The sequence below is a fragment of the Strix aluco genome, chromosome W (genome assembly GCF_031877795.1).
Source record: "Strix aluco isolate bStrAlu1 chromosome W, bStrAlu1.hap1, whole genome shotgun sequence".
NCBI lineage: Eukaryota > Metazoa > Chordata > Aves > Strigiformes > Strigidae > Strix > Strix aluco.
In genome coordinates this window covers 23,928,275-24,477,386 of record NC_133970.1, presented here as the reverse complement: position 1 = coordinate 24,477,386, position 549,112 = coordinate 23,928,275, and the positions used below count along the sequence as shown (strand labels likewise).

The window sequence follows — 549,112 nt, the reverse complement described above, 5'->3', positions numbered from 1 at the left end:
TATAATTTCCTATCACACCAGCCTGAGGAACACTGCTGTGCAGAGGCTCAACATATGCTTCCTTTTAAGCCAGTTTTAGAGCTCACTTGACTTAAGAGGGAGACGAATCAAGCCGTGGATTTTGAATGGGTACATCTACACTATCATCTGCTTAATTTTGGGGGTGGCTGGAAGCTGAGAGTTCCTGCAAGGTGGTGTTGGCCACCATACAGCCTACATTCAGCCTGGGCACAGGCTGCTTGAAACCCATCTGCCCTTGCAGCACACCCTGTCAGTGGCCCCACTGGAAGACCATCAGCTGTCTTGTATGTCAGGTGTTAGTCTTGTAACTCACTGCAAGCACAAAGGAGAAAAATATCAATGAGCTTTTGGTCACATGCTACTGTATCCTAGCTACTTGGGTGGCAAAAGCACATGGAGGTGCTCTAGAGCAAAGGGTGTTTTTCTGGTTTTCCTCCCAGGCTGAATCATCTAAAGCTGCTTCTGGGGACCCAACAGCAAGTAGATATTTTACACAATATTCTCATCTAGCTTTAAGACCTGCCTTAAAATATTTTACAGATGTTGCCTAGCTCTGCTAGTTCTGTAGGATTTAAAACTAATTATTTTACAAGGGTCTGTTCTCATGTTGTCTTGAGCACACTACAATAGAAATGCCATATTGCTACTGCATAGAGAATAGGAAGAAAGAAATCCAGGCAAGCATTATTTCATAGAGTGCACTGACAGGTTTGTGAACATGGAAACCGGGGAACTGCTGGATCTGCCTACTGCACAGGTCCAGAAGATCATGGTCCTGCAGTGGGAACATCCCAGTTCTTCAAGGCCACAGCAATTTTATGTAATCTGTAGCTGCAACCAGGGTAGTGCGTTATTCTGCACCCTTGCCCAGGACTTTTTATGCATGCAGACTACATTCCTGCAGGGATCTTGATGTGGCCTTTCATTCTAGTTCTCTTTCAGCAACTCTGGATTTCACCTAAAGATGTGCAGTAAGTTACAATGAAATACGGCATGTTCCTATGAGAATAATTTGTGACTCTGATATCGCCTAAACAGGTTTTAGTAATTCTACAAATGTACCCTTTAGTCTTACTACCACAATAATCCAGTTTTAATCATTTCAACTACAAAAAAACCTTGTACTTTTTCCATAGAGCTTGATACACTTACAGAAAAAAGAGGAGAAATGGTTAATTTCCTTTTACATGTCTCAAAGCAAAACACCAGAGTTGTTCATTCAGACCACCTACAAGACTGACCATCTGCTTCCTTTCCATCTTCTTGCACTTTCTATTGTGGCTTAATAGCAACATGACTATCAGTACAATTTTGTAGCATCATTTTGGCTTGGTTTTGGTTTCCCTTTGGTTTCTGTCTGTCTATTCCATGCATTCCTATAGGCTTATACAAAGTAAAGATTATTTAAGGATGTTTTTCCTCTGCTCTTTCTACTTTATCTGTTCTTTAATTTAATAAGTCATTCCTAGTCATCATTATTTTGCAGTAGGTTGGGATTTGCTGACTAAAGGTCACATTGTAGAATTTAGTCAATGGCCTGACTAGAAGGCATGCAGCAGGGCTGCCCAGAGAGAGCAGCAAGCATAGCATTTTTCTCAGGGGTCCCTATTTTGGGAGTGGGCAGAGACCACCACTGTGCATTCTGATATGCAGGGGGTCACAGTCACTGTTTGCCTTGCACCCATGGTAGTCTTCGCTGGTCCATGTCAGTGCCCCAGGAGCCCTTGTGGAGCTGGAACCATGCCAGGAGATGGGCAAGGGTCCTCCACAATTTCTCCCTAAGAATTGTCCTGATTTTTGTCAGGTATCCCATTTGCCAGATGTTATATGAGAACTTCTTTGGGTAATGTCAGAGTGCTACTGTCATATTTCTGAAATATGGAAAGTTTTGTTCTTCATTATTTGCAAATGCAGTAGAGTGACAATGTTAGAGCCATTGCTGAAAAGTATGATTTCCAATACAAAAATATAGCTCCACAAATGCAGAAAAGGAACATAATTTTAATGTTCTTGACAGTTTTACCCAAGATAGCTTGAACTTTTTGTTTGGGTTTTTTTTTTTTCCAACTTCTGTTTATGCTCATTACAACAAGTTCTTAAATTACACATTTAAAAGGTCATAGTTTAGTCTTCAAAACTCAAGGAAGGCAAGATTTATATTGGCCAGATCTGATGTATTTTACTGCAGTCACCCTATATACACTTTTGAGATACCAGCTATTATATTGTTATTATGTGTCACAATAATATGTATTTGTAATTATGATGTGCATGATATATGTAAAGCCTCTTTCTCCTCCCAGTAATTCTGCAACTATAACTTTCTACATACAGGAATAATTTTGTCCAGCACTGAAATGCTGCTATTTCTGGGATAAAACACAGTATGCTGCAGTTGCACTCAGTTTTGTGAAAAGACATGAAGAAATATATCCTTTCCAAGCAAAATCATAGAATTACATTGCACAAGCAGAATGTAACACCCATTTTTGGGTAATACAAAGGCTCTGGATTTTAGCAACATGTGGTCAGAGCTGTGTTTTCACATATCACTGAGAAAATCCTAGTTCTGCTGTCGTGGTTTGAGCCCAGAGAGCAACTGAGCACCACACAGCTGTTCACTCACCCCTTTCCCCCCAGGGCTGGGAAGGAGAAAAATGAATCAAAAGACTCAGGAATCGAGATAAGGACAGGGAGGGGTAGCTCACCCATTATGGTCACAGTCAAAAGACAGTCTCATTAGGGGAAGAAAAAACGACATCACTTTAATTCAAAACACTAAGGACAACACTTAACATACAGAATGGGACAGTGAGAAGCGTTACCATATCTTAAAAACACCTCCTCCCACCCCTCTCTTCTTCCAGGGCTCAGTTTTGTTCCTGATATTTCTACCTCCTCCCCCAGAGGCACAGGGGCAGGGGATGGGGGGGGAAGTCCGTCCTGCCACTTCTTCCTCCAAGGTAGGGGAAGCACTCTTCTGCATTCTTCTCCCTGCTCCATGTGGTGTCCCTCTCACAGGAGACAGTCCTCCACAAACTTTCTCCGTCGTGAGTCCTTCCCACGGGATGCATTCTTCTAGAGATGCTCTGGAGTGTGTCACCTCCACGTGTTGCAGTCCTCCCAGTGCCAAACTACAACAGTGGGGGCTTCTTCTTCCCACAGTGTCCCAGGGGTCCTTCACAGGCCACAGGTAAATCTCTGCTCCTTCAGTGACCTCCATGGGTGGCAGGGAGGGCGGCCCTGCCATCTCACCACGGGATACAGGGAGGCTCTGCTCTGGCGCACCTCCCCCCCTTCCTTTCACTGACCTCAGTGTTTGCATAGGTGTCCTTCTCGTAATACCTCCTCACAAGTCCCCCCCAACCCCCTCTCAGGTTCCCCTTCTTAAATACGTTATCACAGAGGCGCAGCCACCATCGCTAATTGGCCCGGCCTTGGCCAGAGGTGGGTCTGACTTGGAGCTGGGGGAGCTTTTGATACAGAGAAATGGTTACTTGTTTTGAGACTTATTTACTTATAGCAAACTGCTTAGCAACTTATTTACTTGCTTATAGCAAGTTATAGTATTACTTATAGTATTTTTGAATATTGCTAAGAATCCTGCTTGCCCAGACTGTTCTGTGGAATTTTACCAAGGACTACTGTGTCCATCAAAACAAAGCAGTTTACTGTGAAAATCTACCAAGAACTGCAGTGTTCAGCAAAATATCATGGTTTTGTCCTTGAGGAACAGATGTGCTCTAACTAGCTGGGCCTTGGTAATGAGTAAAGATAGCCATATACAGACAGTAGAAGTTCCATTGGTTCTCTTAGATAAGATAGAATGAGTAAACCGGCTGAAAACACTCTTGTTATTCAAGAAATTGGCTAAGAGAATCTGCACATGCTCCGGGGAAAAGTACAAGGTGAGAAAGACTACGAGCCTTCCTCCCAAAGCCCCCTGAAGACGCCCCCCAGGAGGCAATGCACAGGTGCAAAGAGAACATAAACTGCTGACACCAGCCTCTAGAACTAACCCAGCCTCACTCATGCATATGTATGTTTGTGTTATGTAATCCAATGAATATGTATATCCACACTCGATAAGTTTTTAGTAAAATGTGCGGTGGGTGTGCAAGCTTTGTGGAGAAATCCCATTGCACCCTGGCACCGGAGTAAACATACCTGCTTTATAACTCTCTCTGAGTTGTAGAGTCTGTTTTCCACAAGTCACTTTCAAGAAGCTTCTCACAGGAGGCCACCACTGTAGCCCCCTCCTTTGCTACCAAAAAACCCTGCCACACAAACCCAGCACATCTGCAAACCATAATATGTCAACTCTCTAATAGGAAATAGGATTACTAATAAATTAAAGGAACAGTGTTATTTATTTGGACTTCCTTACCACAAGCACTGCATGTTTTCTTTAGAGGATTTGCACTAGGTAAATTCAGTCACAGTAGCTTTTGTCATCATTGAGAAAAAGCACCCGAACAATGATGACCCATCCTTCTTATGACCCATGGGCCATGAAATAGTTCATTTTTATATTCCTGCATTCAGATGTTCTGTTTTTAACAGCATTAAAATAATTTTAGATAATTCATTCAATGAAAAGTTTCGCTTATCTCCAGAGGAGTCTCTGATTACCTTTACATTTTACAACATCTCTAAACTCTAGGTTCAGGCATCCAGTTTCACCACATCATTTTCCTTGGGCTCAATTAGTATCTCAATATCATTTGATATTAACAAACTCAGTGGAGAGTATTAATCAGCTGCCCATGGCCACTTTTATGAAAAACTAAATTAAGACCATGGTAGAAGAACCAGTAAAACTATATCTAGAAGAAAACTGCTAAAACCAGCTTACAGTTCAAAGTACTGAGAAGAGTCATGAATAGAAGAAAAGATTGGGAGATGAAATACAAAGGACACTGGTAAAGTTATAACAAAATGGACAAAGAGCTATTTTCTCCCTCAGAAAATTTCTCTGAAGTCTGGGTTTTAGTTTTATGATCCAAGCATGATCAGGGTTGATAAGCTTTTTTGCTATTGTCTTTTCAGAAGATCAAGTTAGGTGGCTAGCATGCTGGTCTGGCTCTGAAAGGCATTGCTGACTGGCAAAGCCCATGTTCTGTCAGCACAGAAAAGGGGTAAACACCAAGTATTGTGAAATATTAAGAGGAAAAGTTTTTGACTAAGAACAACATGAAATCAAGAAAGAGCCATGTTTAGCTTGGCTGATAAAGATGCCTAGATAGTGTGCATCTTTCTGTGATAATAGCTATTAGTATCTGCTCTCAGGCTGTGGGCACTGGGGGAAAAGTAAAGTAAGAGGTGAATAGCAAGAGGGCCATGGCATTGTGAATGGAATTTGGAAAGTAATTGCATAAATAAAGTATGGGAAGCTGTAGAAAGACATCTGGACAGATGTAGTAGGAATCTAAACAAACATTAAAGCTGATCACTTCTCTTCCTATGCTCTCTCCTGAGGAGGATCAGTGTCCCAGATGCGGGATGGGAATTCATCATTTGGGGAAAAAAAGGGGAAAGTGTTGATTCTGGCACAATTCCCCTTCTGTCTCAACCCTGCAAAATCCAAGGGACTGCACGAAAGATAACTCAAGGTGATCACTGGCCAAAATAGTCACTTCATCCCCTCAGAAAAGCAGAATGATTTCTTGCAGCAGTGGTCATCTGCTTTCCCCATGGAGCAGAGCACCAGCCATGCAGTCAGCACCTCTGTGAGCTCCTGACTCTCAGGATCCCTGCAACAGCTCTCATTTTCCCCTCTGGGCACTTATGAAAGGTGACCAGTATGGACTGCACTCATTAGCTGCCTCCAGGATTTTAAGACTGATCAAACATTTCCTTATGATTTTAATGCAATTTCAGCTTTTATCAAATGTATGGACTGTCCTGTGGAGATACAGATTACCACACTGAGAATTTAAACCTACTGATGACAGACTAGATTTTCTGAGTTGCCTTCCATGGCCCCTGAGAGGGCACCTACAGATTTCCATGGACCTACAGACCACACTAAAGAAATCTGCTGTAATCAGCAGACTGTTTGTCCAAAGCAGGAGCACAGCATCAAATCACAAGATTGCTATACAGTGTGCTGCTTATAATGTTAAAATTTTATATTGTGTATGGAAAGTGACTGAGTTAACAGTTTTGAATCAAAGCTAAAGTAGTTTTGGGTGCTCAGCTGATGACAAAGCAAAAAGGGCATTGATTCTTAGAAGATACTGAATATCCACCACTGTTGGTGTGTAAAGGTGGAGTATGAAGCCCTGCTGAAGTGAATGAACGCTTTGTCACTTGTTCAGTGGACTCATTGCTGAGTTTCATCTAAGCTTCAGCCCAAATAAAATGGTAGCTAAAGAAATGACTGGAGATGAGCCTCTTGATTCTGCTTCTTGAAATATTCATTGACCAGCAGGCTGCCCAGAGGGAAAAAACTTTGATGTATACTTTAGATGAAAGAAAGCTCATTTACTTTGCCTTTTTCCCTCTGCCTTCATATCATATTGCTAGATGCTGACCCATAACCTTATCCTATAATATTGATTTGAGCTTGTTCTCACTGAACATCACCTGGTTCTCTAGCAACACAAGCAGGTCACAGACATTTTCTGATACAGGTCTTCTATAAAAGGGTTTTCCTCTATCAAATCATGATATCATGACATGATATTAAATCATGGCTGATGTTATTGCGGGACCTCATGCTGTTATTTTTCAATGGTCTTGGGAGTCTGGAGAGGTCCCAGTTGACTGGAAGCTGTCAAATGTCCCAGTTTTCAAGAAGGGTAAGAAGGAAGACCCTGGTAATTACAGGCCTGTCAGTCTCACTTCAATGCCTGGTAAAATTATGGAGAAGGTTATTCTGGGAGTTACTGAAAAACACTTGAGAGACAATGCAGTCATTAGTCATAGTCAGCACAGGTTCACGAGGGGAAAGTCCTGCTTAACCAACTTAATTCCCTTTTATGACAAGGTCACCCATCTAGTTGACCAAGGGAAGCTAGTAGATGTGGGATTTTTTTGGATTTTAGCAAAGCTTTTGATACTGTCCCTCACAGTATCCTTCTGGACAAGATGTCCAGCACACAGCTAGACAAGTTCATAATACGATGGGTGAGCAATTGGCTGACAGGTCGGGCTCAAAGAGTTTTAGTAAATGGGGTTACATCAGGCTGTTGGCCAGTCACCAGTGGGGTTCCCCAGGGCTCAATTTTAGGGCCAGTGCTCTTTAATGTTTTTATAAATGATCTGGATGCTGGAATTGAATGTACATTAAGTAAGTTTGCTGATGATACTAAACTAGGAGGAGCTGTGGCCTCCCTCGAGGGTAGAGAGGCCTTACAGAGAGATCTGGATAGACTAGAGAGCTGGGCAATCACCAATCATATGAAATTTAACAAGAGCAAGTGCTGGATTCTGCACCTGGGATGGTGTAATCCTGGGTATACGTAGAAATTGGGGGATGAGAGGCTGGAGAGCAACCCTGCGGAAAGAGCTCTGGGGGTTTGGGTTGATGGCAAGTTGAATATGAGTCAACAGTGTACCCTGGCAGCCAAAAGGGCCAGCCGTGTCCTGGGCTGCATTAAGCACAGCATAGCCAGCCAGTCAAGGGAGGCGATTGTCCCACTCCACACTGCACTGTGTGCAGTTTTGGCCATCACAATATAAGAAGGACATCAAACTATTAGAGTGTGCCCAGAGGAGGGCGACCAAGATGGTGAAAGGTCTCGAGGGCAAGACTTATGAGGAGTGGCTGAGGTCACTTGGCTTGTTCAGCTTGGAGAAGAGAAGGCTGAGGGGTGCCCTCATCGAAGTCTACAACTTCCTTAAGGGGGGCGGCAGAGGGGAGACGTACAAAGTTTAACTCATATCCACTCTCAGGCTAATAGGGTTGTATTCAGCCACAAACACCCAAGCAGTATGGGTGTATTTCCTGGGAATATTTCACCTGCTTTTTGTAAAGTTTTGGGTTCCAGGCACAGTGTTTTCAGTTCTCTTCAGCCCTGGGACCACAGTGCGAGATGGGGCCAGCCTTGCTGATCAGCCTGGTGACCCACGGATCTGTGCACACTCTCCTCGACGAGGTGGGATCCAGCAGCTCTGTGAAGAGATGGCTCTTGTCTGTGACCTCAGCTTGTCATCTGCTCCTGTGCTCTGAGCCTCATGCACTTGAGGGAGAAAATGGTGAGTGTTTGCAAATGCAAGTATGTATGTGGACACCTGCGGACATGTGTGTTCTGAGAGGTTTTACTGTGCTTTTATGTCAGTAAAAAGGATCATGTTTTCTGAAAATACTGCTATAAACTGATGCAACTCAGATCTGTGTCAAACTCTGGAAGCATGAGAGCAGAGATTTTGAAAGATGAGCTCCTAAGGCTAGAGATCCATATCTGTATTTAAAGCACAATCTAATCTTGTTACTCACAAATCAAGAAAACCTGCTTTGTAATATCTCGGTTAGTGATAGCTTGGCTGCAGTGATCACAGTATTGTGGAGTTTGGGATTCTGCTGAGCTCGCTGAAGGTTCGTGCTAAGACAAAGGTTTTAGATTTTAGCAGAGCAAACTTCAGCTCGCTCAGAGCTCAGTTGAAAGGGATTCTGTGGGAAGCTTTCATGGAGGATAAAGGAACTAGCGAGAGCTGGGAGTTTTTCAAGAACACTCTTCTGGAAGTACAAAAACAGTTCATCCCCTTTAAAGGTAAGGGAAGTAGGCAGAGCAAAAGACCCCCTTGGCTTAACTGTGAGCTTCTGAGTCTGCTCAAAACCAAAAGATAAGCGTACCAGAGATGGAAAAGAGGACAAATACCCATTGAGAACTACAAGGGCGTTGCCAGGGCATGCAGAGATGCAGTTAAAAAAGCAAAAGCTCAGCTCAAATTTAAATTGGCCAGAGATGTCAAAAACTGCAAGAAAGGGTTCTTCAGGTATGTAAACAACAAGCAGAAACAGAAGGAAAACATTGGCCCGCTGTTAAACAGGAGAGGTGAATTAGTCACCAACAATGCTGAAAAGGCAGAGACTTTCAACACTTTCTTCACCTCTGTCTTTACCAGCACTGTTGGGCCCCAGGCCTTGGGAACAAAAATCCAGGTCGATGCAAACACAGACCCACTGTCAGTGAAGGAAGAGCTGGTAGGCAAACTATTACAGAAGCTTGACCCCTACAAATCAATGGGCCCTGACGTTATCCACCCGAGGGTGTTAAAAGAGCTGGCTGATGTCATTAAGAGGCCGCTCTCCATAATCTTTGAGAAGTCGTGGAGATTGAGGGACATTCCAGAAGACTGGGAGAAGGCTAATGTCACCCCCATCTACAAGAAGGGCTTGAAGGAGGATCCAGGAAATTATAGGCCCATCAGTCTTACTTCAGTCCCTGGGAAAGTTATGGAACGAATTCTCCTGGGGGCTACCACAAGTCAAATGAAGCACGTGACTCACCAAGGGCAAATCGTGCCTGACAAACCTGATTGCCTTCTATGACAAAGTAACCTGCTCGGTTGATGTGGGGCAAGCAGTGAACATTGTCTACCTGGATTTGTACAAGGGTTTTGATATGGTTCCCCACAGCCTCCTCCTAGAGAAACTGATGCGTTACGGTCTAGACAAGTGGTCTGTGCGGTGGGTGGGGAACTGGCTGACAGACTGCACCCAGAGGATGGTGGTAAATAACTCCTTTTCAAACTGGCAACCTGTCACACATGGGGTCCCCCAGGGGCTGATATTGGGCCCACTGCTGTTTAATATCTTCATAAGTGATCTGGATGATGGGATCAAGTGTACCCTGATGAAGTTTGCTGACAATATCAAACTGAGCGGGGAAGTAGACACTTTAGAAGGGAGAGCCACCCTGCAGGGAGACCTGGATGGGCTGGAAGAGTGGGTGTGGTAGTTTAGTCCCTGCAGGGGTCCGAGACCTCGCAGCCGCTGCCCCTCCCCCACAAAGGGTGTGAAATACAAAGCCCTGGGGCTGAGATAAGGAGAGGTTTAATACAACAGTGCAGCAGCAACAAAACAAACAACAACAATAACAACAATAACAATAACGGTAATAACAATGAACAGAGCAAGCTATCTACTGATACAGCAGCGAGAGCAGAGAGATCGCATAACACCCGCGCCTTCACCAACTCTCCCGCACTCCCGCGCTTGGGTGCCAGGAGGTGACGTCAGCATGGTATTGAATAACCCAGCTAGAGCTTCCCCCCCACTGCTGGGGAAACTTAACCCTATCCTAGCTAAACCAGGACAGTGGGCTAATAAGAACCTTATGAAGTTCATCAAGGACAAGTGTAACGTCTTGCACCTGGGAAAACATAATCCAGGAGTGCAGCACAGTCTGGGATCTACTGAAGTGCTAAGGCTTGGACAACAGGCCCAGTCCAGAGTTGATCTATACATGAATCTTGTATTCTTTATAACTGATAACCATTGTGCTAGTAGGTATTGTACTAGGTTATAACAAACCACCTATGCTGATGTAAAAAGTGCTGAAGTGTTGAAGTATTGAAGCCTGAACAACAGGCCCTGAGCCAAAGCTGCTTACTTAGTATGTAGTCATTAGCGAAATATGTATGCTCATTATGAAAGATGTAGCTTAGATATCATGTACTCATTACTGATGATGAATGTAATGAAAACATGTCTATTCTGAATATATCTTTATCCTTTGTGTGTGGGCAAGTTAACAAGGCCATGAAGCCAGTTGTCTGGCCTTGTGACCAGATGTGTGACCTTGCTCATAAATAAATTAGATAAGCAGGGAATCTCCTTTAGCTTCTTCCTTGAGCCCTGGCCAGGCTCTGGGGGAATCTAACTGGAAAGTGAAACCAAATGTTTCCACTCAAAACAAAGGTGCCAGTTATTCTGGCTTGCTTATTTTTAGTATATAAGTGGGCTGGACCCACTTGCAGTGACTTTGGAAGCCTCACCTATGGGTGGACGCACCGCGCAGGATTTCCCACTTGCCAGGACAGGCTCTCCAAATCCTCGCTGTAACCGGGGCTGCCCAGCGACTGCGGATCTGGATGATGGTAACGTATGCAAGTGGTGATGGATCTTTCTTAATCACTATTCTCTCGTAGTAATGATTTGATGCATTACCCTGTATTTTCTTATTTCTTTGCTTTAAGTGCACTATTCTGTCTTTTCTTACTGTATGTTTTCTGTATTACTCTGTTATATTATTTAGTTATCCCCAGTAAAATACTCCTGCTCTTTTCACTCTGGTGTCCAAGTTTAATTAGTATCCTTAATCAGCAAAACATCTACCTGTCTGGGGAGCAGCTCTATGGAAAGGGACCTGGTGGACAAGTTCAATATGAGTGTTCAATATGTGCTGCAGCAACAAAGAAAGCCAACAGGATGCTGGGTTGCATCAACAAGGGCATCACCAGCAGAGAGAAAGAAGTCATCATCCCACTCTACTCAGTGCTTGTCAGGCCACACCTGGAATACTGTGTTCAGTTTTGGTCCTTGATACACAAAAAAGATGTGGACAGGCTGGAGAGGGCCCAGAGGAGGGCCAGAAAGAAGACCAAGGAACTGGGAAGCCTGCCATGTGAGGAAAGGCTGAGAGAACTGGGTTTGTTCAGCCTTGAGAAAAGAAGGCTTAGGGGAGACCTTATCACCATGTTCCAGTATTTAAAGGGTGGCTACAAAGAAGATGGAGACTCCCTTTTTACAAGGAGTCACATGGAAAAGATGAGGAGTAATGGGTACAAGTTACTCCTGGGGACATTCCGATTGGACACAAGAGGAAAATTTTTCTCAGTGAGAACAATCAGCCACTGGAATAATCTCCCCAGGGAAGTGGTGGATTCCCCAACATTGGACACTTTTAAGATTCATCTGGACAGGGTGCTGGGCCATCTTGTCTAGACTATGTTTTTGCCAAGAAAGGTTGGACCAGATGATCCTTGAGGTCCCTTCCAACCTGGTATTCTATGATACTATGATTTTAAGTGAAGTTTCCCCACTGGCTTCCTATAGGCAAAGGAATATTACTGGAGACACCTATTAAAAATAAAATCTCAGCTGTACATATGCAAACATGTATTTCAGTTACAGACACTGAAAGCAGAAAAGCCCATAGATCTAATATATCCCACTGCTGACACAGTTGTCTCCCTGCATAATCTTTTTTGTCCTTGGAGTCTTGTAAATCTGTTATTCAGGTTTAAATGAACACAGCACTAAGTAATTGATCAATAATAGGTATGCCATAGATCCACAGAGGAATGTATAGTAAATCAAGTTAATTCCCAAATAAAATGTAGAGAAATCCCCACTCATTACACAATTCAATGCAACTGAAATGCAGAACAACATTTGAACCTTCCCAGCACTTGCTGGGCCACATATTCAACCCAAGCATTGGAGCATTTTTGCAATTGTCCTCCATTTGGTATACACCCTCCCTGATGTTTAACCCATAATATAACATCATACCAAAGTACTTGGTTGCTGACTGAAGCCCTGGTATTCTAACATATTGTCTATGTACTTAACTGTCTGTGTGATCAGTGAGGCTCAAGGGGGAAAACCCAACATGCAGTATGGACAATCACTAACAAACCTCTGCAGGACCATGACCATGAAGGAAGCTGTATTGCATTTTTGTGGCAAGGTTTCTGGTAGTGAGGGGAGGGGGGCTGCAGGGGTGGCTTCTGTGAGAAGATGATGGAAGCTGTCCCCATGTTGGACAGAGTCAGTTCCAGCCGGCTCCAAGACACACCTGCTGCTGGCCAAAGCTGAGCCCATCCGCAATGGTGGTAGTGCCTCTGGGATAACATATTTAAGAAGGGGTAAAACTGCTGTGCAACAGCAGCTGGGAGGGAGTGAGAATATGTGAGAGAAACAACTCTGCAGACACCAAGGTCAGGGAAGGAGGGGGAGGAGGTGCTCCAGGCACTGGAGCAGAGATTCCCCTGCAGCCCGTGGTGAAGACCATGGTGAGGCAGGCTGTCCCCCTGCGGCCCATGGAGGTCCATGGTAGAGCAGATATCCACCTGCAGCTTGTGGAGGACCCCACACCGGAGCAGGTGGATGTGCCCTGAAAGAGGCTCTGACACCATGGAGAGCCCATGCTGGAGCAGATTTGATGGCAGGACTTGTGACCCTGTGGGGCACCAACGCTGGAGCAGTCTGTTCCTGAAGGACTGCAGCCCATAGGAAGGACCCATGCTGGAGCAGTTCATGAAGGACTGTCTCCCGTGAGTGGGACCCCACACTGGATCAGGTGTGAGGAGGAAGAAGCAGCAGAGACAACGTGTGATGAACTGACAGCAACCCCCATTCCCTATCCCCCTGTGCTGCTCGAGGTGAGGAGGTAGAGAATTTGGGAGTGAAGTTGAACCCAGGAAGAAGGGAGGGGTGGGGGGTAGGTGTTTTTAGATTTGTTCTTATTTCTCATGAACATGCTCTGTTTAATTGGCAATAAATTAAATTAATGTTCCCCAAGTCGAGTCTGTTTTGCCTGTGATGGTAATTGCTGAGTGTTCTCCCTGTCCTTATCTCAACCCACGAGCTTTTCATAATATTTTCTTCCCCTGTCCAGTTGAGGAGGAGGAGTGAGAGAGCAGCTTGGTGGGCACCCGGTGGCCAGCCATGGTCAATCCACCACAGAAGCATCAGTGAACAGTGAGGGAACAGTTTTGTGTCCATGGGTTTTGTGCACCTGCAGTGTTTTGGGAATCTGACTCACCCATCTTCAAGATATTAATAAGAACTTCACACTTCAACTGTACTGTCAGCAAAGATAATGAATAGTATACTTGGTTCCTGCTGATAGCAATGCTTTTCCTACAATTTTATTCTTTAGTTTGATGTGGTTTTCTAAATCTGAATTGCATGATAAATTTTGTGCTTCTAGTAAAACAATTTTAAGTAGCAAAATGCAGAGGAAATACCACTGGAAAATGAATGTTATAAAGGAAACTCCTATTTTTCACTGCTTTAAACTTATATGTACTTTCCTTTTATCAGTGACGGCTTTCTAAGTGTACATAAAAATTATAAACAAGGTATACCCTTTTCAGCACCTTCAGTCTTCAGCTAACACACTGTGAAAGCTGGAAAGTTTTTTAAAATTTGTAGCTTAAAAGCAGCTCACATGCAAGCAAAATACTGTTTCCAAACATGAAGTTAACTGAACCTTAAATATAGTAAAATATTGTTTCTATTTTTAGATCCAAAATTGCTAATTTTTTAGTTCATTATTACATCTACATACAGTATTTGTTAACCATATGCATTATCCTGGTATTTTATGTATAAAGTTTATTGACTTGCTTTCCTACCAACTCATTAAACTGATTTATTTTTTGTTTTTTAGAAGCACATTGTCTGAAAAACAAGCTCACTACTTCCTGTAAATTTTTCTTCTCATATGATCAGCTCCTTGGATATGAATTATTCTACTCATAGAGCAGCACACAGGATAGCGGATTTCAGCTCAAAGAAGTAAATGGACAAACAGTCTGACTGCAGATGCATTACCATATGTCTTGGTTTCAACCAGGACAGAATTAACTTTCCTTCGGCTGAGAGGGAGCACAGCTAGAGGGCTGGGCCTGGATCAGTTATTGGAGTATTCCATATCATGTGACATCATGCTCAGTATATATGCTCTCTCACGGCCTGTTTCGGTTTCCTGGGAGCAGTGGGATTTCTGGTATGGTCGGGATCGCTGCTGAGGGGTGGACTGCATACCGGTCGCCAGTCAGAAAGCCACTGCTGTATTTTACCTGTTTGGACTTACTATTGTTACTCTTGTTTTGTTACTATTCATATTTTTTTTTTATTCAACCTACGAATTTCTTTTTTTTTGTCCCTCCCCTATTTCACCGTGGAGGAGCAGGGGGGAAGTAAATCACTGGCCATGTGGTGATTGGCTACGGGCCGAGTTCAAACCATGACAGCCTTTTGGCACCCAACGTGGGGCCTGAGGTTTGAGATAACGACAGAACAGGTAATAATGTTGATTGCTTGGCTCCTTAAGATTTTATCACCTCATTTGCAATATGTATTTCCCATGCTGTTGCTCACGATCTGTGAGAGTTGGGTTAAGATTTTGGTTTTGCTGTACTATATAATGCTGATCTATGACACAATGCAGTCGTTGGTCCTGGGGCTATTTACAATTGTGTTTGAGAATTTTGGGAATTTCAAATATCCTTGGAATGTTGACATAAACATGGTCGTCTTACTGCTAGGAGCTAGTGTGTTCCTGCATGTGGTTCAGGTTTTGTTCAGGGTTAAGCAACTATTTAAGAGTATCACCTGGAGATCTACCCCAAGGATGGAGAATTATGAGTGCCTGGGGGTGTGGAGGAGCATGGTCAAGTACCTAGAACAGTGGGCACCTCCGGTGTATTGGAACTTCACTCCTGCACAGGTGCAGAATCCTGAAGAACTAGTAAAATATTTGGAAAAAGTATGTTGTCACCCTGGTAATTCCAGAGAGGCACAGCTCACTGCAACATGCTGGGGCCTAGTCCATGCCTACCAAGTGCTATTAAACACTGTTCAGTACCCTTAAAAGGAAGAGAAGGGCTCTGGATCTGGATACAAAGTAACAGAAACTGCAGCCACTACAACCCCGACCACAGGCGCTGCAGCTGAACCAGAGGACCAACCCATGACTGTGTCAGTTGCTCCCATACATAAGAAGCAATATACAAGAAAATCCCCTTGCAGTGTACAGGGTGACGATGAACCAGGACCATCACGAGAACAGGAGGAGGCAGAGCCAGTGATAGTCACCTGATCTTTATCTCTGAGTGAGTTGCGAGACATGCGAAAAGATTTCAGCCGCCATCCGGGTGAGCAACTCATTACCTGGCTGCTCCAGTGCTGGGATAGCGGGGCCAGTAGTGTGGAATTAGAGGGTAGGGAGGCCAGACAGCTGGGATCCCCATCTAGGGAAGGGGGCATTGACAAAGCCATTGGAAAGAAGACACAAAATCTCAGTCTCTGGAGTTGATTCCTGTCAAGTGTGAGGGAGAGGTATCCCTTCAAGGAAGATGTTATATGTCATCCAAGTAAGTGGACCGCTATGGAGAGAGGCATTCAATACTTGAGGGAGCTAGCTGTACAGGAGATGGTTTACTATGACCCAGATAATGCGCGGCTACCCACAGATCCAGATGAAGTCCAATGCACCCGGCCCACGTGGCGGAAGTTTGCATGGAGCACACCCTCATCATATGTCAGTTCATTAGCAGTGATGGACTGGAGAGACGAAGAGGGACCAACAGTGGATGAATTGGCTCGCCGACTACGACAATATGAATAAAGTCTCTCTTCCTCCCTTGTTGTGGCTGTGGAGAAATTATCTCAAGAATTCCAGCAATTTAAAGAGGACATGTCCTACTCCCCACCTGCACAGACTAGAATCTCGGCTATTAGGAGCAGTCGTTTCTCTACTCGAGAGAACCGGTATACACCACAGGGGAAGCTGTGGCATCGCCTGCGTGACTATGGAGAAGACATGAAGAAATGGGATGGCAAACCTACCTACCTCCTAGAAGAGCAGGTATGTGAGTTGTAAGGAAGAACAACTACAAAATGGGGTTCTTTTAGGAGAAATGCTGCTCTGGTTTCCAGTAATCAAGTGTCCAAACAGATCAGAAAGGTTGACTTCTGATTTGTATCCACAAGAAGTGAGTGACCAAGATGAGACTGAAACCTGTGCACACCACACTAACCCATTTGTCAATAGTGGATACTATGACCAACATTAGAGGGGCCCTGCCTCCAGCCAGGGAGAGGACAGGGACAACAGTGTTTATTGGCCCGTGTGGATTCGATGGCCTGGCACATCTGACCCCCAGCAGTATAAGGCTCTAGTGGACACTGGTGCTCAATGCACCCTAATGCCGTCAAATTTAAGGGGGCAGAACCCATTTGTATTTCAGGAGTGACAGGGGGGTCTCAGCAGTTGACTGTATTGGAGGCCGAGGTGAGCCTAAGTGGAAAAAAGTGGGAAAAACACCCCATTGTGACTGGCCCAGAAGCTCCATGCATTCTTGGTATAGATTATCTCAGGAGAGGGTATTTTAAGGACACAAAAGGTTATTGGTGGGCTTTTGGTATAGCTGCCTTGGAAACAGAAGGAATTAAACAGCTGTCTGTGTTACCTGGTCTCTCAGAGGATCCTTCTGCTGCGGGATTGCTGAGGGTCAAAGAACAACGGGTGCCAAGTGCCGCACCAATTGAGACTCTGTAATCCCTATCCATAAACTGATTCGTCAGCTAGAGAGCCAAGGAGTCATCAGCAAGATGCTCACCCCCTTTAACAGCCCCATATGGCCAGTGTGAAAGTCTAATGGAGAGTGGAGATTGACAGTAGTCTATTGTGGCCTGAATGAAGTCACGCCACCGCTGAGTGCTGCCGTGCCAGACATGTTGGAACTTCAGTATGAACTAGAGTCGAAGGCAGCCAAGTGGTATGCCACGACTGATATTGCCAACGCATTTTTCTCCATCCCTCTGGCAGCAGAATGCAGGCCACAGTTTGCTTTTACCTGAAGGGGTGTCCAATACACCTGGAATCGACTGCCCCAGGGGTGGAAAAACAGCCCCACCATTTGCCATGGACTGATCCAGACTGCACTGGAACAGGGTGAAGCCCTGGACCACCTACAGTACATTGATGACATCATCATATGGGGTAATACAGCAGAAGAAGTTTTTGAGAAAGTGGAGAAAATAATCCAAATCCTTCTGAGAGCTGTTTTTGCCATAAAGCACAGTAAGGTCAAGGGACCTACACAAGAGATTCAGTTTTTAGGAGTAAAATGGCAAGATGGACGTTGTCAGATTCTGATGGATGTGCTTAATAAAATAACAGCTATGTCCCCACCAACTAACAGAAAGGAAACGCAAGCTTTCTTAGGTGTTGTGGGTTTCTGGAGAGTGCATATTCCAAACTACGGTCAGATTGTAAGCCCTCTCTATCAAGTGACTCAGAAAAAGAATGATTTTATATGGCCCCGGAGCAACGACAAGCTTTTGAACAAATTAAACAGGAAATAGTTTATGCAGTAGCCCTTGGGCCAGTTCAGACAGGACAAGATGTTAAAAATGTGCTCTACACCATGGCCGGGAAGAATGGCCCTACCTGGAGCCTCTGGGAGAGAGCACCAGGGGAGACTCGGGGTTGACCCCTGGAGTTTTGGAGTCAGGGATACAGAGGATCCGAGGCCCGCTATACTCCAACCAAAAAGGAGATATTGGCAGCATATGAAGGGGTTCAAGCTGCTTCAGAGGTGATTGATTGGGACTGAAGCACAGCTCCTCCTGGCACCCTGACTGCCAGTGCTGGGCTGGATGTTCAAAGGGAGGGTCCCCTCTACACACCATGCAACTGATGCCATGTGGAGTAAATGGGTTGCATTAATCACACAACGGGCTCAAATAGGGAGCCCCAGCCGCCCAGGAATAATGGAAGTGATCACAAATTGGCCAGAAGGCAAAGATTTTGGAATGGCACCAGAGGAAGAGGTAGCACGTGCTGAAGAGGTCCCACCATATAATAAACTTCCAGATAATGAGAAGTGATATGCCCTGTTTACCGACGGGTCCTGTCACATTGTGGGGAAACATCGAAGGTGGAAAGCAGCTGTGTGGAGCCCCACACGACGGGTCGCAGAAGCTGCTGAAGGAGAAGGTGAATTGAGTCAGTTTGCAGAGGTGAAAGCCATCCAGCTGGCCTTGGATATCGCTGAGCGAGAAAAGTGGCCAGTGCTCTACCTCTGTACTGATTCATGGATGGTGACAAATACGCTGTGGGGGTGGTTACAGCAGTGGAAACGGAGCAACTGGCAGCGCAGAGGCAAACCCGTCTGGGCTGCTGAATTATGGCAAGATATTGCTGCTCGAGTAGAGAATCTGGTTGTGAAAGTACGTCATGTAGATGGTCATGTACCCAAGAGCCGGGCCACTGAAGACCATCAGAACAACCAACAGGCGGATCAGGCTGCCAAGATTAAGGTGGATCAAGCAGATCTGGACTGGCAACATAAGGGTGAACAATTTATGTCTCGCTGGGCCCATGAGTCCTCAAGCCATCAGGAAAGAGATGCAACATATAGATGGGCTTGTGACCGAGGGTTGGACTTAACCATGGCTGCTATTGCACAGGTAATCCATGAATGTGAGACATGTGCTACGATCAAGCAAGCCAAACGGTTAAAGCCCATTTGGTATGAAGGACGATGGTTAAAATATAAATATGGGGAGGCCTGGCAGATTGATTATATCACGCTCCCACAAACTCGGCATGGCAAACACTGTGTGCTTACAGTGGTGGAAGCAGCCATCGGATGGTTGGAAACTTATGCCATGTCCCATGCCACTGCCCGGAACACCATTTTAGGCCTTGAGGAGAAAGTCTTATTGCAGCATAGCACGCCAGAAAGGGTTGAGTCAGATAATGGGACACATTTCTGAAACAACCTCATAGACACCTGGGCCACAGAACATGGCATTGAGTGGATATATCACATTCCCTACCATGCACCAGCCTCTGGGAAAACTGAGCAGTACAATGGATTGCTGAAAACTACACTGAGAGCAATGGGTGGTGGAACTTTCAAACACTGGGACGTGCATTTAGCAAAAGCCACCTGGTTAGTCAATACCAGAGGATCTGCCAAGCAAGCTGGTCCTGCTCAATCAAACCTCCTACATACTGTAGATGGGGATAAAGCCCTCGTAGTGTACATTAAAAATATGCTGGGGAAGGCCGTCTGGGTTACTCCTGCATTGGGTAAAGGTAAACCCATGCGTGGGATTACTTTTGCCCAAGGACCTGGGTGCACTTGGTGGGTAATGCAGGAGGACAGAGAAGTCCGATGCATGCCTCAAGGAGATTTGATTTTAGGTGAAAATAGCCAATGAATCAAACTGTCACATAACCCTGCTATTCCAATTGGTGCCTCGCAACATCTTCCTGCCACATCCAAAGCCTCCTGCTCCACCGACTGAGCCGACTCCACCTCGTTCCTCCAGCCTTAAAGACTGTCATGACAGATGGAACCCAAAGTTATGGACTAAACGAACTCAGTAGACATTTTGGATGGATGGCCCATAGACTGAGAGAATGATATCTGTGAGACCCGGGAAAAGGGATGGTGATTCCTTAGAATGTATTTGGAACCTGAGCATAATGTCAATGGTATGGAATAAGGGGTGGAGACTGTCCTGGTTTTGGCCAGGATAGAGTTAACTTTCCTTGGGCTGAGAGGGAGCACAGCTAGAGGGCCGGGCCCGGATCGGTCATTGGAGTAGTCATGCTCAGTATATAGACAGACGTGTGCTCTCTCATGGCCCATTTTGGTTTCGGTTTCCCGGTCGGTGTGGTGGGATTTCTGGTACGGTCGGGATCGCTGTTGGGGGTGGGCTGCGTACTGGTCGTCAGTTGGTAAGCCACTGCTGTATTTTACCTGTTTGGACTTACTATTGTTACTCTTGTTTTGTTACTATTACTAAATATTTTTTTTTATTCAACCTACGAATTTCTTATTTTTGGTCCTTCCCCTATTTCACTGGGGAGGAGCAGGGGGGAAGTAAACATCTGGCCACATGGTGATTGGCTACCGGCCGAGTTCAAACCACAACACCATACTCAGGAGAGCATTAGATAAAGATCTTGTCTTATGAAGGTAAAACAAGTGTATTTACCACATTTAGGAATAAGTTCTGTCCTCTCACCCCAGATCATGAGATTTTTTTCAATATTTTGATATCTTAAAAAAGAAAATGTTAAAGGTTTTCTTTTTTTAATTTGCCTTTTGGAATTAATAAGTCTTGTTTCCAAAAATCATGCAAGCTAGAAGCTGTTGTTAAACGAAAGCAGAGAGTCTCATATGCACAGGATTCCAAGAGCAAGCACTTTTCTTTAAAAAAATGCTAAATATTCTAAGAAAAATTATTTCAGTCCCTATTGGCATCTTTTGCCTTCTTCATTTCAATCCTGCTACAATAACCCCAGCTTTCCCTCCCTATGTTTTCTGCAGTGCTGCCACCTGAGTGTACCTACTGAGTCTAGCCACGTGTTATACATACAGCAGGATCCAACTGTGGACTAGCCACAGATTACTGCCAAACAGTGTATAAGAACCACATTTTACTGACTTTGAAACAGGGGGTGCTGTTTTGGCTCTCTCTACCGTACCACTAGTGTTCATAATATATGCAAGAACTTAAATGTATTTGTGACATCTTCCACTCTGTCAAACTTGGTTGAAACCTGTCCATAAGTCACAAGGAGGAGGAAGGAGAGAAGCCAGCAGACAGACAGCTTGATTACACCAGACCCACACCCTTCAAAACCCAGCTGGAAACATAGCTCGAATTCCACGAGTCTCTGCAATTTACTGTAAAACAGAAGGGAATCTGTAACATGTAATGGTAATTTTGGTTGCCTGGCTCAGCGACAGACCAGTTTAGGTGGCCATCTAATGACTTGTTCCTGCACATGCCTTAGTCAGGTGGAATACAGCGGAGGGACCAGCTGGGTACAGAAGATGCCATTTGATTTCTCACCTGTGACTATCTGGTCTCTTGGTTTGCTTGTATTTTACTTGATGTAGTATTTAGTAAAAAAAAATACATGGCAGAACAAATCAGCATAATACTGATCAATAATTGGGCTGTAGTAAAAATAGATAAGTGCTGCAGGCAGAGAGTTGTGAGCCCATATACAGGTTAACCTGTCATTTAAATCAATCTCATGAAAGGAAAAAATTCAAGCAGAGCTCACATTCTGCTTTGAGAAATCAGGAACCTGAAAAATTTATATGTAAAGATTAATAAGGAGAGCATCTGAATGTATATTTATATGTCATATAAACCCTCCATCTTAGAGAAAACATTTAGCAGAAATCTTTTGGCAGAATTTATTCATGCAAGTTGCTGACTGCAGTAAAACTGTGAGTGGCATAGGGCATTGTCTCTATAGTAACACTGTCACCAGAGGCTTGTGAACCGTTTCCAAGAGCCCAGCTAAACAAGGTAAGTGGAGTTATCACAGCTTTCCTTTTACCAGCTTTGGCCCTGCCCTGAACAGTTATGCTGCCTTTTGCTTTCCTAGCAGCTTAGAAGAAACATGGCCTGTGACTATACTGCTGCCAGCCCAACATTGATTCTGCTTCTTGTTATCAAAATGTTCAGCATGCAGTGTAACACTGGAGAGCACAGACAAACACAGCAAACTGCTTTAAATTTTAATTTGCTATTGTAAGCCCAATGGAAAATGCTATCCATGGAGTTTTCCATAAAGTATAAAGGGGGAAAGGAGTGAAAAAAAGAAGACAAATGAAGATTTTCCCACTGTGCTACTCTCCTTTGTGGCATCATGGGCTCAAAAGCTGGTTTAAAACCAGAGCTCTACAGGTGGCTGCAGAAGACAAGCACAGCCTGTACCACCAGGCTCTGAAGAAATTTTCAGTTTGATTGCTCAGAAGCAAGGTGCCCTGAAAGGTGCTATACCATCAGCAATTGCTGCCAAATGTGCTCCTTCTCTGGAAGTTTCAGGCTTTTAGCTCTAGGATCCCATCCAACAGCAGTGATGATAAAGCAAAGGTTACGATTAGCTAAGCTACATGGAGAGTAATCTCTTCAATGTAGGCAAGGAAGGTTGCTTGTCTCAAACAGTAGCACTTAAGATTTCCTTTGTATTGTTTGCTTTTCTCACATTTTATCTGGACCAGCAAAATGGGGAACTCAAGGCTTCTCACATGTATCTTGCTATGAAAATAGGTTAGTATCTAATTCCAGCATCAAATCTTATACAAAACAAGGGGTTATATATTACAATATTTTCATAATTCACCTCAGAAAAACATTAACATATTTTCATTAGTCCTAACTCGTATCTGAAGGCAATGCTGGAGGATGGCTGAACTCCCTCTCACAGCACAGGGAGTTGTGCCAGAACAGATTGCAAGGAGAGTGATGCAGCACAACTCAGTTACCTCCTTCTCTCCTTAAGATAGAAACTGTGCTTTGGTAAAAGCAAGCCTCCTGGTTTGTTGATTAGGGATATCAATTAAACTCAGACACCAGAGTGAAAAGAGCAGGCGTATTTTACTAGAAATAACTAAATAATATAACAGAATAATACAGAAAACATACAGTAAGAAAAGACAGAACAGTGCACTTAAACAAATAGGAAAATACAGGGTAATGCATCAAATCATTACTACCTGAGAGAGAGAATAGTGATTAAGAAAGATCCATCACCACTTGCATACGTTACCATCATCCAGACCCGCAGTCGCTGGGGAGCCCCGGTTACAGCGAGGATTTGGAGAGCCTGTCCCGGCAAGTGGGAAATCCTACGCGGTGCGTCCACCCGTAGGTGAGGCTTCCAAAGTCGCTGTGAGCGGGTCCAGCCTTATATACCTAAAAATCAGCAAGCCAGAATAGCTGGCACCTTTGTTTTAAGCAGAAATATCTGGTTTCAATCTCACATTAGATTCCCCCAGAGCCTGGCCAGGGCTCAAGGGAGAAGCTAAGGGAGTTCTTCTGCTTATCTAATTGGATTAGGCGCAAGGTCTCACATCAGGCCACAGTGCCAAACAATGGTCTTCATGACCCTGTTATTTTATCCACACACAAAGAGAGATAAAGATACATTCAAGATAGCTACATCTTCCACACATATTTCACTAATGATTACATACTGAGTTAGCAGCTTCGGCTCAGGGCCTGTTGCTCAGGCTTTAATACTTCCACCTTTTACATCAGAATAGGTGATTTGCTATAACTTAGTATAATACCTATTAGCACAATGGTTATCAGTGATAAAATATACAGGATTCCTCTATAGGTCAACTCTGGCTTGGGCCTGTTGTCCAAGCCTTAGCACTTCACCTCCCCACTAGGCATGTTCAGAAACCACCTACCATCTACTAATTACTGTCAGCATCCATTTATGGCCTGAAAGGTGAAACAAGAAGTCAAGCTTCAGACTTTCTCCAGGGTACAATAGAGTGAATCACTGTTTTTGTAGTCTTGAAAAATATATTTGATCAACTACAGATTACATTGTCTCCTAGCCCCTTTATCTGCACTATATTTATCATGCAGGAACCAACCTAAAATCCACCTACATACAAAAATCACATATCTGCTCCTGTGAAATGAACTGTTAAGGTAAATGCATTTAGGTGAATCCTAGATGATAATTGAATTCCCAATATCCTGTACTTTGATTGAAAAAAAGACTTTGACACCACTTATAGATTTTCTCCTGCAAGAGTCAATTTCTTCAGCACTTTCTCTTTGCTTTTTCAGATGTCATAATTTTCAGTGCTGTTAGTTTAATTCACTATTGGTAAAAAACTCTGAGAAGTGCTACAACAGTGGTAAATTTTATCACTTCCACCAAACTGTTGAAGAGATCTGAGAGTGGACAAGTAGCCCCCCAGTTACTCCTGAATGTAGCAGATTGTCAAGTTGACAAAATAGAGGCAAAGGTAGCTTTACAGGTAAGGTCACCAATAAGTGTGAGAACAGAAATACCACATTCCTAGCAATGCAGAAATCTTAAAAGCCAATTAGCTGAAATTTTGAGGAAAGATTAAAGATTACCAGATTAAAATAAATTTTTAAAATCTTCCTTTTTTTTTTTTTAATCTTCACAGCTCACACATGCTTTTAGTCTGAAAGGCTTGATTTAGATTACTGCAGCTAGCACAGAAAGAAAGAATCATTATAACATCTCCTTGATTAAGCACACAGCCTGTACAACTCACATAGCAATATCATTGCTTTTGAACTACTTCACACAGAACACCCCCAGGATGGGATGTGAACCGCACTTTATACCTAAGGAGGCACTGCACAGCTTTGAAATTGCATAGCTTCATACGCTACTAAACAGCAATAAAGAATATTGCAGATGAAGTAATGTATTACAGGCAATCCCCCAACAGGCTAAACAGTATCAAATCTATGCACCTCCAAAATAAATAAGTACATAAAACCCCAAACCCATCACTTAAGCATATCCTATTCATTTTGGGACCAAATACTGTCTTTGGTAATGCCCCTGTAGCCTCTTGAATTTAATGGATAACCAAGGGCCACATTCTGCCAAAATGAACATGAGAATGAGAAGAGACACAAAGTAAGAGCCATACAGACTCTTCTTTCTATTGTCATGGGCACTTTCATTCCCAAAAAAGCATGAATAATATCTTTAACTGATCTCTGATCCTGGATTGTTTCAGTTACTGGGTCTTATTTTCTCCTAATCAAAACATAACAACCACTTTGATGAATCAACTTTTGTTGCAGGAGGATATCGGACCTGCACAACTCTATGAGTTATATCCAGCAAAGCCGTTTATTTTTCCAATAGTACATACTTATGCTCTCGCCAAAGCTCTTACTTCATAGTTAGCAAATCAGCAATTAGACAGCTATCAACCTTTTCTCCTATCAGCATAAGACCACTCTAACACGCGCTGTGCAGACCAATCAACTTCTTGTTCACGCGCTGTTCACGCGGCGGTAACTTCTCACAGCTCAGTACTTTCCCACAGTTCAGTGTTGCAGCTGTCCGTTGTTTTTCCCTGCCACCTTGGCACAACTCAGCAGTTTCTTATCTTTCTCCCAAGGCCTGTTTCTCATCAAAGCCTGGCTGTTTCTCAGAGGCTGTGCAAGGCTGACAGGCCGATGCCTCCCACAAACTTTTGGCTAAGAATCAACTTTAGTCAAATAACAGCTTTGAGTTCTTGCAGGCTTAGGTAAGTACAATTATAGACAAGGACTGGACCTATCTTTAGATCCATTAGTGAAAATAAGAGCAATGTCATGGTGATCAATGGAATTATTTTGCTTCAGATGAAAATGATTTGTCAGGGACATTACAAAAACTGAAATGTTTCTTATGAGATAAATGATCAGAATGGTTTCTATATTGTTTTAAATGCATGCTTGTTCACTTCTATTTTCCAGTGTGATACCCAAAATATACCTTTCTAATCACTTGCCCAAGCATAGTATTTGGTAATCAGGACACATGATACACAAAACAGTGATTCAGTAGTCTACCTCTCACTGCTGGCACCTAAAACTGGAAAATACAGTAGCAATATAAATATAGAAAAATATTCTATTCCTTCTTCTGCCAAAATTGCATTTACCAAACAAGAGGCATATGCTATGGGTATCATTTTGCCTTCACTTACACCTATCTTATTAATTTTTCCCTCTCTTCCACTGATCCAAACAAAATAATAGTGGGATATGCCAAAGACAGCTGAGCTAAAATATGGTTTAAGGCTGTCTGCATGCTTGATGTGTGTACAACAGAATTCAACATTTGAAAAAAATAAAGTGACATAAAGTCTGCTTTGTATAAATATAGACCTTTAACACAAAACAATGGTCTAAGATTCCATAAGACTTTTTTTGACAGCTCCCCTTTAATTTGCAACCTGGGTGATGCTTGGGCTGTTGGATGCATATCATCAGTATAACCCTGAAAATTACTATTCAGTCCATTTTGATCTTGTCCTCAATCAATTTAATAATATCCCAGGAGGCTGATGATGGGATTTCTTATGACTGTAGCATGTCACTCCTTGCAATTTTGATGTTTATACCCTGCAGTCATAAGCTTATGATCTAAGGTCCTGTAAAGGAACACTTCCATACTCCTGCCTTTATAAGTCCCTTTTTTTCTTTCCTTTTACGATAGAATCATGGCCTTTGCATTGTCATTTCACTTGCATTTTTGTGTGTCAGCAGTTTTTTGCATATGTATACTGGAATTGATATATGTGTGTTGTGGTTTAACCCCAGCCAACAACTAAGCACAATGTAGCTGCTTGCTCACTCCTCCCTGCTCCCAGTAGGATGGGGAGAAGAATCAGAAAAAAAGTAAAACTCGTGGGTTGAGATAAGAATAGTTTAATAATTTAAATAAAATAAAATATTATCATAACAATAACAATAATAATAATTGTAATGAAAAGGGAGATAACAAAAAGAGAGAGAAATAAAACCCAAGAAAGACAAGTGATGCACAAAGCAATTGCTCACCACCTGCTGACTGATGCCCAGTCAAGTCCCTGAGCAGCGATCAGCACCTCCCAGCCAACTGCCCCCAATTCATATGCTGAGCATGATGTCCTATAGTATGGAATATCCTTTTGGCTAGTTCAGGTCAGCTGTCCGGCCATGCTCCCTCACAGCTTCTTGTGCACCTGCTTGCTGGCAGAGCACAAGAAACTGAAAAATCCTTAACTTAGGATAAGCACTACTTAGCAACAACTAAAACATCAGTGTGTTATCGACATTATTCTCACACTAAATCCAAAACACAGCACTGTAGCAGCTACTAGGAAGAAAATTAACTCTATCCCAGCCAAAACCAGGACAATGTGTTTCTTGTCAATTCACACAACAAATAATTCACAAATGTGGTGAAGGCTCACTATTTGTTAATTTTTAATGATAACTTTGAACCATGATGAGACCTTATTATTTGTGCTTTGTCCTTATTTCTTTAATCATTACCTTATGGACTTTGTTTTCCTTCACTCAGAAGTTGCCCATTAACATGGTTTCTTCAGTGGCATGATTCCCTGTTCAGTACCAATGTAGCAAAGTCTTTCACTTGATTTGCCAAAACCCAGACATCTTCATTTCACTGGGGTTCACATTCCTGCCTCAGCTGGAGAAGCTGGAAATGCAATAATAAAAAAAAAGTTAGATGCATACAGAGATCTTCCTACAAATAAGAGATATCCTTTGGCTGTCAATATGGAAAATCATATTGTGTTTTACTGATAAATGGTATTTACATTTCATATTTAATGGGAGGTAAAAAATAAGGGTTTTTTTTTAATGCTATAACTTGCAAAAGGAAAAAAACTGCAAAGGAATGGTGCTGTCTTTCAAAGCAGACATATGCTTTGTATCACAATAGTGACACAATGATTCACAGCAACTACAGATTCTGTGCCACACTTCTGGATTAAAGTAATAGAAAAGAAATGAAAACATGGGGTTCCAAATTATTGGCCAGAGCTTTTATTTATTAATTTATGTACAAAAAACTTGCTTTTCAGTAAATGCAGGAGGAGACTGGTGGGCATTTGGATGCACTGGAATGAAACACCAGGAACAGAATTACAGAGCAGTCTTTCTTCTGTCAGAAAAAACATTGCCAATGTCTTATTGTCCAGAGCCAATCGCATCAGTGTGAGACTGGGTACTGCTTTCAAAAGACATTGTCTGAGCTATACTAATTGATTAATCCCATGTCTTGAGCAGGCATTATTTAATTGCGCACACAGGCAAAGATCACTAGTAGTCAGGTCAGAAAATTCATGGGGGAATCATAATGGCTAGATTTGATCCTAATATTTACATTGCTTGTCAAATTCTTATTCAAGAAATAAGAAATGGTGCTGAGATGCCACTTTGTGATGCTGTTCCGAGATTACACTGAGCTGCCAGAACTGGTTCAGCAAGGTTTAGGATACAGGGCAGAGAAAACCCATCTGCCAGGATTTTTAAAAAGGGGTCCCAAGTGCTCTGAAGTGACTTATAAATTTATGAAGTGCTGACTGATCCCTATTCTTCAGGATTTAAGGGTTTCAGGCAATCATAGAAACATAGAATCATAGAATCAGTTAGGTTGGAAAAGACCCTTAAGTCCAACCATGAACCTAACACTGACAAGTCCCTAAGTGCCACATCTACACATCTTTTAAATACCTCCAGGGATGGTGACTAAACCACTACCCTGGGCAGCCTGTTCCAGTGCTTGACAACCCTTTCAGCGAAGAAATTTTTCCTAATAGTAAATCTAATGTAAATCCAGCCTTCACCCCCCCACTCACCATCGGAGGGCGAAGGAACTTCCCACTAAGTCTCGAGAAGCATTTGTCCCTGATGATTCAATCCATGATGGTGCACTGGGAGTAATATTCATCTGCAAACAAGCTGCCTTCTGCACACTCTCCACCAATTGATCAACAGTCCCAGTAATTGCAAGGGGATCCCCCCCTTTCCAGGGGTTCAGCCCTCTGGCCCAACATGCGGCCCTCTGAGTTAATGACCATGGGGCCCGGTGATTACCAGTAGTTAGAAACACACCCAGACCCCAATATCCTTCTGCTTCCTTCTCTGACAACAAAATTCCATCCCCCCCTGACAGAGACACTCTCCATAAATATTCTGTCTCCGATTCCTTCGGAGTCCTTGCAAAGTCTTTTCTCAACTTTGCTAATTCAGTTGCTGTAAATGGGACTTCTTTGGTGACAACCTGAGGATGGTCGTTATCACTCTCATACAAATATTCCATTTTAACCAGCAGAAACATGGGGGGGGGGGGGGGGGGGGGGGCTTTCTACACTTTCCTTTGCCTTCTGCAAATCTCCTTGAGGATAGATTTGCCGTATCCCCATCTCTGAAAGCTTCACTTCTACCTCTGCCTGTGTATCCACCTCCCTCAAAAGTTGATTCCTCAATTCCTCCTTTAATATTACGTTTTGGTTTCTTTCATCCTCCATCAACTGTTTATTTTCTTTCAACTGTTCCTGCAGGGTCTTTATTACCATCTGCAGGGAGTCTATTACAGTATCAGCTTGACAAAGCCTCTACTTTCTATCCTCCACCACCGCTGCCACACTCACACCCAACACTGCACAAATTATAGCTTTTCCTTTCCCCGATCCAACCTTAGCTTCCTTCTACAACACCCTTATCCTATCCACTACACTCTGCGGTTGAAACCAGTGGGTTTTTGCCCAGTCTTGTCCCTGGAGTAAGGGACGAGATTGATGTGCCTTCAAAAAGTCATATAATTTATCTATCCCTTCAACCGGCCAGGGTGAAACAAAGAGCTTCACTCAACAGTCAGAATTGAGTATAACTGTTAAGCAGGTATTCTTTATTCGCAGCGCTGGGCAGCACTGGGGATCGCTCCACCACGAGTGCCGCACTTACTAACAAAACTCTCTGGCTAATATACACAAAAAGCATACATATGCATCAGATTTCTTAGAAAAGGCAGTCTTATGCTAATGGGTTCTCAGAATTCATTTACATAGTCTGAGCATGCATAGTAAAAATAGAGTGAGGGTCCTCTCCCCTCCTTAGGGGTCCACACAGCCTTTCTCACACTGTCCGTTAGTGAACTTTAGGTTTCCTGTGTCCATATATGGTCATAGAGTGACCTCATCCGTCCTTCACTACTGTTTGTTCCAAGGAGGTTAGTTCAGACCAGCTTCCAGTCACTTATCTTGACACTGGCGTCTTCTTAGACACTGTTTTTTTTAGATTCCTGCTATTAGGGATGTACTCAGGGAGTTTTTCAGACTGTCCAAGGTCTGTCTTATCTTCACTAGGCAAGGAGTTAAAGGTTTCAAAACATCTTACAAGTGGGTAATGACTACAGAGGATAGTTAGAAAAAAAAGTATAAATGAAATTACATACATTGCAGTAAAATATGGGAAAAATAAAAGCTAGGTTACCATTAAAACTAAATGTCCTACTTTACAGGTCCCTGTACATTGGCAATTTCAAGTATACTTGTAGCAACTTCCCTTCAAGGGGACATAATCACAAGCATTGGCTGCCTTCTAGGTCGCCATTCTTTTTTTCCGTTCTAACACAAAGGGGCTATAGTCCTGAGAGGGTCACACCTTAATATCCAATTTTCCCCTTTTCTTTCTCAGGAGGCCACACCTTTTAGAGGTTTCTGTCCCCCGAGAACCCTGTTCATGTATAAAGCAGGGAAGCAGTCGTCTCAGGGAGGCAGCACGTAAGTTCCAAACACAACACAGACCCTCCCTCTTATGTTCCTGAAAGGTCTCACTTAACACAGCAAGGCAATACATCACTCTCGTCTCTAGGGATCCTGTCCATGATGCCAATATAATGTCCCGATCCAATGTCGGGGGAGGTTTTGATATGATCCCAAGAGCGAGATTAAGACACAACCGAGGTCAAATGCCGTACAGCCAAAGCAGGTTTTTATTATTAAAAAGTGAAGAGGAGTAGCGATAGGACAGAATGGAAGGAAAAGACAGAAATCAAGCAAGCATGCAGAATAGAGTCGCAAGAATAGTCACCACCATGGATCCAGCAGCGTCCCATTGGTCCTCAGTCTTCAGTTCTTCGGTGGTGGGTGCACACGGAGCAGTTTTCTGTTGCCTTTTTAAGTTCATCGTATTTGCCGATTAGAATATCTACTACCCACTTCAGTTTTTTTTTCCTCTAGTCCCACAGGTTTTTGCTGCATCCGGCTTCTGGGGCAGAAATGCTCACCTCTTATCAGTTCATTAGCAATGCATGCATGGTGTCTGGCGTACACAATAGAGCCACAAATGGCTACACGATGGAGCCAGTGATAAACATTTGGTTTCTACTCAGTCCATGTCTGCCCCTTTGAGGCTTGTCTAAGGAGTTTGAAAATGCAACTGCAAGCCAGTGGGGGGTGCATCCTTCAATACACTCCTGCTTCCTTGGGTGACATTCCTTAGACTAATCCAAAGGCTGCAGCAGCTTGTCCTTGAGGTTTGCACAGACACAAGCTAGTTTTGAGACAGTCATTTGACATTTCAGTCTCTCATATCCCCTCATCCAGATCACTGATAAAGATATTGAACAGAACCAGCCCCAATATTGACCCCTGGGGAACACCACTTGTGACCGGCTGCCAACTGGATTTAACTCCATTCACCACAACTCTTTTGACCCAGCCATCCAGCCAGTTTTTTTACCCAGCCAAGAGTACGCCCATCCAAGCCATGAGCAGCCAGCTTCTCCAGGAGAATGCTGTGGGAAACAGTGTCAAAGGCCTTACTAAAGTCCAGGTAGACAACATCCACAGCCTTTTCCTCATCCACTAAGCGGGTCTCCTTGTCATAGAAGGAGATCAGGTTAGTCCAGCAGGACGTGTCTTTCATAAACCCATGCTGACGGGGCCTGATCACCTGGTTGTCCTGTGCGTGCTGCATGATGGCACTCAGGATGAGCTGCTCCATAACCTTCCCCGGCACCGGGGTCAGACTGACAGGCCTGTAGTTCCCTGGATCCTCTTTCCGTCCCTTCTTGTAGATGGGCGTCACATGTGCTAACCTCCAGTCAACTGGGACCTCCCCGGTTAGCCAAGACTGCTGATAAATGATGGAAAGTGGCTTGGTGAGCGCTTCTGCCAGCTCCCTTAGTACCCTTGGGTGGATCCCATCCGGCCCCATAGACTTGTGTGTGTCTGAGTGGTGTAGCAGGTCACTAACCATTTTCCCTTGGATTATGGGGGCTTCATTCTGCTCCCCATCCCTGTCTTCCAGCTCAGGGGGCTGGGTGCCCCGAGAACATCTGGTCTTACTATTAAAGACTGAGGCAAAGAAGGGCATTAAGTACCTCAGCGTTTTCCTCATCCTTTGTGACTGTTTCCCCCTTCATCCAATAAAGGATGGAGATTCTCCTTAGCCCTCCTTTTGTTGCTGATGTATTTAGAGAAACATTTTTTATTGTCTTTTATGTCAGTAGCCAAGAAGGCTACTGAACAAGAAGGGCTTTTTGAACCATCAAGCAAGATAACATGCATTTAGCTGTCTGCTATGTTAAAATCTCTTCTTGGGTAAGGAGCCTTTTTTTGCTCAGTGACATCTCACCTGCATGCACCACCCCCCAAAAAAGAACCCCAACAGTTTGAAGGGTACATAGCTTTTGGTCTTATGCTAGTTGTATCACCCACAGCAGGCAGAGCCAATGGGCCTGATATGGGTAGAGCAACTCAGCCTGATATGCTACGCAGAGACAGCTCTCGCTGAGAAGCTCACAGGGTGGTTCTATGTAGGCAGAGGTTAGGTCAGAGGTACTGCTGCACAGACGTGACATTGCACATGTGCAAAACCTGAGCCCAAGGCCATAGGATTGACTAGGATGCTCCTGTTGCTCTTAATGTTAAACAATATTTTAGCAGCATGCGATCAACAGTTAATAGGTGACAGCTGGTAAATAAATGAGTACACTGCTCTGTCAAATTCTCATTGCCATGTGTTGACATCAAAGATACTGGAGTTATTCTGAATTCATACCAGTAGAAATGAGATGAGCATCCTGCCTTCTGTATGTGAAGCTGCAGCAAATAGAGAATAGAATAGCATATTAAAATGAAATGTGTTCCAGCCTTTTATATACAGTTTGATTATGAAGGGGAAATTCAAATTGCAACTGCTCAGCCAGTGGTAGTGTGACTGGCAGGATCCTACTGCCATAAGTGGTTCTACAAGGAGTCTGCAAAGATGCATCATGAGCTGATGCCTTATATCCACTTGCACCAGCACCAATCCCATGAGCGGTTGCATGGGGCACCTCAGCCCAGCCAGTGGGCCATCCCCCGGCCCAGCTCTGCTGCCCAAAAGTGACCCCTGAGCTTGGGCCCCTGAGCGCTCCCATTCCAGGATGGCTACAAGACAATGCTTTGGCTCTTCCTTATTTCATCACCAAGGGAAACTTCACTCTTTTGCAGGGAGTCCTGCTGTCTCTGGCATCCCTGCTTCCAGCCAGTTTACCCCCTTCTGCAGTTGGGCCTTCTTGCACTTCGTGCCAGATCATTCCTCGGTCACAAACTACCACTGGCTGAGCAGTTGCAATTTGAATTTCCCCTTCAAGGGGGAGGCTTTGTTTTCATCCAAAATATGAACAGTAAGTGATGTTACTGAAATTGGGCAATCATTTAAGCACCCAGAGACTGAAGCTATTTCAGATTTATTTTAGATGAAAGCACAAAGTGTCACTAATCCCAACTGAAACACAGCAGACACAATTACCATTCATTTGGAGAGATAAAATTGAAAATTTATTCATATTTTTCTGCAAACCAAGGCCAGCTAATAATTCTACACTGAACTTTTGCAACTGAGTCCAAATACTCACATCATAGTGCCTAACCCTTGATAGGGAGCAAAGAACTTCTAGAACAAACTTTGAATAAACTCTAAACTTGGCAAGTGAGCATCCCCAATCAAAATTGGGGCTGTTAACCAGGATCTCCACCAGGGGCTTTCAGCTGTCATCTGTGGGTTGCTCCTGGGAAAGCTGAATAAGAAAAGCAAGGCCATAGTCAGACACACACACGCACACACACATACATACATGTGACATTTCCCCAGGGAAATGATCCTCCAGCACAAAGCAGCAACAAATGAAAGCTGGTCTGGCTCTGCACAGTGGCCTGCAAGCCCATTTCCAGCTCACTACCTATTACCCCCACATCATTTCACCCTTACTTTCACAAAGGTCCTTGCTACACCTTCCCTTCTGATTTGCCTCACCGTTCAAGATGTCCATGGAAAAAAAATACGTGTGTGATGCCTTTCACTGTCCCTGGCAGCACGGAGGTGAAAGATGCCCTTTCTCAGTAAGAACCCCTGCTGCTGCAACTTCAAACCAGTGGGGCAAAACAGAGGCTGACAAGTTTAAAACTCTTTCCCATAGTTCCAGTTCTTCTTTCAGAGTTGTGCTAACTGAAATGCTGCTTTTCTAGCTTTGTTACTGGGCTTTCATCCAATGTTTACATTGCATTACCAGTATCTGCTCTATATTGTTTCTGTCACAGAGTTTCAGATAGTATAGGATTTCATTTTATAGGTCTCCTGCTTCCTTTTAACTTATGACCTTTATTGAAAATGAATGCATTTATCTGCAGACTGTCAGGCAAAAGGGTTGAATCACAGGGGCTTGGCATCTGTCAAATGCTTTGCAATCCACTGCAGCTGTATCAGGAAAGCAGTGATGGAAAACCATAAACTGCCTGAAATTAGAAGTCTATTCTGGAGGACCCCAACTTTCCTTTGGAAGGCCAAGCACATTTCAAACCCTCACCAAAATAAAAACAAAGGCCTGTTGGGAATGGACATTTTGATGCTCCCCTAATGCATTTCATTATTGACTTTTCAGTCTTTTAAAATCATTTCTGTCCCTTTCATACCTTTACTGCTCATGTAACTCACAGTCGTCCTTAGTGGATCCTAGGTGCTTGCACAAAGCGTTTCAGAAGCCAAAAGAGGACTGGGTGAATTCCAGAACTCAGCAGTGTTTGGCAGCAGGGACCCGACAGCAGTGCCAGGACATCGCATGTTACAAAACAGAGGCAAAAAGCCATTTTGCTTTTATTTCAACAATTCACTAAAACCTAACCACTCACATTCTTACGACGTCTGCATTGTTTCCCAGCAACTTAAAGGGTGCTCTCAGTTTAAGAAATGCATATTCAGCATTCATCTTGTGTTCAGAGCCGAGCAGGGTGAGCTCTGCTCCAGTGCCCCTGACAAGGGGAAGGGTTTAGCATGCTTGCCAGGAGGAGGATGGGATAGGTATGAGACTGCTTGTGTATGTATGCTGTTGCTGCAGATATGCCCCTAACAAAAGTCTCTTCACACCCAGACTTGGAACTAAGCAAGCCCTACCTGAGAGTGCCTTTTAGGAGACTGTGGAGTTTCCCAGGGTTTTAGGTGGAAGCCGACACTGGATTAAGTAATTTGTGAAGGGCAACCACAGGTAAAGCCAATCTTCTGCCTGCTGTCCCCCACCCCACTGGTAATGCTCTGGTAGTGTGCAGTGGCAAGGCCATGTGCAGTTGCTTGCATCGCGGGCCACTGCTGGATATCTTCACTCCTCTGGGTGCAGCAGAACGGAAACCCCGTGACAGCTTCCCCTAAATGGGCACAGCCTTCAGAGTGGCAAAGGGCTGAAACACGAAAAAAGGGCAATGAGGTCAGCGGAACAGGCCTTTGCTTATTTACCTGGCTACTGAGCTGGTGCTTACGTTCTCCTGCTAGCTATTGACAACTCATACAAGTTCTAATGGCCTTGGCACCAGTCAAGAAAACAACAGCATCTTTACTGAACCTGAAGGCTTGGAGTTGGAGGGCTTTGAGATTCTGGGATAGGTATGTTTGGAACATGTTTCTGAAAAAATAAAAAATGATTAAAAAAAAATAATCAACAACCACAGTGACGAAATTGACAGTGGCATTTATGTGTGGTCCATACAACTGAGTAAAATGTGCAATTCATGCTTACCAGTGTTGATTGGAGGCTCGAAGCAACACCATTTCATCAAGGTTAAGCTGGGGTGGGGAGAGGGAGGAGCGGGGGAAGGGGGTATGTGTCACTTGATTCCACGCCCTTGATAAGAGACATACAAAATGTGGATGCCCATCATTAGGGCTATGAAAAGAAGAGGAAAAAACTGAAAATTAAAAGAGAACACTGCTCAACCATTTGTTGATCGCACACCATTGTTCAGGCAACTCCATCTGGCATGAGATACCATGGAGGGCTACCATATGTAATCACGATTCCTATAATGGAGTATTCCCCTATTGCAGTGCATTTATTTTTATGGCTTCAGTATGGCACCATGTTGAAACAAAAGAATTGAACTCAACATTTCTGTTGAATTGGACAGAACTGAACTCAAAAAGCTGTTTATGTGAGTTCTCATTTGCCTCAGAAGGTTATCTCAGACAATAGTCTGATCTAAAACAAATACCACCAAAAAAAAAGCCCCACTAAAGCCTCATAATAGACAATTATGATCTACTCTGCCTTAAAGGGACATGTATTCTTATCTCTCAGATCCTGAGATGCAGCCTCGAGGAAGAAGGGCAGTCTGGTAGAGAGCTAGGCAAGTCACCTAGACTGGCCCATTGGCAAAGAAGGATTGAGATCTCAGAAGCAGACAGGATTTCTGAAATGTGTAAACTGCATGTTTATGTGGAAAATTCATCCTCAGACCTCAGCTGTGCTATTAGGGCCAAAGCTAGTCTTCCATTAGAAAACTGTGCAGGTTGGTTGAATTTCCCCTTCAATCTTCAGAGAGAAGGTATTGTCCCTTCTCCCTTTCTGCCAGAATCATCACATCACACTACATCATCTGCTTCCTCTGCAGATAGGTTATTCTGAATTTAATTTGTGTGGGAATGGCATTGATGGGGAGCGAGTGAGCGCTGGTGTCCATCCGGAGTGGTGGGAAGGGCTGATGGGAACCCCTCTGTTGAGTAGCTTGTTGCCTACAGCATACATCCCCATGGGCTGGTATTGCACAAGCATACCCACTAAGGAGAAGTGTGTCAGTAGTGATCCTTGGTTAAGCAAGACTTGAAGCAGGGCTTGCTTGCTTTCCCTTGCTATTCATTTACATTTTGGTTTTGCACAAAATTAACTGCAACATAATCACCATAAAAAGTGGCCCCCATGATCATGCTGCTTGATCAGCCTGAAAAGATCAACTGTGTAAGTTAGAAACCTGTGCAGTCACTTCTCTAGAAAATGTTACTGATACCATCCCGATCTCAATAATTCTACCATAGATGTCATCAATATTTGGCTAAGTAGGTGGGCAATGGGATTCTATGGCTGTGGGAACTAGGATGATGGAAGTCACCCTTTAAGCAACTGTCACATGGTGTTTACTTCTTTCTATTGGACTGATACTGAATCAAGCATCTGCCAAAACTCTTTATTCATATCTGGTTTTAATTTGAAGCTTTACTCAATAAAATTGAGGATGAGCAGATACCTAGATTTCTTCCAAACAGGATAAATATTTATTTCCAGAAATCTTTAGATAAGATTTTGACCTACTTTCCAGAAACTAGAAGTGGGCAAAATCTAGCTACCCAACCACTTCTGTGCAACCTGGAAGTTTCTTCCTTTCTTCCTTTGACACATCACAAAAATGTTCTGTCCAATGTGTAGATATATGCTGTAAAAATCTGGTAGAGTTAATTTAAAGCAACCCCAGATCTTCTATGCAAGTCTCAGATTCTCCCACTTCATCTGTAGTTTAATAAGTTGCAGTCTCTTGCCAGTTTGTGAAATGCTGTTGCTGCTTTCTGTTCCCACACCGTAATACTTCATTTCTGTTTGATAAAACTCTTCCCATGAGACACTTTCCTTCATTCCAGCTGAGCATCTGAGTATCAACCTGAGCAGTAAGCCTGTGTTGCTCTTACAAAATTGTCAACAGTTTTAATAAATGAGGATTTTTTGTTTGTTTGTTTCTCAAGCAGTTGACATAGGACCATGTTACTGATACCAGCAAATAGAGACCTTTCTGACGTTTTACATGGGATGGGAACCCTCGTAGTGACTCACACCCTACCAGTGCTGGGTCCCCCACCCTGTAAGATAAGCAGTAACACTTGTTGATGCCAAGGAGTCAAAGAGGGAGGCAGTCACACATGCAGCTCTAAACAGGCACATGTACATGGTGCAGACTGCTACACTTGCCTCTGGAAGTCAATCTCAATTGCATGAAACCATGCAACTGCTGGAGCTGGGTGTCTGGCCCACGGGAGTATAGGAGGTAAGTAACCACCATCGGTGCTGGTCAGAGAGAGTTGCAACTCCACAGGTCAAATCCCTCCCAGCTACAGATATACGACTTGGAGCAGCTTCAGTAAAGTCCAATGTCAGTGCTTTGAGTCAGGTGGACACCGCATCTTTGTCTAACTTCACATGTGGATAATTGGATTTCTTTTCTATCTATGTTTAATGCGTTAATATCTAATCATATATGAGGCTTAGTCTGGCCTGAAGCAAAGTGTGTGTTCTGTGTTACCAACTATTAAGCAAGAAATTTCTGTGACAACTGAAGGGTTTCCTTCCCAGTGCTAAAGACTAGATTCAATAAACTCTGACTAATGTCTTCATTTGAAGTAAACCGGCAGAATAACTGGGAAATTATAAAAGAATTGATAGCCTTACAGATAGATTGGTCAGGGTGAAATAACTGATTCAAGTGTCTGAACTCTACTTTTTTTGCTTCAGAGTAGGATTTTAATCAAGTTGTCAAAACTGCTTGTCAAATTGATTGACAAATTGATTGTCAAATCCTGGCTGGGATCCTAATAAAGATGAGGATCAACAGGCTTTAAGACAATACCAAAAGCGGATTTTGTTTGGCATTAAACATGTGGTTCCTAAGGCAGTGAATTGGTCTAAGCTTTATGAAATTAAACAAGATGTTAATGAGTCACCATCCAGTTTTGCTGAGAGATTAAAGGAGGCAAAACGTAAATTTACTACTCTTGACCCAGATTCAGAGGAAGGGAAGAGAGATACAGCGCATCTGATAGTATCAGAAGGTACAGAAGGTATAAGGAGAAAGGTGCAAAAGCTGAAAGGGAGCGATCAATATGATTTAGGTAAAATATTGGATGAGGCTTGGGAGGCTTATCGAAATTGAACCACCATTGCTTTAGTTCAAACTCCCCAGAGGGGATTGCACAGAGGTAACAAAGGCAGAGGACGTGCCAAGGGAGGAAATAGGAGGACAGGGCTGAGTGTAGAGCAGTGTGCATATTGTAAGCAGACAGGACACTGGAAAAAGAATTGCCCCCAACTGAGAGCGAAGAACTTTTCTCAAACTCCTCTAACGAATATAGAAACAGCATAAAGGGGACCGGAGATCTCTACCCCAGCAGAGCCTCTGGTTACAGCCCAGCTGGGGAAAAAGGAGGTGGAATTTTTAGCTGAAATTGGGGCATCCTATTCTGTGTTAAACACTTTAGAAGGACACATCATCAAGAAACAATAACAGTTATTGGTGCCACAGGGGCTAGGGAAGATTACCCATTCTTCAAACCAATTAAGTTTAAATTAGGAAAACAAAGGGTAACACAGCAATTTTTGTATCTGCCAAATTCGCCTAGGGCATTGCTAGGAAGGGATTTATTGGAAAAGCTAGAAGCAGAAATCAAGTTTGAAAAAGGGAAAATATCTATTAATGTAACCCCATCGAAACTAGAGGAAGCCATGCTTTACTTTATTGATAATATAGTACCTAGTATTCCAAGTGAAGTAGAGGACACTGATTCCTATTGTGTGGGCGAACGGAATATCTGGATAGTCAAAAGCAGAAGAACCAGTAAAGATTCAACTGAAACAGGGAGCCAGGCCGGTAAGATTGAAACTATATCCAAGTAAAACAGAAGCTAAAATAGGGCTTGAACCTCTAGTAAATCAATTTTGCATGTTTGGATTACTAAGACAATGCAAATCAAAATATAACACTCCAATATTGCCTGTAAAGAAAATTAAGGGGAAAGATAACTGGTTGGTATAGCATTTAAGAGCAATTAATAAAATAGTAGAAGATATACACCCTGTAGCAGCAAACCCATATACTTTGTTAACAACACTACATGAAAAATTGAGATGGTTTACAGTGATGGTTTTCTGTGTTGACATAGTTGTGGTGGTTTAGTCCCTGCCGGGGTCTGAGACCACGCGGACGCTGCCCCTCCCCCACAAAGGGAGTGAAATACAAAGCCCCAGGCTGAGATAAGGAAAGGTTTAATACAACAGTGCGACAGCAACACAACAAACAGCAACAACAATAAGAATAGCAGTGATAACAATGAACAGAGCAAAATATCTACCAATACAGCAGTGAGAACAGAGCAAATACCACAGTACACACGGTAACCGACTGTCCCGCTTCGGCGCCAGGATGTGACGTCCGCATGGTATCTGATGTGTGCTGAAGGAGCTGGCTGGGGTGCTCGCCAAGCCGCTTTCCATCATCTACCAGCAGTCCTGGCTGACCGGGGAGGTCCCGACAGATTGGAAATTGGCCAATGTGACGCCCATCTATAAGAAGGGTCGGAGGGATGATCCAGGAAATTACAGGCCTGTCAGCTTGACTTCGGTACCCGGGAAGCTGATGGAGCAGCTCATCCTGAGTACCATCACACAACACATGCAGGACAACCAGGGGATCAGGCCCAGTCAGCATGGGTTTATGAAAGGCAGGTCCTGCTTGACAAACCTGATCTCTTTCTACGACAGAGTGACCTGCTTATTGGATGAGGGAAAGGCTGTGGATGTAGTTTACCTTGACTTTAGTAAGGCCTTTGACAGTGTTTCCCACAGCATTCTCCTGGCGAAACTGGCTGCTCGTGGCTTGGATGGGCACACGCTTTGCTGGGTAAAAAACTGGCTGGATGGCCGGGCCCAAAGAGTTGTGGTGAACGGAGTTAAATCCAGTTGGCGGCCGGTCACGAGTGGTGTCCCCCAGGGCTCGGTTTTGGGGCCACTCCTGTTTAACATCTTTATTGATGATCTAGACAAAGGGATCGAGTGCACCCTCAGTAAGTTTGCAGATGACACCAAGTTGGGTGGGAGTGTTGATCTGCTCGAGGGTAGGGAGGCTCTGCAGAGAGATCTGGACAGGCTGGAGCGATGGGCTAAGGCCAACTGTATGAGTTTCAATAAGGCCAAATGCCGGGTGCTGCACTTGGGCCACAACAACCCCCAGCAGCGCTACAGGCTTGGGGAGGAGTGGCTGGAGAGCTGCCAGTCAGAGAGGGACCTGGGGGTGTTGATTGACAGCTGGCTGACCATGAGCCAGCAGTGTGCCCAGGTGGCCAAGAAGGCCAATGGCATCCTGACCTGTATCAGAAATAGCGTGGCCAGCAGGGACGGGGAAGTGATCTTACCCCTGTACTCGGCACTGGTGAGGCTGCACCTCGATTCCTGTGTTCAGTTTTGGGCCCCTCACTACAAAAAGGACATTGAATTACTCGTGCGTGTCCAAAGAAGGGCAACGAAGCTGGTGAAGGGTCTGGAGCACATGTCGTACGAGGAGTGGCTGAGGGAACTGGGGTTGTTTAGTCTGGAGAAGAGGAGGCTGAGGGGAGACCTCATCGCCCTCTATAGCTACCTGAAAAGAGGTTGCAGAGAGCTGGGGATGAGTCTCTTTAATGAAGTAACAAGCAATAGGACAAGAGGGAATGGCCTCAAGTTGCGCCAGGGAGGGTTTAGACTAGATGTCAGGAAGTATTTCTTTACAGAACGGGTTATTAGGCAGTGGAATGGATTGCCCAGGGAGGTGGTAGAGTCCCCATCCCTGGAGATGTTTAAGAGTAGGGTCGACATAGCGCTGAGAGATATGGTGTAGATGGGAACTGGCAGTGTTAAGTTAATGGTTGGACTAGATGATCTTCAAGGTCCTTTCCAACCTAGTTGATTCTGTGATTCTGTGAATAACCCGCCTAGAGATCCCCCCCTACTGCTGGGGAAACTTAACCCTATCCTGGCTAAACCAGGACATAATCCACCCCTTTAGTCTATACCATGTGCGTCACATCCAGCTGCCATTTAGCAATTAGCATTAACAAAGAAAAATTAACAAAAGCACAGTATAATTCACGGTGTGTTTTCACCCAAAATCAAGTCCCCTTGTGGCACGCATCGGACCTCTCCATCCTTCTGCATCACCCACCAGGTGCACCCAGGTCCTTGAGCAAAAACAATCCCGTGGATGGGTTTGCCTTTGCCCGGCGCAGGACTAACCCAGACCATTTTTCCCAGCAGATCCCTCATGCGCACCACAGGGACTCTATCCCCGTCTACAACACGTGGAAGTTTTGACTGAGCCGGGCCAGCTTGATTGGCAGATCCTCTTGTGTTGACTAACCAAGTGGCCTTTGTCAGATGTGTGTCCCAGTGTTTGAAGGTTCCACCCCCCATTGCTCTCAATGTAGTTTTTAACAGTCCATTGTAGCGCTCGATCTTCCCAGAGGCTGGTGCGTGGTAGGGGATGTGGTAGACCCACTTGATGCCGTGTTCTTCTGCCCAGGCATCTATGAGGTTATTTCAGAAGTGAGTCCCATTGTCCGACTCAATCTTCTCTGGGGTGCCGTGTCGCCACAGGACTCGGTCTTCAAGGCCCAGGATGGTATTTCGGGCGGTGGCGTGGGACACTGGATAAGTTTCGAGCCACCCAGTGGTTGCTTCCACCATTGTGAGCACGTGGCGCTTGCCTCGGCGGGTCTGTGGCAGTGTGATGTAGTCGATCTGCCAGGCCTCTCCATACTTATATTTTATCCATCGATCTTCATTCCGCTGGGGCTTCACCCGTTTGGCTTGTTTGATCGCAGCACACGTCTCACATCCGTGGATGATCTCTGCGATGGTGTCAATGGTGAGGTCCACCCCTCGATCGCGAGCCCACCTGTATGTTGCATCTCTGCCTTGGTGGCCCGAGGTCTCATGGGCCCACCGGGCTATGAACAGTTCACCTTTACGCTGCCAGTCCAAGTCCACCTGAGCCACTTCGATCTTAGCAGCCTGGTCCGCCTGCTGGTTATGTTGATGTTCATCAGTGGCCCGACTCTTGGGTATATGGGCGTCCACATGGCGCACCTTCACAACGAGGTTCTCCACCCGGGCTGCAATGTCCTGCCATACTTCAGCGGCCCAGATGGGTCTGCCCCTGCGTTGCCAGTTGTTCTGTTTCCATTGCTGCAACCACATCCACAGGGCACTTACCACCACCCACAAGTCAGTGTAGATATAGAGCCTCGGCCACTTTTCTTGCTCAGCAATCTCCAAAGCCAATTGGGTGGCTTTCACCTCTGCGAACTTTCTCGATTCACCTTGTCCCTCAAGAGCTTCAGAGGTTTGTTGTGTGGGATACCACACCGCAGCCTTCCATCATCAATGTTTTCCCACAATGCGGCAAGACCCCTCAGTGAACAGGGCATATCATTTTTCTTCCTCTGGCAGCTCGTTATATGGTGGGGCCTCCTCAGCACGTTTCACCTCCTGTTCTGGTGACATCCCAGCATCTTTGCTCTCTGGCCAGTTTATGATCACTTCCACCAATCCGGGGTGGTCGAGGTTCCCTATTCGAGCCCGTTGTGTTATCAACGCAACCCATTTACTCCACGTGGCATCTGTTGCATGATGTGTGGAGGGAGCCTTTCCATTGAACATCCATCCCAGCACCGGCAGTCGAGGTGCCAGGAGGAGCTGTGTCTCAGTGCCGACCACTTCTGAGGCAGCTCGAACTCCTTTGTACGCTGCCAGTATCTCCTTCTCAGTCAGGGTATAGTTAGCTTCAGAGCCTTTGCATCCCCGGCTCCAAAAGCCTAGAGGTCGGCCTCGGGATTCCCCAGGTGCTTTCTGCCAAAGGCTCCAGGAAGGTCCATTCTCCCCGGCTGCGGTGTAGAGCACGTTCTTAATCTCCTGCCCTGTCCGGACTGGCCCGAGGGCCACTGCCTGGGTAATCTCCTGCTTAATTTGTTCAAAGGCTTGTTGTTGCTCTGGGCCCCATTTAAAATCGTTCTTCTTGCAGGTTACGTGGTAGAGAGGGCTCACAATCAGGCTGTAGTTTAAGATGTGCATCCTCCAGAACCCCACAGCGCCCAGGAAAGACTGAGTCTCCTTTTTAGTGGTTGGTGGGGCCATGGCTGTTATCTTGTTTATCACCTCCATTGGGATGTGGTGACGCCCATCTTGCCATTTTATTCCTAGGAACTGAACCTCCCTTCCAGGCCCCTTAACTTTCTGTCGCTTGATGGCAAAACCAGCCTTCAGGAGGATTTCAATTATCTTCTTTCCTTTCTCAAAGACTTCCTCAGCTGTGTCCCCCCCATACAATGATATCATCAATGAACTGCAGGTGTTCCGGAGCCCCACCTTTCTCCAGTGCAGTATGGACCAGTCTATGGCAAATGGTGGAGCTGTGTTTCCACCCCTGGGGCAATCGATTCCAGGTGTACTGGATACCCCTCCAAGTGAATGCAAACTGTGGCCTGCGCTCTGGTGCTATTGGGATGGAGAAGAACGCGTTAGCGATGTCAATCGTGGCGTACCACTTGGCTGCCTTCGACTCCAGCTCATACTGGAGCTCTAGCATGTCCGGCACTGCAGCAATCATTGCTGGCGTGACTTCATTCAGGCCACGGTAGTCCACGGTTAGTCTCCATTCGCCATTAGGTTTTCTCACTGGCCATATAGGGCTGTTGAAGGGTGAATGAGTCTTGCTGATCACCTTCTGGCTTTCTAGTCGACGGATCAGCTGATGGATGGGGACCAGGGAATCTCAGTTAGTGCAGTACTGCCGCCGGTGCACCATCTTGGTGGCAATTGGCACTCGCTGCTCTTCAACCTTAAGCAACCCCACCACCGAGGGATCCTCTGAGAGGCCGGGTAAGGTGGACAATTGCTCAACCTCCTCCAGGGCAGCTATACCAAAGGCCCACCGGTACCCTTTTGGGTCTTTAAAGTACCCTCTCCTGAGGTAATCTATACCTAGGATGCACGGGGCATCTGGGCCAGTCACAATGGGGTGCTTATGCCAGTCCTTCCCAGTTAAGCTTGCTTCAGCTTCTAATAGGGTCAGCTGTTGGGATCCCTCTGTCACTCCAGAGATGCAGATGGGTTCAACCCCACTGTGGCTTGATGGCATCAGGGTGCACTGAGCGCCAGTGTCTACCAAGGCCTTATATTCTTGTGGTTTTGATGTGCCAGGCCATCGGATCCACACCTTCCAGTAAATCCGATTATCCCTTTCCTACACCTGGATGGAGGCAGGGCCGCTCTAATCCTGCTCAGCATCACTCACTTGTTGTAAGAGTGACTCCTGCAAGAATGACTTCCTGGTCCCCTCAAGAGTGTCAATCATAATGATGGCCATTCTATTCTGTCTGGGGGATTTCCGACTGGACACTGGAGCTGCATCTCTCTTGGAAGACTCCCCTTTCATGGTGGTCTTCCCTTTCAGCTGCTGTACTTGTGCAGCTAGGGCAGAAGTGGGCTGTCCATGCCACCTTCTCATGTTTTCCCCATGGTCGCGGAGGAAGAACCACAGGGTGCCCCGTGGTGTGTGCCTTCCACTGCCCTTCTCTTGGGTGGGGAAGCGTCTGCTTCTAATAGCTGAAACATCGGCCCATGCAGGTGGAACGTAGGACATGTCCTCTTCCACTTTCTGGAGCCTCTGAGACAGTTCCTCTACAGCTGAAACCAAAGCATGTTGGGAGGAAGGGAGATTTCCCTCATATTGCCAGAGCTGGATAATCACTTCGTCCACTGTCTGAGTCTGGGTGTCTCGCCACCAGGACACTACTGCTAATGCTTTGGAATGTGCCTCTGGTCCACTTTGCAGGAACTTCTGCCACATCAGCTGTGTGCAAGGAGCCTGATCTGGATCCATTGGTGACTGCTCATCATTCAGATCACCATAGACCATGTCAAACACAGCCATTTCCCTGAGGTTTTGAATGCCTTTCTCCATGTCAGTCCACTTGCCTAACCGACATAGAGCATCATCCTTGTAGGGGTACCTCTCCCTTACACTGAGCAGGAGTCGCCTCCAAAGGCTGAGGGTTTGAGCCTGTTTCCCTATTGCCTTGTCAATACCAGCCTGCTTGGCTAAAGGCCCCAGCTGCTTGGCCTCTCTCCCCTCCAATTCAAAACCAGCAGCTCCACTATCCCAGCATTGGAGCAGCCACATGCAAATTTGCTCACCTGGAAGATGGCCAAAATCCTTCCGCATATCTCGCAACTCACTGAGGGATAGAGAACGGATGGTTACTTCTGGCTCTTCCTCCTGCTCTCGTGATGGGCCTGGTTCATTATCACCCTGTACATTGCGAGGGGATTTTTTTGGTATATTTGGTTTTCCATATCGGGGCAACTGATATTGGTACTGCTTGTCCCTCTGGCTCAGCTGCTGTGCTGGTGGAGGGGACTGGTACTGGCACTGCCTGTCCCCCTGGCCCAGCTGCTGTACCAGCAGGTTCACTTTCAGACCCTGCAGCCCTTTCTTCCCCTTGAGGGCAGTGAACAGTGTTAAAGATGACACGGTAGGCATGGGCAAGCCCCCAGCACATCGCAAGGATTTGTGTTTCCCGGGGTTTGTCAGATTGGCAGCACACCTTTTCCAAACACTCCACCAGTTTATCAGGACTCTGCACTTGTTCAGGAGTGAAATCCCAAAGCATTGGGGGTGACCACTGACTCAGGCACTTGCCCATCTTTTCCCACACACCTTGCCATTTATAACTATCTGCCCTCAGGGCAGGTTTCCAGGTGGTGCTATTGTTGGAGAAATACTGCATGGCCCAAAACAAGATTTGGCAGGCATTTAGAAAGCACAGTGCCGCAAGCACACTGGCCTGGGTGCTCCAGGGATACCTGAAACTCTCAAAAACTGAGAAAATCTCTTCCCCTGGCTCACCCATAGAGGGGGTGAGACCCCAAACAAAAGCCCAGGCAGCAAACAGGTACCGGTTCACCCCCACAAGCAGCGATACGAGCCCATTATAAGCAGACAGTAACCAGTAGAGCAGAACAAGACCCTTGACACATTTTCCACCGAGAACAAACACCAGCACTGGGAACACACAGGGGATATAAGGATTAATCCAGCCGCACCACGCAAGCAAGTTGGTCAGCATTGCAAACGTTTCTTATCAAACAAATACAAATAAAAACAGAAAAAAAAAATACACCTAACAGATGGCTCTAACACACCTTCTCCTTTTGTCCTTATCTCAGCCTTCTCGTGCCCCACGTTGAGCGCCAAAAGTTGTGGTGGTTTAGTCCCTGCCGGGGTCTGAGACCACGCGGCCGCTGCCCCTCCCCCACAAAAGGAGTGAAATACAAAGCCCCGGGCTGAGATAAGGAGAGGTTTAATACAACAGTGCAACAGCAACACAACAAACAGCAACAATAACAATAAGAATAACAGTAATAACAATGAACAGAGCAAAATATCTACCAATACAGCAGTGAGAACAGAGCAAATCCCACAGTACATGTGGTAACCGACTGTCCCGCTTCAGCGCCAGGATGTGACGTCTTCATGGTATCTGAATAACCCGGCTAGAGCTCCCCCGCTACTGCTGGGGAAACTTAACCCTATCCTGGCTAAACTAGGACAATAGTACTTAGGGATATGGTGTAGTTGGGAACTGTCAGTGTTAGGTTAATGGTTGGACTGGATGATCTACAAGGTCTTTTCCAACCTTGATGATTCTGTGTGATTGATTTAAAAGACGTTTTCTTTTGTATTCCCTTGAGTCAGAAGAGCAAATTGTTTGCCTTTGAATGGAAAAGCCTTGAGACCATCTGCAAAACACAACTGACTTGGACAGTGCTCCCACAGGGTTTTAAGAACAGCCCTACCATTTTTGGAAATCAATTAGCAAAAGAATTGGCACAGTGGAAAAAGACTAATCCGAAAGGGACATTGTTGCAGTATGCTGATGATATATTAATAGCAACAGAAACTCGAGAAGAATGTGTCCAGATGACGATTGACCTGATGAATTTTCTTGGACTGAGTGTCTATCGAGTCTCAAAGAAAAAGGCACAGATAGCTAAAGAGACCGTTTTATACCTAGGATTTGAAACTGACCAAGGACACCAAAGGTTGAAGCAAGAAAGAAAGGAAGCTATCTCTAAGCTCCCTGAAACTGGAACTCCACATGAGCTTTCAGGGAATGGTCGGTTGGTGTCGCGATTGGATTACTAATTATGGGCTATTAGTAAAACCGCTGTATCAACTGCTGAAAACTGCAGAGAAGAATGTTCTACAATGGGATGATGCGAGTCGGGCCGCATTCAAGAGACTCAAGGAATCTTTGATGAGAGCTCCAGCTTCGGGTTTACCTGATGTCACGTCCCTCTCAGACGAGGGAGACAAGTGACTTAGATCTATAAATCCCCAATGGTGAGACAAGCCTCAAAGTCCAGACATTTGTTAACACAATCTAATAATTGGATACACAATAATTGGCTAAGTATATGTTTTGCTGATCAGGGATATCAATTAAACTCAGACACCAGAGTGAAAAGAGCAGGCATATTTTACTAGAAATAACTAAATAATATAACAGAATAATACAGAAAACATACAGTAAGAAAAGACAGAATAGTGCACTCAAACAAATAGGAAAATACAGGGTAATGCATCAAATCATTACTACGAGAGAGAGAGGATAGTGATTAAGAAAGATCCATCACCACTTGCATACGTTACCATCATCCAGATCCGCAGTCGCTGGGCAGCCCCGGTTACAGCGAGGATTTGGAGACCCTTTCCCAGCAAGTGGGAAATCCTACGCGGTGCGTCCACCCGTAGGTGAGGCTTCCAAAGTCGCTGTGAGCGGGTCCAGCCTTATATACCTGAAATCAGTAAGCCAGAATAGCTGGCACCTTTGTTTTAACCGGAAATATCTGGAGTCAGTCTCACGCTAGATTTTCCCAGAGCCTGGCCGGGGCTCAGGGAAAAAACTAAGGGAGTTTTCCCAGCTTATCTAGGTGATTTGTGAGCAAGGTCACACACCAGGTCACAGGGCCAGACAATTGTCTCTGTGGCCCTGTTATTGTGGCCTTGTTATCTTGTTTACACACACAAAGAAGGATACATGTTTTATGATGTTTAAGTTACATTTTCTATACATATCTCACTAATGACTACATACGGAGTTAGAAATTTCAGTTCAAGACCTATTGTTCAGGTTTCAATATTCCCACCTTTTACATCAGGACAGGTGGTTTGTTATAATTTTAGTACAATACCTATTGATACAATTCTTGTCAGTTATAAAACATACAGGATTCATCTATAGTTCAACTCTGGCTTGGGCTTATTGTCCAAGCCTTAGCACGTCAGTAGATAACGAGTTGTGGCAAGAAATACAGTATAACTTGCATTACTTAATGGTAGTGAAGGAAGAGGGGAAAAAAGAAACGAGGGAGATGGAGAGAATAGAGAAATAGAGATCACCGCTCTGGGTTCCTGCGTCGATCCCGCCAGCGAGGGTTCCAGGAGGCATCCGCCTTCTTCGCTTCACTCTCCAAACCCCCACCTCCTTGCCCCCCTCGATTTATACACACTTTCCTTGGGTCCGTCCCCTAGGTCGACCCACATACCTACGTATCCCATGTATGGGGAGGGGTAAGGTGCTTCATGGGATGATCTTGTTAGTCTTCATTAGCATATTCAGGGGGGTTAACTTTAATATGCATTTCGTGGATAATGAAACAAAGGTCATTCACCGGACAGATGGCCCTTGAAACTTGACCAGGTGCACCAAAGTAGAACCGTCCTGTCTCCACAGAGCTCCCCCCTCCAGCTGCATCCTGTGTTATTCGGGCAGCCTTATCAGCTTTGACCTCCACACTATCCATCCCATGACTATAGTTTCGTTACTTGCGAGTGTTTGAGACATTCCTTATCTTGGAGGCCCTCCACTCCCCCCGCTATTCTTTATCTCTTTTCTCATGCTGTTTTTCTCAGTCTTTGTTTCTCACAGGCCTGTTTCTTTCAGGACTTATTTTTACAAGTTGTCACTCACATCCCACCCTGTTGCTCAAACACTCCAAGTTCTTCTTTGACCATTGTGATCCGTACACAGTGAATAAGTAGAGGGGAAAAAGAAGACGGAAGGTGAGAGGCAAGGCATACCATTAAAAGCAAGAATCCGCATAATATTGTAAGATCGATATTTACAAGCCATCTTCCCCACCCTGTGAGTCCTGAGGATCCCAGTGATGTGACCCATGACCCAGGGTTCCACCCATCAAACCAATCCGTCAGTCGCATTGCTTGAAAAAGTTGTCCGGTCCTGTTGGTGATCTCCTTCATCTTGGCACAGGCCTCCTGTATAGAGGTGGTGGCATTGTGGATGGTGGTGCAGCATTCTCCCTCAGTTAGACTCGGCATACCACACACTCCGTGTTCCTTCAGCAATGCTAGCTGATTCTGCAACGCCGTCTTAGATGCTTGTTGGGTCTGCACCTTTAATTCCCTAAAGGCATACCTTGTTCAGTTACTTAGTACATACAATTGCTAAGTTAAATTTTCCAAAACTATTTGAGGTTATACAATCACATGTAACATGCAGGTAGCATGGCAGCTTCTAAGCCCAGGGCCAACCGTTGTTCCCAGGTATAGAAATCTGGATGTCATACCCCACTGATTATGTGCCTGGCATCGCTAGGGCCGTTAAACCCTATCCATTTTCGATGTGGGGTAATGGTGTAATTAAATAAACTCTTGAAGGGCATCTTGTTGGAAAACTGATAGAACATCTTAGTCCAGCCATAAAGATCTAAGTGAGAATACAATTTAATATTCAGGTACAATTCATTAATGCTTGATTTATGGAATCAGACCCCTCCAGCCAGTCTTTGATTACTTCATCTTGCTGTTGGTAGGTGTGGTGTTGTAAGGACCATATCCAGCTATATGAGCTAACACTGTAAATGGTTAGATCCCCAAACCTGTCTGGTATTTGCAAACACCAGTGTGCAGTCCATGCAGTATTATATGGGTGACTCACAGGCTTTTTTAATTTTGGAGGTGATTCCCAATAAGGTAACTTAAGGCACAACTCTGGGTTAGCCTTCCAATAAGCGGACTCATTAAAAGTACCTGTAAAATTTCCTGTATATGGATACCATTGTTGACTGTAATTGATTGGCAATGATTTATTCCACACCCAGCAGGTATGATTCCACAATTTCTCCCATATGACATTTGATGGAGCCTGATAGAAGGTGTTCGGGCCTTGCCATATTCCTTTGACAGTGTTAATTTCTGTAGCCTCATCGATTCCCAAGACGTTTTGGAACACCTGGGTTAAATTTGCAGAACCAGTGCAGTGAGATTGACTGGGCTCATGGTGAATTTAAAGCCATCTCTGGCAGAGGTCGGTAATGTTATACATACGCCCTGATAAGTTCAGTTCCAAAAGTGCATGAATCCTCGTATTAGGTCCCAGCCTAGATTGGGGGAGTCCCCCCATGGTCCCTCCACTGCAAGGACAAATATTCAACACCAGGTCTCCCAAAGCATCTCTCCCATATAGTAGTGTAAGCAAATTACAAATAATAACTAGCCGATAATGCATATAACCATTGAAAGCGCTAAGAGTAACATAGGTCCCCTGTCGTCTAGGATCAATGCCCTGTAAAACAAATATATATATAACAAAACAATGATGGTTAGAAAGAAGGGACAATCCAACTGGTGTTGATACGGTATTCTTTCCCATAGGCATCAGTAGCCACCCACGAACAAATATTAATGGGAGTTTTTAGGTTTAGGGGTACTTGCCCCACGGTGGGCAAGCCTACTAGAACAGGTTGTCCAGGATAATGGAGCAGGTTTGCAGGGTCTTTAGTCTCCTTTTTCCTGGCGAGTATGGACGGAGGCTTAAGACAGAACGCGGTAAGTCGTGGGCATCCATTAATTCCCCACCGCCTGTTTACCCTCATTACTGCGTCTGGCACCCGTTGTGAGCATCCTGGTTCGTGGGGTTTTAGGGCCCGCTTTAGAAGCCCGCTGGTGCGTTCCACAGTCCCATTTGCTTGGGGATAGTATGGGATATGGAAAATCCACTGGATTCCTTCATCTCGAGCCCACTCCTGAACCACCCTGGCAGTAAAGTGACTACCATTGTCTGATTGGATCGATTTGGGCTTAGGCAAGCAGCTAAACCAACGTTTTAACCCCTTCACCATATTTTCTGCAGTTGCTCGAGATACAGCTTCTGCTTGGGTTAGGCCGGACACTATTTCCACCCCCACCAATACATAGCGTTTTCCCTTGGAGAGCCGGAAAGGACCAATATCATCCACCTGCCAGGCGTCCCATAGTCCCTTGTTGTCCCTTAGGTGTAGGGCTTGGTCCTTAAGAGGGTTGTGCTCTCCCAGCCGAGTACAACATAGACTACACACTGAAATAATGGTATTGCACAATTTTTTGGTTACAGACCATCCCCTGCTTATTGCCTCTTTAAACAAATCTTTGCTTCCTGAATGACCCCGCTTTACATGCAGCCATTCCAGTAAGTGTTCCCATTTTTCCTCCTCACCTTCTGTAGCCATTCTCATCAAACGGGTCATTGAATCCACCTGGTTGTTTAGTAGGTGGGCGGGGTGATTTTCTGACTGGTGTGCAGCGACCCATCCTACTTATTTTGCAATGTTTAAGATTTCCTCCCACTTCTCACGCTGCCACACCGGTACCCGATTTACTTCCCAGTGGTTTTGTTCCCAAAATGTGAGCCATTCGGTACACGCTTTGAATATGGCATAGGAGTCTGTGTAAATAAATCCTGGTTCTGTAGTCTCAGCTTCTTTAACAATCACGCTCCATACCGCTGTTAACTCTCCCACCTGAGCACTTCCCTCACCCTCTGATATGATTCGGTCCCCCGAGTCAACATGCAGTGCTACTGCTCGGTATTTCCATACCTTTCCCTCTCTTCTAGAAGATGCATCGGTGAACCATACATTCTTTAGATGGGTTTCAAATGGGGGAGCAGGTTTTATGTATGAGGGAGGGGGTTCAGGGTGATCGGAGGATGGATCTTATATTTTGAGCACTTTGGGTGCCCCCTCCTCTATCTGATGCGTGTGGCAGTAATGATCTAATTGTGCATACCACTTCCTCACTGTGTCTTGCTGTGCAACCCCCACAGGAAGGGGGGTTCTGACCAGCACCCGTTTCAAGACCTTAAATGGTCCTCATAGAATGACTGGTTGCTGCCATATGATTCTTTCAGCTTCCTGCAAAGCTAGGCTAACCACGAAAAGACCCTGCTCCCAGATCAAGTAACGCTTTTCTGCGTCTTTGAAACTGTGCAAATGAAACCCTATAGGGCGGGTTGTACCCTCCGGACCACATTGCCATGTATGTATGGATAGTCCATGAATTGCAAAACCCCACTCAATTTGGAGTGGATCTGTCGGGTGTATTGGCCCTAAGGCCTGATATACTCCCACCTCAAAGATTAACAGCTTTAAGGCTTCTTCATGGACAGCAGTCCAGGCCCAAATAGCCCTTTTGCGTGTTAAATCATATAAGGGGCGAGCTATGATGGAAAAATCAGGGATATGTTTCCTCCAAAATACCAGCAAGCCTAGGGCATGTTGCAGCTCCTTCTTATTTCCAGGCCTCTTTACCTCTTCCAGGGTAGTTAAAGTTTCAGGGGGAATGCACACTGTTCCTCCCCACCACCAAATACCCAGAAACTTTACCTCGGAGGATGGGAGTTGTACCTTTTCAGCTGGAATTTGGAGCCCTAAATTTTCTAGGTGGGTGATTATCTCTGTCTGGGTCTGTCCCACTGCGGCAGCATCAGAGCCACCGATCAGTACATCGTCAATATATTGATATACCCTGACCCCTTCCCTAGGAGGGATTTGAGCAAGCTCCTGTGCTAGTGCATAATGAGCGATGGTCGGCGAATGACAATATCCCTGGGGGAGACGTGTAAAAGTAAATTGCACGCCTTCCCATGTAAAGGCAAAGCAATCTCTGCCTCCTGTATGGGGACCATAAAGAACATATCTTTCACATCAATAGTTGCTAAGATCTGGTGGGCTTCTTCCTGTATGGTTGCAATCAGTTCAGCTATGTTAGGTACGGCAGCTGTTAGAGGACCTGTATTGGCATTTAATCGCCGATATTCAATCGTCAGTCGCCACTTACCGTTAGGTTTACGGACTGGCCACACCGGGGAATTATAGGGTGAGTGAGTTGGAATAATTATCCCTTGCTCCCGCAGCTCTGCTATTACCGGAGTGATCCCCTCCCTGGCCCATAATGGTAAGGCACAGGGTTTTACATTAACAATTTTAGAAGGAGGAAGTGCAGGCGCTTGCTGTAAAAGTCTTATAGAGGCAGTTGGGAACCCAAATTTCCATTCCCTTCCTTTCGAATCCACCCAGGCTTGTCCCTTCAATAGGTCAAGTCCCAGGATATTTGTGGGGAAATTTCCCAGGATCATCATAGCCTCTGTTGCAGTTTCATTCCCAGGTAACCAGCATTTCACCCGAGCAGTCAGCTGTGGCTTAGAGTCCCCAAAAACATCTGTAACCCAAATCTGCTTTTTGTCGGCAATTATGCCATTGCGCTTGGTGACATCAGCTTGGAGCGCTGAGATCTGAGCACCCGTATCTACTAGAAATGTAACTGGAGTTTTAAGGGGGCCAAGGGGAAAGGTAATCAACAAGTCTCCCTTACTATTTTCTGTGAGCCTCCTTAAGTGGACCCACCCACCATCCCCCAGCTCACTTACTGGTGATGGCGTGTCCGGTTTCCCGACCCGAAATCAATCAGGTCCTCTTCAGGGGCAGTTGGTGTTTGAGAGGCAATTACCACCATCTCGTTAGGTTTCAGTTCTGCCCCTCCCCTCTCCCAAAAGGTCTGCTCGGTTGGGGGGGGGCACCTTCCTTTTGTCTTTCCAGGCTCGAATGAGCTTTTCTAAAACTATAGTCGGCATACCATCCATTAACTCTCAGGGAATCCCCTGTCCGATTCCCTCAGCCCACAAGAGGTTTCTCTTTGCCCTTAAGACTCGCGGAGGGGGAGGAGATCAATTTTCCTGCTGTTCCACTCTACGTACTGAGGGCTTAGGTTTACCCGTTCCCCCGCTAAGGCCCATTCTCCGGCTGTAATTTATTAAGTCTTGATCTACGTCTCCCCAAGTTATGGGTCCTCCCGCTGCCTGTCTCCCCCGTTGTGGGGCTACTGCATCCCGCAAACAATCTTGTAGTTGTACTGCATATAATTTCAAAGAGTCAGGCAAGTCCCAAATCAGGGGAGTCATTTGATCGGGGTTAGCAACTAATAGCATTGGGGAAGGCTGCTGCGGAACTAAACGCCTGTCATGCATTAATTGGAGACAAGCAGCCTTCTGCAGACTTTAGGTCAAATGATTTACGGTTGGGGTCTCAATACATACTGGATCCCCCCTTTCCAAGGGGTCCAGACCCCCAGCCCTATAGGCAGCTCATTGACTTAACACAGAATCACAGAATCATTCAGGTTGGAAAAGACCCTTGGGATCATCGAGTCCAACCATCAGCCCTACTCTACAAAGTTCTCCCCTACACCGTATCCCCCAACACCACATCTAAACGACCCTTAAACACATCCAGGGATGGTGACTCCACCACCTCCCTGGGCAGCCTATTCCACTGTCTGATCACTCTTTCTGTGAAAAATTTTTTCCTAATGTCCAGTCTGAACCTCCCCTGTTGCAGTTTAAAGCCATTCCCTCTTGTTCTGTCACTAATTACCTGTGAGAAGACACCAGCACCAACCTCTCTACAATGTCCTTTCAGGTAGCTGTAGAGAGTGATGAGGTCTCCCCTTATCCTTCTCCTCCTCAGACTAAACTGTCCCAGCTCCTTCAATCACTCCTCATAGGATCTGTTCTCCAGGCCCTTCACCAGCTTCGTTGCCCTCCTCTGCACTCGCTCCAGCACCTCGATATCTCTCTCGTATTGAGGTGCCCAAAACTGGACACAATACTCCAGGTGTGGCCTCACCAGTGCAGAGTACAGGGGGACTATCACCTCCCTACTTCTGCTGGTCACACTATTTCTGATACAAGCCAGGATGCCATTGACTTTCTTGGCCACCTGGGCACACTGCTGGCTCATGTTCAGCTGCTTGTCAATTAGAACCCCCAGATCCTTCTCTTCCAGACTGCTCTCCAGCCACACCTCCCCAAGCCTGTAGCCATGCATGGGGTTGTTGTGGCCCAAGTGCAGGACCTGGCACTTGGCCTTGTTGAAGCTCATCCCGTTAATGTTGGCCCACTGATCCAACCTATCCAAGTCTCTCTGTAGTGCCTCCCTATCCTCATGCAGACCAACACTCCCGCTTAACTTGGTGTCATCTGCGAACTTACTGATGATACACTCTATGTCCTTATCAAGATCATCAATAAAGATGTTAAACAGAAATGGTCCCAACACTGAGCCCTGAGGAACACCACTTGTGACCGGCCGCCAGCTGGATTTAACTCCATTAACCACCACTCTCTGGGACCGTCCATCCAGCTAGTGCTTGATCCAGCAGACCGTTCTCACGGATGAAAGTTTTGACACGGTAATGATTCAGCAAGAAATCTAGGTTTATTAATAACTAACAACAATTTATTACTACAAAATGATTCAGAAATACTGAAAGAAAGAAAAGCGACTTATTCACAGATTCTAAAATGACAAGATTCACACTAACTTACTTAACGGTACCTTTATATATACATGCGCATACACAAAACGGACAAACACACAGAAACAAAGGTGTTTGGATTCAGTAGAATGAACACAGAACGGACATACACACACAGAAACAAGGGTACGTACCCCCCCACACACACACCCACACACCCCAATAAACAGAGAAAGAACGGGTGAAAGAGAAGCTAGCTCAAAGAAAATTTCCCTCTCGAGTTTAGAGCAAATACTCCCAATGCCTTGGCATTCCTCAACGGGCGATAATTGAGACTCGAGCGGGGAACTTCGCCCTGGCCTTCCGTCTGGACCAGACGACACCTTAAGGGTTTGGTACCCGAGAGGCGTCCCAGCTCAGGGGAGATTGCTGGTCACAGGCCCGCTGCGATCCAGGAGAGCTCAAAGGGTCTCCCTGGTGGTCGCAGTTTATAGGGTCCAAGATAATTGACTTTTGTCAGATACCATCTGGTGCCTTCCAGCAGTTGCACAAAAACTTCATGAATGTGCAACTCTGTTATTGTTCCCATTTGACCACATCCCAGGCACAGGTGTGCCAGGCCTTTAGGAGATGATGGGCCATTATAGCCGTTTCCGAGCAATCGGCAGGGGGCAGGAGCCAGGCTCGTTAACGTTATCAGTCCTTATCTCCACAGACCGGTGTAAAGCTCGGGGATGTGGGTGGAATTGCACGTAGCACCAAGCAGCTAAACAAAGGGGGGGGGGGGGGGGGGTAAGGATTGCACCACCACAATCCACCCCGTGACTAAAGTCAATTTATCTTGTCCATAGAGTGGCAGTGTGGTTGCCTCTTGCCTCTATGCCTATAAACAGAGGATGCCATGATCCAATTACAATTGAAGGAAATTTTGTGTTTGATTAGCTTCAAATAAAAAAAACCCCAACATTATTTTGGGATGGTGTACACACGGGGATACTTCTGCAACTGAGTAATCTGTTTAACCATCCTCCAAACCTTAGTATACAATACAATTATGAGCAGTAAACATATTAAAATTAGAATTAAGAAAATCATGACCGGGTGGAACATGGAATTAAACAGCCCTGGAAGTAAACAGTCCTGTTGCGGTTGGTGAACATCCAAATAAGCTTTCCCACCATCGATGCTCTCCATCCCTTTTGAATCTTGTTAACACTTGATATATTTCTTCTATATCATGCTGGACTGTGATAAGAGTCTTTTGTCCAGTTTTTAAAGGGTAGGCACAATTCTGCAGAGACTCTCATATTAAAGACGAGGATTGTTTTCACAGTGCTACTGGTGGGCTTGCTGGATGCAGTGTTTGTTTCCATGATGTCGTTGATGGAGTTGGTTATTTCTGAACAGGAAAGAAAAAAGAACGGTCTTGGGGGGCTGGGGGGGGCGGGGAGGGGGGGAGGCTGAACAGGTTACCCCTTAGGATACTGGATAAATCCATCTAGTACTGATTTTATGTTTTATTCCATCATTATCAATAGCATCCCATGCTAAAAATCCTCATGGCTTGACGAGGGTTACTGGTATTGCTCCTACAGATGGTATTTTTGCCATCACAGGCTGTCCTGCTTTCATTGAGGACCAGGTGAGCTCATTGTTGAGGGTTTTTCCTGAAGAAGGTGTTAAGAAGGCTCGAGTAATTGGACTTCCATAGGGATCACACTGATTATTTAACTGCTGTAAAATTTCAGAAAGACATCTGTCCCATTGTCCTTCATGTGGTTTAAGATATTTTTTCAGCAGTCCATTGGCTCGTTCAACTATACCATTAGATTGTGGGTAATAAGGTGTGTGAAATACCCACTTTATTTCTTTTTGCTTTGCCCATTCCTGTACTTCTTTACTAGTAAAGTGTGAGCCATTGTCACTCTGGATAGAAGCAGGGACAGGTAAAATTGAGAACCATGAGGAAAGGCCTCGGATAGTATTCTGTGCATTAGCCTTTTGGCACTTGGTAGCTGTAAGGAGTCCAGATATTATCTCTACACCTGTTAAAATATATTTGTACCCAGCAGAGGATTTTAAAGGACCAATGTAATCAATTTGCCAAGTAGACCACAAAGTTTTCCCCTCTTTAATGTGTAAAGGTGGTGCTTTGGCAGGATGGTCCATCTGCAATTTTAATTTACACTGGGGGCACTCAGTGAGGATGGTTTCACATGTTTTCCTACTGAGGGGCCATCCCTGGCTTCGAGCTGAAAAGTAAAGTGCTTCTCGACCCGTGTGGCCTAATTTTTGATGTAACCATTCTCCTAATTGATACCATGTGGGGTTTGAGGAATCTTCAATGTCTATTTTCCTAATTTTTGTCAATTCATCCACCCTTTGGTTCCAATTTGTAGCTGGTTTATTGTCATTAGCATGAGCTTTTACCCATCCTATTTGGAATGGTGGTTTTCTGGCCATGGTTAATAGTAATTGCCAGTCTTCAGTTCTCCAGATTGGTGATTTATTTATCTCCCAGTTTAGGGCTTCCCATTGACAAAGCCACTGTGTGGCACCTGCCCAGACAGCATAAGAGTCTACATAAATGGCTTTTGCTTCATTTTGTGCTGCCAAAACAACTGCTCCTAACTCTCCTACTTGAGCACTGCCTTCACCCTCTTCAATAACTTGTTTGCCTGTTTTGATTTCTAATGCAACAGCTTTACATTGCCATTTACCATCCACTCTTTTTGCCGAGGCATCAGAAAACCAGACACCCTCGGTTGGTGAATCTTCAGTGAAGGGAGGTGCATCTAAAATTGGTGAAGGTTTGAATGGTTGTTGTAATGCCAGGGGGTCAGTATTAATAGGCATTTGCAATTTAGAAACTTTTGTGTGTCCTTCAGTTAATTGCATTTCATCCGCCACACCCACTAGATAGGCATACCATTTCCTAATTGTAGGGTTTTGTGCAATTCCCTCTGGGGGAGCAGTCCCTTTTAGGATTGTGTCTAATAAATTGAAGGGACCTCTGGTCTGAACAGTTTTTTCTTGACGTATTTTCTCAACTTGTTTAACTGCACGGACTAGAGACAAAAGACCCTTTTCCCACTCTGAATATCTTTGTTCCGTCTCTTTAAATGCAGTTGAGCTAAACAGTAAAGGTCTCTTTGGCCCATCAGGGCCGATTTGAAATAAGTTACAATAAGTACCATGTTCTGCAAAACCCCATTCTGCTATAATAGGGTCACGAGGATGAACAGGTCCTAGGGATTGATAGGTTTTTAATTCCAGTATTAGAGTTTTAATGGCTTCTTCATGTTCTGAATCCCATCTCCACGATTTTCCTTTTCGTAAAAGTGAATACAGTGGGCGGGCAATGATGGAGAATCCAGGTACATGTTTTCTCCAATATCCTAAAGTGCCCATTAGCTCTTGTAATTCTTTTCTAGATTGGGGCATTTCTGATTGTTCTATTTTATTTAGAGTATCTGGTGGGATTGCTGCACTTCCAGCAATCCACCAAGCGCCCAGGAATTTCACTTCTTTACTTGGTCCCTGACATTTTTCAGGTGGAATTTCGATTTTTGCCTCATGCAATGTTTGCCAAACTGTTGCTGCCACTTCTCCCACCTTGTTAGGAGAGGGTCCTCCAATTAGAATATTGTCTATATACTGATATAGTTTTACCTCTGCAGGGAGTGAAACTGTCTGTAAAAGTTCAGCAAGTGCAGCATGAGCAATTGTGGGTGAGTGTTTATATCCCTGTGGGAGTCTGTTAAAGGTATATTGGATACCCTCCCATGTAAACGCGAATTTTTCTTTATCTTTTTCCCTTAAAGGGACCATGAAAAACATGTCTTTTACATCTAGCACTGCCATCCAAGGATGTACGGCGCCTTGCAGTGTAGCCATTAAAGCTGCAATGTTGGGGACTGCCGCTGTCAATGGGGCTGTATTGGCATTTAAACGCCGATAATCGACTGTTAAACGCCACCTCCCGTCTGGTTTACGGACTGGCCAGACAGGAGAATTGTATGGGGAGTGAGTTCGGGAAATAGTCTGTCGTTTTTCTAAGTTTGCAATTACTTTAGAAATTCCAGTTCGTGCTGTAGCAGAAATTGGATACTGTGGGACATTAGCAATTTTTGATTCGGGAAGTGCTGGAGCTGCACGGAGTACATGCACTGTGGCAGTTTGTTGATTTTTATTATGGCTGGGGTTGGCAATTGAACCAAAAGACCACAGACTGCTGTCTGGCAAACGCCAGGTCCGGCCATTCAATGCGTCAAAACCCAGGATATTTTCATAATGCTCCTTGATCGCAAAGCGAAGAGATGTTACATGTTTTTCGCCAGGGAGCTGTAAATTAACTTTTGCTGTCTGGCACACAGTGCTAGTTCCTGTAACTTCGGTAATTTTAACCTTTCGCCGGCCAGGTCGTATGCCTAGCTTAGCGGCATCTCGCTGGGTAATTATTGAAATTTGTGCACCAGTATCAATTAAAAATTTTATTAATTGTTGTTGAGGACCAACTGGAATTAAAATGTAACGGCCGTTCTCATTTATCCACTGATAAGCTTTTACTTGCTGGACCGGCAGGCCCAATTGCCGTCCGGACCTTATCAGTTTTTTGATCCTGTGCTTTGCAACTGATCCTCTTGAGGGAGGAAAGGGTTATCTTTTTTTTTTCTCTGGGAGCTGCCGACGGGGGAGTTGGAGCATTTCAAGCGATACCTTTTTGAAATGCCTGAATCAGACTCAGAATGACGCCGGTAGGCTGTCTCTGAATCGCGGCTCTAGGAATTCCTAGTGACAATGCTTGCTTCCACAGTTCATTTCTCCACTCCCGACCCCTAGATTGTCGGTCAGAGGGTTTTTGTTCCTGAGAATTATTTTGATGCGATTGTTTAATTTGCCTAACAGTGCGACCTATATTTTTTGTTTCATTGGGGATTTCATTCCATCCCATTTCTCAGGCATGATTTATAGTTTCATGCACTAAAGTTGCCCAAGTGGGTAATACTCTTGGTTCTAATTCTTCTTCCCCACTATTTCCAATAGTTTGTGTTAAATTTACCAATTTGTTATAATTTAAGTCTTTCTGGATCTCATCCCGTTTTGCAATGAGAAAAGGTTTGAGCATGGCAGGGGCTCCTTTTATCAGTACTTTAAGTATAGCAGGAGCTACAGGTGCCGAAAGAGGAACATCAGTAGGCTTACGCTGATGCACGGCTTGAATACAGGCAGCTTTTGTAAAAGCTGCGGAGAGGTCATTTAGAGATTTGATAGGTATTAACAGAGGTTCTCCTCTCTCTAAGGCATCAATGCCACCAGCCCAATATGCCACTCTGCTTGTTAGTGAGTGGGGGTCACTCAGGGGGTTGGGACCAGCATCCAAAAAGACACCAGGACCCCAATATCCACTGGCTTCATCGCCATCTAGTAAAATTCTATCTCCCCCGTTTAGAGACACTCTCCATAGGTATTCAGTTTCAGTCTCTCCAGGCTTATGGCTGTAACGATCTTGTAAATTGGCTATTTGAGTTGGATCAAAAGGGGTTGTTTTGCTGATGCGACTTCTCACACCACCCTGAGGTCCTGTTGTTTCTTCTGTTTTAATACTTGGTCTGACTGCAAGAGGGGGAGACTCAGGAGGCTGCAAATAATTATTTTCGTCTGAGTCGTCATTATGTGTATCACTCCAAATGTTACCATCCCAGTCTTCAGGGGACACAATTAATTTTCTGATTTGAACAATATCAGGGGGGTTCGGAGACTGCATTAGCATCATTTCAACACGTTCCCCCAGTTTTTGTTGTTTCATTTGGGATTCCTTTTAATGGCACTCAAGATGACCTGCTCCATGACCTTCCCTGGTTCCGAGGTCAGACTGACAGGTCTATAGTTTCTTGGATCCTCCTTTCTGCCTCTCTTGTAGATGGGTGTTACATTTGCCACCCTCCAGTCCAATGGGACCTCCCCAGTTAGCCATGACTTCAGGTAAATCATGGAAAGCGGCTTGTCGAGCACATCTGCCAACTCTTTCAGCACCCTTGGGTGTAACCCATCCGGTCCCACAGACTTGTGTGCATCCAAGTGGTGTAGCAGGTCTCTGACCACTTCCTCTTTAATTGTGATGACCTCATTCTGCTTCCCCTCCCCATCTCCTAGCTCATGAGGCTGGGTGTCCAGGGAACAGCCAGTTCCACTGCTAAAGACTGAGGCAAAGTAGGCGCTGAGCACCTCAGCCTTTTCCTCATCCTTTGTTACCATGTTTCCCTCTGCATCCAATAAAGGAGGGAGATTTTCCCTAATCCTCCTTTTGTTCTTAATGAATTTATAGAAACATTTTTTATTATCCTTAACAGCTGTAGCCAGGTTGAGCTCTAGCTGCACTTTGGCTCTCCTAATGTTCTCCCTGCATAGCTTCACTACATCTTTATAGTCTTCATGAGAGACCTGGCCCCTCTTCCACAGGTCATAGATTCTCCTTTTGTTCTTGAGATCCAGCCAAAGGTCCCTGTTTAGCCAGGCCGGTCTCCTTCCCCGCCTGCTTGTTTTTCGGCACGCGGGAACAGCCTGCTCCTGTGCCTTTATGACTTCGCTCTTGAAGTATGTCCAGCCTTCCTGGACTCCCATATCCTTCAAGGCAGCCTCCCAAGGGATTTTGTTAATCAGTCTTTTGAACAGGTCAAAGTTTGCCCTGCGGAAGTCTAAGGTGGCTGTTTTACTAACCCCTCTCTTTGTTTCTCCAAGGAATGAAAATTCAATCATCTCATGATCACTGCACCCTAGATGGCCTCCAACCTTTACTTCCCCCACAAGCTCTTCCCTGTTCACAAGAAGCAGGTCCAGGAGGGCACCTTCCCTGGTTGGCTCACTCACCAGCTGTGTGAGGAAGCTATCCTCCACACATTTCAGGAACCTCCTGGATTGTTCCCTCTCTGCTGTGCTGTGATCCCAGCAGATACCTGGGTGTGGGAGTGTCAGCTCTGTGCACCTGTGGGAGATTCAATATGTTAAGAGCCAAATTATGTGTTACTGGTAAATGATTAAGAGGCATGTCGGCCTTGGCCTGTCAGTCCTGCACAGCTGTGGGAGATTCAATACTTAAGAGCCAAATAGACACCGTCAAAGAGCTCTGTTTGGGGAGTTTTGTGAAGGTGGAGAGCTATTCCCAGAAGAACTCTGCTTGGTGAGCCAGGCAGGAGCTTTGTTCTGCATTGGCTTGGAGAAGTGCCAGCTCTACTCTGTGCTGGCCTGGAGAAGCAGTGAGGTTTGGAGGAGGAACAGGCCTTTGAAGAGAGATACCAGGCTGTGCTAGCATGGTGAAGAAAATGGCAGCACTGAGGCTGCCTGTGTGGTATGGAACTGTTTGTGGGATAAGAGTGTTGATGACTGTTTAGCTGCTGATTTGCTTATCAGGAACTAAGAGCTAAGGTAGTGAGAGCATAAGTATGTACCACTTTAATAATAAAGGATTTTCTTTCTGCACTTCAAGGGAGAGTCTGTGCCTCAGTTGCCACACCCGGTAGGTTAAAGTCCCCCACAAGAACAATGGCAAGTGACTGCAAGTTTTCTTCCAACTGTTTGTAGAAAGCATCATCCACCTCACTGCTTTGGTTGGGAGGTCTATAGCAGACTCCCACAGCAAGATCTGCTTTGTTGGCCCTTAACCTAATCCAAACACTCTCAACCCTGTTATCACTATACTTGATTTCTGAGCTCTCATACAGGGCCACTCCACCGCCTCTCCTTCTCTGTCTATCCCTCCTGAAGAGCTTGTAGCCATTGATAGCGGCACTCCAGTCGTGTGAGGCATCCCACCACGTTTCTGTGATAGATACTATGTCATAGTTCTTGTGCTGCATCATGGCTTCAAACTCCCCCTGTTTGTTGCCCATACTCTGTGCATTGGTATAGATGCACTTGAGATGAGCTAATGAATCCAACACCCTCTTGTGAGCATGGGCCCCATTCCCTACCAGACCCTTCTCAGGTGCTTCCACGGTTCCTAGACATCTTTCCCTTCTCTCAAATGAAGTGGCAGAGGGAGAGCCCTCACCAGTCCACCATCCTTCAAGCTTTGGCATGTTTCCCTTGAGCTTATTCCTAACAGGCCCAGTTATCTTCCCCCTCCCCCCTCATATCTAGTTTAAAGCCCTGTCAATAAGCCCTGCTAACTCCTGCCCCAGAATCCTTTTCCCCCTCAAAGACAGCTGCATCCCACCTGTCTCATCTGTCACCAGCAGACCAGGTGCCTTACAAACTGTGCCATGATCAAAGAACCCAAAATTCTGACGGTGGCACCAGTCTCTGAGCCACGTGTTAATCAGATGTGTTTTCCACCCTCTTTCAGTGTTTTTCCCTTCCACTTGAGGGATTGATGAAAACACGACCTGAGCTCCCAAGCCTTCAACTAGCCACCCCAGTGCCCTGAAGTCTTTTTTGAGTGACTTTAGCCTTCTCTCTACCACCTCATCATTACCTGCCTGGATAACCAGCAAAGGGTAGTAATCAGAGGGCTGCACCAGACTAGTGATTTTCCTTTTAATATCTCTAACCCGAGCCCCAGGGAGGCAGCAGACCTCTCTATGATATGGGTCTGGTCGACATATGGGTCCCTCGGTACCCCTCAGAACAGAGTCACCCACTACCATTACCCTCCTTTCGTTCTTACTTCAAGAAGTCACAAGTCATGGGGCTGAGGGACAAGCTGTGGGTGACTCACCGGATGGATCCTCATTTCCATCTTCATTTGGCTGGCCGTCTAGTTCCAAAGCCTCATCCCTGTTTGTACTGGGTCTGGCTGAGCCGGAATTGGTTTTCCCCTATAGCAGCCCTCATGGTGCTGTGTTTTATGTTGGGAGCTGGAAGGATGTTGATAGCACACTGGTGTTGTGGCTACTGCTGAGTAGTGCTTACACAGCACCAAGGCTTTTTCCAACATTTCCCCCCCCACAGTGGGACGGGGTGGGCAAGATCTTGGGAGGGGACACAACCAGGACAGTTGACCTGAACTGACCAAAGGGATATTCTATACCATATGACATCTGCTCGAGTATAAAGCTGGGAAAAAGGAGGAAGGGGGCGGGGTCACCCTTGGTCCTCCAAGGCAACCACTACACGTATCGAAGCCCTGCTTCCTGAGAAGGCCCGACATCGCCTGTTCATGGGAAGTAGAGAATAAATATGTTTTCTTTTTTTTGCTTCCGCATGCGGACCTTTGCTTCGCTTTGCTTATATTAAAACTGCTTTTGTTTTACCCACAAGGGTTGGTTTGTTTTGTTTTTTTTTTTTCCTATCTTATTTTCTTTCCTCTCTTTGCCCTGTTGAGAAAAAAAGGGGGAAGGGGGGAAAGTGATAGAGCGACTTGGTGGGTACCTGGCATTTAGCCAAGGTCAAACCACCACAGTCTTTTTTGGCGCCCAGTGTAGGGCAAGACAACGGCAGTTTTATATTAATTGTGCTATAGCTATAGCAGTTATTAAGCAACAAGCTCTTGTGCTGGTCACGGGTTTGTTGATTGCGCTGCTTATCTTTATTTTGCTAAGCTCGGGAACATGCTGGAAGAAATTGGGAACATCATGGGTGGTTTTATTCTGCAGGCTCCCGAGGTACTTATTCACCCTTATGTTAGCTCTTTGATACTGTTCATTAATGCTGTTTGCCTATTGTGGGCTGTGTGGAACTCAGTATGTTTTTGGTGTAAGAGAAGGCACATTTTGGGTGAGCCAATACCAAAGTGTGCCCTGAGGTGGCCTGTCCCTGGGTGGCAGGGGGAGTGGAAGGATTTGGGCAGATTCCTAGGACAGTTATCACCTCCCGTAGCCTGGGATCTTACCCCTGAACAGGCAAGCAACCCCACAGAATTGACACAACACCTGATAGAAGGGTGCCTTGTCTATCCCAGTGAAAATATGCAACTCCTAGCACTGTATTGGGCCTGGCCTGTGCTTATCGAGCTGCAGTTCAGTGGTCTCAAAGGACTGTGGTGGAGATGGTGTCCTGATCCAATATTGGGGGAGGTTTCAATATGATCCCAAGAGCAAGATTAAGACACAAACAAGGTCAAATGCCATATACCCAAAACAGGTTTTTATTATTAAAAAAGTGAAGAGGGGTAGCGATAGGACAGAATGGAAGGAAAAGACAGAAATAAAGTAAGGATGCAGGATAGGGCTGCAAGAATAGTCACCACCATGGATCCAGCAACGTCCCGTTGGTCCTCAGTCTTCAGTTCTTCGGTGGTGGGTGCACATGGATCTAGCTTCGATGGTAGATGCACACTGAGCAAAATTTTCTGCTGCCTTTTAAAGTTCATCGTATCTGCTGATTAGCATATGTGCTCACCTTTAGTTTTTTTTTTTCTCTGGTCCCACAGGTTTTGTTGCATCTGGCTTCAGGGCAGGAAGGTTTGCCTCTTGTCAGTTCATTAACAATGCATGCATGGGGTCTGGCCTCCACAATAGAGCCACAAATGGCTACAGGATGGGGCCAACTCAGTACACCTCTGCCCCTTTGAGGCTCGTCTAAAGAGTCGGGACAATGCAACAGGAAGGAACTGGGGGGGTGCATCCTTCAATACACTCCCCCTTCTCTGGGAGACACTCCCCAGACCAATTCACAGGTTGCAGCAGCTACTCTTGGAGGTTTGCACAGACACAAGCAAGCTTTGAGACAGTCATATGATATTTCAGTCTCTCACAGATGGGAACTCAAACAATAACAACAACAGCAGAGATTGCCCCAGTAGTAAAAAAGAAACAGTGGACAAGGTGAACAACAGGCCCATACCTTCGATTAATAAGGGAGGAGAAAGAAGAGGAAAACCTTGATCAAGAAGCGGGTCCTTCAGCAAAGGGACTGGAAGAGGGAGTAACAGAACTCAAACAGGAGGCAGAAACTACCCAGTCCCTGAAGTCATTAGAACTGCAAGATCTGCGGAAAGACTATAGCCGCCAGCCGGGTGAGCGGATTGCTGCCTGGCTGCCTTGATGCTGGGATAATGGGGCTGATGCTCAGCAGCTGGAAGGTAAGGAAGCCCAACAGCTGGGTTCCCTTGCTAGAAATCGAGGACTTGAAAGGGGAATTGGAAAAGAGACAGCAATTTGCAGTCTGTGGAGACGGCTCCTTTCAAGTGTTAAAGCAAGATATCCTTTCAAGGAAGATCTTACGGACAACTCCCCAGGGAAGTGGACTACTGCAGATGAAGGTGTCCAGTACCTGAGAGAATTAGCAGTGCTGGAAGTCATCTATGGTGATCCAGATAATGATGAAGCCCCTAAAAATCCAGAGGATGTCCTGTGCACACGGGCCATGTGGAGGAAGGTGATTAAAGGTGCACCATCCTCGTATTCTGCCGGCTTGGCTGCGATGTACTACCCAGAAATGGATGTGGGAGAAGGAGTAAGATGTACACCAACTGTGGAGGCAGTCTCTTCCTGGCTTCAGACCTTTGAAGAGAGTCTTGGTACCTCCTCACCTCTACGGGCGAGCGCCCTGGATGTCAGGAGCACCCCAAGAAATCAGTTCTCTTCCACCCCAGTCAGAAGGAAAGGGAAACCCAGGTGCATGACACGTGGCGAACTTTGGTTCTTCCTGCGTGACCAGGGGGAGGACATGAGGAAGTGGGATGGTCAACCCACCTTCAAGTTGGAAGCTCGTGTACATGAACTGTGAGGAAAGACCCCTGCCAAGAAGAAGACATCCAAGAAGGTTGTTAATGTAGCTGGTGTAAAACCACAAGAAAGTAATCGGCGATCTCCCAGATACAGGAAAACTGAGATCACCTCCCTTGGCCCTGATGAAGGAATCTCCAGCCTGGCACAGCAAGGGTCAGACAGTGAATACTCTGACCAAGAACAGGAATAGAGGGCCCCTGCCTCCAGCCAGGAGGAGGAAAGGGATGATCGGGTGTATTGGACAGTGTGGATTCGATGGCCTGGCACATCAAATCCACAGAAGTACCAGGCTTTAATTGACACCGGGGCACAGTGTACATTAATGCCATCAAGTTATAGAGGGGCAGAACCTATCTGGATCTCAGGAGTGACAGGCGGATGTCAAGAACTGTCAGTACTGGAGGCCGAGGTTAGCTTGACCGGGGACAAGTGGGAAAAACATCCCATTGTAACTGGCCCAGAAGCCCCTTGTATCTTGGTCATTGACTACCTCAAGAGGGGGTATTTCAAAGACCCAAAAGGATACCGATGGGCTTTTGGTGTGGCCAGTGTGAACACAGAGAAGGTCAAACAGTTGTCTAATCTGCCTGGCCTCTCGGAAGATCCTTTTGTTGTAGGACTGTTGCGAGTTGAAGAACAACAGGTGCCAATTGCTACGAGGACCGTGCACCGACGGCAGTATCGCACAAACCGAGACTCTCTGGCTCCCATCCAAGAACTGATTCATCAACTGGAGACCCAAGGTGTCATCAGTAAGACACATTCGCCTTTCAATAGCCCAATATGGCCAGTGCGAAAGTCTGACGGAGGGTGGAGGTTAACAGTAGACTATCGTGGCCTGAACGAAGTGACGCCACCACTGAGTGCTGCTGTACCAGATGTGTTAGAGCTCCAATATGAACTGGAGTCAAAGGCAGCCAAGTGGTACGCCACAATCAACATTGCCAATGCATTCTTTTCAATTCCTTTGGCAGAAGAGTGCAGGCCACAGTTTGCTTTCACGTGGAAGGGTGTCCAGTATACTTGGAATCGACTGTCCCAGGGGTGGAAGCACAGCCCCACTATTTGTCATGGACTAATTCAAACTGCACTGGAAAAGGGTGATGCCCCTGAACATCTACAGTACATCGATGACATCATTGTGTGGGGCAACGAGGCAGAAGAAGTGTTCAAGAAAGGACAAAGAGTAATTGAGATTCTTCTGAGAGCTGGGTTTGCCATAAAGAAAAGCAAGGTCAAGGGACCAGCACAAGAGATTCAGTTCTTGGGAATAAAATGGCAAGATGGATGCCGTCATGGGCCTATGGATGTTGTCAACAAGATAGCCGCTATGTCTCCACCGACCAACAAGAAGGAAACACAAGCTTTCTTAGGACTTGTGGGATTTTGGAGGATGCATATTCCAGGTTACAGTCAGCTGGTGAGCCCTCTCTATCAAGTAACCCGAAAGAAGAACCATTTTGAGTGGGGTCTTGAGCAACAACAAGCCTTTGAGCACATCAAACAGGAGATAGCTCGGGCGGTAGCTCTTGGGCCTGTTCGGACAGGACCAGCTGTGCAAAATGTACTTTACACAGCAACTGGGGAGCATGGCCTCACATGGAGCCTCTGGCAGAAGATACCAGGTGAAACTCGAGGTCAACCATTAGGATTTTAGAGCCAGGGATATCGAGGATCAGAAGCCCACTACACTCCGACTGAAAAGGAGATACTAGCAGCATATGAGGGGATTTGAGCCGCTTCAGAAGTTGTTGGTACAGAAGCACAGCTCCTCTTGGCACCGCGATTGCCTGTATTACATTGGATGTTCAAAGGAAACATCCCTTCTACGCACCATGCAACCAGTGCTACCTGGAGTAAATGGGTAGCGTTAATCACGCAACGAGCTCCACTGGGAAAACCCAACCGTCCAGGGATCCTGGAAGAGATCATGGACTGGCCGGAAGGTAGAGATGTTGGAGCACTGCCTGAGGAGGTGGGTCGTGCCCAATAAGCACCGCCATATAACGAGTTACCAGAAGATGAAAGGCGTTATGCTCTGTTTACTGATGGATCCTGTCGTGTGGTAGGAAAACATCAGAAGTGGAAAGCTGCTGTGTGGAGTCCCACAAGACAAGTCACTGAGGCCACTGAAGGAGAGGGTGAGTCAAGTCAGTTTGCAGAAGTAAAAGCGATCCAACTAGCCCTAAAGATTGCTGAACGAGAAAAGTGGCCAGTACACTGACTCCTGGATGGTGGCTAACGCCCTGTGGGGGTGGCTACAGGAATGGAAGAAGACCAATTGGCAGCGCAGAGGTAAACCCATCTGGGCTGCTGCATTGTGGCAGGACATCGCTGCCCGAGTGGAAAACGTGGCTCTAAAGGTACGTCATGTAGATGCCCACGTGCCCAAAAGCCGTGCCACCAAAGAACATCAAAACAATGAGCAAGTAGACAAGGCTGCCAAAATTGAAGTGGCTCGGCTGGACCTGGACTGGGAGCGCAAGGGTGAGCTATTTGTAGCTCGATGGGCCCATGAAACATCCGGGCATCTCGGGAGAGATGCAACATACAGATGGGCTCATGATCGAGGGGTGGACCTGACCATGGAGGCCATCTCACAGGTCACTCATGAATGTGAAACATGTGCTGCCATCAAGCAAGCCACACGAGTAAAGTTTCCCTGGAACAGAGGGCGATGGCTGAGTTTTCGATATGGTGAGGCCTGGCAAATTGTCTATATTGGACCATTGCCACGAACATGCCAAGGCAAGCGCTACATACTCACCATGGTGGAAGCAACTACTGGTTGGCTTGAAACGTACCCTGTAAATCATGCCACTACCCGAAATACCATCTTAGGTCTTGAAAGGCAAATTTTATGGCGACATGGTACTCCTGAAAGAATCGAATCAGACAATGGGACCCATTTTTGAAATAATCTTATAAACTCCTGGGCAAAGAAACACGGCATTGAGTGGGTGTATCACATCCCTTATTACCCACAAGCATCTGGAAAGATTGAAAGATACAATGGACTGTTGAAGACTATGTTGAGAGCATTGGACAATGGGGGATGGAAGCACTGGGATATAAATTTAGCAGAAGCCACTGGGCTAATTAACGCCAGAGGATCTGTTAACCGTCCTGGTCCTGCCCAAACAAAACCCCTTCATACTGTGGGAGGAGATAAGGTCCCTGTAGTACACACAGGGAAATGGCTGGGGAAGGCAGTGTGGATTGCTCCTCCCTTGGGAAAAGGCAAGCCCACTCGTGGGATTGTTTTTGCTCAGGGACCTGGATGTACTTGGTGGGTAATGTGGGAGGATGGGGCTACTCAGTGTGTGCCTCAAGGAGATTTAACCTTGGGGGGGAAATAATCTGTGGGGTGAGTTGTATGTTGCAGGAAGTGATGGAGGAAGTAGGAACGACGAAGAGTGAACCAGATACGTGCGATGATGACCCAAACCTAGCCGGTGCTGGAGTCCAACAGTCAAACATACTGCTCCTGTCCTGAACATCCATCTTGACAGATGGCAGCCAAGTCACTGAACATCTGGAGGAGTGAAGAAAGCTTCTGGAATGGATAAATGAGTATTATGTGGGACCTGGGCATGACGTAAATGGTATGGAATAAGGGGTGGAGACTGTACTGGGTCTGGCTGAGCTGGAATTGGTTTTCCCCTATAGCAGCCCTCATGGTGCTGTGTTTTATGTTGGGAGCTGGCAGGGTGTCGATAGCACACTGGTGTTGTGGCTACTGCTGAGTAGTGCTTACACAGCACCAAGGCTTTTTCCAACATTTCCCCCCCCACAGTGGGACGGGGTGGGCAAGATCTTGGGAGGGGACACAACCAGGACAGCTGACCCGAACTGACCAAAGGGATATTCCAGACCATATGACATCTGCTCGAGTATAAAGCTGGGAGAAAGGAGGAAGGGGGTGGGGTCACCCTTGGTCCTCCGAGGCAACCACTACGCGTATTGGAGCCCTGCTTCCTGAGAAGGCCCGACATCGCCTGTTCATGGGAAGTAGAGAATAAATCTGTTTTCTTTTTTTTGCTTCCGCGCGCGGACCTTTGCTTTGCTTTGCTTATATTAAAACTGCTTTTGTTTTACCCACAAGGGTTGGGGCTTTTTTCGTATCTTATTTTCTTTCCCCTCTTTGCCCTGTTGAGAAAAAGGGGGAAAGGGGGGGGAAGTGATAGAGCGACTTGGTGGGTACCTGGCATTTAGCCAAGGTCAAACCACCACACTGTTGTACAATGACAGATGGGAAGGTGAGGGGGGCTGAGAAGGTTTTCACTTGCCTTTCCGAGGAAGGACCTCTCTCCATTCCCCCCTGTCCCCCACATCCCCTCCTTCTGCCTGGTGAGAGGAGGGGAGGTTTTCGTGCATTTCTTGTAGAGCCTCTGCCTGCTGCCTTTGCCTCAGAATGTGGCTCCACCAGTCAATCTCACTTTCATACTCTCTGATTGTTCTCAGTCTTTCTACCTCCTCCCTCTGTTCAACCACCTGCCTGAGCAGATAGTTTACTTGATCACACACATATTGGCCCCCTTCAAGTATCTCAGCGAAAGTGTTACGTATTAGTCGGAGTGGAAGTGATCTCCGGAATCACTATGGCCACTGCAGTGAAAGCTGCAACAGGTACAAGTACCATGCAGTGCCTAAAAGATTGGTTTAGCACACTACCAATCCCTGAAGAAATACAAAGTGATAATGGTTCCCACTTTACTGCTGGGGTGATACAAGATTTGTCAAAGGAAGAAGGAATTTGTTGGACATTCCACACCCCCTACTGTCCCCAGGCAAATGGAATAGTGGAGCGAACTAATGGACTGGTTAAAAGGTTTTCTAAAATCAACCAAGCTGATTGGGTGAGCCGACTCCCCTCTGCTGTCTATATCATCAACAATGGATGGACAGCAGGAGGAAGTCCCAAAATGAAAGCCTTTATATCATCAACTCATACCATTGTGCCTGTAAAAGGAGCAAGCTTTAGAAAACTTTTCTCTTAGGATATTATTAATAGCAGGAATAATTAATAAATCGATATTGTTTTATAGGTTTGATTAATAGAGCACAAGTGCACTAGAAACAATACTGACAGCTCAATGCAGTATGCACAGGTGCTCTAAGAATAATACTGATAGTTCAATGCACATGCTGCTTATTTGTCCCCTGTACAGCCCTCATCATGGCTGGCTTAAAACCCAGTCAAGCCAAATCATTAAAAATTAATCTTAGGTATTAAGTTTTAGACATGAAAAAAGATAAGAAATAAGTGATTAACTTGGGGTAAGCAATTTAGAAAAACTAGGTAATAGGAAAGCTAGACATAGATTGAGTATATGTTAAATAGAATATTTTGAGTCTTTTCACAGAAGTTTAAAAATTAATTGGGATGAAGATTGATTAGAAGATAAACAATCATGATGACCGAAGACTGCATCAGTGAGCAGCGATGTCAAGAGGAATTGGAACGGAACGAGAAGATCTAGTCGAAACTGTGGAATATAATGGACTTTTGAAACTGATGATGAATTGAGAACCATAAGTTCCTGGAAAATCACCAAAGACTTTTTATATTGTGTTGCATGTTATGAAGAATCATATATATAGAAGGCGCTTTTTGTTAGCTGTTGCCACTCACAGAGGTGATGGCCCAACTCTGAGTTGTTAATAAAGCAAGCCTTGAGGTACCCGCAGTGTGGTGAAATTCTTTAACAGTGCCTAAACTATCCATAACTCCAGGCCAACATCCAGTGCCATTCCACCCGGGACAATGAGTATTGGTTGAACTTCCCCATGTGGGATGAGTACCAATGGCATTAGTCTTCCCAAAGAACAAATATGCTTGGGAGGCAAAAGATTACTCAGGAAAGGTTCATCGAATACTCACTCGATGGATTTTCCCCTCTTTCTAACCTGACAGAGCCAGCAGAAATATTAAATAGACCAAGCAATGTTTTTTTTTCCTTTTCACAGGATAAACTTTGGGAAATGCATAATTGCTCATGGGATCAACTGCTTGCCTGGTGTGAGCTGGAGTGCACTCTGGGACAGTTATTATTTGTTCTTGTAGTAATAAGTGTATTAATTCTCATAGCCATGTGGAAACCTAAGTTATGACCATGGGATCGTATGTGATATACCCTTGTAAATTTGTAGGTCTTGTGTTTGTGGTATGGTTATCTTTTTATTTAATAAGATTAACAATTATATCAAAAGAAGGGCTGACCATAGGTCGGTCTAGGCGAGTGATGAGTAAGCTTGATTTGCCCATTAACAATTTAGCTTTTGATATGATTTTAGGATTTTATAGAATGATTAATATGACCCAGGGAGGGGTATGTATAGACCTTCCTGGTAGTGCAGGAGCTGGAATACATTTTGAGGTGTTTGGAATAGACCTTGTAGTCATTTATGGCAGTAATGCAATACCGCCAAATCAAACTATTGAAATTTGGACACTGACTATATTGGGGAAGCAGCCAGCGGAGTAGGGCGCAGCGTAACCACTAGGGTTATCTACAGTTTTACTGTCGCAAATCGTTCTGGCAACCTTTCTTGTCAGTGAACAGATATAAGAATTGTTTCCCTATTTGGGAACCCCCTATTCAATACTTCGCAAATCTGTGCTTTTCCCTGTGGGGTGTTGAATTGGTGGCCCATCAGTACCTGGGGAAATCCTTTATCCCATCCTTATAATATCCTCATGGATTTAACATGGTGTTTCCATTTTCCCCAAATGCTGGCCTCTAATTCCCATGGCCAGGAATGACCCATAGGTATAATTATAATGTTAGCACAAATTGTGTTTCATCTACATATTTTTGGACCAACTTACGAGAAAAACAGGGACACCACCCATGGGATCCCCTCGACGCAAAGATACTCCGAGAAAAGCCCCCTAAATCTACCCTATGGAAGTGTTCCCTGGTGTTAAATTGTTCTAATTTTGATAAATATTTACCATATATATGGTGCATGGAAGCTTTGGTAACTGCTTTTAGGCAAGCTTGCTTATGTTATAATTATACTATTCCTTTACCGCCTGTTTTAGAAGGAATGTGTTTATGTAATGTAATGTTAGGTCCGAAAGGGGTCAATGATGTTAATTATTGGGAAAACTTGACTTTATGGTGTAAACTCCCCAGATGGCATGCTGTAAACTCCCCAGATGGCATTACATATAGGCAAAATACGGGAGATGACCCTGCCACCTGTACTACTGCTTAGTTTGTCAGTCGGTAACATGTACTCACATATACAACCCCAAACCCATGCAGGATTGCAATGTGGGATAGGTTTTCCCACAATGTGCCCTAGCAAAATTGCACCACCCTATTCCCGTAAAAAGCAGGATGCCGGAGCACATTCTATGGCAGGATCTGGCTATATTGATTCATGGAGGATACCTAATTATTATTCATTTGGAGAAGCAGTAGTTTTGGGTTTGAGGTCAATATTTATACCTGGATCCTTGATTAGATCCCATGAATATGCAATTGAAAAATTAACCTGGCAGGCAGACTTATTGTCTAACTGGTCTAGGACTGCTTTTGGTGCTATGAATTTACAAATTTACAGTTTTCATATATGGCATTGCAAAATAGGCTAGCGTTGGATATGATTTTACTTAAAGAAAGAGGAGTGTGTGGATTATTGAACAACTCATTTCCAGGAGAAGAATGTTGTATTGTTATCCCTAATGCATCTGCTACAGTTGAACAAGCTCGGGAGGAGTTAAAGAAAGTGTCTGCAGTCACCCAGGATCCGTTTCATCAAATTTGACCCAGTATAAAAGGACCCTTTGAATGGATAGCAAGCGTCTTTCAAGGGTTAGGGTTAACCTTTAATAAGTGGATAATCACATTGGTACAATATGTTGTGTTGATACTAATTGTTATAATCATTGTGGCCATTGGGTTAAGCTGTCTAAAACGAATGCTTGTAACAGCTTTTGTAAAAAGGGTTTCAGCGATGAGTATAACACGGGATGATTATGCCTCATTGACCTCAACACCAGTCTATATCTATGATGTGTTGCGATCGGATGTAATGGGATTGCAGAGCGGAGAATGTGAATCTCGTTCCTGAAAGCACAGAAGCCCAGAGGTTAAAGCGAGGCAGAGATCGCATGGCTTTAAAATTACTGTTATTGGCTATTGTATTGGCAGGTAACCTCCTCTGTGCTTCTTGAAAGTATTTTAATTGTAATGCCCTGTAGCAGCCAAAATAATGAGTCAGAGTGTTCTTTTTTGTTTCTGCAGGGCAGGGGCCATCTTCTTTCTTTATTCTTTTTTTTTTTTTTTTCTTTCAATAGTACATACTTATGCTCTGGTTAAAGCTCTTACTTCATAATTAGCAAATCAGCAATTAGACAGCTATCTACCTTTTCTCCTATCAGCACAAGACCACTCTAACACGCGCTGTGCAGACCAATCAACTTCTTGTTCACGTGCTATTCATGCAGCGGTAACTTCTCACAGTTCAGTACTTTTCCACAGTTCAGTGTTGCAGCTGTCCATTGTTTTTCCCTGCCACCTTGGCACAACTCGGCAGTTTCTTATCTTTCTTCCAAGGCCTGTTTCTCATCAAAGCCTTGCTGCTTCTCAGGAGCTGCGCAGGGCTGACAGGCCAATGCCGACTTGCCTCTCTCCCACAATGCCCTTGGCCTCCAGAGATCACAATCTCCTAGTATACACACTAGCTAATGCTCAGGAGTGACAGTCAAGGGGTGGATAATGTGGGAGATGACCCCAGACCCACAGCCGCTGAAGACGGGCAAATATTTTTTTGCTAGACTGTAGGACAAAGCTGGGTGGCGGCCTGATGGTCAGTCTATGGTTGATAGTGATAACACCCCAGCAGTGCGGAAGAAATGCCTCTGTCGCTCCACTCGCCTTATCTACCAGAAAGCACTCACAGCCTAGCACTCATATCAAGAGCCTGAGCAGCCATCAGAAGTACCCATAAAGGGGAAGTTAAAACAACCAGAGAATGAAGTAAACCAAATGCTAGCAAGTAAGATATACAAAAAAGGTACCAGAAAGGGCCCCAGTATGTACAGGGGCAGTTTTTTTGTAAAGTCACGATTGTTGGCTTGAGACCAGTTGAGACCAACCCTCCCCGCTTATCACAAAATACTACGCATAAAATGAGTATATAGTTGGGAAAATTGAAGGGCCTCCTCCGAGCTTCCTCTCAGCTGGCCTGAGACCCTACCACTCAGCTGGACATCTCCCCCGACATGTCATAACAGAAACCCGTGGAGAAGAAGAAATGTCGACAGGTCGTATCGCCTTCCCTATGCATGCATTAGTTATTATCTGTGTAATAGTTAAAACAAGCTTGTGTACAGGATTTTGCCTATTTAATAAACTGTCACAGATAAACATCCACCTGGGTCTTACTCCAGTGCAGTGGTTGTAACCAGTGCATGACAGGGTGTGAGGGTGGAAAGTCCCTGATATAGGTGCAATGGGGGAACCTGGTTGTTCCTCGTGCTTTGCAGAAGTCCATTGGCCCATGAAGCCAATCTGGCCCCACACAAATCAGTGGTGGGAAGCAAGGACACCCTGCAGCCGGTGATTTTCAATATGCTTCCTGTTGTGGCTTAATCCCAGTGGGCAGCTAAGCCCCACACAGCCACTCACTCCCCCTCCAGTGGGATGGAGGAGAGAATTGGAAGGGTAAAAGTGAGAAAACTTGTGGGTAGAGATAAAGACAGTTAATAAGTAAAGCAAAAGCTATGCGCTCAAGCAAAGCAAAACAAGGAATTTATTCACCACTTCCCATTGGCAGGCAGGTGTTCAGCCATCTCCAGGTTAGCAGGGCTCCCATCACACGTAATGGTGACTTGGGAAGACAAACACCATAGCTTCGAACATCCCTCCCTTCCTTATTCTTCCCCCAGATTTATATGCTGAGCATGTGTGAGAGATGACTTGTAAAAACAGGTCCTGAAAGAAACAGGCCTGCGAGAAACAAAGACTGAGGAAAAACAGCCTGAGAAAGAGATAACAGTTAGCAGGGGGAGTGGAGGCCCTCTTTGCTAAGGAATGTCTCAAACACTATGTTTTGCTGATCAGGGATACCAATTAAACTCAGACACCAGAGTGAAAAGAGCAGGCGTATTTTACTAGAAATAACTAAATAATATAACAGAATAATACAGAAAACATACAGTAAGAAAAGACAGAACAGTGCACTTAAATAGGAAAATACAGGGTAATGCATCAAATCATTACTACCTGAGAGAGAGAGAATAGTGATTAAGAAAGATCCATCACCACTTGCATACGTTACCATCATCCAGATCCGCAGTCGCTGGGGAGCCCCGGTTACAGCGAGGATTTGGAGAGCCTGTCCCGGCAAGTGGGAAATCCTACGCGGTGCGTCCACCCGTAGGTGAGGCTTCCAAAGTCGCTGTGAGTGGGTCCAGCCTTATATACCCAAAAATCAGCAAGCCAGAATAGCTGGCACCTTTGTTTTAAGCAGAAATATCTGGTTTCAATCTCACATTAGATTCCCCCAGAGCCTGGCCAGGGCTCAAGGGAGAAGCTAAGGGAGTTCTTCTGCTTATCTAATTGGATTAGGCGCAAGGTCTCACATCAGGCCACAGTGCCAAACAATGGTCTTCATGACCCTGTTATTTTATCCACACACAAAGAGAGATAAAGATACATTCAAGATAGCTACATCTTCCATGCATATTTCACTAATGATTACATACTGAGTTAGCAGCTTCGGCTCAGGGCCTGCTGTTCAGGCTTTAATACTTCCACCTTCTACATCAGAATAGGTGGTTTGTTATAACTTAGTATAATACCTATTAGCACAATGGTTATCAGTGATAAAATATACAGGATTCATCTATAGGTCAAACTTGGCTTGAGCTGGTTGTCCAAGCCTTGGTACTTCACACTCGCAAGTAACAATTATAGTCATGGGGTCGATAGTGTGGAGGTCGAAGCTGATAAGGCTGCCCGAATAACACAGGATGCAGCTGGAGGGGGGAGCCCTGTGGAGACAGGACACCTCTGCTCTGGTGCACCTGGACAAATTTCAAGGGGCATCTGTCCGGTGAATGACCTTTGCTTCATTATCCACAAAATGCTTAGTAAAGTTAACCCCCCTGGATATGCTAATGAAGACTAACAAGATCATGCTAATTACATCATCCCATGAAGCACCTTACCCTTCCCCATACATGGGATACGTAGGCATGTGGGTCGACCTAGGGGACGGGCCCAAAGAAAGTGTGTATAAATCGAGGGGGGGCAAGGAGAGGGGGGCGGTTCGGAGAGTGAAGTGAAGCAAAGAAGACGGATGCCTCCTGGAACCCTCACTGGCAGGATCGACGTGGGAACCCAGATCGGTGATCTCTATTCCTCTATTCTCTCCATCTCCCTCCTTTCCTTTTTCCCCTTTTCCTTCACTACCATTAAGCAATGCAAGGCATATTGTATTTCTTGCCACAACTCAATATATACTTATCCAATTATCGTGTACCAATTAGTACATTGTGTTAATAAATGTTTGGACTCTGAGACTTGTCTCACAATTGTCCACTCTGTTGGGGATTTACAAATCTAAGTCATTTGTCTCTCTCATCTAAGCGGGACGTGATATCAAAATTAGCGTACTTGGCAGGATCCCCTTCGGTGTTTTAAAGTCCTAAGAGGTACCGATTCTGTATCCGATAGACTTGGACAGGGAGAACCGGGAAGTGACCTCTCAGCTATAAGCCAGGAGAGGTTCGAGCAGTGGCAAGCCATGACTGGCCGGGAAATATTGGTGCTTGACTGCTCCCCTATTTTTGAGAAACTGAAGGAGTGTAAGGCTTGTCCTACTCCTCCAGTAATGGTCTGGACCCACGATAATTGAAATAATCCAGAAGCAGTGGCAAGCCGTATCACTGTCCTTGTGAAGGTGCAAGGGTTGTGGCCAGAAAAAGGAAAAGCCATAGTGTGCGCTGTATTAGGGGCAGCACTAACTGCAGCCCAAAAAGATACACACTTGAACAGAGAAGTAGAAGGGGAGATGATCAAATCCTTGCAAGATCTGGTAAAAACTCTCAAGGATCAATTGGCCGAGGAATGTCGGGGGAGGCAGCGGGTCTGCCTCTAGTCTAACTGAAGAAGAATTTAACCTTGACGAGATTACAGTGTATCCATGAGAGACCAGAAAGTCCCGAGAAGTGCCATGGAAACAAGATTAGAGAACTAAGATAAGAAGAACTGTCCTGACGATTCAGGCGAGAAACTATCACCCAATCGTGAACTGTTAGTTACTAAAGTAAACCAATCCTGTATGAACACCTACTTTAAAGAAGGTTATAAAAAGGCTTGTTAGAACAATAAAGGGGCTTTTGCAGCCATTTTGGTCATTTCACACAATCTGATATTTGTCATGTCTGTCTCTACTGCGACAAATGGTGACCCCGACGTGATTGATTAGAGCGACGTGATTGATTAGAGCGACGTGATTAGAGCGAAGTGGTCATTTAAAGGAGAAGTATAACGGCGGCGGGAAGAGCCGCGGAGACGGAGCCCAGTGTAGCTGAGAGCAGAGGGAATCTGCTTGGTCCGGACCTGAACTTCGACACCTAAAAAGGTGAGCCACCGGGAACAGGACTGTAATTATGGGGCAGTCATTAACAAAGGAAGAGGAGACAATTTTGTCTACCTGGAAAGCCCTATTAAAAAGAAAGGGGGTTAAGACCTCAGAACAAAGCCTGAAAAAGATTTTGCTATGGAGTAAGATGCAAGGCTTTGAAGCCACAACAGTTACTGCATTCAGTGTGAGTGCATGGCAAGCAGTAGGATTGAAAATATTGGATGAGGTCTCTAAAGGACAAAAAGAGGCATGTGAGTTGGCAACCACATGGCGCTTATTGAGTGAAACCTTAAAGGAATGGAAGATAGAGCGTGAGGCCTCTAATGGGAAACTAACAGACATTCGACCTGAAGACAATGACGGGGAGGACTGTGGCAAAGGGACAAAGGCAGTGGATACCTCAGCCTCAGGAATAGCAGGCAGGAAACCCCTCACGGGCAAAAGCAGATCGCGCCCTCGCCCACCTCCTCCTCCTCCACCATTAAATATTTTGCGGGGCAATGAGGAGCCCCCCCCACCTAGTGGTGCAGCGGCAGCCCCTAGCGGCGCAGCAGCAGAAGGGCTGATTCCATCAGCCCCCCCCCCGAGGAGGAAAATACGGCGAATAACACAGAGCTGGAGAGCGAGAGCGAAAATGAAAGTGAGGGAGAAGAAGCTTTAACCACGGCTTTACGAACTCTGCATATTACAGATAAACCCATATTGAAAAAAGCCCAGCCATGGACTCTTCCTCCATCCACAATAACTGTAGTTCCAAGATCCCCTGATCGATTTTGGGAGGGAGTTAGAAAGTATGCTGCCGAAGCTGGCAACTGGGATCTGGTCGAACGCCTCAGCCCATACTCTCCAACCCCAGCCTGTCCACAGTCTGTAGATATAGCAGCAGAGGCCCCTGGTGCATTCCCTGTTTATAAAGTTGTTGCAGGCACAAATGAGCATGATGAGCACAATCCAATCAGCTGGAAGGTGGTGCAGGATTTGCAGAATAAAGCACAGAAATTTGGAATCCATTCTCCTGAGGTGATGCAACTTATTCGAATAATCAGCACAGATTTGCTGTGTTCATATGACGTTACACATCTCGCACAAGTGCTGTTTCAGCCGGTACAATTACAAGTGTTTCAATCTACTTGGAGGCAGATGGCACGTGCAACCACGCAGAATAATTTACGACTACCACAGGATGACCCGAGACTAGACATTAGAGAGGATACTTTGCTTAGTGAAGGGCCATTTAGTAATACTCAACTGCAGACCACTTGGCCCCCTATTATATTGGAGCAATCTCAACAGGTGGGACTCACCACATTGAGAAAGACAATGGAATTACGAGGTCTAAGTGCCCTTTTGGTTGGAAGATCTAGTAGCACTTTGAATGGATTAATTGTGCATGTAGGAAGTATTGATGCTGATTTTACTGAACAAATTTGTGCTATGATTTCTACTCCTTATCCACCTGTAACGATTCCAAAAGGCACTCTCATTGCTCAACTTGTACCTTTTTTGAGTTGTGTTCCAAAAGCAGAGCAGCGCCTCCGTGAGGATAGCAACTTTGGATCGACTGGGGCGCCGATGACTTTTTGGTCACAACCCATTGAGCCACATCATCCGTCCATGAAGTGCATCATCTACAATCGAGACAGTTCTCCTCCTTCTACTACAGTCTGTGGACTCCTGGACACTGGAGCGGACGTAACTATTATCTATCATATTAATTGGCCAATTAATTGGCCCACAGTGGTGGCAGACACAGGGGTAGTGGGGCTGGGAGGATCCGCACAAGCAAGAACAGCAGCTATGGCAATTCTGATCACCAATCCTGAGGGCCAACAAGCAGTCGTTAAACCATATGTGACAGCAGCTCCCCTCAATTTATGGGGGAGAGATTGCTTGTCACAGTGGGGGGTGAAGATTACTACAGATTTTTAACGGGGGCCACTGTGCTGCAGGGTGTTAGGCAACCCACGCTTGTGTTAACCTGGTTAACGAATAGCCCTGTGTGAGTGGATCAGTGGCCCTTACCAACGGAGAAATTAAAGGCCCTGCAGGAATTGGTGGCAGAACAGCTAGCTGCTGGACACATTGGACCCTCTCAGAGCCCCTGGAATACTCCAGTGTTTGTGATAAAAAAGAAATCAAGAAAATGGCGATTTTTGCATGACCTGCGGCAGATCAATGCTGTCATGGCCACGATGGGGGCTCTACAACCCGGCATGCCTTCACCGGCCATGATCCCTAAAGATTGGGAAATCATTGTCATGGATCTCAAGGATTGTTTTTTTACAATACCATTAGCCTTTCAAGACAGAGAAAAATTTGCATTCTCTGTGCCTTCTGTCAATCATGCAGAACCTGCAAAAAGATATCAATGGAAAGTTCTGCCGCAGGGCATGAAAAATTCACCAACAATTTGTCAATGGTTTGTGGCACGAGCTTTGTCACCTGTAAGGGAAAGATTCCCTACCAGTTATTGTTACCATTAAATGGATGACATCCTGTTAGCATCAAACAACAAGGAGCAGTTGAATGACATGGAGAATGTGACTAGAAATTCATTACAACACTATGGATTAGTTATCGCCCCTGAAAAGGTGCAGAAAGTAGAACCCTGGAAGTATTTAGGACTAACAGTCACAGCTAGGCAGGTAATGCCTCAACCTGTGAAACTTAACCTTGAAGTTAAAACCCTTAATGATGTACAGAAGTTAATGGGATCTCTGAATTGGATTAGACCCTATCTCGGACTGACCAATTCACAACTGCAACCTTTATTGGAATTATTAAAAAATTCCAATGATCCAACAGAACCCAGAGTATTAACTGAGGAAGCATTAAAGGTAATTCACATGGTGGAACGATCTATACACGAGAAATTTGTTTCTCGAATAGATCTGTCTCAATTGGTGCAACTCTTTGTACTAATTGACAAAACTGTACCATTTGGTGCTTTGGTGCAGTGGAATTCTGAGTGGGATGACCCACTGCACATTCTAGAATGGATGTTTCTGTCATTCCGACCACGAAAAACTGCTCCTGGACTGTTTGAGCTTATTGCTGATGTAATCATAAAAGCCAGAAAACGATGTACAGAACTAACAGGGCATGACCCAACTACGATTGTTTTACCTGTTCAAAACTGGTATTTTGAATGGTGCTTGGCAAATAATTATGAACTACAGGCAGCCATGGCAGGCTTTCAGGGACAGGTGTCATATCACCTGCCGTCACACCCGCTACTGAAATTTGCTCGAGAAATACCATTTGGTCAAAAAAATTTAAGCCGTCCAGAACCAGTGAACGGCCCTACTGTTTTTACAGATGGCTCAGGAAAAACAGGTAAAGCAGCAGTAGTATGGTATGAAAACGACAACTGGAACAACAAAGTAGTATATCAAAATGGTTCTCCACAAGTAGTAGAGCTACGTGCAATGGCTGTTGTTTTTTCTATTTTTTCCACTCCTGTAAATATTGTAACTGACTCAGCGTATGTAGCTAACTTAGTTTCCCGACTAGACAAAGTGGTTTTGACCATGTCAGACAATCAATTATTATTTGATGTACTTTTAGAACTCTGGAAAAGTATCCAACTATGAACAGAACCTTATTTTATCATGCACATCCGTAGTCATACCACTTTACCAGGATTTTATACAGAAGGTAATGCCAGAGCGGGTGCTCTTGTTTCTGCTATGACTCTGAGTACTGTTCCTAACATAAAGCAACAAGCTGTATTATCACATCAATTTTTTCACCAAGGATATCGAGCTTTACGACGGCAGTTCGGCTTGTCTCATGCGGAAGCTCGGTCTATTGTAGCCGCCTGCCCTGACTGCCAAGGAACTCACACACCAGTGTATTTTGGTACTAATCCCAGAGGTATGCAGGCTTTACAGATTTGGCAAACTGATGTTACTCACATAAATGAATTTGGCCAACAGAAGTATGTTCATGTTTCCATTGATACTTATTCTCATGCCTTAGTAGCAACAGCACATAATGGGGAGACAGGAAAAGATGTAGTTCGACACTTCCAAAAGGCTTTCTCTATGCTTGGGGTACCACGTCAAATAAAAACGGACAATGGCCCAGCATATGTTTCACAGAAGGTTCAAACATTTTTTAATTTGTGGGGTGTTACTCATGTTACAGGAATTCCCCATTCCCCGACAGGACAAGCAATTGTTGAGCGTGCACGTGGCACGTTGAAGCGGCAGCTTCAAAAACAAAAAGGGGGAATGATTGGGGAACCACCACAGGCATGTTTAGATAAAGCAGTTTATGTTCTTAACTTTCTCCATTATGGGGATAATTCTTCTCTACCTCCTCTTTTTCAGCATTTCTCTTCTCTTTTTTCAAAACAGGATTTGCAAAAAGATATCAAAGTGCATGTTAGAGATCTAATTACTGGTCAGTGGAGTGGACCATGTGAATTATTAACCTGGGGCAGGGGTTATGCTTGTGTCTCTACAGATGCCAGCCCTCGCTGGGTTCCTGCTCGGTGTGTTCGGCCTGTGCTGGAACCTGCATCAGGGTGAAGGATGGGTAGTTCCACAACCCAAGCAGAATGTCTGGGTAACTGCATTGAAAAAACTAACAAAGTTAGGGTGTTGGCTTAGCAAACAAACTAATGCTACCTCATTAGCCCTTAGTGGTCTTTTAACTGATGTTGATAGTGTTAGGCATGCTACCTTACAGACTAGAGCTGCAATTGACTTTTTGCTTTTAACGCAAGGACATGGATGTGAAGATTTTGAAGGAATGTGTTGCATGAATTTGTCTGACCACTCAGAATCTATTTTCAAAAGCATACAGCAGCTAAAGGATGGTGTCAAACATTTAACAGAAGAAGATGGATTAAATTGGTTAACAAGGATGTTTAAAGGTTGGGGACTTTCTGGATGGTTGATATCTCTGGTCAAAACTGTGGGGGTCATGATCTTGGTAATTGTGACTGTGCTTTTGATGTTGCCATGTCTTGTCAGTCTTCTGCAAAGGGCCCTGCAGAAGACTGCTTCTGCAATATTTCTAGCACAAATACAAAAAGGGGGAATTGTCGGGGGAGGCAGCGGGTCTGCCTCTAGTCTAACTGAAGAAGAATTTAACCTTGACGAGATTACAGTGTATCCATGAGAGGCCGGAAAGTCCCGAGAAGTGCCATGGAAACAAGATTAGAGAACTAAGATAAGAAGAACTGTCCTGACGATTCAGGCGAGAAACTATCACCCAATCGTGAACTGTTACTAAAGTAAACCAATCCTGTATGAACACCTACTTTAAAGAAGGTTATAAAAAGGCTTGTTAGAACAATAAAGGTGCTTTTGCAGCCATTTTGGTCATTTTCACACAATCTGATGTTTGTCGTGTCCATCTCTACTGCGACAGAGGAACATAATGTTACTGAAAATAAAGCTAAATTCTTGCAGGAGCAAATTGAAATTTTGCAAAGCCAATTAGCCGCTGAGCGTAACACCACTCAGCGATTCCACACGGCTCTGTTGGATGCCCTGGACCAAGGAAAAATCTTATGGTCCGAATTAGAGGAGAATGAACAAGAAACCCACAACCGGACAGATCTCGGTTCTGTTCTGGATAGTGAACCGGAATTAAAGAGTCTGGCAAAATTGGAGGATAGACCCTTGTATCCAACAAAGGAGTTAGAGATGAGCCAAGAAATTTTTTACCCCAAAAATGAGGGAGCAAATTTAAGACCGTTAATTAAAACAGAGACCAATGATGGTCAGGCTGGAGGAGCTCCGCAGGTCACCATTCGAACAACACCGTATCCAGAGAGTGAACTTGCAAAAATTCAGGAGAAATATAGCAAACGAACTCAGGAAACCGAGACTGAATATGTGTGGAGGGTATCCTTGACTGGTTGAGACTGAATCTTTTTATCAGAAGATGAGGCCCAGGGGTACTAGGGGCCAGGAGTTTTCTTAATTACTGACTACCAAAGACAGATGTAGTTGTGTAGCTGGTGAGTAGGCCAACCAGGGGAGGTGCCCTCCTGGACCTGCTTCTTGTGAACAGGGAAGAGCTTGTGGGGGAAGTAAAGGTTGGAGGCCATCTAGGGTGCAGTGATCATGAGATGATTGAATTTTCATTCCTTGGAGAAACAAAGAGAGGGGTTAGTAAAACAGCCACCTTAGACTTCCGCAGGGCAAACTTTGACCTGTTCAAAAGACTGATTAACAAAATCCCTTGGGAGGCTGCCTTGAAGGATATGGGAGTCCAGGAAGGCTGGACATACTTCAAGAGCGAAGTCATAAAGGCACAGGAGCAGGCTGTTCCCGCGTGCCGAAAAACAAGCAGGCGGGGAAGGAGACCGGCCTGGCTAAACAGGGACCTTTGGCTGGATCTCAAGAACAAAAGGAGAATCTATGACCTGTGGAAGAGGGGCCAGGTCTCTCATGAAGACTATAAAGATGTAGTGAAGCTATGCAGGGAGAACATTAGGAGAGCCAAAGTGCAGCTAGAGCTCAACCTGGCTACAGCTGTTAAGGATAATAAAAAATGTTTCTATAAATTCATTAAGAACAAAAGGAGGATTAGGGAAAATCTCCCTCCTTTATTGGATGCAGAGGGAAACATGGTAACAAAGGATGAGGAAAAGGCTGAGGTGCTCAGCGCCTACTTTGCCTCAGTCTTTAGCAGTGGAACTGGCTGTTCCCTGGACACCCAGCCTCATGAGCTAGGAGATGGGGAGGGGAAGCAGAATGAGGTCATCACAATTAAAGAGGAAGTGGTCAGAGACCTGCTACACCACTTGGATGCACACAAGTCTGTGGGACCGGATGGGTTACACCCAAGGGTGCTGAAAGAGTTGGCAGATGTGCTCGACAAGCCGCTTTCCATGATTTACCTGAAGTCATGGCTAACTGGGGAGGTCCCATTGGACTGGAGGGTGGCAAATGTAACACCCATCTACAAGAGAGGCAGAAAGGAGGATCCAAGAAACTATAGACCTGTCAGTCTGACCTCGGAACCAGGGAAGGTCATGGAGCAGGTCATCTTGAGTGCCATTAAAAGGAATCCCAAATGAAACAACAAAAACTGGGGGAACGTGTTGAAATGATGCTAATGCAGTCTCCGAACCCCCCTGATATTGTTCAAATCAGAAAATTAATTGTGTCCCCTGAAGACTGGGATGGTAACATTTGGAGTGATACACATAATGACGACTCAGACGAAAATAATTATTTGCAGCCTCCTGAGTCTCCCCCTCTTGCAGTCAGACCAAGTATTAAAACAGAAGAAACAACAGGACCTCAGGGTGGTGTGAGAAGTCGCATCAGCAAAACAACCCCTTTTGATCCAACTCAAATAGCCAATTTACAAGATCGTTACAGCCATAAGCCTGGAGAGACTGAAACTGAATACCTATGGAGAGTGTCTCTAAACGGGGGAGATAGAATTTTACTAGATGGCGATGAAGCCAGTGGTTATTGGGGCCCTGGTGTCTTTTTGGATGCTGGTCCCAACCCCCTGAGTGACCCCCACTCACTAACAAGCAGAGTGGCATATTGGGCTGGTGGCATTGATGCCTTAGAGAGAGGAGAACCTCTGTTAATACCTATCAAATCTCTAAATGACCTCTCCGCAGCTTTTACAAAAGCTGCCTGTATTCAAGCCGTGCATCAGCGTAAGCCTACTGATGTTCCTCTTTCGGCACCTGTAGCTCCTGCTATACTTAAAGTACTGATAAAAGGAGCCCCTGCCATGCTCAAACCTTTTCTCATTGCAAAACGGGATGAGATCCAGAAAGACTTAAATTATAACAAATTGGTAAATTTAACACAAACTATTGGAAATAGTGGGGAAGAAGAATTAGAACCAAGAGTATTACCCACTTGGGCAACTTTAGTGCATGAAACTATAAATCATGCCTGAGAAATGGGATGGAATGAAATCCCCAATGAAACAAAAAATATAGGTCGCACTGTTAGGCAAATTAAACAATCGCATCAAAATAATTCTCAGGAACAAAAACCCTCTGACCGACAATCTAGGGGTCGGGAGTGGAGAAATGAACTGTGGAAGCAAGCATTGTCACTAGGAATTCCTAGAGCCGCGATTCAGAGACAGCCTACCGGCGTCATTCTGAGTCTGATTCAGGCATTTCAAAAAGGTATCGCTTGAAATGCTCCAACTCCCCCGTCGGCAGCTCCCAGAGAAAAAAAAAAGATAACCCTTTCCTCCCTCAAGAGGATCAGTTGCAAAGCACAGGATCAAAAAACTGATAAGGTCCGGACGGCAATTGGGCCTGCCGGTCCAGCAAGTAAAAGCTTATCAGTGGATAAATGAGAACGGCCGTTACATTTTAATTCCAGTTGGTCCTCAACAACAATTAATAAAATTTTTAATTGATACTGGTGCACAAATTTCAATAATTACCCAGCGAGATGCCGCTAAGCTAGGCATACGACCTGGCCGGCGAAAGGTTAAAATTACCGAAGTTACAGGAACTAGCACTGTGTGCCAGACAGCAAAAGTTAATTTACAGCTCCCTGGCGAAAAACATGTAACATCTCTTCGCTTTGCGATCAAGGAGCATTATGAAAATATCCTGGGTTTTGACGCATTGAATGGCCGGACCTGGCGTTTGCCAGACAGCAGTCTGTGGTCTTTTGGTTCAATTGCCAACCCCAGCCATAATAAAAATCAACAAACTGCCACAGTGCATGTACTCCGTGCAGCTCCAGCACTTCCCGAATCAAAAATTGCTAATGTCCCACAGTATCCAATTTCTGCTACAGCACGAACTGGAATTTCTAAAGTAATTGCAAACTTAGAAAAACGACAGACTATTTCCCGAACTCACTCCCCATACAATTCTCCTGTCTGGCCAGTCCGTAAACCAGACGGGAGGTGGCGTTTAACAGTCGATTATCGGCGTTTAAATGCCAATACAGCCCCATTGACAGCGGCAGTCCCCAACATTGCAGCTTTAATGGCTACACTGCAAGGCGCCGTACATCCTTGGATGGCAGTGCTAGATGTAAAAGACATGTTTTTCATGGTCCCTTTAAGGGAAAAAGATAAAGAAAAATTCGCGTTTACATGGGAGGGTATCCAATATACCTTTAACAGACTCCCACAGGGATATAAACACTCACCCACAATTGCTCATGCTGCACTTGCTGAACTTTTACAGACAGTTTCACTCCCTGCAGAGGTAAAACTATATCAGTATATAGACAATATTCTAATTGGAGGACCCTCTCCTAACAAGGTGGGAGAAGTGGCAGCAACAGTTTGGCAAACATTGCATGAGGCAAAAATCGAAATTCCACCTGAAAAATGTCAGGGACCAAGTAAAGAAGTGAAATTCCTGGGCGCTTGGTGGATTGCTGGAAGTGCAGCAATCCCACCAGATACTCTAAATAAAATAGAACAATCAGAAATGCCCCAATCTAGAAAAGAATTACAAGAGCTAATGGGCACTTTAGGATATTGGAGAAAACATGTACCTGGATTCTCCATCATTGCCCGCCCACTGTATTCACTTTTACGAAAAGGAAAATCGTGGAGATGGGATTCAGAACATGAAGAAGCCATTAAAACTCTAATACTGGAATTAAAAACCTATCAATCCCTAGGACCTGTTCATCCTCGTGACCCTATTATAGCAGAATGGGGTTTTGCAGAACATGGTACTTATTGTAACTTATTTCAAATCGGCCCTGATGGGCCAAAGAGACCTTTACTGTTTAGCTCAACTGCATTTAAAGAGACGGAACAAAGATATTCAGAGTGGGAAAAGGGTCTTTTGTCTCTAGTCCGTGCAGTTAAACAAGTTGAGAAAATACGTCAAGAAAAAACTGTTCAGACCAGAGGTCCCTTCAATTTATTAGACACAATCCTAAAAGGGACTGCTCCCCCAGAGGGAATTGCACAAAACCCTACAATTAGGAAATGGTATGCCTATCTAGTGGGTGTGGCGGATGAAATGCAATTAACTGAAGGACACACAAAAGTTTCTAAATTGCAAATGCCTATTAATACTGACCCCCTGGCATTACAACAACCATTCAAACCTTCACCAATTTTAGATGCACCTCCCTTCACTGAAGATTCACCAACCGAGGGTGTCTGGTTTTCTGATGCCTCGGCAAAAAGAGTGGATGGTAAATGGCAATGTAAAGCTGTTGCATTAGAAATCAAAACAGGCAAACAAGTTATTGAAGAGGGTGAAGGCAGTGCTCAAGTAGGAGAGTTAGGAGCAGTTGTTTTGGCAGCACAAAATGAAGCAAAAGCCATTTATGTAGACTCTTATGCTGTCTGGGCAGGTGCCACACAGTGGCTTTGTCAATGGGAAGCCCTAAACTGGGAGATAAATAAATCACCAATCTGGAGAACTGAAGACTGGCAATTACTATTAACCATGGCCAGAAAACCACCATTCCAAATAGGATGGGTAAAAGCTCATGCTAATGACAATAAACCAGCTACAAATTGGAACCAAAGGGTGGATGAATTGACAAAAATTAGGAAAATAGACATTGAAGATTCCTCAAACCCCACATGGTATCAATTAGGAGAATGGTTACATCAAAAATTAGGCCACACGGGTCGAGAAGCACTTTACTTTTCAGCTCGAAGCCAGGGATGGCCCCTCAGTAGGAAAACATGTGAAACCATCCTCACTGAGTGCCCCCAGTGTAAATTAAAATTGCAGATGGACCATCCTGCCAAAGCACCACCTTTACACATTAAAGAGGGGAAAACTTTGTGGTCTACTTGGCAAATTGATTACATTGGTCCTTTAAAATCCTCTGCTGGGTACAAATATATTTTAACAGGTGTAGAGATAATATCTGGACTCCTTACAGCTACCAAGTGCCAAAAGGCTAATGCACAGAATACTATCCGAGGCCTTTCCTCATGGTTCTCAATTTTACCTGTCCCTGCTTCTATCCAGAGTGACAATGGCTCACACTTTACTAGTAAAGAAGTACAGGAATGGGCAAAGCAAAAAGAAATAAAGTGGGTATTTCACACACCTTATTACCCACAATCTAATGGTATAGTTGAACGAGCCAATGGACTGCTGAAAAAATATCTTAAACCACATGAAGGACAATGGGACAGATGTCTTTCTGAAATTTTACAGCAGTTAAATAATCAGTGTGATCCCTATGGAAGTCCAATTACTCGAGCCTTCTTAACACCTTCTTCAGGAAAAACCCTCAACAATGAGCTCACCTGGTCCTCAATGAAAGCAGGACAGCCTGTGATGGCAAAAATACCATCTGTAGGAGCAATACCAGTAACCCTCGTCAAGCCATGAGGATTTTTAGCATGGGATGCTATTGATAATGATGGAATAAAACATAAAATCAGTACTAGATGGATTTATCCAGTATCCTAAGGGGTAACCTGTTCAGCCTCCCCCCCTCCCCGCCCCCCCCAGCCCCCCAAGACCGTTCTTTTTTCTTTCCTGTTCAGAAATAACCAACTCCATCAACGACATCATGGAAACAAACACTGCATCCAGCAAGCCCACCAGTAGCACTGTGAAAACAATCCTCGTCTTTAATATGAGAGTCTCTGCAGAATTGTGCCTACCCTTTAAAAACTGGACAAAAGACTCTTATCACAGTCCAGCATGATATAGAAGAAATATATCAAGTGTTAACAAGATTCAAAAGGGATGGAGAGCATCGATGGTGGGAAAGCTTATTTGGATGTTCACCAACCGCAACAGGACTGTTTACTTCCAGGGCTGTTTAATTCCATGTTCCACCCGGTCATGATTTTCTTAATTCTAATTTTAATATGTTTACTGCTCATAATTGTATTGTATACTAAGGTTTGGAGGATGGTTAAACAGATTACTCAGTTGCAGAAGTATCCCCGTGTGTACACCATCCCAAAATAATGTTGGGGTTTTTTTTATTTGAAGCTAATCAAACACAAAATTTCCTTCAATTGTAATTGGATCATGGCATCCTCTGTTTATAGGCATAGAGGCAAGAGGCAACCACACTGCCACTCTATGGACAAGATAAATTGACTTTAGTCACGGGGTGGATTGTGGTGGTGCAATCCTTACCCCCCCCCCCCCCCCCCCCTTTGTTTAGCTGCTTGGTGCTACGTGCAATTCCACCCACATCCCCGAGCTTTACACCGGTCTGTGGAGATAAGGACTGATAACGTTAACGAGCCTGGCTCCTGCCCCCTGCCGATTGCTCGGAAACGGCTATAATGGCCCATCATCTCCTAAAGGCCTGGCACACCTGTGCCTGGGATGTGGTCAAATGGGAACAATAACAGAGTTGCACATTCATGAAGTTTTTGTGCAACTGCTGGAAGGCACCAGATGGTATCTGACAAAAGTCAATTATCTTGGACCCTATAAACTGCGACCACCAGGGAGACCCTTTGAGCTCTCCTGGATCGCAGCGGGCCTGTGACCAGCAATCTCCCCTGAGCTGGGACGCCTCTCGGGTACCAAACCCTTAAGGTGTCGTCTGGTCCAGACGGAAGGCCAGGGCGAAGTTCCCCGCTCGAGTCTCAATTATCGCCCGTTGAGGAATGCCAAGGCATTGGGAGTATTTGCTCTAAACTCGAGAGGGAAATTTTCTTTGAGCTAGCTTCTCTTTCACCCGTTCTTTCTCTGTTTATTGGGGTGTGTGGGTGTGTGTGTGGGGGGGTACGTACCCTTGTTTCTGTGTGTGTATGTCCGTTCTGTGTTCATTCTACTGAATCCAAACACCTTTGTTTCTGTGTGTTTGTCCGTTTTGTGTATGCGCATGTATATATAAAGGTACCGTTAAGTAAGTTAGTGTGAATCTTGTCATTTTAGAATCTGTGAATAAGTCGCTTTTCTTTCTTTCAGTATTTCTGAATCATTTTGTAGTAATAAATTGTTGTTAGTTATTAATAAACCTAGATTTCTTGCTGAATCATTACCGTGTCAAAACTTTCATCCGTGAGAACGGTCTGCTGGATCAAGCACTAGCTGGATGGACGGTCCCAGAGAGTGGTGGTTAATGGAGTTAAATCCAGCTGGCGGCCGGTCACAAGTGGTGTTCCTCAGGGCTCAGTGTTGGGACCATTTCTGTTTAACACCTTTATTGATGATCTTGATAAGGACATAGAGTGTATCATCAGTAAGTTCGCAGATGACACCAAGTTAAGCGGGAGTGTTGGTCTGCATGAGGATAGGGAGGCACTACAGAGAGACTTGGATAGGTTGGATCAGTGGGCCAACATTAACGGGATGAGCTTCAACAAGGCCAAGTGCCAGGTCCTGCACTTGGGCCACAACAACCCCATGCATGGCTACAGGCTTGGGGAGGTGTGGCTGGAGAGCAGTCTGGAAGAGAAGGATCTGGGGGTTCTAATTGACAAGCAGCTGAACATGAGCCAGCAGTGTGCCCAGGTGGCCAAGAAAGTCAATGGCATCCTGGCTTGTATCAGAAATAGTGTGACCAGCAGAAGTAGGGAGGTGATAGTCCCCCTGTACTCTGCACTGGTGAGGCCACACCTGGAGTATTGTGTCCAGTTTTGGGCACCTCAATACGAGAGAGATATCGAGGTGCTGGAGCGAGTGCAGAGGAGGGCAACGAAGCTGGTGAAGGGCCTGGAGAACAGATCCTATGAGGAGTGATTGAAGGAGCTGGGACAGTTTAGTCTGAGGAGGAGAAGGATAAGGGGAGACCTCATCACTCTCTACAGCTACCTGAAAGGACATTGTAGAGAGGTTGGTGCTGGTGTCTTCTCACAGGTAATTAGTGACAGAACAAGAGGGAATGGCTTTAAACTGCAACAGGGGAGGTTCAGACTGGACATTAGGAAAAAATTTTTCACAGAAAGAGTGATCAGACAGTGGAATAGGCTGCCCAGGGAGGTGGTGGAGTCACCATCCCTGGATGTGTTTAAGGGTCGTTTAGATGTGGTGTTGGGGGATACGGTGTAGGGGAGAACTTTGTAGAGTAGGGCTGATGGTTGGACTCGATGATCCCAAGGGTCTTTTCCAACCTGAATGATTCTGTGATTCTGTGTTAAGTCAATGAGCTGCCTATAGGGCTGGGGGTCTGGACCCCTTGGAAAGGGGGGATCCAGTATGTATTGAGACCCCAACCGTAAATCATTTGACCTAAAGTCTGCAGAAGGCTGCTTGTCTCCAATTAATGCATGACAGGCGTTTAGTTCCGCAGCAGCCTTCCCCAATGCTATTAGTTGCTAACCCCGATCAAATGACTCCCCTGATTTGGGACTTGCCTGACTCTTTGAAATTATATGCAGTACAACTACAAGATTGTTTGCGGGATGCAGTAGCCCCACAACGGGGGAGACAGGCAGCGGGAGGACCCATAACTTGGGGAGACGTAGATCAAGACTTAATAAATTACAGCCGGAGAATGGGCCTTAGCGGGGGAACGGGTAAACCTAAGCCCTCAGTACGTAGAGTGGAACAGCAGGAAAATTGATCTCCTCCCCCTCCGCGAGTCTTAAGGGCAAAGAGAAACCTCTTGTGGGCTGAGGGAATCGGACAGGGGATTCCCTGAGAGTTAATGGATGGTATGCCGACTATAGTTTTAGAAAAGCTCATTCGAGCCTGGAAAGACAAAAGGAAGGTGCCCCCCCCCAACCGAGCAGACCTTTTGGGAGAGGGGAGGGGCAGAACTGAAACCTAACGAGATGGTGGTAATTGCCTCTCAAACACCAACTGCCCCTGAAGAGGACCTGATTGATTTCGGGTCGGGAAACCGGACACGCCATCACCAGTAAGTGAGCTGGGGGATGGTGGGTGGGTCCACTTAAGGAGGCTCACAGAAAATAGTAAGGGAGACTTGTTGATTACCTTTCCCCTTGGCCCCCTTAAAACTCCAGTTACATTTCTAGTAGATACGGGTGCTCAGATCTCAGCGCTCCAAGCTGATGTCACCAAGCGCAATGGCATAATTGCCGACAAAAAGCAGATTTGGGTTACAGATGTTTTTGGGGACTCTAAGCCACAGCTGACTGCTCGGGTGAAATGCTGGTTACCTGGGAATGAAACTGCAACAGAGGCTATGATGATCCTGGGAAATTTCCCCACAAATATCCTGGGACTTGACCTATTGAAGGGACAAGCCTGGGTGGATTCGAAAGGAAGGGAATGGAAATTTGGGTTCCCAACTGCCTCTATAAGACTTTTACAGCAAGCGCCTGCACTTCCTCCTTCTAAAATTGTTAATGTAAAACCCTGTGCCTTACCATTATGGGCCAGGGAGGGGATCACTCCGGTAATAGCAGAGCTGCGGGAGCAAGGGATAATTATTCCAACTCACTCACCCTATAATTCCCCGGTGTGGCCAGTCCGTAAACCTAACGGTAAGTGGCGACTGACGATTGAATATCGGCGATTAAATGCCAATACAGGTCCTCTAACAGCTGCCGTACCTAACATAGCTGAACTGATTGCAACCATACAGGAAGAAGCCCACCAGATCTTAGCAACTATTGATGTGAAAGATATGTTCTTTATGGTCCCCATACAGGAGGCAGACAGAGATTGCTTTGCCTTTACATGGGAAGGCGTGCAATTTACTTTTACACGTCTCCCCCAGGGATATTGTCATTCGCCGACCATCGCTCATTATGCACTAGCACAGGAGCTTGCTCAAATCCCTCCTAGGGAAGGGGTCAGGGTATATCAATATATTGACGATGTACTGATCGGTGGCTCTGATGCTGCCGCAGTGGGACAGACCCAGACAGAGATAATCACCCACCTAGAAAATTTAGGGCTCCAAATTCCAGCTGAAAAGGTACAACTCCCATCCTCCGAGGTAAAGTTTCTGGGTATTTGGTGGTGGGGAGGAACAGTGTGCATTCCCCCTGAAACTTTAACTACCCTGGAAGAGGTAAAGAGGCCTGGAAATAAGAAGGAGCTGCAACATGCCCTAGGCTTGCTGGTATTTTGGAGGAAACATATCCCTGATTTTTCCATCATAGCTCGCCCCTTATATGATTTAACACGCAAAAGGGCTATTTGGGCCTGGACTGCTGTCCATGAAGAAGCCTTAAAGCTGTTAATCTTTGAGGTGGGAGTATATCAGGCCTTAGGGCCAATACACCCGACAGATCCACTCCAAATTGAGTGGGGTTTTGCAATTCATGGACTATCCATACATACATGGCAATGTGGTCCGGAGGGTACAACCCGCCCTATAGGGTTTCATTTGCACAGTTTCAAAGACGCAGAAAAGCGTTACTTGATCTGGGAGCAGGGTCTTTTCGTGGTTAGCCTAGCTTTGCAGGAAGCTGAAAGAATCATATGGCAGCAACCAGTCATTCTATGAGGACCATTTAAGGTCTTGAAACGGGTGCTGGTCAGAACCCCCCTTCCTGTGGGGGTTGCACAGCAAGACACAGTGAGGAAGTGGTATGCACAATTAGATCATTACTGCCACACGCATCAGATAGAGGAGGGGGCACCCAAAGTGCTCAAAATATAAGATCCATCCTCCGATCACCCTGAACCCCCTCCCTCATACATAAAACCTGCTCCCCCATTTGAAACCCATCTAAAGAATGTATGGTTCACCGATGCATCTTCTAGAAGAGAGGGAAAGGTATGGAAATACCGAGCAGTAGCACTGCATGTTGACTCGGGGGACCGAATCATATCAGAGGGTGAGGGAAGTGCTCAGGTGGGAGAGTTAACAGCGGTATGGAGCGTGATTGTTAAAGAAGCTGAGACTACAGAACCAGGATTTATTTACACAGACTCCTATGCCATATTCAAAGCGTGTACCGAATGGCTCACATTTTGGGAACAAAACCACTGGGAAGTAAATCGGGTACCGGTGTGGCAGCGTGAGAAGTGGGAGGAAATCTTAAACATTGCAAAATAAGTAGGATGGGTCGCTGCACACCAGTCAGAAAATCACCCCGCCCACCTACTAAACAACCAGGTGGATTCAATGACCCGTTTGATGAGAATGGCTACAGAAGGTGAGGAGGAAAAATGGGAACACTTACTGGAATGGCTGCATGTAAAGCGGGGTCATTCAGGAAGCAAAGATTTGTTTAAAGAGGCAATAAGCAGGGGATGGTCTGTAACCAAAAAATTGTGCAATACCATTATTTCAGTGTGTAGTCTATGTTGTACTCGGCTGGGAGAGCACAACCCTCTTAAGGACCAAGCCCTACACCTAAGGGACAACAAGGGACTATGGGACGCCTGGCAGGTGGATGATATTGGTCCTTTCCGGCTCTCCAAGGGAAAACGCTATGTATTGGTGGGGGTGGAAATAGTGTCCGGCCTAACCCAAGCAGAAGCTGTATCTCGAGCAACTGCAGAAAATATGGTGAAGGGGTTAAAACGTTGGTTTAGCTGCTTGCCTAAGCCCAAATCGATCCAATCAGACAATGGTAGTCACTTTACTGCCAGGGTGGTTCAGGAGTGGGCTCGAGATGAAGGAATCCAGTGGATTTTCCATATCCCATACTATCCCCAAGCAAATGGGACTGTGGAACGCACCAGCGGGCTTCTAAAGCGGGCCCTAAAACCCCACGAACCAGGATGCTCACAACGGGTGCCAGACGCAGTAATGAGGGTAAACAGGCGGTGGGGAATTAATGGATGCCCACGACTTACCGCGTTCTGTCTTAAGCCTCCGTCCATACTCGCCAGGAAAAAGGAGACTAAAGACCCTGCAAACCTGCTCCATTATCCTGGACAACCTGTTCTAGTAGGCTTGCCCACCGTGGGGCAAGTACCCCTAAACCTAAAAACTCCCATTAATATTTGTTCGTGGGTGGCTACTGATGCCTATGGGAAAGAATACCGTATCAACACCAGTTGGATTGTCCCTTCTTTCTAACCATCATTGTTTTGTTATATATATATTTGTTTTACAGGGCATTGATCCTAGACGACAGGGGACCTATGTTACTCTTAGCGCTTTCAATGGTTATATGCATTATCGGCTAGTTATTATTTGTAATTTGCTTACACTACTATATGGGAGAGATGCTTTGGGAGACCTGGTGTTGAATATTTGTCCTTGCAGTGGAGGGACCATGGGGGGACTCCCCCAATCTAGGCTGGGACCTAATACGAGGATTCATGCACTTTTGGAACTGAACTTATCAGGGCGTATGTATAACATTACCGACCTCTGCCAGAGATGGCTTTAAATTCACCATGAGCCCAGTCAATCTCACTGCACTGGTTCTGCAAATTTAACCCAGGTGTTCCAAAACGTCTTGGGAATCGATGAGGCTACAGAAATTAACACTGTCAAAGGAATATGGCAAGGCCCGAACACCTTCTATCAGGCTCCATCAAATGTCATATGGGAGAAATTGTGGAATCATACCTGCTGGGTGTGGAATAAATCATTGCCAATCAATTACAGTCAACAATGGTATCCATATACAGGAAATTTTACAGGTACTTTTAATGAGTCCGCTTATTGGAAGGCTAACCCAGAGTTGTGCCTTAAGTTACCTTATTGGGAATCACCTCCAAAATTAAAAAAGCCTGTGAGTCACCCATATAATACTGCATGGACTGCACACTGGTGTTTGCAAATACCAGACAGGTTTGGGGATCTAACCATTTACAGTGTTAGCTCATATAGCTGGATATGGTCCTTACAACACCACACCTACCAACAGCAAGATGAAGTAATCAAAGACTGGCTGGAGGGGTCTGATTCCATAAATCAAGCATTAATGAATTGTACCTGAATATTAAATTGTATTCTCACTTAGATCTTTATGGCTGGACTAAGATGTTCTATCAGTTTTCCAACAAGATGCCCTTCAAGAGTTTATTTAATTACACCATTACCCCACATCGAAAATGGATAGGGTTTAACGGCCCTAGCGATGCCAGGCACATAATCAGTGGGGTATGACATCCAGATTTCTATACCTGGGAACAACGGTTGGCCCTGGGCTTAGAAGCTGCCATGCTACCTGCATGTTACATGTGATTGTATAACCTCAAATAGTTTTGGAAAATTTAACTTAGCAATTGTATGTACTAAGTAACTGAACAAGGTATGCCTTTAGGGAATTAAAGGTGCAGACCCAACAAGCATCTAAGACGGCGTTGCAGAATCAGCTAGCATTGCTGAAGGAACACGGAGTGTGTGGTATGCCGAGTCTAACTGAGGGAGAATGCTGCACCACCATCCACAATGCCACCACCTCTATACAGGAGGCCTGTGCCAAGATGAAGGAGATCACCAACAGGACCGGACAACTTTTTCAAGCAATGCGACTGACGGATTGGTTTGATGGGTGGAACCCTGGGTCATGGGTCACATCACTGGGATCCTCAGGACTCACAGGGTGGGGAAGATGGCTTGTAAATATCGATCTTACAATATTATGCGGATTCTTGCTTTTAATGGTATGCCTTGCCTCTCACCTTCCGTCTTCTTTTTCCCCTCTACTTATTCACTGTGTACGGATCACAATGGTCAAAGAAGAACTTGGAGTGTTTGAGCAACAGGGTGGGATGTGAGTGACAACTTGTAAAAATAAGTCCTGAAAGAAACAGGCCTGTGAGAAACAAAGACTGAGAAAAACAGCATGAGAAAAGAGATAAAGAATAGCGGGGGGAGTGGAGGGCCTCCAAGATAAGGAATGTCTCAAACACTCGCAAGTAACGAAACTATAGTCATGGGATGGATAGTGTGGAGGTCAAAGCTGATAAGGCTGCCCGAATAACACAGGATGCAGCTGGAGGGGGGAGCTCTGTGGAGACAGGACGGTTCTACTTTGGTGCACCTGGTCAAGTTTCAAGGGCCATCTGTCCGGTGAATGACCTTTGTTTCATTATCCACGAAATGCATATTAAAGTTAACCCCCCTGAATATGCTAATGAAGACTAACAAGATCATCCCATGAAGCACCTTACCCCTCCCCATACATGGGATACGTAGGTATGTGGGTCGACCTAGGGGACGGACCCAAGGAAAGTGTGTATAAATCGAGGGGGGCAAGGAGGTGGGGGTTTGGAGAGTGAAGCGAAGAAGGCGGATGCCTCCTGGAACCCTCGCTGGCGGGATCGACGCAGGAACCCAGAGCGGTGATCTCTATTTCTCTATTCTCTCCATCTCCCTCGTTTCTTTTTTCCCCTCTTCCTTCACTACCATTAAGTAATGCAAGTTATACTGTATTTCTTGCCACAACTCGTTATATACTTAGCCAATTATTGTGTATCCAGTTAGTACATTGTGTTAACAAATGTCTGGACTTTGAGACTTGTCTCACCATTGTCCACTCTGTTGGGGATTTATAGATCTAAGTCACTTGTCTCCCTCGTCTGAGCGGGATGTCTTCAGCATCTGTGGGTCTGGGGTTGTCTCCCACACACCCCTCAATAATTAGTTGTACTTTTCCTTGCAAAGGCATTACAGGACCCTCCCCTTTCCTGCAGGGGGGTGCCTGGCTGGTCACTCCTTGTCACAACCCAGACTGGAAGCCCAGACAATCACAATGGTTCTGTGATCCCATCGGGTTAAATTAAGGTGAAACGACACCAAACAACCAGTTAAAATGTTTTACTTGTGGTAGAAAACAATTTAAACTTGGAAAAGGATAATAAGCAATGTGGTCTCTTATAAATCTATAAGAAAGAAAAGAAAGGAAAGAAAAGAAAAGAAAAAGAAAGGAGAGAAAGAGATTCAAAAAATCCAGATCAGCACCCCCGAATCCAGCGTTGTCTCAGGACCAGTAATCTTGGGTGGTGGGTGCACACACAGCAAAATTTTCTGTCTCCTTTTAAGTTCATTTTATCAGTTGATTAGCATACTAGACGAGGAGGGGCAGGTATTCCATGAACTCATTTCCATGAGAGACGAGGAAAAAGGTGGAGCATGGGTTCCAGTTGAGTCTGTGGTTGTACTCGCCCTGCCCAGCTTTGGTTTTTCCTCTGTTCCCAGAGATTTTTGCTGACTTCATGCTTCTTATCGGTCATCCCAGAGGTGATCACCTCTTATCAGTTCCTGTTACCACTTCAATGGCGAAGGGGCGAAGTCATTAACAAGGCAAGCATGGTGTCTGGCTTGCACAACAGAGCCACAGAGTATTGGGCTTAGCAGTACTTGTGCTTGAGGGGAAACACCTGGTTTCGCTCAGTCCAGTTTCCCCCCTTTGAGGCTTATCTAAGGAGTTTGTCAATGCAACTGCAAGGGAGGTGGGGGTGCATCCTTCAATACACTCCTGCTTCCTTGAGTGACATTCCTTAGACTAATACAAAGGCCAAAGCTTGTCCTTGAGGTTTTCTGTGTCCATGAATGTTTGAGGCATTACTTCTTTCAGTTCCTTATACTCCTGCACTTACTGGGAAGCCCCAGTCTGTGCTGGGGCCCATAACCACGTGTACCAGAGCTTCCCTTGCTCTTGTTCCAGAGCATGCCTCTAGGTACTGCTTTTGTGTCACATCATATGTTTTTCCACCCCCCATATCACAGAATCACAGAATCATCTAGGTTGGAAAAGACCTTGAAGATCATCCAGTCCAACCATTAACCTAACACTGACTGATCCCAACTACACCATATCCCTAAGTGCTATGTCAACCCTACTCTTAAACACCTCCAGGGATGGGGACTCCACCACTGCCCTGGGCAGCCCATTCCAATGCCTAAGAACACATTCTGTAAAGAAATACTTCCTAATATCTAGTCTAAACCTTCCCTGGCGCAACTTGAGGCCATTCCCTCTTGTCTTATCACTCACTACTTGGTTAAAGAGACTCATCCCCAGCTCTCTGCAGCCTCCTTTCAGGTAGTTGTAGAGGGCGATGAGGTCTCCCCTCAGCCTCCTCTTCTCCAGACTAAACAACCCCAGTTCCCGCAGCCATTCCTCATAAGACCTGTCCTCCAGACCCTTCACCAGCTTCGTTGCCCTTCTTTGGACACGCTCGAGTAATTCAATGTCCTTTTTGTAGTGAGGGGCCCAAAACTGAACACAGTAATCGAGGTGCGGCCTCACCAGTCCTGCTGGCTATGCTATTTCTGATGCAAGCCAGGATACCATTGGCCTTCTTGGCCACCTGGGCACACTGCTGGCTCATGTTCAGCCGGCTGTCAATCAACACCCCCAGGTCCCTCTCTGACTGGCAGCTCTCCAGCCACTCCTCCCCAAGCCTGTAGTGCTGCTGGGGGTTGTTGTGGCCCAAGTGCAGCACCCGGCATTTGGCCTTATTGAAACTCCTACAGTTGGCCTTAGCCCATCGTTCCAGCCTGTCCAGGTCTCTCTGCAGAGCCTCCCTACCCTCGAGCAGATCAACACTCCCACTCAACTTAGTGTCATCTGCAAACTTACTGAGGGTGCACTCGATCCCCTCGTCTAGATCATCAATAAAGATGTTAAAAAGCAATGGCCCCAAAACCAAGCCCTGCAGGACACCACTCATGATCAGCCACCAACCGGATTTAACTCCATTCACCACAGCTCTTTGTGCCCGGCCATCCAGCCAGTTTTTCACCCAGCAAAGCGTGTGCCCATCCAAGCCACGAGCAGCCAGTTTCACCAAGAGAATGCTGTGGGAAACAGTGTCAAAGGCCTTGCTAAAGTCAAGGTAGACAACATCCACAGCCTTTCCCTCATCCAATAAGCAGGGTCAACAAAGACACACAGGGGGTATTGCCTTTGTATAGTCTTTCTTGCGCATGTGCAGTAGGTTGTTCCACAAGGTTCTCATTTTCTCTGCCTGGTACCTGCGCAGTTAGGCAAGTTTTGTCTCTGGGCAACAACAGGAGGGAGGGGGAGAGAAACGGTCCACCGGTCCACCTCCGTATAGTTTGCTCTGCTTCCCCCCTCACAGGGCATCCCACTCAAGTTGTTTGAGACATCCTCTTTATGAACAGTTTCTTGTTTATGAACAGATCCCCACATGTGGGTGGTGTGATGGTCACTGCCTTGCCAAAGCACCTGGCCCCCTTTGGAAAGCAAGCAAAAATAGTTGTTCTTGGTCAATTTGTTCACTGCTGCTTGTGTCCAGGTCCAGAGGCAGGATCTGAGCCAGTAGAGGAGCAGGTAACAGACAGATGGAGTGGTAGCTGCTCCCTATGCTTGCCCGTGCCAGCAGCTTGCAGCTAAGCAACTCCTGATTGTGGTATCAAGATCTTTTCCTTCTCTTAGGTTTATGTCTTCCTCTAGGCCATTGCAGGACAAACCTCACACTCTCCCTTATCTTCCTCCACCAGCTCCTATGGGGGCCAAGGAACATGGGGCAGGAGCGGGGGTGTACCACTGTCTGCCCCCAATGCCAAAGTGTCCTCTCTATCCTAGTTGTCTGACAGAGGGCTGTAGTGACATGCTGTGACCTGACATGATCCACCCCAGGTTTACATGCAGGACACGCAGACAGAGCAAAGCATGGGGCACGTGTGGGGGGAGCTGGTGGCAAGACAGGGTTGTGAACTCTGGGGCTGGATCCTGCTCATGTGGACTGATGTACAGCAGGAGAGGCTGCAAGTGCTTGTCCTAAGGGCTTGCACTGGCTCCCAGGATGGGTAGGTGAGAGTTGACATGGGCTTTTCGTGCTCCCTGCCCCTTGGGGGCACCAAGAAAAGACAGATCTAAAGGAGGACTGTTTGTGGCAAAGAGAGGAAGTGGATGCTTGCAGTTGTCCTCAGGACACTCGATCAACTAAACTGCAGCATCCTCTGTGGTGTCTGCCTGTGCGTGATGTTGTGGTATTTGCATCTTTGTGATCTCCATCAAGGCAGCGCACTCCTTTGGAAGCAGACATAGCATAAAGCATCGCCTTTCAGGACCCACCTGGGGCTGGCTGGGGATAGAACCATATCCTGTTACATGCCTCCTGCAGCTGGGACAAGGTGAAGTACATAAAGACTTAAGGCAGCTTCTTGCTGCAAGGGAAAAAAGGAAAATATTTTCAAAGCAGATAACTTCTATGTATTAGCCTAGCTGTATGAACAAATGTCTACTGACTTTTCATTTGTCTTAACAGCATAAAAAATCTGTCATGCACTCCTTCCTAGGGCGGTGGCTTTCTCACAGAAAAACCTCTCTGACTAGGAAGGTATGGTGCTAAATCACTGTTCCTTGTCAAAATATAGCCACAAATCAAGCGGAGAAGCAGCTATCTGGCTCCTCTGTCTATTTCATGCCACAGCGGTGAGCATCTGTGGCTTTGGCTGAGAGCAGCACTGAGTGTGGCCATTGTTGGCAGCCAAGGCTGGCACAAGGAAGGGCTCTCCTGGCCCTGCTGCCACTGCAGGGGCACAGTACAATGCCAGTGACATGCTCAACGCATGTCCCACTTGTCCCTGCACAGCAGCGGGGCCAGGCAGGGCAAGTCATGAGGGACCTCCTTGCCCTGATGCTACTCCCTGGACAGGTGCTCCCAGCTGCTAGGGGTGGTGTTTCTCTTACCAAGTAACCACTACACATGATGAAGCCCTGCTTTCCTGGAAATGGCTTAACATCTGCCTGCAGATAGGAAGTAGTGAATTAATTCCTTGTTTTGCTTTGCTTGTATGCACCTGAACTTTAGTAAAGCCTTTGACACTGTTTCCCACAGCATTCTCCTGGACAAACTGGCTGCTCATGGCTTGGATGGGTGTACTCTTGGCTGGGTAAAAAAACTGGCTGGATGGCCGGGCCCAAAGAGTGGTGGTGAATGGAGTTAAATCCAGTTGGCAGCCAGTCACAAGTGGTGTTCCCCAGGGCTCAGTACTGGGGCTGGTTCTGTTTAATATCTTTATCAGTGATCTGGACGAGGGGATCGAGTGCACCCTCAGTAAGTTTGCAGATGACAACAAGTTGGGTGGGAGTGTTGATCTGCTTGAGGGTAGGAAGGCTCTGCAGAGGGATCTGGACAGGCTGGATCAATGGGATAAGGCCAATTTTATGAGATTCAACAAGGCTCAGTGTCGGGTCCTGCACTTGGGCCACAACAACCCCATGCAATGCTACAGGCTTGAGTAAGAATGGGTAAAAAGCTGCCTGGCAGAAAAGGACCTGGGGGCATTGGTCAATAGCCAGCTGAATATGAGCCGGCAGTGTGCCCAGGTGGCCAAGAAGGCCAATGGTATCCTGGCTTGCATCAGAAACAGTGTAGCCAGCAGGACTAGGGAAGTGATTGTCCCCCTGTCCTCAGCACTGGTGAGGCCACACCTTGATTACTGTGTTCAGTTTTGGGCCCCTCACTACAAGAAAGACATTGAGGTGCTGGAGTGTGTCCAAAGAAGGGCAAAGAAGCTGGCGAGGGGCCTAGAGAACAAGTCTTATGAGGAGCAGCTGAGGGATCTGGGGTTGTTTAGCCTGGAGAAAATGAGGCTGAGGGGACACCTTATTGCTCTTTGCAACTACCTGAAAGGAGGTTGTAGCGAGGCAGGTGTCAGTCTGTTTTCCCAAGTAACAAGTGATAGGACAAGAGGAAATGGCCTCAAGTTGCACCAGGGGAGGTTTAGATTGGATATTAGGAAAAATTTCTTCACCGAAAGGGTTGTCAAGCATTGGAACAGGCTGCCCAGGGAAGTGGTTGAGTCACCATCCCTGGAGGTATTTAAAAGATGTGTAGATGTGGCACTTCAGGACATGGTTTAGTAGTGGACTTGGCAGTGTTAGGGTTACGGTTGTACTTGATGATCTTAAGGGTCTTTTCCAACCAAAATGATTCTATTCTGTTCTAAACTGTCTTTATCTCAACCCATGAGTTTTCTCACTTTTACCCTTCCAGTTGTCTCCCCCATTCTACTATGAAGGGACTGAGCAAATGGCTGTGAGGGGCCTGGCTGCCTACAGGGGTTAAACCACAACAACAGGAAATGGAGAGGGCTTTTTGCTGATTGGCTATCTATTTTCGATGACACAGTCTTTCAGAATTCTATGCCAGATGCCACACTGGGAAACCAGCTATATTTTAAATGTGTATTGGCAAAGTCAAAACATCTGAGCTGTCCAGTATCACCGGCAATAATATTTCAGGATATTATTACTGCTTTACCTGTGGCAGGTGCACCTTCCCGAAAAATAGGGCTTCTTGGCTGCTGAAGTGTAGCAGCTATTGAGTGCCCTTGTTCTCAGGGCTTCACGTTAGTTGGGGCCTTTGGCCACTGGGAGCCGCTATTGACTACAGATCAGATTCGGCCTGGGTATAAATGGAGTCCCCTGGGGGAGCCATTTTGAGCTAGTCCTCCCCTTGGAGCAGTGTCCTGCGGTGTATGACTCTCCCCCTGGGTCAGGACGCCGCCCAAGGAAACTCTTTGAAGTTACTTGGGTTGGGATGCTGCCCTGAGAAGTTCCTCTAGGTTGAGAGTCCTTATTGTTAGGTGAGTGATAAAGAGTTTTGGGTTGTCATTAAACCCTAGGAAGCTGTGCTTAGTTCTGTGTTTGGGGTTGTCGTTAAACCCTAGGAAGTTGTTCTGTTCTCCTCTCACGGGCATTTGAACCTGTAGTTGAATGGTTGCAGAGGGCTAGTTAATTGTGTGGATAATAAATTTTTAATTTTTGGTGGTTGTTTGTTTATTTTGAGAGCCTCTGTAACACCTTTTTCCATGCCCTTGTTTTCATGGCTTTACGGTACTTGGGGCCCTCGGCCAATGGGAGCCAATATTGACCACAGATCAGATTCAGCTTGGGTATAAATGGAGTCCCCTGGTGGAGCCATTTTGAGCTAGTCCCCACCCTGGAGCAGTGCACTGTGGTTGAGGACTCTCCCCTTGAGTTGGGATGCTGCCCTGAGAAGTTCCTCAAGGTTGAGAGCCCTCATTTTTTTAGGTGAGCGACAGAGCGTTTTGGGCTGTCATTAAACCCTGGGGAGTTTGTGGGATAGTTTTGTTCTCCTCTTATGGACATTCAAATCTGCCATTGTATGTTTGCAGAGTGCTAGTTGGTTGTGTTGGAAATAATTTTTTTTTAATTTTTTGGTTGTTGTTTGCTTATTTGAGAGCCTCTACAATATTTTAATTGGCGTAGTCAGCAGGATATTGATAGAGGAGTTATTACAGAAGCATAGTTGTGGCCCTTCTTTCCCCAGATGTACAATGGGTGAAGAAGAAATGCTTTGATCTGGTGCCATTTGTGAGAAAGTTGGAACAGAGCCACAGAAGTTTTTGGGATGGTGGAATAAAGGAAAAATGCGCCATCTTAGGTGCCTGTTTGATTCTGTTTAAGGGCAGAATTGTTATGAGAAAGAGAGAAAAGGCAGCTATTGGAAAAAAAAAATGAAATTATGCTGGCATGAGCAAAAAAGCCTCCTAGCATTGTTCAGATTTGAAAGTTAATTAAGAGTGTAGACCTTGAGGAGTGGGATGGGGACATCTGGGGAGAGTCCGATGAAAGTAGTTTGGAGGAAATAGAGGTATTGGAGGAAAGAAATGTGAGACCTCTCATTAAAACAGGAAGGCATATGGGTCCACAAAGTGGGAACCCCTGAACCACTGTCCACACAACCCTCTGGACAGGACCCGAGCATAGTGAACTTCAGGCTGAGTTTTCACGTAAGCCGAGTGAAACTGAAACCGAGTATTTGTGGAGGGTTTCTCTAACGGGGAAACTCTCACTGTTGAGTGATGATGAGATGGAAGTGTTTTTAAGTGACTGACCAGCGCGTAACCAGTCAATAACATCTCGAGTGGCTTACTGGGCTGGGGGTGTGGATCCTAAGGAGAAGGGGGAGCCTGTTACCATCAATGTGAATGGATTGTCAGAATTGGCGGAGGGAGTACAGAAGGCGGCTTGCATTCAGGAGATGTATGAGAGGGGGCAGTATGGAATACCGCTTGCCATGCCAGTGGACCCCAGCCACATTAGACCTCTTATTAGAGGACTCCCGGATGCCTTAAAGATACATGTCCAGTCCCTCAGAGAAAGGGTGCAAAGGGCTATTAAATGCAACCAGCGAAACCCTCCGACCCCTCTTGTGCATGTGTTAATGTGGACGGAAGTGTTGCATGACCTGGTTGCTTGTGGGCATGAGATGGGATGGACTGACCTGGGTGGTGGCATGGACGGAAATCGGAAGGTTCGGCAATTTAGTTGGAAACCACCCTGAGCAGCCTCCTTGTAAGAGTTTGAACTGCCCTGGGATAGGTTGAGTTGACCTTATGACTCAGGAAGGAATGATCTCTGGCAGAAGGCATTGGCACTGGGGGTACCCTGAGCAGTGTTACATGGGCAATCCACTGACATCTGAAAGTTGGTGGAATTGTTGGAGGGGAAAACCCGAGGGTAACCCTTTGCAGGCAACCATACTCCCTCAGGAAGGGAAATTTAACCCTTTTGTGACACCAAGAGGGGAATTGAGAGAATCAAAAGACTAGAAGCTGCGGTTTGGGGGTCGGGCCACCCACTCCGCATGGTGAATTCCTACCAATGGTCCGTTGACAAGGAGCCTTATATACATATCCCTGTGGGTCCCAGACGGATAAGTTTAGAATTTTTAATTGATACAGGGGCCCAAATTAGTGTCTTAAACAGACAACAAACCACTGAGTTAGGACTTAAATCATCAAGGAAGATTATAAATATAGTAGGTGTGACGGGGGTGGTAGAAAAATGTCCCATAGTGTGAATGCAGTTTTGGTTACCAAGGAAAAAGAGGATGACAGCCGTGGAGGCAGCTTTATGTTCTTATAAAGGAAATATATTTGGGTTTGATGTTTTGGCAGGTAAACAATGGTGTTTACTGGATGGCAGAGTGTGGAGTTTTGGAGGTAGAGGGACAGGGGTGACTCATGTAAGAATTTTGCAGGTTGCTCCTTTATTACCACAATCTAAAGTAACCCGTGTCTCTCAATATCCATTGCCAACTGCTGCCAAATGGGGTATTTTAGAGGTAATTAACGACCTTGAGAAAAGAGAGATTATAAGTTGTACACATTCCCTTATAATTCTCCAGTTTGGCCGGTCTGCAAACCAGGTGGGTGGTGGTGGCTAACAATTAACTACTGGAGACTGAATAGCAACACCCCACCTTTAACATTGCTGTCCCAAATATATCATCAATAGTAACAGCAATATAGGCAGCTGCTCATCCATGGATGGCTGCTTTAGATGTTAAAGATATGTTTTTTATGATTCCCTTAAGGGACAAGGATAAGCCTCAGTTTGATTTGGGAAGGGACACAATACACCTTTAATTGACTCCCGCAAGTGTATAAAGATTTCCCCATTATTGCTCATAATGCTTTGGCCAAACTTCTTGATATGGTGGAAGTGCTGTCGAGTGTCCATATATATCAGTATATAGATGATATTTTGGTTGGTGGAGATACTAAAGAACAGGTAGGGTAAGTGGCTGAAACCATCTAGGACCTCTTAACTAAGAATGGGCTAGATATTCTGCCCTCTAAATGTCAAGGTCCTGGGCAAGAAATTAAATTTTTAGGAGCTTGGTGGGTGGCTGGAGCAGTTGTGGTACCTGATGATACTCTATCAGTTATTGAAGAGGGGCAAATTCCAGGTAATAAGGCAAAATCACAGCAGCTGCTAGGTATGTTGGGTTACTGGAGAAAGCATATACCAGGGTTTTTGGTGATTGCTCATCCTTTATATGATCTGCTTCAAAAAAATAGAGAGTGGGATTGGACTTTACAGCATACAGAGGCCCTGAATATTTTAAAGGATGAATTTAAGACCTATCAGAGGTTGGGGCCCTTACACCCACAGGATCCGTGAGGGTGGAGTGGGGATTTGCAGAACATGCCTCCTATTGTGGTATGTTTCAGAAGGGACTGCAGGGATGGGCTAGATCTTTGCTATTTTCTTCTGCTTCATTTAAGGAAACTGAATGGAGGTATTCAGAGTGAGAGAAGGGGCTCCTCTCATTTACTAGGGCAGTTAAGGAAGCAGAAAGGTTACGTACCACGCAGGATATTGTAGTACAAGGCCCTTTTCTTCTTTTAAATTCTGTTCTTAAGGAATCACCTCCCCCTGAAGGGGTAGCCCAGAAGGCCACAGTACGTAAGTGGTATGCTTATTTAGAGGGAGTTAGTCAGTTACTGCAATTAAGAGAGGGTCCAGTTAAAATCTTCAAGCTCCAACAGCCTATAAATCCAGATTTGGTTTTGTTAGGCCAACCATATAAACCTTCCCCAATCAAGGAGGAACCCAAATTGACTACAGATTCAGATACACAAGGAGTGTGGTTTACTGATGCATCCGCTTGCTGAGTGGGATTAAAATGGCAATATAAAGTAGTAGCTTTGGAAATTGGTACTGGTAAAACAATTATAGAGGAGGGAGAAGGTAGTGCACAGATGGGAGAGTTGTGTGCTCTTTTGCTGGCAGCAGAGAATGGTGCCACTGTGATTTATACTGACTCCTATGCAACTTATAAGGGTGCTTGTTTTGCTGATCAAGGATGCCAATTAAACTCAGACACCAGAGTGAAAAGAGTAGGTTTATTTTACTGTTAATAATTAAAGGATATAACCAAGTAATACAGAAAATAAGCAATAAGGAAAATACAGAATAGTACACTTAATTATTACTACATACAGTTAATTATAGAAAATAAGAATAAGCAAGGTAATACACCTAAGTCGTTACTACATGATGGGGAGAATAGTGATTAAGAAAGATACATCACCACTTGCATATGTTACCAACATCCAGATCCGCAGATGCTGGGGAGCCCCGGTTGCAGGGAGGATTTGGAGTACCTTTCCCTGCAAGTGGGAAGTCCTATGCGATGCGTCCATCCGTAGGTGAGGCTTCCAAAGTCGTGGCAAGAGGGTCCAGCCTTATATACCTAAAATCAGCAAGTCAGAATGACTTGCACTTTTCTTTGAGAGGAAACATCTGGTTTCATTCTCCTGTTGGATTCCACCCAAAGCCTGGCCAGGGCTCAGCGGGGAGAACCAAGGGAGTTTCCAACAAGGCCAAACACTTGGGTTCTCAGCCTTGAACACTGCTAAACAAGGGAAGTTGGATACATTCTCACAGCATTTCATCCTCACTACTGATTATATTTTGTCTAAGCTATGTGGGGATTCTAAAAGATTTCCTGCTAGGAAATCGGCATGTGAGCAATCCTGCATAGGAGCAAGGCTGGTAAAGCCTCAGCGTCGGCAAGGATGTGACGAGGGACTGACCCTGGAAGAATAAGGAAGAACCCAGGAAGGTAAACAACTTCAGGGTGTTGGTCTGGGCAGAGAAGAAGTTTGTACAATGTCGATGTGGCAGTTCTCATCCAATCAGAAGAGAGCTTAAGGAGCATGTGCAAAGCTAACTGTCCAATCAGAAAGAATTGTACCATGTGATTGTATCTTGTGATTTTCACCAGCAGTATAAAAGGCTTGTCCACCATAATAAAGTAGGCATTGCTTAATCACTGTGTGATCATTTGCATGTGTCAATCTCTCACACCTGGTGCCCAAACAGGGCCATAAATCAGATTAGCACAAGTCCGAAGAGGACTCGGTGAGGTGATATCACGGGAAGGCCGGTCGAAATTAAGCCAGACGCTGCCCCGGTGTCTGAAGGTGAGAATCAGCACGCTGTACTCTTAAGGAGCTGCGATGCGCTAACGATCCGCGAGAGGCAGCGGCCGGGGAGGAATGGGGTCTACACTTACTAGAGACGAGCAAGCAGCAGTAAAACTCCTCCAACTGATCCTCTCTGTGAGAGGGATAAAATATGACAAGTCCGCGTTAGAAGGCTTATTAAAGTGGAGCCGAGAGAAGGGACTTATCCCCAGTGCAGGGCGTGTATTTGAAGCCGCTACCTGGGAAGCCACAGGGAAACAGCTATGGGACTCGGTCAGTGATGGAGGAAAGTCGGCAAGAGAAGTGAGCAGTTACACTGCGCTATGGAAATTAATCCGAGAGGCGTTACAGGGGATGAGTAGTGAGCGTACGGCTGCGGCGTATGCCGCTGCAGCTCTCGGACCAGCCCCTAATCTTGATATATCAGCCACGGCGCTGCTGCCGCCGCTACCGCCCTGCCCCGACCACGGCCAGAAGGACGGTCCGGCCCCTTCCTCCCCCTCAGCCCCCTCGCCCCGGAGCGACGAGAGACGGGGGTGCTCTACGCCGCTTGCGGCGCCCGCCGCGCTGGGTGAGCCGAAAAATCCGTTTGGCTTAACGATTGTGCCGCCGGGGCCGCGGCGAGTAGCGGGAGCTAAACCCAAAACTACGTCATCAGGGGCGGGAGGCACCGGAAGTGTGTCTGATGCCAACCGGAAAGGGACTGAAGAGAAACCGAAAGAGACCAAAGACGCCAGTAGTGGGCGGGACCCAGGCGAGGGCGGGGGTACAGAGGAGGACTTGTGCCCGCCCCTCCCGCCCTCACAGGACACCACCTCGGGAGAAGAGAGCCCCGCCTCACAAGCCGGCTCTGCAGACATTGAAACTTTACTCCTGCACATTGTAGCCAAGCTTGACAACTTAACTGTATCACAGGCAGAGAAGAGGGAGCAGAAACCATATACCTTTTCGTCAAACACGGGACCACAGCCATCTGCTCCTCCATAGATCATGACCCCTAAAGGTGGGGTGGGTAAAGGACCATGCAAGAAATGGGAGCCCTGCTGTGAGATGGAATCAACAGGTAGATCATTTGGCCCAAATTAGGGTAGTTGACAGTGATAAAGAAGATTGGGATCAGTTGGCTGAGCGACTACATATTAAGTGAGGTCACTCAGGGAAAACAAATCTTTATTATGAGTGTCGGTCCTGGGGATGGCCTGTGTTGATGAAAATATGTGAAGCAGTTCTTATGGCTTGTCCACAATGTTGAATGAGGCTTAAGGCTAATCTATCCAAATCAAGCCACAGCCCAGCATATTAAACAAGGTAAGGCACTCTGGAGCACCTGGCAAGTTGATTATATTGGTCCTTTGAAGCCATCTCATGGAAGGAGATATATCTTGCTGGGAGTAGAGATGGTGTCAGGATTAACTATGACTACAGCTGTTAGCACAGCTACCGGAGACCAAACAGTCTGAGTTTTGCAAGGATGGTTTAGTATCTTGCCCATCCCTGAATGTGTTTGAAGTGCTAAGGCTTGGTGAAGTGCTAAGGCTTGGACAATAAGCCCAAGCCAGACTTGACCTATAGATGAATCCTGTATGTTTTATAACTGACAAGCATTGTATCAATAGGTATTGTACTAGAATTATAACAAACCACCTGTCCTGATGTAAAAGGTGGGAATATTGAAACCTGAACAATAAGTCTTGAACTGAAATTGCTAACTCCGTATGTAGTCATTAGTGAGATATGTATAGAAAATGTAACTTAAACATCATAAAACATGTATCCTTCTTTGTGTGTGTAAACAAGGTAACAAGGCCACAATAACAGGGCCACAGAGACAATTGTCTGGCCCTGTGACCTGGTGTGTGACCTTGCTCACAAATCACCTAGATAAGCTGGGAAAACTCCCTTAGTTTTTTCCCTGAGCCCCGGCCAGGCTCTGGGAAAATCTAACGTGAGACTGACTTCAGATATTTCCGCTTAAAACAAAAGGTGCCAGCTATTCTGGCTTACTGATTTCAGGTATATAAGGCTGGGCCCGCTCACAGCGACTTTGGAAGCCTCACCTACGGGTGGACGCACCGCGTAGGATTTCCCACTTGCCGGGACAGGCTCTCCAAATCCTCGCTGTAACCGGGGCTCCCCAGCGACTGCGGGTCTGGATGATGGTAACGTATGCAAGTGGTGATGTATTTTTCTTAATCACTATTCTCCCTCTCTCAGGTAGTAATGATTTGATGCATTACCCTGTATTTTCCTATTTGTTTAAGTGCGCTACTTTGTCTTTTTCTTACTGTATGTTTTCTGTATTATTCTGTTATATTATTTAGTTATTTCTAGTAAATACGCCTGTTCTTTTCACTCCGGTGTCTGAGTTTAATTGATATCCCTGATCAGCAAAACAGTGTTCAAAGTGACAACAGATCACATTTCACAGACACAGTGGTGCAAGACTGGGCACAAGGAGAAGGTATCAAGTGGGTGTTTCATACATTGTATTATCCTCAGGCTAATGGCATAGTTGAGCAGATTAATGGTTTGATTAAGAGGCATGCCAATGTCTCATGACATAACTGGGACATAAGGTTGTCACAAGTGGTTTTTATTGTTAATAACCCCTGGGAAATTATGGTAACCCAAAGATACGAGCATTTTGCCCTATGGGGCTATTGATTGGTGATACCCCTATATTTAACAATCACAAGAGCCAGTTCCCACTGAAAATATATTTGCGTCAACCTGTTATGGTAAAGTTACTTTTGATTGACATTGTGCCTATGACCTTAGTAAAACCTAGAGGTTTACATGCTTGGGAGGCCTTAGGTGGAGGAACTCACAGTATTTAGTGCCCGATGGATAATTCCTGACTTTTAACTTGATGCCGGGGTTTTAATCCGAGGCCTAGTTCTGGGTTTTCTTAGGATCTTGGAGAAACAGATGGTTTCAGCATCCCTATTGGCAATGGTGATGGTGATCCATATGGACAATCAAGACTGGGATGACAAAGTGGTGGTGAATGAATCTTGTGAATTTGGCATCCTTTATAGAATGTGATTGAACTTGATGACATTAAGGGAGAAAAGTGTATTTATGTTTGGATTGTGTTAATGCCACTTTAGGTCAACAAATGAAGAAAGTGGCAAGAGACTTGAAGGCAATTATTGCTGTATTAAGCATTAATTGGTTGATTGGATATGTTTGAATTTTCCTTGTCAAAATGGTTAATTAGTTTCCTTCAATTTTGATTATAATAGATTGTAGTAGTGTATAAGCAGTGAAGTACGTGTTAGGGTATGTTTTTTTAAGATGTGTTTGTATAATTATCTAGGAATGATAATCCACAACGAGTGGTGAAACTCACCGGGACTGTGCTCCCTTTTAACCTTGGAGACAGGAGGTGACTGCACCAACACTTCAAGGAAACCAGCTGAATCATGACTGTGGTCATGGGGTGGTGCACCCACCCAGTGAAAATAGGGCTTCTTGACTGCTGAAGTGTAGTGGCTATTGATTTCCTTTTTCTGTGACCTTGTTCTCAGGGCTTTACGGTACTTGGGGCCCTCGGCCAATGGGAACCGATATTGACCACAGATCAGATTTGGCTTGGGTATAAATGGAGTCCCTTGGGGGAGCCATTTTGAGCTAGTCGTCGTCGTCGTCGTCCCCCCCCCCAGAGCGGTGCACTGTGGTTGAGGACTCTCCCCTTGGGTTGGGACGCTGCCTAAGGAAACTCCCTGAGGTACCTATGGATCGGGACACTGCCCTGAGAAGTTCCTCTAGGTTGAGAGCCCTCATTTTTTTAGGTGAGTGTCAGAGCGTTTTGGGTTGTCGTTAAACCCTGGGAAGTTTGTGGTGATAGTTTTGTTCTCCTCTTATGGACATTCGAATCTGCTATTGTATGTTTGTGGAGTGCTAGTTGGTTGTGTTGGAATTTTTTTTTTTTAATTTTTTGGTTGTTGTTTGCTTATTTGAGAGCCTCCACAACATTACCCTTGACCTTGCACAATTTTGGCATTTTCTTGTTTTTGCTAGAGTGAATGAATGTTTTGCTGTTGCCTCTGGTTGGAGCAGAAATAGAACAGCAAGATGCAAATACTCTCATGGACTTCAGTGGATGGAGGCTGTCACAGACTTCAGAGTGCTGGTAGCGATAGCTTCACTGATACAATATTTGACAGCTTTTTTTTTTTTTTCCATGGGCACACATTTTATCCAGTTGTGTTGTTAAAGAAATATTCTTAGTGTGTTTTTGCAAAATAATACAGGTGAGTAAGCTCAGGGTTACAAAGTTTCATTGTTAACAACTGAGGCTCTAACATATAGATAGCATCTGTGTTTTGCAGACCCTGTTTAAAATGCATGGTTGTTTAATCATGACTTGAGTAGCAGCAAGCAGTGTAGTATCTTGTTTAAATATCTTGCTGGGGAGGTAATAGATGTACAATATTTACAGTTTTGTGGCCTGCTGGGAATTTTGATATGGATTTTAATTTGAGTAGGATAGAGCTGTTATGAACTGGCACCAGAAGAACTTTAATTTTGGATCATGTCAAAGAGACTGTTTACAAGTGACTGAGTTTGGGGACTTGTGAATTTGGTATTTGCTCAGTTTTTGACATAGTGCACCTTCATGATTTAATTGCCTTCAGAGCTGTACTAAGAAAAGTATTAGTTTATATTTGTTTAGAAATGGACTTCAGAAAAAATAAATATAATAAATATTGGCAATAAATAAAATTTACTCTAGCTCTTCAGTGATGTAAGCATAAACACTTCAAACATCCTCATTTGGCAATTGAACTAACTTGAATAACATAAATAATGATAAGACTTAGTCCTTAAAATATCATCATTCTTAAAACAAGAAGATAGTTCCTTGACAAAAGGTCATTTTCCACTTGAATATTAAAAAAGAAACAAGTTCTATTTTCTCTAAAATGTTGATTTCATACTAAAAATAAGTATGAAGAATCTCACTTAGTCTATAGATCTGACATAGCCCATTTATCCAGAATTTATACTTTGTTCTAGAAGAAAAATTACACAAAATAATACACACCAAGCATTGATGTTACAGTGAATTAATTCCATGGCTTTGGGCATAATTTAACTCTTCAGTCCTCTCTCTTTAGTATAACTTTTTTCAGTTTTGTGTGAATCGTAGAATCATTATAGAATGGTTTGAGTTGGAAGGGACCTTTAAACATCATCTAATCCAACCCCCCTGCCATAGGCAGGGACATCTCAAAGCCCCGTCCAACCTGACCTTGAACACTTCCAGTGATGGGGCATCCACAACTTCTCTGAGCAACTGGTTCCAGTGTTTCACCACCCTCATCGTAAAATTGTTTTTTCTTATGTCTGATCTAAATCTACCCTCTTTCAGTTTTAAGCCATTGTCCTTTGTCCTGTCACTACAGGCCTTGGTAAAAAGTCTCTCTCCATCTTTCTTATAAGCCCCCTTTAAATATTGGAAGGCTGCAGTAAGGTCTCCCCAGAGCCTTCTCTTCTCCAGGCTAAACAACCCCAACTCTCTCAACCTTTCTTCATAGGAGAGACGTTCCAGACTTTTGATCATTTTCGTGGCCTCCTCTTGGACCTACTCCAACAGGTCCATGTCTTCCTTGTGCTGAGGACTCCAGAGCTGGATGCAGTACTCCAGGTGGGGTCTCACCAGAGTGGAATAGAGGGGGAGAATCACCTCCCTTGACCTGCTGGCCACACTTCTTCTTATGCATCCCAGGATACAGTTGGATTTCTGGGCTCCAAGCACACATTGCTGGCTCATGTCCAGTTTTTCATCCACCAGTATCGCCAAGTCCTCAGCAGGGCTGCTCTCAATCCATCCATCCCCCAGCCTATACTGATCTTGGGGATTTCCCCGACCCATGTGCAGGACCTTGCACTTGGCCTTGCTGGATGGCATCCCTTCCTTCAGGCGTGTCAACTGCACCACCCAACTTGGTGTCATCTGCAAACTTGCTGAGGGTGCACTCAATCCCACTGTTTATGTCATTGATGAAGATATTAAATAGTATTGGTCTCAGTACAGACCCTTGAGGGACACCACTCGTTACTGGCTTCTACTTTGACATTGAGCTGTTGACTGTAACTCTTTGGACACAGCCATCCAGCCAATTCCTTATCCATCTAACAGTTGATCAATCAAATCCATATCTCTCCAGTTTAAAGAGAAGGATGTTGTGTGGGACTGTGTTAAAGACCTCAAAGAAGTCGAGGTAGATGAAATCAGTAGCTCTTCACTTGTGAACTGATGCAGTCACTCTTTTGTAGAAGGCCACTAGATTAGTCGGGCATGATTTGCATGTGGTGAATCAATGTTGGCTGTCTCTAATCACCTCCCTGTCTTGTATATGGTTTGACATGTCTTCCAGGAGGATCTATTCCATGATCTTACCGGGCATGGAGGCGAGGCTGAGTGGTCAGTAGTTCCCAGGGTCCTCCTATTTAGCCTTTTTTAAAAATGGGTCTGATGTTTTCTTTTCTCCAGTCACTGGAGACATCACCTGACTGCCATGACTTTTCAAATATGGTGGAGAGTGGCTTGGCAACTACATCAGCCAATTCCCTCAGGACCCTGGGATGCATCTTGTCGGGTCCCATGGACTTGTGCATGTTCAGGTACCTCAAATGGTCTCAAATCTTGGCTTCTCTTATGATGAGAGGGACTTCATTCCCCCAGTCCCTGCATTGAGATTCAGGGACTTGAGAGATATGGGAACAGTGATTGCCAGTGAAAATGGAGACAAAAAAAATTGTTGAGTACCTCAGCCTTCTCCATTTTGGTTGTTCTCTAGTTCTTTTGTCTTATTTATTGTGGGGGGTACATCTTCTTTAATCTTCCTTTTCTGACCAACGTACCTGTAGAAGCCCTTCTTATGATTCTTGCCATTTCTTGCCAAATTCAGCTCCAGCTGTGCCTTAGCTTTCTTGAGCCCATCCCTACACATCCAGGCAGTGTCCCTATATTCTTCCCAGGATACCTGTCCCTGGTTCCACTGCCTGTGCACTTCCTTCTTACACTTTAGTTTGACCAGGAGGTCCTTATTCAGCCATTCTGGTCTCCTGCCTTCCTTGCCTGATTTCTTACATGTGGAAATCGAGAGCTCTTGCTCTCTAAGAAAGATGTCCTTAAAGAGCTACCAGCTCTGTTCTGCTCCTTTATCCCTGAGGGCAGTTTCCCTGGGGTTTCCACCCACTAATTCCTTAAACAACTGAAAGTTTGCTATCCTAAAATTCAGGGTCCTGACTCTACTCTTCACCTGGCCCTTACTCCTCAAGATTGTGAATTCCACCAGGGCATGATCACTGCAGTCAAGGATGTCACCAATCTTGACGTCTCTAATTAGTTCCTCTGTGTTGGTAAGCAACAGGTCCAGTAATGCTTCTCCTCTGGTTGGGCTGTCTATCACCTGGATTAAGAAATTATCCTTGATTATCCAAGAGACTCCTGGACTGTTTACAGCTTGCTGTGCTGCCTTTCCAGCAGATGTCAGGGTGATTGAAGTCCCCCAGCAGGATCAGAGCCTGTGAGCATGAGCTTCCTGTAGTTGAAGAACGCTTCGTCTACAGGCTCCCACTGGTCAGATGACCTGTATTAAACACCAACCACGAGGTTACATTTGTTGGCGTGGCCTCTAATTTTTACTCATAAGGTCTCAACCTGTTCATCACTGTTTTTCAGAGACAGCTCTGTGCAGTCAATCCTTTTTTTCTTTTACACAGAGGGCAACCCCCCTGCATCCCCTTCCTTGCTTGTCCCTTCTGACTTCTTGAAAAACTACCTGCTGTAAACTGTATACATTAATTTCCTTTAATTATTATTGTTTGATTATTTTTTTCTAGATTAAGAGATGATGGAATTATTAATCTGGTTGACATAAAACTGATTCTGGGCCTCAATCTCAGCACAGGGCTAAACACACCTATTAAGAAGGCAGAATTTGGAGTGCTCAGGATGTAATCTAAATGTTTACTACACATCAGAACTAACTGCATATTTTAATTAGGGCTACAGAACAAATTAACTACAATGTTGAGGTGTTTTAAACTGATTTAAGAAAAAATATATGTATACAATGCTGTTTTGACGAAAATGTCTTAATTTATTTTCACTGAATAATCATCACATCATGCTTTAGTGTTTTATTACTGATTTTAGGTCAGTCACTGATAATGTTCATTTAACACTGCATTGTTCATTTGGTGAATAACTTGCTACTTCTGGCATTAAGTTAAATGTTTGTAAAGAAATCGTTGATACTATCTCTTAAATAATCAAATAAATTCTACAAAATAAAATGTATATTTGGTGCTTATCAGCTCCTTTATTTCTTTTAATTCTACTTTTTATGTTTTCTGTAAATGCTAAATGTCCTTGCAATCCAACAAAAAATAATCCACATTCACTAGTAAATATTTTTTTAAGAAAGAGAAGTGCAGTAAGAGCAGCCAGGAAGTTCAACACAGCATGAAATTATAGATTTCATGCACTTGTATCATTTTGGCCTTTCTCTGGCTTTCATGCCACAAATATTACTCTTCTGTATGATTCCCTGAAGTCAAAACAACAGAGAATCTGATGGATGCTTTTTTCCTGGAAGAACTGGAGATGGTGTGCTGATATCTGTGGGATCTGCAGGTTGCTGAGCACTTCTGAAGACTGGAGTTGGGGTTGGTGTTTTAATACCTTGCTCTAGTGATGTGATCCTACTGGCAATTTTAGTTTAGTAATTTGTCCCAGTGTAATTATTTTAGTGGATTCAATATCTGTCCCTTTTTTAACTCGTCATGCGTCATGATTTAATCCCAGCAGGCAACTAAGCCCCACACAGCCACTCACTCACTCCCCCACAGGTGGGATGAGATGGGGGGAAGAATCAGAAGGGTAAAAGTGAGAAAACTCATGGGTTGAGATAGACAGTTTAATAAGTAAAGCAAAAGCCGTGCACGCAAGCAAAGCAAACAAAGGAATTCATTCACCACTTTCCATTGGCAGGCAGGTGTTCAGGCATCTCCAGGAAAGCAGGGCTCCATCATGTGTAACAGTGACTTGGGAAGACAAATGCCATCACTCCAAACGTCCCCCCATTCCTTCTGGGGCTAGCACCCAACTCCCACCAGCAGCACCTTCCCCACAGCTTGGGAAGGTGCTGGAACATGCCAGGCAGTTCTAATCCAGGCCAAGTTGGGCCAGGCCCTACTGAGTCAAAACATTCCAGGCAGTTCCATGCCATGACAGGTAGGTCTGTGCCAGGCTATGCCAAGGCAGGCCATGCCAAGCCAAGTTGAGCTGAGGTCACAGCCTGACAGTGGGGGTTGCTGACACATACTGGTGTGGACATGGTGCCAGGCAGTGCCTGCGATTCCCCATAAAGGCAGCATGTCGGTGCAGTGACACCATGGAGAACTTGTACCTGATGACTCTGCATGCTGCTGCTGGGCACCTGTGGGCAGGGGCTGGCCGAGCTTCCACACTGTGCCTCCTGCAAGAAGGAGTTGGTGAGGCCGGGGGGGGGGCAGGGAAGACAGGGGTTAAACTCACAGGCCCCAGGTGCATGCCCTAACAGGGATCTCAGCATCTTTTGACAGATCAAGGTGCTGCAGGAAGTGCTGGAGAAGCTGAAGAACAAGTGGATCCCTGTATTGGGTTTGCATGGCAAAGTTTTGGTAGCAGGGGGGCTACAGGAGTGGCTTCTGTGAGAAGCTGCTAGAAACTTCCCTTTTATCTGATAGAGCCAATGCCAGCTGGCTCCAGGATGGACCCACTGCTGGCCAAGGCCGAGCCAATCAGCAACAGTGGTAGCACCTCTGTGATAAAATATTTAAGAAGGGGAAAAAACCTGCTGCGCAACAGCATCTGGAAGACAGGAGTGAGAATATGTGACAGAAACAACTCTGCAGACACCAAGGTCAGTGAAGGAGGAGGAGAAGGTGCTCCAGGTGTGGGAGCAGAGATTCCTCTGCAGCCCATGGTGAAGACCATGGTGAGGCAGGCTGTCCCCCTGCAGCCCGTGGAGGTCCACAGTGGAGCAGATATACACCTGCAGCCCGTGGAGAACCCCACACTGGAGTAGGTGGACACCCAAAGGAGGCTGTGACCCTGTGGAGGACCCACACTGGAGCAGTCTGTTCCTGAAGAGCTGCAGCCTGTGAGAAGGACCGACGTTGGAGAAGTTTGTGGAGGACTGTCTCCTGTGGGAGGGACCCCATGCTGGAGCAGGAGAAGAGCATGAGGAGGGAGGAGCAGCAGAGACAACATGTGATGAACTGACCGCAACCCCCATTCCTTGTCCCCCTGAGCTGCTTGGGGGGAGGAGGTAGAGAATTTGGAAGTGAAGCTTAGTCCAGGAAGAAGGGAGGGGTCGAGGGAAGGTGTTTTAAGATTTGGCTTTATTTCTCGTTACCCTAATCTGATTTGATTGGCAATAAATCAAATTAATTTCCCTGAGTGAAGTCTGTTTTGCCCATGATGGTAACTGGGTAGTGATCTCCCTGTCCTTATCTCGACCCATGAGCCTTTCGTCGTATTTTTCTCTCCCTGTCCAGCTGAGCAGGGGGAGTAATAGAGTGTCTTAGTGGGCACCTGACATCCATCCATGGTCAACCCATCACAATCCCACATTAAGAGAAGTTTGGGCAAGTCTCCACCATGCATGCCTTGCCGTGGCCCATGGGGCAGCTCTGCCCAGTGCAGGCCCCATCGGGACCATCATGGTCTCTGGTCCTGGCCCCGAGGTGGTCTCACTGTCTCTTGTTCCCCATAGTGTGACACTGGGGAGCAGTTTGCCATGAGTGTGACCGGTACCCCCTGCTCCCAACCCCTGGTAATTGTAACTATGACTTAGTGCTGTCATCATTCTGCCAAGGATCCCTAAAAGAACCTTTCTGTCCCCTTAATGTTGGAAACATCTACAGACAACGTGAAGGCTGGTGGAATAGGATGGGATCCTGGACACACAGGCCTGGGGGATGTTGTGCATGGCCAGGGTAGTACCTCACACTGCCTGGGCTGACTGGAGGTCTCTGTGACTGGGGCTGTTCCTGTGCCTGGCTTGGTGCACTGGAGGGATGCAGGTGCCCCCTGTGCAGCCCTCTGGCACTGCCAGCTGTGGCACCGCTGCTCCAGCATCACCCCTGCCACATGCCCCAACAGCCTGATGCCGTGGCAGCATGCAGCACTGTGCAGAGGCTGCATGTGCTATGTGCCAAGGCTGGGCAGCCTGGGGACAGACCAGGAGATGGGGCAAGACCCCAAAATGGGAGCAGGGACCCTTGGGTTGGAGGGGTCAAAGGGACAGGGAAAAGGACAGGTGTGATTAGGGGACCCAATGGGTTTTGAGGACTAGCAGGAGGTCAGGAGAGTGATCCAGGGGGCTGTGCACACTGTGCATGTTGCAGGATGGGGGGTGTTAAAGTAGGACAGGAGCCAGGGTGCAAATGGCGGGAACTCAGTTTGGGGAGGATTTTACAAAGAGAAAGGGCTAGGAAGTGAACAGGCAGGGACAGAGCTGTAGGATTTTTCAGGCAGAGGTGGGGGTTAGCTGCCAGTAGTATAGGTACCACTGATATACAAGATAAGAAGCCTGTCAGAGTTCAAGGAGCATCTGGATGATGCTCTTAGTCATATGATTTAGTTTTAGGTAGTCCTGTAAGGAGCAGGGAGTTGAAATTGATGATACTTATGGGTCCCTTTCAACTTGAGATATTCTATGATTCTAAGAAGTGACAGGTGCCCTGCCCCCAAGCTTCTGGTGGAAACCCCGCTCCCTCCCAGCAGCCTCAGGGACCATTTGCCCCTCTTCAGGTCCTCTAAATAGCCAGTTCTTTCTGAAAAAATCACAGATAATCCATGTGTGCCTCATTTTTTTCCCTCTCTCTGAGGAGGGTACAGACATATACTCATTCTCACAAAATGCTTTTGTGAAATCTGTCAGGGGAAAATATATTGTGCTGGACCCAACAGCCTGAGAGACGCAAGGCTGCTACCTTTCCATGTCCTCAGGTCCAACCAGTAGCAAGGCTGAAGATGTATTCCCAGCAGACGCACACACACACAAATACACAGTACACATATGTAGCAGCCAAAATAAATAGTCAGTGTTCTTTTTTCTTTCTGCATGCAGGGCGTTTATTCTTACAATAGTACATACTTATGCTCCGGTTAAAGCTCTTACTTCATAATTATCAAATCAGCAATTAGACAGCTATCTACCTTTTCTCCTATCAGCATAAGACCACTCTAACACGCGCTGTGCAGACCAATCACCTTCTTGTTCACGCGCTGTTCACGCGGCGGTAACTTCTCACAGCTCAGTACTTTCCCACAGTTCAGTGTTGCAGCTGTCCGTTGTTTTCCTCTGCCACCATGGCACAACTCAGCAGTTTCTTATCTTTCTCCCAAGGCCTGTTTCTCATCAAAGCCTTTCTGCTTCTCAGGGGCTGCGCAGAGCTGACAGGCCAATGTCGACTTGCCTCTCTCCCACATCTCCCCCTTCTTTGTTTTACAGCTGCATCTGCAAGACTTGTTCCAAAGCTTTATCAATTAAGGTTTAGACAAACTTCAAAAAACACAATATACATAAAATAATTCTACAAAAGGCTAAAAACAATACAGCAGTTACAGTTACTAGTTGAAAAGAGTGGGCTGGTTTCACTGCTAATAATTAAAGCATATGACTAAGTATAACAAAATAATAAACAATAAAGAAAATACAGAATAGCACACTTACTTAATGGGGTACTAATATTCAGATCCGCAATTGCTGGAGAACCCTGGTTGCAGCGACGATTTGGAGTACCTTTCCTTGCAAGTTGGAAGTCCTATGCGATGTGTCCACCCGTAGGTGAGGCATCCAAAGTTGCTGCAAGCAGGTCCAGCCTCATATATCCAAATCAACAGGCCAAAATAACTGGCACTTTTCTTTGAGCGGAAACATCTGATTTCATCCTCCTGTTGGGTTCCACCCAGAGCCTGGCCACCACTCAAGGGGGAAAACCAAGGGAGTTTCTAATAAGGCCAAACACTTGGGTTCTTAATTATTAATATTGCTAAACAAAGGATGTTGAATACACACATTCTTACAGCATTTCATCCTTATTAATAACTACATTTTGTCTAAGCTACATCTTTTACTAGTGACTAGTAAGCCTATATATTTTGTTAATGATCAAATACTAATAATGCTAATAGTAATACAGATTTTACTAATTCAGACTTCTCTAAGTGATAGTTGCAGTTGCCGAGTTCCTAGGGGAATGTAGCCTGCGTGTCAATTCCTGCATCATCAGTTGAGGGGTCTGTGGCATCGGGTTGGAGGGTTGCTCCTTCCAGCTCATGATATGGCTTCACTTTCCTTGCTGGTATCCACCGAGGACCTGTGGGCAATAAAACACAAGCGTACCCCCTCCCCCATACCAGCAGATCCACTCTCCAGGTCAGGCCTCCTTCGGGATCCTTATACAAGACCCGTAGTTTAATTGCAGAGTCTGTTGTGGTGCTAAAATGACATTCTGCTGCTGTCAAAGCAAAATGATATCTGTTTAAGAAATTAAGAGTATATAAAGCCATTGCCAGCTGATTATGTGGTGTGTCCAGAGAATTCCCCCTTCTTTGTTTTAAAATCAAGGCCTTTAGTGTACTGACCATCAGAAAGATTTAAAGTTAGTCCTTTTAGAATGTCTATACCTATTATATATTCAGGGACGGGGGAAAACATGACTGAATACAATTGTCCGGGGAGGTTTCGTATTTTCATTTCTATTTGTGTTTGCACAGCTTTTCCTGGGGTTCCCATATGTTAAGGAAGCCTCTGCTCCAGTATCAATCAGGGCATTTACAGTTTGTGCAGACCATAATATTGATTCACCTCCCTTGCTTCCTGCAAAAGGTACAAGGTAGACCCAGACATTTGGTTTTGGTTGTGCTAGCACCCAGACTGCGGAGGTGATACTTCTGAGGAGGCCAATAAAAATGGTCGCACATTTCGTGCAGGTATCCATTGCGGACCATGATCTGTAGAGACACAAGAATGCCCACGTCCCCAAGTAACAAGGTCCCACGGGCCTTCCCACTTGCGGGAGATAAGATCCCGCACTAGGACTATGGCACGAGGAACAGATACTTCGCTTGAGCTCTGTAACAACAAAAAATGTGTTAATATCACAGGGTTATTGGAATATTGTGGGATGGTAAGATGATTCAAAGTATATATTGCTTTAGCAAGACGGCTGTGTGGCATCTCTCCTTGCATTCCCCCTCTTTGTTTTTCAAGCAGTCGCTTGAGAGTAGCATGGGTACGTTCGACAATGGCTTGTCCTGTGAGGGAATGAGGAATGCCAGTTACATAAGATACACCCCACTGATGTAAAAACGCGCGGGTGCGGGCTGCCGTATATCCTGGACTGTTGTCTGTTTTAATGCGGTGAGGAATGCCTAAAGCTGCAAAGGCAGATCTCCAGTGCGAGGTAACATCTCGACTTTTCTCTCCTGAATGGGCGGTGGCCCATACTGCTGTGGAAAAGGTGTCAACAGAAACATGTACATATTTCAAGCGCCCAAATTCGGGTATATGAGTAACATCTGTTTGCCACAACTGAAGGCTCTGTAGACCTCTAGGGTTAACTCCTAGCTGAGGTGCAGATATGTGTTGTTGGCAGTCTGGTCACAAAGCTAAAATGTCTCTCCTGGTATATAATACTCTCTCCTGTTTTTCAGGTAGGTAGTGATGACATTACTAGGAGAAGTCCTAAAGCAATGAAGAGAGATTTCAGGTCCTTGGGGAAACTGATTAAGGGGTCAGGGGCAAAAATTGTGTTCTCCTTCATCCCTTCAGTTGGGGGGATGGATGAAGAAGAATACCGGAGAACTCAACAGATGAACTTGTAGATCCAAGACTGGTGTTACCATCAGGGCTTTGGTTTTTTCAATCATGGGTTGGTATACAGGGCACCAGACCTTTTGGCATTAGATGGAATGCACCTGTCCCAGAGGGGGAAGAGGATCTTGGGGCAGGAGTTAGCTGGGCTCATTGACAGAGCTTTAAACTAGATTTGAAGGAGGAAGGGGGAAAAACATCAGCCCATCTGAAGTGCATGTATACCAATAGACACAGCACGGGTAACAAACAGGAGGAGCTTAAAGCTGTGGTGGTTTAGTCCCTGCCGGGGTCTGAGACCACACGGACGCTGCCCCTCCCCCACAAAGGGAGTGAAATACAAAGCCCCGGGGCTGAGATAAGGAGAGGTTTAATACAACAGTGCAAAAGCAACACAACAAACAACAACAATAACAGTAATAACAATGAACAGAGCAAGATATGTACCAATACAGCAGTAAGGAGAGCGATGGCACAAAAAAACACACGTTCCCCGAATCTCCCGCGCTCCCACGCTTGGGCACCAGGATGTGGCGTCAGCATGGTATTGAATAACCTGGCTAGAGCTTCCCCCCACTGCTGGGGAAACTTAACCCTATCCTAGCTAAACCAGGAGATAATCCACCCCTTTATTCTATACCATCTGCATCACGTCCAGCTGCCATTTAGCAATTAGCAATAACAAAGAAAAATTAACAAAAGCACAGTATAATTCACGGTGTGTTTTCACCCAAAATCAAGTCCCCTTGTGGTACGCATCGGACCTCTCCATCCTTCTGCATCACCCACCAGGTGCACCCAGGTCCTTGAGCAAAAACAATCCCGTGGATGGGTCTGCCTTTGCCCAGCGCAGGACTAACCCAGACCATTTTTCCCAGCAGATCCCTCATGCGCACCACAGGGACTTTATCCCCATCTACAACACGTGGAAGTTTTGACTGAGCCGGGCCAGCTCGATTGGCAGATCCTCTTGTGTTCACTAACCAAGTGGCCTTTGTCAGATGTGTGTCCCAATGTTTGAAGGTTCCACCCCCCATTGCTCTCAATGTAGTTTTTAACAGTCCATTGTAGCACTCGATCTTCCCAGAGGCTGGTGCGTGGTAGGGGATGTGGTAGACCCACTTGATGCCGTGTTCTTCTGCCCAGGCATCTATGAGGTTATTTCGGAAGTGAGTCCCATTGTCCGACTCAATCCTCTCTGGGGTGCCATGTTGCCACAGGACTTGGTCTTCAAGGCCCAGGATGGTATTCCGGGCGGTGGCGTGGGACACTGGATAAGTTTCGAGCCATCCAGTGGTTGCTTCCACCATTGTGAGCACCTGGTGCTTGCCTCGGCGGGTCTGTGGCAGTGTGATGTAGTCGATCTGCCAGGCCTCTCCATATTTATATTTTATCCATCGATCTTCATTCTGCTGGGGCTTCACCCGTTTGGCTTGTTTGATTGTAGCACACGTCTCACATCCATGGATGATCTCTGCGATGGTGTCAATGGTGAGGTCCACCCCTCGATCTCGAGCCCACCTATATGTTGCATCTCTGCCTTGGTGGCCCGAGGTCTCATGGGCCCACCGGGCTATGAACAGTTCACCTTTACGCTGCCAGTCCAAGTCTACCTGAGCCACTTCGATCTTAGCAGCCTGGTGTGCCTGCTGGTTATGTTGATGTTCATCAGTGGCCCGACTCTTGGGTATATGGATGTCCACATGGCGCACCTTCACAACGAGGTTCTCCACCCGGGCTGCAATGTCCTGCCATACTTCAGCGGCCCAGATGGGTCTGCCCTTGTGTTGCCAGTTGTTCTGTTTCCATTGCTGCAACCACATCCACAGGGCACTTGCCATCACCCACAAGTCAGTGTAGAGACAGACCCTCAGCCACTTTTCTCGCTCAGCAATCTCCAAAGCCAATTGGGTGGCTTTCACCTCTGCAAACTGGCTCGATTCACCTTGCCCCTCAAGAGCTTCAGAGGTTTGTCGTGTGGGATACCACACCGCAGCCTTCCATCGTCGATGTTTTCCCACAATGCGACAAGACCCATCAGTGAACAGGGCATATCATTTTTCTTCCTCTGGCAGCTCGTTATATGGTGGGGCCTCCTCAGCACGTTTCACCTCCTGTTCTGGTGACATCCCAGAATCTTTGCTCCCTGGCCAGTTTGTGATCACTTCCACCAATCCTGGGGGGTCGAGGTTCCCTATTCGAGCCCGTTGTGTTATCAACGCAACCCATTTACTCCACGTGGCATCTGTTGCATGATGTGTGGAGGGAGCCTTTCCTTTGAACATCCATCCCAGCACCGGCAGTCGGGGTGCCAGGAGGAGCTGTGTCTCAGTGCCGACCACTTCTGAGGCAGCTCGAACTCCTTCGTACGCTGCCAGTATCTCCTTCTCAGTCAGGGTATAGTATCCCCGGCTCCAAAAGCCTAGAGGTCGGCCTCGGGATTCCCCAGGTGCTCTCTGCCAAAGGCTCCAGGAAGGGCCATTCTCCCCGGCTGCGATGTAGAGCACGTTCTTAATCTCCTGCCCTGTCTGGACTGGCCCGAGGGCCACTGCCTGGGTAATCTCCTGCTTAATTTGTTCAAAGGCTTGTTGTTGCTCTGGGCCCCATTCAAAATCGTTCTTCTTGCGGGTTATGTGGTAGAGAGGGCTCACAATCAGGCTGTAGTTTGGGATGTGCATCCTCCAGAACCCTACAACGCCCAGGAAGGACTGAGTCTCCTTTTTGGTGGTTGGTGGGGCCATGGCTGTTATCTTGTTTATCACCTCCATTGGGATGTGGCGACACCCATCTTGCCATTTTATTCCTAGGAACTGAATCTCCCTTCCAGGCCCCTTAACTTTCTGTTGCTTGATGGCAAAACCAGCCTTCAGGAGGATTTCAATTATCTTCTTTCCTTTCTCAAAGACTTCCTCAGCTGTGTCCCCCCCATACAATGATATCATCAATGAACTGCAGGTGTTCCGGAGCCCCACCTTTCTCCAGTGCAGTATGGACCAGTCTATGGCAAATGGTGGAGCTGTGTTTCCACCCCTGGGGCAATCGATTCCAGGTGTACTGGATACCCCTCCAAGTGAATGCAAACTGTGGCCTGCACTCTGGTGCTATTGGGATGGAGAAGAACGCGTTAGCGATGTCAATCGTGGCATACCACTTGGCTGCCTTCGACTCCAGCTCATACTGGAGCTCTAGCATGTCCGGCACTGCAGCACTCATCGCTGGCGTAACTTCATTCAGGCCACGGTAGTCCACGGTTAGTCTCCATTCGCCATTAGGTTTTCTCACTGGCCATATAGGGCTGTTGAAAGGTGAATGAGTCTTGCTGATCACCTTCTGGCTTTCTAGTCGATGGATCAGCTGATGGATGGGGACCAGGGAATCTCGGTTAGTGCGGTACTGCCGCCGGTGCACCGTCTTGGTAGCAATTGGCACTCGCTGCTCTTCAACCTTAAGCAACCCCACCACCGAGGGGTCCTCTGAGAGGCCAGGTAAGGTGGACAATTGCTCAACCTCCTCCAGGGCAGCTATACCAAAGGCCCACTGGTACCCTTTTGGGTCTTTAAAGTACCCTCTCCTGAGGTAGTCTATACCTAGGATGCACGGGGCATCTGGGCCAGTCACAATGGGGTGCTTATGCCAGTCCTTCCCAGTTAAGCTTACTTCAGCCTCTAATAGGGTCAGCTGTTGGGATCCCCCTGTCACCCCGGAGATAAAGATGGGTTCAATCCCACTGTGGCTTGATGGCATCAGGGTGCACTGTGCGCCAGTATCTACCAAGGCCTTATATTCTTGTGGGTCTGATGTGCCAGGCCATCGGATCCACACCTTCCAGTAAATCCGATTATCCCTTTCCTCCACCTGGCTGGAGGCAGGGCCCCTCTAATCCTGCTCACCATCACTCACTTGATCTAAGAGTGACTCCTGCAAGAATGACTTCCTGGTCCCCTCAAGAGGGTCAAGCATACTGTTGGCCATTCTATTCGGTCTGGGGGATTTCTGACTAGACACTGGAGCTGCATCTCTCTTGGAAGACTCCCCTTTCATGGTGGTCTTCCCTTTCAGCTGCTGTACTTGTGCAGCTAGGGCAGAAGTGGGCTGTCCATGCCACCTTCTCATGTTTTCCCTATGGTCGCGGAGGAAGGACCACAGGGTGCCTCGTGGTGTGTACCTTCCACTGCCCTTCTCTTGGGTGGGGAAACGCCTGCTTCTAATGACTGAGACATCGGCCCATGCAGGTGGAACGTAGGACATGTCCTCTTCCATTTTCTGGAGCCTCTGAGACAGTTCCTCTACAGCTGAAACCAAAGCATGTTGGTGAAGTGCTAAGGCTTGGACAACAGGCCCAAGCCTGAGTTGACCTATAGAGGAATCCTGTATATTTTATAACTGATAACCATTGTGCTAGTAGGTATTGTACTAAGTTATAACAACCCACTTATGCTGGTGTAAAAAGTGCTAAAGTATTGAAATACTGCAGCCTGAACAACAGGCCCCAAGCTGAAGCTCCTAACTTGGCATGCAGTCATTAGTAAAATATGTAAACTCGCTAGTGAAAGACAAAATATAATCAGTAGAGAGGAGAGAATGTATCCGACTTTCCTTTCACAGCCTTCTTCAAGGCTGAGAACCTAAGTGTTTGGCCTTGTTAGAAACTCCCTTGGTCTCCCCCCCGAGCCCTGGACAAGCTTTGGGTGGAATCCAACAGAAGAATGAAACCAGAAACTTTCCGCTCAAAACAAAGGTGCCAGCTATTCTGGCTTGTCGATCTCTGGTATATAAGGCTGGGCCCGTTCACAGCGACTTTGGATGCCTCACCTATGGGTGGACGCACCGCGTAGGATTTCCCACTTGCCGGGACAGGCTCTCCAAATCCTCGCTGTAACCGGGGCTCCCCAGCGTCTGCGAATCTGGATGATGATGATTATATATGCAAGTGGTGATGTATTTCTCTTAATTACTATTCTCTCTCTCTCTCTCGTGTAGTAATGATTTGATGCATTACTCTGTTTGTTGCTTTAAGTGCACTATTCTGCTTCTTCTTACTGCATGTTCTCTGTATTACGCTGTTACATTACTTGGTTATCACTAGTAAAGTACGCCTACTCTTTTCACTCTGGTGTCCGAGTTTAATTGGTATCCTTAATCAGCAAAACAGTTGGGAGGAAGGGAGACTTCCCTCATATTGCCGGAGCTGGATAATCACTTCGTCCACTGTCTGAGTCTGGGTGTCTCGCCACCAGGACACTACTGCTAATGCTTTGGAATGTGCCTCTGGTCCACTTTGCAGGAACTTCTGCCACATCATCTGTGTGCAAGGAGCCTGATCTGGATCCATTGGTGACCGCTCATCATTCAGATCACCATAGACCATGTCAAACACAGCCATTTCCCTGAGGTTTTGAATGCCTTTCTCCATGTCGGTCCACTTGCCTAACTGACATAGAACATCATCCTTGTAGGGGTACCTCTCCCTCACACTGAGCAGGAGTCGCCTCCAAACGCTGAGGGTTTGAGCCTGTTTCCCTATTGCCTTGTCAATACCAGCCTGCTTGGCTAAAGGTCCCAGCTGCTTGGCCTCTCTCCCCTCCAATTCCAAACCAGCAGCTCCACTATCCCAGCACCGGAGCAGCCACATGCAAATTTGCTCGCCTGGAAGGCGGCTGAAATCCTTCCGCATATCTCGCAACTCAGTCATGGATAGAGATCGGATGATTACCTCCGGCTCTTCCTCCTGCTCTCGTGATGGGCCTGGTTCATCATCACCCTGTACACTGCGAGGGGATTTCTTGGTATATTTGGTTTTCCGTATCGGGGCGACTGATATTGGTACTGCTTGTCCCTCTGGCTCAGCTGCTGTGCTGGTGGAGGGGACTGATACTGGCACTGCCTGTCCCCCTGGCCCAGCTGCTGTACCAACAGGTTCACTTTCAGATCCTGCAGCCCCTTCTCCCCCTTGAGGGTAGTGAACAGTGTTAAAGATGACACGGTAGGCATGGGCAAGCCGCCAGTACATCGCAACGATTGTGTCTCCCTGGGTTTGTCAGATTGGCAACACACATTTTCCAAATACTGCACCAGTTTATCAGGACTGTGCATTTGTTCAGGGGTGAAATCCCAAAACATTGGGGGTGACCACTGACTCAGGTACTTGCCCATCTTTTCCCACACACCTTGCCATTTACAACTATCTGCCCTCAGGGCATGTTTCCGGGTGGTGCTATTGTTGGAGAAATACCCCATGGCCCAAAACAAGATCTGGCAGACATTTAGAAAGCACAGAGCCGCAAGCACACTGGCCTGGATGCTCCAGGGATAGCTGAAACTCTCAAAAACCGAGAGGATCTCTTCCCCTGGCTCACCCATAGAGGGGGTGAGACCCCAAACAAAAGACCAGGCAGCAAACAGATACTGATTCACCCCCACAAGCAGTGACACAAACCCATTATAAGCAGACAGTAGCCAGTACAGCAAAATAAAAGCCTTGACACATTTTCCACCGACAACAAACACCAGCACTAGGAGCACAGAGTGGATATAAGGATTAATCCAGCCCCACCACGCAAGCAAATTGGCCAGCATTGCAAACGTTCCTTATCAAACAATGCAAATAAAAACAGAAAAATTGCACCTAACAGATTGCTCTAACACACCTTCTCCTTTTGTCCTTATCTCAGCCCTCTTGTGCCCCACGTTGGGCACCAAAAGTTTTGGTGGTTTAGGCCCTGCCGGGGTCTGAGACCATGCAGCCGCTGCCCCTCCCTCACAAAGGGAGTGAAATACAAAGCCCTGGGGCTGAGATAAGGAAAGGTTTAATACAACAGTGCAACAGCAACACAACAAACAGCAACAATAACAATAACAATAACAGTAATAACAATGAACAGAGCAAGGTATGTACCGATACAGCAGTAAGGAGAGCGATAGCACAAAAAACCACGCGTTCCTGACATCCTGGACTTCAAAAGGGCTGACTTTGTCTTGTTTAGGCACCTGCTTGAAAGGATCACTTGGGAGACGGTCCTGAAGGGTATAGGGGTCCAGGAATGCTGGGCACTCTTTAAGAAGGAAGTCTTAATGGCTCAGGAGCAGGCAGTCCCCAGGTGCTGTAAGAGAAGCCGGCGATAGAGAAGACCACCCTGGCTGAACAGGGAGCTTTGGCTGCAACTCAGGGAGAAAAGGAGAGTTTACAGCCTTTGGAAGAAGGGGCTAGCCACTCACAGTGATTACAAAGAGGCTGTGAGGCTATGCAGGGCAGAAATCAGGAGGTCTAAAGCCCAGCTGGAAATTACTCTGGCTTCAGCAATCAAGGGCAACAAGAAATGTTTCTATAAGTATGTCAGTAGCAAAAGAAAGACCAGGGAGAGCCTCCACCTCCTGCTAGATGCAGGAGGAAACATGGTAACAAGTGATGAGGAGAAGGCTGAGGTGCTTAATGCCTTCTTTGCCTCAGTCTTTGATAACAAGACTAGTTGTATTGAGGAAATCCAGCCTCCTCAGCCAGAAGACAGAGACTGGGAGAACGACAGCCCTGCATTCCAGGAGGAGACAGTCAGTGACCTATTGCATCACATAGACACACACAAGTCTATGGGACTGGATGGGATACACCCGAGGGTGCTGAAGGAGCTGGCTGGGGTGCTTGCCAAGCCACTTTCCATCATTTACCAGCAGTCCTAGCTGACCGGGGAGGTCCCAACAGATTGGAGATCAGCCAACGTGACGCCCATATATAAGAAGAGTCGGAAGGATGATCCGGGAAATTACAAGCTTGTCAGCTTGACGTCGGTGCCCGGGAAGCTGATGGAGCAGCTCATCCTGAGTACCATCATACAACACATGCGGGACAACCAGATGATCAGGCCCAGTCAGCATGGGTTTATGAAAGGCAGGTCCTGCTTGACAAACCTGATCTCCTTCTACAACAGGGCGACCTGCTTATTAAATGAGGGAAAGGCTGTGGATGTTGTCTACCTTGACTTTATTAAGGCCTTTGACACCGTTTCCCACAGCATTCTCCTGGCGAAACTGGCTGCTCGAGGCTTAGATGATCGCACGCTTTGCTGGGTAAAAAACTGGCTGGATGGCCGAGCCCAAAGAGTGGTGGTGAATGGAGTTAAATCTGGTTAGCAGCCGATCACGAGTGGTGTCCCCCAGGGATCAGTTTTGGGGCCACTCCTGTTTAACATCTTTATTGATGATCTAGACGAGGGGATCGAGTGCACCCTCAGTAAGTTTGCAGATGACACCAAGTTGGGTGGGAGTGTTGATTTGCTCAAGGGTAGGGAGGCTCTGCAGAGAGACCTGGACAGGCTGGAGCGATGGGCTAAGGCCAGCTGTATGAGGTTCAATAAGGCCAAATACCGGGTGCTGCACTTGGGCCACAACAACCCCCAGCAGCGCTACAGGCTTGGGGAGGAGTGGCTGGAGAGCTGCCAGTCAGAGAGGGACCTGGGGGTGTTGATTGACAGCCGGCTGAACATGAGCCAGCAGTGTGCCCAGGTGGCCAAGAAGGCCAATGGCATCCTGGCTTGCATCAGAAATAGCATGGCCAGCAGGGACAGGGAAGTGATCTTGGCCCTGTACTCAGCACTGGTGAGGCTGCACCTCGATTCCTGTGTTGAGTTTTGGGCCCCTCACTACAAAAAGGACATTGAATTACTCGAGCATGTCCAGAGAAGGGCAACGAAGCTGGTGAAGGGTCTGGAGCACATGTCGTACGAGGAGCGGCTGAGGGAACTGGGGTTGTTTAGTCTGGAGAAGAGGAGGCTGAGGGGAGACCTCATTGCCCTATACAACTACCTGAAAGGAGGTTGCAGAGAGCTGGGGATGAGTCTCTTTAACCAAGTAATAAGCAATAGGATAAGAAGTAATGGCCTCAAGTTGTGCCAGGGAAGGTTTAGACTGGATATTAGGAAGTATTTCTTTACAGAACGGGTTGTTAGGCGTTGGAATGGGCTGCCCAGGGAGGTGCTGGAGTCCCCATCCCTGGAGGTGTTTAAGAGTAGGGTCGACATAGCGCTTAGGGATATGGTGTAGTTGGGAACTGTCAGTGCTAGGTTAACAGTTGGACTAGATGATCTTCAAGGTCCTTTCCAACCTAGATGATTCTGTGATTCTGTGATTCTGTCTTTGGCAGCAGCAGGAGTCAATTCAAACTGTCGTTGTAATGCTCTGGCACCTTGGTGGAAAAAGGCACAAGAAGTCACAGCTTGTCAAAATTTGTCCGGAAGAGGAGCAGCCCAAGCTGGGGCTGCAAGAGCATCAGCTTGTGCATTGCCTTCATTAATAAACCCTGGCAGTCCAGTATGGCTTTGGACATGTAGCACATGAAAGGGTTGCAACCGAGATTGCAACTCATGCCACAAAGTCTTTAAAAGAAAAAACAGGTTCTTATTTGTTACGAAGGCTCTCAAATAAACCACCAACCACCAAAAATAAAAAATTAATTATTAGCACAATTAACTAGCTCTCTGTAAATTACAGGTTTGAATGTCTCTGAGAGGAGAACAGAATGATTTCCTAGGGTTTAACGGCAACCCAAAACGCATAACAAAGAACTCTATGGGGTTTAACGGCAACCCAAAACGCTTTATCACTCACCTGACAAGCGAGGACTCTCAACCTTGAGGACCTGCTCAGGGCAGCGTCCCGACCCAAGGCCCCTCGAGGAGTTTCCTTGGGCAGTGTTCTGAACCAAGGGGAGAGTCCTCTACCCCAGTGTGCTGCTCCAGGGGATGAGCTCGAAATGGCTCCCCCAGGGGACTCCATTTATACCCAGGCTGAATCTGACCTGTAGTCAATAGCGGCTCCCATTGGCCAAAGGCCCCAATTACCATGAAGCCCTGAGAACAAAGGCAGTCAGGAGCTGCTACACTTCAGCAGCCAAGAAGCTCTGTTTTCATTGGGCGGATGCACCTGCCATATTATTGTTCACTTCTTTTAAAAGAGATCTATCTAATCTCTTAACAACATCAGCTACATAGGCGGAATCTCTAACTATATTTAGTGGAACATGAGGAAATCATTGAAAGGCCATTGCAACAGCTCGGAGTTCCACTAGCTGAGGAGACCCTTATTCTCATCCAGTAAGGTCTTGCCATTCACCATCCTGTTTCCATGTAACAACTGCTTTTCCAGTCCTTCCGGACCCATCAGTAAAGACAGTAAGGCCAGAAAGTGGCACCGGAGAGACCAAAGGACGTTGCACTATTTGCAATTCCAAATGCATTTGCAGAGTTTATGTGATGGTATCACTTCCTGCAAATGCATTTTTGTTGGTGCAGCTGTTAAGATGTCATCCATATAATGATAACAATATACATTAGGGAACTGCTTCCTAACTGTTGAGATAGCTAAGGCAACATACCACTGGCAAAGGGTCAGACTGTTTTTCATGCCCTGGGGCAAGACCGTCCAATGATATCTTTTACAGGGTTCTTGATTGTTTACTGTTGGAACTGTAAAGGCAAATTTCGGGGCATCATCAGGATGCAATGGGATCGTAAAAAAAAAATCTTTCAGGTCGATTACATATATGTCCCATTCTCTTGGTATCGTTGGTGAGGGCATCCCGGGTTGTAAGGCGCCCATACTTTCCATCACTGCATTGACTTGCCTGAGGTCATGCAGCAGCCTCCATTTGCCGGATTTCTTTGTGATTACAAAAACAGGTGTGTTCCAAGGACTATTAGAAGGTTCAATGTGGCCTTGGTCTAATTGCTCTTGTACTAAGGACTGCAGGGCACATAGCTTTTCTCGGGACAGGGGCCAATGATCAACCCAATCAGGGGTAGTCATCAACCATTTTAAGGGAATGGTTGGTCTCTTTGTGCCCTCTGTGACAGTGCCCCCTATGAAAAACCCACTGGCTGTGAACTGATAGTCGTGCCCCACATTCCCAGTACGTCTCATCCCCATAGATTTAGAGGAACTGCCACTACATAGGGCCGTACTGTGGCCACTTGTCCTTCTGGGTTAACAATTTGAACTGGCATAATACTCTGACGAGTGGTTGTGGCTCCTCCTATTCCGGCTAATGCTGCCCCAATATTTATTGTTGGCCAATTTTTGGGCCAATCTCAGGATGAAATAATAGTGATGTCAGCTCCTGTATCTATCATCCCCTTGAGCCGCACATCTTTTGGAGTACCTTTGGATGACAAAACGATACGTGTCATAATGGGACGTGAAGATCCGATGTTCTGCGCCCAATAGATCTGCAGAGTACCTGTGGAGCCAAAACCTCCAGTTCCCCTGGTCCGTTGTTCCGCGCCCGGGGCCTGTGAAACAAATGGTACAAGTTGAGCAATACGACAATTAGCAGGGACAGTTACTGGTGGAGATGGCGTCCACATCATGGCACAAATTTGACCCTCATAATCTGCATCAATTATTCCTGGGAGAACAAACAATCCTTGTAAAGTAGTACTAGAACGTCCTAACAACAAGGCACTTAATCCATTCCCTAAAGGGCCATATGCCAAGAGAGGCACTTTGTGAACTCTCTCATCAGAAATAGTCGCTGACGTGGCTGTGGCAACATCCGCTCCGGCACTTCCTGAGGTTTTTGCTGTGAGTCCGCCGCATAGGCCTGAAATGGATTCTGAGGAGTTATTTGTGTCGCAGCGCGGCCCCCCCTTCGCGCTCCACCTTCCGTTTCCCTGATTATGGCGGAGTATCGGGGGCTGTCCCTGCGCATTAAATTTCAAGTGACACTCCTTAGCATAGTGCCCTGGTTTTTTACACCTTGCACAGAGTATATTTGCAGCAGGCGTATTGTCAACATGCTCTTTTCTTGGACAGTTCTTTTTAAAATGTCCTGTTTGGCCACAGCCATAGCAAGGTCGGTCCACACTTACCGCGGCAGCAACTGTTTTTGCTAATGTCTCCATTTGATATGTTGCTGTTCCAACCTTACTACAGGCATCTATCATTTCTACCAATGAGGGATTAGCACTGGGTAATGCTGCAATCACACGTCTGCAATCCTCATTAGCATTGTCTCATTCAAGCTGTAGAATTAGAGCCTCTTTTGGTGATTTATTATAAACTTGCTTCTCTAATGCATCCCATAGCCTATCTAGAAATGACATATATGATTCATCTGGCTTTTGTTTGATCGTAGTCCAGGACGCTTTCAGAGCCCTGACATCTGGTAGTTGAACTAAAGCCTGAAAAGCCAGCTCTTTGGCTTGTTGTAAAATCAATGTATGTAATTGGGCTTGCAGTTGTGGGACATTAAGAGGGTGGTCTCCTAGCAATTGTGGAAGTCCCGCCCCAAAACGAGGATCGTCTTGTGGCAATTCCAGGTTAGCTAAAGCTTGCTCCTGCGCAAGCTGCCTCCATTTTGCTTCAAACATCATTTGCTGCACAGGAGTTAAACAGACCTGAGCCAAGCTCTGACAATCATGAGGTGTTAATTCAATAGTATAGATTCCTCGCAAAAGCGATTGAGCATAAGGAGAGTCTAATCCATGTTACATACAAGTGGCTCTCAATTCCTTCACTACACTCCAGTGGAACGGTTCCCACTCGTTATGACTGCCATCCAGGTTAACAAGTACCGGGTATGCATGTTTTTTCCCGGAACCCAAAGCTTGAGCAAGTTCTAAATCTCCTTCTTGTAGAGCATGCTCCCTTATTTTTAGCCAAAATTTGTAGGGGTTGGGAGCTCCTATAGTCACTGTTACTGGTTGTATTGTAAGCAAATCATCTCCTCTGGGCCCCTTAATCGGGATTGGAGGGGCAGCAGGCGGCGGTCAACCAACAGGTCCCCCCTCTGAGTCATCAGATAAATCTATTAGTAAACGTCTCGATGCTTTGGGGCGTGCCGGCGACTTGGGCACGTCTGCCGTCCCCATCAGAGTCCTCATCAGCAGATAGTGGACATGTGGAAGGGGCTCGCGGCTTTTCTGGGGGTGTCTCAGCCACAACTATAGGATCCGTCCGAGAATCAGATCCACTAGGTGACGTGGCATCAGCTGCAGCTGCTGCAGCAGTCCGATCACTTTTTAACTGTTTCAGGGATTCATGTACCAGTTGCCATGTAGTTAAAGATGATGCAGCGATGGTATCCCCTCTTGTGGCCGCCTCGAATAAGGCGTTCCCTGCCTCTTTCCATGTTTTGAGATTAAAAGCAGAGAGCGCATCAGCAGGGACCCCATTCCTTTTGCACCAAAGAAGCAAAGTGCATATCGCCTTTTCCTCATATTTGATTCCCATCTTCTCCAGAATTCTTATCAAAATATGTAAAATAGACCTTTCCTCTGCAGAAATTTGCACCCCCATGTTAGTCCCCAGCTGCTCATCTTCTTTCCAGGTGCCTTCAGTTATCGTCTGGACTAGTCAGCTCAATCTCCGCCGATCGTAAAGTTCAGCTGGGCTCCGCTACCACCGCTCATCTTCCGCAGTCCTCGCTCTGTCCCAAATCATGTCGGGATTCACACGTCGGGGTCATCAGTTGTAGCAGCCAAAATAACGAGTCAGAGTGTTCTTTTTTCTTTCTGCAGGCAGAGCGTTTATTTTTCCAATAGTACACACTTATGCTCTCGCCAAAGCTCTTACTTCATAAATAGCAAATCAGCAATTAGACAGCTATCTACCTTTTCTCCTATCAGCACAAGACCACTCTAACACGCGCTGTGCAGACCAATCACCTTCTTGTTCACACGCTGTTCACGCGGTGGTGACTTCTCGCAGTTCAGTACTTTTCCACAGTTCAGTGTTGCAGCTGTCCGTTGTTTTTCCCTGCCACCTTGGCACAACTCAGCAGTTTCTTATCTTTCTCCCAAGGCCTGTTTTTCATCAAAGCCTTTCTGCTTCTCAGGGGCTGCACAGAGCTGACAGGCCGATGTCAACTTGCCTCTCTCCCACACACATATAGAGCACATATTAACACACAAACTGAATGCATCCTGCCAACACATATTTCAGTCCAATTTTGTGTAAATATGTCTTGAATAAAAATGTTACACATTGAGAAAATCTGCCCTGGACTTGGTTCATTGAAATGGATTTGGCACCACATACCAACATGACTTTAGGATTGTGACTTTTTATCAAGGTCCTGTGTAACCTTATTTATTTCAGTTCTGTAAATTGGATTTACATTTTTATCTTTGATATAACATTTAAAAATCACGATTCCTGCATTATGATTAGAGTCTTTAGTAAAAACATAGTTCATTAAAACTTCTTCTGAACAAATCATTCAGCACAACAGCCATGTGACTGTCTCCTTTGACAATACACTCACTTCCACAAAAATGCTTAGACCAATTTAATCTGTATATATAAAACTGAAGTACAACTTGTCTGTGACTCCAAGGGAAGACCAGTTCATAAATTAGCCAAGCATATAAACTTCTTACAGTTCTTAAATGTCTTTTCTCCTAAATATTTTTGTTCCAACTAAACAGTACTTTTTATCACAAGAACTAGCTAATCACTAGAACTGCTCCACTCTAGTTGTTGAAAAGAAAATAACTGGAGAAGCTAAACTATGTCAGACTTGCTAAAGAGATTGAGTGTATTGTGGGAGTCTTCAGCCTTATATTCGTCTGGAGGCAATGGATTTCAGGATTCTTTGGAAGAGGAAAAAATGGCTGAAGATCTGAAGTCTAACTGAGATGCCTCCAAAAGGGTATCAAGGTAACAAATGCAGTTGCCTTGGAAATCATAGCAAAACCAATGTCTACTAAGTAAGGAAGAGTCAGATGGAATACTGTACCATTTACCAGTGCATCCGCTTCATGTTGCAAGGAAGTGAAACAAAGAGCTTCACTCAACAGTCAGAATTGAGTATAACTGTTAAGCAGGTATTCTTTATTGCAGCGCTGGGCAGCACTGGGGATCGCTCCACCACAAGTGCCACACTTACTAACAAAACTCTCTGGCTAATATACACAAAAAGCATACATATGCATCAGATTTGTTAGAAAAGGCAGTCTTATGCTAATGGGTTCTCAGAATTCATTTACATAGTCTGAGCATGCGTAGTAAAAATAGAGTGAGGGTCCTCTCCCCTCCTTAGGGGTCCACATAGCCTTTCTCACACTGTCCGTTAGTGAACTTTAGGTTTCCTGTGTCCATATATGGTCACAGAGTTACTTCATCCATCCTTCAGTTCCTGTTTGTTCCAGCTTTCAGCACTTATCTTGACACTGGCGTCTTCTTAGGCACTTGTTTTCTTTAGGTTCCTGCTATTAGGGATGTACTCAGGGAGTTTTTCAGACTGTCCAAGGTCTGTCTTATCTTTACTAGGCAAGGAGTTACAGGTTTCAAAACATCTTACAAGTGGGTAATGACTACAGAGGGTAGTTAGGAAAAAGTATAAATGAAATTATATACATTACAGTAAAATACAGGAAAAAATAAAAGCTAGTAAAGTACAAGTGATGTCTAATGTTAAAACTATATGTCTTATATTACAGGTACATTAGCAATTTCAAGTATACTTGTAGCAGCTTCCCTTCAGAAGCATTAGCTTCCACTTTCTCCCTCTAGGCTAGAAGATTCAACCAAGCATAACTTCTCACAGAGAATAAATAAAATTGGCTCCAACCTAGCTCTGCCTCTCAATTACAGGTATAGATAAGAATGAAAAACAAATAATTTTGATTTCCACTTTACATTAATGAGTGTGACAGTCAAATATGTCAAAATAATATGGTGGTGAAATACTTCCATAGCAGTATTTAAATGAAACAAGTTAGCTAAACCTTTACTCTGATTGGGGTTCCAATAGCTATTTCTAAGCCTAATGTTCTAAGACAATGTTTCTCTTCATGTGGAATATCCTGACAACTTCCTTCACTTCCTTTCATCCAGCCCATATAAAGTAATGAGCACCAAGCTATGGACTATACCCAGGAGCAGGCTCTTGGAATTAAGATAAACAATTTAATGAAAGCACTAACTCATTGCTCAGTAGTAGTCAAAAAAAGCAAAATAAGTGTTAGGAAAAATTGGGAAAGGAACAGAAAAGAGAATGGTGAATATCATTATGGATCTAAATTAATGATTAGTTGACATACTGAATACTACAGGAAATTCTGGCTCCTTGATCTCAAAAAAAGATATCTTAGACCTGGAAAAGGTTTAGAGAAGGTAAACAAGGATGACCAAAGGTATTTAACACCTTCTGTACGAGTAACAGCTATCTAGAATGCTTCAGTTTGCAAAGGGGAATAAGAGGCAAGTATATGAGAGGGCTACACAATCATATGAAAAAGCTGGGAGTTGACTGACTAGAAAGCAGCTTTGTAGAAAGGACCTGGTTGACATCACCAGGAAATTTTCTACTCTGCTCATTCTGAACTTGTAAATAGAACAGTGAAAGGGTCAGTTACTGATTTAAGACTGTTACAGTCAAAAGAAGGAATCAGGAGATAAGGGAGTGAGTTACTCCAGATTTGCATAAACAATTCATGTGTTGCTAACGACTTCACCATTGAAGAGGAGATAAGAGATTGATAAGAGTTGAACATCCTGCCCCAGAAGGTGCCAGAGGCTGGATGATTACCCAAGAAGCATGACATCAGCAAAAATCCGTGGAAACTGGGGGAGAAGTAAAGGCAGCAGGGGGACATTGTGACCATGGACTCAATTCAAGACCGAAAAAGACTTCCCCCCCTCCCCCATTCAAGGAGCATGCATGCTAATTTACACAGCAAGCGAGGCTAATTTAAATATACCTAACCAATAGCAAGTGGAATGGTAATTACGGGCCAATGAGTATAAACTTAGCTAGGTTTTTACTAATCATGTAACAAGATAAACAGACTGTAGTTCCTTTGTGTAGTGTGCTAGCTTTGTGGAATTACTACCTAGCACCCATCTTTGTGCAACTATGAAATAAACTGATACCTCGGCTCTGTGTATAAGACTGACTTTTGCACACCGGGTAACGAACCTTGTTTGAGGGACAATAGTAGGGCTGGATAGTCCTGCCTGCCAATTACAGGGAGCACATGGGCATGATGATGTCAAGAAATGGCTGTCAGCTAATCACAGAGCAGTATGAAAACACATGAGTTATGACATTTAACAAAATGTCAGCTCTCTGCCATAAAATGTTGGCTGAAACAAAATGACGGCCATATGTACATGTAGGGGGAAAGGCCTTCCTGGTCTGATGTACTTCTAGGTAAACTGGAAGGCGTGGCTGGTCCTGTCAGCCTGTCACAACAGACCATGTGACTGGAAAAGGGGAGTGACTTACAGGTCAAATGGAACATGTGGCTCCCTGCAGGGAGAGTAGACATCCATCAGAAGCTGGGGGTGGGGTACCTGTCACTTCTTATCTTGGATAAAAGTTGTCCCTATACTACTGTAATACCATAGTGTTGATACAAAGCCTTGAAGAACAGAACTTTCTTGACCTCTCTTTCTCCAGAAATAGTTCTCAGACATGGGGAACGATCTGAGCTCCTCTCTCTTTGCTACTTCCCCTGTGTATCCAATAGTTGATAGTGTTGGTTACAGACTGACTGCAGGTACAAAGCTGTTGGTTTAAACTCTTATCTGGAATAGTTTTCTTTATTTTTAAATGGATTTTTTTTATATTAATCCTGAACTGCAGAATGTGGCATGTGGCAAGTTCTGTGTGCATTTAATCAGAATACAGGGAGTTCTGCCATTTAGATGAAAATGTCAGTCTATTTTGAGCCAATTTATTGACAGAACAGACATGAGCTTGAAGTGAGGAGTTGAAGTGGACAAAGAAACTTCATCTGTGGCTGTTATTTTCAATATACTTCTTGAAGCCTTGACTATACTCCATTTTCACCTCTATACTGGAATAAGGAAGAGGTTGGAGAAGGAATAAGCATTTCTGTTGTATGCAGTTTCTTTTTCAGAAAGTCTGGTTCCTATAAAATACAGTCAAAACATTTTTTTCATATCCAAGTGCAGTCACATTAAAGGGAAGATGTGTTAAACGACAGAACTTATTGCAGATGGAGTAACATTAATTTTGATCTCAGCGGAATGGACAAAGAACAGTGAAAATCTCCATCATTCAGACACCATCTGCTGGAGTGTATGATAGAGCAGTGGAAAGAAAAACACTGACTTAAAAAAGAGGAAAACACCTCAAAAGGTTTTTAATCGCCTTAGTTTTCATTTCAGCAAGGTGAATGACTCTTGGAGACTTACTGAGCAGAGTATGTTGATTTTTTTCTGTTATGTAATCTTTGTTTGCACCCCATTTTGTTTATTTATTCATTTATTTTGAGTGGTTATCCTGGAGTGTAAATATTCAGGAGAAAGGACTACATTATTTTGATGTTTTAAATAACTTCTATGGCAAAGGATTGTTATGCTCCGTTGAGGGCTCTGATGTTGCTGTTGTAATACTGTCAACCTCCTTTTAGACAAATGTATTAAGTATTCATTTAGCTCTTGGGCTAAAGCTCAGATGATACCCAGGGTTAGGCGTTGGGGAGAAATAAAGCATAGTGCTGCAAGAGAAGAGGGATGGGAAAGGGGATCCTGTAAGGAAGGGGGAGATATTGTGGACTCGGATCTTGGCTGGGCCACGGGCGGCTTTGACCTTGACGAGACCCAGCTCTGCCTTGAGAGAAAAATGTAAACAACTGAGAGGAACTATCTTGAAAAAAAAGGGGAAATAAGGAAGCAGAAGAAGAAGATGTCAGTGACTCAATCGGTGCACGTGGACAAAAGAAAATAGCAAATCAGTGTATTAGCTTAGGCACGTGAACAAGACACTAGAGCCAAAAGAAAAGCTGTAACCGGCGCGTGCATGATAAGAAAACACATAAAATAGCTGAAAGGATAGCAATAAAGGTCTCTCTGTCTGCCTGCATTAAAAAAAAAAAAAAAAAAAGAACTCTCTGACTCGTTATTCTGGCTGCTACAAGATATTGCAAAAAGAATTCTCCACTGAGAACCTTTCCTTATGAATCATCTGACAGAACACAAGTCAACATTATTACAACAGCAATGTCAGAGTCCCCAACTCAGTATAACAGTCCATTGTCCCAGAAGCTGAAATAAAGCAGTCCTTTCCCTTGGTAATTTGCATTTCAGAACAAACTGGCAAAATACAAACAGTGGAATGAATGAATAGGCAATAGGGGGTGTGTGGTGGATTGACCTTGGCTAAATGCCAGGTACCCACCAAGTCGCTCTATCACTTCCCCCCCTTTCCCCTTTTTTTCTCAACAGGGCAAAGAGGGGAAAGAAAATAAGATAGGAAAACAAAACAACCCTTGTGGGTAAAACAACAGCAGTTTTAATATAAGCAAAGTGAAACAAAGGTCTGCGCGCGGAAGCAAAAAAAAGAAAACAGATTTATTCTCTACTTCCCATGAACAGGCGATGTCGGGCCTTCTCAGGAAGCAGGGCTCCAATACGCGTAGTGGTTGCCTCGGAGGACCAAGGGTGACCCCACCCCCTTCCTCCTTTCTCCCAGCTTTATACTGAGCAGACGTCATATGGTCTGGAATATCCCTTTGGTCAGTTCGGGTCAGCTGTCCTGGTTGTGTCCCCTCCCAAGATCTTGCCCACCCCGTCCCACTGTGGGGGGGGAAATGTCAGAAAGAGCCTTGGTGCTGTGTAAGCACTACTCAGCAGTAGCCACAACACCAGTGTGCTATCAACACCCTGCCAACTCCCAACATAAAACACAGCACCATGAGGGCTGCTACAGGGGAAAAACCAATTCTGGCTCAGCCAGACCCGGTACAGGGTGGAAGCAAAGATCAGATAATACTTTATGTGGGGGGAAGAAACAATTTGATACAGACTTATACCTTGCTGTGAATTACAATTTCATATTCATAATAGGTATACAGTTGCTAAAAATTGTCATGGTAACTAATCTGAGGATAGGATGTGTAGTGAGTGTTTTGTGATTAAATCATTAATGGCCAAATGACCATCCTACAAAACATTAGCTGATGCTGTCTTCAGTACTTACTGTAATAGCACAATATCTATTCCTTTGGAGAAACAGTCTTATTTAATGGAAGTCACTTCAAAGCAAGATAAAGCAGAGTTGTGGTTACTTAATTTTCAGTTGCCTGAACCTTTTCTTTTACTTATGTGACCGGTACCCCCTGCTCCCAACCCCTCGTAACGTGGTTAACATAACTAACGCCATTTTATGAGGCAAGCAGCCTTTCTCTGTGACTGAGTGGGTCATGTATTCATTCCCTTTCCCCTCATTCTCATGCCCTGAAGGTCCTGTGAGCCAAGTAGACAAACCAAACAGATTTCTTTGTTCCCTTCCTACAGGCCTCAAAATTCCTTGGTGCCAGGCCAATTACTCCCTTCCTTGCTGGCCTTGAAGGTCCCAGGCACCCAGCCAACCAGGTGGTCGTGGTGACCCCATCACAGAACAGGGAAGCATAACAGCACACAGAGCACTGTCTATAAAATCAAGCACTTACAAGTCCTAAGTGGGGAACTTGGACTGGAAGTGCTGATGGACAGTGAGACCCATGACCAGGGACGCCTCGACTGTCGTCTGCTTCCTCTGAGGATTGACTTGTATTCTTTTATATGATTTTTGAGTCTAGATTATGATTGTTATATTGATATATCAAACCACATATTAAGATTTGATGCAATCTGCAGAGGATCCAAGTAATTAGAAACAATAACTTAAGTTAGGATCCAGGTGATTAGAAATTATAAGTTAAATTGTATTATAAATTCTGTATTATGCTACTTATAAATTGTGCTACATTGATTCTGCTTGTAGAAATTCTGTGCTATTCTAATCATAAATTCTATGCTATACAAATCATAATATCCTGTTAAGAAAATAAATCTTTAATAGTAACTATGATTTAGTGCTGTCATCATTCTGCCAAGGATCCCCAAAAGAACCTGTCTGTCCCCTTAGTGTCAGGTGACACCTACTAATTTGCTGGCACTAAAGGGAGTAAAAATTCTGCTCATTAGTCCATATTAACTGTAAAAGTATAATGGTAGTGGGTACCTGTAAAATATCAAAAAATAGACAGCAAACATATAGGCCTTAGATACTTAGAAGAAGTAGATGACAATAATTTGATTATGAGACTGACTGAATAAGAGGTTTTTCAAGACCAGAAATTTGGGAAGCTTTTCTCCATATAACTTCTTTTAAAGAGACAAGGCATAGTAACTAGATATTGCTTTACCCATGTGTATGGTTATGTGTACTGTCATGTTTTAATTAAATTATCACAATGGAGGCAATTTATATTTGATCTAGACTTATTCCACCTTCATCCAACTTGTAATTATCTTGAATTATGGTAACTTTTCTGTGAACCTTACTGAAGTACAACGGGGTGGGAGTAGAACTTCAGCTAATGATGCGCGGATACAGACTCTACAACTCAGAGAGTTATAAAGCAGGTATGTTTATTCTGGCGCCGGGGTGCAAGGGGATTTCTCCACAAAGCTTGCACACCAACAATACATTTTACCAGAAATTTATAGAGTGTGGATATACATATTTGTAGAGTCACACAATACAAAGGTGGAGTTAGTTCAACAACTGGAAGGTAAGGAAGCCCAACAGCTGGGTTCCCTTGCTAGAGATCAAGGAATTGAAAGGGGAATTGGAAAAGGAACCGGAATTTGCAGTCTGTGGAGACGGCTCCTTTCAAGTGTTAGAGCAAGATATCCTTTCAAGGAAGATCTTACGGACAACTCCCCAGGGAAGTGGACTACTGCAGATGAAGGTGTCCAGTACCTGAGAGAATTAGCAGTGCTGGAAGTCATCTGTAGTGATCCAGATAATGATGAAGCCCCTAAAAATCCAGAGGATGTCCTGTGCACACGGGCCATGTGGAGGAAGGTGATTAAAGGTGCACCATCCTCGTATTCTGCTAGCTTGGCCGCGATGTACTATCCAGAAATGGATGTGGGAGAAGGACTAAGATGTACACCAACTGTGGAGGCAGTCTCTTCCTGGCTTCAGAACTTTGAAGAGAGTCTTGGTACCTCCTCATCTCTATGGGCGAGTGCCTTAGATGTCAGGAGCACCCCAAGAAATCAGTTCTCTTCCACCCCAGTCAGAGGGAAAGGGAAACCTAGGTGCATGACACGTGGCGAACATTGGTTCTTCCTGCGTGACCAGGGGGAGGACATGAGGAAGTGGGATGGTCAACCCACCTTCAAGTTGGAAGCTCGTGTACATGAACTGCGAGGAAAGACCCCTGCCAAGAAGAAGACATCCAAGAAGGTTGTTAATGTAGCTGGTGTGAAACCGCAAGAAAGTAGTCAGCGATCTCCCAGATACAGGAAGACTGAGATCACCTCCCTTGACCCTGATGAAGGAGTCTCTGGCCTGGCACGGCAAGGGTCAGACAGTGAATACTCTGACCAAGAACAGGAATAGAGGGCCCCTGCCTCCAGCCAGGAGGAGGAAAGGGATGATCGGGTGTATTGGACAGTGTGGATTCGATGGCCTGGCACATCAAATCCACAGAAGTACCAGGCTTTAATCGACACCGGGGCACAGTGTACATTAATGCCATCAAGTTATAGAGGGGCAGAACCTATCTGGATCTCAGGAGTGACAGGCGGATGTCAAGAACTGTCAGTACTGGAGGCCGAGGTTAGCTTGACCGGGGACAAGTGGGAAAAACATCCCATTGTAACTGGTCCAGAAGCCCCTTGTATCTTGGGCATTGACTACCTCAAGAGGGGGTATTTCAAAGACCCAAAAGGATACCGATGGGCTTTTGGTGTGGCCAGTGTGAACACAGAGAAGGTCAAACAGTTGTCTAATCTGCCTGGCCTCTCAGAAGATCCTTTTGTTGTAGGACTGTTGCGAGTTGAAGAACAACAGGTGCCAATTGCTACGAGGACCGTGCACCGACGGCAGTATCGCACAAACCGAGACTCTCTGGCTCCCATCCAAGAACTGATTCATCAACTGGAGACCCAAGGTGTCATCAGTAAGACACATTCGCCTTTCAATAGCCCAATATGGCCAGTGCGAAAGTCTGACGGAGGGTGGAGGTTGACAGTAGACTATCGTGGCCTGAACGAAGTGACGCCACCACTGAGTGCTGCTGTACCGGATGTGTTAGAGCTCCAATATGAACTGGAGTCAAAGGCAGCCAAGTGGTACGCCACAATCGACATTGCCAATGCATTCTTTTCAATTCCTTTGGCAGAAGAGTGCAGGCCACAGTTTGCTTTCACGTGGAGGGGTGTCCAGTATACCTGGAATCGACTGCCCCAGGGGTGGAAGCACAGCCCCACTATTTGTCATGGACTAATTCTAACTGCACTGGAAAAGGGTGATGCCCCTGAACATCTACAGTACATCGATGACATCATTGTGTGGGGCAACAAGGCAGAAGAAGTGTTCAAGAAAGGACAAAAAGTAATTGAGATTCTTCTGAGAGCTGGGTTTGCCATAAAGAAAAGCAAGGTCAAGGGACCAGCACAGGAGATTCAGTTCTTGGGAATAAAATGGCAAGATGGATGCCGTCATGTGCCTATGGATGTTGTCAACAAGATAGCCGCTATGTCTCCACCGACCAACAAGAAGGAAACACAAGCTTTCTTAGGACTTGTGGGATTTTGGAGGATGCATATTCCAGGTTACAGTCAGCTGGTGAGCCCTCTCTATCAAGTAACCCGAAAGAAGAACCATTTTGAGTGGGGTCTTGAGCAACAACAAGCCTTTGAGCACATCAAACAGGAGATAGCTCGGGCGGTAGCTCTTGGGCCTGTTCGGACAGGACCAGCTGTGCAAAATGTACTTTACACAGCAACTGGGGAGCATGGCCTCACATGGAGCCTCTGGCAGAAGATACCAGGTGAAACTCGAGGTCGACCATTAGGATTTTCGAGCCGGGGATATCGAGGATCAGAAGCCCACTACACTCCGACTGAAAAGGAGATACTAGCAGCATATGAGGGGATTCGAGCCGCTTCCGAAGTTGTTGGTACAGAAGCACAGCTCCTCTTGGCACCGCGATTGCCTGTATTACATTGGATGTTCAAAGGAAACATCCCTTCTACACACCATGCAACCAGTGCTACCTGGAGTAAATGGGTAGCGTTAATCACACAACGAGCTCCACTGGGAAAACCCAACCGTCCAGGGATCCTGGCAGAGATCATGGACTGGCCGGAAGGTAGAGATGTTGGAGCACTGCCTGAGGAGGTGGGTCGTGCCCAAGAAGCACCGCCATATAACGAGTTACCAGAAGATGGAAGGCGTTATGCTCTGTTTACTGATGGATCCTGTCGTGTGGTAGGAAACCATCGAAAGTGGAAAGCTGCTGTGTGGAGTCCCACAAGACAAGTCATTGAGGCCACTGAAGGAGAGGGCGAATCAAGTCAGTTTGCAGAAGGAAAAGCGATCCAACTAGCCTTAGAGATTGCTGAACGAGAAAAGTGGCCAGTACACTGACTCCTGGATGGTGGCTAACGCCCTGTGGGGGTGGCTACAGGAGTGGAAGAAGACCAATTGGCAGCGCAGAGGTAAACCCATCTGGGCTGCTGCACTGTGACAGGACATCGCTGCCCGAGTGGAAAACATGGCTCTAAAGGTACGTCATGTAGATGCTCATGTGCCCAAATGCCGTGCCACCAAAGAACATCAAAACAATGAGCAAGTAGACAAGGCTGCCAAAATTGAAGTGGCTCAGCTGGACCTGGACTGGGAGCGCAAGGGTGAGCTATTTGTAGCTCGATGGGCCCATGAAACATCCGGGCATCTCGGGAGAGATGCAACATACAGATGGGCTCGTGATCGAGGGGTGGACCTGACCATGGAGGCCATCTCACAGGTCACTCATGAATGTGAAACATGTGCTGCCATCAAGCGAGCCACATGAGTAAAGTTTCCCTGGAACAGAGGGCGATGGCTGAGTTTTCGATATGGTGAGGCCTGGCAAATTGACTATATTGGACCATTGCCACGAACACGCCAAGGCAAGCGCTACATACTCACCATGGTGGAAGCAACTACTGGTTGGCTTGAAACGTACCCTGTAAATCATGCCACTACCCGAAATACCATCTTAGGTCTTGAAAGGCAAATTTTATGCCGACATGGTACTCCTGAAAGAATCGAATCAGACAATGGGACCCATTTTTGAAATAATCTTATAAATTCCTGGGCAAAGAAACACGGCATTGAGTGGGTGTATCACATCCCTTATTACCCACAAGCGTCTGGAAAGATTGAAAGATACAATGGACTGTTGAAGACTATGTTGAGAGCATTGGACAATGGGGGATGGAAGCACTGGGATATAAATTTAGCAGAAGCCACTGGGCTAATTAACGCCAGAGGATCTGTTAACCGTCCTGGTCCTGCCCAAACAAAACCCCTTCATACTGTGGGAGGAGATAAGGTCCCTGTAGTACACACAGGGAAATGGCTGGGGAAGGCAGTGTGGATTGCTCCTCCCTTGGGAAAAGGCAAGCCCACTCGTGGGATTGTTTTTGCTCAGGGACCTGGATGTACTTGGTGGGTAATGCGGGAGGATGGGGCTACTCAGTGTGTGCCTCAAGGAGATTTAACCTTGGGGGGGAAATAATCTGTGGGGTGAGTTGTATGTTGCAGGAAGTGATGGAGGAAGTAGGAACGACGAAGAGTGAACCAGATACGTGCGATGATGACCCAAACCTAGCCGGTGCTGGAGTCCAACAGTCAAACATACTGCTCCTGTCCTGAACATCCATCTTGACAGATGGGAGCCAAGTCACTGAACATCTGGAGGAGTGAAGAAAGCTTTCGGAATGGATAAATGAGTGTTATGTGGGACCTGGGCATGACATAAATGGTATGGAATAAGGGGTGGAGACTGTACTGGTTCTGGCTGAGCCGGAATTGGTTTTCCCCTGTAGCAGCCCTCATGGTGCTGTGTTTTATGTTGGGAGCTGGCAGGGTGTCGATAGCACACTGGTGTTGTGGCTACTGCTGAGTAGTGCTTACACAGCACCAAGGCTTTTTCCAACATTTTCCCCCGACAGTGGGACGGGGTGGGCAAGACCTTGGGAGGGGACACAACCAGGACAGCTGACCCGAACTGACCAAAGGGATATTCCAGACCATATGACGTCTGCTCAGTATAAAGCTGGGAGAAAGGAGGAAGGGGGTGGGGTCACCCTTGGTCCTCCGAGGCAACCACTACACGTATTGGAGCCCTGCTTCCTGAGAAGGCCCGACATCGCCTGTTCATGGGAAGTAGAGAATAAATCTGTTTTCTTTTTTTTGCTTCCGCGCGCGGACCTTTGTTTCACTTTGCTTATATTAAAACTGCTTTTGTTTTACCCTCAAGGGTTGGTTATTTTCTTTCCCCTCTTTGCCCTGTTGAGAAAAAAAGGGGAAAGGGGGGGAAGTGATAGAGCGACTTGGTGGGTACCTGGCATTTAGCCAAGGTCAAACCACCACATATGCCTATACATATGCATGACCTATCCCCGCTTCGTATTATGATGAGCCTGAAAGTCTTTTTCATATGTTCCGCTCCGGTCTCCTCCTAGTCGCGTCTGCGCAGTATGTCCCGGTGGTTGTGGGCTGGGGTCGCAGAGATGAAGTAGCTCCTCTTCCTCACTGTTGAACTTTTTACCTCCGTTCCTTGCGCAGTCTCTGTAGCCTACTGGACTCGGGCCAGACCATAGGGTTGGTTTTGACCAGTTTTTAGGGCTGTCTTCCTATTCCATCAGGAAGCGTTCCCTCACAGCTTCCATTAATCAAGGTTTCCATATTGTTCTGCTCTCTGGCCCATCGACTATGATCTATTATCCTATTCAATCTTAGTTATCTTTTAACTAATGGGCCTTTAGCCCCTAGCCTGATCTCTAAGTCTTCCATCTTTATCTCTAAACTAAGTTATACCTTCATTTCTTGAGTGCCTAATTTCTATATCCTATTTTAATTTCCTAGCTCCTCATCTCAAATAAAACCGCTGTATCTACTGCTGAAAACTGCAGAGAAGAATGTTCTATAATGGGATGATGCAAGTAAGGCTGCATTCAAGAGACTCAAGGCATCTTTAATGAGAGCTCCAGCTTTGGGTTTACCTGTCCCAACTAAGGCTTTTGAACTGTTCACACATGAGTGGCAAGGAGTAGCCCTTGGAGTTCTGACCCAATTTTTAGGGCCTAAATGGAGAGCTGTTGTTTATTTTTCCAAACAACTAGACACTGCTAACCAAGGATGGCCAGGGTGTCTGGGAGCAGTAGCTGCAACTGTGATATTGATTACCGAGGCCCGGAAATTGACTTTGGGTCAGAAACTGACTGTATGTGCTCCCCATTCGGTACTGGCAGTACTGGAACCAAAGGGGGGGGACATTGGCTATCTCCGAGCTGAATGCTGAAGTATCAGGTTGCCTTATTAGAACAGGATGATGTGAACTTGAAAACAACTGCCATTGTTAATCCAGCTATATTTTTATCCTCTTCAACTCCAGAAGGCGTTCCTGAACATGATTGTCTGCAAACCATCGATGAAGTCTGTTCCAGCAGGAAGGATTTAAAAGAACAACCACTTTTGTATGCAGACTGGAACTTATATACTGGTGGAAGCAGTTTTGTACAGAACGGAATGAGGAAAACAGGATACACTGTGGTTACAACAGATGCCATTATAGAGGCACAGGCGTTGCCCTCAAATGTCTCTACACAGAAGGCTGAGTTTATAGCCTTGACCAGAGCATTGGAATTAAGTCAAGGAAGGAAAGCAAATTTGTGGACAGACTCAAAGTATGCTTTTAGCGTGATACATGCTCATGGGGCTATTTGGAAAGAAAGAGGACTTTTCACCTCCCAAGAAAGCGAAACAAAACATGCAAGCCAAATTCTGAAGCTACTGGAAGCCATCCAGCTACCCATAAAAGTGGCAGTTATGCATTGTAAAGCTCATCAGAAAGGAGATAATGATGCTGCCATGCGAGGAAATAAATTGGCTGACAAAGCAGCAAAAGATGCGGCCAAAGCAAAAATTCTAGCCTTGATTCCTGAAAAAGTACCAAGGATATTGGACCAAACCCTGCATTATGAAGAAAATGATAGAAAATGTATTAGCGATTTGGGAGCTGTGGTGGTGCAATTCTTACCGCCCCCCCCCCTCCCCGCCCCTCTTTGTTGGGCTGCTTGGTGCTAGGTGTAATTCCACCCACATCCCCAAGCTTTACACCAGTCTGTGGAGATAAGGACTGATAACATTAACGAGCCTGGCTCCTGCCCCCTGCCGATTGCTCGGAAACGGCTATAATGGCCCATCATCTCCTAAAGGCCTGGCACACCTGTGCCTGGGATGTGGTCAAATGGGAACAATAACAGAGTTGCACATTCATGAATTTTTTGTGCAACTGCTGGAAGGCACCAGATGGTATCTCACAAAAGTCAATTATCTTGGACCCTATAAACTGCGACCACCAGGGAGACCCTTTGAGCTCTCCTGGATCGCAGCGGGCCTGTGACCAGACCAGCAATCTCCCCTGAGCTGGGACGCCTCTCAGGTACCAAACCCTTAAGGTGTCGTCTGCTGCCAGAGCTTACGGAAGGCCAGGGCGAAGTCCCCCGCTCGAGTCTCAATTATCGCCCGTTGAGGAATGCCAAGGCATTGGGAGTATTTGCTCTAAACTCGAGAGGGAAATTTTCTTTGAGCTAGCTTCTCTTTCACCCGTTCTTTCTCTGTTTATTGGTGTGTGTCTGTGTGTGTGTGTGTGGGTACGTACCCTTGTTTCTGTGTGTGTATGTCCGTTCTATGTTTATTCTACTGAATCCAAACACCTTTGTTTCTGTGTGTTTGTCCGTTTTGTGTATGCGCATGTATATATAAAGGTACCGTTAAGTAAGTTAGTGTGAATCTTGTCATTTTAGAATCTGTGAATAAGTCGCTTCTCTTTCTTTCAGTATTTCTGAATCATTTTGTAGTAATAAATTGTTGTTAGTTATTAATAAACCTAGATTTCTTACTAAATCATTACCGTGTCAAAACTTTCATCTGCGACAGGAGCAAAGGAACAAAAAAATGGCTGGGCAATAACCCCTCAAAGGCAAATCATACTCACCCCTAGTCTAATGAGAGAGGTGGCTGCAAAAGACCACGAAGCCACTCACTGGGGAACAGAAACACTGATTAAACATTTAAGGAAAACCTTACTTAGTAGATATATGGCAGAGACTGTAAAATCAGTAGTTGAAAAATGTGAGATCTGTAAAACAAATAATCCTAACACAGGTAAGAGAGTAATTTTAGGGATAACAAAACCAGGAATAACCCCAGGGGAATATTGGCAAACAGACTTCACTGAATTACCAAGGACAGGAGGTTATAAATATCTCCTAGTCTTGGTGGACACGTTTAGTGGATGGCCAGAGGCCTACCTCTGTCGCACCAATATGACATGTGAGGTAGTGAAACAAATGCTAAATCAAATATTACCCCGGTTTGGTGTACCAGCAGGTATGTCTTCAGATAGGGGTCCCCATTTTATTGCAGAAGTGGTTAAAAAGGTGGGAGAATATCTGGGAGTTAAGTGAGATCTGCATATCCCTTACAGACCTCAAGCTAGTAGAAAGGTAGAACGCATGAATCAGACCTCAAATTGCAATTGAGGAAGATATGTCAAGAAACTTAACTTGGTTACAAGCTTTACCAATAGCTTTGTTAAGAATACGAATACAGCCAGGAAGAAACTGTGTGAGTCCTAATGAATTAATGTATGGGCAACTTTACCAATTGACTTTTGTTCCTGGAGATTTATTTTTACAGGGAAGGCAGGATCTCAGACAACACCTGCTGGCTTTGGGCAAGACTCTCCAGAAGCTCCATAACCAAGTGGTCCTACACCCACCAAGTGGACTAGACATCCCAGCGCATCCATTTCAGCCAGGAGACTGGGTTTATATCAAGACATGGAAGGACAAACCACTAAGAGCTAAGTGGCAAGGACCCTTCCAGGTCTTGTTGACTACCTACACTGCCCTGAAGGTGGCTGAAAAAGGACCTTGAGTACACTATTCAAGAGTGAGAGAGCTACAGCCCCATGGACAGTAGAACAGAAGTCACCCTTTACTCTGAAATTTACTAGACACTCCTGAGTGGAAAATCATAATTAATTTTTGTGTCCTAACCATAATCCTATGGAGTGTCATCCCAACTATCCAGGCTGACGCTGGCATGAAGGTCCCAGAGACTCCCTGGATCCGTGGGAAACATGGCAGAGCGTCCCTGTTCGGGTGCCAAAATGTTACCATAAAAGCCAGCAGAGGAACTCTCTAAGACTCGTTTTGGAGTTTTAGAAAGCAGGCATTCTTTATTGCAGCACAGGGCGCACACGTGAATAGCTTCGCAAAAAGTGAGTGTGCCCAAGATCTATAAATGGCAGCTAATATACAGTGAGATCATACATATTCATAATTTTTCTGAGAAATGAGTTACATATGCATTAGATTTCCTGGACCTAATTACAATATCTGCATCCTAATTACGCATGCGCTTTCTTGCTGGGTGGTGGTCTCGAGGGGTCCCTGGTGGTCGTTGGTAGTCTTCCTCACCATATCTGCTGGTTGACCTCATTGTTCATGCATGCTCACAAAGGTCTTTTGGGGGGAGGGTGTGCAGCTGTGTTGTGTCTTGAGCTGGTTTGTTCTAGTTTGTCCTGTCCTTGTTCCTCTAATCTTTAAGAACAGGCCCCAACTGTCTTATTTATTACTTTCTTCTCTTCAAACCCCTTTCTTCTTTACAAAAGCACCAACCTTCAGCTGTGTCTGCACATTCCAAAAGTTACATCGACCTATGTGGGAGAGAGGCAAGTCGACATCGGCCTGTCAGCTCTGCACAGCCCCTGAGAAGCAAGAAGGCTTTGATGAGAAACAGGCCTTGGAAGAAAGACAAGAAACTGCCAAGTTGTGCCAAGGTGTCAGGGAAAAACAACAGACAGCTGCAACACTGAACTGTGGAAAAGTACTGAGCTGTGACAAGTTACTGCCGCGTGAACAAGAAGTTCATTGGTCTGTACAGCGCATGTTAGAGTGGTCTTATGCTGATAGGAGAAAAGGTTGAGAGCTGTCTAATTGCTGATTTGCTAATTATGAAGAGCTTTAACGAGAGCATAAGTATGTACTATTGTAAGAAGAAAAAAAAAGAATAAAAAAAGAAGATGGCCTCTGACCTGCAGAAAGAAAGAACACTCTGACTCGTTATTTTGGCCGCTACAACTGATGACCCTGACATGCAAATCCCAACTCGATTTGGGACAGAGCGAGGACTGCGGAAGATGAGCGGTGGTAGCGGAGCCCAGCTGAACTTTACGATCGGCGGAGGTTGAGCTGACTAGTCCGGACGATAACTGAAGGCACCTGGAGAGAAGGTGAGCAGCTGGGGACTAAGATGGGGGCAAAAATTTCTGCAGAGAAAAACTCTATTTTATATATTTTGATAAGAATTCTGGAGAAGATGGGAATCAAATATGAGGAAAAGGCGATACGTACTTTCCTTATTTGGTGCAAAAGGAATGGGGTCCCTGCTGCATCATCTTTAACTACATGGCAACTGGTACATGAATCCCTGAAACAGTTAAAAAGTGATCGGACTGCCGCGGCAGCTGCAGCCAATGCCACGTCACCTAGTGGATCCGATTCTCGGAAGGATCCTACAGTTGTGGTTGAGACACCCCCAGAAAAGCTGCGAGCCCCTTCCACATGTCCACTACCTGCCGATGAGGACTCTGATGGGGACTCTCCCGAGTCGCCGGCACACCCCAAAGCATTGAGACGTTTACTAATAGATTTATCTGAGGACACAGAGGGTGAGGACACATGTTCTGAACCCCTGCGGCAAACTTTATATGCTGGGTCTTTTGACTGTGATAATCCTTTAGGCCCTGACCCTGTAAATCCTAAAAGAGAACCTGGCCTGTGTCCTCCCTTACTTGGGGATGATCTGTGGGTAAAAGTGAGGCAAGAAGCCTTGGCGCAAGGGGATATGGACATGGCGAGAAAGATTGTTGCTCCTGTAATCTATGAGCCAGGACGTCAGCCACGTTGGGAAGGACTGCATTTTTCTGTTATTAAAGAACTACAGAAAAGCATTAATGAGGATGGACTTAAAAACTCACTTACAACAGGTATACTGGAAGCAATTACTCATGGCTGTACTCAGCATTCGCACTCCCCCACCTGCAAGGGCGGAGTTGGCGGCGGCGGCCCCGGGCCTCCCCAAGCCCCCCCCGCCGTGGAGTGACCGCCTGCGGCCAAGTCCGGCACCGCACCCCCGGCGCGTGTTCATCCGTCCCGCCTCCTCTGAACACCAAAAGCAGCAGTTTTTACAGCAGGTGCTGACACTGTGATGCGGCGTCCCTTGTCCATTCTAAAAGGACTAACTTTAAATCTTTCTGATGGTCAGTACACTAAAGGCCTTGATTTTAAAACAAAGAAGGGGGAATTCTCTGGATACACCACATAATCAACTGACAAAGGCTTTATATACTCTTAATGGTGTTTTGATGTTTGTAGTATTTGTCATTTTATGTTGTGTAACAAGTGTAAGGGGCCCCTTTGTGTGGTTGTGTGATTGTTTTGCGGGTGTGAGACGCAGCCCAGCTGCAGCTGTGGAGTGTGGAGTTCTCTATAATTTAGTTGATATTGATCAGGTGTGGATCTGTGATAATTTAGTCAATATCAATCAGGTGTGGATCTGTGGTAAATGATGAATGGCAAATGGCTTATGGTATAGGATTTATGCTTTTGGCTTTAATGACTTTTATGATATGCTTTATGGCAATGATGAGAGTGCTTGTGTGAAGAAGACGTGTGCTGAATCTGATTTTGTGTGGTCAGTGTGTGCCTAACAGATGGCAGTGTGATGGAGGTGCAATGCAGCTCAGGTGAATGTATCCACAAAAAGTGGTGCTGTGATGGAGATCCTGACTGCAAGGATGGAAGTGATGAAGTCAACTGCCCTTCTCAGACTTACAGGCCAGACCAGTTCAGATGTGAAGATGGGAACTGCATCCATGGGAGTAGGCAGTGCAATGGTGTGAGAGATTATCTGGATGGCTCTGATGAAGCAAGTTGTAACAGTGTTATTCAGTGCTCTGGACCTGGCAAATTTAAGTGCAGAAGTGGAGAATGTATAGATGTCAATAAAGTGTATAACCAGCAGAGAGACTGCAAGGACTGGAGTGATGAGCCCCTCAAGGAGTTATTTTCCTTATTTTGTAATACTTAGTCATATTCTTTAATTATTAGCAGTGAAGCCAGCTTACCCTTTTCAACTAGTAACTCTAACTGCTGTATTATTCTTAGCCTTTTGTAGAATTATTTTATGTATACTGTGGTTTTTTGATGTTTGTCTAAATTTTAATTGATAAAGCTTTGAAACAAGTCTTGCAGGTGCAGCTGCAAAACAAAGAAAGGTGAGGTGTGGGAGAGAGGCAAGTTGACATCGACCTGTCAGCTCTGTGCAGCCCCTGAGAAGCAAGAAGGCTTTGATGAGAAACAGGCCTTGGAAGAAAGACAAGAAACTGCCAAGTTGTGCCAAGGTGGCAGGGAAAAACAACAGACAGCTGCAACACTGAACTGTGGAAAAGTACTGAACTGTGAGAAGTTACCGCTGCGTGAACAGCGCGTGAACAAGAAGGTGATTGGTCTGCACAGTGCATGTTAGAGTGGTCTTATGCTGATAGGAGAAAAGGTAGATAGCTGTCTAATTGCTGATTTGCTAATTATGAAGTAAGAGCTTTAACGGGAGCATAAGTATGTACTATTGTAAGAAGAAAAAAAAGAATAAAAAAAGAAGATGGCCCCTGACCTGCAGAAAGAAAGAACAACACTGACTCATTATTTTGGCCTCTACAGACCTACTCTATTCTCAGTAAAAAAATGTTAGCAAGACATCTTGGCTTACACAACTGGGATGCCAGGCGAGGCATTGACAGGGAAGCGTGACCTGAAGACAGTCATGGGCATCCTCTTGTTCATCTCTGCTCCCCTGTTTCCTAAGCTCTCTGCTGATGGACAGCCTTCTCCCATGGGGAGTTGGTCTCTTGGGCTGCCTTCTGTGGTGGGGTGGCAGTGGGGCTGGGAGGGCTGTGCAGGGTCCCGGCAGCTATGGGGCAGGAGGCTGTGAGGGGGGTGTCTGCTGTTTCCAAGCATCTCTCAAAATTTGGGAGGGGTGGGATGCTGCTTGCTAGGGCTGTGCAGGAGCGCAGCTGTGTCAGGGGAACCACTACTGGGCAGAGGGAGATATCACTGTGGGTCTGTGGCATTCAGGCAGCCTCTGGAGAATATTGTAAGCCAATAACAATATATGTAACAATATGAAGTGCCATAAAAGCAGGTTTTCTTCTGAAACACTATAAGCTACTTGCGTGTCTCTTTCACTCTAGGCTAATAGCTTTGTGTTGGTCTTCTGCTTGTGGTTAGTTCTGTTTTAGAGGTAATAACTACCTTTTCTCTTACCTGATCTAACTGATGTATATCTTGATTGAGGAAAAGTCCTCTGATTTAAGGACAACCAAAATATAAAGGAGAAAGAATGTGGACAGAACTCTTATAGACTGTAGAAAGTGTTTTAATAAAACTTTAATTTGTATTTATTTTAGAGACATACAGATTTTATTTTTTTCCCATAATGCCTCTTTTATCACTGTATTCAAAACATAGACCACATTTACTTCAATTGCATTAAATGTAAATTAAAGCATAGGTCTGAAGTTGGGCACCAAGAAAATGAGGAACTCTGACAATCTAGGAATAGCTGAATTTAAGCACTTGGCAAAATACCCTGTTGAATTTCTATGACAGTTCAAAATACAGTTCTTCAGAGTAGCATTTGTTTAAGTCATAAGACTGACTTCTTGAAGTCTGTTTACATTTGCTGTGCAAAAATGTTGCTAATCCTGTGTGTTAGCAGAGGGTTTGGTGTGGAGGGTGGAATCTTAGAACAACATAATTAAAGTCAGCGTTATGATGCACATGCATTGGGAGGATGAATGAAGGCTGCATTGACTATCTTAACAGATAATGAGTGCTATGCAGTTATAACTAGCAATAGCTTAACTTTTTGCTACTTGCCTAAAAGAAACCCCAGACCTTCCTCATGGACCTGTTGTGGGTTGTTGTCTTCAACCACTTGGACTTTAAGAGAAACTAATAAAAATTCTCTCATCTGCATTACTTATGAGGCCAAATAACTTCTCATCTCAGTTTTAGCTAGGTGTTTGCATTTAGTGGGGTACCCTTCTCCTTCCTTGCTCAAACAAAATAGATTTATTTGCTCAGCAGCTTCATCTCCTTTCCCATTTACACTACCTGCCCCTTAGCTTGTCTCCACATCTTGTATCCTGTGCATTAGGACTAAGATGCTTCCTCTGTTGTCAGTCCCAGTGTCACCAAGTCTTAAGAGGATAATACCAATTGCAAAGGATTGTACTAGGCAGTTGAAGCCCTAAGGTGGATTGTAGCTGATTGCATTTTCTCTTCTCCAGTTACATTCTTAACATCTTTACTGAGCATGTGTTTTCAGTGAAGATAAATTACCTGTGACACTAATGCAGAAGCACCTGAAATGCTTTCTTTTTTGGGCTCATCTTACACTGATTACTACTTTACAGTGACTTTTCCCACTTAAAGGAGTTCTCTTGTAATAATTTAATTTCTTTCTTTGTTACTGCTGTGGTTTTTTTTCTTAATCCACTGTGTTACTTCTAATTATCCTCAAGAAAACAGAAGACTTAGTGCTGTATTCATTTACTTAACTCTGGCAAAAAGTCAAAGGCTTCTGTCAGACCAGGGTTTCAAAAATATTTTTGCAGAGGCTTAATATTGACTCTAGAGCCTGCATATAGCTAAAAGTAGTAAGACTTGGAAAACTTTCAACACCACCACCCTCCCACCCCCCCCAAAAGAACATAAGGGGAAAGAAAGTAAAGCACCAGCTGTTTATGGGAACTCTTGTAGAGAACAGCTTTACTAGAGACAGTTTGTTGAATGGGATTGCACAGGTGTATTCCAAACTAAAGAGTTGCTTTATTTTCCCCAACTCTGTTTAAAAATAGTCAGGATATATATCCTGTATGACTAGAAGACCATATTATATTATTTTAAAGCAGCCTCCAGCAAGCTCTTTTAATACTTTGCTGAAGGGAGCTAGTCATAAGATGACAACTAACATTTTGTATGACAGAGGGTGGGGGAGTCTAGCTGACCAACGTAGTTCCTGAGCCAACATAGTAAGTAGCTTGGGAAGAACTAGCCCTGCCTTAGACTGTTGCCTGTGAGGCAAAAAAGGCAGTCTGGACTTTGACAAACTGATATGCTTGTTATGTAGAGTTTTGGTGCGCAGCACACAGCATACTTAGTGACTGCTGTGAGATCAATGGGCCAAGAATGGCTGGTATGGGACTAGATGGTTTCAACCACCACCTGAATTCTAGGGGGAGATTGCAGTGGTCTTATTCAGTGATAATATTAAGGTGGTATCGTGGTTTGAACTCGGCCGGCAGCCAAACATCACATAGCCAGTCGCTCACCCTTCCCCCAGTCAGTGAATGGGGGAGGAGACTGGAGGAACACAAGGACAACTCATGGGTTGAAATTAAAAAAAAAAAAAAAAAGTTTAGTGATTGTAATAAAACAAAACAATAACAGAAAGTACAAATGGGTAACGCACAATGCAATTGCTCACCACTCGCTGACCGATACCCAGTCCACTCCCAGTCATCAATCCCAACACAATGAAGATCCCCCCATCACAGACTAGAAGCGAGAATGAACCTGCCTCCTTTATATACTGAGCATAATGTCACATGATATGTAATACTCCAATAGCCAATTTGTGCCTGGCCCTCTGTCTGTGCCCCCTCCCAGCTCAAGAAAAGTTAACTCTATCCCAGATGAAACCAGGGCAGGTAGTAAAGCAAATCAGACCCAATCCTGGGGTTCAGTCCCTGTTCCTACTGCCGTTTAATGTAAAGCAGTTATGGGATTAAAAAAAAAAGTAGGAGTGAACTTGAGAATAGATGGTGAAACCTGGAATTCTTTTCATCATCCCAGATAAGCATTTTGATGTAAAAAGTTATGACTTGTCCTTGTTGCTCCTCTTGGTTATGTAAATATTGCTTTTTTTTGCTGAAGGTTCATAGACATCCATGAGAGATGGAAGATATGGGCAATATTCTAATTTTTAGTTATTTTGTGGAGACCTGGCCATGTGTAATTAGACCTGCTCACAGCAGGAAATTTGAAGTGCTGCTCTGTTTAATATCTGGATCTGAGAGAGTGTTGGTAGGGGCTAAGTACTTAGCTTAATGTAGACATTTCTGACCATGTGCAGAAGGCTAACTTTTGTAGACATCTAAGGAATGCTTGAAGCATGTCAGACAATTTTAGATAGTGTTGAATAGTTGAAAACATGAAAAGGCATGGATCATAGTTCTGCATCTTCTATGCCTGAATCTACTTCTATCTATTCTTATCCCAACTGTATTCCTGTAATCATTTTAAACTACTGGTATAGTCTATTATTTTCCATTCCAGACTAAACTATTCCATCATAGATTTAGACTCTATAGGACTACATGTAAAGTTGCGTTATTTGGTGTCCCAATCCAATGTCAGGTGAGGTTTTGATACGATCCCAAGAGCGAGATTAAGACACAACTGAGGTCAAATGCTGTACACCCAAGCCTGTTTTTATTATTAAAAGTGAAGAGGGGTAGCGATAGGACAGAATGGAAGGAAAAGACAGAAATCAAGCAAGCATCTGGAATAGAGTCACAAGAACAGTCACCACCATGGATCCAGCAGCATCCCATTGGTCCTCAGTCTTCAGTTCTTTGGTGGTGGGTGCACACACAGCAAAGTTCTCTGTTGCCCTTTAAGCTCATCTTATCAGCTGATTTGCATACTAGACAAAGAGAGGCAGGTATTCCATGAACTCATTTCCCTGAACAATTGAATCCGTGGTCCTGCTCACCCTGCCCACCTTTGGTTTTGCCTCAGTTCCCACAGATCTACTGACTTCATGCTTCTTGATCAATCATCTGGCTTCTGGAGCAAAAATGATCACCTATTATCAGTTCTTATCACTGGTGAAGTCACAAAGTCATTTGCAAGGTATGCATGGCATCTGGTGTACACAATAGAGCCACAAAGTATCAGGCTTACACAATGGAGCCAGTGATCAGTGGTCCTTGTGCTTGATGAGAAACACCTGGTTTCACTCAGTCCATGTTTCCCCCCTCTTTGAGGTTTAAGAGGTTTGTCAATACAACTGCAAGGGAGTGGGAGGGTGCATCCTTCAATACACTCCTGCTTCCTTGGGTGACATTCCTTAGATTAATTACAAAGGCCACAGCTGGTCCTTGATGAATGTTGAGGCATTACTGACACTACACCGTGACTCAAAGCACACACACAAGCAAGTTTTGAGACAATCATTTGACATTTCAGTCTCTCACATTTGGCCATCTGTTACAGGATTCTAGCAAAAGAAGCTTTTTTTCCTGTGGTTCAAGGACAGCCTTGTACATATTCAAAGGTTCTACCCATGCTATTTCTCACATATTATTTGCCCATTTTATATAGCTTTTTGTCCTAATAGTTTTATAAGTCACTTTAACAGTATCACACCAATTAATTTGTAAGTTAGTTTTGTCTTAACAGAAAGCTGAGTAGATTTCTGTCTTGTGTCGCTGCTGTTAGTGCTACAGTAATAGCAAAAAGTAGTTGTTTAAGCAAAAGTCATTAGGCAAAAGTAGGGGTTCATTCTATTTTATAAAGATGAATGATTAGTAGCTAAATAGTGTCTTCATTCCACTTTTATTAAAACATCTGACTTTCTTCAATGGAAAGAAATTTTTAAAAGTGTGGTAAGCTGATTTTTTTAAAGAGTATATTTCATCTTCTAGTTGTGATATGCTTTTCATCCTTGTAGAGAAGTTGTCTTGTACAGGAATTGATACATTTGTTAACATGTGGTGGATTGACCCTGGCCAGCAGCCAAACACCCACCCTACCCTCTCACTCAGTCCCCTCTACTGTGGAATGGGGAGAAAATAGAAGGAAGGCAAAAAGACTAATGGATGGAGATAATGACATTTCAACAGGGAAAGCAAAAGCTGTGCACAAGCAAAGTAAAAAGAGAAATTCATTAACTATTTACCATCATCAGGCAGATGTCTAGCCAGTTCCTGGAAAGCAGGCCCTCAGCATGCATAACGGTTGCTTGGGAAAACAAATGCCATAACTACAAATGCCCTCCCTCTTTCCTTGAACTTTTGTTGCTGAGCATGGTGCATATGGTCTGGAATATCCCTTTAGTCAATTCAGGTCTGCTGTCCTGTCTGTGTCTCCTCCCAGCCTCTTGCCCATCCCCAGCCTACTGGCCTTTATGGAGTGGGGAAGGGAAGCTTTGATGCTGTGCAAGCACTGTTCAGCAACAGCCAAAACACCGGTGTGTTATCAACACTGTTTTAGCCACAAATGCAAAGCGCAGCACCATATAGGCTGCTATGGAGAAAGCTAAATCAATCCCAGCCAGACCTAGTACAGTTAACTTTGGCAGTTAACATGGCAGTTTTCTCTGCAAGTACGGGAATTTTCTGCATGACTGGAGACTGGCTGGAGTCAAGCTGTATATTTATGCTTGGTTCCAGTAAACAGATTTCCTATATATTTCAGGAAGATATAAGAGCGATATTTTATTTTGGTAGCTGAGACTACTGAGTCACTTTCATATAGTGTTACAAGGTCAGTAAAAGCCAGTGGGGGGGGTTGATATTTTTATCCCTTTCAGCTATTAGGACAGTACAATAATATGAAGTCAGTGTTATTTTTTCAACCTATCCTAGGGCTGTGCCCCAAAGAACAGAGAAGAGTTTGATTTCAGATGATATTTTGCTAAATGGTGAAGTTGCAGATGGAACAAAACTTTCATCTGGAGCAAAGAGTCCATCACAGGGCTGAAGTCCAGTAAACTCTGACTTGACAAAGATGCATATGGCATGAATTAAGAAGTGTGTGTAGGTGTGTGAATTATCTCTTGAAATAACTTTGCTTGCTATTTATAGGACTGTTGCTGTTGAGATGGACACGACAAACACCGAATTGTGCAAAATGGCTACTTTATTCTTCTAACAAGCCTTTTTATAACTTTATTAAGAGTATGTGTCCATATATGATTGGTTTAATTAGAGACTAACAGTTCATGATTGGATGACCTCTTCTCTGTTGCAACCTCGATAACCTTCCTTTCCTTGCGGTCAGGCAGTTCCGGTCTGGTAGTTCCTTACTCTTGTTTACTCAGCTCTTCTCGGGACTTTCAAGCCTCTTAAGGGTACACGGTTATCTGCTCAAGGTCAATATCAAACTTACATTCTGATCCCTCGGACCAGCCGAGGTCTCCCATAATTCCCCCTTTTTGTATTTGTGCTACAAAAATGGCCTGTGCCGTCCGCTGCAGGGCCCTTTGCAACAGAGACACAAGACATGGCAACATTAATAACACAACTACAATGACGAACAAAAGCAACAACCCAGTTTATATCAAAGATAACAACCACTCTGATAGTCCCCATCCTTTAAACAAGTTATTCAACCAATCCCATCCATCATTAGCCTGTAACTTCTTCACTCCTTTCAGAAGCTGGATACTTGATTCCGAGTGATCTGACAAATTCATACAACAGATTCCGTCAAAGTCTTCACAACAATGTCCTTGGGCTAACAAGGAAAAATCTATTGTGGCTCTATTTTGTAATGTAGCATGCCTAACACTATCAACATCAGTCAACAAACCACTCAATGCATTTGATGTAGCATTGGTTTGCTTACTTAACCAACATCCCAAGTTCGTCAGCTTTTTCAAAGCCGCTGTAGCAGCGACCCCAGGTGCCAATGCTGAGGCAGCTATAATTTCTCCAGGTCCCCAAAAGGTGACTGTGTCCTTACAGTCCTCCTTAAATTGATGGATGTATCTTTTAGTTCGTTTTTTATTGTGAATCATAGTAAGGCTGGGTGTTAGTAATATAAGCCGCCCAAGGCTACATGGCCCACCATTAAGTTTCGATGGAAGATGGAATCCCCCCCCCCCCATGCTCTATCCCCACAAATTAAAAACATCCCTACGGGCAAGGCAACTGGAACAGAAAAGGAACGTGATATATTGGGGGAAGTGTAATTACACCAGGCTGTGGCATTTCTATATATAGGCAAAGTAGCATTTACATTCTGACCGTTTTGAGTAGTGTTGTAGGTATAGTTAAACATCGCACAGGCATCCATTCTAACTGACCCTAGCAACTCTAACTCTTGAGGCTCTTGCGTTATCTGAGGCAAGTGTGCATATACAGGGTCCCAACTATCAACACAGGATTGTGAGTTTTTGCAAAGATTAAAATTAGGGAATGGATTTGGCCAAGTGTCTAGAGGCAACCTGACCAAACAGGTAGAAAAAGGATTTTCAGGGTTAGCGAAAGAAAGACATAAAGTTTCTTAATGTGTCACATTCGCCAAAATCACCCATACGTTCTGCTTCGGTTGGCGGACTATCCATTCTTCACTTGCGTGAACCATCCATAACAGGCCGAATACAACGGGCAGGGTACCAATGCGGCCCATGTTCTGTGGAAACACAAGCATAACCCCTGCCCCAGGTGATTAGGTTACAAGGCTGAGACCATTGCCCCGTCTGTAAATCCTTAACACGCACCAAGGCAGTTCCCCGTACCTCCTGAGTTGAAGAAAAAGAGGCAAAATGTCTCCCAATGGGAGGGACCAACCCTTACTCGGGCATGGTTAAAAAGTTTAGTACATAAATGGCCTTTGCCAACCGGGCCTCTGGGGGCTCCCCTTCCATTCCCCCTTTTTGTTTTTGAAGCAGGCGTTTTACGGTACCATGGGCACGTTCAACAATTGCCTGTCCTGTAGGGGAATGTGGGATGCCAGTAATATGTTGATTCCCCCATCCATGTAGAAATTCCCAAACCGGTCTGGAAACACATGCAGAGCCGTTGTCAGTTTTTACTGTTTCAGGGACACCCAAAACAGAAAACACCTTTTGCCAGTGTCGAATGGCATCTCTGGCTTTTTCCCCTGCATGTGCGGAGGCAAAGATTGCATGTGAAAAAGTATCAATGGAAACATGTACATACTTCAACCTTCCAAATTCTGCAATGTGTGTAATGTCTGTTTGCCAGATTTTCAACGCCTGTAAGCCCCTGGGGTTCACCCCATAAGAATATGGCACTTGCTGTCCCCGACAATCAGGACATGATGCTACAATGACTCTTGCCTCTGTAGCTGTAAGATGAAACTGTCTGTAATGCTCTGGAACCTTGATGAAAAAATTGATGTGATGATTGGGCTTGTTGCAGAGTATTTGGCACCACGGCTACAGACACAAGCCTGTCAGCCCGTGCATTGCCTTCTGCTAAAAATCCTGGTAGGGTACTGTGACTACGAATGTGCAACACATAATAGGGGTTCTCATGTTTTTGGATCAGTTCCCACAAGAATCGTAACAAGTTAAACAATTTTTCATTGTCCACCTGTTTGATGATTGCTTTTTCTAACTGCTGAACCAATCCTGCAACATAAGCAGAATCTGTAACCAAATTAAAAGGTTCTGTAAACCTGTGGAAGGACTCGGTTACCGCTCTAAGTTCCACAATCTGCGGCGACCCTTGCTGTTCTTTGACGATATTATGCCACTCAACATTCACAAACCACCTTACAGATGCTTTTCCTGTTTTTCCTGATCCATCTGTAAACACAGTTAACCCCTCCACTGGCTTCATGGAATGTAGCCATTTGTTCCCAATCGAAATTTCGCACACCAGTTTCAACACTGGGTGGCTGGGGAGGTGATATTTTATTTGTCCTTGAAAGTCTGCCAATGCGGATTGCAGTACCATGTTATTTGCTAGGAGCCACTCAAAATATTCAGCTTGAATTGGAATAACAATGGTTGCTGGATCCCGTCCCACAAGTTCAAGGCAACGGGTCCGTGTTTTAATTATCAAGTGAGCCACCAATTCAAAAATACCAGGTGCTGTCTTTTTGAATCGATAGGGTAAAAACGTCCTTTCCAGCACATATAAAGGATCCGCCCAGGTTTCATTCCATTGACAAAGTAATGCATACGGAATCGTGTGATCTGTTAAAACAAAAACTTGCACAACTTCTGTTAGTTCCAGGCGATAAACATATTTGTTCTGTATTGCTTTTTCTACCTCATCGAGTACCTGATGTGCTTCCTTGGTTAACCGTCTCGGGGCACAAATATCAGAATCCCCTTTCAATAATTCCGTTAGGGGGCTCAATCGAGAAGATGTCAATCCTAAATAGGGCCTAACCCAATTAATTGCTCCCAATAGCTTTTGGATGTCATTGAGATTTTTTACTTCCCTATTCAGTGTTACTGACTGTGGAACCACAGTCTGATCCAATATTTTTGTATCTAGGTATAACCAAGGACTTGTATGTTGAACCTTTTCTGGAGCCACAACCAACCCATATTGTTTAAGATGACATAATGCTGATCGTTCCATGTCATCCAACTGGGTCGGGTCAGATACTGCAAAAAGAATATCATCCATATAGTGATAACAATAAGAGTCAGGGTATCGTTCTCGCAGGCCTGAGAGCGCTTGAGCTACAAACCATTGACAAATTGTGGGAGAATTTTTCATGCCTTGTGGTAACACTTTCCACTGATAGCGTTTCATGGGCTCTGCGTGGTTGATGACAGGAACTGAAAAGGCAAATTTGTTTTTGTCTTGTTCTGCTAATGGAATGGTAAAAAAACAGTCTTTCAGATCCACAATTAAGATATTCCACCCTGCTGGGATCATAGCAGGTGACGGCAGTCCTTGTTGCAATGTGCCCATACTAGCCATAATGGCATTGATTTGTCGTAAATCATGTAACAATCGCCATTTTCCTGATTTCTTTTTTATTACAAACACAGGTGTATTCCAGGGACTGTGAGAGGGTTCAATATGACCAGCCTGTAGTTGTTCTTTTACCAAGTCCTGGAGGGCGTTTAACTTCTCTGGGTTGAGGGGCCACTGATTTACCCAAATAGGTGTATCAGTCAGCCATGTTAAAGTCAGGGTAGGTTGTTGTACGCCCTCAAGCACAGTGGCCCCTCTTAAAAATCCGTTGTAATCCTCACACCCCATGCTCCCAGGACATCTCTTCCCCATAAATTCAGAGGAGCAGCAGTAACATATGGTCGCACTGTGGCAACCTGTCCTTCAGGATTCCAAATTGTTACAGGTTTAGCTGCTATTAAGCTTTGGGTCACGCCTCCCAGCCCCAATACCCCGGTGTCCATCGTAACAACGGGCCAACTCTGAGGCCAATGGAGTTGGGAGACTATGGTAACATCAGCCCCTGTGTCTAATAGCACAGATACCTTCACCTGTGAGGAGGTGGCGCCATCCATCGCAAGGATGCAAGTCATTTGAGGCCGTTTGTCTGAGATGTTTTGTGTCCACATGACTTGAGGGACGCCAGTAGATCCAAATCCACCATCTCCACGCTCTGTTGGATGTGACCTGGGAACACAACTCTTAAAAGGGACAAGTTGAGCAATACGAGTACCTTTTGGAATTGTCAAGGGTGGTGTTGGAGTAGAAACCATGGCACTTATTTGTCCAGTATAATCAGGATCAATAACACCAACATGTACATTGATACCTTGTGAGGTAGCACTTGAACATCCTATTAACAATGCACTCAGACCTCTGCCAATTGGTCCATGCGCCGCAAGGGGCACCTTTTGCACAGAATGCGATGATATAGTTACTTGCTTGGCGGTGGATACATCCATTCCTGCTGCCCCACTGGTTTGTCCTGTGAGTCGTTCACAGAGGATAGGTTTGATGGAAATTTCTGGGGCATTGAAGGGAATACTTGTGTCGGCGCGCGTCCCTTCGTGCTCAACTTCCCGTTTCCCGACAATAGTTGTCCATTAATATGGTATTTAGATTTACACTCTTTCACAAAATGTCCCACTTTTCCGCATCGGTGACAAGGTATTACTACGGGACTAGGTGCTTTTATCCCTTTCTTCTCAGGACAATTGGCTTTAAAATGTCCTGTGTGACCGCAGTGATAACATTTTTGTTCTTTTACTTGGACAGCTGCCATAGCACTGGCTAAGGCTGCCATCTTATGTTCCATTGACCCAAACTTAGCACAAGCAGTAACCATGGCTTCCAGGGTTGGATCCCCTGGCAATGCATCAATTATCTTTCTACAGTCTTCATTAGCATTATCCCTAGCTGTGTTGTTAATGTCATTCTTAAGTTGGAATCATAGACCTGTTTCTCTACAGCTGCTTGTAATTTCTCCACAAATGGCAGAAATGGTTCTTTTGGCCCTTGTTGTATAGATGTATACCTTGGCCTAAGTTCTGCTAATTCAACTGTTCGCATCAGCGCTTGAAGGCCGATCTGCTTGGCCTGTTCCAATACCAGCAGATGTAGTCTAGCTTGTAACTGTGGATTAGCAAATGCTCCGGTTCCCGTTAACACATCCGCCCCTTGTCCAAATTGGGGATCATCTTGTGAGCGCTGCAGATTGCTCAATCCCACTTGACTAGCTTTCTGGCTCTAAATATCATTAAATACTGACAATTGAACTGGTTGAAACATTATTTGAGCCAATTGTTGTACATCAAATGGTATAATCTCTTCCATGGTAATGAGACGCAACAATTGCATTGTAGCAGGCGCATTTGGGCCATACTGGGCAATCGTATGTTGCAAGTCCTGTATAACTTTCCAAGCATATGGCCAATGTTCGTCTGGAAAGCCCGCAGCTGCGTCACCACGAATAACAGGAAAGGCCATTGCACTTGCTACAGGACTCGACATGCCAGTACCCACCGGTGCAGAAATAGCTTCTGATAAGTCCCAGTCACCATTCATCACTGCTTGCTCTTTCAGTCTTTGCCAAAAACCTATTGCATCTATCGGCTTTACTGTCAGGTGAGCAGGAGGGAATTCCCAAGCACTCGGGATTGGCAGTCGACATATTTGCCCCCCTTCTGAATTCCCGATATGCTCCTCCCTGTTCTGTCTTTTCAGTTTCTCTAGCTCCTCAGAAGCAGCCTCACTCAAAGCATCTTCCTTGTCTCTGGGCAGTGGGGGGTACAAAGGGGGTTTGGTAGATGCCACAGGAGTTTTTTCTGTTTCCTCATTAGCAGAAGGTGGCGTGTTCTGACTGAGGGGTGGAGCAGAGGGTTCCACGACAGGAGGCAAGGGGGGGGGGGCTGCCTGAGGGGCTTTCATCCTTTGTAGAGGAGTCAACTCATCTTGTTCTTCCTCATCAGAGTCCTCATACAATCCCCTCGCCCTCAACCGCGGTCTACATTTAGGACGGGCTCCCCCCGCTAGGTCCACATCCTGACCTCCTGCTGCCGAAACCTGGACCGTGGTCACCCCTGGATTATAGGGAGTTTCCCCTGAGCTTTCTTTCCCCACCTTAAAGTCCTTTAAAGTCTCTTTTTAACAACCTCCAGGTTGTAAGGAGGTCCGTCGCAGTCTTATTACCCTGAGAAGCACTCTCAAACAATTTCTGTCCCAATTCTTCCCATTTACTCACACTAAATGCAGTGGCAGTGCTAGCTTCATATCCTTGTTTTTTGCTCCACAGCAACATTTTTCGGAGCACTACATCATCCAATTTGACTCCCCTGCTCTGAAGCATAAACCTCCACATTGTTATAATCATACCCTCCTCCTTAGTGAGGCTAGCACCCATCGTTTTGTTCCCAGCTGCTCACCTGCATGGTGTCAAATTTCAAAAGGTTGTCTGGACTATGCAGCTCTCCCCGCCGCTACGCTTGACTGGGCTCCATCTCCGCGGCTCTTCCCGCCACAATTATTTATTTCCTTGGTGTTGGGATCACGTCGGGGTCACCATTTGTCGCTGTTGAGACGGACACGACAAACACCGAATTGTGCAAAATGGTCAATATCAAACTTACATTCTGATCCCTCGGACCAGCCGAGGTCTCCCATATGGGACCTTAGTGACTTTTGCTTGAAAGCTGTTGGAACATGAACCAAAACCTGATTTTTATTTTTTGGTGTGTGTGGGGGGGTATCTATGAGGTCCTTGGATTACATCTTGTGTTGACCATACTTTAAAGGAAACCATATTTCATTTGGGGTGTATGTGAATTTTTAAAATGGTATTGCATAGAAGTTTTTTTCTGCACAGCCTTTGAGTAACTGCTTCTGTAAAGGTATCCTCATCATTATTAATGTGTTTATAGTAGAAGCTTTTTTTTTTTCTCCCCACTGGCTTGCTATAGTTTGCCTATTGGATTAAACTAGGTTGCTCCTACAAGAAGTTATTTACTGCACTAGAGGGCTACATTATAGGGTGCAGCAAAACCCACTTATTGCTTCTAACAGGTGCAAATATTAAGCTGTGTGGGTAGCTTTTTATAAAAGATCATACTCATGGTGTTGAATTATAGCTGTACTTGGCAGGAAAAGTGAAGTTCAAAGAAGGGCTAGAACAGCAAACTGTTAGAAGGGTTTGGAGACATTCCTGGGCTGGAGTATTTGTTTGTAAATGCAGCTCTGAAGCACTGTCTCAAGTTCTAACAAAGTTCAAGAGTTTTAATAGCAAATTAGTAAAGCTAACAGACAAGACCAGATTATAGTTATTCACATAAGAAAAATCTGAAGTTACTCATGTGTGACATTTAAATTGGCCTTAATTCTTGAAGAATGGATGCTATTAAGTGTGAGTTCATTTGAACAAGTACTCCAATAAGTTTTGCAGATGTATTTGACTTTTGTAAATGTTCTTTTCTTTTGTAGGAACTTTAATAGAGTCAGTAGACCTGAGGTTCAGTTGAGATTAATGGGAAGAAAATGTTAAGATTTATACTGGAGAAAATCATGCCTCACACATTTATTATTCTATAAAGGAGTCAGCAATGGTAGGGATAATGCTGATGTTGTTAATGAATCCGTATTTCCAGAAAAGCTTATCAAGGACTCTTCAAAAAAGAAATTAGGCAGTCATAAGATAAATGAAAAGGTCCCCTTGCAAAATCATAAAGATAGAACTCAGTAGCCAACTTCCCTGTTAAAGGGATGAAGATTTGAGTCCCACAGTTGTCTATTCTGTAAGTCCGCCATTGCAGATGATCAAAATGGTAAAATTGTTTGAAAAGTGAAGGCAAATGAATTCCAGATATTAATGAAATGTATTGGGTTTATGTGGTATGATTTTGGTAATGGGGGGGCTGCAGGGGTGGCCTCTGTGAGAAGACACCAGGAGCTGCCCCCATATTGGACAGAGCCAGGTCCAGCTGGCTCCAAAATGGACCCAGCACTGGCCAAAGCTGAGCCCATCAGCAATGCTGGTGGCACCTCTGAAAACATATTTACGGAAGGGCAAAAAACCACTGTGCAGCAGTTGTGAGAAAGAGGAGTGAGAAAAAATGTGGGAGAAAGCAACCCTGTAGACACCAAAATCAGAAAAGGAGAAGGTTCTCCAGGCACCAGAGCAGAGATTCCCCTGCAGCCTGTGGAGAGGACCATGGTGATGAAGGTTGTCCCCCTGCAGCCCATAGAGGACCACGTCAGAGCAGATATCCACACTTCAGTCCTTGGAAGACCCCATGCTGCAGCAGGTGGATGTGCCCTGAAGGAAGCTGGAGCCCTCACTGGAGCAGGTTCTTGGCAGGAACTGAAGCCCATGGAGAGGAGCCCATGCAGGAGCAGATTTTCTGGCAGGACCTGTGGCCCATGGAGGACCCTCATGGGAGCAGTCTGTTCCTGAAGGACTGTATCCTGTGGAAAAGAACCCTTGTTGGAACAGTTTGTGAAGGACTGTATCCTGTGGGAGGGATGCCATGCTGGACCAGGGGAAGAGTATGAGGAAGGAGCAGCAGAGAAAAAGTGTTATGAACTGACCACAGCCCACTTTCCCCCTGTGCTGTGCGGAGGGAAGGAGGAGGCAGAAGAGTTGGGAATGAAGGAGTGAAGTTGAGTGTGGGGACGATGTTTTAGTGCTCCACATAAGAGCACTATGTGGTGTTGAAAACTGTTAGTAAAGAGATCAGTATTGTTCCTGATGGTGATAAACTGCCACTGCTTTGGCTTGCAGCAGGTAAAAAAGCAAAAGGTAAAATTGTTAGTATTGCATCACCTGATGCAATATTTCTAAACATTAACATCTGTGTATATAATGTGTATTTTAATGCAATTTTAACTTGTCATCTGTGCTGCACATTGGATTGTTTAATAACTGTATATTAATTATTGAAAAGCTTAATATCTATGTTAGAAAAATGATACTTAAATGGAATTTAGTAGTGCTTGTGCTTGTTGTTACTGTTACAGTACTAGTATATGGATGAGGAGACAGCATAAGGAATTTATCACTAATTAGCAAATGAATGGTAACCCTACTTTACACTTTTTTTACAAGTTACTGGTTTATTTTTATATGATCTTTCAGTCTTGGGGTAAGCTGTTAATTTGTTGATCTGTAGCTATTGTAATTTTGAGAATACTTACCACCCTCTTAAGACAGAAAGGTGGGACAGTCTTTCATATGCTATGATCTGTAATTTTGTTTTAGGTAGTTGGATGACATGCTGAACTAAATCATGTGTTATTTTCTTTAGATACTCCAGTGGAAGAACATCCATCTTGCCAGCAGGTCACCTTGCGTTATGCAGAAGAAGGTCCTAATCCATTAACTTTTATTCTAAATGAAAACTTCCCTGTAAATGTCAAGTTAATATGTTGTAGTGCCCTTCCTTTTCCACTAAATCGGTCTTTCTTGTGATTGTAAAACAGTAACGCTGTGGTTTCTTATCTCTAATTAAAGATTCTTCAGAAAAGCGCTAGTACTTCTCAACAAATGGACTACATAGTTTGGGTCAGGCAAAAATTATCATTCCACTGCTGTGTTTGCCAGATGAAGACACTTTTATTAATGAAATAATACTCCAATTATTTATTGGCATCTATAAGGATGCAACAAAAGGTACATAATTTTAATGTCTAACTTTATAATATCTCTTGATGATCTGTAAACCTGGAAGTTTATGTAATTTTTATTGCATTATTTGTAGATTTCTAATGTATTTTTGAAAATGCTTGCAGTATTAACTTCAGGTTCTAACTAAACAACAGGAGGAATAGAATTTAGCAAGTTTTTGTCATTCATATACTTGGTAAACCCTGTTTGCAACACTACTTTTAGTGAAAACTTTCTCAGTAACAAAGAGCATGGAGGATTCCTGTTTGTTTCACCAACCTTTCAGAAAGTTAATGGTCTCCTTTTACCAGATAACCCTTTTCTTTCTGGTGTTTTCATCCATAAGCTACAAGTACCCCGGGCAAAAGTTTTTTCCAAACAATTCAATGTTGAGATTGGGAGCAGAATATGAGATAAGTTTCAACACTTAAAATATCTGTCTAAATATAAAATTCCCTTTGAAAAACATAGGATTTGTATGCAAACAAAATGTTCAGAAACCATCTTCGTGGTAGTTTATATTCTGCTTTTGTAAGACTGAGGCTTCATACAAGTATCTCAACAAGTGGCTCCCCATGGGAATCTATTTTCTGTGCTGCTAGACTCTTCATTTTTTTCCCCTCGCAATTTAGTTGAAGATAGATTATAACTGTCAGGTTTAGTTTCTAGGCCCAACTATCAAAATGTGTGGCTTTTGTTGTCACAGGAGAAACTTTTGAAGGGAAGCTCACTAGCCCAATTTACAGCTTTGACAAATGTTTTTTCCTGATTAATATCATAGAATCATAGAATGGTTTGGGTTGGAAAGGACCTTAAAGATCATCTAGTTCCAACCCCCCTGCCATGGGCAGGGATTTCTTCCACTAGACCAGGTTGCTCAAAACCCTATCCAACCTGGCCTTGAACTCTTCCATGGAGGGGGCATCCACAACTTCTCTGGGCAACCTGTTCCAATGTCTCACCACCCTCACAGGAAAGAATTTCTTCCTTGCACCTAATCTAAATCTACCCTCTTTCAGTTTAAAACTGTTACCCATCATCCTATCACTGCACTCCCTGATAAAAATTCCTTCCTCATCTTTCCTGTAGGCCCCCTTTAAGTACTGGAAGGCTGCTATAAGGTCTCCCCAGAGCCTTCTGTTCTCTAGGCTGAACAACCCAAATTCTCTCAACCTGTACTCATAAGGGAGGTGTTCCAGCCCCCTGATCATCTTCGTGGCCTCCTCTGGACCTGCTCGAGCAGGTCCATGTCCTTCTTATGTTGGGGACCCCAAAGCTGGACACAGTACTCCAGGTGGGATCTCACGAGAGCAGAGTAGAGGGGGAGACTCCTCTCCCTCGACCTGCTGGCCACACTTCTCTTGATGCAGCTCAGGATATGGTTGGCTTTCTGGTCTGCGAGTGCACATTGTTGGCTCATATTCAGTTTTTCATCCACTGCTACTCCCAAGTCCTTCTCCGCAGAGCTGCTCTCAATCCACTCATTGCCCAGTCTGTATTTGTGCTTGGGATTGCCCCGACCTATGTGCAGGACCTTGCACTTGACCTTGTTGAACTTCATGAGGTTTGCATGGCCCTGCCTCTCAAGCCTGTCCAGGTCCCTCTGGATGGTATCCCTTCCCTCCAGCGTGTCAATTGCACCACTCAGCTTGGTGTCATCTGCAAATTTGCTGAGGGTGCACTCGATCCCACTCTCTATGTCATTGATGAAGATATGAAACAATTCTGCAGTACTGGTCCCAATACGGACACCTGAGGGACACCACTCATCACTGATCTCCATCCAGACATTGAGCTGTTGACCACTGCTCTCTGCATGTGACCATCCAGCCAATTCCTTATCCAAGAGATAGGATGCACAATTACTTGTTGTGAGCAAATATTTTGTTCTCTTCCCTTTGTATTGTAATTTAGGTGTTGTGGGTTGACCTTGGCAGGCCCACCTATCTTCTCTCTCACTCCCCCTAGCTGCTCTCTCATTCCCCCTCCTCAACAGGACAAGGGGAGAAAATAGGGTGAAAAGCTTGTAGGTTGAGATAAAGATAGGGAGGATCACAAAACAGACTCAACTTGGGGAAAATTAATTTCTTGGCAATTAAAAAGGAATTGGATGATGAGAAACAGAAAAAATAAAACACCTTCCCTCTACCTTCTCCTCCATCCCCAGCAGTGCAGGAGGGATGGGGAATGGGGAGGGTTGCAGTCAGTTCATAGCAGTTGCTCTCTGCTGCTCCTTCCTCTGTGGGGATTCTAAAGGATTTCCTGCTAGGAAATCAGCATGTGAGCAATCCTGCATATGAGCAAGACTGGCAAAGCCTCAGCTTCAGTGAGGATGTGATGAGGAGATGACCCTGAAAGAATGACAAAGTACCCAGGAAGATAAACAACTTCAGGGTGTTGGTCTGGGCAGAGAAGTTTGTACAATGTCAATGTGGCAGTTCTCATCCAATCAGAAGAGAGCTTAAGGAGCATGTGCAAAGCTAACTGTCCAATCAGAAAGAATTATGCCATGTGATTGTATCTTGTGATTCTCACCTGCATTATAAAAGGCTTGTCCACCATATTAAAGTAGGCATTGCTTAATTGCTGTGTGATCATCTGCATGTGTATATCTCCCGCATTCCTCCTTGCACTTTTCTCCTGCTCTGGCATGGATCCTTTCCATGGGCTGTGGGTCCTGTCAGGAGAATCTATTCCTGTGTGGACTTTCCACACTCTGCAGTTCTTTCAGGGAATATCCACCTGCTCCAGAGTAGTCTCTTCCATGGGTTGCAGTGTGGATACCTGCTCCTCCCCCCTCCTTCTTTGACCTTATTGTTTGTAGGATTGTTTCTTGTACTTTTTTCCCCTCACTCTCCACACTGCTGTACTGGTACTGTGTTTTTCCCTTTCTTAAATATGTTTTCACAGTGGTGCCACCTAGCTTTGCTTATTTGCTCAGCTGTGGTCTGCAGTGGATCCATTGCAGAGCTGGCTGGAACCAGCAGTGTTTGGCATGGGGCAGCCCCTGAACTCTTCTCACAGAGGCCACCCCTCTATAAGAAATATTCTCACAACTCTTTCTTTAAAGCTGAATTAGTTTTGGCAAAGATAAAAGGGCAAATTTTCTTGTTCCTCATACTTGAAGCCTTCCTACCAAAGAATATTGAATGTGAATTAGGAAAGTTATACTTTCAACACTGTATTGATTTTGGCATGTCTTCTGGTAGTAGGAAATACCTTGAAGTGAATCAGAAAAATGTTATATTTTAATGTTGGTTATAATTGTTGTTCTATTTTTCTCTCCTGAGCATCGTTGTGGTGCAGGAATTCAAAACTTAACCTTACCACTCTTAACCAGTCTGTCCTGTGTCTTACTGGAAGAGCTCTGATTTTTGGCAAAATCATTGGATTAAGTCAAGTCTAGAATTTATACTACTCCCTGAGGAAGCATTTCCTCAGTCACCTGGTTAACTTGATTTAAACTTCAAGGAAATCTGTATTTCAGACCAGCAACCTTCCTCTTCTAACATTTCTGTAGAACTTATCCTTAATGTTGATGACTAAGTGATGAAAATGCTGGAAGGTTATGAAGAGAATTGCACATACTATTTAAGTAAATGATCACTAAATCTCCCCTAAGAGGTATACATGTGTGTGGTTCCCATTACAGCTGAGATGAAACTGCAGTCTTTGGCCCCTCTTCCCTTTTTGCCACCATTGACATTTATGTCATTCTGCAGGGAATCAATCCAAGGAGTTGGACATCTGAAAGTTAGTGATTTTTTTCACAACAGAGGAATTTTAAATTTTGCTCCATGAGCCAGCTCATTGCTTGATGCAAAAGTGCTAGTACCAATGCGAAGGCAGAGGAAGGACCTGAGGGTGGAAGGGATGGAGGATGTGATGGAGATATACTTAATTGTTTTAAGCTGCATCCACTTGCTCAGGAAGTGCCTAAGCCACAGACTGCTGAAGGCTGGAAGAGTGAATAGCCTGGGAAAGACAGACAAGCATAAAAGGAACAGTATAAAATCATCAGCATATATTTTTTATTACTGTTATTGTCCTGGTTTCAACCAGGATGGAGTTAATTTTCATTGGAGTATTTCATACCATGTGATGTCATGCCCAGGGATTTAGGTGGGCAGGCTCTCTACCCGTTTTCTTTTTGGACTCACTATTGTTACTGTTGTTCTCTTGCTATATTTAGTAAATTCTTTCTTTTTATTCAACCTATGAATTCTCTTCTTTTTGTCCCTCCCCTATTTCACCAGAGGGGGGAGGGGGAGGTGAACGGCCGGCCATGTGGCATCTGGATGCCGGCTGAGTTCAAAACCTCCAGTTATAAAGAGGGTATTGAGCTGGATTTGGCTTCAGTCAGATGTGATATACATTTTTCTTGCTGTGGAATTGCACCTTTAGACTTAATTGAATCTAATGTGCTTCTGGCAAAGGGTGCTTCTATAGAGTTCATTTTTCAGATGGATTACAGAATTGCTCAGTTTCTCCTTTGTAGCTGAGTTTGGTAGTGTCAGCACAAAAGACAGTGGGAATATGTGCTTCCTGGCAGGACTACCCCTTTTCATAGAATCATAGAATCATTTAGGTTGGAAAAGACCCTTAAGATCATCGAGTCCAGCTGTTAACCTAACACTGCCAAGTTGTCATGTCTCACTCAGACGAGGGAGACAAGTGACTTAGATTTGTAAATCCCCAACGGAGAGGACAACGGTGAGACAAGTGTCCCACAATGTACTAATTGGATATGCAATAATTGGCTAAGTATATAACAAGTTATGGCAAGTGATATAGTATGCCTTGCATTACTTAATGGTAGTGAGGGAAAAGAGGAAAAAGAAAAGAAGAGAGAGAGAGAGAGAATAGAGAAATAGAGATCACCGGTCCAGGTTCCTGCATTGGTCCCATCCAAGTTCGTCAGGGATGCATCTGTCTTCTTCACTTCTTCATGTCTTCTTTTTTCTTTTTATATCTCACTCCTTGCCCCCCCCCCCCCCCCCCCCAATTTATACACACTTTCCTTGGGTCCCTCCCCTAGGACAACATACCTATCTATGTATCACATGTATGGGGAGGAGTAAGGTGTTTCATGGGATGATGTAATTAGCATGATCTTGTTAATCTTTATTAGCATATTCAGGGGTGTTAACTTTAATATGCATTTCGTGGATAATGAAGCAAAGGTCATTCAACGGACAGACGGCCCTTGAAATTTGACCAGGTGCACCAGAGCAGAACCATCCTGTCTCCACAGGGCTCCCTCCTCCAGCCCATCCTGTGCTATCCAGGCAGCCTTATCAGCTCCAAACTCCACACTATCCACCCTGTGACTATAGTTTCGTTACTTGTGAGTGTTTGAGACATTCCTCAGCTCGGAGGGCCTCTGCTCCCCCCCATACCTGATCTCTCAGTCTGTTTTTCTCACAGGCCTGTTTCTCTCAGGCCCTGTTTTGGGGAGTTACAAGTCATCTCTCATAAAAGTGCACCACTAGACCATGTCCCTAAGCACATCTACATGTCTTTTAAATACCCCCAGGGATGGTGACTCAACCACTGCTCTGGGCAGTCTGTTCCAGTGCTTGACAACCCTTTCAGTGAAGAAATTTATCCTAATATGCAGTCTAAACCCCCCTGGCGCAACTTGAGGCTGTTTCCTCTTGTCCTATCACTTGTTATGTGAGAGAACAGACCAACAACCCACCTCCCTACAATCTCCTTTCAAGTAGTTGTAGAGAGCAATAAGGTCTCCCCTCAGACTCCTTTTCTCCAGACTAAACAATCCCAAATCCCTCTGTAGAGCCTTTCTACCCGTAAGCAGATCAACACTCCCACCCAACTTGGTGTCATCTGCAAACTTAATGAGGGGGCACTTGATCCTCTTGTCCAGATCACTGATAAAGATATTAAATAGAACTGGCCCCAATACTGAGCCCTGGGGAACACCACTTGTGACTGGCCACCAACTGGATTTAACTCCATTCACCACCACTCTTTGGGCCCGGCCATCCAGACAGTTTCTTACCCAGCCAAGAGTACACCTATCCAAGCCATGAGCAGCCAGTTTCTCCAGGAGAATGCTGTGGGAAATGGTGTCAAAGTCTTTACTGAAGTCCAGGTAGACAACATCCACAGCTTTTGCCTCATCCACTAAGCAGGTTATCTTGTCATAGGAGATGAGGTTAGTCAAGTAGGACCTGCCTTTCATAAACCCATGCTGACTGGGCCTGATTGCCTGGTTGTCTTGTACATGCAGTGCAATAGCACTCAGGATGAGCTGCTCCATAACCTTCCCCAGCACCGAGGTCAGACTGACAGGCCTGTAGTTCCCTGGATCCTCTTTCCGTCCCTTCTTGTAGATGGGTGTCACATGTGCTAACCTCCAGACAACTGGGACCTCCCCGGTTAGCCAGGACTGCTGATAAATGATGGAAAGTGGCTTGGTGAGCTCCCACAGTACCCTTGGATGGATCCCATCCAGCCCCATAGACTTGTGTATGTCTAAGTGGTGTAGCAGGTCACTAACCATTTCCCCTTGGATTATGGGGGCTTCATTCTGCTCCCCATCCCTGTCTTCCAGCTCAGGGGGCTGGGTACCTCTAGAACATCTGGTCCTACTATTAAAGACTGAGGCAAAAAAGGCATTAAGTACCTCAGCGTTTTCCTCATCCTTTGTGACTGTTTCCCCCTGCATCCTATAAAGGATGGAGATTCTCCTTAGCCCTCCTTTTGTTGTGAATGTATTTATAGAAATATTTTTTATTGTCCTTTATGGCAGTAGCCAGATTAAGTTCTAGTTGGGCTTTGGCCCTTCTAGTTTTCTCCCTGCATAACCTCATGACATCCTTGTAGTCCTCATGAGTTGCCTGCCCCTTCTTCCAAAGGTCATGAACTCTCCTTTTTTTCTCTGAGTTCCAGCCAAAGCTCTCTGTTCAGCCAGGCTGGTCTTCTTCCCCACCAGCTCATCTTTTGGCACATGGGGATGGTCTGCTCCTGCACCTTTAAGATTTCCAGGGCCCTAAACTGGCCAAAGCCTGCCCTCCAGAAGTCCAAGGTGGCAGTTCTGCTGACCCCCCTCCTTACTGCTCCGAAAATCCAAGTCTCTATTATTTCATGATCAATGTGCCCAAGATGGCCTCCAGCCATCACAGCACGCACAAGTCCTTTTCTGTTTGCAAACAACTGGTCCAGTGTGGCACCTTCCCTAGTTGGCTCACTCACTGACTGTGTCAGGAAGTTCTCTTCCACACACTCTAGGAACCTCCTAGGCTGTTTCCTCTCCACTGTATTGTATTTTCAGCAGACATCTGGTAAGTTGAAGTCCTCCATGAGAACAAGGGCTAGCAATCGTGTGACTTCTCCCAGCTGCTTACAGAATATGTCATCTGCCTCTTCATCCGGATTGGGTGGTCTAACAGACTCCCACTATGATATCTGTTCTGTTGGCTCTTCCCCTGATTCTTGCCCATAAACACTTGACCCTTTCCTCAAGCTCTAGACAGTCAAAATACTCACTAATTGTTATCCTCGTGGTGGCGCGAAGGATAGAGATATAAAGAGAGAGAGAAAGAAAGGACAGAAATAGTGCACAACATGATAACTAACGATATTTCTGGCTAACATATAACTAATAACAACTTTAAGAGATATATAAATTTTCCATTAATAAACACGTAACTAACAGTATCTTTAACAAATATGAATATCTTCAGTTAACAAGCATATAGCTAACAACATCTCTAACAAACATGTCATGCTTAAAATTAACTAACTCTACAAAACCAAAACATTCTACAAACCGATTTTAAGGTTGTGAGGAATCAGTAGAAGAACATGACGGCAGTTTACATGGTGGACATTTACAAGGACAAAAAAGACATATTAGAAGAGCAATTAAGATAATAGTTAACAAAGTTAAGGCTATAAAGTGAATTGGAATCACCACTAACATGTGATCCATTATTTTTCTGCGGTTCTGGCAATGTACCACTGAGTGTTTGCGGCCCTGGCAGTCCATGTGGTCTGTTGCCCTGGTCTGCCGAAGTTGGGGTCAGCATACGTAGCAGGAAAATCGCTTTCCACGCCCCCTTACCCTAAACCGTATGCGTCGTCTGGGCCTAGAAACTTCTATCCCAGATTTAAACAAAGGTAAATGAGCAATAACACTACAAATAACAAATAAACCAATATTAACACTGACAATGGTTAACAACATCCTAACCAAACATATAATAAAGGTAACAGTAACAATAACAATGTCAATTAACAATATTTTAACCAAACATATTTAACCAAAATGTGTCCCAGGCCGGGCCTAAGGATGTGCTGCCAGTCCTTGGGGATTGGGGGGAGAAGGTGGTTGTCTACATGAACAAGTACAATTACAAGATGGTTTACATGGACACTTAAAAAGACCAACACATACATATCACAAGGGAAAATATTCTGGGTTTTGTTGTCAATTGTGGAGCTGAAGATGGTGGTCTGGCTCGCTGGAGTTGGGAGTCTGCCTGCACAGAAGGAAAATGGATTTCCACGCCCCCAGCCCAGAGTGCATGTGTGGTTTAGGCCTTGATACCTCCATCTCGCCTTCATGGGCCCAGTAATGACCTTTTAAAGCCCAGGCCCCATTAGCAAAGGGACCTTCCCCTGATTTGGTGTCTATTGTTTGCTCATAATACTGGCAACAGAATGACCTAAAACCACAAATTCATTTTCCTCCCATTCTTGGTTAACACTTAGAAAGCTGGAGCTTCCCCCAGAACCAAGGGAGAGGGGAACAGTCACCCAAAGCAATTTTTGCAATGATAGACAATACAGCCTAGAAATATTAATAAGACAATGAACATAAAAACTATACAAAAATTTAAATTTACATAAGGTTCCCCCGTTGTGACTCAGGATATCTTTCTCCGGGGGGTTTTACCTGCAAGAAAAAGGAAAGAAAAGCTTCTCGGTTCATTTTGAGAACCGGAAGTGGGTTATAATTAGAAAGATGGGATAATCCACCTTGTATTAATTTTGTGCTCCTTTCCATGAGCATCTTTGGCTTTCCAGGTATACTTGTTTATTGGGGTATCCAATACCAATGGTTCTGCTCCCACCATGGGGAGTTCGACTAAGACAGGTTGTCCTGGAAAATAAGATGGATTTCTGGGGTGGTCAGGGCCATGTGGAGCTGGCTTGATGCCCGCAATGCCACTGAATTCCCAGAAACTTCACTGTCTCAGACGGTCCTTGGATTTTTGCAGAGTTAATTTCCCAACCCTTCTGTTTCATATGATCTACCACTAATTCAAGAACTTGTTGTATTTCTTCCTCATCATTTCCTTGAATCAAAATATCATCTCTATAGTGGCTTAATTGTGTGTGAGGAGGCAGCTGTATTACATTTAAGTGTTCAGCTACAATTCTATGACAGATAGTGGGGCTGTGCAACCACCCTTGTGAAAGCCAATTGGTCCCAATGCTCTTCTGCAATTGGGATAGTAAAAAATGCACTAGCTAAATCTATTACAGCCTACCGAGTTCCTGGATGTTTCTGAATTTCTTCTATTAAAGTGACAGTGTCTGGCACAGCTCCTGCAAGCGGTGCAGTATGTTTGTTTACTTCTCTAAAATCCACTGTCATTCTCTAGGAGCCATCACGTTTCTTGACAGGCCACACCGGACTGCCACCTCAAAACTTCTACATCTAATAAATCTCTAATTGTCTGTGATATCTCTTCATGTCCTCCCAGAATTCTATATTGCCTCATTGTAACTAACTTAGTTGCAGCCAGGATCTGCTCAGGAGGCATTTTTACTTTGCCAATGGTAACAGGTCTGGCACTAATACAGGGTTTAACTCCAAATTGATACTGACCATCAGAAAGATTTAAAGTTAGTCTTTTTAGAATGTCTATACCTTTTATATATTCAGGAATGGGGACAATCATGACTGAATATAATCGTTTTGGGAGGTTTCCTATTTTCATTTCTATTTGTGTTTGTACAGCATTAATTTATTTTCCTCCCAAACGTGTAATAATTACAGGTTGTCCTTTAAATTTCCTGGGGTTCCCATATATTAAGGAGGCCTCTGCTCCAGTGTCAATGAGGGCATTTACAGTTTGTGGGGACCGGTTGTTCTAAAACAAAACCAACCAACCAACCAAAAAAAATTAAAGCTCTGCATGGGGCCATCGGTCCTTCTGCACCCACTGCCCTGGAGCTTGGCCATTAATTCATATGTGCTGATTATAATATTGATTCACCTCACTTGCCTCCCACAAAGGGTACAAGTCAGAGGACGGTGCCCAAACCTCTTTCATTCACTGTATACAATCTCGCAAAGTATACCACCGACAGTCAGATGCCAGCCAATCATTCTCTGTAGGATATTTGGTATTACATCCCAGAGCAGCCAGTGCTAGCAAATTAATATCCTCAGTGTTGTTTTGAAATGCATCCTGCACAAAAGAATCTGAACTTAAAATCAAAAATCTTTTAAAATCTCCTCCGTCTAGGGTTACCCCTGCCACTCCCTGATCCTGCAAACACACCATGCAAGAGAGCAAGGATTCCCCCGGTCTCTGCTTAAATCCTTCAATTATATCATTTACTTCATACTGTGTATAATCCTCTATCATATCCTTCCTCACAGCTTGCCCACTATTAGGATCTTTACCGGGATCCCACTGCACACCCGCTTCTGCAATCACCGCATGCACTTTCTTACAATTCACTCGCCCTCTCCTTCTTCTATACTTATATTGTGCTACTCGCACCGCAGCTTTCTCCACCACTGTCTGATAAGTATCCAGCTTATCAGCAAGCAACTTATTCTGGCATTGCAACATCGCTATTTGACTCTGCAAATCTCATATCTGTCGCTCCATCTGGGAGCGCTCTAACAACAGCCTCTCTTTACTCTGATGCTGCTTTCTATATGCAGTTAACAAAATCCATCCTTGTTTACTGGATTTTGTAGTTTCTTTTCCTTTTTCAATAGGTACCTTTTCATACAATTTAAACCATCCAATGGTTACTTTAAATAATGGCATTTTTGTCAGATCGCACTTCTGACACCAATTTATGTTTTGCTGATTAGGGATATCAATTAAACTCAGACACCAGAGTGAAAAGAGCAGGCGTATTTTACTAGAAATAACTAAATAATATAACAGAATAATACAGAAAACATACAGTAAGAAAAGACAGAACAGTGCACTTAAACAAATAGGAAAATACAGGGTAATGCATCAAATCATTACTACCTGAGAGAGAGAATAGTGATTAAGAAAGATCCATCACCACTTGCATACGTTACCATCATCCAGACCCGCAGTGGCTGGGGAGCCCCGGTTACAGCGAGGATTTGGAGAGCCTGTCCCGGCAAGTGGGAAATCCTACGCGGTGCGTCCACCCGTAGGTGAGGCTTCCAAAGTCGCTGTGAGCGGGTCCAGCCTTATATACCAAAAATCAGTAAGCCAGAATAGCTGGCACCTTTGTTTTAAGCGGAAATATCTGGTTTCAATCTCACATTAGGTTCCCCCAGAGCCTGGCCAGGGTTCAAGGGAGAAGCTAAGGGAGTTTCCCTGCTTATCTAATTGGATTATGCACAAGGTCACACATTAGGTCACAAGGCCAGACAACTGTCTCTGTGGCCCTGTTATCTTGCCCCCACACAAAGAAAGATAAGGACACATTCAAGATAGACATGTTTTATGATGTTTAAGCTACATCTTCTATGTATATTTCACTAATGACTACATACTGGGTTAGCAGTTTTGGTTCAGGGCCTGTTGCTCAGGCTTCAGTATTCCCACCTTTTACATCAGAATAGTTGGTTTGCTGTAACTTAGTATAATACCTATTAGCACAATGGTTATCAGTTATAAAATGTACAGGATTCATCTATAGGTCAACTCTGGCTTGGGCCAGTTGTCCAAGCCTCAGCACTTCACTAATATACAGGGCTAACCCACAGCCCCTCCTTCCTTGCCTATCCCTTCAGAAGAGTTTACAGCCATCCATTGCAGCACTCCAGTTGTGTGAGTCATCCCACCATGTTTTCGTGATTGCAACTATATCGTAAGTTTTCCAGCTGCACAATGGCTTTGATTTGCGGAAAAACAGACTCTACAACTCGAATAGAGTTATAAAGCAGGTATGTTTACTCCGGTGCCGGGGTGCAAGGGGATTTCTCCACAAAGCTTGCACACCCACCGCACATCTTACCAAAAACTTATAGAGTGTGGATATACATATTCATTGGATTACATAACACAAACATACATATGCATGAGTAAGGCTGGGTTAGTTCAAAAGGCTGATGTCAACAGTTTATGTTCTCTTTGCACCTGCGCATTGCCTCCTGGTGGGCATCTTCGGGGATCTTCGGGAGGAAGGCTCGTAGTCTTTCTCACCTTGTTTTTCCCTTGGAGCATGTGCAGATTCTCTTAGCCAATTTCTTGAACAACAAAAAATATTTTTCAGCCGGTTTACTCATCCTATCTTATTTAAGAGAACCAATGAAACTTCTGCAATCCATATATGGCTATCTTTACTCATTACCAAGACCCAACTAGTTAGAGCACATCTGTTCCTCAAGGACAAAAACACGATATTTCGCTGAACACTGCAGTTCTTGGTAGATTTTCACAGTAAACTGCTTTGTTTTGATGGACACAGTAGTCCTTGATAAAATTCCACAGAACAGTCTGGGCAAACAGGATTCTTAGCAATATTCAAAAATACTTTAAGTAATACTATAACTTGCTATAAGTAAGGAAATAAGTTGCTAAGCAGTTTTCTATAAGTAAATAAGTAAATAAGTCTTAAAACAAGTAATCATTTCTCTGTATCAGCTTCCAGCTGTTTTTTGCCCATGCTGTGTGCATTGGTGTAGATGCACTTCAGCTGGGCTATTAGTCCTGCCACCTTTTTTTGGGAGAAGCCCTAATTCCTACATGACCATTCTTAGGTCTTTCTGTGGTTTCTACCACATCAATAACCTTTGCATCTTTGCTGCCATATGGATCTCCATGATGATCTTTTGATGCAGTAGGAGTGTTAATCATTCTAAGATGACTGCAAAATGTTCTCTTGATGTTGCATTTTGACTACATGCGGTGCAAGTTCTCAAATATGGTAAAATGCAGTACCACACAAGTGACTGAGACAGTGATAACTAATGAAGGCAAAGGAAGTCTGTGGTGCATATCATTAATATTGCTAAAACAATGCCAGTTCAATGGAAACTTGTAATACAAGATCTGTCTGTAAATTTCTTTCTTCAGCCAGCACAGCTGTAACAAGAAGATACTGAATTCCTGGCTCAGCTGCTGATAGGAGTCTTGTCTAACCTGTCTCTCTTCAACTGAGCTATTAAAGGCAAATGAAACCATTTTACACCTTAGTTCTTCACAAAATCTCTGTATTGTTTCATTCCAGAAATGGGTGATATAATGGATGATAACATCCGTCAGAGAAAGGTATAATAAACAATGCAATACTTGAGTGTGTCAAGGAGGTTATAGCTATAGGAGAAAGGGTATGAACATGTAAATAAACTCATCTGGACAGAAGCTTCCACACTTTGCTTTTTTACCAGAGAGGGAGGTTGTTGAAGTCCTTTGTCATCAAAAGATGTAAAACCACCTGCTAAACTAAGGACTTGTCCTGGTTTAGCCAGGATAGGGTCAAGTTTCCCCAGCAGTGGGGGGAAGCTCTAGCCGGGTTATTCATATACCATGCTGACGTCACATCCTGGCGCCATAGCACGGGAAGAATTGGTGAGCGCGTGGGGTTGTACAGCCGGGCCTCTCACTGCTGTATCGGTACATACCTTGCTCTGTTCATTGTTATTACTGTTATTATTATTGTTATTGTTGTTGTTTGTTTTGTTGCTGTCGCACTGTTGTATTAAACCTCTCCTTATCTCAGCCCCAGGGCTTTGTATTTCACTCTCTTTGTGGGGGAGGGACAGCGGCCGCGTGGTCTCAGACCCCGGCAGGGACTAAACCACCACAGGACTTTATTACAGGACTGTAGAAACTATGAATATACTTTTCATACTGTAACCTCTTTCTTCATGTGGAAAAGGATAGAAGCTGTATTAAAATACCTCTAAGGAAATATAATGAGATGAGTAAAATTATCTTGATTATTAGCTTTCTAATCCAAATTAATACTTACTTTTCATGTAATACCAGTGACATCGTTCATATGAGCTCTTCTTTTTTTTTTTTTTAAAAAAAGGGGGGGAAGGGTAACTTGACTAGAGGCTGAAAAGCTTTTGTGTTCTGTAATCAGTTTCCAGGCTGTTCTTTGAGTAATTTTTCTGCTTGATTGCAGCTCCCTAGATTACTTTGCTGTTTACTATGTAGTAGACTCTCTGAAATTTAAACTGGTGTAGTCAGGTATGTCTGTGGGGTGTAATTATCAGAACACATTCTTTCTGGGTATGTTGGAAGGTGGATACCAAGCAAAAAGTTGAGCTATAGGATAGCTGTTAAATGGTGAAAAATATCAGCAGGTTCTCTGAAATCTTTTAGTACATATTTTCAGGGGTGATCTCCTAAAGGTGGTGCTTTGCTTACACTCTAAAAAAAATTTTTTTTTGCCACAGTGTAGTTTTTATTACATTTTGCCATCTTGAACCTTAACAAAATTACTTAATAGTAAACTCCATTAAGCTTAATGCATATTTTAACCTTCCAAGACAAAAAAAACCAACCCACCACTGAGAGTCTACTTTGTCCAGAGGTATTCAGAGTTACTCATTGTGAGGGTCTGATGAAACCATAGTTAATGTCTCAACCATCCAGTAAAGAACTTTGTCAAAGGAAATGGTTTCTATGGAAACGCCAGGGCTGTGCAGGTAATGACAGGGAGGCACCGCAAGAGGAGGGGGTCCTGCAGAGGTGGGACCACACTTCTCGGAGGCTGAACTTCCCTATCTTGAGTGACTCTGTGAAGAACCAATAGAGAAGCCATTTTCACGACACATGTGCAAAAAGGAAAGGTCAAACAATAGTCACACCTGCAGGGAGGGGGGAGTAACTCCCAAAAGACTCTCAAACCCACCAACTCATTTCCAGAAGAATCTGAAGGTACAAACTTCACATGTACCAAAAGCAAGAAGATTTCTAGAAACATAATCTGTGCATGATTCCTAATTAGCCTAACGAGTCCAAGTGCCCACCTGGAGGAGGGGCAAGGAATTATAAAAGAACACAAGTCAAAGCCCCGCATGGCTGCGCTCCTCCAGAACTGGACCCCTAGCCTGGCTGGACTAATGATGGAACCAGGACTGGTGAAATCTTCCTTTTTGTCTTTCTCTCTCTCTCTTTTCTCTCCCATTCTTATTCTGTATGCCCGCGTATAAGGCAAGGCTTGTCGGGTGGGGCATGTTTAAGGCTTATTGGGGCATGTTATAAGATCTGCCACTAGTCGGTGTAAGTTTAATGCCTGTTGCAGAGGTTATAAAGATTACTGACAAAGTTTCGTGTCAATTATCTGTTGTGAGCGAATAAAAAATCAGTTTTGTGAATTGAAGAATACTTGGTGTCATTTCACCTTAATCTTGACCTGGGAATCGGCGAATCTGAGTCATCGTCCCGAGAAATTGGGATGGGACACTCATTCCTCTCAATTGAATTAGTATTTTGATAATGCATAGAAGTTTTTCTCTAGCTAATCATGTGAAAGGGACTGTGTTATCTTTCTCAAACATTGCTGTCGCACCACCACCATTTCCTGGCCTCGGCATCCTGTCGCCATGGAGGAGTACGCTCTGAAGGAGACAAATTGTTCCCAACAGGACCAAAATATCTGCCTGAAGTTAAATCGGGGTGAGGAAGACGTGCAGGCTGGCACGGGACCACGGGGCGGCACGTATTACAATGAGCTCTGTGGAAATGGGTGGATTCTTCGGAGAGATTGTGGCAACTGGGACAATAAAAGGACTGTGTACTCCTCTTTCGTGAGCGCTATTCGCTCTTGTCATCTCATCCTTCCTTGGAGCTGAGACTTTGGCGGAGCATGGAGCTTGGAGCACCATCACCTGCACCGAGACCGAGCCAACAGGACATCGCTGGATTCGTGGTGGTGGTAATTAGTCTCGCTGCATCTCTATCGTTTGCTTGCTTAGGGATTCTGACTTTTTTTTCCTTTCTTTTCTCTCTGTCCTATTGCTATTACCAGTTGTGTGTACAATAAAGTTTACAAAGTTGTACGGCATCTGACCTCGTTTGTGTCTTAAACTCGCTCTTGGGATCGTTTAAGAACCCTCCCCGATATCGGATCAGGACATCATGGCAAATTCTGTTGTAAAAACTTGTGGGAGGCATTGGCCTGAGAGCCTTGCACAGCCTCTGAGAAACAGCCAGGCTTTGATGAAAAACAGGCCTTGGGAGAAAGATAAGAAACTGCTGAGTAGTGCCAAGGTGGCAGAGGAAAACAAAGGACAGCTGCAACACTGAACTGTGAAAAGTACTGAACTGTGAGAAGTTACTGCCGCGTGAGCAGCACGTGAACAAGAAGTTGATTGGTCTGCACAGCGCGTGTTAGAGTGGTCTTATGCTGATAGGAGAAAAGGCTGATAGCTGTCTAATTGCTGATTTGCTATTTATGAAGTAAGAGCTTTGGCGAGAGCATAAGTGTGTACTATTGGAAAAATAAATGGCTTTGCTTGATATAACTCTCATAGAGTTGTGCAGGTCCAATATCCTCCCGCAACAAAATCTCTTTCGAATTGATTTAAAAGGGAATAATTCTTGCTCTGAGCTGTTTTTTTAACATAGGATCTTCTTTGAAAAATGTCTGGTTTAACACAAGTTCTGAAAAATAGATTTGTCTGTTTCATGACAAATTTTGTATTGACAGGTAATGAAGGTGATAAATTCTTCTAATGAACATGTAATTTGTACAGGAGCCAGTTTTAATACTGAAGCAGATACTCAGTGTTTGTACAGAATAAGGATGGTGTCTATCACATACAAACAAGTTGTCATCCTAGGAAAGGTAAGCAGTCTAGTTTGGCTTGTGGGCAACAATCTCATTTCTTGAGCAAAAATGAAAGATTAGTGTTCAGGTTGTAAGGAAAATATGTATTTCCAGTAGTTTGGTCAAAAGTTCAGTATTCTCGCATCTTAGTAATATAAATGCAGAATAAAATTTTGGTAACTTTTATCAACACTTAGATGCCTTTTATAAAAGTTACATTAAATGGAGATTAATACTTTTATCTTTGTTTCCAAATGCTTATGTTTTCAGACGTAATCAGTTTTTTAGCTCTTTTCAAACTTAAATTAATATTTATTGGGCAATATATTTATAGATGTAGACAAATAATCTTGGTAACTGAATATATAATATGTAACAGTGAGCATCTCCATAAAACACCTAGCAAACTGATACAACCACATGTACAGTACAGAGCTGTGCAGAGGTGCCTTTGAGGTTTTGAAAGGCATACAACTGTGTCACATGGCAGTGCATCTGGATTGATTAGACATGCTTCTCAACAGGGCCTCTTAGTTGAGGAGGAATTCCAGATGGATATGACTGTACTCTTACCAGCCCTGGTATGAATTTCAAACTCCGTTCTATGCTTCAAACAAAAGCATGCTCAATAAGGCCAAATGCCGGGTTCTGCACTTCGGCCACAACAAACCCCAGCAGCGCTACAGGCTTGGGGAGGAGTGGCTGGAGAGCTGCCAGTCAGAGAGGGACCTGGGGGTGTTGACTGACAGCCGGCTGACCATGAGCCAGCAGTGTGCTCAGCTGACCAAGAAGGCCAATGGCATCCTGGCTTGTATCAGAAATAGCGTGGCCAGCAGGGACAGGGAAGGGATCTTACCCCTGTACTTGGCACTGTTAAGGCTGCACCTCGATTATTGTGTTCAGTTTTGGGTCCCTCACTACAAAAAGGACATTGAATTACTCAAGCGTGTCCAGATGTACTGGGTCTGGCTGAGCCGGAATTGGTTTTCCCCTATAGCAGCCCTCATGGTGCTGTGTTTTACATTGGGTGTTGATAGCACACTGGTGTTGTGGCTGCTGGCTGAGTAGTGCTTACACAGCACATTTTCCCCCCCAGTGGGACGGGGTGGGCAAGACCTTGGGAGGGGACACAACCAGGACAGCTGACCCGAACTGACCAAAGGGATATTCCAGACCATATGACGTCTGCTCAAGTATAAAGCTGGGAAAAAGGAGGAAGGGGGTGGGGTCACCCTTGGTCCTCCGAGGCAACCACTACGCGTATTGGAGCTCTGCTTCCTGAGAAGGCCCGACATCGCCTGTTCATGGGAAGTAGAGAATAAATCTGTTTTCTTTTTTTTACTTCCGTGCACGGACCTTTGCTTTGCTTTGCTTATATTAAAACTGCTTTTGTTTTACCCACAAGGGTTGGTTTTTTTCCTATCTTATTTTCTTTCCCCTATTTGCCCTGTGGAAAAAACAAAAAAGGGAAGTGGGGGGAAGTGATAGAGTGACTTGGTGGGTACCTGGCATTTAGCCAAGGTCAAACCACCACAGTCTTTTTCGGCGCCCAATGTGGGGCAAGACAACGGCAGTTTTATATTAATTGTGCTATAGCTATAGCAGTTATTAAGCAACAAGCTCTTGTGCTGGTCACGGGTTTGTTGATTGCGCTGCTTATCTTTATTTTGCTAAGCTCGGGAACATGCTGGAAGAAATTGGGAACATCATGAGTGGTTTTATTCTGCAGGCTCCCGAGGTACTTATTCACCCTTATGTTAGCTCTTTGATACTGTTCATTAATGCTATTCGCCTATTGTGGGCTGTGTGGAGCTCGGTAGGTTTTTGGGGTAAGAGAAGGAAAATTTTGGGTGAGTCAATACTAAAATGTGCCCTGAGGCGGCCTGTCCCTGGGTAGCAGGGGGAGTGGAAGGATTTGGGCAGATTCCTAGGACGGTTATCACCTCCTGTAGCCTGGGATCTTACCCCTGAACAGGCAAGCAACCCCGCAAAATTGACACAACACCTGATAGAAGGGTGCCTTGCCTATCCCAGTGAAAATCAGGAACTCCTAGCGCTGTACTGGGGCCTGGCCTATGCTTATTGAGCTGCAGTTCAGTGCTCTCAAAGGACTGTGGTGGAGATGGGGACTCAAACAACAACAACAACATCAGAGATTGCCCCAGCAGTAAAAAAGAAACAGTGGACAAGGTGAACAACAGGCCAATACCCTCGATTAATAAGGGAGGAGAAAGAAGAGGAAGAAGCGGGGCTTTCAGCAAAGTGATTGGAAGAGGGAATAACAGAACTCAAACAGGAGGCGGAAACTACCCGGTCCCTGACGTCATCAGAACTGCGAGATCTGCGGAAAGACTATAGCCGCCAGCCAGGTGAGCGGATTGCTGCCTGGCTGCCTCGTTGCTGGGATAATGGGGCTGATGCTCAGCAGCTGGAAGGTAAGGAAGCCCAACAGCTGGGTTCCCTTGCTAGAGATCGAGGAATTGAAAGGGGAATTGGAAAAGAAACAGGAATTTGCAGTCTGTGGAGACGGCTCCTTTCAAGTGTTAGAGCAAGATATCCTTTCAAGGAAGATCTTACGGACAACTCCCCAGGGAAGTGGGCTACTGCGGATGAAGGTGTCCAGTACCTGAGAGAATTAGCAGTGCTGGAAGTCATCTGTAGTGATCCAGATAATGATGAAGCCCCTAAAAATCCAGAGGATGTCCTGTGCACACGGGCCATGTGGAGGAAGGTGATTAAAGGTGCACCATCCTCGTATTCTGCCAGCTTGGCCGCGATGTACTATCCAGAAATGGATGTGGGAGAAGGACTAAGATGTACGCCAACTGTGGAGGCAGTCTCTTCCTGGCTTCAGACCTTTGAAGAGAGTCTTGGTACCTCCTCATCTCTACGGGCGAGCGCCCTGGATGTCAGGAGCACCCCAAGAAATCAGTTCTCTTCCACCCCAGTCAGAGGGAAAGGGAACCCCAGGCGCATGATACGTGGCGAATTTTGGTTCTTCCTGCATGACCAGGGGGAGGACATGAGGAAGTGGGATGGTCAACCCACCTTCAAGTTGGAAGCTCGTGTACATGAACTGCGAGGAAAGACCCCTGCCAAGAAGAAGACATCCAAGAAGGTTGTTAATGTAGCTGGTGTAAAACCACAAGAAAGTAATCAGCGATCTCCCAGATACAGGAAGACTGAGATCACCTCCCTTGGCCCTGATGAAGGAATCTCCGGCCTGGCACGGCAAGGGTCAGACAGTGAATACTCTGACCAAGAATGGGAATACAGGGCCCCTGCCTCCAGCCAGGAGGAGGAAAGGGATGATCGGGTGTATTGGACAGTGTGGATTCGATGGCCTGGCACATCAAATCCACAGAAGTACCAGGCTTTAATCGACACCGGGGCACAGTGTACATTAATGCCATCAAGTTATAGAGGGGCAGAACCTATCTGGATCTCAGGAGTGACAGGCGGATGTCAAGAACTGTCAGTACTGGAGGCCGAGGTTAGCTTGACCGGGGACAAGTGGGAAAAACATCCCATTGTAACTGGCCCAGAAGCCCCTTGTATCTTGGTCATTGACTACCTCAAGAGGGGGTATTTCAAAGACCCAAAAGGATACCGATGGGCTTTTGGTGTGGCCAGTGTGAACACAGAGAAGGTCAAACAGTTGTCTAATCTGCCTGGCCTCTCAGAAGATCCTTTTGTTGTAGGACTGTTGCGAGTTGAAAAACAACAGGTGCCAATTGCTACGAGGACCGTGCACCGACGGCAGTATCGCACAAACCGAGACTCTCTGGCTCCCATCCATGAACTGATCCGTCAACTGGAGACCCAAGGTGTCATCAGTAAGACACATTCGCCTTTCAATAGGCCAATATGGCTGGTGCGAAAGTCTGACGGAAGGTGGAGGTTAACAGTAGACTATCGTGGCCTGAACGAAGTGACGCCACCACTGAGTGCTGCTGTACCAGATATGTTAGAGCTCCAATATGAACGGGAGTCAAAGGCAGCCAAGTGGTACGCCACAATCGACATTGCCAATGCATTCTTTTCAATTCCTTTGGCAGAAGAGTGCAGGCCACAGTTTGCTTTCACGTGGAGGAGTGTCCAGTATACCTGGAATCGACTGCCCCAGGGGTGGAAGCACAGCCCCACTATTTGTCATGGACTAATTCAAACTGCACTGGAAAAGGGTGATGCCCCTGAACATCTACAGTACATCGATGACATCATTGTGTGGGGCAACGAGGCAGAAGAAGTGTTCAAGAAAGGACAAAGAGTAATTGAGATTCTTCTGAGAGCTGGGTTTGCCATAAAAAAAAGCAAGGTCAAGGGACCAGCACAAGAGATTCAGTTCTTGGGAATAAAATGGCAAGATTGACGCCGTCATGGGCCTGTGGATGTTGTCAGCAAGATAGCAGCTATGTCTCCACCGACCAACAAGAAGGAAACACAAGCTTTCTTAGGACTTGTGGGATTTTGGAGGATGCATATTCCAGGTTACAGTCAGATGGTGAGCCCTCTCTATCATTAACCCGAAACAAGAACCATTTTGAGTGGGGTCTTGAGCAACAACAAGCCTTTGAGCACATCAAACAGGAGATAGCTCGGGCGGTAGCTCTTGGGCCTGTTCGGACAGGACCAGCTGTGCAAAATGTACTCTACACAGCAACTGGGGAGCATGGCCTCACATGGAGCCTCTGGCAGAAGATACCAGGTGAAACTTGGGGTCGACCATTAGGATTTTGGACCCAGGAATATCAAGGATCAGAAGCCCACTACACTCCGACTGAAAAGGAGATACTAGCAGCATATGAGGGGATTCGAGCCGCTTCCGAAGTTGTTGGTACAGAAGCACAGCTCCTCTTGGCACCGCGATTGCCTGTATTACATTGGATGTTCAAAGGAAACATCCCTTCTACGCACCATGCAACCAGTGCTACCTGGAGTAAATGGGTAGCGTTAATCACGCAACGAGCTCCACTGGGAAAACCCAACCGTCCAGGGATCCTGGCAGAGATCATGGACTGGACAGAAGATAGAGATTTTGGAGCATTCCCTGAGGAGGTGGGTCGTGCCCAAGAGGCACCGCCATATAACGAGTTACCAGAAGATGGAAGGCGTTATGCTCTGTTTACTGATGGATCCTGTCATGTGGTAGGAAACCATCGGTAGTGGAAAGCTGCTGTGTGGAGTCCCACAAGACAAGTCATTGAGGCCACTGAAGGAGAGGGCGAGTTAAGTCAGTTTGCAGAAGGAAAAGCGATCCAACTAGCCCTAAAGATTGCTGAACGAGAAAAGTGGCCAGTACTGTATCTCTACACTGACTCCTGGATGGTGGCTAACGCCCTGTGCGGGTGGCTACAGGAATGGAAGAAGACCAATTGGCAGCGCAGAGGTAAACCCATCTGGGCTGCTGCATTGTGGCAGGACATCGCTGCCCGAGTGGAAAATGTGGCTCTAAAGGTACGTCATGTAGATGCCCACGTGCCCAAAAGCTGTGCCACTGAAGAACATCGAAACAATGAGCGAGTAGTCAAGGCTGCCAAAATTGAAGTGGCTCGGCTGGACCTGGACTGGGAGCGCAAGGGTGAGCTATTTGTAGCTCGATGGGCCCATGAAACATCCGGGCATCTCGGGAGAGATGCAACGTACAGATGGGCTCGTGATCTAGGGGTGGACCTGACCATGGAGGCCATCTCACAGGTCACTCATGAATGTGAAACATGTGCTGCCATCAAGCGAGCCACACGAGTAAAGTCCCCCTGGAACAGAGGGCGATGGCTGAGTTTTCGATATGGTGAGGCCTGGCAAACTGACTATATTGGACCATTGCCACGAACACGCCAAGGCAAGCGCTACATACTCACCATGGTGGAAGCAACTACTGGTTGGATCGAAACGTACCCTGTAAATCATGCCACTGCCCGAAATACCATCTTAGGTCTTGAAAGGCAAATTTTATGGCAACATGGTACTCCTGAAAGAATTGAATCAGATAATGGGACCCATTTTTGAAATAATCTTATAAACTCCTGGGCAAAGAAACATGGCATTGAGTGGGTGTATCACATCCCTTATTACCCACAAGCATCTGGAAAGATTGAAAGATACAATGGACTGTTGAAGACTATGTTGAGAGCATTGGACAATGGGGGATGGAAACACTGGGATATAAATTTAGCAGAAGCCACTTGGCTAATTAACACCAGAGGATCTGTTAACCGTCCTGGTCCTGCCCAAACAAAACCCCTTCATACTGTGGGAGGAGATAAGGTCCCTGTAGTACACACAGGGAAATGGCTGGGGAAGGCAGTGTGGATTGCTCCTCCCTTGGGAAAAGGCAAGCCCACTCGTGGGATTGTTTTTGCTCAGGGACCTGGATGTACTTGGTGGGTAATGCGGGAGGATGGGGCTACTCAGTGTGTGCCTCAAGGAGATTTAACCTTGGGGGGGAAATAATCTGTGGGGTGAGTTGTATGTTGCAGGAAGTGATGGAGGAAGTAGGAACGACGAAGAGTGAACCAGATACGTGCAATGATGACCCAAACCTAGCCGGTGCTGGAGTCCAACAGTCAAACATACTGCTCCTGTCCTGAACATCCATCTTGACAGATGGGAGCCAAGTCACTGAACATCTGGAGGAGTGAAGAAAGCTTACGGAATATCTTATTTTCTTTCCCCTCTTTGCCCTGTTGAGAAAAAAAGGGGAAGGGGGGGGGGAAGTGATAGAGTGACTTGGTGGGTACGTGGCATTTAGCCAAGGTCAAGCCGCCACAGTGATCTACCAAAAAAACTGGAAGGCTATCAGATGATAGACAGAATTTTTTTATGCATCTGAAAAGTAGTCAGTAAGTTGCTAGCACAGTAATTTTTCCCCATTGCAACAGTTTCACCTTTGTCCCAGAATTCACTGAGAACCCAGAAATAGTAACAGGAAATTCATAACCTTTTTCATGCAAGGATGATGCTAGGATAATTCCTAAACATAATATATTGGTTAAGTTCAGCACTTAAAACACTGAACAGTAGAGCAGGGATTGTACTCGCATATCATAAAAAACATTTCTCATTTTTTTTTATTAATAGTTACAAAAGATGCATATCATTTTCAACACTGAATGATTCACAACTCAGAAAATAAAGCAAACATATCAATATTTCTGCTATTAGACTCACAAAAGAAAATTACACCTACTTTTTGTGAGAAAGTAATATAGTAACTTTGGAAGCAGCCACCTTGTCTCAGGACCAGCCAAGAGAATGTGGACACTTCAAGAAGGTGAAAAGGTATAAGTTACAACATTCATATTTTTCAACCTCAGCTGTTCCTCAGCTCGCAACAAGAACTGGTACAATCATTGTTATGATTTTGTACCAAAAGTTAACGAAGAAAAATAGCAAGTCAAACTAGAACAAGGTAGGTGTATGGTGCAAACCTGAGGTGGAACCGGCTATAAATGGGCTTTGATAATCCAGACAATAATGCTGTCTACAAAGAACTGGTCTATCTAAAACTAGGCACTTTCCTCATCTCCAAACCAGGATGTGAAATCAGATATATATATTTACAAGAAGCTTACAAAAACCATAAACTAACATTACTGCCTTCATTCTCACAATCCTAAATTGTGAGCTTCTATATTTATTATTTAAAGCTCTTAGAAAAGGTATATTTACCCACCCCTAGAAAGAATATACAGTAATATATTTCATTTAAAAGAAGCATATGCTATTGCTGGTGTTGATTCCTCTATGCAATGGTTTCTTCATGTGTTGCTTTAAGTGAATGAACCTGTGCAGTCAAAGACTGATCATTTAACAAATAAAGGTCAGAATTTCAAGGCAGGGGTAAACTCTCAAGAAATGTTCAAACAAGTCAATTGAATTTGCACCTGTTTATGAAAAAAAGGAAGTAAAGGAGGAGAGAACAGCAAACTATGGGGGCAGGAATTTCATGTTTGAGATTGAAGGATTCAGAAAATTATCTGGAAGTCACACAGATTCAAATTCTTAATAATTGCATTATTCTTGTCCATTTGAGCCCATATGAGGATCAAATAAATAGACTTTTGTATACAGGAATATGAGGCTAAACATAAACCCTTGAATTCATTCCACCTAATTTTAGGCCCTTAAAAGCATTCAGGATTCATCAACGGAGAGGGCAATTGATACCATAATGCAGTCTTCTGGAGGCATTTCTTTTTCTGTCCTTCCAGTGACTTACTGAGGAAACCTAGGCAGCTAATTTTTAGACAGCTAAAGTTAGGGTAGGTTCAATCAGGACACAGTTTGGAATACAAACAAATATGATCTAGTGGTATAATACTACCATTACAAAAGAGTCTGTGATAGCATTAAAGTCTGAGGCTCCAAAATGTGGTTAATGTCCTATATGATTCATGTCTTTGCAACTCCTCAGTCTTGCCAGGAATGTTTTAAAGATAAACCAATGAAGCTTGATTTTATGACCTTATTTCCCTTGTTTGGTCCTTAGACAAGGAGGTTTCTTTGAACACCAGAGATTCCCAAGAGTTGTGCTATACTGGACTTCAGAAGCACTTTCTGCAGGGATGCTCTGTGAATATACAAATGCAACATCAGAATTGCATTTTAGTACAACAAAACTCTCAGTGCTTTAATAGCTGTGAAAAATAGCTGTACATTTCAAAAAGAATGATTAGAAAAGGGAAGCCTTCACTGGAAGGTCTATTTTCTGACACAAAGGGCTTCAAATAAAGATGGTACAATTCCTTCCAGGGATTGCAGGTGGCATAGTGTTGATAAGTCATTTGGAATATGATCATTGTCAAGCAGCTTGTTGGCTCTCTCATCAACACAGACTACTGCGCTTCTGAAATGTTTTAAGAGTCTGTTTTTAAAAGTTACAAACATGGTCTGGAGAAGTTTGCAGTTGGAATGATTACTCATCATAACACAAGACACCCATGTTGGCATATTTATGATGTTGTGGGAATTTTGTATTGCCATACTTTTGAACTCTTTTGGTATGGCATGGATTGGCTCTTTGCTGTACCTGTCAATAATGAAGCACTCACTGAGGTAACAACTGTTCTGAAATACACAAAGTTTGTGAGACTCCCTCAATATTATCAATATTATTGCTTAAGGTCAGAGGCAGCATCAAAATTTCTATATATTTTTATACATTAATATTTATATTGACAAATTTAATTCCTGCTGATTTGGAATATTACTGAGGTTTTATTTATTTTAAAGACTGGATTTGTACATTAGTTTCACTTACGATGGTGAAAGTCATTCTTTGTCTAAAATACACCTACGTAATTGTTTAAACGTGACCTGCAAATACTTCTCTTTATTTGGGATTATCACAGAATCATAGAACCACAGAATGGTTTGGGTTAGAAGGGACCTTAGAGATCATCTAGTTCCAACCTTCCTGCCATGGGCAGAGACACCTTCCACTAGACCAGGTTGCTCAAAGCCCCGTCCAACCTGGCCTTGAACACTGCCAGGGAGGGGGCAGCCACAACTGCTGTGGGCAACCTGGTCCAGTGTCTCACCACCCTGTTGGTCTCCCTGTTTGCCCCATTGTTCTCCATAAAGGACTCAAGTAATCTGTAAGAACATTTTTTTTGACATTAGCAATACAAGGAATTTACCTACAGTTTGTCTTGGAGGTGTGAGGAATATTTATTGTAAGTTACCAAAGTTTTATGTGAAAGGGTGAAGGTGCAAAGTCACTAACAAAGACTGTCTTTATTCAAAAGGTTAACCTAATCATTTATCAACAAAAACAAATAAAACATAGAACTTCAAATGATCCAAGTAAGAATCCCTTTTAACTTTCACAGGTTGTGTTGTTAGCTTTTTCACTCTTTTCCAGTCATCATTTAGTCTTTCAGTCTAGATGGGATTTGAATTTCTGATGTCAGAAACAAGCAAAGAACTTGTATATATTTTCAGGTCTTTGTTGTATATCATAAAATAGCAGTATAAATGAATTCATAGTTGGAGTTCTTTTCTTTCTGAGTAAACAGATAAATAATGTATTTCTCATTAAGACTGACTCACATAAAGTCTGTGGTAGCTGGAGACAAGGGCACAATATGGAGAAATTGCTTCCTTACCTCCTACATACCCCAGAGTTTCTGTTCTGGCACCAACATAGAAGTGCAAAAAAGAGATGACAGAGGAAAAGCTAGTATGTCTATGCTTACTTAGTGCAAGGAAGCCTGTAGGTTGCAAAATTTCTCTGAGACAGTCTGCTGAAGTTCTGTAGTTTGCCTTGGGCAGGAGACAGTAGGAAGAAAGACTTTCCTTGTTGTGTAGTACCCTGCATAGCCTGATTACTCAGGCTTTCCATAGGCAGCTGAAGCTTGAAAGCATACACTGCACACATTGCACTGAATCATGAAATGTGCTAAACTGCAGCTGCCTATTGTCTGCTAAAATCTAATCCCAAGTTCTCAAAAAGGATATGAACTGGGTTGAATTTTCTTATGTTACATTTGATTTAATATTCCTGTAAATGGCTTATATATTTGCTGTTTGAAATAAATTATGAAACCACTAAGTGTGCTTATCAAGGCTTTAACTATATGTGAACAGCAAGTTTTGAGGACAGAACAAGTACTATTGTAGTATATAATACAATTAAGCCTCTTGATTCAAAACAAGAATTTACAGTATTTACAGCAATGGTGACAAGGTTTCTTACACAAAACCTACAAGAATTTCTAAAATATGCATGGATCACAGGTTATAATGCCAGCAGTAAAGTAAAAAGTAAATCTCTACATATAGTATCTTGTGTAGTGTGAACAAAGTTGAAAATAGTTTACCGATGCTTTAAGTAATTCAGATAAACATGGTAACCCACCATCTATCAAATCTTTCTCTCCCCACCAGAAATGAGTGTTTGACAAACGCATGCATGGCAATCCATAAAAAGCTGTTTTGGTTTTGTGGTTTTAGACAAACATGCACAAAACAGATGCATTGCAATATTTTTGTGGAGATACTTGCCACAAAAAATCCCTCAAATTTGGTCTTTAAACATATACAGCATATTGATTTATACTTCTCAAATAGCCACTGCAAGGCTAAGAAAGTTTCTTGTAAGTATTCTTTTTGTCCTGAAAATAAAATGTTACTTGATTCTCAAATAATAGAAAGCTCCATCTTCCACTTTGCTCATGCCACTCTTCAAGACTGTATTTCAGGCCTTGTTTAGGAATTTGTATTACTCTTCTTTAACAGTGTAAATTGTAAATCAAATAAAAACTAGGAGTTAATTAGAAAAATGAGAATACATTTGGGAACAGCTTACAACCACTTTTGAATTTAATTTTTCTAGACAACAATTTAACAAACTCTGCTTTTTCTTTTTGCTGAACTTTTCAACATTCTATGTGTTCTTGTTAGAGATGACTTTGACATCTGCTGAAAGGTACTGCTTGTACTTTGCTCATCTGTAACAAAAGGTGTGGTCTGTGGATACTGCATCCCCTTGTCCATAAACTTCTGTCAAGATCAAGAAACCTAACCCTCATGCAGTCTCTCAGCTGGGATTCACACTGCAGGCTGCACCTCCACATTAAAAAATAGAGGAACTACTGAATCATAGCTCTCAGTTTTGTTGCTGTCTGCTGCTAGCAAGCTTATATTTGATAAAATATTTTTCAAATTCTCCTGGTAAATTCTATCTTTAGTAAATTTCTAATTCAATTAAATACGCTTTATGTGGATTTTATTTTCTTCCATTCTGCATGGCAAATATCAGCTCTTGTTTCAAGTCATTTTATGTCATTGTTAGAAATCATCTTGACTAATGCATAAGCCTGTGTGATACTAACTTTCCTAATATCTAACCCTGAGGGCTTCCAGGATCTTGCACAGCCACTCCTTATTTGCCGTTATGCACAATGTCTCTAATGAAATAAACTATCGGCAGTAGGACTCTATTTACAGATGTGAAGAACTTTCCATACGTTTGTCCTGGTGTAATTAATGGGAAAATCCAAATGAGAGAGAAGAAAACATGAAGATTAAACAACAGAAATAAAGCCTGCAAATATTTAGTTCATCCAGTTGATAATTTGGCTCCTCACTGATTGGAGCAGGATTCCATAGCAATAATTCTTCATATCAAAAGTGATTACCGATGATTTCACTCTATAGGGACAAACATAGTTTTGGTCATGGTTATTGTTATAATTCTCTCCTATTCTGAGGAACTGTATATATCTCTGTAACAGACCAAATGTTTAAATTGTATGGTCTATTTTCAGGTTGTGGTGGATTGACCCTGGCTAGCAGCTAAGCACCCACACAGCCCCTTGCTGACTCTCCCCAAACCCACCAGTAGGATGGGGGAGAGAATAGGAAGAACAAAAGGGAGAAAACTCATGAGCTGAGATAAAGACAGTTTAATAAATAAAGGAAAGAGGAAAAAAACAAGTGATGCAAAGGCAATCACTCATCACCTTCCACAAACAGACCAATACCCAGCCAGTCTCTGAGCAACGGCCACCTTGGAAGACAAAAAAACAACCCTCCCTTCTTCCTCTATCTTCATGTTTTATTGCTGATCATGACATTACATGGCATGGAATATCCCTTTGGCCAATTCATATCAGTTGTCCTGGCTGTGTCACCTCCCAACTTCTTTGCCTGCTCCCAGACTACTCACTGGGGGGCAGAGTCGGAAGAAGAGAAAGCCTTGATGCTGTGCAAGGACTGTTCAGCAATAGCCAAAACATTGCTGTGTTATCAACACTGTTTTAGTCACAAACCCATACCAGCACCATATGGGCTGCTATGAAGAAAGTTAACTCCATCCCTGCCAGACCCAGTACAGTAGTACACATTGAGAAAATGTGCAGCCTTTCAAAAAGCACAGTTTCAGATGATTCCCTATGAAAACTAGTGCTAAACTACCAGAATTTTCTGTTAGTAAAATTAAGCCTCTTGTTTTGTCATTGTAAAACCTTATGGGTCTCCCTAGACCTAATTGCAATATTGTAGAGGTTCTTAAGAGAATAATGAGATAGTGTAAGAATACCTTGTTACTGAATGAACAGTTGGGTACACTTCGCAGATATATTATCCAGTACTTAATTATCAGGCTCTGTGAACAAACTTGCTTGACAACTCAATTACTTTTCTGAGAGATACAAACACAGAAACTTACACAGCTGAGGGGCATGCTGAATCATCCATTAGATACAATGAAAACACAGAGTACACAAATGAAACTTGACTTTTTGTGAATTGAGCTCTTATGAAGTCATACATATCAGATGTTAGGAAATCCAATTTTGGGGATGTGGAAGGAGCTTTCAACATAAAGTCCACTTTTATTATTCATAGAAGATATGTAGTAAATCTTGGTTTGATCTGATTTCTCAAAACCCATGTCTTTCAGCAAGTACTTACGATGCTGAAATCAAATGGAAAAAAAAGGTAATTTGTTTTCTTAATTTCTTATGCACATAGAAATTAAATAGTGGGTAGAAAGTGACCATTTCAAATTAAAAATGAAAACTGCAGTTTTATTAAATGTGAAAACATGCTCAAGAAAACCTTTATACATTTTTATGCAAGTTTTCCCATTACATGAGAGGCTTCCTTACATATTTCAAGATTAAATGAAGAAGAGTGACCAAACAGAAGTTTGGACTAAAATTGAAAAGCTGTTAGCTATGTTGAGGGAAACTATGACTATACAATTTAAAACAATGTGAAAGGACAAGGTCACAAAAATAGTTCATGTAGTAGTGAACAATGCTCTAATAAAATAAGAAACAGAAGAAAGCCAAATCTGTTCCACATATCAATACTTTCAGTACATAAACACACTTCTGCATTGGCAAAATCTTAAAAATAAAATAAAATATCTGTTTAGGGAAGACTTAACTTGAGCTTCTAGACTGTCCATGCTCAAACATGGTTTAAGCCTATTAGCAGTCCCACTGTTCTGAAAGAATGTACTTGTATTCTTAAAATATGCTTAAAATTATGCATGTATAAGCTTTATTTCAAACGAATGTGAATGTGTTTGCAGGATCAGAGTTTTAATGTGCTGAGTAGATAATCCATTTATGTGCTCTAAATTTGTTACCATAATGTAATATTTTCAATGTCACAGCACTGGCAGACAACTTACATGCATGCACTCAAAGCAATATTTTAGATAAGGACTTTTTGCTTCTGCTTTTCAGGCTGAAACGTAATTTTGTTAATTTTTACACACCTTTTGCATTTTGCTCTATACTGTATACATCTGCCAAATAATGTCACACCTCAAACTATATATTTTGTTCAGTTCAGGGTGAAACCCTGCAAAAAATTACCTTATGCTAATTGTTTCATCAAAGTTTCAGTAGGACAACTGGAATGAACAGCAGTTTATAAGACTGAGCTGCACACACTAAAAGTTTAAATCTAACTAACTCATATATACTAGAGTGCAGTGAATTTTTATAGTTGCTTCATACCATTAAATCTTGAATAAGGTCCTTCGTGTGATCAGTTTGAAGAGAATGTGGCCATAAACAGACTGTATGATAACTTACTGATCTGGAAACTGACCTGTTCTGTCACTTTGAAAAGCTAGTCATGCCTAGTCAAGTTTGGGGCACATTCCATTGGGCAGCATAAGGTGTGTCAAAGACTAGATTTGAAGTTATTGCCATGTTTTTCACATGCACCAAATTCAGTCTACAATAAAGGGGGGAGAATACTGAGTTCAGCTGCAGTTCTTCCTCATGCTCAGGCTATTAATAAAATAATGCAACCTATATATACAAATATCCATGTATCTTTTAAATGCACAACAGGCCACATATTTTACTTGTGATTCAAACAGCTTCTTCCTTGCTCTGTTCTTGTCTATACAAAAGTTACATATGGAAATAAAATCTCGGTATGAATACTCCTTTTTGTGGGTTTATGCAGTAAGTAAAATACTGGATTAATTGTAGCAAATCATGACTTCAGCTGATTTCTACAAGGCCAGAATTTTTGTCAGAGTTCTTACAGTAAGAGAGATCCATTATTATGCTATTTCTGCCATTCTAAGATTTCATCACTTCTGCTTTAAAAAGCCTTATTTTAACCTTGTATGAAAGATCCATTTAGAGAATCATGATCTATTTATTTCTACATTAAAGAGAGAAATGTATTTTAAAAGCCAGTGTGGAAAAACTATCCTGTACACTTAAATTAATATTCCTCACAGAGCTGGACAAATTCTGACATTATCAAGAATGTTGTTGCATAAAGACAGAAATAAACAGCAGTTAAATTATATGTTGATATCTAGTGCATTAGAAATGTAAGCAAAAAAAAGTGTTTAGAAATAATCTTTCTTTCCATATTAATACTCCTATATACAATGAAAAACCTACAGGATTTATAAACAAAAGAAAGAGAACAAATGAACAAACAAAAAGCTCTATGCAAATTAAAAAAATCAAAGGGTTTACTCATAGTAAGTGGAATATTTAGTACATAAAATTGTTTTCTATGGTTCAGCTGCAGAACCTATGTATAGTTATAATCACCTGATCTTACCAATGTGCATGTAAATACTCATGTATGTAAGCATATTTTAATTCCCTACAAAAAGCAAGGTGATTAGGTTTGCATACATCTGATAAAAATTCTAATAATAAGATATACACAGAATTTTCAATCAGATGTCCTGAAATTAAAATTTTGCAAGCTTACACATATTTTATCCCACTAGTCTCTGGGGCTACCTAGGTATGAAAAGTGCTGGGCATACTTAGCAACTGCTATATCAGGGCATAGAACGCTAGCTTACAAGAAGCAGGGCTCAATCTGGTTCTTTTTGAAGCCATCAGCATATATACTGAGATTAACGCTGTAAAATCAATGCAACAATGTTAAATTTAATATAAATGTTTTGGAAAGGAAATGGAAAGGGGAAACAAAGATATGCTGGCAGTAAGAAAAATTGTATAGAAGGAAGTTCAAAAGAATTACAGAAGAAAAACTATGTGACTGAAAGGATGTTCTGATCTTGTAGTTAAATTAGGATAACATATTTTGATAATACTATTCACTATGTGTTGGCAGTTCCATTTTAAAGGGCATATTATATTCTGTGCTCTTATTTGCCTAGTTTTAATTTAATGATCAGAATTTTTTTCCTTAACAGGTGCCTATAAGCTAAACTATTGCAGATAGCAGCAAATTTAAAAAGAAAAACAGTTCAGTTTCTGATTAGTACCAGATCCTGATTCTGCTTAATTTTGCGAGCGTGAGAAGCTCCAGTGGTGGCATGCACTCTGTTTTGTAAGAGAGCCCTCAGTGATGCCATCAAGGCCAGTTGTTGTGTGGTTACTGGACACACTGCTTGCCTGAAGGAGCCCTGGCTTGGCTTGGAACAGGACAGGGTGTTCCCCTAGAGATACACATCAGACCCCAGATATACTCAACAGTTTAAGAGCTCACTTGAGGGCACACTTACCTGGTGTGTGAATGGGCTTTGGCACTTGATGCATAGTCCAGACATATCCATCTATCTTAGTCCAATTGAGGTGACATCATATGACTGAAACTGGGCAGAACAGAGTCCTCAAGTCCTTCTTACAAGGCTACCAACAAGGATAATATAGATGCCAACTGTAGGCTGCAAGTATGCCTGAACTTTGCACTACTTACAGTAGAAGCTGGGGTGCACAGGAGACATAAGCCACTGAAACCAGTGGTATTAGTGACAACAGTCAAGTTCAGGATCTCAGGTACTGAAATCTCATTTTACCTTTTTATAAATCAAATCAATAGTAGGGGCTTCTGGCATCTTTTGAGACAGCAACAAACTGTTTTCCAAAGACAGACAATTGAATTCAACCTTTATAATCACTGGGAATAAAGTCAACAAAACCATATAATGACTATCTAGTTTATGATTACAACTGATCAAAGCAGTTATTATTAACAAAAAGTAATGCCACCAAAATCTTTGACATTTTAACATAATTTTAAATAAGACCCTGTCTCCAAGAGTTTAATCTTTGAATATTCCTAATGAGAGTAAAAAGTATTACATCTTTTTATTTTCATATATATATTTTATATAAAAATAAAAATTTGGATATTGTAGTTCACCTTACACATCCAGTTACGTGCATATACCTTCACGATGAGTTCATTACATACACCTCTTCATCACAATTTCATGAAAAAAAAATCCTTAAAAGACTGCATAGACATATCATATCTCAGAACTGTTTCCCCTATGTAAGTGGCTCTTCTGTATGCAAAATCCAAGGTAAGATCTTTGCTCTTTGTCTGTGGCATGAATTTTAGTTCAGCCACTCTGTGTCTGCACTCCTGACCTTTTGACCACTACACAGTTGCGAGCTTTCATTTTCTTGGGGGAGCTGGAAGTCATTAGGAACTAAATTTACTATAATCTTGTTTTTAGAACTTTGCTTGAGGAGACAGGGGACTACTTCTAGAAGCTTTTCCTTTAAGGCCATATACCTTTTCTCCATTCTGTCCCAAGCTTTCACATCCAATGCACCAAACTCTATGAAATGGCTCAGACCTTTGTTCCTCTTATGTTTATAGCAAAAGATAGGATCCTGACAAGGCTAATAGTCATGAAAAGTTCACCCAATCATTTTGGTTCATAAAAATGACTGCTTACTGGAAAGTTGCTGGGGTGGAGTGTTTCATCCTGATAAACCTAGTAAAAAATACATATTGAAGTACCAGGGTGATTCAATTTTCTGAATAGGCTTGGGAGATGCTGTTTATAATCAGGCTTATGGATTATTACGATTCAGTTGAGAATCATTGAAAAGGGGAAACATAATGGTAAACTGTTAGAAAATATTTCAGCAATCAGGACTCTACTGTATTTCCACTACCAACCCTATGGAAGATCATGCCAAATAGAAAACTCATTTCCAAGGGCAGAAGAAGCCCTGATACTTTATTACTAGATTCTATAGCAATTTGAGCTCACTTACAATAAACTTATAGTACTCTATATAAACTGAGAAGCTTGTATCAAATTCAGGCTTCCATTTAAAATAGCTATTGCAGATATTAGGCTTCAATTAGAGAAGAAAAATAACCTTCAGTGATTCTTTTTCTAAAGGCAAAGTATAAAAAAAAAATCACCAAACTAGGTGAAAATTATTCAATTTCTCAAAAAATTATGCTTTCTTCTATTTCTTGAGACAATACAGTTTGTGATTCACAGGGTAACTGGTATCAAACACAAATTAATGAGAGCTCTTATAAGCAATTTTATTTCTATTAATAATGGCAGACATTTACAAAATCAGAAGAATTTATCATTTGAGTTCACCTGAAAAAATAACTTATAAAGTAATGATATATGCAACATAATTCAGGAGGGAAAAAGGAAAGCAAACTTTCAAATCTAAGCATAAAAAAAAGATGGAATAAAAGTCCCTACTCCTCATTTCTACTTAAGATGTCATGCGACAATATTTTACAATGTCTTGCAGGTTTATATATGTATGTGTGTATTTCTATATCACACACACACATACATATACATTAACCCATATATTTACATAGATAATTGTTTGCAGTTCCATCTTGGGCAATTCTGTTACACCACTCTACTGTTGTCTCAATCATGTTTGGGACCCAATTTTTTGACAAAATTGGGGAGATGGTAGGAAAATGGTAGGTGGTTCCAATTGTGTCTGAGATCCTTTTGTTAAACTGTACATTGGGACAAATAATTTTCTTCTGTAGTAGCTCTCTGAAGAGAGACAACTCACTGTGGTCTTCATGAGGAGACTTGGTAACAGATCACACACTCATTGTCATGCTAGGGGAGTACTGAAAAAAGAGGAATCCACATTTTAACAACAGTTCTTTCCCAGGTAACTAAACCCACTTTTGGACAAGAGAAATGAGTCTAAATGTCAACATGCTATTTGAATTTTCTCCTAAATTTGTACTATAGCACATGCTAAGGCTGTAATTCATTTTGTGGTATCATAACTTCTGTTATACTTCTAGTATTACGTAAAAATACAGCTATTGTTGATGATGAAATCAATTCACTTAGTTTCAGTGTTGTGCACCTCTACCTGGGTAGTGTGATGAATCAATATTTCACTGATGATTTTCATGCCTTTTACTGGTCAGTGTTGGCTACTGGAGGGATTTAGCTGGGCAAGATAGCTAGTCTCAAACAGACCAGCTACATTTGTGGTCACTTGAACCACGTAACTCTTTTGAAGGGCTTTTTACTACTTGATGGGAAAAAGGTGAAGATACATCTGACTGGAATTAAACTAAGTTTTTGGCTTGTTTTTAAATTCTGTATTATAGATTTTATGAGGCAAGCTGAATCAGGTATCAGTGGTTATTCTTCTTTATGTGAACTGAAAAAATCTATCACCATATTACATTATAATTGTAACACGAATTGAACTGCAGCCCTTATACAAGCTATAGTTGCCCTCAAGTTAGCAATACTTCATTACAAATAATCAGTGGGACACCACAATGCCTAATACAAATGAACATTTATTTTAATTTGTATTTTAATTGAAACTTATAGACTGCAGAAATACTTAATTGGCCTAAAATCTTCTAAGTAGAGCAAAATGTTCAAATGCAAGGAATATTAGTGTTATAAAAACTGATACAAGAAACAGAAAGATATTCATTTGCCTTTGCAAAAACAGATATGTAATAAAAAAACCCCTACCAAAGCTAGATTTTTGAGGTGGCCATTTCTAAGTGTCAAAACATATTCAGAAAAAGCATTTTTGATGGGTCTTCTCTGTCATATAAACTGCATAGCATGGACCACTTGGGTAAAATCCATTTTGTCCCATATCATGTCTCTGATGGTTTGTCTGCTTTAGGGCTTACTCCTGTCATATGCTGAGCCCTCTCATAGTGGGCCCAGCAAAACTTATCTTACTAGTTGGGTCCCAGATTCATTTAAGTAGGAAAACTAGGAGTATATAGAATCCAGTAAGTAGTAACTGTCTGAGAAAACTAATTTTCTTTTGAGTACAACTGATGTCCTTCTTTTAATGAGTTTGGTTTGGTGAACTGGTCTGCCTGCTGAATCAGCCTGTTTGTCCTCAGCACAAGTAAAACATGCTGAGTTGAGAACTAACATGGACTATCATGACCAAGGATCACATTTAATGGAGATTTTGTGGTTACTGCTTTTTTTGCAGATTTCAAAACATCAGTCTTTTTGCTTTGTACAAATCAATTTTATCCAATACTCCAAACAATCTGGACATGTGTCCCTCTGGACACAAACAGCTAACATGCAGAAAATATAGAATCACAGAATCATCTAGGTTGGAAAAGACCTTGAAGATCATCTAGTCCAACCATTAACCTAGCACTGAGAGTTCTCAGCTCCACCATATCCCTCAGTGCTGTGTCAACCCGACTCTTAAACACCTCCAGGGATGGGGACTCCACCACTGCCCTGGGCAGCCCATTCCAACGCCTAACAACCCGTTCTGTAAAGAAATGCTTCCTAATATCTAGTCTAATAAAAAAAAAATACTCTTTTTTCCTTTTTACAAGTTTAAGAAACAATTGCTTCCCCATCTGATTTTCATTAAATTTGACATGAACTTTGACTGTTGTGTGATCTAAGAAAAACTGTTTAGTCTTCATAATTTCTGAGCTAAATATCACCACTGGCATAGTTAATGGAGTTGCACTCACTTCTGAACTGCAGTGATTTACAATAAAAATAGAAGTGTTGAAATCACTCAGTACTTCTGAAAAAATCAGGCCACTTCTATATAGTAACCTAAACGTGGATATAGAAACCCAACAACTTCAGGCACATGAGTATTAAAATACTAGTCTTGCTTTGTAATGTATTTTATACCATGCTTTGCCGCTTCAAACATTCTCAATTTAAAAAAATACCATTTTTCCCAGAATGAACACTAGAGGGCATCTTTGCTTTCTCTGCTCTAAAAGCATGCTAGATCTTTTCAACGTAAGATCTCTTGATGTTCTAATTATATACTTCAGTGTGAATCCTGTTCTAAAAGACATTAGTGCCCTGAAAAATACATGGTTCAGGAGTCAAACTTTGAAAAACCAAAAATTGAAGCACTACAATGTAAAGATCTGCCAACTTTGTGTATCTAGGCTGTTCAGATATTGCCTGACAAATGCCCATTGTGCATTACTGTATATGTATGGCATAATTATTACTGCTTGACAGATTTAACTTTCATTGACAATTGACTTCTTAATCTAAAAAAAGAGCTTCTGCAGTAAATCTACACCTCCCACATTTTTCAGTTTCAGCTCAACTTCTAACAGTATTTGGCACAATTTTTTAGTGAATCAATACTATAATTTTAGAAGCTAGTAAAAAAACATAAGGTACAGCATTGCATTACAGGTACACTACAAAACTATTTGTTCTGGCTGTTATTTTTTAAAAATAAAAGATCAGGGATAAAGTTTTGCCAAGTAAAAAACTACTTAAATACTTACGCTCTCACTCTGAAAAGGGTTTAGGAAGTTTCCACCCATCTCACCATCATCCCTGGGAGTGCCAGGCTGATTACTCATGCTGATATTACTGGGAGAGTTCTGTTAAACAAGATTTCAAAATACAGATGAAATGCTGAAGATTTCAGTTCCTTTTCCAGCTTCACCTAGCGTGTCAAAAGAGTATCAGTGCACTGGAATTTCTAAACTTGAAAGATAAGTCTCTGCAGAGTTCTGTATGTTTCAATTACTAATTTTAACCTGCAAAGAAGTATTTTCTCTTCTGAAGTAACAACTATTTACCCATAATTCTTGTTTTCAGGCTATAGCCAGCATGTTCGCCTACTAAAGTTGGGAAAAAGTATAAATGCTAGGAATAAGTATTAGCTCTGAAATGACATTAAATCAGTACGGTCAAAACAGAGGTATATGAGCATATGTATTGAAATATGTGAGTTCAGAATATGTATTTAAAGGTAGACATGTGGACAGATCTGATCTACAGACCTTCACAGATCAAGGCCTGTATTTGAAGTATTTGTTCATAGTATGTAGTTTGTTGAAATAACTTCTAGTCCAAATTTTGAGTTGCTAAACCACTTCACCAAGAGCAGTTATATACAGAGTTTATAGATAAATGAGTTAACAGGAGTATTAGATAAAAGACTCATGAATAACAGCCAGCCACAGGATTGGCCTTGCAAACATTTCCAGAAGGAGCTGTACTTTTGCTATTTGCTTGCATAGATCATAATGCAGTAGGGTCTTCATCTACTTTTTGAGTGTCTAGGTGCAAGTGAAATGCTAATAAAGAATAATAATACAAAGACTCCTGAAGGTAAATTCTTTTCTTATAGAAGTGCTCCTGCACAACCACTTCTATAATGTTCAGAAAATGCTTTCAGGACTCAGTCACAGAAAGAATAAAACCAGATAATTGTAACAGAAATTATTCAGCATCAATAATCAATACATGATTATTGTAAATATTACAAGTAGTTAGGTGTGTTTACAAAGTTGATTTATGGTACCCTACCATGACTGAGGCATGGATGATACTCTTTCCATCACAGTTAGACTCCTAGTAATATGGGTTTTGTGATGGAAAAGGAACAGTCAGGGAAAAGGGGGAGTGAAATTATGAACTTCATCATAAAATATTTACTATCTATCACAGTTCTTCCCTTGAATTTTTTTAATCCAGAAAAATTAAACACAAGATTTACAAAACCAGCATATACATATGTACATATCTGTACATATACAAATGCATCAGGCTTAAAGTTTGAGCAGGCTTAACACAAAGTTTAAGCAGGCTTAACACAAACCTAGTATAGTCAATGGGTAGGCTAACAAAATGCAACTCAAAGTACTGCATTTGATCAAAGTGACCAAATTATTACATCTGTAAGCATTGTAAATGAATTTGTCCTCTTTTTCTTCCATTAATTCTCAATTACAATCATAACACAGCATTTCTGTTAGCTTACAACAAGTAAAATATACCATATGTTGAAAATACCTGTTTGCAGTCTTAATTTAATATAACTAAGGCTGCAATGGGGCAAACTTCAAGTGAAAAATAGGAAATATTAAATTAAGAGAAAGTCTCCTTACTGAAAGGCTGTTGTTAAGTTTTAACCATACTCCCTGAAGGAAGATTACCATTTCCACCTGAATGGGCAAATATGTTTGTGGGTTCAGCCTGGTGTATTTATTTTCAGTTATAGATGAAATGTAAAATTAATTACATAACCACCATGAAGACATAACTGTTTTTAATTGGCATCTGAAATGCAGCTTATAGAGTAGGGTCAAGACCCCTGCCTTAGCCCTGTTGCTTTCTTCACAGTCTAGTTCACTGTTTTTCAAACTGTGATCCTCAGATCTCTAGGAATCACTGGACAGCAGGTGAGGGGTCCATCAAAGCCAACTAAAAATTAACTAGCTAACTAACATCAGACAATTAAGTTTGCTATTTAGTAAAGTTATTATACCAAATATTTAGGAATCTACATCTTGAAAAAGGTTGAAAACTATTTCTTTAGTCCAACCACAGCTATTGCACCTAAAGCAGGAATTAATTCAGGAAAGTCCTGTTGCATGTGTTATGCAAGAGGTCATACTAAACAATTATAACAGTCCCTTCTGCCCTTAAAATCTATGAATATATAGTTTAAAGCCCATTAAGGCCTTGTCACATTTATTTTATATGGTGCTTCCAGACTTTTGTTCATTCCTTGGGGATTTACTCCTATTTTATCTTTCTCTGTGTAGTACTAAGCTTTGAAATTCTTCAATTGCTACTAGTGCACCAGGCCCAAAGATTCAAATTCCTGACATAAATGCTTTTATAGCAACTTTCTGGGCTTCTTTTATTGCCAGTATGGGGTCTAGCATTGTAGCACTATCTGAGTTTTTCCAAAGTAAATATTTCTTTGATGACTGCAGAACTTCCATTGACACTGCAAGAAACACTGGTTATTAAGGTTTATTTAATATGCATAATTTCAGCTCATTTACTTTCCCTCATCTCAATCTACTTTATGTCAATTCATCAATTCATATTTATAGATTAAAAAAATGTCATGTTTTGTCATTCAGATTAAAATCTTCTCCGGAAAATGTAGCTATGAATTCTGTCAGCTGTAATGATTCTACCAAGACTGGATTAATTTTCTTCATCTCAGTGGTAATAGATAATCTGTTCCACTAATATGCATTTTACTCCATTGAAATCCTGTGCCTGGCCTTGAGCATCTAGCAATGTGTACCCCAAACTGTGTTAACTTCAGTGAACAATTTCTGTCACATTAATTAATCTGGAAATCTACTTGTGAAAAAGCCAGTTCAACAACTATTTGGTGACGTATAAAGGGAGACAGTTGCCTTAACAAGAAGAATCCTGGTAAACTACAAAATTGGAAGGCAGCCACATATTCATTTTGCATGCATCAAACCCCAGAAATCTACTATTCCTTGCATGCAAAATTTTTCCAATCAAGTTCCAAAAGTATTATATACTATTATCGACCTGAAATTGCTAATGCTATATACAAAACTCTGCCCACACACTTTTACTAGCATCAATTAAGGCTGCATGTTGGGCATAGTGCTACTAAGAAAAAGACATTTAAAAGCTATTATATATAATGGTATAACAATACAACACTTACTTCCCAAGTAAAGATCACTCTTCTTTTAGCTATTTGAAAAAGACTTGCATCAAATATGGTTTCCATGATGGATTTATTAAGGTTAATATATTACAAGACTTACAGGTAAATTTTTGGATCCAGGTTTTCTAATAATCATATGAGCGCATATGCTGATACTTAATACCAGTGGGTTGATACAGGTTTTAAAAAATAATTTTAGTGGCAAGTTAATGGAAATGTTTTCTACTTTAAAAATGCTACATTTGGAAAAAAAAAACCAAACCAAAACTGAAGAAAAATTATAGAAAGTGATTAAAAATGTGCTGTATGCTTATTATCTACCACTGTACGCCTGAGCACAGCACAGCTAAGGCAACATAGTCATTTCAATCCACTGTTGTACTCTTCACAGGGCCTGAACATGATACAGATCTTCAAAACTTACAAAAATGTAGCACTGCTATAGATGTTTTTCCTTCATAGCCCCAAAATGGCCTAAGAGGCATACTGCTATGGTCCTACTTTCCATGAAAGGCCATGGAAGGTTATTCTGAGGCTATAATCACCTATGTAATTTTAAAAGGACTGTATCACTAATTGAAGAATGCTTCTTGTTTTTTGAACATTTGAAAGTGTATTTTAAATGAATTTATACTACAAAATTCTATTTTAACCCACAGGAATTTAGGCCAATATTTTCTTCCCTTTTGACATGTGTTTGTATCTCATCATATCTCAGTGCTAGCCTGAGAGAGCATCTACAGTGACATCCTTAGTATGACCAGAACGTGTGCAGACAAGCCTTAGCCAGATTCAAAGCAAAGTCTGTTACTGAGAGACATCTAGCCACATCTCTGTAGCACTTAGTCCTGGGTCAACCAAAAGATGCAGGCAATTAATTCACTCAAACTCACATTCCTTTTTTGTTACAGCAATTTCAAATGAATGAGTTATAAAATTTTAACTGAAACAATCCCTTCATCAATTCCATATTTATAGATCAAAAGCACAAAAATACAGGGAGACAATTTTAGTGATATTTTTATTAGTTTTAGTCAGTTACATCTGAAGATGCTGAGTACAAAACAGTATTTTACAAGGATAAACTTCTACCACTTTATCAACACTGAATAAGCTCATTAATTCCTTATTTGAATAAGCCCCTAAATTAATAATGATTACAAATGTAGTAGATTTTTATTTTTATGGAAGAAATGACACATTCAAGCACAATATTATTTTTGTAGCTGCAAAACCCCTACAGGTTAAACTCACATTCATTTTGCATATACTATTTTATGATTGTGTTTACTATTTAATGTTTGTTTAACAGTTGTATCAAAACAGTGCTTTTTTTGCAACCACTTTTTAATCTAGCTTTTAGGGACTTAGACTAGTGATTAAGATATTAATGTTGCCTTAAAGAGGTGACAAAAGGAAGCATGCAGTGCATAAAAGTAACATCCTAATGACATTTTCCCAAATTTGCAACTAGAATTCATTATTTGAACTTTATTCATTTGTCTTAACAGTATGGAAGATTATAACAGGTTCAATCGGATTATGAGCTGGATATATATTAATCATATTCATTAATACACATGGTTATGCAGTAAGAAATAAGTCTACTTATACTCCCTATTGATTATAGATATTGTTTTTAAACTTCCAATCAATGCTAATTCTGTCTGCACAGCCTCCAAAGAGTTGACAAGCAGAAAATGTAGATACATAATAAAAAGTTTAATAGAGACAATAAAAATATGCTTAGAGTAAAATATTATTCTAAAAATTCCAAATATTTTACTAGATACTCACTTTGGAAATACTGTCCATGTCTCCTGAGCCTTAAATTAAAATAGATAATTATTCAATTAGTTTTGAGCTGAAATTAATTTAAGAGCTTATTTTTCATACTAAAATATATAGTGTAACAGCAGTATGTTAAAACATAACTGGGCTTGATTTCCCTTCCTTCCCACTGTCTCTTTGAGTAGTGGAAGAAAGTAGGTGATCCTGAGGACTAGAGTAATAGAAACAAAAAAATATTAAATAAAATGAGTGCAAGACTAACAAAAAGAATTTTTCTCATGTGCTGTAGCTCTCACTTGGTTGAAGCCAAGAACAAATGAAGTATAATTTAAGGATGGATGTATCAAGCAAAGCATTTCTAGCAGCAACAGACAACAAACAGTTCTGGTTATCTATTTTCAGGAAAGACAAATTCAAACTGGAATAGTGTCAGAGAAAAACAATCAAGAAAATGGAGTTATGGGAGGAGACTGAAATAGCTTGCTATACTTAGCCAAGAAAATTAAGGCTGAGAAGGAATATGATTTCTCATTATAAATACACCAGATACATAAACATTAGGAAGAGAAAGAGTCTTTTTGTCATGGACAAATGAAAAAATTTTGGTGGAAATAAGAAAAAGATTTCTTTCTAACCATCAGAGGCATGAACAGATATCCAGTAGAAGGGTTGTGGTCAAAGAAGCTAAGAAGTTAAAAATGGAACTTGACCAGTTTATGCCTGTGATTGAGACATAACTGCCTACTACAGCATGGAACTGAATGCGGGAGATCTCTTCCAGTCTTATTTTCCTAAAAGAACCCAGGTTCCATTTTAGAAATAAAGTTAACCTTAGAAAACAGTTGTTAATTTGACTAAACATGGCATAATTTTCACTGAGAAAATAACTAACCAACTAGGTACATATAAAATCCATTTGTAACTGTTTCAATTGGAATTTTTCTTTTAGATGAGAAATACTTCTTGGGGAGTGACAGAAAAAAGATGCAATTACCATTTACAGGTTTTCATTTACTTGAACATAATGTGCATCATTATTAATTAAAGCAACAATCCATTTTAGGATTATAATATGTAAAGAAAAGCTATAAACTCACAAGATGGCCTTATGCAAAGTAATATAGGAATTTCAGAGACCTGATTGCCAAGAAAAAACAGAGAATTCTATTGGGAGTTAGATGCATTTTGTTGAATTTTAATTGCTCGAAATATATCTCCTAAGTGAGATTTGATGGTTTAGTTTTTTCTCATCTTGGCATAGCCTTTTCCAATTTCTTCCTTCTTACCTGTTTATACTTCCTGTCTCACAGTCTCCAGCTTCTAGTCTATAACTGTACTAATTTTCCATCCACCATGGTAGTATGGATAGAAGCAGCAGGAACTGTGACAGCTTGGCTTCTGCTTGCCCATCATGTATTTAGCTTGCTTGGGTTTTTCCACATAAAGAAAAATGCTATTCAGCAGTGTTGCAGGTGCCCTGTGTCATTGGGCCAGCTGCAAGATGTAAAATAGAACCTTGCTGGTCAACGGTGAGGACAGAAGAGGAAAGAGATCTGAAGTCTTTGAGGTTCCCCTTTGTTGTTTCCCATATGAATGACACTCCTTGGTGCAGACAGAAGTGAAGAACAGAATACATAAACTGTATTCAGAGTTGCTAGCTTGGTGTTATGGTATGAGTACAAATAAATACAAGGTATTTATTTACTTTGTGGTTATGGAAGAGGAAGGCATAAATGCAATTTATTTAGCTGCAGATTGTTGCTTAAATCCCTATCATCTATCCAGCAAAGAGTAAGAGCAGAGTTTGCTAGGATAATTAGGGGATAAAGCAGTTCATGTTTTGTAGAGTTGTATACGGCTTCTCCCTTAGATAAGAGTTCATCAAAAACCATAGTGTTGAAAGACAGGAAGTACTCTATTCTTCCTTCCTCTGCATGCCCTGACAAGAATGCATGTTCTTTCTTGGTGCACTAAAATGTCAACTGAAGCTGTTTATGGGGATGGAATAATAAAACTAATATTTAACAGACAGAAGGCTAAGTACAGAACAAATAAGGATATCAAAATATGGGATAAAAGCAGCTTAACACATACATCAATATATGTAATAACTTACTTCCATGTACTTGATAAGAACTCAGACCAGCATGTCATAATGACACCTTCTCAAGTTTTTGAAAGAGGAAGAGAGATAAAGAAAAATGGGTCTTATGCCATCTGTTCTATATTACTGTGATGATATGCTTATAGAGTGGTTTGAAACAACTGCATTAAAATTATACACTGTTATATAAATAACATACAGTATTTTTCTTCCAGAGGTGCATTATATAATCCAATTTCATATGCTTAAAAAGTATCTTAATATTTCTTATTAATGTATATACAGCTCTTTTAGTTTTTAAAAGATTTTAACATACAGTCTCCCACATAACTTAGAGAACTAGTCATAGAAAATGGACTGGTCAATGTAAACTCACAATGTTCATAACATTTACTATTATTACCTAATGATCCATTCATATGGTGTGAATCCATTCCACCCAGTCCGCTCATAGGTCCATCTGACCCTGGCCCCATTGGAAACTATAAAAGGATCAGACATTAAAAAAAAATACTGCATAATTTTTGAAGACAATCTAATGAAAAAATATTCTTCAGAAAAAAAATGGTAAAGGAAAAATGCACAGTCCTATCTCTGATTGTGAAAGTCAAGTGAATCTTCCACATGATGATTGCAAAAAGTGTCATTGTTTTTTTTACTTTTTCCAATGCTACCTTCATCATTTTTTTGAGAAACTCATTTCTGTAGGCTGGCTAATCTACTTTAATACTTTGTACATGACTTTCAAACCAGCAAGTGCTGACCTAACTCTACTCCCATTGAAGTTACAGAGAATTTTACTATTCACTTCAATTAGTAGGTGATTAATTAACAGTTTTCAAACCCCACTCTATCTATACTGACAGTCAGACTACTATGCATTACCTTTGAAATATGATCTGTTTCTTACAGATTTAAGATATTAACCTTAAATTCAGTTATTCAAAAATTTAAAGGCATTAGCATTACAGAACATTTTCTAAAATTCATTGCATACTGATTTAGCAATATCTAAATATCTATATTCTTAAAGTTTTGTTGTCCTTTTTTCAAAAGGCCCACAATATGGACTGTAATTAGATGAAATATGGTTGCAGTCAGATAAATACAACAAAATTGAAGGCATAGATAGAAATCAGAAAAGAAAAAAGTTCTGTCTAAGAATTCCAATTTTTTACAGTTCTAGAACTACTGAAGTTTGGGCTAAAATAGTCACCAGTCCAGTGGTTAATGAGGCAAGTACCTAAATGTTATCATTAGCTTTCATAAACAAGAAAGTTTGTTTCTTCTTAAAGGTATTGATTTTATCCTTTCTTACAGAATAGCAGGGAAATATAATACTGGGCCACTTTCAACAGTTTTCTTCTCCCTCTTCAGTCATAGAGACTTTTTTATAATGAAAGTTTAAAGCCAGCAGAAACTAATGCTTGGTGGCAGCTCCTAGGATGGTGTCATATGGTACAGAAATCTATTCCACTGCAGTATGACAAACTAAGTCATCCCCAGTATCCCCATGCACAAGCTTCTCAGGTCTTTTCTGTGTAGAAAAATAGGCCCCAATCATTATTTTGCACATACTGCCATGATTGATTTACAAAACATTAAAAAAATGAAAATGGACACAGTGTGATGGAAATGTAGTGGTCTGGATAAAACAAGGCTGTATAATTTAAAAAAATATAACTAGATTCATATTTACATTAGGTCTGTTGGGTCCAGGTGGTACTACATTCATTAAAGTGTACATGTTGTCTCCAGAGTTGGTTGAATCTGTAATAAGAGATTATTTTAAGTGCTAATATATACCTTTCAATAAAACTACTCCACCTAATATATTTCTTGTCATTTAGTTCATATTATTTCTGTTCCTGAATCACTGATACACAGTGGAATTTAATGGAAGATTTCATTCCCTTTTTATCTATTTCTACCACACAATAGAGCTATCAAAAGAAATATTTGCAATTGTCCCTATGTGACTATCTATAGACTCTACTTTTATGCATGACTGTTAAAAGGTTTATAAATCAAGTATCTGTAACTATTTAATTTCTTAAACCCTTTTTCCTGGAATTCCAAATTACTTCACTCATCTTCAGTACTCTATAAAACAGGAGTTTATCTCTTATCTACACTTCCTGTAATTTGTTTTCCATCTGTAATAACCAAAAAATAGCTTCTTTTATATAGCCTCATCTGTGTAATACCTAACAAATAGCTTCTTTTATATATTCTCATCTGTGTCAGTCTATTATACTTTGAATATATCTAACTATTAAGTGGATGTCCTGGTTTAGCCAGGATAGGGTTAAGTTTCCCCAGCAGTGGGGGGGAAGCTCTAGCTGGGTTATTCAGATACCATGCGGACGTCACATCCTGGTGCGAGCGCAGGAAGAATCGGTGATCGTGTGGGTTGGCACAGCTGGTTCTCTCTTTGCTGTATCGGTATATACTTTGCTCTGTTCATTGTTATCACTGTTATTCTTATTGTTATTGTTTGTTGTGTTGCTGTTGCTCTGTTGTATTAAACCTCTCCTTATCTCAGTCTCGGGGCTTTGTATTTCACTCCCTTTGTGGGGGAGGGGCAGCGGCCGCGTGGTCTCAGACCCTGGCAGGGGCTAAACCATCACAGTGGAATATTGTGCAAAGATCCCCTCTCTAAGGACATCTTTAACTAATGTATCTTCATGGTACAGTGTGGTGCAATGCTTCAAAACTAACCTTAATCCAAAACCAACAAACCCATGTTGGCACAGTGTGATACCTAAGCTATAAGTTCTGCCAAGAGCTTCACTGGGCCTTGCCAGAAGTTGACACAGCTATACTGCTTCTCAGTCTGGGATTACTTCACATAGAACCAGAGGACAGATATACCCTTTCCCTCCAATCAGTCTACATGAACTTTCAGACTGGAGCACCTCCAGAGTCGAAATGCAAGATTTAAATAATGACATATGGAATACAACCCACATAACTCTTCTGGTTGAACTTAGGAAATCAATGCCTGAAAACTACTAGTAGATACAAATTATTCATTACCAGCTCCAACTTATCCCTACTGCGAACACACACACAAAGTCTTAATACCCCATATCAATATTTGTAAGAAGGCGGCAAAAAATGCAGCAGATAGGAAGACAAATTAGGAAAAAAACTTTCACAAGGGAACTTGAAAAGAGATATTGAGAGGAGCATGACCTCAGAAAAGCCTAAATAAATCCCTAAGGGGACAGCATATCTAAAAAATATAGGCAACTCTGGAAAAACAGTACCCTCTATAGTATCTACAAAAAGAATAAAAGAATACCTAAGAAGCTCTATACCTAGTTCCTCCAAAACACTATTCCATCTCTTTGAACTGAGTTTTGAGCTTAACAGCAGACACAAAAAACCACTGCTGAGCTGTAAATCTTTTTCCAAAAAAAGGAACTTTCGAGTCAGAAGTAGTGAAACCAAGAAAGCCTAGACCAGACTGATGTGTGTTGGAACTGGGAATGCAGACTGACCTCGTGAGAGAATATATTTGCACATATTTGGGGCAGTTAAAATCAAGGTCTTTGTCTATTCCTTTATTTTTCTGATACAGTTTTCCAAGCATTAATTAATGTAACCTTGGTGAGTAAATAATTCCATTATATACAAAGAACTATGCATCACTAGGACATTCAAAAAATGTTTTAAAAAAAGGGAAACTAAAAGCTTTTAACCTAAAGTTAGCAAAAGTAAAATTAACATATAAAAAGTTAGTTTTAATGTTCAAGGAGGTAGACAATAAGTTCTTTAACCACCAGATCCTTTTGAAACATACAACCCTGGCTCACCCTACTGCCTCTTGTAAAAACACATACAAAATGATTGGGGCATGGGAATATTCAGAGCTGGAAGGGTTTTTTCAGAGGTGAGTGAGTACCTTTGCAAAATTCTCAGGTGGCCAATGTCTAAGTGTTTTTATACTTTGGAAAGCAGAAGCCTTAAAACACCTTAAAGTCTCTTTAACTGAAAACAGAAACAATTCCTCAATAGATGCTTTATTTTAAGTGCACACAGACAGCTTAACACATGCCATAACTACAGTGCTGACTACTTTTAAAAGTGCAGGATGTCTGTGGGTTTGTTTTTATGTTAAAAGAGATTCTACCTTTTAACTGCCAGCTCACATTAATTATCTTTTTCACTAATGATATGAACGAGGAAGCCCTACTTTTTATTTCAGGTCACATTTTAAAGCCCTGAAATTGTATTTAATTAAGATTTTAGATCGGTGCAGTAAGTTTTCATGGGAAGTTAGAAAACTTCCCTACCCTCTTGTGCTCTAGAGGACAGCAAGAATATGTAGTACGTGAGGACTGAGGATCCTATAGCATCATCGAGGTGAACAGGTTCCTCTTAGCTGGTCAAAGTGGGTTACAAAGACAGATGTTGGCCAAAAGGAGTCTGAATATCTGCTGAATATTGGGTTACACAAAAGTAATTAGTTTCTTCTTAGCAGATATCTGATAATATCCATGGGAGGAGAGCATCCTCCATATCTTGCAGTTCCTCCTTTATGTCAGATACTTTGCTGAAAATCCATGGAGGGAAATACATCTAGTTGACCAACTTTAAGCCTTGAGAAGCTAGTTAGCTGTTCTGAATGCTCCCATCCTGCTCCTTGATTCTTTAAACCTTAATAGGAATGGTGGCCAATCTGTATGGCCAAAATCTCCATGTGGTCAGAATTCCAAGATACAGATCATTTAACTTGGATAAACAATAGGACAGTGAAGTTCTGGGAACAGATCACAAATAGGACATGACAGTGGTTCCTCTGGGGCCTTACTCCTCCACTGCAGGATAGAGGAGAGCAGTCTGGCCAGCATAACCATGCTGTCAGTCAGATGACATAGCCATGTGATGCAGCCATGCATAGCTAAAGAGCCATATATCGGTAAGGTCTATCACATAGGATACTATAGAGGAAGTTTCACAGGATTCAAAAATCTGATTTCAGAACTGGAAGAATTGTCTTGAACAACATTAGTAAAACCAAATACACATTCTTTCTTCTTTCTTTTTTTTTTTTTTTGTTATTGCTTAAATCATTCAAGAAAAGATGGGTTCAAGAGCCAGAGTAATGAATTGCTTTGAAATGCACAGATACAAGTCGTTGTATCTCTGCAACACAACAGGGAGAGAAAGAAAGGGAAAGAGCAGAAAAAAAAAAACCTGATACGGAAAGTACAAAACTAACACCTTCTCATTAGCTGACCCTTCATGAAAAATGTATCAATTGGAACTATCAGTATGTCTGCATTAATAGCACAGAAAAATCTGGGAAAAAAAAGAATTTGTGTACTTCCTAAAATTCCTTATAATTTTCCTTCATTTTCTGAGTAGATTTTAATACCTGCTGGACTAGGCATGATAGGTGTTCCTGGTGGCCCTCCGCCTCCTGGAGGACCCTAGAGAGGGTAGAAAATAATAGTTAACATGAAAGGAAAAAAATACCACAGTAAAAAATGAATATGGTACAAAAGAAAAAAAGTATCATGAATGTCATGAGTTACTCTGGTAAAAACATACACATTTTATGATAAGCTAGCAAAACAGCTCATTAAGACAGCATCATTGGTCAGCAGGCTCTGGCACAGAGTTCTGATATATGTAGATCTATGGATCCAAGAAGATCCATTAGTCAAAAACTCTGAACCATGCTGTGAGTCAGACAAAAGGGATACTTAGATCAGGGCCTAAGACAATTATATTTAATTCCCTCAACCTACTTTTGTTACCACCAGTTTTCTAACTGGCATTTCTCTTTCATTGCTCTCAGTACATAGTCAATAGCAGAGTAACCAATGTTTCCTAAGCACAAAATATGAGGACGCATTGTGAGGACAGAAGAGACTAATCACCTGAAGAAAGCTTCCTTTTTGAGGCAGACTTGGTATTTCAGTATCATGTCAATTTTAATTCAGTTTGTATAATATTCCACAATTCTGTTTTAATAACATATGTGTATGTATATGTGTATATATATCTGGACAGGTTGGATCGATGGGTCAAGGCCAATTGTACGAGGTTCAACAAAGCGAAGTGCTGGGTCCTGCACTTGGGTCACAACAACCCTATGCAATGCTACAGGCTTGGGGAAGGGTGGCTGGAAAGCTGCCTGGTGGAAAAGGACCTGGGGGTGTTAGTCAACAGCTGCCTGAATATGAGCCGGCAGTGTGCCCAGGTGGCCAAGAAGGCCAATAGCATTCTGGCTTGTATCAGAAATAGTGTGGCCAGCAGGACTAGGGAAGTGATTGTCCCCCTGTACTCAGCACTGGTGAGACCACACCTTGAATACCATGTTCAGTTTTGGGCCCCTCACTACAAGAACAACATGAGGTGCTGGAGCGCATCCAAAGAAGAGCAACAAAGCTGGTGAAGGTGCTAGAGAACAAGTCTTGTGAAGAGAAGCTGAGGGATCTGTGGTTGTTTATTCTGGAGAGAAGGAGGCTCAGGGGAGACTTTATTGCTCTCTACAACTACTGAAAAGGAGGTTGTAGTGAGGTGGGTGTCGGTCTCTTCTAAGTAACAAGTGATAGGACAAGAGAAAACAGCCTCAAGTTGTTCCAATGGGAGGTTTAGATTAGGAATTAGGAAAAATTTCTTCACTGAAAGGGTTGTCAAGCATTGGAACAGGCTGCCCAGGGAAGTGGTTGAGTCACCATCCCTGGAGGTATTTAAAAGTTGTGTAGATGTGGCACTTAAGGGACATGGTTTAGTGGTGGACTTGGCACTGTTAGGTTAACAGTTGGACTCAATGATCTTAATGGTCTTTTCCAACTTAAATGTTTCTATGATTCTATGATAATTCCTTCCCAAATTAATGACAAATGAATAAAATATGTCAGGATGATCCAAGCTGCATAAATTTGGGTATAGTCATATCACTTATCTAGAGTGATAACTCATAGAATACAAAACAAAACAAAACCCCAAGGAATATCTATTTACTTAGTTTCAGGTATTTCTGTGTTACAAATCTTTTTATGAGTAAACATTGTACACAGACTGCTCTGGTTGTTAAACAAGCTTTTTAATGTTCTTTAAAAATGTCTCAATTTTATTCTGAAAGTCCTAAATTTTTAGAAAGAACTGAATCATAACTTCTTGCTTCCTACATTTGCAGATCCACTAATATTTTTAAGTACCATTAAAAACTGCCTACTTATAGTTTGATAAAAATTTTATGATGTCAATAAAAATAAGCTGACCCCCCATTTTCCATAATAAAAATTATGCAGAATGCTAAAAACAGATGATTATTTTCATTGCTATATAAATTTTATTAATTTTTTAATTGTTTCTTATATTTTAAACCAGTAGATATACTGTTCCAAACACAGATATTTTTTTCAATAGCACTGAACATAAAGTTTTGATTGTTCCTGTCTGCTTAAAAGGACATTGCTGGGATTTGTTAGAATTCACTGCAATATTTTGGAATGAGGAAGAGAAGTTCTGGAATTAAAACAATAGACAGTTTCTCACTGGCCTGCTAAAAATAACATTTCTTACAAAATATTTAGCAATAATACACTAGTGAACACTGCTTCCAGACAGTCAAAATCAGTAATGTAGCGGCTTTCTGACTGATAGCACTCCTCCCCAGGTTCATACAAGTAAAATTCTTAACACTTCAGTGGGAAGCATCTCTGCCAATCAGTGATTAACTTTCAGTTAATTGTAGATTAAAGAGAAATCCTTTACCCAGAAGCGGGAAGTGAGAACTTTAATGTGTACATAATAACTAATAGCTTGTATGCTGATTAACTGCAGTCAGTGTACTGCACATATTGCAAAAGTGGGACGAATGTCCATATCACAGTTGATAGAAATAGCATACAAGGTTTACAATAACAGATGAGAGAGAAAAGAGGGAAAGACTAAAGGAGAAGCATAAAGGAATAAAATTACAAGCCTTGCTGCTGGCAGTGATGATCATTGGGAGCCCCAACAGAGGCGAAGGAAGGGGCCGAAGTGATGAATGGAACGGAGGATGAGGATGGAGGGTTAACTCCTCGAACTGTATCCCCGTGGCTCATAATCAGTGTGCTTTTTGCAGGAAAGAAGGGCACAGGAAATGTGAATGCCCACAGAGAAAAAAATTATTTGCTGAATCCTCAGGAAAAGTGGGGCCAGAATCAGATTTTAACATGATTATGCTAGGGACATCTGATACCAAATGAAGGGAACGGGGGGAGAATATGAAGATCTCCCCAGCCGATCCCCTGGTTCTTGTAAAGCTGGGGAATGAAGCTATTGATTTTCTAGCAGATAGTGGGACAACCCATTCAGTAGCAACTAGTTGTAAGGGACCTTTAATTAAAATGTATATGCCAATTGTTGGGGTCACGGGAAAGCGAGCTTTTAGGCCATTTTTAAAACCTATGGAATCATACAATTTGAGGTACTACATTAACTCATGAATCTATATATGTTAGAATGCCCCCTCCCATTGCTGGGACGTGACTTCTTATGTAAATTGAGAGCGCAACTAACATTTTCTGACGAGTCTATTCAGCTACATGTGCCTGAGGAGACAGCGTGGAAAGCTCAGTTGTGCCTATTGACTGAAAAGGAGCAGGAAAGGATCAGAATCTCAGAAGAAATTTTGGATGCTGTAATACCCCTGGTATGGGCCTCCAGGAAACATGGATGAGCAAAGAATGCTACTCCGGTAAAGGTGGAATTAAAATCAGGATCACAACCGGTAAGGAAAAAGCAGTACCCAATGAAATTAGAGGCTAGAGTGGGACTAGAACCTTTGTGCAATATGGTTTGTTACAGGAATGCCAGTCTGAATATAAGACTCCTATCCTACTGATAAAGAAACCTCGAACTCAAGGATATAGATTGGTAGATTTAAAAGATGCTTTCTTTTGCATTCCCCTGGAAGAGGAGAGCCAGAAGATCTTTGCCTTTGAATGGGAAAGTCCCACTACCAGTAGGAAAGTACAGCTCTGCTGGACTGTGCTGCCTCAAGGATTTAAGCATAACCAGACCCTGTTCAGTAATGTACTTGCCAAAGAATCAGAAGAATGGTAAGATAATAATCCCTCTATCACACTGTTGCAATATGTGGATGATATACTTTTGGGAACCAGAATTGAACAGGAATGTAAAATTGACTTGTTCAATTTCCTGGGGCTAGCTGGATATCGTGTCTCCCAGAAAAAGGCCCAGATAGCTCAGACTACAGTGACTTACCTGGGATTTGAAATATCTCAGGGAAAAAGAGAATTGGGTGCAGAACGAAAAGAAGCTATTTGTCAAATAGCTTCCCCCCAATCTAAGAAAAACTACGAGGGTTCTTGGGGATGGTGAAGACTCTGGATTACCATTAACCAATCCAGAAACTGAAATTTTTACAGATGGGAGTAGCTTCATGATGAATGGGGAACGCAAGGCTGGATACACCGTGGTAACCCCACAAAAATAAATTATAGCTCTAACCCGAGCCTTGGAACTGTCTAAAAGTAAAAGAGTAAACATCTGTACAGACTCCAAGTATGTGCTTGGAGTGGTCCACACACATGGAGCCATCTGGAAGGCACATGGGCTACTGTCTTCCCAAGGAGCTCCTATTAAATATGGATCAGAGATTTTAAAGTTGCTGCAAGATGTTCTAGAGCCAACAGAAGTTGCAATTGTTCATTGCAAAGCCCACCAGAAAGGACAAACAGAAGTGGTGAGAGGAAATTGAAAGGCTGATGAAACAACTAAAAGAGTTGTGGAAACAGGATAATTGATCGTAGCACTGATTCCTTTGAAAAAAGTTCAATGGGAACCTCCGAAATACTCCAAAGAAGAGGATCGGCTTGACAAACACTTAAAATGTACCAAATCAGAAGAAGGTTGGAGGGTAACTAAAGATGGATAAGTATTGAGAAATATTGGAAAAAATCCCAACCAACCAAAAAAAAAAAAGTGAATCTCATGGGAGCAGATGCTCTGGTTGTGAGCATTAAAAGATACGCCATAGGACCAAAAATGCAAAAATTAGCTGATATAATTGTACGACAATGTCAGTCATGGTGCAAGAACAATCTGAAATTTCAAAGAACACTCCCTTTTGGAAAAGTGAGACAGTCTGAGCCCTGGGGGAATAATGGCAAATAGATTTTTCTGAATTACCAAAATGTAATCATTTCAAGTATCTTTTGGTTTTGGTAGATATATTTCCTGAATGGCCTGAAGCTTTCCCATGCCATACCAACAAATCTAGAGAAGTAGTTAGAATCTTACTCAAAGAGGTAATTCCAAGATTTGGCATCCCAGAAGGGATGTCATCGGACAATAGGCTTCACTTTATAGCTGAAGTAGTTCAGGGAGTTACTAGGTTTCTACAAATACAATGAGATATACATACACCTTGGAGATCCCAATCAAGTGGGAAAGTAGAAAGGCTGACTCAAATTTTAAAGAGGCAAATCTCGAAGTTGTGTCAGGAAACGTGGATGAAAGGGGTAGATGTCCTACTCATAGCATTAATGAGAATTCGGATTACCCCTAGAGTGAGAGAAAAAGTAAGCCCTTTTGAAATTCTGTATATCCTACAAATGCATTGACAGGAAAGGGGACCAAATCCACATAAAGGGGGAAGAAGTACTAACAAGTTACTTGTTATCCTTGTCGAGAACTTTATCCTGCATGCACAGTTACCTTAACCAGCAAACAGCTATACCCTTAGATTTGCTGGTGCATGAATTTCAACCCAGAGATGAAGTTTATATCTGCACCCAATGAACCGTAGCTGGGAATCCGTGAAGTCGTATTTTGATTTAGATTGTATTCAAGGATTGATTTCTCTGTTTTGTATACTATTCATGATATTGATTCCTTTTGTGAGATATATGCTTAGAAATGTCTATCAAGAACAAAGTAGGATTAGTTTGAGTAATACAGTATTGCATGCTAATTTTTCTGACTCAACAGGAACCAGGAAATCTGTGGGATCAGAATTTACAGTTCAATCTGATTCAGAGGACTGTTACAAACGCAAACCAATCTGATTTTGGGTTTATATGCATTTTCCAGAACATGGCCAAAAGGGGATTCCTTGGTGAAATCTGTGGAGTAATACTTCTTTTAGAGTAGATTCTTTAGAATCTCAGGAATGGGAAGTAGAAAACCCACCTCCACATGAGAGTTACGAATTATGTTTTCAGAGATGTTCCCCCCCAAAAGGATAGATAGGATAAATTGCTTGTTGGAAAACAGCACTTTCAGGGGAAATTACACTAGCTGTAATCATACAATAATGGCAAAAAGAGGAAATGTCAGTTTGCCCAATATTGTCTGGCTGGTTCCAGAAGGTAAATGGATATGTGGCACATGAGCTAGAAAAGTTTTACTGGGGAACTGGGCAGGAATATGCACTTTAGGTGCAATTGTTCCAAATATAACAATCATGGACAAATTTAGTGGAGGTAACCAAATTTGGCTAAGATCATTCCTAAAGAGACAAAAAAGAGACAGACTTCTTATAGAATGACCAACAGCTTTTCATTCTTTTGCCAGATGGTTTATACCATGCTTAGGAGTCAGTGAATTGGAAAAAGCCATAGTAAATATTTTGGCTGCAATTGAGAAAATTGGAAATGAGACTTATAAAGACCTATAAAGGTCCTGCAAGAAGAAGTGTCTGAGTTAGCTAAAATTGCTTTACAAAATAGGATGGCTCTTGATATGATGCTGACCTCTCAAGGAGGAGTATGCACAGTTTTAGATACAAGCTGCTGTGTATATGTAGATCAAAGTGGAAGGACTTCCACTGATTTAAACGAAATCTGGACACAGACTAAAATGCTTTATGAGATACAAAAGGATAATACTTCTTATGGACTCGAAGAAGCATTCAAATGGTTAACTTCCTGGTTCCCTGATTTGAGTCTATGGGTAAAGAAACTCTTAGGAATTTTAGTTACAATAATAATTGAGCTTGTATGCCTTTATGTACTCATCCAACGTACATGGAGATGTTGCTCATGTATGGGTGAACAAATGGTGGAAAAGATGAGATTTATCTAGATGAATTTAAGTTCTCTAGATAGTCTCAAAGGGGGAAATTGTAGCCCATACAAATGTTTCTCCTCAGGTACAAGGACCACTACTCACTGGCTCTATTGTGTAAGCCTGATATGATCCAGGCCTTGCTAATGACTTCATCATTGAAGAGGAGCTAAGAGACTGATAGGAGAGGAACATCCTGCCCTAGAAGGTGCCAGAGGCCAGATAATTGCCCAAGAAGCATGAAGTCAGCAAAAACCTGTGGTAACTGGGGAGAGGTAAAGGCAGCAGGGGAAGATTGTGACCACTGACTCAATTCAAGATCGAAAATCTTGCCCCCCCCCACGAGGAGCATGCATGCTAATTTACACAGCAAACAAGGCTAATTTAAATATAACTAACCAATAACAGGTGGAATGGTAATTATGGACCAATGAGTGTAAGATTAGATAGCTTTTTACTAATCATGTAACAAGATAAATAGGCTGTAGTTCCTTTGTATAGCATGCTAGCTTTGTGGACTTATCCCCTGGCACCCATCTTTGTGCAACTATGGAATAAACTGATATCTCGTCTCTGTGTGCAAGATTGGCTTTTTGCACACTGGGTAATGAACACCATTTGAGGGACAACAAGGGGAGTAGCAGTCAGTATGCAGAACTAATGTCTGTGCTCATGATATTAGAAGAGACCCTCACTTCTGAGCTATGCATATATATCAACTCCTGGGTGGCATATAAGGGATTAACCACGTGGGTTAGTAAGCAGCAAGCAGACAATTGGACAATATACAGGAAAACATTGTGGGGTCAGGACTTATGGAAATAGCCCAGAAATGTGTGAATTTGAACCTGTGGGTTCAACACATTGATATCCATGTCACCTGGGGTGCCAGGGAGGGGTGGGAGCACAATGCCACAGTTGATCAATTAGCTCAAATTACCTCCTGATATCCCATCCCTTGATGCTTTATTACCTTATGAGGAAGGCCTTGGTAAATGGGCCCATGAAAAATCTGGGCACCTGGGTGTCAGTGGCACATACAGATGGACTCAAAGTTGGGGCCTCCCATGTACCTGGGAAGCCATTTAGGAGCTAGTGCAATGGTGTGCAGTCTCTAAGGTACTGAAAGATAAAAAGTTGCCTCATCAGTCTTATGGGCAGATTCAACAAGGCCCTGTCCCTGACTATACCTGGTAAATAGATTACATCAGGCCCTTACCAAAAGCATGGCAGTTACAGTACATATTGGTAACGGTTGACACATATACTATGTTGCTCTGTCCCTGGCTACACATGCCGACCAGAAAGGGACACTGAAAGGCCTGTAATTACTTAGACAGTGGATAGGCCCACCCACCTGTATCCAGTCAGACAATGGGTCTCATTTTACAGGCCAAAAGGTTCAACACTGGGCTGCTGAGCACGAAGTACACTGGATATACCACATACCCCATCATCCCAAGGAAGCTGGCCTAGTCAAGCAGACCAATGCCTTACTGAACATATGCTGTTCCTCTCACACTCTGCATAAGTGGCCAACAGTGCTACAGCAAGCTGTAATGAATTTGAATAATAAAGCATACTTCCAAGGCTATACCTCCTACCAGCTTCTATTAGGTCACCAGCACTATGAGGTACAATCCGAGATGACTCACTACAAGCCAAAGGCAACTGCATGTACCAGACTCCTCAAGGGAAATCAGAGATCCTGGCAAAGGGACCAGAGGCTATGTACTTAATCCTAGAGGAGCAGGCAAACACACTTCATTATGTGCCTCAACATATGCTATACATAAAATAATGCCTTTGATTTATCTCATGCAGAACTTCTCTGTGGAGCCTCACACTGCTGCTTTTGTTTGCTGCGTGCTGTGTATCAACAAACATGAAGTGTTGGATGCCCCTGCCCACCGGCTGCACTAAAGCTCCTTCCTGTCTACTACACAAGTAACTGGATGTGGCAGGTGCATCCGCCCAATGAAAGCAGAGCTTCTTGGCTGCTGAAGTGTGGCAGCTCCTGGCTGTCTTTGTTCTCAGGGCTTCGCAGTAATTGGGGCCTTTGGCCAAAGGGAGCCGCTATTGACTACAGGTCAGATTCGGCCTGGGTATAAATGGAGTCCCCTGGGGGAGCCATTTTGAGCTCGTCCCCTGGAGCAGCACGCTGCGGTTGAGGACTCTCCCCTTGGGTTCGGGACGCTGCCCAAGGAAACTCCTTGAGGTGCCTTGGGTCAGGACGCTGCCCTGAGCAGGTCCTCGAGGTTGAGAGCCCTCACTTGTCAGGTGGGTGATAAAGTGTTTTGGGTTGCTGTTAAACCCTAGAAAGTTGTTCTGTTCTCCTCTCACAGACATTCAAACCTGTAATTTACGGAGAGCTAGTTAACTGTGTTAATAATTAATTTTTTTTATTTTTGGTGGTTGGTTGCTTATTTGGGAGCCTCCGTAACAATTGGTGTAGTCGGCAGGATGTCGATAGAGGAGTTATTACAGAAATATAGTTGTGCCCCTTCTCCCTCAGAGATACAATGGGCGAAAGGGAGGTGGTTTGATCCGGTGGAAGTTGTGAGAAAGTTGGAACAAAGCCGGGGAAGTTGGTGGAATAGCGGAAGTGAAGGAAAAATGTGCGCCATATTAGGTGCCTGCTTGATTCAGGCACAGGATTATTTTGTAGCAGTGGAGAGAGATGCCTTAGAGGAGCGGTTGGAAATCAATCATTTAAAGACAGAATTGTTATGAGAAAGAGAGAGAAGGCACTTATTAGGAAAAAAAAAATGAAATTATGCTGGCACGAGCAAAAAAGCCCCCTAGTGTTGCTCAGATTCGAAAGTTAATTACCAGTGCAGATCTTGAGGAGTGGGATGGAGATATTTGGGGAGAGTCTGATGAAAGTGGCTCGGAGGAAATAAAGGAATTGGAGGAAAGACATGTGCGACCTCTCATTAAAACAGAAAGGCATACAGGTCCACAAGGTGGGAACCCCTGAACCACTGTCTGCACAACCCCCTGGATGGGACGAGAGCTTAGTGAGCTTCAGGATAAATATTCGCGTAAGCCGGGTGAAACTGAAACTGAGTATTTGTGGAGAGTTTCTTTGACGTGGGGGGGGGATCGAATTTTGTTGAGTGATGACGAGGCGAGAGGTTTCTGGGGTCCCGGAGTGTTTTTAAGTGACGGACCAGCGGGTAACCAGTCGATAACATCTCGAGTGGCTTACTGGGTTGGGGTGTGGACCCGAAGGAGAGGGGGGAGCCTGTTACTATTAGAGTAAAGGGACTGTCGGAGCTGTCGGAGGGAGTACAAAAGGCGGCTGGCATTCAGGCGATGTATGAGAGGGGGCGGTCTGGAATTCCGCTTGCGGCGCCGGTGGATCCCAGCCACCTTAAACCTCTCATCAGAGGGCTCCCGGATGCCTTAAAGATCCATGTCCAGTCCCTCAGATAAAGGGTGCAAAGAGCTGTTGAATGCAACCAGCGAAACCCCCCCGCCCTTCACGTGCAGGTGTTAACGTGGGCAGAAGTGTTACATGATTTGGTTACTTATGGGCGAGAAATGGGCTGGACTGACCCGGGTGGGGGTGAAGACAGAAGCCGGAGGGTTCGGCAAGTCAGTCGGAAACTCCCCCCCGAGCAGCGTCCTCTTAGAGAGTTTAAACCGGTGTTACGATTCAGGAAGGAATCCTCTTTGGTGGAAGGCGTTGGCACTGGGGGTACCCCGGGCAATGTTACATGGGCAATCTACTGGTAACATCTCGAAGTTGGTGCGATTGCTGGAGGGCAGAACTCGAGAACAAAGGAAAAATATTAGGGATTGATGTTCTGGCAGGTAAACAGTGGTGTTTACCACACAGCAGTGTGGAGTTTTGGAGTTAGGGGGACAGACGTTACCTGTGTCTCTCAATATCCACTGCCAACTGCTGCCAAACAGGGTATTTTTGACTTGATTCATGATACTGGAAAAAGATTATAAATCTTACACATTCCCCTTAGAATTCTCCGGTGTGGCCAGTCCGCAAACCAAACAAAAGGTGGCAATTAACAGCTGGTTATGGGCGGCTGAATGCCCATCCAGGCCTTTATCAGCTGCAGGGCCTAGCTGGGCTGGGCGCAGCCTGCAGGAGCCGCCTGCCAGGTCTGGGACCGGCTCTTTGTGGTTCCTTTGTCAGAAGCAAGAGATGGCTTTGCTCCCACCTGGGACGGCATTTGCATGTCTTTCCCCGACAATTGCTTGCTATGGACTGGCTCAAAAGCTCGCTAAAACCACGCCCGGAGAGGGGGTTAAGATCTCTGGAAACCGCCCCCCCCCCCCCCCCCCCCCCCCCCCGTGGCAGTCGGGCAGTTTCTCACTGTGAGGAAGCGCTGTGTGCAGTGAGATCATTATTGCCACACATGGCAGACAGAGAAGGAAACGCCCAAATCAATTTAATCAGGTAACAGGAGCCACTTTACTGCCGGGGTGGTCCAACAATGGGCACACAAGGCATCAAGTGGGTGTTTCATACACCATATTACCCTCAAGCTAATGGGCATAGCTGACATGCTTGGGAAGCCTTAGGGAAAGGTGGAAGAACTCACCATATTAGTGCCCAATAGATAATTACTAATTTTTAACTTGATGCCTGGGTTCTGATCCGAGGCCTAGTTCTGTTCTTTTTGTTAGGATCTTGGAGGAACAGATGACTTCGACATCCTGCTTGGCCATGGGGATCCATATGGACAATCACGACTTGGATGACAACGTGGTGGCGAATGAATCTTGTGAAATTGGCAGCGTTCAGAAGAATGTGATTGGACTTGGTGCTATTGTGTTGATGTCACTTTAGGTTAAAAAATGAAGAAAGTGGCAAGAGACTTGAGGCAATTGTTGCTATATTAAGCATTAATTGGATATGTTTGAATCTTCCTAATTGGAATGGTTAATCAGCTTCCTTCAATTTTGATTGTAATACATTGTATGGTTGGAGGGTTGTGGTTTTTTTTAAGATTTGATTGTATAATCATCTAGGGATGACAACCCACAACGAGTATGGAGACTCACCAGGACCGCACTCCCTTTTAACCTTGGAGGCAAGAGGTGACTGCACCACCACTTCAAGGAAACCAGCCGAATCATGACTGTAGTCACGGGGTGGATTGTGGCAGGTGCATCCGCCCAATGAAAGCAGAGCTTCTTGGCTGCTGAAGTGTGGCAGCTTCTGGCTGTCTTTGTTCTCAGGGCTTCGCGGTAATTGGGGCCTTTGGTCAAAGGGAGCCGCTATTGACTACAGGTCAGATTCGGCCTGGGTATAAATGGAGTCCCCTGGGGGAGCCATTTTGAGCTCGTCCCCTGGAGCAGCACGCTGCGGTTGAGGACTCTCCCCTTGGGTCGGGACGCTGCCCAAGGAAACTCCTCGAGGTGCCTTGGGTCAGGACACTGCCCTGAGCAGGTCCTCGAGGTTGAGAGCCCTCACTTGTCAGGTGAGTGATAGAGCGTTTTGGGTTGCCGTTAAACCCTAGAAAGTTGTTCTGTTCTCCTCTCACAGACATTCGAACCTGTAATTTACGGAGAGCTAGTTAACTGTGTTAATAATTATTTTTTTTTATTTTTGGTGGTTGGTTGCTCATTTGGGAGCCTCCGTAACACTGGACTGTTTGGTGAAATTTGTACCACCATTGTCTTACAGGACATGGGAGGAGGGGTGGAGACCGATGGCAGGACATCTTCAGTAGTCCTTGTGATAGACAGTAAACTGTTTGTTCATCAAATTCCATTGAAGATACTGGGAGCTCGTGACATGTTATTCCATAAACTATGTAGGCCTAAGCTTAATCTTAACTATTACACTGTGTAACGACTAACTGACTGTAAGTGCTTATCTAAGTTGAAATGCTGAAGCAAGGACTCCTACTAGGCAAAAGACTGAAAAGAGGGAGAAAGGGAAGAAGGACAAAGGGGAGAAAGACAAAGGGGAGAAGAAGAAGGAAAAAAAAGGGGGTAGTGTCTATATTCTGTAAGATATAAACAAAGACTTTGTGAGCCACTCTCAGGAAAGTAGGAAATACGAGAAGCTGGTGACGTGAGGAAGACCCGGATGGAGCGACCCCCTAGCTGCAAAGTGCGCAGACGCAGGGTACACCTCTCAGAGAGACCCGATACCGGAAGGCGGAGGATATAAAAAAGACGGACCCTCGGGAAGTGAGTGCGCGCCGTTGGTGGAGCAGGGACTCCCCGGCCGCCCAGCGCTGTTTTGCTTGTTGCCGCTTGCTAAAATAAATAATTGAAATTTAATTTGTCCTAACTTGCATCATTTTGGCAAGATAGTCTATAACAGTCCTAGCCCTAATATTGCTGTTCTACAGTTATTTTCACAAGCGGTATTTGTTTTACTTGTCATTATCCTTGTACTATTATTATTCATAGCAAGTAGCTTATGTATAAGAGATGTTCTATTACCTGAACTGCTTACTAATAGAATCTGTAACTTCTAATATATTTAAGAAAGGTAAACTGCATGTGGATCAAGGGGTGGAATGTAGTGATCCTGACCGGGAGACCACTGTTCATCGAGGAGCTAGTGATCCACATAACAGTTAACCTGGGTAGGCCCAGGCCTGTGCTGCGCTGCACATACAGCGTGGCCTTCAGTTCTGTGTTGTGCTGCACAAATCCTTTGTGCAGCACATGCCACCTGGGGTTGAATGACAGTTAATACTAAGAAAAAAGAATACCAACTAATTCATAATAAATTAAGACAACGTTTGTGAAATAAAACCAAAACAGAATATGGAGGGAAAGAAGTTTTCAAGTCTATAGAAAGAAACTATAAGAATAAAAATATCCTTTAAAATGTTAGCTATAGGGACCCATTTATACATCTTTGGGGAGATAAAATCTTCTAATTCTTGAAATGCTTTTTTTCCTGAAGAAGTTCAGAAATTCATGCATAATATTGTATCACCAAAGAAGCTGGGGTTTTTTGTCCTTTATTATGAAAACTATTTTGTTGGTTATGGAAACATATGCTGAAATAAAACATAGTACTCAGGGCAATTTAAAGCAGACTGATAATGATTCTAGTAATGAATATCAATATATGCACCACAGATGGCAGATAAAATAGCTAACTGCAGATCAGATGTTCAGTTTTCATCCAACACACAAGGGTTCTTCACGTGGACAATGATTTCTTTGCCTAAATAAAATGTAACATCTATTTTAATAAGCAAATATATAACAGTGTACTTACTACATAGTTCCCAGGAGATGCTGAAGAATAAGGTATCTGTAATATCAACAGAAACAAAACAGTAATTTCTTCTGCAGAGAGATGGTATCCACACCTACATTTATTGATGGTCATATGTTAAAGCATATTTGTATAATTCATTTTAAAGACAAAGTTAAAGATTATGGGAAAATGCTATTGTTAACAAACACACAGCACCTTTTCTAATTAACAGCTTATTGTATGTTCAAGATGAAAACTTGCAATATAGTCATAAACAGAATTTAACACCAAATACTTCAAATCAAAATATTTCTGTTTAAGATTACTGTGTCCTGGAACCCACTTTACTGAAATCAACAGGAATAACATAATTCACATACTTAAATGTATGCAAGTCAACGTCTGATATCTATTCTCTATTATTTCATACTAAAAGATGCATGCATGTTGAACAGCCAACATCACTCTTGTAAGATACCGTTAAAAACTCTAGTACCAAGGCCAGTCCTTGTATCTATCACAAGAATCTTCTGATTTGTAGTGTGGGAGGCACAATAAGATCTGTAAAGATCTATAATCTTGTAAAAGGTTCAGCTGTAAGATTATTAATGTAATATGCTTTATAAAGTTCTAAGCTTAAGTAGCACATACTTGCATTTAAGTCAACAGGACTTCAGAATCATACTGAACAGGGACAAAATTTCTATGTTCTTATATGTACTGAATCTTGATTAAAATCCAGACCATAAAAAGAAAAGCATCTCTCTCCATTTCTTTCAGCTGAGAAGATACTAATTTTATTTCTTTGCATTATTCTTTCTTTTTTTAAAAAGGACAGTGTCCTAATTTAATTTCAAATTCAATTTTGGTATTTGTTACAAAGGATATTTGGAGAAAAGCAGTCGCCTGCAAATAATGTTTTTCTTCTTTATGAGATAGTCTTTGTGATGATTGTCTCTGAAGGAGCAGGGAGCAATACCATTATAGGAGGATGGGATAAGACTTAAGAAACTCAATTGAGAAATGACAACATTATTTTGTAGAATAAGCATTTTCCATGGTTGTAGACAACTTGTCAGACAACTAATTTTTACAAATGTATCTAGTACTGGACTTCTCAATTAATTTCACAGAGTGAAAATGTTTCAACTATGAGTTAAAAAATACCCTAATGCCCATTTTAGTTGAGTGTATGCAAAAATAAACAAAGGAAGATTTTCAGCTCTTATTTTTTTCCTAATTGTAATTCAGTAGAAATAAAAAATCAAAACTGAGAACAACAAAAATAACCAATACCACCTGGCAAGCGAGACCCATCTTATCCAACTGCAAATGATGATGTCTTGCAAGCATTTGCTCTATGATTCTGTGTTCCCTAGTTAAGAGGAGTAAATGTACTTTTGTTATGTAAAATATGTAAATGCATGTTAGGATAAATCTTCTCAAACTATGATATCTGTAGAGCTTGCTAGCCAGATAGTATTGACCTAAGTCTTCTTACTTGCACTAAAGGAAGCTAAAATACATTTTAAATATACTTCAGGAAAACTTTTTTGTTACTTAAGTTCTGTAATTGATGTAGAGCTGTTGTGTGATTATGAACAGAGATCGATATTTGCAGTCCAAAATGATCAGTGAGTTCTCTGTTAAGACATGGTCCTCACTGTACCTACTCTGCATTAGGGTTAAAAGGAACATAATATAATGGGGAAAAAATATAAAGCATGCAATATTCTATTTGTTGAATAAAGCAGATTTTGTTTCCTATGGTTCAGTGTATTGATGAAAAACAACTCCCTTAATATAAGATGATGTCTAATTTGTTTAAATATTTACTTACAGAATTGGCACTGGTTGGGTTTGGCCAAGGTCTACCACTGCCTGGACCCCTGTAACACAAGATGAAAGATGAGAAACAGAACGACCCCCCAGCTTCTGACCGGTTATGAGGAAGCAAATGTTTTCAAGTAATCTGTTCCCAGATTAAGTTGGGATATAGCTTTTTAAATTGCAATAAAGTGTGATTATAAACCATAACCACACCAAGTTATAATGGTATAGCAAAATTATCATTGTTGCACTACCTTCTTCATTTAATAAGTTTGAGATGATTAAAGATAATTTATTTATTATTAGAACCTTGCTATTTACATTTAAGACATTTCAGTTCCTAACTCATTCTATGGCCTTTTCAGGACACTACCTGCTAGAACTGTATCATAAGAAATCTTTCATCAGTAGCCACACGGTCAGAGGCTATAGCGGAGATGATATAGTTTTGCATCAGTGTCAAAACACTTGCAGATTTAGGAAGTGTCAGACATTCCCCTATCATGTTCTCAATGGAACAATTTGAAAGACACTGCAAATTTGTGCCTCTTATAGTACTTTCTTCTTTTTCAGGAGAATTTAACTCTATATTACAGAGATAATATTTTATTGTGGCACAGAAGTTTTAAAGAGAGTAAAATACAAGTTGCAAAATTCTTTAAGTTCTCATGAGTAGTGTTTTTCTTTGTACTTTGTTCACTTTTTTAAAAATATTTGGAGGAAGTATCACACATTGTTTTGCTGATTAGGGATATCAATTAAATTCAGACACCAGAGTGAAAAGAGCAGGCATATTTTACTAGAAATAACTAAATAATATAACAGAATAATACAGAAAACATACAGTAAGAAAAGACAGAACAGTGCACTTAAACAAATAGGAAAATACAGGGTAATGCATCAAATCATTACTACCTGAGAGAGAGAGAATAGTGATTAAGAAAGATCCATCACCACTTGCATACGTTACCATCATCCAGATCCGCAGTGGCTGGGGAGCCCCGGTTACAGCGAGGATTTGGAGAGCCTTTCCCTGCAAGTGGGAAATCCTACGCGGTGCGTCCACCCGTAGGTGAGGCTTCCAAAGTCGCTGTGAGCGGGTCCTGCCTTATATACCTGAAATCAGTAAGCCAGAATAGCTGGCACCTTTGTTTTAAGCGGAAATATCTGGAGTCAGTCTCACGTTAGATTTTTCCAGAGCCTGGCCGGGGCTCAAGGGAGAAGCTAAGGGAGTTTCCCTGCTTATCTAGTTGATTTATGAGCAAGGTCACACACCAGGTCACAGGGCCAGACAACTGTCTCTGTGGCCCTGTTATCTTGCTCACACATAAAGAAATATAAGGATACATTCAACATAGACATGTTTTATGATGTTTAAGCTACATCTTCTATGTATATTTCACTAATGACTCCATACTGAGTTAGCAGTTTTGGTTCAGGGCCTGTTGCTCAGGTTTCAATACTCCCACCTTTTACATCAGAATAGTTGGTTTGCTATAACTTAGTATAATACCTATTAGCACAATGGTTATCAGTTATAAAATATACAAGATTCATCTATAGGTCAACTCTGGCTTGGGCTTATTGTCCAGGTGTTTTGCTGATCAGGGATATTAATTAAATTCAGACACCAGAGTGAAAAGAGCAGGCGTATTTTACTAGAAATAACTAAATAATGTAACAGAATAATATAGAAAACATACAGTAAGAAAAGACAAAGTAGCGCACTTAAACAAATAGGAAAATACAGGGTAATGCATCAAATCATTACTACAAAAGAGAGAGAATAGTGATTAAGAAAGATCCATCACCACTTGCATACGTTACCATCATCCAGACCCGCAGTCGCTGGGGAGCCCCGGTTACAGCGAGGATTTGGAGAGCCTGTCCCGGCAAGTGGGAAATCCTACGCAGTGCGTCCACCCATAGGTGAGGCTTCCAAAGTCGCTGTGAGCGGGCCCAGCCTTATATACCTAAAAATCAGCAAGCCAGAATAGCTGGCACCTTTGTTTTAAGCGGAAATATCTGAAGTCAGTCTCACGCTAGATTTTCCCAGAGCCTGGCCGGGGCTCAGGGAAAAAACTAAGGGAGTTTTCCCAGCTTATCTAGGTGATTTATGAGCAAGGTCACACACCAGGTCACAGGGCTAGACAATTGTCTCTGTGGTCCTGTTATTGTGGCCTTGTTACCTTGTTTACACACACAAAGAAGGATACATGTTTTATGATGTTTAAGTTACATTTTCTATACATATCTCACTAATGACTACATACGGAGTTAGCAATTTTGGTTCAAGACCTATTGTTCAGGTTTCAATATTCCCACCTGTTACATCCAGACAGGTGGTCTGTTATAATTTTAGTACAATACCTATTGATACAATGTTTGTCAATTATAAAACATACAGGATTCATCTATAGGTCAACTCTGGCTTGGGCTTATTGTCCAAGCCTTAGCACTTCACCAAGCCTTAGCACTTCACACATTCTGCAAAAGTTTATTTACAATATAGACCAAAGCAGAAAGGTACTAAAGTGCAGTTTCAGCCATAGAAATGTACTCTTGCTTACATAAATACCTGCCTGAAAGACTAGCAAATATTTATTGAGTGTGGGTCTAAAATACTGCAAGTATAGTAAAGTTTCATTAGTAAAAGTAATGCTAGTTTCTTATAAATGTTTTGATTAAAACAATTTTTTAGAAAAACAAGCCATTTGCTGTAATATGTGTCTAAGAAGAATAACGACTATATTTCTATAGGGATCTATTTATATATTTTATATATTAAAAATTGAAAACATGCCATTTTATAAAAACATTTTAAGCATATATATGTATATAAATTAGTTTGTTACTTGACTTAGGCTACATTATCTCCACATAAACATGAACTTTACCATACAGCAGGCAAAATGGAAATTTCAGACTTTTCAGACATTCTTTTGTTACACTTTGCCCAAATAGTATATTTATGATTAAGTGGCAATTTTCTAGCAGGTGGGAGAAGAATGCAACAGGCAAAAGAAGTCTTTGATAAAGCTAACTCAGACTAAACATTGAACAAATACTAAAAGCAAAATGAGGGAAAGGAAAAAGGAAAAAAACTTTCCTGAGAGAGCAGGTTTTCCTCACAACTCTTGCTGTTATATTAACTTTCCTAATCTTATCTGAGCTCAGAGTAGCTTGGTGGTTAGGCTTCTTACTTTAAAAGTCTTGAGGAAACTAAACCATATGGAAGGTAAAAATCTCAATGTTTACAGTCATGACATATGTATAACTACAATTATTCCTGGTAGCATTAGCATTCCTATTTATTTAAAAATAAGATAAAATGACTTTTTGAATGTCCTGAAAAATTAAAGGCAGAGTAGATGACAAAATTTCTGCATTTAAAATGGCACTCTGCTCTCATGGGCTTTAGAAAAGCTACATTAGCCACCACAGCTTACTAGACATGGGAAAATTATTTAAATACAGTGCAAAAAGTAGGCTTTATAAATGAGTTAAGGAAGTTTTCTATCTATTTTAAAGTTTTGCAAAACTAAAAACTATTAAGTATATATGTTGTTTCAGGGTTTTAATATTGAAACACTCTTATTTTTTATTACATTGTTGATAAAACTATGAAGAAGTTGGCTAAAACAATCAACCGAAATAAAGTGAAAATTAGGTGAATCATTTCATTTTATGCTTCTGTGGTGGGTTAGCCTTGGCTAACAGCCAAGCTCCTACCCAGCTACTCACTCACTCACTCCCCTCCCCTCAGCAGGACATGGGAGAAAATAGGAAGAACAGGAAAGAGAAAGATCATGGGTCGAAATAAAGACAGGGAGATTGCTTACCAATTATTGTAGTGAGCAAAACAGACTTGACTTGGGGAAATTTAACTTAATTTATTGACAACTAAAATAGATACTGATTTGGGTAGTGAGAAACAAAAAGACAAACATTAAAACACTACCTTTCCTTCCCCCTTTCCCAGGCTCAACTCCACTCCACTCCAGACTCCTCTACCTACCCCACCCAAGCACCACAGGGGGGATGGGGGATTGGGCATTACAGCCAGTACATGATGATTTCTCTCCGTCACTCCTTCCTTCTCACATTTCCTCTACCCTGGTGTAGGTTGTCCACATGGTGAACTCCTTTAGAAAAATCTGTTCCAACATGGGTTCTCCACAGGTTGCAGTTTCTTTAGGAATATCTATCTGCTCTGATGTGGGTCCTCCATGGGTTGCAGCATCTATATCTGCTTCACCATGGAGCTGATCGTGGTACTCCCTTTGCTGTTTCTCACTCTTTTTGTTCCCTCCTCTGCTCTCTCTGTGGCATTTTTGCCCTTTCTTAAATATGTTTTCACAGGCTTTGCTGATTAAATCAGCTTTGGCCTGCAGTGGGGTGATTGTGGAGCCTGCTGGAACCAGCTGTATCCAGCACGGGGCAGACCCTGACCACTTCCTACAGAGGCCATCCCTGCAGCCCCCCCTCCCACTACTAAAACCTTGCGATATACACCTCATGAAACTCAATTTATGAGGCATATGTTCCTGGATTGAAATACTATGACCTCTCAGGATAGTTGTTGCCATTTTTAACAATAAAGGATACTTTTTCATTCAGAAAAATGTAAAATTATATTTGGCAGATATTTTTCTCTTAACCAGAACAGCTTCCTTTTGAGCCTTCATGGGAGAAAAAGCTGGATTTTTAAATGACAACTGTTTTTGTAGAGTGCACATATTTTTTTATTTTAAGATAGCCAGAAACCCAAAAACACTGAATACAACACAGGAAAATTTTAATGTAAGAAAAATGTATGTTTATGTGAAGAAAAATGTAAATGAATATGCACTATGCACACAAGTTCAAAGAAAAATGCACTTCCCACATAACTGAATTAAAAGAACATGATCTATGTACATTTACTGACTCAGTGCAAGATGCAACAACCCCATGCATGGCTACAGGCTTGGGGAGGTGTGGCTGGAGAGCTGTCTGGAAGAGAAGGATCTGGGGGTTCTAATTGACAAGCAGCTGAACATGAGCCAGCAGTGTGCCCAGGTGGCCAAGAAAGTCAACGGCATCCTGGCTTGTATCAGAAATAGTGTGACCAGCAGAAGTAGGGAGGTGATAGTCCCCCTGTACTCTGCACCGGTGAAGCCACACCTGGAGTATTGTGTCCAGTTTTGGGCACCTCAATACGAGAGAGATCTCGAGGTGCTGGAGCGAGTGCAGAGGAGGGCAACGAAGCTGGTGAAGGGCCTGGAGAACAGATCCTGTGAGGAGTGATTGAAGGAGCTGGGACTGTTTAGTTTGAGGAGGAGAAGGCTGAGGGGAGACCTCATCACTCTCTACAGCTACCTGAAAGGACATTGTAGAGAGGTTGGTGCTGGTCTCTTATCACAGGTGATTAGTGACAGAACAAGAGGGAATGGCTTTAAACTGCAACAGGGGAGGTTTAGACTGGACATTAGGAAAAAATTTTTCACAGAAAGAGGGGTCAGACAGTGGAATAGGCTGCCCAGGGAGGGGGTGGAGTCACCATCCCTGGATGTGTTAAAGGGTCATTTAGATGAGATGTTGGGGGATATGGTGTAGGGGAGAACTTTGTAGAGTAGGGCTGATGGTTGGACTCGATGATCCCAAGGGTCTTTTCCAACCTGAATGATTCTGTGAAATGTGCTTCTTAAATCCTCCAATAATGAAATATGAGTATTTTAACCTATAACCATATTATTCTTCCTGGCAGATGAGGAGTTCTTTTTTTCATCCAGGAACCCATTTGCCAATCTTTTTTATGTAAATACTGATTTATGTGGATAACTATCCTCAAAATATCTTACCTATCCTGAATTTTATTTATAGAACATCTTATTTATAGAACATTTTATTTTAGAAAGTTGTATTTCCTTTTCTTATCATAGATTGTCCACAGAAGGAGAATTTATCTACTGTTTATATACTTGCACTGAATATCAAATATCTAAATATTTTTTCTACATTTATTCTATTTAAAAGAAGAAATTCCTACCCTTGGGAAGGTTCCTAGAATTTTCTTGAGTCCAATATATGCTGTCTATAATAGAGTAACAACCAACTTTAGATTTTATTTTCTTCAAGAATTCAAGTTTTATCTGGAAATCAGAATTAATTAAGGATATGTTGGATTAGATATTTTTCTAAAACTCAGTACCTCTTTTACTTTTTCAGGTTGGTAACTCTATTTGAAATGAAAATTATCCTCTCTTGCTTATGTTTCCTATAAACATAAAATAAAACTTAAAAATAAGAGTAAAAATTAGTATCTATGATATAATGATAACAAGCATATATAAATCTTGACTGTGTTTTCTGTGTTGATCTGCTGCAAACTCATTCTTGAAAGACAAAGGTGTAAAAGGAGTAAGAAAATAAAATGTTCTCTGCTTTAGATTGTAATATCATTTTAGTGTCTTGATATCCTGACTGCCATGCTGCCTTCTGTGACCACCCAGGGACTGCAAAATGCTGGTTAAAAAACAGTGTGGTAATTTATGTAGAGGTAGGGCCAAGATACAAGAATCATTTTACAATCTCTGTCCTGTGTTATGTTGAATTCTAACAGCTCCTTAAAATTTCTGAATCTCTTAGGAGATAAATCTAAATAATGCAAGGAGCACCTTAGTTTTTCTCAGGCTTGCTAATCATAGAAACATCTCTTAGTAAGCAAATGATTTATCATAAGTGCAGAAGATTCCTCCTTTTGGGCTATTTGCTATGCTAAAATCCTTAGTTTAAATCTAGTCTACTGTAAATACAGTAATTTTACATCTGAAATTTTTCTACAGCTTAGGAAGGGTGTGTGTCTTTACAGGTGCAAAAGGAATAATGCACTCCAATGCCAAATCCACACCTGGAATAAATTCATATAGCTTAACTGAAAGTCAATTTGCACTATATGACAAACCAGCCTGAGAAGTACACAGAAATACTGAAGAGCTTATATCTGTAATACTGTTCTATATAGTTAGGAGTGGAAATAAATGTAGTTACAGAAATAAAAACAGCAACAGAGGGAGAATCATCCACACTCTTTTTTTCAAATGTGTCCTTTATATATATATATATAAAAATGTATTTATTTTGCAGAAAAGAACCATACTTGTACTATACTTGGCAAAATAATCAGGAAAAAAAAAGGAAAACAATGTCATTAAAAAATGCATGCAAACAAATATCAGTGACTATACTGACGAAATATTCCCAGTATTTTGACCTGTAAAAGAAACTCAGTATTTGTACAGACTTGGAAGGAAAGCAAAAGAGCTTGTAAGAGATGCGTGCAGAAGAATTGCTGTAGGTTCACTTTTTTTAAATTGCAGTTATTATCCATCAAAGCATGTTTACTAACCAAAGCATGTTCTTCCTTGTCTTACATTTATCAAATGTTACTTCTACAATGAAATAATGTTTTTTCTAAATATTATAAGATTTTATTATTGTGCTTACATGTTCATTCCAGGCATCCCCGGGCTACCTAAAGCATTCAGCGGGGGTCTCATTGCACCTCCATAGTTCTGCAATGATAACCAAGGGTCAGACTACCACAAAACAAAAAAAAACAAAACCAAAGAGGAGGGGGAAAGAAAGGACAGCAGGTTAATGATATCCCTACATAACTACTGACTAGATAGGCCAATGTAATTCATTCTCTCAGGAGTTTCCATTGTTGACTTAAAAAAAATAATAGTTATCCCCAAGGAAAAAGAATTACATGTACTACTCAAACAATATAAACACACTAAGAATACTTAAAATGTCAGTTGCTTCAGGAAGAATTATTTACACATATAGAGATCAAGTCAGTGGCCAGTGTTGGGCAGGTTTTATAATGTATTCAACTTTTATACCAAGGGAGCTCAATCAAAATAAGAAATCTGGACTGTTCTGAGATATCTACATTATAAAATTTAAATAAAATTATTTTATTTAGGTTTTGTTAATGAACAGTGTATCAATAAATGCTTGTGCAAAATTACAGCACATGATATCACTTTTATAACATATAAAATAGCCATTACATTTATCTTCTAATCAGTCTATTCTAATAAATCTAAGGTAACTAATATGAAAAGTATTTAATATGATAATGAATGTCATAACAATGCCAATAAACATATTGCCCAAGGCCTATAAAATCAGAGTTTGTGCTTTGATAATATTATGTCAAAAACCTAGCAACAGTACTATTTATATGAAAAACTAAATTATATCTATTTTATTTAAATGAATGCAGAGCAATCTATCTCACCTCACAAGTATAATTCACTCTCTAATCTCTGTTAGTCCTGCTAAATTTTTCTGATATTCCAAAGGAATGGATAATAGCATATTCTCTGAAATGAACAGATGTACTCTTTGAAGGGGGGGGAGGGGGGGGATGATTTACTTAAAAAAAAATCCTAAATCATTGTTGCTATTTTCCAGTACTCAAACTAATACACTCTACTTATACTGTAAACTACATTATTATACTATAAATTATATGACTCAAGTTTATGGGCGTTCTCTGTATTGGTCAGATTCACAAATCCATATCAAAATGAAGTCATGAAGACCTGGGAGAAATCCAACAATGAGATTCAAAGTATTGGTCTGGTGCTGTACATACACTGAATGATATGAAACATACCAGTTACCTAGAACTGATCTAAAACTACAAGAGGATGTTCTATTGCTGCAAACAAAAAACCTACCCTTATAATTTCCTTCATTATTAGAAACTCCCAACAGTGTCCCATAGATAGCTGGTTTTCAATAATAGGTCCGAAGCCTGCAAGCTGATGTCTTCTAAATTCAACTGTACCATCTGAAAATAGCATTATTCATAGTGGCTAGTTATTAAGCACTACTTGTTCCTGCCTTTTTTTGTAGTGCTGGCAGACTGATTGGTGCACATGCTCAGGTGAAAGTCAGCCAGATTAACTCAAACCACCTGTTTAACCTGAGTTGTCCTAGATATTTTTGCCTGACATAGGTTAGAGGATGCTCACAGTAACAACTCTGTCAGAACTGTAGGGCAGTAACTGGTAGGTAGCCAAAGCAGCTACATCATACAAAGCACATCCATACAAAGCACAGTAACATCTTCAGTTGGTGCTACTGGATCTGGAAAAGGATGAAGTCTTACTGTAACAAAGCAGTAGTTCTGTATCTATTTTATTTCATTTTCACATCTTAATTTGGAGAGCTGAGCCAATCTCCCTATTTGGTCTGTCTGGTATCTCCCCTCTACTTTAGTTCAAGAATCATTTGTGTGGACCTGGGTTAAAGATCTTTATGGAATCCTGCAGGGCTAGAAGAATTCTACTCGAATGTACTTCTTGGTCATAAAATATTTTCATTAAGGCTACTGATATATAGGTTCCTTCAGCTACAGTTATGCTCTCTGCAGAAGTTATTGCCCTAATTTGTTCATTACAACTTTTTAATGAAAGTCACCATCACCACTGTTTATCTGGTGGTTGAGTTGTTCATAAAAGTGGTCCCTAACTTCTGGTGGTCAAAATGAGCCAGATTAGCCAAGATTTATTTTTTAAATATTTAAGATAACCCAATTGGTTTTGACTAGAATGCATTAGGGAGCATGTGAGAAGCTTACCAGCAGAGGGGACTTGGAATAAGTAGCTAGTCACAGATTGTAGGTAGCAGCCTGTTCAGATGGCATAACTGCAGCTTGAAAAAGCCTGAACCAAAGCCTTTGGAGCTTTTCAAAGACTCAAGCATTTACAACTATATACCACTTTTTGCTTCAAGTTATTTAGTTTGAAACAGTCTAGAATCATAAAATATAAAACTGAGGTAACTTTTCTGGTTTTGGAGGACTTAAGTCACACTATATATGTCTTTACACTGAAAACATTTTCTTATAGTCATGGTTTATATTGACATAAGTATATGACACAATCATATAGGCATCAAAGCATTTCTACTGGTAATAGTTTATATACATTGGGAAACAGACATATAAATGTTATACTTGATATACCAGCACGTTAAGGGTTTCCCATTTACTGCCTGTGCAGCAAGGCAGCAGGCTGATTCTTGCAATTCAAGGTTGCTTTGCTCCTTGAAAACAGAGCTAGAGATGCTTATGATTAATAAGGAGGAGAAACAGCAGCGTGAACTTCAAATTCTCTGGCACTCAACAAAAATCTAGATCATAGTGGATGAAGAAAAATCTTTAAAGAATATTTTTTGGATTTTTTACTACAAAGAGTTTGACTAACTTAATTGTATTAGATTAATTCTTTCCTCCTAAACAATGCAATCAATTAGGTTTGGAGGATAAGGTAACACCTACTCAGTCCTTGAGCTCCTTTACAAATCTTAGCCTTTAGTTATACACTGTCTGGAGGACAAACATAAATTTTCTGAAATAAGCAAGTTATTTAAGTAAGTTTTAATTTCAACTGTTAATTGAAATAACTTATTCTTGAATTTGAGGCTTTGTACAGCTACAACTCAGAATTAATTCTATAAAAGAGATAAAATTTATTTTAAAATGGGATTAGAAGAACAGGTCCTGGCACATTCTATCTTCAACTCACAGAAAGCCAGAGTAATATAGTATAAGTACAGATCCTATCAATAAAAAGAGATATATATCCATGGAAGGTACCTGTGGTCCTAAAGGAACCATTCCTCTTGGAGGAGTCATTCTCTGCATTGGCCCACCCATGTTTGGATGCCCTGGAAAGAAAATTATGCAACTTGAAAAGCTATGCAATATACAAGCACCTTCTAAAACAACTTTAACAAATAATCCCTTCGTTTAACAAAGAGCTTACAAAGTTGCAGTAAGATTTGAAACATAAAGAAAAAGACACAAGTTTGAGATCATAGTACTTCTGAACATTTCAAATAATCATTTCACACTTCACCTTGCTGCCGTGTTGGATCCATCCCGCTAGGCAATAATGGTTGACTTCCTGGGACACCTCCAAGTGCCTGCAGACATAGAAACAGTATTGAAAGGAGATAGTACACTATAATTTGTGTTAAACATACAATACAGGCACTTTGTTTTTAATTCTCAGATGTTTTTTCCGAATCAAGAGCAACCTGGAAGAGTTAACTCTCCTAAATGCCTAAAACCCTGATTATGGATTTGTACAAACAAAATCTTGAGCTTCCATGGAATTATGCATAAATAATCTCCAAAATATACTCTTGCCTATTTTTTTAACCTGAGAACATTACCTAGTAATTTATCCTAAGCTTAAATTTTTACAGTTTTCCTTTTTAACCATTATTTGAACATCTTCCTTTAAGAGGCCAGAATGTGAAGATTGTGATCTTCTCTGAGAATGAGTCATAAATGAGCCAACTTCACAGCATTTAAAGGATAAATTATGGCTGTGATGTGATTGATATTTTAGCTTCCACTCTGCCTTACTCATGAAGGACATCAATGCTAAAATAAGTTTATTATCCATCTGCAGAAGAGTAGTACAAGAGTCACAAAACTTGCTCCTAAATCTTGCCTTCAAGCATGAAGATATATTGTGTTGTTACTTCACCTCTGGTCCAAATTAAACTTTATTTTTAAATCCCCAGTTTTTATCTGCCCTTTGAGTTTATAGCAACCTTTAGGCTTAAGGCTAATTTCTACAGTCTCTTACCTATAGTTTAGTCAACTAGAAAAATGTTATAAATGGATCTTTGTAGCTGATCCATAAAGTGCTATTTAACATTTCAGAACAACAACATATTTTCAGTAAAAATGTATCTGGAGTAAATAAATCTGGTATTATGAAAGTAATCTACTGAGGGAACGGTTCAGTTACTCTTGACTTGGAAATATTGTGGTAGTTTGGGATATATACAAAGGGGAACCATCTGCAAATACTCCAAGGTTTATTTCCCCAAGAGGTAGGAAATACAAAATTAAGATCCACATTTTTACCTCATTTTAACACCTACTCAAAAGGTATTCTATTGTAGTATTTATGGAATATATATTAATCTGAGACTACATAATTTAAATCAGTTTTATATTTACTTCAGTGGCTCCAAGTCAGGACAATATGCAAGAACAACACATGAAATACACAGAGAAGTGCCAAATACTAGTGAAGCAGGAACTGTTCATTTCTGTCAGAGATGATAGGTGATAAATAAGGGCAAGGAGGGAGGAACCGCTGTAAGCCCATTTGACTGAAGATTTAACTCATGAAGTGATTAGTGTGGATAGTTATATAAGAGACTGCAGTTCCTTTCCAGTGTATCATATTACTTTTCAAGAAAACTGCACAGCACAATGCATTGCCAAGAGCAAATGCTCTTGTAGGACTAGATGAACAAGTACTAGAGGCACTTTAGGTGCATTAGTGTGATGCTCAGTATACGCTAACTTTCCTTGCTAAAAAGCTTAAAACTAGCTCAGATATCCTTACACAGCACTGCACCATGCTGTGTATGCATGCCCTTTGTTACACTTTCTTGCATAAGAAATATAACCCCTACTGCAATGCATTAAGGGATAGAACTATAGTTACAGTGGGAACTTTAACTGCCTTACTGATTTTTACTGACTTTTATGTAATCAAAATTTCAACATTAAAGCTGCATTACAATAGTTTATTACTTCCACATACAGCCCATATATACTGTAACTTACAGTATAGCAGCATTGCCAAAAGCAGTAATTCATGAATGCAGTACAATGTAAATGAACTGCAAGAGCTGTAATTCACTAAGATTATGTTACAGCTCTAATCTGAAAATAATTTAATGTACAGACAAAAATAGCTGAAAAATAGTTCTGAAACTAAAACTGCAGGTTAGTAGCACTTTTATAGCATTTACCACATCCAGTTTTTACCTGTCAGTATTTATACAATTCAGAAACGTAGAAAGAGAAATTTAAAAAGTGAAAGCCAAATGCTTGTGTATTTTTATTATTATTATTTAAAGGTGCAAAAAGCAGGAAGATATCTGATACTGAGCTACAGTATATCTAAAACAAATATTTAACTAAAGCCCTAATATTGCACTCTTATATCATCCCTTGATGATCACTTCAGGACTGTTAAATCACCTATTTCCCTTGTGAGAAAGTAGCTATGCTATAGATAACTTAACCTGATCTCAAGCATCATCAAGAGGAACATATGAAGGAGTCTTGCAACCTGAAGTGTCCAGCTCAATAAAATTTAAACTTCAACTTTCTGGCAATGTTGTGCCAGTGCTCAAGATCATTTTGTTGACACTGTGCCATACAGACATAAACAATAGCCAGAACTGAGGTTGGAGCAGAAGAGTCTCCTCATCAAGCTGTGACCACAAGAAAAGCAGTCCTGGAAGTCTAAGCTGCACAAAACCCCCCTATTCCAGATATCCTATCAACCTTTCCCAATCTTTTCATTTATTCAGTTTCACTTTCAGAGCTCAACTGATAATTTCCATCTGCTTATCTCTAACTTTTCATCTGCTAACTGCTGTGTTCTCCTCATCTATCTACACTAAGGAGAACAAAAATGTAAAAATTTGTAAAAATGCGAAAGTTATCTGCTTCTAGAAGCATCTTTTCACAGATAGTCCAATAAAGGTCTCTGCCGAAAAACAGCAGCTCATTACTCATTCTGTAAGAGGCACAGTGTACTTTATGATATCTTTACCTCACCAATAATCTCCATAACTGCAAAGTAAAAATACTTTACACATCTAACAAGGAATAGGAAGGAGTGATGCATTTTATGTATAATTAAGTAAAAAATTCTCAGTGCTAACTGCTTAATGTGGTTAGGAAAGTTTACAGAATATAATAACCATGGAGACATTCTGCTGCCTTCTCAGAGGAGACAGCACTGATTGGCTAAGGTTAATGAAGCACACTGCACAAGACAACTATATTCTCCCTCTGTAGACAGGCTTAATGCACAATAAATTTTGAGGTGTAGACACTAATTAAGCATAGGAAAGTGAGCTGAGAGTGGTGTGTCTTATCATACACCCTATCAAAATAGCCATTTAATGGTCAGACAAAATGGGGTAGAGAGAAACTAAGTGAGTTTTGTATGTCAGAGAAATTCATAGCCAACAAGAGAACATTCCCTGTTCTCAATACTGCACCATGCCACTGGAACACAAATGTGCATCAGTGATAAATTCTTACCTGATTGGGTATTCTTAAAGGTGGCCTTGGACCTCCAGGGTATCGAGGGGACATGAAAGGCTATGGAAAAAAATGTAGTGCTGAATAATTCAAGTTAGCTTGTAAATACTGTGTTGAGTCATTGGGTATACGGCTTGTGTCATGCGCAAACCTCAGGAATCCAGCTTACATGCTTCCACAGAACATACAGTACATTATTCTGCAATGTTTATCTATAACTAAATAAATTTAAAGATTCTTAGTGTATCTATCTACTCAGATACATTTTTTTAAAATATAAAATTTTGCTACAGCTATTGTGAAGGCAGATATAAATAACTTAATGCATCAACTATGAAGAATACGAAACCATTTAGATCATATAATCACACATCTAATTTTTTGACTGGATAAGGGGAAATACAAAAGAAAAATGTTCTTGGAAGACTCAAGAGGTAAATAACAGCATAATAATTAGCAAATACTTTCCCTTAACTTTTTTATAATAACACAGTAAAATACAATACAAGATTTAACCTGCGAGGGCATGGATTTCAAGTTTATGTCATAAATATCTAGAACTTTGGTGGTGATGGATCTAGAGATTTTGGTGGTGGTGAACCATATTATCTCAGTATTGTACTCCTTCCATCCCTCCATACATAGCACCATGCTCATTACAACTGTTCCTCTCTCAAAACCAAATATCCACTCAGTTATCATACCATCCTGCACTCTGTGAGATTCTAGTGGCTCTTTGCTACTACTATACTACTTTGTAGCCTAGAAAAAAGTTCAATCCCTTAAACTAGGTCCAGAAATAAATGATAAACAAATGGTAGCATCAGCAAATAGCTTTAACATCTCTACATGTTCCATCTTAAAGTGGGACAGCAATCTAGAAATCTAAAAAGCAGGGATATTAGTGGCAGCTTCAAGATCTACAGAAAAAGGACATAAACATCTGACTAAACATATGATGAAGAGTATTATTTTGGCAAGCAAACATACCTATAGTTCCAGAAGAAAATGAAGACTAAATGTACACTTTGACTGTGAATACAGGGACAAAACAGACTGTTTCCTTTAAGAGCTTGAGGGGAAAAAAACCTTTCCATGAGGTTTCCTCTCAAACCTTCTACTAATACACTAGCATCTTCTCTCCTGTGCCTAAATTGCTGGGCACTAGGAAAGCAAAAATGCCATAAAACTTTATATTATGAAACAGAAGTTCACTTCCATTCATGAAACTGCCTAGCAGTCACAGGAGAAATGAGAGATATAAAAGAAAGGAGTCTCATAGAACTTCCCAAGAGAAATCTCTTATGACAAATGAGCTATTGCAGAAACACACTCTTTGGGATCTCTTGGAAATAAAACAAACGTACTTAACCAGAAACCATCTCCTCTGCTATAGCTAAGGAACACAAACAGGTCACTAAAACTCTAGGGTCAACATAATTGCTTCATGAATGAATTGTCAGCTATCATCATTATGAGTAACACATGCAAAAATATTAGTAATAACTAGCAACATAATTATGTTACTAATAATTAGTAACATTTTTCACGATCTGCAGAAAAAAAATAACTGAACCTTTCACATGTCAAAATCAGATGAAAGTTGTAATAGTAAACTACATAAACACATGTTCCAAAAAGATACTAGAAAGAAATTTAAAATACAGAGGGTTTATAACCTGGAGCAATAAAACTAGGGGGGAGATCGGCGGGGGGGCATTGGTTGGTTGTGTTTTCATTTGCATCACTTGTCTTTCTTGGGCTTTATTTCTCTCTCTTTGTTTTTTCCTTTTCATTACAATTTTTTTATTATTATTATTTTATTTTATTTCAATTATTAAACTGTTTTTATCTCAACCCATGAGTTTTCTCACTTCTACCCTTCCAATTCTCTTCCCCCCATCCTCCTGGGAGGGGGGATGAGCAAACAGCTGTGTGGTGCTTAATTGTTGGCTGGGGTTAAACCACAACAATTAGTAAAAAGAGCCTCTGAAATTACGTGCTATAAAAGATGGAGCCTTCTTCTTTATGCCCTCTATCTGATGGTGAGATTCTATGATAAAAAGAGAGAAAAAAGGGTTGTGTGTGTGGTGAAGGTTATAAATGTGATCCTTGTGAAGCAGTAAGAGTGGGAGGAAATCAGAATCTAAACAGTTTCCTTAAAGGTCAACTAATTGCATGCTATGGAGTGCAGCACACTAGTGTACTTGATTTAATATATTCAGAAAACAGTACTTTATGTTTATTTACAGTCATACATCTCATAAAAGGGATGTCAGCAATATCTCTCAAGACAACCATATTTTAACATAGTATTACATTATATTATTATATAATAGTGCATAAGTCACAGAATGTCTACTCTTTCAACTTTTATATTTCCTTTCAAGAAGGATGGAACTCATTTTATCACCTTTAATTCTAGCTACATCTCCTCTCTTCCAAATGGGTTTACAGTTCTATTCAGTTTATAAAAATACTAAAAAAATTAGCAACATATTTTTGTACAGAATCAAAAGCTTATAAAAAGTGCTTTTCATCCTCATGTCAATGCTGCAGAAAATGTAAGAGTACAAAGTTCTGAAACAGATCCTCCCGCTGCATTAAGCAGAGGTTTGCTCATACAAAATCAAAATTTTACTTTTCAAAATATGACTTATTTTGTTTTCAAACTGGAAAAAATGGTAATGCCCTGGAAAATCAGGAAACTACATCAGTCTGAGAGATATTGGTATTGTTTAACTTTAGTCATGTAATTTAGTGGAAGGAATTGGGTATCTTCATTCCTTGTACAAACAACCACCCCTCAGCAGACAATTCATAACAGCTTTAAAGGGATACTGGAGGATTTTTTCTTCCTTATCTTTCTTACTGTTGGATGCTTGTTCAAATTAGCAATTTGGGACAATGTTCTGTGACTGCAAAGGGGCTGACATAGAGGATCATGTACCCAGCAGATCCCTGTCCAGTAGAATAGTTTCTAGGAGACTAACACATGTGAGCTAGATTAAAGTGACTGCAAGGACTGAGTGAACCTGTAAATGGGCTGGTTTCACTCCATACTTAGAATCAGAAGAGATGTAAAGGTGCCATCTGTACTTGTTTGGGAGGCTTCACTGATCCTTTACAAAAGGACAGACTTCTTATATCCTTTCCCATAAGCTTTAAAAAAACATTTTCTTTTTATATATAAATAGCTCACTATTTCTGTTTTGAAATGCAAAGAGATGTATGTTGGTACTGATTTTTAATTCACTAACTTATTTTAGTTATTTTCACTAAGAGCTATTTAAATTTAGTTTTTTTCTAGCTAATAGTAATGCTAGGCAGGAAAATAAATGGAAAAGTCCTTTTTGATCTGTCTTACTGTAATAAATGCTCTACTAGAGCATTAGGTCAGCTCTACTAAAGCATAACAAGGCTAAAAATAATATATTAGAATAATATGGATTGAGCTAATATAAGAATGAACAACTGCCACTAGATGTCATGACAGCCTTATATTACTTGGGTGGGTTGGATTTTGGGTGGGTTTTTTTGCCTTATGCAAGACCAATATGTAACATTTGTATTTCAAACATGCTGTCAACACATTATTTCCATGCCTATCCTAGTGTTTTTGACGATCAAAACTGGTGAATGAAGCAAACTACATGACAACTCCTTTACATTATATATGCACTTTAGAAATAAGGTTTAGAGGTTAGCTCAACTAGAACATATCTTAACAAATTTGCTATGAAACAGTAACACATTTTAAAGCATATGTGCAAAAGGTATAGTCAGTGGTAAATTTAATTTAAAAAATCTACCAAAGTAAAAAAGTGAATTGTGGGTTATGAACAATCTGCTTCCTCCAAATCTCAGTTGGCACTTGATGACTTAACTATTTAGCAGTGTCTCCCAGGTGAGTTAAGTACAATCTCAATGTTTTTATCCACCTGAGTGTCTTGGAAAAAAAAAAAAAAAAAAAAAGAAAGATTCTTTTATATAGATGTAGACATGGCAAACTTTTCGTCAGCCAGGTAATAAAAGAGGTGAAGATAACTGGGGTTTCATGAAACATGCATTTAAATGTTTCTCATAATTGCACTGCAAAATTAAGCAACCTGAGTCAAATTTTCTGCAGTGCAAATTGTCACTAGCTTGGAGAAATGGTGAGTGGTGAGTATCCCTGTCTGTCACACAGCAGACAGGGGTTCAATTCCCCAACAGGGAGCCACCAAAAAGGACTGTGGTAGGTGGACACCAGGTGCCCACCGAGCTGCTCTATCACTCCCCTCCTCAGCTGGACAGGGGAGAGAAATTACCATCATGGGCAAAACAGACTTGACTTGGGGAAATTAGTTTAATTTATTGCCAATCAAATCGGAGTAGGATAATGAGAAATAAAAACAAATCTTAAAAACACCTTCCCCCCACCCTTCCCTTCTTCCTGGGCTTAACTTTATTCCCAATTTTCTGTACCTCCTCCCCCTGAGCGGCACAGCGGGACAGGGATCACCTGTTGTCTCTGCTGCTCCTTCCTCCTCAGGGAGAGGACTCCTCACACTCTTCCCCTGCTCCAGCGTGGGGTCCCTCCAACGGGAGATGGTCCTCCATGAACTTCTCCAACGTGAGTCCTTCCCACGGGCTACAGTTCTTCAAGAACTGTTCCAGCGTGGGTCCCTTCCATGGTGTGCAGTCCTTCAGGAACAGACTGCTCCAGCTTGGGTCCCCCATGGGGTCACAAGTTCTGCCAGCAAACCTGCTCCATCCTGGGCTCCTCTCTCCACAGGGCCACAGGTCCTGCCAGGAGCCTGCTCCAGCATGAGCTTCCCATGGGGTCACAGGCTCCTTTGGGCATCCATCTGCTTCGGTGTGGGGTCCTTCCCGGGCTGCAGGTGCATATCTGCTCCACCGTGGACCTCCATGGGCTGCAGGGGGCCAGCCTGCCTCACCATGGTCTTCACCACAGGCTGCAGAGGAATCTCTGCTCTGGCACCTGAAGCACCTCCTCCCCCTCCTTCTTCACTGACCTTGGTGTCTGCAGGGCTGTTTCTCTCACATATTCTCACTCCTCTCTTTGGCTGCAGTTGTGCAGGGTCTTTTTTCCCACTTCATAAATACATTATCACAGAGGTGCTACCACCATCGCTGATGGGCTCGGCCTTGGCCAGTGGTGTGTCTGTCTTGGAGCCAGCTGGCATTGGCTCTATCGGACACAGGGGAAGCTTCTAGCAGCTTCTCACAGAAGCCACCCCTGTAGCCCCCTCACTACCAAAACCTTGCCATGCAAATCCAATATAACAATGAATTCCACTGGATGAGAACCTAGAACTATATTTACCTATGTTAAAACTGAAAAAAAAAATAACTAAAAGGCAAAGAAAATCCTATAAAACCAACACTTTTCACATTTTTTAAAAAAATTGAATATACTTCAATGAACACAAGCTCCAAAACTTTCCTCTGACCTTTGTTTATTTACTTAGTAAAGCTGATAATATAGACAAAGATCACAAAAAAATATTTTGTAAAAAGACAAATGTAATAAACCTCAATTTTTTTAGGCAATCTCAAGATCAATAAAGAGATAGATATAAATGAGACAGCACTGTACTACCTGAAGAGTTCTGGTATGTACCTGAATGTAACTTACACTTAAAATGGATGCACTGGCATGTATCATAGAATAGAGGTGTACCGGGAATTCAAAATTTCCATGACAAAACTTCTAAATGTTCAAGTAAATATTTTTTCATTCATACCATGATATGTAAGTAGAAAATATTAATTTCTTTTCATCTCATTGTCCTCAGGAAGAACAGAGTGAAGCTAGATACTTTGAAGATCTCACTAGGCCTAAATCTAACAGAACTTTCAAATCTAACACTTCTCTACTGTACAGAACTAACTGTTGTGAAAAAAGCTGTCCTCAGGCCAGAAACTGGAAATAAGATTGTTTGCTAAAATCTTAGCCTCTTTGAATTCTATGAACTAATCCCTTCTGATCACAACTGAATGAGTTTACTTCACCTTAGATTATTTCCATAGAATCATAGAATGGTTTGGGTTGGAAGGGAACTTTAAAGGTCATCTACTCCAACCCCCCTGCAATAAGCAGGGACATCTTTTAGATCAGGTTGCTCAAAGCCCCATACAAACTGGCCTTGAACACTTCCAGGGAGGGGGCATCCACAGTTTCTCTGGGCAACCTGTTCCAGTGCCTTACCACCCTCACAGTAAAGAATTTCTTTCTTATATCAAATCTGAATCTACCCTCTTTTGGTTTAAATCTGTTATCCCTTGTCCTGTCATTACAGGATGTGAGAGACGAGAAACCAGGCCTGCGAGAAACTAAGAAAAAGGCCTTGGTAAAAAGTCTCTCTTCATCTTTCTTATGAGCTCCTTTTATATATTGAAAGGCTGCAACAAGGTCTCCCTGATGCCTTCTCCAAGCTGAACCCCAACTATCTCAGCCTTTCTTCACAGGAGAGGTGTTCCAGCCCCCTGATCATTTCTGTGGCCTCCTCTGGACCTGCTCTAACAGATCTATGTCTTTTCTGTGCTGGGGACCCCAGAGCTGGATGCAATACTCCAGGTGGGGTCTCAATAGAGCTGAGTAGACGGGGAGAGTCACCTCCCTCAACCTGCTGGCCATGCTGCTTTTGATGCAGCCCAGGATATGATCAGCTTTCTGGGTGCAAGTGAACACTGCTGGCTCATGTCCAAGTTTTCATCCACCAGTATATCCCCAAGTCCTCCACAGGGCTGTTCTCAATCCATTCATCCCCCAGTCTGTATGAATATTGGGGATTGCCCTGACCCAGGTGCAGGACCTTGCACTTGGCCTTGTGGAACTTCATGCAGTTCACATGGGCCAACTCCTCAAGCCTGTCCAGTTCCCTCTGGATGGCATCCCATCCCTCAGATGTGTCAACTGCACCACTCAACTTGGTGTCATCTGCAAACTTGTTGAAGGTACACTCAATCCCACTGTCTATGTCATTGATGAAGATATTAAAAAGTATTGGTCCTAGTATGGGCCCTTGAGGGACGCTACTTGTTACTGGTTTCCACCTGGACATTGAGCTGTTGACTGTAACTCTTTGGACACAGCCATCCAGCCAATTCCTTATCCATCAAACAGTCCATCCATCAAACCCATATCTCTCCATTTTAGAGGCAAGAATGTTGTGAGGGACCATGTCAAAGGCCTTACAGAAGTCCAGGTAGATGACTCTTCCCTTATCCACCAACTCAGTCACTCCATCATAAAAGGCCACTAGATTAGTCAGGCACAATTTTCCCATTAGGGAAGTCACGTCGGCTGTCTCTCATCACCTCCCTGTCATCCATATGTCTTGACATGTCTTCCAGGAGGATCTGCTGCATGATCATGGCGGGCACAGAGGTGAGGCTGACTGGTCAGTAGTTCCCAGGGTCCTCCTTTTCACCCTTTTTAAAAATGGGTGTGATATTCCCTTTTCTCCAGTCACTGGGGACTTTGCCTGACTGCCACAACTTTTCAAATATGGTGGAGAGTGGCTTGGCAACTACATCAGCCAATTCCCTCAGGACCCTGGGATGTATCTCATCAGGTGCCATGGACTTGTGTATGATCAGGTTCCTCAGGTGGTCTCGAACATGATCTACGATGGGAGTGGCTTCCTTTACCCAGTCCCTGCATTGAAGTTCAGGGGCTTGAGAGATGTGGGAAGAGAGATTGCCAGTGAAAACGGAAGCAAAAGAGTGGTTTACAATTTTTTTTGTCTTCCTTTTCTGACCAATGTACCTGTAGAAGCCCTTCTTATGATTCTTCACATTCCTTGCCAAATTCAGCTCCAGCTGTGCCTTAGCTTTCCTGAGCCCACCCCTACACGTCTGGGCAGTGTCCATATATTCTTCCCAGGATACCTGTCCCTGCTTCCACTGCCTGTGCACTTCCTTCTTACGCTTTAGTTTGACTTGGAGGTCTTCACTCAGCTCTTCTGGTCTCCTGCCTTCCTTGCCTGATTTCTTACATGTGGGAATTGAGAGCTCTTGCGCTCTAAGAAAAATGTCCTTAAAGAGCTGCCAACTCTGTTCTGCTCCTTTATCCCTGAGGGCAGTTTCCCAGTGGGTCCCATCCACTAATTCCTTAAACAACTGAAAGTTCACTTTCCTAAGTTTTAGGGTCCTGACTATACTTCTCACATGGCCTATATCCCTCAAGACCATAAATTCCACCAGGGAATGATACAGCCAGTCTTGTCCTCTCCAGTACAATTCCTCTGTATTAGTGAGAAACAGGTCCAGTAATGCTTCTCCTTTGGTTGAGCTGTCTATCACCTGGATTAGGAAGTTATCCTCTATATACTCCACTTTTTGCCACTTTTCCAGCAGATGTCAGGGTGATTGAAGTCCCCCAGCAGGATCAGGGTCTGTGAACATTATGCTTCCTGTAGTTGAATTAAGAATGCTTCATCAACAGGCTTCCTTTGATCGGGCGGTCTGTAGTAAACACCAACCACAATGTTTCTTTTGTTGGCTTGGTCACTAATTTTCACCCATAAGCTCTCAACCTGTGCACTGCTGTTTTTCAAGGACAGCTTTGTGCAATCAATCAAATTTTTTTATGCAGAGGGCAACCCTCCTCCCTCCCCCATCTCTCCTTCCTTGCCTGTCCCTCCTGAACAGTTTATAGCCATCTATTGCAGCACTCCAGTTGTGTGATTCATCTCACCAAGTTTCAGTGATAGCAATCAGATCATAGCTTTCCAGTTGCACAGTGGCTTCCAGCTCCTCCTGCTTGTTACCCATGCTGTGTGCACTGGTATAGAGACACTTCAGTTGGACTGTTGACTGTCTCACCTTTTTGGCGGAACCTTTTTGGAGGGTTGGGGGGCATTCCTTGCTAATCTGCTAGGTGTGCTTATCCACCCTGTTGCTTGTGAGTATGCAAGTATCACAGCTTTGGACACCATCCTCCAAGTTCATTAGTTTAAAATGTGATTCATTAAGTCAGCCAATCTGCCAGCGAAGATTCTCCTTCTTCTTCTAGATAGGTGGATCGCATCTCTCCCCAGTAATCTGTATTCATTAAGGACATCCCATGACTGTAGAAACCAAAGCCCTGGCGATGACACCACCCACAAAGCCAGGTGTTGATCTCCATGATGCATCAACTTCTGCCCGTACCCCTATCTCTAACTGGCAAGATAGAGAAGATCACTGGGGTCCCTGTCCCCTTCATTTGTGCCCCCAGGGCTCTGAAGTCCTGCTTGATCTTCCACCAGTTATGCTTTACCATGTCATTGGTGTTTACATGGAAAAGAAATAGGGGATAGTAGTCTGTGCTTTTTACCAGTTGTGGCAGTTTCTCTATGACATCCTGGATCTTGGCTCCTGGCAAGCAGCAAACTTCCCTTGACTGTATATCAGGCTGGCAGATGGGTGCCTCGGTGCCTCTCAGCAGAGTCACTCACTACTAGTGCTCACTGCTTCCTTTTGCAGATTTTAGTGTGTGCAACTGGTGCAGTTTTTCTCTGTGAGTCTTGCTCATTGGCTTCATCCACTGCTAAGATTTTGCATCTGTTGCTGGTTGGTACATATGAGGAAATGGAGTGAAGCAATATCCTGTTCCCACAGGTCACCAGAGACCATGGTGCCTCCTTCTCCAAGGTGCTGTCTGTTTGCTGTTGATGCTCTTTGTCTGGTAGTTCTTGGAGGTCAGTGCCACAGGGCCCTTCTTGCAAAGTCTTGAATAATACTCCCATCTATTTCTTGTTCACCCTCCTTAATACAGCACGGCCTGCTGACTTGCTCCTGTAGCTCCTCCACCGACTACCTGAGTGGTTACACCAGAGCACACCTCGCACATGTGGAGCTTCCACCCTCCTCCACCCAGGAGTGTGGGGTACAGTATTTGCAGCCCTCTACCTGGACATCAGCTTCCCTGATAGGAAGCTCTGTCTGGGGGGGTGCCTCCACTTGTCCCAGGCTAGCCTGGCTACGTAGATGGTTTCCAGCTGCTTCAGAGCACAGCTATCACCTGATCTCTGCCACCATGCTTCCAATGATCTCAAAGCACTGCTTAATATGCCTTTCTAATTCCCTGGAGGCCTCCAGCTGCTGGGTAGGCTTGCACAGCCACCAGCTAGCTGGGGAAGCTATCGGTGCTGCAGCCTAAGACTGCTAGTGAGCAGAACAGGCAGCAGCCCGACAGCTGGTAAGAGTGTACCGCCCTTCTGCGCAAACTGCTGCACAGCTCCCCTTAGGCACTGCTCCCTGTTTGCACAAGCAATCTACGACGCTATGCCCTGGTCGCTGACACTCCCTAGCGGTTTGAACTAGCCGTGGGGACCGCCAGCACCGCCTAACTCTCTCCTTCCCCTCTCGCGAGACGTGTCTCCTGCCGGTCGGTCCCTCCACACACACAAGGGTGCCGGGGGCCCAGAAACCCCCTCAGACACCTCCTGGGGACCTCACAAGCCTCTCACTCTTCTCAGCACACGGCAACAACTGCTGCTGCTGTTCTATTAGAACCTTGTGTAAAACTTTGCAGATATCATATGCATCCTCTAATATCTAGACTTTAAGGTAAATAATTGTTACATTCTTATTTCACTCCTACTGCACTCCTACTATTTCAGTATCAGATAGGGCTGCAAAAATAGGGATGAAGGCTAGGTCATGTTGATCTCTGTGGACAGGCATACCAAGACATTTACAAATTACTAACTCTGATGCTTAAAAAGATTACAGAAAATGTCCTAAATTATTTTATTAACATAGTATCTTAGTGCTTTCCTCACATTCTAACTCCATATACAGCACAGATCATCAATGTAATGAATATGGTTGTATTGAGTGCAGATGGCAAGGTTTTGGTAGCAGGGGGGTTGCAGGGATGGCCTCTGTGGAAGAGGTCAGGGGCTGCCCTGTGCCAGACAGCTAGTTCCAGCCAGCTCTGCAACAGCCCCACTTCAGGCCACAGCTGAGCCCATCAGTGGAGCTGGTGGTGCCTCCATGAAAACATTTAAGAATGCTGGACAGAGACAGAAGGAGGGGAAAAAAGAGCAAGAAACAGCAGAGGGAACACCAAAGTCAAAGAAGGAGGGGGAGGAGGTACTCCATGGCACCACAGCCCATGGAAGAACCCACACTCAAACAGATTTTCCTGACAGGAACTGAGACTGGAAGCAAGATTATTTTAGATGTGAATTTCAGACATATATACAGTCATCCTTATGGAATCTAAGATAGTTTTATCATTTCTACTGCCAAAGCATTTCCATTATCTTTAAAAAGGATTTTCTCTTATGACATTCTTTTTTATTTGTGGAAAAACAAGAAAAAAAGAGAAATGAAATTACTCATCTTGGATTACCCAGGAGCAATGTATCTAATTTAGGAATGAACTGCACACATGGTTTTAAGATACAGTCTAGCACTCTGATTTCCAACCATTAGCTTTCTCTGAGGCTCCTTATCTAAGAAAGGAACTTTCAGATGTGCTGACTCTCCAGAAATCCCAGTCATTGAACTGCATTTGACCCACCATTACAGCCAGATACAAAGTCAACTCTAAAATTTGTTTAGGTTCTTCTATTTGGGATTTAAGAGCTTCATATCACAAAACTATTCTCTCTTCCAGTAGTCCCACACATTGAGTTTTGCATCAAATGAAGCAGGAGCAGATTCAATTAGTGTTTAACACCAATTTATTTCCAGAGTATAACCTATCCTATATGCTGAAAGAAGGCATGGTCCTGTGGATAAAAAAACCTGTAGTTCTGAAATTAAAAGTTATATTAAAATACATACTGTACTGGTGTAAGGAACTGAGGAATTAATGCCTCAAACATTCATCGACACAGAAAACCTCAAGGACAAATTGTGGCCTTTGTGATTAGTCTAAGGAATGAATTATCTGCCTAGGGAAGCACGGGGTGTATTGAAGGGTGCATGGCTCTGCTCCCTTGCAGTTGTATAGCCACATTCCTTAGATAAGCCTCAAAGGGAGGACACATAGACTGAGTAAACCATATGTTCAGGTTAAGGCCTACACCTTAATTTATGAATATAGCCTCAAAGAAGAGGTAAAAGATTGATAAGAAAGATAAACAACTGACACCAGATGGAGCTAATGACTGGATAATTGCCCAAGAAACAAGAACTGAGGAAAAGGTAAAGGTGGTAGGGGGAGATCGCGACCACTGACTCTATTGGACAAAAGGGTTAATGTACCCCATTCCCCCCCAACACATGCACAGAACCCATGCTCCACCTTTTCCCCATCTCTCATGGAAATGAGTTCGTGGAATACCTGCCTCTCTTTGTCTAGCATGCTAATCAGCTGATAAAATGAACTTAAAAGGCGACAGAAAACTTTGCCGTGTGCACCCACCACCCAAGATTACCGGACCTGAGACAACGCTGGATCCAGGGGTGGTGATCCGGATTTCTTTGACTCTCTTTCTCTCCTTTCTTTTTCTTTCCTTTTCCTTTCTTTTCTTGCTTATAGATTTATAAGAGATCACATTGCTTATTATCCCTTTCCAAGTTTAAGTTGTTTGTACCGCAAGTAAAGCATTTTAACCGGTCGTTTGGTGTTGTTTCACCTTAATTTAACCCGAGGGGATCACAGAACCGCAACTCTCTGAGCTCCCAGTTCGGGTTGTGACAACTGGGTCTGGCTGAGATGGAGTTAACTTTCTTCATAGAAGCTGGTATGGTGCTGTGCTTTGCATTTGTGGCTACACCAGTGTTGATAACACAACAATGTTTTGGCTATTGCTGAACAGTGCTTGCACAGCATCAAGGCCTTCTCTGTTTCTCACTGCCCCCTCAGCGAGTAGGGTGGGGGATGTAGTGGTCCTGACCAGAAGACCATTTTGCATCGAGGAGTTAGGGATGCATGTAATGAAGGGAAGTTGCTGCAAGTATACTTGAAATTACAAGACCTTCTGACCTTGTTAATGTATAGAAACCAGTAAAGTAGGACGTTTAGTTTTAACGTTAACCATCACTTGTGTTCTACTAGCTTTTATTTTTCCTGTATTTTACTGCAATGTATATAATTTTATTTATATTTTTTCCTAACTACCCTCTGTAGTCATTACCCACCTGTAAAATGTTTTGAAACCTGTAACTCCTTGCCTAGTGAAGATAAGACAGACCTTGGACAGTCTGAAAAACTCTCCGAGTACATCCCTAATAGCAGGAACCTAAAAAACAAGTGCCTAAGAAGACGCCAGTGTCAAGATAAGTGAATAAAGCTGGTCTAAACTAACCTCCTTGGAACAAACAGGAGCTGAAGGACGGATGAGGTCACTCTATGACCATATATGGACACAGGAAACCTAAAGTTCACTAACGGACAGTGTGAGAAAGGCTGTGTGGACCCCTAAGGAGGGGAGAGGACCCTCACTCTATTTTTACTACGCATGCTCAGACTATGTAAATGAATTCTGAGAACCCATTAGCATAAGACTGCCTTTTCTAAGAAATCTGATGCATATGTATGCTTTTTGTGTATATTAGCCAGAGTGTTTTGTTAGTAAGTGTGGCACTTGTGGTGGAGCGATCCCCAGTGCTGCCCAGAGCTGCGAATAAAGAATACCTGCTTAACAGTTATACTCAATTCTGACTGTTGAGTGAAGCTCTTTGTTTCAGTAACAGTTAATCTGAGCAGGCCCAGGCCTGTGCTGCGCTATGCTAGCACTAATATCATTGCTGTTCTACAGTCATTTTCACAAGCAGTATTTGTTTTACTTGTCATTATCCTTGTACTATTATTATTCATAGCAAGTAGCTTATGTATAAGAGACGTTCTATTACCTGAACTGCTTACTAATAGAATCTGTAACTTCTAATATATTTAAGAAAGGTAAACTGCATGTGGATCAAGGGGTGGAATGTAGTGATCCTGACCGGGAGACCACTGTTCATCGAGGAGCTAGTGATCCACATAACAGTTAACCTGGGTAGGCCCAGGCCTGTGCTGCGCTGCACATACAGCGTGGCCTTCAGTTCTGTGTTGTGCTGCACAAATCCCTTGGCCGCAGGATAAACTCGGCCAGATCATTGTAACAGAGGAGCCTGCGGGCAGCTCCCGCTTGGTACCCGCGATTACCCTACCTGCATGGCCTTGCCTTTATCTAAAAGTCCAGCAAAGAGTTCCCATGAGAACATCCTTTAGGAATAGAGTTGTTTTCTTGTAAGAAAAAGCCTATAATAGCTGTAATGACCTAAATGTGGGAGTCTCCTCTATGGAGACAGGGTCTGCACAGCATGCTGCATGTGGGTCACAGTCCTGTTCAATGCTACACTGCTCAGGGTTCCCAGCATCTAAAGGAGCATAAGATTATCTATTCTTTTCTCTTCTTATAATGTTAACTCTAATAAATAGCATTTAGAATGTTACATTACAGAGTCTGAGTGCCTTTCTTGATGGGATCATCATGGACCAGCACATCCCAGTGCAAAACAGGGGTATGTAAGAAGCTGGGAGGGAACACAACCTGGACAGCTGATCCAGATTGACCAAAGGGATATTCCATACTATATGACGTTGTGCTCAGCAATAAAAGGTCAGGGAAAGAAGGAGGAAGCAGAGATGTTTGTAGTTATGGCATTTGTCATCCCAAATAACTCTTAACATTTGCTGAGGCCCTGCTTTCCTGGCCATGGCTAAACATCTGATTGCAGATGGGAAACAGTGTATTAATTCCCTTTTTTGCTTTCCTTACACACACAGCTTTTACTTTCCCTAATAAACTGTCATTATCTCAAGCATGAATCTTCTTGTCTTCCTTCTGTTTTCTCCCTGTCCCACAGGAGAGGGGAGTGAGTGAGAGGCTGTGTGGGTGTTTGGCTGTTGGCCAGGGTCAACCGTGGCAGGTGCATCCGCCCAGTGAAAACAGAGCTTCCTGATTGTTGAAACGTGGCAGCTTTTGGCTGTCTTTGTTTTCAGGGTCTCACGGTAGCTGAGACCTTTGACCAATGGGAGCCGCTATTGACTACAGGTCAGATTCGGCCTGGGTATAAACGGAGTCCCCTGGGGGAGCCATTTTGAGCTCGTCCCCTGGAGCTGCACGCTGCGGTCAGAGGACTCTCCCCTTGGGTTCGGGACGCTGCCCAAGGAAACTCCTCGAGGTACTTTGGGTCGGGACGCTGCCCTGAGCAGGTCCTCGAGGTTGAGAGCCCTCACTTGTCAGGTGAGTGATAGAGCGTTTTGGGTTGTCGTTAAACCCTAGGTAGTGAAGTTTTGTTTACGTTTGGGGTTGTCGTTAAACCCCTAGGCTGTGAAGCTTTGTTTTATGTTTCGGGTTCTCGTTAAACCCACGAAGTGAAGTTTTCGTTTGGGGTTGTCGTTAAACCCCTGGGGTGTGAGGCTTTGTTTTATGTTTCAGGTTCCCGTTAAACCCCAGGAAGTGAAGTTTTCGTTTGGGGTTGTTGTTAAACCCCCGGGGAGTGGGGCTTTGTAAAGTATTTCAGGTTATTGTTAAACCCCAGAAAGTTATTCTGTTCTCCTCTTGCGGACATCCGGATCTGTAATCTACGGAGAGCTGACTGGTGGTTTTATGAAAAAAAATAAATCTATTTATTTTTTTTAAACTGGTGGTGGGTTGCTTATTTGGAAGCCTCCGTAACATCAACTCACCACATTTAGCAAAGCTTCCAGTGTTTGACTATAGGAGAGATCACTCTGTGTGTACTAGTGTACTGGATTATTTTTCTTTTATAAAAAATCAAGGACAGAACTAACAGCAGTGGGCAGCAGTTCCAGTGAAACTGGAATTCATGTAAGGTTTCTTGGTTCCTAGCACAGTCCCTACCTAATTTTCACCTTCCTCTGAATTGTCTGATGAGAAGCAACTACTGTAGCAAGAGGATACATTTTGCTTGTGTCCTAGTTAGTCATTTGTACCACACATTGAAATCAAGTTCCAGTGCAAAACTAAACTAAGAGCTAGTACTGATGAAAAATGAAATTATTTTATATTCACCTAGCAATTCAGAGTTAGCAAAGTAGAGATGGAAGATAGTGGTTGTTGAGAGCTGTATCTTAAACCAATCCATATATTTTCATGAATGCATCAAAAGGCAGCTTTATCATTCCAGGATGTTCTTCCAAATAAATTGTAGTTTGCAAAATATTGAACTGTTACGATGTTTTTGTAATGGAAAGTCTTAGTAAACTAAATACAGTCTTAGTGAACTATATATAGATATAAGTACCATTCTACTACTATTTCTATAATCTTCCCACTCTAAACCCCAGAATTTTTCACTTTCATAATGTAGGAGTGAATTTCAGGTCCAAGTGTAAATGCTTATCCCTCAGTGAAAGAAGACTGCTAATTCATAGCAAAGGAACTGGACTTCCTCAGTATTCAGGCTAAGACAGGTGAACATATTTTCTGTGGTTTGGTTTACTCTTGTGATGAGTCAGAATCAGTGGAGTTGCAGAAGAGTATATGGAAACTGATTTACTAGTCAAAGATGTACTGGAAAGACAGCATCTATTAAGAAAGTAGGATGTTTTGCCCATTTTGTCTTTCTCATTTGTCTTTTCACCTACTTTTTAAGAAACAGATGATGTCCCTCAATTTTCAAGGTCCACATTATAGGGCTGATGTCTGCCAATATATTTTCTTGTTCTCAGATAAACTGATATCGGTAAGATTCAGCTCTGAAGGCATTACAATGAGATATTAACTGCTTCTTGACAATAGACACTCATCCCAACACCACAACACATTATCATGGACTGTCTGTACATATTTCCTTTATACACACCTTATAGTTTCCATACACTGATATAACTGACATAATTTTGACTTAACTTCCTTTTGTCAGGATTGCTCCCATCCATATTAATATATTTGCTATCAAACTTACAGTTGGATTTGCTAACTAAAATGTTATTTCTTTATATATATTCTTAAACATTTAACTACAGAGAAAACTGTCTCTTGACAGCTGAAAAAAGTAGATTTCTAGCAACTAAAGCTACAAAGGACTCATTTAAGGTCTTGCATGTTATGGAGATAACAATGACAAGGACTCAGCAATTTTAAGAACAGGTGAATGGTAATCTCTGGAGGAGTCCAAACTAATTGGACTGTGTAGATCAGTTCTTGAAACCTGCCTTGCAGAAGATTCATCAGACATATTTTTGAGTTGATTATGACTCTAATGTTACAAAATGTTACAGTGAAAATAGATTTTTCTCAGTTTATTTTCAGTCCCAGGCCTTGGAAAAAGAACAGGCTGGCTGTGGGGTTTCAAATAAGACTGAATTCAGATACTGACAAACAAATCTTTTTCTTCTGAAATATGAAGCCAATACTGATCCTTTTTGGGGAAGGGAATGGAAGCTGTAGTGGAAGAGAAAAGGAAAGACTTTCCCCTATGGAGGAATCTTCAACAACACAGAAATTTTTCCTGTCTATTGGCCTCACATCTGCTAACTCCTGAAGATTTTGTGACTGACAACAATAAGATATTTTGTACTTGCACTTTCCATTCATGTATCAAATGTATTGATGGAGCGACTACATCAGTGGACAAGGGAAAAGCTACAGATGTCATCTATCTGGACTTCTGTAAGGCCTTTGACACGGTCCCCCACAACATCCTTCTCTCTAAATTGGAGAGACATGGATTTGATGGGTGGACTGTTTGGTGGATAAGGAATTGGTTGGATGGTTGCATCCAGAGAGGAGTGGTCAACAGCTCAGTGTCTGGATGGACATCAGTGATGAGTGGTGTCCCTTAGGGGTCCATACTGTGACCAGTACTGTTTAATATCTTCATCAATGACATAGACAGTGGGATCAAGTGCATCCTCAGCAAGTTTGCAGATGACACCAAGATGTGTGGTGCAGTTGACATGCCTGAGGGATGGGATACCATCCAGAGGAACCTGGACAAGCTGGAGAAGTGGGCCCAAGTGGGCCTCATGAAGTTCTACAAGGCCAAGTGCAAGGTCCTGCACCTGGGTTGGGGCAACCCCTGGTATCAATAGAGGCAGGGGGATGAAGGGATTGAGAGCAGCCCTGTGGAGAAGGACTTGGGGGTACTGGTGGATGAAAAATTGGACATGAGCCAGCAATGTGTGCTCACAGCCCAGAAAGCAAATCATATCCTGGGCTGCATCAAAAGCAGCGTGGCCAGCAGGTCGAGGGAGGTGATTGTCCCCCTCTATTCTGCTCTATTGAGACTCCACCTGGAGTACTGCGTCCAGTTCTGGGGCCCTCAGCACAGGAAAGACATGGACCTGTTGGAGCAGATCCAGAGGAGGTCACAAAAATGATCAGGGGGCTGGAACACCTCTCCTGTGAAGAAAGGCTGAGATAGTTGGGGTTGCTCAGCCTGGAGAAGAGAAGACTTCAGGGAGACCTTATTGCAGTCTTTCAGTACTTAAAGGGGGCTTATAAGAAAGATGGGGACAAGCTTTTTAGTAGAGCCTGTTGCAATAGGAGAAGGGACAACAGTTTTAAAGTAAAAGAGGGTAGATTTAGACTAGATATAAGGAAGAATAAGAAAGATGCCCCATCCCTGGAAACATTCAAGGTCAGGTTGGACGGGGCTTTGAGCAACCTGATCTAGTTGAAGGTGTCCCTGATCATTGCAGGGGGGTTGGAGTAGATGACCTTTAAAGGTCCCTTGCAACCCAAACTATTCTACAATTCTGATTCTAAAAAACGCACTTCAGATTCTGAGTCAATCAAGGAAACAAAATGCTCTTGCCAGGTTTTGGATTTCTCTAGGTAGGTATCAACACTGCAACATAGCACTCTTTACTGCTGTGACTGTGGGAAAAGGAACACCACGCAAATAATCCGTTGTCACTTACATACAGAAGAAAAACATGAAATAAAGACCGCTGATATCTTGTCATATTTTACAAACACCATTTTGATAAGAGAATAAAGAGTTGTTAAGATGTAAGAGAGTAAAACATGTCTTTTTTTCAGATTAAATAGCTTATTTTGTCTATGTATCTGATGGAAGAAGGAAAATGATGTTACCCTGTATCTTTACCTGGATTTCAACACTTGTTTTTTATGAACAGAAGCTTCCTTTAATGTTCTTCTCCCCACATAATGGTCCTGGAAATCTGAATTGTTCCTTTCACATCATGAGCTCAAGTATGTGAAGTGGAAATCTCTATTTTGCCCCATCTTAAAGGACTGTTTCAATTCCATAGCAGCATTTTCTCCTACTGCTGCACAGAGGGAGTTTGCCAGTGAGGAGAAAAAGAATAAAGATTTGGTGACCAGGAGATGCAAGCTCACTCATATGAGTTATCCAGTCTTTGACTACAATTGTAGTTTGGCCTTACACTATAAGTTGCAATTTTTTCCATCCTAGTATTCTGTGCTGCTAGTATCCAAAGTGGTAACTGGCTATTTAATTTCATTTATGACAAAACTTATGAGAGGAAACATATGCTCTAATTTCTTTGCTTTTTTTTAGGCATTGGGGTTGAGATCTTCAATGCAAAGAGATGCTCAGTAGGATATTCTTAATTGTCTAGGTATAACTTTCATTGAAATTTGAACATCTTAAATGTCTGGTTTGTGGCATGACCAACAAAGTTTTTATTTCAATTCTAATATTCAATTCTATTTTATCATAAGAAATTGTTATAAAATTATATTCAAGCATTTTCAAGCTCCAGCCATCAACTGGCACCGTTTCTTATTCCTGAAATTTTGAAATGAGTTGTGCTGTGCTATTCCACAAACTGTATATTTGTTGGTTAGAAAGATCCCTTCCTTTCTATTTACTTTTGTTAAAAAAACTCTTTCAAGTATCGTACTGTATAATGACATATAGTTTGGAAGAAGACCTTTTCTACAAGCTTTTAAACAGTATTATGGAAGATTTTCTATCCTAAAGTTCCTGTAAACATAATTTTTCTGAATACCTGAAAAAAACCTGGTGGTACAGGACCTACTGGCATGCCATCTCCTGGGGGAATGTTTCCTAGCACTGGACTGGGAGCTGCTGCAGCACTCTGAAAAGAACAAAGGGAAAATAAACCTTTGTCATTGCAAGGTAGGCATAAAAAACAAAACAAAACAAAAAAATCCCCAGAAAACCTGCCATGACCAAAATGCAGAAAGTAATTCTCCAGATATATCATAATGTCACTGTTTCATCTAAAGGTAAATTAAAATTGTATAGTGTTTAGTCTTATTTTATACAAGCAGAATGATTTGTTAAAGATGAGGGAAAGGATGCTAGAGACTGTATGGACATACAAATATGTATTGACTAGATAGATCTTGACTAGGTTTTTTTAAAAAAACGTATCTCAGTGTGTCTATATATACACAACCAGGTATGTAACTTGCACACTTTTTTTGTATTATGTGTATAAACATTCCCACACACGCATACAGATATATATGTAGCATAAGGAAATCAAATTATGCATTTCATGAGCAATTTTCAAGCACTTTAAAGATAATTTCAGCAGACTACTATTCCTTCAGAATTATATCAAGCTTCAAAACATGATTCTGTCATATTTTGGAATGCTCATGATACTACGAGCAATACTCATAATTTTAACAACCCTCAAAATAACCACCATGATAAATTAGAAGAATTCAGGTTAGATTTTTGCAAAGGAAAAGAAAAAAAAAAGTTATTTCTAAGAAGTGAATCAAAGAATGAAATTAGTTACCTTTGCATATCCTTCAGATGGAAGAAGCAAGTAAAGAATATTGCTTCTGTAAATTTATAAGCAGGAGACCATCACAAAAAGTAAAGCCAAATCATTATTGTTGTCATGTATTGGAACCTCAGTCACTTTTAATTTCCCACAGTCTTTCTTCCTGCAATTTGTTTCTGTTAAGGCACAAGACTGAATCACCTATAAAGACTTACAGTCTTTTGTAAAAGTACTCATGCACACACAATGCAAAGTGAGCCTAATAAGGCACAGATGATTGCCAGTCTGGAAATGTTGGTTGCTGTAAATGATAAGTACACCACAACAATTTTGATTGATACAGGAGCACAAGTTTCAATGATAGATCAACATAATTATGAAGATAAAGCTCCTTTAAAGAAAGAAGCAAATTCAGTAGTAAGTGTTAATGGTGCAATTAACACTTATCTGGTCAGTTGTACAGGCTAAATTAATATTGTCTAATGGACATACCATACAACTGTTGTTATTGGGCAAAAGGAATATTCCGGGAATGGATATTCTGAAAGGACAGTCTTGGATATATAGCTGGGGCAAATGGGAAACTGGCAGTCCTCCGGTTACAGAAGGATTTAGTTAAAAACTAATTAGTTAATAACTAATCTCCATATGATTAAGCCTGTAAATCTGCTACAAATAGCCCCATTCCTGCCTAATAGTAAACCAGGTAACATTTCTCAGAATAAACTACCTGCTCCTGCCATAAAACCTGTGACAGAATTAAGCAAATAAAGCAATGGGGTATTATAGAAAAAAAACCCCAAACATTCACTATATAACAGCCTCATATGGCCCATTAAAAAAACAGACAGGACATGGCACATGACTATTGACTATAAGGCTGCTGTTCCTAACATAGTAGATATAGTTAACACAATAAATTAACATGCTTTTCTGTGACTGGCAGTGTTAGATATAAAAGATATGTTCTTTGTGTTCCCAATACAAGAGCAAGACAAACCAAAGTTTGCTTTTACTTGGAGTGGAATACAATACACCTTTAATCACTTACCCCAAGATTTTAAATATAGCCCCACCACTGCCGATGCCATGTTAGCTAAAGAGCTAGAATCAATCATCTTCCCACCTGAAGTAACAATTTTACAATATATAGAAGATATTCTAATTGGAGGACCAGATGAGGAAACGGTTCACCAAAGTATGAACATTATTGTCCAGCATTTACATGAATTAAATATTAACATTCCCGACTCAAAACATCAAGGACTAAGTCAGGAGGTTACATTTTTAGGCACTCTGTGGATAGGAGGATGGAAAAATGTGGCAAAATCTATATTAGCAGAGATACAAAGCATTCTGGCACCTTCTGATAAAAAAAGATTTGCGAGATTTGTTAGGAACCTTCGGGTTTTGGAGGTCACACATTCCTGAATTCAGTATTTTAGCAAGACCTCTGTATGATTTGCTGAAGAAAAAAGCAGTATGAAACTGGGAACAGAAACATCATGAAGCAATAACTGCTTTAAAAGATGAAATTTTATTTACCGGTCTATGGGACCCAGCTACCTTACACACCCATTTAAAGTACATATAAGCATAGGTGATAAGGGGTATCAATGGGGATTATGGCAACAAGATGTGCAAACTAAAAAGGATTACCCTATTACCTTTGGCTCTAAATCCTGGCAAGGCTCTCAACAGAACTACACTCTGTTTGAGAAAGTGCTATTAGCCATTAACTCAAGAAAGGGAAATCAAATTATGTGTGTCTATTCCTATTTTAAAAGCGATTTTAACTGGTAAGTAGTTACCCCTAGGTAGCACAAAACACTACATACAGTGCAGCATGTATATTGATGTATATACATCACCAGGTGACAAGTGATGGGATGAATAAAGAAAAAAGTCTATCAAGAGTGTGTAGAGCAACTCGGGATGCCTGTGGAGTACTCCCAGCCACCCTCCACCCTGCCTTGGGACCATGAGACAAAATCTGGGGTATGGTTCACAGATGGGAACACCCAGCGCATAGGGAAACAATGGAGAAGCAAAGCGGCAGCTATATTGGTAGAGACCAGAGAAATTTTCACAGAGGAAAACGATGGCTCAGCCCAGCTGGCAGAGCACAGAGCAGTGGAGATGGCCCTGGAGCAAAGAGCCACTTGTTTCTATATGGACTCATGCTGTATGCGCCAGTGCCACCCAGTGGCTAGAGAATTGGGTGAAGAAGAATTGGCAAGTAAATGGTAGAGACATGGGGAAATCACATTGAAAAAATATTTATGATATAGCTCAATCTAAGAATCCATAGAACATGTATCTGCCCACCAGAAATCTAAAAACCTTGAGGCTAAGTGGAATCAAATGGCCAATGATTTTGCTAGAATAAATGTAGTACAAAATTCTGAGGCAGAATGGTGAGGTAAATGGTTACATGAATGGCTAGGACACACTGGGAGTTATGATTTGTTTCAATAGGCTGCAAGGAGAGGATGGCCTGTGTCAGAAGTTCTGGCAAAACAAATTGTAGACTCGTGTCATTTTTGTCAAACAGTGGTACAGTACACATCAAAAAGACAACAGTTTATCAATCTCAGTGAATGTAAACTACTCTGGGAAACTTGGCAAGTAGATTATATCAGTCCCTTAAAGCAAACACCTGAAGGCTGGAAATACATCCTCACAAGAGAAGAAATAATTAGTGGTATGGGGAACATGCACCCCACCAGAGCTGCAACTGGTCTAGCAACCATTGCTGGTTTAAACCAGTGGTTTGCTACTTTTCCTTTTCTCAGAGAAATACAATTTGATAATTCATCACATTTTAAGAATAAAAGAGTGCAAACTTGGTGAGCTTCAAATGGAGTACAATGGCCTTTTCATGTACCATATCTACCTCAAAGTAATGGGATAGTAAAACAATGGAATGGACTACTAAAGCAACAGCTACACAAGAGCAAATCTATTCATACCTCTAAGTGGGTAATCCATTTGTGGGGAGTTGTAAGATGGCTAAATAAGCGGCAAATTCCCATGGGAACTCCCATAGATAAGGGATTCATGTCAGTAGCTGCATGAATTCCTGTTAAAACAGAAGTGAAACCCTATTGAAGTTCTGGAGATGAGGTTATAGTTAAACACCCAACTCAGGGATGGATATGAGTGACTGTTTTCCTCTACAAAGGAAAAGGAGTATGGAATGTTGTAGACACTAAAGGGAGTAAGTTAACAAAAATTTAGGCTTCGATTATGTCCAAGACCTAGATGTCTTCTTTTACAGGAAAATGTGGGACTACCTTATCACTGTGGAAATATGGATAACTGGAACATACACCCGATCTGTCTCTAACAGGTTCTGCCTTTTCACATTGCCCCTGTGTGAGAGACAACTTGTAAACACAGGTCCTGAAAGAAACAGGCCTGCGAGAAACAAGGACTGAGAAAAACAGCCTGAGAAAGAGATAAAGGATAGCAGAGGGAGTGGAGGCCCTCTGAGCTAAGGAATGTCTCAAACACTTGCAAGCAATGAAACTATAGTCACAGGGTGGATAGTGTGGAGGTCGAAGCTGATAAGGCTGCCCGAATAACACAGGATGCAGCTGGAAGGGGGAGCCCTGTGGAGACAGGACGGCTCTGCTCTGATGCACCTGGTCAAGTTTCAAGGGCCATCTGTCTGGTGAATGACCTTTGCTTCATTATCCACGAAATGCATATTAAAGTTAATACCCCTGGATATGCTAACGAAGACTAACAAGATCATGCTAATTACATCATCCCATGAAGCACCTTACCCCTCCCCATACATGGGATACGTAGGTATGTGGGTCGACCTAGGGGACGGACCCAAGGAAAGTGGGTATAAATCGAGGGGGAGCAAGCGAGGGGGGGCCGGTTCAGAGAGTGAAGCAAAGAAGACAGATGCCTCCTGGAACCCTCACTAGCAGGATTGACACAGGAACCCAGATCAGTGATCTCTGTTCCTCTATTCTCTCCATCTCCCTCCTTTCCTTTTTCCCCTTTTCCTTCACTACCATTAAGAAATGCAAGGCATACTGTATTGCTTTTCATAACTCGTTATATACTTAATCAGTTATCGTATATCCAATTAGTACATTGTGGGAAATTAATAAATGTCTGGACTTTGAGACTTGTCTCACCGTTGTCCACTCTGTTGGGGATTTACAAATCTGAGTCACTTGTCTCCCTCATCTGAGCAGGACGTGACACCATGGAACAACTCAGGTGTTGAACACCAGTCACAACCCATCCTTGAAACTGCAGTTACAGGAGGAATACCATCTGTATTAACATGATGTCAAGGACTGATAGTAGGTGTTAATGTTACACCAACCCTAAGATATGAAGTTAACCTTAATTTTACAGTGATAACACTGGATGGGAAGCTGCATATGCTTTTAATAAAAAAATGAAATGGGTATTACAGTCATATAAGGTGAATAATCATAGTTTAGTGGCTCATAAGAATTGCACTTTAACTATAAACAATGAGAACAATAAAATAATATACAGCAATTTTTCCATAAACACCAGTAATAACCAATAGGCAAGTCAATGTGAATAGACAAAATTAAGATGCCACTTGTTCATGATTCTGTATCTTATAAAACATCCCAAACAACCTTTTAACAAAAGTACCCCCCACTTAATACAATTGCATGATGGACAAGAGCCCATGGCTCCAATATTAATGCCAATGAGCATACATTTGAACTTGAACAATGTGGGCACTAGCACATGGATTAAGGCTTGTGCTATTACAGAAACATGGTGGAATGTCTCCCATCACTAGAGTGCGCCAATTGATGGCTACAAGCTCTTTAGGAGGGATAGACAAGGAAGAAGAGGTGGTGGGGTGGCGCTGTATGTTAGGGACTGTTATGATTGCTTTGAGTACAAGTATAGTGAAGACAGGGTGGATTGTCTTTGCATTAGAATCAGGGGGAAGGCCAACAGGGCAGATGTTGTAGTAGGAGTCTACTATAGGCCACCCACCCAGGACAGAGAGGTGGATGAAATATTCTATAGGCATTTAGGAGAAATCTCACAATCGCTTGCCCTTGTTCTTGCAGGAGACATTAACTTCCCAGACATCTGCTGGAAATACAACACAGCAGAGCGGGACCAGTCCCGGAGATTCCTGGAATGTGTGGGAGACAACTTCCTGACACAGCTGGTGAGAGAACCGACCAGAGAAGGTGCCCTGCTGGACCTCCTCTTTGTGAACAGAGAAGGACTGGTGGATGATGTGGTGGTTGGAAGACGACTAGGGCACAGTGAACATGAAATAATAGAGTTCTCTATTCTTAGAGAGGCCAGGAGAGGGGGCAGCAGAACTGCCATCGTGGACTTCAAAATGGCTGACTTTGACTTGTTTAGGAACCTGCTTGACAGAATCCCTCGGGAGACGATCCTGAAGGGTATAGGGGTCCAGGAAGGCTGGGCACTCTTTAAGAAGGAAGTCTTAATGGCTCAGGAGCAGGCGGTCCCCAGGTGCTGTAAGAGAAGCCGATGACAGAGAAGACCACCCTGGCTGAACAGGGAGCTTTGGCTGCAACTCAGGGAGAAAAGGAAAGTTTACAGCCTTTGGAAGAAGGGACTAGCCACTCACAGTGATTACAAAGAGGCTGTGAGGCTATGCAGGGCGGAAATCAGGAGGTCTAAAGCCCAGCTGGAAATTTATCTGGCTTCAGCAGTCAAGGGTAACAAGAAATGTTTCTATAAGTACATTAACAGCAAAAGAAAGACCAGGGAGAGCCTCCATCCCCTGCTAGATGCAGGAGGAAACATGGTAACAAGTGATGAGGAGAAGGCTGAGGTGCTTAATGCCTTCTTTGCCTCAGTCTTTAATAGCAAGACTAGTTGTATAGAGGGAATCCAGCCTCCTCAGCCAGGAGACAGAGACTGGGAGAACGACCCCCCCGCATTCCAGGAGGAGACAGTCAGTGACCTATTGCATCACATAGACACACACAAGTCTATGGGACCGGATGGGATACACCCAAGGGTGCTGAAGGAGCTGGCTGGGGTGCTCGCCAAGCCACTTTCCATCATCTACCAGCAGTCCTGGCTGACCGGGGAGGTCCTGACAGATTGGAAACTGGCCAATGTGGCACCCATCTATAAGAAAGGTCGGAAGGATGATCCGGGAAATTACAGGCCTGTCAGCTTGACGTCGGTGCCCGGGAAGCTGATGGAGCAGCTCATCCTGAGTACCAACAAACAACACGTGGGACAACCAGATGATCAGGCCCAGTCAGCATGGGTTTATGAAAGGCAGGTCCTGATTGACTAACCTGATCTCCTTCTACGACAGGGCGACCTGCTTATTGGATGAGGGAAAGGCTGTGGATGGTGTCTACCTTGACTTTAGCAAGGCCTTTGACACCGTTTCCCACAGCATTCTCCTGGCAAAACTGGCTGCTTGTGGCTTGGATGGGCACATGCTTCTCTGGGTAAACAACTGGCTGGATGGCCGGGCCCAAAGAGTTGTGGTGAACGGAGTTAAATCCAGTTGGCGGCCGGTCACGAGTGGTGTCCCCCAGAGCTCGGTTTTGGGGCTACTCCTGTTTAACATCTTTATTGATGATCTAGATGAGGGGATTGAGTGCACCCTCAGTAAGTTTGCGGATGACACCAAGTTGGGTGGGAGTGTTGATCTGCTCGAGGGTAGGGAGGCTCTGCAGAGAGATCTGGACAGGCTGGAGTGATGGGCTAAGGCCAACTGTATGAGTTTCAATAAGGCCAAATGCCGGGTGCTGCACTTGGGCCACAACAACCCCCAGCAGCGCTACAGGCTTGGGGAGGAGTGGCTGAAGACCTGCCAGTCAGAGAGGGACCTGGGGGTGTTGATTGACAGCCGGCTGAACATGAGCCAGCAGTGTGCCCAGGTGGCCAAGAAGGCCAATGGCATCCTGGCTTGTATCAGAAATAGCATGGCCAGCAGGGACAGGGAAGTGATCTTACCCCTGTACTTGGCACTGGTGAGGCCGCACCTCGATGACTGTGTTCAGTTTTGGGCCCCTCACTACAAAAAGGACATTGAATTACTCAAGCGTGTCCAAAGAAGAGCAACGAAGCTGGTGCAGGGTCTGGAGCACAGGTCTTATGGGCAGTGGCTGAGGGAACTGGGGTTGTTTAGTCTGGAGAAGAGGAGGCTGAGGGGAGACCTCATCGCCCTCTACAACTATCTGAAAGGAGGTTGCAGAGAGCTGGGGATGAGTCTCTTTAACCAAGTAACAAGCGATAGGACAAGAGGGAATGGCCTCAAGTTGATCCAGGGAGGGTTTAGACTGGATATTAGGAAGCATTTCTTTACAGAATGTGTTCTTAGGCGTTGGAATGGGCTGCCCAGGGCAGTGGTGGAGTCCCCATCCCTGGAGGTGTTTAAGAGTCGGCTTGACATAGCGCTTAGGGATATGGTGTAGTTGAGAACTGTCATTGTTAGGTTAACGGTTGGACTAGGTGATCTTCAAGGTCTTTTCCAACCTAGATGATTCTGTGATTCTGTGATTATAGTGACCTTCTCTATGACTGGTGGCTAGAAAATCCTAGACCAATAGGACACAGAACTAAGAGAGATGTCATCCAAACTTTGTTGGGTGGAATTAGTAAGGGAACAGAAATATTGAATTCGTTTGATATTGAAACCGTAGCAAATAAAGTGTCAGTATCGGGAGAAAGTGAAGCTGGTGTAACCAGAATGACTGCAAGCTGGCTATCAACAGCTTTACAAACTTCAGTACAAGACTGTCAAGGCACTTGGCACCTCTGGGGACATACTAATGTATTTCGATGATCCCAGTTACTAACCACCAAAGAAGTCATCTCTCCTTTTTATTATATTGTGTTTCACTTAACTAGTATATCAGGTTATGTCAGATTTGAATAGCTATTGGAAGTAGTCAAGGACAAACCTTGGAATGAATGTTGCCTGACTAGAGATAAACTCAAAGGGGGATGGCCTAAAACCATTGAAGTCCCTTATTATAATGCAGCTACAGATGAGTTAATATTCCAATTGCTAGAAACTGGACAGATGAGGGCCACTCATACAGAAATAATACATTTGTGCTGATTTCCTGTCATTCCTAAAGTCTTTAATGAGAATATGTTGGTACATACAGTAGCAGGAAATCATTTGCATTGTAATATTAATGATACTTATAAAATTAGTAAACATTAGTTTAGTACATTAGTACATTAGTACATCACTGGTCACCAGAGAGAGATCAGCACCTCCCTTTCCGCTGCCCCCCTTGAGGAAGTTGTAGACTGTGATGAGGGCACCCCTCAGCTTCTCTTCTCCAAGCTGAACAAGCCAAGTGACCTCAGCCACTCCTCGTAAGTCTTTCCCTCGAGACATTTCACCATCTTGGTCACCGTCCTCTGGGCACACTCTAAAAGTTTGATGTCCTTCTTATATTGAGGTGCCCAAAATTGCCACAGTGCAGTGTAGAGTGGGACTCCCTCGACCGGCCAGCTATGCTGTGCTTGATGCACCCTGGGGCATGGTTGGCCCTTTTGCCTGCCAGGACAATGATCTGGATGATGGGCCAGAGTGTACCCTCAGCAAGTTTGTATATAATACAGAACTGGGAGGAGTGGCTGATAGGCCAGAGGGTTGTGCTACCATCCAGAGGTGCCTCGACAGGCTGGAGAAATGGGCTGACAGGAACCTCATCCAGTTCAACAAAGGGAAGTGCAAGGTCCTGCACCTGGGGAGGAACAACCCCAGTATATGCTGGGGCCACCCAGCTGGAAGGCAGCTTGACCGAAAAGGCCCTGGGGCTCCTGGTGGACACCAAGTTGAACATGAGCCAGCAATGTGCCCTTGCTGCAAAGAAGGCTAACGGTATCCTGGGCTGCATTGGAAGGAGTGTTGCCAGCAGGTCGAGGGAGGTGATCCTTCCCCTCTATTCAGCAATGGTGAGGCCACACCTGGAGTCCTGTGTCCAGTTCCCGGGCTCCCCGGTACAAGAGAGACATGGACATACTGGAGAGAGTCCAGCACAGGGCCATGTAGATGATGAAGGGACTGTAGCATCTCTCCTATGAGGAAAGGATGAGAGAGCTGGGACTGTTTAGCCTGGAGAAGAGAAGGCTCAGGGGGGGATCTCAATGTATATAAATACCTGAAGGGAGGGTGTAAAGAAGATGGAGCCAGGCTCTTTTCAGTGGTGCCCGGTGAGAGGACAAAATGCAGTGGGCACAAATGGAAACACAGGATGTTCTGCTTGAACATCAGGAAACGCTTTTTGACTGCGAGGGTGACTGAGCACTGGCACAGGTTGCCCATAGAGGTTGTGGAGTCTCCCTCCTTGGAGATACTCAAAAAGCTTTGTGAACATGGTTCTGGGCAACCAGCTCTAGGTGGTCCTGCTTGAGCAGGGTGATTGGACCAGATGACCTTCAGAGGTCCCTTCCAACCTCAACCATTCTATGATTTTTTGTTTCTGTGACACCCCTCCACATGAACGTAAACTGGCCTGCACTCTGCTGCTAAACAAATCAAGAAGAACACATTGGGAACATTAGTTGTGGCATACCGCTCGGCCACCTTCAACTCCAGTTCATGTACAGCAGCACTCAGTGGTGGCTACCAATGTACCGTAACTGATGTTACATCCTATACTTGTATTGTTGCTAATTATCATATTGTAATTTTTTGCGACCTTGATATTGATCTGTTGTGGGAATTAAGAATTGGTGGTTAGCAAAATGTAAACTGACCTTTAGGTTAGAAGAATGATTGTGGATAAATGAGGCAACATTACAGAACACCAAATTGTGAGTGTGAGAAGCAGCAGGTCGGAACACCACCAGCAAAAAGCGTGGAGAGCATGTGAGCAGTAAACAGACAAAAGCTGAAGGTCAGTAGGATGTAGAAGTAGAAATGAACCTATGTAAACAAGTGGTAATAAATTGGGAGCTTGCAGACAGTGTGGTGGCATTTGTTCTTGGCAATGCTCCCCCTTCAACAAACTTGAGTGAGTTTGTCACGATTCAGCGTGTCTGAATCTCGAGAGGCGACTAGTGCTGTGAGTAAGGAAGGGTAGTGATAAGACCAGCTACAGACAGGACCACTACCATTTAGAGGATATAAATCATTATGAATAGTAACAAAGGCTGGAAAAAGCTAGCTGAGAAATGTGAAAAAGAGGGATGGATAAATCCTTATTGGAATTTTTCATGGGTATAAGAACATTGTAGTGATCCCAATAATATTTGGTATTAATTTGAAAAATGGAATGGTTCTAAAAAGTTGAAGAGAGAGGGGAAATCAGGCTTGTGCTGTTTGTTAGAAAGTTGCTTGAGAGCTGTAGTGGAAAAGATAGAAGAGGAGTGTGGTGGTTTAGTCTGTATTTAGTCTGTGTTCATGCGTGCTCTGAGTGTCTGTCTGTGATCTGTGTGGCCTGCTGTGGTGGTTTAGTCCCTGCCGGGGTGTGAGACCACACAGCCACTGCCCCTCCCCCACAAAGGGAGTGAAATACAAAGCCCCAGGGCTGAGATAAGAGAGGTTTAATACAACAGTGCAACAGCAACACAGCAAACAGCAACAATAACAATAACAGTAATAACAATGAACAGAGCAAGATATCTACCGATACAGCAGTGAGAGAGAGAGATCGCACAACACACGCGTTCACTGATTCTCCCGCGCTCCCACGCTTGGGCGCCAGGAGGTGACGTCAGCATGGTATTGAATAACCGGGCTAGAGCTTCCCCCCACTGCTGGGGAAACTTAACCCTATCCTAGCTGAACCAGGACAAGGAGGTATGTAAGAACAGTATGCTAGAAAGAGAAAAAGAAACAGTAATAAAAGATAACATGATGTATAAAACATGATGTACACTACTAGAAAGTCAGAATAGATTCTTAGAATCAAAATTTCAGCCTCATATCATAGCCAATGCCCACATGTGTAGGGATTACTTACTACAGTCTACTCAAATAGACCCTGTTTAAGTGATGGCTGTTATGTATACCAAGGACCATGAAAGGTCAGGAGATATCTGGCTTGATCTCCACCCTCTTGATCTTCTTCATGATGATAATTCAGATTATCCATGAGAAGAAAATAACATTAAAGTGATTGCTCCCATGATAAAAATAGAGCAAACACAAGGTGCATCTCCTCAAACAACTGTGAGATATTTTACCTCCTTGGAGTTAACTGATCTCCAAACTGAATTTTCATCTAAACGTGGAGATACACCCCTAGACTCTGAAAGAATGTGATGCATCATGAATGCATTGCATTAGTAAAGACAGTCCAGAGTGAACATATTGAAGAGAATTAGCAATATCAGTGCAAATATGTAAAATTCATCATACTAGTAAAAATTTCTAGCAAAAATGTGATTTAGAGAACATCCTGGAAGAACAAACTTCTACCTGTTTTTCTGAGAGTCCGACAAACTGAATGAATGGACTGAGCAAAAACATCCAGTTGCAAAACTGGCTGCAGACGGTATTAATAAATTGTATGCACCATTTTTCTGAAGAAAAAACAAACAAACAAAAATACCTAAGAAACTTCATGTTTACTATAGATCTCAGAACTCTGAAGTCTATAGCAGCATTTACTGAAAATATTACATGGTGTAGGAACTCCTACCATTCATATTCCTTTTGCTGAGACTCTAATCACTTTAATAATAAACCTGAAAGCTTTTCTTAGATTAATCCAAAATGTCATATCTGATTTTGAATGAGAATCAGAAAAGGCTTTTGATGTACTTTGAACTACTGTAAGTAATGCCAGACATACTTAAGCTTTCATTCCTCTTTCTAAATCCGTGCTTCAGAGAGGTCAGGTCATGAGAATTTTGGCAAGATCTTCAGAAATAATAACACTTAAATCCATTTCTCTGAAATTTATATTTTTCATCAAGAGTGATATTTTCATTAAAAATCTACCTGTATTATATATGGAGTATCATTTTACATTTAATCTAAACCTTAATGTGACTAAGACATAATTCACTTCTCAAGCTCAACTACTCAAATATAGATACAATTGGCACTTAACCTCATGTTAAGGATAATTTTGATATCTAATAAATAAACCAATTATCATTTTATTTTAAAAATCAATGAGCTTTCTAATCTAAATGAATTTAGATGTCTTTAAAATTATGGTATAGGAATATCAATATAATTTTGTCATATATACATATGCAACCAAAATATTTGATAACCATACTAAAAATATTCTCTCATGGAGGATATTAAAACAATCAATTCAATAAAATTAACAAAAGCAATGTTTAAGATTTCAGGTCATTTTGTTTATGTTCATATGACATTAATACATAGGTAATTTACACAAGCTGAACAGGGAACATGAACTCTTTTTAATACTATGTCATAATTTTATTTCACAACATGACCTAATATTTATTTTATGTGTTGCTATTGTTATCAATAAGTATATTGATAAGCAAAATTACCAAGTGATAGAACAGGACCTCACTGTCCTATGCTTTGTAGACAGGGAACAAAGAGATGATCCTGATGAATAAATTCACAGTTTAAGTCCAAAGCAGAGGTAATAGGTAGCTACAGACAGACAGCGTGTAAAGTATTAAGAGAGGAACCTTTGGTTAGCACTGGGAAAAGTAGACTCAGCATTCCGGGTGGCTTGATCTTGTCAGGCTTTTTACAAAGACTTTGACTGAAGCAGAGACATGTAAGGAGAACACAGGAAAACTACAGCTGCTGTTAGTACTAAGTTTTTAACACTGATAACAGCATACTATTGGCAGGAAAAGCAGAAAATATTTAATATCTGGTAGATATCTCCTTGAACCCCATGTTTAAAATTCATACTAAGTTTAAATAAGACTCTGCTAGTCAGTTGAAAGCTATGAGATGAATGTACAAGTTCATAGGAAAATCAAATGCCTCTCCAAAACAGTATTGCTTAATTCATCACAGCCAGTGATGCAAATTAAAAGAACTGTAAATAAACACAGGAACAGAAGACTAGTAGAGGCCATTATGTTTAGCTGTGACAGTCTTTGATGCACCAAAATAGGAGGATTAACAGCAAAATAATTCAAAAGGCAACTGTCTTCATTACTTTCTCATACCCTCCCTTTTCCAACTTTTTTTTTTTTAGTTTAACACAGCTTTCAGGTTGTTGTGTCATGAAAGCATGGATATATACACTGCACCAAAAATCTAACCACTTATTACCTACTTACTACTTATTATCTTAAAGAATACAGAATCACAGAATGGTTGAGGTTGGAAGGGAGGTAATCTTGTCCAACCTCCCCCTGCAGGGGCCACCTAGAGCCAGTTGCCCAGGACCATGTCTAGATGGTTTTTGAATATCTCTATGTAAGGAGACTCCACTACCTCCTTGGGCAAACTATTCGAGTGCTCAGTCATGTTCACAGAAGGTGTTTTCTCATGGCTATATGAAACCTCCTGTGTTTCAGTTTGTGCCCATTGCCTCTGGTCCTTTCACGGGGCACCACTGAAAAGAGCCTGGCTATATTCTCTTTGCACCCTCCCTTCAGGTATATATATATATTAATAAGATCCTCCCTGAGCCCTGAGTTGCTTATACGACCCTCTGGTGTATCAGCCACTCCTCCCAGTTTTGTGTCATCTGCAAACTTGCTGAGGGTACACTCTGCCCCATCATCCAGATCATGAATGAAGATGTTAAACAGGACTGGACCCAGTATTGTCCCCTGGGGTACACCGCTAGTCAGTGGCCTCCAACTAGACTTTGCGCTGCTGATCACCACCCTCTGGGCCCGGCCATTCAGCCAGTTTTCAATTCACCTCCCTGCCCTCAGAATCCTGAACTCCACCATCACATGGTCACTTCAGCCAAGGCTGCCTTAGATCTTCACATCCCCAATGAGTCCCTCCTTGTTGGTGAGGAGATCCAACAGAGCACCTCTCCATGTTGGCTCCTCTATCACTTCAGATTCTCTCTATACCTTCTAATTCACAGAATTTCATGCATTCTCCAGCTTTATGCAAACAGATAAAAAACAGATGAACAGATGTGCAAAAAGGACATATTAAATTTTATTATATTTTACAGAATATTTTTCATACAAATATGTGGTCTTCTTTGGGAGAACAATTAAAAACTTGCCTTTCTTTTTTTTTTTTTTTCCACTGAAGGACATAGGATAAATATTCAGTACTATTTTTACAAGTTCATGACAAGGGATTTTAATTTTTATTTTTTTTCCCCTGGAAAGACAAATGATCAATGATTATTATTTACAATTTAATTTACCCCCTAGTCATTGACAGATTCACTGCCTGATGTACTGTCAATATTGTAACAAGATCAACAAATTTCCTTTTGTAAACACTTCAGCTTGTAACTTATCGAGTATTTCTAAGTTATTAGCCAGTTACTATGATAGTACTTCATTATTTTTTACCTACTACAAATCAGACAATGAAATATTAAGACATACTACATTAATTCTCCACTAAAAAACCTTCTCATTTTCTTTAAGATAGAACAGAAAACTACTCACAGTTCTGAACAAAAAAATTAAAAGAACTAGCAAAAAATTATTATCCCTTCTGTAGAGCCCTTGAATTTTCAGCTGTACACACAAGAACCATATTCAGATTTGGACTGAACAGACACGGTCTATTTAGAATGATTTTAAGATCTTGCCCCAAAAGGCAGATTCATCACATCCATCCAAGCAAGCCATTTGAAAAATCTAGCTCAAAAGACCTAATCAATCCTTAGTATAGTTTCACTGATATATATAGATCTACAATGTTTAATTTCTGTTCTGTAACAGAAAGGCACTCACACTGCAGTAATAGTCTTAAAAGTGTAATTGTAAAAGGTATTCTTTATAACTGATCAGTTTTTCTCAAATTGCAACTCCTTACAGTTTGACTTGGATTCCAAAATTGTACTTCTGTTCAGTCCATCTTGTACATCATCATGAGTGATAAAAAATATATAGTGAACTATAATAATAATTCTATTAATATCCAAGTTATAGATCTGTTATCAGAAGAAAAAGAATCACATTTCATCTTCTGAAAAAAAATTGTGTTTGAGTCAGTTTACTTTGAAGTATCAAAGCTGTTCACTAATATGGTATACTCTGAGAATCCATCTGCCTAAAAGATAATTCTTCTCTCCCCATGTAGCAATCCTACCTCCAAAACAGCCTTGCTGTAAGTAGAGGTTCTCTATATCTGAAGTAGGATTATACTTTGCTTTACTGTATCCCAGTGTCCAATCTGGGGTTTTCATTCTACTCAGCTGATATAGTAAAATTCTATTATGGAACTGAAAACTATAAATTAGTTTGGAAATAAACTGTTAAGCATAACAGAAAGGATTTTTAAGGAAACTTTTGCTATCAATGAATAAAGATTTCAAAGTCTTGTGCAAAGACAGCATTTCAGTCCTATCTCTTGGCTCTTCTTCCCTTGGATTATTTATAACACAAATTCCAGTGAAGGATTTCTCTAAAGCATGATTATAAAGAAAAGCTATTTTAAAATAAACCGTTAATATTTATTGGAAGTTATTAAAAATTGTGATTATACAAAGGTATCAACAGACTTATTTTTTTTTCATAAAACAAGGAAAAGTGCAAAAATAACTTGTGTTTTAAATATGGAAATATGCTAAACTATCAAATTATTGTCTGTTCTGTTTTAGAACTGAACAGAACTATACTTAAAAGCTGAATACTTGTCTTTTCCTATTTCTTTATGAAAATCTAAAAAAGAAGAGTAAAATTTCAAATGTTTTCAGACAATTTTCTACTGAAATATGAAATGGAAATATGAATATGAAATGCAAATTAGAGATGCTTGAGGTTATCCTTAGCAGTCTTGGCAATATCTGCATACCTTCAGAAAAAAATCACAGCCAACCTCAGTAATTTCTTCTCTATCCAAATTGGATTTTTGTCTCTATAGGTAGTAGGCTGAAAAAGAAAGCATACGGATAAAAACCAAAATGCTATTTCAGAGGAGCTGAACTGCAGAATTCACATCATGATGAAACTGCTCCTCTGCTCAAGAAAGAGTACATTCAGGTGTTATTGTTTGTGTTACCCAAAAAAGCGTATTCGTGCCTGGTGTGCAATAACCCAATCTTAACACGCTCAGGAGAGATATTGTATTTATTCAGGCCTGGGTGCTCGATGGACTTTTCCACAAATCAAGCACACCAACAGCAGGTTTTCATGATCCTTTTATACACAAAAATCAGAAGTTAGTACTTTTCCATAACACACCTATTAGATACTGATTGGTTAGTGATTAACATACAATTCTAATACGGCTTACCTTAATGCTTCTACTACTATGCATGCTCAGGGGAAGGGTCTTAACCTGGGCAGGGGTCTTTTTGACCTGTGGGTGTGGTTTTTAGTATTATAATGAAGGTAGTTCACTTTCTGGACACTCAAAAGTTAGTTTCATTGCCAAGTTAAGTAAGTGAATAGTGACTTTGACAAGTTGTCAAATAACTCATCCTCAGTGCAATCCCAGACATTGTCTTTATGGTCCAGGATGTTCTACCTATTTTCTAGGGTTTGGAGATCAAAGATTGTTCTTCTTGCTTGACCTCACAATTGTTCCCATATGGTGACTATAGCTACTAGCATAATCATTAACCATTGCTGCTAGCAAATGTGAAGTATACTATATCAAGGGTAGTTATGGCGATTCCTCCACACTGACTGCAAACTCTAGACATATAAAGTGGAGTCAAGGTACCTCCTTTTTTGTAAGAATGATGATTCACGCACACTGACCCCTTATGCAAACAGCTATCCCACTGAGCTTGAGCTTTCTCTATTGTCCTGTCCTTCCGTGGACCATCGGGACACCCATATAGTTAGCTATCTGAGGGGGAAATGCTAATATTGATAGTAAAACAATTTTATTTTTATTTTAAAAAATGCTTTTAAATAATAGAATTATACACATAGTACATATGTAGACAGTCACTACAGTCAGTCTTTTTCCTTAATGATGCTTTTGGCTGCCCCTAAAATTCACTCCTTTCTTAGGACCCTTAATGCTTCCATGCCAGTGAACAACAGGCACAGTAATATACTGATCTGCCCAGACTGAACCCACCCTCAACATACTGAGAAACAAATAGGTCTAACCTGTAAGACATAGGACAGATCTTCTTATTTTTAGATATATATGTTATACAAGGAACAAGAGACAAAAGCTAATCCATTTAAGATTGCCAAAATTAAGATTGCCAAAACTTCTCCTTCACCATATAATACTTCATTGCATGCCATGAGAAAAAGATCAGCCAAAACCAGGAGAATGGCATGAAAAAACTCCATCCCAAACTGGCAGAATTATAAGCAACTGGAAATAGTCTGAAGGGAAGTTGCTACAAGTATACTTGAAATTGCCAATGTACAGGGACTTGTAAAGTAGGACATTTAGTTTTAACGTTACCCATCACTTGTGTTTTACTAACTTTTATTTTTCCCCTACTTTACTGCAATGTCATCTTATCTAAGAGCACCAGTATATTAGTTTCTACCATCCATATATGGCTATCTATTCTCTACAAAGACTAAACTAGTTAGAGCACATCTGCTTTCCAAGGACATGTATCTTATTTTTGCTGAACATAGTAGTTCTTGGTAAGTTTCCACAGAAAACTGCTTTGTTTTGATGAACACAGTAGTCCTTGGTAAGCTTCCACAGAACAGTCTGGGCAAACAGGATTATTAAGCAATATTAGCAATATTCAAAAACACTATAAGTTTCTATAAGTAAATAACTTACAAAGCAAGTAATCATTTCTCTGTATCACTGTGCTTTGGATAACACACCAATGTTTTGTCTATTGTTGAACAGTGCTTGCAGAGAATCAAGGCTTTCTCTCTTTCCCACTCTGCCCTGACCCACCCCAGCAAGCCAGCCCTTCAGTGATAGAAGTCACCCAAGAGGCGGAAAACACCCAGTCCTAACTCTGAGCAAACTACAAGATATGCAGAAATATTACAGCTGCCAGCCTGAGGAGCAGATTGTTGCCTGGTTGCTCCAGTGCTGGAATACTGGGGACAACAGTTAGGACTTAGAGGGTAAGGAAGCCCAGCATCTGGGATCCCTAGCTAGGGACTGGGAAATAGAAAAAGAAATCAAATGAAAAGTGATAATCTGCAGCCTCTGGAGGCAGCTCCTGTTGAGCACAAGGCAAGGTATCCCCTCAAGGAAGGTCTTGTAAACTACTGAGGTAAGCAGGCCACCGTTGATGGGGGGTGGAATGTGTTGGGTTTGTGTGTGGTGGGGTTTTAGTAGTGGGGGAGAGGGCTACAGCAGTGGCCCCTATGAGAAGCTTCTCAAAGCTCCCCCAGCTCCCAGTTTGACCCACCTCTGGCCAAGGCTGAGCCAATTAACAACAGTGGTTGTGCCTCTGTGATAACATATTTAAGAAGGGGAAATTGAGAGGAGGAGAAATTGTGAGGGAAATACCTATGCAAACACTGAGGTCAGTGGAAGAAAGGAGGAGGAGGTTTGCTGGAGCAGAGACTCCCCTGCACCCCGTGGTGAGAGGGCAGGCTGTCCTCCAGTGGAGGCCCATGGTGGAGCAGGTGGCTGAGCCCAGAGAAGGGCAGGACTCTGAGGGAAGCCTGTGCTGGAGCAGTCTGTTGCTAGGAAGAATGCAGCCTGCAGCAGGGACCCAAACTGGAGTAGTTCAGGAAGAGCTGCTGATGCCTGCAAGCAGTTGGCGCTAACTGCTGTAAGGGGCCTCAGACAAGAATGCACCCAAGGACATAATTTTTGCAACTGTGATGGGTACATCCTGGGGAGGGCAGAGAAACCAACAGACACCTGTGGTAGTCAAAGATAAGAAAGCTGAGAAACTTTACAGACAGAGCAATGAGCCAAGACAAGATCTTATATGAAAGAAAGACTCAGAGTTCATGGAAAGGACACTAAGAGACACCTCTTCAACAACCACTAGGGACCACCACAGACCACCAAAAACCCCCATGGAAGCCCCTCAGAGACCCTTCCCCAAATTTTAGTACACTTGCACAATGTATTAACATATACATTAGATCCTCTGGAAATGGGTGTGTACTTCTCAGAAATTACATGAATATTCATTTCTTTTATTGTATATAATAAGTGTGCTTTTGTCTTTTGGCATGCATGTTAGGTGGAATGATCCCCCATGCATCCAGCGCTGCAATAAAGAATGTCTGCCTTCTAAAACTTCAAACTAAGTCTTAGGGGGTTCTTTTGAGACCGAATTTATGGTAACACTGCAGCCCTGTGGGAAGGACTCACATATGAGAAGTTCATGGAGGACTGTCTCCCATGAGAGACTCGTGGAGGACTGTCTCCCCATGCTGGAGCAGGGTAAGAGTGAGGACTCCTTCCACTGAGGAGGAAGGAGTGGCAGAAACGGGTGGGTGACGAACTGACTGCAACCCCCATCCCCTGCCCCCCTGTGCTGCTGATGGGGAGGAGGTAGAGAAATCAGGAGCAAAGCTGAGCCTGGAAAGAAGGGAGGGAAGGTGTTTTTAAGATGTGGTTGTATTTCTCACTGCCCTACTCTGTTTGATTGGTAAATTAGCGATGGTGGTGGTGGTATTCAAGTTAAATTGATGTTCTGTTTTTATCTTCCCCAGTGGAGTCTGTCTTTTGCTCATAACCATAATGGGTGAGTCATCCCTCCCTGTCCTTGTCTCAGTTCCTGAGCCTTTTGTTTTATTTCCTCCTCCCCATCCCTCAGGGGGAAGGAGTGAACAAGCGGCTGCGTGGTGCTTAGTTGCCCTCTGGGCTTAAACCATGATATTGAGGAAGGCGGCCAGTGTCTGAGAGAATTAGCAATGGTGGTCTACAGTGACCTGGACAACAACCAGGCCTCCAAAGATCTGGGGCACATGGGACATGTGCAGGAGGTTTGTGTGAAATGCACTAGTGTTGTATGTCAACACTCTGACAATGATGGATGAGCCAGACCTCGAGGTACCAGCTGTGGAAAGAATGTCCCACTGGCTCCAGCATTTCAAAGAGAACCTCTCTTCCTTTTCATCTCCATGGTCCAGGGTCTCAGATGTCAGGGGTGCCTCACGGAGCCGGCCTTCCCCTGTTTGAGGGAAAGGGAGCCCCAGCTGAGCCTAACAGGGGACAAGTGGCAGAAGCACCCTATTGTGACTGGCCCAGATGCCATGTGTATCCTTGACATAGACTACTTCAGGAGAGGGTACTTCAAGGACTCTTAAAGAGTACCAGTGGATCTTTCATGTAGCTGCCTTGGATACATAGAAGATTAAACAGTTGTCTACCTTGCCTGACCTCTCTAATGATCCCTTTGTTGTGGGGTTGCTGTGTGTTGAAGAACAGCAGGTACTGATTGCTACCATGATGTTGCACTGACAGCAATATCACACCAAGACTCCTGGGTTACCACTTGTAAGTTGATTAATCACAAGCAGTGATCAGCAAGACTCACTCACCCTTTACTAGTCCTATATGGCCAGTGTGAAAGTCTCACAGAGGGTAGAGAATAACTGAACTGTCGTGGCCTGAATGAAGTCATGCCACCATTGAGTGCTGCTGTATGTGAACTGGAGTTGAAGGTGGCCAAGTGGTATTCCAAAACTAATATTCTAACTAATGTGTTCTTCTCGATTCCTTTAACAGCAGAGTGCAGGCCAGTTTATGTTCATGTGGAGGGGTGATTTCTGAAGGCCAGTCTTGCTAGCAAAGACTGAGGCAAAGAAGGCGTTCAGTACCTCAGCTTTTTCCATGTCCTGTATAACCAGGTTCCCCGTCTCATTCAGCTGTGGTCCCACAATTTCCCTAGTCTTCCTTGTGTCACCTATGTACTTAAAGAAGTCCTTCTTGTTGTCTTTGACATCCCTGCCCAGATCCAGTTCCAGGTGGGCTTTGGCTTCCATAGCCTCATCCCTGCATGCTTGGACAGTGTCTCTGTATTCCTCCCAGGTTACCTGTCCCTGCTTCCATGCTCTGTATCCTTCCTTTTTGTGTTCAGGTCTGGCCAGGAGATACTTGTTCATTCACACAGGCCTCATGGGATCTTTTCCTGACATCCTGCTCATTGGGATGGACCGCTCCTGAGCTTGGAGGAGGTGATCCTTGAATATTAACCATCTTTCTTCAGCCCCTCTTCCCTCCAGAGCCTTATCCCATAGAACTCTTCCAAGCAGATCCTTGAAAAGGCCAAAGTCTGCTCTCCTAAAGTCCAGGGCTGTGAACTTGCTTTTCACTCTCGTCCCGCCTTCCCTCAGGACTCCACCATCTCATGGTCATTACAGCCAAGGCTGCCTTTGACCTTCACATCCCAATGAGCCCCTCCTTGTTGGTGAGCAGGAGGTCTAGCAGAGCACCTCTCCTCATTAGCTCCTCTGTCACTTGAGTGAGGAAGTAGTCATTGATGCTGTCCAGGAACCTCCTGGATTGTTTATGCCTTGCTGTGTTGTTCCCCCAGCAGATATTGGGGTGGTTAAAGTCCCCCAGGAGGACCAGGGTCTGCAAAAGTGAGGCTGCTCCTAGCTGTCTGTAGAAGGCCTCATCCACTTGTTCTTCCTGGTCAGGCAGCCTATAGCAGACACCCACTACAATGTCACCCTTATCTGTCATGTCTTTAATCCCTACCCATAAACTCTCAGCTGGCTTATCATCCATTCCTAGGTAGAGCTCCACACACTCCAACTGCTCTCTCAGGTGTCCAGTACACCTGGAATCATCTGCCTCAGTGGTAGAGACACAGTCCTACCATTTGTCATGGATTGACACAGACTGCACTGGAACAGGGAAAGCCCCTGAACATCTGCATTACATAGATGATATCATTATATGGGGCAACATAGTGGAGGAATGTCCCTAGTCCTGCCCAAACAAAGCCCCTACATTCTGTGGTAGAAACTAAGGTTCCTGTAGTGGCTGGGAGTGTCTGGGAAAGGCATTGTGGGTTGCTTCTCCCTTTGGAAAAGACAAACCCATTCATGGGATTTTTTTCACTCAAGAACCCGGGTGCACTTGGTGGGTAATTTGAAAGGATGGAGAAGTCTGGTGTGTACCTGTGAGAGATGAGAAACCAGGCCTGCAAGAAACTAAGAAAAACAGCCTGAGAAAGCAAAAGTTGAGGCTGATTGAAGGAATGCCTCAAACACTCACAAGACAAAACTATGAGTCACAGGTTGGATACTGTGGAGGTCGAAGCTGATAAGGCTGCCCGAATAACACAAGATGCAGCTGGAGGAGGGAGCCCTGTGGAGACAGGACGGCTCTGCTCTGGTGCACCTGGACAAATTTCAAGGGCCATCTGTCCAGTGAAAGACCTTTGCTTCATTATCCACGAAATGCATATTAAAGTTAACACCCCGCAATATGCTAACGAGGGCTAACATGATCATGCTAATTACATCATCCCATGAAACACCTCACCCCTCCCCGTACATGGGATACGTAGGTATGTGGGTCGACCTAGGGGACGGACTCAAGGAAAGTGGGTATAAATCAAGGGGGGGGGGAAGAAAGGGGGGAGGGCCTGGAGAGTGCAGTGAAGTGAAGAAGACGGATGCAAGCGAAAAAGATGGCTGCCTCCTGGAACCCTCGCTGGCGGGATCAGCGCAGAAACCCAGACCGGTGATCTGTATTTCTCCATTCCCTCTATCTCCCTCTTTTCCCTTTCCCATTAAGAAATGCAAGGCATATTGTATTGCTTGCCACAACTTGCTATATACTTAGTCAATTATCGTGTGTTCAATTAGTACATTGTGGGTAGTTAATAAATGTTTGGGCTTTGAGACTTGTTTTCTGCTTCGTTGGGGATTTGCGAATCTGAGTCACTTGTCTCCCTCATTTGAGCGGGACGTGACAGTACCTTGAGGATTTTAACCTTGTGAGCTAGTGAGTAGGCTGTGGCTGAGTAAGAGGTTGGGAGGGGACACAGCCAGGACAGCTGATCCAAATTGACCAAAGGGATATTCCAGACCATATGATGTCATGATCAGCAATAAAAGCTGGGGAAAAAGAGGATGAAGCAGGGAAATTCATGGTTATGGCATTTATCTTCCCAAGTAACTGTTAATGTGTGCTGAGGCCCTGCTTTCCTGGAAGTGGTTCAACATCTGTCTGCTGATGGGAAGTAGTGAATTAATTCCTTTTTTTGCTTTCCTTGTGTGCACAGCTTTTGCTTTCTCTATTAAACTGTTATTATCTCAATCCATGTGTCTTCTCATCTTCCTTCTGTTTTCTCCCCATCCCATGAGAGAGGGGAGTGAGTAAGAGACTGTGTGGATGTTTGGCTGTTGGCTGGGGTCAACCCACCCCATACAGCAAAGCTTAAACATCCTAACCTGCCTGCCTGAAGTCCTTTATTCCCCTTAGTTCATGTAAAATGAAGAGCTACTGTGTTTCATTTTCTTTCTGAATAGCATTCCCCAATGATGCAATGTATGTTAGCTTCATTAAATTAGTTAGGGAATTCAAATTGTAAACAGTTGTGCATACATTAAATGGCTAGTGACTTTTCAGAATTTGTTTTAGAAAACAGGGTCTCATTCCTTGGTGTTTATTAGCTATATTGAACATTTCTGTGATTACTGTTCTAATTAACATTTGACTAATGAAGATTTTATGCAAGGAAGGTAGTTCTCCTTACTTTCTAACCACTCAATTTACTATTTCTTCAAAAGGAACCTCACAATAACAAGAATGCCTGAATTTTCAAAGCTATCTATATTGTACAGAATAGAAAATAAATGCTTCACACAGTTTTCAAGCAGCAAATACTGGTTTATTACTCTTTTTTTTCTTACTTCCATTGTGCTATTAGCCCTTCATATCAGCACTGAGGTACAAATGACTACAATATCACAATTATTAATGGACAGAGCAAGAACAGAGGAGCTGGACAAATAAAATAAACGAATAGTAAAATTTTAATAACTTGGTAATAAACAATTTCAAGAGATACTAAATAATGAAGTTTCAAGATTCAGGAAAATATAATTCCTACTCATATATACTTAATCTGCAGCCTAATGTAAATGCTACCATTCCAGCCTTGAAACTCAAGTGAAAAGATTCAGAGTTTGTATAGCAGAAGGATAACCAGAAGTTTATTCTTTCTCTTAGTGGCCTTATCTTGGTGTTAGTCTAGTATAGACTTATAAGTGTATGTGGCATATTGTATACTAGTGCCAAATTCATGAAACACAGCAAGATTCACACCATATTCATTTAGGACAAGTATTTCAAGTTAGTGAATGCATAGTTATAGTTAGACTGAATGAACCAACTTGAAATTTCCAGAGTGAAAAGCAGTTCAAAATATAGTAGCAATTGTGTGAAAAGGAGAGGAAAAGCTGTTTTTAAATATATACAATATGAAGCATGGACAAAACGTTTAACTTCTCAGGTTGTTTGAGGTAACATGAACTTATAGCTGTGGTGGGTTGACTCTGGTCAGCAGCTAAGCACCCACACAGCCACACACTCACTCACACACACACACCCCCCATCCAGTAGGACAGGAGAGAGAATAGGAAGAGCAAAAGTGAGAAAACATGTGAGTGGAGATAAAGACAGTTTAATAGAAGGAAAGAGGGGAAAAAAAACCCCATAACAAACAAGCAACAAAAAGTAGATCGCTCACCACCTCCCACAAGCAGACCAATGCCCAGCAAGTTTCTGAGCAACAGCCACCTTGGACACCAAAACTCCCACTTCTTCTTCCTCTACCTGTTTTATTGCTGATCATGACATTAAATGGTCTGGAATATCCCTTTGGCCAATTTGGGTCAGTTGTCCTGGCTGTGTCACCTCCCAAACTCTTGCACTACTGGCTTAGGGGAGCAGAGTGAGAAATAAAAGCCTTGATGCTGTGCAAGCACTGTTCAGTAATAGTCAAAACATTGTTGTGTTATCAACACTGGTTTAGCCACAAATCCAAAGCACAGCACCATACCAGCTGCTATGAAGAAAGTTAACTCCATCCCAGCCAGACCCAGTACAATAGACCTTCAATTATATGTTCAAATCCTCCTTTATGCACGGAAAAGTGTACAATGGTTATGTGCATGACAATTATATGTGCAATTGAAAAAATACTAAAAAAAGAAGCTTGCATTTTATTACTTGACTCAGTGTAACCATTTTTTAAAAACTTTTCATTTTCTTTTCATTTTCATCCTCAACAATACTGCTGTCCATTTCCTGCAATATTTGGTAAGCAATCTAATATTAAGTATATAGGTTATTTTCAGGGGAAAAAAAGGGTTTTAAAGTAAAAAACACAATGTTCTTCTGCCAGGCTATAATACTAATACAAGAGTAGGCTGTTTCACATTTCAAATTTAACTCATGCCTTAGCACACTAAGAAAAAGATGTGTGCCAATAGGAAGATTCTGAGCATATTCAGCATTCCAAACTTGGGGTACTATTTTTAGCTGTTGCAGAATTCCTATTGGTTTCAAAGGATGCTGCTCAAATCCATTAATAAGGAATCGACAGCAGTGCTCCCCTTATCTGCCAAAAGCTAAAGAACTATACCTGAAGATTGGAACAAGGTTTATCTTGGTTGTCTAGCTGCCTTCTACAACATAGGACATAAAGTTCAGCCTCCTGCAATTATCATGTTGCAAAGTATTTTTTAAAACTGCACATTTGTCTCAACATTTTCTTATAACCAGTATTTCACCTCAGAGAAGCAAATGTTTTGCACAGGCAACCCTTCTCCCCACCCCCTTTTTACATTGTTGGTTTTGGCTGAGGCCACTGTTACAATGGGAAATAAAAATTACATTACTCAGGAAGGAAGCTAATGAGCTTTCACTGCCCCAAACTTCATTAGACATTTCCTGAATAAAGGAGAAGCACATAAAGAACAATATTGTACTGGGTCTGGCTGAGCCGGAATTGGTTTTCCCCTGTAGCAGCCCTCATGGTGCTGTGTTTTATGCTGGGAGCTGGCAGGGTGTTGATAGCACACTGGTGGTGTGGCTACTGCTGAGTAGTGCTTACACAGCACCAAGGCTCTTTCCGACATTTCCCCCCCCACAGTGGGACGGGGTGGGCAAGATCTTGGGAGGGGACACAACCAGGACAGCTGACCCGAACTGACCAAAGGGATATTCCAGACCATATGACGTCTGCTCAGTATAAAGCTGGGAGAAAGGAGGAAGGGGGTGGGGTCACCCTTGGTCCTCCGAGGCAACCACTACGCGTATCAGAGCCCTGCTTCCTGAGAAGGCCCGACATCGCCTGTTCATGGGAAGTAGAGAATAAATCTGTTTTCTTTTTGCTTCCGTGCGTGGACCTTTGCTTTGCTTTGCTTATATTAAAACTGCTTTTGTTTTACCCACAAGGGTTGTGGGTTTTTTTTTTTTCCTATCTTATTTTCTTTCTCCTCTTTGCCCTGTTGAGAAACAAGAGGGAAAGGGGGGGAAGTGATAGAGCGACTTGGTGGGTACCTGGCATTTAGCCAAGGTCAAACCACCACAAATATGTATGCTGTATGGTTAAAGCTACATACAGTTTCTGGATAGAAAAGAAATACTAGGTCAGCTACTCTAATGCAACACTATTAGACTGTCTTATAATGTATACCCAGGTGCTTTGTCCCTTCTGCTTTGAAATGACTTGGAAGTAGTGATGCTTTCATCACTTCCTCTGGGAGAATATTCCAAGCTACAAAGCAACTCCTTGTAAGGAGATTTTTTCTGTGCACTTACTTAAGAGTAAGTACTTAAGAGTAAACATTTATTTTATTGTTTTGAATTTGGCTCTATTTAATGAAAACCTAAATCTGTGCTTTTTTTATTTGGTTTATTTTGTACATTTTAGATATTCTTTAGACCGAGGGATTTCCCAATCTGGGAAAAAATAAAAATATGAAAAATAAATAAAATACCAAATGCCAAATTTATGGAAGTTCAGTGACTGACCCTGAGGAAACAAATTAGTTCTGCAATATTATTAACATTCAGTATTATTCAGCTTTAAAAATGCAGTAAGTTTTTCAGTGAACAGAATGTGAATATGTTTATGCTGATCTATGTTATGGAAATTATATTAAGAATTAACTCAAAATCATCAAGTTTTCCATGTAGTTAATCTGTATAACATATTTTGGTTTGTTGTTACTTTAATTCATTATTAGTATTTTTTTAAAAATCTGATTGCTCTAAGTAATTTAAGGTATGATTCTGCAAAAATGTAACCAAATGCATTCTAAAGTGAATAAAATACACAAGATTGAAGTATGGCACTTGTTTAAAATCTTCATGCATTTACTCCTCAAATCTCCTCTGTAGAGAAGGGTAGTCTTTCAGTAATGGTTTGATCACAAACATATAAAATATGTATGTTTATAGCTATTCACATGAGTAATTTTTTGACTATTCAGTAAGACCACTCATGAAAGTTATGCATGTGTTTATATGATTAAGGCCTACATGCTGTATGGAATTTCATATTATATAGAATGACATATTGACTGGGGCCAATTGTACAACAACATTTTGTCCTCAAAAATTTCTAAGACAAAACCTGCAAAATCTACTTTTTGTGCTTTTGCCTATTTTTTCTGTTCTCACTTCTTTTTCTTTTCTGTCTCTGATAAATTGCTTGTTTCTTTGCTGCCTTTGTTTAAGTTCCTCCCCATTCCCTGATCCAGTACTACCTTTTATCTCTTCTGATTTAGTTTTGAGATTTAATATGTTACTAAAAAACTTAATCACATTTTTGAGATTAACTCTTACTGGAGAAAAAGAATGGGGAAGAGAAGTGCCCCTACTGGTGCATTGTTTGTGCCATACACAAAACAGCACATGGTCCTCATAAGAAAAAAAAGAGAAAATTAATAGAGTCACCAACTGCTTGTCATAGCTTCTCCTAGTCTTTATATTTTATGACTTCTTCTGTATTTAAAAGCTGACTCAGAATTATTTTAAATACCATTTGGTTAGTTTTAATTTCAAACAATATCTAAAATCAAGAAAACAAAATAATTAAGAGCTTAACTTGCATCATTTTAATTTTACACATATTTTTCATGGTGTTACAATACATGCATTATTTTATTGTATTTATATTATAAAATAATGCCATCACACTAAGTCATTTCAGAGTGTGTCTCATACCGGGTTCTTAGCATTTCACCAGTAGCTGAGACACTTAGCTTTTATTCTTCCAAGGAAATTAAGACATGGCAATATGCTAACATAACACAGTGCCTATTGAATCTAAAGATTTAATTACAGAACCTTATTTTTAAAAGAGAAATCACAGCAAGTCTCCATACCATATTTAAAACAATGAAAATGTGTCATTTAAGGTGTATTGATTAAATTCCCTTGCTACTCATTCCAGAGAAACAGTTATTGATGCTTATGCGAAATATGAAAAGGCAAAATAAATACAATCTTCCTTTTCAATATATTTATCTATCCAAAAAATACAGTTGTTATTCCAAGCCAAAACCATCAGCCTTTGGCTGTAACAATTCAGAACATACGTAAACAGTGTTTTGAACAATAAAGCAAATTTATATTGAAGAGAATAGAAAGACAGGCGAGACTCAGGCCAGAACTACTAGCCAGTTTTAACTAGATTTTGTTTGCAATGACCCTACCAAAGCTAGAGCCTTTTGGACAAGAATGTCTTCAGACACTGCACTGTAGACAGAAAGAATCAATAAATCACTCCAGGCAAAAGAAAAGTACATATATGTATAGAGCCTTTCATTTTTCTTACTCTCCACAAATTAAATTTTAGTGAACTGTTAAATTTCAGCAGTTGTTAATTCCAGGGAAAAACAGCATATCTCTACTATGAATTATAAATGCTAAATTAATCTAAAATATAAATTATTTCCCCCCAAAAAATAAAACTGACTGCCTATTTTATATTTGTAACACTCAAAATATTATATACTCAAACTTTATAAGTTTTGTGCATGACAATACTTAGCTCACCATGTTTTTTATACTCTTCAGAGTTTTTTATTAATCATCTGCCATACAACTAACAGTTTATAACTTCTTATATAATAGTAATTACATCTGTGGATTCTGATACTAGTATATTATCTTAATACCAATGTGAACTGTAAATACACAGAACACTACATATTGCTACTATTTTTCTTTATCAGTTGTATTTATGGAAAACAACACCCAAATCTCACACAAATCCAAAAATCATTACACCACTACTTAATTTTCATTCAAAGGCCAATGAACACTCCATTAAAACATTAAAGTATTAAAACGGTCCATGTCTTTGAGGGTTTTTTTCCTAATAGTATGTTGCAAAGTCAGCAAAAGGGACTAAAAATCATCCCAAGATAAGAAAGGCAATAAAACGACATAGGCATTTTAAAGCTACTGTGTTCTCTAGAAGGCATCCTTCTCCTTTCCCACAGGTAGGTTAGGTGCAGCTCACTGGGACTGCTCTGAGCCTGGTAACCCAAGTTCATGCAAGAGTATCTCTTTCTTTTCTGAGAAAGACTGCCTTGTGAGCAATGTAATATTTAGGAAACTGGAATAGTTCCAAGATGTTAGGAATTTTCTCAGAATTTAAGTGGTTGCTGGCAAAGAAAAGATAGCCAAGTAAAGTTTCACAAAAAGCAAGGAGCAGAGTACAGTGGAGACAAAGAAGACTAGGAAGCTCCCAGTTGGAACCCCCTACAAAGGGCAACAGGACTACTGAGTCCAGAGAACTTGGTTAATGGAACTACAAGTTTAAAAGAAAATGAGACAAAACTATTCAAACTTGTTAGGGTAAAAGGACCCACTTATTTATTTGGGGCTTTTCGAATAGCATAATGAACTTTTTTAAAATATCAAGATTGGGAAAGTTATGTGCATTTTCTCTATAGATATGGACATGTGAAGAAAAGACTGAAGGACACTCCATCAGCAAAGGGTAGCAGCAGACATATGGAAATGGGTCAGAATGAGCTCATATTTTACATGTACCACCTCTTCCAAAATATTTTACACTTATTTGTCTGTTAGAGTTCTAAAAGTAAGCTCAAGCAAAGCCTGGGGCTCTAAATACAGATAAATTGTTAAGTATTTCAAAGATGAGAACCAAAGACAGTGAAAAAACTTTATTGTGAAAATAGTTTTTGTTTTGTTTTGTTCTGTAAAGAGAGGACTTCCTAATAATGTAGTAATGAAGCAGCAACTGTTCTCACACTCTTATATTATCATTTGTTTTACGTGCCCTGTCATGCTTTTTATTGACAAAATTGTTCCAGTATGCAACCCTCCCATACAAAACAAAACAAAAAAAACCCAACAGCGAATTACTACAAAATCCATTTGAATTCAGTAAGATTTTTCAGTATTTGGCCTGTTTTATTGATGCTATGACTTAATACCCTTATAAAGAGCATTTTTCTCTTTAACTGGACTGTTTATCTTTAAGGTATTCAACATCTTTGAAATTAAGATTCAAATATTCAAAGAATGCCTCTCACATCATGCCTAAAGATAGTAATGTTTCATTCCCATTGTATATTTTGAACTCCAGAGCTGGCAGTTTTGGATTTCCAAATTTCTCAGTGCATTGTTTTACTTCAGATGCTAGAAAAGACTGCACAGTGATTTCATCAAAGCTCAGCAAATATTTTTAACCCCTATTTAAAATTATTTTTATGCTAGCCTTATACTTCTAGCTCTATCTCAAAGGCAGACTTACCTCTTCTACAGTACTTTAACTGCTTTATAAAGCATAAACAGGACATTTATGTAGCACTAAATCACTCTTTGAGATTCATACGATTCAGCAAAACCATGTTGAATTAAATTTCTAAAACCAAGTGATGTAACAGTCCTGAGAAAATTGAGTCAAATTTAACCTAACTACTGCAGTCAAGACTTTAAATAACATTATTGAAACAGAAAAGCCAAACATTTAAAACTAGTATTGTTTATTATTGTTGTTTTGAAGTTAAATCCATTACAATACTATGAGGCAGTGACATGTAATACCAATGGCATGCTATAATCAAGATTAAAAAAAACCCCTATAACCAAACTGAAATGAACACACTCATACGTCAAGAAAGGCTTCAAAAAAAACCTAAACCAGGCTTCACTGAGAATTCACCTTGTAATTATGTTTTTAAGAACTACAATCTTGCATATCTATTATGTATTTAAAGAAATAACTGTACATTTGGTGTAGTAATAACAATGAGAAGAATCTTAATATAAATCTGTACTTGCAAAAAAAGCTAGATCAAGCAGGTCTTCTCTAGAGGCCGAGGAAGCCTTGCGTGTAAACTGTCAACTCCTTCCTCTCCTCTTAGCATCAGAACAGGAAGCATTAAGGGCGGAACACTACTTAAATATCTTACAAACAATGTTAGGAATCACAGAGATGGCAAATAAAATCTATACCAGAGACAAAAATAAATTTATTTTAGCCAGCAGAAAGAAAAATAAAATCCCTGTAATTATTGTTTTGCTACCTGACACAGTAGGAGAAAAGTAAAGTAAATGCATATATCATATAAATGTAAATATATACAGATGAACTTTTTGTACTGCCTGGTAGCTAACAAAAGGAGGGGGAAAAAAATCTACCTTAAGATAAAGTTCTTCCTAAGAAATGGAGCAACTTGAAAAGTTAAAACCCTCCTAGCATTTGAGGGAAAAGAATTCAATTACTGCCACCCATAGTGATAGAATCATAGAATCATTTAGGTTGGAAAAGCCCTTTAAGATCGAGTCCAACCATTAACCCAACACTGCCAAGTCCACCACTAAACCATGTCCCTAAGCGCCACGTCTACATGTCTTTTAAATACTCAACCACTGCCCTGGGCAGCCTGTTCCAATGCTTGACAAACCTTTCGGTGAAGAAATTTTTCCTAATATCCAATCTAAACCTCCCCTGGCGCAACTTGAGGCCATTTTCTCTCGTCCTATCACTTGTTACTTGAGAAAAGAGACCAACACCCACCTCACTACAACCTCCTTTCAGGTAGTTGTGATGTAGGGGACCATATAGAACTAGGGACAATAAGCTAATTATAACTATATGTCTTATATATATATATCTTATGGGTAGTCAAAGAATATAGTCACGTAGTCACATAGCTTAAAGAGAATAATTAATGGAAGAGGAAACCAGTTTTTCTTTCCCGAACGGAGGGGGGGGGGGGCTCTCTCAAGGGATCGATTGTAGGGAACAAGAATTCGAAAACAGGATGGCATCCGTTACAAATACGTCCATAAATCTCCTTGCTTAAGGAAAACAAATGGTTAGCTATTAGCTCAGACTGATAAGAGCACTGAAAGCTTGCAGGATCATCACATTCCAGGCAAAGGGTGAAAAGTACACCATGAGGAGGACCTACGGCCTTCCTCCCAAAGACCACTGCCCATGACCTGAAGACCCTTGCCCACAATTTTTGGAAGAATCTGCGCAAGCACGAAGAACTGATAAGCTAATTACCATACAAAGCGGGAGTAGGCGGGTTCAGGTAATGAATATGTATAGGCGTTAGTTAAATATTCATTGTTTCATTGTATAAATATGGAGCAACCTGCCACTTCAGGTATGCACATTTGTGGTGGAGCGATCCCCCGTGCATCTGCATGCAATAAACATACCTACTTTATAACTTCCAAGTTATAGAGTCTAATTTCCGTACATCAGTTGCAGAGAGCAATAAGGTCTCCCCTGAGCCTCCTCTTCTCCAGACTAAACAAGCTCAGTTCCCTCAGCTGCTCCTCATAAGACTTGTGCTCTAGACCCTTCACCAGCTTCATTGTCCTTCTTCAGATGTGCTCCAGCACCTCAGTGTCTTTGTTGTAGTGAGGGGTCCAAAACTGAACACAGTACAGTGTTCTGTAAGTAGTAAGTAGTCCTTATATCTGTGCCAGCTAAATATCACTCAATGTGATTTAAGTAAATTTCATTCCAAATTAAGTTATATTGGAAAAGAAACTTCTTACCCTAAAATAATTTGATTTATGAGTTACAAGTCACTTCATTACTGGGGTCCATTATTGGGGTTTCTATTGTCAGCAAAGCAACCAATCCTCAGTCAGTTAAAGTTATTATATTTTGACTGGAGTCAGTGAAAGTAATTAAGATTTTAAGAGGTAATTTTAAAGGTCCAAAAAGTGACTATATTCTCTTAGAGAAACATTTTCTGCTCAGCAAGTTTGTTTCTTGGTTTAACTTTTCTTCTAGCTTTAACAAGGTCTGTCTGTCAGACCTTCATAGGCCTCTAAGCAATAGGTCTTTCCTGTGGTGGTTTCATAGCAAGTTCAGAGAGATCTCCTTTCACAACAGGCTCCTGAATTTCAAGAAAACTTTAAAGATCATATTTGTTTCAAAGACATTTTCTTGAAGTCTTTGTTCATGAAAAGAATAAAATCACTGTACCGTGTACCTTTACACTATAAAAGCTTATCTTCTCAAAGGGGGGAAAGTGGACTGGGTGAAACCAAATGTTTCTCATCAAGCACAAGGACCACTAATCATTGGCTCCATTGTGTAAGCCTGAAGAGGTGACAAGGCCTGATAAGAGGTGAGCATTTCTGCCCCAGAAGACAAATGATTGCTCAAGGAGCATTAAGTCAGCAACAATCTGAGGGAAAAAAGGAAAAAACAAAGGTGGGCAGGGTGAGTATGACCACTGACTCAATTGGACAAGGGGTGGTGCACCCCATTCCCCCTCAATGTATGTGCAGAACCCATGCTCCACCTTTTTCCTCATCTCTCATGGAAATGAGTTTGCGGAATACCTGCCCCTCCTCGTCTAGCATGCTAATCAGCTGATAAGATTAACTTAAAAGGCAACAGAAAACTTTGCTGGGTGTGCATCCGCCACCCAAGATTACTGGACCAGAGACAACACTGGATCCAGGGGTGGTGATCTGGATTTCTTTGACTCTCTTTCTCTCCTTTCTTTTTCTTTCCTTTCCTTTCTTTTCTTTCTTATAGATTTATAAGAAACTGCATTGCTTATTATCCTTTTCCAAGTTTAAGTTGTTTTCTACCACAAGTAAAACATTTTAATTGGTTGTTTGGTGTCGTTTCACCTTAATTTAACCCAAGGAGATCACAGAAATGTTATGAAACTCTGGGCTCCCAGTCCAGGTCGTGACATACCCATAATGTAAATACAATAGAAATATATTCTGTCTGCATTCAGAAATGTCATTTCTCAGTCTGAGTTTTAAGAATAGAAAAATAATTTTTATTCAATACCAAGCTCACTGCTTTATTCATTATGGAAGCATCATCTCAAGCAGTAATATTACTGGGATTAGACTTCTCTCTCACCTCACAGAAATACAAGAAAGAAGAGTAGCATTAAACTAATTAGATGAAAATTAGGTAAGTAACCTGGAAACAATTATCATCCTTGAAATGGCATTCCTTAAAAAACCCCACAATCATTAAAAAAAACCCCAAACACCTTATAATTTTCTTTACTGTCTTTCTCATGTATAACTGGAGACACCTGAAAATAGACTGGATTTTCAGAAAGTGTTTAGGACTCATTTGAAAAATCCCTAATCATGTCCTAAAATGAACAATGAAAATCTGTAGCAGCAAAAATCTGTTACTTTTCAGGATCCTTGTCATCATCTTTGACCAAACCATTATACATGTTTGAAAGCATAATTTACATCTTCAAAAAGAGAGAGCTTATACTTACATATATATGAGAATTGTGGGACAAAAACTTTTTAAATGGCATAAATCTCAAACACAGAGAGAGCAAACAATAAAGACTATTTGGCAAGCCTCACAGAGAGGTGTTTGTGTTTTAATAAATACCACTTGTTGGGTTTATGCTAACAAATGTAAACAAATTGAATACAATGTAAATATCATTCAACAACATGTCTGTACCTTTCATCAAATAGCTCAAGAACAATCTCTGCTCTGGGTTCTGTCAACTGACTGGTCATGGCTATGGACTTGGCTACCAGGCTGCAGAGCATGGACACAGGCAATTTAATGATATTAGCTCTTGTTTTAGCTGTTAGAATTGTACTTTTTTTGTATTATATCTGGTATCAAATCACTGTATGTATCACTTTTAACTAAACCAGTACCGTATACTTGTGTCTCAATCCATAAACCCTCTAAGGACTTCTAACAACATTGGGCTTGATGCTGATATGTGTCTCTTCTGCCTCACACACTAGGAGGCAAGAGAGATGCAGCAGATATGGTGTAGTCTCACTCCTAATGAGCCATAAATGACCATAGGCCAAGGGATTGAGTGATAGGAGCTGGCACAAAGGTGACCCGGTAAACATACTGACAAAGAAGGATATCTCCTTAGCCAGAGTCAGGAGACATCCCTGATAAGCTGAAACCTCCTTGATGGGGAGCAGTTGGCTGGGCAAAGAAACCCTGATGGGTGCAGGACAAAGAAACTGTGATAAAGAACTGACCTTCCAGGAAAACAGGAGTCAACAACAACTATTCTGGTAACTGATGTCCAGTGCCCACTTATGTATCTACACCAACATGGTATAAAAGGTAGGTCGCTACCTACCCAAAATGAGCTTCACTGCAAGAGCCTTTATGCAAGAGCTTCCCTACATGAGATCTCCCAGACAGACCGGACCCTCGCCGGGGATGCCTGGCTAACTGGACTCCATGACACGGATCATCTTTGAAGTAAGACTTTTCTGTCGTCGGTTAGCCCCACTCCTGGGAGTGGCTTGGTGAGCGTTGTACCAGTAACACCTCATATAATATTTCTATAGGTGCACACACAGGTAAAGGTTCATAAGTATATACTTGCTTCACTAGTTGGAATTCTGTAATAACTTGTAATAGACATATATTTGCTGCACTCTTGTAATATATATATACACTTGTTTTCCTAGTGGTAATTTTGTAGTGACTTGTAGTGTGTGTGTGTATATATATCATTTTACTAATAGTAGTTTTGTAGTAATTTGTAATAAAGAAATTCTCAGAACCCCAGACCTCCATGTCCTTGTGTATTGCGTAATCTTGAGAATCCCACAGTCACAATCTCTATACACCCACTGGTCAGGTAGCCCTCATAGGTCAGGACTGTCTCCTGTGAGAGGGGGACCATGCTGGAACAGGAAAGGAATGCCAAAAGTTCCTCCCCGAGGTGGAAGAAACAGCACCCCCATTCCCTGCCCCCTGCGCTGCTCAGGGGGAGTAGGTAGAGACATCGGGAGTAAAGCTGAGCCCAGGAAGAAGGGAGGGATGGGGGAAGGTCTTTTCAAGATGTGGTAATGCTTTTCACGGCCCTACTCCGTCTGTTAAGTGTTATTGTTGATAGCGTCTGTATTAAATTTATGTTCTTTTTTTCTTCCCCTAACAAGTCTGGTTTTTGCCTATGCCTTAAACGATGAGGTCATCCCTCCTCGTCCTTATCTCAAATTCCTGGGTCTTTTGCTTTCCTCCTTCTCAGCACTGGGGGGAAGGAGGGAGTGAGCAGTGTCTTTGCTTATTTTCCCCTTCTCAGCGCTGGGGGGAAGGGGTGAGTGAGCGGCTGTGTGGTGCTCAGTTGCCCTCTGAGCTCAAACCATGACATCTCCTCAGTTATCTGGTCTTAAATTAACTTCAGTTCACTATTTAATATTAAATTGAGAATAATGTGGGCTCTCCAACTAACTGTTCTGAAAAAACAGTTCTTTAATGTGCTAAAAAGTATACCTAAAATTTTGTGCTATTCAACCAATTTAGTTCTAACTTAAGTCCTGTGTTATTATAATTTAGTCAGATTTCACAGACTCTTCAGCTCCCTCTGTTGTGAACTCACTATTTCAGTATCCTTTTCTTGACTGATGTTTGATTATACAGCACATTTAGTTTCTTGCAGTTGGGGATGAAAACCCCAAAACTGACTTTAAACCAGCTAACAATATCTGTGTAAAGGAATAAATGAAAATTAAATAAAATTAGCATCATCAGAGCTATACTACTGACTGCCATCCCTCATTTCTTACTTTCACACACAAATGCACACCATATCTGAAAATATAGCCAAAACACAGTATACTCTGGCAATCTTTCTCTCCAGGGGCTGATAAATTTCAGCCTACCCTAAGGCTTTTTTAATTTGCAATGAGATCCCATGCCCATTCTTACTTATTGTTTGTACTTTAATGAAAAAGACTCAGCCAAGTCAGAAATTGATTATGGCAGACACTATATACAAAAAGCAAGAGATAATCATTACCACAAATAATTTAAAGTTTAAAAAGAGGCAAGAGATCTAAGAAAAGGACTACAATTATATACTACAGTTTAGAGATGAAGAACTGAGGCAGAGAAATTAAATGTTCTTCATATAGGACATCTGCCTCAAAGCTGAACATTTTCCTCAGTCCTCCCCAGTTTATACAATATGTACATATATATTTTTTTAATTACAAAAATATCCTTTCTTTCTGGATTTGAAGGGAGACAATAATAGGAGATGGTTGAAAGTCCTACCTCTTTCTCTGTCCTTTGTGTACTGAGTGGTTTAATGCTCTATGACAACCTGTCATAAAAACAAGAATAAAACTGGATTTCCTGTACGTAAAAAGTTAAGAATGTTGACTTCCTTTATTAAATAAGTGATAATTGTTTGCGGCATTTTTACTGCATTTTGCTAATATACTGGGCATATTTGGTAGAAGAAAAGAAATGCCAAAAGAAAAATATAGCTGTAAAGCACAATACAGGTATGCATGATACCTTAATGCAGACAATGAATGTGTCTTTCATTAACATTTTAGACTGATGGGAAATGAGTCATTACCATATATTAGAATTTAAAATAATGCATAGCAACAGTTCAGCAACCTCCTTTAAGGCTTATAACATTTATTATTTTGCCACAAGAACTTAGTGAAACTGATTCTTAGACTGCTTATAAAAACAGTGATAACTTTCACTTCCTTCATTTAGTGTCGTCTTTTCTTCCATTAAATAAATGTTAGATATGCAATGCTACTTTGTGTCTTTTCCAGATTTGCCTTTCTAAGTGACAGGGATTAGTCTTGTTATCAACATCCTTGCTGGAAGATAAGGACAAATCAAAATAGAGTTGCGTTGCATTTCTTAATATGACACGGTGGGGTTTGGGGCACACTGAGGTTTAGTTTGAAGGGAGACAACATAGGTTGATTGGGAGGTTGTTTGCATTCTCAGGAGATAAGGGAATTGGATTGTTTCACTCTATGTGGAATTGGTATAAAAGTGGTAGACAAAGGTTCAGAGAATGAGAAGACAGTTCTTTCCTCTAGAGTAAGACTGATTGAACTGTCTTCTAATCAGGGCATTTGAAGCTACAAAGAATGAAGTGAAAGAAGACAGTTGAATTTAAATGCAATAAATTTCAGAAAGACAACTAATAAGTTTAATAGCAAACTTTGTATTCTATAATAGCAGTGTTAAGCATAACTAATAAGGCCTTCTCTGAGAAGTCTGAAAATATTTAACATTTTATTAAGGAAGGGAAAACTAAAGTGGTTAAACTATCAACAGAAATTAATCTAAAATTCCAAAACAGTTTTGCTACCATATTTGAACTCCTTATCATACAGCATTAAATTGGTAAACAGCTTCCTAACACAAACAGCATATTGAGCAACAGCTAAAATTGCTCACAGGAGGAAGGAAAGAAGGAAGGAAATAAAAAATGGTCAAGAGGTCCATTTCATTTTAATATAACAGGTGGAATCTGTATTGAGGAAGGTCTCTGATATCTTTGAAGAAGAGGCACTCCACATGTAAACAGTGTATTCAGCCAGTTAAGAGATGAAAAGATGGTGGGAGAGTGTGTAGCTAAAGGGAAATGGAGTAAAAAAATTTTTTGCCTTGTTTTTAAAGATGAGAGGGACTGAAAAACTTATTTTCAAAGTTAAACATCAGATGGGGATGGAGATTAAGAACAAAAGAAAGGGAAAGAATTTATACAAAGAAAGTAAGAGATGAGAAGGATTGAAACAATGGAGCAAGTGGGAAGGTTTACTGAAGGAGAGTTAAAAGCCCTTCCCAAATTTGTGACAGAAGAAAACTGAAGAAGGAAAATGGGAAAGAAAAGACAAACCAGGGAAGGGAAAAGGTCATCCTATGTTACTGAGGAAAACCTCAGAAGTTAGAACAGAGGTCAGGCCCTGCAGTGTTTGCTCCTGCAGAACAAAATTTGCAGGGGCTACCTAAAATCCTCACAGACTGTCTTACAGGTTTAGTCTTGCTCTCAGACTGAAAAACACAGAAATGATTGGTGAGCATGTAAAAAACTGAAATGTTAATTACTTTTAAATAGATTATCTCCAGGAAATCTCCCTTTGACTTGGAGAATCTCAGCTTCCCAACAGCTATGCGCAGAACTGGAGGTTTATGAGATATTATTGCATGCCTAAGTTACTGGTCCCTTGATTTAGAAATGGTTTAGATCCAGTATTCATTATAACAAGTTCTCAGCATGACTAGTGACTTTTCAATCTTCAGTTTTGCATACCAGCATGTCAACATTCAAGTAGGTCCTGCTTACATCAACCACATAGTTGCAGGCTTAAAAAAAACTACTGAAAGAATTCAAATATAGAAAAAAACTAGCACCTATTTAAAGAGCAGATACAATTTTCTGGATTTCATGGTGAATTGAATCATTTTTGGTATGTTGTTTAATTAAAAAGCTGCCAAAATGTTCACAGAGAAAAACAAGCTGTAAAGAATGTGGTTTCACTTAAACTTTACCCCACATAGAAATGAGAAGAAAAACATTTTGCCATAATACAACAGTCTTGACAATATTAAACTGCAAACTGCTGAGCAACCAGAACAAAGAATATTGACAAGTGTTACATTCAGAAACTAAGTAACTGAAAATGAAACTTGAATCAGTTCTATGGTTCATCAAACATATGCAATAATATGTTGATTCTAGTGCAGTTGCAGGCAATGAATTTGAATGTCTGTCAGGTCAGAATAAAAAATTAAAGCAGAGGTCTTGGTATGTCAGGAATTGAAATTGTTTTCTGAAACAGTCAGTAATGCTAGAAGGGGTTCAGAGGGAAGTCATATTTCATCACAAGGTCTCTCATGTGAAGAAATATGCAGGGTTGCATCTTTGCTTATATGAGGTGTGAACCAAAAGGGAATGTTAAAGGAGTTCCAATTAAAAAAAATAAATCTCTTAGCAGTGGGGAAATATCAGAACAATGGTGACAGTGGGTTGAGAAAAGGAGAAGATGAGACAAGCAAGAAAAAATTGCATACTTCATCGAGGCTGATAGCCAGTTTTGAGATGGACACTTGAGACTGCTAGAGAGTAGTATTTCAGTCTTGTTTTTATCTTTTTTTTTTTATGCAGGATGCTAAATACCTGTACAGAAAGTGAAAATGTAATTTTAAAAACAGAATCAAAGAACTCAAGGGATTTATTCTGTTGTGCACAGCCTGTGACTGTTCACTCAAATCCTGCTCAGGTTTTGGCCTAACACACAGCTCATGGTAATGTCTGATGTATGCTGGGAGCAGTGCCATTAGGTCAAAGCAAGAGCAACATATATGCAAGACACAATGGACAGGAAGGGATAAGAGCTATTCTGCCACTGTTATCACCTGCAACTTCTTGTCTTCTGCAGTCATCATCTCCTGCATTTTTGCACAATAACTATTTGGCAGTTTCTTCAGAATCCACTAATTTATGGAAATGGTATAGACAAAACTTCCAAGCTGGAAGGTATAAATATGTCAGCTAACTCAAAAAGCTTTTGAAGTGGATCCAACAGCAGCAGAACTGCTGAGGCTTTCATGCTTTCCAGGGTGATATAGGGGACGCCCGTACCATGACGGAGGAGGCAGAACAAGCACTCTCATTGTCAGCTGGGTAATTATTTTGCTCATAGGCACACGAGTTAGAGGTTCAAAAATTTGCAAGTGAGAGAATTTGCAAGCTAGAGAATTAATGAATTAATGAAGCAATGAATTTGAGATTTCATGTGTTAGAATAGTCTGTACAAAGAGGATTGATCCCTTGTTTGATTTATTTTACCTTATGGACTCATGAAATATAGTTTAATTTACAGAGCACATTGTCCTGTAAATTTGAGAGATCCAAATGGACTGTGACACAGACCCAAGAGCATAGATTCAGTTTGCAGAATGTTATAAGCTGGTATCATCTAGCTGATACTAGATGACTTACTAAAAAAAGGTTGGCTACATCACTCAACAGTATGATATCTGTCCACATGCAGCAAAACTGCCATGAAGTAATAATTGACTTATTTTAAAATAGTTTCAGAGAGGGCAAAATTAAGATATAGGTTAAATGTAAATAAATGCAGACATGTAATACTGTTAAATAGGGAATGAAAGTGCAGTTAAAAAGATTCTGTGCCTTGGCTAATGTAGTAGGTACACACAGAAAGAATGCTTAGAGTGATCACCTGTTCTTTATGTTTCCAAGCATTATTTAAAATATCTTTTTCATTCAAATAATGTACAGATGAAATTATTATGCTTCAGTATTTCACTAAATTCTGGAATAAAACTCTCAAATAACTTGTGATAGTTAAATCAGAACTGTTAATTTAATTATTGATCTTTTCAGAACACTATGAACTTTTTAAAAAAATTATCAACAATGAAAAGTAAACCAAGCTGAAGTGAGTAGTTAATAGAAAACTGTGCACTGGCACTGGACTGGCACTTCTCAATATTACACATTCTTTATCTACACATCTGGAGGTCAGAAGTTGACAGATCCTAGGTTAGTGAAAATGGTGTATTTTATGAATCTAAAGCTAAAAGCTATTTGTGATTTTTACCACCTTCTGCTACCTGATCCATAAAGCAACACAAAAATGTCTGCTCTAGCGACAGACATATTTGATTGATTTCCCAAACAGAATGTCAAAGTGACAGTAGTTGTCAAGGGAAGACTAAAAACTACACTCTGTTATAGTATGCAAATCTAACAGACAAAGAGCTATCATAACAGCATCAGGTTCAAAACTTCCTTTTCCCCCATATTAAAGTGCTTTGAAATGCAAGAAGCAATTTTTATTGAAAACAGCTTCTGACAGTGAAAATAGAAAGTTTCAGCATAAGAGCAAAAGGCACCTGAACGATAAGGCTTCATGTCTGTGAAAGAGTGGAGTACTAAGTAACAATCTTTTGGCCAAGGAAGAGTTAGAGCTCATCCAAAAGAAAGTTTAAGGATCAACAGATTCAGTGTCATAGGCTCAGAGGAGATGGGCACAGGACATGTGCTCATGAAGCTCAGGGAAGAATATTGGGAGTAACCACAGCTGTTGCAAAGAAAGCTGAATTTACCTGAACACAAAGGGGATTGGAAGGTGGCCTTTGTTTTAGATAAATTGCTGTATGAGTTGAATGGATCAACTGGTTGTGTAAATGGCCTTCCCAGAGTTAACCAAAAAGGTTCTGAATATCTTCCTGAGCTAGCCAGACCAGAACAGGGGAAGTGCATATGCAGCTCAGCCCAACATAAAGTATAAAAACTGAACCAACAACAAAATGAACTTTGAAGGGAGCAACGGATCTTGAGGTGACTTCAACCAATGCATTCCTTCCTGGCAACTGGGGGCACCCAGTGTCATGACAGTGAGCGTCCATGATGATGAGAGACTGATAATGGGAATAGCATTTGTATTGTGATTCAACTGTATATTATAATTGCTATATTATGCTTGTATTGTGATTTCAGTATATTGCTGTCTCACTTTGCTAAATCAAAATCCTGTGTAACATCAAATATCTTCAAATAAGTAAATTTGGTATTAAAACATTAAATCCTCCTTATGTGGAATGTCTGAAAGAACCTGGTCAGAGAGCATTGGACTCTGACAAGGCCATTCCCAGCTAACATTATTAAACAAATCATCCTCTACTCTTTCTGTCAGCTCTATTTTTGAACCAGTGGGGGACCGAGTTACACAAAAATCCTACTCTTCAAGAACTGGAGAACAGGAATCTCCTTAATATAAAACTCCTGCTGATTCACAAGAACAGAACAATTAGAATAGTTGCAATATGTTGCAATGTGCATAGCGATTGAGATTGATTTATTTTGCATTTTGGGTAGCTGATGAATTAAAAAGATACAACAAAATAAATATATCAGGATGATAATTTTTTCTCTTTCATATATTTTGAAGTTTTTAAGTCACAGGTCTGTCAACAGCAAATACACCTACTGTTAGGGATGTCTAATCTACAAAAACATGGACTAGTCCAAATTGTCATTGAGTTGAAGAGGGTCTTGTAGTAGAATGTGAAGGTTCCATCCAAAAAATTTGCATGCTTAACATCAGATTTAAATAGGACATAGCTATTTAATACAAAATACCTTCCAGAAAAACCCAACTCTCATACCATCTAACTTCACAGATGTCTAACTGATATCACAGCTCCTCCCCTTCCTTTAGACAAACATTCATACTCAGGACTATACTTTATGGAAAGTGCAGTGGTGACCACTGTTTTCTTGAACTACTGCTGGTGATGTCACATCCCCACTCCTTTCCACACCCTTTAAAAAGAACAAAGTCAAACCACCAATTACTGTCACAGCACTCACTGAGGAACTGAAACATGCAGGCTCAGTAACACATAAGCCTGGGGCTATCAAGCACACATCTCCATGACACCACTTAGCTTTGATGACACCAAGCTGAGTGGCGTGGTTGACACCTTGGATTTATTTTAATTATGAAGAAAGTGTCAGACACTTCAGAACACAGAAAAGTAAACTCATGGAGAAATCTATTATGGGCTAAAGCTTCTAGTAATTTAACAGTGTGTCTATCAATATTAAAAAAAAAAAATAAATTTACAACCAGTTTTTACCTGTATATTCCAAACACTAAAGTTTTCTGGAAAGTTGCAAAGCAACCTGAGCATTCTGGCCACTTCCCTTAATCTTGTGACCTCTACCTTATCCTGTACTCGCCATCTTATCTCTTAGACCACTCACTTCTTCCTTAACCTGTTAAATCCTTACATACTATCCCTTACTTCCAAGCAAAAGAAAACAAAAAGCTTCCTCCTTTTTTCCCATTTCACAAACTTGGCATGGGTTTAAATATAGGTATATATAAAAACCTTTTTAGTATTCTATTGTGAAAAACACTATTTTTGCCACAGAACATTCCATGAAAGTCTCCAGTCATTAGAAAGGCTCTTATCTCCTATTATTCTCAATGTAAATGAAATATAAAACATTCTTAGAAAAGAGGCACTCTTTCAGCATGTCCACTGCCTCTCTCTCAGAACAATGAAAGACCAGAGAGACAGTACTTTCTTATCCTGTCAGAGGCTTCCACTTAACTCTAACTATTTAACTATTTTAATTCTAAATGCTGAGAAAATGAAATCTCCTGCCAATGGATAAGTGTTGAAATTTTGGGGAGGATATATTGGCTTTTCTACCTGAAAATAGTCCTCATATTAAAAGGAAAGCACAGTATAAACTTACCTATGAAACTGTCTCTATAAAGAGAAAAACTTATGTGGATTGTAAGAAACAATACATTTCTGTATTGGAGCTTACAATTTAGATTTGTAACATGGAGTACTTTAAATCTAAGTCATCATATTATCCAATATTTTATGGGAAGGAATGATGAAGGAGGATTGTAGGGGCAGAAAGGGCACATCTTCCTTCTTTATGAAAATGGGAGGAGGAGAATTCTCTTGGAGATTTTCTTAACATGAAACAAAAAATAAATCCATATTTTCCTGCAAAAGGGGTCCCTACAGTCCAAGGAAAGTATCAATTTCTCAACTTGGCAAATTTCTGAAGAACAGACATAAACAGTTTCATAGGTCTTCAAGATAACAGTACAACATAGTTTTGAGCTATTTGAGATATACATATAAATATGTGGACCAAATCCTGATACAAGTTAATGCAGCTTTCCTGTAGAAAGTGATGCTTACTTTGACTCAGGGCTGGAGCATGCTTTAATCATTCCATTCCAAACAACTGCATTAAAGAACATATACTAAGTAACAGAATTAAGCAGTTGAAGAGACTGAAAAAGTTAAGCTTGTCTGTGCACAATGCTGCCAATACCACTGTACAAGACGACTCTCAGATTGCAAATACCACACTGTCCTCTCCAAACCTTCCAAAAAATACTGTCCTCCCATGTAGACATTCACCTCATTTTATACTAGTGTTCCTATGCAATTGAAAACTGGAAGAAAGATAAGAATTCTAAACATATATCACATTTTGCAAAACAGTTTACTAGCTGGTGACTTTTTGCTTGCCTTCCAATACTGAAGGTCATATATGCAAAATCATTCAGGCACTGACATTAGCATTTCTTCACCTTTGAGCCTTGCAGATTTTTGGTTGAACATTTAGGTAAGCCAAAGACATATCACATTGTAAGACACACTACTTAGAGTATTCTGTACTGAATATGACTTCTCAATTATCCATTTTATTTTTCTAATGAACCAGTGCAGTCTTTAACCATATGGATTTATATAATATGTTCTGATATGGAATGTCAGAGCAAATTACAGGCTTCCTTAGTCTCCTTCTAGCTTTCATATCTAAGTATTGGGTGTACATGTCAAGGTTTTGGTAGCAGCAGGTGGGGGGCTGCAGGGGTAGCCTCTGTGAGACAAGACAGCCCAATGCCAGACACAGTCAGTTCCAGCTGAGTCAGCAACAGACCCACCACAGGCAAAAGCTGAGCCACTCAGTAAAGCTGGTTGTGCGTCTATGAAAACATTTAAGAAAGAGGGCAGAAAAAGTGAGAAACAGCAGTACAAATACCAGGTCCAGAGAAGAAGGGGAAGGAGGTCCTACTGGTGCCACAGCAGATATTCCCCTGCAGCCCATGGAAGAGACCATGCTGGAGTAGATATCCACACTGCAGCCCATGGAGGGCCCCATGCCAGAGCAGTTAGATATTTACTGAAGGAATTCTATCCAGGGGAGAACCCACACCAGAGCAGGGGAAAAGTGTGAGGAGGAAGAAGCGGCAGAGAATAACAGTTATGTACTGACCGTGGCCCCTCATCCTCCCTGAGCCACTTGCGGGGGGAGGTAGAGGAGTTGGGAATGAATGAGTGAAGTTGCATCTAGGAAAAGAGGGGGTAGTGGTGTTTAATTTTTTATATTCTATCTCACCATACAAATTTATTTTAATTGACAGTAAAAGAAATTAATCTACCCCAAGTCGAGCCTGATTTGCCCATGATAGTAAGTGGTAAGTGATCTCCCTGTCTATCTCGACCACAATCTTTTTCATCCTATTTTTTCCCCTGTCCTGTTGAGGAGGGGGAGTGAGAGAACAGCTAGATGGGCATCTGGCAGCTCACCAAGGTTAACTGACCACAATATTTTACTACAAATATACCTAAGCAATAGGAATTAAAACATATCTGCAGTATGAAACAGCAGGAAAGAAAGGCATTTCATTCATACTCAAAAATTAATACCATTTATACAAAAAAGTAAATTATATTGTTTTAACAGTGACTATAGGGAAAGACATGCATTTCATAAAACCATAGAATCATAGAATGGTTTGGGTTGGAAGAGACCTTAAAGATCATCTAGTTCCAACCCCCCTGCCATGGGCAGGGACACCTTCCACTAGACCAGGTTGCTCAAAGCCTCATCCAACCTGGCCTTGAACCCTTCCAGGGAGGGGGCAGCCACAGCTTCTCTGAGCAACCTGTTCCAGCATCTCACCACCCTCACAGTAAAGAATTTCTTCTTTATATCTAACTTAAATCTACCCTTTTTCAGTTTAAAACCATTACCCCTTGTCCTATCCCTACACTCCCTGATAAAGAGTCCCTTCAGGTTTACCCCTTCAGGTATTGAAGGCCACTGTAAGGTCTCCCCAGAGCCATCTCTTCTCCAGGCTGAACAACCCCAACTCTCTCAGCCTTTCTTCACAGGAGAGGTGTTCCAGCTCTCTGATCATTTTTGTGGCCTCCTCTGGACCCACTCTAACAGGTCCGTGTCTTTCCTGTGCTGGGGACAGGATGCAGTACTCCAGGTAGGGTCTCACAAGAGGGGAATGGAGGGAAAGAATCACCTCCTTCAACCTGCTGGGCACACTGCTTTTGATGCAGCCCAGGATACGATTGGCTTTCTGGACTGCAAGAGCACACTGCCAGCTCATGCCCAATTTTTCATCCATCAGTAACCCAAGTCCTCCTCCGCAGGGCTGCTCTCAATCCATTCATCCCCCAGTCTGTATGGATATCGGGGATTGGCTCTACCCAGGTGCAGGACCTTGCACTTGTACTTGTGGAACTTCATGAGGTGAGGTTCACACAGGCCCGCTCCTCAAGCCTCGAGTAGGGAAACGCTTGCTCCTAATAGCTGAGATCCTAGTCCATGCAGGTGGGGAGTAGGACATGTCCTCTTTGAATTGCTGGAATTCTTGAGATAGTTTCTCCACAGCCGCAATGAGGGAGGAAGAGAGGCTTTCTTCATATTGTCGTAGTCAGCGAGCCAGTTCATCCACTGTTGGTCCCTCTTCATCTCTCCAGTCCATTGCTGATAATGCATTGGCATACGATGATGGTGTGCTCCGTACAAGGTAATGAGTTGCTCACATGGATGGTGGCTGAAATCTTTTTGCATGTCTTGCAGCTCACTCAGGGATAAAGATCAGGTGACAACCACTGGCTTCGCCTCCTCCTCCTGTTTTTGTGATGGCCCTGGTTCATCGTCACCCTGTACACTGTGAGGGGATTTTCTTGTGTATTTCTTCTTATGTATGGGAGCAACTGACGCCATCATGGGTTGGTCCTCTGGTTCAGCTGCAGTGCCTGTTGTTGGGATCGGATTAGCTGCAATACCTGTTGCCAGAGTCAGAGTGGCTGCAGCACTTCTCGTGGGGGTTGTAGTGGCTGCAGTTTCTGTTGTGGGCTTTGGAGTGACTGCAATGTCTGTCATTTTGTTACCAGATCCAGAGCCCTTCTCTTCCCTTGAGGGTACTGAATAGTGTTTAATAGCACTCGGTAGGCATGGGCCAGGCCCCAGCATGTTGCAGTGAGCTGTGCCTCTCTAGAATGACCCAGGTTACAACATACATTTTCCAAATATTTTACTAGTTCTTCAGGATTCTGCACCTGTTCAGGAGTGAAGTTCCAATACACTAGAGGTGTCCACTGTCCTAGGTACTTGCCCATGCTACTCCACACCCCCATCCACTCATAATTCTCCAACCTTGGGGTAGATCTCTGGGTGATACTCTTAAATAGTTACTTAACCCTGAACAAAGCCTGAACCACATGCAGGAACACACTGTCTCCCAGCAGTAAGATGACCATGTTAATGTCAACATTCCAAAGATATTTGAAATTCTCGAAATTCTCAAACACAACTGTAAATAGCCCCAGGACTGATGACTGCATCCTGACAAAGATCAGCGTTACATAGTACAGCAAAACCAAAATCTTAATCTAACTCTCACAAGTGGTGAGAAGCCGCATGGGGACTACATACAGCAAATGAGGTGATAAAATGAAAAAAAAAAGGTCCCTCTGGATGGCATCCCTTCCCTCGGGTGTGTCAACTGCACCACTCAGCTTGGTGTCATCTGCAAACTTGCTGAGGGTGCACTCAATCCCACTGTCTATGTCATCAATGAAGATATTAAATAGTATTGGTCCCAGTACAGACCCTTGAGGGACACCACTTATTATGGGTTTCCACTTGGAGATTGAGCCCTTGGCTGTAACTCTTCGGATGTGGCCATCCAGACAGTTCCTTATCCATCTAACAGCCCACCCATCAAACCCATATCTCTCCAATTTAGAGGCAAGAATGTCGTGGCAATTTCATTAAGAGGACAGTATTGATTATGAAAAGAATTTTATGACCACTTAAAATTCTTTTTCTAATTTTAAGAAATAATCTATTCTCCAGGTGGACAAATGCAGTATCTACATAGTATGTACAATTGTACATCTCAAGAACATACTCAAAATGTGAAACTACAGACATATTACAGAATCACAGAATCACAGAACTCCGTTCACCACAACTCTTTGGGCCCGGCCATCCAGCCAGTTTTTTACCCAGAGAAGCGTGTGCCCATCCAAGCCTCGAGCAGCCAGTTTCGCCAGGAGAATGCTGTGGGAAACGGTGTCAAAGGCCTTACTGAAGTCAAGGTAAACAACATCCACAGCCTTTCCCTCATCCAATAAGCAGGTCACCCTGTCGTAGAAGGAGATCAGGTTTGTCAAGCAGGACCTGCCTTTCATAAACCCATGCTGACTGGGCCTGATCATCTGGTTGTCCTGCATGTGTTGTGTGATGGTACTCAGGATGAGCTGCTCCATCAGCTTCCCGGGCACCGACGTCAAGAAAGAAGACTAGAAAGACTAGAAAGCATGCAAAGGGCTTTCCACAAGTTCTGCAGAAGTCCCACAGAAAGTTATTAAATAACTTGGAACGGAAGCATTGCCTTTTGTAGAACAGTCCTTATTGATTGCAATATAAAGTAGGCCAAGTGCAACATATGCAGAGTATCACATATACTCTACAATCAAAAGAAATCACACTTAACCACACAATTGTGCTTGGGAATCTCTGCTTTTAATGACAGAACCATAGAATCACAGAATCGTTTAGGTTGGAAAAGACCTTTAAGACCATTGAGTCTAACCGTTATCTTTACTGCTTATAATAATGTTGTATATTAAGGTTTGGAGGATGGTTAAACAGTTTATGCAGCTGCAAATGTTTCCCCATGTGTATACTTCCCCAAAATAATGAAACTTTCATTAACTAATAGAAGCTAACCAAATACAAAATTCCCTCAGATTATATTTGGATTACAGCATTATCTGTTTATAGGCATAGAGGCAAGAGGCAACCACACTGCCACTCTATGGACAAGATAAATTGACTTTAGTCATGGGGTGGATTGTGGTGGTGCAATTCCTCCCCCCCTCTCCTTGCTGGGCCGCTCGGTGCTTGGTGTGATTCCAACCCCCCCCTCCTGGGCCACATGACACTGAACCAGAGCGTTAAGGCACCCCTTTGATGAGCCTGGCTTCTGCTCTCCCTATCCCTTGGAAATGGTTATAACAGCCCATCACCTCCTGAGAGCCTGGTACACCTGTACCTGGGATGTGGCTGAGGGAAAACAATAACAGAACTGCACATCCATCAAGTTCTCGTGCAACTGGTGGAAAACACCATCACTCAAGCTGGGCTGGAGTGGAAAAGTACCTGACAAAAGTCAATTATCTTGGACCCTATAAGTAGCGACCCCAAGCGAGACCCTTTTTGCTCTCCTGGATTGCATCGGGCCTGTGACCAGCATCTCCCCTGAGTTGGGACACCTCTCAGGTATCAACTCCTTGAGGTACTGTCTGCCGTTAAAGCCAACAGAAGGCTAGAGCAAAGTCAACCCTCTCAAGTCTCAATTATCACCTGTTGAGGAATGCTGATGCATTGTATTTACTCTAAACTGGAGAAAAGGGAAATTTTAACTTTGGGCTAGCTTCTCTTTCACCCACCTCTCTACATACTGATGTGTTTGGGTATACACAGTTATTTTTACGAGTGTGGGTACATACATATTTCACTGGATCCAAATACTTTTGTCTGTCTGTGTGTTTGTACATCTTGTGTTTATGAATATACATATATATATATTGATTTGGGATACTTTATAGTAAGTTAGCGTGAATCTTGTCATTTTCAAACCTGTATTTAAGTCACTATTTTGATCATAACATATGATTACTGAATTATTTTGTAAATCCTTAATTTGGTTAATGATTAAGTGCTGCTAGTCATTAATAAATCTTGATTTGCTGCTAAATCATTACTGTGTTAATATTTTCATCCGCGACACCACCCAACTTGGTGTTATCTGCAAACTTACTGAGGGTGCACTCGATCCCCTAGTCCAGATCATTGATAAAGATATTAATTACAGCCCATGGGAACATGGAGAAACTTGAAAACATAAACAGAGAATAAAGCAATGGAGAGAGATTCTTCTGAGTTTGCAGGAAGGCTAACTAATAGCTCAGAGAGTTGCAAATTCTTCTTTTCATCTCAGTCATGGATCTATATATTTGACAATTCCATGGTGACAGAATTTGGCATGCTCCTCATAAATGAAACTGAATTCAGCATTTTGTACATTCTCTCTGACTCTCTGTCTCTCTCTGCCTGTACTTGCCTCTTGCTCTTCAGTTTTTGTTGTTGTTTTATAAGCAAAAGGAGTAAAAATGCATTTTCCATGCCCTGTTTCATGGAACTAGACAACCGGAAATCAGATCTAGAATCCAATTTTCAGCAAGAAAGCTGGGAGGACCCATAAGTACAAGCTGCCTATCTAGGTTCCCTGCAGAAGATCACAATAGCAAGAGCTGCAGAAGTCAAGAAAACAAACAGCTTAAGTTGCCTATGAATTCCTCCTTCCCTGATATGCATGAGTGGCATATTCTGTGCCTGACTGACTGGAAAACATTATGACTGCTGTTAACCATGGACTCAAACCACCTAAAAACCACAAGAAAACCCATTTTCAAAAATTGTCCTGAAATAGAATAAGCTTCCATGTGTTTAGGTCAATAAAAATCTTTACCTAAAAGACAATTTTGTGTGAATTTCAGTATTAAAAAAGTAGTTTTATGAAATGAGAATAAAGCAGTCCTCATTGCAGAATACAGTTTCATTGAGCTGTGGAACAAAAGTCTTCAAATTTATGGCCACTTCTAACAAACATTCACTGATGTATTCTGATTTTCTCATAGACCTTTCATGGTAATCTTCTATCTTCAAAAAAAGATGTAAAAATATTCATAGACCCTCAAATTCTCTGTACTACTGATGGGAAATTATAGTCTTTTGGGCGCTTAGGGCAAGGAACTGCCTCTTAGTTCTACTGAAGGGAGCTGGACACAGAGAAGAGGGGGAAAAAGTGGGTTTTTTTTTCCCCCTGGAAACATTGGAATGAATCCAGAGACCCAACTTGTTCTTATGAAATACTAACATAAAGAGACTGAACAGCCATCTCAAATGCCCAAACACTATGCCCAATAGCCTCTTGAGAAATTTGGTTTATATCACCAAGTTCCTCAAAAGGAAAAATCTGTACAGAACTGATTATAGCAGTCTTTAATATATCCTACAATCTTCAAGTAAAGTAAGCACCCTGCCATATAGCTTACTGTTAAAACATGCTAACAAATCAGGTGGAAGTGCGATACTTGTTTATGAGACTGTACAGTCTCTGGGGAAGTGAATGTGTCTTTTTCTTATCCTGTAAATTACTTCACAGTCTTTTAGGAGCCATAAAAATCAACAAGAGACCATTACTCATATCAAAACTGATCTTTCAAAGAGCTGTGGAAAATATACTAATAAAACCTAACATGGAAAATAATCAAGATTTTGCTATAGCTACTTGTGAGAATTAATAGATCCCTCTTTACATCAACACCATGTGGAACAACTTCCATTATAATAAGGGTGGGAGGCATAAGAACTTCTGGACTGTTGTGGTTTGAACTCGGCCGGTAGCCAATCACCACGTGGCCAGTCGTTTATTCCTCCCCCCCCCCCCCCCCAGTAAAATAGGGGAGGGACAAAAAAAAAAAAATTTGTAGGTTGAATAAAAAAAATTTAGTAATAGTAACAAAACAACAGTAACAATAGTAAGTCCAAATGGGTAATATACAGCAGTTGCTCACTGACCAGTGACCGGTAAGCAGCCCGCCCCCAGCAGCGATCCCAACTGCACCAAAAACCCTGCTGCGCTGACCAGGAAACAGAAATGAGAGAGCACGCGTCAGCTTTATATACTGAGCATGATGTCACATGATATGGAATATTCCAATGACTGATACTGGCTCAGCCCTCTAGCTGTGCTCCCTCTCAGCCCAAGGAAAGTTAACTCTATCCTGGCCAAAACCAGGACAACTGTAAAAAGATCTTCACTGTTACATAAAGAAATCAATTTATAAGAAATAACTTTTCAGTTATTGGCCTTCCAAATCCAGAGTCCTGAGATGCAAATGAATGGTCAGGTCTGTGGAATAGGAAAATGTTCACTTCTGGCAATCAGAAGCTCATTGGTAGGGATGGCCCTGAAACCCAGCAGTCTTCTCTGAGGAATCACAAGATTATATTTTATTTTGCCTTTTAACCCAGTAAGTTTTCAGCTTGCAAAGAAATGGAAAGGAGGCAGGAATAATATGCACATTGGAACCTGCTTCTTTCAACAGAAAAACAAGATCTTAACTAGAGAGATTAAGACAAAAAAAACATTCTACAGCGAAGACTAAATTTTGACTCAGAGCATCCATATAAATGATTACTTGTTTCACAAGATTGCAAAGCACATAGAAGCTTTCCTCCAGCAAAAGTAATAGATATGTGGAAAAGAAACAGAATCACAGAATCACAGAATCAACTAGGTTGGAAAGGACCTTGAAGATCATCTAGTCCAACCATTAACCTAGCATTGCCAGTTCCCATCTACACCATATCTCTCAGCGCTATGTCGACCCTACTCTTAAACACCTCCAGGGACGGGGACTCCACCACCTCCCTGGGCAGCCCATTCCACTGCCTAATACCCGTTCTGTAAAGAAATACTTGCTGACATCTAGTCTAAACCTTCCCTGGCGCAACTTGAGGCCATTCCCTCTTGTCCTATCACTTGTTACTTGGTTAAAGAGACTCATCCCCAGCTCTCTGCAACCTCCTTTCAGGTAGTTGTAGAGGGCGATGAGGTCTCCCCTCAGCCTCCTCTTCTCCAGACTAAACAACCCCAGTTCCCTCAGCCGCTCCTCCTACGACATGTGCTCCAGACCCTTCACCAGCTTCGTTGCCCTTCTCTGGACACGCTCGAGTAATTCAATGTCCTTTTTGTAGTGAGGGGCCCAAAACTGAACACAGTCATCGAGGTGCGGCCTCACCAGTGCCGAGTACAGGGGTAAGATCACTTCCCTGTCCCTGCTGGCCACGCTATTTCTGATACAGGCCAGGATGCCATTGGCCTTCTTGGCCACCTGGGCACACTGCTGGCTCATGTTCAGCCGGCTGTCAATCAACACCCCCAGGTCCCTCTCTGACTGGCAGCTCTCCAGCCACTCCTCCCCAAGCCTGTAGCGCTGCTGGGGGTTGTTATGGCCCAAGTGGAGCACCCGGCATTTGGCCTTATTGAACTTCATACAGTTGGCCTTGGCCCATCGCTCCAGTCTGTCCAGGTCTCTCTGCAGAGCCTCCCTACCCTCGAGCAGATCAACACTCCCACCCAGCTTGGTGTCGTCTGCAAACTTACTGAGGGTGCACTCGATCCCCTCGTCTAGGTCATCAATAAAGATGTTGAACAGGAGTGGCCCCAAACCCGAGCCCTGGGGGACACCACTCGTGACCGGCCTCCAACCGGATTTAACTCCGTTCACCACAACTCTCTGGGCCCGGCCATCCAGCCAGTTTTTTACCCAGCAAAGCGTGCGATCATCCAAGCCTCGAGCAGCCAGTTTTGCCAGGAGAATGTTGTGGGAAACGGTGTCAAAGGCCTTGCTAAAGTCAAGGTAAACTACATCCACAGCCTTTCCCTCATCCAATAAGTAGGTCACTTTGTCGTAGAAGGAGATCAGGTTTGTCAAGCAGGACCTGCCTTTCATAAACCCATGCTGACTGGGCCTGATCCCCTGGTTGTCCCGCATGTGTTGTAAGATGGTACTCAGGATGAGCTGCTCCATCAGCTTCCCGGGTATCAAAGTCAAGCTGACAGGCCTGTAATTTCCTGGATCATCCTTCCGACCCTTCTTATAGATGGGCGTCACATTAGCCAGTTTCCAATCTGTCAGGACCTCCCCGGTCAGCCAGGACTGCTGGTAAATGATGGAAAGCGGCTTGGCGAGCACCCCAGCCAGCTCCTTCAGCACCCTCGGGTGTATTCCATCTGGTCCCATAGACTTGTGTGTGTCTATGTGGTGTAGCAGGTCACTGACTCTCTCCTGGATTGCGGCGGGGTCGTTCTCCCAGTCTCTATCATCTGGCTGAGGGGGCTGGATTTCCTCAATACAACTAGTCTTGTTATTAAAGACTGAGGCAAAGAAGGCATTAAGTACCTCAGCCTTCCCCTCATCATTTGCTACCAAGTTTCCTTCAGCATCTAGCAGGGGGTGGAGACTCTCCCTGGTCTTTCTTTTGCTATTGACATACTTATAGAAACATTTCTTGTTATCTTTGATTGCTGAAGCCAGATTAATTTCCAGATGGGCTTTGGACCTCCTGATTTCCGCCCTGCATAGCCTCACAGCCTCTTTGTAATCACTGTGAGTGGCTAGCCCCTTCCTCCAAAGACTGTAAACTCTCCTTTTCTCCTTGAGTTGCAGCCTAAGCTCCCTGTTCAGCCAGGGTGGTCTTCTCTGCCGCCTGCTCCTCTTAGAGCACCTGGGGACTGCCTGCTCCTGAGCCATTAACACTTCTTTCTTAAGGAGCGCCCAGCCTTCCTGGACCCCTACACCCTTCAGGACCATCTCCCAAGGGATCCTGTCAAGCTGGTGCCTAAACAAGACAAAGTCAGCTCTTTGGAAGTCCAGGATGTCAGTCCTGCTTAGCCCTTTCCTGGCCTAAGAATAGAGAACTCTATTATTTCATGATCGCTGTGCCCTAGTTGTCCTCCAACCGCCACATCATCCACCAGTCCATCTCTGTTCACAAGGAGGAGATCTAGCAGGGCATCTTCTCTGGTTGGTTCTCTTACCAGCTGTGTTAGGAAGTTGTCCCCTACACATTCCAGGAATCTTCGGGACTGGTCCCGCTCTGCTGTGTTGTATTTCCAGCAGATGTCTGGGAAGTTGAAGTCCCCCACAAGAACAAGGGCAAGCGATTGTGAGATTTCACCCAAGTGCCTATAGAATATTTCATCCACCTCTCTGTCCTGGGTGGGTGGCCTATAGTAGACTCCTACTACAACATCTGCCCTGTTGGCCTTCCCCCTGATTCTAACACAAAGACATTCCACCCTGTCTTCACTGCACTTGTATTCAAGGCAATCATAACAGTCCCTAACATACAGTGCTACCCCACTGCCTCTCCTTCCTTGTCTATCCCTTCTAAAGAGCTTTTAGCCATCAACTGGCATGCTCCAGTCATGGGAGGCATCCCACCATGTTTCTGTAATAGCCACAACATCATAATTTTCCTGTTTCATCACGGCTTCAAGCTCCTCCTGTTTGTTACCCATGCTGCGTGCATTGGTATACATGCACTTCAGATGGGCTGGTGTTTTGCCCCCTTCCCCCTTCAAATCTAGTTTAAAGCTGTCAATGAGCCCAGCTAACTCCTGCCCCAAGATCCTCTTCCCCTTCTGGGACAAGTGTATCCCATCTAAGGCCCAGAGGTCTGGTGCCCTGTATACCAACCCATGATCGAAAAAACCAAAGCCCTGACGGTGACACCAGTCTTGAAGCCACGAATTCATCTGTTGTGTTCATGGGGGCTTTTCTGCTTCAAATAAATTATTCTTACTGAAGTGTCTGCAATATTAATAAGCTAGCACCAGTGGTGGTGGTTGTTTTGGTTTTATTCTTTGAGTTACATGAAACATAAACAAAGTATTTCTAATTCTAAAATATTTACATTAAACTTCAAGGACAGAACCTATTTCTCTGAGCCAGCATACACACTTTCATGACATACAGTTGTCTTTTCAGGACTGAAATATATTATGTAAATATATCTGAGTTCAGAAACTTGTTCACTCAGAAAAAAAAAATTCTAATTGCAAATCTCAGTAGAAAATAAAAATAGAATCCATTTTAGATAATATGGAGGTGCTGTAAATATTTACACTTAGTATGAACATACATAATCTTTTTAAAGCCCAAATAGGCCTCTGCTTTTCCATTTATTTAATCTTTACTAAAATGAACATTGTTAGTATTTCAAACACTTACAGCATCCACCTTGAGAGTCACTTCATGTTCCTGCTGTCATCCATGAAAGACTCTTCTCTCACTAGCTTGATAAAATATATATATACAATATGTATAAAAATATATATATGTATGTATTGGGTCTGGCTGGAACGGAGTTAACTTTCTCCATAACAGCCTGTATGGTTCTGTGTTTTAGATTTGTTGCTAAAACAGTGTTGGTAACACACAGATGTTTTGGCTATTGCTGAACAGTGCTTGCACAGCAGTATCAAGGCCTTCTCTTTTTTCCACTCTACCCCACACAGAGAGTAGGTTGGGGGTGGCCAAGAAGCTGAGAGGGAAGACAGCCTGGACAGCTGACCCAAATTGACCAAAGGGATATTCCATGCCATATAACATCATGCTCAGCAGAGGAGGTTAGCCATTGCTCAGAGACTGGCTGAGCATAGGTCTACTTAAGGGAGGTTGTGAGTGATTGCCTTTGCATCACTTGTTTTGGTGGGTTTTTTTTCTTTTTTCCTTCACTTACTAAACTATATATCAACCCACAAGTTTTCTCACTTCTGCTCTTCCTTTTCTCTCTCTTGTCTCACTGGGCAGGGGGAATGAGCAAGCGGCTGAGCGGTGCTTAGCTGCTACCTGGAGTCAATCCACCACAACACAGAACAGAAAATATAACTAATCTAAAGGAGTTTTGGTTTTACTGTTCTTTTACACAAATAGTCAAGAACAGACTAATATGCACATACAGACAAGACTCAGTTTGCTTGATTAGACAGAGATGATGTTAGACAAAACTTAATATGCACTGGTTTTCAGGATAGCGCTATAGGTAGAATCTAAGAAGGATCTTCTTAGTCTTTTCCTCCCCAGTATATTGCAGATGTATGAAGTCCAGCTGCACATAAGTTTGCTGATGATACTAAACTGGAGCTGTAGCCTCCCTCGAGGGTAGACAGGCCTTACAGAGAGATCTGGATAGAGAGCTGGAAAATCACCAATCGTATGAAATTTAACAAGAGCAAGTGCTGGATTCTGCACCTGAGACAGGGCAATCCTGGGTATACATACAAATTGGGGGACAAGAGGCTGGAGAGCAGCCCCGTGGAAAGAGATCTGGGGGTTTGGGTTGATGGCAAGTTGAATATGAGTCAACAGCATGCCCTGGCAGCCAAAAGGGCCAACCGTGTCCCGGGGTGCATCAAGCACAGCATAGCTATCTGGTCGAGGGAAGTCATTGTCCCACTCTACACTGCACTGGGGCGGCCCCACCTCAAGTCCTGTGTGCTGTTTTGGGTGCCTCAATATAAGAAGGACATCAAACTATTAGAGTGTGCCCAGAGGAGGGCAACCAAGATGGTGCAAGGCCTTGAGGGCAAGACTTATGAGGAGCAGCTGAGGTCACTTGGCTTGTTCAGCTTGGAGAAGAGAAGGCTGAGGGGTGCCCTCATTACAGTCTACAACTTCCTCAAAGGGGGAAGCGGAGGGGAGATACTGATCTCCTCTCTCTGGTGACCAGTGATAGGACACGAGGAAATGGAATGAAGCTGCATCAGGGGAAGTTCGGATTGGACATTGGGAAAAGGTTCTTCCCTGAGAGGGTGGTCAGTCACTGGAACAGGCTCCCCAGGGAAATGGTCACAGCACTAAGCCTGTCAGAGTTCAAGGAGAGTCTGGATGATGCTCTTAGTCATATGGTTTAGTTTTAGGTAGTCCTGCAAGGAGCAGGGAGTTGGACTTGATGATCTTTATGGGTCCCTTCCAATTTGAGATATTCTATGACTCAATGATTCTATGATATATTTAGTTGTATTCAATGACAAGCAAAGCACATGCTGAAACTTTATAGCAAATCAAATAGTGAAATAATCCTCATCACTTGAAAAAATGTCTAAAAAAAATCATGACATTATTTTTTGCTACTGCAATTAGAAACTGTGAAACTTAAAGTAATCAAATCTGCATCTAATAATTTTATGAGTCAACTTGTGTGTTTCAGAATGACTAGCAACTACATTGGTTGAAGCAGCAGTACTTCATAAATCATTAAATCATGCCCAAGTACATCTCTCCTCCATCAAACAACCTTAAATCTTTTTTTTTTTTTTTTTACAGAAGCAATGACAGAAAAAATATTAGTCAGGTAATGCAACCTACTTAGCATTAAAGATGACTTGTCTGGTATACTAGGCCACACACACTTACAACAAGAATAATTTTCTTAGATCAAGAACAACATATACCTAATTAAAAATGCTGAATTGCTAATATGAATTAATAAAGGAGCCTTCTGTTTCTTTTTGTACTTGACAATTACAGTTTTTAGATATGACAGTGCAACTCTATTACTTCACCTGTAATCTAACAACAGGGTTTTGATATTATCAAATCCCTTGACCTGACTCAGAAGCTAGAATTCAGTCACTGGCTTTATGACAGTCTTCACTGATGATGGAATTTTGATTCCTCTTGAGTCAGTGGCCAAACTCTAGATGGGTCAGGATTTCACAGAGCATTTAATAAATGTTTATCTTCAACTACTATGAAATATGCTTTGATGTATTTTATAACCATTTGTCATGTGTTTTAATATGAATGTACAATACACTCATTAAATATTAAATATATAAACAACTTCAAAAGTATGCATTTGTCACGGTGCAGGTTATTTTACTAAACAAAAACCACATGACACAAAGGAACATCATAGGTTTTGCTAGATATCAGACAAGTTCATTTCAACTGTGACAAAAATAATGCAACAGCTAGCTTTTCCTGTCACCTCAAAAGATTAAGAAAGAGGAGTGGGTTACAGAAATATCTGGTGAATGTATTTATAAAATAAACTGATTTATTTCTAAAATAAACATTTATCCTCTCTTATGCAGATTGATGTACATACAGGAGCATACCATGATCTCATTTATTTTATCAAACAAGACTTTATACAGTAACTAAAACATTCACACAAGCACACAATTGTATCACACACAACATTCAAGTATTTTCTCAGGTTTTTTAATTATAATAAATAGCAGACAGAACTGAGCAATAAGACCATGTAATAAACCAAGAGTTGTAGAAGTCATAAATGCTATGAAGCTGATGCTAAGACATTTTTTATTTGATATAATTTTGATTCAGCTACTCAAATTCTTAGTATACCTCAAATTTTAGATTTAATAGTTAATGATCATTGAAACTCATGAGTTTAAAGGACTGTAGATTCCACTCCTTTTTCAATCTCCAAGTACTTTGTTATTTAATTTCAAAATAATTTCACAACTTTTACAGGTTTCATATATTTTTGGGTGTGAATGGCAAGGTTTTTTGGAGGGCAGCCTGCAGGGGTAGCCACTGTGGGAGGAGGTCAGGGGCTGCCCTGTGCCAGACACACCCAGTTCCAGCTGGCTCTGCAACAGCCCCACTACAGGCTAAAGCTGAGACCATCAACGAAGTTTGTGGCATCTCTGTGATAACATATTTAAGAAAGGGCAGAAAATGCTGAGGAGGAGGGAACAATGGAGAGAACAACAAGGTCAGAGAAGTAAGAAATGTTCCATGGCAGAGCAGGCACACCCCTGATGGGACTGCAGTCCATGGAGGACCCACATGGGAGCATAGGAAATGAGTAAGAAGGAAGGAACAGCAGGAAGAACAGAGTGAGAAACAAGGAGTGGCAGAAAGAAACTTCCACGCATTGACCCCGATCTCCTGCACTGATCATTGTCTCACTGAAAGGACTGAATGTAACCCACGGTGATAACATGTGGGGAGAAGAGTTGTCTGGAGTGAAGCTGAGCCTGGGAAAGGGGGAGGAAAGGTGCTTTCCTTAAGTGTTTAAATGTTTGTCTTTGTCTCCCAATACCCAAATCAGTAATTAAATGTTTAGATTATGTTAATTGGCAATAAATTAAGTTAAATTCCCCAAGTTGAGTCTGTTTTGCCTACAACAGTAACTGCTGAGTGATTTCCCAGTCTTTATTTCAACTCATGAGTTTTTTTGCACCTGTTCTTTCCATCTCACTCCCCTCTCCCCCTGAAACAAAGGGGGGGGGGTGTGAATGAGAAGCTGTGTGGGTGCTTGGCGACTATTCAGGGCTAACCCACCACATTGGCTTTTGTTATACATGCTATATTGTGAATGCACAATGACCTACTGAAGTCAACTGTCATACGGTGGATTCTGATCTCCACAAATTTACTTCACTATAGTCATTCCTTACTGTCATAATATATTCCTGTAAAACTATTCCTCCTTCAGTGGGGAATTAAACATTGGTCTAATAACAAGCATTCATAACAGCAAAACTATTGCAGTATTGTATTTTTTCAACCACTGCATATTTAAAACAGAAAAGGTTAAAAAGATGGCAGAGATTTGTACTTGCAATAGTTGCTTTGTTTTTAATTTGAGGAATATACCAGTTTCGTTGATGTTAACACCTCAGTGGATAGGAAACTTCCTCATAATTTTGTTCCCAACTTCTCTCTCAAACATTTTTTTCATTGATTATGACAAGAGTAATCAATGCAGCATAGACACTACTGTGCAAAACTATCCAAGCTCCTCTACCAGTCAGCCTCAAAATCTAACCACCAAGGACAGGGTATTAAAGTGTCATTAGTCTATAAGTAAAATATGCTTAACAGTTCTAATTGTGTTAATGGTGCATTTGTAACATAGTCTTTATTAACTACAAATAAGGCAAGATCACCATTACTTCACATATTATAGGATGCTGAGCCATCATCAGATTATGACAATTGGTGTTTATCTTGAAATTAAATAGACAGTGGAAAATGATCACTTAGTTCATTTGTCTAAATTTTTCCAAATTTTTGTTCATAAGGCATTGTGGTATGTCAGCCTACTTTTAATTTTACACACAGAAATATTTTTCTGCAATAATTAGAAAATATTTCTAAGACAGACCTAGAAAACACTCAGGGAAAAAGGTTTCAGAATTATATAATTGTGGGAGTGTTCATATTCCTTCTTTATATTGCATAAATGGCCCAAAGGAATGATAAACCCAGCTCAGTCAGCCTCCTGAGGATTTTGTTGGTAAAAAGTAAATCAACAGATGAAGAATAGCTGTCATAGTAAATGTATCCCAAATTCCACTCCAACTCTGGAATGCAGTTACAGAGTGCTGGAGTTCTCCATTTACATTATGAGAATATAAAAAAAGGAATGGAAAACTGTTACAGTGTTGTTGTCATTGCTAGTTTCTAGAACTTTTTTTGGCCCTTGGAGGCAAAACACCACCAAATTTCTTGCTGTGTTTCGAACTGGAACTCAGTGGCATCAAAATCGGCATAATGCTTTTGTCCCTTCCAGTTTTTCTTTTGCTCTAGTAGACCGGATGACTTATATTTAACTTGTTCTATGATGCATAAGTGTTTACTACTGTAACAAAATATACTTATTTCAGGATACCAAAATATATAGAGAATAATCACATGTTAAATCAGCATGGTCCTGCCAGAAGCCATGGGATCAATTCCATCTACTGACCTGTCTTTTCTTTAGCATTGACAGGGTATGGTTATTTGGACAGCATCTATCTGTGCTTCTATTTAGCCTGGGCCTTTGCAACTGAGACCAGGCTGATGTGTCCATGGGGGAGAGAGAGAAGAGAAGGACATCCTTCATTCTGTATTAATATATGGGACAGTACTTTGACCTGTGAGATAGATTCCAGGAGTTTCCCATGTTACACTGGGTAATCACAGGATTAGTCCTAATTCTAAGGCATCCCCAGAAAGCAAATGAGAGTTACTTATATATGACAGACTCCTGCACTTTTGAGTCACTGTCCTGCAGAAATATTTCTCTATCACATTCATATATACAATTAATAAAAACATGATAAAGATATATAAAACTTACATAGTCATGAAAGGCTTTTGCTTCACTTGAATGTTCACATGTTTCTCGTCTTTCTGGAGCTGCACAGTAGAGATCCCAGAATACACTGCAAGTTAAGAAGTAACAGATATGGTGAGAAAATCATTGTAATTCTCATAGATTTTATGGTGTACACACACCACACATATGTGTGTGAAATAGACATATCACTTTCTAGTCAAGAGTTGAAAACACCTCTATGAAGGAATTCAGCTTTGTAAAACATCTATGAGGAATCCTGTTATCTGATTCTCTGAAGCAAGCAGTGCTTTTTAAAGAAAACCACTGTAGTGTAAACCAAGAAGCTAGTTTAATATACAAGCTTTCAGAGTATAAAGCAAATTAATAAAGCTCTGCATTTAACCTCATACCTCTGCAACTGCTGCAATTTACTACCACAAAACACTGGAAGGCACCGATTCATACAGTAATACTGTGATGTTGTGAAAAGGCAAGAAAATGAAGAGAAAACTGGGAGTTCTTCCAAGTTCCAATACTGTCCTTTAAACAAAAGTTAATAGAGAAACCAATGTATGGATAAGAGTACAAAATAGAAGAGTATGCTATCCTATAGCTCTTGGTTGATAAAGAATGAAAGAGTAACAGGAAATTATGATACTCCAATAAGTCTTCCCCTGCCTCAAATGGAGTTATACTTGAATTGATTCTAACACACTACAAGTATCTCTGAACTGTTAAGAAACAGTATATAAGATATTTCATTATGGCAGGAATGTTAGCCTCAAAGTTTCTAGAATGAAATTATCTATATGCTAGAACAATTAAAAGAATAAAATGTATTAGTTTCATTTTGTTTCTTTATTGTCTTAGACTTAACCCTCTAATTTAGCCCAGCACCATAATTCAGAATTGTGGAAAATTTGACCACTCTGCTGCAGATGATCAAAATTAAGGATAATGCAGACATCAGAGATACAAGGAACAAGTTCTCCTTGTCAGGCTTCCATCACTTAACTAAAAGCAGAAAGGTCAATAAAGAATATGTCATCTTCCACAAAGCTGTACAAATCACATGGGGTTTTATATTCAAGTGGGACTACTTTACAACTTATAGCTTAATTCTTGTACAGAATTCTTGTATGGATGGTTGTCCATATTCTCCATAATTTTGAATTCTTGCAAATGTAGACATATCGTATATATTCAAATCACTGCTAAATAGCAGTCTCTTTTTGCCTTGGGAATTTTATACATACAAATGTGCATATATATGTAAAATTTGTATATTTTCTCTAGACACCAATATATATAAGTAAAGAGCATCATGCATAAAAAATTACAAGTCAGCTCTGTGTCCTGCCCATATTCTGAGCTGAAAGAAATTGCAAAAGCAGCTACTACAATTTCAAGCTCATGGTAACATGCACTGCCTCTCATAAATGTCATAAATGCTGGTAGCTTGGGTTCAGCTAATGGCTTTCATATGCTATTCCCGTGACTAAAATGTGCACTAAAGACTGAGGAAGCTCACATCTATTTGCAGAGTCTCTATATATTTCTTTCAAATGAAGTTATTCAGGATATAGAGAATGACTTCTTAAATGCACATTTTAATAACAGATGGTAAACAAAGAAATGCAGACCATCTTCTTTCAAAGATGCTGCCTTATCAATCTGTTCAATATTTCTTTTCCTATATCTAATATCTATATACTCTCCTATATCTAATTTTCTGTTCTTTCAACACTTTATGATAAAATAGTTCTTGATACTTATCTTCACATCCTTTTTACAATGTTCACCTGAATTTCTTGCCTCCAGACATTGGAATTCACAATGAACATATTCTAAAAATCAGAGGAAAAGAAAATTGATACTTACCACCACCAGGAGTGCAAGAATCCGGGGGGCTCCCCGAGTGTGATGTTTTTTTCCCATCTTATCTAAAGAGAAACAGTAAAAACAGTCTGTACTCTTTTTGTGATCATTGTGACTAAAAAGCATTGTATAACTTATTCAGATACTGAAAAAGGAAGAATAAAAGGTTTTGTAGTTATGAAAGGCTTTATCATCATTGGTCTGGGTGGCCATATGACTTACACTGTGGTGGGTTGACCTTGGCTAAGGGCCAAATGCCAACCCAGCAGCTCTCACTCCCCCTCCTCAGCAGGACAGGGGGAGAAAATAGGATGGGTTGATATAAAGACAGGAGATCACTTACCAATTACTATCAGTCATGGACAAAACAGATTTGACTTGGGGAAATTAATTTAATTTATTGCCAATTAAAAAATAGAGTAGGATGATGAGAAACAAAATAAAAATTTAAAATAACACCTTTTCCCCCACTCCCCCCTTTTCCCAGGCTCAATATTTCTCCTTCATTCCCAACTCTCTCTACCTCCCCACCCCTCCACCCCACCCCCCATCACCCCTGAGCCTCTGGGGGGGTTACAGTCAGTACATAACAATTCCTCTCTGCCACTCCTTCCTCATCAAACTTTTCCCCTGCTCCAACATGGGTCCTTCCATGGGCTAAAGTCCTTCAGGAAAAAGTCTTCTGGAGCATGGGTGTAAAAGGAACAAGCTTTAGAAAACTCTTTTCTCTTAGGATATTATTATTAGCAGGAATAATTAATAAATAGATATTGTTTTATAGGTTTAATTAATAGAGCACAGGTGCTCTAGGAACAATATTGACAGTTCAATGCAGTATGCACAGGTGCTCTAGGAACAATACTGACAGTTTAAGCAACTTAGAAAAGCTAAGTAATGAAAAGCTAGACATAGATTAGTATATGTTAAATAGAACATTTTGAGTCTTTTCTCAGAAGTCTAAAAGTGAATTATGATGAAGATTGTTCAGAAGATAAGTAACCAGGATAACCGAAGGCTGTATCAATGAGCAGTGGTGTCCGAAGAGGAATTAGAATGGAACGATGTGGTGGTTTAGCCCCTGCCGGGGTCTGAGACCACGCGGCTGCTACCCCTCCCCCACAAAGGGAGTGAAATACAAAGCCCCAAGACTGAAATAAGGAAAGGTTTAATACAACAGTGCAATAGCAACACAACCAACAACAACAATAACAATAACAGTAATAGTGATAGCAATGAACAGAGCAAAATAGCTACCAAATACAGCAGTGGGAAGAACGATGTACAAAACCACGAGTGCACCGTGCTCCCGCGCCAGGAAAATGTGACCTGCCAGGAAGTGACGTCAGCATGGTATCTGAATAACCCGGCTAGAGCTCCCCCCCAACTGCTGGGGAAACTTAACCCTATCCTGGTTAAACCAGGACATAATCCACCCCTTTATTCTATACCATGTGCGTCACATCCAGCTGCCACTTAGCAATTAGCACTGACAAAGAAAAATTAACCAAAGCACAGTATAACTCACGGTGTGTTTTCACCCACAATCAAGTCCCCTTGTGGCACGCATCGGACCTCTCCATCCTTCTGCATCACCCACCAGGTGCACCCAGGTCCTTGAGCAAAGACAATGCCGTGGATGGGTTTGCCTTTGCCCGGTGCAGGACTAACCCAGACCATTTTTCCCAGCAGGTCCCTCATGCGCACCACAGGGACTTTATCCCCGTCCACAACACGTGGAAGTTTTGACTGAGCCGGGCCAGCTCGATTGGCAGATCCTCTTGTGTTCACTAACCAAGTGGCCTTTGTCAGATGTGGGTCCCAGTGTTTGAAGGTTCCACCCCCCATTGCTCTCAATGTAGTTTTTAACAGTCCATTGTAGCGCTCGATCTTCCCGGAGGCTGGTGCGTGGTAGGGGATGTGGTAGACCCACTCAATGCCGTGTTCTTCTGCCCAGGCATCTATGAGGTTATTTCGGAAGTGAGTCCCGTTATCCGACTCAATCCTCTCTGGGGTGCCGTGTCGCCACAGGACTCGGTCTTCAAGGCCCAGGATGGTATTCCGGGCGGTGGCGTGGGACACTGGATAAGTTTCGAGCCACCCAGTGGTTGCTTCCACCATTGTGAGCACGTGGCGCTTGCCTTGGCAGGTCTGTGGCAGTGTGATGTAGTCGATCTGCCAGGCCTCTCCATATTTATATTTCATCCATCGATCTTCATTCCGCTGGGGCTTCACCCGTTTGGCTTGTTTGATCGCAGCACACGTCTCACATCCATGGATGATCTCTGCGATGGTGTCAATGGTGAGGTCCACCCCTCGATCTCGAGCCCACCTGTGTGTTGCATCTCTGCCTTGGTGGCCCGAGGTCTCATGGGCCCACCGGGCTATGAACAGTTCACCTTTATGCTGCCAGTCCAAGTCCACCTGAGCCACCTCGATCTTAGCAGCTTGGTCCGCCTGCTGGTTATGCTGATGTTCATCAGTGGCCCGACTCTTGGGTATATGGGCGTCCACATGGCGCACCTTCACAATGAGGTTCTCCACCCGGGCTGCAATGTCCTGCCATACTTCAGCGGCCCAGATAGGTCTGCCCTTGCGTTGCCAGTTGTTCTGTTTCCATTGCTGCAACCACATCCACAGGGCACTTGCCATCACCCACGAGTCAGTGTAGATATAGAGCCTCGGCCACTTTTCTCGCTCAGCAATCTCCAAAGCCAATTGGATGGCTTTCACCTCTGCAAACTGGCTCGATTCACCTTGTCCCTCAACAGCTTCAGTGGTTTCTCGTGTGGGATGCCACACTGCAGCTTTCCATCGTCGATGTTTTCCCACAATGCGACAAGACCCATCAGTGAACAGGGCATATTGTTTTTCTTCCTCTGGCAGCTCGTTATATGGTGGGGCCTCCTCAGCACATTTCACCTCTTGTTCTGGTGACATCCCAGCATCTTTGCTCTCTGGCCAGTTTATGATCACTTCCACTAATCCTGGGGGGGTCGAGGTTCCCTATTCGAGCCCGTTGTGTTATCAACGCAACCCATTTACTCCACGTGGCATCTGTTGCATGATGTGTGGAGGGAGCCTTTCCTTTGAACATCCATCCCAGCACCGGTAGTCGAGGTGCCAGGAGGAGCTGTGTCTCAGTGCCGACCACTTCTGAGGCAGCTCGAACTCCTTCATACGCTGCCAGTATCTCCTTCTCAGCCAGGGTATAGTTAGCTTCAGAGCCTTTGTATCCCCGGCTCCAAAAGCCTAGAGGTCGGCCTCGGGATTCCCCATCTGCTCTCTGCCAAAGGCTCCAGGAAGGGCCATTCTCCCCGGCTGCGGTGTAGAGCACGTTCTTAATCTCCTGCCCTGTCCGGACTGGCCCGAGAGCCACTGCCTGGGTAATCTCCTGCTTAATTTGTTCAAAGGCTTGTTGTTGCTCTGGGCCCCATTTAAAATCGTTCTTCTTGCGGGTTATGTGGTAGAGAGGGCTCACAATCAGGCTGTAGTTTGGGATGTGCATCCTCCAGAACCCCACAGCGCCCAGGAAGTACTGAGTCTCCTTTTTGGTGGTTGGTGGGGCCATGGCTGTTATCTTGTTTATCACCTCCATTGGGATGTGGCGACGCGCATCTTGCCATTTTATTCCTAGGAACTGAATCTCCCTTCCAGGCCCCTTAACTTTCTGTTGCTTGATGGCAAAACCAGCCTTCAGGAGGATTTCAATTATCTTCTTTCCTTTCTCAAAGACTTCCTCAGCTGTGTCCCCCCATATAATGATATCATCAATGAACTGCAGGTGTTCTGGAGCCCCACCTTTCTCCAGTGCAGTATGGACCAGTCTATGGCAAATGGTGGAGCTGTGTTTCCACCCCTGGGGCAATCGATTCCAGGTGTACTGGATACCCCTCCAAGTGAATGCAAACTGTGGCCTGCGCTCTGGTGCTATTGGGATGGAGAAGAACGCGTTAGCGATGTCAATCGTGGCGTACCACTTGGCTGCCTTCGACTCCAGCTCATACTGGAGCTCTAGCATGTCCGGCACTGCAGCACTCATCGCTGGCGTAACTTCATTCAGGCCACGGTAGTCCACGGTCAGTCTCCACTCGCCATTAGGTTTTCTCACTGGCCATATAGGGCTGTTGAAAGGTGAATGAGTCTTGCTGATCACCTTCTGGCTTTCTAGTCGACGGATCAGCTGATGGATGGGGACCAGGGAATCTCGGTTAGTACGGTACTGCCGCCGGTGCACCGTCTTGGTAGCAATTGGCACTCGCTGCTCTTCAACCTTAAGCAACCCCACCACCGAGAGGTCCTCTGAGAGGCCGGGTAAGGTGGACAATTGCTCAACCTCCTCCAGGGCAGCTATACCAAAGGCCCACCGGTACCCTTTTGGGTCTTTAAAGTACCCTCTCCTGAGGTAGTCTATACCTAGGATGCACGGGGCATCTGGGCCAGTCACAATGGGGTGCTTATGCCAGTCCTTCCCATTTAAGCTTACTTCAGCTTCTAATAGGGTCAGCTGTTGGGACCCCCCTGTCACTCCACAGATGCAGATGGGTTCAACCCCACTGTGGCTTGATGGCATCAGGGTGCACTGTGCTCCAGTGTCTACCAAGGCCTTATATTCTTGTGGTTCTGATGTGCCAGGCCATCGGATCCACACCTTCCAGTAAATCCGATTATCCCTTCCCTCCACCTGGCTGGAGGCAGGGCCCCTCTAATCCTGCTCAGCATCACTCACTTGATCTAAGAGTGACTCCTGCAAGAATGACTCACAGGTCCCCTCAAGAGGGTCAAGCATAATATTGGCCATTCTATTCTGTCTGGGGGATTTCTGACTAGACACTGGAGCTGCATCTCTCTTGGAAGACTCCCCTTTCATGGTGGTCTTCCCTTTCAGCTGCTGTACTCGTGCAGCTAGGGCGGAAGTGGGCTGTCCATGCCACCTTCTCATGTTTTCCCCATTGTCGCGGAGGAAGAACCACAGGGTGCCCCGTGGTGTGTACCTTCCACTGCCCTTCTCTTGGGTGGGGAAGCGCCTGCTTCTAATGGCTGAGACATCGGCCCGTGCAGGTGGAACGTAGGACATGTCCTGTTCCACTTTCTGGAGCCTCTGAGACAGTTCCTCTACAGCTGAAACCAAAGCATGTTGGGAGGAAGGGAGACTTCCCTCATAGTGCCGGAGCTGGATAATCACTTCGTCCACTGTCTGAGTCTGGGTGTCTCGCCACCAGGATGCTGCTGCTAATGCTTTGGAATGTGCCTCTGGTCCACTTTGCAGGAACTTCCGCCACATCAGCTGTGTGCAAGGGACCTGATCTGGATCCATTGGTGACTGCTCATCATTCAGATCACCATAGATCATGTCAAACACAGCCATTTCCCTGAGGTTTTGGATGCCTTTCTCCATGTCGGTCCACTTGCCTAACCGACATAGAGCATCATCCTTGTAGGGGTACCTCTCCCTCACAGCGAGCAGGAGTCGCTTCCAAAGGCTGAGGGTTTGAGCCTGTTTCCCTATTGCCTTGTCAATACCAGCCTGCTTGGCTAAAGGTCCCACCTGCTTGGCCTCTCTCCCCTCCAATTCAAAACCAGCAGCTCCACTATCCCAGCACCGGAGCAACCAGGTGCAAATTTGCTCACCTGGAAGGTGGCTGAAATCCTTCCGCATATCTCGCAACTCACTCGGGGATAAAGATCAGATGGTTACCTCCGGCTCTTCCTCCTGCTCTCGTGATGGGCCTGGTTCATTATCACCCTGTGCACTGCAGGGGATTTTTTGGTATATTTGGTTTTCCGTATCGGGGCAACTGATATTGGCACTGCTTGTCCCTCTGGCCCAGTTGTTGTGCTGGTGGAGGCGACTGGTACTGGCACTGCCTGTCCCCCTGGCCCAGCTGCTGTACCAGTAGGTTCACTTTCAGATCCTGCAGCCCCTTCTCCCCCTTGAGGGCAGTGATCAGTGTTAAAGATGACACGGTAGGCATGGGCAAGCCCCCAGCACATCGCAGTGATTTGTGTCTCCCTGGGTTTGTCAGATTGGGAGCACACCTTTTCCAAATACTCCACCAGTTTATCAGGACTCTCCATTTGTTTGGGAGTGAAATCCCAAAGCATTGGAGGTGACCACTGACTCAGGCACTTGCCCATCTTTTCCCACACACCTTGCCATTTATAACTATCTGCCCTCAGGGCAGGTTTCCGGGTGGTGCTATTGTTGGAGAAGTACCGCATGGCCCAAAACAAGATCTGGCAGACATTTAGAAAGCACTGTGCCGCAAGCACACTGGTCTGGGTGCTCCAGGGATAGCTGAAACTCTCAAAAACCGAGAGGATCTCTTCCCCTGGCTCACCCATGGAGGGGGTGAGACCCTTAACAAAAGCCCAGGCAGCAAACAGATACCGGTTCACCCCCACAAGCAGCGATACTAGCCCAGTATAAGCAGTCAGTAGCCAGTACAGCAAAACAAGTCCCTTGGCACATTTTCCATCGAGAACAAACACCAGCACTGCGAACACACAGTGGATATAAGGATTAATCCAGCCCCACCACGCAAGCAAATTGCCCAGCATTGCAAACGTTTCTTATCAAACAAATACAAAAAAACCCAGAAAAAATTACAATTAACAGATTGCTCTAACACACCTTCTCCTTTTGTCCTTATCTCAGCCTTTTTGTGCCCCACGTTGGGCACCAAAAGTTGTGGTGGTTTAGTCCCTGCCGGGGTCTGAGACCACGCAGCCGCTGCCCCTCCCCCACAAAGGGAGTGAAATACAAAGCCCCGGGGTTGAGATAAGGACAGGTTTAATACAACAGTGCAACAGCAACACATCAAACAACAACAATAACAATAACAGTAATAACAATGAACAGAGCAAAATATCTGCCAATACAGCAGTGAGAACAGAGCAAATCCCACAGTACACGCGGTAACCGACTGTCCCGCTTGGGCGCCAGGATGTGACGTCCGCATGGTATGTGAATAACCCAGCTAGAGCTCCCCCCCTACTGCTGGGGAAGCTTAACCCTATCCTGGCTAAACCAGGACACTCCTGCATCCCTGTCTTTTAACCTCAGTGGGCAGCTAAGCCTCACACAGCTGCTTGCTTACTCTCCCCACAATGGGATGGAGGAGTGAATAGGGAGGTTAAAAGTGAAAAAACTCATGGGTTGAGATAAAGACAGTTTAATAGGGAAAGCAAAAGCTGCATGCACAAGCAAATCAAAATAAAGTATTCATTCACCACTTCCCATCGGCAGGCATGTGTTCAGCCATCTCCAGGAAAGCAGGGCTCCATCACAGGTAACAGTGAGAGGACAAACGCCATAACTCCAAATGTCCCCCCTTGCTCCTTCTTCCCCCAGCTTTATATGCTGAGCATGACATCTTGTGGTCTGGGATATCCCTTTGGTCAGTTGGGGTCAACTGTTCCAGCTGTGTCCCCTCCTAACTCCTTGTGCACCCCCAGCCTCCTCACTGATGGGGTGGGGAGCAGAAAAGGCCTTGACTCTGTGTAAGCATGGCTCAGCAACAGCTAAAACGTCCCTGTGTTATCAACACTGTCTTCATCACAAATCCAAAACATAGCCCCATGCAAGATACTACAAAGAAATTTAATCCTATCCCAGCCAAAACTGTACAAAACCATGGAGAAGACCATGGAAAAGCAGGTTGTCCACCTGCAGTCCATGGAGTACCACGCCAGAGACTGTGGAGGATTCCGTGCTGCAGCAGGTGGATATGCCATGAAGGAAGCTGCAGCCTGTGGAAAACCCTTGCTGGAGCAGGCTTCTGGCAGGAATTGTGGCCCATGGAGAGGAGCTGATTCTGGAACAGTGTTTTCCTGAAGGACTGTACCACATGGAAAAGACCCATGCTGGAGCAGTTTGTGAAGGACTGGACTGTATCCTGTGGGAGGGACCCCATGCTGGAGCAGGGGAAAAGTGTGAGGAAGAACGAGCGGCAGAGATGAAGTGTTATGAACTGATGCCAGCTCCCTTTCCCCATCCCCACTGTGCCACTCAGGGGGTGGGTGGAAGAGGTAGAAGAGTTGGGAACACAGGGCTGAAGTAGAGCCTGGGAAGAAGAGGGTGGTGGTGGGAAGGTGCTTTTAGTTTTGTTTTTGTTTCTCACCATCCCACTATTTTTAATTGGCAATAAATTAATTTCCCTGAGTTGAGTCTGGTTTGCTCAACTGGCAAGTGATTTCCCTGTCCTCATCTTGACCCACGAACTTTTTCATCTTATTTTCTCCCCCTGTCCTGTTGAGGAGGAGAAGTGAGAAAGTGGCTTGTTAGGCATCTGGCAGCCAGCCAAGATTAACCCACCACACTCCTCAAAAAAATAATAGAATTATATGCTAGTAATAATAATTTGGAGGTGGGAGAGGGAAGGAAGAGAACAGGAGGGTTGCTTTAGGTAGATACCATGGAAAATTCATGTAACAGCTAGGTAAAAGGGGTAAAAATTGTGGTAGTATCAATTTATGTTTATATTAAAGTATGTTTTTGACAATTTTTTTTTCTTTTAGTAAAGCAATGTAAAAATAAGAGGAAAAAGAGATTCATGGAGAGTACAGTCTTGGCTTGCAGGATTAATTTTGATCATTTTGATTTTAGGATATATTTGCAAAATGAGTAGTTGACAGTTTAACTTCTGTGACATTTGAATTTCAGGAAAATATTCAATATAGTGTCTTGACATGTTTCTCTTAAAACTAATTAAAACTTGGACTATAGAGAAAATGTCAGATCTGAACTAATGCAATCTGAGAATATATCACAGCTTTCAAATTCAGACTGAGACTAGCCAAAAGACAATGAGTACGCGGTAGAGATAATTAATAATGTATTGGATTGGTATGAGGTGTCTGTTAGGTTTCACGCAGAGCTGTGAGCTTGTTTATCCCATCCATTAGCAATGCAGAGGGGCAAAGACTGTGCTGGTAATGCTTGTAAATGGTTGTATGTTGGAACAAAAGGCAGTTATCACTTGAAACAAAGAAATTGACTCAACAGTAAAGTTTTTACTGTTAATCAGGTATTCTTTATTAGCAGTGCTGGGGTCGCCCTGGGGATTCTCCACCATAAAGGGCTCCCAAGAATTAGCAAGGGACATCAGTTTACATACACACAAATCATACATATTCATTAGATTTCCTGGAAAGGAGTGTCTTATGATAATGAGTTCCCGGAATTCATTTACATTAGTAAAAATAGAGTGAGGGTCTTTGGTGGTCGAGGGAAGAAGTAAATAGTCTTCTCCACAGTGTTCACTAGTTGACCCTCTTTCCAGAGCATGCGCTGTAAAGTAAAGTCCAGGTGCCTTCTTCCTAAATCAGCAGAATCATCCTCCCTATGATAGGATCTCTGTGTCTCTTTGTTTGAGTCCCCCTTATCTTAGTTTTCCCATTCTAGGAGTTGCCCAAGTGTCCATTGAAGGCCTTGAGTGTGCTATCAGTGATTTACGTAGGGATCCTAACGAGCATTTTAATCTTACCTAAACAAAGAGACCTAAGGAAACAGTTGAGGAGTCAGGAGTCCTTGAGAAACAAATGAAGCAAAACACAAGCAAAGCTGAGAAACAAATGAAGCAAAACACAAGCAAAGCTTTCACAGTTTAGTCTTAATAATTGTCAGAAATTCATTTGTTTGAGCCCTTTTACACTAATACAGAGAAACCTGGAAAAAAAACCTGATAGTTGATCTGAAAGTCATAAAATGAGGTTCAGATTGAGAAAACCGTACACTAATACAACTTGGAGGAAATAATCTAAGACACAATTTAAATGGCAAGTGGTAAAAGCAGCACTTGTGGGCTGTAAACCACAAAATAATAGCTCTAACCCCACTCTCTACCCCATGTGAGTCAGCTGTAGTTGTTAGAAAATTATTATTGACATGCAGGATGAAAATAAGAGAACAGCAGTTGAGAGAAGTCAAAAAAAAAAGTCTTCTAGACAAATAATTTACAATATTATGAAAGTTATGACTTTCCATCTGTCTTTGTACTTTTCTGACTCATGCCTGTTGAGAAGCAACTGCTCTATTGCAGTGAATTAGTTACTAGAATGCTTCAGTTTTAGGAGATATCCAGGTGGCATAGGAGGAAATTGATATTGTTTTGGTTGCTCCTGAAAGAGCATGGCTGTCTGGGCTCAATGCCCTCTCAGCTCTGGCAGTCCTTAGATGCCAGAACAGTTTGAGTGGATTTTTTACAAGATGAAATACTTCAGGGTAGCTTTAAAACTGACTATTGGAGCATAAAAGAAGTAAGCATATGTAATATGACCAATATAGCTGTCTGTGATATCTAAAGAGTATAAATAACAGAGATTAAGATTCCTTCCTTAATGTTCTACCAGAGAAAGTGGCTAAAAGTAATGGAACAAAATTAAGAAAAAGAAAATTTAAGTTGGATATAATGAAATCACTCTGATATTAGATAACTTAGAGATGGTTGTCTTAAGCATTTCTACATTTTTGTGATGCACTGTGTCTAGTTTACATTTCATAGAACTGATTCACAGATCAATAAGTTCCAGAAGCCCTCTCCTGGTCTTTCTCACTTACAACATGCACTGTGGTTTCCATGTCTTTGTGGTCCCTGTTGAGTACAGCCTTCAAAGTTTTGTTGCCTTCGTCTCTAAAATGTAGGACCTCATGGTCAACTAGCCTTTTCCTGGATCTCTGGATTGCAGAGACCTAGTCTCTTGGTCTGCAAATTGCTTCCTTTCTAGAGACATGGTGTGAAGTAATTGAATGAAGTAACTCAACAGCTGTTTCATCCCTAAATATGTGGTTATTGTACAGTTGGCAAAATGGTAAGGAGCCAGCACAACTAGATTTAATGTAAAGCATGTCATTTTCTTATGAGGGTTAAAAAAAGGCTATTCAGATGAGGTACCCAAATTTTTGAAACAGAAGAAGTTGCTCTGCTTCAGAATCTTTCCTTTGATGTCCAAGCTGCTACATTTTCCTCCAAGAGTTGATTGATCCTTAGCCCACATATTTTAATGCTTTAGTATCCTTGGAAATTAGGTTCCAGCCTTGAAGGAATAATTCCATTAGCTTGGCTGGACCAGGAAGGCAGGCATTTCCTGGTTAATAGATCATCAGTTATGAACTTAATTGGTACAGTTGACAACGTGGGTATTTTTTTTAATTAATAATTCTTCATAATTCTTTTTAAGATTATTTTCTAAAGATTAATTCTTTTAAGATTAATTCTTTTTATGATTAGAAAGATTGACATCTACCAGATGAAACAGAATGCATATTTCTAAAAAACAAAACAAAGAAAAGAAAACCCTCAAGTGACCCCCAAACTTCCATATTCCCTTCAGGCTCCTTCTTTGAATACATTTATCAAGATGAAATGTGTCCCAATAAAAAGGACCAGTGTAAGACCTGTGAATCAGGTAATTTCCTCATCAAGCCCTGCTTTGAAGAGCTCAAATACTGCCTAGACGTCGTGAGGGCTTTCTACACAGACATAATTTTTACTCTAACTGAAAAATTTTCCAACTTCAGAAACAATTTTTGGTTTTCACTATATATTGCATCTCTTCTTCAGTATGTTGCTTTTGAAACATCCCAGAAGTACTGTGTGTTCCTGGTGATAAACACAAGTCCTTCCAAGCCATTCCCAATGGATGTGAGGAGCACTCATGCCTCAGAGGAGTGCATTTGAAGAGTGTGAAATACCTTTTTAGTAGCTTTGGCTTTTATTTACATTTTTCATTTTAATTAACATTTTTATTTGGCAGAGTTTATGCAAGAGTTCCACATTTTAAAAAGTCTTTTTTATATCTTAACTGTTGTTACATGGCAGGGGGTGTGTGTGTGTATGAAGCTCCATGCAGTTGGCTCATTCTGCTGACAGAAATGATAGTGCCTCTAGGTTCTCTCTTAAAATAATTTTTAAACAGCAGAATGATTTTTGAATAGTTGTGTCCATTTACATAATACATCAAAATTATGTTAGGTAACTTCATATGAGAGTGAAGAAAACTTTTTAGGTGTACTAATTATATATTCCTCTTCTGCAAACTATTGACAGAAAATATATATGCTTAAATTTCTTAAGAGCTGGGTACAGAAATCAAGTTGGAGTTGAGATTCAAAGTTTTATTTTCTTTTGAAAAATCCCAGCTTTACCAGTGACTCTTGCAGTATGAACACTGTTAGGTTTTGTGATAAAAGCTTGTCTGCACACCCACAAAGGAGCCCAGAAAGACAAGGGGGGAAAAGACCAAATAATAGTACCCTGCCCCAGCTCTTCCCAGGTCCATCACAGGAGCTATCTCCTCTGTGATGGGCCTTATCAAAGGCCTATCTCCACAAGCCTAGAGGAGCACAGAGGTCCCAGGGCAGGCAAGAACCAAAAGTAAGGACTTAGAGGAATGAATACAGTCTGGGGGTCTCCCAAGAGACACTTAGCCCCATTGTCCAGATGTGACACCCATCAAGAAGAGACAACACAAGAGCACCTTTTGCGCTGAGAGGGGTTGCTGCCTAGAGGTATGGGACACATTATAGGATGCACGGGAAGGCGAACTGGGGAGGTCCCATTGGACTGGAGGGTGGCAAATGTAACAACCATCTACAAGAGAGGCAGAAAGGAGGATCCGGGAAACTATAGACCTGTCGGTCTGACCTCAGTGCCAGGGAAGGTCATGGAGTAGGTCATCTTGAGTGCCATTAAAAGTCATATAATGGACAACCAGGGCATCAGGCCTAGTCAGCATGGGTTTATGAAAGGCAGGTCCTGCCTGACAAACCTGATCTCCTTCTATGACAAGATGACCCGACTATTGGACGAGGGAAAAGCTGTCGATATTATCTACCTGGATTTTTGAAAAGCATTTGACACAGTCCCCCATAGAATTCTCATAGAAAAACTGGCTGCCCATGGTCTGGATGAGCGAACAGTCTTCTGGATCAAGCACTGGCTGGATGGACGGTCCCAGAGAGTGGTGGTCAGTGGAGCGAAATCCATCTGGCGGCCGGTCACAAGTGGTGTTCCTCAGGGCTCGGTGTTGGGACCAATTCTGTTTAACATCTTTATTGATGATTTTGATAAGGACATAGAGTGTATCATCAGTAAGTTCGCAGATGACACCAAGTTAAGTGGGAGTGTCGATCTGCATGAGGATAGGGAGGGTCTACAGAGAGACTTGGATAGATTGGATCAGTGGGCCAACGTCAACAGGATGAGCTTCAACAAGGCCAAGTGCCAGGTCCTGCACTTGGGGCACAACAACCCCATGCATCGCTACAGGCTTGGGGAGGTGTGGCTGGAGAGCTGCCTGGAAGAGAAGGATCTGGGGGTTCTAATTGACAAGCAGCTGAACATGAGCCACTCACAGTGATTACAAAGAGGCTGTGAGGCTATGCAGGGCAGAAATCAGGAGGTCTAAAGCCCAGCTGGAAATTAATCTGGCTTCAGCAATCAAAGATAACAAGAAATGTTTCTATAAGTATGTCAATAGCAAAAGAAAGACCAGGGAGAGTCTCCACCCCCTGCTAGATGCTGAGGGAAACTTGGTAGCAAGTGATGAGGGGAAGGCTGAGGTACTTAATGCCTTCTTTGCCTCAGTCTTGAATAAGAAGACTAGTTGTATTGAGGGAATCCAGCCTCCTCAGCCAGATGATAGAGACTGGGAGAACGACCCCCCCGCAATCCAGGAGAGAGTCAGTGACCTACTGCATCACATAGACACACACAAGTCTATGGGACTGGATGGGATACACCCAAGAGTGCTGAAGGAGCTGGCTGGGGTGCTCGCCAAGCCGCTTTCCATCATCTACCAGCAGTCCTGGCTGACCAGGGAGGTCCCGACAGATTGGAAACTGGCCAATGTGACGCCCATCTATAAGAAGGGTCGGAAGGATGATCCGGGAAATTACAGGCCTGTCAGCTTGACTTCGGTACCCGGGAAGCTGATGGAGCAGCTCATCCTGAGTACCATCACACAACACATGCAGGACAACCAGGGGATCAGGCCCAGTCAGCATGGGTTTATGAAAGGCAGGTCCTGCTTGACAAACCTGATATCCTTCTACGACAGAGTGACCTGCTTATTGGATGAGGGAAAGGCTGTGGATGTAGTTTACCTTGACTTTAGCAAGGCCTTTGACACCGTTTCCCACAGCATTCTCCTGGCGAAACTGGCTGCTCGAGGCTTGGATGATCGCACGCTTTGCTGGGTAAAAAACTGGCTGGATGGCCGGGCCCAAAGAGTTGTGGTGAATGGAGTTAAATCCAGTTGGAGGCCGGTCACGAGTGGTGTCCCCCAGGGCTCGGTTTTGGGACCACTCCTGTTTAACATCTTTATTGATGATCTAGACAAGGGGATTGAGTGCACCCTCAGTAAGTTTGCAGACAACACCAAGTTGGGTGGGAGTGTTGATCTGCTCAAGGGTAGGGAGGCTCTGCAGAGTGACCTGGACAGGCTGGAGTGATGGGCTAAGGCCAACTGGAGGAGTTTCAATAAGGCCAAATGCCAGGTGCTCCACTTGGGTCACAACAACCCCCAGCAGCGCTACAGGCTTGGGGAGGAGTGGCTGGAGAGCTGCCAGTCAGAGAGGGACCTGGGGGTGTTGATTGACAGCCGGCTGAACATGAGCCAGCAGTGTGCCCAGGTGGCCAAGAAGGCCAATGGTATCCTGGCTTGCATCAGAAATAGCGTGGCCAGCAGGGACAGGGAAGGGATCTTACCCCTGTACTCGGCACTGGTGAGGCCACACCTCGATTACTGTGTTCAGTTTTGGGCCCCTCACTACAAAAAGGACATTGAATTACTCGAGCGTGTCCAGAGAAGGGCAACGAAGCTGGTGAAGGGTCTGGAGCACATGTCGTAGGAGGAGTGGCTGAGGGAACTGGGGGGGTTTAGTCTGGAGAAGAGGAGGGTGAGGGGAGACCTCATCGCCCTCTACAACTACCTGAAAGGAGGTTGCAGAGAGCTGGGGATGAGTCTCTTTAACCAAGTAACAAGTGATAGGACAAGAAGTAATGGCCTCAAATTGCGCCAGGGAAGTTTTAGACTAGATGTCAGGAAGTATTTCTTTACAGAACGGGTTATTAGGCAGTGGAATGGATTGCCCAGGGAGGTGGTAGAGTCCCCATCCCTGGAGGTGTTTAAGAGTAGGGTCGACATAGCGCTTAGAGATATGGTGTAGATGGAACTGGCAGTGTTAGGTTAATGGTTGGACTAGATGATCTTCAAGGTCCTTTCCAACCTAGTTGATTCTGTGATTCTGTGATTCTGTGATTCTCTATGCACTGTGAGTGTATATTGGGGGCCAGCAACTGGAGTCAGACCATCGGTCAGAGGGCCTATGTGGCTGTGGTGCCAGTGATTGGAGAGACTGGAGTGACCGGACTTCACTGCCAGCAACTGGAGTGAGACCTTGGGTCATACCAGCCTCTGTGTCTTTGGTACAAGCAACTGGAGTGAGTGAGGGTCTGGGTGCCAGCAACTGGGCTGGGACTGCAGATTGGAGGGTCTGGGTGCCTGGGTGCCATTGACTGGAAAGACTGGAGTGAGTGAAACCAAGTGTCAGCCACTGTGGTGGGACCATGGGTCAGAGGCCCATATGTCTGTGATGCTAACAACTGGAGTGAGTACAGGTGTGCAAGTGAGTGCATGAGCACTACCAAAGATCAAGCCGGATTAGCTGACAAGTAGGTGAAGTGGCCTGGGAGCCAGGCATGTGTGTGTGTCTCTAAGGGTGACACCACTAGGGATTGGCTACTGGGGGACCAGGGCAGTCCCAGTCAGCTCTGGATGTGCATGTGAGACAATCAGTTCCAGCAACTGGAGTGGGGCTCTGGCCTAGGGGGCTCATATGTCCAGGTGCCAGCAACTGGAGAGACTGGGATCCAGGGGAAGCAACTGAGCAGACTGAGTGTCTGAGCCCAGCTGCTGGAGGGATCCACATTATACACATGTATAGATATTCTCACTAGTGGACCTCCATCCTGCTCAGAAGCTGTCTGTGTTCATGTGTGCTCTGATTGTCTGTCTGTGATCTGTGTGGCCTGCTGTGGTGGTTTTGTCCCTGCTGGGGTCTGAGACCACGCAGCCACTGCCCCTCCCCCACAAAGGGAGTGAAATACAAAGCCCCAGGGCTGAGATAAGGAGAGGTTTAATACAACAGTGCAACAGCAACAAAACAGACAACAACAATAACAATAATAATAACAGTAATAACAATGAACAGAGCAAGGTATGTACCGACACAGCAGTGAGAGCAGAGGAAATCGCATAACACAGACGCTCACCAATTCTCCCGTGCTCTGTGCTATCGGTGCCAGGAGGTGATGTCAGCACGGTAATGAATAACCCGGCTAGAGCTTCCCCCCCACTGCTGGGGAAACTTAACACTATCCTAGCTAAACCAGGACACCTGCCATGTATATATGTGGTGTATATGTGTGCTCTGTGTGTGTATGCCTGCTGGGAATACATCTTCAGCCTTGCTACTGGTTAGACCTGGGGATGTGGAGCTGCAGCAGCCTCACCTCTCTTGGGCTGTCAGATCCAGTGTGGAAATTAAGTTGGAGCTGAGAACCAAAGTTTTATTTTCTTTTGAAAAAATCCCATCTTTACCAGTGACTCTTTCAGTATGAACACTGTCTACCTTTTATATTAAGAATTTGTATACCTTTATATATATCTTTATATACATTTCATATTGAAGTTGTTTAAGCATTTCATTAAAATAATGCTCATTTCATCTGCTATTACTTCTGTCTCTAGAGCAGAATATGGTATGTATTTAAACAAATATTTTTATCAGTTTTTGCAGGAAATAATGCTATGTGTAGTTGTAACTGGAGGAATTTGGAGTATATAGAATGCCCTGGTTTCCACCTTGTTTTAAGATGAGTTGGCCTTCCTAACTGTTGTATGAATTTCTATGGAATCTTAAGTTATTTGTGATAGAGTTAGTTTTGTAGTTAAGGACAAGCTGATGACTATGTCATTAGTAAAGTGATTGTGTGGTAATGGTTAAGATACAAATAATTGCAGACACCCAGAATGCTTTCACTGTGTGTTTATGTTGTCTACTGTGTTAGCTGATCAACAATAAAAGTGTGAAGTCAAAGGCAAGAATTCTTAAACTGCATTTCCTTTGAAAAGTTGTCCTGGTTTAGCCAGGATAGGGTTAGGTTTCCCCAGCAGTGGGGGGGGGGGAGCTCTAGCCGGGTTATTCAGATACCATGCGGACGTCACATCCTAGCGCGGGGCTCGTGGTTTTATACATCTGATCCTCTCACTGCTGTATTGGTAGATATACTTTGCTCTGTTCATTGTTATCACTGTTATTGTTATTGTTGCTGTTTGTTGTGTTGCTATTGCACTGTTGTATTAAACCTGTCCTTATCTCAGACCGGGGCTTTGTATTTCACTCCCTTTGTGGGGGAGGGGCAGCGGCCGCGTGGTCTCAGACCCCGGCAGGGGCTAAACCACCACAACTTTGGCGCCCAACGTGGGGCTGGAGAAGACTGAAATAAGGACAGAAGGAAAAGGTGTGTTAGAGCAATCTGTTAGGTGTAATTTTTTCTGTTTTTACTTGTATTGTTTGATAAGAAATGTTTGCAATGCTGGGCAATTTGCTTGCGTGGTGGGGCTGGATTAATCCTCATCTCCACTCTGTGCTCCTAGTACTGGCATTTATTGTCGGTGGAAAATGTGTCAAGGGCTTTATTTTGCTCTACTGGTTACTGTCTGCTTATAATGGCCTCGTTTTGCTGCTTGTGGGGGTGAACCGGTACCTGTTTGCTGCCTGGTCTTTTGTTTGGGGTCTCACCCCCTCTATGGGTGAGCCAGGGGAAGAGATCCTCTCGGTTTTTGAGAGTTTCAGCTATCCCTGGAGCATCCAGGCCAGTGTGTTTGCGGCACAGTGCTTTCTAAATGTCTGCCAGATCTTGTTTTGGGCCATGCGGTACTTCTCCAACAATAGCACCACCCGGAAACCTGCCCCGAGGGCAGATAGTTATAAATGGCAAGGTGTGTGGGAGAAGATGGGCAAGTACCTGAGTGAGTGGTCACCCCCAACGTTCTGGGATTTCACTCCCGAACAAGTACAGAGTCCTGATAAACTGGTGGAGTGTTTGGAAAAGGTGTGCTGCCAATCAGACAAATCCCGGGAGATGCAGCTCGCTGCGATGTGCTGGGGGCTTGCCCATGCTTACCGCATCGCCCTTAACACTGATCACTGCCCTCAAGGGGGAGAAAGGGCTGCAGGGTCTGAAAGTGAACTTACTGGTACAGCAGCTGGGCCAGGGGGACAGGCAGTGCCAGTACCAGTCGCCTCCACGAGCACAGCAGCTGAGCCGGAGGGACAAGCAGTACCAATATCAGTCGCCCCGATACGGAAAACCAAATATACCAAAAAATCCCCTCGCAGTGCACAGGGTGATAATGAACCAGGCCCATCACGAGAGCAGGAGGAAGAGCCGGAGGTAACCATCTGATCTTTATCCCCGAGTGAGTTGCGAGATATGCGGAAGGATTTCAGCCACCTTCCAGGTGAGCAAATTTGCACCTGGTTGCTCCGGTGCTGGGATAGTGGAGCTGCTGGTTTTGAATTGGAGGGGAGAGAGGCCAAGCAGGTGGGACCTTTAGCCAAGCAGGCTGGTATTGACAAGGCAATAGGGAAACAGGCTCAAACCCTCAGCCTTTGGAAGCGACTCCTGCTCGCTGTGAGGGAGAGGTACCCCTACAAGGATGATGCTCTATGTCGGTTAGGCAAGTGGACCGACATGGAGAAAGGCATCCAAAACCTCAGGGAAATGGCTGTGTTTGACATGATCTATGGTGATCTGAATGATGAGCAGTCACCAATGGATCCAGATCAGGTCCCTTGCACACAGCTGATGTGGCGGAAGTTCCTGCAAAGTGGACCAGAGGCACATTCCAAAGCATTAGCAGCAGCATCCTGGTGGCGAGACACTCATACAGTGGATGAAGTGGTCATGCAGCTCCGGCACTATGAGGGAAATCTCCCTTCCTCCCAACATGCTTTGGTTTCAGCTGTAGAGGAACTGTCTCAGAGGCTCCAGAAAGTGGAACAGGACATGTCCTACGTTCCACCTGCACGGGCCGATGTCTCAGCCATTAGAAGCAGGCGCTTCCCCACCCAAGAGAAGGGCAGTGGAAGGTACACACCACGGGGCACCCTGTGGTTCTTCCTCCGCGACAATGGGGAAAACATGAGAAGGTGGCATGGACAGCCCACTTCCGCCCTAGCTGCACGAGTACAGCAGCTGAAAGGGAAGACCACCATGAAAGGGGAGTCTTCCAAGAGAGATGCAGCTCCAGTGTCTAGTCAGAAATCCCCCAGACAGAATAGAATGGCCAATATTATGCTTGACCCTCTTGAGGGGACCTGTGAGTCATTCTTGCAGGAGTCACTCTTAGATCAAGTGAGTGATGCTGAGCAGGATTAGAGGGGCCCTGCCTCCAGCCAGGTGGAGGGAAGGGATAATCGGATTTACTGGAAGGTGTGGATCCGATGGCCTGGCACATCAGAACCACAAGAATATAAGGCCTTGGTAGACACTGGAGCACAGTGCACCCTGATGCCATCAAGCCACAGTGGGGTTGAACCCATCTGCATCTGTGGAGTGACAGGGGGGTCCCAACAGCTGACCCTATTAGAAGCTGAAGTAAGCTTAACTGGGAAGGACTGGCATAAGCACCCCATTGTGACTGGCCCAGATGCCCCGTGCATCCTAGGTATAGACTACCTCAGGAGAGGGTACTTTAAAGACCCAAAAGGGTACCGGTGGGCCTTTGGTATAGCTGCCCTGGAGGAGGTTGAGCAATTGTCCACCTTACCCGGCCTCTCAGAGGACCTCTCGGTGGTGGGGTTGCTTAAGGTTGAAGAGCAGCGAGTGCCAATTGCTACCAAGACGGTGCACCGGCGGCAGTACCGTACTAACCGAGATTCTCTAGTCCCCATCCATCAGCTGATCCGTCGACTAGAAAGCCAGAAGGTGATCAGCAAGACTCATTCACCTTTCAACAGCCCTATATGGCCAGTGAGAAAACCTAATGGCGAGTGGAGACTGACCGTGGACTACCGTGGCCTGAATGAAGTTACGCCAGCGATGAGTGCTGCAGTGCCGGACATGCTAGAGCTCCAGTATGAGCTGGAGTCGAAGGCAGCCAAGTGGTACGCCACGATTGACATCGCTAACGCGTTCTTCTCCATCCCAATAGCACCAGAGCGCAGGCCACAGTTTGCATTCACTTGGAGGGGTATCCAGTACACCTGGAATCGATTGCCCCAGGGGTGGAAACACAGCTCCACCATTTGCCATAGACTGGTCCATACTGCACTGGAGAAAGGTGGGGCTCCAGAACACCTGCAGTTCATTGATGATATCATTGTATGGGGGGACACAGCTGAGGAAGTCTTTGAGAAAGGAAAGAAGATAATTGAAATCCTCCTGAAGGCTGGTTTTGCCATCAAGCAACAGAAAGTTAAGGGGCCTGGAAGGGAGATTCAGTTCCTAGGAATAAAATGGCAAGATGCGCGTCGCCACATCCCAATGGAGGTGATAAACAAGATAACAGCCATGGCCCCACCAACCACCAAAAAGGAGACTCAGTACTTCCTGGGCGCTGTGGGGTTCTGGAGGATGCACATCCCAAACTACAGCCTGATTGTGAGCCCTCTCTACCACGTAACCCGCAAGAAGAACGATTTTAAATGGGGCCCAGAGCAACAACAAGCCTTTGAACAAATTAAGCAGGAGATTACCCAGGCAGTGGCTCTCGGGCCAGTCCGGACAGGGCAGGAGATTAAGAACGTGCTCTACACCGCAGCCGGGGAGAATGGCCCTTCCTGGAGCCTTTGGCAGAGAGCAGATGGGGAATCCCGAGGCCGACCTCTAGACTTTTGGAGCCGGGGATACAAAGGCTCTGAAGCTAACTATACCCTGACTGAGAAGGAGATACTGGCAGCGTATGAAGGAGTTTGAGCTGCCTCAGAAGTGGTCGGCACTGAGACACAGCTCCTCCTGGCACCTCGACTGCCGGTGCTGGGATGGATGTTCAAAGGAAAGGTTTCCTCCACACATCATGCAACAGATGCCACGTGGAGTAAATGGGTTGCGTTAATAACACAACGGGCTCGAATAGGGAACCTCGATCCCCCAGGATTAGTGGAAGTGATCATAAACTGGCCAGAGAGCAAAGATGCTGGGATGTCACCAAAACAAGAGGTGAAACGTTTTGAGGAGGCCCCACCATATAATGAGCTGCCAGAAGAGGAGAAGCGATATGCCCTGTTCACTGATGGGTCTTGTCGCATTGTGGGAAAACATCGACAATGGAAGGCTGCGGTGTGGTATACCACAAGATGAACCACTGAAGCTGTTGAGGGACAAGGTGAATCGAGCCAGTTTGCAGAGGTGAAAGCCATCCAATTGGCTTTGGAGATTGCTGAGCGAGAAAAGTGGCCGAGGCTCTATCTCTACACTGACTCATGGGTGGTGGCAAGTGCCCTGTGGATGTGGTTGCAATGGAAAGAGAGCAACTGGCATCGCAAGGGCAGACCCGTCTGGGCCGCTGAAGTATGGCAGGATATTGCAGCCCGGATGGAGAACCTCGTTGTGAAGGTGCGCCATGTGGACGCCCATATACCCAAGAGTCGGGCCACTGATGAACATCAGCACAACCAGCAGGCGGACCAAGCTGCTAAGATCGAAGTGGCTCAGGTGGACTTGGACTGGCAGCGTAAAGGTGAACTGTTCATAGCCCGGTGGGCCCATGAGAATTCGGGCCACCAAGGCAGAGATGCAACATATAGGTGGGCTCGAGATCGAGGGGTGGACCTCACCATTGACACCATCGCAGACATCATCCACGGATGTGAGACGTGTGCTGCAATCAAACAAGCCAAACGGGTGAAGCCCCAGCGGAATGAAGATCGATGGATGAAATATAAATATGGAGAGGCCTGGCAGATCGACTACATCACACTGCCACAGACCCGCCGAGGCAAGCGCCACGTGCTCACAATGGTGGAAGCAACCACTGGGTGGCTCGAAACTTATCCAGTGTCCCACGCCACCGCCCGAAATACCATCCTGGGCCTTAAAGACCGAGTCCTGTGGTGACACGGCACCCCAGAGAGGATTGAGTCGGACAATGGGACTCACTTCCGAAATAACCTCATAGATGCCTGGGCAGAAGAACACGGCATCGAGTGGGTCTACCACATCCCCTACCACGCACCAGCCTCCGGGAAGATCGAGCGCTACAATGGACTGTTAAAAACTACATTGAGAGCAATGGGGGGTGGAACCTTCAAACACTGGGACCCACATCTGACAAAGGCCACTTGGTTAGTGAACACAAGAGGATCTGCCAATCGAGCTGGCCCGGCTCAGTCAAAACTTCCATGTGTTGTGGATGGGGATAAAGTCCCTGTGGTGCGCATGAGGGACCTGCTGGGAAAAATGGTCTGGGTTAGTCCTGCGCCGGGCAAAGGCAAACCCATCCACGGGATTGTTTTTGCTCAAGGACCTGGGTGCACCTGGTGGGTGATGCAGAAGGATGGAGAGGTCCGATGCGTGCCACAAGGGGACTTGATTGTGGGTGAAAACACACTATGAGTTATACTGTGCTTTGGTTAATTTTTCTTTGTCAATGCTAATTGCTAAGTGGCAGCTGGATGTGACACACATGGTATAGAATAAAGGGGTGGATTATGTCCTGGTTAAGTTTCCCCAGCAGTGGGGGGGAGCTCTAGCCGGGTTATTCAGATACCATGCGGACATCACATCCTGGCGCTGAAGCGAGACGGTCGGTTAACACGTGTGTTATGCCATCGCTCTGTGCTCACTGCTGTATTGGTAGATATTTTGCTCTGTTCATTATTATTATTATTATTCTTACTGTTATTGTCGTTGTTTGTTGTGTTGCTGTTGCACTGTTGTATTAAACCTCTCCTTATTTCAGCCCCGGGGCTTTGTATTTCACTCCCTTTGTGGGGGAGTGGCAGCGGCTGCGTGGTCTCAGACCCCGGCAGGGACTAAACCACCACAGGGGCCTACAGGAAAGATGAGGAGGGACTCTTTATCAGGGAGTGTAGGAATAGGAGAAGGGGTAATGGTTTTAAACTGAAAAAGGGTAGATTGAGGTTAGATGTAATGAATAAATTCTGTACTGTGAGGGCGGTGAAACACTGGCACAGGTTGCCCAGAGAAGCTGTGAATGCCCCCTCCCTGGAAGTGTTCAAGGCCAGGTTGGATGAGGCTTTGAGCAACCTGATCTAGTGGAAGGTGTCCCTGCCCATGGCAGGGGGGTTGGAAATAGATGATCTTTAAGGTCCCTTCCAACCCAAACCATTCTATGATTCTGTGTTTGGTACACAGGTTGTTTTGTATTCCAGAATAAATATAAAATGCTAAAGAGATATCATTTACTTCAATCTTCAAAAGATATATACTAACTATTGTGTAATAATAAAAATTCTACTAGCAGTTAAAAACAGTTTAAGAAACAGGACCTAAATGGTTATAGACATAATTTATTCACCAGATGGAAAGAAGTGGTTAGAAGCATGGTAAGACTATATATGGAGATTAACAATGCTTAAGAGAATGAGAACTGCAAGTATACGACAGTAGGATATAAAATACTTGACTGTTGTGTATTTAGGATGGCTCCATTATTCACAATTAGAGGTATTAACAATAAGTTAGAAGATCATCAAAAAGGATCACCATCGATGCATTCTCTAACATGCATATTTATTAGAGAAAACAGGGGAATCTTTCTCAATGTAGTAGCAAATCAGAGAACAGGGGGTAACAAATCACAGAAAAAGTAATTATACTAAGGCATGTAAAATGACATAGCAAACTGGCTTTTGCAGGATCAGAAATCTATGCTGATCAATGTAAAATGATACTCAAGGTTGTCACTGCTTTTTATTTTAAACCGACATATTTATTTCACTTCCACATGCTTGAAAGTTATGGAAGAAAACAAAAGATGAGGAAAACGTACCTCTGATAAAAATGTCTGGGCTGATTTCTGCGCTCCCACATGGAGCAGATATTCATATACGTACAGTGCTAATCTGAAAAATAAACAAGACAACATTTAGTATTGTACATTTGTTTGTTCCTCTTTTTAGAAACAAAGGATTTCAGAAATCAGTGTTGCACACTGTTTCATTTCATAAACCATTATGCACCAAGCGTGTCAAATCTATTATATGTACTGAACTTTTAAAACTAGAACATATAGGTCAATCTGAGCAGAGGTGTTTAAATAGTAGTTAATTAAATATTAAAAAACCAAATTACTTGATGTCAATATTTTAATGATATTTTGACAGGTGCCCAGTTAGCTAACAACTGACCTACTGCTGCCTATTTGCCCACTACAGCATGCTTTCTGTAAATATAATATATTCACACAGCAACCCTGATTATTCTTCCAAATCAAAATATTTACATTTAGAATGTGTCAAGCTGTGAGCACATGTGAACAATACTCCATGTTTATTGAAAGAAAAGGCAAACTTCAAGCTGCATCAGGAAAAGTAATTACGGAATCCATGACACTGCTGTAGTACAGCCACATCTCTTAAGCAGTGTGTAAACATATTTTTATTCAGATATGCATCTTTGAGTTCTGATGACAACAGAGCTACAAATTATTGTCACAGTTCCAGAAGGAGCTTCACAAAAAGTGATCTTCAGCAGGCAGGCACATCTCCAGCTAAATCAATAGAGCTGGCACAAGGATCTCATTGCAAAAAGGGGACTCATACCCTGAATGGCTAGCCACTAGAACTTGGGCTGAGAATGCTTTTTAAAAAAAACAAGAACAGGTGAGCAGTAACAAACAACAATTTATTTTAATATAGGCTAGATCTGAGTTAGAAAACTATTGGGGTCACCATTAGCCGGGGTCCTTATTTCTCCGTGCGGGAACAGAAACGACGCAACACCAATGTGATGATCAGGTCGTCCATCTTTTTTTTTATTCCTTTTCTGGTTACATTTATATTCTACTAAGTTCCGTACACGCGCTCATCTATCTTCTAATAGGCTACAGGTCATCTACATGCGCTGTTCACGTGCCTCTACAAGCATTTGCATTGGTTAATTGCAATTAGCACGTAAAGCCCAAAACTTGCCAAAACTCCCTTATCTCATACCCTGTTTTGCTCAGACTTGTGTGCTTTTGCTGACCACAGGTGTTTCTCACTTAGCTGCTATCTTGTGTGTTTTTGCCAGCCTTATTTTGCTGGCCTTGTCTTCGTCCTTGCATTCTTCTGTCTGCACTTACTTTCTCCCAGCGCGGCCCAGACTCCTACATCTCCCCCTTTTTTTTTTTTATTTTATTTGCTCAACCAAACTTTGCAGCATCCTCTGCAAACATTGGAACAAGCAAGGAAGAATCAACATCAAAAGCAGCAATACTATCAACACCATCAATGCTCCTTTGACCTATGTTTGTAACCAACCTCTCAGTCCGAGATCAATGAGCCAATCTGAAAAGGGGCCATGTCCCTCTGTAACATGTTTCATGTTATGTTGCATTTTCGCTAATCGTTGGTGTATGCTCTGTGAATGGTCAGACAAATTAAAGCAACACATTCCTTCAAAATCTTCACATCTATGCCCATGTGCCAATAATAAAAATCTACAGCAGCACGATTTTGCAAAGTAGCATGCCTAACACTATCAACATCAGTAAGCAGCGCACTCAGCATTTGCGAAGTTAGATTAAATGGCTTTTCACTCCAACATGCTAATCTACGTATATATTTTTGCATTTCTGGCAGCCATTCCTTGCGGAAAGAAGAAAGAAGTAGCTATAACAGTGGCTAATGAAGGTAGCTGCACGTTGTCGTTGCAGGTGTCGTCAAAGGTTCGAACAGATCCGCGTGATCTTATCCTTGTGCACCTGCCAACTTCGAGGAACGTTTATTCCAACACCACAGCTCCTATCCACTACCTTATTATTTTGCCTAATACATTGCAAAGCTAAGCGTTTACAAAACTCAGAACTAATTTCTGCTAAAACTCTTTGCCCAAGATCTTCAATTAGGCTTAAAGCCCTAGAAAACTGCTGTTGTTCTCTAAAACTCTAATCTGTCCTTCTGTACTAACAGCTAATCGCTGATATACTGACCTACCTATAAAATCAGACAACCAATCTGCTTCGGTAAAAGATAATCCTGTCAGCACACAAGTGACATTTATACACACTTTCCCGATCATGCGCACGTGTGACTCTCCAAGTTCCCCTGTCACACCATACACAATGTATAAAAACCCAAGGTCGACAGTTTAGACCATGTTCCGTACTAGCTGTGTCATGTTCTTCAAGCTGTTTTATGGTGAGCGGCTGTGTTCAAATAGCCGCATAAAATGACTACAGATTCGGTAAAAGACACAGAACTTCACTGTTCGCTGGATGTAGTGCCGTTAACAACGGCGTCAGGACCAAGTTCAATCGATGTTGGTGTCTCTGGAATGCCTCGGGATGCAGGGTTGGTGTCGTCATTCTTTGCGATCCATGGTTTCACCCACTTTGCGGGGACCCATTTGGGTGAATCACTACCTGTAGAAACACAAGCATAACCCCTTCCCCAAGTTAACAACTGCATAGGTCCCTCCCATTGCCCAGATTGAGGGGAATACAATCGCACTTGAATTTTTTGAAAAGAATAATCATGCTTGTTTGTTTGCATATGTATTCGCGCAGGCGGTTCATCTTGCCCTCCACGTACATTAAGCCAATTTAAAACAAATAATGTTTTTGCCAATATCTCATGAGGGGAACCCCCTGTCTCCCCCTGTTTTTTCAAAATAACAAGGTGATGTTTCAATATACGATGGGCGCGCTCAACGATTGCTTGCCCAGTAGAGTTGTGTGGTACTCCATGGAGAAGCTGAATTCCCCAATGTTGTAAAAAGGCAGTGGTGGAGGCTGCCCGATATGCAGGACCATTATCAGTTTTAATTTTCTTTGGACACCCCATAACCGCAATTGCTTGCGTCCAATGTTGACGAGCTGCTACTGCCGAGGCAGAAGCATGAGCAGAGGCCCATATAAATGAGGAACAGGTATCCACTGACACATGTAAGTAGCGAAGACGCCCAAAAGGCGGAAACACAGTGATATCAGTTTGCCAAACTTCCCGTGGCTGTAAGCCACGAGGATTCGCACCACCGTCCTGTAGCGGTGTGAGAGTGGCACAGTCTGGACAAGCAGCCACTATCGCCCGTGCTTGGGCCTTAGGGATGTTAAATTGCTTACGTAATGCAGTTGCAGACTGGTGAAAAAAGGCATGAGATTTATAGGCTTCTTGAACAATGTTATGCGTGTCTGCTAAAGCGGCAACCAACTGATCAGCTCGAGCGTTGCCTTCTACAAGACCTCCAGGGAGCCTAGTATGGCTCTTTATATGCATGATAAAAACCCGATACGTGCGATGATTAACAGTATTTCGTAAGTCAACAAAGGCCTGAAAAAGGGTGGGATTGTTTACATGTCCTAACAAGGCCCTTTCGATTCGTTGTACTACACCTGCCACATATAAAGAATCAGTCACAATGTTTAAATCTTGAATGTTCCAGCGGTTAAGCACAGCAATCACCGCTTTAAGCTCCAAAATCTGTACAGATGTATCGCAAACAAAGCGTTCTGATTGCCATATTCCATTCTCCTGCCAAACAAATCCTGCCGTTTTGGTCTTGCTGCTGGCATCTGTAAATACTGTTAAAGCCTGTAAAGGTTGTCGACTAATGACAGGAACAGCAGTCATTGTTAAAGCAGTTTTAAATAGTGGATGCTTTGGATAATGGTTGTCAATTTGATAGGATTTGTTCATCGCAGCCAGCGAGGACATAGATGATTCACACATAGCCTGAATTAGGTCCAGTGCATACGGCACAACTACTCGATCCGGTTCCTTTCCAGCAATAGATATTGCTCGCTGAACACCTTTTCGGATAATACTTGCTATCGCATCCACACGTGATGTTATTGTTCTATGTCCTCTGGCTGATAAAAATAACCATTCAATAATTCTGAGGGGATTAGACTGTTGTTCACACCATTGTCCTAAAAAAGCTGATACTTCTGACTCTGTATTATATACAAACAATTGTAATGCTTGAACAGGGTCAATACGAGCTGCAGAATTAACACTCAATTTCAGGGAAATATTATCCAGGGCGTGTTTAGCTGACGCTGTTAGAGACCTAGGTTCTTGAGGATTACAATTTCCTTGCAACAACTTAAATAAAGGCTGTAAATCTGTGTTAGTAATGCCACAAATACTGCGGATCCACTGAATATCTCCCACCAATTTCTGTAGATCATTTAATGTTTCCACTTTCTGTACTATTGATAGCTTCTGTGGCCTAACAGTAGATTCAGTTAAAGTCATCCCTAGGTATTTCCATGGCTCAGTCCGTTGTACCTTTTCAGGGGCCACAACAAGTCCCATTATATTTAGAGCTTCTATCAGTTCTTGAATCAATTCTTCAGAGATGGGTGTTTTTTGGCAAAGCAACAAATCATCCATATAGTGATACAAAATACAGTCGATATGATGTTCTCGAAAGGGTCGTAGAGCTAAATCCACATACCATTGACATATTGTGGGAGAATTTTTCATGCCCTGTGGTAACACGACCCAATGATATCTCTCAGAAGGTTTTGCTCTATTTGTAGAAGGGACAGAGAAGGCAAATTTTTCATAATCCTGCGGATGTAAAGGTATTGTAAAAAAATCAGTCTTTCAAATCAATAACCACAATGTCCCAGCCCTGAGGGAGCATGGATGGATTGGGTAATCCTGGCTGAAGTGCTCCCATGTCCTGCAGAACTGCATTAACTGCTCGCAGATCTTGTAACAGTCTCCATTTTCCAGACTTCTTTTTGATGGTAAAGAGAGGTGTATTCCACGGACTGGTAGAAGGGACAAGGTGTCCAGCATTCAATTGTTCTTGCATGAGATTCCTTAAATGAGCGAGCTTCTCAGTTGGTAGCGGCCATTGCTCCACCCATACAGGAGTATTAGTTAACCAGCTCAGTTTTAAAACAGGACGGGGGTCGCTCGCTACAATGGCCGCCTCTAAAAAGGTGTTTGTAATACACATCCCCACTGAGACAAGACATCTCGCCCTAATAACCAGAGTGTCGTATGCAGGACATATGGTTTCACTTGTGCTCTGAGACCTTCTTTGTCATCTATAATGGTAACAAAATGTGCACTTTGCTGTGTAGGGGATGCTCCTCCAATTCCTACAACCATGTTGGATGCCATAATCAAAGGCCAAGAAGATGGCCATGCAGCATATGGTATAATGGTGACATCAGCTCCAGTGTCAAGCATGACTTGTTCAGAGCGGATCTTAACTCCATCATTCCCAAGTATTGTGACTGTTGTCATAGGTTTATTGTTGGTGATCAATTGTGAAAAAGCAACAGTCACTGGTCCAGTAGACCCAAATCCTTGATCGCCTCTTTCGCGATCTTGACTCTTAATAACATGTGCTCGAAATGGAATTAATTGAGCAATACGGTCACCTTTATGCAGTGTGGCTGGAGGGTTTAGAATTCTCACCATTATCCCAATTTGTCCAGTATAATCAGAATCAATTAATCCAGGAATAATCATAATTCCTTGCTTCGATGCCGAGGATCGTCCTATCAATAATGCATTAAGTCCGTGTCCTAACGGTCCTGTAACTGCAGAAGGAACTACATGCACTGAATCATCTACTATTGTGATGTCGACTCCCACGGCCAAATCGAGGCCTGCACTTCCTCGGGTGGCTGCTGAGAGCTCGTCAAGGCAGCCGCCACTTGGGGGAATTTGAGTGTCTTGGTGCCCCCCGGAAAGGCGCTCTGCGAGGAGTTTCCCGGCAAGGGGCTCCCGTCTTTCTTGAATTTTGATCGACACTCGCTGGCCTTATGCCCAAATTTATCACATCGGTTACAGGTACCGGCACATGGCGCTGTTATGGTAGCTTTCTTTGCCTGAGGACATTGTTGCTTAAAATGATCAGGTTTACCACATAAAAAACATCCTTCCTTTTTCCTAGCATTTTTAAGTCCAGGATCTCCTTTTCCCTGACTTGTAACAGGTCTTAAAGCTGCAGCAAGAGCTCTTGCGTGGATAGTAGCCTTTTCTTGCTCCTCCAATAATGGTGGCAATCGTGAACATGCCTCAACCATCCGTGTCAGGCTAGCACCTCGTGGGAGACTGGGAATCACTTGTTGGCATCTTTGATTTGCATTTTGATATGCCAAATCTTTCCCCACTGCTGTTTTAGCATCAGGTGTAAGATTAGGTGCAGTATCCAGTGCCTCTTTCAATCGATCAATAAATTGCATATATGGCTCATCTGGCTTTTGCTTCACTTGATGATAAGGCAGTCTCGGTTTTCCAATTTGAGGCAGCTCTTGAAGCGCCTCTAAGGCCAGTGCCTGAGAGTGTTGTGTTATATGAGGGTGCAAGGCTGCCTGTGCTGCTCCATTACAATACTGTCCTGTCCCCATAAGTTGATCAAGTGTAACAAATCTTAAAGGATCATGTCCATCCAACTGATGGAGGTTGTTTACCATTGCAATCTCACATTTTTCATGCCATCTATCTTTAAACAGCATAAAAGCAGTAGGGGGAAGAATAATCTCCAAAAGTGCTCTGATATCAGTCGGCACTAAATCTTGATTGCGAAAAAAGGATTGTATCACGGTCATAACTTGTTTATTATCATACCCAAAGTCCATGACTGTTCTTTGTAACTGAGTCACAGTCTTCCAGTCAAATGGATGCCACACCCGCTGGTTCCCTTGCACGACAACTGGCATTGCCATGACACTAGGTGGCAGCATCTGCCCTTCTATAACTGCATGTTCAATCACCCCCTTCCATCTCTGCCCGACAGTATAATTAGGGTCCTGTGGGGGGGGCGGATCAGGTGCGGGAGGACTGGATGCCAAAGAAGCGGCATTGTTTTCATGTCCTTTTCTTTTGTCTTTGCCCTGCAGCCATCCAGCAACCCGTTTTAATGGAGTCGTTGAACTAACTTCCTCTTCTCCGTTCTCTAACTGTTTATATTTTGTGTATGCTCTCCGTTCCTTTGATGTAAGCCCATTTCCAAATTTACCTCTCAGATAACTATCCGCCTCTTCTGGAGTCATCTCTCCGTCCTCTGACAGCTGCATTACCCAAGCTCTGCCTCTTTTTTCCTTCTCTCTCAATTTCTCCTCAGTAATCTGAGTCTCTTGTGGGGGTGTCTCAGAATTATTTTGCCCACTGGGCGCACCCCTAGCTTCTGGCCCACAGACGCTCTCTTCGACCACTTTCAAACCGTCCCTTATGGCTTGATGAGCCTTTTTATACGCCTCACGAATAGCCTGTTTGGCTGACCCACGATCTAGCCGTTGCATTTCATCCAAAAGGTCAGACATTGCTTTCTCTTGTTGTTTTAACAGACTAGCAAGCTGTTCAGAATGAGGTTTAGGATAGACTGCTCGAGAAGACTCATCATCCACATCCATAGGGAGCGGCACTTTAACTGAGTCTATGGAATTCGACAAAGTATCAGGAGAAGGTGAACCAGGCAAAGGTGGGGCAGAGGGCATTGTTGGCGGCACCCAGGGTTCGATCTCAATCCTAGGACCTGCCCAAAATTCCCTTTCTGACACAGGACACACAACTTTAGAGGACGCAGGCACAGCATCAAATAACAAGTTCTTTTCCTCCTTCTCTTTCTCCTCCTTGTCACTCTCCTTCCACTCAGCGGCAGCAATCGCGCGAGCAGCGGCAGCAGCAACACAAGCCCGACCTTTCATTGCTTCCAATATCACTCGCACACTTCGATAAGTAGGTGCTAATTTTCTCGCTTCCTTTTTCCCTGCTTGAATCGATTCCCACAAATCAGTCCCAATAGATTTCCAAACTTCTTCATCATACAACTGATCAGTATTAGTGATTAATGTCCTACGTCTACACCAGAGAAGCAGCGTGGCTAAATCCCCTTCCTTGAGATCCACCTCTGTCTCCTCTGCGAGCTGCATCAAACTTCGAACTGCAGCCTTTTCTGTCGCTGATGCAGCGAGCCCCATGCTGTCGGTATCTAAGCCCCTACTTTCCCGGCTTAGCGCGGATCCGCTCCTGCCTCTCTCGGGCAGCCCGACTTACCTCCAGTAACGCCGGCCGACAGCCCCCGCCTTCCTCCGGCTTCTGTTCAGGCGATTCTATCAGAATCAGCAACGATTCTATCACGTCGTAAATCACGTCGATAGTAAATCACTCACATTGATAGCAGGTCACATCGGCATGCCGGCACGTCAGCACTTTGGCACGTTGGCACGTCGGGGTCACCATTTGTCGGGGTCACCATTAGCCGGGGTCCTTATTTCTCCATGCGGGAACAGAAACGACGCAACACCAATGTGATGATCAGGTCGTCCATTTTTTTTTTTAATTCCTTTTCTGGTTACATTTATATTCTACTAAGTTCCGTACACGCACTCATCTATCTTCTAATAGGCTACAGGTCATCTACACGTGCTGTTCACGTGCCTCTACAAGCATTTGCATTGGTTAATTGCAATTAGCACGTAAAGCCCAAAACTTGCCAAAACTCCCTTATCTCATACCCTGTTTTGCTCAGCCTTGTGTGCTTTTGCTGACCACAGGTGTTTCTCACTTAGCTGCTATCTTGTGTGCTTTTGCCAGCCTTATTTTGCTGGCCTTGTCTTCGTCCTTGCATTCTTCTGTCTGCACTTACTTTCTCCCAGCGCGGCCCAGACTCCTACAGAAAACGAAACATGTAGCACTTCCTATTCTGCAACTGATTCTCTTAGAGACACTCCTGTCTGTCTGCATTTTCTAAGTCTTTCATAATGAAATCTCATTTATTGAGATTTTCATTTCTGTTTAAAAAATTATTTAATAATAATTCTTAGAAATCATCTATAAAATATTTAAGTCCAAGAAAGAAAAGTCAAGTTGCAGTTTTTAAAAAACAGCTAGCCGAAATGTTTGTTTTCAAGAAGCAAAATCTATGAGTGCACTTTGTGATATACTGTTATTTGATATTTAAGAATATGACTGGTTTTAGTTTGAACCTTGAAAGGGACCATACCCACTTTTTAATTCAAGTATTTTACAAAACAATTGTCTATTAGTTTGTATTAAGCCATATGAATAAATACAAACAGTGTGGTAAGGAGAAAGCATTTAAGTTATTCTAATGGAGCATGGTACCATTCACTGCTCAGATGCCTAACAACTCAGAGATGATACAGTGATATGCTTTTTCTAAGTACTCTCATCTCAAAATCACAACTCGATCTTTCAAAAAAAAAGAAAAGTCAAATCTTTTTGACTTAATACTTTCTAGTTGAACTGATTCAATTTTTAATCAATAAATGGTTATAGATAAAATCTAAGATCAGAAAGATGTCAAAGATAGAGGAAGAACTCTATATAATAACCAAGATGACTTATATACCTAGTACCACTTTTAAATATTTCATTTGTCTTCCAAGATGGATATTTTTTTCTTCTTATCAAAACATGAAGTCTGCAGTCCCGATAAAAGGATTTCTGTTATCCTATCCTTTCTATCCCACAAAAGAAAGCAAAAAAGCACCAGAACCAGGCATTTATTGCCATACACCACCTTCATAAGTCTGCCATCTATTAAAAGCTTTAGCGAATACTGCATTATAATACCCTGTACTGGGTCTGGCTGAGCCAGAATTGGTTTTCCCCTGTAGCAGCCCTCATGGTGCTGTGTTTTATGTTGGGAGCTGGCAGGGTGTTGATAGCACACTGGTGTTGTGGCTGCTGCTGAGTAGTGCTTACACAGCACCAAGGCTCTTTGCAACATTTCCCCCCGCAGTGGGACAGGGTGGGCAAGATCTTGAGAGGGGACACAATCAGGACAGCTGACCCGAAATGACCAAAGGGATATTCCAGACCATATGACGTCTGCTCAGTATAAAGCTGGGAGAAAGGAGGAAGGGGGTGGGGTCACCCTTGGTCCTCCGAGGCAACCACTAGGCGTATTGGAGCCCTGCTTCCTGAGAAGGCCCGACATCGCCTGTTCATGGGAAGTAGAGAATAAATCTGGTTTTTTTTTTGCTTCAGCGCGCGGACGTTTGCTTCGCTTTGCTTATATAAAAACTGCTTTTGTTTTACCCACAAGGGTTTGTTGGGTTTTTTTCCTATCTTATTTTCTTTCCCCTTTTTGCCCTGTTGAGAAAAATGGCGGAAGGGGGGGGAAGTGATAGAGCAACTTGGTGGGTACCTGGCATTTAGCCAAGGTCAAACCACCACAGTCTTTTTTGGCGCCCAACGTGGGGCGGGACAACAGCAGTTTTATATTAATTGTGCTATAGCTATAGCAGTTAGGAAGCGACAAGCTCTTGTGCTGGTCACGGGTTTGTTGGTTGCGCTGCTTATCTTTATTTTGCTAAGCTCGGGAACATGCTGGAAGAAATTGGGAACATCATGGGTGGTTTTATTCTGCAGGGTCCCAAGGTACTTATTCACCCTTATGTGAGCTGTTTGATACTGTTCATTAATGCTGTTCGCCTATTGTGGGTTGTGTGGAGCTCGTTAGGTTTTTGGTGTAAGAGAAGGCAAATTTTGGGTGAGTCAATACCAAGATGTGCCCTGAGGCGGCCTGTCCCTGGGTGGCAGGGGGAGTGGAAGGATTTGGGCAGATTCCTAGGACAGTTATCACCTCCCGTAGCCTGGGATCTTACCCCTGAACAGGCAAGCAACCCCACAAAATTGACACAACACCTGATAGAAGGCTGCCTTGCCTATCCCAGTGAAAATCAGCAACTCCTAGCGCTGTACTGGGGCCTGGCCTGTGCTTATCGAGCTGCAGTTCAGTGCTCTCAAAGGACTGTGGTGGAGATGGGGACTCAAACAATAACGACAACAGCAGAGATTGCCCCAGTAGTAAAAAAGAAACAGTGGACAAGGAGAACAACAGGTCCATACCCTCGATTAATAAGGGACGAAAAAGAGGAGGAAGAAGCGGGTCCTTCAGCAAAGGGGTCAGAAGAGGGAATAACAGAACTCAAACAGGAGGCAGAAACTACCCGGTCCCTGACGTCATCAGAACTGCGAGATCTGCGGAAAGACTATAGCTGCCAGCCGGGTGAGCGGATTGCTGCCTGGCTGCTTCGATGTTGGGATAATGGGGCTGATGCTCAACAACTGGAAGGTAAGGAAGCCCAACAGCTGGGTTCCCTTGCTAGAGATCGAGGAATTGAAAGGGGAATTGGAAAAGAGACAGGAATTTGCAGTCTGTGGAGACGGCTCCTTTCAAGTGTTAAAGCAAGATATCCTTTCAAGGAAGATCTTACGGACAACTCCCCAGGGAAGTGGACTACTGCAGATGAAGGTGTCCAGTACCTGAGAGAATTAGCAGTGCTGGAAGTCATCTATGGTGATCCAGATAATGATGAAGCCCCTAAAAATCCAGAGGATGTCCTGTGCACACGGGCCATGTGGAGGAAGGTGATTAAAGGTGCACCATCCTCGTATTCTGCCAGCGATGTACTACCCAGAAATGGATGTGGGAGAAGGACTAAGATGTACACCAACTGTGGAGGCAGTCTCTTCCTGGCTTCAGAACTTTGAAGAGAGTCTTGGTACCTCCTCATCTCTACGGGCGAGTGCCCTAGATATCAGGAGCACCCCAAGAAATCAGTTCTCTTCCACCCCAGTCAGAGGGAAAGGGAAACCCAGGCGCGTGACACGTGGTGAACTTTGGTTCCTCCTGCGTGACCAGGGGGAGAACATGAGGAAGTGGGATGGTCAACCCACCTTTTAAGTTGGAAGCTCGTGTACATGAATTGTGAGGAAAGACCCCTGCCAAGAAGAAGACATCCAAGAAGGTTGTTAATGTAGCTGGTGTAAAACCACAAGAAAGTAATCAGCGACCTCCCAGATACAGGAAAACTGAGATCACCTCCCTTGGCCCTGATGAAGGAATCTCCGGCCTGGCACGGCAAGGGTCAGACAGTGAATACTCTGACCAAGAACGGGAATAGAGGGCCCCTGCCTCCAGCCAGGAGGAGGAAAGGGATGATCGGGTGTATTGGACAGTGTGGATTCGATGGCCTGGCACATCAAATCCACAGAAGTACCAGGCTTTAATCGACACCAGGGCACAGTGTATATTAACGCCATGAAGTTATAGAGGGGCAGAACCTATCTGGATCTCAGGAGTGACAGGCGGATGTCAAGAACTGTCAGTACTGGAGGCCGAGTTTAGCTTGACCGGGGACAAGTGGGAAAAACATCCCATTGTAACTGGTCCAGAAGCCCCTTGTATCTTGGGCATTGACTACCTCAAGAGGGGGTATTTCAAAGACCCAAAAGGATACCGATGGGCTTTTGGTGTGGCCAGTGTGAACACAGAGAAGGTCAAACAGTTGTCTAATCTGCCTGGCCTCTCAGAAGATCCTTTTGTTGTAGCGCTGTTGCGAGTTGAAGAACAACAGGTGCCAATTGCTACGAGGACCGTGCACCGACGGCAGTATCGCACAAACCGAGACTCTCTGGCTCCCATCCAAGAACTGATCTGTCAACTGGAGACCCAAGGTGTCATCAGTAAGACACATTCGCCTTTCAATAGGCCAATATGGCCGGTGTGAAAGTCTGACGGAGGGTGGAGGTTGACAGTAGACTATTGTGGCCTGCACAAAGTGACGCCACCACTGAGTGCTGCTGTACCAGATATGTTAGAGCTCCAATATGAACTGGAGTCAAAGGCAGCCAAGTGGTACACCACAATCAACATTGCCAATGCATTCTTTTCAATTCCTTTGGCAGAAGAGTGCAGGCCACAGTTTGCTTTCACATGGAAGGGGTGTCCAATATACCTGGAATCGACTGTCCCAGGGGTGGAAGCACAGCCCCACTATTTGTCATGGACTAATTCAAACTGCACTGGAAGAGGGTGATGCCCCTGAACTTCTACAGTACATCGATGACATCATTGTGTGGGGCAACGAGGCAGAAGAAGTGTTCAAGAAAGGACAAAGAGTAATTGAGATTATTCTGAGAGCTGGGTTTGCCATAAAGAAAAGCAAGGTCAAGGGACCAGCACAAGAGATTCAGTTCTTGGGAATAAAATGGCAAGACGGACGACATCATGTGCCTATGGATGTGGTCAACAAGATAGCAACTATGTCTCCACCGACCAACAAGAAGGAAACACAAGCTTTCTTAGGACTTGTGGGATTTTGGAGAATGCATATTCCAGGTTACAGTCAGCTGGTGAGCCCTCTCTATCAAGTAACCCAAAAGAAGAACCATTTTGAGTGGGGTCTTGAGCAACAACAAGCCTTTGAGCACATCAAACAGGAGATAGCTCGGGCGGTAGCTCTTGGGCCTGTTCGGACAGGACCAGCTGTGCAAAATGTACTTTACACAGCAACTGGGGAGCATGGCCTCACATGGAGCCTCTGGCAGAAGATACCAGGTGAAACTCGGGGTCGACCATTAGGATTTTGGAGCCAGGGATATCGAGGATCAGAAGCCCACTACACTCCGACTGAAAAGGAGATACTGGCAGCATATGAGGGGATTTGAGCCGCTTCTGAAGTTGTTGGTACAGAAGCACAGCTCCTCTTGGCACCGCGATTGCCTGTATTACATTGGATGTTCAAAGGAAACATCCCTTCTACGCACCATGCAACCAGTGCTACCTGGAGTAAATGGGTAGTGTTAATCACGCAACGAGCTCCACTGGGAAAACCCAACCGTCCAGGGATCCTGGAAGAGATCATGGACTGGCCAGAAGATAGAGATTTTGGAGCACTGCCTGAGGAGGTGGCTCATGCCCAAGAAGCACCACCATATAACGAGTTACCAGAAGATGAAAGGCGTTATGCTCTGTTTACTGATGGATCCTGTCATGTGGTAGGAAACCATCGGAAGTGGAAAGCTGCTGTGTGGAGCCCCACAAGACAAGTCATTGAGGCCACTGAAGGAGAGGGCGAATCAAGTCAGTTTGCAGAAGGAAAAGCGATCCAACTAGCCCTAAAGATTGCTGAATGAGAAAAGTGGCCAGTACTGTATCTCTACACTGACTCCTGGATGGTGGCTAATGCCCTGTGGGGGTGGCTACAGGAGTGGAAGAAGACCAATTGGCAGCGCAGAGGTAAACCCATCTGGGCTGCTGCATTGTGGCAGGACATCGCTGCCCGAGTGGAAAACGTGGCTCTAAAGGTACGTCATGTAGATGCCCACGTGCCCAAAAGCCGTGCCACCGAACAACATCAAAACAATGAGCAAGTAGACAAGGCTGCTAAAATTGAAGTGGCTCGTCTGGACCTGGACTGGGAGCGCAAGGGTGAGCTATTTGTAGCTCGATGGGCCCATGAAACATCCGGGCATCTCGGGAGAGATGCAACGTACAGATGAGCTCGTGATCGAGGGGTGGACCTGACCATGGAGGCCATCTCACAGGTCACTCATGAATGCGAAACATGTGCTGCAATCAAGCGAGCCACACGAGTAAAGTCTCCCTGGAACAGAGGGTGATGGCTGAGTTTTCGATATGGTGAGGCCTGGCAAATTGACTATATTGGACCATTGCCACGAACACGCCAAGGCAAGCGCTACATACTCAGAATGGTGGAAGCAACTACTGGTTGGCTTGAAACGTACCCTGTAAATCATGCCACTGCCCGAAATACCATCTTAGGTCTTGAAAGGCAAATTTTATGGCGACATGGTACTCCTGAAAGAATCGAATCAGATAATGGGACCCATTTTTGAAATAATCTTATAAACTCCTGGGCAAAGAAACACGGCATTGAGTGGGTGTATCACATCCCTTATTACCCACAAGCATCTGGAAAGATTGAAAGATACAATGGACTGTTGAAGACTATGTTGAGAGCATTGGACAATGGGGGATGGAAGCACTGGGATATAAATTTAGCAGAAGCCACTTGGCTAATTAACGCCAGAGGATCTGTTAACCGTCCTGGTCCTGCCCAAACAAAACCCCTTCATACTGTGGGAGGAGATAAGGTCCCTGTAGTACACTCAGGGAAATGGCTGGGGAAGGCAGTGTGGATTGCTCCTCCCTTGGGAAAAGGCAAGCCCACTCGTGGGATTGTTTTTGCTCAGGGACCTGGATGTACTTGGTGGGTAATGCGGGAGGATGGGGCTACTCAGTGTGTGCCTCAAGGACATTTAACCCTGGGGGGGAAAATAGCCTGTGGGGTGACTTGTATTTAAAGGAAGTGATGGAGGAAGTAGGAACGACGAAGAGTGAACCAGATACATGTGATGATGACCCAAACCTAGCCAGTGCTGGAGTCCAACAGTCAAACATACTGCTCCTGTCCTGAATATCCATCTTGACAGATGGGAGCCAAGTCACTGAACATCTGGAGGAGTGAAGAAAGATTATGGAATGGATAAATGAGTGTTATGTGGGACCTGGGCATGACGTAAATGGTATGGAATAAGGGGTGGAGACTGTATCGGGTCTGGCTGAGCCAGAATTGGTTTTCCCCTGTAGCAGCCCTCATGGTGCTGTGTTTTATGTTGGGAGCTGGCAGGGTGTTGATAGCACACTGGTGTTGTGGCTACTGCTGAGTAGTGCTTACACAGCACCAAGGCTCTTTCTGACATTTCCCCCCCACAGTGGGACGGGGTGGGCAAGATCTTGGGAGGGGACACAACCAGGACAGCTGACCCGAACTGACCAAAGGGATATTCCAGACCATATGACGTCTGCTCAAGTATAAAGCTGGGAAAATGGAGGAAGGGGGTGGGGGTCACCCTTGGTCCTCCGAGGCAACCACTACACGTATTGGAGCCCTGCTTCCTGAGAAGGCCCGACATCGCCTTTTCATGGGAAGTAGAGAATAAATCTGGTTTCTTTTTTTGCTTCCATGCACGGACGTTTGCTTCGCTTTGCGTATATTAAAACTGCTTTTGTTTTACCCACAAGGGTTTGGTTGGTTTTTTTTCCTATCTTATTTTCTTTCCCCTTTTTGCCCTGTTGAGAAAAATGGCGGAAGGGGGGGGAAGTGATAGAGCGACGTGGTGGATGTGAGAGACATCGGCCTGTCAGCCTTGCACAGCCTCTTAACAGCTAGGCTTTGATGAGAAACAGGCCTTGGGAGAAAGATAAGAAACTGCTGAGTTGTGCCAAGGTGGCAGGGAAAAACAACAGACAGCTGCAACACTGAGCTGTGGAAAAGTACTGAACTGTGAGAAGTTACCGCTGCGTGAACAGCGCGTGAACACGAAGTTGGAGGTATTGTCTACAGCGGGGCTGTGACAGGGAGGATGGAAAATCACCCGGAAGAGGTGAGCAATTGGGGGCAGCATGGGGCAGAACAAGTCCGCAGAGGAGACGGCCACTGTCAGACTCCTGCTGCATATACTCTCTAAGAGGGGGATAACTTATAATGAAACTTCTGTACGAAGGTTGCTTAAATGGTGCAGAAACCACGGCTATCAGCGACCACTTGGAAGTTGGTTTCGGACACTCTTAAAGCGCGGAGTTGGCATCAGCGGCCCCGGGCCTCCCCGAGCCCCCCCGCCATGGAGCGACTGCCTGCGGCCATCTGGCACCACGCGATCGTCCGTCCCGCCCCCCCCGAACACCAAAAGCGGCAGTTTTTACAGAAGATGCTGACACTGGGATGCGGAGTCCCTTGTCCATTCTAAAAGGACTAACTTTTAACCTTTCTGATGGTCAGTACACTAAAGGCCTTGCTTTAAAAACAAAGAAGGGGGAATTTTCTGGACGCACCACATAATCAATAAGCAATGGCTTTATATATTCTTAATGGTGTTTTGATGTTTGTAGTATTTGTCATTTTATGTTGTGTGAGTAATAAGTGTAAGGGGCCCCTTTGTGTGGGTGTGTGACTGTTCTGCGGGTGTGAGGCGCAGCCCAGCTGCAGCTGCGGAGTGCGGAGTTCTCTGACCCGCAGTTCCGTTATCCCATGAGGGAAGCGGCCGGAGAGGAACGAAGCGCAGGGCAGACTCTGTACCAATGGGGGGGTAGTACAGGACGAGGGAACATTCCTTAGTACAGAGCGCCCTAGTGCCCGCCCACTGGGTCACTGGTGCTGCCTGTTTGTTCGGGCTCAGTGTTTGAAGTGTCATAGGTGAGATATCTCCTCTAGCGGGAGGCAGTAATTCTGTGTTAATTGTTGTCTTGAATTTAGGTGCATACTCTGTGGGGAGAGTGCACCTTTGTACCATCTGCCTGAGGGGATATTGTCAGCTTACTTGGGTAGCGTTTTAAGGTAAAGTAGATGAGATGGGAAGCAGCCAGATTGGGGGAATAGTCAAAAAGAGTCCCCTAGGCTGTATGTTAAAACACTGGAAGAAGATAGGGGGACCTCCAGGAGCAAGTGTGAACAAAAAGACACTAATAAAATATTGCAATCAGTGGTGGTTTATAATAATTTAGTCGATACCGATCAGGCGTGGACCTAGCAGCCTCCGAGTCTGTAACATTATGAGATACCACGGTATCCTTGATACCAACAGGAATATATGGACCACTGGTGGAAATAATTTCTTGAATAAATAAATAACCTGAAGAAAAAAGTGCAAGACATCTTAAGTGATTCAGACTATATTTAAACAAAAAACAAAAAACACCAAACAACTCAATGGCAAATATCACATGGAAGAAATAATATGAGGTTATTTTGGCTGCATCAAAAATAGAAGAAAAAGGTGCAACAAGAAAAAAGAAAACAAAGACATAACAGTATTTAGGAACACCAGAAGTGACAAAATCAGAAAGACTTAAGTCCAAAATGAGTTTCAATTAGCAAGGACGTTAATAAGGCAGCAAGAACACATTTTATACCACCAAAGACCTAGAGTTCTAAATGAAAAAAGAACATAAAGGAAAGAATGTCAAGTATGAAGTCTTAATGCCTACTTTGTTCCCACCTTCACAAAACAGGAAAAGACAGCATTATTTAAATGCAACAACAGCGATACACACGGTAATAAGAAACAACAGGTTAAAGAATACTTATAGTAAGACAGCTATACTACAGTTGAGAGGGTGTTCATGGTTAAGTCCACTCCTTGATCACAAGCCCATCTATATGTTGCATCTCTTCCCTGATGGCCTGAGGAGTCATGGGCCCAGCGAGCCATAAATTGTTCACCCTTACGTTGCAAGTCGAGATCTACTTGAGCCACATTAATCTTAGCAGCTTGATCCACCTGTTGGTTGTTCTGATGTTCTTCAGAGGCCCGACTCTTGGGTACATGAGCATCTACATGACGTACTTTCACAACTAGATTCTCTACCCGAGCAGCAATATCTTGCCATAATTCAGCAGCCCAGATGGGTTTGCCTCTGCGCTGCCAGTTGCTCTGTTTCCACTGCTGTAACCACCCCCACAGGGCATTTTCCACCATCCATGAGTCAGTATAGAGGTAGAGCACTGGCCACTTCTCTCGCTCAGCAATATTCAAGGCCAGCTGCATGGCTTTCACCTCTGTGAACTGACTCGATTCACCTTCTCCTTCAGCAGCTTCTGCGACCTGTTGTGTGGGGCTCCACACAGCTGCTTTCCACCTTCGATGTTTCCCCACAATGTGACAGGACCCATCGGTAAACAGGGCATATCACTTCTCATTATCTGGTACTTTATTCTATGATGGGGCTTCTTCAGCATGTTACCTCTTCCTCTGGCGCCATTCCAAAATCTTTGCCTTCTGGCCAATTTGTAATCACTTCCAGTATTCTTGGGCGGCTGGGGGTCCCTATTCAAGCCCGTTGTGTGATTAATGCAACCCATTTACTCCACGTGGCATCAGTTGCATGGTGTGTAGAGGGAACACTGCCTTTGAACATCCAGCCCAGCACTGGCAGTCAGGGTGCCAGGAGGAGCTGTGCTTCAGTCCCTATCACCTCTGAAGCACCTCAGACCCCTTCATATGCTGCCAATATCTCCTTTTTGGTTGGAGTATAGCGGGCCTCGGATCCTCTATATCCCTGACTCCAAAGCCCCAGGGGTCTCCCCTGGTGCTCTCTGCCAGAGACTCCCAGTAGGGTCGTTCTCCCCAGCTGTAGTGTAGAGCACATTTTTAACATCTTGTCCTGTCTAAACCAGACCAAGGTCTACTGCATGAACTGTTTCCTGTCTAATTTATTCAAAGGCTTGTTGTTGCTCAGGGCCCCATGTGAAATCATACTTTTTCTGGGTCCCTTGATAGAGAGGGCTTACAATCTGACTGTAATTTGAAATATGCAGTCTCCAGAAACCCACAATGCCTAAGAAAGTTTGCATTTCCTTTTTGCTAGTCAGTGGGGACATAGCTGTTATTTTATTAATCACCTCCATTGGAATCTGATGACATCCACCTTGCCATTTTATTCCTAAAAAGTGGATCTCCTGTTCAGGTCCCTTGACCTTACTCTGCTTTATGGCAAAAACAGCTCTCAGAAGGATTTGGACTATTTTCTCCCCTTTCTCAAAAACTTCTGCAGTATTACCCCATATGATGATGTCATCAATGTACTGTAGGTGTTCTGGAGCTTTACCCTGTTCTAGTGCAGTCTGAATCACTCCATGGCAAATGGTGGGGCTGTGTTTTCACCACTGGGGCAGTCGATTCCCCAGAAAGAATTGAATCAGATAATGGGACTCATTTCCAAATTAGTCTCATAGACACTTGGGCCAAAGAACATGGTATTGAGTGGGTATATCACATCCCCTATTGTCCTGGTTTCGGTTGGGATAGAGTTAATGTTCTTGAACTGGGAGAGAGCATAGCTGGAGTGCCCGACCCGGACTTCAGCCAGGATAGAGTTAACTTTCTTTGAGCTGGGAGGAGGCACAGCTGGAGTGCCGGGCCCAGATTGGCCATTGGAGTATTCCATATCATGTGACATTATGCTCGATATATAAAGGAGGTGGGTTCACTCTCTTGCTTCTGGGTAGGATCTTTGTTCTGTCAGGATTGCTGTTGGGGGTGGACTGCGTATCGATCTCCGGGTGGTGAGCAATCACATTGTGCATTACCCATTTGGACTTTCCATTATTGTTTTGTTACATTGCAATCACTAAACTGCTTTTTTTTTATTTCAACCTACAAGGATTTTTTTCCTTTTTGTTGCTCCCCTATTTCCCCAGGCAGGGGAAAAGGGTGAGCAACCAGCTGTGTGGTGTTTGGCTGCTGGCCAAGTTTAAACCATGACACCTATCATGCACCAGACTCTGGGAAAATTGAGTGGTACAATGGGTTGCTAAAAACTACACTGAGAGCAATGGGTGGTGGAACATTCAAACATTGGGATATGCATTTAGCAAAAGCTACCTGGTTAGTCAACACTAAAGGATCTCCCAATCAGGCTGGCCCTGCCCAATCAAACCTTCTACGTACTGTAGATGGGGATAAAGTCCCTGTAGTGCACATTAAAAACATGGTGGGGAAGACAGTCTGGGTTATTCCTGCATTGGGTAAAGGTAAACGCATGCGTGGGATTACTTTTGCCCAAGGACCTGGGTGGGTAATGCAGAAGGATGGGGAAGTCCAATGTGTGCCTCAAGGGGATTTGATTTTGGGTGAAAATAAACAATGAATTGAACTGTATGATGTTAATTGCTAAATAACCCTGGTTTTGCATATCATCATCACTATGGTTGATATATATTATACTAATGGCATCACATCAATAAAAAAAAAAAATTTTCATAGAGTCAGGACTCATTTCAGCAACTGGTGCCCAGCAATTTCCTTGAGATTGTCATCTTCAGCCCACAAACCATGAACATGGACCGTGCCAGATACATCAGCTATGAGCTCCAGTTGTAGCAGAGACTACATGCCCTTCCCCTGCTGTATCCAAGGTCACCCAATGCACTGACTAAGCCAACTCCGCCTCATCTCTCCTCCCTTAAAAGACTGTCATGACAGATGGAACCCAAAGTTATGGACTAAATGAACTCACTATACATTTTGGAGGGATGGCCCCTAGACTGAGGGCATGATACTTGTGTGTATACATCAAAAACCAGGGAAAGGGATGGTGATTAATTAGAATGTATTGGGAAACATGGAACCTGAGCATAACATAAATGTTATGGAATAAAGGATGGATATTGTCCTGGTGTTGGCTGGAGTAGAGTTAATTTTTCTTCTTAGTAGCTAGAATAGTGCTGTGCTTAGGATTCAGTATGGAATTTGGTATGAGAAGTGTGTGAATTAAGAACTGGTAGTTAGCAAAATGTAAACTGACCTTAAGGTTGGAAGAATGATTGTGGATAACTGAGGCAACATTACGGAACACCGTGCTGCGAGTGTCAGAAACATTGGGTTGGAACACCACCTGCAGAATGCATGGTGAGCGTATGAGCAGTAAACAGATAAAACCTGAAGGTCAGTAGGATGTAGAAGTAAAAACAAACCTATGTAAACAAGTGTGAATAAATTGGGAGCTTGCAGACAGTGCGGGGGCATTTGTTCTTGACAATGCTCCCCCTTCAACAAACTGGTGTGAGTTTGTCATTCTTCTGAGCGTCGCCCCGGTCCCGGCTGGTCTGAGACCAACAAATGGTGCCCCGTGTGAGCCGTACGGGAAATTGAAGAAGACAGCAGCGTGCTCGTATGTGAAGGAGGAAAGTGGCATCCAGACTTCAATATTCATTTAGCTGGTAAGTACCAGACAGCAGCACCCGGCTTTGGGAAAGCTGCCGGCATATGTAAGAGCAGAAGGGGTTTTCTTAAATTATCTGGTGAATACCAGACATCAGCACCTGGCTGTGGGAAGCTGCTAGCATACGGCTCTTCTTCTCTTTCTCTTAAATCATAAGGGTTTTTTTCTTTTTCTCGTAAATCATGGGGTCAGGGTTTTCTAAGGAACAAAAGCACTATATACAAGTTTTAAAGCAGTTATTGAACACTGCCCAATATTCAGTAACAGATGATCAACTGCATGAGTTACTGCGCTGTATCTTTAAGTATTTTAAATGGTTCCCGGTCAACGGAACTTTTGATTTAGCATTATGGTGGAAGGTCGGACAGGAGTTTTAAACTAATGAAGACCTGGGGAGTGCATTGCCGACCTCTGTCTTCCTTACATGGTGATTGATTTACATGGCTTTACAACCACTGATAGGAGACATACCGGAACCTGTCAGTACCTTGTCCTGACAGGAGAAAGAACTAACCCTACTGCCCCCCTGGCAGAAGCAAGTGGGGATGAAAAGGTTAAAGATGAGGAATTACAATCTGTACCTTCTGATTTTCCATCTCCCCCACTGGAGGCATTCCCGGTAGAGATTCAGGGAAAAGAATCTAGGCTAGAGACATGTCTTAAGGAGGCACTGAGCAATGGAGATCCTGTGGCGTTTCCAGCAATCTTAAAACCCAACCACCAGCCACAGCATGAGCCCCTGCCATACCAGATTTTTAAAGAACTACGTAAAAGCATTAATGAGAACGGGCTTCAAAACTCATTTACAACAGGTATACTGGAGGCAATCGCTCATGGGTATCAATTGGTCCCATGGGATTGGATGGCACTTGTAAAAATGGTATTAACGCCAGCATAGTATTCTATCTGGAAAACTGAATTTTCAGAGATCTGTACAGTGCAATCCATGAAAAATTTGGCTGACAGTACACCAATAGGCTATGACATGCTGGTCGGCAAAGGACAGTATAAAGACCCCCTTGTTCAAGCCCAGCAAGATCAGCGCTTGTTTACCCAGACCTCCCAAGCTGCTTTACTAACATGGAAAAAGGTACCTGATGGGGAACGCAGAACGGGTTCCTTTGCAACCATCCGACAAGGCTCTCAGGAGTCATATTGGCAATTTATAGATCATTTACAGGCGGCGATCTCTCAACGGGTAGATAACCCTGAGGCAGTCAAAGCCCTAATATTACAACTGACAGTGCTAATACTGACTGTCAAGAGGTGCTTGCACCACTCAGGGGAAAAACCCAGGAGCTTGGTGATTATCTGAAAGCTTGCGAAAATGTAGGTACCCAGAACCACAAGGCGCAGCTCCCCGCCGCAGCCTTATCAGTAGTGCAAGGGCAACATCCACTAGCATCCAGGGGAACTTGTTTCTCATGTGGAAAGCCTGGGCATTTTAAAAAAGACTGTAAACAAGGAAAGGAGCAAAACCCACTACCTTCTAAACCTTGTTCCAGGTGTGGGAAAGGATTTCGCTGGGCTAGTCAATGTCAATCAAAATTTGATAAGAATGGCATACCTCTTTCGGGAAACGGGAGGAGGGGCGCGAGGCCTGGCACCCCGACAAATGCCTGGGCCCCTTGGAGCAATCCTCAAGCATTCCACAGACAGGTCGAAGGGTTAACGTGCTCCGAGCAGCAACAGCTGGCAGCTAAGGGCTGGACCTCATTACTACCACAGAATTGATTCTTAAAGATCCAGACGTAACATACCTGGCTTCAACCCTCGGGAATGGTAGGTTTAGTTTTGGGTCGATCTAGTATGTCCATGCAAGGACTGAGGGTAATTCCCAGGGTAATTGATGCAGACTGTCAGGGTGAGATAAAAGTAATGTTGCAGACATCAGGATTTCATGTACTTTCCCCAGGAACAAAAATAGCTCAGCTTGTGATATTGCCGTACTGGGTACCCCAGGCAGCATCAGCTTAGAGGGGTACTGCTGGATTCAGTAGTACAGGAGTTAAAGATGTTCTGTGGGCCACTGCAATTCAGACAAATAAACCAATTGTGACAATAAAAATTCAGGGCAGAACTTTTGAAGGTCTTATAGACACAGGAGCAGATATTTCTATCATCACACAACGTGACTGGCCACCAGATTGGGAATTGCAAAATGTTTCACTCTTGGTTACCGGCATAGGTGGCACATCTGCCCCACAACAAAGTAAGAGGGTCTTGCCTAGTGAGGGTCCAGATGGACAGAAAGGATGGGTACAGCCGTATATAATGGATTGTCCCTTGAACCTATGGGGGAGAGATTTGTTGGAACAGTGGAATGTAACCATTTAGACCCAGCCTTTTGGCAAGGGGCCACGATAATAACCCCCTGCCTGCAACTGACTTGGAAAGTACAAAAGCCGGTGTGGGTGGATCAGTGGCCCCTAAAAGGGGAGAAATTACAACATGCCCAACGCTTAGTTCAAGAACAGCTAGAAGCAGGACACACTGAACCCTCTAATAGCCCGTGGAACACACCTATTTTTGTAATACCGAAAAAAGGTGGAAAATGGCGACTTTTGCAGGATCTCAGAGCAGTAAACGAAGTAATGGAACCTATGGGAGCTTTACGACCGGGTTTGCCAAACCTTACTATGATACCTCAGAACTGGTTTTTAATTGTAATTGATCTTAAGGATTATTTTTTACAGTTCCACTACATCCAAATGATAGGGTGTTGTGGTTTAGTCCCTGCCGGGGTCTGAGACCACGCGGCCGCTGCCCCTCCCCCACAAAGGGAGTGAAATACAAAGCCCCGGGCTGAGATAAGGAAAGGTTTAATACAACAGTGCAACAGCAACACAACAAACAGCAACAATAACAATAAGAATAACAGTGATAACAATGAACAGAGCAAAATATCTACCAATACAGCAGTGAGAACCGAGCGATGGCATAACATATGTGTTAACCGACCTGTCTCGCTTCGGCACCAGGATGTGACGTCCGCATGGTATCTGAATAACCCGGCTAGAGCTCCCCCCCCACTGCTGGGGAAACTTAACCCTATCCTGGCTAAACCAGGACATAGGGGTAAATTTGCCTTTTCAGTACCCGTAATAAATAATGCACAGCCCATGAAACGTTATCAATGGAAAGTGTTACCACAAGGGATGAAAAACAGCCCTACTATTTGTCAGCATTATGTCCACTCAGTGCTCGATCCAATTAGACAACAAAACCCTCATCTTGTAATATATCATTATATGGACGACATTCTGTTAGCAGCACAGGAGCAGGAGGCTTTACAGAAGGGGTATCAGCAATTGCAAAACTGGCTTGTTCAGTCAGGGCTTCAGATTGCCCCCGAAAAGATACAAGTAGAACCCTGGAAGTACTTGGGACATATATTGACCTACCGTACTGTTAGGCCGCAAAGGCTATGCCTTAATATAGAAGTCATGACACTGAATGACCTCCAGAAACTGTTGGGAACAATCAACTGGGTGCGACCGTACCTCGGTATAGCTACCCAACAATTAAAAAATCTTTTTTGATTTGCTAAAGGGAGACCCAGATTTAACATCCCCACGTCAAATAACCCCTGAGGCAAGGAGGGAAATAATAACAGTGTGTGAGCATATTGAACAATTCCAGGCAGACCGCCAGCGGGTCAATGTACCTGTTAGGTTGTTTGTATATTCTACTGCCCCTTATCCCTCAGCTCTTATCAGACAGTTAGCACCTGAATTATTATATTTGGAGTGGATTCTTTTACCAGCAACCCCAGAAAAAACAATAACACCATTTGTGGATCAGTGTGCTACCCTGGTAAAGAAAGGACGAGAGCGATGTCAAGCACTGACAGGACTTGATCCGCAGATCATACATCTGCCCTGTACTAAGGAACAGCTTAACTATTTGCTTATGCAATCTATTACCTTTCAGATAGCCTTTGTGGATTTTATAGGTGAAATATCTTTGACGTTATCAGCAAACAGGATATTGCAAAACATACCGATTTTACCACTTAAAATCGTACAGATCAGCCATACCCCACTTTCCACTGCGTTAACGGTTTTTTTAGACGGTTCCGGCAAGAATGGAAAGGCAGGCATTGCATGGAAACAGGACGGAAGGTGGCAGACTTGTACACGTTACCAAGAGGGTTCCACACAGAGAACTGAATTACGAGCAGCCATCCTAGCCCTGCATATGTTTCCAAAGCAGGAAATAAATATGGTCACTGATTCAGCGTACGTAGTTAAGGTCATACAGCGACTCGAGATGGCATTAGTAAAAGAAATCAATGATAAGAAACTGTTGTCTATGTTTTTAACATTGCAATCATTAATTGACAAGTGTCGGCACCCTCTGTTTATCACTCATATTTGGTCACACACTGATTTGCCTGGACCATCGACAGAAGGCAATGCCCAGGCAGATGTAGTTGTAGCAGTCACGCTAGCCTTTCATAAAGCTCAGGCTTCTCACGATTTTTTCCACCAAAATGCACGGAGCCTGCAGAAGACATTTGACCTCACTAAATCACAGGCTTTAGACATCATCCGAGCTTGCCTGGACTGCCAGCAGACTGGGGGAACCCCCCCTGCCAATGCAGTGAATCCCAGAGGCCTGGAAGCCAATGAAATCTGGCAAACAGATGTAATGCATATACCATCGTTTGGTTGCTTATGGTGGGTTCATGTAACTGTTGATACATTTTCTGGGATGATACATGCCACTGCAGCCTCTGGAGAAAAGGCCATACACATACAGAGTCATTGGTTGAGCTGTTTTGCCAACATGGTCGTACCGAAAGAAATTAAAACCGATAATGGGCCTGGCTACACAGCTCAGAAAATACAACTACTTTTGCAGCAGTGGGGGATTCGGCATAAGACAGGTATTTCTCATAACCCCACAGGACAGGCAATAGTCGAACATGCACATGCTACACTAAAAGCCTTGATTTTAAAACAAAGAAGGGGGAATTCTCTGGACACACCACATAATCAACTGGCAATGGCTTTATATACTCTTAATTTTTTAAACAGAAATCGTTTTGCCCTGACAGCAGCGGAACGTCATTTTAGCACCACAACAGACTCTATAGTTAAACTGCGGGTCTTGTATAAGGATCCCGAAGGAGACCCAACCTGGAGAGGGCCAGTAGATCTGCTGGTGTGGGGGAGGGGGTATGCTTGTGTTTTATCACCCACGGGTGCTCGGTGGATACCAGCAAGGAAAGTCAAGCCATATCATGAGCTGGAAGGAGCAACCCTCCAACCCGATGCCACAGACCCCTCAACTGATGATGCAGGAATTGACATGCAGGCTACGTTCCCCTAGGAACTTGGTGACTGCAGCTATCACTTGGGGAAGTCTAAAGGCATGGGTAGGAGCGATGCCAATGCCAGAAAATACCTTTCTTGCCTATTTGGCCCTTATTTCAACCAACTCGGTGGTAAGTATAGGTTTGTTAATTTTGCCGGGAGCAGCTGGTCATGTATCTTGGACACACATTATCGACCCACCATTTTTTGCCCCGGTAAGCTGATGGGATACCAATATACCAGTAGCCAATAATGACACACAGTGGACTGGAGGGGCTTGGCTTCCTCCTCGAGACACAGAGAATCAGTCATATCGTTTGAATGTTGCCAATATAACATTGTATGCGGATGCCCCCCCTGTGTGTATGTCCACAGGAGGAGGGGGTGCATGTGTGCAGCCACAACAGCACCTGTATTTTAGACCATCTGTGCAACTCATCCATATATTTTCTTGGCTGGAAAAGAGACACGAATAAGCAATAGTACTGTCCGATATCAAATCATCGTTACAGATCCTCAATATTTTAGTTGTCTATCTACAGCCAATGTATCTAGCCATAAGCTTACAGTAATTTTTCCTTTCAGATGTAGATCTGAATTTGTAGTGCTGAGGCCTGAATAATAGGCCTGAAACAAGTTGACCTATAGATGAACCTTATAACTAAACATTATCCATTATTAGTATTTGTTACTTAGTAAAATCTGTATTACCATTAGCATTAATTATTAGTATTTGATCATTAACGAAATATATAGGCTTACTAGTCACTAGTGAAAGATGTAGCTTAGACAAAATGTAGTTATTAATAAGGATGAAATTCTGTGAGAATGTGTATCCAACTTACTTTGTTTAGCAGTGTTAAAGATTAAGAACCCAAGTGTTTGACCTTGTTAGAAACTCCCTTGGTTTCCCCCCCCCCGAGCCCTGGCCAGGCTCTGTGTGAAACCCAACAGGAGGATGAAACCAGATGTTTCCGCTCAAAGAAAAGTGCAAGTTATTCTGGCTTGCTGATTTGGATATATGAGGCTGGACTTGCTTGCTGTGACTTTGGATGCCTCACCTACGGATGGATGCATCGCGTAGGACTTCCCACTTGCAGGGAAAGGTACTCCAAATCCTCACTGCAACCGGGGCTCCCCAGCAATTGCGGATCTGGATATTAGCACCCCATTGCGCAGTAATGATTCGGTGCATTTGCCTTGTTTAATTATATATAGTAATAAGTAAGTGTACTATTCTGTATTTTTCTTACTGCTTATTTTTGTACTACTTAGTTATATCTTTTAATTATTAGTAGTGAAATCAGCCTATTCTTTTCACTCTGATGTCTGAGTTTAATTGGCATCCTTGATCAGCAGAACAGAATTACAGCTACCAGTCAGTTGTACTCGCCCTTAAGAGGATGACTGAATTGCCTCAAGCAAACAAGCAATCTGCAACATAATTCATTACAGCATGAATTAATTGAGATTCAGAAATTAACGCATGATGACATCATGAGAGAGTTAGGCAAAAGTTTATCATGGCTCAACCCTTGGCATTAATTTGCAGATCTGAACCTACAGATGTGGGTTTTAGCAGGCCTGGGATGTTTGATTTGTTTTACTGTATTTGCCATCCTTCGACGAGTATAACGCCTCCTGTCCACAGTGCGGAAGGCTGAACCGCGAATGATTGCAATGATCGCCATGGAAACAAAGCTACAAAACAAAGAAGGGGGAGATGTGGGAATTAAGAACTGGTGGTTAGCAAAATGTAAACTGACCTTAAGGTTGGAAGAATGATTGTGGATAACTGAGGCAACATTACAGAACACCATGTTGCGAGCATCAGAAACAGCAGGTCGGAACACCACCTGCAGAATGCATGGTGAGAGTGTGAGCAGTAAACAGATAAAACCTGAAGGTCAGTAGGATGTAGAAGTAAAAACAAACCTATGTAAACAAGTGTGAATAAATTGGGAGCTTGCAGACAGTGCGGGGGCATTTGTTCTTGACAATGCTCCCCCTTCAACAAACTGGTGTGAGTTTGTTATTATTCAATGCATTGCCCCAGTCCTGGCTGGTCCGAGACCAACAGAGAAGAATGCTGATAATACACTGATGTTTTCAGTTGTTGCTAAGAGATCAAAGACTTTCCAACTTCCCATGTCCTACCTGTGTGCAGGTACACAAGAAGCTGGGAGGGAGCACAGCCAGAGCACCGGACCCAAATTGGCCAATGAAATATTCCATATCATGTAACATCATGCTCAGTATATAGAGGCGGGTAGGCTGGGAAGGAGGCAGTTCTGTCTCTCACTTCTGAAATTGTGGCTTCAGGATCTTGGCTTTTCTGAGATCGCTAGCCAGGAACAGGCTGGGTATCAGTCAGCAGATGGTGAGCAATCACATTGTGCATTGACGGTTTGTACTTTCTGTTACTGTTATTATTGTTTTATTTTATTTCAATTCAATTATTTCATCAGTTATTAAACTGTTTTTATCTCAACCTACAAGTCTCCTTACCTTTACCCCTCCAACTTTCTCCCCCATCCCTTGGGAGGAGGAGGGGGAATGAGCAGCTGTGTGGTGTTTGTATGCCGGCTGGGTTTAAACCATGACAGAGGACTTGATGATATTCCCTCAACACCGCTAAGAACCAAGACAAAGTATTTTCTGAACCTGGAAGGACTGAATAAAGTATAGTACATGTCCTCTGAAAAGGGAAAAAGAAATGGTCTAGGGATTTACAGTCCACTCAGAAATAATCTCTATCACTGCTAATGTTCACTTTTTAGGCTCAGACAAGCCAAGAACATAACATTGTTTCTGCTTCTGAAAAACAGATCACATTAATTCTACTTCAATAAAATCAAATTTCCTTCTCTGACAGAACAATTGGTGGTGTTAGAAATGAGGAAAGCAGACCTTGACTTTAGTCAGGCTAGGAAGCATGCCCTCAGTGTAAATCATCATGGTCTCTGTGAAGAGTGGGATCCAATAGCTGTTCTGGCTGCAACATTATGGTGCCCAAAGTATGGTAGTGCTGAGACCTGTTTTGGTGCTAAGGGCAGCTTCAGCACTGGCAGAGACTGTGATCAGGCTGCTGACACCAGGAGGTGTCAATTGGGATGTCCAGCATGGAGTCAGCAGTAAATTCATTACCTGTCCACTGCCACTGCCTCACAAAAGCTGGAGCCTGTAATTGTGAATGTCTTGCCAATGCATATGTGAGAAAATGCTAAGCTTTTTCTAAAGCGTCCCATTTCACCACCAACCCCCAAGTTCAGAATGGCTTTCCTTTAATTTTTTTGGAGCCTGAGTCATTGCTTTTGAATACTTTGCAACTCCACAGTTGTAGATAACATGCTATCAGCTGTGACATTAACTTTTACGCACTTCCTTTTTTCTTTCTGTCATTTTCTCTGCAGAGATCATGAAAACTGCTTGCCTGCTTAACAGTGCACTGAATGGTGCAGGCTCAATCAACATCAGAGTACTGAGATCACCAGGAAAAACAATTTTCAAAGGTGTGCTATTAAGTTTCACCTTTCTAAACTTCTGGGTCCAATAAGATGACAACTAAGGATCCATTTGAATTGGAAAGTATCCCTTCCAAAATGGGCAGCTACTGTGCTGATTCCTGTGAAGAATCACACCATCAGCTTTGAGTTTGCTATTCATGTTGGGAGAAAAGTTCTGCACAAGGGACTAAAGTGAAACAACTCAAGGTATTTCCCTTAAAATAAAAAAATATATTTAAAAAAAATTAAATAAACCCAAAGATACTCTACATAGTATAGGTACAGAAATTTTCAGCACACATACCTTGATCCTGCAAAATGTCACGCACAAAAAACTTCAAATAACTGCAGTTTGCACCCATAGGTCAATTGCACACAATTTGATATGATTGGACCTACCAACTAACATATGGTTGTCAGCCCTATTACACCTGTGTGCTAAATTTTCACACATCTGGCTAACCTGCTGGAAAGCTATAAGCATTTGCCTGCAATTTCTCCTCAACTCAAGCATCCAGCTACAAGCAGCAGTCTATGCATGTGTGCAGGGTTTGTGTGGCGGGGTTTTTGGTAGCAGGGGAGGGGGCTACAGCGATGGCTCTCAAAGCTCCCCTGGCTCCAAGTTGGAGCCACTTCTGTGCCAAGGCCGAGCCAATTAGCGACGGTGGCTGCACCTCTGCGATAACATATTTAAGAAGAGGAACCTGGGAGGAGGAGTGGGGAGTTGTGAGGAGGAGTTGCGAAGAGGACATCTATGCAAACACTGAGGTCAGTGGAAGAAAGGAGGAGGAAGGGGGGGAGGTGCGCTGGTGCAGAGACACCCCCCCCCGTATCCCGTGCTGAGATGGCAGGACTACCCCCCCTGCCACCCATGGAGGTCCACATTGGAGCAGAGGTCGACCTGCAGCCTGTGGAGGACCCCACACCAGAGTAAGCGGCTATGCTTAAAGGAGGCCGGGACTCTGAAGAAGAAGAAGCCCCCGCTGTTGTAGTTTGGTGCTGGGAGGACTGCAACACGCGGGGGTGACCCACGCCGGAGCAGCATGGGAACGACTGCATCCCGTTGGAAGGATTCACGCCAGACAAAGTTTGTGGAGGACTATCTCCTGTGAGAAGGGAACCACGTGGACCAGGGGAAGAATGTGAGAAGTGCCCCCCCCCCCCCCAAGGAGGAAGGAGCGGCAAACTGACCGTAAGCCCCATTCCCTGCCCCCTGTACTGCTGGGGGGAGGAGGTAAAGAGATTGGGAACAAAAGTGAGTCTGGGAAGAAGGGAGGGGTGGGGGGAGGTGTTTTTGAGATGTGGTAATGCTTCTCACTGTCCCACTCTGTCTGGTAAGTGCTGTTGTTGTTAGCATTTGAATTAATGTTTTTTTTCTTCCCCTAATGAGTCTGTCTTTTGCCCATGACAGTAATGGGTGAGGCACCCCTCCCTGTCCTTATCTCAATTCCCAAGCCTTTTACTTTATTTTCTCCTTCCCATTCCTGAGGGGGAAAGGGTGAATGAACAGCTGCATGGTGCTCAGCTGCCCTCTGGTCTCCAACCATGACAGCACGACAAGTTTGTTAAGCTTCAAGTCCTCTCTCAAAATGCTGAGGGGATAGTCTACTGCACAAACATACATATTTTACAACTTTACAGATAATTTCCTTAGACTCCAAACTGGAAATTACTGGAAATATTTTATTTCAAGAAGTATGTCATGAAAAAATGCTAGTTTCAATATCCTCACAGAAATGTTTAGTGAGAATACTTTCCAAACAGAAAGAATTTCATCAGTGGAAGGAAGATATTTCACAATCTGGCTAACAAAGAGTTGTACACAAAAAAAATCCCAACCAACCCAGTAACTTTAAAATCCTGTAGCTGTGAAGCTATACTATCAAGTGTGATGAGCTGAAAGGGCTCAAACCAATGAATTTCTGACAATCATTGATTAAGACTAAACTGTGATGCATGAAAGCTTTGCTTGTGTTTTGCTTTGTTTGTTTCCCAAGGACTCCTTAACTGTTTCCCTAGGCCTCTTTGTCTGTTTAGACAAGATTAAAACGCTCCCTATGTAAATCACTGATAGCAGACTCAAAGTCTTCAGTGGACACTTGGGTAACTCCTAGAATGAGAAAACTAAGGTAAGGCGGACTCAAACAAAAGGACACAGAGATCCTATCATAGGGAGGATGATTTTGCTGATTTAGGAAGAAGGCACCTGGACATTACTTCACAGCGCATGCTCTGGAAAGAAGGTCAACTAGCGAACACCGTGAAGAAGACTGCTTACTTCTTCCCTCGACCACCAAAGACCCTCACTCTATTTTTACTACGCATGCTCGGACTATGTAAATGAATTCCGGGAACTCATTATCATAAGACACCTCTTTCCAGGAAATCTAATGAATATGTATGATTTGTGTGTATGTAAACTGATGTTCTTGGGAGCCCTTATGGTGGAGAATCCCCAGGGCGACCCCAGCGCTGCTAATAAAGAATACCTGCTTAACAGTAAAAAAACTTTACTGTTGAGTCAATTTCTTTATTTCAGTTGGCACTCCAGGTGGGACCCTCTCTGCCCGGCTGCAGGACCCACCAAGATTAGGACTCTCTTGGGTACCCCCGAGGCTTTCTCCAGAGAGACTCCTCTCCTCAATCAGATCACTGCAGGGACAGACAAGGACTATCAATTGAAAAGAAGGTATTCTTTAAAATTTCTTTTGGGAAAGTAACTGTTCGGAGGTATTGGTTGTACAGGAGCTTAACAGTTACTGAAATTTGGTTTTGGTTTTGGAACCGGTTCATTTGGTAGCTGCCTGTAAGTTGTTACTGTTTAGATGCAGGGTTAGCGTATGCAGGACTGCTAGTGTTTTAATATGCATACATTTGGTAACTTTGTAATTTGAGTGCCTCTATTCGTCTCCTCAGAATTTGTAGAGTGAATAGATGTTTGGTAAAACAAGTGTTTGTATTTGGTAACTTTATATGCTATATACCTCTGTTTGCCTGAAAAGCGAACAGATGTTTGTGAAAGAAACGGTTTAAAATTTTAAAGTCTAACAGCTCTTGACTTGCTTTATATCCTGAATTTGCATGATTGTGTGTGTGCGTGAGACATACAAATAAGTACGAAGCGAGTGCGGAGTCTGGATCTGTGGTTCTGTTATCCCGCGAGGGACACAGCCAGAGAAGGATGAAGCGATTGATAAATAACTGTTGTGATCTTAATATGTAATTTTGAATGAATGTGGGAACCCGAGTGGTGTCTGTTACACCCAGAAAACTATTGTAAATCTTTGTATGCTTTGGAATGTATGTGGTGTGAGCAAAAGCTGTGGGTCGAGTTTGGGCAGGATATTGACTGCCCTAAGTGTCAGGTCTGTACTTCCTGGGAAAACCAAGAACGCTGTTTGTATGTGGTAAAGGTGGTTTGTGGTTGGAGGAATAGAAATCAGACATGGAAGGTAAACAAAGTGGAGGAATTTTAAAGAAAAGTCCACTAGGATGCATTTTGAAACATTGGAAGGATATAGGAGGGTCTGCAGGTGGTGTAACTAATAGAAAGACTTTGATAAAATATTGTAGTCAGTGGTGGCCATTGTATAAGTTAGAGGATGAGAAAAATGGCCCAGGAATGGTACTTTAAAACATGATATTTTGCTGCAATTGATGTTGTTCCTAAGACAAGAGGAAAAGTGGGATGAGGTGATGTATGAGGATATGTTTTTCACTTTGGGAAATCATCCTGAGTGGCAGAAGGAGTGTGGCATTAACTTAGCCCCTCGGGATCCTCTTGTATTGACACTAGAGAAAGAACAGAAAAAGAACCAGGGCAGGTTGAAACAGTGTTGTTCGGCATGTAGTATTGGAGAGAGATGCCTAAAAATAAAAGATCAAGAGGAAAAGGTAGAAGAGAGAATTGAGGATTATGTGTCCTCACCTCTCGAAATGCTAGAAGGATTCCCTGGAGAGGAGGAAGAACACATAAGAGGGACGGTGGGAGGTAGCACTCCAATCACTGCCCGGACTTGTAATAAAACAGGTCCAGTGCCAGGTCCAACTATACAGGCACCGCTCAGACAAGCAATGGGACCGGGAGGAACAACCTGACTTAAAGTCCCCTTTAATATGAGTGACTTGGATGCTTGGAAAGAGGTAGTGAGAAACTACCGGGATGACCCACTAGGGGTGGCAAAAAAGATTTGAATTAATAGTTAAAAAACAGGACCCCGATTGGAAAGATATAGACTTAATGCTAGATGCTATGACAGAAACAGAGAAACAATTGGTTTTGAAAACAGCTTGTACTCACGCACAGGCACAAATTACTGCTAATGTCTTGACTGGGGTAGCTCATCAATATGTTCCCCTAGCCGACCTGAATTGGGATCCGAACAATAACACCATCTATCGAATGTTAAAACGATACCAGGACTGGGTGAAATTTGGATTAGAAAATGCAATCCCTAAAGCCGTAAATTGGTCGGAGTTATATGCCATGAAACAAGGTCAAACTGAAACCCCTACAGAGTTTTTAGATTGGCTGAGAGCTGCAATGTGCAAATATACCACTTTAGACCCCTCATCTGATGTGGGACAGCAGCAATTGGTATCATTGTTCCTGGGACAATCATCTGAGGATATTAGAAAGAAGCTTCAAAAACTTAAAGAACCGGAAATACGAGATTTAGAAAAGCTGATTGAGGAAACTTAGAGAGCATATAGAAATCGGGATAATAATGACAGGAAGAAATTGGGAAGGACAATAGCTACTGCCATTGTTGCTGCTCTAAATCAGCAGCATAAAGGCAGACCCACAGGGAGGGGAAGCAGAGGTGGAATGCGAGGTCGTGGAAGAGGGGGATTCAGTTTGGAGATCAGAATGGAGTTGAAAAGTGATCAGTGTGCCTATTGTAGACAGAGCAGACAATGGAAGAAGGAGTGCCCCAAGTTGGAACAAGGTTCTCCAGGGTTTGGGACGGTGGCAGAACTGGAGTGATGGGGACCTGGGGAATCCACCCTAGCGGATCCACTGGTTAAAATAAAGCTAAGGAACAGGGATAAGGAAGTTGAATTTTTAATAGATACTGGAGCCTCTTACTCTGTTTTGAACCAATGTTTAATACCTATGGACAGAGATTTTGTAACTGTGATTGGAGCAACTGGACAGACTGAAAAGGCTTTCTTTATGCAACCTAAAAAGTATAAATTAGGAAGACAAATAGGTATACCTAAGTTTCTTTATTTGCCCGGATCCCCTAAACCATTATTAGGGAGAGACCTGTTAAAACAACTAGGAGCAAAGATTGGTTTTGGTGCTGAAGGAATTGAGTTTAAAATAAAGGAAGACCAATTCATCAAAATTTTAAGTTTGTCTTTATTACAGACTAAAAAGGAGAGCACAATACCGACAGAAATTTCAGACTAGGTATACCCAGAAGTGTGGGCTTCTGGAATACCAGGTAAGGCTAAGAAAGAAATCTGATGGCAAGTTCAGGATTTAAGGGCAATAAACAAAATTGTAGAAGACCTATATCCTGTGGTGGCAAATCCTTATACTTTGTTAACTAAATTAAAAGGAGTTCAAATATGGTTTACTGTATTGGATCTAAAGGATGCCTTTTTCTGCCTGGCCTTAGCAAAAGAAAGCCAGAAGCTATTTGCTTTTGAATGGGAAAACCCTGATACAGGGAGAAAACCCCAGTTAACCTGGACAGTGTTACCACAAGGTTTTAAAAACAGCCCCACTATCTTTGGGAATCAATTGGCCCAGGAACTTGAAACCTGGACCCCTCCCTCACCAGAAGGAACTTTACTACAATATGTAGACAACCTTTTAATAGCCACAAGGACAAAGGAAGATTGTGTACAATGGACTGTCAGTTTGCTTAATTTTCTGGGACTTAGTGGATATCGAGTCTTTCAACAGAAAACTCAATTGGTCCAGCAGCAAGTGACCTATTTAGGATTCAGGATTTCAGGAGGACAATGAGAACTGGAATCGGAGAGAAAAGAGGCCATCTGTCGTACACCCGAACCTAAGACAGTAAAAGAACTTCGAACTTTCCTCGGGATGACATGTTGGTGCCGATTGTGGATAAATAATTATGGACTTTTGGTAAAGCCGTTGTATTCCTTGCTAAAGGAAAACCCATCAAGATTAATGTGGACAATTTAATGTGAACAATTAAAGAAGGAATTGATGAGAGCTCCTGCCTTGGGCCTCTCTGATGTTTCTAGACCCTTTTGGTTGTTTTCCCATGAGAGACAAGGCATAGCACTGGGAGTGCTGGCCCAATAGCTGGGACGCTATAAGCAGGCAGTTCCTTACTTTTCTAAGCAATTGGATGAAGTGAGCAAAGAATGGCCTGGATGTTTGAGAGCAGTTGCAGCAGTTGTTTTCAACATTCAAGAAGCCCAGAAGTTTACTATGGGCCAAAAAGATGATGGTATTGGTGTCCCTTACTGTCTCGGCCATCCTGGAACAAAAGGCCATTGGCTTTCTCCTTCCAGATTTCTAAAATATCAAGCCATCCTGGTGGGACAGGATGATGTAAACATTGTGACCACTAACACTGTGAATCCAGCATCTTTTCTCAGCGGGATCACATCAGAGCCTGTAACCCATGACTGTCTGGAGACCATGGAAGCTGTTTACTCCAGTAGACCTGACTTAAAAGAAGAACCACTTGAGGATGCTGAGGACACCTGGTTCATGGATGGAAGCAGCTTCATAAACCAAGGAAACCATAAGGCAGGATACGCTGTGACCACCACTTCTGAAGTAATTGAAGCTAAACCATTGCCAGTAGGGACTTCTGCTCAGAAGACTGAAATAATTGCCTTGACCAGAGCTTTAGAACTGGCAAAAGGGAAAAAGATCAATATTTGGACAGACTCGAAATATGCTTTTGGAGTAGTGCATGCTCATGGTGCCGTATGGAAAGAACGAGGATTACTCACGGCACAAGGAAAACAAATAAAACATGCGGAGGAAATTTTAAGGCTGCTAGAAGCCATAAAACTCCCTGAAAAGGTAGCCATCATGCATTGTCGAGGGCATCAAAAAGGTAACACTGAACAGGAAATTGGAAATAATTTGGCAGATCGGGAGGCCAGACAGGCAGCAGAAATGACTGAAACGATAGCATTAGCTTTGGTCCCAGATGGTAAACTTTCAATCCTAAACTCAGATTTGAAACCTGAATAACATACAATGGAAGTTAGTTTTGGACGAGCATAAGAAAACACATTGGGGAGCAGATGCTCTATACAAGCAGCTAAATCAAAAATTAGTAAGTCGAAATTTATACACTACTATGAAACAAGTAACCCAAAGATGTGAAATCTGTTTAAAAAACAACCCAAATACGTCAAATAAAATTCAAATTGGAGTTATAGGGAAAGGTAATAGTCCAGGACAACATTGGCAAATAGATTTTTCTGACCTCCCAAGAAAAGGGGGTATCGGTACTTATTGGTATTAACAGATACCTTCTCAGGTTGGCCAGAGGCATTCCCATGCAGAACTAATAAGGCAAGAGAGGTTACCAAAGTGTTATTGAATGAAATCATTCCCCGATTTGGAGTGCCGACAGTGAGACATGATGTTGGCCTCACATGGGGGAGTGTGCGCAGTTGTGAATTCTAGTTGTTGTACATACATAGATGAAACAGGACAAATAAATGTAGATTTAGGAATAATAAAGAAACAATTAGGTATTTTGCGGGAGATACAAAAGGATGATACTTCCTTAGGCTTTGAAGAAATATGGAACAAGCTTACTATATGGTTACCAAACTTCAGATGGTTAAAACAATTACTTGTATTGATCATAGGGATAGCTGTGATGATTGTAGTAACTTGTTTGACATTTCAATGTTGTAACTGCTATTCATGATACAGCAAATTCATTTAAATGAGGGATAGAGCTATAAGCACTATACCCTCAAAAGAAAAGGGGGGAATGAAAGGGCTCAAACCAATGAATTTCTGACAATCATTGATTAAGACTAAACTGTGATGCATGAAAGCTTTGCTTGTGTTTTGCTTTGTTTGTTTCCCAAGGACTCCTTAACTGTTTCCCTAGGCCTCTTTGTCTGTTTAGACAAGATTAAAACGCTCCCTATGTAAATCACTGATAGCACACTCAAGGCCTTCAGTGGACACTTGGGTAACTCCTAGAATGAGAAAACTAAGGTAAGGCGGACTCAAACAAAAGGACACAGAGATCCTATCATAGGGAGGATGATTTTGCTGATTTAGGAAGAAGGCACCTGGACATTACTTCACAGCGCATGCTCTGGAAAGAAGGTCAACTAGCGAACACCGTGAAGAAGACTGCTTACTTCTTCCCTCGACCACCAAAGACCCTCACTCTATTTTTACTACGCATGCTCGGACTATGTAAATGAATTCCGGGAACTCATTATCATAAGACACCTCTTTCCAGGAAATCTAATGAATATGTATGATTTGTGTGTATGTAAACTGATGTTCTTGGGAGCCCTTATGGTGGAGAATCCCCAGGGCGACCCCAGCGCTGCTAATAAAGAATACCTGCTTAACAGTAAAAAAAACTTTACTGTTGAGTCAATTTCTTTGTTTCAGAGCAATTCAGAGAATTTTATTGTTAAATGACCAAATTGCTTCTACTTGCTGGTCTTACAAAGGAAGAAAGCAGACACTGGACAACAGGGATGAAAATATTTGATTCCATACTGATGGTTGGGTTTTGGTGGAAAACTGATATAGTATTGTATTTTGTCATAATAAAAACAAGGGAAAATAAACAAATCACTTCTGGGACAACCTCTAGATGAACACTTCTTATTTCTAAATCAAAATTTAAAAGATCCAAGCATCAAAAAGATTGAAATTCTACCATGTGTAGGACAGAGTTCAGATTGGCTATTTTGCTATTACCAATTATGAATGCATTTCTGTATAGTGCATATTCACTTCAGAAAAAGTTCTTAAGATTTTGCTTTTTTGTGTCCCTAGGTTCCCAAATTATATTTTCTCACTTCTGTAAATAGGGATTAGTAGAGCTACTAGAATCTCAGTTTCCTTTTGAAGTCATAAACAAATTTAGTTTACAAATTAACTTTGTTGACATTTTATAAGCAGGCAAGTCAGGAGATGTAGACTGTAAGCCACTGTCATAATGCCAAGATGAAATGCTGCAGTGTGTACCCAAAGCAGAAAAATAGTAAACAAAAAGAAGGCTCCAAAAGGCCATGGTCAGGTTTTAAGATGGGGAAGGAGGAAAACAAAAACAAACAAAAAAACCTCACCAGTGGGGTCTTGGCAGCAAAACAATTTAAGTTTCCAGAAGTTAGCATCAAGGCTTATGCTCCAATAGGTAGATGCACTGCAACACTGCACACCTATTAATACAGCTGCATGAATCTACACCTGATTCCAGCTACGGAAGCACATTTGAAAGCACTAATACCCATAGGGAATACCAACAGTGGCATATCAAGCATAGCTAAAAAGTACTACTGTTAGTTTGTCAACAAAGAAAAAGATAGTGAATATATCATAAAGGACTCAAAGCATTACAATTAAAAAATGCTGGAGAGCTCTTTTCAAGGACGTTAGGGATGGAGTTAGTTTTGCTAAGGAGAGTTCCAAATCACATTTTCTAAAATATGATCAGTGATAAGGCATTTTACCTAAACATCCTCTGTAATAATAGTGCACTCAAAAATGTTATTTAAAAATAAATACTACGTTGTCCACTACTCAGTTCAAGCTACTGCTTGATTAGGTTTTTTAATTTCTTCTCAATGACTTTTAAAAGAGTTTTGATCAAACTATTTCTTCAGAACACAGAAAAACTGACTTTACTGTCTTTACAGAAGACATGCTTTTTAAATAACATTATCCCTGTTAAGATTTGGTATATTGGCACTGTTTAAGTTTCTTTGTGTTTATTCAATAACAACATACATCAAATGCCAAGATAACTTATTTATGTAGATTTGAACATCATTTAACAATTAGAAATACAATAGCTCATGGAAATATGGATTAATATCATATTGAAATGGATATCACAATCGTAAAATCAAGCCAATACAAAAAAGTTCTTATCCTTGAACTCTCAAGTTAGCTTTCATGATGTCAGTCTCAAATTTAATCATTTAATACAGTACCTTAAACTGAGTAATAAGTTCCCTCAGTGCTTCCTGCCAGAAAACCTGTTCCTTACATGGCAAGGTTTTCATAGCAGGGGGGCTGCAGGCGTGGCTTCTGTGAGAAGATGCCAGAAGCTGTCCTCATGTTGGACAGAGCCGGTTCCAGATGGCTCCAAGATGGACCTGCCACTGGTCAAAGCTGAGCCAATCAGCAACAGTGGTAGCTCTTCTGGGATAACATATTTAAGGGGAAAAAACTGCTGCACAACAGCAACTGTGACCAGAGAGAGGAGTGAGAATATGTGAGAGAAACAACTCTGCAGACACCAAGGTCAGTGAAGAAAAAGGGGGAGGAGGCTCCAGGCGCCAGACCAGAGATTCCCCTGCAGCCCGTGGTGAAGACCATGGTGAGGCAGACTGGCCCCCTGAAGCCCATGGAGGTCCACGGTGGAGCAGATGTGCACCTGAAGCCCATGAAGGACCCCACACCAGAGCAGGCAAATGTGCCCTGAAGGAAGTTCTGACTCCGTGGAGAGCCCATGGTGGAGCAGGTTTTCTGGCAGGACCTGTGGCCCCGTGGGATACCCACACTGGAGCAGTCCATTCCCGAAGGACTGCAACCCGTGGAAAGGACCCATGCTGGAGCAGTCTGTTCCTGAAGAACTGCAGCCCGTCGGAAGGACTCACATTGGAGAAGTTTGTGAAGGACTGTCTCCCGTGGGTGGGACCCCACATTGGAGCAGGAGAAGAGCATGAGGAGGAAGGAGCAGCAGAGACAAAGCACTATTAACTGACAGCAACCCCCATTCCCTGTCCCCCTGCGCTGCTCGGGGGGAGGAGGTAGAAGAATTAGGAGTGAAGTTAAGCCCAGGAAGAAGAGAGGGGTGAGGGGAAGGTACTTTTAGATTTGTTCTTATTTCTTCACTATCTTACTCTGATTTTGATTGGCAATAAATTAATTTCCCCAAGTCGAGTCTGTTTTGCCCGTGACTGTAATTGGTGAGTGATCTCCCTGCCCTTATCTCAACCCATGAGCCTTTCGACGTATTTTCTTCCCTCCTGTCTGGTTGAGAAGGGGCAGTGACAGAACGGCTTGGTGGGCACCTGGCAGCCAGCCAAGGTCAAGCCACCACAGAGGAGCAGGGAAGTTAGGATTAAATATATAAAAAAGACCACTACTATTTCTACTATTTTAGCTGCCAAATTTAAGGATTCAACTTTGTAAATAACTGCTGGAAGGTACAAGCTCCCTAATGGAATAGTTGGGTGGTGAAGAGCTGCTGTAGACTTGCCAATACTTACTTGTACTCAGCTGGTCCCAGTTAATAGAATATAACCTGGTGGTTGTTGACAGCCTTCAAGAGGCTTTAACTTATGTTATAGACCAGACTGGCAATCAGAGGACTTAAGACAAAGATTTTGCATAGAGGTCACAAAGTCATCTCTCTACTCTGCACAACTGCATCGGATTGCTAAGTGGATATGGTAAGAACAATATAATATATTACCATGTATAAATAGAATAGCTTAAGAGTAGATAATGAGAAAAAGGTAGTATGGACAAATTATACCCAAGAGCAAATGCCATTTAATTTTCATTTTAAACTGAACATGATTTCCACCTCCCCCACCCCCTAGGCCCTTCAGAGAGACCTTTAGAGTATTTACTGGAATCACTATATTTCAGTGAGACAAGCTAACATAAGTATAACCAATAAGAATTTTAATGATAATAATATTCTCAAATTTGGAGGTATCATTTCCCTAATGAAGATATTATTCCAATGATTCAAACAGAATTACTATTCAAACAGGTTTCAAAACAGGTTGTGAAATTTTGTTAGAAGAAAAAGAAAAAAAAAGAACCTATGATAACAAAATTTGTAAAGTTATGGTTAAACAGTTTAAAATGGTCAATATGAAATATTTTATTTCGAAGTAATAGTGATATAAATTTCATGGAGGGGTAAGTTTATTCAGAAACTTGAAAATGCTGTATATACAAGATGTGCAAGCAAGTTCAGTATTTGTAATATTAAAGAACTACATCAGACTAAGCCAGGCAATCAATAAAACAGTAAGTTTAGGAATAAGACAGAGCATCCTTCTGCTCAAAAGATACTTGAAAAAAATGAGGAACAAAGTTTTTCATATTATTTCTGAATATAAATAATAATATAACAAGTTCCCATTTTATGCTTCTTTGATCCTTTTAGTTTATTTACTTCTAATTTCAGTGGGTTTTTGAGCAGAATATCAATTGCATACATTTTTAATACTAAATACATTATCTTAAAAATAAAGAGGAAGATTCAATGAAAATCTTTTTCTAACATTGGTCACAGTTTAGACCAGGACCCAAACTTCCCCAAAAATTCTGAAGTGTTCAGATTCCTGGGAACAAGTACAGGCAATTTGGCAAGCATGCTCATGAATATAACTAACAAGAGCCATTTTTTCCCCAAATTAATATATTATCGGGGAAAATATATATAAAGAGGTTAACATATCTAAATACCTCAGGCTAAAAATATCAAGAACTCCCTCAGCTAGAAGTTGTTAACAGAGATCTAATAGAAATAAAGAACCAAACCAGCATAAATTCTTTCCCTTCCCTGCTGAAAATAAACTACATTAGGGAGGAAAGTATTCAAAACATAGTAACAGAGGTGACTCACCCATATAAACATATTTTGCACACTGGAACCAGGGCAGGGGGGCGACACACCCAATAATGCAGTCCTGATGGGAAGAGAAAAACATTTCCCCTCTCCTTACAGCACCGAAACACACAGTTGCTGCCTATCACATAAATCCGAAACAGTTACTACAACAGTGTTGTAATATATGCAGTACTCCTGTCCTGAAGTATGACCTATGGAGTTTGAAGGTATTCAGAAAAAAGTAAATGAGCAAACTGAGTAAATGATTGCACCTTTTCTGCTCTGGAGCTTTCTGCCAAGGCTAACTTTTCCCCTCAACTGGGATGCTCCTCTAGAATGCTGCTAACATAGATACTGCAGGGATTGAAAGGCTATAGATATTTTCTTCCACTGGTTCTAATCCAAAATTAATCTTGTAGACAACAAGATTCCCAGATCTGAACTGTACTATTATTTCTTACATATTTTTCAAACTGAAAGTGACCTAGTCAAATGAGCAAATACAACTTTGTTTTGGTTTGCAAGTACACACATGCACATCATTAAGTTTGTTTCATTTCTGTAAGCAGGCAAGGTACTGAAATGCAAGCAGAATCCACCTACATTTAACTGTCTTCTGTACGCAGAAGAATAAAGGCAGCCAGCAGAATGGGGTCATGTCAGCTATAAAATAAACATAGCAACCATGATGTTTTAGGACAATTAAACAAGAAAATAAGCTAGGATTCAATAATCTTGCATTACTTCATTTTGAAAGGAAAACTCTTAGAGTGCTGGAAAAACTGCATAAAGAGAAATGATCTTGGTAAAGCATACAACACTGCTTTATCATCTTTAATCACATATTTGAAACTTGTACATCATATTGGAACATACTACATTAGAGAGACACTCAAACTGGTTTGGATTTGTTAGAATCATCTCATATTTCCCTCCATGCAGGACCTAAGTGTAGTGTTTCTGTATACAAACATCTTCACTTAAAACAAGAAAAGAGAATACCAGTACAACTCTGCTGAACTCTTGTACATACTATAGTTGAACATTACTTACTCACTCAAATGCTTCAGACAGTTGAAATTTACTTAATCTTATGAACTGTGTTACTTTAAAAAACATACGAAAGATAATTTTGCCACTAGAAAACACTCATACTTCAAACACTTCAAGCAGTGACATTCCTGGAGTCTAAATAACAAATATAAAATATTAAGAGGCAGATTACCTGTGAGCTGGAAAATGACTATTTACTGAATCTGAAACTTTGAAGAAAAAGAATCTAAACTATTACGTAATGACGTCTCAAAATCTTTATTGGAGAAATGTCACAGAGTAACTTATGGGTTAAATCAAGTAACTGAATGTTATGATCCTTTCCTACTAATTTATAGGGCCAATTTCAATATGTTGGATGAAAAAACAAGCAGAACAAATGCTGGGAAATTTCCCATGCTAAACAGCAGGTTGAGGGAAGAGGAAATGGCAAGCCGGGTCCAAGGAGCACCTCTGAGTAGTCAGATACATCATAAATTAGTGTGGAGTACATGGCATTTTTAACTTATGGTTCTTATAGCCATAATATTATGGAGCAAACAGCATTCACAGATGACTTCAATACTTAAGGCAGTTTATGTATTATTCCAAAATGCAGAACATCTGGCCTGTCCTCTTGGAATGTTCCTATCATCTCTCCCAGTGATATTTCAGGGTTTAGATACAGTTTGCAACAACCCTGCAACCAAATCAATAAAAAATTATCATCAAAATATTTTAAGTTTTTTGAGGGATGGGAGATTGTTTATGTTTGTTTTAACTAAAAGATCTGCTACTAATTTAAGAGTACAGGTTCCACTGTAAACATGGTTAAAAAAAATAAAACTACAGAGCTAGCATCAGGAGAACAAAAAAGTGCGGTTTCAACATGTGCATATATGTACTGGTTTTGGCTGGGATAGAGTTAATTTTCTTCACAGTAGCTAGTATGGGGCTGTTTTGGATTTGTACTGAAAACAGTGCTGATAACACAGGGACGTTTAAGTTATTGCTGAGCAGTGCTTACGCAGAGTCAAGCCTTTTCTGCTCTTCACACTGTCCCACCAGTGGGTAGGCTAGAGGTGCACAAGAAGTTGGGAGGGGACACATCTGGGACAGCTGACCCCAACTGACCAAAAGGGATAGTCCAGATCATATGATGTCATGTTCATCAATAAAACTAGGGGGGAGATTGGCAGGGGGGCACTGCTCAGGGACTGGCTGCACATTGGATGGTGGTGAGCAATTTTTTTCATTTGTATCACTTGTCTTTCTTGGGTTTTATTTCGCTCTCTTTGTTATTTTACTTTTCATATTATTATTGTTGTTATTATTATTGTTATTATTATATTTTATTTCAATTATTAAACTGTTTTTATCTCAACCCACGAGTTTTCTCACTTTTACCCTTCCGATTCACTCCCCCCATCCCGCTGAGGGGGGAGTGAGCGAGTGGCTGTGTGGTGCTTAGTTGCTGGCTGGAGTTTAAACCATGACATCCAGTTACAAATATCTACAGATATTAAGTCTCAAAGTGTAAACATCTCTCTTCTATAAAGAATTAGATGTAAAGATAGTAAAATTGTGGTATTGAATTTGAGTAGCTGCAACAGAAGTCAGAAGCATCAATGTGTTGTACCTTTCATACCTGTCTGTGAAGCATATTACTACTAGAGGCGTATTTTCATATTTCTCACACTGTTCATATTCTGAAGCTTTCCTTTATCACTCCTATCTTTGTATTTTCTAATGTATGCTGTCCTGTGTGCAAGCATTACTCAGTGTGTATTTGCTGATCAAGTACTTTTCCTACTCTAACCCAGAAAATCAACTTCCATTTATATTATTTTACAATATACATAAAAGAAAAAGGAAAAACAAAGTTAATTCTGCAGGACATGAAATTTCTTTAAGTTTTTAAAACATCCTCTCCATGTATAATACTCTATAAATATTTTATTAACACTGGCATCATCACAGAAGTTTTTTTTATTTCTTTATAAAAAAGGAGCAGAGCAGAATGGAGCATTTCCCCTACTATAACACAGCTGTAGGAGGCACCAACAATTCTGTTGTCAAAGAACACTGCTATAACAAGCTATTGAACAGCAATTTACCAAGTTTTAGAAAGTACTTGCAGAGCATGCAATAAAAATCACACAAGTTTTCACTATATTACTCAAAGGCCTTGACTTATAATTTACATTTCAAGGCAAATTAAACAATACACAGTTTCAAGAGGGTTTAGTAACTAACAGTTAAAGGAGCTGAACAGTTCAAGAGATTGTCAGTGGGAGTCATAACCTTCACTTCTAAGACAGTTTCAGATTCAGCAGAGGAGCTTTATTATTCCTCATACACCTGATGTAATTTCATTAACTCATCCATACTCCCTCTATAAATATATTTTATCAACTCACACAACCACACTGCAAATCAAAGGATTAGCTAATCTGAAATAATTGGAGCCTTCCATGACTAGCCCCCTATTCTTTGACAGTTGGGAGAAAAGAGCAGTAAATAAAATATTTACCATTTAAATATCAAAGGTTTTTTATTTTATCAAATCTTACTGCTATAATTACAAATATTTGATAAAGCACCACAGCTTTTATAGTCTTAGCATTGGGTGGAATCTTTACTTTCACTCTCATAAATCACTGAATATTTATGACACAGTCATACAGCCCATCAACCACATGATCCATTGTGTCCTGAGACTGTCAAGAGACAACATATTTATTAAGGAATTATAGTTCCACTTTTGCACTCAAATATTTTCTTCAGAAAGCACAGTCCTTCCAAATGAAAGGCTGTGATATGCCAATATGACAACACAGGCAAGGTTAGGTTGCCATTGATTCTGATGTAACTTTTTTTTTAAAACCAATAAAAAGTGGTATACTGTTAGTCTTGTAGATTGTTTCCATGAGCATTAAGTTAATTATCACAGAAAATACACTATGGATAATATTATCTTTCTCTACTAGTAAAAACACTTAATCTCAAGAATCGAATATTATTAATTTTCCAAATTCATTAAATGAATTTCAAAATACATCTACTAGTAAAAGACATTTTCAATATCAATATTAAAAAAAAGAAATTTTACATGTACAACTATGGGATTTACATATACTGATAACATATGACTTACCATATTTTCAAATTACTGGGTCCTTTCTAGAAAACTTACAAGGATTTTTTCTAAAAGATGAAATCACTCCCAAAAGTCAGAAGCATTGCAAATAAAATGAAAGCAAATATAAACCACAGGATACTGTGTAACTAGTCCTTTCTTCCCATTCTTCATGACTCAAATTCCATCTTTCAAAGAAAAGTCTTTTCTTGAGGAACAGGAGATAGGAAAGAAACAAAATGGCTATAAACTATTCAGAAGGGAGAGGCAAGAAAGGAGAGGTGGGGGAGTTGCCCTCTATGCCAAAAATGGGATGGATTGCACGGAGCTATATTTGAAGAACAGCAATGCGCAGGACGACAGCTTATGGACAAAATTAGAAACCAAGCCAACAAAGGAACTTTGTGGTTGGTGTCTACTACAGGCCACCTGATCAAGGAGAAGAGATTGATGAAGAGTTCTTTCTTCAACTGCAGGAAGCATCACACTCACAGGCACTGATCCTTATAGGGGACTTCAACCACCTGGACATCTGCTGGAAAAGCAGCACAGAGAACTGGAAGCAGTCCAGGAAACTACTGGAGTGCATTGAGGACAACTTCCTAGTACAGGTGATGGAGAGCCCAACCAGAGGAGAGGCACTGCTGGACCTGTTGCTCACTAGTGTGGAAGAACTTATCAAAGAGGTCAAGACTGGAGTTAGCCTGAGCTGCAGTGATTATGCCCTGGTGGAATTCTCAGTCTTGAGGGGTACAGGACAGGTTAAAAGTACAGTCAGGACCCTATACCTCAGAAAGGCTAACTTTCAGCTGTTTAAGGCACTAGTGCATCTGGGAAACTGCCCTCAGAGGCAAAGGAGTGAATGAGAGCTGGGAGATGTTTAAAGACATTTTTCTTAGGATACAGAGCTCTCAAGCCCAATGCGCAAGAAGTCAGACAGGGGAGGCAAGAGGCCAGCTTGGTTAAAACAAGACCTCTTAGCCAAATAAAACACAAAAAAACCACCGCATAGATAGTGGAGGCATGGATATACATCCTGGGAAGATTATAGGGATATAGCCTGAGAGTGCAGGGAAGGGATCAGGGAAGCCAAGACACATCTGGAGCTCAACTTGTCCAGGGACATTAAAAATAACAAGAAGAGTTTCTTTAGGTACATAGGAAAAATAAATAAGATGAAGACAGCGGTGAGTCAGAGTGGGCGTAGACTGGAACTTATCTGAGCTAGTTTCATCTTATCGTCCTCCACGAGTAGACTGAACCATGGTCTCCACTCGGGTCAAAACCACCACCAGAAAGAACGTGGTGACCCAGACAGAGCTGCCACGCAAACATGCAGCGGTCCAGGTCCCGGGCTGCAGGGAGTGCCTGAGCCTGTCAGTCCTGCCGGAGGGCAGCAGTGACAGCACCTGTGTGCGCTGTGATCAACTGGATGACCTGCTCAGCCTGGTGGCAGAACTCAAAGAAGAGGTCAAGAGATTAAGAAGTATTAGGGAGTGTGAAAGGGAAATTGATGGGTGGAGTAACACCCTAGCACCCCTAAAGCAACAGGAGCAAATGGAGGCTCCAAATGAGGTAGGTAATCCCTCATCCTCTTGCTACCAGGCAGAAGGAGGGGACCTAAGAGATGGGAGAGGCTGGAAACAGGTCCCTGCTCAGGGAGGCAGGAAAATCCTCTCCCGACCTCCCTCACCCTCCATGGTGTCCTTTCACAATAGATTCGGGGCCCTGGAACTTTTGAATGAAGAAGAGAAGGAGGAAGAAAATGAGACAAACAAGGAGGAAGACCAAGGTCCACCAAGGCCGGGTCATTCTAGACCAGGTATTAAAACCAGTTCTAAAAAGAACCTCAGAAGAGTCATTGTAGTGGGTGACTCCATTCTGAGGGGTGTCAAAGGCCCTATATGCAGACCGGACCCGCTTCATAGGGAAGTCTGCTGCCTCCCTGGGGCCCACGTCAAGGACCTCAAGGCAAAACTCCCTGCTCTAGTGAGACCCAAGGACTACTACCCTCTCCTGGTTTTTCAGATAGGTAGTGACGGCATTACCAGGAGAAGTCCTAAAGCAATGAAGAGAGATTTCAATTCCTTGGGGAAACTGATTAAGGGGTTGGGGGCACAAATTGTGTTCTCCTCCATCCCGTCAGTTGGGGGGATGGATGAAGAAAATTACAGGAGAAGTCAACAGATGAACTTGTGGGTCCAAGAATGGTGTTACCGTCAGGGCTTTGGATTTTCCAGTCATGGCTTGGTATACAGGGCACCAGACCTTTTGGCATTAGATGGAATGCACCTGTCCCAGAGGGGGAAGAGGATCTTGGGGCAGGAGTTAGCTGGGCTCATTGACAGAGCTTTAAACTAAATTTGAAGGGGGAAGGGGGCAAAACACCAGCCCATCTGAAGTGCATGTATACCAATGCACACAGCATGGGTAACAAACAGGAGGAGCTTGAAGCCATGATGAAACAGGAAAATTATGTTGTAGTGGCTATCACAGAAACATGGTGGGATGACTCCCATGACTGGAGTGTGCCAATTGATGGCTACAAGCTCTTTAGAAGGGATAGACAAGGAAGAAGAGATGGTGGGGTGGCGCTGTATGTTAGGGACTCTTATGATTGCCTTGAGTACAAGTGTAGTGAAGACAGGGCGGAGTGTCTTTATGTCAGAATCAGGGGGAAGGCCAACAGGTCAGATGTTGTAGTAGGAGTCTACTATAGGCCACCCACCCAGGACAGAGAGGTGGATGAAATATTCTATAGGCATTTAGGAGAAATCTCACGATCGCTTGCCCTTGTTCTTGTGGGAGACTTTAACTTCCCAGACATCTGCTCAAAATACAACACAGCAGAGTGGGACCAGTCCCGGAGATTCCTGGAATGTGTGGGAGACAACTTCCTGACACAGCTGGTGAGAGAACCGACCAGAGAAGGTGCCCTGCTGGATCTCCTCTTTGTGAACAGAGAAGGACTGGTGCATGATGTGGCGGTTGGAGGACGACTAGGGCACAGTGAACATGAAATAATAGAGTTCTCTATTCTTAGGGAGGCCAGGAGAGGGCTAAGCAGAACTGCCATCGTGGACTTCAAAAGGGCTGACTTTGACTTGTTTAGGCACCTGCTTGAAAGGATCCCTTGGGAGACGATCCTGAAGGGTATAGGGGTCCAGGAAGGCTGGGCGCTCTTTAAGAAGGAAGTCTTAATGGATCAGGAGCAGGCTGTCCCCAGGTGCTGTAAGAGAAGCCGGCACCAGAGAAGACCACCCTGGCTAAACAGGGAGCTTTGGCTGGAACTCAGGGAGAAAAGGAAAGTTTACAGCCTTTGGAAGAAGGGGCTAGCCACTCACAGTGATTACAAAGAGGCTGTGAGGCTATGCAGGGTGGAAATCAGGAGGTCTAAAGCCCAGCTGGAAATTAATCTGGCTTCAGCAATCAAGGACAACAAGAAATGTTTCTATAAGTATGTCAGTAGCAAAAGAAAGACCAGGGAGAGTATCCATCCCCTGCTAGATGCAGGAGGAAACATGGTAACAAGTGATGAGGAGAAGGCTGAGGTGCTTAATGCCTTCTTTGCCTCAGTCTTTAATAACAAGACTAGTTGTATTGAGGGAATCCAGCCTCGTCAGCCAGAAGACAGAGACTGGGAGAACGACCCCCCCGCATTCCAGGAGGAGACAGTCAGTGACCTACTGCATCACATAGACACACACAAGTCTATGGGACCGGATGGGATACACCCGAGGGTGCTGAAGGAGCTGGCTGGGGTGCTCGCCAAGCCGCTTTCCATCATCTACCAGCAGTCCTGGCTGACCAGGGAGGTCCTGACAGATTGGAAATTGACCAATGTGACGCCCATATATAAGAAGGGTCAGAAGGATGATCCAGGAAATTACAGGCCTGTCAGCTTGACGTCGGTGCCCGGGAAGCTGATGGAGCAGCTCATCCTGAGTACCATCATACAACACATGCAGGACAACCAGATGATCAGGCCCAGTCAGCATGGGTTTATGAAAGGCAGGTCCTGCTTGACAAACCTGATCTCCTTCTACGACAGAGTGACCTGCTTATTGGATGAGGGAAAGGCTGTGGATGTAGTTTACCTCAACTTCAGTAAGGCCTTTGACACGGTTTCCCACAGCATTCTCCTGGCAAAACTGGCTGCTCGAGGCTTAGATGATCGCACGCTTTGCTGGGTAAAAAACTGGCTGGATGGCCGGGCCCAAAGAGTTGTGGTGAATGGAGTTAATTCCAGTTGGCAGCCGGTCACGAGTGGTGTCCCCCAGGGCTCGGTTTTGGGGCCACTCCTGTTTAACATCTTTATTGATGATCTAGACAAAGGGATCGAGTGCACCCTCAGTAAGTTTGCAGATGACACCAAGTTGGGTGGGAGTGTTGATCTGCTCGAGGGTAGGGAGGCTCTGCAGAGAGATCTGGACAGGCTGGAGTGATGGGCTAAGGCCAACTGTATGAGGTTCAATAAGGCCAAATGCCGGGTGCTGCACTTTGGCCTCAACAACCCCCAGCAGCGCTACAGGCTTGGGGAGGAGTGGCTGGAGAGCTGCCAGTCAGAGAGGGACCTGGGGGTGTTGATTGACAGCCAGCTGAACATGAGCCAGCAGTGTGCCCAGGTGGCCAAGAAGGCCAATGGCATCCTGGCTTGTATCAGAAATAGCATGGCCAGCAGGGACAGGGAAGTGATCTTGCCCCTGTACTCGGCACTGGTGAGGCCGCACCTCGATGACTGTGTTCAGTTTTGGGCCCCTCACTACAAAAAGGACTTTGAATTACTCGAGCGTGTCCAGAGAAGGGCAACGAAGCTGGTGAAGGGTCTGGAGCACATGTCGTACGAGGAGCGCCTGATGGAACTGGGGTTGTTTAGTTTGGAGAAGAGGAGGCTGAGGGGAGACCTCATCGCCCTCTACAGCTACCTGAAAGGAGGTTGCAGAGAGCTGGGGATGAGTCTCTTTAACCAAGTAACAAGCGATAGGACAAGAGGTAATGGCCTCAAGTTGCGCCAGGGAAGGTTTAGACTAGATAGATATTAGGAAGTATTTCTTTACAGAACGGGTTGTTAGGCGTTGGAATGGGCTGCCCAGGGAGGTGGTGGAGTCCCCATCCCTGGAGGTGTTTAAGAGTCGGGTTGACATGGCACTTAAGGATATGGTGTAGTTGGGATCTGTCACTGTTAGGTTAACGGTCGGACTAGATGATCTTCAAGGTCCTTTCCAACCTAGATGATTCTGTGATTCTGTGAAAGAAGCTGTACCCCCCTGAGGAGCGAAACAGGAGACCTGGCTACAAGTGACATGGAGAAGGCTGAGGTACACAACTTTTTTGCCTCGGTCTTCACTGGCAAGGTCTCCAGCCATGCTGCCCAACTCACAGGGTCCAAAATCAGGGACTGGGAGAATGAAGAAACACCCACCACAGGAGAAGATCAGGTTTGAGATCATCTAAGGAACCTGAAGGTGCACAAGTCCATGGGACCTAATGAGATGCATCTGCGGGTCCTGTGAGAACTGGAAGATGAAGTGGATAAGCCACTGTCCATCCTGTTTGAGAAGTCATGGCAGACTGGTGAAGTTCCCAGTGACTGGAAAAGGGGAAACATAATGCCCATTTATAAAAAGAGAAAAAAAGGAAGCCCCAGGGAACTACAGGCTAGTCAGTCTCACCTCTGTGCCTGGCAAGGTTGTGGAGTGAATCCTCCTGGAAACTGCTAGGGCACACGGAACAAAGAGAAGTGATTGGAGACACCAACATGGCTTCACTAAGGGCAAATAGTGCCCGACAAATTTGGTGGCCTTCTACAACAGGGTTACAGTGCTGGTGAACAAGAGAAGAGCAACTGAACTGACATCATCTACCTGGACTTGTGTAAAACATATGACACTGTCCCGTACAACATCCTTGTCTCTAAATTGGAGAGACATGATTTGATGGATGGAACACTCAGTGGATAAGGATTTGGCTGGATGGTTGCACTCAAAGAGTTGTGGTCAATGGCTCAACATCTGGGTGGAGACCAGTGATAAATGGTGTTCCTCAGGGGTCAGTGTTGGGACCAGTATTATTTAACATCTTTGTTGGGGACATGGAGAGTGGAATGCAGTGCACCCTCAGCAAGTGTGCAGATGACACCAAGCTGTGTGGTGTGGTTGATACTCTAGAGGGAAGGGATGCCATCCAGAGAGACCTTGACAGTCTAGAGAGGTGGGCCAGTGAAAACCTCATAAAGTTCAACAAGGCTAAGTGCAAGGTCCTGCACATGGGTCAGGGCAATTCCAAACATGGATACAGGCTGGATGATGAGTGGACTGAGAGCAGCCCTGCAGAGAAGGACTCAGGGTCATTGGTGGATGAAAAACTGACCATGAGCCAGCAATGTGCACCCACAGACCAGAAAGCCAACCATATCCTGGACTGCATCCAGAGAAGTGTGGCCAGCAGGTCAAGGGAGGTGATTCTCCCCCTCTGCTCTGCTCTCATGAGACCCCACCTGGATCACAACACAGCAGAGAGGGAACAATCCAGGAGGTTCCTGGAATGTGTGGAGGATAACTTCCTCACACAGCTGGTGAGTGAGCCGACCAGGGAAGATGCCCTCCTGGACCTGCTTCTTGTGAACAGTGAAGAGCTTGTGGGGGAAGTAAAGGTTGGAGGCTGTCTAGGGTGCAGTGATCATGTGATGATTAATTTTCGATCCTTGGAGAAACAGAGGGGTTAGTAAAACTGCCACCTTAGACTTCCGCAGGGCAAACTTTGACCTGTTCAAAAGACTGATTAACAAAATCCCTTGGGAGGCTGCCTTGAAGGATATGGGAGTCCAGGAAGGCTGGACATACTTCAAGAGAGAAGTCTTAAAGGCACAGGAGCAGGCTGTTCCCGCGTACCGAAAAACAAGCAGGCGGGGAAGGAGACCGGCCTGGCTAAACAGGGACCTTTGGCTGGATCTCAAGAACAAAAGGAGAATCTATGACCTGTGGAAGAGGGGCCAGGTCTCTCATGAAGACTATAAAGATGTAGTGAAGCTATGCAGGGAGAACATTAGGAGAGCCAAAGCGCAGCTAGAGCTCAACTTGGCTACAGCTGTTAAGGATAATAAAAACTGTTTCTATAAATTCGTTAACAGCAAAAGGAAGATTAGGGAAAATCTCCCTCCTTTATTGGATGCAGAGGGAAACATAGTAACAAAGGATGAGGAAAAGGCTGAGGTGCTCAACACCTACTTTGCCTCAGTCCTTAGCAGTGGAACTGGCTGTTCCCTGGACACCCAGCCTCATGAGCTGGGAGATGGGGAGGGGAAGCAGAACGAGGTCATCACAATTAAAGAGGAAGTGGTCAGAGACCTGCTACACCACTTGGATGCACACAAGTCTGTGGGACCGGATGGGTTACACCCAAGGGTGCTGAAAGAGTTGGCAGATGTGCTCGCCAAGCCGCTTTCCACGATTTACCTGTAGTCATGGCGAACTGGGGAGGTCCCATTGGACTGGAGGGTGGCAAATGTAACACCCATCTACAAGAGAGGCAGAAAGGAGGATCCAGGAAACTATAGACCTGTCAGTCTGACCTCGGTGCCAGGGAAGGTCATGGAGCAGGTCATCTCGAGTGCCATTAGAAGTCATATAATGGACAACCAGGGGATCAGGCCTAGTCAGCATGGGTTTATGAAAGGCAGGTCCTGCCTGACAAACCTGATCTCCTTCTATGACAAGATGACCCGACTATTGGACGAGGGAAAAGCTGTCGATATTATCTACCCTGGATTTTCGAAAAGCATTCGACACAGTTCCCCATAGAATTCTTATAGAAAAACTGGCTGCCCATGGCCTGGATGAGCGAACGGTCTGCTGGGTCAAGCACTGGCTGGATGGACGGTCCCAGAGAGTGGTGGTCAATGGAGCTAAATCCATCTGGCGGCCGGTCACAAGTGGTGTTCCTCAGGGCTCGGTGTTGGGACCATTTCTGTTTAACATCTTTATTGATGATCTTGATAAGGACATAGAGTGTATCATCAGTAAGTTCGCAGATGACACCAAGTTAAGTGGGAGTGTCGATCTGCATGAGGATAGGGAGGCACTACAGAAAGACATGGATAGATTGGATTGGTGGGCCAACATTAATGGGATGAGCTTCAACAAGGCCAAGTGCCAGGTCCTGCACTTGGGCCACAACAACCCCATGCATGGCTACAGGCTTGGGGAGGTGTGGCTGGAGAGCAGTCTGGAAGAGAAGGATCTGGGGGTTCTAATTGACAAGCAGCTGAACATGAGCCAGCAGTTTGCCCGGGTGGCCAAGAAAGCGAACGGCATCCTGGCTTGTATTAGAAATAGTGTGACCAGCAGAAGTAGGGAGGTGATAGTCCCCCTGTACTCTGCACTGGTGAGGCCACACCTTGAGTATTGTGTCCAGTTTTGGGCACCTCAATACGAGAGAGATATCAAGGTGCTGGAATGAGTGCAGAGGAGGGCAACGAAGCTGGTGAAGGGCCTGGAGAACAAATCCTATGAGGAGCGATTGAAGAGCTGGGACTGTTTAGCTTGAGGAAGAGAAGGCTGAGGGGAGACCTCATCACTCTCTACAACTACCTGAAAGGACATTGTAGAGAGGTTGGTGCTGGTCTCTTCTCACAGGTGATTAGTGACAGAACAAGAGGGAATGGCTTTAAACTGCATCAGGGGAGGTTCAGACTGGACATTAGGAAAAAATTGTTCACAGAAAGAGTGGTCAGACAGTGGAATAGGCTGCCCAGGGAGGGGGTGGAGTCACCATCCCTGGATGTGTTTAAGGGTCATTTAGATGAGATGTTGGGGGATATGGTGTAGGGGAGAACTTTGTAGAGTAGGGCTGATGGTTGGACTCGATGATTCCAAGGGCCTTTTCCAACCTGAATGATTCTGTGATTCTGTGATTTTGAGTACTGTGTCCAGCTCTGGGGCCCCCAACATAAGAAAGACATGGACCTGCTTGAGCGGGTTCAGAGAAGGGCCACAAAGATGATCAGGGGGCTGGAGCACCTCCCTTATGAGGACAGCCTGTGTGAGTTGGGGTTGGTTAGCATGGAGAAGGGAAGACTCTGGGAGACCTTATAGCAGCCTTCCAGTACTTAAAGTGAGCCTACAGAAAAGATGTGAGGGACTCTTTATCAGGGAGTTTAGTGATAGGACAAGGGGTAACAGTTTTAAACTGAAAAAGGGTACATTTAGGTTAGACGTAAGGAATACGTTCTTTACTGTGAGGTTGGTGAGAGAGACACTAGCACAGGTTGCCTAGAGAAGCTGTGGCTGCCCCCTCCCTGGAAGTGTTCAAGGCCAGGTTGGATGAGTCTTTGAGCAACCTGGTCTAGAGGAAGTTGTCCCTGCCCATGGCAGGGGGGTTGGAACTAGATGATCTTTAAGGTCCCTTCCAACCCAAACCATTCTATGATTCTATGATAAAATAAGCAAGTCTGCAGCAAACCAGCAATTTCATTAGCAATTTGGACTTTATCAATTCCATTGAGGGTTTTGGGTTAACATCAAGAGTTGTGTTTCAACCAGACTTATACAAGCTCAGCAAAAAGTATTTGGCTACATCATAGTCAGCTCTCAGTTAAATGTGTCTACCTGAAAGACTGAACCTTAAACTGAAATGAATCTAAAGGCAGACTGCAAAGGTAAACAAGGATGAGATCAAAAAGTCTGTGAATTCTATTCTATGGGACACTGAAGAGCTAGACAAATCTAACAATCCACAACTACAGCTGACAAACTGTACCTGCAATCAGAAGTTTGATTTCTGACACATAAATTTTTACAAATTGATATTTTACTGATTGTTATTTGCACAGGAAATGAGAAAAAAAAGTAGGAAAAAAAAGTATCTTCTCAAAACACTTAAAAGAAGGAAATCCATCCGGTCACTGTTCTTGCACAGATGGGTCAAACGTGAAACAAAAGAACAAAAAAACCCCACCTCAACACACTTCTAAAATAGACTTTAAGGAATTTGAAAGAGATACAGGAAATAAATGAACAAAAGAAGTTAGCTTCATTTATATTTTGGCTCTGTTGTCACAAATGAATCCGGTTTTCCTAAGGATGATATGTAGGTATTATAGCAGCGTGAAAGTTTGTTTTTGGAGGAGTGGACAGCTTAGTACACTAAAAGGCTCGGGTCATTTTGTGTATGGGGAGTAAAAGCACAAAGCTAAGTAGAAGAGAAACTGGAAGAAGGCCAGACATAAAGACTTAAAGCAGTGCTTTGAAAAATAAAGCTGTATATACAACCGTGATAAGGCAAGCAATAAGCCTCATTTTTTTTCCTCCTTTTTCCCCAGCTGAAACCTGTAATTCTCTGTTTTATAGAGCTTGGCACCTTTCTTTATGCCTAAGCTACATGGAATCCACAGTTTGACAAGAAGCTGCACTTAACTCCCCTGAAGGGCCTACTCCAAGGACTGCAGTCATGGCTATACTTCTCAGAAAGTTGCTAAAATGACAGTGAAAGCTTTTTCATGTTGTTTTACAGTAGAGAATCAGAGAGTCATTTAGGTTGGAAGGCACTTCTTGAGTACATCTAGTCCAACCCCCCTGCTCAAGCAAGATCAGATATGGCAGGTTGCCCAGGACCATGTCCAGGCAGGTTTTGAGTGTCTCCAAGGATGGAGACTCCACAACCGTTCTCTGGCAACCTGTTCCAGTGTTTGACCACCCTCACAGTAAAAAAATGTTTTCCTGTGTTCAGATGGAATTTCATGTGTTTCAGTTTGTGCCCATTGCCTCTTCTGTCGATGAGCACCACTGAAAAGAGCCTGGCTCCGTCCTCTTTGCACCCTTCCTTCACGCATTTATACACATGGATAAGATCCCCCCTGAGACTTCTCTTCTCTGGACTGAACAGTCCCAGCTCTCTCAACCTCTCCTCATAGGAAAGACATTCAGGTCCCTTAATCATCTTTGTGGCCCTGCACTGGGTCTGCTCCAGGAAGTCCATATCTTTTGTGTAATGGGGAGCCCAGATCTGGACACTACTCAAGGTATGGCCTCACCAGTGTTGAGTAGAGGGAAAGGATCACCTCCCTCAACCTGCTGGCAACAGTCCTAATGCAGCCCAAAATGCAGTTGGTCTTCTTTGCTGTGAGGGTGCACTGCTGGCTCATGGACAGCTTATTGTCCAACAGGACCCCCAGGTCCTTCTCAGCAAAGCTTCTCTCCAGCTGGGTAGACCCTAGCATATATTAGTGCCTGGGATTATCCCTCCCCAGGTGCAGGATTTTTGCATTTCCTTTGTTAAACTTCATGGGATTACTCTGACCAGTTCTCCAGCCTGTCCAGGTGCCTCTGAATGGCAGCACAGATATCTGGTGTATCATCCACCCCTCCCAGTTTTGTATCATCTGTGAACTTGCTGAGGGTGCAACTCTGTCACAACGTTCAGGTCATTAATGATGAGGTTAAACAGTATTGGCCCCAGTATCGACCCCTGGGGTACACCACTAGTGACTGGCCTCCAACTGGACTTTGTGACTGTCCTGGTTCACCTAGGATAGGGTTAAGTTTCCCCAGCAGTGGGGAGGGAGCTCTAGCTGGGTTATTCAATAACATGCTGACGTCAGGTCCGGGCGCCCAAGCTCGGGAAGATTGTTAACCACGCGGTGTGCAGTCGCTCCTCTCACTGCTGTATTGGTATATCTTTGTTCTGTTTATTGTTATTACTGTTATTGCTATTGTCATTATTCTTGTTGTTGTTCGGTTTGTTGATGTTACACTGTTGTATTAAAACTCTCCTTATCTCAGCCCCGGGGTTTGTATTTCACTCTCTCCCCGTCCGGTCGGAGGGTGGGGGAGGGGCAGTCCCAGGAGGGCCTAAACCACCACAACTTTTTGGCGCCCAACATGGGGCCATGAGAGGCCTGAGATAAGGACAAAAGGAGAAGGTGCGTTAGAGCAATCTGTTAGGTGCAATTTTTCTGTCCTTATTTGAATTGTTTGATAAGGAACATTTGCAGTGCTGGCCAACTTGCTTGCGTGGTGGGGCTGGATTAATCCTTATATCCACTGTGTACTCCTAGTGCTGGTGTTTGTTGTCGGTGGAAAATGTGTCAAGGGTTTGATTTTGCTCTACTGGCTACTGACTGCTTATAATGTGCTTGTATCACTGCTTGTGGGGGTGAACCGGTACCTGTTTGCTGCCTGGGCTTTTGTTTGGGGTCTCACCCCCTCTATGGGTGAGCCAGGGGAAGAGATCCTCTCGGTTTTTGAGAGTTTCAGCTATCCCTGGAGCACCCAGACCAGTGTGCTTGTGGCACTGTGCTTTCTGAATGTCTGCCAGATCTTGTTTTGGGCCATGCGGTACTTCTCCAACAATAGCACCACCCGGAAACCTGCCCCGAGGGCAGATAGTTATAAATGGCAAGGTGTGTGGGAAAAGATGGGCAAGTACCTGAGTCAGTGGTCACCCCCAACGTTTTGGGATTTCACTCCTGAACAAGTGCAGAGTCCTATAAACTGGTGGAGTATTTGGAAAAGGTGTGTTGCCAATCTGACAAACCCCGGGAGACACAACTCACTGCGATGTGCTGGGGGCTTGCCAATGCTTACCGTGTCATCTTTAACACTGATCACTGCCCTCAAGGGGGAGAAAGGGCTGCAGGATCTGAAAGTGAATTTACTGGTACAGCAGCTGGGCCAGGGGGACAGGCAGTGCCAGTACCAGTCGCCTCCACCAGCACAGCAGCTGGGCCAGAGGGACAAGCAGTGCCAGTACCAGTCACCTCCACCAGCACAGCAGCTGGGCCAGAGGGACAAGCAGTACCAATATCAGTCGCCCCGATATGGAAAACCAAATATACCAAAAAATCCCCTCGCAGTGTACAGGGTGATGATGAACCAGGCCCATCACGAGAGCAGGAGGAAGAGCCGGAGGTAATCATCCGATCTCTATCCATGAGTGAGTTGCGAGATATGCGGAAGAATTTCAGCCGCCTTCCAGGCGAGCAAATTTTCACCTGGCTGCTGGGACAGTGGAGCTGGTGTTTTGGAATTGGAGGGGAGAGAGGCCAAGCAGCTGGGATCTTTAGCCAGGGAGGCTGGTATTCACAAGGCAATAGGGAACCAGACTCAAACCCTCAGCCTTTGGAGGCGACTCCTGCTCAGTGTGTGGGAGAGGTACCCCTACAAGGATGATGCTCTATGTAGGTTAGGCAAGTGCACCAACATGGAGAAAGGCATCCAAAACCTCAGGGAAATGGCTGTGTTTGACATGGTTTATGGTGATCTGAATGATGAGCGGTCACCAATGGATCCAGATCAGGCCCCTTGCACACAGTTGATGTGGCGGAAGTTCCTGCAAAGTGCACCAGAGGCACATTCCAAAGCATTAGCAGTAGCGTTCTGGTGGCGAGACACCCAGACTCAAACGGTGGATGAAGTGGTTGGCCAGCTCCAGCAATATGAGGGAAATCTCCCTTCCTCCCAACATGCCTGGGTTTCAGCTGTAGAGGAACTGTCTCAGAGGCTCCAGAAAGTGGAACAGGACGTGTCCTATGTTCCACCTGCACGGGCCGATGTCTCAGCCATTAGAAGCAGGCGTTTCCCCACCCAAGAGAAGGGCAGTGGAAGGTACACACCATGGGGCACCCTGTGGTTCTTCCTCCACGACAATGGGGAAAACATGAGGAGGTAGGATGGACAGCCCACTTCCGCCCTAGCTGCACGAGTACAGCAGCTGAAAGGGAAGACCACCATGAAAGGGGAGTCTTCCAAGAGAGATGCAGCTTCAGTGTCCAGTTGGAAATCCCCCAGACAGAATAGAATGGCCAACAGTATGCTTCACCCTCTTGAGGGGACCTGTGAGTCGTTCCCGCAGGAGTCATTCTTACAACAAGTGAGTGATGCTGAGCAGGATTAGAGGGGCCCTGCCTCCAGCCAGGTGGAGGAAAGGGATAATCAGATTTATTGGAAGGTGTGGATCCGATGGCCTGGCACATCAGACCCACAAGAATATAAGGCCTTGGTAGACACTGGCGCACAGTGCACCCTGATGCCATCAAGCCACAGTGGGATTGAACCCATCTGCATCTCCGGAGTGACAGGGGGGTCCCAACAGCTGACCCTATTAGAAGCTGAAGTAAGCTTAACTGGGAAGGACTGGCATAAGCACCCCATTGTGACTGGCCCAGATGCCCCGTGCATCCTAGGTATAGATTACCTCAGGAGAGGGTACTTTAAAGACCCAAAAGGGTACCGGTGGGCCTTTGGTATAGCTGCCCTGGAGGAGGTTGAGCAATTGTCCACCTTACCCGGCCTCTCAGAGGATCCCTCGGTGGTGGGGTGGCTTAAGGTTGAAGAGCAGCGAGTGCCAATTGCTACCAAGACGGTGCACCGGCGGCAGTACCGTACTAACCGAGATTCCCTGGTTCCCATCCATCAGCTGATCCGTCGACTAGAAAGCCAGAAGGTGATCAGCAAGACTCATTCACCTTTCAACAGCCCTATATGGCCAGTGAGAAAACCTAATGGCGAGTGGAGACTGACCGTGGACTACCGTGGCCTGAATGAAGTTACGCCAGCGATGAGTGCTGCAGTGCCGGACATGCTAGAGCTCCAGTATGAGCTGGAGTCGAAGGCAGCCAAGTGGTACGCCACGATTGACATCGCTAACGCGTTCTTCTCCATCCCAATAGCACCAGAGTGCAGGCCACAGTTTGCATTCACTTGGAGGGGTATCCAGTACACCTGGAATCGATTGCCCCAGGGGTGGAAACACAGCTCCACCATTTGCCATAGACTGGTCCATACTGCACTGGAGAAAGGTGGGGCTCCAGAACACCTGCAGTTCATTGATGATATCATTGTATGGGGGGACACAGCTGAGGAAGTCTTTGAGAAAGGAAAGAAGATAATTGAAATCCTCCTGAAGGCTGGTTTTGCCATCAAGCAACAGAAAGTTAAGGGGCCTGGAAGGGAGATTCAGTTCCTAGGAATAAAATGGCAAGATGGGCGTCGCCACATCCCAATGGAGGTGATAAACAAGATAACAGCCATGGCCCCACCAACCACCAAAAAGGAGACTCAGTCTTTCCTGGGCGCTGTGGGGTTCTGGAGGATGCACATCCCAAACTACAGCCTGATTGTGAGCCCTCTCTACCACGTAACCTGCAAGAAGAACGATTTTGAATGGGGCCCAGAGCAACAACAAGCCTTTGAACAAATTAAGCAGGAGATTACCCAGGCAGTGGCTCTCGGGCCAGTCCGGACAGGGCAGCAGATTAAGAACTTGCTCTACACCGCAGCTGGGGAGAATGGCCCTTCCTGGAGCCTTTGGCAGAGAGCACCTGGGGAATCCCGAGGCCGACCTCTAGGCTTTTGGAGCCGGGGATACAAAGGCTCTGAAGCTAACTATACCCTGACTGAGAAGGAGATACTGGCAGCGTACGAAGGAATTCGAGCTGCCTCAGAAGTGGTTGGCACTGAGACACAGCTCCTCCTGGCACCCCGACTGCCGGTGCTGGGATGGATGTTCAAAGGAAAGGCTCCCTCCACACATCATGCAACAGATGCCACGTGGAGTAAATGGGTTGCGTTAATAACACAACGGGCTCGAATAGGGAACCCCGACCGCCTAGGAATAGTGGAGGTGATCACAAACTGGCCAGAGAGCAAAGATTCTGGGATGTCACCGGAACAAGAGGTGAAACGTGCTGAGGAGGCCCCACCATATAACGAGCTGCCAAAGGAGGAGAAGCGATATGCCCTGTTCACTGATGGGTCTTGTCGCATTGTGGGAAAACATCGACGATGGAAGGCTGCAGTGTGGTATCCCAGATGACAAACCACTGAAGCTGTAGCGGGACAAGGTGAATCGAGCCAGTTTGCAGAGGTGAAAGCCACCCAATTGGCTTTGGAGATTGCTGAGCGAGAAAAGTGGCCGAGGCTGAAGTGCTAAGGCTTGGACAATAAGCCCAAGCCAGAGTTGACCTGTAGATGAATCCTGTACATTTTATAACTGATAACCATTGTGCTAATAGGTATTATATTAAGTTATAGCAAACCAACTGTTCTGATGTAAAAGGTGGGAATACTGAAGCCAGAGCAACAGGCCCTGAACTGAAACTGCTAACTCTGTATGTAGTCATTAGTGAAATATGCATAGAAGATGTAGCTTAAACATCATAAAACATGTCTATCTTGAATGTATCCTTATATTTCTTTATGTGTGAGCAAGATAACAAGGCCACAGAAACAGTTGTCTGGCCTTGTGACCTTGCTCATAAATTAATTAGACCAGCAGGGAAACTCCCTTAGCTTCTCCCTTAAGCCCTGGCCAGGCTCTGGGGGGGAACCTAATGTGAGATGAAAACCAGATGTTTCCGCTTAAAACAAAGGTGCCAGCTATTCTGGCTTACTGATTTTTAGGTATATAAGGCTGGACCCGCTCACAGCGACTTTGGAAGCCTCACCTACAGGTGGACGCACCGCGTAGGATTTCCCACTTGCAGGGAAAGGTTCTCCAAATCCTCGCTGTAACCGGGGCTCCCCAGCGACTGCGGACCTGGATGATGGTAAAGTATGCAAGTGGTGATGTATCTTTCTTAATCACTATTCTCTCTCTCTCTCAAGTAGTAATGATTTGATGCATTACCCTGTATTTTCCTATTTGTTTAAGTGCACTGTTCTGTCTTTTCTTACTGTATGTTTTCTGTATTATTCTGTTATATTATTTAGTTATTTCTAGTAAAATATGCCTGCTCTTTTCACTCTGGTGTCTGAGTTTAATTGATATCTCCGATCAGCAAAACAGAGGCTCTATCTCTACACTGACTCGTGGGTGGTGGCAAGTGCCCTGTGGATGTGGTTGCAGCAATGGAAACAGAACAACTGGCAACGCAAGGGCAGACCCGTCTGGGCCGCTGAAGTATGGCAGGATATTGCAGCCCGGGTGGAGAACCTCGTTGTGAAGGTGAGCCATGTGGACGCCCATATACCCAAGAGTCGGGCCACTGATGAACATCAACATAACCAGCAGGCGGACCAGGCTGCTAAGATCAAAGTGGCTCAGGTGGACTTGGACTGGCAGCGTAAAGGTGAACTGTTCATGGCCCGGCTCAGTCAAAACTTCCATGTGTTGTAGATGGGGATAAAGTCCCTGTGCTGCGCATGAGGGATCTGCTGGGAATAATGGTCTGGGTTAGTCCTGCGCCGGGCAAAGGCAAACCCATCCACGGGATTGGTTTTGCTCAAGGACCTGGGTGCACCTGGTGGGTGATGCAGAAGGATGGAGAGGTCCGATGCGTACCACAGGGGGACTTGATTGTGGGTGAAAACACACCGTGAGTTATACTGTGCTTTTGTTAATTGTTTTTTTTTGTTATTATTAATTGCTAAATGGCAGCTGGGCATGACACACATGGTATAGAATAAAGGGGTGGATTATGTCCTGGTTCAGCTAGGATAGGGTTAAGTTTCCCCAGCAGTGGGGAGGGAGCTCTAGCTGGGTTATTCAATAACATGCTGACGTCAGGTCCGGGCGCCCAAGCACGGGAAGATTGTTAACCACGCGGTGTGCAGTCGCTCCTCTCACTGCTGTATTGGTATATCTTTGTTCTGTTTATTGTTATTACTGTTATTGCTATTGTCATTATTCTTGTTGTTGTTCAGTTTGTTGATGTTACACTGTTGTATTAAAACTCTCCTTATCTCAACCCCGGGGTTTGTATTTCACTCCCTGCCCCGTCCGTTCAGAGGGTGGGGGAGGGGCAGTGGCAGTGTGGTCTTGGGTCCCAGCAGGGCCTAAACCACCACAGTGACACTGATCACAACCCTCTGGGCTTGGCCATTCAGCCAGTTTTCAATCCACCTGTCAACTTCTCTAACCCATACTTTGTCAGTTTGTCTATGAGGATGTTGTGGGAGACAGTGTCAAAAGCCGTACTAAACTTGAGGTAAACAGCATCCACTGCTCTCCCCTCATCTACCAAGCTAACCACCTCATTGTAGAAGGCTATCAGGTTGGTCAAGCCTGATTTCCGCTTTCTAAATCTATGCTGAAAACTCCTGATCACATTCTTGTCCTTCATGTGCCTCGAAATGGTTCACAGGATTAGCTGCTCCATCATCTTCCCAGGGAACAAGGGAAGGATGACTGGCCTGTAGTTCCCCAGATCTTACCTGTTGCCCTTCTTGAAGACAAGAGTGACATATGCTCTCTTCCAGTCTTCAGGAATCTCTTCCAAATACCATGATCTATCAAGGATAAAGGAAAGTGGACTCGCAATGATATCAGCCAGCTCCCTTGGTACTTGTGGATATAATATCCAGTTTGTTTAAGTATTCTCTAACCTGGTCCTCCTCCACCAAGGGCAAGTCTTCTTTTCTCCAAACTTTCCTTCTGGTCTCTAGGGCCTGGGATTCCTGAAGGCTGATTTTACTGTTAAAGACTGAGGCAAAAAAATGTATTGAATAGCTCAGCCTTTTCTGTGTCATTTGTCATGAGGACCCCTGCCCCATTCAGCAGCAGACCCATGTTTTCCCTCATCTTCCTTTGGCTTTTTATATACTTGTAGAATCCTTTCTTGTTGCCCTTCACAACCCTCACCAGATTCAACTCCAGGTCAGCCTTGGCTTTCCTAGTCCCATCCCTGTGTGATCGGACAGCAACTCTGTGGTGGCTTTATCCTGGCCACCAGCCACTCACGCACACAACCACCCTCTGCATCCACAGCAGGATGGGGGAGAAAATAGGGAGAACAGGAGCAAGAAAACTCATGAGTTGAAATAAAGACAAGGAAACCACTCATTCATTACTGTCATGGGCAAAATATACTCAACTTGGGGAATTTAACCTAATTACTGATTCAGGTATTATGATATCATTGGTATTAGTGAGACCTGGTGGAATGAGTCCCACGACTGGAGTGCTGGCATGGAGGGCTACAGGCTGTTCAGGAGGGAAAGGCAGAGCAGGAGAGGTGAAGGTGTCACACTATATGTAAGGAAGAGGTTTGATTGTACAGTTAGTGATGATATGGTTGAGAGCCTCTGGGTGAGGATTAGGGGGATGGAAAACAAAGCAGAAGTTGTAGTGGGTGTCCGCTACTGATTGCCCAGCCAGGATGTAAGCACGATAAGTTATTCTATAGGCAATTAGGAGAAATCTCTGGATCAGTAGTGGGTGAAAGGAGGGTGGTAGATGCAGTTTTTCTGGATTTTAGTAAGGCTTTTGATACCATCCCTCACAGCATCCTTCTGGACAAGTTGTCCAACTGTGGGATGAGCAGATACATGGTGCGCTGGGTGAAGAACTGGCTGAAGGGCAGAGCTCAAAGGGTTGTAGTGAATGGAGCTACATCTGGCTGGTGGTCAGTCACCAGCAGTGTTCCTCAGGGCTCAATTCTAGAGCCAGTTCTGTTCAATATTTTTATCAACGATCTAGGTGTAGGAGTTGAATGCAGCATTAGCAAATTTGCTGATTATACCAAGCTGGGAGTTGCTGTTGACTCACTCAAGGGACAAATTTAATAAGTCCAAATGCTGGATTCTGCACTTAAGATGGAGTAACGCCAGGCACAAGTATAAATTGGGAGAGGAGTGGCTGGAGAGCAGCCCTGCAGAAAGCCCTGTACTGTGTGCAGTTCTGGGCTCCATGATTTAAAACAGATGTTAAGGGACTTGAATGTGTCCAGGGGAGAGCAACAAAGCTGGTGGAGGGGCTGGAAGGCATGTCCTATGAGGAGAGGCTAAGGACTTTGGGTTTGTCTAGTTTGGAGAAAAAGAGGCTGAGGGGCAACCTCATTGCTCTCTATAGCTCCCAATCTTTCCCTCTGTGGTGGGTTGACTTTGGCTGGATACCAAAGCCACTCTACCACTCCCCTCCTCAGCTGGACAGGGGAGAGAAAATATAACAAAAGGCTCGTGGGTTGAGATAAGGACAGGGAGAGATCATTCACCAATTACCATCATGGGCAAAACAGACTTGACTTGGGGAAATTAATTTAAATTATTACCAATCAAGTCAGAGTAGGATAATGAGAAAATAAAACCAAATTTTAAAACACCTTCCCCTCACCCCTCCCTTCTTCCCGGGCTCAACTTCACTCCCGAATTCTCTACCTCCTCCCCCCCTGAGCAGCGCAGAGGAACGGGGAATGAGGGTTGCAGTCAGTTCATCACCCGCTGTTTCTGCCGCTTCTTCCTCCTCAGGGGGAGGACTCCTCGTACTCTTCCCCTGCTCCAGTGTGTGGTCCCTCCCATGGGAGACAGTCCTCCACAAACTTCTCCAACATGAGTCCTTCCCACGGGCTGCAGTTCTTCATATACTGCTCCAGTGTGCATCCCTTCCACAAGGTGCAGTACTTCAGGAACAGACTGCTCCAGCTTGGGTCCCCCATGGGGTCACAAGTCCTGCCAGCAAACCTGCTCCAGCGTGGGCTCCTCTCTCCACAGGTCCACAGGTTCTGCCAGGTTCTTCCAGCGCAGGCTTCCCAGAGGGTCACAGGCTCCTTTGGGCGTATCTACCTGCTCTTGCGTGGGGTCCTCCATGGGCTGCAGGTGCATATCTGCTCCATTGTTAACTTCCATGGGCTGCCAGGGGCCAGCCTGCCTCACCCTGGTCTTTACCACAGGCTGCAGGGGAATCTCTGGTCTGGCACCTGGAGCACCTCCTCCCCCTCCTTCTTCACTGACCTTGGTGTCTGCAGAGTTGTTTCTGTCACATATTCTCTCTCCTCTCTCGGGCTGCAATTGCTGTTGTGCCACAGGGTTTTTTTCCCCTTCTTAAATATGTTATCACAGTGGCACTACCACCATCACTGATGGCCTTGACCAGCAGTGGGTCCATCTTGGAGCTGGCTGGCATTGGCTCTGTCGAACATAGGGGAAGCTTCTAGTAGCTTCTCACAGAAGCCACCCCTGTAGTCCCCCTGCTACCAAAACCTTGCCACACAAACCCAATACATCCTTCAAAAATTAGTTCAGATGGCATCTCATTTGAGCCACCGGTTTTAGAGCTACCACCCACACCTTTCCCATTCCACCCAAGTGTCAGTTTTTGATAGGTAACTGTAGGTTTATCTTCAGTATAAGACATTTTACCCTTGAGTTCCACAGATGTACTGGCAGCAAAGGAATGATTCTTTTCTAGTGTCTGGAGGGAGTGTATGTTCCTCCTAACTTAACAAAAATCTTCGCCTTTCCGATTTGTCTCCTTCAAGGTATTGTGGTGGTTGTTCTGGCTCTATGCTCTGCTTTGTTCCAGGTTCATTTTCCTTGTCTAGATTCACTGAGCTCCCAGTCAGATCTCTGATCCTACTGCCAGTCTCCTTAGAGAGTAATTCTTTTTGTTATCTCTCTAGATCTGCCATTTCTACCCTACTCCCTCCAGTCTCCTTCACAAGCCAAATGCCAGTTATCTCTATTTCCTTACATCTCTCAACTGTAGGCTCCAATCACTCATATTTACATTCTCCTTCTCACCAGTGTCCAGTCCCAAATTTCTCTCCAAGCTTCTCCTCTGATCCTAGTATTTCCATATGTTTCATATCTTTTTTCAGTCCCTCTGCCTAGCCAGTTCCAGTTCTCTCATTGCACTCTCCACATTCCCATCAAATTCTTCTTATCCAAGGTCCAATCCCTTTCTCTAACAAACTGCATTCAGCCCAGCTCTTCATACAAATTTTCCATCCATAAGTGAACTCTAGCCAGTATCCCTTGTCCCCTTCTTAACTCCTAGATCATGTCTCCTATGCAGCCAGATGCAGTTTAACTCCTTACAGAAAAAGCCTGTTTTTACCCATAAGTCCTTGGCTACTGCATGTTCTGTCACTGAATGGGAAAGGATATATGTCACACAGAAACCAAACATTTGGAGCTTGCTCACTCAAATCCATGAGAATGGCATTTTGCAGTCTAGTCAGAATTCTCAGAAAAAAATGAAATATTCAGAGATTACAGTTAGTAACCCTAAGCATATGCAAATTGATCTTTTTGAAAGGCTTGTGTCCTGGCTAAATTCAGATGCTTTGTCATGCAAATGGCAAAAGACCTAGAATAAAATCCCTCATGCTTTTTCAACCAAATTTCAAATGTTCCAAAGGAGAGTGGTACTACCGGTTTTCACAGTAAAAGTTGCTGGAACTTTAAAAACATTGGAAAATATATTTTTCTCTTTTTCTAATTTTCAAAACCAGACAAAATATTTCAACCAAAATTTTACACACACATAAATTAAATAAATCAGCATAAGGCATATATATGCCATTATAAATTTTCAGCCCAAACACCTAAAGTTTGGCAAAGTTATAAAAATCTTGTTTGGCTACTTTAATACTTGGTGACATTATTGTCTGCCTATAATTTCAGCCAAATTAATTATTAATATATACCTGTTTCTGTTAACTACTGTCTCCTCCAGGAAGATTTAATTATCTCTTAACCGAGTCCAAATCATGCTTACTATAGTGAAAAGTATATTTGCTGTGTGGGTTTCAATGGGTTTAAGAAATCCCTACTTTTCAGTAGCAAAAATTTGCTTAACATTACAGAGGCTATGAAAGGTAGAAAAAGACAACTCTTATGAGGAGACCAATTGAATACAGAAATAGATTTTTTTTCCTTTGGTTCTTGCCTTTTTAGTCCAATAAAGCACTTCAACATGTGCTTAACTATATGCATACAAATAGCCCCACTGTAGGCAATACACTTAAAATTTAGGTATATATTTCAGCACACTGCTAATCTGAAGTATGTTTCTATGATTCATTGTAGCTATCATTGTGTCTATCAGTGACCTGTTAAATCTACAGTGCAAGAGCAATTATTCTTAGTGGCCTGAATTATAGCATATACATTATGTGAAATGCTTTGATATGCTGTCCAATATACATGCACAATTTATAAGAGCACCTGAAGCACCATGATCAACAATAAATATTGAGAAATAGTTACCATTTCCAGAACCTTCCCTTCCGTGCTCCTCCCTATTAAAAAAATATATTCTTGTAAAATTGAAAAAATTGTATGTTCATAGACTCCTCAAACAGTATTCCTGCAACTTCTACATTGTTACATACAACAGTGATATATTTTATAAATTAGGATGGATGAAACCAGTGTGCAAATGTCAAATCTAAATTTTGTAAAGCAGTCTGGATTAAACTATCAGTTTTGGTTTTGGGGGAGGGGGGGGGGGAATCTCAATATCTTTCACCACCTGAAGCTTGAAAAACTAGCTCACTGTTTCCCAGTGACAAACAGAAAATTTATCATTGATGACAATGAACTTTTAATCTGTATCTTATTTTTACGTAGCTTACAGATAATGCAAAGATATTTGAGTGGCAAAGATAACCTTAGTAATGTAAAGACATGCAATGCTGTCTTTTCAAATAATAATAAAAATCCACACAATTCTCCAGAAATCCACAAACCCTATGTACCTGAAGAAACCCTTCTTGTTATTGGGTAAGAATCAGGGGAAAGGCCAACAAAACAGATATCATGGCAGGAGTCTGATACAGACCACCCAATCAGGATGAAGAGGCAGATGAAATATTCTATAAGCAGGTGGCAGAAGTCTCATGATCACTAGCCCTTGTTCTCATGGAGGACTTCAACTTACCAGATTTCTGCTGGAAATACAATACAACAGAGAAGAAACAGTCTAGGAGGTTCCTGAGGGGTGTGGAAGACAACTTCCTGACACAGTTGGTGAGGGAGCCAACTAGGGAAGGCGCCTGGCTGGACCTGTTGTTTGTGAACAGAGAAGGACTTGTGGGTGATGTGATGGCTGGATGCTCTGGTTGACAGAGTCCCTTGGGAGGCAGTCCTGAAGGGCAAAGGAGTCCAGGAAGGCTGAACATCCTTCAAGAAGGGAATCTTAAAGGTGCAGGAGCAGGCCGTCCCTATGTGCCAAAAAAGCCATCAGGGAAGACAACTGGCCTGGCTGAACAGAGAGCTTTAGCTGGAACTCAAAAAAAAGAAAGTTCATGACCTTTGGAAGAAGGGGCAGGCAACTCATGAGGACTACAAAGATGTGAAATTATGCAGGGAGATGTGAAATTATGCAGGGAGAAAATTAGAAGGGTCAAAGCCCAACTAGAAATTAATCTGGCTACTGCCATAAAAGACAATAAAAAATGTTTCTCTAAATACATCAGCAACAAAAGGAAGGCTAAGGAGAATCTCCATCCTTTATTGGATGCGGGGGGAAACATAGTGACAAAGGATGAGGAAAAGGCTGAGGTACTTAATGCCCTTCTTTGCCTCAGTCTTTAATAGTAAGACCAGTTGTTCTTGGGGTACCCAGCCCCCTGAGCTGAAAGACAGGGACAGGGAGCAGAATGAAGCCCCAATAATCCAAGGGGAAATGGTTAGCAACCTGCTACACCACTTAGACACACACAAGTCTATGGGGCCAGATGTGATCCACCCAAGGGTACTGAGGGAGCTGGTGGAAGCGCTCACCAAGCCACTTTTCCATCATTTATCAGCAGTCCTGGCTAACCAGGGAGGTCCCAGTTGACTGGAGGTTAGTAAATGTGACGCCCAACTACAAGAAGGGACAGAAGGAGGATGTGGGGAACTACAGGCCTGTCAGTCTGATCTCATTGCCAGGGAAGGTTATGGAGCAGCTCATCTTGAATGCCATCATACAGCATGTACAGGACAACCAGGCGATCAGGCTCATTCAGCATGGGTTTATGAAAGACAGATCCTGCTTGACTAACCTGATCTCCTTCTATGACAAGGAGACCTGCTTAGTGGATGAGGGAAAGGCTGTGGATGTTGTTTACCTGGACTTTAGTAAAGCCTTTGACACTGTTTCCCACAGCATTCTCCCGGAGAAACTGGATGCTCATGGCTTGGACAGGCATACGCTTTGCTGGGTAAGAAACTGGCTGGATGGCCGGGCCCAAAGAGTGATGGTGAATGGAGTTAAATCCAGTTGGTGGCCAGTCACAAGTGGTGTTCCCCAGGGCTCAGTATTGGGGCCAGGTCTGTTTAATATCTTTATTGGTGATCTGGACAAGGGGATCGAGTGCACCCTCAGTTAAGTTTGCAGACAACACCAAGTTGGGCGGGAGTGTTGACCTGCTTGAGGGTAGGAAGGCTCTACAGAGGGATCTGGACAGGCTGGGCTGAGGCCAGTTGCATGAGGTTCAACAAGGCTAAGTGCTGGGTCCTGCACTTGGGTCACAACAACTCCATGCAATGCTACAGGCTTGGGGAAGAGTGGCTGGAAAGCTGCCTGGTGGAAAAGGACCTGGGGGTGTTAGTCAACAGCTGCCTGAATATGAGCTGGCAGTGTGCCCAGGTGGCCAAGAAGGCCAATAGCATCCTGGCTTGTATCAGAAATAGTGTGGCCAGCAGGACTAGGGAAGTGATTGTCCCCCTGTACTCAGCACTGGTGAGACTGCACCTCGAATACTGTGTTCAGTTTTGGGCCCCTCACTACAAGAAAGACACTGAGGTGCTGGAGCACATCCGAAGAAGAGCAACAAAGCTGGTGAAGGGTCTAGAGAACAAGTCTTATGAGGAGCAGCTGAGGGAGCTGAGGTTGTTTAGCCTGGAGAAAAGGAGGCTGAGGGGAGACCTTATCGCTCTCTACAACTACCTGAAAGGAGGTTGTAGAGAGGTGAGTGTCAGTCTCTTTTCCCAAGTAACAAGTGATAGGACGAGAAGAAATGGCCTCAAGTTGTTCCAGGGAAGGTTTAGATTGGCTATTAGGAAAAATTTCTTCACTGAAAGGGTTGTCAAGCATTGGAACAGGCTGCCCAGGGAAGTGGTTGAGTCACCATCCCTGGAGGTATTTAAAAGACACGTAGATGTGGCATTTAGGGACATAGTTTAGTGGTGGACTTGGCAGTGTTAGGGTTACGGTTGGACTTGATGTTAAAAGTCTTTTCCAACCTAAATGATTCTGTGATTCTATGTTTTTTACATCTCTAGCAAAGTTCAGCTCCTGCTGTGCCCTGGCTTTCCTGATCCCCTCCCTGCACTCCCCGGACATATCCCTATAATCTTCTCAGGATGTGTATCCCTTCCTCCACTGCCTATGCATTTTCTTTTTGTGTTTTAGTGTGGCTAAGAAGTCTCAACTTAGCCAAGCTGGCCTCCTGCCTCCCCTGCTCAACTTCTTGCATGTGGGGATTGAGAAATCTTGTGCCCCAAGAAAAATGTCAGCAGAACTCGGGAAGAAAAGTCAGCTAAAAAAAAAAAAAAAAAGACTGAAAATATTTTAACATTTCAGCCTGTCATGGTTTAACCCCAGCCAGCAACTAAGCACCACACAGCTGCTCACTCACTCCCCCAGAGGTGGGATGGGGGAAAGAATCAGAAGAGTAAAAGAGAAAACTCGTGGGTTGAGATAAAGACAGGTAAATAAGTAAAGCAAAAGCCACACAGACAAGTAAAGCAAAATAAGGAATTCATTCACCACTTCCCATCAGCAGGTGGGTATTCAGCCATCTCCAGGAAAGCAGGGATCCATCACACATAATGGTTACTTGGGAAGACAAACGCCATCACTCCAAACATGTCCCACTTCCTTCTTCTTCCCCCAGCTTTATATGCTGGGCATGACATCATATGGTCTGGGATATCCCTTGGGTCAGTTGGGGTCAGCTGTCCCACCTGTGTCCCCTCCCAACTTCGTGTACACTCCCAGCCTCCTTGCTGGTGGGGTGGGGTGAGAAGTAGAAAAGGCCTTGACTCTGTGTAAGCACTGCTCAGCAATAATCAAAACATCCCTGTGTTATCAACACTTTTTTCAGCACAAATGCAAAACATAGCACCATACTAGCTACTATGAAGGAAATGAACTCTATCCCAGCCAAAATCAGCACACAGCCCTAGAATCAAAAGTTTTGTGTATAGCTTGCATCAGGTAGACTTTGCAAAGTGGAATTAAAATAAACCTATAGGGCTACTGTTTATCCAGTCAGATGAATCTCATGTTCTCTTATCTAGTCCCTAAAATACTGTAGCAAAACCCATCTCCCCCAAAACAAAAAACAACAACAAAAAACAAAAGTCCAAACCCAAAACACTTCTAGTTGAAGGTTCAAGACAAACTGTCTGAACAAAAACTCATCACTCATGTTTGGACTATTCATTGTCATGTTAAATGCAATTCTGAAGCAGTATTATTTTTGCAGAAGGGACATGCAAACATATTTTTGGTTAGAGGTCACCTGACCCTCTCAACAGCCTCTTCTCAACCTTCTAAAGGCTGCAGCAGACTGTCTCAGTAGCCTTGACCAGGCTAAAGCCACTTACACGCTTTCTCCTCCCCCTTCACTGTATTCAGCTTTTCCTCCTTCACAACCATCACCTCCTGCTTGTGCTAAACCAATCTCGGTAATGCAAAACAAAACTGCAACTACAGCAAACTTAAAAGAGACACTACTCGAAAGTCATTTTTCCTTCCAATTATTTTGCACCTACTATATCTGCAAGTAATGTATGTTATAATATCTGAAGGAAGTAATCCTAAAACCCTGCTCAACAAAACAACACTGTTTATTGTCCCACCACTGCCACTATATTTACTGTGGGCATTTGACTGCATGTGCTACATTGTCAGTTTTCAGCATTTCTCATGTGCATTGTCAAGTTTCTCCCAGTCTGAAGTCTTTTATTAGTTTTTTTTCCTCCTTACATGGTTTTAGCAGATTTTATTTATATTTTTCATATCACAGTGCCGACACCTAAAAAGTAGTTCTTGCATACTATTTCAGCATTAGCAATTTTGACAAAGTTCTAGCATTTGGTGTCCCTTTTACACACAGGCACAGGGAGACCGTTTGCTTTCTTCTAACACCTTTGCTGTTTTGCCTTTTTTTTTTTTAATGGACGAAAAATAAACGAAACGATGAACACACCACTGCTTTCCCCTGTATCTTGAAACACAATATCACTCGCAAGTAATTCCCCCTCCCCCCACCTTGCAGTAACCCCATTTAAACTCCCCGAGAACAATGCACTTGAATCCGTGCCCCCTCCCCGGTCCCGGCTGCCCGCACCCTGGGCCCGGCCCCGGCAGGCAGGGCCAGCCAGGCGGAGAAGAGGAAGACAAACGGGGAGGAGGCAGGAAGATACGCGGTACCGATGAAAAGTTAAGAGACGGAGAGTTATAAAGCAGCGGTGGAAGGCTCCCGATGCCCCCCCACACACACACCCAGCGGCAGCACCGTCCCCAGCAGCAAGGTAAGGCTCTTTGTTATCAAAGTTGTCCCAAAACCTTGCGCTGCCACAAACACCCTCGTATGCAAGTGCACTCCTCCGTCCTCGCCCTAGCGCGCCGACGGCTCAACGGTCGCCCTCCCTGACTCCACATCCCGCCGCACTGAGGAGCTGGGGAAGGGGAGGGGGGCGATGGTCCCCGCCAAGCACGACCTCCTTCCCTCCTTCCCACTCACCCAGCCCCTGACGGCCCCTCCTGTCCTGCCACCTCTCCCGCCGCGGGGCGCTGAGGGACCCCTTCCCGGACCCTTCTCGCCCGTGGCGCAAAGGGCAGCTTCAATCGCCTCCCTCCACATCGCCCCCAGCCCCCGCGTCGGGCTTCCCTGCCCACCGCGGTGCGAGGGCCAAGGCCCCCGTGGCCCAGCTCCTCCCTGCCTCCCGTCGCCCCGGCCCGTTCCCGCCCGGTCCCTTCCGCTCCCCACGGGCTCCCCCCTCCTTTCTCGGAGCGCGCATCCGGCCATATCACCCGCGAGCAGGAAAGTTACGTTGTGCAAGGTATGTATGTGTGTAGGCGCCTAGTCAGGCAGGTTGTACTCACTTCTCCCTGGCCTGGCTGTCGGACGGGACGGTGCTGTTGCTCTTGCCTTTGCCGTACATGCCTGCAGAGAGCTCCGACTGTCACGCACCTGTCAACCCATCACAGCCTCCCCGGGAACAGCCCCGTCACCATGGAGACGCTGACACCCCCCCCCCCCCCACCACCATTGGCCCGCCGCGCAGGAGGGCACACCCCCCGCGCGGTGATTGACAGATAGAGAACAGGACAGACTGCTTCCTCCTCCTCCCTCTCTCTGCCCCCACCCTCTCGTCTGCTCCTCCTCCTCCTCCTCCTCCTCCTTCTTCTTCTTTCTCCCTCCCCTCCCCCGCTTGCGCTCTCCCTTCCCCGGTGAAAGGGGGAATTAGAAACGGTTCTAGAAGGATTTTAAACATCTCGCTGTTCCGAGCGCTCGCTACCCGCCCTCCGTTGCTACCGGCGAGGGAAAGCACGAAGGAGAGAGGGAAAGTGCGGACTGGACTCCACAGCTAGCACCACCAGGCAGCTCCCAGTCTCCCCGTTGTACAGCCAGCTGCATAGGCCACCGCGCACTGCCGCCCTCCCCAGCACCCCTTCCCCGCCCCTAGCCCATTCAATCAGCTGTGGTGTGCGCTTCGATCCTCATCCCCCGCAGGCTGGGGGTGAAGACAGCAGGGAGTTGCCTCTGCCACCCCCCTGGGATCTAGAGTGGCCCTGTGGCTTCCTCTGTCCCCCTCCTCCCCTCGGTGTCCACATTGACCCCACTCCCTGCAGAAGTCCCCTCAGCAGCTACAGGGCCCCAACACCCAGCCCCAAACTACCTTAGGATCTGTCACCCCTTTTGTGCCTCCTCTGGCCCACTGAAGATGCTCCACACACCCTGCACTATGTGGGTGCCCCCACCAAGCCTTGGCACTGCAATACCCTCTCCCCTGAGCCCTCTGACCACCTCAGAGGCCACTTCATGGGCCCTTCCACCTAGACCCCTTCATACTGGGCTTCAAATTTTCTTTTAGTACCCACAAGTACCCCCCAAGCTATAGTACTAGTTCTGTCAGGCCCCAAACTACTTGAATACCTATGTCTGCCCTCCCACAGAAATCTGCTCAGCTCCTACATTCTTTGAACACCAAAGCTCAAATACTTCTAGCACAGCTAGGAAGAGTAGGGACAAGCTGAGAGTGCATTCCCTATCAAAGTAAAGATACTGAATCAAAACAGTATGTCTTAGAAAAGCTAAAAAAAAACCCCACCAAAAATAAAGATTTTTTTAAAGGTACATTTCAAATAATTGCATGCTCCTGAGAGGTGATAGGAAGAGAGAAACTACTGCTACCATTTATTACTTTTTTTTTAAGTACCCCAAAGTTTCAAGACTTTTGTTGTTGCTACTCAAGCATAATCCCAGATTTTTCAGATTTTGATACATGTTTATAAATAAATAACTAATCCTGTAAATCTACTTGTGTGTATAACCCAAGGGGGCTTTTAGTGTTTAATGTCAAGCACTCAGAGTGCTTCTTAGTCAGGCCACATAGCAAATTGTTACGAAAATATCATTCCCTAACTATTGTACCAATTAGTCTTTATAATATGGAATTGTATGAATTTTCTTAAGATATATATATGCATATAGTTGACACTGCATACTGCACAGTCATGGTTAAGTAAGCATGACCAAAGGACTCCAGCTCATTGCAAGGAGGACAATGACAGAACCCACCCTGAAGAAAAAAGGATACCCCTCAACTACCAAGATAATGCCAGCATCCCAGCCCCTCTAACACCTCTGTGAAACCCTCCCATTATCTGACATCAGAGATAAGGAACTGTAGCAAGACAGACTCCAGGGACACCTAGATCAAGAAAGAAGCAGATAGATGATGATGCCACAGAATTACAGTTGCTTTGCAAAACAGTAGTGTGTGTGTGTGTGTGTGTGTGTGTTAAATAGTGATTGGTCAAATCATGTTGTACCTGAACACTTGAAAGGTATAAGAACCATGTGTAAAACCACATTCAGTGTGCCTCAATTTGAATGGAACACCTCATGTGCATGAATAAAGAATTGCTCTTGTAATTCTATACTTTGCGTCCTAGCCTCTCTCCTCGGTTGACATGGGCTAGCTGCAAATTTTTCATGACAAAATATACCCACCTCCCCATTGTGCTTCCAGGCAAAGTTCTCTAACAATAATTGCCACACAAAATTTGAGGAGGGAAGTTGTATAAGACACAGACCACGAGCATCTGCTTATCATTGTTAGAGCTGCAGAAAAAAATATCCTCTGGATTTTGAGCTGCTAGAATGAAAGAAACAATTGGTAAGGTGAAATTGGTCTGGGGGAATTAAGAGTGACAGGAACAAATTAGTGATAGAGTAGTAGAGACAAGAGGAAGGAGTAAAATGCTCAAGTCCTACCTTTTGTAGTTACACAAGTACAGCTCCCTATCATAGACACTGTTTGTGTGGGATTTATGCTTTTGCAGCTCCCTATAATAATTTATCAGATTAAGGCATACCACAACAAAAGCCATTTTATACCAGAGTTGTTTGTCTGTCCTAGACTTTTGCCCCACTATATTTTTTTATATTAATAGGTCAGTGGGACAGAGCAGTTGAAAGAAGTGTATTGGGGGGTCTATTCAACCAGCTGACAGTACTCACCCCAGGCCTCCACATCTCTGCAGGACCAGGCTCCTGCTTACTTGCAAATTGAACCACTGAAACCATCGAAAGAATGACAAGCAAGGTGGCAACAAAGAGTTATGGTGGGGGTAGAAAAAAGTGGGAAACGACAGAAGAAAATAAGCAAGAACATGGAATGGAAGGATAAAATAAGTTAACAAAGCGAAAAAAGGAAGTGTAAATGACCATAGGTGAGAACAGAAAAAAGGAAGCAAAGTCCAGGAATAATGAACAATGAATTTGGGTGATAAACAGTGAAGAGTGAACTAAAGGGACATATTTTGATTGCATTCATACTGAATAATATTTAGATATATTGTACCATGGAGTTCACATGAGGGCTAGTCATGTGACTGATTGTACCGGGTCTGGCTGAGCCAGAATTGGTTTTCCCCTGTAGCAGCCCTCATGGTGCTGTGTTTTATGTTGGGAGCTGGCAGGGTGTTGATAGCACACTGGTGGTGTGGCTACTGCTGAGTAGTGCTTACACAGCACCAAGGCTCTTTCTGACATTTCCCCCCCAACCACAGTGGGACGGGGTGGGCAAGATCTTGGGAGGGGACACAACCAGGACAGCTGACCCGAACTGACCAAAGGGATATTCCAGACCATATGACGTCTGCTCAGTATAAAGCTGGGAGAAAGGAGGAAGGGGGTGGGGTCACCCTTGGTCCTCCGAGGCAACCACTACGCGTATTGGAGCCCTGCTTCCTGAGAAGGCCCGACATCGCCTGTTAATGGGAAGTAGAGAATAAATCTGTTTTCTTTTTTGCTTCTGCGCGCGGACCTTTGCTTCACTTTGCTTATATTAAAACTGCTTTTGTTTTACCCACAAGGGTTGGTTGGTTTTTTTCCTATCTTATTTTCTTTCCCCTCTTTGCCCTGTTGACAAAAAAGGGGGAAGGGGGGAAAGTGATAGAGCGACTTGGTGGGTACCTGGCATTTAGCCAAGGTCAAACCACCACACTGATTTTATTCAATATGAATATGGGTAGCAAAAAATGATAGAAAGAAAGGCAGAGAAAGAATCAGGACAGAGAAAAAAGGACTTGGGTTTTGAGTAAAATATAAGAGTAGCTGAGGGAAGAAGAGAGAGCAGGGATGTTCCTAGGCAAATGCTAGAAGGATAGTTGACACTTATTTTGGTGCAGGATCATAAAAAACTTTGGGTTTTTAGCCATGGAAGAACCTTTGAGACACAAGGTATGCTGGGGCCTGACAGGATCCACCTGTCCCAATGGGGAAGATTCACCTTTGGGCGTAAGCTGGCAGGACTGATCGAGAAAGCTTTAAAATAGAATCCATGGGGGAAGGGGATGCCAACAGGATTGCAGCAGGTAAGTCAAGGGTTAGCATCGCATTGTCTGAGAGTGGCAATACTAGTGGGACCATTTACACTGCTCCTGGGAACACAGAGGGCTCAGGAGTGTATCTGAAATGCTTGTACACCAATGCATGCAGTATGAGAAACAATCAGGATGAACTGGAAGCGTTGGTCAGCTCTCAGAGCTACAATATCATTGGTATTAGTGAGACCTGGTGGAATGAGTCCCACGACTGGAGTGCTGGCATGAAGGGCTACAGGCTCTTCAGGAAGGACAGGCAGTGCAGGCAAGGTGAAGGTATCACACTATATGTAAGGAAGAGGTTTGATTGTACAGCACTTACAGTTAGCGATGATGTGGTTGAGAGCCTCTGGGTGAGGATTAGGGGGATGGAAAACAAAGCAGAAGTTGCAGTGGGTGTCCACTACTGATTGCCCAGCCAGGATGTAAGCACTGATGAGTTATTCTATAGGCAATTAGGAGAAATCTCTGGATCAGTAGCCTTGTCCTTATGGGAGATTTCAACTTCCTAGACATCAACTGGGAATACCATACTGCTGTGATGAGCAGGTCTGGGAAATTCTTGAAGTTTGTAGGGGATAACTTCTTGTCACAGGTACTCAGTGAGACAACTAGGAAAGATGCTCTCCTAGACTTGCTGTTTGTGAATAGAGAAAGACTCGTGAGGGATGTGATAGTATGTGGCTGTCTTGGCCACAGAGATCATAAAATGCTTCAGTTCAAAATTTTCAGTGTAATGAGTAAAGAGAACAGCAGAGTTACTACCCTGGACTTCAGGAGGACAAACTTTAAGCTATTCAGGGAGCTATTTAGCAGAATACCCTGGGAATCTGCTTTTGAGGGCTTAGGAGTCCACAAGTGTTGGTCAGTCTCTAAGAACCACCTTTTAGAAGCACAAGAGTAGGCAATTCCAGTGTGTCAAAAGTCAAGCAAGTGGGGCAGCTTGGCTGAACAGGGAACTCCTCGTGGAGCTCAATTGGAAAAAGAAATTGTATGATTTCTGGAAGCAAGGTCAGGCTTCGCAGTAAGATTACAGAGCTGTTGTTTGTATATGCAGGGAAAAAACATGGAAGGCAAAAACTCAGAGTTGAAACTGGCCAGTGTTCTGTCAGACAATAAGAAAGTCTTTTTTAAGTATATTAAGAGCAAGAGAAGGTCCAAGGAAAACATTGGACTGATACTTGTTGAAGATGGTCACCTGACAAATAGGGATGAAGAAATGGTGGAGGCATTCAGTGCTTTTCTTCCCCTCAGTCTTTAATAATATTAACAGACCTTGGAATGCCCGGTCCTCTGAGTTGGAGGACCGTGACTGTTGGAACAGTGACTTTCCATTTGTGGACACTGAAACTGTAAAGGACCAGCTCTATCAGCTGAATGTTCACAAGTCCATGGGGCCTGATGAGATTCATCCCAGCGTACTGAAGGAACTAGCGGATGTCATGGCAGGACCCCTCTTGATCATCAACCAAAGGTCTTTGGGAGTCTGGGGAGGTCCCTGCTGGCTGGAAACTAGCCAATGTTAATCCACTCTACAAGAAGGGCATGAGGGAAGACCCAGGGAACTTCAGGCCTGTTAGTCTAACCTCAGTTCCTGGAAAAATTATGGAGAAGATTATACAGAGTACTATTGAAAGACATTTAAAGAGCAATGCAATCATCAGTCACAGTCAACATGGGTTCACAAAGGAAAATTCCTGTCTAACTAATTTGATCTCATTCTACGATAAGGTCACTTGCCTAGTGGAGGAAGGGAAGGTGGTGGATGCAGTTTTTCTGGATTTTAGTAAGGCTTTTGATACCATTGTCACGTCCTGCTCAGACGAGGGAGACAAGTGACTCAGATTCACAAATCCCCAATGGAGCAGACAACAAGTCTCCAAGTCTAAACATTTATTACCTACCCACAATGTACTAACTGAACACACGATAGTTGGCTAAGTATATAGCAAGTTGTGGCAAGCAATACAATATGCCTTGCATTTCTTAATGGGAAAGGGAAAAGAGGGAGATAGAGGGAATGGGGAAATACAGATCACCGGTTGTATCGGGTCTGGCTGAGCCAGAATTGGTTTTCCCCTGTAGCAGCCCTCATGGTGCTGTGTTTTATGCTGGGAGCTGGCAGGGTGTTGATAGCACACTGGTGTTGTGGCTACTGCTGAGTAGTGCTTACACAGCACCAAGGCTCTTTCTGACATTTCCCCCCCCACAGTGGGACGGGGTGGGCAAGATCTTGGGAGGGGACACAACCAGGACAGCTGACCCGAACTGACCAAAGAGATATTCCATACCATATGACGTCTGCTCAGTATAAAGCTGGGAGAAAGGAGGAAGGGGGTGGGGGTCACCCTTGGTCCTCCGAGGCAACCGCTACGCATATCAGAGCCCTGCTTCCTGAGAAGGCCCGACATCGCCTGTTAATGGGAAGTAGAGAATAAATCTGTTTTCTTTTTTTTTGCTTCCGCGCGCGGACCTTTGCTTCGCTTTGCTTATATTAAAACTGCTGTTGTTTTACCCACAAGGGTTGTTTTGTTTTCCTATCTTATTTTCTTTCCCTTCTTTGCCCTATTGAGAAAAAAAGGGGAAGGGGGGGGAAGTGATAGAGCGACTTGGTGGGTACCTGGCATTTAGCCAAGGTCAAACCACCACAGTCAATTTTGGCGCCCAACGTGGGGCGGGACAACGGCAGTTTTATATTAATTGTGCTATAGCTATAGCAGTTAGTAAGCGACAAGCTCTTGTGCTGGTCACGGGTTTGTTTATTGCTCTGCTTATCTTTATTTTGCTAAGCTCGGGAACATGCTGGAAGAAATTGGGAACATCATGAGTGGTTTTATTCTGCAAGCTCCCGAAGTACTTATTAATCCTTATGTTAGCTCTTTGATACTGTTCATTAATGCTATTCGCCTATTGTGGGCTGTGTGGAGCTCGTTAGGTTTTTGGTGTAAGAGAAAGCAAATTTTGGGTGAGAGAATACCAAAATGTGCCCTGAGGCGGCCTGTCCCTGGGTGGCAGGGGGAGTGGAAGGATTTGGGCAGATTCCTAGGACGGTTATCACCTCCTGTAGCCTGGGATCTTACCCCTGAACAGGCAAGCAACCCCGCAAAACTGACACAACACCTGATAGAAGGGTGCCTTGTCTATCCCGATGAAAATCAGCAACTCCTAGCGCTGTACTGGGGCCTGGCCTATGCTTATCGAGCTGCAGTTCAGTGCTCTCAAAGGACTGTGGTGGAAATGGGAACTCAAACAAAAACAATAACAGCAGAGATTGCCCCAGTAGTAAAAAAGAAACAGTGGACAAGGAGAACAACAGGTCCATACCCTCGATTAATAAGGGACGAAAAAGAGGAGGAAGAAGCGGGTCCTTCAGCAAAGGGGTCAGAAGAGGGAATAACAGAACTCAAACAGGAGGCAGAAACTACCCGGTCCCTGACATCATCAGAACTGCGAGATCTGCGGAAAGACTATAGCCGCCAGCCGGGTGAGCGGATTGCTGCCTGGCTGCTTCGATGCTGGGATAATGGGGCTGATGCTCAGCAGCTGGAAGGTAAGGAAGCCCAACAGCTGGGTTCCCTTGCTAGAGATCGAGGAATTGAAAGGGGAATTGGAAAAGAAACAGGAATTTGCAGTCTGTGGAGACGGCTCCTTTCAAGTGTTAAAGCAAGATATCCTTTCAAGGAAGATCTTACGGATAACTCCCCAGGGAAGTGGGCTACTGCGGATGAAGGTGTCCAGTACCTGAGAGAACTAGCAGTGCTGGAAGTCATCTATAGTGATCCAAATAATGATGAAGCCCCTAAAAATCCAGAGGATGTCCTGTGCACACGGGCCATGTGGAGGAAGGTGATTAAAGGTGCACCATCCTCGTATTCTGCGGGCTTGGCTGCGATGTACTATCCAGAAATGGATATGGGAGAAGGACTAAGATGTACGCCAACTGTGGAGGCAGTCTCTTCCTGGCTTCAGAACTTTGAAGAGAGTCTTGGAACCTCCTCATCTCTACGGGCGAGTGCCTTAGATGTCAGGAGCACCCCAAGAAATCGGTTCTCTTCCACCCCAGTCAGAGGGAAAGGGAAACCTAGGCGCATGACACGTGGCGAACTTTGGTTCTTCCTACGTGACCAGGGGGAGGACATGAGGAAGTGGGATGGTCAACCCACCTTCAAATTGGAAGCTCGTGTACATGAATTGCGAGGAAAGACCCCTGCCAAGAAGACAACATCCAAGAAGGTTGTTAATGTAGCTGGCGTGAAACTGCAAGAAAGTAATCAGCGATCTCCCAGATACAGGAAGAATGAGATCACCTCCCTTGGCCCTGATGAAGGAGTTTCCGGCCTGGCACAGCAAGGGTCAGACAGTGAATACTCTGACCAAGAACAGGAATAGAGGGCCCCTGCCTCCAGCCAGGAGGAGGAAAGGGATGATCGGGTGTATTGGACAGTGTGGATTCGATGGCCTGGCACATCAAATCCACAGAAGTACCAGGCTTTAATCGATACCGGGGCACAGTGTACATTAATGCCATCAAGTTATAGAGGGGCAGAACCTATCTGGATCTCAGGAGTGACAGGCGGATGTCAAGAACTGTCAGTACTGGAGGCCGAGGTTAGCTTGACCGGGGATAAGTGGGAAAAACATCCCATTGTAACTGGCCCAGAAGCCCCTTGTATCTTGGGCATTGACTACCTCAAGAGGGGGTATTTCAAAGACCCAAAAGGATACCGATGGGCTTTTGGTGTGGCCAGTGTGAACACAGAGAAGGTCAAACAGTTGTCTAATCTGCCTGGCCTCTCAGGAGATCCTTTTGTTGTAGGACTGTTGCGAGTTAAAGAACAACAGGTGCCAATTGCCATGAGGACCGTGCACCGACGGCAGTATCGCACGAACCGAGACTCTCTGGCTCCCATCCAAGAACTGATCCGTCAACTGGAGACCCAAGGTGTCATCAGTAAGACACATTCGCCTTTTAATAGCCCAATATGGCCAGTGCGAAAGTCTGACGGAGGGTGGAGGTTGACAGTAGACTATCGTGGCCTGAACGAAGTGACGCCACCACTGAGTGCTGCTGTACCAGATATGTTAGAGCTCCAGTATGAGCTAGAGTCAAAGGCAGCCAAGTGGTACGCCACAATCGACATCGCCAATGCATTCTTTTCAATTCCTTTGGCAGAAGAGTGCAGGCCACAGTTTGCTTTCACGTGGAGGGGTGTCCAATATACCTGGAATCGACTACCCCAGGGGTGGAAGCACAGCCCCACTATTTGTCATGGACTAATTCAAACTGCACTGGAAAAGGGTGATGCCCCTGAACATCTACAGTACATCGATGACATCATTGTGTGGGGCAACAAGGCAGAAGAAGTGTTCAAGAAAGGACAAAAAGTAATTGAGATTCTTCTGAGAGCTGGTGTCCTGGTTTAACCAGGATAGGGTTAAGTTTCCCCAGCAGTGGGGGGGGAGCTCTAGCTGGGTTATTCAGATACCATGCAGACGTCACATCCTGGCAGGTCACATTTTTCCTGGCGCGGAGCGCGGTGCACTCGTGGTTTTGTACATCGTGCTTCAAACTGCTGTATTTGGTAGCTATTTTGCTCTGTTCACTGCTATCACTATTATTGTTATTGTTGTTGTTGGTTGTGTTGCTATTGCATTGTTGTATTAAACCTTTCCTTATTTCAGTCTTGGGGCTTTGTATTTCACTCCCTTTGTGGGGGAGGGGCAGCGGCCGCGTGGTCTCAGACCCCGGCAGGGGCTAAACCACCACAACTTTGGCGCTCCAACGTGAGGCTGGAGAAGACTGAAATAAGGACAAAAGGAGAAGTGTGTTAGAGCAATCTGTTAGGTGTAATTTTTCTGTTTTACTTGTATTGTTTGATAGGAAATGTTTGCAATGCTGGGCAATTTGCTTGCGTGGTGGGGCTGGATTAATCCTCATGTCCACTCTGTGCTCCTAGTACTGGTGTTTGTTCTCGGTGGAAAATGTATCAAGGGACTTGTTTTGCTCTACTGGTTACTGTCTGCTTATAATGGGCTCGTTTCGCTGCTTGTGGGGGTGCACCGCTACCTGTTTGCTGCCTGGTCTTTTGTTTGGGGTCTCACCTCCTCTATGGGTGAGCCAGGGGAAGAGATTCTCTCGGTTTTTGAGAGTTTCAGCTATCCCTGGAGCATCCAGGCCACTGTGTTCGCGGCACAATGCTTTCTAAATGTCTGCCAGATCTTGTTTTGGGCCATGCGGTACTTCTCCAACAATAGCACCACCCGGAAACCTGCCCCGGGGGCAGATAGTTATAAATGGCTAGGTATGTGGGAGAAGATGGGCAAGTACCTGAGTGAGTGGTCACCCCCAACGTTCTGGGATTTTACTCCCGAACAAGTGCAGAGTCCTGATAAACTGGTGGAGTGTTTGAAAAAGGTGTGCTGCCAATCTGACAAACCCCGGGAGATGCAGCTCGCTGCGATGTGCTGGGGGCTTGCCCATGCTTACCGTGTCATGTTTAACACTGTTCACTGCCCTCAAGGGGGCGAAAGAGCTGCAGGGTCTGAAAGTGAGCCTGCTGGTGCAGCAGCTGGGCCAGGGGGACAGGCAGTGCCAGTACCGGTCGCCTCCACCAGCACAGCAGCTGAGCCGGAGGGACAAGCAGTACCAGTATCAGTTGCCCCGATACGGAAAACCAAATATACCAAAAAATCCCCTCGCAGTGCACAGGGTGATAATGAACCAGGCCCATCACGAGAGCAGGAGGAAGAGCCGGAGGTAATCATCCGATCTCTATCCCTCAGTGAGTTGCGAGATATGCGGAAGGATTACAGCCGCATTGCAGGCGAGCAAATTTGCACCTGGTTGCTCCGGTGCTGGGATACTGGAGCTGCTGGTTTGGAATTGGAGGGGAGAGAGGCCAAGCAGGTGGGACATTTGGCCAAGCAGGTTGGTATTGACAAGGCAATAGGGAAACAGGCTCAAACCCTCAGCCTTTGGAAGCGACTCCTGCTCGCTGTGAGGGAGAGGTACCCCTACAAGGATGATTCTCTATGTCGGTTAGGCAAGTGGACCGACATGGAGAAAGGCATCCAAAACCTCAGGGAAATGGCTGTGTTTGACATGATCTATGGTGATCTGAATGATGAGCAGTCACCATTGGATCCAGATCTGGTCCCTTGCACACAACTGATGTGGCGGAAGTTCCTGCAAAGTGGACCAGAGGCACATTCCAAAGCATTAGCAGCAGCATCCTGGTGGCGAGACAATCAGACAGTGGATGAAGTGACTATGCATCTCCGGCACTATGAGGGAAGTCTCCCTTCCTCCCAACATGCCTGGGTTTCAGCCGTAGAGGAACTGTCTCAGAGGCTCCAAAAAATGGAACAGGACATGTCCTATGTTTCACCTGCACGGGCCGATGTCTCAGCCATTAGAAGCAGGCGTTTCCCCACCCAAGAGAAGGGCGGTAGAAGGTACACACCACGGGGCACCCTGTGGTTCTTCCTCCGCGACAATGGGGAGAACATGAGAAGGTGGCATGGGCAGCCCACTTCCGCCCTAGCTGCACGAGTACAGCAACTGAAAGGGAAGACCACCATGAAAGGGGAGTCTTCCAAGAGAGATGCAGCTCCAGTGTCTAGTCAGAAATCCCCCAAACAGAATAGAATGGCCAGCAGTATGCTTGACCCTCTTGAGGGGACCAGTAAGTCATTCCTGCAGGAGTCACTCTTAGATCAAGTGAGTGATGGTGAGCAGGATTAGAGGGGCCCTGCCTCCAGCCAGGTGGAGGAAAGGGATAATCGGATTTACTGGAAGGTGTGGATCCGATGGCCTGGCACATCAGAACCACAAGAATACAAGGCCTTGGTAGACACTGGCGCACAGTGCACTCTGATGCCATCAAGCCACAGTGGGGTTGAATCCATCTGCATCTCTGGAGTGACAGGGGGGTCCCAACAGCTAACCCTATTAGAGGCTGAAGTGAGCTTAACTGGGAAGGACTGGCATAAGCACCCCATTGTGACTGGCCCAGATGCCCCGTGCATCCTAGGTATAGACTATCTCAGGAGAGGGTACTTTAAAGACCCAAAAGGGTACCGGTGGGCCTTTGGTATAGCTGCCCTGGAGGAGGTTGAGCAATTGTCCACTTTACCTGGCCTCTCAGAGGACCCCTCGGTGGTGGGGTCGCTTCAGGTCGAAGAGCAGCGAGTGCCAATTGCTACCAAGATGGTGCACCGGCGGCAGTACCGTACTAACCGAGATTCCCTGGTCCCCATCCATCAGCTGATCCGTCGACTAGAAAGCCAGGAGGTGATCAGCAAGACTCACTCACCTTTCAACAGCCCTATATGGCCAGTGAGAAAACCTAATGGCGAATGGAGACTGACTGTGGACTACCGTGGCCTGAATGAAGTTACGCCAGCGATGAGTGCTGCAGTGCCGGACATGCTAGAGCTCCAGTATGAGCTGGAGTCGAAGGCAGCCAAGTGGTACGCCACGATTGACATCGCTAACGCGTTTTTCTCCATTCCAATAGCACCAGAGTGCAGGCCACAGTTTGCGTTCACTTGGAGGGGTATCCAGTACACCTGGAATCGATTGCCCCAGGGGTGGAAACACAGCTCCACCATTTGCCATAGACTGGTCCATACTGCACTGGAGAAAGGTGGGGCTCCAGAACACCTGCAGTTCATTGATGATATCATTGTATGGGGGGACACAGCTGAGGAAGTCTTTGAGAAAGGAAAGAAGATAATTGAAATCCTTCTGAAGGCTGGTTTTGCCATCAAGCGACAGAAGGTTAAGGGGCCTGGAAGGGAGATTCAGTTCCTAGGAATAAAATGGCAAGATGGGCGTCGCCACATCCCAATGGAGGTGATAAACAAGATAACAGCCATGGCCCCACCAACCACCAAAAAAGAGACTCAGTCTTTCCTGGGCGCTGTGGGGTTCTGGAGGATGCACATCCCAAACTACAGCCTGATTGTGAGCCCTCTCTACCACGTAACCCGCAAGAAGAACGATTTTAAATGGGGCCCAGAGCAACAACAAGCCTTTGAACAAATTAAGCAGGAGATTACCCAGGCAGTGGCTCTCGGGCCAGTCCGGACAGGGCAGGAGATTAAGAACGTGCTCTACACCGCAGCCGGGGAGAATGGCCCTTCCTGGAGCCTTTGGCAGAGAGCAGATGGGGAATCCCGAGGCCGACCTCTAGGCTTTTGGAGCCGGGGATACAAAGGCTCTGAAGCTAACTATACCCTGACTGAGAAGGAGATACTGGCAGCGTATGAAGGAATTCGAGCTGCCTCAGAAGTGGTCGGCACTGAGACACAGCTCCTCCTGGCACCTCGACTGCCGGTGCTGGGATGGATGTTCAAAGGAAAGGCTCCCTCCACACATCATGCAACAGATGCCACGTGGAGTAAATGGGTTGCGTTGATAACACAACGGGCTCGAATAGGGAACCGCGACCCCCCAGGATTAGTGGAAATGATCATGAACTGGCCAGAGAGCAAAGATGCTGAGATGTCACCAGAACAAGAGGTGAAACGTGCTGAGGAGGCCCCACCATATAACGAGCTGCCAGAGGAAGAAAAACAATATGCCCTGTTCACTGATGGGTCTTGTCGCATTGTGGGAAAACATCGACGATGGAAGGCTGCAGTGTGGAATCCCACACGAGAAACCACTGAAGCTGTTGAGGGACAAGGTGAATCGAGCCAGTTTGCAGAGGTGAAAGCCATCCAATTGGCTTTGGAGATTGCTGAGCGAGAAAAGTGGCCGAGGCTCTATATCTACACTGACTCGTGGGTGATGGCAAGTGCCCTGTGGATGTGGTTGCAGCAATGGAAACAGAACAACTGGCAACGCAAGGGCAAACCCATCTGGGCCGCTGAAGTATGGCAGGACATTGCAGCCCGGGTGGAGAACCTTGTTGTGAAGGTGCGCCATGTGGACGCCCATATACCCAAGAGTCGAGCCACTGATGAACATCAGCATAACCAGCAGGCAGACCAAGCTGCTAAGATTGAGGTGGCTCAGGTGGACTTGGACTGGCAGCGTAAAGGTGAACTGTTCATAGCCCGGTGGGCCCATGAGACCTCGGGCCACCAAGGCAGAGATGCAACATATAGGTGGGCTCGAGATCGAGGGGTGGACCTCACCATTGACACCATCGCAGAGATCATCCACGGATGTGAAATATGTGCTGCAATCAGACAAGCCAAACGGGTGAAGCCCCAGCAGAATGAAGATCGATGGATGAAATATAAATATGGAGAGGCCTGGCAGATCGACTACATCACACTGCCACAGACCCGCCGAGGCAAGCGCCACGTGCTCACAATGGTGGAAGCAACCACTGGATGGCTCGAAACTTATCCAGTGTCCCACGCCACCGCCCGAAACACCATTCTGGGCCTTGAAGAGCGAGTCCTGTGGCGACACGGCACCCCAGAAAGGATTGAGTCGGACAACGGGACTCACTTCCGAAATAACCTCATAGATGCCTGGGCAGAAGAACACGGCATCGAGTGGGTCTACCACATCCCCTACCACGCACCAGCCTCCGGGAAGATCGAGCGCTACAATGGACTGTTAAAAACTACCTTGAGAGCAATGGGGGGTGGAACCTTCAAACACTGGGACACACATCTGACAAAGGCCACTTGGTTAGTGAACACAAGAGGATCTGCCAATCGAGCTGGCCCGGCTCAGTCAAAACTTCCACGTGTTGTGGACGGGGATAGAGTCCCTGTGGTGCGCATGAGGGACCTGCTGGGAAAAATGGTCTGGGTTAGTCCTGCGCCGGGCAAAGGCAAACCCATCCACGGGATTGTTTTTGCTCAAGGACCTGGGTGCACCTGGTGGGTGATGCAGAAGGACGGAGAGGTCCGATGCGTACCACAAGGGGACTTGATTGTGGGTGAAAACACACCGTGAGTTATACTGTGCTTTTGTTAATTTTTCTTTGTCAATGCTAATTGCTAAGTGGCAGCTGGATGTGACGCACATGGTATAGAATAAGGGGTGGATTATGTCCTGGTTTAACCAGGATAGGGTTAAGTTTCCCCAGCAGTGGGGGGGGAGCTCTAGCTGGGTTATTCAGATACCATGCAGACGTCACATCCTGGCAGGTCACATTTTTCCTGGCGCGGAGCGCGGTGCACTCGTGGTTTTGTACATCGTGCTTCAAACTGCTGTATTTGGTAGCTATTTTGCTCTGTTCACTGCTATCACTATTATTGTTATTGTTGTTGTTGGTTGTGTTGCTATTGCATTGTTGTATTAAACCTTTCCTTATTTCAGTCTTGGGGCTTTGTATTTCACTCCCTTTGTGGGGGAGGGGCAGCGGCCGCGTGGTCTCAGACCCCGGCAGGGGCTAAACCACCACAGCTGGGTTTGCCATAAAGAAAAGCAAGGTCAAGGGACCAGCACAGGAGATTCAGTTCTTGGGAATAAAATGGCAAGATGGACGCCGCCATGTGCCTATGGAGGTTGTCAACAAGATAGCAGCTATGTCTCCACCGACCAACAAGAAGGAAACACAAGCTTTCTTAGGACTTGTGGGATTTTGGAGGATGCATATTCCAGGTTACAGTCAGCTGGTGAGCCCTCTCTATCAAGTAACCCAAAAGAAGAACCATTTTGAGTGGGGTCTTGAGCAACAACAAGCCTTTGAGCACATCAAACAGGAGATAGCTCGGGCGGTAGCTCTTGGGCCTGTTCGGACAGGACCAGATGTGCAAAATGTACTTTACACATCAACTGGGGAGCATGGCCTCACATGGAGCCTCTGGCAGAAGGTAGCAGGTGAAACTCGGGGTCGACCATTAGGATTTTGGAGCCGGGGATATCGAGGATCAGAAGCCCACTACACTCCAACTGAAAAGGAGATTCTGGCAGCATATGAGGGGATTCGAGCCGCTTCCGAAGTTGTTGGTACAGAAGCACAGCTCCTCTTGGCACCGCGATTGCCTGTACTACATTGGATGTTCAAAGGAAACATCCCTTCTACACACCATGCAACCAGTGCTACCTGGAGTAAATGGGTAGCGTTAATCACGCAACGAGCTCGACTGGGAAAACCCAACCGTCCAGGAATCCTGGAAGAGATCATGGACTGGCCAGAAGGTAGAGATTTTGGAGCACTGCCTGAGGAGGTGGCTCGTGCCCAAGAAGCACCACCATATAACGAATTACCAGAAGATGAAAGGCGGTATGCTTTGTTTACTGATGGATCCTGTCGTGTGGTAGGAAACCATCGAAAGTGGAAAGCTGCTGTGTGGAGCCCCACAAGACAAGTCGTTGAGGCCACTGAAGGAGAGGGCGAGTCAAGTCAGTTTGCAGAAGTAAAAGCGATCCAACTAGCCCTAAAGATTGCTGAACGAGAAAAGTGGCCAGTACTGTATCTCTACACTGACTCCTGGATGGTGGCTAATGCCCTGTGGGGGTGGCTACAGGAGTGGAAGAAGACCAATTGGCAGCGCAGAGGTAAACCCATCTGGGCTGCTGCACTGTGGCAGGACATCGCTGCCCGAGTGGAAAACGTGGCTCTAAAGGTACGTCATGTAGATGCCCACGTGCCCAAAAGCCGTGCCACCGAAGAACATCAAAACAATGAGCAAGTAGACAAGGCTGCTAAAATTGAAGTAGCTCAGCTGGACCTGGACTGGGAGCGCAAGGGTGAGCTATTTGTAGCTCGATGGGCCCATGAAACATCCGGGCATCTCGGGAGAGATGCAACGTACAGATGGGCTCGTGATCGAGGGGTGGACCTGACCATGGAGGCCATCTCACAGGTCACTCATGAATGCGAAACATGTGCTGCAATCAAGCGAGCCACACGAGTAAAGTCTCCCTGGAACAGAGGGCGATGGCTGAGTTTTCGATATGGTGAGGCCTGGCAAATTGACTATATTGGACCATTGCCACGAACACGCCAAGGCAAGCGCTACATACTCACTATGGTGGAAGCAACTACTGGTTGGCTTGAGACGTACCCTGTAAATCATGCCACTGCCCGAAATACCATCTTAGGTCTTGAAAGGCAAATTTTATGGCGACATGGTACTCCTGAAAGAATCGAATCAGACAATGGAACCCATTTTCGAAATAATCTCATAAACTCCTGGGCAAAGAAACATGGCATTGAGTGGGTGTATCACATCCCTTATTACCCACAAGCGTCTGGAAAGATTGAAAGATACAATGGACTGTTGAAGACTATGTTGAGAGCATTGGACAATGGGGGATGGAAACACTGGGATATAAATTTAGCAGAAGCCACTTGGCTAATTAATACCAGAGGATCTGTTAACCGTCCTGGTCCTGCCCAAACAAAACCCCTTCATACTGTGGGAGGAGATAAGGTCCCTGTAGTACACACAGGGAAATGGCTGGGGAAGGCAGTGTGGATTGCTCCTCCCTTGGGAAAAGGCAAGCCCACTCGTGGGATTGTTTTTGCTCAGGGACCTGGATATACTTGGTGGGTAATGCGGGAGAATGGGGCTACTCAGTGTGTGCCTCAAGGAGATTTAACCTTGGGGGGGAAATAATCTGTGAGCTGAGTTGTATGTTGCAGGAAGTGATGGAGGAAGTAGGAACGACGAAGAGTGAACCAGATACATGCGATGATGACCCAAACCTAGCCGGTGCTGGAGTCCAACAGTCAAACATACTGCTCCTGTCCTGAACATCCACCTTGACAGATGGCAGCCAAGTCACTGAACATCTAGAGGAGTGAAGAAAGCTTACGGAATGAATAAATGAGTGTTATGTGGGACCTGGGCATGACGTAAATGGTATGGAATAAGGGGTGGAGACTGTATCGGGTCTGGCTGAGCCAGAATTGGTTTTCCCCTGTAGCAGCCCTCATGGTGCTGTGTTTTATGCTGGGAGCTGGCAGGGTGTTGATAGCACACTGGTGTTGTGGCTACTGCTGAGTAGTGCTTACACAGCACCAAGGCTCTTTCTGACATTTCCCCCCCCACAGTGGGACGGGGTGGGCAAGATCTTGGGAGGGGACACAACCAGGACAGCTGACCCGAACTGACCAAAGAGATATTCCATACCATATGACGTCTGCTCAGTATAAAGCTGGGAGAAAGGAGGAAGGGGGTGGGGGTCACCCTTGGTCCTCCGAGGCAACCGCTACGCATATCAGAGCCCTGCTTCCTGAGAAGGCCCGACATCGCCTGTTAATGGGAAGTAGAGAATAAATCTGTTTTCTTTTTTTTTGCTTCCGCGCGCGGACCTTTGCTTCGCTTTGCTTATATTAAAACTGCTGTTGTTTTACCCACAAGGGTTGTTTTGTTTTCCTATCTTATTTTCTTTCCCTTCTTTGCCCTATTGAGAAAAAAAGGGGAAGGGGGGGGAAGTGATAGAGCGACTTGGTGGGTACCTGGCATTTAGCCAAGGTCAAACCACCACACCGGTCTGCTGGGTTTCTGCGCTGATCCTGCCGACGAGGGTTCCAGGAGGCACAGGAGACATCCGTCTTTTTCGCTTGCATCCGTCTTCTTCGCTTCACTGCACTCTCCAGGCGTGCCCCCCCCCCCCCTTCCCCCCTCTTGATTTATACCCACTTTCCTTGGGTCCGTCCCCTAGGTCGACCCACATACCTACATATCCCATATACGGGGAGGGGTAAGGTGTTTCATGGGATGATGTAATTAGCATGATCATGTTAGCCCTCGTTAGCATATTGCGGGGTGTTAAATTTAATATGCATTTCGTGGATAATGAAGCAAAGGTCATTCACCGGACAGATGGCCTTTGAAATTTGGCCAGGTGCACCAGAGCAGAGCCGTCCTGTCTCCACAGGGCTCCCTCCTCCAGTCCCATCTTGTGTTATTCGGGCAGCCTTATCAGCTTCAACCTCCACAGTATCCAACCTGTGACTCATAGTTTTGTCTTGCGAGAGTTTGAGGCATTTCTTCGATCAGCCTCAACTTTTTCTTTCTCAGGCTGTTTTTCTTAGTTTCTCGCAGGCCTGGTTTCTCGTCTCTCACAACCGTCCCTCACAGCATCCTTCTGGACAAGTTGTCCAACTGTGGGATGAGCAGATACATGGTGCGCTGGGTGAAGAACTGGCTGAAGGGCAGAGCTCAAAGGGTTGTAGTGAATGGAGCTACATCTGGCTGGTGGTCAGTCACCAGCAGTGTTCCTCAGGGATCTCAATTCTAGAGCCAGTTCTGTTCAATATTTTTATCAACGATCTGGGTGTAGGAGTTGAATGCAGCATTAGCAAATTTGCTGATTATACCAAGCTGGGAGTTGCTGTTGACTCACTCAAGGGACAAATTTAATAAGTCCAAATGCTGGATTCTGCACTTAAGATGGAGTAACGCCAGGCACAAGTATAAATTGGGAGAGGAGTGGCTGGAGAGCAGCCCTGCAGAAAGCCCTGTACTGTGTGCAGTTCTGGGCTCCATGATTTAAAACAGATGTTAAGGGACTTGAATGTGTCCAGGGGAGAGCAACAAAGCTGGTGGAGGGGCTGGAAGGCATGTCCTATGAGGAGAGGCTAAGGACTTTGGGTTTGTCTAGTTTGGAGAAAAAGAGGCTGAGGGGCAACCTCATTGCTCTCTATAGCTCCCAATCTTTCCCTCTGTGGTGGGTTGACTTTGGCTGGATACCAAAGCCACTCTACCACTCCCCTCCTCAGCTGGACAGGGGAGAGAAAATATAACAAAAGGCTCGTGGGTTGAGATAAGGACAGGGAGAGATCATTCACCAATTACCATCATGGGCAAAACAGACTTGACTTGGGGAAATTAATTTAAATTATTACCAATCAAGTCAGAGTAGGATAATGAGAAAATAAAACCAAATTTTAAAACACCTTCCCCTCACCCCTCCCTTCTTCCCGGGCTCAACTTCACTCCCGAATTCTCTACCTCCTCCCCCCCTGAGCAGCGCAGAGGAACGGGGAATGAGGGTTGCAGTCAGTTCATCACCCGCTGTTTCTGCCGCTTCTTCCTCCTCAGGGGGAGGACTCCTCGTACTCTTCCCCTGCTCCAGTGTGTGGTCCCTCCCATGGGAGACAGTCCTCCACAAACTTCTCCAACATGAGTCCTTCCCACGGGCTGCAGTCTTTCTCTTCAATATATTTCATTGAATCATATCATAGAATCATAGAATGGTTTGGCTTGGAAGGGACCTTAAAGATCATCTAGTTTCAACACCCCCACCATGGGCAGGGGCACCTTCTACTAGACCAGGTCACTCAAAGCCCCATCCAACCTGGCCTCGAACACTTCCAGGGAGGGGGCATCCACAACCTCCCCGGGCAACCTGTGCCAGTGTCTCACCACTGTCACAGTACAGAACTGCTTCCTTACATCTAACCTAAATGTACCCTTTTTCAGTTTAAAACCGTTACCCCTTGTCCTATCCCTACACTCCCCGATAAAGAGTCCTTCCCCATCTTTCCTGTAGGCCCCCTTTAAGTACTGGAAGGCCACTATAAGGTCTCCCCGGAGCCTTCTCTTCATTAGGTTGAACAACCCCAACTCACACAGGCTGTCCTCATAAGGGAGGTGCTCCAGCCCCCTGATCATCTTCGTGGCCCTCCTCTGGACTCACTCAAGCAGGTCTATGTCTTTCTTATGTTGGGGGCCCCAGAGCTGGGCACAGTACTCCAGGTGGGGTCTCATGAGAGTGGAGTAGAGGGGGAGAATCGCCTCCCTCGACCTGCTGGCCACACTTCTCTTGATGCAGCCCAGCATATGGTTGCCTTTCGGAGCTGCGAGTGCACATTGCCAACTCATATTCATATTTCCATCAACTAATACCCCCAAGTCCTCCACACAGCCGCTCTCAATCCACTCATCACCCAGCCTGTATCCATGTTTGGGATTGCCTCAACCCATATGCTGGACTTTGCACTTGGCCTTGTTGAACTTCATGAAGTTCGTACAGGCCCACCTCTCAAGCCTATCCAGGTCCCTCTGGATGGCATCCCTTCTCTTTAGTGTGTCAACCACACCACACAGCTTGGTGTCGTCAACAAACTTGCTGAGGGTGCACTCCATCCCATTCTCCATGTCCCCAGCAAAGATGTTAAATAATACTGGTCCCAACACTGACCCCTGAGGAATGCCACTCATCACTTCTCTCCACTTGGACGTTGAGATGTTGACCAGAACTCTTTGAGTGCAAACATCCTGCCAACTCCTTATCCACTGAGTGGTCCATCCATCAAATACATGTCTCTCCAATTTAGAGATAAGGATGTTGTGCGGGACAGTGTCAAAAGCTTTTCAGAATTCCAGGTAGATGATGTCAGTTGCTTTTCCCTTGTTCACCAGGACTGTAACCCCATCGTAGAATGCCCACCAAATTTTTCAGGTACGTTTTGCCCTTAGTGAAGTCATGATCTGGATGCAGGAGTTGAATTCACCACTAGTAAGTTTGATGATGATACTGAAGTGGGAGGTGCTGTTGACTCCTTTGAGGGACAAGAGGCCTTACAGAGGGATCTGGATAGATTGGGGCATTGGGCAATCATCAGTGACGTGAAATTTAATAAGTCCAAATGCTGCATTCTGCACCTGGGACAGAGTAACCTGGGACACAAGTATAAATTGGGAGAGGAGTGGCTGGAGAGCAGCCCTGCAGAAAGGGATCTGGGGGTGCTGGTTGGCAGCAGGCTCAAGATGAGTCAGCAGTGTGCCCTGGCAGCCAAGAGGACAAAGCACAGCCTGGGGTGCATCAAACACAGTGTAACCAGCCGGTCAAGAGAGGTGATGATCCCACTACATTCAGAGTTGATGCAGCTTCACCTTCAGTATGGTGTGCAGTTCTGGGCCCCACAATTTAAGAAGGATGTGAAGGTCCTTGAATGCATCCAGAGGAGGGCAACAAAGCTGGTGAATGCATGTCCTATGAGGAGTGGCTGAGGACTCTGGGTTTGTCTAGTTTGGAGGAAAGGAGGCTGAGGGGTGACCTCATTGCTCTCTACAGCTTCCTGAGGAGGGGAAGTGGAGAGGGAGGTGCTGAGCTCTTCTCCCTGGGATCCAGTGACAGTATGTGTGGGAATGGTTCAAAGCTGCATCAGGGGAGGTTTAGACTGGACATTAGGAAGCATTTCTTTACTGAGGGGGTGGTCAAACGCTGGAACAGGCTTCCTAGAGAGGTGGTCGATGCCCCAAGCCTGTCAGTGTTTAAGAGGTCTTTGGACAATGCCCTTAATAATATGCTTTAACTCTTGGTCAGCCCTGAATTGGTCAGGCAGTTGGACTAAATGATTGTTGTAGGTCCCTTCCAACTGAAATAGTCTATTCTATTCTATTCTATTCTATTCTATTCTATTCTATTCTATTCTATTCTATTCTATTCTATTCTATTCTATTCTATTCTATCATTATATTCCAGAGTACCATTTTCATCTAAGTATTTACTGGTTTGGTCTGGATTTTTTAAAAAATCTTCTTTATACAGAAAGCTGCAATTATTCAATTACTACAAGATTTTACTTTTGTTTGGGGGTGTATGAACATTTTTCTGCATACTGTATCTTATTCTTGAAAGTCTTTATCATTTTAAAATATATGTTATCATTACCCTATCTGAAATATAGGATAGCTGCAAACTGTTTTTTTTTTTTTTTTCTCTTACTGTAGCTAGTTACATTATGGATTAATGTTAGAATATCTGCAGTGAAACATTACTTGTATAGCTGTATAATAGTTAAACAATGTAACATAATATAAAATCATGATTTCCATGACGCTGCCCTAAAAAGTTCCCCAAGGCTGAGAGCCCTCATTTTGTTTTAGGTGAGTGACTGAGCATTTTGGGTTGTCATTAAACCCTAGGAGTTGTGGTGATAGTTTTGTTCTCCTCTTATGGACATTTGAACCTGCTGTTTGTATGTTTGCAGAGTGCCGGTTAATTGTGTTGAAAATAAATTTTATTTTCATTGTTATTTGCTTATTTGAGGGCTTCTGCAACAAGTGGATATTTATTATTTGTATGGAGTTTCTAACTATGAACCTCATTCTGCAATTTTCATTCTCATGCCATAGAGGTGGATAAGAATTGAGTGAGATGAGTCCGAAATCATTCTAGAAGAATGGAGATAGGAGGAATGCTTTGATCAGAAGTGTAAAACAAAAGTTTTATTTGTCCCTGTCTTCCAGTTGGGAGGTAAGAAAAGCCTGGTAAATACAGCTCAGTGTTACTGAGAGCAGTATAGTAAGAGAAGTCTCAAAGAAAGACTCATTAATAACCAGTTTGTCACAAAGTTCTCCTGTCAGCATGGCACTCTCTTTCACTCCATGGTATCTTTTTTAGGTGTTTCTGCAGTACCACTGGAAGGGGTCTCTACCACCACAGACAGTTAATACTACTCTGCAGTGTTTGGTTGCCTGAACTCTTTCCTGCTAAAGGACACTTGTCCTGTGAGATGCAGAGCAGCCCACTGAAGGGAGCTGGGGACATCTTTCAGCACAGAGCTACAGGACAGGGAGAAGAGAAGTACTTCTATACCCTGAAACTGTCTGGAAGAATTTGCAGTCTGCTACAATTCCTTCTGGAACACAGTCTGTCCTTGCTTTCTCACTCTCATTCTCCTATGAAACTTAAGTTATGGCCCTGCTTCCTATTTACATTTTCTTTTTCCAGTGAGAACCATGACTACAATTTCCTTCCATCTTTGGAGAGGAATCAGGGATACTTTACAGCCTCCTGTTACATAGTTCATCCATGAATGGGCCAGATAGAATCTGAATATATTTAGCTTAGAAATAAAATTTGTGTACTGGTTTTGACTGGGCTAGAGTTAAATTGTATGGGGCTGTGTTTTGGATTTGTGCTGGAAACGGTGTTGATAACACAGGGATATTTTCATTATCACTGAGCTGTGCTTACACAGAGTCAAGGCCTTTTCTGCTCCTCATACCTCCCTGCCAGCGAGCAGGCTGGGGGTGCACAAGAAGTCAGTAGAGGACACAGCTGGGACAGCTGACCCCAACTGACCTAAGGGATATTCCAGACCATATGGCGTCATGCTCAGCAATAAACTGGGGAGTGGAGGTTGGCAGGGGGGCCGCTGCTCAGGGACTGGCTGGGCATCAGACGGTTGGTAGTGAGCAATTTTTTTCATTTGCATCACTTGTTTTTCTTGGGTTTTATTTTCCTCTCTTTTTGTTGGGTTTTTTCCTTATTTTTTTAATTATTTTTTTTTTTAAATTATTAAACTGTCTCTATCGCAGCCCACTGGGGGGGAATGAGCAAGTAGCTGCATGGTGCCAACCAGGATTAAACCATGACGCCTTGATAAGAATAAAATCATCATTGGTTTATTACTGTCACTGACAATGATATGTGATAAAGAGAGGGAGATCACTCAACAATTGCCATCACAGGCAAAACACATTTGACTTGGGGAGAATTAATTTTATTTATGGCCAACTAAAAATTGAGTAGGATAGTGAGAAACAAAACCAAAACTAAAACATCTTCCCCCCACCCCTCCCTTCTTCTCAGGCTCAGCTTCATTCAAGACTACCTCCTCCCCCTGAGCAGCACAGGGGGGATGGGGAATGGGGGCTGTGGTCACCTCATAACACTTTTTCTCTGCTGCTCCTTCCTCCTCACACTTTTCCCCTGCTCCAGTTTGGGGTCCCTCTCACAGGAGACAGTCCTTTTCTCCAATGTGGGTTCTTCAAGAACTACTCCAACATGGGTCTTTTTCACAGGGTGCAGTCCTTTGGGAATGGACTGCTCCAGCGTGGGTCCCCTATGGGATCATGAGTCCTGCCAGAAAACCTGCACCTATGTGGGCTCCTCTCCATGGGCCACAGTTCCTGCCAGGAGCTTGCTCCAGCATGGGCTTTCCACGGGGTCACAGCTTCCTTCAGGGCACATCCACCTGCTCCAGCGTGGGTCCCCCACAGTCTGCAGAGTGGATATCTGCTCCACTGTGGACCTCCATGGGTTGCAGAGGAATCTCTGCTCCAGTGCCTGGAGCACCTCCTCCCCTTCCTTCTTCACTGACCTTGGTGTCTGCAGGGTTGTTTCTCTTACATATTCTCACTCCTCTCTCTCAGCTGCTGTTGCGCAGATTTTTTTTACCCTTTCTTAAGTATGTTATCACAAAGGTGCCACCAGTGTCGCTGATTGGATCAGCTTTGGCCAGCGGCAGATCTGTCTTGGAGCCAGATGGAACTGGCTCAGACCAACTAGTTAACCTCAGTTATTAATCATTGGAAGGATAGATGATAGTGGTTTAATGATGTGTCACATCAGGAATGTGATTCTGTGCACTGTATGTGCCAAGGACTAGAGAAAAATAAACCAAATCTCCCCAGCTTGAAAACTGGGAATATAGGTGCTTCATCAGGAGGATGTGATTTTAAATTGGACCTCAATCCTACACAAAGCACTGCATGGGCAGATCTATCTTTGCATCATGTGGGTACAAGGATTTGGGGGTAAGTACTTTACTGCTATGGTGCCTTAGCTCCCAGTAGTGCTATACTAAAATAAAACCAACCAAACAAACAGAAATTACATTAGCAGAATCAAAACTGCTTTTAGGAGAATCAAAATTGCTTTTATTTTCAGGGTCACTGCACTCAGCAATGTTACAGAGAAAGGATGAACCCAATATGGAGTAGATGGCAATCCCTGAGTTAGTTTGACATGCAGACTGCTGTTGACTTCAACAGGCTTATTTCACATGGTAGCCATTTGTTTCTTTTGGTTTTGGGATTAGTCAAAATGCTATTTTTTGAGGCTATACCAATGAGGTTACATATCATGGGCCTAGGGTTGCACAGGTGTATCAGAGGGAAGAGTTTGTCTTTAGCCAGTAATTAATCATGACTAGGACAACTAATGTCTTCATAACTCCCAAGATTTTTACATTTATTAATGTCTGTTCATAAAAAAAGATTCTAAAGCAAGCAGTAGTACTCAAAGTGAAGATCTGGGAAATAAATGGCCAAAGCCATTTGACATGTGACAGCTTTGGCAAACTTTTACACAGTTCTATAAAACAAATACATGTGATGTTCTATTCCCTGGGTAGCTCTTTAACATTAAATGTTCATACTTAATATAAAGAATTAATAAAACGGTCTATCTCTCCACATATTTACATAGCACATATTGGTAAATTAAATATCATCCCAGTGGTGTACCACATCAGTCATGTTATATCAACACATACAGTAGCTTTGTGGAGCTTTTCTGCCTTTGATGTGTATTAATGTGGGGAAGATGGAGATAATTTCAGCCTGCATTATGGGCTTTTATGCAAAGAAGCTAATTTCTCTAGATCTTAAAAATCATAGAAAAATAAAATCATCATCTAGCTCTTCTTTTTGAGAAGTATAGAGTATGCAAGTGAACTCTGATATCTGAATGTTTATTTCATTTGCTTTTAACACCAACATTTGAGCATTTGCTTCTACTTTTACAAACTATTTGAAGGTTTCACATTCAGTTAAGTATTGAAAACTGATGTTCACGCTGGTTTGGACCTCGGACCCAGGGAAAGGGTAATGATGATTAAAAACACAGGTACATACTAAATCAAAGATATACCAGATCTGACTGATTGTTTAACAGCTCACCAATAGCAGTGTTAAAAGTAAAAAGGAAAACCACAACATTATTCATTCAGAAACTTACTGTTGTATAAAATACTTGAAGATATTTGTACTTCTATATGTCTTGTTTCTCTTAAATGTCCCACAGATCACAGATTCATATATTAACAAAAGCATTATGGAATATAATCCACAGAACCTAACAAAATCCAGCTAATAACAAGGAAAATTTCTTTAAAACGCTCAGTAGTGTATGGAATAATAATAATAGGAAAAGATAATATCACCTATTGCTCACACAGGCTTTCACTGAACCAAAAATATGTGGAATCTTTTTATTTCTCAGTTTCAGTTAATATACACTGCAGAACTTACCTTGTCTATATTCTTGGCTCTTCATAGGTAACTGGGAGATATGAAGAACAGAGTTCTATAAGGAAATTCAGTCCCTGTTACAACTGTGTAGAGGAACCAAAGTACAACCTATTCATTCTGTGTTCTCTGCTGGTTTCTTGAATTACGCTTCCCATGTTCAAGTCTGCTGATATTATTTAGGGAGCTGAAATGATCGAGCTATTCTGACGTCTTGTTTTGGCCAGTGTGAGATCTGTTTACTCAGGCAGAATGGTTCCCATGATTGAAGCTACTTGGTTTCTCTGCAAGTGGCCTTTCTGCCCAATGGTATTGTGTGTCTGTGAGGACAATCAAGTCATGGTTTGAGTAGCTGGAACGGAGATTGTTACAAAATGGAGTCCTGAAAAAGGGAATAGAGATGTTTTAGGGCTGTGTTAGAAACAGTTACTCCTCCCGTCTGTTTCTCTCCCATTGAGATCTTCACATATTTACTGCTGATAGTCTGACTGGCATGGTAGTATCTCAGTTTCCAAGGTTAGCTGGTAAGAAGCCTAAAATTTCAGGGGAACTGTGTTATTTAAAATAGATTTCTTTTATTGCTTTTGATCTCTGAGGTCAAAATTTATATTCCAGCTTCATGATGCTTACCTGACCTTTGGTAGCCCTTTTCTGCTGGTGATTCAGAAGTGGGCTTGGAGAGAAGAGATGTTTTAGTTTCCTCCATTTCCTTTTCCTTTTTAAAAACTTTACTCTGCACTCAAAAAACTAACCATTCTTCCAACTAAAGAGAGCTGGATGCTCCTCCCTCCAGAGCTTACATTGCCCTGAACCTCAGATAGCATGAGATATGTCTGTCTGGAGTATCCCAAGGTATAGATTTTAGGAAGGAAAATGGAGGTGCATTTTTTATATGACTGTTGCTAATATACAAGAGTGCAGGGTAGGAAGACAGCTTTTGAGAAGTTCCTTCCTGGCCTGGGAGGGCATCATGTCTGATTATGACAACTTACTTAATTCCAGACATTGGTAAATGAACAGAGATCTGGAAGGGCATGTATGTGAAACAGGAGGAATTTTAATTTCACAAGCTGTCCATAGGGGTTTTGTTTCAGAAACAGACAGAAATTATATAGAATTTCCAGAGTACAGCTGATGCACCCATAGTTGCATTGGCTATAACAGGATTCTTTACTGTGCTAGGAATGAAATATCAAGATGTCATTGTTATCTTTCCTTGTGCAGCTTTAAAGAATTTATTTGTGAGTTTTATAATATCCAGAGGTGGTTCCTTTGTGCCCTTTTTCAATAAAGTTGAAAAACTTAAAAAAAAAAACCCAAACACTTTAAAAAGCTTAAAGCACAGCTGGAGTGCTGGGCCTGGATTGGCCATTGGAATGTTCCATATCATGTGACGTTATGCTCAGTATATAAAGGAGGCGGGTTCTCGCTCATTTTCGCTTCTGGTGGGTGAGGCGGGATTTTTCATTCTGTCAGGATCGCTTCCAAGGGGCGGGCTGTGTATCGAGGGGCAGGCTGTGTATCAATCGCTGGGTGGTGAGCAACCACATTGTGTATTACCCATTTGGACTTCCTATTGTTACTGTTGTTTTGTTACCATCACTAAACTGTTTTTTAATTCAACCTACGAATTCTTCCTTTCTATCACTCTCCTATTTTACCGGGGTGGGGAATAAGCGAGTGACCGGACGTGTGGTGTTTGGCTGCCGGCCAAGTTCAAACCACAACACCGTGTCTTCATTACCCAGAACCTAGTGGGAAAGGAGCAGCCATGAACAAGGCTGATCAAACACATTTTGAAAGGAGCAAACAAGTTAGGTTGTGGGCACGTCCTCTTTCAACTTTGCCAGCTGGACAAATTGCAGTCTTAGCATGTCTCCCTGCTGCTGTTACCCCTCAGAGGGTTATACTTTCAGGCCTGCCAAGTGAGCTACTTAGGTGTGTGCTGCTTAAGCCATTTTAGTCAAAATAACCTCACTTATGACAGACTTACTAGTTAAGCTGTGTACATGAACATGGCTTACATTGACTGAAATGGGTTAGGTAACAGTCACACAAACTGTACGTGTGTTCTCTATTACAAGGTGGAAACCTCAGAAGAGAGTCTAGAGAAAGAGTTGAGGGAAGGCTGGGTGCAGGAATCTCATCAGCTGGCACAGGGCAGGTGGTAGAGGGTGTTCATCCATGGCCTTAATGAGTATTTGCCAACTAAACATGCTCCAGAGTGATTGTCTCATTATAAAATGTCCTCTTTTGTTCCTTCACCAACCAGGCCCAGAGAGGGAAAATAAGCTTGGCCAGCAGGTATGCAAGCTATCCCCCAATTACAGCACAGGTCATATAGATACAACATAACCCTAATGAAGCTGCTATTTCAGCTACCACAGGTGTTCTCACTGCACTTGCTTGTGCAAAGGCATCTCAGAACACTTACCAGTAAAAAAGGGTATGTGGATCACTCGTATTTGCATGAATGTCAGCCCTTTTGACAGCTTTAGTGTTCAACTGAGATGCCAAGCACTTGTGCAGTACCATGATTTAGCCAATTGTGCTGTGTCTGGCTGGGATGGAATTAACTTTCTTCATAGCAGCCCATATGGTGCTATGTTCTATATTTGTGACTAAAACAGTGTTGATAACACAGCAATGTTTTGGCTATTGCTGAACAGTGCTTGCACAGCATTAAGGCCTTCTCTTTTTCCCACTCTGTACACCCCAACAGTGAGTAGGCTGCAGATGGGCAAGAAACTGGGAGGTGACACAGCCAGGACAGCTGACCCAAATTGACCAAAGGGATATTCTATACCATATGATGTTGTGCTCAGCAATAAAAGTTTGGGAAAAGGAGGAGGAAGTGGGGATGTTTGTGGTTATGGCATTTGTCTTCCCAAGTAACCATTATGCATGCTGAGTCCCTGCTTTCCAGGAAGTGGCTAAAAATCTCCTTGCCAATGGGAAGTAGCAAATAAATTCCTTTTTTGCTGTGCTTGTGCACACAGTTTTCTGTTTAACTATTAAACTGCCTTTTTTGTTCATCCATGAGCCTTCTTGCCTTCCTTTTATGCAAGAGGAGTTAGCAAGCGGCTGTGTGGGTGTTTGGCTGTTGGCTGGGGTCAACCCACTACACCAATATTTAAAGAACAGATATTTTACACTTTAATTAGCCAGGCTGGTTTTCTGTTTTCCTTCCTTTTTTTAATCCACTGATTGAACTGCATGCAGAAACACACTGGGCTCTTCTTTAAGGTAACTTCTATTTCACTCAGAAATATCCTATGCATTCACTCTCTTTAAACCTCTATCAAGTTAATTTTCAATTTCTGCCCCACTATTATATTCCTGGGTATTTTGTCTATAGAAATAATCCTTTATGTGTCTTGGGTTTTCTGCCCAAGTCCTAATAATTCCCTTCTGTGAGCAATACAAACATTAAAACACAGTAAGGAGAGCCCTTTCAAATTCAAACTGGAATATAGAAACTCTAAAATAAGAACAAAAGTGGAAAGCAAATGAAAGGATAATGTTTTTGTTAGGGAAAGCATAAGAAAATAAAAATTGAAAGTCTTTGGAAAGGAAGATTTGAGGTGTTTTTTTCTGAAGTAGGGAGAAGTCTACAGAGCAAGGTCTCAAATTTCATCAGATGCTGTGCTAATTTGAGTCTTCAATAGTAGAAATTGTGTAGCTGTCATTTAATTGTATGTCTGTCAACTGTCTCTCAGGTTAAGGCTCTAGAAGATCTCAGATGTACCAGTGGAATCTTAGAACCCAAAAACCTACTCAAACTGCTTATGTTGTGTTTTTTTTCTCTTGTTTGTTTTCTTTTTTCCTGGCATGGTCAGCAAAGGAAATGGAAACAACTAGTTAAGAGTAAAGTTTGACCTAAACTGTTACCTAACAATTTTTTTTCATCTTCCAAAACCTTTTTTTACAGTCTGAGTCTACTTTAAAAGAAATATTTTTATGCTTCTTCCTATTTCTAAGCAGCGCAGAAGTACTAAAATGCAGTTCCAAAGCCTTTTCTTCCAGTATTTTCATCCCATTAGAAACCACAAAGTGAGGCAAATGCTGAGAGCAAGCCTCTTCTTGCAAAACTTCAAATTTAACACAGAGGTTTAGATGAGTTCGAGTAAGCTTGCAAAGGTTGACTTAGTCCTTCATCCTTCACTAGTAGGCAAATCATGGGATTTATAAAAAATAAACCTCACCAGACAAACCTGATTTCATTTTTGATAGAATTACAAAATTAGCAGATGGTGTGAAAGCAGTAGATATAATATGTTTGGATTTCAGGAAAGCATTTGATACTGCCTCATGAAAACTTACTTGAAAAATTAATTCAGATTGGCTGCGAGTGGAATACTTTCATGTGGAATGATAAGCTAAAACATTATAATAAAATATACAAAATATTTTGCTGTGAACTCACATTTAGTTCTGAAGGCATCATCATGAGGAAAAATATTGACAAACAGGTAATTTTAGAGAAAAGCAAACCAAAATGTCCAGATGCTGATGTGACAGAATTTCTGGGATTTATATATATATAAATATATATTTATGTATATATCTATAAAACTCAGAAATAGCTTGGTTAAAAGGCAACCATGAGTGTTCTTGGTAAGGTACCAGCCTTTAGATGCCATAAGGATGGAAACAAATGACACAGCCTTAACCAGTCAAATCAGGGATACTGCAGCTGACTCCAGTAGGAGCTTCCTGAGGATGGACAGAGATTTGGAACATATACAGAATAGCTGACTGTGGAGAAAGTGGTATAACTAGGCAAATTGGTATGAAATCAATAAATGGAATGAGTAGTTGAAATACACAGAAAACTGCTAATAGTGAAAATTCTAGATCTACAAAGTTCGCAAAGGAAATGGTAAATAACTCATCCATCAGAATATTTACATATAATTTGGATAAAAAACTCTTATTTTTTCCCATATAGATTGCCCTGGCCTCTGCCAATTCCTTGAAAGCTCACAGTACTCTTAGTAGGGCTTGGTTACCACTCAGCAGAACACAGAATCACAGAATCATTCAGATTGGAAAAGACCCTTGGGATCATCGAGTCCAACCATCAGCCCTACTCTACAAAGTTCTCCCCTACACCATATCCCCCAACATCTCATCTAAATGACCCTTAAACACATCCAGGGATGGTGACTCCACCCCCTCCCTGGGCAGCCTATTCCAATGTCTGACCACTCTTTCTGTGAAAAATTTTTTCCTAATGTCCAGTCTAAACCTCCTCTGTTGCAGTTTAAAGCCATTCCCTCTTGTTCTATTGGTAATTACCTGTGAGAAGACACCAGCACCAACCTCTCTACAATGTCCCTTCAGGTAGCTGTAGAGAGTGATGAGGTCTCCCCTCAGCCTTCTCTTCCTCAAACTAAACAGTCCCAGCTCCTTCAATCGCTCCTCATAGGATCTGTTCTCCAGGCCCTTCACTCATCCCATTAATGTTGGCCCACCAATCCAATCTATCCAAGTCTCTCTGTAGTGCCTCCCTATCCTCATGCAGATCGACACTCCCACTTAACTTGGTGTCATCTGCAAACTTACTGATGATACACTCTATGTCCTTATCAAGATCATCAATAAAGATGTTGAACAGAATCGGTCCCAACACCGAGCCCTGAGGAACACCACTTGTGACTGGCCGCCAGATGGATTTAGCTCCATTGACCACCACTCTCTGGGACCGCCCATCCAGCCATTGCTTGATCCAGCAGACCATACGCTCATCCAGGCCATGAGCAGCCAGTTTTTCTATGAGAATTCTATAGGGAACTGTCAAATGCTTTTCAAAATCCAGGTAGACAATATCCACACCTTTTCCCTCGTCCAATAGTCGGGTCATCTTGTCATAGAAGGAGATCAGGTTTGTCAGGTAGGACCTGCCTTTCATAAACTCATGCTGACTAGGCCTGATCCCCTGGTTGTCCATTATACGACTTCTAATGGCACTCGAGATGACCTGCTCCATGACCTTCCCTGGCACCGAGGTCAGACTGACAGGTCTATAGTTTCCTGGATCCTCCTTTCTGCCTCTCTTGTAGATGGGTGTTACATTTGCCACCCTCCAGTCCAATGGGACCTCCCCAGTTCGTCATGACTTCAGGTAAATCATGGAAAGTGGCTTGGCGAGCACATCTGCCAACTCTTTCAGCACCCTTGGGTGTAACCCATCCGGTCCCACAGACTTGTGTGCATCCAAGTGGTGTAGCAGGTCTCTGACCACCTCCTCTTCAACTGTGCTGACCTCAGTCTGCTTCCCCTCCCCATCTCCCAGCTCATGAGGCTGGGTGTCCAGGGAACAGCCAGTTCCACTGCTAAAGACAAGCCCTTCCTCTAGTTATCTGCCATGTAGAAACCAGATCTTAGTGTTAATTTCATTTCTTTCTTTAAGTTTTCTGCATGCCATGTCTCTTTTCCCATTCATTCTGCATGTCTTGATCTCATAGGTAAGGGATAGGTCTGCAGTTACAAAAGAGTTTGGTTAGTGCATGCTCCACAGAAACCTTTTCCAACAGCATCAACCCTATCAGTTTCACATTTCAGGACACACTATTGAAACCATGTTTCTGCATTGGAGCATCCTGCATGTTTTGATTGCTGTAAGGGAGGTTGAATTTATCACCTAGTCAGGGCAGATCTGGTCATGCAAGTTAATTTGTTTATTTGTGTTCAACTGTTAATCTTTCTTAAATACTGAAAGCTGAAATCTAAAGATCTGCTGCATTCCTAAGACCTTTTAAGTCAACGTTCAAAGGCAGCCTTTTAGGGCTGGGTTATAAACCCCTTTACAGAAGGAAAGCTTTAAGTCTGAATATTAAAACAAAGTGTTTAAAGTTCCTTTTTGGATTCTGAATTGTGGCAACTGAGGCACGGACTCCCGATGAAATCCAGAAAGAAAGAGTTTGTTTCAACAGTACATACTTATGCTCTCAGATGCTGTCGGTAAAGCTCTTACTTCATAGTTAACAAATCAGCAATTAGACAGCTATCAACCTTTTCTCCTATCAGCATAAGACCACTCTAACACGCGCTGTGCAGACCAATCACCCTCTCATTCACGCGCTGTTCTCACGGTAGCATCTTCTCTCAGTTCAGTACTTTTCCACAGTTCAGTGTTGCAGCTGTCCGTTGTTTTTCCCTGCCACCTTGGCATAACTCAACAGCCTCTTATCTTTCTTCCAAGGCCTGTTTTTCATCAAAGCCTAGCACTTTCTCACAGGCTGTGCAAGGCTGACAGGCCAATGCCTCCCACATCTCCCCTTTCTTTGTTTTGCAGCTGCACCTGCAAGACTTATTTCAAGACTTTATCAATTAAGGGTTAAGCAAACTTCAAAAAACACAGCATACTCAAAATAGTTCCACAGAAGGATAGAAACAATACAGCAGTTACAGTTACTAGTTAAAAAGAGTAGGCTAATTTCAGTACCCATAATTAGGGGATATGACTAAATACTACAAAAATAAACAGTAAGGAAAATACGGAATAGCACACTTACTTAATGGGGTACTAACATTCAGATCCGCAATTGCTGGGGAACCCTGGATGCAGCGAGAATTTAGAGTGCCCTTCCTCGCAAACCGGAAATCCTACGCGATGCGTCCATCCGTAGGTGAGGCATCCAACATCGCTGCAAGCAGGTCCAGCCTCATCTATCTAAATCAGCAGGCCAAAATAACTGGCAATTTTCTTTGAGTGGAAACATCTGATCTCATCCTCCTGTTGGGTTCCACCCAGAGCCTGGCCACCACTCAAGGGGGAAAACCAAGGGAGCTTCTAATAAGGTTAAACACTTGAGTTCTTAATTCTTAATATTGCTAAACAAAGGAAGTTGAATACACACATTCTTATAGCATTTCATCCTTATTAATAACTACATTTTGTCTAAGCTACATCTTTCACTAGTGACTAGTAAGCCTATATATTTCATCAGGGAGTTGCAATTACTGTTAGCATTTTCTCTTAAACGAGTTGGCAACTGTAGTGTGATTAAGGACAGAGATAGTGTATTTTGTCCTATTGCAGCAGCAAGCATTACCCATAGACTCTGCTTAAATGATCAGTCGAAGAGATCGCAAACTGTCAGCACAGGGGCACCCACAGCACCCACAGCTGGCTCCCGGGTGTCCACCAAAAGCTGCCTCTCACGCCTCAGGTGTGGTCGCACACACCGTACCGGTAACCACCGGGGACCGTGACCTGTGGAGACACAAGCATAACCTCTTCCCCAGGTTATTAAAGGATCTGGTCCTTCCCAGTTACCACTTTCCAGGATTTTTGCTAACACTTGAGCCTTGCCCTGGACTTCTTGTTGATCTGGTATCTGTGATGAGAAGTGATGCAATATTGGTGGCACCTGTGAGACAGGGGAAATGTTTAAAAAGTTCATGGCGTATAATGCCTTATTTAGCCTTTCGTGAGGTGTAGATTGATACCCTCCATGTCCCCCTTTTTGTTGTTGTAATAGACGCTTTAGCGTGCCATGCGTACGCTCCACAATGGCCTGTCCGGTCGGTGAGTGGGGAATGCCGGTCAGATGCTTGACTCCTCACTGTATGGCAGGACGCAAACGCTGCTCCAGAAAAGGTATCAACAGACACATGTACATATTTTAATGTTCCAAATGCAGCAAAGTGAGTGACGTCAGGTTGCCATAATTCTGAGGAGGTGAGTCCCCGAGGGTTGACACCACTAGCTGTTGAAGAGAGGGAGTCCTTCTGGCATTCAGCGCAAGTGGCAATGATGTCTTTAGCCTGACGCCTTGATAAAGAAAACTGTTTTTGTATTGCCCTGGCATTTTGGTGGAAAAATGCATGTGAAAGCCGTGCTTGCTCAAAGACATTAGGTACCATTTGTGCCACCAGAGTGAACGCATCTGCTCGTCGATTGCCTTCAACCAAAGGTCCAGGTAGTGCAGTATGCCCTCGAAAATGTACAATAAAATAAAAAGTCTTGTGGTTATTTAATAATCGTAAAAGGGTGTGGATTAATGTATATAACAGTGGATTATTAACGTCCTTCAGACATGAATTCTCTATACGCTGTACAAGATTGGCAACATAAGCAGAATCAGTAACAATGTTAATTGGGGTGTCCCAGTGTTGAAATACACGGACTACTGCAGCTAGCTCAACGATCTGTGGCGATCCCGGGGATTGAGTAATGTCTGATTGCCAAATTTGAGTATGCGGGTCTTGCCATACTATGACTGACTTTCCCGTTTTTCCAGATCCATCAGTAAACACAGTCAAGGCTTGCAACGGTACGTCGCTGCACTTTGGCATGGCATATAATGAAAAATTTTGCTGTAATAATTTATGTGACAGGCTGTGTAGTAAAAGCTGTCGGGGGTAGTCACAGATCGCTGTCTGGAATTCTAAAGACATTTGTATTAGCCACTGTAACATGTGCATAGTAACCGGAACAACGATACACACAGGTTCCTGACCAGCAAGGAATAGTAGGCGCTGCCTACCTTTCATGATCAGTTTGGCAAACATTTCTGGACGAGTAGTGACCGTCTTGTGCATTTGGTGTGACAAAAAAATCCATTCAACAATAACAAGAGGGTCACTAAGTGTTTCATCCCACTGAAACAGCAGAGCATAGGGCTGCCCTGGAGGGTTAAATAATATCCGTTGATACGGATGGCCGGGCACACATCACGATGCTTGTGTTTCTGAGATGGCGTTAGCTACACGGTGGAGATCTTGTTTCACTTTCTCTGTAAGTACTCTGGGTGATGTCAGGGAAGGATCTCCTCACAAAATATCAAACTAGCTATGCAGATCATCATTACTTAGGCCCAACAACAGCTGTATCCAATTTATGGCTCCGAACAGTTTCTGTCAATCATTTAAAGTCTTAACATCAGTTTTAAGTTTAACCTGTTGCGGGACAATGGTCTGTTCACAAATTCTCCACCCCAGGTACAGCCATGGTGATGATCTCTGTACCTCTTCAGGTGCTATTTGTCACCCCATTTGAGATACTGAGTCTTTGGTTAAAGCAAGAGCTTTTTCCATCATCTCCTGTGTTTCTGCTGCTCTAAGGATGTCATCCATATAATGATATATAACAGCCTGGGGGATCTGCATTCTAACAGGGGGACTGTTTTTCATGCCTTGTGGCAAAACAACCCAGTGATACCGTCTTGCAGGTTCACTAACATTAATACTGGGAACAAAAAAGGCAAATTTAGGTGCATCATCCGGATGCAAGGGAATGGTAAAAACCCAATCCTTCAGATCAATTATTACAAGATGCCAGTTTCGGGGAATCCTTGTTGGGGAGGGCATTCCTGGCTGTAACGTACCCATATCCTCACAACTTTTCCATTGGCAAAGGCCACTGACCCACCCACACAGGTGATTCTGTTTTCCAGGTTAGTTTCAGGGTGGGTTTAGGGGTGGCTTGTGCTGCAGTGGCGATTAAGACAAATTTGATCCAATTTGAGTTCCCCATTGAGCCATACAGTCACGAGCCCATGATGTAATAGGGGTTTCTAATATAAATGGACAAATAGTTGCTACCCAGTTTACTGGGCCCCTTGCATGAATGAGTTATTTGCTTTGAAACGTTACAGCAATTCAAGACAACAATTAACACAGAATTACTGCCTCCTGCTAGAGGAGATATTTCACCTATGACACTTCAAACACTGAGCCCGAACAAACAGGCAGCACCAGTGACCCAGCAGGCGGGCACTAGGGTGCTCTGTCAGAGAGCTCCGCACTCCGCAGCTGCAGCTGGGCTGCGTCTCACACCCGCAGAACAATCACACACCCACACAAAGGGGCCCCTTACACTTATTACTCGCACAACATAAAATGACAAATACTACAAACATCAAAACACCATTAAGACCATATGAAGCCATTGCTTATTGATTATGTGGTGTTGGCAGACAAGGGACGCTGCATCCCAGAGTCAGCAGCTTCTGTAAAAACTGCCGCTTGTGGTGTTGGGGGGCGCGGGCCGAGAGCGTGGTGCCGGGCTCAGCCACAGGCGGTCGCCCCGCGGCGGGGGGGGCTCGGGGAGGACCCGGGCGTTACGGAGGCTTCCAAATGAGCAACCCACCACCAATTTAAAAAAATAAATTTATTTTTTAATAAAACCACCAACCAGCTCTCCATAAGTTACAGATTCGGATGTCCACAAGAGGAGAACAGAATAACTTTCTGGGGTTTAACAACAACCCAAAACACTTTACAAAGCCCCACTCCCCAGGGGTTTAACGGCAACCCCAAACGCAAACAAAACTTCACTCCCTAGGGTTTAACGACAACCCAAAATGCTCTACACTCACCTGACAAGTGAGGGCTCTCAACCTCGAGGACCTGCTCAGGGCAGCGTCCCGACCCAAGGGGAGAGTCCTCGACCGCAGCATGCAGCTCCAGGGGACAAGCTCCAAATGGCTCCCCCAGGGGACTCCATTTATACCCAGGCCGAATCTGACCTGTAGTCAATAGCGGCTCCCTTTGGCCAAAGGCCCCAATTACTGCGAAGCCCTGAGAACAAAGGCAGTCAGGAGCTGCTGCACTTCAGCAGCCAAGAAGCTCTGCTTTCATTGGGTGGATGCACCTGCCACAGTGGGGGGCGCGAATGCTGAGTACAGAGATCCACACACTCGGTTTCCAGATAGAATACTGTGCCGGCGTTAGTACCATTTTTAAAAGTGCCAGCCAATCCCACGGGACCAATTGATATCCATGAGCGATTGTCTCCAGTATACCTGTTGTAAATGAGTTTTGAAGCCCGTCCTCATTAACGCTTTTCTGTAGTTCTTTAATAACAGAAAAATGCAGTCCTTCCCAACGTGGCTGACGTCCCGGCTCATAGATTACAGGAGCAACAATCTTTCTCGCCATGTCCATATCCCCTTGCGCCAAGGCTTCTTGCCTCACTTTTACCCACGGATCATCCCCAGCTAAGGGAGGACACAGGCCAGAGTCTCTTTTAGGATTTACAGTGTCAGGGTCTAAAAGATTATCACAGTCTAGAGACCCAGCATATAAATCTTGCTCCCGGGGTTCAAAATATGCGTCCTTGCCCTCTGGGTTCTCATTCTCTGTGTTAACAGTCTGGCCGCGTTCATTATTGTGTCTTTTTACTATCTCAAAAAGAGTTCTCCATGTCGGTAAGAGTTCTGCCGCAACCTCATTCCCTCGGGTTGCACAGTCCCACAGTCTTACTCCTGCTGTATCCCATATCAGAACAGTGAATATAGTAACCGCGGCTGCTACCCAGTTTAAAATTCCCTTCAAGGCACGCAGGTTAATATGCACCTTATATTTAGCTAACAGTCTTTCCATCAGTGCAAGCACTGACTTTTCTTCCGAGGGTATCGACCTACCCATCGCTTCCCCACAGCTCACCTTGCTCACCCTGCAACGGTGATTGATGCCGACTTCTGCTTCCTTTCAGCAGCTACTTCAGTTCTGTGGGGGTTGCCACCGGAGTGATCCAAGTTGGTCACGCTTATTTCCCGCACACACGGGGCACCATTTGTGGCAACTGAGGCACGGACTCCAGATGAAATCCAGAAAAAAGAGAGTTTATTGTTACAACGGTACATACTTATGCTCTCGGATGCTGTCGGTAAAGCTCTTACTTCATAGTTAACAAATCAGCAATTAGACAGCTATCAACCTTTTCTCCTATCAGCATAAGACCACTCTAACATGCACTGTGCAGACCAATCACCCTCTTGATCACGCGCTGTTCTCGCGGTAGCAACTTCTCACAGCTTAGTACTTTTCCACGGTTCAGTGTTGCAGCTGTCCGTTGTTTCTCCCTGCCACCTTGGCATAACTCAACAGCCTCTTATCTTTCTTCCAAGGCCTGTTTTTCATCAAAGCCTAGCTCTTTCTCAGAGGCTGTGCAAGGCTGACAGGCCAATGCCTCGCACACTGAACCTATTATTAAGGCAGGATGGAAGCTAATTTGCAGTCTACCTTTTACAGAGAGCATCCATGCTGCCAAAGTCCAAAATGAAGTAACTTTTTTCATTAAGTGCAGACCACAGAAGGCTTCAAAATGCCACTTGTAATTAAAAGCATTGGACCTGGATGCTTCTGTCTTTATAAAGGTTAAGCAGCCTGTACTGGGTCTGGCTGAGCCGGAATTGGTTTTCCCCTGTAGCAGCCCTCATGGTGCTGTGTTTTATGTTGGGAGCTGAGAGGGTGTTGATAGCACACTGGTGTTGTGGCTACTGCTGAGTAGTGCTTACACAGCACCAAGGCTCTTTCCGACATTTCCCCCCCCACAGTGGGACGGGGTGGGCAAGATCTTGGGAGGGGACACAACCAGGACAGCTGACCCGAACTGACCAAAGGGATATTCCAGACCATATGACGTCTGCTCAGTATAAAGCTGGGAGAAAGGAGGAAGGGGGTGGGGTCACCCTTGGTCCTCCGAGGCAACCACTACGCGTATTGGAGCCCTGCTTCCTGAGAAGGCCCGACATCGCCTGTTAATGGGAAGTAGAGAATAAATATGTTTTTTTTTTTCTTTTGCTTCCGCGTGCAGACCTTTGCTTTGCTTTGCTTATATTAAAACTGCTTTTGTTTTACCCACAAGGGTTGTGTTTTTTTTTTTCCTATCTTATTTTCTTTCCCCTCTTTGCCCTGTTGAGAAAAAAAGGGGGAAGGGGGGGAAGTGATAGAGCGACTTGGTGGGTACCTGGCATTTAGCCAAGGTCAAACCACCACAGTCTTTTTTGGCGCCCAACGTGGGGCTCGACAACAGCAGTTTTATTTCAAGTGTGCTATAGCTATAGCAGTTATTAAGCGAGAAGCTCTTGTGCTGGTCACGGGTTTGTTGATTGTGCTGCTGTCGCGGATGAAAGTATTGACATGGTAATGATTTAGTAAGAAATCTACATTTATTAATAACTAACAGCAATTTATTATTACAAAATAATTCAGAAATACTGAAAGAAAGAAAAGCGACTTATTCACTGATTCTAAAATGACAAGATTCACACTAACTTCCTTAACGGTACCTTAATTTTTTTATATATATATATATGCGCATACACAAAATGGACAAACACACAGAAACAAAGGTGTTTGGATTCAGTAGAATAAACACAATATGGACAAACACACACAGAAACAAGGGTACGTACACCACCACCACCTCCCCCACCCCGCAATAAACAGAGAAAGAACGGGTGAAAGAGAAGCTAGCTCAAAGAAAATTTCCCTCTCGAGTTTAGAGCAAATACTCACAATGCCTTGGCATTCTTCAACGGACGATAATTGAGACTCGAGCGGGTGGACTTTGCCCTGGCCTTCCATCTGGAGCAGACGACAGCTTAAGGGTTTGGTACCTGAGAGGCGTCCCAGCTCAGGGGAGATGCTGGTCACAGGCCCGCTGTGATCCAGGAGACCTCAAAGGGTCTCCATTGTGATCGCAGTTTATAGGGTCCAAGATAACTGACTTTTGTCAAATACCTTCTGGTGCCTTCCAGCAGTTACACAAGAATTTGATGAATGTGCAACTCTGTTCTTGTTCCCATTTGACCACATCCCAGGCACAGGTGTGCCAGGCCCTTAGGGGACGATGGGCCGTTATAGCCGTTTCTGAGCAATCGGGAGGGGCAGGAGCCAGGCTCGTTAACATTATCAGTCCTTATCTCCACAGACTGGTGTATAGCTCAGGGGATGTGGGTGGAATCGCACTTAGCACCAAGCAGCCCAACAAAGAGGGGCGGAGGGTGTAAGAATTGCACCACCACAGCTGCTTATCTTTATTTTGCTAAGCTCGGGAACATGCTGGAAGAAATTGGGAACATCATGAGTGGTTTTATTCTGCAGGATCCCGAGATACTTATTCACCCTTATGTTAGCTCTTTGATACTGTTCATTAATGCTGTTCGCCTATTGTGGGCTGTGTGGAGCTTGGTATGTTTTTGGTGTAAGAGAAGGCAAATTTTGGGTGAGAGAATACCAAAATGTGCCCTGAGACGGCCTGTCCCTGGGTGGCAGGGGGAGTGGAAGGATTTGGGCAGATTCCTAGGACGGTTATCACCTCCTGTAGCCTGGGATCTTACCCCTGAACAGGCAAGCAACCCCGCAAAACTGACACAACACCTGATAGAAGGGTGCCTTGTCTATCCCAGTGAAAATCAGCAACTCCTAGCGCTGTACTGGGGCCTGGCCTATGCTTATCGAGCTGCAGTTCAGTGCTCTCAAAGGACTGTGGTGGAAATGGGAACTCAAACAAAAACAACAACAGCAGAGATTGCCCCAGTAGTAAAAAAGAAACAGTGGACAAGGTGAACAACAGGCCCATACCCTCGATTAATAAGGGAGGAGAAAGAAGAGGAAGAAGCGGGTCCTTCAGCAAAGGGGTCAGAAGAGGGAATAACAGAACTCAAACAGGAGGCAGAAACTACCCGGTCCCTGACGTCATCAGAACCGCGAGATCTGCGGAAAGACTATAGCTGCCAGCCGGGTGAGCGGATTGCTGCCTGGCTGCTTCGATGCTGGGATAATGGGGCTGATGCTCAGCAGCTGGAAGGTAAGGAAGCCCAACAGCTGGGTTCCCTTGCTAGAGATCGAGGAATTGAAAGGGGAATTGGAAAAGAGACAGGAATTTGCAGTCTGTGGAGATGGCTCCTTTCAAGTGTTAGAGCAAGATATCCTTTCAAGGAAGATCTTACGGACAACTCCCCAGGGAAGTGGACTACTGCAGATGAAGGTGTCCAGTACCTGAGAGAACTAGCAGTGCTGGAAGTCATCTATGGTGATCCAGATAATGATGAAGCCCCTAAAAATCCAGAGGATGTCCTGTGCACACGGGCCATGTGGAGGAAGGTGATTAAAGGTGCGCCATCCTCGTATTCTGCCGGCTTGGCTGCGATGTACTACCCAGAAATGGATGTGGGAGAAGGACTAAGATGTACACCAACTGTGGAGGCAGTCTCTTCCTGGCTTCAGAACTTTGAAGAGAGTCTTGGTACCTCCTCATCTCTACAGGCGAGCGCCCTGGATGTCAGGAGCACCCCAAGAAATCAGTTCTCTTCCTCCCCAGTCAGAGGGAAAGGGAAACCCAGGCGCATGACACGTGGCGAACTTTGGTTCCTCCTGCGTGACCAGGGGGAGGACATGAGGAAGTGGGATGGCCAACCCACCTTCAAGTTGGAAGCTCGTGTACATGAACTGTGAGGAAAGGCCCCTGCCAAGAAGAAGACATCCAAGAAGGTTGTTAATGTAGCTGGTGTGAAACCACAAGAAAGTAATCAGCGATCTCCCAGATACAGGAAGACTGAGATCACCTCCCTTGACCCTGATGAAGGAATCTCTGGCCTGGCACGGCAAGGGTCAGACAGTGAATACTCCGACCAAGAACAGGAATAGAGGGCCCCTGCCTCCAGCCAGGAGGAGGAAAGGGATGATCGGGTGTATTGGACAGTGTGGATTCGATGGCCTGGCACATCACACAGAAGTACCAGGCTTTAATCGACACCAGGGCACAGTGTACATTAATGCCATCAAGTTATAGAGGGGCAGAACCTATCTGGATCTCAGGAGTGACAGGGGGATGTCAAGAACTGTCAGTACTGGAGGCCGAGGTTAGCTTGACCAGGGACAAGTGGGAAAAACATCCCATTGTAACTGGTCCAGAAGCCCCTTGTATCTTGGGCATTGACTACCTCAAGAGGGGGTATTTCAAAGACCCAAAAGGATACCGATGGGCTTTTGGTGTGGCCAGTGTGAACACAGAGAAGGTCAAACAGTTGTCTAATCTGCCTGGCCTCTCGGAAGATCCTTTTGTTGTAGGACTGTTGCGAGTTGAAGAACAACAGGTGCCAATTGCTACGAGGACCGTGCACCGACGGCAGTATCGCACAAACCGAGACTCTCTGGCTCCCATTCAAGATCTGATTCATCAACTGGAAAGCCAAGGTGTCATCAGTAAGACACGTTTGCCTTTTAATAGGCCAATATGGCCAGTGTGAAAGTCTGACAGAGGGTGGAGGTTGACAGTAGACTATCGTGGCCTGAACGAAGTGACGCCACCATTGAGTGCTGCTGTACCAGATGTCTTAGAGCTCCAATATGAACGGGAGTCAAAGGCAGCCAAGTGGTACGCCACAATCCACATTGCCAATGCATTCTTTTCAATTCCTTTGGCAGAAGAGTGCAGGCCACAGTTTGCTTTCACGTGAAGGGGTGTCCAATATACCTGGAATCGACTGCCCCAGGGGTGGAAGCACAGCCCCACTATTTGTCATGGACTAATTCAAACTGCACTGGAAGAGGGTGATGCCCCTGAACTTCTACAGTACATCGATGACATCATTGTGTGGGGCAACGAGGCAGAAGAAGTGTTCAAGAAAGGACAAAGAGTAATTGAGATTCTTCTGAGAGCTGGGTTTGCCATAAAGAAAAGCAAGGTCAAAGGACCAGCACAAGAGATTCAGTTCTTGGGAATAAAATGGCAAGATGGATGCCGTCATGGGCCTGTGGATGTTGTCAACAAGATAGCCGCTATGTCTCCACCGACCAACAAGAAGGAAACACTAACTGTCTTAGGACTTGTGGGATTTTGGAGAATGCATATTCCAGGTTACAGTCAGCTGGTGAGCCCTCTCTATCAAGTAACCCAAAAGAAGAACCATTCTGAGTGGGGTCTTGAGCAACAACAAGCCTTTGAGCACATCAAACAGGAGATAGCTCGGGCGGTAGCTCTTGGCCTGTTCGGACAGGACCAGCTGTGCAAAATGTACTTTACAGATCAACTGGGGAGCATGTCCTCACATGGAGCCTCTGGCAGGAGATACCAGGTGAAACTCGGGGTCGACCATTAGGATTTTGGAGCCAGGGATATCGAGGATCAGAAGCCCACTACACTCCGACTGAAAAGGACATACTAGCAGCATATGAGGGGATTCGAGCTGCTTCCGAAGTTGTTGGTACAGAAGCACAGCTCCTCTTGGCACCGCGATTGCCTGTATTACATTGAATGTTCAAAGGAAACATCCCTTCTACGCACCATGCAACCAGTGCTACCTGGAGTAAATGGGTAGCGTTAATCACGCAACGAGCTCCACTGGGAAAACCCAACCGTCCAGGGATCCTGGAAGAGATCATGGACTGGACAGAAAATAGAGATTTTGGAGCATTCCCTGAGGAGGTGGGTCGTGCCCAAGAGGCACTGCCATATAACGAGTTACCAGAAGATGGAAGGCGGTATGCTCTGTTTACTGATGGATCCTGTCGTGTGGTAGGAAACCATCGAAAGTGGAAAGCTGCTGTGTGGAGTCCCACAAGACAAGTCATTGAGGCCACTGAAGGAGAGGGCGAATCAAGTCAGTTTGCAGAAGGAAAAGCGATCCAACTAGCCCTAAAGATTGCTGAATGAGAAAAGTGGCCAGTACTGTATCTCTACACTGACTCCTGGATGGTGGCTAATGCCCTGTGGGGGTGGCTACAGGAGTGGAAGAAGACCAATTGGCAGCGCAGAGGTAAACCCATCTGGGCTGCTGCATTGTGGCAGGACATCGCTGCCCGAGTGGAAAACGTGGCTCTAAAGGTACGTCATGTAAATGCTCACGTGCCCAATAGCCATGCCACCGAACAACATCAAAACAATGAGCAAGTAGACAAGGCTGCCAAAATTGAAGTGGCTCGTGTGGACCTGGACTGGGAGTGCAAGGGTGAGCTATTTGTAGCTCGATGGGCCCATGAAACATCCGGGCATCTCGGGAGAGATGCAATGTACAGATGGGCTCGTGATCGAGGGGTGGACCTGACCATGGAGGCCATCTCACAGGTCACTCATGAATGTGAAACATGTGCTGCAATCAAGCGAGCCACACGAGTAAAGTCTCCCTGGAACAGAGGGCGATGGCTGAGTTTTCGATATGGTGAGGCCTGGCAAATTGACTATATTGGACCATTGCCACGAACACGCCAAGGCAAGCGCTACATACTCACCATGGTGGAAGCAACTACTGGTTGGCTTGAAACGTACCCTGTAAATCATGCCGCTGCCCGAAATACCATCTTAGGTCTTGAAAGGCAAATTTTATGGCGACATGGTACTCCTGAAAGAATTGAATCAGATAATGGGACCCATTTTCAAAATAATCTCATAAACTCCTGGGCAAAGAAACACGGCATTGAGTGGGTGTATCACATCCCTTATTACCCACAAGCGTCTGGAAAGATTGAAAGATACAATGGACTGTTGAAGACTATGTTGAGAGCATTGGACAATGGGGGATGGAAGCACTCGGATATAAATTTAGCAGAAGCCACTGGGCTAATTAACGCCAGAGGATCTGTTAACCGTCCTGTTCCTGCCCAAACAAAACCCCTTCATACTGTGGGAGGAGATAAGGTCCCTGTAGTACACACAGGGAAATGGCTGGGGAAGGCAGTATGGATTGCTCCTCCCTTGGGAAAAGGCAAGCCCACTCGTGGGATTGTTTTTGCTCAGGGACCTGGATGTACTTGGTGGGTAATGTGGGAGTATGTGGCTACTCAGTGTGTGCCTCAAGGACATTTAACCTTGGGGGGGAAATAATCTGTGGGGTGATTTGTATGTTGCAGAAAGTGATGGAGGAAGTAGGAATGACGAAGAGTGAACCAGATACGTGCAATAATGACCCAAACGTAGCTGGTGTTGGAGTCCAACAGTCAAACATACTGCTCCTGTCCTGAACATCCATCTTGACAGATGGGAGCCAAGTCACTGAACATCTGGAGGAGTGAAGAAAGATTATGGAATGGATAAATGAGTGTTATGTGGGACCTGGGCATGACGTAAATGGTATGGAATAAGGGGTGGAGACTGTACCGGGTCTGGCTGAGCCGGAATTGGTTTTCCCCTGCAGCAGCCCTCATGGTGCTGTGTTTTATGTTGGGAGCTGGCAGGGTGTTGATAGCACACTGGTGTTGTGGCTACTGCTGAGTAGTGCTTACACAGCACCAAGGCTCTTTCCAACATTTCACCCCTCCCCCCCCAGTGGGATGGGGTGGGCAAGATCTTGGGAGGGGACACAACCAGGACAGCTGACCCGAACTGACCAAAGGGATATTCCAGACCATATGACGTCTGCTCAGTATAAAGCTGGGAGAAAGGAGGAAGGGGGTGGGGTCACCCTTGGTCCTCCGAGGCAACCACTATGCGTATTGGAGCTCTGCTTCCTGAGAAGGCCCGACATCGCCTGTTCATGGGAAGTAGAGAATAAATCTGTTCGGTTTTTTTTTCTTTTGCTTCCGCGTGCAGACCTTTGCTTTGCTTTGCTTATATTAAAACTGCTTTTGTTTTACCCACAAGGGTTGTGTTTTTTTTTTTTCCTATCTTATTTTCTTTCCCGTCTTTGCCCTGTTGAGAAGAAAAGGGGAAAGTGGGGGGAAGTGATAGAGCGACTTGGTGGGTACCTGGCATTTAGCCAAGGTCAAACCACCACACAGCCACAGAAATGCAAGTTGAGACTGAAGAACAACAGTGAGCTTACGTCCTCTATTTTCTAATATATTAACTGTTTATTGATGCTAGGAAAGCTTTTTACACTAACTTTGATAGTGATTGTAAGAATAGAATAGAGTAGAATAGAATAGAATAGAATAGAATAGAATAGAATAGAATAGAATAGAATAGAATATTTTCAGTTGGAAGGGAACTACAATGAACATCTAGTCCAACTGCCTGACCACTTAAGGGTGACCAAATGTGTAAGCATGTTATTAAGGGCATTGTCTGAATGCCTCAAACACTGACAGGCTTGGGGCATTGATGACCTCTCTAGGAAGCCTGTTCCAGTGTTCTACCACCCTCTCATTAAAGAAATTGTATCAGGAACAGTGTGGCCAGCAGGACTAGGGAGGTGATTGTCCCCCTGTCCTTGGCACTGGTGAGGCCACACCTCAAATACTGTGTTTAAGTTTGAGCCCCTCACTACAAGAAAGACATTGAGGTGCTGGAGTGCATCCAAAGAAGAGCAATGAAGCTGGAGAAGGGTCTAGAGAACAATTCCTATGAGGAGTAGCTGAGGGAACTGGTATTGTTTAGTCTAGAGAAGAGGCTGAGAGGAGACCTTATCACTCTCTACAACTACCTGAAAGGAGGTTTTTTCCCAGGTAACAAGTGAGAGGAAACAGCCTCAAGTTGTGCCAGGGGAGGTTTAGATTGGATATTAGGAAGAATTTCTTCACCGAAAGGGTTGTCAAGCATTGGAACAGGCTGCCCAGGGAAGTGGTTGAGTCACCATCCCAGGAGGTATTTAAAGGATGTGCAGATGTAGCACTTAGGGACATGGTTTAGTAGTGGACTTGGCAGTGTTAGGTTTACGGTTGGACTTGATGATCTTAAAGTTCTTTTCCAACCTAAATGCTTCTATGATTCTATGAAATGTTTCCAAATGTCACATCTGAACCTCCCCTGACAGAGCTTTGAACCATTTCCACATATCCTGTCACTGGATCCTTGGGAGAAGGGATCAGCACCTCCCTCTCCACTTCCCCTCCTCAGGAAGCTGTAGAGAGCAGTGAGGTCTCCCCTCAGCCTCCTTTTCTCCAAACTAGACAAACCCAGAGTCCTCAGCCGCTCCTCATAGGACATGCCTTCCAGCCCTGTCACCAGCTTTGTTGCCCTCCTCTGGACACAACAGTTAGTGCTCTGGCCAAGAGCCTCCTTTCTTTGTCCCCTTATTCATGCCATATGAGATCAACTGTCAATCCTCCAGTGTGGACAAATGTTGTGGGCTTTTGTTACATCTTTCTTGTTTGTTTTTTCAGCTTTATCTGTTGCAGTTCTACTAATGCCTTGTCTCTTCAGATGACAAACTTTATGGATCAGAGTCTTTCATCTACCTGTCTGGAAGAGCTTGGCACAATGAAGCCCTGATACTTCCTGAGCTATCACAATATCAATCATTTTAATTCTTCAAAATATTATATAAACTATATGGGCTAGATCTAGTAAAGGATGTAGGTACCTAATGAATAACTTGGTTGGAGCTGAAGTACTAAGCAGAATATTGTGATCTAAAATATCTACTTTCAGCTGCTGGCAGCTATGAACTGATAGGTATGTTTCATTTTGACTCAACATTTTGTCAAGCACCACACAGCCCAATTTGACATCTCCTGACTTAAGTTCCACTGCACTATAGAAACTAGGCATATTTCCATTTAGGTTCCCTCTACCACTCGTGGTAAATATTCTCAGAATATATTACACAGAATCAGACCCTTTCAAAAATACAGCTCTAGTTGCTTTCTTTCCACATACTTCAGGGACAGAAGAGTCTTGGCTAGCTGAAAGATAGATGTGTTGTGTCCCCGTCCCCGTTCACCCCCCCCTCCCCCCCCCAGCATCTGAAACTATTGCTATGCAGAAACATATGCCAGATTCCTGGAAAAGTATATACAAAAGGGAATAGGACCCTGTGGACTAGTGATCAGGGCATTTACTGTAGAGGTGAGAATCCTTACTCCCAGGACAGTTTCTGCAGTTTACTTAGACAATCATTGAACAAGAAGGAAGAACAGTTTTTGTGAACACAGTTAAAAACTGAATAATTCCCTAATTTTGTTGATTGCAGTCTCCAGATACCTTCCCAGTGTTTGATCCAGTGTTGGTCAGAGAGTTTGGTAGATGATCTGTTTCTGTCACCAATGGAAATGTCTTCAGAAATATTGCAGTCTGCAACAGGGGTAGAGGGCTATTAATAGTTCTAATATTGTACAATTTAATTTCATTTTTGTCAATGAATCAGCAGTATTAGGAGAGCAGTAAATCCTTGCAATTCTTGCACTCTCCCTGCAGACAATGCAGGACAGCGTGCTGACTGTCAGTGCCTCTCTCTGAAAGGGTGGTTCTGTGGTCACCCTTGAATCACAGAATCACTGAATGGTTGAAATTGGAAGGGACCTCTGGAGGTCATCTGGTCCAACCCTCCCCCTCCTCGAGCAGGGTCAACTAGAGCGAGTTGCCCAGGTCCATGTCCTGGTTGAGCCAGTGCTTTGTTAAAAGACCTCAGGATTCTTGCCATCAGAGTCCAGGTCAGACTCAAGAAATATTCATTGTTGAAGTAAAATCTAACATACATAGAATTAAATCTGGCCAGGGACATCAAGGGCAACAAAAAAAGCTTTTACAGGTACATCAGTGATAAAAGGAAGACTAGGGAAAACATGGGCCCTCTCTGGAAGGAAAAGGGAGACTTGGTCAGCCGGGATATGGAGAAAGCTGAGGTACTCAACAACATTTTTGCCTCAGTCTTCACCTGCAGATGCTCCAGCCACAGTGCCCAAGACGCAGAATGTAAAGGCAGGTGTGGGAATTAAGAACTGGTGGTTAGCAAAATGTAAACTGGCCTTGAGGTTAGAAGAATGATTGTGGGAAACTGAGGCAACATTCGGAACCCCGTGTTGCGAGCGTCAGAAACAGCAGGTTGGAACACCACCTGCAGAATGCGTGGTGAGCGTGTGAGCAGTAAACAGATAAAACCTGAAGGTCAGTAGGATGTAGAAGTAAAAACAAACCTATGTAAACAAGTGGGAATAAATTGGGAGCTGGCACACAGTGTGGCGGCATTTGCTCTTGGCAATGCCCCCCCTTCAACAAACTGGTGTGAGTTTGTTTTTCTTCTGCACGTTGCCCCGGCCCCGGCTGGACCGAGACTGACAGGCAGGGACTGGGAGAAGGAAGAACCACCCACTGTAGGAGAAGATCAGGTTCAAAAACATCTAAGGAACTTGAAGGTGCACCTTGACAGGCTAGAGAGGTGGGCCAGTGCAAACTTCATGAAGTTCAACAAGGCCAAGTGCAAGGTCCAGCACATGGGTCAGGGCAATCCCAAACATGGATACAGGCTGGGCGATGAGTGGATTGAGAGCAGCCCTGCGGAGAAGAACTTGGGGGTATTAGTGGATGGAAATCTGGATATGAGCCAGCAATGTGCGCTCACAGACCAGAAAGCCAACCGTATCCTGGGCTGCATCAAGAGAAGTGTGGCCAGCAGGTCGAGGGAGGCGATTCTCCCCCTCTACTCCACTCTCATGAGACCCCACCTGGAGTACTGTGCCCAGCTCTGGGGCCCCCAACATAAGAAAGACATGGACCTGCTTGAGTGAGTCCAGAGGAGGGCCACGAAGATGATCAGGGGGCTGGAGCACCTCCCTTATGAGGACAGCCTGTGTGAGTTGGAGTTGTTCAGCCTAGAGAAGAGAAGGCTCCAGGGAGACCTTATAGCGGCCTTCCAGTACTTAAAGGGGGCCTACAGGAAAGATGGGGAAGGACTCTTTATCGGGGAGTGTAGGGATAGGACAAGGGGTAACGGTTTTAAACTGAAAAAGGGTACATTTAGGTTAGATGTAAGGAAGCAGTTCTGTACTGTGACAGTGGTGAGACACTGGCACAGGTTGCCCGGGGAGGTTGTGGCTGCCCCCTCCCTGGAAGTGTTCGAGGCCAGGTTGGATGGGGCTTTGAGTGACCTGGTCTAGTAGAAGGTGCCCCTGCCCATGGTGGGGGTGTTGAAACTAGATGATCTTTAAGGTCCCTTCCAAGCCAAACCATTCTATGATTCTATGATTTTATGATTACATGGTGCAGTTAAGGAACCTGTGCATAGTGTGTATGTGTGTTATATTTAGCTAACAGAACATAATAAAAAGAATGCCTGATTCCTCTGAAGATGGAGTAAGATAGCTACTTTGTATTTTTGTTTGGTTTGCATGAAGATATTATGCATGCCTTAGCCAAAAGTTTTGGCTTTTTGTTTAATTTTGACTGCAAATGTTTCTCTGTTCCCTTTTGGGTGCTGGAATGCGGGGATGGAAAAAAGGAAAGCATTAAAAGGAGGAGAGTAACTGGCACCCTGTTGCCTGCAGATAGGTATGGTAAAATTAACAAAGGGGATTTGTATGTTATTAGTTGGCTCAGTTAATAAAATCTGAATATTCTTGACACTGACTCATGGGTGGTGGCAAGTGCCCTGTGGATGTGGTTGCAGCAATGGAAACAGAACAACTGGCAACGCAAGGGCAGACCTGTCTCGGCCGCTGAAGTATGGCAGGATATTGCAGCCCGGGTGGAGAACCTCGTTGTGAAGGTGCACCATGTGGACGCCCATATACCCAAGAGTCGAGCCACTGATGAACATCAACACAACCAGCAGGCAGACCAGGCTGCTAAGATCAAAGTGGCTCTGGTGGACTTGGACTGGCAGCGTAAAGGTGAACTGTTCATAGCCCGGTGGGCCCATGAGACCTCGGGCCACCAAGGCAGAGATGCAACACACAGGTGGGCTCGAGATCGAGGGGTGGACCTCACCATTGACACCATCGCAGAGATCATCCATGGATGTGAGACGTGTGCTGCGATCAAACAAGACAAACAGGTGAAGCCCCAGCGGAATGAAGATCAATGGATGAAATATAAATATGGAGAGGCCTGGCAGATCGACTACATCACACTGCCACAGACCCGCCGAGGCAAGCGCCACGTGCTCACAATGGTGGAAGCAACCACTGGATGGCTCGAAACTTATCCAGTGTCCCACGCCACCGCCCGGAATACCATCCTGGGCCTTGAAGAGCGAGTCCTGTGGCGACACGGCACCCCAGAGAGGATTGAGTCGGACAATGGGACTCACTTCCGAAATAACCTCATAGATGCCTGGGCAGAAGAACATGGCATCGAGTGGGTCTACCACATCCCCTACCATGCACGAGCCTCCGGGAAGATCGAGCGCTACAATGGACTGTTAAAAACTACATTGAGAGCGATGGGGGGTGGAACCTTCAAACACTGGGACACACATCTGACAAAGGCCACTTGGTTAGTGAACACAAGAGGATCTGCCAATCGAGCTGGCCCGGCTCAGTCAAAACTTCCACGTGTTGTAGACGGGGATAAAGTCCCTGTGGTGCGCATGAGGGACCTGCTGGGAAAAATGGTCTGGGTTAGTCCTGCACCGGGCAAAGGCAAACCCATCCACGGCATTGTCTTTGCTCAAGGACCTGGGTGCACCTGGTGGGTGATGCAGAAGGATGGAGAGGTCCGATGCGTACCACAAGGGGACTTGATTGTGGGTGAAAACACACCGTGAGTTATACTGTGCTTTTGTTAATTTTTCTTTGTCAATGCTAATTGCTAAATGGCAGCTGGATGTGATGCACATCATATAGACTAAAGGGGTGGATTATGTCCTGGTTTAGCCAGGATAGGGTTAAGTTTCCCCAGCAGTGGGGGGGAAGCTCTAGCCGGGTTATTCATATACCATGTTGACGTCACATCCTGGCGCCCATTAGCATGGAGCTCGAGACTGTCGGTTAACACGTGTGTTATGCCATCGCTCTGTTCCCACTGCTGTATTGGTAGATATCTTGCTCTGTTCATTGTTATTACTGTTATTATTATTGTTGTTGTTTGTTGTGTTGCTGTTGCACTGTTGTATTAAACCTTTCCTTATCTCAGCCCCGGGGCTTTGTATTTCACTCCCTTTTTGGGGGAGGGGCAGCGGACGCGTGGTCTCAGACCGCGGCAGGGACTAAACCACCACAATGGGGTTGGGTGGACCTAAATGAGTATATAATTTGGCCCTTTTAGGTGGAAATATAAACTGAAGACTAGCCGGAGTAGATCACTGAAACAAACAGGTAATAGTGAAAATGTTTACTGTACTAAACCACAATGACCAATAACAAATATGTTGAACTGGTCACAAATAATTTACAAAGGTCTGAAATTCAAACTTTAGTTAAAATATCCTTGAGAAGATGGTAATAAGAAATATATTTTTTAATGAGGTTTACATTTTTACATTAATAAAAGTTACTGTATTTCCCAAAATGCACCAACACAACTACATGTTCCATTATTTCCTATTTTGTAAGTAGGCTTCAAGATTTCAAATATTCAATTTAGAATGATCTGGCAATACATATGCATTATATTCTCTGAGATTTGGCTATTCAAGGACAGTAAATTTATTGTTCAATTTGAAATTGAAGTATTTTTAATTTTGTTAAAATGAAATCTGAACTTACTTTTTATTCCTTATAATTATTCCTTGAGTTGTAAACCTGCAATTGATAGCATATTCTACATATGTAGTTATTGCTTAATATTTTTCTAGGTAATACATTTCTAGGATGGTGGTATGCACCAAAGCATCTGTCATTTTGTGGGTTGAAGTTGATATGGCATGTTACAGAAGGAACTGACTGTGTTCTAACTCTTTCTCTCTCTTCCTTGCTCTCTTTTATTTCTCAATTAGCAGTTTTCCATTACATTTGAAGTCTTAATTAATGTTATTTTATAAAGTTTCAGTACAAAAGAGCATAGTTCAGAAGCTGATAAAAGGTACCCAATCTTGCATCTCCTGTCCAGATCAGTGGTTTAAATGGAAGCTTCACAGCCTATAGAATCAACCTCTGAGTTGAGTTGTAACCAAATTATTTTTGTATTTCTTAAAAAGAGAAGGAATATCTTCCAGAAAATACAAGAAAATAAAATGAGTCACTAAACCAGTAGATGCTGTTAATGGGAAATATTTTTTTAAAAGTTACCATACATAAACTTTAATATTAATATGCTAGAGAAAAATGATTTCTGGTAATGAGTAGAAGCATAACATCAAGGACAATTTTGTCTTATAAATAAGATTAAATGAGCTGATACAAATAGTAAGATTGTCTAATATAATTTTGCTGACAAGACATATAATGAGAATCTATGGAATATAGAATATAAACCCATTGTCTTGCAAGCAAAGCTCACATCTTCAAACTGCCTAGTAGCAAATCTATGATTTAATTGTGAAGCTCTCTTTACAGACATAAATAATTTCATATACCACTGATGTTAATTATGTTTATATTAGAGAGAAACAAATATGATTATTTCTTTTCTAAAAGGTGAAAGGAGGGGTTTTAAAAAACAAGACAAATTTTTATATAAGATTTCAAACCCATAAGAGAAATTATCAATAAAGAATTATATTTAAATATATTTGAAAATCCAAATTATTAGAAAAAAATTCTGTTACATGTCATGATCCAGGTTCAAGATTCTCTGTCTTCTTTAGAAATTGTGCAGTGTCTAATTTTCCTGCATCCTTTGATCTACCTAACAATGTCACAGCACATCCCAACACTTGAAATACAGGCTTTAATATCAGCATATGCAAAGGGCAGTGTCTAAGGGAATTAAAAGGTCTAATGATTTCACAGAATCATAATAAGGTTTGGGTTGTAAGGGACCTTTAAAGGTCATCTAGTCCAGCATCCGTGCCATGGGCAGGGACATCTTTCACTAGATCAGGTTGCTCAGAGCCCCATCCAACCTGACCTTGAATACTTCCAATGATGGGGCATCCACAAATTCTCTGGGCAACCTGTTCCAGTGCCTCACCACCCTCATCATAAAAAAATTTCTTCTTTATGTCCAATCTAAATCTACCCTCTTTCAGTTTAAAACCTTTGCCTCTTGTCCTGTCACTGCAGGCCCTGGTAAAAAGTATTTCTCCATGTTTCTTATAAGACCCCTTTAAGTACTGAAAGGCCACAATAAGGTCTCCCTAGATCCTTCTCTCCTCCAGGCTGAACAACCCTGACGCTCTTAGCCTTTCTTCATAGGCGAGGTGTTCCAGATCTCACCATTTTTGTGGCCCTCTGAACCCACTCCAACAGGTTCATGTCTTTCTTGTACTGAGGACCCCAGAGCTGAATGCAGAACTACAGGTGGGGTCTCACAAGAGGGGAGTAGAGGGGGAGAATCACCTGCCTTGACCTGCTGGCCATGCTTCTTTTTATGCAGCTGGAATATGGTTGGCTTTCTGGGCTTCGTGTGCACATTGCTGGCTCATGTCTAGCTTTTCATCTACCAGTACCTCCAAGTCCTTCTCCACAGGGCTGCTCTCAATCCATCCATACCCCAGTCTACTGACACGGGGGACTGCCCTGACCCAGGTGCAGGACCTTGCACTTGGCCTTGTTGAACTTCATGAGGTTCACATGGGCCCATTCCTCAAGCCTGTCCAGGTCCTTCTGGATGGCATCCCTTCCCTCAGGTATGTCAACTGCACCACTCAACTTGGTGTCATCTGCAGACTTGCTGAGGGTGCACTCAATCCCACTGTCTATGTCACTGATGAAGATATTGAATAATATTCTCAGTATGGACCCTTGAGTGATACCACTTGTTACTGATTTCCACTTGGACATTGAGCCCTTGTCTGTAACTTTTTGGACACAGTGTGAGAGATGACTTGTAAATATAGGTCCTGAAAGAAACAGGCCTGCGAGAAACAAAGACTGAGAAAAACAGCCTGAGAAAGAGATAAAAGTTAGCAGGGGGAGTGGAGGCCCTCTGAGCTAAGGAATGTGTCAAACACTTGCAAGCAATGAAACTATAGTCATGGGATGGATTGTGTGGAGGTCGAAGCTGATAAGGCTGCCCGAATAACACAGGATGCAGCTGGAGGAGGGAGCCCTGTGGAGACAGGACAGTTCTGCTCTGATGCACCTGGTCAAGTTTCAAGGGCCATCTGTCCGGTGAATGACCTTTGCTTCATTATGCACGAAATGCATATTAAAGTTAACACCCCTCAATATGCTAATGAAGACTAACAAGATCATGCTAATTACATCATCCCATGAAACACCTTACTCCTCCCCATACATGGGATAGGTAGGTATGTGGGTCAACCTAGGGGACGGACCCAAGGAAAGTGTGTATAAATTGGGGGGGGCAAGGGGGGGGGGCAGAGAGTGAAGTGAAACAAAGAAGACGGATGCCTCCTTGAACCCTCGCTGGCGGGATCCACGCAGGAACCCAGACTGGTGATCTCTATTTCTCTATTCTCTCCATCTCCCTCCTTTCCTTTTTCCCCTTTCCTTCACTACCATTAAGAAATGCAATACTGTATTGCTTGCCACAACTTGTTATATACTTATCCAATTATCGTGTATCCAATTAGTACATTGTGGGAAGTTAATAAATTTTTGGACTTCAAGACTTGTCTCACCGTTGTCCACTCCGTAGGGGATTTACAAATCTAAGTCACTTGTGTCCCTCGTCTGAGCAGGACATGACACACAGCCATCAAACCAATTCCTTGTCCATCTAACAATCTATCCCTCAAATCCATATCGCTCTGGTTTAGTGGCAAGAATGTTGTGGGGGACTGTATCAGGTGGGTTTCAGTAGGTTCTCCCAAGGAAGAAGTGATAGGACCAGAGGAAATGGCCTCAAGATGCACCTGGGAGGTTTAGATTGGACATTAGGAAAAATTTCTTCACTGAGTCGTTGAGTCACCATCCCTGGAGGTATTTAAAAGGCGTGTAGATGTGGCACTTAGTGACATGGTTTAGTGGTGGACTTGGCAGTTCTAGGTTAATAGCTGGACTCAATAATCTTAAAGGCCTTTTTCAACCTAAATGATTCTGTGACTCTGCGATTCAAACTATGCCTCTGCATAGTTGCTATTTAACCCTGGAGTTAGTAGTCCCTAACTGAATGCAAAAACATATGTACATACACATATTTTCTGATTTAATTATTTTATAATAAAATATACATTACAGGAAAGCTTATAATTAGATTTCTAGCAAAAATATTTGCTTTTTAAAAATCTAAACTATATTTTGCATTAGTATTTTGCATTAGATTTATCTAATATTTACTTAAATTTTGTTAATATAATCCTCACCATAAACCTATTAATTAAAATATTCACAAAAAAATAAACAAAAGGAGCAGGAACACAGAGAAATTTAATTAGTCTTTCTGTTTTAGTAAACACCTGTGGAAACATTTTTAAAAGCATGTTTTCAGCTCTCCTACAGAGTCTCCCTGTGATAAGCATAAAATCTTTCAAAACTGTCTAAATAATCTTCTGTATAGAACTGCAAAATACATAAATATATATTTGCCCTAAATATCTAGGAAGAGCCAGAATGGCACTTGCCTGTGAAACCTCAGTTACTACCCATATGTATGTTGATATAGTCTTGCATTACATATATAATTATGCTAACTTTTGAAAGAACACCTGCTAATTTAGCACAAAGACTAGATTTTTAAGATAATGAATATTTATTCAACCTAAGTACAGTTTTTAGACCCTATCGTGAAAATAGAACTTTCTCCTAGGTTTTCCTATGGCTTTCATATTTGTGGTGGTTTGACCTTGGCTAAATGCCAGGTACCCACCAAGTTGCTCTATCACTTCCCCCCACTTTCCCCTTTTTTTCTCAACAGGGCAAAGACGGGAAAGAAAATAAGATAGGAAAAAAAAAACCACAACCCTTGTGGGTAAAACAAAAGCAGTTTTAATATAAGCAAAGCAAAGCAAAGGTCTGCACGTGGAAGCAAAAGAAAAAAAAAAACCAAACAGATTTATTCTCTACTTCCCATGAACAGGCGATGTCGGGCCTTCTCAGGAAGCAGGGCTCCGATACGCGTAGTGGTTGCCTCGGAGGACCAAGGGTGACCCCACCCCCTTCCTCCTTTCTCCCAGCTTTATACTGAGCAGACGTCATATGGTCTGGAATATCCCTTTGGTCAGTTCGGGTCAGCTGTCCTGGTTGTGTCCCCTCCCAAGATCTTGCCCACCCCGTCCCACTGTGGGGGGGGAAATGTCGGAAAGAGCCTTGGTGCTGTGTAAGCACTACTCAGCAGTAGCCACAACACCAGTGTGCTATCAACACCCTGCCAGCTCCCAACATAAAACACAGCACCATGAGGGCTGCTACAGGGGAAAACCAATTCTGGCTCAGCCAGACCCAGTACAATATTATTATAACATCTGAATGTACAAGATAGTTAATAAATTTGGGATACAATCTGAGCCCATTTTGAGAATCCCCATGTTCTTTCTTCAGAGTAATTAGCATTTTTATTATTCTGTATGACCAATACCATTAAGAGCCTAGACTCTATCTAACTGCCCTATTGGTACCTGAATCCAAACTCTTAATTTTCAACCTCAATGCTTTTTTAGCTGCTTTCTATACTAGATATGTCCACAGTACATAGATGCATAAATTTTCCCTTGCAAGGTTATCTAAGCTGGTCTGCTTCTGGAAACATATATGTCTTGTTAGCATAGACAATTTAAGTATCTCGGTCCTGTCAAGATCTGCAGTCTAAATATTCCTTCACCTAACCTCACTTATATATTTAGTTGTACTCGGTTTACTTGATAATGTTTTGGTAGTGGGAGGGGCTGCAGGTGTGGCCTCCCTAAGACATCAGGAGCTGTCCCTGTGCTGGACAGAGCCAGTTTCAGCCAGCTCCAAAATGGACTCACCACTGGACACAACTAAGCCAGTCGGCAAAGCTGGTGGCACCTCTGTGATGATAACATATTTAAGAAAGGGTAAAAACTGCTGTGCAACAGCAGCTGGGAGAGACGAGTGAGAATATGTGAGAGAAAAAACTATGGAGACACCAAGGTCAATGAAGGAGGAAGGGGAGGAGGTGCTCTAGCCATCAAAGCAGAGATCCCCCTGCAGCCTGTGGTGAAAACCACAGTGAGGCAGAGTGTCCCCCTGCAACCCATGAGGACCACACCAGAGCAGATATCCACCTGCAGCCCATGGAGGACTCCACGCTGGAGCAGGTGGATATGCCCTGAAGGAAGCTGCAGCCCATGGAGAGCCCACACAAGAGCAGGCCCATGGCAGGAACTGCAGCCCGTGGGGGACCCATGCAGTAGCAGTCTGTTCCTGAAGAACTGCAGCCTGTGGAAAGAGGACCCATGCTGGAGCAGTTCTTGAATGACTGTCTCCTGTGGGTGGGACCCCATGCTGGAGTAGGGGAAAAGTGTGAGGAGGAAGGAGCGGCAGAGACGAAGCATTATGAACTGACTGCAGATGTGGGAGACAGGCAAGTCGACATCGGCCTGTCTCTCCCACGCAACCCCCATTCCCCATTCCCCTTGAGGGGAGGAGGTAGAAGAGTCTGGAGTGAAATTGAGCCTGGGAAGAAGGGTGGGGGGAAGGTGTTTTTAGTTTTGTTTTTATTTCTCAGTGTCCTTACTCTGTTATTAATTGTCAATATATTAAATTAATTCCCCAAGTTGCATCTGTTTTGCCTGTGACAGTAATTGGTGAGTGATCTCCCTGTCTTTATCTCGACCCATGAGGTTTTTTCATCATATTTTCTCCCCCATCCTGCAGAGGAGAGGGAGTGATAGAGCAGCTTGGTGGGCACCTGGAAGCTAGCCAAGATTAACCCACCACATTAGTATATTAGAAATTGTCATGATTGGTTACATCCATGGTCAGACTCCCAGTAAGGCATTCTGAATCACTGATCTGCCATTTTCTGAACTTATACGGAAGACACTAGGGAGACTGCAATAATTCAGTCTGGAATTTGACACAAAAAGATTACTAAAACTTATTCTCATGAACCGTGCCATTTGATGCTTGAAAGATCACAATATTCAAAGACTTTGATGTCAGAGGGATGACACCTCTATTGACAGTTTACCTGCCATGATAAGGTAATGACTGAGAAGGCAAAATACCAAATCACTAATACCAACTCAGATATTTTCTTGATTCCCACATTTATGAGTAAATTTAATACGATGAAATCTAATGTTTGCTTTTATGAGCGAATCATCATTTTCAAATAAAGAGTAAAAATTACATTAAATCTGCTCAAAACCCCCAAAAACATAAACAAAAAGACCTTTCATCCACTCTGTCACATCATCTCTCACACACTCCAAAAAAGGTCATTTTTTTGTTTTTTTTCATAAGTAATAGAAATCCCTTGTTCGAAGAAGTCTGTACGTGGGACAGTCTGCATATTTTTGCTACCTAAAACTTTAAGCTCCTTCAATCATTTATCTTATCCTTTGGTCTAATAAATGTCAACCATATCCTGGGCTGCATCCAGAGAAGTGTGGCCAGCAGGTCGAGTGTTGCAGTTAGCTCTGCCTCTTTAAACCTGCCTCTCCACGTGTCAGTGGCACTCAGGTCGCAGAGACTAATACTGCAACACCGCAATTAGCCTGCCTCATTAAACCTGCCAATCCACATGTCAGTGGCGCTCAGATCGCAGACTAATGCTGCAGGAGGTTAAGACCTTCACGGGGACATCAGTACAAACACCAATATGATGGATACAAAATGTCCATTTATTAAACTGTGTATCTCACCTATATACACTCACCAAGTACCTCCTTCATGGGTGTGCCCTTAACATTACAAGCCTATCCATCACCTTACCTCGTAACAAGGGAGGGCTACAGCTATTCCTTCCGTACATCGCGAGATCTTCCGAACGCCACTCCCTACAGTCGAGGGAGGTGATTCTCCCTCTCTACTCCGCTCTCGTGAGACCCCACCTGGAGTATTGCATCCAGCTCTGGGGCCCCCAACATAAGAAGGACATGGACCTGCTCGAGGGGGTCCAGAGGAGGCCACGAAGATGATCAGGGGGCCTGGAGCACCTCCCTTATGAAATTAGATGCAAGGAAGAAATTCTTTACTGTGAGGGTGGTGAGACACTGGAACAGGTTGCCCAGAGAAGTTGTGAATGCCCCCTCCCTGGAAGTGTTCAAGTCCAGGTTGGATGAGGCTTTGAGCAACCTGGTCTAGTGGAAGGTGCCCCTGCCCATGGCAGGGGAGGTTGGAACTAGATGATCTTTAAGGGCACTTCCAACCCAAACCATACCATGATTCTATGAAATCTTTACTATATATATATGATTGAAAATTAAAATGTTTGTCCTAAGTCCTTTTCTTTTTCTTTGAGCCTGAGGTTTTCTTTTAGAACCACACTTCCTCCATCTTCTCTCCAGAAATTATATAATCTGTACTTCTCCATGCTTGCTTGGCAAAAGTAAAACAATTTCTATCTCCCAGCCGTCAGATCTTTCACTAAAACAGTCAAGTGAATTTTCACACCTCACACAGTTGCAAAGAAATTACAAGCACATTGAGAACATTTGACTCAGTTTGCTTCCAGGATAATATATTTTTGGCAGCATAAGGGAACATCATGTATATTTATTATATATTATATCTATATATATATTTTCCACTTCAAACATACATTTAAAAACCTAAGAGAATGTCCAGTGTAGTATCTGGCAGCATTAGACAAAGGAGAAAGAATTGCTTAGTTCATGTCTGAATGTGTTATGCAGGGATCAAATAAGAATATATGCACAGCTCAAAGGGGGCATGATGCAAGTTATAATCTATCATCTAACACCCACTTCAGTTTATACAAAGTTTGCCATGATGTGGTGCTGACTTATCAGCTGTAAAGAGAAAAGCTTTGCAAAGTATGCTTTGCAGTGCCCCAGATTACATAGCCTGATGTCAAAACTGTACAAGCCACATAATGGAGTCTGTTCTGCTCATTGTGAATATGTTCTGCTCCTGTGTAGGAGAGGAGGAAAGAACCGTAAGGAAAAACAAGGCCAGAATATTCCATATTAAAAAAATAACTGAACTAACTTGAACAAATTACTCTGAATGCTCATTTTATCTACTCTACATATCAAAATTCCTTTAAGTTATTTTATAATTGGTGGAACACTACTTTTTGTCGAAACAGCTGTAAAAAAAGTCTTAGCATGAATGTCACAAACAAAACAGTGCTTTTAACATTAGTGCAATTTCACTCTGAACAACTCCTGAACAGATTAATCCTCTGTCTCAGAAGCCCAATATAACACAAGAAGCAATGGGAACACTGACTATCCATAGGAAATGTTTATCTTTGGAAAGTCAAAATCCATCACAGTTTCAGTTTTCAACTAAACATGGGGAAAGAGTTCTTAAATTTCAGCTCTTTAAAAAGTCTGCAATAAAACTGTCTTGAAGAAAAAGTTTGACTTGCTCCCACAGGATTCATTATTTCCCAAATAAATGTAACATTGCATTTCAATATGCTTATATTGTGACATTGCCAGGTTTTTTTTAAGTATTTGAAATATAATAATACTTAATACAAGTACATAGCAAAGTTATTTTAAAAATTATAATAGTTACAGCATTCAGACATCTTAAATACTTCATTTGAATGAGAAAAACTATTAAAGGTTATGGTTTGCTTGCATTATAGAAAACATTTTACTGTCATTATTAACATTACATTATTTAAATACTGCATAATTTTAATATCAAATTATCTTTTCACTGAAATATTCTGTGTTGTAAATTAGGGTATTAAAATCCCAAGCACTATATTCATACTACATTGCAAACATTTAATATACATTGTCACTTCACTGTAGCTTTTTTATTTCATCAGATATATCTTCACATTTGAGATGTACAAAACTGCTCTGAATTGGAAAGAATATATGGGAGATAATGATACTGGGATGTCCTATGCTAAATGTCTTATCCTGTGTTCTATTGTGCTTGTCTCTTTATATACTTTTAAAATAATTTTCCAGGATCAGAGTATTAACAGGGTTTTTAGTACGTGTGGTTCATGTTATTGTATTAAGACTGGAGTGGTTAAAGGAGTGAAACTGAATAAATGCAGTAAAAAGCTGTTGCCTGTGAAGCTGTAAATGGTTTCCAGCAGATATGTTGCTGCTTAATGTCATGTCCCGCTCAGACAAGAGACAAGTGACTTAAATTCGTAAGCCCCCAGCGGAGAGGACAACAGTGAGACAGGTCTCAAAGTCCATGCACAGACATTTATTAATCTCCCACAATGTACTAATTGGATACACGATAATTGACTAAGTATATAACAAGTTATGGCAAGCGATATAGGATGCCTTGTGTTACTTAATGGTAATAAGGGAAAAGGGAAAAAAGAAAAGGAGATAGAGAGAGAGAATAGGGAAATAGAGATCACCAGTCCAGGTTCCCACATTGGCCCCATCGACCAGGGTTCAAGGATGCATTTGTCTTCTTCACTTCTTCATGTCTTCTTTTCTCTTTTTTTCACTCCTCACCCCCCCTCAATTTATACACACTTTCCTTGGGTCCTTGCCTGTAAGGAGCATGCATGCTAATTGGCATATGAAGCGAGGCAGATGGAATGGTAATTACAGACGAATGAGTGTAAATTTAGATAGGTTATTACTAATCATGTAACAAGATAAATAATCTGTAGTTCCTTTGTGTGATGTGCTAGCTCTGTGCAATTACCACCTAGCACCCATCTTTGTGCAGACATGGAATAAATAAATACCTCTGCTCTGTGCTTATCTTGGCTTTTTGCACACGGGGTAATGAACCCTGTTTGAGGGACAACGGTTTTGGTGACCCAGATGGGACAGCACTGACAGACTTGCCCGGATCGTCTTGCTATACCTGATGGGGAGCAGTGGCCCGACTAGACTCCAGAGTGCACCAACCTGTTGATCAGGGACTCCATCGGCTCCTCTCCTGCAGTTGGGCTGTTATCCAAAAAGTGGATTCGTGCCTGGTGTGCAATAACCCAATCTTAACATGCTCAGGAGAGATATTGTATTTATTCAGGCCTGGGTGCTCAGTGGACTTTTCCACAATTCAAGAACACCAACAGCAGATTTTTGTGCTCCTTTTATACACAAAAATCAAAGGTTAGTACTTTTCCAAACACACCCATTAGATACTGATTGGTTAGTGATTAACATACAATTATAATACAGCTTACCTAGTGCTTCTACTACACATGCTCAGGGGAAGGGTCTTAACCTGGGCAGGGGTCTTTTTGACCTGTGGGTGTGTTTTTTAGTATTATAATGAAGGTAGTTCACTTTCAAGACACTTAAAAGTTAGTTTCATTGCCAAGTTAAGTAATCGAATAGTCACTTTGCTAGGTTGTCAAATAACTCATCCTCAACACAATCCCAGACATTCTCTTTTATGGTCCAGGGTGTTCTACTTATTTTCTAGGGTTTGGAGATCAAAGCTTATTCTTGATGAACTTCTTATTGAAAATCAATGTCTTTTTGGTCTTGAATTGAGTTGGTGGTTGTGGTCTTCCCCCACTGTCTTTACCTTGCCTCATCCAGCCTTGGAGCCTTCTGGGGCAGGATGACTCTTAGTCTTTTAGCTCCTCTTCAAAGGCATAGTCGTTAGCAAGGCATGCATTGTTTATGCAAAGTTTCAGGCTTACACAATAGAGTCAGTGTCTACTAAAAATGTGACTGTGGTTTTAAGGGGGCCAAGGGGAAAGGTAATCAACAAGTCTCCCTTACTATTTTCCATGAGCCTCCTTAAGTGGACCCACCGGCCATCCCCCAGTTCAGTTACTGGGGACAGAGTCCAATTTCCCAACCAGAGATCGATCAAGTTCTTTTCAGGGGCAGTAGGTGTTTGAGGGACAGTTACTGCCATGTTGCCAGATTGGGGTTCTGCCCTCCTACTGTCTCAAGAGGTCTGCTTAATTTGGGGGAGGCACCTTCCTTTTGCCTTTCCACGCTCGAATGAGCTTTTCTAAAGCCATAGTAGATATACCATCCATTAAATCCCGGGGAATCCCCTGTTCAATTCCCTCATCCCACCATAGGTTTCTCTTTGCCCCTGAGGCTTCGGGGGGGGGGGGGGGGGGAGGAAGGGGGATTTTCCTGCTGTTCCACTCTCTGCACAGTGGTCCTTGATTTTCTAGCTCCCCCCCCCCACTCCCCCTCCCACCGTGCCCCCCCCCCCCCCCCCCCCCCCCAAGCCCATCCTTATGCCATGATTTATTAACTCCTGGGCTACCTCTCCCCAAGTCATGGGTTCTTCTCCTCGGATCCGTCTCCCCCCCTCCACAGGGTTAATGCGTCCCACAAATGATCTTGTAGTTGTACTGCATATAGTTTCAAAGAGTCAGGCAGACCCCGAATCAGGGGAGTCATTCAGTTGGGGTTGACAATTAATAGCATCGGGGAAGGCTGTTGAGGTGCTAAACACCTGTCATGCATTAATTGGAGACAAGCAGCCTTTGGCAGCCTTTTGGTCAAATGATTTATGGTTGGGGTCTCAATACATACTGGATTCCCCTTTTCCAAGGGCCCAAGGTACCCCTGGGCCTCATCTCCTGATAACAAGATTTGATTGCCACCAGTTAAGGATACCCTCCGTACATATTCACTCTCGGTTTTCTGAGCTCATCCGGTATATTTCTTCTGAATTTTTGCAAGCTCAGTGGTCAGATATGGTATTGTTCGAATGGTGACTTGTGGAGCTCCTCCACCCTGATCATCAGTGGTCTCCATTTTAATTAATGGTCTCAAGGTTGCTCCCTCATTTTGGGGTAAAAAATTTCTCAGCTCATTTCTAACTCCTTTGTCGGATACAAGGGTCTAGCTGCCAATTTTGCCAGACTTTTAAATCCCAGTTCACTATCCGGAACAGAACCCAGATCTGTCCAGTTGTGAGTTTCTTGTTCACTCTTCTCTAATTCGGACTGTAAGATTTTTTCTTGGTCCAGGGCATCCAACAGATCCATATGGAGTTGCTGAGTGGTGTTACCCTCAGCGGCTAACTGGCTTTGCAAAATTTCAATTTGTTATTGCAAGGACTTAACTTTTTTTTCAGTAATGTTACATTCCTCAGCCAATTGATCCTGGAGAGCTTTTACCAGATCTTGCAAGGATATGATTATCTCCCCTTCTGCTTGCCTGTTCAAGTGTTTATCTTTTTGGGCTATGGTTAGTGCTGCCCCTAATACAGCACACACTATAGCTTTTCCTTTGTCTGGCTGCAACCTTTGCTCCTTTGCAGGGACAGTGATACAGCTTGCCACTGCTTCTGGATTATGCCAATTATCATGAGCCCAAACCATTCCTGGCAGAGTAGGACATACCTTATACTCCTTTAATATCTCGAGAAGAGGGGAGCAGTGAAGCACCAATATTTACTGGACAATCATGTCTTGCCACTGCTCAAACCTCTCTCGGTTTATAGATGAGAGGTCACTTCCAGGTTCTCCCCATCAGAGTTTGTTGTATGGAGAATGGGTATCCCTACGACCCTCTCCCGGTTTATAGCTGAGAGGTCAATTCCCGTTTCTCCCTGTCCTGTCATCAGATGGAGAATTGGTATCTCTTAGAACATTCCAAAATGGAGGGGATCCTGCCAACTATGTCAATTTTAATATCACGTCCCGCTTAGATGAGGGAGACAAGTGACTTAGAGGACAACGGTGAGACAAGTCTCAAAGTCCATGCACTGACATTTATTAATTTCCCACAATGTACTAATTGGATACACGATAATTGACTAAGTATATACCGAGTTATGGCAAGTGATATAGTATGCCTTGTGTTACTTAACGGTGGTAAGAGAAAAGGGGGAAAAGAAAAGAAGAGAGAGAGAATAGAGAAATAGAGATCACCGGTCTGGGTTCCCCCATTGGTTCCGTCGACAAGGGTTCAAGGATGCATCTGTCTTCTTCACTTCTTCATGTCTTTTTTTTTCCTTTTTTCACTCCTCCTTGCCCACCCTCAATTTATACACACTTTCCTTGGGTCCCTCCCCTAGGTCGACCTACCTATCTACATATCACATGTGTGGGGAGGACTTAGGTGCTTCATGTGATGATGTAACTAGCATGATCTTGTTAATCTTCATTAGCATATGCAGGGGTGTCAACTTTAATATGCATTTCACGGATAATGAAGCAAAAGTCATTCACCGGACAGATGGCCCTTGAAACTTTACAAGATGCACCAGAGCAGACCATCCTGTTTCCACAGGGCTCCCCGCTCCAGTTGCATCCTGTGCTATCCAGGCAGCCTTATCAGCTCCAAACTCCACACTATCCACCCTGTGACTATAGTTTCATTACTTGCAAGAATTTGAGACATTCCTCGGCTTGGAGGGAGTCCTCTCTCCCTCCATCCCTTATCTTTACCAAGTCTTGTTTCTCATCCTTGTTTTTCTCGGGGAGCTACAAGTCGTCTCTCACACTTACTCTGTTAAGGCTCAATGCAGCAAAAAGCACTGGGCCTATGTGCTGGTTTTGGCTGGGATAGAGTTAATTTCCTCCACAGTAGCTAGTATGGGTCTGTGTTTTAGATTTGTGCTGGAAACAGTGTTGATAACACAGGGACGTTTAAGTTATTGCTGAGCAGTGCTTACACAGAGTCAAGCCTTTTCTGCTCCTCACACCAACCCACCAGCGAGAAGGCTGGGGGTGCAAAAGAAGTTGGGAGGGGACACAGCTGGGACAGCTGACCCCAACTGACCAAAGGGATAGTCCAGACCAAATGACATCATGCTCATCAATAAAACTAGGGGGAAGGTTGGCGGGGGGGACGCTGCTCAGGGACTGGCTGAGCATTGGATGGTGGTGAGCAATCTTTTTCATTTGCATCGCTTGTCTTTATTGGGTTTTATTTCTCTCTCTTTGTTATTTTCCTTTCCATTACAATTTATTATTATTATTTTATTTCAATTCTTAAACTGTTTTTATCTTAACCCATGAGTTTTCTCACTTTTACCTTTCTGATTCTCTCCCCCCATCCTGCTATGGGGGGGGAGTGAGCAAGTGGCTGTGTGGTGCTTAGTTGCTGGCTGGGGTTAAACCATGACAGCCTAGAAAAGTGGACTGTTCTACTTGCTGAATTCATGACTGGCTCTTATTGCTCTAGGTCAGATATTAATGAGGAAAAGAAGGTTAATGGAAACGAGATGCTGACAGTCCCACATTTTCTTTCTGTGAAATATTTAATATCACATAAAAAATGTTACCCATATCATGCTGATTACAAAATCATAGAATCATAGAATCAACCTCCCCTGGTGCAATTTGAGGCCATTTCCTTTAGTCTTATTCCTTCTTACTTGGGAGAAGAGACCAAAACCCACCTCACTACAACCTCCTTTCAGGTAACTTTAGAGAGCAATAAGGTCTCCCCTCAGCCTTCTTTTCTCCAGGCTAAACAACCACTGATCTCTCAGCTGCTCCTCATAAGACTTGTTCTCTAGACCCTTCACCAGCTTTGTTGCTCTTCTTTGGATGTGCTCCAGCACCTCAGTGTCTTTCTTGTAGTGAGGGGCCCAAAACTGAACACAGTATTCGAGGTGTGGTCTCAACAGTGCCCCTCAAGAGGGGAACAATCACTTCCTTAGTCCTGCTGGCCACACTGTTTCTGATACAAGCCAGGATGCTATTGGCCTTCTTGGCCACTGCAGGCTCATATTCAACTGGCTGTCAACCAACACTCCCAGGTCCTTTTCCCCTGGGCACCTTTCCAGCCACTCTTCCCCAAGCCTGTAGCATTGCATGGAGTTGTTGTGACCCAAGTGCAAGACCTGGCACTTAGCCTTGTTGAACCTCATGCAACTGGCCTCAGCCCATTGATCCCTCTGTAGAGCCTTCCTACCCTCAATCAGGTCGACACTCCCACCCAACTTGGTGTTGTCTTCAAACTTACTGAGGATGGACTCAATTCTCTCATCCAGACCATTGATAAAGATATTAAACAGACCTGGCCCCAATACTGAGCCCTGGGGAACACCACTTGTGACTGGCCACCAACTGGATTTAATTCCATTCACCATCACTCTTTGGGCCCGGCCATCCAGCCAGTTTCTTACCCAGCAAAGCGTATGCCTGTCCAAGCCACGAGCAACCAGCTTCTCCAGGACAATGCTGTGGGAAACAGTGCCAAAGGCTTTACTAAAGTCCAGGTAAACAACATCCACAGCCTTTCCCTCATCCACTAAGCGGGTCTCCATGCCATAGAAGGAGATCAGGTTAGTCAAGCAGGACCTGCCTTTCATAAACCCATGCTGACTGAGCCTGATCACCTGGTTATCCTGTAGGTGCTATAGGTGCATTCAGGATAAGCTGCTCCATAACCTTCCCTGGCAATGAGATCAGACTGACAGGCCTGTAGTTCCCCACATCCTCCTTCTGTCCCTTCTTGTAGATGGGCATCACATCTGCTAACCTCCAGTCAACTGGGACCTCCCTGGTTAGCCAGGACTGCTGATAAATGATGGAAAAGTGGCTTGGTGAGTGCTTCCGCCAGCTCCTGCAGTACTCTTGTGTGGATCCAATACAGCCCCATAGACTTGTGTGTGTCTCTAACACACAATGGTTAGCAGGTTGCTAACCATTTCCCCTTGGATTATGGGGGCTTCATTCTGCTCCCTGTCCCTGTCTTCCAGCTCAGGGGTCTTGGTATCCTGAGAACAACTGGTCTTACTCTTAAGGACTGAGGAAAAGAAGCAATTAAGTACCTCAGCCTTTTCCTCATCCTTTGTCACTATGTTTCCCCCCGCATCTAATAAAAGATGGAGATTATTTTCAAATAATTTAACTGGACATTTTAAAATATATGAAATGAAAGAGTGTAGCTACAATAAATAATAAATATACACACAATGGATTAATATAACAGTATAGTTTCACTAGTTATAATTAAACATCAGAGAGGGCTGAACAATCAAGCTGTTGCTGTTTCTGAAAAAGCTAATGTTGCCCTTCTTGTACAGGATATCCAAGCTTGAGGGGTGAATTTAATCCCCATTGTCTTTCTAGGGAGGTTCTTTAAACAAGCTAAGACAGTGCCTGGACTCTGGTGACAAGCATTTTTCCTTATCTACCAACTTTTTGTCTAATTTGTTTATTGAAAAAGCTGCACCATTAGTATATGGTCAAAGAAGTATCAGGTTAGATACCAGGAGACTAGGTGGAAAACAAATAATAGAAAGGACACTTAGAGACTCTTCTCTGAAACACAAACTAGGATATGTCTCCATTAGTGTAGTTCAATGAGTCAGATCTACAGATCTATAGAGCAACAGAGGTGGTGCTGAGGATCACACTATATATTTTGGGGGGTTTACTTCAGACTAACTCTAGTTTGGCCCTATGGACTGAGTGGTCCTTTGAAGCAAATTGGATGGGGTCTTATGGTGCATCATTTGGTTTATCTTAATTTGAAAGGAATCTAATTTGCACACTTTATGATGCAAACAAAAGAATGTTAAATTAGGATAACTGGGATTAAACTGGTCTGAACTAAACATGATAATGTAAATGCATCATTCAAGTTATTCCTTTGCATTTGCTTCTGTATCTTAATTATTTGTGCTTCCTCATATCTGAAAAGGAGATATGGACTAGAATAAAGTAAACTTATTCAACTGCTGAGTAAACATCTCTTGAATATGTTGATTTTCAGTGTAACATTCCTGAAGAGTTCCATAATTGCACAAACATTGGAGTGTTTTAATTTATCTTATTAAAGAAATAGATTTGAACTATGACCTGAGAGCTGTATCTCCATTTGCTGTAAACCAGCAAAGGGAGTGGGTGGAGCAAATAAGGACAGCAGTGATGAACACAGAACACGCAATTATGTTTTCCATTTTTAATCTTAATGTATGTGATGTCTGTGCAGTTACAAAAAAATGAATATGACTGATCGTAAAGAGAATGCACATGTAAATCTACAACAAGTAATTACTAGTATGTGATAGAAAAGTGCTGAAATATAGCATGTGGAGAAAAAGTGATTTGTCATAGCTGTTGGGCATAATTGATATCCCTTACTGGCAAAATCATGTCCTTACTAGAGAGTCCCATGTATGCATACTGGAAGGATTCATACTGTTTCTCCAGAACAGAGTAGGGAAGCACACAGTATCAGGAATGGGAACATATTTCAGAGTATTTATTGTGTGCTGTATAATATCCACACCCTCTTTCTTTTAATTAGCAATAGTATTAATTATTTTATTAGTAGTATTATCATTAGTGTTACTATACTACCATAAAATCCCTGTCATTTAGTGCCAATTGCTGTACAAACACAAACAAAAAGAGGGTTTTTGTTCCAAGGACTCAAAAAACTGACAAAGGTATTACTGTCCATGATGTCTGTCCAGGGGCTTGGTGTTGCAGTGTGCTGACATGCTATATTATTTTAGCCCATTAGCCATAGGTACCTTGTTAGACAGGTTACCTTAGTGGTGTCTGCTGTCTTGTTACTCTGTTGATTAGTGACTGGATAGAGGGGAAGGGACTCTACTTTTCTCAGAGCACAGCTCTGGCACATCACAGACAGAGGAGAAACTAATGAAATTCTACTACCTGAGTTTAACCTTTAAAACTAATAGAATTATAAGTGTCCAAAAGTTTATATGCATGAAGACCATCAGAGATATATGATGTCTTAATTATAAATAAAATCTAAACTTTTAATACAAATTTATAGAAAATGAACTTTTTTAGGATGTATAAGAAATTTTTAACTTCTGGTAATTTAGGACACATTCCAATCCAACTATCTGGAAAGGCCAAATTATGCATAATAAATGATTTTTCAGAAAGATGTCTCACATTATCTGTCTTGTCCACAGCAAATTATAAATCTATTCTAAACCACAAATGTTGAGTTCTTAATCAAAGAAACTACTTACAATAATTTTACTACAGACTCTTATGTAGCTGTGAAGATGTGCAATAGAAAGATGATAGAATATTTTTATAAGATCAAATGCTATTTAAAACTTCATATTGCTCTATGTCTTGAAATTGTACTGACAAGTCTTTTCATCTTTCTCTCCTTTTCAGTATTACCATAGGCTCAATACTGCAGTCTTTGCAAGCAGAAATACCATGCATGGTTTGCCTATATGACATCATGGGGGCACATGACAGCAGCATCCATATAGTAAAGATCACAGTGACATCCTACTTCCTTAATCGAAGTCAGGAGTTTTGACTAAGGAGGTTAGGATTGGGTCCCCAAAAAGAAAATAATGAGATATAACTAGGATTAATGGGGCAATATTAAGACATGGAAAATATAGACTCAATATCATTAAAATCTTCCTGACTGGGAGTTCTATCATACTAGGGAATAATCTCATTGACTTCAATGGGAAAATTGCCAGAGCAAGATCTGAGTAAAGACTGAAGTAGCCTTGGTCCTGTTCCAAAGCCCCATGACATCAATGGCAATACCTCCATTGGCTTTAGTGAGTTTTGGATCAGGTCCAGAGTGAACAGTGTAGGTATATTTACCCAAACCTACACAATTCCCAGCATTTTTTTCCTCGGTGTCATGAATAGTTGTTAGACACATCCAAATACAGATATTACATGATGTTATTGATTAATTGAAATGTAGTTAAAACTGGTCAGTTTAACAGGCAATCTTCCATGCAGTATAAATGTAAATAAGCTCTTGAGTCCACTGTGCAACCTGATAATTTAAACAATAGAGGCCACTATGAAAAGCACAGGTACACAATTAGGCTATATTGTGTCATCTATTGGGGCTTTTATATATATGGAGGTTAGACATTAACTAAACCAGAAATCTCTGACGTTTGTTTTCATGTCTATGAATGCAATGGGCAAAAAGCAGAGAAGCTAAGAGTGTGAAAGCACCAGGCACAGTGTCAGGGGTACTTGCAAAGGCAAAGTGAAACAGCAATATTTTTTTCATTTAATCTTGTGTACGCTCTTGGTAAATAAACTGGATCATGTCATAGCTACCAGCTCCCTCATCTGTTTCTCTCCTCATAGACAAAACTTGCAGGATTCTAAACTTTAGCTACTACCTGAAACAAGAAAGGCAACAAGCTAAATATTTCTCGCTAATGGCTTTGCACATATAATGTAAGTCATATGTTGTTTTGTAGACACTGGTGATTAAATGTATTTTAATACTGCTTTGACTGAACCTGTGTTGAATGTCACAGATACTGAATATTAAAAATTAACTGGCCATGAAGGCTTGTTTCCCAGTAGAGTTTCTATGAGCTCATTGGCTGAGTCACTGACAGGAAGGGGGGGAAAGAAGCAAGGAAGAAGGCCTATAGCTTTTTATTCCTTAATATATGTACCACAGTCAATGAGAAGTAGCTGTAGAGATCTACAGTACTGATATGAGACTAATATAACAAGATTGCATAGAACTGTACTGCGTTTGTTCAGGTAAATCTATTAAAACCTCAGAACCCATGTATGGGGCAAAACAAGTATAAAACTTCTTAAATTTTAGCTTGCATCACTCATTGGGTTGTGACAGATTTGGAGAGGCTTTGCAGTAGTTCCTGTATGTTGTTCCACTTACTGTAATATTTTATGATATTAAAATATCAAAATATGATATCATAATATAAAATGTTTATAATATTAAAGTAATATTTAATAGCAATATTAAAGTAATATTTTACTCAAAGGAAAATTACTGAAAAAATAAGCAGCTGAAGATAAATTGTATTGACTAACCCCACCTCTCCTATAATACTTTAAAGGTAAATCAGACAAATCATAGGAAATATCTGGAATATCTTCTAGTTCATGCTACTGCTTCAGTGCAAATTCAGTTCTAGACACATCATTCTGTATAGATGTTTGTCTAACCTGATCTTAGAAAACTCTAGTGATGAAGATTTGGTCCTAGGATATCTATTCCAGTATTTCACTAGCCTTACTGTTAGAAAGTATTTCCCAGAACTATACCTTCCTAACTGCAGTTTAATCCAACAATAAACATGGAAAAGAATACAGCTACTTTTTGGGCATTTTAAGTCCCTTATCATGTTTCTCTCCATCTTTTCTATGTATATTACACAACCCCATTTCCTTCACTCATCCCTCACAGATGATGCTTTCTAGGCCTCATTCTCATGGTTCTACTCTCTCTAATTAGTTCTTGATTTGTACAGCACAAGCCTATATATAGTGTACCAGTAGAGGCCTTATCAGCATTGGGTAAAGCAAAAGGATTAATTTGCAAGTCTTATAGATGACACTCCCAATTATACATCCCTGAATAATGTCTACCTTTTTTGTGAGAGTCTGATGTTGATGTTGTTGAGTCTTGTTAAACTTTGATTTACTACAACGCTAGTATTTATTTCTGCAGTACAAAGTCTGTCCTTCCCATGTGCAGCTGGTTGCTACCGCCTGGGAGTGAAACTTTGCAGTTGCCCTTGTTGAATTTGCATCCTGTTTTTCAGACTATTTTTCTAATTTGTCAAGAAAATTTTGAATTCTAACCCTGTCCTTGGAAATGACTGCATCCCTTCTCCACCTGCTGTTATCTCCAGATTTAAGAAACATTTTCTTTTCTGTTATTTAAGTCATTACTAAAACCATTAAATAACATTGGACCAGAAAAGACCTATGTGAACCCCCATTTGTGCATCTCCAATTTGATAATGATAATACTCTGAAAATATTGTTTCTGTCAGATGCTTACCACTTAATAGTAGTTTCATGTGTTTCTCTACCTTGCATATGAGAGTTATATGATATAGTGCCAAAACCCCATTGAAGTTGAATATGTATTACGTCTATTGCTTCCTCCTATTCTTAATGCCCATTACTCTGTCATGGAAGAAAATTAGATTGATTTGACATGATTTCCTTTTGATAAATTCATGTTGGCTGCTATTTATCTCTTTGTTGACTTTTAGAGGCATATAAATACATTAATTCTTCCAAGACTGAAGTTAAGATGGTTGGTCTTTAGAGAGTTTCTCCTCTCTCACTTGTTTCACCCTTTTAGTGTTCTGGAACCTCAACCATCCTTCATGCATTTTCAGAAATAATCAGTAATAATTCTGCAACTGCTACACATGGATTTCTAAATACCCCAGGCTGAATTTCACCAGATCCAGCTCATTTGAATACATCTAATGCTATTCAAGTATCCAATATTTTTTCTCTCCTGATTTTAGTCTCAGTTCTTACTCCTTTATCATTGATGTTAATTACTTTGTTGACTGATCATGGGGATTTTTGTTGTTAAAATGGAAACAAAAAAGCATTGGCCTTTTTAGTATCAATATCTTTTTATTCCTTTTGAGAAGTAGACCAACTTTTTCCTTGATTTTCTTCTTCCTGCCACAACACCTTTAGAACACTCTCTTGTTATTCCTTATATTTCTCATTAACTGTATTTTTTTGTCTTGTGCTTTCTAATTTATCCCCATGTGTCAGGGTCACCATTAGCCGGGGTCCTTACTTCTCCGTGCGGAAACAGGAACGACACAACACCAATATGATGATCAGATCGTCTGTTTATTTCCCAATCCTGGTTACATTTATATTCTACTAAGTTCCGTACACACGCTCATCTATCTACTAATAGGCTACAGGTTATCTGCACGCGCTGTTCACGCGCCTGTATAGGGTCTGGCTGAGCCGGAATTGGTTTTCCCCTGTAGCAGCCCTCATGGTGCTGTGTTTTATGCTGGGAGCTGTCAGGGTGTTGATAGCACACTGGTGTTGTGGCTACTGCTGAGTGGTGCTTACACAGCACCAAGGCTCTTTCCGACATTTCCCCCCCACAGTGGGACGGGGTGGGCAAGATCTTGGGAGGGGACACAACCAGGACAGCTGACCCGAACTGACCAAAGGGATATTCCAGACCATATGACGTCTGCTCAGTATAAAGCTGGGAGAAAGGAGGAAGGGGGTGGGGTCACCCTTGGTCCTCCGAGGCAACCGCTACGCGTATCAGAGCCCTGCTTCCTGAGAAGGCCCGACATCGCCTGTTAATGGGAAGTAGAGAATAAATCTGTTTTCTTTTTTTGCTTCCGCGCGCGGACCTTTGCTTCGCTTTGCTTATATTAAAACTGCTGTTGTTTTACCCACAAGGGTTGTTTTGTTTTCCTATCTTATTTTCTTTCCCTTCTTTGCCCTATTGAGAAAAAAAGGGGAAAGGGGGGGAAGTGATAGAGCGACTTGGTGGGTACCTGGCATTTAGCCAAGGTCAAACCACCACAGTCTATTTTGGCGCCCAACGCAGGGCGGGACAACGGCAGTTTTATATTAATTGTGCTATAGCTATAGCAGTTAGTAAGCGACAAGCTCTTGTGCTGGTCACGGGTTTGTTTATTGCTCTGCTTATCTTTATTTTGCTAAGCTCGGGAACATGCTGGAAGAAATTGGGAACATCATGAGTGGTTTTATTCTGCAAGCTCCCGAAGTACTTATTAATCCTTATGTTAGCTCTTTGATACTGTTCATTAATGCTATTCGCCTATTGTGGGCTGTGTGGAGCTCGTTAGGTTTTTGGTGTAAGAGAAAGCAAATTTTGGGTGAGAGAATACCAAAATGTGCCCTGAGGCGGCCTGTCCCTGGGTGGCAGGGGGAGTGGAAGGATTTGGGCAGATTCCTAGGACGGTTATCACCTCCTGTAGCCTGGGATCTTACCCCTGAACAGGCAAGCAACCCCGCAAAACTGACACAACACCTGATAGAAGGGTGCCTTGTCTATCCCGATGAAAATCAGCAACTCCTAGCGCTGTACTGGGGCCTGGCCTATGCTTATCGAGCTGCAGTTCAGTGCTCTCAAAGGACTGTGGTGGAGATGGGAACTCAAACAAAAACAATAACAGCAGAGATTGCCCCAGTAGTAAAAAAGAAACAGTGGACAAGGAGAACAACAGGTCCATACCCTCGATTAATAAGGGACGAAAAAGAGGAGGAAGAAGCGGGTCCTTCAGCAAAGGGGTCAGAAGAGGGAATAACAGAACTCAAACAGGAGGCAGAAACTACCCGGTCCCTGACATCATCAGAACTGCGAGATCTGCGGAAAGACTATAGCCGCCAGCCGGGTGAGCGGATTGCTGCCTGGCTGCTTCGATGCTGGGATAATGGGGCTGATGCTCAGCAGCTGGAAGGTAAGGAAGCCCAACAGCTGGGTTCCCTTGCTAGAGATCGAGGAATTGAAAGGGGAATTGGAAAAGAAACAGGAATTTGCAGTCTGTGGAGACGGCTCCTTTCAAGTGTTAAAGCAAGATATCCTTTCAAGGAAGATCTTACGGACAACTCCCCAGGGAAGTGGGCTACTGCGGATGAAGGTGTCCAGTACCTGAGAGAACTAGCAGTGCTGGAAGTCATCTATAGTGATCCAGATAATGATGAAGCCCCTAAAAATCCAGAGGATGTCCTGTGCACACGGGCCATGTGGAGGAAGGTGATTAAAGGTGCACCATCCTCGTATTCTGCGGGCTTGGCTGCGATGTACTATCCAGAAATGGATATGGGAGAAGGACTAAGATGTACGCCAACTGTGGAGGCAGTCTCTTCCTGGCTTCAGAACTTTGAAGAGAGTCTTGGAACCTCCTCATCTCTACGGGCGAGTGCCTTAGATGTCAGGAGCACCCCAAGAAATCGGTTCTCTTCCACCCCAGTCAGAGGGAAAGGGAAACCTAGGCGCATGACACGTGGAGAACTTTGGTTCTTCCTGCGTGACCAGGGGGAGGACATGAGGAAGTGGGATGGTCAACCGACCTTCAAATTGGAAGCTCGTGTACATGAATTGCGAGGAAAGACCCCTGCCAAGAAGACAACATCCAAGAAGGTTGTTAACGTAGCTGGCGTGAAACTGCAAGAAAGTAATCAGTGATCTCCCAGATACAGGAAGACTGAGATCACCTCCCTTGGCCCTGATGAAGGAGTTTCCGGCCTGGCACAGCAAGGGTCAGACAGTGAATACTCTGACCAAGAACAGGAATAGAGGGCCCCTGCCTCCAGCCAGGAGGAGGAAAGGGATGATCGGGTGTATTGGACAGTGTGGATTCGATGGCCTGGCACATCAAATCCACAGAAGTACCAGGCTTTAATCGATACCGGGGCACAGTGTACATTAATGCCATCAAGTTATAGAGGGGCAGAACCTATCTGGATCTCAGGAGTGACAGGCGGATGTCAAGAACTGTCAGTACTGGAGGCCGAGGTTAGCTTGACCGGGGACAAGTGGGAAAAACATCCCATTGTAACTGGCCCAGAAGCCCCTTGTATCTTGGGCATTGACTACCTCAAGAGGGGGTATTTCAAAGACCCAAAAGGATACCGATGGGCTTTTGGTGTGGCCAGTGTGAACACAGAGAAGGTCAAACAGTTGTCTAATCTGCCTGGCCTCTCAGGAGATCCTTTTGTTGTAGGACTGTTGCGAGTTGAAGAACAACAGGTGCCAATTGCTATGAGGACCGTGCACCGACGGCAGTATCGCACGAACCGAGACTCTCTGGCTCCCATCCAAGAACTGATCTGTCAACTGGAGACCCAAGGTGTCATCAGTAAGACACATTCGCCTTTTAATAGCCCAATATGGCCAGTGCGAAAGTCTGACGGAGGGTGGAGGTTGACAGTAGACTATCGTGGCCTGAACGAAGTGACGCCACCACTGAGTGCTGCTGTACCAGATATGTTAGAGCTCCAGTATGAACTAGAGTCAAAGGCAGCCAAGTGGTACGCCACAATCGACATCGCCAATGCATTCTTTTCAATTCCTTTGGCAGAAGAGTGCAGGCCACAGTTTGCTTTCACGTGGAGGGGTGTCCAATATACCTGGAATCGACTACCCCAGGGGTGGAAGCACAGCCCCACTATTTGTCATGGACTAATTCAAACTGCACTGGAAAAGGGTGATGCCCCTGAACATCTACAGTATATCGATGACATCATTGTGTGGGGCAACAAGGCAGAAGAAGTGTTCAGGAAAGGACAAAAAGTAATTGAGATTCTTCTGAGAGCTGGGTTTGCCATAAAGAAAAGCAAGGTCAAGGGACCAGCACAGGAGATTCAGTTCTTGGGAATAAAATGGCAAGATGGACGCCGCCATGTGCCTATGGAGGTTGTCAACAAGATAGCAGCTATGTCTCCACCGACCAACAAGAAGGAAACACAAGCTTTCTTAGGACTTGTGGGATTTTGGAGGATGCACATTCCAGGTTACAGTCAGCTGGTGAGCCCTCTCTATCAAGTAACCCGAAAGAAGAACAATTTTGAGTGGGGTCTTGAGCAACAACAAGCCTTTGAGCACATCAAACAGGAAATAGCTCGGGTGGTAGCTCTTGGGCCTGTTCGGACAGGACCAGCTGTGCAAAATGTACTTTACACAGCAACTGGGGAGCATGGCCTCACATGGAGCCTCTGGCAGAAGATACCAGGTGAAACTCGAGGTCGACCATTAGGATTTTGGAGCCGGGGATATCGAGGATCAGAAGCCCACTACACTCCAACTGAAAAGGAGATTCTGGCAGCATATGAGGGGATTCGAGCCGCTTCCGAAGTTGTTGGTACAGAAGCACAGCTCCTCTTGGCACCGCAATTGCCTGTACTACATTGGATGTTCAAAGGAAACATCCCTTCTACACACCATGCAACCAGTGCTACCTGGAGTAAATGGGTAGCGTTAATCACGCAACGAGCTCCACTGGGAAAACCCAACCGTCCAGGAATCCTGGAAGAGATCATGGACTGGCCAGAAGGTAGAGATGTTGGAGCACTGCCTGAGGAGGTGGCTCGTGCCCAAGAAGCACCACCATATAACGAGTTACCAGAAGATGAAAGGCGGTATGCTCTGTTTACTGATGGATCCTGTCGTGTGGTAGGAAACCATCGAAAGTGGAAAGCTGCTGTGTGGAGCCCCACAAGTCAAGTCATTGAGGCCACTGAAGGAGAGGGCGAGTCAAGTCAGTTTGCAGAAGTAAAAGCAATCCAACTAGCCCTAAAGATTGCTGAACGAGAAAAGTGGCCAGTACTGTATCTCTACACTGACTCCTGGATGGTGGCTAATGCCCTGTGGGGGTGGCTACGGGAGTGGAAGAAGACCAATTGGCAGCGCAGAGGTAAACCCATCTGGGCTGCTGCATTGTGGCAGGACATCGCTGCCCGAGTGGAAAACGTGGCTCTAAAGGTACATCATGTAGATGCCCACGTGCCCAATAGCCATGCCACCGAACAACATCAAAACAATGAGCAAGTAGACAAGGCTGCCAAAATTGAAGTAGCTCAGCTGGACCTGGACTGGGAGCGCAAGGGTGAGCTATTTGTAGCTCGATGGGCCCATGAAACATCCGGGCATCTCGGGAGAGATGCAACGTACAGATGGGCTCGTGATCGAGGGGTGGACCTGACCATGGAGGCCATCTCACAGGTCACTCATGAATGCGAAACATGTGCTGCAATCAAGCGAGCCACACGAGTAAAGTCTCCCTGGAACAGAGGGCGATGGCTGAGTTTTCGATATGGTGAGGCCTGGCAAACTGACTATATTGGACCATTGCCACGAACACGCCAAGGCAAGCGCTACATACTCACTATGGTGGAAGCAACTACTGGTTGGCTTGAGACGTACCCTGTAAATCATGCCACTGCCCGAAATACCATCTTAGGTCTTGAAAGGCAAATTTTATGGCGACATGGTACTCCTGAAAGAATCAAATCAGACAATGGAACCCATTTTCGAAATAATCTCATAAACTCCTGGGCAAAGAAACACGGCATTGAGTGGGTGTATCACATCCCTTATTACCCACAAGCGTCTGGAAAGATTGAAAGATACAATGGACTGTTGAAGACTATGTTGAGAGCATTGGACAATGGGGGATGGAAACACTGGGATATAAATTTAGCAGAAGCCACTTGGCTAATTAATACCAGAGGATCTGTTAACCGTCCTGGTCCTGCCCAAACAAAACCCCTTCATACTGTGGGAGGAGATAAGGTCCCTGTAGTACACACAGGGAAATGGCTGGGGAAGGCAGTATGGATTGCTCCTCCCTTGGGAAAAGGCAAGCCCACTCGTGGGATTGTTTTTGCTCAGGGACCTGGATGTACTTGGTGGGTAATGCGGGAGAATGGGGCTACTCAGTGTGTGCCTCAAGGAGATTTAACCTTGGGGGGGAAATAATCTGTGGGCTGAGTTGTATGTTGCAGGAAGTGATGGAGGAAGTAGGAACGACGAAGAGTGAACCAGATACATGCGATGATGACCCAAACGTAGCCGGTGTTGGAGTCCAACAGTCAAACATACTGCTCCTGTCCTGAACATCCACCTTGACAGATGGCAGCCAAGTCACTGAACATCTAGAGGAGTGAAGAAAGCTTACGGAATGCATAAATGAGTGTTATGTGGGACCTGGGCATGACGTAAATGGTATGGAATAAGGGGTGGAGACTGTATCGGGTCTGGCTGAGCCGGAATTGGTTTTCCTCTGTAGCAGCCCTCATGGTGCTGTGTTTTATGCTGGGAGCTGGCAGGGTGTTGATAGCACACTGGTGTTGTGGCTACTGCTGAGTAGTGCTTACACAGCACCAAGGCTCTTTCCGACATTTCCCCCCCACAGTGGGACGGGGTGGGCAAGATCTTGGGAGGGGACACAACCAGGACAGCTGACCCGAACTGACCAAAGGGATATTCCAGACCATATGACGTCTGCTCAGTATAAAGCTGGGAGAAAGGAGGAAGGGGGTGGGGTCACCCTTGGTCCTCCGAGGCAACCGCTACGCGTATCAGAGCCCTGCTTCCTGAGAAGGCCCGACATCGCCTGTTAATGGGAAGTAGAGAATAAATCTGTTTTCTTTTTTTGCTTCCGCACGCGGACCTTTGCTTCGCTTTGCTTATATTAAAACTGCTGTTGTTTTACCCACAAGGGTTGTTTTGTTTTCCTATCTTATTTTCTTTCCCTTCTTTGCCCTATTGAGAAAAAAAGGGGAAAGGGGGGGAAGTGATAGAGCGACTTGGTGGGTACCTGGCATTTCGCCAAGGTCAAACCACCACAGCGCCTCTACAAGCATTTGCATTGGTTAATTGCAATTAGTACGTAAAGCCCAAAACTTGCCAAAAACTCCCTTATCTCATAGCCTGTTTTGCTCAGACTTGTGTGCTTTTGCTGACCACAGATGTTTCTCACTTCTCTTCTATCTTGTGTTTTTTTGTCAGCCTTATTTTGCTGGCCTTGTCTTCGTCCTTGCATTCTTCTGCCTGCACTAACTTCCCTCCAGCGCAGCCCAGACTCCTACACCCATGTTTTTAGACACTTTTTTTTTTTTAATCTGGCTTAGTTTCCAACTTCCTATACTCTTCCTTCTTGTGTTTTAAGTCATCAAAAAGCTCATGATTTATTACTTTGATTTCTTAACAAGCTTCTTCATTGTCAGAGTTTATGCTTCTGATTTAATATATTTGTACTGGGTCTGGCTGAGCCAGAATTGGTTTTCCCCTGTAGCAGCCCTCATGGTGCTGTGTTTTATGTTGGGAGCTGGCAGGGTGTTGATAGCACACTGGTGTTGTGGCTGCTGCTGAGTAGTGCTTACACAGCACCAAGACTCTTTCCAACATTTCCCCCCTGCCCCAGTGGGATGGGGTGGGCAAGATCTTGGGAGGGGACACAATCAGGACAGCTGACCTGAACTGACCAAAGGGATATTCCATACCATATGACGTCTGCTCAGTATAAAGCTGGGAGAAAGGAGGAAGGGGGTGGGGTCACCCTTGGTCCTCCGAGGCAACCACTACGCGTATCGGAGCCCTGCTTCCTGAGAAGGCCCGACATCGCCTGTTAATGGGAAGTAGAGAATAAATATGTTTTCTTTTTTTTTGCTTCCACGCACGGACCTTTGCTTCGCTTTGCTTATATTAAAACTGCTTTTGTTTTACTCACAAGGGTTGTTTTTTTTCCTATCTTATAGTCTTTCCCCTCTTTGCCCTGTTGAGAAAAAAAGGGGAAGGGGGGGGAAGTGATAGAGCGGCTTGGAGGGTACCTGGCATTTAGCAAAGGTCAAACCACCACAATATTTTTTACGGAACTGTGGAATCTACAGGATCTCTTAGACATGTTCCCCAGAAAAATTATTTTGCCAATTCTGTGAATTTATTGAATAATGAGTTCTTAAGGTCCACTGATTTTATTTTTGCTTCCCTGCTTAAAGATTAGGAACACTGACATTTAGTGGTCAGTCTCACCCCAGCTGCTTTACACTTCACATTCTCGACCAGGTCCATCTGACTGGCTTGAATCAAATCTGGAAGAGTCTCATCTTTTCCAAAGTTCTGAAAAACAAAGTCCTAGAATTTGCTTGTTTGTCTCTCATATCGTTGATTTCCTAACAGATGTCCAGAGCTGTTAAATTCCTGGATTTCATTGTGTCTGGTGCTTTCACACAATTCTATCAGTTTACAAATCTTCATTCACCGAATCTTCCCAGTTCAATGGTCCACAAAAACCTATATTGTGACAGTGCCCTCAATTTTACCTCTTACTTTCACCCATAAACTTAAAGCCCATCTATATTCTTTCATACCCTGGAACTTTGGAGGCTTTGGATGTGGCAGGAGGATGTTGTGAGGCACCAATTGCAATAACAGCATTATTTGACAGTTCAAATCATTGGCTATATTCACCTAAAATCAAATCCCCTTGAGGCACACACTGGACTTCCCCATCCTTCTGCATTACCCACCAAGTGCCGAAAAACAAGCAGGCGGGGAAGGAGACCGGCCTGGCTAAACAGGGACCTTTGGCTGGATCTCAAGAACAAAAGGAGAATCTATGACCTTTGGAAGAGGGGCCAGGTCTCTCATGAAGACTATAAAGATGTAGTGAAGCTATGCAGGGAGAACATTAGGAGAGCCAAAGCGCAGCTAGAGCTCAACCTGGCTACAGCTGTTAAGGATAATAAAAAATGTTTCTATAAATTCATTAACAACAAATGGAGGATTAGGGAAAATCTCCCTCCTTTATTGGATGCAGAGGGAAACATGGTAACAAAGGATGGGAAAAGGCTGAGGTGCTCAACACCTACTTTGCCTCAGTCTTTAGCAGTGGAACTGGCTGTTCCCTGGACACCCAGCCTCATGAACTAGGAGATGGGGAGGGGAAGCAGAACGAGGTTATCACAATTAAAGAGGAAGTGGTCAGAGACCTGCTACACCACTTGGATGCACACAAGTCTGTGGGACTGGATGGGTTACACCCAAGGGTGCTGAAAGAGTTGGCAGATGTGCTCGCCAAGCCGCTTTCCATGATTTACCTGAAGTCATGGCTAACTGGGGAGGTCCCATTGGACTGGAGGGTGGCAAATGTAACACCCATCTACAAGAGAGGCAGAAAGGAGGATCCAGGAAACTATAGACCTGTCAGTCTGACCTCGGTGCCAGGGAAGGTCATGGAGCAGATCATCTCGAGTGCCATTAGAAGTCATATAATGGACAACCAGGGGATCAGGCCTAGTCAGCATGGGTTTATGAAAGGCAGGTCCTGCCTGACAAACCTGATCTCCTTCTATGACAAGATGACCTGATTATTGGACGAGGGAAAAGGTGTGGATATTGTCTACCTGGATTTTCAAAAAGCATTTGACACAGTTCCCCATAGAATTGTCATAGAAAAAATGGCTGCTCATGGCCTGGATGAGCGTACAGTCTTCTGGATCAAGCAATGGCTGGATGGGCGGTCCCAGAGAGTGGTGGTCAATGGAGCTAAATCCATCTGGCGGCCGGTCACAAGTGGTGTTCCTCAGGGCTTGGTCTTGGGACCATTTCTGTTTAACATCTTTATTGATGATCTTGATAAGGACATAGAGTGCATTATCAGCAAATTCGCAGATGACACCAAGTTAAGTGGGAGTGTCAATCTGCATGAGGATAGGGAGGCACTACAGAGAGACTTGGATAGATTGGATTGGTAGGCCAACATTAATGGGATGAGCTTCAACAAGGCCAAGTGCCAGGTCCTGCACTTGGGCCACAACAACCCCATGCATGGCTACAGGCTTGGGGAGGTGTGGCTGGAGAGCAGTCTGGAAGAGAAGGATCTGGGGGTTCTAATTGACAAACAGCTGAACATGAGCCAGCAGTGTGCCCAGGTGGCCAAGAAAGTGAACGGCATCCTGGCTTGTATTAGAAATAGTGTGACCAGCAGAAATAGGGAGGTGATAGTCCCCCTGTACTCTGCACTGGTGAGGCCACAACTGGAGTATTGTGTCCAGTTTTGGGCACCTCAATACGAGAGAGATATCAAGGTGCTGGAGCGAGTGCAGAGGAGGGCAATGAAGCTGGTGAAGGGCCTGGAGAACAGATCCTATGAGGAGTGATTGAAGGAGCTGGGACTGTTTAGTTTGAGGAGGAGAAGGCTAAGAGGAGATCTCATCACTCTCTACAACTACCTGAAAGGACATTGTAGAGAGGTTGGTGCTGGTGTCTTCTCACAGGTAATTACCAATAAAACAAGAGGGAATGGCTTTAAACTGCAACAGGGGAGGTTCAGACTGGACATTAGGAAAAAATTGTTCACAGAAAGAGTGGTCAGACATTGGAATAGGCTGCCCAGGGAGGGGGTGGAGTCACCATCCCTGGATATGTTTAAGGGTCGTTTAGATGAGATGTTGGGGGATATGGTGTAGGGGAGAACTTTGTAGAGTAGGGCTGATGGTTGGACTCGATGATCCCAAGGGTCTTTTCCAACCTGAATGATTCTGTGATTCTGTGAAGTGCACCCAGGTCCTTGGGCAAAAGTAATCCCATGCATGGGTTTACCTTTACCCCATGCAGGAATAACCCAGAGGGTCTTCCCCAGCATATTTTTAATGCACACTAGGGGGGCTTTATCCCCATCTACAGTATGTAGGAGGTTTGATTGAGCAGGGCCAGCTTGCTTGTAGATCCTCTGGTATTGACTAACCAGGTGGCTTTTGCTAAATGCACGTCCCAGTGTTTGAAAGTTCCACCACCCATTGCTCTCAGTGTAGTTTTCAGCAATCCATTGTATTGCTCAATTTTCCCAGAGGCTGGTGCATGGTAGGGAATGTGATATATCCACTCAATGCCATGTTCTGTGGCCCAGACGTCTATGAGGTTGTTTCGGAAATGTGACCCATTATCTGACTCAATTCTTTCTGGCATGGCATGCCACCATAAGACTTTCTTCTCATGGCCTAAAATGGTGTTCCGGGCAGTGGCACAGGGCACGGCATAAGTTTCCAACCATCTGGTGGCTGCTTCCACCATTGTAAGCACATAGTGTTTGCCACGCCGAGTTTGTGGGAGCATGATATAATCAGTCTGCCAGGCCTCCCCATATTTATATTTTAACCATCGTCCTCCATACGAAATGGGCTTTAACCCTTTGGCTTGTTTGATTGTAGCGCATGTCTCACATTCATGGATTACCTGTGCAATAACATCCATGGTTAAGTCCACCCCTCGGTCACAAGCCCATCTATATGTTGCATCTCTTCCCTGATGGCCTGAGGAGTCATGAGCCCAGCGAGCCAGAAATTATTCACCGTTATGTTGCCAGTCCAGATCTACTTGAGCCACCTTAAATTTAGCAGCTTGATCCACCTGTTGGTTGTTCTGATGTTCTTCAGTGGCCCGGCTCTTGGGTACATGAGCATCTACATGACGTACTTTCACAACCAGGTTCTCTACCCGAGCAGCAATATCTTGCCATAAGTCAGCAGCCCTGATGGGTTTGCCTCTGCGCTGCCAGTTGCTCCGTTTCCACTGCTGTAACCACCCCCACAGTGCATTTGCCACCATCCATGAGTCAGTATAGAGGTAGAGCACTGGCCACCTTTCTCGCTCAGCGATATCCAAGGACAGCTGGATGGCTTTCACCTCTGCGAACTGACTCGATTCACCTTCTCCTTCAGCAGCTTCTGCGACCCGTCGTGTGGGGCTCCACACAGCTGCCTTCCGCCTTCGATGTTTCCCCACAATGTGACAGGACCCGTCGGTAAACAGGGCGTATCACTTCTCATTATCCAGTAGTTTATTATATGGTGGGGCCTCTTCAGCACGTGTTACCTCTTCCTCTGGCGCCATTCCAAAATCTTTGCCTTCTGGCCAGTTTATAATCACTTCCAGTATTCCTGGGTGGCTGGGGCTCCCTATTCAAGCCCGTTGTGTGATTAATGCAACCCATTTACTCCACATGGCATTGGTTGCATGGTGTGTAGCGGGGACACTGCCTTTGAACATCCAGCCCAGCACTGGCAATCAGGGAGCCAGGAGGAGCTGTGCTTCAGTCCCAATCACCTCTGAAGCACCTCAGACCCCTTCATATGCTGCCAATATCTCCTTTTTGGTTGGAGTATAGCGGGCCTCGGATCCTCTATATCCCTGACTCCAAAATCCCAGGGGTCAACCCCGAGTCTCCCCTGGTCCTCTCTGCCAGTGACTCCAGGTAGGGCCATTTTCCCCAGCTGGGTTGTAGAGCACATTTTTAATATCTTGTCCTGTCCAAACTGGCTCAAGGGCTACTGCATGAACTATTTCCTGCTTAATTTGTTCAAAAGCCTGTCGTTGCTCTTGGCCCCATATAAAATCATTCTTTTTCCATGTCATTTGATAGAGAGGGCTTACAATCTGACCACAATTTGGAATATGTGGTCTCCAGAAACACACAATACCCAAGAAAGCTTGTGTTTCCTTTCTGTTAGTCGGTGGGGACATAGCTGTTATTTTATTAATCACCTCCATCTTGCCGTTTTACTCCTAAAAACTGAATCTCTTGTGCAGGTCCCTTGACCTTGAGGCGCTTTATGGCAAAACCTGCTCTCAGAAGGATTTGGATGATTTTCTCCCCTTTCTCAAAAACTTCTTCTGCTGTATTACCCCATATGATAATGTCATCAATGTACTGCAGGTGGTCCAGGGCTTTCCCCTGTTCCAGTGCAGTCTGGATCAGTCCATGGAAAATGGTGGGGCTGTGTTTCCACCCCTGGGGCAGTCGATTCCAGGTGTATTGGACACCCCGCCAGGTAAAAGCAAACTGTGGCCTGCATTCTGCTGCCAGAGGGATGGAGAAAAATGTGTTAGCAATATCAGTCATGGTGTACCACTTGGCCACCTTCGACTCTAGTTCATACTGAAGTTCTAGCATGTCAGGCACGGCAGCACTTAGTGGTGGCGTGACTTCATTCAGGCCACAATAGTCTACTGTCAATCTCCACTCTCCATTAGACTTTTACACTGGCCACATGGGGCTGTTAAAGGGGGAGCACGTCTTGCTGATGACTCCTTGGCTCTCTACTTGATGAATGAGTTTATGAATAGAGATTACAGAGTCTTGATTGGTGCGATATTGCTGTTGGTGCACTGTTGTAGTGGCAACTGGCACCCGTTCTTTGACCCTCAGCAATCCCACAACAGAAGGATCCTCTGAGAGACCAGGTAACACAGATAGCTGTTTTATCTCTTCTGTTTCCAAGGCAGCTATACCAAAGGCCCACCGATACCCTTTTGGGTCCTTAAAATACCCTCTCCTCAGATAATCTATGCCAAGAATACATGGAGCGTCTGGGCCAGTCACAATGGGGTGTTTTTCCCACTCTTTTCCACTTAGGCTCATCTCGGCCTCCAATACAGTCAGCTGTTGAGACCCCCCTGTCACTCCTGAAATACAAATGGGTTCTGCCCCTTTAAAATTTGATGGCATTAGGGTGCATTGAGCACCGGTGTCCACTAGAGCCTTATACTGCTGGGGGTCCAATGTGCCAGACATCAAATCGACATGGGCCAATAAACTCGATTGTCCCTGTCCTCCACCTGTCTGGAGGCAGGGCCCCTCTAATGTTGGTCATAATACCTGCTAACGGCAAATGGGTTAGTGTGGTGTGCATGGGTTTCAGCCTCATCTTCGTCACTCACTTCTTGTGGATAGAAATCAGAAGTTCTTGTCATAGGATCATGAGCAAAGTCGACATTTCCACTCTGTTTGGGCACTTGATTACTGGAAACCAGAGCAGTATTTCTCCTAAAAGAATCCCGTTTTGTAATTGTTCTTGCTTCCAACTCATGTACTCGCTCTTCTAGGAGGTAGGTAGGTTTTCCATCCCATTTCTTCATGTCTTCTCCATAGTCCCGCAGGTGATTCCACAGCTTCCCACATGGTGTGTACCGGTTCCCTCAAGTAGGGAAATGCTAGCTCGTAATAGCTGAGATCCTAGTCCATGCAGGTGGGTGTTTTGCTGATTAAGGATACCAGTTAAACTCGGACACCAAAGTGAAAAGAGTAGGCGTATTTTACTGGGGATAACTAAATAATGTAACAGAGTAATACAGAAAACATGCAGTAAGACAGAGTAATGCACTTAAAGCAAACAAATAGGAAAATACAGGGTTATGCATCAAATCATTACTACAAGAGAGAGAGAATAGTGATTAAGAAAGATCCATCACCACTTGCATACGTTACCAACATCCAGATCCACAGTCACTGGGGAGCCCCCACTGCAGCGAGGATTTGGGGTACCTTTCCATGCAAGTGGGAAATCCTACATGGTGCGTCCACCCATAGGTGAGGCATCCAAAGTCACTGCAAGCAGGTCCAGCCTTATATACGAAAAATAAGCAAGCCAGAATAACTGGCATCTTTGTTTTGAGCGGAAGCATGTGGTTTCACTCTCCAATTAGATTCCCCCAGAGTCTGGACAGGGCTGAAGGAGGAAGCTAAGGGAGTTTCCCTGCTTATCTAATTAATTTATGAGCAAGGTCACACATCTGGTCACAAGGGCAGACAGCTGGCTCCATGGCCTTGTTAACTTGCCCCTACACAAAGAAGGATAAAGATATATTCAGGATAGACATGTTTTATGATATCTAAGCTACATCTTTCATTAACGAGCATACATATTTCACTAATATCTACATACTAAGTTAGCAGCTTCGGCTCAGGGCCTGTTGATCAGGCTTCAATACTTCAACACTTTAGCACTTTTTACATCAGCATAGGTGGTTAGCTATAACCTAGTACAATACCTACTAGCACAATGGTTATCAGTTATAAAGTAGACAGGATTCATCTATAGGTCAACTCTGGCTTGGGCCTGTTGTCCAACCCTTAGCACTTCAGTGGGGAGTAGGACATGTCCTCTTTAAATTGCTGGAATTCTTGAGATAATTTCTTCACAGCCGCGACAAGGGGGGGAGAGAGACTTTCTTCATATTGTCATAGTCAGCAAGCCAATTCATCCACTGTTGGTCCCTCTTTGTCTCTTCAGTCCATTACTGCTAATGCATTGGCATATGATGATGGTGTGCTCCATACAAACTTCTGCCACGTGGGTGTCCTGATCCGATATCGGGGAGGGTTCTTAAACGATCCCAAGAGCGAGATTAAGACACAAACGAGGTCAGATGCTGTACAACCTTGCAAACTTTATTGTACACACAACTGGTAATAGCAATAGGACAGAGAGAAAAGAAAGGAAAAAGGTCAGAATCCCTAAGGAAGCAAACGATAGAGATGCAGCGAGACTAATTACCACCACCACGAATCCAGCGATGTCCTGTTGGCTCGGTCTCGGTGCAGGTGATGGTGTTCCAAGCTCCAAGCTCTACCAAAGTCTCATCTCCGAGGAAGGATGAGATGACAAGAGCGAATAGCGCTCATGAAAGAGGAGTACACCGTCCTTTTATTGTCCCAGTTCCCACAATCTCTCCGAAGAGTCCACCCATTTCCACGGAGCTCATTGTAATACGTGCCGCCCCGTGGTCCCATGCCAGCCTGCACGTCTTCCTCACCCCGATTTAACTTCAGGCGAATGTCGTGGTCCCGTCGGGAACAATTCGTCTCCTTCAGAGAGTATTCCTCCACGTCGACAGGATGCCGAGGCCAGGAAATGGTGGTGGTGCGGCAGCAGTATTTGAGACAGATAACACAGTCCCTTACACCACCCCGTGGCTCAACATTGCTGTCTTCGTGGTGGCGTGAAAGATAACAGTACAGAGAGAAAAAGAGAAAGGCCAGAAATAGCGCGCAGTACAATAACAAACAAGATTTCCAGAAAATTTTTCATCAATAACAAATATGAACTGTAGCAACTGAGGCACGGACTCCTGATGAAATCCAGAAAGAAAGAGAGTTTATTGTTAGAACGGTACATACTTATGCTCTCGGATGCTGTCGGTAAAGCTCTTACTTCATAGTTAGCAAATCAGCAATTAGACAGCTATCAACCTTTCTCCTATCAGCATAAGGCCACTCTAACACGCGCTGTGCAGACCAATCACCCTCTTGTTCACGCGCTGTTCTCGCGGTAGCATCTTCTCGCAGTTCAGTACTTTTCTACAGTTCAGTGTTGCAGCTGTCCATTGTTTTTCCCTGCCACCTTGGCATAGCTCAGCAGCCTCTTATCTTTCTTCCAAGGCCTGTTTTTCATCAAAGCCTAGCTCTTTCTCAGAGGCTGTGCAAGGCCGACAGGCCAATGCCTCCCACAATGAACATCTTTAACTAACAAACGTATAACCAATAACATCTTTAACAAATATATCATGCTCAAAACTAACTTTATAAAACCAAAACATCTTATAAACCAATTCTAAGGCTCCGACGAATCAGCAGAAGAACATGACGACAGTTTACATGGTTGACATTCACAGGGACAAAAAAGAAGTATTATAATAACAATTAAGATAATGGTTAACAAGCCAAAGGCTGCAAAGTGAATTCAAATTAATCCTAACATTTGTTCCTTTTTTCCCCCAGTTCTAACAAAATACCACCAAGCGTCTGAGGCCCTGGCAGTCCACGCGGTCTGCTGCTCTGGTCTGCCGGAGTTGGTGTTAGCATGCGCAGTGGGAAAATCGCTTTCCAAACCCCTTTTATCCTAAAGCGCATGCGTCACTTGGGACTAGAAACGTCTATCCCAGATTTTAAAAAATGTAAACAAACAACACCACTATTCGTAACAATGTTAACAATATTCTAAATAAACATATAAAAAGGTAACAGTAACACTATCAACTAACAGTTTTTTAACCAACCAAACAAGATGTGTCCCAGGGTGGGCCGAGGGATGTGCTCCCGGTCTTTGGGGACAGGGAGGCTAAAAAGGTGGTTGTTACATGTGGTTTAGGCAAAAAAGCGTCTATCCTAAATTTAAACAAAGACAAATAAAAACAATTAAAAGATATCTACAGGCTTTGATTGGCGAACAACATGAATCTGCTCCACACCATCAGGTGAAACAGTAGATATGAATTGCATGTTAGATACAACATGTTGGATTAAATGAACAAAGCAAGGAATAATACATGTTAAAAACATCTATGCGGCAAATGCACATAACAGATAAAATAAAAGCTGTTTTACCTATGGTGCTCTGGGTAACCAAGACCATAAATCACCATTCCAGCCATTCCATGTTTGAACAGGGACATGGGCTAGTTTCCTAATGTCTGTGGTTGTTGCGGGAGGATATCGGACCTGCACAACTCTATGAGAGTTACATCAAGCAAAGCCGTTTATTTTTACAATGTACATACTTATGCTCTCGCCAAAGCTCTTACTTCATAATTAGCAAATCAGCAATTAGACAGCTATCAACCTTTTCTCCTATCAGCATAAGACCACTCTAACACGCGCTGTGCAGACCAATCACTTTCTTGTTCACGCGCTGTTCACGCGGCGGTAACTTCTCACAGTCCAGTACTTTTCCACAGTTCAGTGTTGCAGCTGTCTGTTGTTTTTCCCTGCCACCTTGGCACAACTCAGCAGTTTCTTATCTTTCTCCCAAGGCCTGTTTCTCATCAAAGCCTAGCTGTTGATTCAGAGGCTGTGCAGGGCTGACAGGCTGATGCCTCCCACATCTCCCCCTTCTTTGTTTTATAGCTGCACCTGCAAGACTTGTTTCAGAGCTTTATCAATTAAGGTTTAGAAAAACTTCAAAAAACACAGTATACCTAAAACAATTCTACAAAAGGCTAAAAATAAAACAGCAGTTACAGTTACTAGTTGAAAAGAGTAGGACAGTCTTTTTCACCATCACATTTCCAGGACACTGGGATACACTGGGTTGACTGAGGACCACAGCTGATTTCATTTACCCGGCATGTTCTCATATGGCACAGTTCAGCACTCTCATCAGACCCATCCTTGCAGTCTGGATCCCCATCACACTGCCATCTGTTAGGCACACACTGACGCACACAAAATCAGATTCAGCACACGTCTTCTTCACACAAGCACTCTCATCACTGCCATAAAGCATATGGCTAAATGTTACAAAATAAGGAAGATACGAAATAGCACACTTACTTAATGGGGTACTAATATTCAGATCCGCAATTGCTGGGGAACCCTGGATGCAGCGAGGATTTAGAGTGCCCTTCCTCGCAAACCGGAAATCCTACGCGATGCGTCCATCCGTAGGTGAGGCATCCAACATCGCTGCAAGCAGGTCCAGCCTCTAAATCAACAGGCCAAAATAACTGGCAATTTTCTTTGAGCGGAAACATCTGATTTCATCCTCCTGTTGGGTTCCACCCAGAGCCTGGCCACCACTCAAGGGGGAAAACCAAGGGAGTTTCTATTAAGGTTAAACACTTGGGTTCTTAATTCTTAATATTGCTAAACAAAGAAAGTTGAATACACACATTCTTGCAGCATTTCATCCTTATTAATAACTACATTTTGTCTAAGCTACATCTTTCACTAGTGACTAGTAAGCCTATATATTTCATCAGGGAGTTGAAATTACTGTTAGCATTTTCTCTTAAAAGAGTTGGCAACCGTAGTCTGATTAAGGACAGACATAGTGTATTTTGTCCTATTGCAGTTGCAAGCATTACCCATCCATTCTGCTTAAATGATCAGTCGAAGAGACTGCAAACTGTTGGCACAGGGGCATCCACAGCACCCACAGCTGGTTCCTGAGTGTCCACCAAAAGCTGCCTCTCAAGCCTCAGGTATGGTCGCACACACCTTGCTGGTAACCACCGGGGACCGTGACCTGTGGAGACACAAGCATAACCTCTTCCCCAGGTTATTAAAGGATCTGGTCCTTCCCAGTTACCACTTTCCAGGATTTTTGCTAACACTTGAGCCTTGCCCTGGACTTCTTGTTGATCTGGTATCTGTGATGAGAAGTGATGCAATATTGATGGCACCTGTGAGACAGGGGAAATGTTTAAAAAGTTCATGGCGTATAATGCCTTATTTAGCCTTTCGTGAGGTGTAGATTGATACCCTCCATGTCCCCCTTTTTGTTGTTGTAATAGACGCTTTAGCGTGCCATGCGTACGCTCCACAACGGCCTGTCCGGTCGGTGAGTGGGGAATGCCGGTCAGATGCTTGACTCCCCACTGTATGGCAGGATGCAAACACTGCTCCAGAAAAGGTATCAACAGACACATGTACGTATTTTAACGTTCCAAATGCAGCAAAGTGAGTGACGTCAGGTTGCCATAATTCTGAGGAGGTGAGTCCCCGAGGGTTGACACCACTAGCTGTTGAAGAGAGGGAGTCCTTCTGGTATTCAGAGCAAGTGGCAATGATGTCTTTAGCCTGATGCCTTGATAAAGAAAACTGGTTTTGTATTGCCCTGGCGTTTTGGTGGAAAAAATGCATGTGAAAGCCGAGCTTGCTCAAAGACATTTGTATTGGCCACTGTAACATGTGCATAGTAACCGGAACAATGATACACACAGGTTCCTGACCAGCAAGTAATAGTAGGCGCTGCCTACCTTTCATGATCAGTTTGGCAAACATTTCTGGACGAGTAGTGACCGTCTTGTGCATTTGGTGTGACAAAAAAAAAAGCAAAACAAAACAACAAAAAAATCAATTCAACAATAACAAGAGGGTCACTAAGTGTTTCATCCTACCGAAACAGCAGAGCATAGGGCTGCCCTGGAGGGTTAAATAATATCAGTTGATACGGATGGCCGGGCACACATCGCGATGCTTGCCTTTCTGATATGGCGTTAGCTACACGGTGGAGATCTTGTTTCACTTTCTCTGTAAGTACTCTGGGTGATGTCAGTGAGGGATCTCCTCGCAAAATATCAAACAAGCTATGCAGATCATCATTAGTTAGGCCCAACAACAGCTGTATCCAATTTATGGTTCGTAACAGTTTCTGTCAATCATTTAAAGTCTTAACATCAGTTTTAAGTTTAACCTGTTGCGGGACAATGGTCTGTTCACAAATTCTCCACCCCAGGTACTGCCACGGTGATGATCTCTGTACCTTTTCAGGTGCTTGAGATACTGAGTCTTTGGGTAAAGCAAGAGCCTTTTCCATGATCTCCTGTGTTTCTGCTGCTCTAAGGATGTCATCCATATAATGATATATAACAGCCTGGGGGACCTGCATTCTAACAGGGCTCAAAGCCTTTGCAACAAACCACTGACACTTCGTGGGACTATTTTTCATGCCTTGTGGCAAAACAACCCAGTGGTACCGTCTTGCAGGTTCACTAACATTAATACTGGGAACAGAGAAGGCAAATTTAGGTGCATCATCCAGATGCAAGGGCATGGTAAAAAAATCAATCCTTTAGATCAATTATTACAAGATGCCAGTTTCAGGGAATCCTTGTTGGGGAGGGCATTCCTGGCTGTAACGTACCCATATCCTCCATGGCATCATTAATGTGTCGGAGATCATGTAAAAGTAACCATTTACCACTTTTCTTTAAAATAACAAACACCAGGGAGTTCCAAGGACTGGTGGTAGGTACGAGATGTCCTGCACTTAACTGTTCCTGAACTAAGTCATTAAGGTGGAGCAACTTTTCCATTGGCAAGGGCCACTGACCCACCCACACAGGTGATTCTGTTTTCCAGGTTAGTTTCAGGGTGGGTTTAGGGGTGGGTTGTGCTGCAGTGGCAGTTAATACAAATCTGATCCAGTTTGAGTTCCCCATTGAGCCATACAGTCATGACCCCATAATATTACAGTCACATCCGCGCCAGTACGTAAAATGCCTGTCAGTTCAACAGATTCTTCTGCTTTGGTGAGGGAACATTTTACCAGAGGTTGACCTTGTGTCACTGTCTGAGCCCAAAATATTTGAGGAGTACCTGTCGATCCAAAACCTGAGTCACCCCGGCTTCTCGGCATACTATTAGGGGGAGCCGCAGTAAAATAAACAAGCTGAGCAATTTTTGACCCTTTTGTTACTGAACACGGGGGTCCAGGGGTCCAGGCCATAATTCTGATTTCCCCTTTATAATCGGCATCCATGACCCCTGGTAAAATGAACAACCCCTGTAAGGTTGTAGATGATCTTCCCAGTAATAATGCACTCTTTTTTTTTTTTTTTTCCTTTTTTTTTTCTTTTTTTTTCCTTATTTTTCATTTCCCAACACTCTATATATTCCTGTTGGTATCAAGGATACCATGGTATCTAATGATGTTACTGACTCGGAGGCTGCCAGGTCCACGCCTGATCGGTATCGACTAAATTATTATAAACCACCACTGATTGCAATATTTTATTAGTGTCTTTTTGTTCACACTTGCTCCTGGAGGTCCCCCTATCTTCTTCCAGCATTTTAAAATACAGCCTAGGGGACTCTTTTTGACTATTCCCCCACTCTGGCCGCTTCCCATCTCATCTACTTTACCTTAAAACGCTCCCCGATTAAGCTGACAATATCCCCCTCAGGCAGATGGTACAAGGGTGCATTCTCCCCACAGAGTATGCACCTAAATTCAAGACAACAATTAACACAGAATTACTGCCTCCCGCTAGAGGAGATATTTCACCTATGACACTTCAAACACTGAGCCCGAACAAACAGGCAGCACCGATGACCCAGTGGGCGGGCACTAGGGAGCTCTGTACTAAGGAATGTTCACTGGTCCTGCACTACCCCCCCACTGGTACAGAGTCTGCCCTGCACTTCCTTCCTCTCTGACCGCTTCTGTCGTGGGATAACGGAACTGCGGGTCAGAGAACTCCACACTCCGCAGCTGCAGCTGGGCTGCGTCTCACACCCGCAGAACAGTCACACACCCACACAAAGGGGCCCCTTACACTTATTACTCACACAACATAAAATGACAAATACTACAAACATCAAAACACCATTAAGAATATATAAAGCCATTGCTTATTGATTATGTGGTGCGTCCAGAAAATTCCCCCTTCTTTGTTTTTAAATCAAGGCCTTTAGTGTACTGACCATCAGAAAGGTTTAAAGTTAGTCCTTTTAGAATGGACAAGGGATTCCGCATCCCAGTGTCAGCACCTTCTGTAAAAACTCCCGCTTTTGGTGTTCGGGGGAGGCGGGACAGACAATCGCGTGGTGCCAGATGGCCGCAGGCAGTTGCTCCATGGTGGGGGGGCTCGGGGGAGGCCCGGGGCTGCTGCCGCCAACTCCGCGCTTTAAGAGTGTCCGAAACCAACTTCCAAGTGGTCGCTAGCTCACTGGCATGCTGATCCCCCTTGGAAATAGCATCCCACAAGTGTTCACCGTTTTCAGCCCATTTTGCTGGTTCAAAGGCTATGAGGGTATCAGCAGGATAGCCGTGGTTTCTGCACCATTTACAGAATCACAGAATCACAGAATCAGCTAGGTTGGAAAGGACCCTGAAGATCATCTAGTCCAACCATTAACCTAGCACTGCCAGTTCCCATCTACACCATATCTCTCAGCGCTATGTCGACCCTACTCTTAAACACCTCCAGGGATGGGGACTCCACCACTGCCCTGGGCAATCCATTCCACTGCCTAATAACCCGTTCTGTAAAGAAATACTTCCTGACATCTAGTCTAAACCTTCCCTGGTGCAACTTGAGGCCATTCCCTCTTGTCCTATCACTTGTTACTTGGTTAAAGAGACTCATCCCCAGCTCTCTGCAACCTCCTTTCAGGTAGTTGTAGAGGGCGATGAGGTCTCCCCTCAGCCTCCTCTTCTCCAGGCTAAACAACCCCAGTTCCCTCAGTCGCTCCTCGTACGACATGTGCTCCAGACCCTTCACCAGCTTCGTTGCCCTTCTCTGGACACGCTCGAGTAATTCAATGTCCTTTTTGTAGCGAGGGGCCCAAAACTGAACACAGTTGCGATGGTTTAGCCCCTGCCGGGGTCTGAGACCACGCGGCCGCTGCCCCTCCCCCACAAACGGAGTGAAATACAAAGCCCCAAGACTGAAATAAGGAAAGGTTTAATACAACAATGCAATAACAACACAACCAACAACAACAATATCAATAACAGTAATAGTGATAGCAATTAACAGAGCAAAATAGCTACCAAATACAGCAGTGGGAAGCACGATGTACAAAACCACGAGTGCACCGCGCTCCGCGCCAGGAAAAATGTTACCTGCCAGGATGTGACATCCGCATGGTATCTGAATGACCCGGCTAGAGCTCCCCCCCCACTGCTGGGGAAACTTAACCCTATCCTGGTTAAACCAGGACAACAGTAATCGAGGTGCGGCCTCACCAGTGCCGAGTACAGGGCCAAGATCACTTCCCTGTCCCTGCTGGCCACGCTATTTCTGATACAGGCCAGGATGCCATTGGCCTTCTTGGCCACCTGGGCACACTGCTGGCTCATGTTCAGCCGGCTGTCAATCAACACCCCCAGGTCCCTCTCTGACTGGCAGCTCTCCAGCCACTCCTCCCCAAGCCTGTAGCGCTGCTGGGGGTTGTTGTGACCCAAGTGCAGCACCCGGCATTTGGCCTTATTGAACTTCATACAGTTGGCCTTGGCCCATCGCTCCAGTCTGTCCAGGTCTCTCTGCAGAGCCTCCCTACCCTCGAGCAGATCAACACTCCCACCCAACTTGGTGTCGTCTGCAAACTTACTGAGGGTGCACTCGATCCCCTCGTCTAGATCATCAATAAAGATGTTAAACAGGAGTGGCCCCAAAACCGAGCCCTGGGGGACACCACTCGTGACCGGCCTCCAACCAGATTTAACTCTGTTCACCACAACTCTTTGGGCCCGGCCATCCAGCCAGTTTTTTACCCAGCAAAGCGTGCGATCATCTAAGCCTCGAGCAGCCAGTTTTGCCAGGAGAATGCTGTGGGAAATGGTGTCAAAGGCCTTGCTAAAGTCAAGGTAACCTACATCCACAGCCTTTCCCTCATCCAATAAGCAGGTCACTCTGTCGTAGAAGGATATCAGGTTTGTCAAGCAGGACCTGCCTTTCATAAACCCATGCTGACTGGGCCTGATCATCTGGTTGTCCCGCATGTGTTGTAAGATGGTACTCAGGATGAGCTGCTCCATCAGCTTCCCGGGTACCGAAGTCAAGCTGACAGGCCTGTAATTTCCTGGATCATCCTTCCGACCCTTCTTATAGATGGGCGTCACATTGGCCAGTTTCCAATCTGTCAGGACCTCCCCGGTCATCCAGGACTGCTGAAAATGATGGAAAGCGGCTTGGCGAGCACCCCAGCCAGCTCCTTCAGCACCCTTGGGTGTATTCCATCTGGTCCCATAGACTTGTGTGTGTCTATGTGATGTAGCAGGTCACTGACTCTCTCCTGGATTGCGGGAGGGTCGTTCTCCCAGTCTCTATCATCTGGTTGAGGGGGCTGGATTCCCTCAATACAACTAGTCTTGTTATTAAAGACTGAGGCAAAGAAGGCATTAAGGACCTCAGCCTTCCCCTCATCACTTGTTACCAAGTTTCCTTCAGCATCTAGCAGGGGATGGAGACTCTCCCTGGTCTTTCTTTTGCTATTGACATACTTATAGAAACATTTCTTGTTGTCCTTGATTGCTGAAGCCAGAGTAATTTCCAGCTGGGCTTTAGACCTCCTGATTTCTGCCCTGCATAGCCTCACAGCCTCTTTGTAATCACTGTGAGTGGCTAGCCCCTTCCTCCAAAGGCTGTAAACTCTCCTTTTCTCCCTGAGTTGCAGCCAAAGCTCCCTGTTCAGCCAGGGTGGTCTTCTCTGCCGCCTGCTCCTCTTAGAGCACCTGGGGACTGCCTGCTCCTGAGCCATAAACACTTCTTTCTTAAAGAGCACCCAGCCTTCCTGGACCCCTATACCCTTCAGGACCATCTCCCAAGGGATCCTGTCAAGCTGGTGCCTAAACAAGACAAAGTCAGCTCTTTGGAAGTCCAGGATGTCAGTCCTGCTTAGCCCTTTCCTGGCCTCTCTAAGAATAGAGAACTCTATTATTTCATGATCGCTGTGCCCTAGTCGTCCTCCAACCACCACATCATCCACCAGTCCATCTCTGTTCACAAGGAGGAGATCTAGCAGGGCACCTTCTCTGGTTGGTTCTCTCACCAGCTGTGTTAGGAAGTTGTCCCCCACACATTCCAGGAATCTTCGGGACTGGTCCCGCTCTGCTGTGTTGTATTTCCAGCAGATGTCTGGGAAGTTGAAGTCCCCCACAAGAACAAGGGCAAGCGATCGTGAGATTTCACCCAAGTGCCTATAGAATATTTCATCCACCTCTCTGTCCTGGGTGGGTGGCCTATAGTAGACTCCTACTACAATATCTGCCCTGTTGGCCTTCCCCCTGATTCTAACGCAAAGACACTCCACCCTGTCTTCACTGCACTTGTATTCGAGGCAATCATAACAGTCCCTAACATACAGTGCTACCCCACCACCTCTCCTTCCTTGTCTATCCCTTCTAAAGAGCTTGTAGCCATCACCTGGCACGCTCCAGTCATGGGAGGCATCCCACCATGTTTCTGTGATAGCCACAACATCATAATTTTCCTGTTTCATTACGGCTTCAAGCTCCTCCTGTTTGTTACCCATGCTGTGTGCATTGGTATACATGCACTTCAGATGGGCTGGTGTTTTGCCCCCTTCCCCCTTCAAATTTAGTTTAAAGCTCTGTCAATGAGCCCAGCTAACTCCTGCCCCAAGATCCTCTTCCCCTTCTGGGACAAGTGCATCCCATCTAAGGCCCAGAGGTCTGGTGCCCTGTATACCAACCCATGATCAAAAAAACAAAGCCCTGACAGTGACACTAGTCTTGAAGCCACGAATTCATATGCTGTGTTCTTCGATGTTCATCCTCATCCATCACCCCAACTGGAGGGATGGAGGAGAACACAACCTGTGCCCCCGACCCCTTGATCAGTTTCCCCAAGGCCCTGAAATCTCTCTTCATTAATTTAATACTTCTCCTGCTAATGTCGTCGCTACCTACCTGAAAAACCAGAAGAGGGTAATAGTCCTTGGGTTTAACTAGAGAGGGGAGTCTTCTTGTGAGGTCCTTGATGCGGGCCCCAGGGAGGCAGCAGACTTCCCTATGATGCGGTTCTGGTCTGCATATGGGGTCTTCGACACCCTTCAGAATGGAGTCCCCCACTACAATGACTCTTCTGGGGTTCCTTTCAGAGCTGGTTTTAATACCTTTTCTAGAGTGACCTGGCCTTGGTGGTCCTTGATCTTCCTCATTGTTTGTCTCATACTCTTCCTCCACAAGTTCCAGGGCCCCGAATCTATTGTGAAGGGGCACCATGGAGGGTGAGGGAGGTTGGGAGAGAATTTTCTTGCCTCCCTGAGCAGGGACCTGTTTCCAGTCTCCCTCATCTCTTAAGTCCCCTCCTTCTGCCTGGTAGCATGAGGGTGAGGGATCACCTGCCTTGCCTGGAGCCTCTATTTGCTCCTGTTGATTCATGGGTGCCAAGGTGGGACTGCACCAGTCAATCTCCCTTTCACATTCCCTAATACTTCTTAATCTCTCGACCTCTTCTTTGAGTTCTGCCACCAGGCTGAGCAGGTCATCCAGCTGGTCGCAGCGCACACAGGCGCTGTCACTGCGGCCCTCCAACAGCACTGACAGGCTCAGGCACTCCCTGCAGCCTGGGACCTGGACTGCTGCATGTTTGCGTGGTTGCTCTGTCTGGGTCGCCATTTAAGTAACCTTCATACAGAATTTTCGTTATAAGTTATCCCTCTCTTAGAGAGTATATGCAGCAGGAGTCTGACAGTGGCCGTCTCCTCTGCGGACTTGTTCTGCCCCATGCAGCCCCCGATGGATCACCTCTCCTGGGTGTTTTTCCGTCAGACTGTTTTCCATCCTCCCTGCCACAGCCCCGCTGTAGACAGTACCTCCAATCGGGGATCCTCCCGCGGCGCCTTCTGCGCTCCATCCTGGGACATCGGGGTCACCATTTGTTGCGGGAGGATATCGGACCTGCACAACTCTATGAGAGTTATATCAAGCAAAGCCGTTTATTTTTACAATGTACATACTTATGCTCTCGCCAAAGCTCTTACTTCATAATTAGCAAATCAGCAATTAGACAGCTATCAACCTTTTCTCCTATCAGCATAAGACCACTCTAACACACGCTGTGCAGACCAATCACTTTCTTGTTCACGCGCTGTTCACACGGCGGTAACTTCTCACAGTCCAGTACTTTTCCACAGTTCAGTGTTGCAGCTGTCCGTTGTTTTCCTCTGCCACCTTGGCACAACTCAGCAGTTTCTTATCTTTCTCCCAAGGCCTGTTTCTCATCAAAGCCTAGCTGTTGATTCAGAGGCTGTGCAGGGCTGACAGGCCGATGCCTCCCACATGTGGTCAGTTGAAGGACTACTTCACCTACATCTTCTATTTCCAAACAACAATTAGAGACATTTAGTTTTTCACATACTCTTCCCTCTTCAGCTAGTAAATAATCCAAAACCATGCGATGTTGAAGAATTGTAGTGTGCATCTGTTGAGATTGTTGAGTTAAAAGGTCTATAGCATTAGCAGTTTTATTGGTAATAATTTCTAAGACTGCTTGTAGTCGAATTATGCGGTTCAAATTATAAATCGGTTCTTTTGCCCCTGATATTGGTTCACTGGGATTCCAAGTGGCAGCCCCATAATGCTTAATTATTCTTTTGGGAGGCCACTCATTTTCCCCCCACTTTTGTGTTCCACCTATTTCAAACTCATCAGATCGCTTGTTGCGGGCAATCCTTTTGTCTCTTAACAAAAGACGGGTTAGAAAGACGGAACAATCAATCTAGTGTGAATCTTATGAGTTTTTCCACAGGCATCTTTTGCCTTCCAGGTGTATTTATTAAGGGGTGTGTCCAACACCAGTGGCACTTTGCCCACTGTGGGAAGTTCGACCAAGACAGGTTGTCCTGGAAAATGAGATGGATTGCTAGGTTGATCAGGACCATGTGGGGCTGGCATAATTGTTGGAGGTTTTGGACAGAATGCTGTGATCTCTGGGCATCCATTTACTCCCCAGCGACTGTTGACACTGGTCACTGCATCCCACACTCGCTCAGTCCATCCTGGCTTATGCAGTTTGAGGAAGCGTTTTAGTAGACCATTTGTTCTTTCCACAATTCCATTTGCTTGTGGGTAATACGGAGTATGAAACACTCACGAAATTCCTTCCTGGGCCACCCACTCTTGGACCACTTTGGCTGCGAAATGTGAGCCATTATCTGATTGGATTGACTGTGGTTTGGGGAAAATTCCAAACCATTCTTTCAGAGCTTTTATTGTGTTTTCTCCTGTTGCCTTAGCACATGCTTTAGCTTGCACTAGTCCAGATACTATCTCTACACCTACCAGTATATAGTACTTTCCTTCTGACTTTCGAAAGAGACCAATGTAATCAATCTGCCAGGCCTCCCATAGGCCTTTTCCCTCTCTTAAGTGCAGGGGGTCACCCTCCAGAGGGTGTCTGTCCAGACAGACGTGGCATTGTTCACAGGAAGATATACAAGTTTTATATTCTTCCCTGGTTAACTGGCCACCCTCGGGCTTGTGCCTCACAATAGAGGTCCTTAACTCCTGAATGTTTCCGTTTTACATGTAGCCATTCTAACAGACGTTCCCAATCTTCTGCTGTCTGGGTGCTTTGTAGGGGAGCCAGCCGGGATAGTTCATTCACCTCAGCATTCCATCAGCTCACTGGGGTATCATCCTGCTGATGAGATGCTACCCATGCTACTGCAAATTTCCCTTGTCTGGCAATGGTAAGGATATCCTGCCATTTTTCCTCTTGCCATACAGGTATTCTATTGACCTCCCATCTGTTTTGTTCCCAGAATGGAAGCCATTCAGTGCAACCTTTGAACACAGCATAAGAGTCAGTATAGATATAGACAGAAGAAGCAGATTTAGTCTCGTGTTGGAAAACGCTCCATACAGCAATTAGTTCTCCTACTTGTGCGCTACCTTCTCCTTCGGTAATGATCTGTTCCTTGGTGTCTACCCGAAGTGCCACAGCTCGGTATTTCCAAATTTTTCCCTCTCGCTTTGACGAGGCATCCGTAAACCAGACATTTCGCAATTGTCCAGAAAACGGAGGAGCTACTTATATTACAGACAAAAGCTCGGGTGTTCCTTATCAGGGTCTACTTCATCTTGTATATTTAACACTTCTGTGGCTCCTTCAGTTACAGAAAAAATTTCACAATAGTGTTCTATTTGTGCGTACCATTTTCGCACAGAGGCTCTTTGGGCCACCCCGTCAGGGGGTGGAGTTCCTGCCAAAACTGCTTTGATCACTTTAAATGGGCTTCTGAGAACTATAGGTTGTTGCTGGATGGTGCGTTCAGCTTCTCTCAGAGGTAGACTAACTACAAATAGACCTTTTTCCCAAGTTGTATACCTTTTTTCAGCATCTTTAAAGCTATGAGAATAAAAACCAATGGGCCTAACAGGACCCTCTGAACCCTTTTGCCACAAATGGATGGACAGTCCAGTCTTGGCGAACCCCCATTCAATTTGAACTGGATCTGTTGGGTGAATTGGACCCAGGGCTTGATAGGCAGTCGCTTCAAACACCAACAGCTGTAAAGCCTCGTCATGGACCTGAGTCCATTCCCACTGAGCTCTCTTTCTCAATAAGTCATACAATGGCCTAGCAATAATTGAAAAGTCAGGAATGTGTTTCCTCCAAAACACAAGCAACCCTAGTGCATGCTGTAAGTCTTTCTTTGACTCTGGCATCTTGATCTGATAGAGAGAGGAGAGAGTATCCGGTGGGATACACGTCATGCCTCCCTTCCACCAGATTCCTAAAAATTTTACCTCGCTTGAAGGGGTTTG

General features: G+C 43.8%; 2 protein-coding genes across 10 annotated transcripts; one reads left to right on the top strand and one right to left on the bottom strand.

Moving 5' to 3' along the window:
- The first annotated feature begins 112,372 nt into the window (after window positions 1-112,372).
- On the top strand, window positions 112,373-430,976 carry LOC141917790 (uncharacterized). Of its 3 annotated transcripts, none has more exons than XM_074811318.1 (2): window positions 112,373-114,030; window positions 430,946-430,976. In XM_074811318.1, the coding sequence occupies exon 1, from the start codon at window positions 112,586-112,588 to the stop codon at window positions 113,498-113,500; it is 915 nt and encodes a 304-aa protein (XP_074667419.1). In that variant the 5' UTR covers window positions 112,373-112,585; the 3' UTR covers window positions 113,501-114,030; window positions 430,946-430,976. The 3 variants fall into 3 exon arrangements, with proteins under 3 accessions (XP_074667419.1, XP_074667420.1, XP_074667421.1); XM_074811319.1 differs by lacking the exon at window positions 430,946-430,976 and adding an exon at window positions 190,656-190,876 and having other exon boundaries at window positions 112,373-113,821; XM_074811320.1 differs by lacking the exon at window positions 430,946-430,976 and adding an exon at window positions 114,527-114,610 and having other exon boundaries at window positions 112,373-113,821.
- Window positions 207,879-502,179, bottom strand: LOC141917788 (single-stranded DNA-binding protein 2-like). Of its 7 annotated transcripts, none has more exons than XM_074811311.1 (17): window positions 443,776-443,890; window positions 367,543-367,615; window positions 343,522-343,583; window positions 341,662-341,746; window positions 278,083-278,172; window positions 258,174-258,233; window positions 254,938-255,004; window positions 254,676-254,746; window positions 251,504-251,595; window positions 244,026-244,074; window positions 242,204-242,239; window positions 228,326-228,380; window positions 224,639-224,709; window positions 223,343-223,421; window positions 220,842-220,870; window positions 215,869-215,967; window positions 207,879-213,204 (listed from the first exon to the last, which is right to left on the bottom strand). In XM_074811311.1, exons 1-17 carry the CDS (start codon window positions 443,832-443,834, stop codon window positions 213,175-213,177), a joined length of 1,107 nt encoding a protein of 368 aa, XP_074667412.1. In that variant the 5' UTR covers window positions 443,835-443,890; the 3' UTR covers window positions 207,879-213,174. The 7 variants fall into 7 exon arrangements, with proteins under 7 accessions (XP_074667412.1, XP_074667413.1, XP_074667414.1 ...); XM_074811312.1 differs by having other exon boundaries at window positions 251,504-251,571; XM_074811313.1 differs by having other exon boundaries at window positions 343,522-343,578.
- Window positions 502,180-549,112: the final 46,933 nt, after the last annotated feature.

Coding starts and splice junctions, on each gene's coding strand:
- LOC141917790 (XM_074811318.1), top strand. CDS start 112,586: ATGGGGTCTACACTTACTAGAGACGAGCAAGCAGCAGTAAAACTCCTC.
- LOC141917788 (XM_074811311.1), bottom strand. CDS start 443,834: ATGTACGGCAAAGGCAAGAGCAACAGCACCGTCCCGTCCGACAGCCAG. Junction 343,584..367,542: donor CCCAGACATTTTTATCAGAG/GTACGTTTTCCT, acceptor GTTTCTCTTTAG/ATAAGATGGGAAAAAAACAT. Junction 251,596..254,675: donor TGGTTCCTTTAGGACCACAG/GTACCTTCCATG, acceptor GTTTTGTGGTAG/TCTGACCCTTGGTTATCATT.